The sequence below is a fragment of the Lepisosteus platostomus genome, chromosome 26 (genome assembly GCF_059453375.1).
Source record: "Lepisosteus platostomus isolate fLepPlt1 chromosome 26, fLepPlt1.hap1, whole genome shotgun sequence".
In the NCBI taxonomy this organism is placed as follows: Eukaryota; Metazoa; Chordata; class Actinopteri; order Semionotiformes; family Lepisosteidae; genus Lepisosteus; species Lepisosteus platostomus.
The window spans coordinates 8,011,692-8,540,125 of record NC_142636.1 but is presented as its reverse complement, the minus strand read 5'-3'; the positions used below and the strand labels follow the sequence as shown (position 1 = coordinate 8,540,125).

General features: G+C 49.2%; 16 protein-coding genes, 9 long non-coding RNA genes and 1 other non-coding gene across 59 annotated transcripts; 11 read left to right on the top strand and 15 right to left on the bottom strand.

The window, feature by feature from the left end:
- The first annotated feature begins 9,736 nt into the window (after positions 1-9,736).
- mef2d (myocyte enhancer factor 2d) lies at positions 9,737-81,406 on the top strand. Of its 6 annotated transcripts, none has more exons than XM_088620804.1 (12): positions 9,737-9,950; positions 45,167-45,525; positions 51,007-51,210; positions 55,321-55,458; positions 63,371-63,581; positions 64,340-64,396; positions 67,551-67,729; positions 68,364-68,384; positions 71,237-71,363; positions 71,708-71,921; positions 75,717-75,767; positions 80,264-81,406. In XM_088620804.1, the coding sequence occupies exons 2-12, from the start codon at positions 45,472-45,474 to the stop codon at positions 80,622-80,624; spliced, it is 1,617 nt and encodes a 538-aa protein (XP_088476930.1). In that variant the 5' UTR covers positions 9,737-9,950; positions 45,167-45,471; the 3' UTR covers positions 80,625-81,406. The 6 variants fall into 6 exon arrangements, with proteins under 6 accessions (XP_088476930.1, XP_088476928.1, XP_088476931.1 ...); XM_088620802.1 differs by having other exon boundaries at positions 68,364-68,393; XM_088620803.1 differs by lacking the exon at positions 55,321-55,458 and adding an exon at positions 54,987-55,121 and having other exon boundaries at positions 9,741-9,950; positions 68,364-68,393.
- A 4,705-nt stretch (positions 81,407-86,111) lies between these two features.
- Positions 86,112-94,716, top strand: LOC148639953 (uncharacterized). The gene is made up of 3 exons (XR_015930594.1): positions 86,112-86,762; positions 92,042-92,118; positions 93,123-94,716. It is a non-coding gene; the product is annotated as an uncharacterized LOC148639953 (long non-coding RNA).
- Positions 94,717-95,336: 620 nt separating this feature from the next.
- Positions 95,337-111,434, bottom strand: nes (nestin). The gene is made up of 4 exons (XM_088620490.1): positions 110,431-111,434; positions 106,477-106,601; positions 104,374-104,447; positions 95,337-102,806 (listed from the first exon to the last, which is right to left on the bottom strand). Exons 1-4 carry the CDS (start codon positions 111,382-111,384, stop codon positions 98,680-98,682), a joined length of 5,280 nt encoding a protein of 1,759 aa, XP_088476616.1. The 5' UTR covers positions 111,385-111,434; the 3' UTR covers positions 95,337-98,679.
- A 2,679-nt stretch (positions 111,435-114,113) lies between these two features.
- Positions 114,114-126,118, top strand: LOC148639951 (membrane-spanning 4-domains subfamily A member 4A-like). Of its 2 annotated transcripts, none has more exons than XM_088620593.1 (7): positions 114,114-114,331; positions 118,922-119,120; positions 119,946-120,056; positions 121,135-121,191; positions 121,977-122,120; positions 122,942-123,055; positions 124,682-126,118. In XM_088620593.1, exons 2-7 carry the CDS (start codon positions 118,941-118,943, stop codon positions 124,856-124,858), a joined length of 783 nt encoding a protein of 260 aa, XP_088476719.1. In that variant the 5' UTR covers positions 114,114-114,331; positions 118,922-118,940; the 3' UTR covers positions 124,859-126,118. The 2 variants fall into 2 exon arrangements, with proteins under 2 accessions (XP_088476719.1, XP_088476718.1); XM_088620592.1 differs by having other exon boundaries at positions 114,128-114,331; positions 118,918-119,120.
- Positions 126,119-129,005: 2,887 nt separating this feature from the next.
- Positions 129,006-145,094, bottom strand: ankrd34a (ankyrin repeat domain 34A). Of its 2 annotated transcripts, none has more exons than XM_088620571.1 (2): positions 144,675-145,094; positions 129,006-135,721 (listed from the first exon to the last, which is right to left on the bottom strand). In XM_088620571.1, the coding sequence occupies exon 2, from the start codon at positions 135,653-135,655 to the stop codon at positions 134,048-134,050; it is 1,608 nt and encodes a 535-aa protein (XP_088476697.1). In that variant the 5' UTR covers positions 135,656-135,721; positions 144,675-145,094; the 3' UTR covers positions 129,006-134,047. The 2 variants fall into 2 exon arrangements, with proteins under 2 accessions (XP_088476697.1, XP_088476698.1); XM_088620572.1 differs by lacking the exon at positions 144,675-145,094 and adding an exon at positions 136,547-138,460.
- A 5,491-nt stretch (positions 145,095-150,585) lies between these two features.
- On the top strand, positions 150,586-160,254 carry polr3glb (RNA polymerase III subunit GL b). The gene is made up of 8 exons (XM_088620573.1): positions 150,586-150,681; positions 152,044-152,187; positions 154,243-154,372; positions 154,714-154,782; positions 156,198-156,254; positions 157,565-157,635; positions 157,947-158,060; positions 158,467-160,254. Exons 2-8 carry the CDS (start codon positions 152,068-152,070, stop codon positions 158,551-158,553), a joined length of 648 nt encoding a protein of 215 aa, XP_088476699.1. The 5' UTR covers positions 150,586-150,681; positions 152,044-152,067; the 3' UTR covers positions 158,554-160,254.
- Positions 160,255-164,371: 4,117 nt separating this feature from the next.
- On the top strand, positions 164,372-191,444 carry LOC148639947 (uncharacterized). Its single transcript, XR_015930719.1, has 3 exons — positions 164,372-164,813; positions 182,680-182,765; positions 183,526-191,444. It is a non-coding gene; the product is annotated as an uncharacterized LOC148639947 (long non-coding RNA).
- On the top strand, positions 164,957-168,517 carry LOC148639948 (uncharacterized). The gene is made up of 2 exons (XR_015930625.1): positions 164,957-165,432; positions 166,366-168,517. It is a non-coding gene; the product is annotated as an uncharacterized LOC148639948 (long non-coding RNA).
- txnipb (thioredoxin interacting protein b) lies at positions 190,598-195,759 on the bottom strand. The gene is made up of 7 exons (XM_088621548.1): positions 195,216-195,759; positions 194,330-194,405; positions 194,061-194,208; positions 193,713-193,815; positions 193,052-193,308; positions 192,410-192,718; positions 190,598-192,110 (listed from the first exon to the last, which is right to left on the bottom strand). The coding sequence occupies exons 1-7, from the start codon at positions 195,469-195,471 to the stop codon at positions 192,066-192,068; spliced, it is 1,194 nt and encodes a 397-aa protein (XP_088477674.1). The 5' UTR covers positions 195,472-195,759; the 3' UTR covers positions 190,598-192,065.
- Positions 195,760-200,164: 4,405 nt separating this feature from the next.
- Positions 200,165-209,267, bottom strand: hjv (hemojuvelin BMP co-receptor). Of its 6 annotated transcripts, XR_015930718.1 has the most exons (8): positions 208,804-209,267; positions 208,553-208,617; positions 205,545-205,685; positions 204,872-205,056; positions 204,023-204,159; positions 202,655-203,154; positions 201,099-201,815; positions 200,165-200,895 (listed from the first exon to the last, which is right to left on the bottom strand). XR_015930718.1 is itself a non-coding variant. In XM_088621554.1 (7 exons), exons 5-7 carry the CDS (start codon positions 204,117-204,119, stop codon positions 201,228-201,230), a joined length of 1,185 nt encoding a protein of 394 aa, XP_088477680.1. In that variant the 5' UTR covers positions 204,120-204,159; positions 204,872-205,056; positions 205,545-205,685; positions 208,553-208,617; positions 208,780-209,267; the 3' UTR covers positions 200,165-201,227. The 6 variants fall into 6 exon arrangements, 5 of the variants coding, with proteins under 5 accessions (XP_088477680.1, XP_088477675.1, XP_088477677.1 ...); XM_088621554.1 differs by having other exon boundaries at positions 200,165-201,815; positions 208,780-209,267; XM_088621549.1 differs by having other exon boundaries at positions 200,165-201,815.
- A 545-nt stretch (positions 209,268-209,812) lies between these two features.
- On the bottom strand, positions 209,813-212,540 carry LOC148639944 (uncharacterized). 2 transcript variants are annotated; one of them, XM_088621546.1, is made up of 4 exons: positions 212,297-212,540; positions 212,006-212,171; positions 210,988-211,103; positions 209,813-210,865 (listed from the first exon to the last, which is right to left on the bottom strand). In XM_088621546.1, the coding sequence occupies exons 1-4, from the start codon at positions 212,450-212,452 to the stop codon at positions 210,053-210,055; spliced, it is 1,251 nt and encodes a 416-aa protein (XP_088477672.1). In that variant the 5' UTR covers positions 212,453-212,540; the 3' UTR covers positions 209,813-210,052. The 2 variants fall into 2 exon arrangements, with proteins under 2 accessions (XP_088477672.1, XP_088477673.1); XM_088621547.1 differs by having other exon boundaries at positions 212,006-212,200; positions 212,297-212,434.
- Positions 212,541-214,064: 1,524 nt separating this feature from the next.
- LOC148639943 (uncharacterized) lies at positions 214,065-217,310 on the top strand. The gene is made up of 2 exons (XR_015930616.1): positions 214,065-214,684; positions 216,652-217,310. It is a non-coding gene; the product is annotated as an uncharacterized LOC148639943 (long non-coding RNA).
- A 1,776-nt stretch (positions 217,311-219,086) lies between these two features.
- On the bottom strand, positions 219,087-248,415 carry thbs3a (thrombospondin 3a). The gene is made up of 23 exons (XM_088620569.1): positions 247,860-248,415; positions 238,470-238,676; positions 237,111-237,364; positions 236,703-236,805; positions 236,517-236,543; positions 235,813-235,895; positions 235,032-235,083; positions 233,491-233,639; positions 232,949-233,089; positions 232,194-232,268; positions 231,791-231,943; positions 231,558-231,668; positions 230,922-231,029; positions 230,110-230,269; positions 228,803-228,921; positions 228,281-228,333; positions 227,914-228,107; positions 227,617-227,795; positions 227,128-227,176; positions 226,822-227,018; positions 226,101-226,273; positions 222,161-222,300; positions 219,087-220,831 (listed from the first exon to the last, which is right to left on the bottom strand). Exons 1-23 carry the CDS (start codon positions 247,948-247,950, stop codon positions 220,770-220,772), a joined length of 2,880 nt encoding a protein of 959 aa, XP_088476695.1. The 5' UTR covers positions 247,951-248,415; the 3' UTR covers positions 219,087-220,769.
- A 4,024-nt stretch (positions 248,416-252,439) lies between these two features.
- On the bottom strand, positions 252,440-277,078 carry mtx1a (metaxin 1a). 3 transcript variants are annotated; one of them, XM_088620487.1, is made up of 8 exons: positions 276,924-277,078; positions 264,826-264,895; positions 264,224-264,303; positions 260,476-260,568; positions 259,060-259,242; positions 257,367-257,443; positions 256,418-256,575; positions 252,440-256,039 (listed from the first exon to the last, which is right to left on the bottom strand). In XM_088620487.1, exons 1-8 carry the CDS (start codon positions 277,002-277,004, stop codon positions 255,798-255,800), a joined length of 984 nt encoding a protein of 327 aa, XP_088476613.1. In that variant the 5' UTR covers positions 277,005-277,078; the 3' UTR covers positions 252,440-255,797. The 3 variants fall into 3 exon arrangements, with proteins under 3 accessions (XP_088476613.1, XP_088476614.1, XP_088476615.1); XM_088620488.1 differs by having other exon boundaries at positions 252,440-256,036; XM_088620489.1 differs by lacking the exons at positions 264,224-264,303; positions 264,826-264,895 and having other exon boundaries at positions 276,924-277,045.
- Positions 277,079-278,807: 1,729 nt separating this feature from the next.
- Positions 278,808-298,156, bottom strand: LOC148639940 (uncharacterized). Of its 5 annotated transcripts, none has more exons than XM_088620253.1 (10): positions 298,064-298,156; positions 294,319-294,436; positions 293,219-293,429; positions 292,373-292,546; positions 286,039-286,250; positions 283,760-284,074; positions 282,859-283,176; positions 282,132-282,245; positions 281,430-281,482; positions 278,808-281,262 (listed from the first exon to the last, which is right to left on the bottom strand). In XM_088620253.1, exons 5-10 carry the CDS (start codon positions 286,097-286,099, stop codon positions 281,203-281,205), a joined length of 921 nt encoding a protein of 306 aa, XP_088476379.1. In that variant the 5' UTR covers positions 286,100-286,250; positions 292,373-292,546; positions 293,219-293,429; positions 294,319-294,436; positions 298,064-298,156; the 3' UTR covers positions 278,808-281,202. The 5 variants fall into 5 exon arrangements, with proteins under 5 accessions (XP_088476379.1, XP_088476380.1, XP_088476381.1 ...); XM_088620254.1 differs by lacking the exon at positions 298,064-298,156 and adding an exon at positions 296,119-296,240; XM_088620255.1 differs by lacking the exons at positions 292,373-292,546; positions 293,219-293,429.
- Positions 296,385-321,127, top strand: LOC148639939 (uncharacterized). 2 transcript variants are annotated; one of them, XR_015930504.1, is made up of 8 exons: positions 296,385-296,626; positions 300,108-303,325; positions 303,900-303,958; positions 304,518-304,657; positions 304,828-304,952; positions 306,354-306,503; positions 317,298-317,370; positions 320,106-321,127. It is a non-coding gene; the product is annotated as an uncharacterized LOC148639939 (long non-coding RNA). The 2 variants fall into 2 exon arrangements; XR_015930505.1 differs by lacking the exon at positions 317,298-317,370.
- A 10,098-nt stretch (positions 321,128-331,225) lies between these two features.
- On the bottom strand, positions 331,226-338,009 carry nudt17 (nudix (nucleoside diphosphate linked moiety X)-type motif 17). 4 transcript variants are annotated; one of them, XM_088620670.1, is made up of 8 exons: positions 337,307-338,009; positions 336,998-337,042; positions 335,834-336,017; positions 335,488-335,513; positions 334,269-334,361; positions 332,973-333,071; positions 332,736-332,872; positions 331,226-331,777 (listed from the first exon to the last, which is right to left on the bottom strand). In XM_088620670.1, the coding sequence occupies exons 1-8, from the start codon at positions 337,379-337,381 to the stop codon at positions 331,603-331,605; spliced, it is 834 nt and encodes a 277-aa protein (XP_088476796.1). In that variant the 5' UTR covers positions 337,382-338,009; the 3' UTR covers positions 331,226-331,602. The 4 variants fall into 4 exon arrangements, with proteins under 4 accessions (XP_088476796.1, XP_088476795.1, XP_088476798.1 ...); XM_088620669.1 differs by having other exon boundaries at positions 336,920-337,042; positions 337,307-338,007; XM_088620671.1 differs by lacking the exon at positions 331,226-331,777 and adding an exon at positions 331,784-331,980 and having other exon boundaries at positions 336,920-337,042.
- A 2,060-nt stretch (positions 338,010-340,069) lies between these two features.
- Positions 340,070-364,348, bottom strand: LOC148639937 (uncharacterized). Of its 6 annotated transcripts, none has more exons than XM_088620799.1 (17): positions 363,860-364,348; positions 358,782-358,912; positions 357,955-358,043; positions 357,548-357,612; positions 357,041-357,098; positions 355,827-355,897; positions 353,408-353,514; positions 352,051-352,229; positions 351,672-351,712; positions 350,839-351,213; positions 349,434-349,616; positions 348,614-348,787; positions 346,759-347,421; positions 344,177-344,884; positions 343,141-343,230; positions 340,973-341,062; positions 340,070-340,463 (listed from the first exon to the last, which is right to left on the bottom strand). In XM_088620799.1, the coding sequence occupies exons 1-17, from the start codon at positions 363,896-363,898 to the stop codon at positions 340,392-340,394; spliced, it is 3,135 nt and encodes a 1,044-aa protein (XP_088476925.1). In that variant the 5' UTR covers positions 363,899-364,348; the 3' UTR covers positions 340,070-340,391. The 6 variants fall into 6 exon arrangements, with proteins under 6 accessions (XP_088476925.1, XP_088476926.1, XP_088476921.1 ...); XM_088620800.1 differs by having other exon boundaries at positions 348,524-348,787; positions 358,782-358,908; positions 363,860-364,346; XM_088620795.1 differs by having other exon boundaries at positions 348,524-348,787; positions 363,860-364,345.
- An 11,048-nt stretch (positions 364,349-375,396) lies between these two features.
- LOC148639936 (relaxin-3 receptor 1-like) lies at positions 375,397-385,955 on the bottom strand. Its single transcript, XM_088620809.1, has 2 exons — positions 384,851-385,955; positions 375,397-379,127 (listed from the first exon to the last, which is right to left on the bottom strand). Exon 2 carries the CDS (start codon positions 378,892-378,894, stop codon positions 377,638-377,640), a length of 1,257 nt encoding a protein of 418 aa, XP_088476935.1. The 5' UTR covers positions 378,895-379,127; positions 384,851-385,955; the 3' UTR covers positions 375,397-377,637.
- An 8,899-nt stretch (positions 385,956-394,854) lies between these two features.
- paqr6 (progestin and adipoQ receptor family member VI) lies at positions 394,855-414,356 on the bottom strand. Of its 5 annotated transcripts, none has more exons than XM_088620334.1 (8): positions 414,196-414,356; positions 404,681-404,907; positions 404,463-404,590; positions 403,784-403,989; positions 402,406-402,532; positions 401,770-401,866; positions 401,173-401,317; positions 394,855-399,592 (listed from the first exon to the last, which is right to left on the bottom strand). In XM_088620334.1, the coding sequence occupies exons 2-8, from the start codon at positions 404,729-404,731 to the stop codon at positions 399,309-399,311; spliced, it is 1,038 nt and encodes a 345-aa protein (XP_088476460.1). In that variant the 5' UTR covers positions 404,732-404,907; positions 414,196-414,356; the 3' UTR covers positions 394,855-399,308. The 5 variants fall into 5 exon arrangements, 4 of the variants coding, with proteins under 4 accessions (XP_088476460.1, XP_088476461.1, XP_088476463.1 ...); XM_088620335.1 differs by having other exon boundaries at positions 404,681-404,904; XM_088620337.1 differs by lacking the exon at positions 414,196-414,356 and adding an exon at positions 414,080-414,179.
- A 7,774-nt stretch (positions 414,357-422,130) lies between these two features.
- On the bottom strand, positions 422,131-448,020 carry smg5 (SMG5 nonsense mediated mRNA decay factor). Of its 2 annotated transcripts, XM_088620328.1 has the most exons (23): positions 447,588-448,020; positions 444,893-444,991; positions 443,001-443,124; positions 442,322-442,478; positions 441,915-442,004; positions 441,442-441,531; positions 440,803-440,881; positions 439,763-439,888; positions 438,120-438,188; positions 437,061-437,272; positions 435,870-436,007; positions 434,378-435,235; positions 433,550-433,630; positions 432,679-432,848; positions 431,619-431,694; positions 430,710-430,885; positions 429,618-429,776; positions 428,574-428,633; positions 427,311-427,470; positions 426,917-427,007; positions 426,101-426,175; positions 424,414-424,552; positions 422,131-424,018 (listed from the first exon to the last, which is right to left on the bottom strand). In XM_088620328.1, the coding sequence occupies exons 1-23, from the start codon at positions 447,650-447,652 to the stop codon at positions 423,935-423,937; spliced, it is 3,378 nt and encodes a 1,125-aa protein (XP_088476454.1). In that variant the 5' UTR covers positions 447,653-448,020; the 3' UTR covers positions 422,131-423,934. The 2 variants fall into 2 exon arrangements, with proteins under 2 accessions (XP_088476454.1, XP_088476455.1); XM_088620329.1 differs by lacking the exon at positions 433,550-433,630.
- Positions 448,021-452,111: 4,091 nt separating this feature from the next.
- Positions 452,112-452,193, bottom strand: trnas-uga (transfer RNA serine (anticodon UGA)). Its single transcript has one exon. It is a non-coding gene; the product is annotated as a tRNA-Ser (tRNA).
- Positions 452,194-466,337: 14,144 nt separating this feature from the next.
- On the bottom strand, positions 466,338-471,636 carry LOC148639932 (uncharacterized). The gene is made up of 2 exons (XR_015930588.1): positions 470,911-471,636; positions 466,338-467,362 (listed from the first exon to the last, which is right to left on the bottom strand). It is a non-coding gene; the product is annotated as an uncharacterized LOC148639932 (long non-coding RNA).
- A 14,209-nt stretch (positions 471,637-485,845) lies between these two features.
- Positions 485,846-486,027, top strand: LOC148639931 (uncharacterized). The gene is made up of 2 exons (XR_015930602.1): positions 485,846-485,931; positions 485,965-486,027. It is a non-coding gene; the product is annotated as an uncharacterized LOC148639931 (long non-coding RNA).
- An 18,070-nt stretch (positions 486,028-504,097) lies between these two features.
- LOC148639930 (uncharacterized) lies at positions 504,098-504,305 on the top strand. The gene is made up of 2 exons (XR_015930595.1): positions 504,098-504,209; positions 504,243-504,305. It is a non-coding gene; the product is annotated as an uncharacterized LOC148639930 (long non-coding RNA).
- An 18,999-nt stretch (positions 504,306-523,304) lies between these two features.
- LOC148639929 (uncharacterized) lies at positions 523,305-523,512 on the top strand. Its single transcript, XR_015930596.1, has 2 exons — positions 523,305-523,416; positions 523,450-523,512. It is a non-coding gene; the product is annotated as an uncharacterized LOC148639929 (long non-coding RNA).
- The last annotated feature ends 4,922 nt before the right edge of the window (positions 523,513-528,434 follow it).

Sequence of the window (528,434 nt, the reverse complement as noted above, 5' to 3'; positions counted from 1 at the left end):
AAGATGCGCACTGCCGAAATTCCCACAAAAGCCAAAAGATGTTTTCGCATGGCAGGGAGCTGTGTGGCGTATTGAATCGGCACAGTTATTCTCTGTTTCGGTTTCATAACCTCCTGTTTTCTACGTTTGATCACCCTTGACTGTGTGCAGCGCACGACCCGTGTTGAGGAAGTCGAGGGGCAGAATGTCTGCGTGAATTGAGCCCATATGAACAAAACTGCTGGCTTCACCCAAGACACGCTTATGGAGAAGGTGGGTGATTTGGCCCGGCAATGTGCGACTGCAACTTGGAATTGGAATAAATCAGTAGCCGGACCGCCGGTCTTTTCGTTCTAAAGACTTCGATGCCTTTACAAATTGACGAAGCAGCGCCCCCTGGCGACGCGCGGAAGAATAGCACCCATTCAGTGGGGAGGAATCGCACTTGCGCACAAAGCGACAGGAAACGACGGCCGGCGCGCAGCGTCAGGACGATCATTTCTTACCCTCTCCTGCCACAGTGTGGCCAGAAGGTGTAAAAACACCACATCCTCCCGCGGCCAAGTTCCCGTCCGGTAGAAATGATTCATTTTTAAATGCACATCCAAATTATACACGAGTACCGTTGTATTTTGTATTGCACAGTATCGTGTGTAGTCATCCCACCGACGCACCATATACTTGTGAAGACTCACTGAAAGTACTCCAAAGTCCAAATGCAGTGTTAAGCGCCGCAGGCATCAAAGAGATCGAGACTAGGCCTAAAGAGGTATCTTACAGCCCGATACAAATGGCTTCCTCGTCTTGCTCTCTGATATAGTCGTCTCCGCTGATAACGATCTAAAACAATCACTCGCTTCTGGGGTCTTCCTGCAGCCACCCACCACTCTTTGTGTAAAGATGTCTCCCCCCCTCCATTTGTTCCCCAGAGTTTGCTAGTGCCCTAGGAACTGAACCCAGGGCCCCAGCATTGAGAGGCAACAGTGCTGACCACTGCTTCACCATGCAGCCTGTGTAACATCCTAAGAGACAAAAGCAATTAACTAGCTCTACATATGCAGGTTTTTACTGACATGGCATACTGAAATGAAATTGAGGGGATGTGGCGAGTGGGAGGCTGGGCCAGTGGTCAGCATTTCTGCCACACAGTGCTGGGGCCCTGGGTTCAATGCCAGACTTGCGGTGCTGTCTGTGTGGAGTTGGCATGTTCCTCTCTTGTCCATGTGAGTTTCCCCCCACAGTCCAAAGACATGCTGGTGGGTTAATTGGCTTCTGGGACAATTGGCCCTGGTGTGAGTGTGTGTCTGCCCTGTGATAGACTGGTGTCCCATCCAGGGTGTACCCTGCCTTGTTGCTCGCTGGGACAGGCTCCGACTCTCCTATGACCCTGTACCGGATGAACTGGAGTGTAAAGAAATGAGTGGATGAAATGTGGAAAAGACCCCACATTATCACTGGGATTCAGCACCTAAAATAGGAAGCCACAGTATAAAGCATCTCTTTATCTCCAGATGGAAAGGCAGCTTGAATTCATGAAGGAGAAGTATCAGCCATCAGAAGAGCCTCACTGGCTTTACCATTGGTCGTTATCGCCCCCTTGTGGTCACCTGATACAGCACTACGCACTTCAGTTGAACCCCAAGACTCCAGACTGGTGGTTATTTTTTCATTCTGCCTAAGTTCTTCATTACCAAAACGAAATATGACTTACATCATGTAAGCAAAATTAACTATTTTTCACAGCATTGAGGAAGTACATCAACCATTAGAGAGACTTTAAAAAAGATAATGATATCTCCATTATGTAGTAGGTTCTGTAGTTTAGCAGGTGTTAAGTGCATCCTATCTGGCAGTGTACACAGCAGTGTAGTGATTCACTCTTGCAGTGCTAGAGTGCAATGTGCTCAGTATGAGACTGTGGGACTGCAGTGTGTTCAGTAGCTCAGTGTCGAGAGTGCTGATCTCCAGTGTGTTCAGCAACTCAGTGTTGAGAGTGCTGATCTCCAGTGCGTTCAGTAGCTCAGTTCTGAGAGTGCTGATCTTCAGTGTGTTCAGTAGCTCAGTATCAGAGTGCTCATTTCCAGTGTGTTCAGTAGCTCATTGTCTTAAGTCCCAGCGTACAGTGTGCTCATGACTTCAGTGTCAAGGTGCCTCACTGCACCATGTTCAGTGTCTCATTGTCACATCAGTATCTCAGTGTTTTAGTATAAACAATGTTGAAGATGAGCATATTTTTCATCGTGAATGTTTTGCTGATAATGCTCATATCCTCCGGGCTGTTTACTGGGTCCCAGCCCTGTTCCTGTTTTCAGTGCTTTGATGTCCTAGCAGCTATTGAAGGTGCTGATCGTGGGGGCATTCGGGGTGGAGGGGGGAGATGGTGGGGGCGGTGGCTGGACTTGTTGTTCCTGTTGCCATAGCTACAGAGAGTTGCTAGGCAACCCCAAGGATGCTGTGAAGGCTAGGAGCAGTGGGTCACATTTGCAAGTGGGATCAACTCCTACGCAGTACTCTGCTGGCCTTCCGCCGAGAGCTGAGCGGGAGAGAAGCAGAGAGGAGCAGGCAGGCAGAGGAGCGCGCGGAAGAGACTTCCCTGGGGCGCACAGGAGCTGAGAAAGACATGGTGTTAGAACACAGCAGACAGGAACTAAGGGAGAGCTCAGACCAGGCTTCAGTGCATTAAAGTGCTGAAGGAGTAACATGTTATGGTACACTGGAGGTCAGCGCTGTGTGCTCTATCTGTTTTGCAGTGTCTGGTCTGTGTGCTCAGAGAGCCCCAGTTTCTTCTCCGACACTTGAGAGTGAGGGGGGCAGGGATCTCGTCAGCGGGGAAGCTGTCCTCTGGGCTGCGGTCGTGGACCCTGCTCTTGCGCTTGTGGTCGGCGGGCTGCCCTGCCTGCAGGCCCCGGGGAGATGAGACTCAAGCCGTGCCGAGGAAGCAGAGGAGCGAGGGGCTGGCGATCGGCTCGAGGTGCTCCAGATCAATAATCATGCGCTGTCGAGCGGCTGCTCTAGACACTAGCAGTAGGGAAGTGATGGTGGCTCCACTCGCTGCCTCCATCAGGGGGTTTGGCATTAGAACAGTTTACAGGGCGTCACGTCATCGACGTCATGGAATTGATGTTCAACCCTCTTTCTGCACGTTTCGGAGTGAAAGTGCCGAGGGCCTGCGGACACCAAAATCCGGCCCCGGGCGGCCTGTGGGACTGGTGCGCGGGAGGCCTTGGGCAGGGGTCCCTCCCCGACGACAGTGGCCCATCCCCTAGAACGAGACCGTTCAACCCAGTCTCTCCTCCTCCTCCCATTTGGACACCAAAATCCGGCCCTGGTTCTGGTTCTCGCTTCACTGTTCATTCTGGAGAGGCCCGCTGGGTTGACTCTTTGAGGATGGTGAATACTGCCCGCAGGTCTCCCTGCAGTCCTCCTGTTCTAGAGGTAACAGGTTCGGTCCCTCAGCCTGTCAGTGTGGGGCGATAACAGCACGCTCAGGTCAGTGAAGATAATCCTAACCTGAACCACAGCGACTCACTGGGCCAGAGCTCATCCTGGTTTCCGTAGTGTCAAGTGAACTAAAGGGCATGTGACCCCTCCTGGACAGGACACTGGCCATCACAGGGATGACCACCCCCTCCCACCAGTGCTGGTCGCCTGGAACCACTTGGGTGAAGCACATCCCTCAATAGGGGTGTCACAGCAGGGACTCGAACCCACAACCCCCAGTCATGAGTCGAATGACCTGATACACTACTCCACTCTCTGTCATGAAGACAGAGGGCTCCAGAACTTCATCTTAAGTGTCACTGCCACACTGCTTCAGTGTTAAATTAGTCAATGTCTGACTTTAGTGTGGTGCTGCGCTCAGATAGCGACATGTTGTTGTGTAACTGTGATACAGAGGTTGTCAGGCTTATCGACATTCAAAGCAGTTTTGATCACCGGTTTATTTTTTTTTGTAACCAATTGACTTTTGCTTTAAAGATCTCCCCATCAGAAAATAGAGTTTCCAACTCCGCAAGACTCAAGGCGAAGAGTTCATCAATGCATCTGCTGAAACAAGGAGAAAAGGGGCTTGAAGTCTTTCTTCACATGAAATACTAACATTTTCTGTTTTTTCCTGTTCCTCATGTCGACAAAACTTCACAAATAATAATCATTTTTTCATAAATATTGGATGAAGTGTGTAATGCAAACTCTAACCAGATAGCAGTGCGATGACTCTTCTGAGGGTTTATAGTGTAGATTGCACGACAGCTGCACTTATTAATGAGTTCGATTAACACAATTGCTCCTGCATCCATGTGCACTAATTTAAGTCCAGTTTCGTTGCTCTCCAAAGACATGCATGGCTACAGCAGTCTAGCCATGTACCAGGAGTTATGGTGCTCAGTGTGTAATAGTGCAGGACTCTTCCTCCGAATTCTGGAGGAAGGGGTGGGCAGGAATCGAACAACCCCCCCACCCCATCCTTGGGGAAGGCAGATGCCTTCTTTGCCCCCTCTCCTTCTTGTCTCAACATAGAAACACACGAGCGGGTCCAAACCCGAGGAGCTGTTCGGCCCCGTCCAGCCTGTGTGGTGGCCAAGGATCTCATCCAGGTGTCTCCCGAAAAGGATCCATCAACAGGTCGGGGCAGCTTGTTCCCCACCCCCACCCCTCTTGGCGTAGAGCCGCGCCTGCCCGCTCTCAGTTTCGAATGCTCTCCCACCCGGTGTCCACCCGTGTCCCCTGGCTCCTGCTTCGCTGACCCCTCTGAGGAAGTCCCCTGGCTTTGACGCTGTCTGTCCCCCTGAGGACTGTCCAATCTTCCCCAGGTTCTCTGTTCCAGACTCGGTTCCTTCAGCACGCCCCTCCCTCAAACCCTGGAATGTATCTGATGGCAAGGGTAGTGTCCACAGGCATCTTTCTGGACGTTGTCCTCTCTTTGAGCCCTGTCCACTACAGACCCAGGGAAGAGGCATCCCCCTCACTGGCCTGCCATCTGTTCTCATTGACATTTCCTCTACAGATTAAGTGTAAGCTCCTTATCCACACAGATACAAAAACCCGCTGTAATCCACCGTCCTGCTGGGCCTACTACACACACGAGTTTATCCTTCGGTTCGTTTTTTCCTTCTCCGGAGTGTATTTTTAAAGACCGCCAGCGATGCTCGTTCTATTTTAAACCCACCGTTCACTGTCTAGCCCTGGCTAGGATTGGAAAGAAGAAAAAATAACAGCACCTAAAATAACTTGTTTTTTGTTGGGGTTTTTTTTTTAATAGAGCTGGCTGGCTCCGTGCAGCGCGCGGCTTCCTTCATGCGCGGGCGCTCGTGCGAGGGCTGCCTCCGCTGTCCCTCCGCGAGGGTGGCCTGCGCGCGGGTGCCACAACCCCATGGGCGCTGGACTCGGGTTGTGACCAAGTATTCGTCCCCCTCACGGCCGTCTACACTGGCGCCTGCCACTCAAACAAGACTTTAGTTCATTCAAAGTAATCTACTGTACGTGCAAAAAACCAAACAGTCACATTCTCACGATCGCTGTAGGAAAACTCACAGCTCAATTAAATCTGCATTTCAGGTCTGTGGCGACTGACCCTTAGCACGTAGTGCTGGATTCACATTAGTAAGGTTTCGTGCTTCTTCAAAGTGCCTTTTTAGTTTTGACTATTGCGCTATCGTAGCTGCTTGCCGAATGAAGATGAGCGTCAACTTCCTGAAGAGCTCAATCTTAAATGATCACACCGGCTGCAGCTACAACGCCCTTAGGAGAACGCCTAAGTGAAAAACTAAATGGGACTTTTCTCTTAAAGGTATTGTAACGCAACGGGGGCTCAGGCGGGCGCCCTTGCCGCATCTGGTCGGCCCCATCCCGACTGGAGGCTCGAACCCGGGACTCCCGCGTCTCTCTGCAGCGACCTAGCCCCGTGAGCCAAAGAGAGATCTCTCCACAGCCCAGTAGCTGTGGTCCTGCTATCACAGGGAAGGGCGGTGACGTCACCCGCTCTGGTACGCCGGCTCTTACACACAGTGCTTGTCGGCCGTAAGCGTTACAGTATGTTCTTTTTCGCAACCAGCTTTTAAAACTCCCACTGCGATACAGTCTGCTGGGAGGTGTGCGGGTCGCTGAGAGCCGTTCAGTCGCTGGAGGTGTGAGGGTGTCAGACAGCAGGGGTTTTTACTGTATTCCTCACGCCCGTCCAGTTTGGAGTCGCGGACTGTGTTGCTTACAGTCAGGCTCAGAGTGACACCACCTGGACCGGGACTGAATAAAGGCCCGGGATCGCCCCCCAGCTGTCCTCGCGAGTCAGCGCCCAGTCCAGTCGCCACCTGGAGGTTTGCGTGACAGGGTCTGCGGCGCCCCGCGGGGGAGTGAGCGCTGATTGGAGGAGCTGCGCTGATGTCACAGCAAGCGCGAGAGCCCCTTATAAAGCCTCAGAGCCAGAAGACCCCTGGCTGACTATCTCCACAATGCTGAACAGTTTTTTTTCCCCTCAAAAGGCTTTGTTACTTCAGTGTTAGGAAAAGCATGACAATTATTTTTAAACTTAGATACACTTAATGATGGTCTTATTATTGTACCTGAGTCTTAGTCCTTATCTTTTTATACTAACTACCAATTAAGCACTTTGCAGTTTTCTATTAAGTACATAACTGCTTATTAAAACGTTGCTTAAGGCTGGGAGGCTACCTTACTGCCACTTACTGCAGGTGCAAACCCAGCTCCAGATCAAATGTACCCTTTAATTTTATAACAGTTCATAGAGAAAGAAAATGCATATCTTTTCTGACGTATTACTGCGATCTTCTTTAATGGCTGAGATTTCGTCTGAAATGTAAACAACAGCAAAGCGCGTGTGGTCCGGGTGACATTTAAATCGGTCCGGGTTGCTTTAACTTCCCCCACATGCTGACCGGTAGTTCTGGAGACTCTGACGCAGTTGTGACGTACGTGGAGGTGTAAGGAGAATTTGGAGCGAGGCGTTCTAGAATAAACGAGACATTCTGCCCTGCCGCCCTCACCCCGCGTGGCTAAAGAGCGCGTGTGGTCCTATTGGAGGGACGCTACTGGGGTCTGCAGCAATATTTCAAAGGTCTGGCCGCTCCTGCCCCCAAGACACCACCTGGTCGCTGTCCTACTTTGCTTCATTTTCTCCCTGCCCTGTAGCAGCCTCACTGCTGTTCTCACAGTAAACACTATATCCCTCCGCCGTCCACGTACGAAATAGTCCCTTTTACTTCTTCGACAGTAGTTTTGCTTATTTAAGCCTAATGTGAGGCCTTACTTATTTTTTTAAAAAAATGGAAATCTCCATGTCTTACACACGGGGAGTGTGTGTGTATGTGTGTGTGTGGGGGGTCTTTTCGGGCAAAACAATATCACGAGTTTAAGGATCGGTTTGAGGTGTCGGTGACACAGTTGCCTCTTTCGCTCTTTGGCAAGAGATGGGGGGGAAGAACACTTTTCGATTTTGACGAGCGGCTTGTTTATGACCCGAGGCGCTGTCGTTGCTTTCTTTCTTTTTCGAAAGCGCGAAGCCGGCAGCCGGGGAGCACCTTCGCTGCAGATAAACACAGGGCAGCGCAGAGCTGTTGGAAGTTTTGCCCTCATCGTCTGTAAAGGTCACCCGCACATTCCCGCTTCGGTACAAGCGCGCAGCCTGGACAGTCCGGCCCAGGAGCCAATGAGCACACCCACGTTCGGTATTCGAGGCATCCCGAGCAAATTCACACCATAAAACTATTTTGATAATAATAATAATAATAATAATAATAATAATAATAATAATAATAAAACTTTATTTGATATAGCGCCTTTCAATGTGGCGTCTCAAAGCGCTTTACAGAATGACAGCAACGATCAATAAAAAATTCACCCGATAAAACATAATTACAATGCACAGAGGAGACCGTGGGCGGTGGTACTTAGTGTGGTAGGAGCAGAGGGGTAAAGAATGGAACCAGTTCAGCAAAGGTTAATATCTACATCAATTATCTAAGGTAAGTAAATATCCCATCAAGCCCCTGGGTGGCAAAGTTAACGATATAGTCGGAGACTTGAACCTCCACCGGCCTGGTTCTTTCTGAGAGTAAAGGGCGTGAAAAGTCTGAAACTGCATTCTTTCTTTTTTTTTCCCCGGATCTGCGGCACACACAAAAATAGCCCCTTCTCGCGCTGAAACACGCCGTTCCGTTAAATACAGGGCGATTTCGCCCCGGCTGGACTCTTACGTAGGTTAATCATCACCAACTAACAGCTCGCCCCGGGCCCTGCTGATGTATGGGCTCCGGTCAGCATGGCTGGGACCGGCAGCAGTCGAGTGAATTTAAGACACTTCAGCCACGTCGGCATGAACCTCGCTGGTTTAACAGGAGTTCAGTGCTGTCAGTGGAGGCTGGGGCGCGTGTTTTCACATTTTTGGTTTTGTTTTCGTCTTTTTTTTTGCGCGTTACTCATTTTGCTGAAGCCTTATGATAAAAAAAAAATAATATTCCAATGGTTGTTTCACCTGCAAACAATCCGGTAGCTGAAGATTCAGGGTTTTTAATTGTATTTTGTAAACTCGGAGCGACGCGCGCCGGGCCTGAGCGTGTCCATCCTGTTATGTTCACCGTCTCTAATCAAGGCACCTCCCGAGCTGGAACGTTGTCTGTGTCGTAAGTCGTTTTATCGTTCGCGCAACGACTCAAATCCACCCGTGAGCCCTTAAAAATGGTGTTTAAATCATGACGCCACAAGACTTTGCCTTGTGGAAAAACAAAATACAAGCCGTGCGCTGGCAGAGGTGAAACAGCGCGACGACCTCGCTCCTGAAAGAGAGGGGGTGCAGTTTCCGAACTGTAGTTTCTACTGCTTTCCAAGTCGATTCTATTATTAAATTATAATATATATATATAATAATAGACACATTTTCTTTTGAAAGTTACAAGACAGGTCTGTTGCTCTTCCAGGATGACAAGTGTCAGTTTTTTTGGGGGAAAAATTGATATGATTTTTGTTGAATTGCTATTTTAATAAGACTTGGATTTTATACACACTTGAAAGCAGAAATTTGCAGCTCACATTGTGGAGGCTGAATTTCAAAATGCAACCAGTGCTTAAAACAATGCAATAGTTTTTTAAAAAAGTCGCTTTTGAAAATTCCTTTGTGCCATAGTAGCTTTTGAACTTTTAAAATCAATATATAGGCCAACTTTGGAGCAACAAGAGTAGGTTAGAAATTAAAGGAAAATAATAGTATTCTTACTTAATGCTTGTAGTGTTAGATTAACATTTTTTGTTAAATTATTTTATATAATGAGGATGCTATATTAACAGCGCTGGGCCAGAGACATACGCTGTCTGCATATTTATGTCATGTTGCGAGATGATAAAAGGATCATTTGTGTTGTATTTGGCTGTTCAGTTTTTACTGTAGATTATTTTACAAACCAAAAAGTAAACCGGTTATGAAAAAAAAATTAAATTAACTGAAGTGAAGAGGATCAGTACCCATAAAGAGGAAGAATCGTACTGTAGGTGTTTAAAAATGTAAGGCGGAAAAAAAAAGGCCTGTACCTTTAATAGAGACATTTCCTTCCAAATAATCCAAGCAAATCTAATTGACAAGGCGGAGGGATACACACTCGTCAGTCAAACTTGAACAGCCCCCCTCTCCCTCCCCTTCTCCTCTCTCGCGTTTACACAAACAACCTATCCTTTCTGCCCGCGTCTCATTGGCCGCGCCGCGCCAGCCGCCGTCCGCGATTGGCTAAGGGACACGCCACTCAGGAGAAGAGGGCCATCCAGGTTAGATTGCACGATACTTTCTACATTGTATCATTTGACTGAACTAAATAGTTACCTTGTACAGCCAAGAGGGGGGAAAAAAAGAGAGGGGGACGGAGTCTTTTTTTTTAAAAAACAGAACGACGTCCTTTATTGATACTTTTTTTATCGTAAAGGAAATAGCGCTACCCGTTGTGCCTCGCAGCTGTGGAAAAAAACATTCTCGGGTGAGTGAGACATTAGATTCCTTCCTCTGGCGTTTTTGACGTCCGCACAGTTGCTGCTGCTGCTGCTGTGGTTGTTTTTGTTTTGCCCCACGAATGTCGGTTCGCTTCTCGCTCCCTTTTTCACAAGTTTGTCGTGCTCAGCCGGTGCGATCTGGCCCCCGGAGCGGGTCCGGACACCGTCGGTTTTGCTGTTTACTCCGGCTTTCTCCGTGCCCGGTCTGTGGTCCTCCTGTCGTTGCTGTTGCTATAATGGCTGTCGGCGATCCCCTCCACCCCTCTCCAGTCTCCCAGGGAGGCTTTGGGAAACAAAGATGGGTTCGAGACCCATTTCTGCGTGTTCGCCTTGTCCTCCAACCCCGAGAACATTGCGTGGGGGGGTGTTTTTTCCCCCCTCTGCTCTTCTGGGGGCGATCCGCGCTCCGTGTCGTCGTCAGGGCCAGGCGTCGTGACAGGAGCTGTCAAAACCCCCGGCTGAAGCTGTCAGCGTGGATTTGGTCGCGCTGTGGAGACGAACTGTGTTCATTTCCGTGGCACGTTTTCGAGTGGATGTGTTGTTGTTGTTTTTTTTTCATGACAGGGTGGTATTTTCCTGAAATAGGAGTTGAACGCCGCTCCAAAATAACATTCGCGCGTGTATGTGTATGTGTGTGTGTGTGGGGGGGTTATTCGGAAAATGGTTCGTGTGCTGTATTATTTACTTGCATAGAAAAAAATGAATGTTTTGAGATGTTTAAAATGAGGGATCGCTCCTCAGGAGGGTATGCCTTGAAAGTGGGTTGGCACTGATCAAACAGTTGGCAAAACGAGAACAAGCGTCTTTTTTGGGGGGGCCATTCGCGTAGGAAAGCTAACTCTCCCGCCGCCCGGGTTGTACCGTCACCATCAGACGACCCCTCGGCGGCGGACTGGAGTTGACGAACAAAAGCTCCGTTTTCGTCACGAAAGCGCCGGCCGGATCCGTTTTCGAGAAAGAAATGCGGGCGGCTCTCAGGCGGACACGGGCGCCGAGTCCCGCACTGCGTGTGGAGCCAGTCTGTGGGGTGGCTGTTGGTGGGACGGGGACCCCCCGACTCGCCTGACCGTTATTTTTAGGGAGGTTTGGATCGACCGACCTACCGCCGAACCCAGCACACGCGCTGTACCGTGCCGCGAGCCGCTGCGTGTCTGCGTGCTGCTGCTGACGACGACGACGTCACTGCTTCGGAGGGTGCCCGAGCCCTCTTTTCCTGCGCGTGCGGCTGTACCCTACCCCAGACCGCCTTGTTGAGGGTGCGAGGGGGTCTGTGTGGAGGAGTTGGGGTACAGAATGGGGGGGGGGGCGCCGATTGTGGGAGCTCCGTCTGCGAGGGCCCCGTCCCGACGTGAAGGAAACAAGGCGTCACACGTTTTGTGTTGACATGGAGTCTCGTTGCCGCCCGCCCCCTCCGCCAAAAAAGTCAATTCTCTCTTTTTTTTCCCCCTTCCTCTCCTCAAGTAACGCCGTGTTTGGTAAAAAAAAATAATAATCCCCATCAGTATTATCATTATTACTGTTAATAAATACTTAACCCCCACACCATTGACGTTAAAGTGGCTGTGACGCCAGGGATACTGTACTGTACAGTAGAGAGAAAATATCAAACCCGCTGGTCACCATAGAAACACAGAAGTGTGAACTCTTCTCGTCGACGCTGCCCCAGAAGGACCATCGCGGCAAAAGGGAAAATGAAGCTTTAAAAAACGGTCGCCTTGTTTAATTTGATGTCCCAGCTGAAAGAAACCCGTTAAACACGGGATCCGTTTTGAAACGTGTCCGTCCCGTTGCTATAGATTTCGGACTTCGCAAAAGCACAACAGATCGTCCGGCCCGCCCGCTACATTTGGAAGGCAAAGCAGATTTTGAGTCCGAATCTCGAGTTGGAAGCTGGGTCATCGCTTTAGTGCAGCCTTGGTTCTGGTCCTGGGTTTCGGTGCTACTGGGCCCTGTATTTAATCAAACTGCTGAAAGTGGCTGGAGATGTTTAATTAGGAAATGACGTACTGTAGTTAAGAGCTTTAAAACAGACAAATGAGAGGAGTCATTTGTAGCCATTAACAGTTATTTGATCCATGTATCTCAAGCCAAAGTATTGGCTTTAACCGCTTGGCTGGGCAGCATATTCCACACTCCCACAACTCTTTGTGTAAAAAAAAAAGGTTCTTGGCTTTAACTTCTACAAAGTTTCCACTTGTGTCCTCTGGTTGAACAACTCCCCACACCTAAGGAGCTGAAAACAATCAGTTACAGTTCATCCTGTTTTTCATTCAGTGAGGGGTCAGGGCAGGAGCCATGCTGGGCTCAAATCAGAGCTGTGCAGAACTGTGAAAGGAGTGTGATGGGCAAACCTCAGCTGTGTCCGACCTGACGCCCCACTGGGCTTCAGGCAGCATGCGGGGGGTCACTGCCTGCGGCCCGCGGACAGGGGGAGAAGACGCGACGTTCCGGTTGTAGAGGCTGTTCACTTGCAGCCAGTGAGTTCACACAGCCCCTCTCCCACCCTCTCCCCCCGCGTTTATCCCTGTCAGTCCTGCCCTGGGCTTGTGACCCAGTCCTGCCAGCGCAACACTGAATTTCCCTTCCGGTCCCGCAGGGCCACGCCGGCCTCCTGTTTTTTTCTCCATCCTGGACTCGGTTCGGACCGACGAGTTCCGACGGAGCGATGTTGTGAAATGGTGTTTTGTGTCCTGCGCTGTTGCCCTATCTGCTGTAGGTTGAGGGGCTCTTGTTGTGCAAGACAAATGAATACAGGCGAAATCAACTCTTCCCGACTCGGTTAATCAGCTGTTCCTTTCACCCGGCCAAGCACTCTGTGGCCAAGTGTTGTGAAGGGCACTGCCCCTGGTAAAACGATTGATTGATTTAATGGCTCTGTTAGCCAGTTAGCCAGTTCTTTACTTGCTGAGGCTGACGCGCTGGCTGTTAAACCTGGTGGACTGTGGCTCTCCAGGGCCAGAGGCGAGTGGAGTTGCTCTCTGAGCAGAGGCAGTGAAGTTCGTTATTTCCCACGGAGACCCTCGCTGCAGAAACTGTAAAAAGGCTTGGGCACACAGCGTTTCCGCACCGCCAGAATCAATGCAGACCTCTCAAAACCGACGCATAACTGCTTTTAGTGCACGGTTGTCTTAACCCTGCTTCTGGAGAGCCGCGCTCCCACAGGGTTCTTGGATAACCATTAAATTGTTCATTTCTCCACGTCTGGAACGATTTCATTCTGATCAGATAAGCAGGTGGTGTTAAACTGAGCGATTTAGCGGTCATCTGGAGAATAATTCACAATACCCTTCAACCCTCAAGGACCACAGTTGCCTTAATTGAGCACACCTGCTGTTTTGTTTGTTCCAATTGAGCGCTGTTACATGATTGAACCCAAAATTGACCTAATAGGATTAACTTGAACTCCTTGTTTTCAGTTCCTACACATCAGAGGCAGACCTGTTGTGTTTCACAAGTCATTTACAGAGCTCAGATTTTTTTTTTGGGGGGGGGAATGCTTTCTGATTCTGAATGCAGTCAGAATCAAGGAGCTCATTCCATTAAGGAGTCAATTAAGTGAATCGGCTTAATTGATTGTTAGCTTTCGTGTGTTCCCAATATTCTGCAAACACGAATGGGGCTCTCCAGGGCTGGTGTTGGAGGCTATCTTCAGGGTCGATGATCTGTGCTCAAGGGAGCTTGTTAACATCTTCTGATTAAGCAGAACTTTGACTTTAACAAAGTCCAGAAGATAATAGTGTCCTTTCTGGACCAGAGAAGCTCTCTTTACTAATCTTCTGATGTTAGATTAGAGCTTGCTGCTGGACCTGTGATCAACCTAGAGGAAGATTATTTGGGGTAATTCTGACGCAGGGGTGTTCAGTCAATATCACCGTTAGCTCCTCAGCCAAGCACAGTGTCCACTGTCCACTGTCCACTGTCCACTGTCCAGTGTCCAGTGTCCAGTGTCCAGTGTCCAGTGTCCAGTGTCCAGTGTCCAGTGTCCAGTGTCCAGTGTCCAGTGTCCAGTGTCCAGTGATCCCTCTCCTCTCTTCTGCGCCTTTGTCTAGGTCAAGTTAATCTCAACACCTCTGAATGGCAGCACATAAGAGGAACTGTAATTGTTGATTATCGCTTGGCATTACTAAAATAAATATACCACAACGCATGATGCTGTTATTTTTGTATATTTTGTATTGGCACTATTTCTTAATTTTCTTGCTAGCCATATTGCAGATTTGGTGGTTGCCCTGTTCTAATTTTTCTTGATTTACTTGAGCTGTTTGCAAGACATCTGACCATCTGATCAGTGGAACCCTGGTCGACAATGAGAAACTAAACCAGCTTTGCAATTCTGCTTAGTCTGTACATTCATTTAATTAAGTTTAGAGGTAACATGCAGGGCCTGTTCTATGTCAAAGTGATTGATTGATCTGGTGTTGGCTGGCATCCCTAAGTGGGATTCTCAGGGCCAGGTTAGGGAACGCTGACCACATAATACTCTCCCTTCTGGTCCTCAGGGACTCCAGTGTCTGCTGGCGTTTTCCCTGCCGGTCTCTCAATCGCCAGTGTGAACTGGTGCGTCTGCCCCATGTCAGCTTGCTCGTCCTCTGCACTCGGGCCTGGGTTTTAGAAACACTCCAGCTAAAGTAGATTGTTTCCAATAATGAGTCCCCACAACTTTATATAACCTGCTATTAAAATGGCTTTGCTCTCTTACACCTGACCTACAAAGCTGGTCACCGAAACAGGGCGGCTGTTAACTGTGATGTACAGGCACAGGTGGGAATGACACACTATCAGACACTCCCACGCGGAGTGTTTTGCCTTCTGCTGAAGTCCAGTTGCTCCCATCTCAGCTGACAATGAACTCCCGAATTATTACAGGGCTGGTGCTGATTTCACTTCCTGCTCACCTTTTTTTAAGAGCTGAAACTAACTTTTGAAAAAAATAATAACCCTCAGAGAGAAATCAGTGAGCCTGCGATGAGGGGCTCTGCTGGTGCAAGATCCCGAAGACGCAGGGGTCCCCCCCCCCCGCCTTGTACTCGGGCTGCCTTCCTGTGACTCAGCTCTTCAGCCTAAATAAGGGAGCGGTCAGGAGCTGGCCTGCCTGTCCCCTAGCCTTGTGCAAACCTGGCACGAGCAGCGCTTTTCACAGCCCGAGGGGCTTGATTCTCAATCCGGTCTGACTCCCGTTGCGCAGCAGGCTGCTCCATTCCGGGTTTTCACCGGCTGCAGGCCCTTACACACGGCAGGCCGAGTCCAGGATCCCGATCCGTCACGCGCCTTACTCCATTTTCGTTACATGTCCGCTTCGGACAGTTTGAAGTTAAGATAATGATTCTATATGTGGTAGTCGTGGGTCATCGAAAGGTCAAGGTGTGTGTGTTCGACCTCAGGACCGGATCGGCCGGTTGTCGGCCTTTTCTTCTTAGTGAAGTACGTGTAATCAAGTAGGCTATGCTGCTGATGAGACTCTGTTGTTAACTGTTCGTTCAATTCCAGTAAAGAGAGTTTGTTTACTTGGTCGATTACATTTTGTGTCGAGTTTGGCCAGACCTGCAATGGATTTCAATGCTGTGCAGCAGGAGTCTTGTTGATCCCTGCCATCGATGCAAAAGCCTCCTGCTGTGCCGTTAGTGGGTGGCCGGGCGAGGTTGCACTTTCACACGTGACCGGTGTTTAATCCTGCGCGCCGAAGCGGCAGTCGGACCAGCGCCGTTAGCAGACGGCTCTCGTTAGGCTGCCTCCTGGTTTCCAGGCCCGCCCGGGTCGTTTTCCTCTCCCAGATCAACTCGAGTGTCTGGTGGGAAGACGACATGGGGGACACCACACGGCCGGGTCTGGGCGGGGCCTCCCGGTCGCGCGGGTGGGTCAGCGCCGGGGGCCCCCCGCGGTTCTGGTTGTGACTCACCCCTCCCCGGGTCCTTCTCTTTATCGGGCGCGAGGCTGCTCCCTGGCCGGGTCGGCCGGCGCTGGCTCTGGCAGCCAGAAACAGGGAAGTGCGCAAGGGGACGAGGAAGCTGGGGGGAGGGAAGAGAATGAACGATAATTCCTTACGCTTGGACAGCTCTTTCCCTGGACACTCCCCTCAAAGCGCTTTATCCCCTCCAGCCCCACCAGTGTGCAGCCCCACCTGGATGATGCTCCAGTCCGCCCCCCACACACCAGCTCTCAGTGGGGAGGGGAGCAGAGTGATGAAGCCAGTTCAGAGAGGGGGGTTATTAGGAGGCCATGACTGGTAAAGGCCAGGGGGGAATTTGGCCAGGATACTGGGGTAACACCCCTACTCTTTTTGAGAAACCCTTTTATTTTCCTGGGATTTTCAGGAATGTCACTGGTTTCAGTTTCCCAGGTAAATCAGTCTGTTCTGCCCAAGTGCCCCTTTGTGTTTCCTGGTAAAACATGGTGAGCAGGCGGTCCCCTCTCCCTCACCGTGCTCTGCTCGGCTCTCTTGTTCCGCATGGCCGCCATGTGGGCAGCATGGCACATAGTGTCAGGAGCAGGAGGACTCCACGGGCCAGAGATCCGAGGAATGGCCGCCCCGGAGGCGGCGGTGTAGAGGGGCGGTCAGGGCTCTGGGGGCTCAGATTACCAGTGGGGCGCTGCTGTTGAGCCTCTGAGCAGGGATCTTCACCCCCACCCCCCGGCTGCAGTCAAATCCCCAGCTGTATAAACAGGTGCCAATGTAAGTCGCTTCGGATAAAAACTCCTGCCAAATAAAATACCGCAAATCAGAACCAAAGTCTGAATTCCTGCGCGAGTCGTGGCCCGGGCTGGGAGCTGGTCGTGATCCTGGCCCGTGTTCCGAGATCGCCGGCGATCCAACTCCCCCCCCCAGGATGGGTGAACGTGATTAATCGCCAGGGTGATTGCCTGCCTCCCCTCCCCCCTCCCCCCTCCCTGAGTCCTGCGCGAGCTGCCGCCTGCTTGGTTTTGTTTTCCGAGTCCGTAATCTCGCCTCGGAGCGCGCTCGCCCGGGTGACTCAGAGCCGATCGTGACCCGCGCTTTCCCGCTGAGACCAGCTCCCCCCCCCACCGGCGAGTCCTGTCAACACAAAAACACAGAAACAGGGTTTTTTCTTTTAACTCTTCGTTCCCCGACAGCTGTCATCAGCCCCATCGGGGAAGGAACTGTGGGGTAGGTGGGTCTAGTCTGGCCCACGTATTTTACAGCAAAGTCCACACTCGAGCTTGGGGACCCCCTCAGGGCAGGGCTAGCCCCCAGTTTTCTCTGTATGCAGTGGCCAGAGAACCCTGCAGGTGTCGCTGTAGCTCAGAGAGGCCTCCCCACTGATCGAGGCCCGCAGACCTGGGGGCTTTTGCAAGTCCTTTGCAGTTAGCGGCTGGGTAAGACCTGAAATCACCGCTGATCGACCTCTGCTCCACATGATGAGATCCGTTAAGCTGTTAACACCAGAGGCTGAAAGAAAACGACAGGGTAGGCCGGGGTGACTGTTAAAGTCCTCTGGAACCTGGACAGGAGGCCGCTGATTTGTGAGGAATCGATGGATTTTTTTTTTTTTTTCCCCCTGCGGTTTAACCATCAGGTTGTTCCAGCTGTGAAAATTTTAATTCATGCTGCCCTGGCCCGGTGTGGCCGGAGCTGAAGCCTGAAAAGACACTTCGCTCATCTCCCGTCTCCCTCTGTATAGCCGCGAGAGTCCTGTTTCCCGAGACCCATCTCTCCCCACAGTGAGGTTGCTGAGTATTTGATCCAGAGCCCAGCAGCTGTGTGTTGGGCGTTTGGTGTCCGTCGCCTGCAGGAGGGGTCTTCTGGACCTCTCCCTACAGGAAGTGCCGTCGGAATGGGTGTAGTGTCACAAGAGCCTGACCTGCACGCCCCATACAATGGATAGGTGGAGTTCAGCAGAATGGAGTGGTATTGGCTGTAGGGGAGCTGTGCTGGTAGTTGGCTCTCATCTAGAGAGATGGAATTGTTTGTAACATTTGGGTCTAGCTCTCTACTAAGGAAAACCTTCTGTTGCGAGGTTACACAACACATCTCTGAATTGAATCGACATCTTAAGTCTTGAATTTGGAACCCGAGGACGGAAGATGACCGATTTAGGCTGATTGGAGGGAAGATAACTGATTCAAGGATCTCATCCATCTGGTTTTCCGAAGGAAATCGGCTTCAGCATCCTGGTTGGGTAGCCTGTTCCAGTCTCCTGCCACCCTTTGTGTAAAGAGGTGCCTCCTGGTCTGGATTTCTGAATGCACCCTTAGTTTCCACTTGAGTCGTGGGTCTTGTGTTGTGGCAGGGGTGGGCTGCACGTAGCCCAGGCCACTTTTTTCCACAGGCACTTTTCTGGGAGTGAACGATTCGGAAAAGATTGTTTCTTTGGTTTGTTATCCCAATCTAAATGAAACTTTGAAACTGCTTTTTCATTCTCTTTCGTGAGTTTGGTTACCGATTTTAATCTGGTCAGTGGAAAAATAATAATAACAGTTTAAGAATTCCTTGTGTGCGAAGCGCCTCTTTTAACCCCAAAGTGCAGGAAGCATGCTTCATCGAACGGCCCTTCTCGCCGGAGTTTGCAGGCTCGCGTGACACAGGATGACGATGAGCGTGTCCGACGGGGGGGCAGTGCGGAGCTCATGCTGGGGACCGCAGGGCCCTGTGCTGAAGACGTGGGGGTGGGCACGGCTGCTGAGCGCTTGGGTGAGGGTCCTGTCCTTTAGGCGGCAGGCTGAGAACAATCGCCCGGACTCGGCCTGGCGGAGCCCGCGCTGGGGTGAGCCCCGCCGGGAGTTCGGGAGGGAGAGGCTCGTCACACTGGTACAGGAAGGAGGTTTGGGTGGCCATCACAGGGCCTGTAGTTAAACCAGAACCTTGGACCTCCCTTCAGCCAGGAACCTGGTATGTAAACTGCTCTTTGCAGAGAAGGGTCTCTCTTCATGTGTCTTGTGAGCCCTCCTGTCCAAGCCCTAAAGATGCTTGGATAGGGATATATATGGATTTAGGTGTTGGCTGCAAAAAGGCTGAAAGTCAAGCTGTCTTTTCTTCCTTACATGAGATCTGTACCCGAAGAAAATAGACAAGGAGGAACGCGGGCCTGGAGGCAGTGAGGGGAGGACTGCTCCTGGCTGCAGGAGTCTCCCCCTCATCAGCCCCAGCTGATGCGCGTGTAGGCGGAGCCCTGTCCTGTCCTCTGGCAGCTCTGATCTGCGCCAGCGAGAACCAGTTTTGTTTAGGCTTTAGTTGTGGGCAAGCTGTGGGCTCCCAGGCCCGTCTACATCACTATGGGTCACAGGGCTTTCTCCTGCTGCACCCCAGAGCTCTGGAATTCTGTCCCTAAGGCTATCGGAGAGCCATCTTCCCAGAAAGCTTTCAGATCCAGGCTCAAAACCTTCTTCTTCAGAAGGGCTTTTACTTTTATTGAGCTGGTCCTGCGTCTGCTGTCCCTTTGCTTTCCTACTGTATGCTCAACCCTTATTGTAACTGAGTAATTCTGCTGTCTCCCCGCATTGTTTTTTCCTTCTCTGTAAGGCGTCTCGAGAAGCCACTTTTAAAGGTGCTGTATAAAAAAAATATAAAAAAGTGTATTATTATAATGTGATTGTCCAGAAGTTGGGAAATCCAAGTCAGCATGGAAAATATCGGCCAGGGGTCCTTCAGAGCCTGTTTGTAATGCTGGTCAAATGAATCTTTTATAACCGTTTTTAAGGAATTAATTCATTTAAGATTAGGACTGTAAGAGCAGGTGAAAACTAGCCTATTCATGGATGGATGTAAGACTCCAGATGCACAGCAGTTTGAGCTGGGTTCCAGGTTTTCCCATTTGCCCCCTCTTAGAACACAAGAAATCGTCATCTCTCAGTTGCTATTAGCTAATTAATGTGATCTCATCCAGACGTTTCCATGTGATCATTCAAGAATCCCCTTCAACCGCATGGCTGGGCAGCTTGTTCCCGCCTCCCGCCACACTTGGTGCAAAGTGGAGCCTGCTGTCATAAATGCATTTCCTGCTCGTTTCCGTTTGTGTCACCAAGGCCCAAGTCCTTTGTGCCTTGCAAATGAGCCACACACTTCAAGGATGTTAGTGCTTCTGGATAAGCAGAGGTGGGTTTAAGGTAACTGTTGGGTGGAGGTGAAGTACATATCTGCGTTTTCACTTTGTTGGTACTGATTGTACTCGGAACATGTCAGTCCCAAAGCCATGAGCCTGGCAGCACTGTGGAGCTCAGAGTCTGTTTGCCTTCCTGACCTCCCTGCACCCACACAGCTGGGTACGCCTCATCAGATCTTGTACATCTTCAATCCTGAAACGCGCAGTGGGTTTCAACAGTGCGTCTAGCCTGTATAGCAAAGCAGAACCCTCCCCCCCCACTACACACACATACACAATCCCCCCACCCCCCACCCAGCGCACGGATGGGAAGTTGGCCCGGCAGCACGATGCATTTCTGCGATAAGACCAGCCTGCCCGTGCAGTTCAGAGCCCTCCTGTCACAGTTTAATCTCTGATTGCTTCCTGCCTGCTCAGGTACAAACAAACCCTGCAAGGGGGGTGGGGGGTTAACTCAGTCACCTCACAGGCTCTCCTGAAAATCCCCCCCCCCCCCCACCCCCTTCTGCTGTCTGCCTGACTGCGTGCCTGTGCTCTGATGTACCTGTCCCCCCGCCAAGCACTGCTCCGAGACGCACATGGCCTGAGAGCTCAGCTGCTGGCAGATTGATGGCACAGCTTGCTGGGGGCGGGGGGCCGGTGACGGGCCAGCGCGGCTGGTGATCGGTCCGAACGGGCCGGAGCCGTGCGGATTCGCCGAGGGGGTTCAGTTGGACGAAGTCAAGTCCTTCGCTCGCGGAAAAGCGCCCGGCGCCTTGCGTGCTGCTGGAGTCGATATCTGAGCTCATGGGGAAAAGCTTGATTTGGATTGATTTTGCTTTCTCTTTTATGTTGAGTGTTTGATTTTGAATGGATGATTGTTTTTGTTGGACGTAACTAATTTGGGAGTAGGCAATCAGGTAGCCTCATGCTGCAATATCAGCACTGATTGGAGGAGGGGAGCGTCCCTCGCTGGTGGCACCACCCCAGGCTAGATTATCAGTGCTGATTGGAGGAGGGGAGTGTCCCTCACAGGGCAGAACCGCCCCATACAGTAGAACGAGCGCTGATTGGAGGAGGGAAGGATCCTGTAATGGAACACTGGTCACAGTCTACTAGTGACACAGTCACGGTTACATGATCCAGCCTCAACCTGCAGCCAGAGAGGTCTTTCAGCCAGATCGCCCGTGTTAGTGTCGTTGTTTGACCCAGTTCCACCTGTGTTATGGAGGATCTCAGAGAGCACGTTTGTAAACCCCCAACACTCTTAATGTACAGAACAGCTTCCATTTTTCTGCTTGCCTTCCTGCACAGATGTTTGAGGTGTCTGTTATAGAAGAAGAGGAGGTGTTGTGCAAGGGGGTGATCAGCGATTGCAGCAAGTTGCTGGCAGGCGCCGAGCACACCCCACTTTTATCTTCAATAACGGCGAGGCAAACTTGCCTGTGATCCAGACCGCTGCTTTAGGAAGTTATGCGTCAGTCTAAAAATACCCAGTTCACACGACTCAGTTTATCCAAACAGGCTCTGGTGACGCAGAAAGAGAGCCGAACAACCGTAAGATCGCTCTAAATAGCTTGCCGGTGAAGAGAATAATAACCGGACTCTTTTGCGGGTGGGCGGGTGGCTGTGCATTTACTGATTTAGTAAATGAAAGTCGTGAATGCCACATCCAGGCTATTTCTGTCCCGGATTACAGTTTGTCCAAGAGTGTGTAGAAAACTCTCCACCTCCAGTTTTATTTCTGTTCCTGGGATTTCCGCTGCTGGAAGGCTGGAGGCCGTGGAGCGCTTGGGGCTGATCCAGATTAAGCCTCTTGTCTTGATGTGGGGGAAAACGAGTATCTGTCAGTTGTACAGCCCCCGAGTGGCCATTGGCGCTGGTTCTCATGGGAGGGCAGTGACCTACATACAGGGAGCGCTGGCTGAGCCTTGGCCCTCAATTCACTACACAGGGGAGCCCAAGACCAGGGCTCCAGGTGGTTTTATTTGTTTTCTGCTGACCTTTCTGCCTTTGGATTTATCAACGCCGGCTCCACTTTTTTTTGTAATCTCTTAACCGGCAGCGCAGGAGCAACACAGGCACACTCTCTCGCTCTCTTGTATTGAGGTCAGATCAGTCATCCGGCTTCGCTGCAAAACTGCTTACATGGACAAGGTGCTGCTCCTCGAAATTGTCGGAATGCGCCCGTTCGGTTCGGACCGCCCCCCCCCGCTGGGCAGGAGGAGAAGCCGAGCCCAGTCGGGCTCCCGGGCCTCCTTTGCCATCAGAGCAGGCCGGCGCTTTCCGGGGCTGCCGGGGTTGTCCGGTGCTGTCCTCGGGCTGCTCCCCTTGTTCTGAGGACACGTGCTCGGTGCCGGTTTGTGAGTGAGGATAATCCGCTTTGCACGAGCTGGCACTGTCTTGGTGAGAGCCTGCTCCACACTGGGAGCGAGCGCGCGCGTGTGTGCGTGTGTGTGCGCTGGGCTGTGCTGTGTTGCCATGTGTTATCGCACCCCAGCCCCCGGGGCGGCCGGGCATCCTTGCGCCGTGACTCGTCTCCATGGCAACGTCTCCCCTAATGCTGGAGAGGTGAGTGTGTGCTGGCGGGGGTGGAGGGGGGGGCAGGGTATGGTGGCCGGTCCTAGGTCAGGGTGGGTACAGGAGGCTAAACGCAGTGCTTGGTGCAGCTGTGTGGCAGAAAGCTCTCCTCGCTTTCCTGCCATCCTGTGAGACGCTGCTTTCTGGATTGCTGTTCGAGTGGATTTTGCCCTTTTATTCTATTTTGAGGTCTGGGTTGCTGATTTTTACCAAATCAGTGGAATAATTAAGAATAAATACAATTTAAGAATTGCATGTGTAGTGTGGAATAATTAAGAATAAGTACAGTTTAAGAATGCATTGCATTTGTGTAGCGGGTTTCATGCTGCAGGGTTTTATGCACTGAAAGGGGCTCACTTCCTCCATCACTGGAGTGCAGCATGTAGCCACCATTCTGCCCCAGCAGTCCCAGCGTGCAGACATGAGAAGCTGTGGCATTAAGGGCAAACTGTAGGTGGGCAACAGTGAGCAGAAGCAGAAAGTCCAACAGCACCACACAGGTCATCGGTTTTAAAAGTCTGGTACGGGGGGAAGAGGCGTCTACCGGCACTTTAACACCGAGGTTCCGACCGCAGGGTGGTTTTCCTTGGTGGTCTCCCCTCGCAGTAAGACGACGGATGTCGCTGTGCTGCAGTGCATGGCGGTAGCTGATGCGGTGAGCGCCGACACTGCCAGGGTCGCGCGCTGGTGTTGATCGCTGCCACCTCCTCCCTGTGTCCTTGGACCCGGGGCGCTAGTGTTTAACTTGCCATTGTGAGCACAGCTGAGCTCTTCCAGTGCATTTGATACCGCTCGGTAAAAGGACACCTGTTGTTTATCCTCTGTGGATCAAACACAAATCGTAAAACGGAGGAAGCACAAACACTGCAGTGGCTCCCGACGCTGGCCTGCAGAGCCAGATACAGACTCTTCTTTAAGAAAACAGTTATCTCACCCATGTTGAGTGCCAATTGCACAGTTTACACCTTGGTATGTTTAGGATATTGTAATCTCTTAGGTCCAGTAGCAATCTGCGGTCCTCTCTTGTAGGAACGCCAACAAGGAAGCAGAAGAGCAGATCCACTGGCTTTAACCTTGCACAGCCTGAGGCATGCAGAAGCTGCAGTGACAAGAGTGTGTAGGTTGTAGGTCGTGGGGGCATAGGTGAGCATGTGCCCGTGCCCAAGGGGCAGCCAGAGGAGGGGGTGAGCGTGTTGGCATGACAGGGCCAGCCCGTCAGCAGTGCTGATGATGGTGGTGCAGTGCCATCGTCTTCCCATCAGCCCTGGCTTGGCCTTGGCCGCAGCACAGCTGAAACAGCAGACAAGAGAGCTGGGCTCTGTAACATTACACCCTCCGACCCCCCCCCCCCCCCCCCCTCGCTCAGTGCCGCTGTCTTATTCTGTCTGTCTCTCTTTTTCTTGTGCTGTGCCTCGCGCTCTTTCACCCTGTCACTCCTGGTCAGTCTCTTTCTCTCTGTCTTTTGGTGGTTTTCTGTTGCTCTCTGTCTCTATTTCAGCCTCTTTCTCTCCCTGTACCTCCCCCTCCCTGACTGACGGTTTCTCTCTCTCTTTGTCTTTGTCAAGCTGCCCCCCTCTCTGGAACCCCCTTTCTCTTCCTCCCTTTACCGATATTGCTACCCCAATAGCAGCCATGGTCGGGCAGCCAGCAGTACAAGACCGTGCACAAAATGGAGCACGCACAAACACGCCAGATCTAGGCAGCTTTGAGCAACCTGAGGCTCTGGTCACACTTTGTGTGGTCTCCTTTTCAGATGGTGTGTTTGGGTTACTGCTGTACCTTCCGCTTCGACTGTCTATGTGGGAATGATTCCAAAGTTCAAGAGAAAACAAAAGAGATAAAAACACACAGATTTTCTATTTCTGGTTGCCTCTCCCATCCCCACTCGCCTGTCATCTGCTTTGAGAATTCACGTTCACGTCCAATCTGAGCAGGAAAGAAAGCTCTGCTGTTTGACTCACAGTACAGTGTGGGGGCCAACAGGAAGTGGAGTAGCAGGCGGGAGCAGATGCTACTGGGCCCACAGTTTCTTTAACACCTAAATGTAAAGCCGCGTACACTGAGAACGCCAGATCCCAGCTGTTCACGGCTGAGTGAAGTGTTCTGTAACCCCGCCTAGCTGTCGCAGAAAAGGACATGCTCTCTGCTGTGGGACGGACACACAGACCACAGATATTGAGCCCTTGGCTTGTAAATTGATCCCTCACAGGGGATTGTATGTGTGGTGCTGCTCTAGGGCCAAATCGGAGCAAAAATCAATGAGGCTTATTTCGCTCTGGAGTGCTTGCTAGAGTGCCTGTCCAAGGGTGGCAGTGGTGCAGGAATGAGCTACTGTACCTCTCTCCCAGTGCCTCGGCTCTCACCACCAACCCCACACTGCCTCCCTCTCTCGGCTCTCACCACTAACCCCACACTGCCTCCCTCTGTCTCTCCCAGTGCCTCGGCTCTCACCACTAACCCCACACTGCCTCCCTCTGTCTCTCCCAGTGCCTCGGCTCTCACCACTAACCCCACACTGCCTCCCTCTGTCTCTCCCAGTGCCTCGGCTCTCGCCACTAACCCCACACTGCCTCCCTGTCACACATGTTTGCAAACCTAGGGTTGAAGTACCAGGCTCAGAGGAGGAGTGGAAAGACTTATTGTTTCACTCCTGGCTTCCCTGGAGGATTAGAGCTACTGTTTGTATTATTTAAATGGTTATTACATTAAAGCTGTGGCCCTCCAGGCTTGGTGCCTTTCATTGCTGTTGTCTGGGACAGGCTGTGTGCCAGGGGGAGACACAGTGGGCAGGACACGCATGTTCTCTCTCGCTGGCAGCTCACTGGGTGCCTGTAAACAGAGATGCCCAGCTCTGTTCCTCAAGGTCCTCTGTCCAGAAGGTTTTCTGAGCATCTTTGAGCTCCAGCTTCGTAAGAGCATGGAAAGGCTTGAAGTTGTTCTTTTAAGTAAATAATGAAATGACACGAAACCCTCTGGCCCTCCAGAGGACTGGAGCTGTGCCCCCCTGTGTTAGATATTAAACTCGGGGGGCAAGTCCCCCACTGGGCAGTAGTTTGATCTGTTCCAAGTTTTTGGAGCTGCAAGCCATTGTCCAGATTTTGGTGATAAAGTGGAGAGGCTGCTTGAAATGAAGTTTTTGACCCCCTGTTGTGAAAATGTGCTCCGAGTAAACACCCTTGCTGGCTGTTTTTAAGGCCAGCGTGTGGCGTTACTATTTTTCCTCAGAACACGGCACCCAGCAAAATCATGACAGTTTTTATATTTCATGTTCGCTTTCCCTCGATTGGAAGTCCACTGGGGAATGGACTTGAGCTCCGATCTCTCTCCTGACCTCCATTCCCAGCCCAACAAGCTGGAGCTGTCTTGCATTTTGGGAATGTTGCACCTAAATCTCTGTGTTCCTCCTGCTGCTGTCCCTGACTGGTCGAGGCTGACCTGTGCTGACCGCTTCTGTGTTGTAGGAAAATTCACTGTGATCCACTGGATCTGCTTCAGACTTGGACTTTGGGGCAATGGAAGATTAGCTCATTGAGTGTTGCTACACTCGTTGGCCACATATTGTCCCTTTATGACTGAAACAAGTGCTCGTGTGTGACTGATACCTGTGGAATACAGGCGCGTGGAACCATGGGGTATGCATTTGCTCTTTATTGGTGACAATGGGTGATAAGTACTATATAAGCAATATAGAGTGTGGATTACAATAAATATTAATGAATAAAAATAAAGGGATGCCTACATCTTCAGTCGCAATTGATAACCATGCAACTTACTCAAAGTTACAGCATAGTTAAAACTGTTAACTGCTTTGGTATTAATCCATCCGTTTTCTAAAGTCCAGAATTGAACCCGGGACCCCAGCGCTGTGAGGCAGCGGTGCTCACCACTGCTCCACTGTGCCTTCCTCTCCTATTAGTCATGTGTTTCATAACAATAATGCTCAGGAATGATGAGTAATCACGGGGCTGCATTTGAGATCAGACTTTCAAGTCGGTATTTTATGTAATATTATGGAACGCTCTCCCTCTGTTACAGCTGTCTTATTAGAACTTGTTGCTTGAGCGTGAGCCAGTGTGTCCCCATGAAGGCTTTGTATTTGAATTGAAATGTCTCTCTCTGTGTATTCTGTAAGTTGGGTGTGCACCCCTCCGTCCCCAGTGGGACACTGGTCTCTGTCCTTGTTGGGACGGGATCTTGCGGGACGCTGGCCTCTCTCCTTGCTGTGATGGGTTCTTGTGGGATGGATCCTGGCCTCTGTCCTTGCTGGGACTGGTTCTTGTGGGACGGATCCTGGCCTCTCTCCTTGCTGGGACGGGTTCTTGTGGGATCCTGGCCTCTGTTCTTGTGGGATGGATCCTGGCCTCTGTCCTTGCTGGGATGGGTTCTTGTGGGATGGATCCTGACCTCTGTCCTTGCTGAGACGGGTTCTTGCGGGACGCTGGCCTCTGTCCTTGCTGGGACGGGTTCTTGCGGGACGCTGGCCTCTGTCCTTGCTGGGACGGGTTCTTGCGGGACGCTGGCCCTGCTCTCCGGCAGCCCCTCAGCCTCTCTCCCGCGCCCGCGGCCGGCCGCCCCAGCTGGCGTTTTCACTTCTGCTTTCTCCCCGGCCGCGGGGGGGAAGTGGCTCAGGAGTGTGAAACCATAGCCAACGGCCGGCCGGCCTCCGCCCCCGCTCGCCCCCTCGCCCCCTCGCCCGGCAAGGCTCTCGCTGGCTCTCCTGACCCCTGACCTTCTGCGGCGGTCCCCGGAGGGCTGCTGCGAGCATCTCTTCTTCCTGTCCCACGCCTCCTCTCTCCCTCCTCTTCGCTGTGGTGGCGGCTGTGGCGGGCATGCTCTGCACTGCCCCAGCAAACCAAGAAACAGAACTGTAACCAGCTGCATCAAGCAAGCTCAAATTCTCCTTCGCCTGCCCCCCTTCAGCATCCCTGCACTAGAGCCCTGGCTCAGGGCAAAGGCCTCCATGATAAATGAACGAGCCCATCCTTGCTGCACTGTGTGCGCAGGGCATTTTCAGGCTCCCTGTGCTCTTTGGCAAGGCTGCTGGAAAGATTCTCCAAAGAGAACCACTTCCAAACCCTGTTAATACTTGTCACCGTCTTTCCTCCCCCTCTTGTCCTGCCTCAGTTTGTTTAAGATTGTTTTCTGCAGCCCCAGAGTGTGTACCTTGTGGATGCAATTTGGCTGTAACGCTTTTTATTTCCTGATTAAGATTCATTTCAACAGCTTGTCACCCTGTCTTGACTCTGCAGCCACGCTGGGGGGTCAGAAGAGCAGCTGAAGGCTCGTCCCTTGTCAGCATGTTTGCTTTTCGCTTCAGCAAAACTCCAGAGTTTCCATCTAAAGTTTTCCTTGAAAGTCTGTTCATTTCAATCAGTTCGCCGCGATTTCCAGCTGGATCTCCTGTGTTCTGAGCGCTCAAGACATCGCTGCGATGCATTGATTAAACAAGTTCCATTAGGCTGTTCCCGAGAAAACTCGAGCCTTCAGTCTGCTGCTGTGGCAGACGAGACAGACTACCATTTTATCCTGAAGAGCTTCTATTGAAAATCCAAACAGCCACCCGTTTAAAGGGCATGGCCTTGAACAGGTGATTGTCCAAGTCCCTGGTTGGATAACACCGTAAACAAGCAGCAGGGTCACCTTCAGGGGAGCGGAGCAGGGAGAGCTTTGAAAGGGTCTGGTCGTGGTGGCTGCACTGAGAATTTCGGGAAGAGAGCGAGCCTGGGAATTCTTGAGGAAGGGGCGTGGGATCAGGGCAAGTCGCTGCTACCAGGACCTTGCTGTTGCTGCCTTCGGCTTGCAGGAGGACTTTATGCTGTACTCAACCCCCAGCCCCTTCCAGAGCCTTGACCTGTTCTTGCGCAGATCTGACTAACACGAACAGCTGAAAATTGGCTAAAGACTTTAAAGTCTGTCTCATTGGGCGCCTCGTAGCTTGTAAAATCCACAGATCTCGGCAAGGCTTGTTCTTAAAGGATCCCAGGGAATCTTACTTTAACAGCCCAGCTGGGGCAGCTGGTTCCAGGCCCCCACCACTCTTTGTGTAGTGTCAGCATTAGGTTTTGATCTTTGTTTTTTTTTTAAAATGTTTTAAATTTTGTTTTGACTGATTTTCTTAAGGCTTGTTTGTTTTACACGTAGGGCCTTGTAAAGCTTTTAACCCCCGGAGTGGCCACATTAAGAGTTTTCCCGGTAGAGTAATCCCTGCAAAACCCTCAGCAGAGAAACATAATGTGGTGAAGTGCAGAACGACAGGAAAGCAGCAGTTGAGCAGGGGCTCCAGCGAGTAACAGGTGTACTTGGAGGAGGTGGGTGGTGTGTGGTGTGTGTGTGGGTGGGTGTGGAGAGGAGAGGGGGGTAAACACTGTCCCCTCCCCCCTGCACCTGTAGCCTGTCAGCTGTTTGAAGCCCGTTAAAAGTGTCAGCTGTTTCTGAGCCACTGTCTGAGAGATAGATGGGGAGGGCTGTTGTATGTGCGTGCGTGTGTGTGTGGGGGCTGCTTGACTGAACATCAGACAGCCCCAGGGATCGCTGTACACAAACCCACAACGTTCAGTCTCCTCGGGCTTGGACCCGTGAAGCTCCCAGCTGGGGCTGTGTGTAATCAGCCAGTCATTCCAGTATTTGTTCTAAGGCTGCTGGGAAGGGTGGGGGGGGGGTGCAGATGGCACGAGACTGTGGCGCTGCTCTTCGAACAGCGCTGGTAGGGCAAGACCAAGGCCGTTCCTGCCTTGTTGACGTTTTAATAATTTAATTTATTGGATTATGTTGGAGTCACAATGTTATCTTATCTGTTGTTTCTTTATTAACCCAGTGTAAAGCCTGTATCCAAATTACAGTAAGATGCCCTGGGTCATATAAACCGCGGGGCAGTCAGATGCCATTGGCTGCTGTAAGGGCTGGGGTCATGAGAGCACAAGAACTGAGAACTGAGAACGGCTACAGACGAGAGGAGCCCATTCGGCCTGTCCAGTCCGGTTGGTGGTTAGTCGTTGATTGATCCCAGTCTCATCCAGCCGTTTCTTGAAAGAAACCAGGGTATCGGTTTCAGCGACACGGCTGGGCAGCTTGTTCCACACTCCCACCACCCTTTGCGCAAAGAAGCGCCTCTCTTTCGAGATTTTTAATGCCCTTCCTGGCGGTTTCTACTTGTGCTTCACTGTTCATCATGGGGTGCCAGCCCCTAATCACCTCCCTTTTGCCAGTTTCACCAGGGATCTGCGGCTCTGTCCACACAAAGCCAAGCCCGAACGCTCAATCTTTTGTTTTACTCTGCTGTCCGCAGAAGAGTATCGTTGACCGGAGTTTTGTGCCTGGGTACAGGCATTCCCTGACCCACACCGCATGTCTGTGCCAGTCTGCTCTCTCCAGGTACGGGGAACAGGCCTGCTGTTCCCTCTTTCTCACAGACCCTGAAGTGACCAACAGCTCTCGCTCCTTCACCGGTATAAACACAAGGTTCATTTGGGGGCATTGCAGCGACGACCAGTTCTGCCCTTTCTGAGATAGAGCTCTTCCACATTTTAATCCCTTCTTGGCTCTTAATCAGCTTTTGCATTTGCAGCATCGGGCCACAGGAAGAGACGGTCCCTGTGATAAAGCAGCATTGTCAGTGTCCGAGAGCTCGGGGAGCTGGAAGGGGGGCGGTAGGGGGGAAGGTTTTTTGTGCTGCGCAGGGTTTTGAAGCTTATTGTGCGAGTAAGGTGTCACTTTCTGCAAAGGTCATTGCACTGGAGGGCGCTGGAGGGCATCGCAGAGCAATCCGAGCAGCAGAGTGGGAGATGGTGTGAGCCTTCCCCTCTGCCCAGCGTGGCGCAACATCGGTCTCTGAAAACAATGAGCCGTATCCTGTTGCATCAGGCGTGGCAATCACTGCCACGCTGCCTGTGCGTTTCACAAGGGCCTGCTGGATGGGAACTCCTGGGCAGGGGTCAGGGGGCGGGGGGGAAGAACTTTGCTGCTGCACAGGGTTTTTGAAGCAAGTTGGGCGCCCTCCACAAGGTAAATGCAAAAGAGGGCAGTTCAGTCCTGGAAAATCTGGAAAGCGGGAAAAGCTCACCCGAAATCCCCTGTGTCCGATGGGGCTGGAGCGTTCGATCCAGTATCCTGGATTTCCCGTCGAGGAGTCTCCCTGCCGCCGCCCGCTCTGAATTGCGCAAGGAGGGGTTCAGTCCAGGCTTGGCTCTGCCCTTGCCGAGAAGCCAGTCTGGCAAGACTGAAAAGCGAATCTGAAAGAAGGGGCTTAGCCTGATCTTGGAAGAATACACTGTGCATGGTGAGGCGCTAAGAGTACATTTATTCTTTCTTTGACAGACGACAAGCAGGAGTCACGGGGTCCTGTATCTTCACATGAGAAAATGCTGCTCATCTGGGTTTGTCCCAGAGAACGCGTACCCCGTGTTCGCGGGAACAGAAACCATTGTACCCACCTGGGATTTGAACCCACAGCCCCGTAATCAGGAGCCCGACCCTGCAGCTGCTGACAGACACAAGGAGCTCTAAGATCTGCGCTACGAGTTTGCAAGTCTGCAGCCCCCAGAGGCCTGAGACAGATCAGACTGTCCTTCTTCGGCATTTGTGCTCTCGACTCCGTGTATTCGGGTAGTGCAAGAGCTCAGGGTTTCCTCCCAGCCCGCCTCGAGCTCAGCTGACTGCTCGCTCGCTCACCCCTGACCTTTACAGCAGGGAGGTTAGGGTTACTGGGTGTACATGGTACTTTAACCCCACCCCCCAACTGTTATGCAGGTTTTGCATGGTACATTTCTTTGCTCTAGACTTTTCCAGTGGTTAAAGCGCAGTGCAGGCTGTGAGAGTGAGCCTGAAGTGTTTGTATTGTACGGTGGGACAGTATGGGGTAGAGGCCAATCTACCAGCAGTAAACATTCACTAGGACTTATTCTACTCTCTTGGCTTGCACCTGGGTCTTTCCTGTGTAGCTGCTGAAAAGCCCGATGCACTAATAGAGGACCGGGGCTGTTTTCAAGAGACCCTGGCGGTAGGTCTGACCCTGCGGCACTGGGAGACGTTGCACTTCAGCTGAGTTTAGTCAGAGCTCTTCATCTGCACCACCCTCTCCCCTGCCCATAAAAAGCCAGCCGCCTGCGTGCAGCGAATCTGAACGAAGGAGCGTTCAGAGAACATGGTGCAGGCTGCAGGGTGCTCAGCTGGGGCGGCAGAGACCAGCCATCGGCGGCCGTTTGGAACCGACTGCGGTGTCGATTTTCAAGGAAGAGAGAGTTACTGGTAGACACATCGTATCTCCCCGTGGTGTTTGACAATCTAGTCTGTTTCACCCCCACTTTATTATTTGGCTTTTCTAGGCAAACAAATAAGGATCTTATTCAATTGTTTTAGTTTGTACCAGGTAATGGCTCAGAGGGTTTGCACTGGAGCAGCTGAAGAGCTGCCATTTAGTTTCACCTGTCTCTCTGTGCAGAGTTATTTAGACTCGGGCTACATATCCAGGGCATGGCAATGGCTTTTTGCTCTCATTCCCAGCAGTGGAACCGGGCACTAATCTGTCCTCTTTGTCAAGGTGCGTCAGGGGGCACCAGAGACCAGTGTGGGCAAGGGTATAGTGCATCTCTTCCCAAGCACAGTACGTCCCACCTCTTCAAGAGGGGTCTTTGTTTGGCGTTTGTGGGAAAGGAAGGAGACCCTCGTGGAGAAATCGGGCACTGACCTCAGCTAGAAGCCACTCCGCCGAAAGGGTGATCTCGCCCTCACCTGGACGGAGAACGGACATTTCTCCACAGCCGTGGCCGGTTTCCTCCAGGGTGGGAGTGCTGGCGACAGGGAAATGAGTCAGGCGGTCCTAGTTGCCCTCCTGCCCCGGTGTTTGTTTTGCGGGCGGCCTATCCACTGTACAGGGGACCCCGTTCTGTGGTGGCGGGCTCTCTGGTGGCAGTTCTCCCCCGTGAAAGTGAGATCGCTCTGCGATTTACAGCGCAGTGGTCTCGAGCAGTATGGTCCTGGAGGAACAAGGTCGTCTCTGGGTTTTGCTCCAGCTGAGTCCGCGATCGCAGGTTGATCGGTTTCACTTCCCTTTCTGGGACGGATTTGTGAATTTGCTTTCGGTTCCTGAGAGGTCAGGGCTTTGGAAGGGATGTCAACCTTGTACCCATGTCGGAGTTCCAGGACCGCCCTCCCTCAGGTGTGTTGAGAAATGTAACCACACGGATCTCTGGAGTAGCGGAAGACTCGCGTTGTGGGCGTGTCTGATACAGAGTCGCTCCCACCAGTGTCAGTTCATCAGCAGTGGATCAATAAGTCAGAGCAGTTTAGCCAGAATTAACGGACAGCAGGTTGAGGAGAGGCTGTGTGACGTCCTGTGTGCTGCTGTTGTGGGAGTCGGGTATTTTTGACGGTCTAGAACAGCCCTGATTCGGCTGGCAGCCACTGATCCGGAGCGCCTGAGTCAGCGGGGGCTGTTGGTTTGTGACAAGAGCAGTGATCTGCTGTCTGCTTCAGGGCTGGCGTGATGATAGGCCGGTGCTTCACTTCACAGGGTCCCATTTGAAATACCTTAAGCTTTAAGGGTGCATGAGTTGTGTTCCTTGCTACCATGTATCTGTAGTAGTGAATACCGTGTCTGTGCACGACTGTAGAATTGACTTCTGTGTAGCTGTATAATTCTGATAGGAACAGCATGTTCCTATACAGCAGCAGCAGTGCATGCGCTGTAGCTCTGCAGCTGTGAGGCTGTGTACCTGAAGGGTTCCTCTCGTGTCTGCAGGGCAAGAGAGGGGTTAGGCAAACTTGTGGAGCGTGGCTCCAAATGGGAGGAGGAGGAGAGACTGGGTTGAACGGTCTCGTTCTAGGGGATGGGCCACTGTCGTCGGGGAGGGACCCCTGCCCAAGGCCTCCCGCGCACCAGTCCCACAGGCCGCCCGGGGCCGGATTTTGGTGTCCGCAGGCCCTCGGCACTTTCACTCCGAAACGTGCAGAAAGAGGGGTGAACATCAATTCCATGACGTCGATGACGTGACGCCCTGTAAACTGTTCTAATGCCAAACCCCCTGACTGAGGGAGCAGGTGGAGCCACCATCACTTCCCTACTGCTAGTGTCTAGAGCAGCCGCTCGACAGCGCATGATTATTGATCTGGAGCACCTCGAGCCGATCGCCAGCGTGTTGTTCCAGTTCGTTTTCCGGTCGTCACCAGTGCCTCCCTGCTTCATAGGCCCTAAAGATTTCGGAGGCCCCAGGCGCTGTGCCTGCATGGGAGATCCGGCACTGAGGCGGCCCAGTCCAGCAGCTGAGGAGCGGAGGGGTCAGAGGGAGACCAAAAGGTGTGTGGGACAGCTGCTGGGCTCGGGGAGCGAGTCTGGGGCGGGCGCTGCCGATCTGTCCCTGTTCTTCAGCCACCCCCCCGTCCCCGAGACTGACACTGACGGATTGGTGCCAGTTGTCCGCCTGTGGCCGGCGGGGGGGGCTGGGGGAGGCGGGCCGGGCCGAGGGGCGGGTCCTCCGGGGGTCAGCTCTGGGCAGGGATCCTGCTGCGCTCAGTGAAGGCCCTGAGCCACGTCCGCCGACAGGAGGGCTTGCTGGAGAGATCGTCCCGGGTCCGACAGCGCAGGGAATTCACTCTTCTGTCCTGGGATTTTTTTTTTTGTGGCTGGGGGGAAAAAAAATCCAAAGAGAGACCACATCGCGGGACCCCCGTTTTCTGGACTGGGGGTAAGCACAGCGTCCGCGTGTCTGAAGCGGTAACGCCGAAGCGGTAGCCCTCCTGTTGGCCTGCGGGCTGCGTTTGACGCGTAGGAGACGCAGGAGGTGGTGGACAGCGTCCGTGGCTGCTCCGGTCAGTGCGGCGGCGCGGCGCTAAGCGAACTCCCACCCCTTCGTCTGCGGACCCTGCTCTGCTGGAGCTCGTCGCCACAGCCCAGGAGCTCGCAGGGTTCTGCTTGCGACCAGCCCGCCTGCGGATCCTGGGGCTAGGAGCCGGAAAAAGATGTATCGATGATCTACCTTCTAATCTGCTTAGATATCAATTAGTTTCATGTCAGTTGAAGATAGTAGGCAACATGGTGGAGCGGGTGGTCCGCATTGCTGCCTCGCAGTTCTGGGGTCCTGGGTTCGATTCCTGGGGTGCTGTCTGTGTGGAGTTTGCATGTGCTCCCCATGTTTGTGTGGTTTTGCTCCGGGTGCTCTGGGTTCCTTTCGCAGTGTTAAGAGATGCTGGTGGGTTAATTGGCTGGTGGGAATCTTGGCCCCCGGCGTGCGTCTGTGTCTGTGATGGACTGGGGTCCGCTCCATGGTGTGCTGGGATAGGCTCAGGCTCCCTGGTCACCCTGAACTGGATGAAGGTGAATGATTTTAAAAAATAAAAGTGCAGTCGTATTTCATTACATTAAAGGTTGCATAATTGGCGACTGCGATTTGCACTTAACTGGATTGGAAACTTTGAGGGGATCACACCCCACCATTACACCATTCGTGCAGGGAACCAGTAGTTCTTCTTTCTGATCCCTGGGACGTCTGAGACTTCTGCCTGCCTGAACAGATCCCTTTCGTAAGGACTTGCCAGACAAGAGGGATCTCCTGTGCTGTGTCTCAATGCATGCCTGTAGAGCTAGGAGAGGCGTGCTCATGTAGCTCCTGATTATTCAGCACAGGCTGTGAGGCAAGTTTTCAAGTTTGCTCTACTGGGAGGAGTTCTCAAGCTCGCGGGAGAGATTTTTTCAAAGCTTTTGTGCTACAGAACCCAGTCTTATCCCTGTTTTCCTGCATGCTAAAACAAAACGTGTAACAGGTTGCCAGTGAAGTTTAAGAGACATCACAGGGGTGGGAAAAACAACCAGAAGCCGGGAAGCTTTCTGTTTAAAAAGAGTGTGGAGATGTTTTTAACTGAAAACAGGGTGGGAAAAAAACCTGCTCTTTTTTATTATTGCACAGGAGCAAAGTCCTTTGAAGGCTTGGTCTGTAAATTGGATTATTTGAATATTGGGGCCACGGGAAAACGACTAACTAAGTTTGATTAGGCACGGCACATAAACCCGGGAGACAGCAGCTGGAGGGTGAAGACTCGCCCTCCTCTGCCTCACCGGCCGAATGGCCTTCTCCTTCGTGTCTGTCTGAGTGCTGATGACTCTGGACCTGCAGCTGTTCATCAGCGCCGAGCCCCAGCCACCCCCCGTCTCCGCTGTGCCAGGCAGTCATGCTTCACCTACCTGCTCGCGCAGTTTTTGCTGACTTTCTCTAAGGACATACAAGTTTTTTTTTTTCCCCTTCTCCCCCCCCCCCCTCCTCAAATTTTCATAAACACTTTTAATGAGCGTTCTGTGCCCGGTGACAGAAGACCGTGCCAAACGGGTGACGCACAGCAGCCGTTTATGTCATAACAATTCTTCACATTGACTTGACCGTCGGAAGCCGTGTGGGTTTAAGGGGAAAATATTACAGGCGCTTCTCCAGCTTCCAGCTTTTTGGTAGGAGACAGTTTCTGTTTTGTTTTGGGTTTTTTTTGGGGGGGGCAGGGGGTACAGTATACTACCTGGGCGGGGGCAGGAGATGTGCTTGAACTGGGGGGGTGGGGGTTAGCTCTCTAAATCACCGTCCGCAGGCTGTTGTGCTCAGAGCTAGGCGACATGCGAGTTCAGCTGTCCAGCCGGTCAAGACAAACAAACAGCATCTGCTGGTCTCGAGGTGTCTCACAGGACGCTTCTCGAGACCGGCTCCCTGTTCCCGGTCAATAAAATTTAAAATCACGCCAACCTGCAGCCCTCAATATAAATGATTGGTAGCCTGCGCTGGAACCAGTGTAAGTACTGGCTCATACCAGTCTAAAAGTCTGTTCTCCTCCCCACTGAGAGCTGGCGTGTGGGGAGTGTATTGGTGCACTCTGGCTGCCGTCTCATCATCCAGGTGGGGCTGCACACTGGTGGTGGAGGAGAGTCCCCATTACCTGTAAAGCACTTGGAGTGGAGGGTCCAGAAAAGTGCTATAAAAGTGTAAGGAATTCTTCTTCTTCATATTATTATAATTATTGTTATTATTAAACCTACAGTATACGGTTTCTGGCTATGCTGTGGGGCTTGTGTGGGTCAGTAATTGTAACCTGTGAAGGGTGGGTTCTCCCCAGGAAAGCAGGGAGACTAGACAAGCTAAGCAAGGCTTGATAATCACTGTTGAAGGAGTTCATGTAGGCAGCTGTGGCAGCATGAATGAGCTGCAATGGAACAGGTAAAGGTTTATTCCGCGCTGAGAGGAAAAGAAAAGAGACCCAATGTTTCGGCTGTGGAGCCTTCTTCAGGTGTGTCTTTTCTTTTCCTTTCAGCAAAGGAGACCAGCTCTCTCACAACCAGGCGTCTCTGACTAAGGCTTGTGCAGTGCCTACTGTATATATATTTCCATGAGAGCTGGGGCATGATTAAGGTAACACTCTTAAAAGCTGTTAAGACACTGAGCTGTTGGTTATTGTGTAGCACAAATGAGTTACTCTGACACTTGGATAGTTGATTTATGCTCAGTCTTGCTTGGGGTCATTGAATAAGACCGGAGAATCAGCAGGGAGTGTTAGCGGACGGGGGCGTGGGCTCAGTTGTGACATTCATTTCGCAATCTTATTGACGAGCTCTGAATGGGAGCTGGCTCTGGCTGCCCTTCAGAGATACAGTTCCTGTGAAATGACCTGGGGCTGCAGAAGATCAGATCGATCATAAAAGTGGATTCATGAAACTCACACACACCTCCCATATGTGCGAGGTGTGAGGAAGCCTTAAATGGTCATAAAACTGAAATTTGTCAGCACAGTGGGGGGTGGGGGAATGTTTTCTGATCTAATGCATATTTCCAATGTCTTTTTTCTGAGACGCAGTCGAGCTCACTTTGACATTCAGGTGTGAAAAAATTTGATTTAAACAGATGTAAAAGCTCAGTTTTGGAGCTTCTCAGTAAAAAAAGATCAAAACCTAACCCCTAACCTTGCAAGAGGCTGTTTTACTTTCTGCAAAGGGTGGTGGGAGTCTGGAACAAGCCACCCAGCTGGGCTGCCAAGGCAAACACCCTGGGCTGCTTACAGAAAACAGCTGGATGAGATCCTTGGAGACAGTTAAACCCTAAGACTCAGGCAAGCTGGAGGGCTCCCCCCGTCTGCAGCCTCTCTTGTGATCGCATGTTTGTGAGGTTCGAGGCTTGTGCTGTGATGGGGGGCGGAGCTGGAGAGTCCCGTGGCTGTGCTTGTTAGATCACTGCTGAGGAGGCAGCAGCTGCTGAAATACTTTCAGCTGAAAAGGGAGCTTGCTTGGCGAACGAGGTCTTGAGTCTCCGCCATGAGGCCGCAGATAGAGGGTTGTGGGGTTAGTGGTGAGAGCTGAGGCACTGGGAGAGACAGAGGGAGGCAGTGTGGGGTTAGTGGTGAGAGCCGAGGCACTGGGAGAGACAGAGGGAGGCAGTGTGGGGTTAGTGGTGAGAGCCGAGGCACTGGGAGAGACAGAGGGAGGCAGTGTGGGGGGTTAGTGGTGAGAGCCGAGGCACTGGGAGAGACAGAGGGAGGCAGTGTGGGGGGTTAGTGGTGAGAGCCGAGGCACTGGGAGAGACAGAGGGAGGCAGTGTGGGGTTAGTGGTGAGAGCTGAGGCACTGGGAGAGACAGAGGGAGGCAGTGTAGGGTTAGTGGTGAGAGCCGAGGCACTGGGAGAGACAGAGGGAGGCAGTGTGGGGTCAGTGGTGAGAGCCGAGGCACTGGGAGAGACAGAGGGAGGCAGTGTGGGGTTAGTGGTGAGAGCCGAGGCACTGGGAGAGACAGAGGGAGGCAGTGTGGGGTTAGTGGTGAGAGCCGAGGCACTGGGAGAGACAGAGGGAGCCACTGTGGGGTTAGTGGTGAGAGCCGAGGCACTGGGAGAGACAGGGAGGCAGTGTGGGGTTAGTGGTGAGAGCTGAGGCACTGGGAGAGACAGAGGGAGGCAGTGTGGGGTTAGTGGTGAGACCTGAGGCACTGGGAGAGACAGAGGGAGGCAGTGTGGGGTTAGTGGTGAGAGCCGAGGCACTGGGAGAGACAGGGGGAGGCAGTGTCGGGTTAGTGGTGAGAGCCGAGGCACTGGGAGAGACAGAGGGAGGCAGTGTGGGGTTAGTGGTGAGAGCTGAGGGAGGCAGTATGAAGGTACAGAAATACACGCTGGCACGGAGGCAAAAACCATGTTTGAATTTTTCTTCTGGGGAAAGCACCTCAGTGGTAGTAAAGGGGAGGGGCATGTTTCTCCCTGGCCCGGCGCCTAGCGCCTCCAGGACAATAATGGCACCTTTGTAGCGCGTCCCGGAGGTGTCGCCCAACAGGCCCGACTGCATTGCCGAGGGCGGGCGTGGGCGAGTTCCTTGTTCTGGGTGCAGGCCGGCGCAGCGCTTTCCGCATCGCTGTCCCAGTAAGATTCTCTGTCCGTAAGGATTCCTTCCGCAGTTCCATGCTTTTTCCAGTCGCTCGTGTTCCCTAGAATCCGCCTTGCTGTCTCTTCCTTAATTGCAAGGTAGCCCTAGCTGTCATGGATCCTCCTCTCATCCTGGGGACAGATCAGGAGGAAGTGAGGAGTGTGTGGGGGGGGGGAGTATTTTGGTGGCACGTAGGCTTTAGAGAGTTGCGCACCACTCATTTCTTTCCCTAACCCAGCCACCCTCGTCAGCCATCCAGAGAAAATCTCATTTGCAGATCATTCCTCTTTTGCCCTGCATGGTCAAGAAAGAACGCACACAGTTTGTACTTAGAAGGTGCGTGCAAAAAGTAAGAAATGCTCAAAACAAGAGCCCGTCTCCTCATGGAGCCCATCTTGGTTAGGAGTTGCTAATTGATCCTACAGTTTTTTCAAAGGTCTGATGGGAGCTGCTTCAGCAGCTTGTTCCAGACACCTGCCACTCTTTGTGTAAAGGCACACTTCTTGTTCTCTGTCCAGACTGCTTTCTCTCACTGGGGCAGTGTCCACGCTGGGGACACGAGCCAGGCATGTGCTTAGCAGAATACAAGACATTTAATTGTTACTGGCGTTGTAACAACCTGAAACCTCAGTAGGTGTCGTGTGTAGGTAGATATCTTCTGTGTCTCTAAGAGAAATTGAGCTTGGAGGTGTGATGTGTGTTTTTTTTATTTAGCCAGTAGTATTATACTTGGAGTCGGGCATTTCCATTTGAATTGAGCTTGTAATTCTCTCATGAACTGGTGATCATGTTATAGTTTCTGTAGAGATAAATCCCCAGTTCTAATATTTTCAAGATTTTGCAGATGTAGTGCTTCTGAGATCAGTGCAGTTTTGTGGCAGTTTTTGTGGCTGATATTCACCATCACCAATGTGCTCCAAAACAGAAAGCCAGAGACAGCAGTGCCTGACGACAGGCCCACATGTTCTTGAGCCCAGGGGGAGAGGTGGACAGCCAGGGCCAGCTTCGTCCAGCGCATGGTCACACCGCATTACACCACGGCCTTTTCTTCAGACCGGTGACGCCTTTTCCTGTTGTCCCGATTCCCTTGTGCTCTCTCTGCTCAGACCGTACTCCTGGCCTCAGCTGCACATAACACCCCAACGAGAACTAATCCTGCACCACATTGCCCAATTTCCATTCAGATGAGCAAGGCCTGTTGCCGTTTGGGGTCTCCCAAATCACCCTTCCTGAGTGCTCGGCACAGACGAAACACCTTGGTCCTTACGTCTGGCCCAACTGCTTTGTCGTGATGCGCTTCAGGGGAAAATTAAAGAGAAACCACAGGAACCTGAGTAACTGGCCACAGGCTACAAAAAAACGTCAGCGTAACCCAAGACCCAGAAGGTGGGAAAGTAAACAGGGGGGAAGGAGTTCAGTGACGCACAGGGTTCTGAAGCTCATCACTGCAGCCTTGCCTGCAGCGGCCCTCCTCCTATCCTCGCGTTTCCCCGCTGAGGAATGTGCTTGCAGAACGAGTTTGCGCTGAGCACGTCACTGAGGGGGCACAGGGCGATTTTTTTTTTTTTCAGTTGTCAGAGATGGGGGTGGGGGCTTGCACCCCAAAATGCGATGGAAGACACCTTCTAGCCCGTGGCGATGCTCCACGACACGAATATGCACCCTGGGTGTCGCAGATACTGTCAGGACAGAATGTCAGAGAGCCCCCGTCCCACATCACTCAGGTGCAGGTTAAACTAGCCTGTCTGCCTGCACGTCTGGCCCAAAATATGCATCTGGTTGTGCATTCTGCTTTCTCAGCCCGACCCCGCAGGTTTCTTTAAAGCCCGATTTCGTTGAAGATGCACGCCCTCGACGTGCCCGAGGTGAGAGGCAGGGGGCCTTGTCCGTCTCTGAAAGCCACTGTGAGCCCACCCCCTCCTCCCCAGCCCCCCCCTGAGCGGAGCTGGTGGCGGGGCTCAGCCTGGAGCACTGAGGTTGGGGGGGGGGGCCTGCCTCGAAAATGGGCACAGCGCTGCGGATGTGAACTGGCAGTCCCGCGTGGCACGAGGCTAGAGCTCTGCCCGCAAAACACCGCTCTGACGGCTTTGAATAGCCAATGAGCAATCGGCAATGAAGGGCAGGGAGAGGCCAGGGCTGAAGTCGACCTGGGTGCCACACGTGCCCACTTGGTGCTGCATCGCCCTGCCAGACTAAGCCTTCGCCTCGAACGCCAGAACTCAGTGGCGATTTCTTTAACTCCTTTGTGACGTCGGGGCTACCCAAGAAACATTCATCCTTCTCCTGCTCCATTAAGAGACCCGATATTTGATTTCAGGAGCAGGAATGCCGTTGATAACGTACGAGCTGCAGGATCTTCTAGGGTCTGTAAGCCCGTGCCACGAGCGGGACACTCCATGTTTCACTTCAGGGTGGAATCGGGGCGGCGGGGCGGCGTTGAGCGCTGGGAGTCCGCCCGTCCGGTTTGTGTGTGAGCCTCTGGCCTGCAGCGAGAGCCGGGGAAGAACCGGCCGGCCCTGTAAAAGAGCCAGCTACCTTTCTGGAACGAGCGGCCGACCTGAGTCATTGCGTTTGGCGTCTTTTTAGGAGTAATCAGATCTGCAGTCCGTGGGAAAAATGTGTCTCTCGAGGGGAGCGGCGGTTGTTCGGCGTTATTTCTTGAATGCAGCGGATCAGCAGGACAGTTCCCCCCCCACCACCAGCCCGGTCCATGTAGACGCACAGATTCCTGTATTCCCCCGGTGAGGAACTGGAGCCCGAGTCGGGCAGGAGTGGGCTTCGGCGGTTTGCTCACACGTTCCTGGGCATCGCCTGCTGTCCGGCTGATGGTTTTTTTTTCCTGTTTTCCCCTGCGCTGTCGTGGCCGCTCTCCAGCGCCGTGGCTCTGCTCAGATCTGCAGCCCCAGGCGGCAGCGTGTTGATTTGAGCTCAGGGACACCCTGAGGGACCTACAGTCATCCCCTCCCGCCCCCAGCCCGCCTGCGCTCGGCACCGGTCATCAGCAGGGGTCCGAGGAACTGGGTCACTGGGCTTCGCAGGCGGGATTTCCAGCTACCGCCACCCAGTGCGCGTAGCCCCGCCTGAATGGATCCAATCTCGGCCTCTTCCGCACAAGGAGAAAAACTCCCACCCGGAGATCACATGGAATAGCTGTAGCACGAGCGATAAGAGCATAGATTGTCACGGCACAGTACAGGACGTATCGGTACAGAATCCTACACCAGGGAGCAGAGACGCCGAGGGAGGCCGAGCAGTCTGTGCCAACGCCACAGAGCCTTCATCCTCTCTTTGGCGAGGGCGAGCGCTGCCAGACTCTGCGAGGTGCACCTGCTTCCGCGCGTCTGCCCGCCTGCGCAGCGCAGCGTGGGGGTGCCTGTAGACGAGGGGGGGTGGAGGTGCGAGTGGGTTTGACAGCGGTTGGCTGGCGGTAGCGTGCAATTCGATCGGACCTCAGGCCTGCTCCCCCCCCCACCTGGTCTCCTGTCCTCCCCACCTCCGTTTCAGAAACCTGTCGCTCATCCAGACCTCCCCTAACGCTTCTCTTGCCCAGCCTGCCCGCTGTGTTAGCAGCAGGTGGCACTGGGCGAAGGCAGCTCTCCCTTTGCTTTGCACAAAGATGGCTGACCTTGCAGGCCCAGGTGTTTCTGTGTCCCCTGGATGGCAGGGGATCGCAGTGCTCTGATGTTAAAATCAGCAAATTAAAGCAGAGTTTGAGGAGGCTCGGCGCCACAGCAGGGTTCACACAGGGGCAGGGCCTGATGTAAACAGCCACGCGGCAGGGGTGGGGTGCAGGACGAGGGCACCCCCAGAGACTCTGCTGGGTTCGGTGGCGCTCGTACTGCAATAGGGCTGCGCCGCGTCTGTGCTCTCTGTTTGCACTGTGGCGCAGATCTGTGGCGTTTTTGTGGACAGGGTAGGTCCAGCAGGGGAAAGTCTCCCGTTTCCATGAGCTCATCTGTGCGCAGCGGCTGTGCAGCCACAGGCATCCCCTCAGCCCCCTCAGAAACTAGGATGAACTCTGGCCTGGTGGGCCCACTCAGGCTCCGGTCTGGACTTTACCCTTACAATGCTTTTAATTCTATCTGGGTCTCACCCTTATTTAGCTGATTTGGTGGAGCAGTGGTTAGCAATGAGGCTGAGGCCCTGGGTTCAGTTCCAGACCTGTCCTGCTGTCCGTGTGGAGTTTGCATGTCCTGAGGGATGGATTGTGGGGCGCAAAGCTGGACGTGCAGATAAAGGACCGGTCTGGCCAATCCTGCCCCGGGGGGTTGTGGGAAGATCCGCACCTCTTCGGCGGGCGCGAGAACTTCGGGCGATTGCAAGCCGCGCCGCGCCGATAAAGATCTGCCCTAAACCCAAGGAAAGAAAAAAAGGCGTCTTTTTGAGATGCAGGCCAGCTGGGGGGCTGTGGTCAGGGCCGCTGGGTTCATCTGATAAACAGATCCTTTCATGTTGCAGGCCGCCCCCCCCACCCTGCTGGCCCAGCCCGCCGCAGGGCGAGCTGCCTTTGAACTGGGCCACGGCGGGCACCGAGCACAGAGGCTTCTGCCGCCCGGGCTGGCGAAAGGGGAAGGAGCTGACATCACTCGCAGTCGACAGAGGTGTCCTCACATGCACGCACACACACACACACACACATACACACAGCCTCTGGCTGTCTTGAAAACACTCCTTTGTGAAATAAAAAAAACCCCAGCTTTGTTTGTTAGCTGTGTCTGAAACTCCCATGAAATATCCTGGCCACGGTCCATTCAAACCTCCCTCTTTTTTTTATGAAGAGTAATAGCTCACGGGTCACCCGGGCTGATAAGTATGCAAAAGCATGAGGAACTTGAGAAGTGCGCTAGTTTCCCGTATAGCCCCTGAGCTGCCAGTCACGTGGGGCGGAACTCTGCTTTGCCGTTCGGTCCGTTTCGGGTTTTGCCGGTCGCAGGGTCTCCCCCCCCCCCCAGCCCCCTTGCAGCCCTGCCCTGATCACCCCCCGCGGCGCTGCGGTCTGCCCGATACCGAGAGCCACTGAAGCGCTTCTGTGTTCTGTACTGCGGTGGGGGGAATCCGCCTGCCCTGTCGCTGTGCGATGTATACACGCGTGTATATATTTAGGATGCTATTTTTATGACCCGGGCCTACATTTTTATCCATGAATAGTAATTGCAGGGTTTAAAATATCCACTGGCTCTGTTGCCATTCCTGCGTAACTTCCATTCACACACACACACACACACACACACACACACACACAGAGGAGAGCAGACGGTCAGCCTTGCGTGCACACTTGGCCACCCCACGGAGAGGAGACAGCGTCGGGTGCAAAAGGCACCCCTCACCTGGGCAGTCGTAGTGCCCCCCCCCACTCACCTGGGCAGCTGTAGTGCCCCCCCCCTCACCTGGGCAGCTGTAGTGCCCCCCCCCTCACCTGGGCAGTCGTAGTGCCCCCCCCTCACCTGGGCAGTCGTAGTCGTAGGTTTTCGTTCCAGCTGCAGGGCTGTTGTGTGGAAGCTGGATCCCACTGCCAGGGATTCCACTGTTATAAGCAAACTGAATAATCCTTGTCAGACCTTCGGCATAATATTATTAATTCTGTGTCTGCCAGAATACTTTTAACATTGTGTGTGCGTTCACATAACCAAGAGACTTCTTTGCTTCATCAGTGTAAGACCTTAAGCCTGTAGTCTTAGCCTTGATAACTTTAAGAGAGTTTACCAACCAGGAGAGGTCGTTCAGTCCATATTGATTGTTAAGATCCGAGCAGCTTATTGATCCTGGGATGTCGTGATCGAAGGGAATCGGGTCTGATGTCAGAGCTGGACAGCTTGTTCCACACACCCACCCACCAATCTTAATGTAAGATGCCTCCAGTTCTCTGCATTGAGTGCACTCCCTCCACTTATTTCCTATGGGCTTAGTTTCACTGGTGATCCTGACCTCCGGAGTCCCCAGGGTTGAATTGGGCATGATATCACCTCGTGGTCTGCCCCGTTCAGAGCTCAAGTCCTGTCTTGTCTCCATCCCCAATGATGTCCTGAACTCCTTTAGTCCCAGTCCGATGCTGAGCCTGAAGCCATGGCGATGAGACGATGGGTGTAGGAACGCCGGTGTCCTGCAGGGACAGAGGGTTCCGGTCCGAGGGGAGGGGGTGGGCAGGAGCGTCACCGTGGCGAAGGCGCAGCGCTCCGGCCGATGAGGCTCAGTCTCTCACACGTTCTCTTTCTCTGCCGCTCTTCCAGGAGTAACGCCAGCCCAGCGGAGACAGCTCGGGGGGGGAGAAGTCACTTTGGGAAGCGATCGGACGTCCGGCACAGGCCTACCATGAACTGAACGACCCCCGCACAGCCGGCTTTTTTTTTACCCCCTTTGGTTTTTTTTTCTTCCCCAATTCCCCCCCCTTTCCCCCCATACCCCCGCCCCGGAGCGTTCTCGAAAACAGGGACGGTCCGAGAGGGAAGAGTCCAGCGCCACCGCCCCCCCCCCCTTCCCCCATACCCCCATCACTGAACGACGCCCCCCCTTTTCCGAGCGCAATCCCGGGACAATGGGGAGGAAAAAGATTCAGATCCAGCGGATCACGGATGAACGGAACAGACAGGTAAGACAATGGCAGCTTCCCAGTTTCTTGGCCAGGAATGCCTTGTGTGAGGGCTGTTTTGCACGCGACCAGACTCCAGGCTTTTTGTGTCCAATTGTGTCCTGTGAGCTAAAAGAGCAGCAGAAACAAGCAGGCCATTAAGAACACTGAGACCTTTAATAATAATCATTCAGAATTCCTCACACTTCTATAGTGCTTTTCTGGACACTCCACTCAAAGCGCTTTACAGGTGATGGGGATCCCCTCCAGCACCACCAGTGTGCAGCCCCACCTGGATGATGCTCCAGTCTGCCCCCCACACACCAGCTCTCAGTGGGGAGGAGAGCAGAGTGATGAAGCCAGTTCAGGGATGGGGGTTATTAGGAGGGTGTGATTGGTAAAGGCCAGGGGGGTATTTGGCCAGGACACCAGGGTAACACCCCTAATTTTTAACGACCGCAGAGTCAGCACCTTTGTTCTACATTTCGTCTGAAGAACAGCACCTTTTTTACAGGACAGTGCGGCCTCTGGGGGGCGCTGTTTTGCTACGAGCCGAGAGGACCCGGGCAGAACGAATCCCGCCTTGCCCTCGGCCGGGGCGCGCGTCTCGCCACCAGGGCTTTCTCAGTTATCTGCCACGCTCGAACCCGTGACTGCCTCCAGGGAGCAGGAGGCAGTGTGTTTTTGCATTTGAGTTACTGGCGGGGGGGGGAGTTTGCAGCTGGCAAGAGAGAGACCCTCACTACACGGGCAGGGGGGTCCTGGGGCAGCTGTCGGAAAATCACATCGCGCTGTGACGGGCCGGATTGTAGAAACGGGGGCCGTGCGCGGTTGTGCCCCCCCCCCATGTTGGCATTGGGCCGAGGGGACCACTCGGGCAAGGCCATGTCACCCCGTCGTCCGGGACGGGACGGGGAGAGTCGGGGTGCCATCCTCCTCCGGGCTGCCGTTCCCGCGTGTCCGCTCCGCGCCCCGCGCACAGGCGGGGGCGGGCCTGGTGGGCAGCGCTCTGCCAGGAGACCCTGCAGGGTGAGGGGCAGCCCCATTGCAGTTTAACCAAGCAGGCGGGTCTGCAGAAACCACAGCTCGAAAGTGGATCCGCTTCTGGCTCGTGCGATCTCGCAGTGGAATCGCGTGGACCGTGAGCTGGGTGCAGAGGGAGCCGGATAGAATTGAGTGGGATATAGTGGAGGGCAGGGAAGAGGCACCGAGGGTCGGCACCCCTGACCTGGGGTGCTGTCTGCGTGGAGTTTGCATGTTCTCCCCTGGTATCGCGTGGGTTTCCTCCTAGGTGCTCCCGTTTCCTCCCACAGTCCAGAGACATGCTGATCGGTTTATGGGCTTCTGGGAAGGTTGGCTCGGGCGTGAGTGTGTGTGTGTGTGTTTGTCTGTGTGTTGCCCTGTGATGGACTGGTGTCCCGCCCAGGGTGTACCCCGCCTTGTGCCTGTTGCTTGCTGGGATAGGCTTCCCTCTCCCCCGCGACCCTGGATTGGAAGCAGCAGATAACAGATGGATGGATGGATAGCAGAGTGGAAATCAGTGCATTGCTGAGTGGAGCAGACTGGATGTGCTGGTTTCTGACAGCAGCGTGAGCAGGCCAGGCTGCCAGTCGTCCTCTCCCTGCCGTTCTCTTTGCCTTTGTGTCCTCCTGTTGTGCCCCGAGGGTGCTGTCTCCCCGTCACGCGCTGCCTTCTGGGGAAAAAAAAGCCCCCTTTGATTTTTCACTCTGCATGCTAGTCTTACTTGCAGGCAGTGCAGTGTGAGCTGGGCTCTGCAGTCAGTGGATCAGCATGCCAGTTCTAGGACTCTGGGCCAAATAAAGAATCGAATGAAGATTTGTGGCCCCAGTGGAAAAAGAGCTGCAGAGATATTTTCACTCATTTGCAGCATTGAGCCTAAACCTGGAGTATAAAAAGGAGTGGTGCCCCCTGTTTGTCTGTGTGCACCAGCACCTGCATCAGGCCCTGCATAAAGCTAAGCCGCACTGTCTGTTTTCTGTATTTTGCGTCTGCGGGATTTTTATATATTGGAATTCTGGGGCAGCAGAACTGGAGCAGGACAATGGGGCCGGACAATGGAATAGAATACAGGAAAACTGTAGGTGAGCTGAATGGCAGAGGAATGGGATGGAGCAGCACACTGGAAGAGCCAAGGTACTGTACCTCACCCTCTAAACCATGTGCGTTTCCCATTTCCCATCCCGACAGGGGAAACTCCCAGTCGAGTGTGGGTTCCCTGTGCCGGCTGGGCTCTGTTTCTGTACCCCTTACAGCTGGAGCTGACAGGGCAGGCCCTGCATTCCAGAGCCCATGAAAAGCCCCCTTTCATGCCGTTTGCTTTTTCAGCCACGCGATGAGCTGATGTGGCGATCACACAGCACGCCTCCTGGGCAACTTGCTGTCCTTTGAAGCAATCTGGGGTCGTCTCGTCCTGGGCTGATTTGCTATTTTTGTGGGCTTTTTTTTTTCCCCAAACAGAGGGTTTCAGTCTGAGGAGTTTGAAGGAGAAGCTCTGTTGCTCAGCTGCACTGTTTTGCTTCGTTGTCTCTTCTGATTTTGAATTTTTTCCTTGGGAGTCGGGGGCCCGTGTCTGTAGCTTTGAAGCCGGGCTCACGTCAGAGGCATCTGACGGCTTGAACATGTCAGGTAGCATCGACTGAAGATTGTAGCGGCCCTCACCAAGAGCCCTGCTGCTGGGGGGAAAACATGCAGCATGTTAGTTTGTACAGTGTCAAAAAAAAAAAAAAAGCTGTGGCAAAATAGTTCAGTTCGGCGTGACAGGAAATGCCTGGGGGACATATATCGTTGGTGCGCAACATTGCTTTATCAAGGGATGTGGTGCAACCCTGAATTGCTTCCCCAAAATGTTCCTTTTTTTGTGCTGAAATAGTCACTTGTCACGGAAATGGAGGAGGGGAAGGGGGAGCGGGGGAGGTAATAAGGGCGGAGTGCAGTTAAAGGGATCTGAAACCGGCGAGAAATGAAAACAACACCCGGCAGCGTCCGCCGCCGTCAACTTCCCCTTCCTGGTGCGGGCTTGTCGTTCAGATCCGGGGCCAGAGCAGCGTGGCACAGCCCCGGTGTTAATGCATGCATCGAGGGGGGAGGGGGGGAGAAAACAAAAACGAGGCCACCATCACATGACCTCCCCCCCCCCCCAGCTCTTGAAGATAATCCCGTCATGTCCACACGGGGGGGGTCGACATGTCGTTCCGCTCCAAAGCCCATTACATAACAAAGGCGCAGGTCTCGACCTGCGAGATCAGTTCTGTGTAATCCCCCCAAATACCCAGGCTGAGCACACAGGGGGATTAAATATCAAGGGCCCTGCCTCCGAGTCTGTGTAGAAAGTGTTTATGACTCCCACTTCCTGTTTTCCTTATGAATCTGCCTCCCGCGTCACATCTGCCTTGTTTTATACACGTACGAGGTTTTGCACTTCATAGAAAGCTTTGAAAGCTCACGGCCGCGAAAAAGGAGCCCCTGCCTGCCCTGGTCCTCCTCGGCTGTCCAGCGGGTTTTTCCAGGCTGTTGGGGCTGTGATACCCTTTGCCAGGTGAAGACCTGGGCGGATGAATTTCCAGAGCCTCAGGGCACCCTGTTGGATGGCAAACCGGGCCGCCCAGGAGTGATATTGGGGGGGGGGGGGGTCGCCCAGCTCCTGTTCAACCTATCGTCTCGGTGTCTGATCCCCGACGCTGAGGCGCAGCAGGACGAGAGTCTCGGACGCCAGTTCGCGGGGACCAAGGGAAGCGTTCGAGGAGAAAACGGGAGCAGCCGAAAGGTTATATGAACAGGGGGAGGCCGCCCGGCCTGTCTCGTCTCGTTTGTTTTCTGGAGGAGTAGCCGGAATTCCAAACGCCAGCGGGAAAGAGAGCGGATGAGAGTTTCCCCCCCTGTGGATTGTGCCTCCTGGCGTCCTGGGGACAAGATCCCCCCTCCCTCCCTATCGTTGTTCCAGCTCTCCCGGACTTGCCGATGATATTGATGCGTCTCAGCGGCGCCTCTCCAGCAGTGTGGCCAGAGGAAAGAGCCCGCGACCGAGACAAAAGTCTTCAAAGCTCCCCTCTCGCATTCCCTAAACAAACAAAAAAAGCACAATTCCTCCTCCGTACCTCAACAGTTCCCACTGCAGTGCGCGGCTTTAAAAATGTTGATGGCCTTCCTCCCGAGCGTCTGCGTCAGGCCCCGCACAAGGCCGAGAGACGCCAGCCCCTGGCGTGCAGGTACCAGCTGTGTTCTGTGTTGTGGTATGGCCGTTTCGGATCCTGCGATGAGCTTGCGTCAGAAACACGGTACAGCAGACCGGGGACACCGGCGCCTGCTTTCACATCCTGGAGAAGTGAAACAGCCATTCCTCGCAACTGCACTTGGCGCCCTTGCTGTTCTCGAGCCTCCAATACGTTTTGCGAAAAAAGAGGTTTGCCATCACACAGGTGAGCTGCTGACTGCTTTGTGATCAAATGCAGATTTGCATTGCTGAGAAGCCCAGGGAGACTGCAGGAACCAGAGCAGAACTCAAAAGACCTCGTTTTAAAGTTTGTTTTTTAGAAGAAACCCCGTGCAAAGCCATAACCCTGGAATGATGCTGTGTTTTCCTTCACACCTGCGGCTTGTTGCAGGGGTGTCTGCACACCGGAGCTCTCCCCCGGGGAATTCTGGGTAGCCCAAGATCCGCCAAGGCGTGCCCTTCCCCGCCACGCCTCCTTATTTCCCCTCTCGTGTCTGCGACCTTGTCCACTTTATTTTTGTTTTTAATAATAATTTATAATAATAATGGCTTACACTTCAGTAGCGCTTTTCTGGACACTCCACTCAAAGCACTTTACAGGTAATGGGGATCCCCTCCACCACCAGTGTGCAGCATCCACCTTTTTACTCGATCATTATCTCTGTTGATATTTATAAAAACAGGTTGGTGGCCGATGGGGGAGGTCCAGGGCTGGGGGTGTCACTGGCTGACCCCCCCAGATAACGAGGCAGCACCCCTGCAAGTACTGTGCTGTAGGGAGAGAGAGAGAGAGGGCACAGGTCTAGTCCACGAGCGTGCACCACAGGGTGGCCATTTCTTGCTGGATAATGTGTTTTTTGTATTAACAACCTTGATTTTGAATACATGTGCGTGGATTTTCTTTTTGAGCTTCAGCAATACCACTTCATTAGCAGCTCTTCGTTGTAAAACTGGAAATGGATCAGACTGTTGTGGAGTGGGAATCTTGGTTCCTGCTTCTTTATGTGTTTGGTTCTACAGGAAACGACAGTTCAGGGGTGCATTTGTCGCTCTTTGTCACTGACCCCATTTTTTTTGGTCTCTCTCTCGCTCTCACCACCCCCCTGACCTTGTCCTCCCTCTTACTTCTCTCTCGCTCTCCCTTCCTCTCTCTCTCTCCTCATCTCTGTCCCTCCCCCTCTCTCTTTCCCTCTTTCCTCTGTCTCCTCCTATCTCTTTCCCCGTCTTCTCCATCTCCTCCCCTCTGTCTCCTCCCTTCTCCCTCTCCCCAGGTGACGTTCACCAAGCGGAAGTTCGGGCTGATGAAGAAGGCCTACGAGCTGAGCGTGCTGTGCGACTGCGAGATCGCCCTCATCATCTTCAACCACTCCAACAAGCTCTTCCAGTACGCCAGCACAGACATGGACAAAGTCCTGCTCAAGTACACCGAGTACAACGAGCCCCACGAGAGTCGGACCAACGCAGACATTATCGAGGTACACAGCCCTGAGCCGGGGGGGGCATTGCTGGGGTTTCCTGAGTGAGGGGGGTCAGCCATTTCCCACTTCCAGTTTCCACTATTACTGTCTGACTCTCCCTAGATAAGTTGCCAGTGCTAAGTTTAGCCCATGCCAAAGAAGACAGATGTTTCATTTCGTGTTTTGCACGGGGTATTAAAACCAAAATGCTAATTTCACTGCTTACTTACATATGTTGTTTTTTTGGGGGGTGCGTTTCTGGCTTATTTTGTCGAAGCGTTTGCAGCCGTAGGGCCATGTTCGGGGCAGGCCCTGGCCAGGCCCGTTTGCAGGGCGGCCCATGGGAGATATCCCATCAGCCCTGGCCCAGTGCGGGCGAGGTTAGACCGCCCCGCGGTGGGTGCCTGGGAAGGCAATGGGACGGGGCGAGGAAGGGCCGGATTCCTGTATCCCAGTGGAATCGGTGTATTTCTAAAACCTCATTTCCTCAGGCCAGCAAAAGAAAAAAACTGTATAACATTCAACAAATCAAATATCCGAAGCTGCTTAACTATCATTGAACATGCTTCCATAGTTCTGATTTGTGTGTTAGTGGGTCGTTTTCTGAAAACCGAAGAATCTTGAGTTTGGAGAACCCACTGAAGATCTACTGGCAAGTGTTTAAATACAAAATGCTTAGCCAGTTTAAACCAGCTTAATAACAGGTGATAGGTCTGTCACATGGCTCGGGGTGTGAAGGCGCTCTGGGGAGGCACAGGGATGAGCTCTCTAATCCGGACATCACCGACTCGAACCTGGGTCGTGTCTCTGGCTGACCTTGGCGGTGTTCACAGGATGGCAGGGGCACAGGGGCGAGGGATTAGCAATCCTTGGCGTTCTCTTGGTGCCCTGCGCAACAGCGACTCCTGCTGGCCACTGGCAGCAAGTGCCCAGTCGCTCTTCCAGGTGGCTCTCCTGTAAGGGGCAGCAGAGCACGTGGCACAGCCGCCCGCCGAAGACCCTCCCGGACGGGACTGTGGGAGCAAGGCCAGATCTGAAGAGCATTGGCAATTTTGTTTTGTTTCCCAGTCGGATGGGCGTATGAAGCTGTAGCGTTAAGTGAGGGCGTTAACACACCTGGACTCCAGTGGCCTTTGGGGTTTCAACACTTGTTGAGATGCCAGTCTGAGACGGAGATTCGAACCCAGGGGGTCTAACCACATTCAATACAGTTCTGGGTTTTTCTTTTTTACTGCTGAGTGGCCGTTTTGAAACATTAAGGTGACTGTGGTTTGCGGTTTTTTTTTCAAAATAGGCCTCTGGCTCTGGGCACATGGTGAAAAGTGTTACATACTCGAGGGGTGTGGTAGGAATATGAGGTCATATTCCTCATATTGGGAGGAATTCTTATTCCTCATATAATTCAAATTCATCCGTATATAATGGAGAATTAGCTCCTGGGGTCTCGGGTTTTTCGGAGAATCTTCAGCACAGGAGATGGGGAGCTGGCCTGGGCAGACTGCTTTATCCAGGAGCCGGTGTGGGACTGGATGAGGGCAGCTGGTGGCTTTCCTATGAAATCCCCCCGCTGCTCAGAGTCTTTCTGACAGATGTGAGAGCCGGGGCTGGGCTCCCGGGGGCACAGGAGTTCAAGCTTGAGTGCCCCTTGTGCGGGTGTGAGTGTTTCTCTGGGCATCATGCAATATTCAGGGGCTCCCGGAATGTCAGTAGCAAGGGGGAGGGGTGACTCCCTCTTGCCCTTGCATCTGCACAGCAGGAACGCTTGTGACTTTGCTGCCATAGTCCGTGCCGTACTTTTCCAGTGCTCTACCTGTAATGGAAAGGTCCCTGGACAGGTGGGTAATGACAGGATTGCAATTACCCTATGGACTTAGGGAACAGAGAAATCGAACGAGCTGGACTCGCACACTCAACCCAGACGGGCAGAGTGTACCAATCGGTCTCAGCCTGTCTCTCTGTGTGTGTGTGTCATCCGTTTATCCGTGTGTATTTGCTGTCTATCAGCAAAACTCATTTTGTTTGTCTTTGTCCATGAACGGGCTCTTACAGATCTCCACGCTGACTGGAGGCAGACAGATGCGCACACACACACACACAGACACACACACACACAAGCCGCGATGCCACCACGCACAGACAGGGCCGCGCTGTCAGAGGCTGCTGGGACTGCACCCCTGTGCCCGAGTGCACACATGCTTCAGAGCCGATGCGCGAAGACAGGCACACGCACTGAGGCGCCCACGCAAACACACACACACACACACACTCTCCCCAGGGCACACACTGGGGCGCACGTGCTGGGAGCACAGGCAGCCCGCTCGCCCTGCCACTGCCGGTTAATCCGCTCGGCTGATCCAGATCACGGAGTCGGAGTCGGAGTCGGAGTCGGGGGGGGAGGGGGAATGCCCTTCCTTTAAGCAGCTCAGGAGGATATCTCCCCTCAGCACGTGGTGTTTATATTACCCTGCGTTGTCTTAATCCAAGTTAATTTAATTAAAATATATTCCTCTCTCTCTCGCATGGAATCACCTAGGCTCCTCTTTTTCTCCCGTGAGCTGGATCTCTCCATCCCTCCTCTTCCCTTCTGCGTCTCCTTCGTGCTCTGTCCCTCCGTCGTCCCTCGTCTCCTTCACTCACTCCGCCTCTTGCTCTCCATTCCTCCCATCACCCTCCTGTCTCGCCCCCTCTCTCTCCTCCCGCTGTCGTTCCCCACTCCTCTCCCCTTGCTCTCCGTTCGCTGTTCTTCCCGGCTCTACCTCTCTCACTCCATTAAACCTCCTGGCGCCCAAGGCGTTTGTCCTCCGTGTGCTCGGCTTTTCCAGTCCTCGGGAGAGCCACTTGAAGCTGAGGAATTATTCCCAGATCCCCCCCCCCCCCTCCGGGATAGGGGGGTGGGGAGATCTCAGCTTTCCGAGAAATGGGGTTTTGCCATACGCGGTGTTCTGTAGCGAGTGAGTCGATCCGGTTCGGTTTGCCCCCCGATCTGGGATGAGGAGCCGGGGGGCTGGACGACGCTCACTGGTCTCCCAGAATCCTGCAGATCCATGGCCTGTTGAGTGCCCCTCCTCCCCACCACCTCCCCCAACACCACCTGGTCAGCGCGGAGCAGCACATGGGACGTGACGTTCGGTCAGTCACTCGCGCCGCCTGGCCAGTCAGATCAGGCCGAGACGAGCGTCTGAGAACTTAGTCCCGGGTCTGCCGGCGATGATAGACATCGTTCGTGGTTCCAGTCGAGCGCTGCTCTGAGGACGGGGACACTCTGTTGAGAAGTGCTGTTTTGGCTGGGCCCTGGGCAGTGAAGGGGAGAGGTGGGGCTTTTTCTTTCCGTACTGTCATGCGACTTTTTTCCCCTAAAAGCTAGCCTCTTTGAAGAAAAGTACTCCGCTTCGGGCAAAAACTCTTTCTTTTCTGACCCAAGTAATAAATACAGTAGATCCTTTCAGGCTGCGTTTCAGAATCTAAAGATTCCTCCTCTGATCGCGAGAGTCAGCCTGGCAGAGCCCTGGTTTCTGGGCCCCTGGCTGCTGGAAACGGCTGTAGTTGGTTCCTCCAGTCCTGGGGTGTGTGGCGAAGTTGCAGCAGTGACCGACTGTGCCAGGGGTCGCCAACAAGGCAGGGTGCGGCCCGGTCTCTCCCACAGTCGCACGAGCGGGTCGGGCCTCTGAGCGCGGGTCCGGTAGTTCAGCGATGGCCGAAACCCCGGTAACGCGGGTTAGTGAGGCGACGCCAGGGCAGAGTCCCAGCTGATCCTGGCGCGGGTATAAAACTGTCCCTGGCTTGGCTTCCCGCAGACGTTACGAAAGAAAGGGTTCAATGGCTGCGACAGCCCCGAGCCCGACGGCGACGACTCCATCGACCAGAGCCCGCTGACCGACGACAAGTACCGCAAGACTAACGAAGACCTAGACATCCTCTTCAAGAGATACGTAAGTACTGCCTCCCCTGCGCCTCTCCTAACCTCCTGTCTCTTTCTTTTTCTTTTTCTCTCTCTCTCTCTTTCTGTCTGGCCTGCATCCGGTCCGGGCTGGTCTCTCCCCCTGGGGGGTCCTCCTTCAACCCCCTCTCGCCCCCCCCCCCCTGCCCCCGGCCATCCCCCCCCTCCCCCCCATCACAAACGAAAAAAAGGCTCTGAGCAAGAAGGAGCATCGGGACTGCGAGAGCCCGGACCCCGAGGAGCCCTTCTCCCTCACCCCCCGCACAGAGGAGAAGTACAAAAAAATTGACGAGGAGTTTGATAAAATGATGCAGAGCTATAGACTGTCAGTGAGTACTCGCTAGGGGAATGAGAGCACCCCGAAATCCCTCCCCTGTCCCCCATTCCAAGCCCTGTGCAGAGGTGTGTTTGTCAGAGGGGGGCGAGGGGAGAGCAGCATGATGATGATGATGATGATGATGATGGCCTCTTCATTCGCCTGCTAGTTCGCTGTCCCTTCTGTGCCGTCAGCGACTCTGCCTTCAGTTCCTGCTGGGGAGTTATGTGGCTGGGAAGGATTAAGAATGAGAGGAGTACGTCATCCAAAATATTAGGGTTCCCCCCTCCTCCCCATGCCTAGCGTTAGACAGACTTCACCTTCACCAGACTCTCGCCATCCCTGGCAAAAACCGTCCTTCCGGCTGAAAACTGGATCAGTCACACACACACACCCCTCAGCACCCCCTAAACTCAAGGCAGTCCTGCAACTGGGGACGGCATCAGGCATCACATCGTTCAGGCTCTTGTGGTCTGGAGTACATGCCCACCCCCTGATCAGGGTGCCCTTGCTCTAATCAGAGGACAGTCACCTTATGCCATAGAGGGGGTGCTGTTGCCCATGTCTTGGCCTACTGTAGCACTCGAGAGTTCGGGAGCAGCTGCAGGAGCATCAGAGCTTCAGAAGCGAGGGGTGTGAAAGCAAAGAAAAACTCATGCAGTAAAACTAGCAGGGAATGCGATCAGCAAACTGACACCCGCATATCTGTTATCAGTAATTATGCATCACAGCCTTCGCAATGTTAGCATTTGCAGAAGACATGGAAAGGGTTTTGCATTTCCTTTCCTTTGCTAAAAACGTGTAAGTTTGGATCTGTCAGGTGGATTATAATTCTTTTATCTTTTAAGATGATCTCCTGCAGCTATCCATAGCTTTGATAAACGCAGACCAGGTTCTGCCTGAGGGCTGAGCACAAACTGCGACTGTGGTTCAATTACTGTGGAGTGTACAGTGCAATCCAGGCTTGCAGGGAACACAGGGTCCCAGCTGCTGATGGACAGATAGATGTTGAATAGCGTAAACAAAGAGGGCTCCTGAGGTTCTGCTGCTCCCCAGCTCTGCACAATCTTGGGCACGGTGTGCTGAGGTGTGCGTCAGTGATTACCTTCCCCCACCCCACACCCACTTCCTCTTAGTCAGAGATCATCCATAACTCTTCCCACGAGCTGCGACTGCTCGAACAGTCCGGTTGCCATGGCATTCATCACTCTCCGCAGGATCGGAGGCACAGAGAAATCGCTGGCGGCACACGCAGGTACTGGGAGTCAGCAGGCGCTCGGGACTGGGCTGCCCCTTCGAAGCCCAGCTCTGTGTGTCAAGACCGCGTGAGCCTTCTGGGAGTTCTGCTCTGGAGAGACGTCACCCTGGCCAACAGAGGGAGCTTGTCTGGGCAGGACGCGCGCGCTACTTGTTAATGAACTCGCAATATTGACTGCCACCACTATAATCATTACCGACAGTCTTGACAGTAGTTAGAATTCCTCAGTGACCGATCCATACTGATCTTCACAGGCAGTCTGCAGTTTTCTGTGCATCTTATTCGCGAAAGGCCTCTGTGGTCTCCTATGCTATGCTACTGCATTCTTTTTCCATTTTCCCAGAATCCAAGAGGGCCGAATGGCCTTCTCTCATTTAATGCCCTTGTTCTTTAAACTCCTTCAGGGTTCTTTTAAGTTTTATTTAACTAGATACTGTAGGTCAGCTGAGAACAGATTCCCAATTAAAGGGGCGACCTGGAGAATCTGTTCTGCAGCAGGGTATTTACTAGAGCAGTTCTGCTCGAGGGCACTAACCTCCAGCAGAATCCTCAATGAGATTTGAACCTGTGGTCTTCCATTTGGGACATCAGAGCCCTGAGCTCTACCCCCAAATGCTGCCTGGATTATTTGCTCTATTATCCATACAAACCCTCTGGACATCTGATTGGGAGTTTTAACTTTTTTTTCCCCACTCGCAGCTAATAATTTAGAGCAGCGGATTGTAATATGGGGTGTGAGGTGCCCTCTCTGGGGGGGTGTGAAACAGGCCAGATTATTTTTAGAAGGTGAACCATAATTCAACAATTTTTGATCAGGGGTGCAAGAACACCCAAAGAGGTGCACCTGTAGTAAAGGCTAAGAATCACTGATTTAGAGCAAAATCACACAGTACATTTTCTTTTTTGCTTTCACGCTTAAATGTGTCTGGAACTCGCATGCAAATTTAGAGTCAAATTTAAAACAAATGAATGATGTCTTAAGTCATGAATCTTTCTCTGTGTTCATTACATTATGATGGTAATGTCAGTCAAATGCACAATTACTTGTCTTCTGACCTGGCCCTGCAAATTTTTAATGCGTCGTAAAAATGATGTGATGCAGCGCCTTTCGTGACGGCACATTGCAAGGCAGTTTACACCTTTCGCTGAGCAGATCCCTCTTGGCGGAGCTTGTCAGCTGTATCTAGAACTGGAAGGTGGCACCAGTAGCAGGCTAGGGTTAACAGGTGCAAGTCAACAGCCACAGACTGTGTTTCCTAGCCATTGCAGTCGTGTCCGAACTCCCTTGCCGCGGTGCTTTCCTCAAGTCCAGTCAAGCTCCCTGTCCACTCCAGGGCGGAATCTGAAACAGCTCACGCTGTCGTGCTCTGCAGCAGAGACCCCCCTCCCCTCTTTGGTGTACACACCTCGCACAGGCCACAGGAAGTGTCGCATACAGCACTATTCCCACAGGCACGGCCTGTAGCCTTGACGTGACAAGATAGGGACTGATGGGATGCACATCCCTCCTTAAATCCCAGAACAGGGCTCCCCAAGTCTGCTTCCGAAGGATAACAGTCATGCAGGTCCTGGAGGGCTCCTTAAACTTGGCCGTTTCGGGCCTATGCACAAAAGACTCAAGGGCCCATCGAGCAAGTGAACGAAAGACGTATGCTGCTGGGACCTACAGACCCTGCTGGGCTGCTCGCCCTGCCTTAGCATATCTTGCCACCCATGCCTTTCCTGGAACTCATGTTGTTGATCGCATTGTCGGACAAGCGGAGATGGCATGGAATCCTGGGAAATCGGGAAAACAAGACTGATGGTCCCTCCGGCTCTTGCTGTTCTGTCCACCTGCTTGTTGAGAGTCCTGGTCATCCATGTGTGGCCATGGGGCCCACATTCATTCTGCCTGACCAGCAGGCTGCCAACCCTTTGCCCGCCTTGCTCCGTGGTTTTTAGTGCTCATCACCAGCTCGGAGTGCTCCTTTGATATCGACTTCACCTGCAGAATACTGGAAAGTTTCTACAAAAACAGGAGCGCAGCCTGTGCTTTCTCCTCAAATACAGATGTCCTCCATTTCCCAGGTGGTTCTAAAGCCCTGGCTCTTCCTCCTGATCTAGATGGCTTAGGGTCCATCTGAGCTTTTAATTGACTTAATTGGCCTCATTCAGTTTCTCCTCTCCCTCTCCATGCATTAGAACAGTCATCGGTTATTATTTCCTGATCCGGTATTGTTCATGTATTTACACAGGACTGAATCCCTGGGCTCCTGTGTTTTATTTTAGTGCTCTTTATCTGATTGGCAGGTCTTCTAGCTGCTAAAAATTGATCTCCCTTAGCTGTCATGCCCTGAGGGTCCGGGGTGAGATACTGTCTGATTAAATGACACCCTTCTTTTTAATTTCAATCTTTTAACTACCAAGAAGTCTTCATCTAGAGCGCTTGTGCACCAGGGAGGGCTTGGGTGCTATTTGCACTAACATGGGGAGAGAACACGACCTCAGAAATATATTCCAGCTTTTCCTCAGGATTGACTTGATTCAAGCTAGTAAGTTGAGTTATCCCCTAATTACTTAATTGGCCCTAAGGCGTAGGATCTTTTACCAACTAGGAATTAGCCAGAATAGAGAGTTACAATGGAACGCAAGAAGAGGGACACACCGAAGCTATCTACTGGGTCTGGGCCTGTATCGCACAACCAGCTGTGATCCGTGTTGGTCAGAGGGGGGGCGTCCAGCCTGAGACATCTGGTACGCTCCCATCTGGGTGATGGGGGCGAGGAGCAGAGGGTTTTCAGTCTCCCTGGCCAGAGCAGCAGGGCAGGGACTAGGAGAATGGGACAAGTTAGAATCGGGCAAATGAAGCTTAAAGAGAAGGGGAAAAAACATGCTTGTGCACTCATTTTCCAGGAGAACACGGTAACTTTTGCAGACTTCTGGGGCACAGAGGAGAAAAGTAGGGCATAGAATTAATTTGCCTTGATAGCAGCACATCAGCGCAATTCACCAGAGTGGAGTGCAGATGAGAAAAATGGGTTAGTTGTGTAGCAGCCTGTACAACAAAGAAATGGGCTTGCAATGGAGGGTATAACACAGGAGATAGGGGGCCAAATTTGTGCTAACCACTAATATGTTCAGAATGTGCGAACAAATATAATCATGACATACAGTAATACCCATTTATTCTAATGGGGATGTATTCATTTGCATAATTAACCCCTTTTTCTATTAAAAAAGAGAGCACCTAATAAGCTAAGAGGTGTGATCTTCACCTTTTTAAAACTGAAGTTACAGTCCCAATTCATTAAGAATAAATATTGATATCCTGCAGGAAAACTCTCCATTTTCAGTAATCCACCTTTGGTGCAACTGCTAAAAAGCTGCATCTCACCCCTTGTGGTGAAACGGAGTCATTTGAGGAAGCTTTGATTTTTATCCTTAAACAGTTGACCGCTGCAAACCAGATGGTTAAATGAAATAAGTTATCAGAGAAGCTACCCTGCCTATTCGTCAGCAAGCATCAGAGCCAGCTTGAATAACGTGGTAATTGCAGTTGTGTTATAAAGCATGTGCTTTGTTACGGTAGTCAATGCATGGAAAATATTCATTGCAGAAGATAAAGCAGATGGAAGGATCCGAGATATTTAGAATATATTGTGGACTGTGAGGACCTGTAGCAGTAGTGGGCTCTTCCTGGTGTATTAGGCTCTGAGCATTTTCCACCGATGTCATGCTCATCTAATGCCCTTGAACACTGCTGACCAGTGGACAGCGGGGCAGCGAGGAAACACTCACCCGCCATGATGTTTAAAACCCCACACCCATGAGGAGGGCCTGTCTTCTGAAATCCAAGCCCCCCCCAAACTCAGGCCGGGCTCAGCAGGGTTATAAGGTGGACGCTGGCTCTCTGGACTAGCGGACCGACCGAACTGGCCAAGGATGGGGAACAAATTCTCGCACTGACCCACATCGGTCAGTCCGCAGCTCCCTGGACACTACAGCTGCTTGAACAGCAGGTCCTTACCAAACCAGGCGGCTGGCAGGCTCGTCAACTACACCTGGAATTTGCAGGATTTCAACAGCTGCTTCGACACTTCACTAGACTCTGACCATCAGTTTTGAAAAGCAAGTGGACAGTTCCGAGAAAATTGGTTCCCTCAAAGTTCCGGACGTCTCGGAATGAAACGAAAGGAAATGTCGCCGTTTTCACAGCCGTGAAGAAATGCTGTCGTTGTCTGTGTGGGGAAGCCCGTCGGGCTGTTGGGTCACGTTTGGCTCTTCTGATTGCAAGACCCTGAGCTTCGCAGCACCTCAATTACTTAATTGAGACTTAATCGCTTAATCGACTGTGGCAGCAGTTTGAAGGGGCCGGAAAACCCATAGCAACTGTAGCCTCCCTTTCAGTATCAAGTGCTGTATGCCTCACTTCCCACACAGCACCCACACCACCACTAACGCCTGGCTTTGACTGACACTGTGGAGTGCTGGAGCATGCCGCCAGCATGTTTGTGCGTGGCCGTCTCTGCCAATACTATGGACCCTGGCGTTCGGAGACGCTCCCTCCCCAACACACACGCCAACGCACCGTGTGCCGACCTGGCCTGCCTGGCCCAAGGTGTTGCCATGTTGCGTTCCCAGGAACGGGGAAAGTCTTTCTTGAAGCCCGTGGCAGGGCACTCAACCCTGTGGCTCAGAAAAGTACGTGGCGGAGATCCTAACCCATACCAGAGTCGCCGGTTCCGAAAGCCACACAGGTTCTGGGCAAAGTCTGCGGCCAGCTGCCCTGTTAAAGTGTGCAGCTGTGATGCGGAGCTGGAGTCCAAATACAGTGGACCAGTCCACCTTCCCCTCACCCACACCTGTCCAGTATGCCAGGTTATATCTCCCCCGCAGGTACGGCAGCATTACTAACCAGTGGGGGACAAGCTGTACTACCTGCTTCTACCTTTTGTGTTTTTCTAACGGTTTACTGTGGTATCTTGTGCGGCACAGTTGTGTGGTACCATTCCTGTGGTTTCACGCTATTGCTACACATTGGTTTGCTTTGCCATTTCACACCGTACTCGTCTGACCTCCCTGTACCGCCACTTTACCACGTTACACCAGAGTAAGCTTTTCTAATGGTCTGCCTGGGTGCGCCTGACAATGGATTCTGAGTTTGTTTGTTTGTTTTTCTTAACCTTGTGATTTCTGTGTCATTGCGTGTGTTCCTGTGCAGGTCTGCCTGCTTTGCCAAAGGCCTGAAGGACAGCCAATGACTGTCCAGCTGTTGAGTGGGGGCTAGCCAATCATGGTTTACCTAGTTAGCTAGTGATGTCATAGAAGTTGTATGACCTCATCCAAGACATATGGTGGAGGTCTGATATGGAGCTAGGGCACTGTACAGTTCTGCATCCTGGAAGTGTTTGGATTGTGCTGGGTTTTGTGTTGTTTGGCACAACCTGGGTTCAGGTCTGTAATCTCTAGATCACCCCACACTCACCACGCACCATCTAGTTTGAGGGGTGGGAGGTGTGAGGGGAACCATATCAATGCCGCGCCATGGTCCGTTGGCCGTCGGCGAAAATGAAAGCACTTAAAATTCTCTTGTAGTCTCCACAACCACTCCCCCCGCCCCCCCCTCCAAAAAAAAAAACCATAGACACAACAGCAGCGATTTTTCTAAGAGCTCGCGGGAAGGGAGGGCAAGAGCATGTGAGAACCGTGGTGCCGGGGGGGAAGCCAGATGACTTTCACCAGCTCTTCAAACTGGGTCCTGTTCACGACATCTGAGGACACTCTTGTCCCACATTCTAAATATAGCCTCCCCATTCACGGAGGAATAGGGGAAAATGGGTTGCTCTAATAAGGCTCCACCAGTACAAAAAGTTCCCGTTGTGATGGATGGCCGGCTGCCTGTAACTTGAACAGGGTGACTCATGATTCCGGGAAAAGAACGGCGCTCTTGCGAGTGCTGGTCGAAAGCAGCCCCCTTGGACAGCGATGGGGCTCTTTCCTGTTATTTCTCTTCTGACTGTCTATTCCTGGTGTGAGCCGCGGCTTTCCACTTCCACTTCGGTTTTACTTCCGTATTCCTTTCCTATATAATCTTCCACACACACAAAGAAAAGCTTTGGCAAAGTCTTTTAAAAGCCGATCACGAGCCAGGATGGGGAATCAAACTTAGGGTTGTTCAATACTATTAAAGGGGGGCATTAAAGAACTATAGTGTGCAACACTGAAAATCTTCCCTCTTCCTCGGATCTGGAAAATGTATCCTTTGAATGTCTTTGTTGTTTTATGACATATTTAATGTTATAAAAAAAAACATCAACCACCAATGGTTGGTTAGTATGGCCGTATGTTTCTTGTATATGCACTTGGCTTATAAAGTGATTCTGATTCTGATTAATCACAAGCAGCTGCACAACTGTCTTTTCCGTGTGGGTGAGGATTTAGTGAATGACATCTTATGATCCCATTCTTTTCCTTCCATAAACAGTTCCTCTTAAATTGCGGAACAGCTGGATTAAACTTGTCCTTCATATCGGACAGGCAGAGAGAGTGAGCTAGGTTTAGGTTTAGGTGATGCTGCCCGAGTTTCTTGAGTGCTTCCTGCAGATCAGGTGATATATATATATCCCAGGAAGTTGTGGTGGATGTTCTGACAAAAGACCTCTTTTTTTTTTTTCCCTCTCCATCTCAGTCGGCAGTCCCACCTCCCACTTTCTCAATGCCTGTCACGGTCCCAGTGTCCAATCAGAACGCACTACAGTTCAGCAACCCCAGCGGTGCCCTGGTTACGACCTCCTTTGTGACATCATCGCTCTCGGACCCCCGCCTCCTGTCGCCTCAGCAGCCCGCGCTACAGAGAAACACAGTCTCCCCAGGGTTGCCACAGAGACCGGCCAGCGCAGGTAAGTCCCCTGATGCGACCCTCTTGTTGAAACATCAGCTGGGAAATCATTCCCAGACACGGTCCTGTCTTTATAATTAACATGTGCCTTGTTTTCTGCATATACTGTAGTAATTTTGCCCGTTTTGTCTTGCTGTCACATTGCTTTTCCTTGTTATGTTCTGTAGCTGTATAACTTAACTGTCCAAAAGGGTGGACATTTTTCACCGTTAAAAAAACAAACAACATTCAACATTAAATTAACGCATATTAATTAACAATCGTCCTAGCCATGCAACAATACATACACATCTCCCTCTGCTCGTATTGCTCATCTGTTAGCTTAATACAGGAAAAAATTGCCTATAGTAGCTGCGTTTAATATACCGACTGCACAGAGAACAAAGGATTTCTTCTACAAATTTTTCTAGGCCTTTGGCATTCTGAAATGCTTCCCATGAGGTAGCAGTTTAAAATGGGAAAGCAGAGGGTGGGAGGTGAGATTTAGTGTACAAGTCTCTCTTTCACTCGCTGTGGTAGTAATAAGGTGGACTCTTATTATTATTATTATTGGTGAGCTTTTATAGGGGCAGTGTCCACTAGGAGCTGGATTCCCAAAGGAATTCTCATTGTGTACTTGAAGGCGCTGGTTGGACAACCTGAGAATCTGCGCTGGGTTACAGTACGACTTTCTGAAGAACAATTAGTTTGTTGCAGTCGGTTCAACAGCCGGTTACTTCATTGCCCTCAGTAATATAAGTGTTCTCTGCCTGCTTTCAGGAGCTCTTCTGGGAGGCGATTTGAACAACTCCAATGGAGCTTGTCCAAGTCCAGTGGGTGAGTCAATCAATCAGCAGATTCAGCCAGTCATTCGTTTATTCACAAAAGCACCTTTTGCACCAGTGTGCTGCAGAGCGCCTAAGAGAATTATAGAGCAGCTGACGGAATGGTACAGCAGCAGTTGACCCTGGGGGCACAGGGGAGGGGGACATGACAGACTGCCCAGTGGGAGAAAATAAACCGGTCAAGCTTCTGGGAGTTGCAGACGCTGTGGTTGCCACACCCCCTCCAGGCAACGAGGGAGTCACGCAGAATAACAGGAGAGTGTCTGTGAACAAATGCAAGCTTGAGTGCCCCGCGGATGCTCAACAGCTCATAAGACTCCCCTCCCTCCCGGGTCCTGTCGGTGCAGGCTGATCCGTGGCATCACAATCTTTCAGACAGCACTAATCGAAAGTGGCACAGCCGCGGTGCCTGCGGGCCGCGCGGCCGCGCGCCAGACCCCGCGGACGGGCTCCCTCCTGCCTTCCTCAGCTCGCAGGGCGCTTCAGTAATCGCTGGTGCAGGCGGCGCAGTTCCAGGTCCCCTATTTGAAAAGGGCAAAGGGTCTGGCGCTCCTGCCCCTGCGGAAGGTGCACATACTGTCCTCGGCGGCGGGGGGGCCCCCCCACTGTACCCCGCTCAGACACACACCTGTCCCGCCTGTCTGAGCCAGCCTGTTCTCGCTGCTCCAGCGACGAGGAACACGGGGGAGAGCCCCCTTAAAAACCCTTCAAACCCTCCACCGTGACCAAAGCTCAGAAACCGGGGAATATAACTGCTGTCAGGTCGATAACAAGCACTAAAGCGCTTTTTCTGAAGTACGTGGTCGCCATTTCTGTGCTTAGGCAGGGGAATCCAACACTCATCCATGTTGCCAGCTGTCCATCTGTTGCCGGCTTTCACCCGGTCGCCCTGTTGCTCGTGTGAACATTCAGGCTGTGGTTTCGTGCTCAGCTCAAGCACTTGCCAGTGGTGTCAGTGTTGTCAGCAAGGAGTCTCTCTCCGAGACCAGCTAGCGCCTGTTTACCAGCCCGGGGTCCAGCTCCACCAGGGCCACCGAGTGACCTTCAGCTGTCAGCAGGGAACAGGTGTGGGCAGTGTCCGGCGCGAGAGAGGCATGAATGGCCTGGATAGACAGCATCCCCCCCACCCCCCCCACCCCCATCTCCCTCTCAGCTGTTCCCTCATATCCAGCTCGGCATATCCATCCCCATCTCTGGAAGTTCGGAATATCCTGGTGGGAGAGGGGGATGGGAGAGGAGCTGCTTGATCGCGATGACGTGCCAGGAAGCAGAAAGAAGCCCTTTCTATCTCCTGTTTGAGTTCTCTCTCTGTTTCTCTCTCTTCCTGTCTTTCTGTGCTCCTCTCTCCTCTTTTCTTCCTTGCACTTCAGCCCTCCTGCAGCTCCTGCGCCTTTTCCAAGTCCCGGCATGAGCCTGGGTTCAGCCTTCTTTCTCTTTCTGAAAGCGACGCGTAGCTAGGGCAGGCAGAACAGACGGATCGAGGGCCTTTTAAACTTTTTGTACCTCTAGATTCAGAAAATGGGGAGGGTGGAGGGGGGGGGGGATGAATTCCTATCCCGTCAGCTGTCCCCAGATTGTTTCAGGAGCGGGTCCAGTAAGTGGTATTAGCAGATCGCAGTCCGAGACGATAGTAGCGCTCACACGACCGGACAATAAGACCTAAGAAATCTAACCAGGGGAGGAGGAGATGCTGCATCAGACTCTTGCAGTGTAGCAAGGTGTTGTCAGTGTGACAACACAGTTATCCATTCCCCACCACACTCGCTCCGCTCAGCTGTTGTGCTGGTAGCCGGGGCTCTGGGAATGTCACTATTGACGTCATCCAGCATTCCACGCATGCCTCCACCCGGCCCAGAGGAACTGGAGCCATTTCTCAGGCAGAGAGGGAGACAGGCCCAGGCCTGGGGGGTCAGGCAGGGGGGCTTGGAGGGATGGCGTGGGGTATGAGGGGGGGTTGCTTTCAACAGCTGCCCACTCGGTGGTCATCTTTCCTCAGGCTGTGAGAAACTCCAGACCCAGGGGGCGTGGGGAGAGGAGGATAACGGCCCTCCTCCCCCCTTTTTTTTCTCTCCTCAAGTCAAGTCCAGGTTTTTTTACGTTTTGTTTTTTGGGGTTCGACAGTATTAGTGTGCAGTTAATTATTTTCCCCACAGTCTAGTCACTCTCCGTCCCTGAACACCGCGAGTGTGCTGCAGTGCCAGGCCAGGTAGATTTTGGAACAAATGATCTGGTGATGGCTTGACCCAAGTTGGAGATTCGGGTTGCGAGTATGAGCCGTGCCGACTCTGGGGCTGGCCATTTCCACGCTGGTCCACGACTTCGGTCCGTCATGCAGTGCTGGAGGGGCGGCAGAGAAACTGGCTGCGGCAGGCAGGCAGGCAGAGTGGGAGGTTCTTCAGGCCAGCAGGTGGCGCTCTCTCCTCCTTTCCCCTCCGTCTTTCTGTCCCACTCTGTCGGGCTCTCCATCTACTTGTGCCACACTCTCTCTCTGCTATTTCTCTGTCCTACTCTCGCTGGCCTGATCCGGCCCATCCCCCTTCCAATCTCTCCTCCTCTTCCGCTCCGTCCTCGTACCTTCTGCACAGGCAGGCCCGACTAGTGGCTGGTTCACTTAGATGTCAGCCCGTTGTGCTTGTCTGCTTGCTCGGTTATGGATCAGAGAAAGGCATCTCGCCTCCATGTTACTTGGAAAACAGACGGTAATGCTGACATCAGGCACAGTAAGACGATTATAGAAACATTGCACATAGTGCAACAATCTCAGAAAATGTGTGGTGTTTTCTGATTTGTCAAGTGCATTAGTGATGCAGATGGAATGTATGCGTTGTGACTCTCAGAGCCACTGTAAATCCTCCAGTTGCTCCACCAATAAAAGAGCCAAGAGCACTGAGTACCACACCAACAGCTCCTATCTTAATGGATGGTGTTTGCTTATGGCACATGGGACGCATCGTTTGTTTAAATGACCCCAAGACATCTGGACCAGCATTATGACTAGGAGATTTACTCAAGACACAGACCACCCTTTGTGTCAAGGAACTGTCTCTGAATTTCAGGCCCTAGTTTTTCACTTGTGACTGGGCTCATTCAAGAGCAGATTTGCCCCCTCCCACCTTATGTGTAGCATTTTTTTTATCCTCTCCCAGCAAACGGGTACATCAGTGCCAGGGCGTCGCCCGGTCTCCTCTCAGTATCCAATGGCAGCAGCTTGGGGAAAGTTGGCCCGTCGAAGTCTCCGCCTCCGCCCAGCGCCCAGATGGTGAACAGCCGCAAGCCGGACCTCAGGGTCATCACCTCACAGAGCGGGAAGGGACTCATGCAGCTGGTGAGTCCAGCCAGACGCCTTTGAACCAGCTGAGCCCAGTTCCGGTGTGCTTAGATCACAGCAGGGCACCCCGATATCTCCACTGTTAATTCTGTTGCCAGTGTGGAAGTTCATGTAAATATAAATGCACTTTAGTCCACTTTTGTCCTGTGCTAATGGCCTTTCTTTTTCTGATCCATTGCTAGGAAGTACTGTATGTTCCGGGGAAGCATTTAAGTGTTGCACCGCACTGCATGTTTGGAAAAGTGCGGCGCAACACAGAAATATTTCCCCCTGGTGTTTGGAACTGTCAGCTGCTGTTTTTGGGCCCAGGTGCGAGGCATTTAAGTAGAGAGATCTGGATGCATTCTACTGGACTTGTGTTCATAACACTTTTTGTGGCAAAACTGATGATGCCGCTGGGCATTTTGGTGTTCTATTCAACTCTTCGCCACAAGCAAAAACAGTAGTTCTACTGCATTGCCTTTATGCATTTGCATAGTCCTGTAAGTCCCAAGTTAAGTTAAAAATTGAGCTTGATACCCTACCAAAACAAACATCTGCTCGACGCACAGACAAGAATGGCAGGCCCCAGAGGGCATTGCAGTGTCTCGGGGTGAATTAACGTGCTTTCTGTCCTCTTCCCTTCATGCAGACAGATGAGGAGCTGGAGCTGGTGAGTGAGGTACATTGGTCTTGCGTCCGATTCCAGCCTAACACTGCTGTGATACCAGACCTCGGTCTAAACATGTGGAAATATGCTTGGGGTCTCCTGTCTGGCTCCGCCAGTGAACACGCTCACCCAGTGCACCGGTTTAGCACTGTGATCCAGAAAGCTGAGATCTAAGCAGCTCCAAGCCATGGCTAAGCGACCTGGCTGGTTGCTGGGGTGCGGCAGCTGTCTGCCCCAGCAGCGACTCCTGCAGTTCGAAGGGGGGGGGGGGCTGCTCTTCCAGCCATCGCTGGTGCTCCTGTGGTCAGGGGCTCCAGCTGACCGCAGGGAAATCAGATGCCCGTGCCTCTGATCCTACTTCTCTCCCACCTGCTGGGTGCAGGAGTCATTGCCCAAGAGCCGAGTCTGTGGAACAGTTACAGATTGGGCAGGGATGCAATGAAAAATAATTGGAGATTTGACGTAAAAAAAGAAAGACTCGTGATGGGCAGTGCCCAGTAGGAACAGGGTGGCACATACCCAGTTACTTTCCTTATTGCACTGTTTCAGATCATTCTGCCCTGATGGCATATTTCCCAGTTATTGCCTGGAATATAGCGTGCTCACACACCTGCTAAAACAACATCAACCTGATGTTTGAATTTGTTTTTTTCACTGACATGCATTTTTTTACTGCACTTTTGCTTTTGCATCATATGTCACTGGAATGAAACTTCCAACAGTATTGTACTTCACGTGTGCCATACTGTATCTTACCAACTGATTTGTCTCCAAAAGTCCCACAATGCCCGGACACCGTGTTCATCCAAACAGATGGTTCAGCCACACGGTGGGCTCTTTGTTCCATCGGGTGTTCTCTGTAGGTCAAGGATCGTGTAATTAATCCAGAAACTAGGTCAAATAAGTAACTGCGAGCTGGTCTGCAGTGTGGTGGAGGTGTTTCCAGCGTGGCAGAGCAGCTGTGTGGGCTGATCAATGAGATCTCCCTGGTGCATTGTCGTAGTGCTCTCCCTAAACACTCAATGAGAAACTCCTTTTCAGTGTTAATCCAATTCGGCACTGTTGGGACTTTGATGAGTAGTTTGTATCCACTGTTTAACCAGCCTCTGATTTCATTTCTTGTTGTTTTTTTCCTCTGAGCCTAGACTTCCAATTATCTTTCGCTTCAGTCTAGTATTCCCAGAGCCAGGCTCTTGGAATCCACAGTATCCATGGTTGCATGGGGGCAGCAGTATGGAGTGGCACTTTTTAGAGTGATCTGGGTTCATCATCCCTGGATCCTGCCCTTTGGGACCAGGACTGGACACCCCTGAGATACACTGTGGCGGTCATGTCCAGAACTCATCTTGAGGAGAGATCAGGAGGGTCAGGCTTATTAGGTGCTTTCAGACAGCATTGAGCAGGAGCTGGGGCTCTGAATTCAGGATTGGAGAGGCGCATGTGTTTGAAATGGATCCCAGCATGACCGGGGAGGACAAGGTGGGAAACCTAGAGCTGGGGATAAACGGGTTCATAGAAGGGCTTTTGACCTTGACCTGACCTCATGCTCTATAAATCACTTCCTTCCATCCATCCATTTTCAAAGCATTTCAGCCAATCCTGGGTCGCGAGGCAGCCGCGGCCTATCCCAGCAAGCAATGGGCACAAGGCAGGGTACACCCTGGCCGGGGTGTCAGTCCATTGCAGGACGAATCACTTTCATTTTAATGTTAATGATGAGATCGGCACCGTTATATGACAGTCACAATTCTGTCATGATAATGCCACTCCAGTCCCGTGTTCCTCTGGAGCACATTGCCTGTTGGGGAAACGACTGGCAGCTTCCACAGCAATCAGATTTCATACCTGATGTTTCAGGACATTTTTGTTTTGCGAAGAATCACTTTTTGTCCTGGTCATGTTATTTTCTTTGGGGGGGGGGAAGACGCATCTTCTACCAGCTCTTAAAGCAAACAAACTGTTGATGATGGTGCTCATACTTCCAAAAGAAGACCAAAATTAAGAGCTTTATGAGTCCCAGTCTAGTCTTGGAAAGTCAGCACAACTCTTTTGGTTTATTAATAGCCATTGTTTTAGTTTTGAAGTGGTCTGTAAGTAACTCAGTCCACTGTAGTTAAGCCAAGCCATGACTGTAGGCGAGGCACAAGCTGCTCCGGTTCTGAAGGTCCAGACTACTTCGTCATTTACATTATTTACCAAGCCAGTGAGGTAGAGGTAGAAGCCAAGCCTCAGAAGGAGCCTGCGGTTCTTGAGGACAGGTGTTATAGAAAAATCCCATCAGCTCTCTCTCCCCATGAGGACAGGAGCTGTGTCTCTGCTGTAGACAGTCCCATCAGCTCTGTCTCCCCATGAGGATAGGAGCTGTGTCTCTGCTGTAGACAGTCCCATCAGCTCTCTCTCCCCATGAGAAAAGGAGCTGTGTCTCTGCTGTAGACAGTCCCATCAGCTCTCTATCCCCATGAGGACAGGAGCTGTGTCTCTGCTGTAGACAGTCCCATCAGCTCTCTCTCCCCATGAGGACAGGAGCTGTGTCTCTGCTGTAGACAGTCCCATCAGCTTGGTGTTCCCAGAGATTGCAGTCAGCCTTCTTGGAAAGTATGTGCTATGCAGCACCTTGGGGTGTCTGAGACTCACAGTGCAGCAGGGTCTTGGATAGGCCATTTCTGTCCGTGCGGTAGTGCTCGTATTAGCTGGTGAGGGCAGGGAGTGAAGGGACTGCTATCCTAAAGCCTGGCAGATTTATTATTCAGTGTATTTGCCCTATGCACCCGAATCACACACACCCTTGTCTTTTTTTCTCTGTAGACTCATCGCCTCTCCCTTCTTGTCTTCTTGTCCTTTGTTTTTTCCCCCAGAATGCTCCACGGTTGGGCGGTTCTCAGGTGACACAGCCCTTGACCACGCCAGTGGTCTCTGTGGCAACCCCCAGCCTCCTGGCACAGGGCCTGCCCTTCTCCGCCATGCCCACGGCCTACAACACAGGTGAGGGTCGGGTCCTGGCACCGTTGTGCCAGAGGGGGGGTCTCGTTGGTTAACCTCTTGGCTCGCTCTCTGTCCTCTCTCGGCCCCTTCCTATTTTGCACATTCTCTTTCAGTTGCAGAAATGCTCTTCTGGCCTGATTGCAGTCACAGATGCTGTCCAGCCCACTGCATGACATGGAAACACAGAAAATAAATGCTGTATAACGTACAAATGCATAGTGTTGGACATAAGGGGCTTGTGAGTCTTTAATATTAACTGGCATACATAGATTTGAGTTAAATGTCATGTCTCCCTCTCTCTTCCCCTTCCTCTTTCTTCCTGTCTCTCCTGCTCTGTCTCTCAGACTATCAGCTGACAAGTGCAGATCTAACGGCTCTCCAGGCTTTCAACTCACCGGGTGGCCTGTCGCTAGGCAGCGTCTCCACATGGCAACAGCAGCAGCAGCAGCAACAGCAGCAGCAGCAGCAGCCAGGGACCCAGCAACAGCAGCAGCAGCAGCAGCAGCAACAGCAGCAGCAGCAACAGCAGCTCAGCCTGGCATCGCTTAGCAACCTGGTGTAAGTACCTCTCACTGGACAGCATGGCGCCCTCTTGCTGCACACTGCCAGTACTGCATGCCCCCCCCATGAAACAGCATGTGCTTGCGAGGCCTGACTGACTCTGCGCTGTACTGAAGGATCTGCAGCTCTGAAACCTGAGAGCCACCAGAGGGTTGCGGGTTCAAATTCCAGGAGGGACACCTTTGATCATTATGTCCTACAACACGTAATTGTGACCTCTGTCACTGTGAATACGAGTTTGAGCCGAGTGAGTTATTCAATAATAACGTATTCATCCCCTTATTTAGAAAGTCAACTTTAATTTGGTCTGCAGTTGCTAAGTTGGCTGTTAATTGCTGCTGTCAAAGAAATGCCGAAAGATTAGTTGAGGGCAAAGGCTTACGATGGAGTGGAAGGAAAGACCTTCAATGGCTTTAGCTTACTAGAAGCTTATTATTGTAAGACGCAGAATTATACTCAGCACAGCGTCTTTCATTTCCAGCAGCCATTGAAATGACTGCTGTGGGGTTTCCAGTGATAAAGGAGAAGCCTTCATGCATGTGTCTCTCCACCCTCCACCCTTTGCTACTTCTATAAGTAGGAAAAGTTTTTCCAAAGCCGGGATTTGGATAATTTGTAGAGGTGAGGTGGGGGGACACAGCTGATTCACACCATGCAGCCAGTAAAGATCTGTAATCCCCCTTTTTAAAAAATCACTCAACAGCCGCAGCAAGAGGAGACTCGTGCTCTTCTGAGGGGTGACCAGTGTGGTCAGGTGGTCAGTTGAGGGCCGCTATTTCTGGAAAGTGAAACCGTAAAGTTGTTGATATGACCTGGTTGTCCCTTCAAATCTAAATCGATCGGTTGATCCAGTAAAACTCCAGCCTTACAAATGCCTCTCACTGCCTGGGACATCCCAGCCAGGAAATCCAGGCTGATCAGGCAGTGTGGAAGTGAGTTTCAGAGCTGCAGAAGTTCAGCACTGCCAGTACTCGTGCTGACAAGTCTGATTCCATCCATCTGAAATTAGAGAGCTGATGTGCACTGTATCATAAAGCTATTCACATTGACCATATGCTTCCAGTCTAAGTGTGAATGCTTTGCTAAGTGTATGTTGTTCTTGGTCTGTTCTTATGGATGTGTGTAGCTGGAGAGGCAGGGAGTGTTGCCTGTCCTGGTGCATGCGTTGATCTCCGTTTGCATTTTGCGAATGGTAATGAAATCTGTCTTGCATACAATACAAAATTGCTTCTGTTAAGCATCTGAAACAAATTGCCTGGAAAAGTATGGGACTTGTATGGGAAGGGGGATGTAGATTAATGTTGCACAGGGCTACCAAAAACTGTCATTATCAGGCCTCTAGACCTCTCCTTTGTTAGAGAGCTTGTTGTTAAAATTATTTGTCCCTCTAACCCCTAATAATTCTTCATGCACTACTTGCACACTGTATTGTCTACATCAGCCTTTTGCATGAGCAATCCCCTTCAGCCCACGCACGATCCGCCAGACCTCAGCCCCCCGATACTGCTGTGTTTGTGTCTCCTTCCTTTTCTGCTAGGTGTTGTGTCAAGCAGCACCTCTGTGTCCAGGCTGGTCCTGTCAATACTCTGTTCTTCAAACCTGCAGATCGGTTTAGTCGTGGCTTCGCTTAGCGCTTGCTGCTGTTTCTGACCCGCCTCGGGACGAGAGAAAAGTGTTCTGCGTTGCTGGCGAGCCACTGGGCCTTTTCGTTGTGTGTCGGCTCCCGGTCGCCTCTTGCGCTCAAAACTGTCCGCTGTGTTTTGTCCAAAGCAGTGTTTTGTATTGTGGCTTGCCGCCCGTCTGTCAGGTGCACACGCACTCACACGCACTCACACGCACTCACACGCACTCACACGCACTCACACGCACTCACAGCGGGAGCCCGTTCCAATGCAGCCCTTTGCTGTGTGGAGTCTGATAAGGCTGGAAAGTCTCGGCTCCCCTTTCCCCCATAATGCAGCTGGACTGCACCGTCCCAGATCAGCAGATCAGCCCAGCAGCCATCAGGACCAAAAAGTCTTTCTCTGTTAACGATGAAACTGGGTGTAATGGTTAGAAGCTGAAACTTGAACTGGGCATAAAAAAAAGACAATAGCAACAGGACCCCCTAACTGAGCTGTTCAAGGATCTCAAAGCGCTATGCTAAGGAGTGAATTAGACTTTTATCTGCCTGATTTCTGTTGGAATTTCCATGAAACGTCCCACACACTACTGCGAGCACAGGCAGAGAAATTTGTAACGCTGTTAATCGATCAACCTGATTGTACAGCAAGTATGGCGGAGCTCGTGACAGTAATAAGAGGCATGAGCTGTGTTGGGGGAAATTAAAATTTTCAGATCATGGAGCTACATCATCATCTGTCAAACTTTTTTTTTAATTCAGTGCTGTATCTTCTTTTGTAAATGGGGCAAAAACACAGGTCATAATTAATTGTTCTTGAATGCATGTGCCAGACTTCAACTGTCTGGAATATCATGTGAGCCTTGTGGTGTTTTCCAATATCAGTGGGCCTGTTCCTTTCTGACATGTGTACATGCATTTTTAATTTAGACTTTTGTCAAGAACCCACCCTTTTTTTGTAAACACAATTGAAATGACAGTGGTGTTCAGTTAAACATTTAGAAAAACATGACGTTAAATATTGAGATGGGGGAATAGTGGTTTCTATGACGCAGTCTATTGATTATAAATTCATTGATTATAAATAATTTCAGGAATGTAAACGCCAAAACTGACACAGAACACAATAGCGTGATTCCCCACTTCTGGACCCCAGCTCCCACATTATGAGGGGGTAGTCCTGCACGATTGCAGTGCGCGGGTTTACCGGTGCATTAAAGGGTCTGGTTGCAAAACTCTGTGCTGTCTATCAGTGTGTTCAGTGTTGCCAGATCGCTGCCCTCCTGGTCGTCCTGTCGTTTCGAATGGATCGCTCTGCTGCACGCTTCTTTATTTGGGTGGGGTGCTGCTGTAAGCAATGAACCTGAGGGGGGAGCGTCTGTGTCCCTCTCACTGTGCTATGCTGGCGTTCCTCTCCCGGACGGCGCCCCCTGTCGTCCGTGGTTACGCTGTTTCTCTGGCATGGCTATCTGCGCAGATGTGGTCCTGACTTAGAGACAAGGACTCACCAGTCATTATTTCAGTTGCAGTAGGACCTCAAGAGTTGTGACTGGGTTGCTTTGGGTCAGCTCAGCATGGAACATAAATGCCTGCAGCAACAATATGCTATTAATTCCCAGCGACATTGGGTTCAGAACCTAATGACGACACATGTGCATGGTGCTTCAGCAGTCCCCCAGCTGGTGGAAATGCTGTGGTAAATGCTGTGCTCTGAACCCCACTACTACAGTGCTGTGCACTGAAGCTTGAAAAGCTCTCCCATACCAAAACTAGTGGTAGATTTCAAAGTGTGTATAGATCATTCTGATTAGATATTTATAATTGGGATTTTTCTGTTTTTCTGAAAAATCTTCCTCAGTTTTGTAAGCCAAAATGAAGGCACAAATTAGGACAGTATTGGGACACTGTTCCTTTAGGCCTGTCATGTATGACCCATTTCAGAAAAGATGTCTTGACCACTTGTGTGCAAAATGAAAAGCCAGAGGAATTGCAGGAGGGCTTGATGTCTTTTAACATGCAGTGATATTTGTGTGCTTCTGAGGATGGTCGCCGTTTTCTTCTGCTAAAAGTTTATCCATCATGCCACCTGCCCCCTGCCCCCTGCCCCCCCCCCCTCTCTGTCTCTCTGTCTCTCTGTCTCTGGTGTTAAAACTGCTCATTTTTCTCAACAGTATGACATCTCAATCAAATTTACTGTTGGGGAGGGAAGAGGGTGTCTTCTGGTACTGTACTCCTTTTCCATCTTTGCTAAGTTTGGAGGACTTTTTTAAAGGGGTAGTCCACACAGAGGGCTCACTCTGGATCCAGTTTGCACTAGAGAATTGAGGTCTCGCTATATCAGCGTACTCCCAGTCCTGGACTTAGAGAACCGTTGTTGTTTTTTTAAGCATTTAGTGATTACCCCGAATTGACTTATTGTTAAAGGTTTAGGGCAAGCGAGATGATTTCAATTTCAGCTTCAGTTCAGTTCAGTTCAAGCTTCTTTTCTCCCCTGGGGGAAATGTGTTTTACTGCAGAGTCCACAACGCACTACAACAAATACAGACAAACATCCCCAACAGAGAATTCAGTACGGCCCTGCAGAGGAGATGAAAGATTTCCTGGGTCTATTTCTGTTTCACCTAGAGGCGAATCCCAGAATGGAGTATTCCAAATTTCCATTATTGAACTACTGTAGTTTTTAGAAACTGATTTAAGAGTGACCAACTGAGGGAAAATCTTGCTGGACTGGTGCTCCTCAAGACGAAGGGGTAGCGTCGTCTTTATTCTCATCACAATAACAGTTAAGTGAGCAGCCATTCCATTATGGCAAAGGCGCAGTGTTACTGTTGTGTTACTGTTGGTGGCCTTGATGGAGGTAATTCTCTCACTGAGGATCAATCCAGTACTGTTTAGTCCAGATTACTTGTGACCCTGACTAGCACGGCTGTGTCCTTCCACCAGCTGTTTTTTTTGTGGGCTTCAAAAAGTAATACCCAGTCACGGGCAGGTCCGTAGAGAAACTCAACGTATAACAACAGCAGAAGTGGCCCGCCCTGAAGGAGCTACCCACTTCAGCTAGTCCCTCGGATCTTGCCTGTATCCTGCTGTGTTCTCGCATGGTATCATTTCCTGTCACTTGCTACAATCCAATTTGCCACGCCATCTCACTAGATAACCCTTCTGATGCCCCTGATATTCACAGGGCCAGCACTGGGGAAGCAAATTGGTGCCGTACAGCAGCCCGCCATTGTGCAACGCTGTAAGGTATCCCCAGCTGCATTTCTTCAGTCAACCAGAGGGGGGCGGGGGGTCAGTTTTCAGTTGTCAGTCAGCGCAGCGAATGCAGAGGCTATGGCGCTGCTCAGAAGGGGTCCGGGACAGTTCTGAGAGGAAGAGGAGGGCGATTACCCTCCTGAAGCTTCAATCTCTCAGCTGCCAAAACCATTTGACAATGCAAACTGACAGGAAGGTATACGCACAGAGAGACAGGAAGCTCTGCGATTTTAAAATCAGCAGGCGTAGCACAATTACCAACTGCCAAACACAATTTAATTTTGCGCAGACCACCTTGGTAATATCTGGTGGCCTGGCCTAGGGTCTGACAGCAGAATTCTGGTATCCATTGCCACAAGCACTGATTATCCTGACAATTCTACTGAATTTGGCAGAAGTTGTTATAAAATGCAGCAGAGCTTTTTGGAATGTGTACTCATTCATATAAATACATATATTTGTAAGATGTGTTCAAAGTTAAGGAGGAGCAGCTCACTGATGCATAATGGCTTCAGCCCACCGATCAGTAATATTCTGTGATGTATTCCCAGTTGTAGTGTCCCTTCGAAAATGAAAACTTCCCTGCTGCATGGAGAGAACCTGTCATGCAGGATGAGAAAAAGAAGGGAGATGGGCTGTGCTTTGCCTGAGTCAGTCTGTTCACTGACTACCCCTTTAAAGAGTCCCAATGTGCAGAATGAATGAAAACTTCCTAACGTGCTTTGAAGTGTCTCTTTTTGATGCAGTATGGAGGAAATTAACAAATGAGTGTGTGTGCTTGCATGCAGAGACTCAGATACACAGATCTGGCCCCCCCGACCTCCAGCCTCGAATGTGCCTACTGGCTTTATTGTGCAGTGGTGTGTGTTGCTGTAATATGCCAGCAGAGGTCACCGGGAGCCAGGAGGAAGTTTTTTTTAAAACATGTATTCTGCCGTTCTTCCGTTTTCGGGAAGATGTTTGCCCTGCAATATTAATTCTCCTCTGTTAGATCACTCTTAGGCCTGGCCTTACCATTCCAGCATTAAATACAAACACAAACAGATTCTCTAAATCAAAGAAGTGATGCATGGGAAGGATATCACTGTTCACAAGCCCCACTTTATGATGAATATAAGCAACGTGACAAGCGAGAGGAGGCCATTAGGCATGTCTAGCCCACTTGGTAGTAAATAGTTAATTGGTCTCAGGATCTCATCTTGCAGTTTCTTGAAAGAAGCCAGAGAATCGGCTTCAACAACATGACTGGGCAGTTTGTTCCACACTCCCACCACCCCTTTGTGTAAAAAGGTGCCTCTTTTCTTAGTTTTAAAAGCACTTCCACACAGTATTCCACTTGTGCCATCTGGGTTTTCTTTGACTGCTCATTTTGAAGACGTCTGCTGGGTTGATTTTACCAGTGCCCTGGAGGATGCTGAATATTGGTATCTTGTCTCCTCGTAGTCTTCTCTGTTCAAGACTGACAGGGCTGAGTTCTTTCAGCCTGTCAAGAGTAGGACAGTCCCTACAGCATTCCTTTAGATTATTGGCGCAGACTACTTTTCAACAAAGTAAGGGACCCTCCAGGATGGTGAGGAGGTGGTCTCTCGAGAGAGACTTCTGCAGCTAGACCGTTATTCTGCAGGCTTTAGAGGATCTGAAGACTCCTGTGCTTGATCAAGTTCCTGACTGGGCCTTCTCATTTAGTTTCAGTAAAGTGGTTAAGTTGCTGGTACCTCTCATTTGAAATCATAACATTACCACTAGACTCGTGATTCTGAGCCACCGGCTCCTCTACTTTCCATTATGTCAGAGCTCTTCATGACTTAATTGAATCAATGATGGACTTGATTGCCCTTAATTGCGTGCATTTCCGAAACGAGTCATTATTTCCATTGCGTTCCGTACTCGGAAGCCCTGCAGGACTGTGGCTCTCCAGCAGCAAAAGAAAGGAGCTCTTCCCCAGACTAGTCAAGCTCTGGATAAATTTGCTAACCAGTACATTTGAGCTGTCAGGGGCTACTGGCATCTGGAATTAGCTGTGAATGCAGAGGTACCGCTCTGCGCTAATTAAATCCCATATACAGTGGGCTGACAACAGTGCCGTATACATAGACCTCCTGCATAGTGTGTAGTGTAGTTTAATAATAATTGCTTACACTTTTATATAGCACTTTCCTGGACAATCCTCTCAAACCTCTTTACCCGAATTGGGGATCCCCTCCACCACCACCAGCGTGCAGCCCCACCTGGATGATGCAACAGCAGCCATAGTGCGCCCAGTACGCTCACCACACACCAGCTCGCAGTTTGTGTGTCTCTGGTTAAAGGACATATCTGGACTAGGGTTCACTTAGGACAGTAGATTGTAAGTCATAAGTCATACGCCACCTGTGGTTGGCACTGCCAGCACATGTATTGTAGAATTGTGGTGTCAGTAGTGTAGAGTAGGAGAGTGTCTGGAATTGTGCAGTTGTGTGGTAAACTAAACGTTGGCCGATAGAGTTCCACCTTTATATTTTGTCAGTTCGGGAGTGTGTGCTCCCTCCTAAGGCCCTCGACACACGTGTGCTAGCTGGCTGTCAGACAGCTTTGGAAGCATGCGTTTGTGATCTGCGTGTGGAGTCCGACCCATTCTGGGCTCAGCAGGCCAGCCCTCCCAGATCACCGTTTGTGTATCCCACGGGGCCGTGCAGCGTGAGGAGGGCTCAGACGCTATCCCATGCTCCATTGCAGGCTAGCCTTGTGAGGCCCTGCTGGCGGGGGCTGAACTGAAAACACTGCCCCCTGCAGGAAACGGGGCCAAATGGCTACCTCCTAGTCCAAGCGAGCAGTGCTGTGCCCCTCTGCTTTGTCTGCCTGTTAGACCTTAACTCCAGAAACATCAGACGTTTAATGACCTTCCTGTGCTTGATTTTGGAGACAGTTTTTTATTTTCTGAACCTATTGTTGTTAATGCAGAGAATCCTGGGACTCGGACCCGGAGAATATTGTTTCAGACCCAGCTGTTTGTTTCATGCGCCATCCCTAACTTCAGCAGCAGTGGTCCTGGATATTTCCTTACAGATTCCATCCCAAACTGTTTTGTGACCCACACCTCCTCTATTATGCGTTCTCTGCACTTTGTTATTCTCGGGAGATCAGGAGTAATTGCTGGAAATGCGTCTGAACAGCATGAATGATGGAAAGCAAGTGACACAGTAGGACGCGTTGCAGATGATGGGGAGGAAGTGTTGTGGGGGAAGCATTTTCCTGTCGCACAGGGCTCTGAACCCCATCAGGACAGCACGAAGCCATGATACGTACCCCCCTCGCCCCTTTATTTATGTGTCATGCAGAAATGTAAAATGCCTGTTTGAGATTTTTGAAAGGAAACTCCTGTATAAGATATGAGAATGTGAGACAGACGCAGAAAAACGAGACTGACAATAACGAAGGCGTGTTTCTTGTCTCTCTTTCTCTCTCTCCCCCCCCACACCTCCAGGCCTGCCAGCCACATACCTCAGAGCGCCACGCTGACTGTCAACACCAACCCCAGCATCAGCATCAAGTCGGAGCCCGTCTCCCCGAACCGCGACCGCAGCACGCCCTGCTCCTCGGCGGGCGCCGTGCTGGCCGCCGCCCCCTACCCCGGCGCCCTGCGGCTGGAGCCCACGGGCCGCTCGCCCGTCGACAGCCTGAGCAGCAACGGCAGCTCCTACGAGGGCAGCGACCGCGACGACGCCCAGTCCCGCCAGCCGGACCCCGGCTTCGGCCCCGGCATGGCCCTCCTGCGGCCCGCCGGCGAGCCCGAGCAAGAGGGCGCCAGCGTCAAGCGCATGAGACTGGACGCCTGGGTCACATAACGCCCCCCGCTGACCTCCTCCCCTCCCCCCACCCCTCCCCCACTGCTGCCCCCCCCCCCCCCCCCGCCACGGGCTGCCCCAACTCCACCCCCTCCGCCCAGGGGCAAGAGGGCAGGGCTTGGGGGTCCGAGTCCCCAAACCGCCCGAACCCGCTCATGCTCAGAACCAGCCCGGCCTGAGCCGTCGCGGTCCGGCCTCCGTGAGCGTGTTTGCTGTGCGCGCAAAGTCAGGGCTGTGGGTTGGCGCAAAACGCCCCCCGGAAAGGAAGAGAGAAGCACTGGTGTCTCCACCTAGTGGAAACACGGGTTCGGGAGATGAGCTCCGGGTGCGAGCGGCAGGCCGGTGTGTTTTTCCGGCCCGGTGGAGACGGAAGGCCGCTCGGGGCGCCTCCCGGCCTGCGTTTAGAGAGGGGAGGGGGGGGGCGGTTTTGCTCCTCGAGAGGGTCCTCCGGGTCTGTTTCGGGTCTTCGCGAGAGGGCGGCCCGACCCGCGTGATTTTCCTGGGCCGAGACGGGATGGCGTGGCAGTGGGAGGGGTAGACACGCGTGTGTTTTTTTTTGTTTGTTTATTTTTATAGATGCGATGGCTCGCGTGTCTCACGAACCAGACCCCGAGCCCCCCCGCCCCCTCCGGAGGCGCTCGCAGCCCCGCACGAGAGGACTCGAGATCCCTTTTGCAGTCTTGCCTCTTGCACTTAACTCGCCGGTGTTTCGGCTCCAAAATAAATACAAAAAAAAAACCCAACAACTTGCGCGGTGGGTCGACAAGTCGGAAAGCTCTGCGGCGCCGAGACCGGGTGAGTTCAGGCAGTCCCGGAAGCACCGGCAGCCGCCCCTCTGGAGAAACCCCGGCCGGCCAGTTTGCAAAGTGCCGGCCGTGGAAGTACAGAGAGGACTAAGCCCACTTCTAATCGCTCGAGTCGCGACGGATCCTATATTGTTTCCCCCTACATTTTCGGTAGAACATTTGATCCCTTCCAGTTTTGTTTTGTTTTTGGGGAGGGGCGCAGCGAAACCCGACAACCATGCTGAAAACGGGAAGCAAGCCGTGACATACAATATAAAGCGCACTAGGCGGGCGGCGCGATGCGCCAGCCTCGTCACGTTTTTTTTTATGGGGTGGAGAAAAAAGAAAAATCGCCAGAACTGAAAGGAACAGCTGCTGCAATGGTTTTGCGAAATTCTTGGCTCTCGGTGCCGTAGCTGGAGCAGCTCTCCCCTCGCTCAGACGTTTATATTGTGTCACGTGGCTGCTGAAATCAGGTGAACTTGAGTCAGATGATCCAGTAACTTTTCTGTTCGTAATTGAAAAAGCTTGAATTGTGAGGTGGGGGGTGCGAGCGAGGAGCGGTGTACATACGCAGGTGTGTGTTCGTTGTTCCTGTACAGACAGCTTAGCGTTTCTGTCCGGGGGGGGGGGGGTATTTTTAAGGTTCTAGAAGGCATTGAAACTACATAGGTTTTTAAAAGGAATAAAAATGTGTGAAATGTGGGCAGAAATAGACAATAGGGATTTGTATTTATATATTCTCATATATTTTGCAGGACATCCCTAGAAACGTCAATGGTGTTGATTCTCAGTGGATCTGTCTATATATTTATGTATATATATATAAATATATGTGTAAGATGTTATGGGCAAAGATGCAAGCAGGGCTGTGGTGGCATCAGCTGGGGGGGGGGGTAATGTATTGGTCACATGACCCTTGACCTTGTGATCACATGACAGGTAGGAAGCTGGAAAGCAACTTGCATCCATTTTCGAAAGCCGGAGGGGGGGGGGGTCTTTCAGCATCTTGGGGCTCCCTCCAAATCCGTCTCCATGCCTGTGCAGGAGGGCATTCGTCCACCCCCACCCCCTGTCTCTTGTGCGCCACCTCTTGGCCACTCCTTGAATTAGATTTTATTTTATAGGCCATATAGCCAGTTTTTCACCCCCATACTACCCTGTTTTGCATTATCTAATTATAATGTCGTAGTGGCTGACCCCTGCTGGCCAGACTGGGCGTGACATGTATGAGGCCTCTTCCTGACATTGGCTAATACTGAACTTCCTGTCCTGCAGGATGTGTAGAGTGCACCCAGCGTAGGCGACTGTTAGTTAGGGGCATAGCATCTCTCAGCGTAAGGAGAGGAAGTGTCAGGTGGGAAGATAAATGAGGTTGCACATGTTGGAGTGCACAGTGCTTCACAGAAGTAATGAATGTACCACAACGTTCTCCTCTCAGGCCTGCGTTTTAAAAATAGCATTGTTGGCAATTTCATGAGAAATAAGCCAGTACTGACATCTTAACACTACCCTTTAAGGTATTTTCAGTTTTTAAAAATCTGAAGATGTTAATGGTTGGTGGCCTGTCATTGGCTTATAAGATGTGCTGTATTAAAATAAAATACAGTAAGGCTCACTGTGTGAGTTGCCCCGAGAGGAGTGTTTCATGGTACCTTTGCCCACACTGCCAGTGCATTCTGTCTCTAGGCTTGTGCGACTCAAATTTCCTTCCTCTAGCACATTTCCTGCCAGCAGCCAGAACAGAGGATACAGAATATACACCAAACTGCAAATTATGGGTAAACTGTCATTGATGTTTATCTGGGGTTTTCCCCACATCCAGAGGTAGTTCCGAAAATTGTTTAGTGTCCCTTTCAAAGACCCAATTCCTTCTCCTGCTGAGATGACAAAAGCAGAAATGGCATCGGGCCAGCCGCCTCGTTCAGGCGTACGAGTAAACTTGAATTTCCCAGAATCTGGAGCCCACAAGGTGTTTCCGTCCCTCGGCAGATTTCAAGGGTAGGTTCTAGAAACTGTGGAGTCCGCTTTTCCCCAGTGGGCGGAGGTGGTTTCAGGTCAGCGCTGGATTTTCGAACAGAGAAAGAAAAAAAATCCCGGCCCTCTCGGTGGGGGTGGCGATTCCTCAGGCGTGGAAAGGCAGGGCACGACGTTCCTTCTCTTGCTCGCTGCCGGATCCGAACTCCCTGTTCCCCTGCTCCGCACCGCCTCGGTCCACACTGACGTCACGTCCCCGACTCCTGCCGCGCAGCAGTTAACCTGGTCGGTCGGGAATGAACCGTGCAGGCGGCCGTTTGCTGCCAGAGAGACGACCGCTTTGCTTTTGATGACCTTCCGGAGGCCCTCAAACGAGCCAAAGTGGTACCCTCTGCTCTTCTTGTCTGCTTGTTCCTTAACGTGCCTGAGCTTTCTGTAACCCGCGTTCTGTCCGATGTTCCGGAGTCGTTTCTCGGCGGCCTTGAGTGCTCCAGCCTCCCAGAGGACTTCTCAGGAAGTGCCGAGGGGAGCCAATTCGGCGTGGCACACAGGTGACAGCTCGTGCAACGTCGATTGGCTACCCCCGATTCACTTCCTGCGCATCGTTAATAAGCTGTCCCGCAGGTTGAGCTGAAGCTTATTCAAGGCGCGGGGCGATTTCGTTAGAAACATCAGAGGAACGAGGCAAGGCAGATTACAGGAGGTCGCGAGGGTGGGCGAACTCGATGACAAACAGCAGTTTTTATTTTTTGGGGGGGGTTTGCCCCGATTTGAGGGGGGCTCTGTTCATTTTCTGTTTCTGACGGCGGCGGTGACGCAAATTACTCAATTGGAGAAGGGGGGCGCTATTGCAGAACTGGGGAATTGTGACCGGCAGAGTGAGCACACGACGCGAACACTTCCGCCTGAAATGCGCGCCAAACGGTGGCAGAAATGGCGGTAAAGTAAAGTAAGGAACGGTCATGCGCCAAGACCCCCTCGCAGGCATCCATAAGTTCAGTGCGGTTTTTCTCTGCCTTTTCCTTCGATCAGGACACAGAGCTGGTCGGTTCAGCACTCGCTCACTCGTTGATAGAGCCGCGCTATCATTATGTGTCACTTTCAGCACCGGCGTTAGCGATTTTTCTTGTATAGAGCTCTGATATTGTTTCTTCTTCGAGTACAGAAGTATCTGGAAAATCGATGTAATCTATCTGAACGACAATCTTAAAAGTTAAACCTACGCCCCTGTTAACGGTGTAAAACGACGTTTTTAGAATATCACTCATTTTCTAGTGTTAATTTGTGCTGGTGACAGTTCTGTTGTTCATTTTTTTTATTATTATTACTGAAGAGAAGCGATTATTTTATTTTCTGCCGTTTCGTGTAGGGTAGCCGTCTTATTTGATTTTTTGATTTTATTTTATTATATATAAATATATATAAATATTATATTTTTTCTGTTTTCTTTTGTTTTTTTTTCTTCAAAAGGGGTGTCGCTAAAATTGCACGGTTTATTATAAAAAATAAAGCGATTATAATAATGTTAGTAAATATGACATAATGGAGGAAAACATTCAAGACATTATAAGAACTACCAGTTCAATGCTGCAATTTTTAGTGGAAATGTAAAATACGTAAATACGGAATAAAGTTGAAAAATGACTTAATTTATTTCTGACCAGAAAACACAACTATGACTTAAAAATGTAAATGCATGGGTTGAAAACAAGCAAACGGATAATCAACATTTAAAAAAAAATTAACGTATTACAAAAAATATAAACCTCAAAAGTTTAAAAAATGTAGCTGAAAAAAAGTTTAAAAAGAAGAAAATTATAGCTAATATATTGTGTTCGGCTAGTCTGCTTCTGAGTTTTGTTGTATAAAAAAATTTAAAATGTTTTTTTTCCTGTTGTTTTTGGAGAATGATATACAATTTGTGTATATTTTCATAAACAAAGTATGCACTGATATGTTATTAAAAATTCTATACTGCTTTTACAAAAAAAAAGTGTTTGTTATTGTACCAAAGTATCCATTTGTTCCTTGAACCTTTCCCTTTTTGCGTATGTTTTACCGTATTTTATATATTAAATAGACAAGTTGACTTAAAAAAGAAAAACAATTGTGGATCTTTTTTCTTTCGTCTGTTTCCCGCGCCTGGCGGGCAGGTTGGCGTGCGCTGGGAATCGTTGGGGCGACATTGCTGTAACATGTTCCAGTTGGCCGCAAAGGAACAAGTTAAAGGTTTATTCCTGTGCTGAAAGGAGACGAAAGGAAACGCAACGTTTCGGCTGTGAGGCCTTCTTCGGAACACCTTTTCCCTTGACTCCGACACCACCCCGAGTAACACTCAAGAGACTTCCACGGCTCACGCCCGAAGAAGGCCCCACAGCAGAAACGCTGCGTTCCCTTCTCTTGTCGGCGGGGAATACACCTATGACGTGCTCCGTCGCTGTCACGTGTTTGGAGTCTGCCGCGCCTTTCTCGGCTCTCGCGTTAGCACGCAGTTCTCTGTTCTGGGCATCAGCGTGCACACGGGTCTCCCCGTCCAGCTTCTAAGAGGTGGGACGCTTACTATTGATGAACTGTTGGTAAATTACGGAAGCGTATGGCTGCCATCACGGGAAAGAAAAATCCGGATTTATGCTTAATAACGAGAAATCACATTGGCCCGTACTTCACGCCATCGCGCAATAATCAGACAATCGCTACATGAGCATAAGCAGTGGCATCCATTCCACAGCACGCTTTTTCTTAATAATAATAATAATAATAGCTTACACTTATATAGCGTTTTTCTGGACACTCCACTCAAAGCACTTTACAGGTAATGGGGACTCCCCTCCACCACCACCAATGTGCAGCCCCACCTGGTGGATAGATTACAAGTGCGACTTGTCCTCATGGCCTGAATGAGTGTGTTCACATTAGGTACAAACCAACATTTCATTAGGACGAACCCCCAGTGGAAAGCGAGTCCGTGAGCATTCTGCAGCGCAAAGCACAGCTCCAGCTTCTATCTGCTTCAGTCATTACACGATGTAGCACATAGCTCGTACACTCCATAGATCAATGCTATCTCGCAATTGAGGGATCATTTTATCGTTAGTTCGAGATAATTCAGGATTTTTTTTTTGTTATCTTGCTAGCAGCAATGCGCGTCCGTTAAAATCGCCTGCTTATTTCAGCGGTTTGAACTCCGGGCTGTACGCCGCCTTGCGCCCACTGCTTGCCGGGATGGGCGCTCAGAAGACGGGCGGATAGTTCAGCTGTCAAACTGGGAACTGGCGGTGTCATGGCCGTTTAAAAACCGGGTACCCACTGGGGTTCGGCCGAAGACCTGGACTGGAAATCTCCGGCTTTTTGAAGGAGAAACGAAATGTTGCAGAAGGTAGGTGGCGGACGTCATGGTTGCTCGGGCGCGGCAGAGTCCAGTCGACACCTGCAGCCTGGAGCCTCGCCGCGAACAGAGCGCTCGCCTAGCCTGCGTGAGGCAGAGGGGCCGAAACGCGTGCCCGCCATGTCCAGCCGCTGACCTCCGTGTGCTAGGGGCTCTCCCTGCTGAGGCACAGGGCCGGTCTGGACCAAGAGGACTGTGGACTGTCGCCCCCTGCCCGCCCCAAGATCAATGCGCACGCTGGCGGGTCGGGTAACGGACGGATCGGCGGAGCAGCAGGCCAGTCGTGCAGGAGCTGATCTGTATTGGGAGGCTGTGAGAAATGCTTTCCATGACGTACCAACTACACACACACACACACACACACACACACACACACTATATGATGACGTTTCAAAACCATATTGGCCTTAGCAGACTTATTAATTTCCCTACGTAATCTCTCTTGCAAGTAGTTTGCAACTGGAATGACCTTTTTGTTTAGAAAGAGCTTTCCCCAGCACAGCGGAGGAGCTTTTCTACGCTTTTGTGTAAGAGAGGTGATTGATTACCTAAAGGAGTTTGTAACACAAATTCCCAATTCCAAATTTGATCGGGTTCAACATGAAAGAAATCAACGATTCAATGTGTTCTGAGCTCCATGTGTGTTAGAGTGTAGCTTCGCCCCCTGTCCACAAGATGGCGATATGGCGCCACGTTAAAGACCGAACTCGGCGAAAGCAATCCTTCCTTCTACAACCTCCACCCCTTCTTTCACGATTCCTGAACTTGGAGGACAGATCTCACCCCCCCGGAGCCCATCCGTGTCACGTATTTCATCCCAGTTTTTAAACCGCCAAAAGACTGATTTTCGTTTGCATTGTCCTTCCCCCCAGAGCAAAGCGCACTTTTGATTTTCCGAAAGCTGCTGTCAGAACCTTCGTTTGTTTTTAAACGAAGTACGAAGTCGGGTCTAGCGAGTGACGGCGTGGTTGTGGAGGAGACACAGACAGACCTGTTCATTTATTTCTTATGTATTCATCTAGTTTTTATGGGCATGGGTGTGAGCAGTACGGGTTTATGGTGGAACTGGTTTTCTGTGCGCCGGAGACCCCAGTTCTCCGAGCCAGCCGAGCCGAGCCGTGGCGAACTTCCAAGCTCCGCGACTCTTGAGAGGAAGCGGGAGGTGGTGGGGGGGTGACTTCACCGTGATCTCATCCTGCGGGAATGAGTGAGAAACTGGTGTTTTGTGAGAAACTGGAAAGCGCTTGTCTGAGGCGTGCAGTGTCCCACCGAGGGGTGTGTGTGTGTGAGAGAGAGAGTTGTGTATCGACGCGTGTTGGTGATGTTGCGTGGGAATCAGGGTATATCTGTGTGTGTGTGGAGCTCTATTATCAGGCTAGAGCTCCCAGCCTCCGGCCCTCAGGAACACGCGCCGAGGACGGGGAAAGCCGATGGAAGGAGATCTGTGCGAGGCGAGCGCACAACCCGGCCTGTGCTGGAGGAAGGAGAGAGGAATGCCGTCTTTCAGGCCGAGGGCTGTTGAAAGAGGGGATTGACATGGAGAGGGAGGGGGGTGTCAGTCCGCTGTCTTCTCCCCCCCCCCAATTGGGAAGCAAGCAGGTGGCGCCCCTCTCTCCTCACTTTCTTCCGCGTCGCTCTTCTGCGGCTCTGCTCTCTTTCCGTCTCCCTTTGTCGGGTTGTTGGTGTCTCTCTTCCTCCTTCGGAGCTTCTCCTCCAGCCCAAATTCATCCCCCCTTCCGCCTTCTGCCCCCTCATCCTCCTCCTCTGCCCTCTTTCCTTCCTTCTTGTCTCCTGTCACTGACGCTGCGGGGTCTGGACCTGGAGGAGGGGGTTAGTTAAGCAAAAGCCAAAAGGCGAGACAATACGGTACGGCAGCCCAGGAAGGTTAGAATAAACCCCCCACGCACTACAGGGCACGAGTCCGGCAGCAGCAGCTCATGCGGGTTAATTCTGAAGTGTTGACCTCACCCCGGAGCTGACCGGGAGCACAGAGGCCTCGTGATTAGAAGTGGTTACGAGACAGATATTTAAGTGCCCTCTGCCTGCTGCCAGCCGGGGTTAATGGCTGTGTTTGACTTAATTGTACGCTTCGGCTGTGCTGTCAATGCAGGGCTTTGTGAGCGGACCTTAATATAGAAGGCCATGGTCACCGCACTGACTTCATCCCCGGGTAAGAAAGGGACTGACGACACTGTGTGTCTCCCTTTTTTTTAAAGAAGGGGGGGGGGGGCGGACACAACAGGGGCTTGCGGTCTTTCGGCGACAGCTGAGCGATCCCGGGAGATGAACTCGAACCCGGAGGTGCCTGCCCGAATTCCCCCAGCAGCTCCGGCAGCTCCAAATGTCCATGGCCAGCAGTCTGGGGAGGAGATCCCTGGGGACGCCGCCAGACAGCCAGAGGAGAAGGAGGCCATGTGCTCACCAGGCCCGTTCGGTCGTCAGAAGTGCATTGATCCCAGGATGTCCTCCTGCTGTGTATTAAAGAAGTCAGGGTATTGGCTTCAACAATTTAGCTGGTTAGTTTGTTCCACACTCCCACCACCCTTTGTGTAAAGAAGTGCCCCCCCCCCGCTTGTTCACAGTCCTGCAGTCTGTTTTATCTTCACTCTGTGCCAGGAGGGGCTCTACTTGTTGTAGTTCCCTGTATTTTCTGTCCTATGTTGGATGTTTGTTTTTTGAATGATCAAAAAGCAAGATCACCAGTAGGGGACATCCTGAGTAAAGAAACAGTCTGGGCGGCGCGGTGCCGCACTGGTCAGCATTGCTGACTCACAGCTGTGGGGTCCTGAATTCAATTCTTGGGGTACGGCGCAGAGTTTGGGTGTTCCATCTGTGTGGAGTTTGCATGTTCTCGTGGGTCTCCTCCCACAGTCTAAAGACCATGCGGGTGGGTTAATTGGCCCTGGTGTGAGCACGTGTGTGTGTCTCTCTGCCCGGTGATGGACTGGTGTCCTGGCAGGGATGTACCCTAGCCGGCGTCCTTGCCTGCAGAATCCTGGCAAGCCTGAATTGAAAGAAGTGGGCAGATGGGCAGTAGAAACAATTTTGTTTCTTTACGTAGTGATATTAGGTGGTTAACATTTTCAACCACCCACCACAAGACGTCACTGGTGCCGATGAGTGCCAAAGTTTTGAGCTGACCCGAGGGCTCGGGTTCAAGCTGGACAGCGACGGACTCGTCTTGACCCGAGAAGATCTTTCTTTCGATTTCTCTCTATATTTCCACCCTTTGTGCTTAATTGCATCTGTTCTGTTACTTCTGCAGCTCCTGTACGTCTATATATGTACATGCTGCATGTGTAGAGCCGTCTGCGGATGACAGATTGTTCTTGACAAGCTCTCTTCTTGATCCGTTCGAGGCTGGGGGACACAGGTGCTACCGTGGTGGGGTGCGGTCTGCTCGGGAATTTCAGCACCCGGGACAGGGCTGAGACGCAGCTGAGAGGCCAGTGCACACTCCTCTGTGGGTTCACCTCCCCTCTCCCCTCTGTCTCAGACATGAGCTCACTGGCTGGACATGACAAAAGGCAGCAGCTGACACTGCCAGCTGACACTGTGGGCAACCAACTGTCAGAGTCACATCCCCCCCCCCCCCCCCCCCAGCAGCCCAGACACAAACTGGCACAGGGGCAGTGTGGCAGGGGCTTATCCAGCTCCTCTCCACTGCTCTCTATGGCTGTAGTGTTTCTGAATCTTTCAGTGAAGGGACCCTAATCCTGGTCCTGCTGGGTTTCTGTCTCTCTAAAGCAGAGAAGCTGTTAAAACTGGTCCAGCTAAGCCAGTGCTGAGCTGATCCAGTACAACAGGACAGAATTACTATAGAGACACCAGCCCTCCAGGTCTCATGCCCCAGCAAGGAAGGGTGGTGGTGAAGAAATAGTGGGATCTGGGGGTGTCGGGAACGTGGGGTTGCCAGGAACTAAGACCCCCCCTTTGTAAGGCTATGCTATCATCATGTTACCTGAAGCGCTGGACCTCCTAGCCAGATTGAAAATGCTCCCAAGCACTTCTCCTGCATATACAATCAAGCTGGTGTCTGAGTGAGGTTTAATGCGCGCACCTCCTCGACACAGCCTGACTGGAGAGCAGAAACTCCAGTGCGTCTGTAAGAATAACTTCCCCAGCTGAAGAGGGAAAACAATCAGAACTGCTTGTAACTATTGCACTGTGTTTCTCTTTCTGCTGCTTGTGGATTGGTGGCTTTCAGGGCTCTCCAGCAGGGAAGGCTGATCCCCCCACATCTGAGTGAAATCGAACCTGCATTCCATGTGCAAAGGAAGGATTTCTGTTCACGTTTTTTTTTTATCCTGCCCTCCCCCAGGAGCGTAGGCTCCGAGATTTAAATATTGTTTGGACTGCTTGTAAAAATAGGTTCCCGACCGCAGCAGGCTGGCGATAGCGCCATGTTGCAAGGGATTGCATCAGTGGAGTCTGTGCAGGGCTCTTATCACCTCCCACAATGGGCATGACTTGATTCCGGTTTGGCTAGGGAGAAGGATGGAGGGAGCAGGTGTAAGGATGGGTTGGAATGAGCAGCTGCTTTTCCATTCATGCCTCTTTTAAAAATACCGCGGCCTGCCGGAGCTCTCTTACACAGAGAGAGAGGCCACAGAGTCCAGGTTTGGGACGGCCAGCGGGTCTCTGGGTTTTCTAGGTCACTTCAGAGCAGCAGGTCTCGCAGAGGTGGGAGAGGCTGTTGCATGGCTCCCACTGGCCTTCAGAGCCGAGCTGGAATGAAAGCCTGCACTGGCTCTCCCAGGACCCGGATCGCACGTGAGGATGAGGATGAGATGAGAGTCGGCTAGACCTGCCAGCTGCCTCCTGCAGCGATGACCTCAACAACCACAGGAGCCCATGATTTCCCTCCCACTTGTGACCTGTAATTCTTTAATTCAACCAATTGTCTGAATAAGACATTGACTTGTCCCCTATTTGTCCTGGCCAAATTTAACCCCTGGCCTTTACCATTTCTGGGAACAATTATTATTATTATTATTATTATTATTATTATGTCTTCCCCAGTTACTACTTAAAAAGCACCTAGAAAACCCGCAGGGCTCCATTGCTTTCCATTCCTGGCCTGCTGTTAGGAAAAGACTGGAATTCTACACTGGGCACCAGATGCACCAGACAGGTCTGCAACTCCATTCCACAGTATCTGGAATCCAGCTGGGTTTTACGTGTCTCCTTAAGCTGAATCCAGTCCTTCTGCAGGGAGGTGTGTGAATCCATGTCAGGTTTTACTTGACCCATGTCTCCTTTCTCCACAGCCTCCAGCTACTGAAGACCATAAAACACCTGCTGGATTGTGGATGCTGAGGGCTGGACTGAAGGCGTCCTGGAGAAGGTCTGCTGAAGTCCATGCAGTCACACCAGGGGTTTTCAATCCTGGGTCTGGAGTCTGGAGGCAGACAGACAGTTGTATTTTTGTTTTGTGTTTTTGGTTTCAAAAAGGCCCTTAAATTATCTCAGTATTCTGTTTGAGGCCATTTTTTTAATTGCTTCCAGTTCTTAGAAAGCCAAATGAGCTTGGTAATTGGTTTGAATGCTGCGCTGATTAGTGGGTTGTGAATTAGTGGGTTTATCAATTGATCACATATTAAGAGCTATACAAATTCTTAATTGGCTAATTGAAGAGAAACTGAATTAGCCAATAAATCCATTTTAACTAGGGACTGGACACTCCTCCAAACACACTGACCAGCCCTCTAGGACCAGGACTGGACACACTGACCAGCCCTCTAGGACCAGGACTGGACACACTGACCAGCCCTCTAGGATCAGGACTGGACACTCCTGCAGACACACTGACTGGCCCTCCAGGACCAGGACTGGGAATCATCCATCCATTTTCCTGCAGACACAGGTCTTCCACTTGTGGGTCACAGGGGAACCAGAGTCTATCCCACCAAGCAATGGGCACAAGGCAGGCTACAGCCTGGAAAGAACGCCAGGCCATCGCAGTGCAGGCAGACACACACACACTCACACCAGGGCCAATTTTCCCAAGAGACGATTAATCTCCAATTATCAAGGAGACCAGAGCCCCTGGAGAAAATCCACATGAAGAAGGGCAGAACATGCAAACTCCACACAGACAGCACCCCAGGAATCGGGCCCAGGACAGCAGAGGTGTGGGACAGCAATGCTGACCACAGCACCACTTCAGGACAATGGTAGTTTTAGAGACGGGTATGGTGTTTGTCTACCAGGCGGTCTTTAATTATGTTACTAGTTATTTCCTGCTCCTTGTTTCATGAGTCCGTGGTTCGTAACATTTTAAGACGTTGGCAGCTGTTTTTTCCTTCTTCATTCCATCTAATTAATGAATAATTGCTTACACTTCTATAGCACTTTCCAGGACACTCCACTCCAAGCGCTGCACAGGTCATGGGGATCCCCTCCACCACCAGCAGTGTGCAGCCCCACCTGGATGATGCTTCCTGGATGTAGCTTCCACAACGGGTTATACGACTTTTCGGCGTTGAAGAAAAGGCCCGTATGATTCAGCGACCAGAGGACGAGAAAAAGAGCAGCCTGACAGAAGCGTCTCTCTTCTCCCCGCCAGCCCAGCGAGCGACTCGCCACTTCCTGGCCGCGGCGGCCGGGCCGGGAGCCACGCGGGTGAGTGGCTGCTGACTCCGTTCTTAAAACGGTGTAAGGAGACGAGCGCACTCCCCGAATAACAGGCATTGTTCTGCAGACCTTACAGATGAATAACGAAAGGAAAGGAGGAGGGGGTGGCCGGGATGTGAAGTCACCCTTTGCCCCCCCCACCGCGTGTATTATTCCGCTCAAACCGGCCGTCTCTGTCCTTATATGGCCGGCCAGCTGCGGAGCGTCGGCTGGCTGGGCTCCGTGGTTCCTGTGTTTGCGCTCAGAAACGCTGGGCCTCCGGCCAGGCTCCGTGTGTGGGCCCCCCACGCAGAACTCGCTGGCTCGCTCACTCGCTGGGCCTTTAAGATAACCGGCGCTGAAAAGAAACCGTCACCAGTCAGGCCGCTGGAAAAGAAAGCGATTAATCCGGGTTAATCCGACAGTATCCTGGTGTAGGGCTGAGGGGAGGGGGGGATATTGTACCCCAGGGGACGGTTTTAGTTCATTCCGTTACGCGAGGAAGAGAGGTGTGAATCTAAATGAAATCAACCAGTGCTCTTAAAATAAAACTTTAATACTACCGCCACCTCACTCCTCCCCTGTCCACCACCCGGCTGTGAGAATCTTTCAGTCCCGCTGCCTGACACGGGACACGGGCGAAATGGACGGGGGGCTTTACAGATGCGTATTTATGTCGTTTCTTTGTAAGTGCACGGCCGTCCACTTTTGAGAAGTGGAACTAAAACCGTCACCTTTCCTCAACAGCTCATCCCCATTCACAAAGCAGCCGCAGACCGCGTGAGCCGCCACAGCTGTAGACTGATTTATTTTATTTATTTATTTTTACAAAAAGCGAGGCCATTCATTCCGAGCTGTGGCGCTGTGTCGTGGTTAGTGAAGGGGCTCCGATGGCCGCATCTGACCGTGCATGAGCGGGTGAGCGCGGCTGCCTCGGACTGCTCTTGCCCAGAGCTCTTGCAGGGGTTGGCGGAGCGCCAAGCGGTGCAATTGATGAACAGGACGGGATTGATACCGGAAGTACGTCACAGCCTCGCCGATCGTACACGCCGGGGAAAGTCACCCCGTGGTGCTGTAACGGTTTTGACCTCCCACGAAAAATAGCTTTTCTCCCAACTCCAGCCCATACCGGTTTATTTCCCGTTACCAAATGCCTGAAAACATGGGTGTCTGCAAATGATGCTTTTACCCGAGGGCTTTTATCCATGTGTTTTTAGTCCAGACACATTTTTATTTACAATGGTTTTTTAGAAAGGCATTGATTCATTTAGTATCCGTGTCTGCTCTATTTTCTTTTTCCTCGCTTCTGATCGTTTGTTTTTCGTACATGTCCTTATTTTGTATTCCGACCATTTTATGACTGTGTTTAGTTCTACATCTACTGAAAAGCTCTTTGAGATGCTACTTTTAAAGGCGCTATGTAAAATATTTTAACAAATAATATTACGTATTCTAGAAATATACAGTCTGGGGGCACAATCGGCTCTTGGTGCCCCTGGAGGGGTAATTAAACTACAAGCTCAGACTCAAACTACAACCTCGCTAACAGCCCCCCCGGGAGTAAAAGCAGTATCGGTGTGCGCTGGCGGCACTGTAGCTCTTACGCACTGTTAAGCTGTGGCTAAAAACCTTACAAATGACCCAGGCTAAATCTGATTTATTTCTTTCGATATTTGTATCTCACACAGCGACTCCCCGGTGCTGCAGACGTCTATTCGATGCGCTTTGCTCGTGGTCTCCCAAAACCTGTTTTTTTTTTCATTCTGCTGTTAATGACTTAATTGACTCATCTGTGGTCTTTAACAGGTCTGAGTTAATCCAGTTCTCGAGCAGTGTTTTTTTTTTCCTGGGGCGTCTGAGCTCCCTCTACAGCCGATAGCTTCGGGAGTTACCAGCCTTGACGAGTAAGAAACGGGAGAAGAAGAAAAAAACGGGACACAGACTCTGCAATTGGTTACCAGTTAGTTTATTCCAAACACTACAGGTTAGTGGAGCAGCGAAACTACAGCGGTCTACCGGCGATCGAAACCGAGGAGTACGTAACGCGCCCTCGGAAGCAGAGAGGTGATGTAGCTGCAAGAGCTGTTTTTTTTTAACTAGTGCAAAGACAACCAACAGCGCTGCTGCCCGATCCCACGATTTGTCCGACGAGCACAAGCTATCAGCTGCGACTTTCCCACCTGTCGCAGGCTTTACAGCCGATGGGCCAGACTCCGGATCTGTTTGGAATCAGCCCATTGAACGCGCCTGATCAGGGAGTGGTTCGGTTTGAATGGAATGACAAATGGGAATTTGGATTTGGAATTGGAATGGGTAAGAAAGGAGGAGCAGTGTGCCACACCGTCTAGATCAAAGGAGATGCAGCCCTTCTGCTGCAGTAGATCTGTCAAGACGGCTCTGAGGAAGGGCAGTTTGCCGACTGCTTCAGCTGGCTGAGAAACAATGCGATCCCAGTGTTCAACCCCAAGGCTGTAGTGTCCTTTTGCTCTCTGCTGCTTAATTGTTCCACTGACCTGATAAGCTTGATAAATTGGACAGCAGAGCTTCTTTCAAACTCTGAAAGAGTTTGAGAGAGCTCAACAGAGTTCAGTCCTGTGTCTTCCATCAAAAATGCCTCCTGCGCTATTGACTAAGCATTAAAAAGTTTAATATAAAAAAAAAGTCGAGTTTTAGCCACGAGAACCATCAGACACCCCAGCCCTTCAGGAATGGTACTGGACACCCCAGTTCGATGCAGCCATGTATCTGCTTTTTTATCAGATGTTTAATTATTCAAATGGTTCATTCGCAGGTCTCTGATCAAGAAACCCTGGCTATAAAACTTGCCAGACTTTGGATTTCTAGGTAAAAGAAGAGCAGTGCATAAGCCTTCCTGTTGCTCTCAGCCATATATTTCTGATTATTTTATCTTTAAGAATAACACACTGCAGTAAAAGATAATTAGATTGTGGAGGTAAAAAAAAAACAGGTGATGCTTTTATATAGCAGAAGGGCCAAATTCATTCAGCTCAGTTAGAATACATGCTAAGTAACTGAACCATTCCTCCTTCAACAACAGCTGAGCCACTTTCAGAGTCCTTCTCCCAGCAACGGAAATATCCTGGGCATTAAATGGAACAAGGATCCATTGGTTGCTGGCAAAGTCTTGACAGCATCTGAAATTATTTTTGGTGACGTTTGGTCCATTCTTCATGAGAAAGCGAGTAATAATTTAACGATCTCGACACGATTGCACGTATTTAACAGGGCTCACGCTGGGAGTGAGTTACAGAAGAGACGTCACCCCTCTCTGAAATCTGGACAGTGTGGAACTCTGCTGTACTGAGGTTGACCGCTGTCCGGGGAGCGGCACTGAGCATGCTGGGATCCCGCAAGCAAATCATGGCAGGGAGAGCTGGTCTCGTCACACACACACACACGACACAATATCTCCAAGTGCAGGCTGATCTAAAGGTATAAAACTGGAATGAATAAAAAAATCCAAGACAATGTATGCTTTCTACGTAGTGATGCAAGCGCAACTATCCTGTCTTTCGGACATCTGTGATCGGACAGCCTTTCAATATGAGACACCTGAAGGATATTTCACTATGTTTCCAGATCACAGAGAAGGACACTCTAAATATTTGAGATCCTGTGCAAATTTTCTCCTTCTTTCTGCACCTATGTTAAATCTCTAGAGAAGATCTGTCTCTCTTTTACCATCTCAGTTCGACTCTGCCTTTTGTACCCATTCAGACAAATTATAAGCAAATCTCCGAAAGCTGTCACAAAGTTTCTGTTCACAGGGAACCATTTTTCACCACAAATTGTTTGATAGCCTTGATTGTTAAAGACGAATGATTTAATTAAATCCTAACCCGGTCATGCAAATTGGTACTGGTCTTCATTTTCCAAGTGAGCAAACTACTTCAGAAACAAATGCAGTAGAAGTGCAATTTGCTCATGGTCTGTCCATGGCAGGACACCAATCCATCAGCTCTGAATCTTATTTTCTTCTGGTGAAAAGGAAAAGTCAAGGAAACATGACTTGCATCTTATTTTTCAAGTATGACAGATGTGATCCAGTGTGACTACAATGAAGTAGGAAAGAACAGATGTCTACAGCTCCACGATGCCTTGATCATGTGACCATACTTTTCCAGAGATGTTTTCCCATTAGGTCTGAATGCAAAATGCTCAATGCTGGCCTGACCGTTTCTCACACATTGATTTGTGTATGTAGTGTTTGTCTGCAAATATAATGGGTGATGCAGACACATGGGATTCAAATGACTCACTTGGGCCCTTTCCCCCATGATGTAATCAGTATCTGATGTGTTTGGTTCTGCTCGGTTTCATGCTCAGTGTTGTGTAGCTGCAACATTTTCAAAGCTCCTCAGGGCTTTAGTTCTGTGCTATAAGCAATAGCTGTTTGGGAAGTAGTGTTCTTATTGACCTGTTTCTGAGAGCTAAACGTAAAGCTTTGGTCTTTGAAAAACAATCTTTGGCCCTGCTTTAATACGGCTACACTGTATTGAATCAAGCCTCTGTACTGCCAATGGCTACGAAGCTGAAGAATATATACTGTAGCTCATGCAGATCCCCAGATCCTCCCAATGTGATTCATCAAGAATACAGCTAGTGTTGCCACACAGACCTGCCCCTCACAACAGGCTTCGAATGGAACAGTGTTACTCAGGAACATGGTTCCCTTGATAGTATTCGGAATTACAGCACAAAAGATGCTGCTGCAATCGTCTTTTCTCGCGCATTTGAATCGATTGCAGAGTGTTATTTTATTTTTTTGGTTTGAGATCCCAGGACGTCTGTGTCTGAGCTGAGCCAGAATTTCTCTTTCTTGGGGTTTGGCACATTTGGACTCGTCTTTGGGAGGGTGGTGCGGTAAAGCATCTGATCTGGTCCGGACGCCCGGTTTGCGTGGAGCAGCCCGGCGCCGCCTTCCGAGATGAGATCTGTCGCGGACTTGAGAGAGAAGGAGCGTCAGTGGAACAAGAGCAACAGCACCTGAGGAGGTGGCTCTGGTCTGCTTGGTGCTTTGGCCCCTTAAAAAAGTGAAACGCAAGGAAGCTGTAGGAGTGTTTTATATCTAAATGTCCTAAACCTTCACTTCCGATGCTCTTTACTTATCAGTCAGCCACTGCTGGATGCAAACATTTGCAACCCAGCACTGGACCAATGCTGCAGTTGTTATCCTTGTTATTTTCCTATTTTTTCATCCTTCCTCTTATCTCTAGGATACGTTGGGCGCCGACTCCTTCTGCCTTCCAGACGTCTGCTTCCAAAGTCCTGCCTACTCTTCTCCAGAGGACCAGGAGTCCCCTTCCTCCAGGGAATCCACTGAGCGTCTGTCCTCGGTCTCCGTGCTTCCGTAGAGGAGCCCCTTGATCGCTGGCTGCCCTCCCAGCTGTGCGGAAATGGACTGGGTCCCTTGGGTGGCCCCATCCGCCTCCGTGCGCTCGTCTGCTCCCTTCTTGGCCGGGGGGGGCGATTTCGGCTCCCGCTGTTGATCCAGGTGAAGGTCCCCCTGGAAGAGCCGATGCTCGTCGTGGCCGAGAAGGCCCCCCCCCGCGGCTTCGATCTCCTCGGCCGGGCTCCAGGGGTTGCCGTTCACGTGGGAGCGGAAAAGGTCGCCCGGTCCTCTGTGATCTCCGTTGGCTGTAGGCAATGTCACGGGCTCGTCGGCATCCACGTCCAACAGGTCATCCTCCTGGGCAGGGCAGCTCGGGAAGCCTCCGGAGGGCTGGGCCGTGCCCTTCACGTCCTGGGCTGCGACTTCCACGCTGGGAAAACCCTGGATGCTTTCACCGGCAGCTCTCGATCCCACGTGGAACTCTACAGCCCCCCATGGATTTGGGTCTGGGTTTTCCAGGACCTCCCATTCTTCCTGTTCCGGCTTGTCGCTTTCCGCCCGCGCCTTCCCGCCGAAGTCATCGCCCCCCTGCCCTTCGCTGTTCAAGGGGAGGGCGCTGGAGGGCGCTGCCTCTGCGCAGATCTCCTCTGTGTCTTCGGTGGCTCCGGCGTCCGGTGGCCCACCGGTGAAAGAGCCTAAGGCGTCTCCCCCTTTGCCGAACGTCTGTGAAAACCGGCTGACGTTGGGCGACTCGTCGTCGGAGCTGCACGAGCCTTCCGACTCCGAGTGGGCCAGAGCGACAGTGTCCGGGGTGCTGCTGAGCTCGCTGGCCAAAGACAGCTGCTCGGTGGAGTCCACGTTGGTGAGCATGGACAGGTTTTGTCCTTCTTCCTGTTTCTCTTCCACACTCTGGTCTGGATGGGGCTCGACAGCTTCCGTCTTTTCCAAAGCTCCTGAAACATCAACGTCAACATCCGACCTGGCTGAGGCTTGATGCAAAGGGGCTGGTTTCACATCTTCTGTGCGATTGTCTTCATCAGAGGACACATCCAAATGTTCTTCCGCTGTCAGATCTTCTGTTTTGGAGGGCAGCTGAGTTGTGACTACATTTTCTACGTGCACCTGTTTCATTTCTGCCTCCTCATCAGACTGGTCGTCATCGTCACTGTCTGGTTTGGCCCGTAAGTCTTCATCACACTGGTTGTCATCGTCACTGTCTGCTTTGGCCTGTGAGTCTTCATCACACTGGTTGTCATCGTCACTGTCTGCTTTGGCCCGTGAACCTTCTTCCACATGCAACCCTTTCTCTGTGTCTTCTGTCACGTGGACATGGCCCGAATTCGTCTGTGCCACATCTGGCTCTTCACTGTGCATTTCAGCATGCTCCTGTGGATTCATCTCTGTCTGCGGCTCTGCCTCCTGCTCCGGATCGCTCTCGGCTGTCTCTGTCTTAGCTCCTTCTTTTTCTTCTGCCAGCTGCACCTCCGCCTCCTGCTCTGCTGTGACGGGCCTTTCCTCCTGCACATCTTTGTCTGCCTCGGAGTCTGTCACCGATTCTGGAGGATCTTCTGTGCGTCTCTCTTCCTGTCCCTCTCGATCCCTCTCCTCATGTGGTTTGTTCCAGCCTGACCCCGTGATCTGAGCTCCTTCATCTTGTCCTGTCCCATTTTCATCTTCCTTGCTTTCCGCTTCATCCTCAAGGTTCCTGAGAAGATCCTGCTCCTCTCCATGGCTGATGTTTCCCCCAGCTGTTTCTAGAGTTTCGTATTCTCCAAACCCCCTCATGTTGTCGGCTTCTGTCTGCTTCTCACTCAAGATCTCCTCCTCCTCAGATGGCAGTGGACTCTCTTGGACTGCTCCTCTAGGGTCATCCCTTCCCTCTTCCTCTTCTCCTTTTGAACTTGACTTTTCTTCATCAGCCTCTATATTGAGATTTCCCATCTTATCTGCTTCTCTGGATTGAAAGTCCTCTTCCCTTTCTTCTTTCCCAAATTCCGATCCGACTCGTCCTTCCTCGTCGCTCATCGGTCCCTCAGATTCCGCGTCCTCCTCGGGCGATCCCTGGGTGTTCAAATCCCAGACTGCTTCCTCGCTCTTGTACTGGATCAGAGAGCGGGTGTCAGCCAGGGTGTTCTCCAAAGCGTAGCCGTCGGCGCTCTCCAGCTCCTCGCCGTCTGTCCTCCAAGACTGGGACGCGTTGGGAGACTCCTCTTCCTCTGCGGATGAATCCACTGGCTCCATTTCTGGGGATACGTTCAGATTATCACTTGGTTTTCCCTCTGCTGGGAAATGGGAGCCGGAAGGTGGCTCAACAGCCAAAATGGCTTCCTCCTCCCTGCTCATCTGCTCCGGTTCACCTTCAGGAGTCTCCCTGCCAGCCGAGCCCTCCTCTCCCCAATATTCAGCAGCTGTTTCGCTGTCTCCAAAAGCTTTTTCCTTCTCTCCTGTCTCCTCTAGGTCTTCGGCCTTAGTTTCTCCTTTGCCTTCCCCCATCACGTGATCCTTTCCGGCTTCGTGTTCCGAGAAGCGGTCTGATTCTCCTTCGCCCTCATCAGCAGCACTCCTGTCATCTCCGTCTGCCTCCTCATTGTCCCACTGTCCCACTTCATCACCTCCCTCTGCATTTCCTGATCCGTTCTTGGGCGGGGCTTGCTCTTCTGGTTTCAGAGGAGGCTCCCCAGCAGCTTCCAGTGGCTCCTCCCATGCACATTCCGAAGTGACTCTTTCCCCGTGGCTCTCCTGGACGAACTGCTGGAGAGCAGGGGTGACAAGGTCTTCAGGAAGTCCGCCTTCAAAGGCACTGTCTTTCCCGAGCGGCTCTGCTACCAGCGTGCGCTGGGGCTGGGGATCTTCTGGGCCTGCGGTGTCCCCTACTGTGGGCTCCTCAAACAATGGCTCCTCTTTGAGAGGTTTGGGGGGCAGGATGGGGGACTCTTCCCTCTTTTCTTCAGTTCTGCTGCCGATCATGCTTTCTGGGTGGTGGGTGTCAGCCATTAACTCATCCATCAGCACCGGTGCCCATGAGTCCTTTGCGCCTGCGCTTGCCTCTGTTGCTTTGGTAGGCGGCTCATCATCATCATCTGACACTTCGGTGTCCTCCAAGGCGCCTTGAGGTGGCCTTTCTAGGAGGACACTGGAGTGCTGAAGGGCCGCTATGCACGGCTCCAGAGTCTCCTCTTGGTTCCCAGCCTCGAGCTCAGCAGTAGCGCCATCTTGCTCTTCGCACCTTTCCAACTCGGACTCCTGGGTCACCAGTCCTCCGTGACTAACAGGAAGGGTGGAGGCCTGCTGAGGTTCTAGGAGAGAGCCCAGTTCAAGAGTCAGCCCCAGAGGTGCCCCCTCTCCTGCGTCGGGCTGCGTGTCGTCTTCTGTCTCTCCCACCTTCTGTGGTTGGTCGCTCGTGGCTCGCTCCGCAGCGGCCTGGGGATGGTCAACAGTCTCGAGTGCCTGTGGAGCCATTCCCAGAAGGGCTGGAGTCGACGTAGCGTAAGTGACGGCCTCGGTCCGGGAACAGAGCTCTGGCACGGGCTCGTCATCCTCGGGCTCCTGGCTGTCTGCAGCCCGAACGGTTTCCTGCTGCTCGTCTTTATCCCCTACCACCTCGCGATTGTCTTCCGATTGACCTGCGGGCAGCTGGAGCTGGACCTCGGACGGAAGGGCAGACCCCTGTGGTGGAGTCGTGGAAAGAAGTGAAGCCGGGCTGACCTTTGACCTTTGACCTTCCTCCCCTCTTCCGCCCTTCGAAGCTTCTTTGGAGCAAGCCAGTGGCCAGTCTACCTGCCTGGATGTTTCAACATCCCAGTTCCCCCTCTCCTGTTTCGTCTCCTTGATGGGCTCTTCTGCCCTTCGGGGTGCCACGACAGCGGGCGTGTCTTTCAGAGCTTTGCCCACAGGGGGCCGGGAGGGTGCTGCCATCGTGGGCAACTTGTTCCGCGTCCCTGTTGTGCCAGGCGGCGGCGTCTTGTCTGAGCCAAGCAGCTTCGCAGAGACCAGGCTGACTTGACGGCCTGGCCTGGCCAGCGTTGTTTGGATGGTCTCCCGCACTCCTTCAGTGCCAGACTCTCCATCTGGGAATGGAAAGACAAGACAGCCTGAGTTGGTACCCGAGGCCCCTCGGTTGTGTGAGTGTTCAACCCACAATGCAGCGCAATCGTCAACAGGAAGCATGGATTTCAAGTACAGAGCACAGAAAACAATCCCCTTGGAGATGGCGTCTAACATGCTCGAGTGAAATACAAGTACAGGGCCCTTAAACCCGGACAAGCCTGTAGCCTTGGCTATCCGCCTTTCTAATTTGACTCAGAATGAAGACTGTGCCCAAGGTTTTCTGCTCTTTACAAAAATCCCAGACCTTTGAAATCTTTGCATCTTCCAGGTTTCATGTCGCCCGGGGTCTCGATTCTTTCATCAAACTTGTAATTGAAGGAATGCTTAATTTGATCACTTTTCAGGGTTCTTTTCTTCCTGGGAGTGATCGAAATTTCCAGGTGAGTTTGGAACATTTTTGTAAGTGACTCTAAGAGTCATCTGATGTGTTGGGTTGATGAGTAAAGTTCTAGTTAAGAATATTATTAGCTCAATTAAGGACAGATTATCAGTGCAATTAAAGTCTCACTAGCCTCAACAGTGGCTGGTGTCACACAACCCCGATCCATGTGGATAAAGACTGTGTAGACGAATCTCCTCATTTTTACCATCACACACAGGAATAAACAGAGTACCCCCCTTTCAAATTCCATCGGATGTCATCGTGTAACCTGAAGTTCTGTGGGTGTGGGGGTGGGGGGCGGAGTCTGGATTTGAGGGGCAGAGTTAGCCCTGTTTCACCTTGCTGTGGTGAGGAACTGAAGGATTTCCTCCCTCCGGCAATAGCACGTGGGCAGGGAATTAGGATCAGTTTCAATGGAAAAGGAACTGGGATTCGGCATTGGGGTTTCCCCAGGCTCCTGTCGTGACACATGTGCCTATTGTCAGCTCACACCACTAGATCAGAGCAGGAGGTGAGTATTTCCGTCCATCTGTTGTCAATTACAGGAAAGGAAGGCCATATGGCTCAGTGCCCTCTGGGGACCACCATAGCCAGATTAAATTACTCAGTACATTTAAGTAAGTGGGCTGCACCATCTCTTAAGTGCACGGGGCTCGTATCTATCTACAGGTCTTATGCCCTGTGACTCGTGAGTGAAAAAGGTTTTGTAACAAAATGATTTTAAACCCACCCCCTTTCTTAATGGAGCAGCTGTCTGATCTTCAGTGACAGCGCTTGCGTTATTGTGTGATATGCTGATACTGCTTCTCAATAACCAGGCCCAGTCGCCTGCAAGGAAGCGGTGACATGTGACACAACAGGAAGTGTTGCGGGGGGAGGCATTTGATTGCTGCACCATCCGTCTTTTTGCAGATGGTAAGCAAGCATCAGTGCAGCACTAAGTTCCTCCCCTTCTCTCAACCCAGCCACACGCCCACCTTTTATTAGATCTTTTGGCTTTACTGGAGGAAACTGGGGAGAAACCGCCAATGATTTTTCATTGTCGGCTGAGCACCCCCTGTGCCCCATGTGAGGCATTGCTCTGCCCGACCCCACTTCAGAGAACGCGGTGCTGTGCCCACTTTTCCAGTGGTTACTTTACTTACGTCTGGGAACAAAATTCAGCTGGAGGCTCGCCGAAGGCACCTTAAATCTCAGGCTCTCTGTATCCAGGAGGGCCCTGGAAAAGAAAAACAGTCTGTAACTTTAGGTATTATTATTATTATTATTGATAATAATAATCAATCAGCTGTATTCTTATAAAGTATATTTCTCATTCTATTCTTATTCCTTATTGCTATTCTCAAGGTCTCAAATTGACCACAGAACAAAAGTGAGTATTGAAAATCTAAACGTAAAGTTTCGATTATAATTGTTTCATGTCCACTGAATTATTCATCCATCTATTCCTGCCTTGTTTCGTTGTAGGTACAAACAGTGTACCTGTCAGGAACTCAAGCTAGTTTTAATGCAGTTTTTTACGTTTCTGTGCGGTAAGAAAAAATTCTGCTTCCCTCTGTGACAGGCTTTGACATTGGTGGTATAGCTGTCAGTAGAATCAAAGATTTAATGATTGTGATACACCATGCCTTTTGAATACAACTGTTTTAGACAGTATCCCTTTCGGCAGAGCCGGTTTCAGGCTGACAGATTGCAATGACATCATCGTGTCTCGGGGGGTGAGGGGGCAGGGCAGCGGAGAGCTCCTGTCGCTGGGGGCCTAGTGGGGGTGGGAGGGGGGGCTGGCCCTGTTGTTATGGAAATAAAGTGGTGGCTTTCTCATTGTGAGACCATCTGGAGCGGAGAGTGGACTCCCCTCTTCCCCCTCTCTCACACTCAGGCACTCACAGACACATGCTGACACATGCAGGGCATGCCCGACACACAGCTACGATTCTCATTTGGCTCTTTTTTTCACGTCACGGTGGTATGCCATGGAAGGTTTTGATGCTTTAGCATGTCCCCCCGTTCATTCATTGACAAATGCATAACCAGAGTGATTATTTGGGCACTTCATAAAGCTCCACCAGCAATAAGACAGTCTAAAGTGAAAGCTCTGCTATAGGATACAGAGGCTTCGGGACTGCTATCTGTGTGGAGCGTGCTAGGGGCTGCTCCACCAGTTAAACTGCACAGCTCGGACCCAGCCTTGCCAACAAGCCACTTCAATTCAAAAAGATTGCTTTCCCAAGAGCTGCTTCAGGGGCTGCAGTTGAGAGGGGCAGCATGTAAGATTTTGGGAGGCCAGGATAGCTGTATACTAACCTCCCAAAATCTCTCACCCTAGCTGTAAGAATGCGCTGGATCAGGAAATGGTGGGAGCGTGACCATGCTTATGCATCTCCCAAGACTAACGCCAGTCGTGTTGCTTGCCTACAAAGTCAGCACCCTGCAGGAACTGAAGGATTGTGGCTGGAGGAGACCAGACCAAGGGAAATTAAAGACGGGCCAGGAGAAATTAATATTCATTTCTTCCCCTCCTCCTCCCTGCCCCGCCAACACCCTCCCCTTACGCCCGACATGTCCAGTTCAATGGCCTGAAAGCTGCGCTGTTTTTTTTTTCTCTGGCTGGAGCTGGTGGGGCAACAGGTTCAATATGAAGGAGCAGCGGAGTGTGACCCTACACAGCCAGTCAGCGAAGGAAAGACCGGCTCTCGTTCTGCTGCACGAAGGTGCCGCTCAGGTCGGAGTGCTAATCCTTTCCTCACTCCCCAGTCCGGGTTCCTGGGAGGAGCGGGCGCTGTGTGAATGACGTCTTCATCTTGGAATCCAGACAAAGAAGAGAGGACCTCTGGGAAAGAAGGGGGAGGGGGGTATCCCCTTATCTGGGCTCATCCCTGCAACCTCCCTAAAAGGAGAACTACAGATGCCCAAGTGTGACCCCCCACGTGCACACAGGAGGAATTTACAGGGAAACGGCTTTAAAACCAAGAGCTGGAGGCGGCCCTTTACACAAAGGGTTGTGGGTGGGTGGAACGAGCCGCCCAGCCAGTACCATTGCTGTTTTCAAGAAATGTGCAAGACACAATGCCACCATGGGTCAGAGGTGAGAGGAGCAAAACTAAAGGACGAAATCTGAGATTAGTTTAGTTATGGTTGGGGTGGAATGTGGAGCCTTAAATTCTAACATGCGTTTCCTTTTCTACGGCTAACTGATCTCTCCTTCTGAAACGGGTGGAGACAACACAGGCCTGGCGGAATAGGGTTACCTGTAGGTGGCCACCTCCAGCCCCAGGGACATCTTCAGCTGCTGCAGGTTCTGCCTGTCTGCCAGGAGGGCGGCGATCTGTTCGCGCAGGCTCTCCTTCTCCTGCTCCAGGGAATCTATGTGGGCCTGAAAGAGGAGAAGCAAACAACAGGTGAGGAGAAAGGATTAAGAAAGGCAAAAAGGCGCAGGTTCCCTCTCTCCGAGCCTCGGCTCAGCTCTGTGGTTCAGTCGTCGTGGACTGGTGATGAGATCAAGTCATTCGCCAATCAGGTCCGCCCAGGAGGTGGCGCACCATCACCAGAGTGGTGCTTGGCTGGGATGGCTTTTCTGTAAAAAACAGCACTCCCCCCCCTCCACGATTGGCCAGGGACTTGCAATGATATCAGCGGGAAACAAGCTGCTCCGCCAATCAGTGCCAGTTCTCCTGTCAGGCTCCGTGGGGCTCTCGGTGTATTGAAAGACAGGTGGGCGTGTCTGAGCAGCGTGTCCCAATCTGAGCAAGTGCAGTAGCCTGGGCCAGAGAGATGAATCTTACAGCTACTGACAATTCACAATCAGCTGGTGGTGAATGAAAACAAGTTAGCGATTCCTTTATTTTGAAACAGATCTTCCCACTTATTCTTGTCTTGCAGGGTATTGACTTTTTAGACAGTACCAGTGTTGGTGTGAGGTGTGTTTGAGTGAGAGGCTAACAGATGGGTCATTCTTGTACACAAGTGGCCTGGTCTTATACTTCAGCATGGAGGAAGCCTCTTCTCACAATCACAGTGAGCACGTCTCAAAGCTCAGCTTTTGGCTTTGGACTGTTTACTTGTGCCACTACGTCCGACAGCATGAATCAACACAGAGTCAGGTCAGTGTTTGCCTTTTATAATAACAGGCATTCAAACTCATCCAGCCGTGAAGTCAACAGGTACAGAAATACATGCAATTAAACAAAGGCGTAGCAGTTCAGTTTCTCAAAAAAAGCATTTAAATCTCCCTTCTGATGAGCACATAGCTGGAATCATATCAGTCCGCATGGAGAGTAGACGACAGCCAGTCTCCCTGCTTACAGGGCTCAAAGGAATCCTGTGAATCAGGTTCCAGGTTCTCAGCATTGATGGTTTAATACAGGATAAAGGGAAAAACTGGTCTAGTTAAACATTAAATGGATCATCTTAACCCTTCTCCCCGGTGAAGAGCTCTTTATAACTTTCGGAGACATAGACAAGCCTCTGTATTCCCAGAATTGGGAGATGTTGGATTTAAAAGATTTAAAGACAGTGTGCAAAGTTCTCCAGCCAGGGGCCACTGCTCCTCGCTTTTCCCACTTCTCGGTGGTTTGTATCAAACTCTGTACAGCCCATGACACCCCAATATCCCGCATAGCCCCCATCCCGCCCATTTCCAAGCTGATCAGCCTAAATCCTTCCCCTTTCAATCTCACCCCACATTCCCCACCACTGAAAAAAAATGAAGGCAGCAGGACCGGATCATTAGCATTTAAAATGAGCCCCACGCTTGGGATTGTCCGGATCAATCCCGCCCAGCCCCCGGCTAAAGAAAGATGGGACAAAGGCTTTCCAATCTATTTAGTGGGCTATTCAAGCCCCCGGCTATGTGGAGGCATCTGGGAGAGACTCCCAGGGGCACGGGGTCTGGGATCTGGAATCTGCTCTGAATTCAGCTCCCTACCTCACAAAGAGGCCGTTCCACACTCTACACCAGCCAAACACAACCAGCCGTTACTGCTCAGGAGCTTGCAAGCCGTCTAATCAGTCTTAATCAAGCTGCAGAACTTCTGAAATGGGGCCCTATTGTTAGGTGCAGGAGAATGCATACAAGCTGCCTGCTCCTTCTGTTTGCCCTGGGCACGAGGACACGACAGGATGGTTTATAGTGCTTAAAATAATTTACTGTGGGGAGCTGAGGTAAGAGCACAGTGCAGTGAAGCCCAGTGAGATTGGGGTAAAAGCACGGTACAGTGCAGTAAAGTCCATTGAGATCAGGGTAAAAGCACAGTACAGTGCAGTAAAGTCCTGTGAGATCAGGGTAAAAACACAGTAGATCAAAGCCTTGTGAAATCAGGGTAAAAGTACAGTACAATACAATAAAGTCCAATGAGATTAGGGTAAAAGCACAGTACAGTGCAATACAACCTGATGAGATCAGGGTAAAAGTACAGTAAAGCCCAGTGAGATCAGAGTAAAAGCACCGTAGATTAAAGCCCTGTGAAATCAGTGTAACAGTACAGTACAATACAGTAAAGTCCAATGAGATCAGGGTAAAATTACAGTGAAAAGCAGTAAAGCCCAGTGAGATCAGAGTAAAAGCACAGTGCAAAGCAGTAAAGCCCAGTGAGATCAGAGTAAAAGCACAGTGCAAAGCAGTAAAGCCCAGTGAGATCAGGGGGTAAAAACGCCATACACTAAAGCACAGATAAAGGCACGATAATATATGATCTGTAAGAAATCACTGCAAAACATGGCAGATTCCAGATTTAAGCACGGTACAGCCACAGCAGGTGAAGGAAAAATCTAGTTTCAAACTCAGTCCTGGAAGTGGTGATCTGAGTCACCACCCCTCCCCCCACCCCCTTCACAGAGATTGACTGGCCAATCTGCCTATTTTTATAAAAATAAAAACAAGTTCACGCCAGAGATACTTAGCCAGGGCTATAACTACTCCGAGCAAGAAAAAATACAAACAATAGTGAGTCACCCACAATAGGGCAGTAGAATAATCTTTATAGACTGCAGTAGCAGATGCCAAATCCCTCACTGACCGGCTCCTGCCAGCCATTGTCTCCTCTTTACAAGTCACCTCCTACAACAGCTTTGGCCAGAAATGCCAAACTCTCTGACTCAGTGGTCTACTAATCTAAGACAACAGATTACTGGGCTGTTGCTGAACAACCGCTGGCACCAGTGCACTTCACCCATCTGCAGAGCCCTGGTCGTGGTCAACGAGGGGAGCAGCAGCATGGCACACTGCTCAGTGCTTGGGACACCTAACTGGAAGGTTGTGGGTTCGAGTCCCAGCTGAGACACTGCTGTTGTGCCCTTGGGTAATGTACTTCAACCCAATTGCTCCAGTAAAAATATCCCCAGCTGTATACATGGATGCAAATGGGAACACCAGCCCAATAAATTAGTAGTAGCCAGCTCTAATAGCAATGAGCCAGGTATGTTGTTGCCCTTCTGTTACATGATAATATATTGTTGTGGGAGTGTGGAACAAGCTACCCATCCGTGTTATTGAAGCCGACACCCTGGCTTCTTTCAAGAAACGGATGGATAAGATCATCCAGTCCAGACAGGAGGCACTTCTTTACACCAAGGACGGTGGGGGTGTGGAACGAGCCGCCCAGCCACTTTGTCATCAATGACTAATTGTCAGACTGGCTGGATGGGCTGGCTGAATGCCTCCTCTTGATCGCTAACGGTTCTCATCCGCGGTTCAAACGCTCGGGGAGCAGACCCGACGAGCTTTCTCCCACACGGGCGCGCCCATCTCTCGTTTTCAGAGCGCCCTGGTCGCGGCACATCCTGCCTTTCTTCAGCTGCTGTGTTCCTATTTCCAGCGGTGCTCCGCCGTGAATGAGCAGTCCCTCTCTGGTACTTCCACAAATTCAATTGTCAACAGCCTGCCCCTGACAGATGCAGCAGGAGCCCTGACACACAATGCATGGCCAAGGGCGAACGCTTTATTCTTTTTTTTTAACCTTTTCTCTGAAACATCTGAGTACTATTGTACAAGTATATCCCACTCCGGATCTCTTATCTGCAGCGTTGCAGCCCCAGCTGCTCAGACTGCATCACACCCTCAGAGACTGCTTTGATTGACCCCTTCACCCCTGTCTATTTTCCCGGGCCTTGTTGTAATTTTTGGGGAAAGCTCTTTGAGATCATGCCCCCTCCGAGCCGCTGCCCTGCGGTCTCCCCCTGGCTCCCCGCTCGGCCCCGCCACTCACCTGCAGCTTGCCCAGCTCCTCCCTCTGCCTGTCCCGCTGCCCGGCCGCGCTCCTCTCCAGCGCCCCCTTCCTGGCGCGGGCCGCCTCCAGCTCCCTGGCCAGGCCCTGCGCCGCCAGGCAGCTCTCCCTCTTCTCCTGGCTCAGCCGGGCCAAGCGGGCCTGGGCCTGGGCCAGGGAGTCTTCCAGCCGGCCCAGCTGGCTCTGGTAGGAGCTGGCCGCCTCCCTCCAGGCCTGGGCCGCCCTCTGGGAGTAATCCAAGCCCAGGTCCCGGAGCTGGAGGGCCGGATCGGGCTGGAGAGCCGGCGCCGGCTGCGGGGAGGGCCGGGCGTGGGCCAGGGCGGCCCGGAGGAGGGAGACGTCCTCCTGGTGGGTCTCCGCCGTGAGCTGCAGCTCCTTCTCCAGCTGGGCCGCCCTCTCCCGCAGCCAGATCTGGGCTCTCTTCTCCTCCTCCAGGGCCCTCCTGCCCTCCGCCAGCCCCCTGCGGGCCTCCTCCTGGGCGGCCAGCTCCTGCCTCCTCCTGCCCTCCGCCTCTCCCAGCTCCTGGCTCAGGTGGTCCCTCTCCAGCTCGGCCCGGTCGCGGCTCCGCCCGGCCGCCTCCACAGCCTCGCGGGCCCGGGCCAGCTCGCGGTCCAGCTCCGCCCTCCAGGCCCCTTGCTCCGGCTGGTTCCGGTGCAGGGTGGCGATCTGGGCCCGCAGGAGCTCGTTCTCCTCCTCCAGGGCCTTCACGCGGGACAGGTAGCTCTCCAGGCGCTTGTTCAGATCCCACATCTGCAGTTTCTCCTCCCCCGGCGGGGGGCGCGGGGCGCGGCCGGCCGCCAGCAGCTCCATGGTGGGGTGTCTCTCGGGCCTGCGGGGGACCTCTGCCTCTCTGCTCTCTCTCTCTCTCTGCGCGCCTGTCCGGGGGCCGAGGGTCCCTCTGAGTGTGCGGCTGTCCGTGAGAGCAGCGCCTTTCATAGTCTGATTCAGGCCGGCGTGGGAGGGGAGAGGAGAGGAGGGAGGGACGAGGGGGGGCCGGAGAAGTTTCGGGTTAACCCTCGCAGTGCTGGGGGCTAGTGCGCAGCAGCCCGGGCTCACAGGGAAGCAGTGTGCTGAGGAGGAGGAGGAGGATGAAGATGATAGTGGTGATTAGCATTAATAGGTATCATTCTATAAAGAGCTAAAAAATTATTATTATTATTATTATTATTATTATTATTATTATTATTATTATAATTGATGATGGGGATGCTCAATTTGGATTGGATTTGGATGCAGTGAAGATCGGAAAGAATATATCAAAAAAAGAGGTAGTTGTAGTTACAGCCCCCATTAAATGAATAAATGAATCGGAGCCTCGGAAGAACATGTCCCCGAGAAGAAGGAAAAGAGGTCTCCCAACAAGCACAGGCGCTGGTCCCCTCGGTCCCCGTCCGGAGATCGAACAGTTTCCGGCAGGACTGTTTCACCCGCTGTTCCGCAGCGCCCCCTGGTGGCAGCGCGGCCGTACTGCCCGTTGAAAAGCGCCGGCAGTTGGAAGCGGTCGGCGAACACGGATAGCGCGTGAAAAGGGGGGGTTTGGGGGGGCCTGGCTGAGGCTTTACGCGATATTCGAGGGCTGTTCCTTTGCGATCCCCGATTAAAAGGAGCAAACGGGGATTCTGTTTCGTTTTGGGGGAGTAAGAGCGCAGCCCGAGTCGGGTCACACAGCGGCCAGGGGCGATCGCAGCTGTCCGTGACGGGTCGGGGCTCTGCGGCCCCAGTGACGCCCCGGAGGGCTGACCCCTCAGACAGCTCCTGTGTGAAAGACGTAGCAAATCCATTGGACGGACTTTTGCACTGGATGCTTAACAAGTTTGAAAGAGTGCGCAATACCAGCTAGGTGAATTATGAACTACTAAATTATTATTATGGGGGAATAAAATGCATTTTACAGGCAGCCCGGTGGCGCGGTTGTTCGGGTTTACTCCCACAGTCCAGAGACATGCTGGGAGGTTCATTGGCCCCGCTGTGAGTGTGTGAGGGTGTGTCTGTGTGTTGCCTGCCCGGTGCTTGTCTGGATAGGTTCCGGCATCCCCGCGAACGTGAACTGGGGGAAGTGGATAGAAAATGGATGACTGGACAGATTGTGCGAGAATACACGCATGTTTCTCATTCTCTACCGGAAGACTGCGATAATTTTAGAGAGAGACAAGCAGCAGGTAGATTGAGCTCGGCACACTATCAGTCCGTTCTGCGTAAGGTTCGAATTGATGAGCAAATAAGACAAAACTACGCCTGATGAGGAAAACAGGTGTTAGTCCGGCGGAGACCAGAGTTTCAACCTCGCTACGGCAGCGCCCTCTTGTGGTCACCTACCCACAAGGCGGTTTCCGACGGTCTCCAATCTCGCGAGTTTTGACCTGGACTGCGAAGACCCTCTGCTGTAGAAGCGGTAACTTCTCAGCCGGCAGGCAGATATCTCCCGTTAACAAGACGTTGGTTTTCCCAGTCCTTGTCCTGGTAGCCCCAGAGTTCTTGTGTTTTAGTTGGAGCTGAGCTCTTAATTACTTAATAGAGCTATTTACTGAATTAATTGCTGGAAATAAAACAGGCGTTTCAGGTTAACTCTGGGGAGTCCGCTCGTTGACTTTCCTACTATTGTTTTGTACTCTTTACCTTAAAATCACGAGATAGTTATCTTAGGAATCCGGGAAGGCCTCGATATAAAAGGCGGTGTCTGTACTGTAATGCTCAAAGCTGTACAATTACGGGTCGGAAGGGGAGAGGCACAGTTTGTGAAGCTGTTATTGTGTCATCATTTCCTCTGCGAAATCAGTGTGAAATACCGCCTGTTCCTATTCTTATCATGTCTGTGGGTTCATTCAAGGTGCACAAGTTCCATTTCTCGAAAAGCAAACGTATAAATGCAGTCAACCCATCAGTTAATGAATTAGACAATTGAATAAGAGTGCGCGGGACTGTGAAGGAAGTCCGACGTCAACGTCGATTACAATCGGCCAGTATAATCATGACCAGCCCTGGCACAGCGAATCTGAGCGTCGATTTTAACTACTCAAGACTCAACTACAGTGGAACTCAGTTATATTTTATTCCCACGGGTAGTAACCTGCTTAATCTGCACAATTGAATGTTGAACTTTCATCAAACGTGTGTTTCTTATGAGTTTATGGGTTCACGTTGTGTTATGTCATATCGAGTAGTTCAGGTGGGGAACTGCGTCAGCACGCGTAGGCTGCAAAGGAACAAGTTAAAGGTTTACTCCTGTGCTGAAAAGAGAAGAAAGGAAACACGTTTCGGCTGTGGAGCACCCAAAGACCCTCACTCCCGAAGAAGGCTCCACAGCCGAAACGTTGTGTTTCCTTTCTTCTCTTTTCAGCACATGAATAAACCTATCACCTGTTCCTCATCATATCGAGTGTTGCGTTTTGTCTTTTACCTGCCTGCAAAGCAAATTTTTCATCCGGGACAACGAAGTAAGTTAAGGTTTTAGTAAGGTAAATGAGAGAACCAGGTGCTCAGCTAGCGAGTTGGATTGGCCGCCCGTGTCAGCAGATACAGTATATCGGCACCTTTACCGTCATGAGTGAATAATACTTACAAAACACCACCTGTCTGCCAGCACCTCAGGTTACTGGAGGACAGATGCAGGCTACAGGTAGGACAGGGAAATAAAAATATCATGTAAATACTGTAGGCGGCTGTAAGATCATTCCGCTTTAGAGATACACAGTTTCTGAACAGCTGTGTTATTTCCTTATTGTGCTATTTGGAAAAGGGGGAGGGTTTTAATCTGATTCAGGAAAGAGACACATCACGCAGTTAATTTTTTGAGTCGACGGCTGTGTTGCCCAGAGATCAGAGAAACTGGGGGGGAAACAGGTACAGAGAGAGAACGGAAGAGGACACGTTCGTCTGCTGAAAGGTACCGGTTTAAAATAAGTGTTAAAAACTGTTCTTCTTCCCGTTTGATGTTTTCTGTGTGCAATACGAATCTCTGGGGTCTTTCAATTCACTGGGAATAATGACAACACCCAAGATGAAAGCGTCATGGAGCGAAACTGTAGTTTAACCCGCTTGGCTGAGGGCGTGCGTGTTAAGGAGGCCAGGACCCCCCATGCAGGGTGACCAAGGGGCAGCCGCAGAGGTGGAGGTGGGATGCAAGAGGCACGCAAGAGAGACACAGGGAGCTCGTAGGTATTTTATAGCGTTTGGGAGAGGAATGGATTGTCAGGGGCGATCGCTAATTACTGACAGCCGAGTCTGATTGAGGTTGTTGTCATTCCTTCCGAACTTTCGTTATGAACTCCATTAGTGGCTCAGGAGACCACGTTTGTCGTCGCTTTTATCTTATTTTCCCCAGACATCAGAGCTCAGAACCCTCAAACGGCAGCAGTAGAACGGAGAACATACTTCGGAAAAATAACGCCTCTTGTCACATCTTTCCCAATTACCTGTCCGTTGCGGTAAACGTGAGCGGTACAGACTGCCTGTGAGCCGACACCTTCGGCTGGTTGAATGAACGCGCACACGGTATTTATTATTGTCTGTATTAATTCCACACCCGACACCCTGCGTGGAATGGCGCGCGTGTATTGATTAACCAGCGGGACTCGCGGTAATTGTATAAACACGTCACGCCGGCCAAGTCCTATTATAATAAGTGAACGCGCTTATCAGGTTGTTTTATCGTGGGGACAGAGTAGCCGGGAAACTAATGCGATAACTAAGGTTATTACTGCACCTAAGCCTTAAATGCAACGGCAAGTTTAACCGAATTCGTATACTGTACCTGCGATTAAGAACATGAGAACAATTAAGACGAGGCCCATCCGAACTCGTTTTCCTGTAGCTGTTTGATTTGAGACTCTCATCATCCTGTTTCATGAAATAAACAACATGACAGGGGAACTTGTTCCCTACTCCCACAGCCCTTTGTGTAAAGGGTGACACCCCCCGTTTTTGGTTTTTAAATAGAAGTCTATGTAGTTTTCACCTACGTACTGAAGCAATAATTCCAAGTCTATGATGGCTATCTTAGAAGGTCCTGAAAAACCAACACAAAATCAACGGTACAATAAAAATCGATAACAGACGCGATCATCAGGGCGAAACGTTCGCTTAAAAACTTGGGGGGAAGAAAGTCGCTCTTTGAAAAGGGCTATTCTCTAAAACTGTAGAAGAAATCTTTACAATTTTCCAAAACGTGCCAAGATCGACCTGTATATCCTTTAAACAGAACCGGTTTTCCAGGTGACACTCAAGCGCAATGTTTGTGTATCGGTGCAGTTTATTCAACACCTCATTTCTGGGATAAATGAATGGAGAGATCGGTGAAGACGAATCAAACTGCTGATATAACGATACAATAGCATATACTGTGGTATAAGCCTTTTTTTAAAAAAAAATCCACAAATCCTGGGAAAACAGTGCATTGTGTCGATTTATTGCCATAAAATATTTATTTCCGTCCCTTTTAAAAGTAACTGAGGGTTTGGAAATAATCAAACTTGCCTTTTCCGACAGTTCTGATTTTGCAATTGGGGTTTAGGAAATAACAAAACTCCGTTCTCGGCAGTTCCGATTTTTTTTTAACATTGCGTTATTAACCCTTTACAATTTCTTGCATTAGGAATTTGTCTTTTCGCATACCCCAGCTTCCTCTCCATGAGACACACAGACAGGGAGAGAAGCTGGGGGTCAGAGCGCAGGGTCAGCCATTGTACAGCACCCCTGGAGCAGTTGGGGTTCAGGGCCTTGCTCAGGGGCCCAACGGAGTGGGATTCCTCTGCCAGCTGTGGGATTTGAACCGGCAACCTTCCAGCCACAGGCACAGATCCTGAACCACAGAGCCACCGCTCCGCTCCGTTTGACAGTAAAACCTAGATGCCTCGCTAGAACTGGCCGTACCCGTCCACTGGGATCATTTCATTTTTACTATCACCTAACGCTTCAGTACATTGTGGAATTGGATAATTTACTTATCCATTATTTCCGTAACATGCAACTTAATATTAACTATGTTGAATCACATTTCAATTTAACAATGCTCAGCAGGAGTTTCAGATAAAGCAAAATGATATGTGACTATATATAAAAAACGAGAATTATACATCTACAAAATTCAACTACGCTTTGCCACCTAAACGTACAGTTTCTGTATAGAAAATAAAAATAAATATAGGGTCTTTTACTGGGGATAACGGGGATGTTAGGTCAATTTAAACAACCACATAATTAATATGTTTTGTAAGAGTCTGGGGATTGCACGGATCAGGGACTGCAGGCCAAACGATGGTAGTGTTTTCGCCTTGGTATCAGCCAGTTAGGGATATTCATCATAAGCGAAGATGTTCTGCACTGGAAAAGGTTTGAAAACGCGCTGTTAAGACTTGAATATCTTTATATTCGGGATCCTAAAGGCAATTTTTCTCTTTCTAACCGGCACCAAGAGTCGTAGCGCTCCTATGAGGGGTTCGTATATCTGACGCTGAAGAGCGAAATCCTATACAATACAAACTCCTAATTACCAGGTCTTATAGCCATCTTTAATCTTTGTGCACTCCTTCTACGTCAGTTAAAAGCTCATTTCGTTGAGTGAACACCTGATACTAAATGGCGGAATGCAGCTGACTGGAAAGAGTTGAGTTGGGTGCATTTTGTCGTTCCGTGAGCATCAGAACACAGAGTAAAAGATTTACCAGCTTTATCTAAATCCGTATGATCGTTCGCTTGTCGATGTTGTAATAATTAATAGGCCTTCAGGGAAATTCCGTGACACATACGGTAAATCCTTATGGGTACAAAGTTACACCGCGACTAAGGCGGACAGATTTCACAGGTTTAATACAGGTTTTCTCTGTATTGTGCACAACTCCTAAGTGACACAGAAAGGGAAAAACCCGCCAAGCCACCCAAGTGCCGTAAAGCGGTAACCCCCCCACAACCCAAAGCGCAGTAGCGTCGTAAACCCCGAACGGAGGCTTGTGCGACATTAAGTTCATCAGCAGGAAAAGACCTGGAAGCTTCTTGTGAAATTTACAGAATTAAATCGACGCAGAAGGCACTCACAGTTAATCTTGTTCACTTAACACAATACCCATCCATTTTTCAACCGACTCATGCAGTTCAGGGTCGGTGGGGAGCCTATCCCAGGGTACACTTCACAGGGTACACCCTGGAGAGGAGGCCAGTCCATCACAGGGCACACGCGCTCACGCCAGACTGAGGGACCATTTGAGGACGATTATGCTGTGTTAAGTTAGATAGTTAGATAAGATAATTAGTTAGATAATACTGGCTCTGTGGCTCAGGATCTGCGCCTGTGGCTGGAAGGTTGCCGGTTCAAATCCTGCAGCTGGCAGAGGAATCCTACTTCACTGGGCCCCTGAGCAAGGCCCTTAACCCCAACTGCTCCAGGGGTGCTGTACAATGGCTGACCCTGTGCTCTGACCCCCAGCTTCTCTCCCTGTCTGTGTGTCTCATGGAGAGCAAGCTGGGCTATGCGAAAAGATGTAATGCAAGAAACTGTAAAAGGTTAATAAAGTGATGTTATTTAAAAAAAAAAGATAGATAATACTAATTATAGATAGATAATCAGTCCCGTAGGGAAATTGATGTGTTACAGCAGTCCAGCCCAAGACGAGCAAAAACAGACATCAGAATAGTTATAAAACAAAAGACAACAAAATGAATAAAAATAAATACATAGGTGTGTGCAAATTGTGCTGATCATAGTCACTGTAAAAACAATAAAATATGTGCAAAATGTCCATAGGTTTATACAGACTGATTGTCCAAAAAGTACAATGGAGCAAACGTGCTGTCCATAGACGAGTTGCGATGGACTGAGTGTGTGTTTGTAGATAAACCAATACAGTACAGAGGGTCAATTTGTCCATTATTCAGGATCCCAGCCATTCCAGCCTCAAGCTGTTCTCCCAGCTGTGCTCTGGTAAGCAGTACTGGATTATCAAAGCACAGGCCACTAGGCTTAGGAACAGCTTCCACCCTACTGCAGCGTGAACCATAAACAGCTCATGCTTCAGTTCACCTCTGCACTCTGCACTGCTCTCATGTATCTATTGTCCTGTGTGCTTATTGTTCTGGGCTGGGTTGTCTGCTGTAGTGTGTACAGTATGTCCCGACAGAACAGCGAGAATAATCAATCAATCAAAGTTAATTTATCAAATGCACAACAATACAGCGTGCAGCAGTAGTTGCTGGCAATGAAATGTCTTTTCTATGAGCTCACCGGGTGGGGGGGGATGATAAAAGTTACAAAATAAGGTTACATAATGATAGATAATGCAAAAGAAATTGAATAAAATGAACTCAGACTAAACTCAATATGAATAGAGCTGCTATGTGTCAAGGGTGTATGCAGTATATTATGTCCAAGTAGTGCAGTGTGCCAATTACAATGAAAACTGTATGTCCATGTAGACATTAGGCTTTTCATTGTATCCCATTGTACACGGACATATGGCGAATAAACCCCCTCCTCTCCAGAAAGTCCTGCCACAGCCCAGAGCATGGCCGCCTCCACCACCACCTCCAATGGAATGACAATCATCACCAAGGTCTACCCACATGGCTGCAGCTCTGTGTCCGCTGCTGTTGCCCACACAGCGGGGGCGCCATCCTCCATTGCCCACTGCGAGTTGCCCACAAAACTGCGGCGCTTCCTGGCCGGAGAGCCCAAAGCCCTGGGGGTAAGAACAAACAGTTTTTCCATCCATCCATTTTCTAACCAGCTCTTCATCCAGTTCAGGGTTGTAGGGGAGCTGGAGCCTATCCCAGCAAGCAACAGGCACAAGGCAGGGTACACCCTGGACATTATGTCAGACCATTGCATGGCACACAGTCACATTCACACCAGACCTTGGGCCAAATTTCCCAGAAGACAATTAACCTACCAGTATGTCTTTGGACTGTGGGAGGAAACGGGAGCACCTGGAGGAAACACACATGGAGAGAACCTGGAGAGAACATGCAAACTCCACACAGACAGCACCCCTGATCTGGACGTGAACTCAGGGCGATGCTGACCACTGCAGCACCATGCTGCCCACATCCAGTATAACTCACCTGAAAAAACGTAGGAAGTCAAGAGCCACCAGTATCCTGGCAGTTTAATGTTGTCTTATACGATTCTGAGGAAGAACTCGTTTAAGACTCATCTGCAGTACATCTGCCTGCAGATGCTTTGTGTGAGTCCATGTCATTCTCGCAGTCAGTTCGTTAGTGTTGCTGGAAAAGAAACAGTTTGTGTGAGGATCTTTGGAGGCATTTGGCTGTTTCAGAAAGCTTGATCACGTTCGCAGGTCTGGCTGAACCATAGTCACTCAGGGCTGTACAAGCAAGTTTTCCCATGTCCAACACTGCACGTGGAAAAAAAGCCTCACATCTGGACACACTCACATGGTCACCCACTCACACACACAGCCTCCTTCTTTCACACGCGCAGACACTCGCTGGCGGGGACGCAGTCCCGCACTGGCCCTCCCACTCCAGTGACACTTTCACCTCTTCCACAGGTTGTGGAGATCATGATTGGCGTGGTGCTGTTCCTGTTCGGGATCGTGGAGGCTGTAAACCCAGAAAGCATCGCTGTCTTCTCTGGAATTCCGTTCTGGGGGAGTATAATAGTATGTGGCAGCTGAAAGCATTACCCCTAGAGCAGTTCCCTGGCTCATTCCTGGCTCATGAGGGAGGGTGCAACACCCTCTTACTTACAGTCAGGCTGCCTGCCCCTCAGCCAGGCTATTAAAAAACACACCACAGCTTTTGGAAGGTGTTCTTTGTAAGGTGGACCAACAGGTAGCTTAAGAAGTACACTCATACCCTGGTATAAGAATGTTCAGTATACAAATTTTCGCTAATCCGAACATGAAGAATTGGATACCTTGTAATTCATTCTAAGAATGAAATTTCTCTTACCCGAACGTTGAAGTTCATGTTCAAAGTGGTTTTTTGTGTTTGTTTTGTAGTTGCTGTTCATTATGGGGTCTTAAGGAAGAGAAAAAGATTCTTTAGCCTAACAGTCAACAACAGTATGCGCATTGTGCTCGCCCATCGCTTGGATAGCAATCTTTTACGAAAGATTGAAAAATGTAAATATTATATCAATTATTTCACAGCGATAGCTGGCTGATTTGAGCAGGACTGCGTTGTTCACTAAGCTTGCTATAATGGCCTGTATGGTATTATATGATCAGGGTGGTTTTTGAGTGAATTTGTCATCGGTTCAGGATGGGGTGGAATTTTCCCCTTAACAAATAATGGGATTTTATTTTCGATTTATAATTTCCCAACTTCCGAACAGATTCTCAGGAATGAATTAGGTTTGGATCCCGGGATAAGAGTGTACATCTTTTAGGGTCCTGGCATCTTTTTAACTGCATGTCTGAGGCTGGGCTAACTTGGACGTTAATTCACCAAAAGCAGAATTGTTTATAAGTAGGAACATACGAACGTTTCTAAACGAGAGGAGCCATTTGGCCCATTGAGCCCCGTTTGGTAGTGATAGTCGTTCATAGATCTCAGGATCCCATCCAGCTGTTTCTTGAAGGAAGTTGGGGTCTTTGTGACTTCCTCCTGTTCTCAGTTTTAGCCCTTCTAGAACTTTGGATTCATTTCACCTTGTGGGTTCGGCCAGTCTATGTCATTTTCTTGTTTCAGAAAAAGAATTTGTAATTCCTGTGTCTTCCTTCCTGTTCTCCGCAGTACATAGTTTCTGGGATTCTCTCTATTTTGGCCAAGAAGAAAGTCACCCCTTGCCTGGTAAGTGAGAGAGGTACTCACCCCTGTTTATTACGAACCCCTCTTTCATTGACCATCCCTAATTAATTAGCAGTGAGAATCGGTCATTAATTCCTAACTTGGACTGGGGGATTCAAGAGCTGGAATGTTAAAACTTTGACCTGGCCCGAAAGAGAAGGTAAGTTTAACATCTCTCCACACTGGGCCAGTCATCCTGTGACAGCTTGGGCACTTTTCAAACTCTTGGAAGCACATCTCCAGATGCACTCTGGTCATGATCTGTAGCATGAAGAGGCTTGAGTGGGGACCTGCCCAGGCTGTGAAGGAACAGGGGGAGGCTAAGTCTACTCCGGCCTGTGGAGGAATGTCAGAGCAGGACAAGGAGAAGGAAAGAGAAGGGCTCTGAGCAGAGTGGGAAGGGGGGGTAAAGAGCTGGAAATCCTGGGCATGGACCCCTGCAGAAATCTGCAAATCAATAGAAAGTCATCTGCTAATCATTGAGAGCTAGAGGTAGCTGGGAACCTAGTTTCAGAGTAGTCAAGAGAAGCCCAATCTATTGGAGTTAGGGGCCCTGTAGCCCTGTGACAGGATGCAGACTGAAAGCTCTCTAAGGTCAGAGATGGTTGGTGAAATGGGCAGCACATCTCCTTCCTATGCTTGATGTTGCTTGATGTGTAGTCACTTCCTCTGGGCTGTACATCCCGTTATCCCAATCGACCCATCCCTGGTGAGCCAGTAGCCCATTGGAGCTGTGAAGGATTCAGATCTCGGGCCTTCCACCTGAACCACTGCATTTCTTCCTACAGGTGAAGGCTTCACTTGGGATGAACATCTTCAGCACCATCACAGCTGGCATCTGCATCATCATGTATTCCATGGATATGTTCATTTGGTCTTATTATGGCAACTGCTCATATTACGGCCACTGCTACAATAACTATTTGTACCAGGCAAGTCTTCCTACTTTTCTGCTTTTGTGTCTTGCAAGGGAGCATGTGATCACAATAGCAGTGCTTTTACCTAAAGCTACAGATCAGGCAACATCATGGTGACCCCTCACCACAGGGCGATGGTAGCTGTGGGTTAGATCCCACCAATTGCAAACAGCTACGAACAGGAGGGTGAGCTAAAGGAGACAGCAGAGGTGTCACAGCTGGAAGTTAGGCCAGGTTACCCCAGCTGGTCTCCCTGCATGACAGCAGTGCAGACACTGGTAAGCTGGAGCCAGTTAAAGGCAGCTGAAATCTGTAATGTCCAGTCAGTCTCCCAGGAGAAATGAAGGATTCATGGAGTGAATCCCCTTCTCCTGAGATGCAAACTCCTGCTGGAATTCTGCAGGACGTTTCCTGAAAACCAGGCATTTCAAACACACCAGCAACCGTTTTGCTTTTCTTAACAGTCTGTTAAGATTATGATGCCTTTGGGCTCTCAATTACTCCACTTAACATTAACGTAGAGGAATTTGATTATTATGGCAAATGTGATGGGCATCACAGTGGCGCAGTGATTAGCATTGCTGCCTCACAGCACTGAGGCCCTGGATTCAATTTTGGACCCGGGGTGCTGTCTGTGTGGAGTTCGTATGGTGCCCCTGGGTTCATGTGGATTTGCTCCAGGTGCTCCAGTTTCTTCCCACAGTCCAAAAACACGCTGGTGGGTTAATTGGCTTCTGGGAGGACTGGACCTGGTGTGTGTTTATGTGCACCCTGCTTTAGGTTCGAGCTCCCCTGCGACCTAGCCTGCCAATGTTATGATTTTGTTGTCGTTCCAGACGAGGACTCGGGGAATACGAGGAGTGCTCCTGGTTTTCTCGATCCTAGCATTCTGCATCTCGATCTCCATCTCTGCATTCGCCTGCAAAGCAGTCTGCCATGACAGCCCACAGGTATGAAACTGCATACGGCACCTCAGTGGGTCTGACACACATCCCACATGACTTCTGGTTGTTTTATGTGAAAATGTTGAACGTCGTTGACTGACAAATAGCCAACGTAGCATCCTACCACAAAGAGAGTGACAATATTGAACCAAGTAGTTATGGACCAATAATTCTTACTGATGTTACATTTAAGATTGCATAAAAACGCAATTAGCATGAAACTAGAGGTTCATCTATAACGCAAAAGGACACTAGGGAACAGTCAACATGGATTTCAAAAAAGGTAGATCTTGCCTAACTAACTCGTTAAAGTCCTCTCATATAAGAGTCATGCTTAAATTGCAGACTGGTGGCATTCAAGGTAATAAATGTTTCTGGTTTCTGGAGTACAGGTAAGGAGCAAATCCTTAAATTAAGGTCGGGTGATTAGTGGCATACCACAGGGCTCTGTACTAGGACCACTGCTCTCTCAAATTTGTATTAGTGATCTGTATCCAGGTGTAGGTAGTGAACTTAAACTAAGATTTGAAGACGATAACAAAATTGGAGAATTGGCAAAGTTGATTTATAAAACATTTGAGACTGGGTCAACACCTGGTAAAGGATTTTTCATGTAGACCAGTGCAGGGTGTTGCATTAAGGTAGCACAAACGAATCACAAATATAACATTGGAAAAGCTGCAAAACCGTTTAAAAAAAAACTAAGCATAAATTAAAAGACACTTACATTTTCTTAAGATATGGGTGCATACTCCCAGCCCTTAAGGGTCCAAATTGAGCCAGTTTTCTAGGTCTCTATAATCATCAACAACTAGAGACTGGACTGGAAGGGTGGCAGGTTGAGTAAGCCAGGGAAACGGACACCAGTGCACGCTGTGTTCGTGCAGGAGATTTGAAAATGGTATCCAACCTGCCTTCTACTTAAAGTGCATTGTGGATGACTTTGTAAGCTGGTTCAGTATTCCTGTGCTCATACATGTCATGCCAAAGAATAACAGAACACAGAAGAATAAAAATAATGTCATAAAGCTCCCCACGTCCTGGTCCTGGTGAACCAGTGTCCAGGTTTTCACTCCAACCAGACTCTTGGTTGCATAATTTAACCCTTTATTGATCTCATACTGTAACTGATTAGATCTGTTTTAAAGCTTTCCGCACCTAAAAAGTCGCAGTATTCCAGCTGTGAATATTTATTTAGGATTTAAACAGTGTAAAAAAAATCTGGAAAGGAAACCAGCTGATTCTGGGGTGATCTTGTATCTAAGAACCTGGACCTCGAATCTCGGGAAGGTGTGTTACAGTCGTTTGAGGTTTTTGGACGTGGTGTACACCCAACAGCCAGTATCAGATGGGAGGGGCACATCAGAGGTGCGGATTGGAGCTGAACTACAGTGTCACGGTTCCACTTGAAAACGAATCTCGGGCCATTTCCCTGTTACAGCCAGCTGGCTGTCAGAATGGGCGCAATGGTGTGAAAGACGGTCAGGGGGCCTGTTTTTGCAGTAGCCACCGATCAGACGTCTGCAGCTGATCTGCAGTAGTTTTTGCATCTCTTGTCCCCAGCCGGGGGGGGGGGGGAGGGGGGATTCCGGAATAAAGAAATAATTTCTTCCCTTTTCTCGTCTCTTCCAGTACGTGATGGAGATTCCGAACCCAATCCTACCTCAGCCTGGCGACGCTGAGGTCCCTGTGCTCATCCCAGCGATGTCCGGCCACGCTCTGCATGTGAACGGCTGCGTGCCTGGGACAGTGCCGCAGATCTACGGGAACATAACCCCTAACGCCCCCCCTCCTCAATACACCCAGTAATCCGACAGCACCCCAGTTTCTAGGACAGGCCTTCAGATTTCCACTTGCTCCTTCTGCCTCTAAGAGAATCACTTCCACTCCCGTAGCCCTGCCAAGCTTCAGCTGCCCACAACACACCTCGGGAACATCCCCGCGGATCCAGGATAGGTTTCTGCAGTAGGGTCTACAGGCTTCACACGCGATTCAGGCTGGCCGATGGGGGCCTTGTACGGAAGACGAGGAGAGTGGGGTGACACCGGGCTGCGGGTGGTTGAGCCCAGCTTTCGAAGCGGTGGCGCCACAGACTCGGATCCTGAGACCAATCTAGTGTGAGGGAGCCTCCCCCTGCCCCCTGCCCCCTGCCCCACATCCCCACCTCAGCCTGGCCTGGTGTCTGCACGTGTAAGAAACGCTCCAGGTTCTGTGTCAGCAGGGTGGGGAATGACTTCAAGCCAGTGCAGTAGTACTTTAATTACCATATAAGAGAGTGTTACTTATGTCTTTAACCATACAACACTATATACTGTAGTGTATTATGCACCACTATAGGGGTGGAGTTGGTTGTGTGTGAATGTCCAGACCCAACTGTATCCTTATGATGACATTTTACACTAAAAGGAGGATAGACTTAAAACAGGCCCGATCATTTTAGTTGCAACACCAGGGGTCTTCAATAATCTGTAGTATTGTTAAATGTTCGCAACAGCACCTCCTGCTGGCATGCTAGGGTATTGCTGCAGAAAGTGTGGTTCTGCAAGTTGGACAGGGTGCCCCCTGGTGGCCTGATAGGGCATCTTTCCCCCTCTATTGCTTAGCTTCTGTGATGTGAGGAGCTCGGACTTCGAAGGGGGTCCCTTACTGTTTACCGCTCACTCTGGCTACATCAAATCCCCCCAAATCTTAAAACGCATTCTTCAGAATCAGACATTCTTATTTCCCAAGCTGTACAAACCCTGTGCAGGTTCTGTGACCTGGCAGCTGTGGGAAAAGGGAGTGCAGGAAAACAAAACAAGCAAGCTGATCGGTTGCACACGTCGCTGAGCACCAGAGAACAACGTTCCCAGCTGACATGAACACCAGGAAACACGATCCCTCCACATCGGATTTAAACAAACACACTTCCCTAATTTGCAAACCACAGTTAATGAGTTGCTTTCAAAGGCTCAGATCCAAGCTGCCTCACTGGGACAAAGGTTTCTCTCTTTTTTTTCCCTCATCGCTAGAGGCTCTCCGCTTGTAATTTTGCACCTGGCTGGTAAATAAAGTCTTGCCTTAATCTGGGGTCTAGCCTAGTCAGACATCTGTGTACTCCTTTCAGTGCTTAATCACACCTGCGCCCTTCTCCAGTCAGAGACCGGGAGGTGTTGGCGAGAGAGGAGTGGGTTCTGCTATACGATTGTAACACCAGCAGGCTCAGTTTCGTGTTTCTTCAGGAAAATCTGATCCTTCTGCACTGCTGTTTTGTAGCTGTACTTTTTTTTTTTGCATTCTTCTTATGCATTTTTCAAAGCAAGAAATGAAGAGAGTCTGGGTGAAACATTGTGTGCACTGCCCTGAAAGGAAGGATTGCAATCTCTTAATGTTACTTTCCCCCTCCTCCACCCACCCCCACTCGTGTTGTGAGAGCGTTGAGAGAGATTTATTTAGGCATCAGTGACCCAGAGTATACTGCCTCTCCCTGCAGGTAAATTATCTGGAGTATGGTTACCTGCCATACAGAAGTGCTGCTGTTTTCGCAAGCACACTTGCCCGAGTGGCAAATTAGTGACAGACCACGTGGAATTAAAAATGTGCTGGGAAGTCATGGGCAATGGAATTAAGAAAAAACAAGTAGACGACTGCGGCATCGTGTTTGGAGAGAATTAAAAATGTCAGGAGTAAACTGAAAATGCCAGGACTACCCATCCATTCGTATTCCAGCTGCTTATCCAATTCAATTCTGCCAGGCAGCAGGAGCCCATCCTGGCAAGCGACTGGCACTGGCAGGGTACACCCTGGACAGGACACCAGTCCATCACAGGGCCACACACAAGATACAGGCACATTCCCTAGCCTACTAGAATTGCTTTGGACTGTGGGAGGTAACCGGAGCACCTGGAGGAAACCCACGCAAACCCAGGGAGAACATGCAAACTCCACACAGACAGCACCCAGGTCTTTAACTGAACCCAGGGCCCCAACGCTGCAAGGCTAACCACCGAGCAAATGTACATTATAAGATGACCCAAACCTTCATTCATGAGAGCTGTATTCTTAGCAGAGTTGGTCATTTCTCCTGCCCACTGAGCGCTGGTGTATGGAGAGCGTACTGTGGCTGGCACACTAAGGCTGGCATCGCATCATCCAAGTGGGGCTGCACACTGGTGGTGGTGGAGGGGATCCCCATTACCTTTAAAGCACTTTGAGTGGAGTGTCTAGAAAAGCGCTATATTAAGGAATTAATTTTAAAAATGCGAGCTGTTGCAAGGCAGTTTTCCAGTAGATGGCGGTGTTTCCTAATCCTGTCCGATTTCCACAGCTGAAAGAATGTTGTGATTTAACGTGGAAGAAATACTATACGTCGCACATCCAGCCAAAGCTTGGTTTTAACTTGGGACTTTTCCAAATCGTTGTGGACCTCGGCAGAAAGATGCAGGTCCTGTTGGCGTTTGGACCACCAGGACTGCAGTTGTACCCCCATGTGCCAGAAAGGGTTGTTAAATCTGCACTGCTTCAAATCTTCCATTAGGAGGCTGAGGGAAGACAGGCATTGAAACGTTCTCTTGCCCCCAGGTCTGGCAGCGTCTCTTGTTCTCCAGGGACGGGGTCTGCGGATTAATTTTTACACCATTCTTCTATCTGTTGGTTTCTGCAGGTGTCGGAGTCATCTGTTCTGGTGTTGTGAGGCCTGCGTTGTCTCTATAGCAACGCGGCCTGTCGCTTAAGCGTAAAACGCTGCATTCGTAGCAAAGAGGACTTCAGTTTCCCAGCACACATGTGAAGCCTCGGTTTTCTGTATAGCACTTCAGGGAGAAAAAAAATAACTATACCTTATGGTATAGTATACGGGTCCTTCAAACTGAAAATCCTCTCTTCGGGTTGGGGATTAACTAAGATTCCAACATGACAAATATTGCAGTCCCAGATCAACTTTAGACGATGCCTCGCTGTATCCCGACACACTGCGCCGAAATTCAACCTTTAGGATGTAATAATGGAGCACGACCACAAGAGGGAGCTCCACTCTCATTCCTCTCCCCACCTCCTTCCTTCGCGTGGGGCTGCTGTTGTCTAGCGACGGTGCGGGAGAGCTGTGGAAGCGGTGCGGTAAACCAGGTAGGTTTTTATGCAGTTATGGACTTTTCTAGCTTTCCAAAAACTTCCCTTCTAAAACGGCTACAATAAGTAATTGTACACTGGGAATGTATACTGTACCATGAACACTGAGCATCTGTTTAAATAACACTTATACACCACTGCATAGACACTTATTGAAGCCATTATATATACATTATATATACACCTGGTATTCAGAAACTTGCTGTAGACACTGTATATAATCACCTGGTGTTCAGACACTACTGACACTGTATAGAAACAGCTGGTGTTCAGACACTTACTGCTGACTTGTATATAATCATCATCTTCACTGGGCACTGGGGGACTGGGGCTGTCCAGGACTGGTGTGGAGACCTCTGATTTAGGGTGACTTATAAGACTAGCTGGACTGGAGCTACCCAGGAGCAAGTCTGGAGAATCCCCAAGGTTTAGATCTATTGCACATACTGTACACCTACAAAACATTATATATATATACACACACACATGGTGTTGAGATGCTTATTAGACCCACTGCAATGATCTCATTGCAATGTCTTGGTCACAATGGTTTCGCATCTGTCTTGGAACCCAGCATCGCATCCTGACAGCGCATCTGAACTCAGATGACTGTTTCACTGCCAGCAAGAACTGCCAGCAAGAACTTGTCTCATAGGGCAACATATTTCCTCATAATAAGACCAAATGAACATATCCATGGAATACATGTCCTCAGTTTGTCAAAACCCTTTGGCAAGAGTACCGTTCTGGTACCGTTTCTGAAAAGTCTGCCGGGTTTGTTTTTTTTTTGGTGCAATCTTAAATGTCTTAGAAACATTCTCATTTGAGAAATAAAGTGAGGCAAGAAAGGTTAAAATCAATACTTATTAACTCACATTTATGGTACAATCAAGTTGTCATTTGATACAGCGCGAAAATTGTAAAGGATCACAGCAAATTGACGTAACTGTACAATTTCCTAATGAGCATTAGAAAAATAGCACTTCTTTTTTCTTTGCTTTAAGCTTCTAATACATATTTAACCACATAAACACCTTTACCTTTGTCAGCAGCACTTTACAAATTATTTCATCGACACAGCAGCAGTTATCTTGAAACAGATTGGACCTCTTCAACAGTTTTTGTTGTTGTTTCAAGACAGCAGACTTGGACAGACAAATTCCTCACACTCATAATATTTTTTTTTACAATCCCTCCTGTCAGGATTGGTGTTTGGTTGTACCTGAAACTGACATTGACTTCCACTCACCTTGGATCAAAACCACTGGGTTCATGTGATCTGTCCCTCCATCGCAACGATTTCTGTCCAGCCTGTGGTCATCTTTAAGAAATAGTCCTCTATTTTAAAATGATTTCATTTATCTCTCGTGTAAACGTTGGCACTTATGAAGATGCAAAGTCAGTATACATGCAAGAGGGGCTCCTAGTTCTCTTCCTGGTGCCCTCTCACCTGCTGGCTCTCATTCCAGCCTACAGTCATTAGATCACTGAAGCCTTCATTGATCTAAGAAGGTGCTTATTTGAAATATTCGCGTTTTGTTTCAAGTCGCAACTTTTGGGATTTTATTTAATTTACAAAATACGACTGTTGAAGCTCCAACATAAGAGCTGGGGGGAAAAAACAGTTCAGATGAATCTCCTGAAGTCGATGAAGGGTCTGACTGTGTCACTGAGGGCTCGGCTGGAACAAACCCCAGCAGGTGTGTGGGGGTCACCAGGCCCAGGACTGGGAACCACTGACATACGGTATCTGACCATCGGGAGTTGTGTGCGAAATAGCAGAGCTATTGCTCCCTTATTTATTCGGATGTAATAAATATTCCACAGAGGACCTAGTTCCCTGAACACACATTTATTCGAACTTATTATTCCTAAGATGTGGTACAGCGAGGAAGTCCCACTCAGCTCCTGGAAGACCTGGTATCTTCTGGATTTTGTTCCAACCTGAGCAGTCAATTAAACGATTAACTTTTTTTTTTTAGTCAGACGCTTAACGGGTGTTTGCTAAGGTCTGTGACAGGTGATTACTGAAAAAAATGCACATCCGTAAAAGTTCAATCACCTATAAAACGCTTTTAAGCGTGGTTAGAAGTATTTACAATTACGCTGTTAATTAGATAATTAGACCAACTACATAAGACAGAGCTCAGGTAGAACCAAGATCCAAAAGCTACCAGGTCCTGCCAGGAATTGATTTTGAGGCCTCTGTGGGAGAGTGTGATTCAAGAGCACCAGACGTCTGGTCTGTTTTACAAGAATGGGGCTGCCGAACTCGCAGAACTCCCTCTCACAACTGCTACGTTACAGACTTTCACTCCAGCCTCCTGTGCTTCGCTGGTGTTTGGCTGGATCGGGAGTTCTGTAATGGAACGGACTGGAAGAGCCACAGCTTGATAGACCATTGACTAGACCAGTGGCAGTGGAGTACTGCTCTGGCAAGTATTGTCTGGAATCTCTTCTGCTGCCAAACAAATAGACATCATTTAGAATCAGGTGGAAAGGGGCAGGACAGATTTGGAATGTCTGGGATGTTGTCTGTTAGTGGAGTATTTGAGGAGGATTTTTTTACTCAATCTATAACAAAGAAGGCATCTTATGTGGGAGACAACTGGAAGGATAGTGGAGGGAGACTGAAGAGGGAGTCAAAAGACGTGCATGGGAGAGAAAGGGATCACATACAGTATTTATAGTGTTTAGGATAGGAAAAGACGTCAGGGGTGATTGCAAATTATTGACAGCTGAGTCTAATTGAACTTGGCTGTCATCCCTAAATCAAAACTCGGTCAAATCAAACTATATCATTGGTTCTGTTTCTCACAGGCAAACTCAGGCCACCTCTGTCCTGGTTAGTCCATGAAACACAAGATGGGTGGGGCTTGGGCTTCAGGATGTCACTTCTGAAGAGGATTTTGGTGTCAGTGACTTTATCCACTCAAAAGGCCAACTGAACAACAGGAATTCTAATGGAAAGTGTAACTGGTAACACCTTATTTAGAGTATTGTTTTCACCACAGATCAAAATTGACATTGCGGCATTGGGATGAGATCAAAGATCAGCAACGGATCTAATTTTCGGTCACTAAGCATGTAGATTCCTAATAATTAAGACAGCTCCAACTCAGAAACCTACCTCAGAATAAACTGGGACCTCAGCTCACCGGTGGAACATACGAGTCTGGGCATTGAGGACTGAATTCAAGCATTGCTTTACACAAAGGGTGGTGGGTGTCTGGAACAAGGTGCCCAGCCATGCTGTTGGGGGTGATTCCCTGGGATTGTTCAAGTAATGGCTGGAACAAATCCTCAACACATCCAAAAGAGTTAGACAGGCCACTTGCGACCTTTCACCTGAAATGGCTCAAACGTAGGTTTTGATGACTTGAACAGTTAACTGACGTTAAACTATGTTAAAAAGTGAAATGCACTAGGAAAATCCTCTAGGTGTAACACGTTTCACTTCAGGGGCCTTCCCTGTTTTGACCACTTCGGTAAATTGAAACAAATTAAAATAAAAAACGATTCCAATGTGCACTGATGTCATGTGGAAGATTTGATTCGGTACAGCAGTGAAGGATATTGCACTTATACATTGGATATAAAACACTTAATTACTCTTGTATTTGATACACTATATACAATTTACCCCACACATGCTGGTCTCGGTGTGCGAGGAAATGGACAAGCCAGTCGAACTGACTCACAGTCAGGGCTGGTCTTGTACAGTTGGACCCCCAGACTAGAAGGAAATGTTGGATTTTGGATTGCCCTTGGAATTGCCAGAGGGAGAGAGAGGGGCGGGAGATTCCCAAAGGAATTGCACTTTTACTTCACTGCTAATGGAAGAATCGTCCAGTCTGGGCCGGTCCCAGAGAGCGTCGGTGCAGGGGGACACACCAGCCACACTTGCGTCTGCAGTTCCTGAGGAGGGAGGTTTTTGGTCTCCAGGAAAGGATTGCAAGATTTCAGAGGGGGAGGGGCAGTGGAAATGTCCCTGGGGGGTTGGCGGGGGGGGCGATCTGAAATGATCTGAGCGTGCCTGGCCCACCCCAGCATCACCCTCGCATCCCTACTGCTCCCGAAGCTCGTCCCGAGCAGTGTCCTGGTGTGAATGCCGATTGCTGGGTGATCACCTCGGTCCGTGCACGGACCCTCGCACCTTGCTTGTCCCCGAAAACATCTTATTCCCGATGGATGAGGCAAGAAGGAATTGGAAGGCTAAGTCCTCCAAAGGGCCAAAGCACCACCTGCAAACAAAATCCAGCGTAACAGCAGGAATAGTGAGCTGATCAATCAATACACGAATACATCAGCAAGTGAAAATCTGGGATCACACAGTTGCCTCAGCCTGTTAGCAGCCGACACTTGCTCTAGCTCAGCAGTTCCCAATCCTGCTCCTGGAGGCCCACGCGCCTCCAGGGTTTTCATTCCAGCCCAGCTTCAGTCCTGAACTAATGGGTTGTTTGATTGGAACATCTGCCAGTTTCATCTTGCTTAGGAAAAGCAATAAATACAGAGCACCCTTCAACATGTTTAAGAGCTGAAAATGGCCAAACCGTTCAAGTTCATCCAGTTATTAAATCAATTAAGGGTTTGATTGTGAGACGGAGGTGGGCTGGAGCAGATCCTGGCAGGAGTGTGGGTTCAGCAGGACAGGGACTGGGAACTCCTCAGCGGAGACCATGTCTTACTTCGAGCTCCCCTGAGGTCTTTGGTACAAGTTACAACTGTAAGCCCCCACCTCTCCATCTACGTCACTCGTCTCTCCCAGTACATCTAGGGTTACGTTCTCTGCCATCCTGGGCATTCCCCATTGCTCTCGAGGTGCTTGTCTCCACCAATATTCATCCCAGCACCTCCTCACTGTGCCGTCGTGCAGCCCTACCCATTCCGAATCTCCTGCGCTCTGCACGGGCCAGATCCTTCACCCAGCGGGCTGCACAACTCCGTCACCTGCAGACGATCAGGCGAGGGTGAACTCTGGGATCGTTCTCAACATCCCGATCGGCAGAGCCTCAGAACGAAGGTGTGAGAGTAAGCTTTCCCTGACTTTGGAGGACTGTGGCCTTTGTTTTCCTCACCTTAAAAAACGCCCTCCCTCGCGGACACATGTCCCTTTCGCACGTGAGCCTGGCTGGCAGGGGCCGGGTTTGGCCCTCAGCTTCTTGATCATGGCCGAAATCTCAGTTTGGGGGTTTTTCCCATTTACTCTGGGAAAAGGGTTTAAAAAAATCTACTCTTACACACAAAAAACCTTTATCCCTCACCCTGGTTTGGCAAGACATTCAGTACAATTCTTGTAGCACTGCAGTGTGCTGAGGGATTTAAATATATTTGCATATAGCATAAAATTTATGTTCCACCTCCCCCCACTATTTAAAGTGCCAAAGACAAAATGCAAGGAACTGCTGATCGCGTCTGCTAGACTCTTCATATAACCTGATATCACCCTCCGTTAAGTTACTTCTGGAAATTTGCTTTTTCAGGACAGAAAAAAAAAGAAACTGGAAGCCAATTTGTTTTTCAGCTTGCGTCACAGATCACCTTTGCTCGGAGGCCAGATAGGAAAAAAATTGCTACCGGATGAACCGGTTCGCCAAACCGAACAGCTCTGGAATTTTCATCCAGACAGCTCCCGGAATTTCAGGGGACTTTCTGGGAATTTCAGCTTCTGGGACAGCTCCTGCAATTTCAGGTTTCCTCCCAGAAAAAGCGAGCAGAGACGTTGATCCTAGTTCGGGTATCCCTCCGGGGGGTTTCGGTGTACAAGTGTTGGTCCTATTCCAGGGTCTGTGAAGAAAGGTTTCTGTGGAAAAGCGGGTCAGCAGGAATGTGGGTCCTAGAATCCGAAGGAGACCCGGCTGAGAGACGGGGGCCGTCTCCGCGGGGGGGCGCTCAGTCCCCCGTGAACTCGATCATCTTCTCGGCCAGAATCTCCTGGAAGTTGTAGAGCTGCTTCATCTGCTCCGTCTGCATGGAGTGCCTCCGTGTCAGCTTCTTCTTCAGCTTGGATTCGCCACGCTTGGGGGAGCTGGGCGCCACCGGCACCAGGATCTTGTGGCCCGAGTGCACGGGGGAGGGGGGTCTCCCGTTGGCCCGGATGTCGGGGATGGGCCTCTGGGGGTTCACGTTCAGCGGGGGCAGGAACCCGGGGCGGGTGTGGGAGATGTGGTCCAGCAGCAGTGTGCCGGACCCCCGGCGCTCCAGCAGCCCCGGGGGTCTCCTGCGCATGGTGAGGGGCGAGACGGAATTGGGGATGCTCTCCAGGGATTCCCGGGAGGAGCTGGTGAGCAAGGAGAGGGGGGAGGCGTTGTACTTGCGGCGTTCCACCGAAACCCGGCCGGAATCGGGGGATCCGGGGATGGACTCCGGGCAGAGGTGGGTGTCGGACTCGTAGTGGTCCATCCGGGTCAGTTTGGGGTGGGCCACGCCACCCCGGGCCCCAGCCGGCGCCGAGCCGGCTGCCTCCTGGGATTCGGGGGCGGTGTTCCTCCGGTAGAGCACCTGGTGCTGCTGGACCTTGTCGGCCCAAGAGGAGCCATAGAGGGCGGCGCAGTCTTCCGAGCAGGAGCGGTCCTTGAGCATGGGGGAGCAGGGGTCGTGCGTCTCGATGCTGTGCCTACGGGACAGGACGGGCCGGCTGGGGCCAGAGACGCTCAGGCCGTTCATCTCCGAGACGACCCTCTCGCCTTCCTCCGACTCCGCCACGGCCTCCCCCTCCCTCTCCGGCCTGTCGGGGGGGCCGCCGCTCAGCGCCGAGGGAGCCACCAGCCCCCAGGGCTCGGAGTTGAGCCTCTTCAGCAGCTTGTGCGGGGGGGGGGGTCTCCTGTCCCCCGGCGGCCGAGCGGAGGGCAGGGGGAGGGCGGAGGTGAGGGCGAAGCTGAAGATGCCCTCCTCCTCCTCCTTCTCGCTGCCCGGCGAGGCCGAGGTGCGGATCTCCACCTCGGAGGGCGACATGCAGCCCCCCGGCGAGAGCCTGTCGTCGACGCCCGGCGAGGGGGGGGAGTTGAGGTACTGCTTGGTCTTTTTGGTGCCCGAGGGGGAGGTGTCGGTGGTGATGATGATCACCTCCTTGCCCTTGGCCTTGCAGGCGTCCAGCAGGATCTGCAGCGTCTCCCGGTCGCCCTTGTTGATGGCGTGGACCAGCGCCGAGGAGCCCGAGTAGTCCTTCAGGCTGGGGTCCGCCCCGTGCTCCAGGAGCAGGGAGACCACCTCCTTGCCCGCCCGCTCGGCGCAGGCGTGCATCAGCGCCGTCCGGCCCGACTTGTCCGGGATGTTGGGGTCGGCCCCCTTCTCCAGCAGGTAGCGGACCATCTTGGTCCGGTTCTGGGGGTCCTCGTAGCTGGCCAGGCAGGCGGCGGCCACCGGCGTCTCCCCGCGCTCGTTGCCCTCGTTGATGTAGGCGCCCCCCTCCAGCAGCAGCCGGGCCAGGCGCAGCTTGCCCTGGAAGACGGCCTTCAGGAGGGCGTTGCCCTCCCTGTGGAGGGCCCCCCCGTCCCCCATGGCACCCGCCGGCCCGGGTCAGCGCAGCCGGGTCATCCTGGCCCAAGCAGGAGAAGCAGGAAACACCTGGAACAGAAGGAGGAGCAGAGCGAGGTCAGTGGGTGGGGGCAGGGGACGGCGTTGCCCGCGCCTTCTCTGGCAGCAGCTCACAAAGAGTGGCTAGAGAGTCCGAACAAGCCCAAGTGGAGCAGAGCGTTCGCGGTTTTTGGCATGCACTCCCAAATCGAAAATACATTCATCCGTTTTTTCATTGCTTTGTCCAAGTCTGGGGGGCAAAAGGCCAGAGCCTCTCGCAGTGACTAACGGGCACAAAGCAGGGTACACCCTGGACAGGACACCAGTCCATCACAGGGCACACACACCCACACACACCCTGGACAGGACACCAGTCCATCACAGGGCACGCGCACACACACACACACCCTGGCCAGGACACCAGTCCATCACAGGGCACACACACCCACACACACCCTGGACAGGACACCAGTCCATCACAGGGCACGCGCACACACACACACACCCTGGCCAGGACACCAGTCCATCACAGGGCACACACACCCACACACACCCTGGACAGGACACCAGTCCATCACAGGGCACACACACCCACACACACACCATAATAAAGGCATGAATCTCCTGAAGGCTATTTTAAAGCTCTCTGTTGAAGCTGATCAGTGAGACTGACAATTAAAAGCACGGACATTAGCAATTTTGGCATTATCGTCCTCTGAAAAAGCTAGCCGAGTGCATTTGGAAGTTCTCTTTTTGCACAGATGCTTGCTTGACAGCTGTCCCGTGTGAAAAGGTTTAAGACAATCTCCAGTTCACAGAACTGCCTGTACTGATATTGCCTGCAGAAATAAGGCAGAACGGCGACATCACACTCACTGGGAAACCTGCAGGAATGACGAAGACAGCAGCTGGAGTTGTTGTGGGGCAGTAGTGGCACAGCAGCAGGTCTGGGGTGTCTCAGCCCCTGGTGCAGCCCAAGACAATCCTCTCTCTTCAACACCCAGCCCCCCGTCCCCCCAAATGCACACCCTTTAAATGTCGAACCAAACTTCATTACTCAGGAGAGAACCCTTAAGTGGTGGACTAATGAATCAATTTCCTCCGTGTCGGCAATTTTCAAGCAATTTAGAGGCAGTGTAACCGCCTGTGAAAAATCATAAATCCTTTCTCCCAAACCGGTTCTACTCATTCCTACTCCTGGGCCACCTGTTCTGGAAAATCGAGGGGGTCTCGGCGTTGCACCTCGGGGTGGCCCGAGCTTCGCGCCCGCGACCGCGCGGGATGGCAGTGTGTCGGGCGCCGAGCACTGACAGATGGGGGGAGGCCGAGAAGCCAAGGCAACCGGCTTGGGAAAAACCAGGAGAGGGCGGATTATCCCGACCGCTCCTTTAACTCTGAGGAATGTCTCCACTTCTATAGCTGCAGCTTCCCCGTCCTCCTCCTCCGGGAGCACAGGAGTGGAGCCTGGCAGCACACCCTGCGAGGCAGCTCCTTCTTCCTTCCAAGCAGTGCCTGGTAAGTGAGAACTGAGACACCCTGAGTCATTCACAGCCACCGCTGCAAGGAAGCCAAATTAACAGAGAGGCCTGTCACGGGGCTCGGCTGGGAGATTGGCTTTTAAATTGATTTTGCCTTCGGCATGTTGTGAACGACCATGGCCGCCTACTGAGGGCCGTTTCCTGTCCGAGATAAAATAACCCCAATCCGACAGGGAGGAAGAAGGAAGATGGAGAGATAAGGAATGCAAACGCGTCTGAAACTTTTCCTGGGTTTTCTTTTTGTAAGTGCAATTCTGGACTGCTTTAAGCATAAGACATCAGGCCACTGCTCACAGTTACCATCGCTCATACAGACCCGATCAGCTGAATAAATTCTTTGCTTAACATCACGGGAATGCTTTGCCATTCATTAAATGTTTGGTCACTGGTGGTAAATTGATCCATCGACCCAATCCAGCTGTTATTTTTACTTGGAATTGTCAATTGTTTTTCTTTTGTTAACCTGCTTGTTAACCAACAAGACCTGGCTCTCTGGCAACAATTCTTGGCAAAGACGCCCTGCTGCGTGGGAGACATGTAGACACGCTCCTCTAACACGCCCACCTGCAGAGCTCGGCGATGCCTGTCCACCAGCAAGCGCTCCGCCCAGCCCAGCGGGCGAGGGAGTACCGATTGGAAGGGAGTCAGGTCCCGCGCTTACATCACTGCTAGCTTTGCAAGCGCCTGATTGGTTGCAGGAACTGCTGTCCTAACAACCAAGAGGACACTGGAAGACTCATCCTATCCCTTTCCACTGCAGCTCTGAACCAGCTGTAGGCAAACTCCCCCTGATGGAGGTTTGTAGCCACTGCATCTAATCGCCTTTTCTGGCTGTGTGGGCATGTGCAATTTCAAGGGTGGGAAAACAGAGAAGAATGACAATGTAGCACACATTCCTTCCTTACACCGCCGTATCAATGTAATTGCATTACGAGCAGATGCAGTATGACGGAAATGGACGCAGTCTAATTCCATCCCTGGTACTCTGGCATTTGTAAGGCTCAGCCCAGGCTTAGAGAAAGACAGGACTACAGCCGCCCTGGCAGTTCAGATGGGAAGATCAGCAAAGAACCCAAATGAGCAGGAGCTGCTCATGGTGGTGAGTGCACACACAGTACCTACAGCAAAGGGCCTGGGGTCAGAAGCCTTTGTTAACGAGATGCGTCATTAGTCTGCACATCTAACAAGAACAGTAGAACATAAAAACTATCAAAACTAAAAAAAACTATCAAATGGAAACTGCGACTGTCTTCTATTCCATTCACTCACAACTTATTAAGAGCTTATTATATTATATTATATTATATTATATTATATTATATTATATTATATTATATTATATTATATTATATTATATTATATTATATTATATTATTTAGGATTTTGTAAAAGGACACATATTTACATCTGGCTAAATTCCTCTCCTGGTCTATACACTCCGACATTCCTACAGCTGTGCTTTAATTCCACCGGGGAAGTCATCCTGCCCTTCCCCACCTCCTCTGCTTGCTGTGTGACTCCGGTGGCGGCTGCGCTCGGCGGGTTGGTGTAAGATACCTTGGGACCCCTGGGGAGGACCAGCGCTGTACAAATTCAAGAATCTCCGGCGTGTTCAGCGATTGAAAAAGTGAGATCTGCTTCAATTCCCCCGCGAGCCCCAATCCTTCAGGTCTCATAGGTGCAGTAATACATCAGCCTCTGGCAGAATGCGCACAGCCTCATTGGTGTGCAAGAGTCCGAGTGCTTTTGACAAATGTACGTCTACATTGCCCATCCTGAGGTTTCTGCAGGGGAGCAGACTTAGAAGGTCTTTCTTCCTTTTACAATATTCTTATAGAACACTGCTTTTAAAACGTTTGGTCACTGTGTTCAAAAACGGGATATTGCTGACCTGGGAGGAGGGGAACAAGTCAATCGACCCCTGTCTTACAGGCTGAGAGCACTTAATGTCTTCCGTTTCGAACAGAGGAACTTCCAACGTATCAACATTCAGACGTGAGCAGGGAGCACAAAAAAAACTGCACGGAAGAGCATTTAAATCTGGGAACACTTCTTTACCCAAAGGGTGGTGGAAGCATGGAACAAGCTACCCTGTCATGCTGTTGAAAGTGAGAACTTGGTTCCTCTCAATAAACAGCTTGATGAGATCCTGGAGTCAGTTAACTACTTAATACCATACAGGCTTGACGGGCCACATGGCTCCTCTCCTGTGTAATGATTCTTATGTTCTTGTACTGAATATTCAAAATCTGATTCCGAGCCAAATACAACCAGTGAGTTACTTAAGGGTCCGCAATGAGAAAGGAAGCAGAGGGCAAAAATAAAAATGAAGAGAGTACATTTAAGACAGAAATTGTGTAAGGCATTTCATTACACAAAGAGTGGTGGTTGTCTGGCACAAGCTTCCCCAAGCCAATACAGTTCTGAATTATTGGTACAGAAATGAGCAACAGGAATAGTTACATTTTTACATTCTTGTGTATGTCATATGAAATAACACCATGCCTGGATTCTGAATGCAAGGATGTCGAATATGATTAGTTTGTCCATTCATCCATTTTTCTAACCACTTTTTTCTAACCATTTTCTATTCAGGGTCATGGGGGAGCTGGAGCCTATCCCGGCAATCAAGGGGCACAACACAGAGTACACCCTGGTCAAGATGCAGGTCCATCATGGGACACACAGGCACTCACACCAGGGCCAATGTTTCCAGAAGCCAATTAACCCACCAGCAGGCCTTTGGACCGATGGAGGAAACCGATGCAAACCCAGGGAGAACATGCAAACTCCACACAGACAGCACCCCAGGTCTGGAATTGAGCCCAGGGCCTCGGTGATGCGTGGCAGCAACACTGACCCCTGATCAATTCGTCCTGTGAATAATTAATAACCGTGGAACAGAACCGCAGCAGGCTCTCGGCTGCCCGGCTTGGAAAGCAAGTCGTTTGAATCCAAGACTCCCCTCCCCGTCTCTGAGAGTCGCCGGCCTGGCCTGACCTTCCTCCGCTCGCCGGATTGGATCAGATCCCCGGCCTAGCGGGCTGGCTGACACCCACACAGGATGAAACCGGCTCTTCTGCGCAAAGCCCCCCCCCCCCTCCCTCGTCCTTCCTGCCTTTCCAGTCGGATCCCCTGGGACGGGCCTTCCATTCTGCTGAGCGCTGCGGGGTCGGGATCGGTATTCCGCGCTCCGCTCGAGACGCAGGGCCGGAATCGGGGGGGGGAGCCGTCACCCCAGCGTGGTGCCGCTGTCCACCCTGCTCAGCGCCGTTCTGACCCCGCGCGAGGAGGAGAAGATTGCTTTCTGTGCCGGCGGGCGGAACAGAGACACGAACGAAAAGTCTCAATCTTCGCCATTCCCCCTCGCTCTCCCTCCCCCCTCCCTCTCCCCCTCGCTCTCCCTCTCCCTCTCTCTCTCTCTCGCACATCTTGTCTCAGCAGGCTCTCGGTGCAGAGAAGAGGCTTCCAGACAGGGATCAAGGAGAGCTATTTGCAGCTCCTTCTCTCCTTCCTCCTCTGTGTTTCAGGTTCCCTCGCCTCAGTCTCTCCATTTCGTGAGCCCCTCGCACAGCTGACTCCGGACAGCCCCCCGAGTCCTTCTCCAGCTTTTCCTGTTTAGAGTAACACCCCCCCGCCCCACCACTCTCTCCCTCTCTCTACCCTCTTCCTCTCCCCCCAATTCCATTTCAGCTCTGCGGGCTCTGAAGACAGGAAGAAACTGTTCTGTCACCCCGGTCTGTACGCGGTGGGGGGGGGTGTCATCACAGCCTGCAGGGAGGGGGGGCAGTGTATTCCGCTGGGTTATTCCAAGCAGCAGTGCAATCCAGCAGCTTTTTGCCTGTCAGAGCCCTTATTAAATAATCACCATTCGGCCTGTGCTCTTGAAGGGACCCCCAGAGCCGGCACAGGCAGGCAGGCATCCCATGAGCTCCCAAGATCCCAATCGGGCCCGATTGTTCGGCTGATTGGCGATCTCCGTTTCCCCAGCTCCGGGAAAAGATCGCATCTGGCTTTTCTGCTCAGGAGTCATTTATCCTGGCACGTGAGAGCGCGTGTTGCATCACGCCTGGCTCCAGTGCCCCTGCCAGAGCCACGGGCCTGCTCCTGCGTTGATCTCACCGACTGCTTGACGTGGGTTTCGTCCCGCAGCCCAGAGGCATGCTGGTAGGTCAGCAGGCTTCTGGGAAAATTGGCCCTGGTGTGGGTGTGCGTGTCTGTCTGCCCTGCGATGGAGTGGTGTCCAGTCCAGGGTGTGTCCTACCTCGTACCCGGTGCTTGCTCTGGGTTGCTCTTGGCCATCAGTGGTCACCCAGATACTGAAGTCAATGGTGGACTTGAATTCAAAGAAATCTGGCCCTATGGATGGCCAAGTAATGGGTGTTTGGAGAAATGGGAGTGCCCATCGGATACAGGGAAGAAAAACGGGCACGGAAACGCCACGAGCTGGGAAGGGGAAGGAGATACGCGGCGCTCGTCGGGAGAGACGGATTAGCCAGGGACAGGGGGTCTGCCTGACAGAAGGAGGGAAGTCGAAAAGCAGAAGCTCTCTGGGAGCGGGAGGAGGAGAAGGCCGGGACCTGTGGAGCGAACCCGGATCAAACCAGGCTGTTGATGAGTAGCCCTCGGCTTCTCTTCCCTCTCCTAATCCCCCATTCAAACTGTCCTTCTTAATTGGGAAGATGCTGTGCCCTACCCGGCTCTCAGGCAGCCACTCAGCTACACAGTCACCCAGGAAGACGCAGGGCTGTCAGGTCCTCAGTCCTTGTGCTGCTCTCAATTCATTAGAGCTGATTGTTGGCTAATTGGCTAAAATGAGCCAATCTGTCACTGTGATTTGGTTGTACGCCAGCGCAGATGTAAAGAAGCCGGCAAAATTGGATGGAACAGTTCACTCTGGGACCTGAGCTGCCTCCGATGCTGTCGCAGATTTAAAGAGAGCGTCCTGAACAGAGGGGTCCAGGGCACCCTGACCGACAGAGGATGTCCTGTGGCGAACCCAGTGGACACCCCCCCCCACCACCACCACCACAGCAGGCCAGCGTGTGTGTGTGTCTATGCTATGAACAGGGGAATTGTTAGGACTGACGCATGAGGCGCAGACGAGCAGCCCCCCCCCCAGCCTGCGGGCCTCAGACGCCTCAAGCCCACTCAGACACGGGGGCATGGAGATGACAGCCTTATAATAATAATAATAATAATTCCTTACACTTATATAGCGCTTTTCTGGACACTCCACTCAAAGCGCTTTACAGGTAATGGGGATCCCTTCCACCACCACCAGTGTGCAGCTCCACCTGGATGATGCGACGGCAGCCATAGTGCACCAGAACGCTCCCCACACACCAGCTCTCAGTGGGGAGGAGAGCAGAGTAATGAAGCCAATTGATAGAGGGGGATTATTAGGAGGCCATGATTGATAAAGGACGATGGGGAAATTTGGCCAGGACACCGGGGTTACACCCCTACTCTTTTCGAGAAACACCCTGGGATTTTTAATGACCACAGAGAGTCAGGACCTCGGTTTTACGTCTCATCCGAAGGACAGCGCCTGTTTACAGTATAGTGTCCCCGTCACTATACTGGGGCATTAGGACCCACATGAGCCGCAGGGTGAGCGCCCCCTGCTGGCCCCACTAACACCTCTTCCAGCAGCAACCTTAGTTTTTCCCAGGAAGTCTCCCATCTAGGTACTGACCAGGCTCACACCTGCTGAGCTTCAGTGGGTTGCCAGTTGTGAATTGCCTTGCACCCACGGGCCCCGAGAAGCTCGGAGCTTCAGCCAGAGACTCTGCAGCTGTGAGGTACTGAACAAAAACACAGTTCCACTGTGTTAAGGGACTAAAAGATTTTTCTTCACAAAAAAAAAGGATTTATTGGTCGATGTTGTGGAATTCTGAGTATAAACAATGAAGAAACGCAAGGAAGAACATACGTTTCTCTCCTTCCTTCCTCTTTCCTCCATATCCTATCTGTATTCTTGACAGCCTCAGTCGACACCCCAGTCGATTGGCAGATTTTGGCGAAATAAGGAGATACCGAGGGAGGTGTGAGCCGGAGGCCGGTCTGTACGCGGAGTCTGTCCCTCGCTCGCTGTGACGTGTCTTCCGCCTCCCGAAGCGCGAACAGTGATAGGCGAGTTCCTGGCGCTGACGTCACAGAGCGTTCCAGGCGAAGGAACGCGTCTGCCTCTGCGCTTCAGTACACCTGCACCTGTACCCTCACGGAGCCCAGCGCAGCCTCCTTCCTCGACGGCGGGTTTTGCTTTTTTTGTGCCGTGTTGACAGGCTGGCGCGAGCCGGCCCGTGGAAAGAGCCACGAGCTGTCGCCCACCCTGCGTGGTGGAGCCGCGAGCCTGCCTTTCTAGGCTTTGAGAAACGCATTCAACCCCTCTCCAGTCAGGATGCGGCAGGCAGGATTTAGCCCGTGGAAAGAAACACCGAGATTTTCCAAATGTATAACGTGTTTCATATTAAAGATCTTTATTCTGCACGAAAAAGAAAACGACCATGATAATGATGATGATACCGTTCTTTGAGAAGGGAAAAAAAAGGTTATGCTGACCAGGTTTGCAGAAAGTCATTTTTTTAATGTTTAAAATCAAAGCGCGCTCCCATTGGAGCGACTATTTTTAGAACCCGATTCCGTTTTAAATCCCCTCCTCTCCCCCCCAACCAACCATCCATCACCCCCGCCAGAAGAAGTCACCCCGGAGAGTGACAGATCCGTCTGCGGCGGAGGCGAGCTTCCTGGCGGGCGAGCAGCGTTTCCCCCAGCGCCAGGACGCCGAGCCCTCAAAGTTACAGCACAGCACCGCACTTCATGCCGAAGAACATCGTCGCTAGGCTGTTCAGGCTATTAAAATTGCCCCCGCACGCTGGCACGTTGAAAATTCGGGTGGCAGCGACACACGGCGTTATGACAGATCGATCTGTCGCCCTGTAGCAACGCAGGGACGGAGATCTTCAGTGCGGCTGTTGCGATTGTTTTAAGACGGCAATAATCCTATCCAGTAGGGAAAGAAGACCAACTTTTTTTTTTTAATTCGGGCAACATTATCGGACGTGAACTGGAATTAAACGCGGCGGCAGTAAGCAGGTCCTTAAGCGCAGGATAGAGGAAAGCCGAGCCGGTCGCAGAGGCGTTTTGAAGTTCCGAAATCAGAGCGCAATTCGGGACCGCTGCATTCCGAAAATCGCAATTCTCGAGTAAATCGACCCTGCTTGGACACTTTAATACTCTATATGGCCGGCACGCATGTATCACTCTAACCGAGCTCTATGTGATCCCGTATACAGACACAAACCCGTGACATAACCAGTAGTTATGCGGGGGAAGTCGACCAAACACCCATCAGAAAGCAAAAAGGTTATCGTTTTCATAACTTCCTCAGCACACCGTGATCATTTCAGCCCCGGTGGGGACCCTACCATTAAAAATCAAGACCGAGCGCAATTCTTTCTTACCTCGCTGGCGGGGGGATCTGCGGTACTCCCGGTCAAGCTCCGCGCTCCGACAGCTCCTTCTGCTCCGCTGTATGCCGGCTTCAGTTCCTATTTGACAGCGCGTTCTGCATTTAGCTCGACTGTCTCACTCCCCTCCCTCCTCCCTCGCTCGCTTTCCCCGCACCAAACACCCCCCCTCCATCACACACACACACACCTCCTCCTCCCCTCCGCACCCCACCGCAAGCATGCCTCCGGCGACCGGCAGTTTAGGGCAAGATGTGGCGTCGCTGCGGGGGAGGGAAACGAGGAGGTGGGAGACAGTGCTCCTCTCATCCGCCGCTGAACCGGTGGACTCCGCCGGAGCGCCGGGATACTGACCGCGATGACAGTGGAAAGGCTGCGGTCTGACGGTGCACTGGCCCCTGGGAGGGACTGTCACCCCCCTCGCCGTGGTTTTGGGGAGACACACCGGTGCCCCCCAACGCCCCCCCAGCTGCCGTAGGTTAAAAGACGGGTAGATACAGCATCGAAGCCGTTAAAAGCCTGGACTTAAAAAAAGGGTTTCTGGCACACAGAGAATGTGATTTATTTATTTGCAGGATGGTGGGGGTTTTTTATACTAAATACTCTGGGGCGAATATCCTACGTCTGGGTTTCCTCGCTGGAGCCGAGACTTCAGTGAAGCCTGACGTGGGCTACGTCCGGCGGGACAGCTGCAGGAGATTCTGTTCAAGACGCGCGGTGCCATTACAGAAAAGCACATACAGTGTTCAAGAGTTCCGTTCTCCTCTTTTCAAGCGTTTTCTTACGGGCTGAGTGTCACGTCTTTGAGCACACAGAGACAGAAGTGTGGGTTTTAAGCTCACAGCCGCAGTCGGGGTGAAGTTTGGCCAAGCCGAATGTTTCAGTTTAAAGGTGTCTTGTTTCGGTAACCTTCATTTCCTACCGGCTGGAGACTGGGATTGTTCTGGAAGCTGCGGGTTCGGCTTTGCCCTCGACCCGAGAGTCCCGATAAATAAATAAACGATTCGGCTCTCGCGGAGCGCGGCGGTCCCGTTACGAGTCGTCGGCAGATCTCCGGGATCGCTTCCTGTGTGATCGCCGAAGCGCGTGACGCGTTCGATCGAGTGGGCTCCGCGGTCGCGCGCAACGGAAACACCCGCACCCCCGCGGCTCTCCCAGCCCCCGCGTGCCCGTTCGGATTGAATCGAGGCGGCTACCTTACTAAACCGATCACCAATCACACGTGCTCCGAGTCTTTACAAACCTGATGATTCTAAGGCGCCGGAGTGGCTGGACTGAGGCTCTCCAGGACCAGTGCGGGTCACCCCTGGGTCACGCAATACATGAAGGGTGGTGTTAATTGCTTTCTTATTTATGCATTACCTTCAATCGGGAATACAGTGCTGCATGCAATCGCTTTTCCTATCATTCCGAATTTGTTTGCAGTGTGGGTTGTAGTATTCCTTAACTCACGCACACTGGACTAAACACCAGATCGTGCTTGCTGCTGTGTGACTGTCAGCACGACGTTCTCAGAGATGTTTCTTTCCCAGTGTGACCCTCAGAAAAGATTACTGCTGGGCACCTCCAGGATTCCAGGTTTGCAAAATAACTCGGGGCTTTCTCAATGCTCTGCATTGCTTAGACTATACTTTCATACACTTTACTCTGTTTTTACCCTGATCTCACTGTGGTTTAGTGCACTGTGGTGAGCAGCTATATCACCCTGCACTTTACAGCTGGCAGCCCACTGGAGCTCAGCAGGTGGGAGCCTGCTCAGTAGCTGGGTGGGAGACTCCTGGGAAAGCTGAGGCAGCTGTTGGAAGAGGTGTGAGTGGGGCCAGTAGGGGGCGCTCACATTGCAGTGTGTGAGGGTCCTAATGCCCCAGTATAGTCATGGGCACATTCTACTGTAAAAGGGCACCATCTTTTGGATGACATGTAAAACTGAGGTCCGGACTCTCTGTGGTCATTAAAAATCCCAGGGTGTTTCTTGAAAAGAGTAGGGGTGTCAACCAGTTCAGGGCCATGTGGGAGCTGGAGCCTATCCCAGCAAGCAACGGGCACAGGACAGGGTCCATCACAGGGCAACATAGCCACACACACTCACCCCAGGGCCAAGTTTCCCAGAAGCTTATTAACCCATGTTGTTAGACTGCAGGAGGAAACAGGAGCGCCTGCAGGAAACCCATGTGCACGAGAGGAAAACATGCAAACTCCACACAGACAGCACCCCAGGCCTGGAACCGAACCCAGGGCCTGATGCTGACCACTGCACCACCCTGCTGCTCCTACCCCATCTCACTCATTCATACAATGCCTGGACGGAATTCCAGTTAGCACCAAAAGAGCAGGATAAGGCAACCATCCGTTTTAATTTGGCTCGGGCGACCGGAAGTGGCCCGACACAGCTGATTGGGGTACCAAGTGATCCCCGCCTACCATGGCACGTGGTTCTCCCCAAATCTTCCAAAACGGGAGAACTGGGCGCCTGGCCGCCTCATTACAGTCTGTTTCGCTGATGTGTCTTTGCTGACTCACTTTGCAGGATTCAAGGCGCTGCTGTTGGACTAGTGTCTGGGCTGTCATGAGGAATTGGAATCCAATTATGATGATGTAACGCGCTCACGGCTCGGACGCAGCCCCGACAGAAAGAGTTTTTACCGTGCGGCGACGAGACGTTTGGCACGCGTGTGCGTGGAATTTCTGGCTGCATTTGTTTGTTTGTTTGTTTGTTTGTTTGTTTTTAGTATACCATTCGTGAGGCACCTCGGCGCGGGCCTCTTTGGGGTCGTTGTCGCTGGTCGCGTTTGTTTTTTTAACACCCGGCAGCGCTCGAGGCGAGAAACACCCGAGGGCGTGGACCTGTCCGCGCGGGGGATGGCTAAGAGCAGACTTGGGGTCCCCTCGCCCTCCACCCCACCCCCAGTTTACCCCCACCCTGCCGGCGCTGCAGCAGGACTGAGGACGTCCAGCCGCTGTCTGTAAACTGCACAGCCTGCTGTTGGACTAGTGTCTGGGCTGTCATGAGGAATTGGAATCCAATTATGATGATGTCCGACGGCCGACAAGCAGGTTCCCAAACTCCGGGAATCGGACTTTTCGGCTTTCAATATCTGGGGGCGACAGCGCCTTCAGACAGCGCAGGACACGACTGGGGGCGACAACACCGCCTGTCCGCTCAGCACGTACTGGACATGTGCCGAGGGGAGGTGATACCGGAAATCTTCCGAGACTAGCGAAACACGAAGCTAGTGGAAGTGCATTTAAAAGCCGAGGCTAGGAAACACGTCTATATACAAAAACCGGTCTGGGGGTTTTCTTTGGTCACTTTTGGTCGTCCCACACTCCCACCACCCTTTGTGTAAAGAGGTGCCCCCCCCCCCCCTCCGCCTTTTCTGCCTCTTCCCCGTGTAACGCAACGGGGGCTCAGGCGGGCGCCCTTGCCGCATTAGGTCGGCCCCCCACCATCGGGGGGACTCCCGCGTCACTCTGCAGGGACCCAGCCCGGTGAGCCAAAGAGAGATCTCCCCACAGCCCACTAGCTGTAGTCCTGCTATCACAGGGAAGGGCGGTGACGTCACCTGCTCTGGTACGCCGGCTCTTACACAGTGCCTGTCGGCCGTAAGCGTTACACCCGCAATTTCCCGTTCTGCCCATGTGTTCGTGTAGCAGCGTTCACGGACCTGGCATTGACTTTGATCACCGCCTCACCCTGCGTGCGCCCCCTTCGCTTCAACCTGCAAGAACAGGAGGGGGGCACCTGTTTACACAAAGGGGGGTGGGAGTGTGGAACAAGCTGGCCGGCCATACTGTTTTTTTTTCCTAAGAAACAGCTCGATGAGACACTTGACTACAAACAAAGAAAAGGACTCAAAGGGGCCAGATAGCTTTCTCTCGTTTGTAGCCGTTCTAGTGTTGAATTCACACTATCAGACAGCTGTACAAGCCACGAGTGAACATTCCCACTGGCGAAGATCCTACAATGGCCTCCAGTGAAATATTACAGCCATCTGTGACGGGCACGCAATTGCCTATCGCTTTTATAGTGATCTCGTTGCCTTAAGGTGCCGTGCCTCACAAAAAAACAATAAAGAAGGCCTTTTGATATCATTAGCGCTTATTTTAATTTGCGTCTAATGGTTTTGGGAGCGGTAGAAAACGCTCGCCCGCGAATCATATCCGTTTACAGCACGGCAGGGATAGAGTCGGACTCTAAATCTGACTCCCGTCACAGGGAGGTATGGGGGGGGGGGGCAGAAAATAACAATTGTATTCTCAGATGGTATAAATACCAATTTAGAAACAGCGGCGCTTCTAGTGAACATTGGCTGTCAGTTTCTATGGCAACGGGCTTGCAGGATTCCAGCAGAAGCGTTCCCACGGTGACACGCGCATGCCGCCGCAAGCAAAGCCTCTTTTTTTTTTTACGTCCCGGGTTCTCGCCGGGAAGGAGAGGAGTTATTGGATTTTAATCAACAAGGCCGAGGCTTAACAGCGCTCCGTTGTCACTGGCGTGAGGGGGGAGGGCGTGCGGGTTATGCCCTCCACTCCACACGCGCGCACACGCACGGACACACACACACACACGCACACACAGAGAAAGAGAGACCTGTGTCGTGTTCATCTGTCAGACCCTCGTGGGTCCGGCGCTGGAAATGTTTGTTTTCGAGTGACGTCTTAAAAGGTGTAGGGGGAAAGTTACAGGGGCGAAGGACAGCGCTCGGCAGATGTACAGCGCACGCAGGGCTCGCCAAGAGCTTGATTAACCCGGCTGGCCGGCTTCAAAACTGGCAGCACCTAATGAAGAGCAGCAGGTCCAATCCACGCATGCCGTTTTATAACTTGACGCTGCTGCCTTCGAAGGCGGGACTTTTTCCGGTTAATTTTACGGATTTCCACCCTGTTTTGAGTTTGAAGATGAAAGCGCTGCAATAAAGATGGTATAACGTTGTGGGATTAAACTGCTTACTGCTGGTGCTTGGAACACAAAAGCATAGGAAAAGCGACAAACGGGGAATCTGGACCCGCCTCATTCGATTGATAGCTGTAATCCCGGACCTGGAGTGCTGTCTGTGTGGAGTTTGCATGTTCTCCCTGTTTATTTTGTGAGTTTTTCCTCCGGGGGATCCGGTTTCCTCCCTCGGACATGCTGGTGGGTTAATTGGTTTCTGTAAACAGATGGCCCTGGTGTGAGTGTTTGTATCTGTGCGTGTCCTGCGTGGACAGGGTGTATCCCGCCTTTTGCCCGTTGCTTGCTGGGATGGCAAGACTAACTCATAATTGCATCCGAAAAAATACACATTCGTAAGTGAGACGCACTTCGGTGGTGCTGCGCGGCGCGACACCCCGATCTGAACCCTCACTATTGTGTGTTTCATTCGAAGTGAGATATCGGTGGAGGATTTTGAAGTGGCGTGGGTGTGCCCCCTCTGGGTCTCCCAGCCCACACCGAACCCCGAACCCCGAACCCAAACCCTGTCCTGGGCTTTGCCGGAGGAGGGGATGTTAGCGGCCCAATGTGCCGTGCTGCGGCACTGTACTTCCAGCCGTCACCGGCAGAGGGCAGGCTGTCGTAACGCTCTCAAACGTTCAGCGTCTCAAGTCAGTTCTTCAAAAAAAACCGAAGACAAAAAGTCCATCTCTTTCGTCTGTTCAGCCAAATTAATTAGCCATCATCAGAGAAGAAAATTAAAGCAGAGCAAGTGCGCGGAAAGCTCGTCATGTATTTTTCTGCGAGGTTAGCATGCGTCATGGACAACAATCATCAATAATTTTTGCACAAAAAAATAAATAAATGTTGGTCTGTTTTATTCTGTAAAAGGCACCAGTTCGAAATTACCTCAAAAAGGTCGATCGCGTTTAATGCACTTTAAGTAGTGTATGAGACACCAATACCTGTAACCCTGATATAGGAACCATAGTTGCCAGGAACCAGTTGTGATCAGGAGAATGTGTCGGTCGGGGCGCTATTCAGCGGCGGCACCAGAAGGCTTTGGTGTTATGTGATTCGTGGAGTAAGGTAAAAATTTATACCACACGTGCAGAATGCGCAAACTTTGGGTTTACAGTTTACAGAAATGAGGGCAAGGCAAAACTGTGTTTATCCCTTGTGGTTAGAAACTTTGGAAGTTAAATAAGTACAAAGTACTGCTCATGTTTCTCACAACAGTTAAAATAATAAGTGGGCACCGATGAGTATATTTCAGTGCATTTTTATAATTGGTTACTAACATTCCCCGAGAGAATTTCGGTTATGTGCTTACACGTCTAAGGTGGTTATCAAAATAGTCTCGCAGAAAAATGCCTGTGTCAAAGGTCTTTAACAAGACTGTGGTTTGCGCCTAACTCCCATGTTCGACAGCCACGCGGTGTTTTGTTAGAAAGGATGGTTTGAATGTACCAAAATGCAAGGGAAACCCTCTAAAAATCCCAATAAAATCGAAAGAAGGATGAAGCTGGGTAATTAGGAGAGTGTGGAAACCACAGGTTTGTAGATCGAAACAGATTTGTGCGTTAGAAAGTTGATACCCGGTCTGCATCAGGCTACCTCAGCATGGGGAAACTCCAGCACGCTGTAGAGTCCGCTGTGACAACCAGCGTGCGTATCACCGCGAACCTGCCCGTTAAACGTTTTTGTTTTTGTCCTGGTTGTACCCAGCTCGGAATATTTGAATAAAAAGAAGGTAAAAAGTGCTTTATGAGTGCTTTAATTCACTGGTGTGCAGCAGAAACTGCACAACGTGCTGAAGCCACTGTACCGCCGAAGGTACTGAAGGATTAGCAACTTCCCTGAAGCGCAGTCTGGCAAAACTAAAACTCGCCCGGTTTGAGTCAGCTGTGTGCCGCTGAGTCTAACCTCTACAGCCCCTGCTACATTTCTGCATAGTCCCATTATATTGCTAACACAGTAAAGCTGTTTAATATGTTTTTTTTTTAATTGTGTCCTGGAATATACCCCATTCATCTTCTAACCTGTCAAATAGGGGCTGCAAGAGGCACATGGCAGGGCACATCCTGGATGGGACACCAGTCCATCACCGGGCACACAGACACGCTCACACCAGGGCCAGTTCGCCCAGAAAACAGTTAACCCACCAGCACGTTGGACTGTGGGAGGAAACCCATGCCAACATGGGAAGAACATGCAAACTCCACACACACACACACACACACACAGCACCCCACGTCCGGATTTGAACCCGGAGCCCCAGCTCGGTCAGGCGGGAATGTTCACCAGTGTGCCACTGGGGCCGCCTGTTGAAATAATCGTGTGCTTGTCAAATCCGCAAAAACCGGCACCTCTTCCGTCTTCCCTGGGGGGTGGGGGGGGTTTAAGGATCGCGGGAGCATGGTCACCCCCTCTTCCTGTGCCCCCCTGCAGGGCTGCCCGCTGCGTGTGTTGGCGATGGCGGGCAGGGGCAGAGGCAGAGGCCGGGGTCAGATGTCCTTCAACGTGGAGGCCATGGGGCTGGGAAAGGGGGAGCCCCTTCCCCCTTCGACGCTTCAGCCCACCCCCCTGTTCCCGGTGAGTATCGGCAATTATCGATCGTGAAGGGACATTTCCCGTTGATCCGCAATTTTTAGATTGATTCTCTGTATACAAAGTGTACACAAAAGTGTTTTATATTGTCTCATATGTCTGATACTTTTTAAAGCATTTTTAAAGCAAGGCAGCTTAAACTGTGTCACACGTAACTGTTTGAGTCACTTTCTAGAGGCGATTTTGATTTTTAAGAACTTATTTTCTTTTCACAATTAAATACAGGCAGACGCAGCTTCAGTGATACCCCATTGTCAAAAACTCCCTTTATGGAGACTAACTCGCTCTCGTTTGCTTCTGCAAGTTCGCTATCCGCTTAGCAACTCAGGGGTATGAGCTCTAGTCCTTCCTGAGCTGCTCTTCAGTAGAGAACAGGACAGCCCTGGGCTCTGCTCTTCATGTGTGTGAATAAGAGCTTTCTCACTCGAACCCTGATCTCCGGGGAAGATGTTCCTAACAGCGGGCTGGCCCCATTACTGCCCAGTCGAACCCCAACCCCCCTTCTTATTCAAGCACTTGCTTCCACCTGGGTGTTGCCTTAAACTACTCGGGTTCAAATGCTTCTGAACCAAGTGATCTTTTATCCCCACAGCTACTAACCTGCTAACTTTGGTCAATTGATTGTTTTTTAATGAATGATATTGTGAGATACAATTTTATCATTTATATTGAATAGTCGATTGTATATTTTACTTTGTTTATATTTATCCATTTATTTAATTATATTGATGTATTTTTTTCTTCTTATCACACGTGTCTCTCTTACTGACTGGTTCATTGTGCGCTAGATGAATTGTGTAGTATGGTGTGTATTTTACCTGCCTGCAAAGCAAATTTCCCAGCTGGGACAATAAAAGGAAGAAAAAATGTAGTATTACAAGCGAGAGGTGGCTGTTTGGCCACAATTCCACTTTATGTTTGGAATTTCACTGTGTTGCTCAGTAGCTAATTAATGTAAAGAGCCTATACAGTTGTTTCTTGTGGGACGCCAGAGCATTTTCATGTTTAGGATAGTTTGCTCCAGGCACCCACCACCCTCTGTGTAAAGACGTGCCTCCTTTTTGCAGTCATAAATGCACAAGTGTCATATGAACACGGAAATGAAAATCAGCCTCCCTTTGCACAGTTTATTTTTAGTGCTGCTTGTGTAGGCCTTCGCCTCGGCTCAGTGTGTGTGTTATTGGGACAGTCTAACTCTTGTCAGTTTTGGTGAGTTGTCTCATACTTTAACAGAATCGCGGGCTGCTTGCCTTCCCTGCAAGCACCCAGGGGATGCCTTAGTGATATTTTGGGTTTGCGGCACCTCGTTATCGAAAGGCAGTAGATGATCTTTTTCTTAAAAGGTTTGGAATACATACGTGTGGCAGGTGACAGGAGACTAGCCTGTTTCTCTGTAAATTGGGCCAACAGGTGACTGCAGTCCCTGAGCACTGAACTGTTCCTGTTCCGTGTGCCCAGAGCCAGGCTGTTCCTTGTGCCCAGAGCCAGGCTGCGGCCCTGTTCCTTGTGCCCAGAGCCAGGCTGTTCTTTGTGCCCAGAGCCTGACTGTTCTTTGTGCCCAGAGCCAGGCTGTTCCTTGTGCCCAGAGCCAGGTTGGGCCCTGTTCCTTGTGCCCAGAGCCAGGCTGTTCCTTGTGCCCAGAGCCAGGCTGTTCCTTGTGCCCAGAGCCAGGCCGGGCCCTGTTCCTTGTGCCCAGAGCCAGGCTGTTCCTTGTGCCCAGAGCCAGGCTGTTCCTTGTGCCCAGAGCCAGGCCGGGCCCTGTTCCTTGTGCCCAGAGCCAGGCTGTTCCTTGTGCCCAGAGCCAGGCTGTTCCTTGTGCCCAGAGCCAGGTTGGGCCCTGTTCCTTGTGCCCAGAGCCAGGTTGGGCCCTGTTCCTTGTGCCCAGAGCCTGACTGTTCCTTGTGCCCAGAGCCAGACTGTTCCTTGTGCCCAGAGCCTGACTGTTCCTTGTGCCCAGAGCCAGGCTGCGGCCCTGTTCCTTGTGCCCAGAGCTGGGCTATTCTTTGTACCCAGAGCCAGGCTGTTCCTTGTGCCCCACAGCCCATGGAGAACAAGCCGGTGCCCCTGCAGGCGGGCGAGGAGGCCGAGTACATGTTGGCGCTGAAGCAGGAGCTCCGCGGCGCCATGAAGAACCTGCCCTATTTCGTGAGGCCCGCCGTGCCAAAGAAAGGTCAGTACCTCAGGGGGGCGGGGGGTCCCGAAGCCCAGGGGCTGAGGGGCGCCTCTGACTTTCGAAAGCAGACTGTCAGGGCCTCCGCCGCGATCAGGATTTCTGAGCTGCAGGAGGGGCTGGTGAGAGTCCGGTGGTGTCTCCGTGAAAACGAGGGCTTCAGGGCATGAGCCCTTCCTCTGGTTCAGCCAGGGAGCTTCACACCGATGGGCTCGTACTGACACGGCCCTGGACTGGCTGAGCCTGTCATCCTCTGCAGGGGTCGCTAAACTGATAAACCGTTGCGTTCGTCTGCCCCTGCTTACTGGCGCGTGCCTGTTGTGACTGTGCTTGTTTCGTAGATGTGGAGCGCTATTCCGACAAGTACCAGAGCTCGGAGCCGACGGACAACACCATCGAGTGGACACCTGGTGAGTTCTCTTCGGTGGGACAGCTGGGCGGTGTCTTGCAGCGTCATCTGAAGTACTGTTAGGCGCGTCCTGGCTCCCTTCAAGAAACAGCCGGATAAGATCTTCCAATCAGGACAGGAAGCACTCCTTTACACAGAGAGTGGTAGCAGTCTGGAACAAGCTACCCATCCATTGGGTGGAAGCTGATACTTTGGCGCCTTCTAAGAAACAGCTGGTTCAGATCTTTGGGTCAGTTAACTATTAACTCAGTCGGGCTTGATGGGGCCAATGTCTCCTCTCGTAGTAATAATAATAATAATTGCTTACACTTAATATAGCACTTTTCTGGACACTCCACTAAAAGCGCTTTTGTAACCCTATGATCTTCAACTTCCTGTGGTTAGCAAATTTGAAAACTGCCTTTTCTGGTGGTGAAATTTTAATTTGTCTCATTTCTGTACATCCTTTTCCCAAGAAAGTGATGCACCGACATTATGAAGGGAGACTCAAGTGGATGGGAAGCAGTGCATCTCACTGCTTGTAGTACATTTCAGTGCGTCATGGCTTGTGGGTGGCAGTCATTAAACTTACCCCCTTGTGTACCACAGGGACTTCCATAACATGGTGTTAGAGTCTTTCTCTAATAGAAGGCTTACAAAGAAACAAAATGTGACACATTTTAGATCAGTAGTAATCCAAGTGTCTCAATGAATACTGATTTACCCATTTAATACAATAAATTAATAGCAATATTTCTTACACTTATATAGGACTCCCCTCCCCCACCACCAGTATGTAGTCCCCAACTGGAGGATATGATGGCAGCCAGAGTGCGCCAGTCCACTCACCACACACCAGCTCTCAGAGGGGAAGAGAACAGAGTGATGGGGAAAACTAGGGCAGGATACCGGGGTAACACCCCTACTCTTTTTGAGAAATGCCCTGGGATTTTAAATGACCACAGAGAGTCAGGATCTGGGTCTCATCCAAAGAACAGTACCATTTTTACAGTGTCCCCGTCACTATACTGGGGCATTAGGACTCGCACAGACCGCAGGGTGAGCGCCCCCTACTGGTCCCACTAACCACCTCTTCCAACAGAACCCCTCAGCTTTCCCAGGAGTCTCCCATCCAGGCACTGGGCAGGCTCACACCTGCTGAGCTCCAGTGGGGCTGCCAGCTGGGAGCTGCAGGGTGGTCCAGCCGCTGACTAGTCGGGTTTCGGCGGTGTGATCGGTATGATCTCCCGGTATCCCCAGCTCACCCGTGACGGACGCTGTGTGACGGATCACGTGTCGGTTGGGGCCTGTGGTCTCCGCGCCGGGGACCTGCCAGCCGCCTCTGAAAGGTTTTTCCCGCGGCTTGGCGGCAGCGGTTTGCTGGGTCTGGGAGGGGGCGGCGATTGTAACCCCCTTGTGCGCCCGTCTGTGTTTCAGACTGGAACCGGCTGCCCAGGGAGCTGCGGATCAGAGTGAGGAAGCCCCCGAAAGAGAGTGAGTACCCCAGGGGGGTGGGGGCAGTGCTGGCATGGCATGGCAGGCCAAGGCAGGGGGCAGCGCGAGACCCCGAGACTGAGAGACCAGGGCTTCCCAGTCAGTCCTGGCAACGCCTGTGTCTCCCAGTTGTCATTACGTGGCCAGCTCTCAGCTGCTGAGTCTCGTTGACGGGTCTCATCCTGAGCTCGGACAGTCGGGGTGATCTTGTTTGTCCTGCGGGACTGACCCAGCGCTGCGTTACTGTGTGTATTGAGCTCAGTGTAGGCTGAAGCTGCTCAAGGCCCTCTCCTGCTCTCCTGCAGAAGAGTTTCAGCTGTCAAGCGAAAGGTGAAAGGTGAAAGGTCAGCTGTCAAGCGAAAGGTGAAAGGTCAGCTGTCAAGCGAAAGGTGAAAGGCCTCACTTGAGCGTTCTGGCAGCTCAGCCCTTGCTGCTACCTCGTTTACCTCGGGTGGGCTCAGCGGCGAGCCCGGTATGTGATTTTCCTCAAGGATGGGACCAGCAGTGTCCACAGCTGGGTCTTGTACCTGCAACCACTTGCTTCGTCCAAAGTCTCACCCGCTAATCCATGCTATCCCTTATCACTGAAGAGTAGCTAGTAGCTAATACAACAGTATTTTTATATTTCGGGGTTAGAAAACATCAACATTAATGAGTGCTTTTCAAACCACAATAAGGGTAGTTACACAGTAAGGTGTAAATTCTCCAGGTATACACAGCGCCATATTCTGTGACTCACTAAACATCTGGTTATGTGAAGTGGCCCTATTACGCTGTAAACAAGCAGGCTTGTGAAAACGTCTGTTTTAATCCGATAGAAATATGGCTCACGACTTCGAGACATTTCCGCCAACAAATACTCCTTACTTGTTGACTCTGCCTGCAGGTCACGTCGCAACATTTCCGCGGTGAAGTGTCTGCAGCACAGCCTGCACTGATTTGCTCGTCCGGTTCAGTCCGTCGGTCATTACAGGGACTAGTGGGCGGGAAGGGGCGCGATCCTCACAAACTCTCGCTCTCGCCTGCGGCGAGACCAGGGCTTTGCGACAACATGGCGACCTACGGTCCTTTCACACGGTTCACGATTTTGTGCTCGGTCCGGAATCTGTGACATCTTTCCGTACAGGACGTGAATTTGTTCTGTTACCGAGATTTAATAACCGATCTGAGCAGCTGGGACTGAAGTTCCTCATGAAGGCAGTTATAAGCTAAGCCTCGGTGACGATCACAACAGGGCTGCTGGCCTTGGTCTGGGGTTGGTCCACGCTGTGCTGCTGGACTCATTCTCCACCACCTGTTGTCTCCCTCAGAGCCGTTGCAGGTCCCCAAGCGCAGCCAGCAGAAGCGCGTGGACAAGGAGGAGATCATCCGCAAACTAGAGGTGAGAACAGGACTGGACACAGGATGGAGCTCCTGCTTTAATTAGTTGACTGGGACCAATTTTCTAATTGATTCCCTGTTGTTTATTGACATGCTGATCAGATCAGTTTCGTGGTTCTTATGTGATTGATTTCATTGGCTCATTTTTAATTGATCCTTTACGACTTGACCGTTATTGGTAAATTGATCCCTGCTGAGGAAGAGTCAGTGTTTCTTAGCTCTAGTCCTGGGTCTGGATCCAGCGTCATCCACCTGGTTAGACCTATTGAAAGCCTCGCAGTGCGCTGATTTTGGTTCTTTTTTGTGGTGCAGACACTTGAAAAGAAGGAGCAGGAGGTCAGCTCGGAGGAAGAGGAAGAGGAGAAGAAACAGGAGGAGGAGGAGCAGGAGAACGAGGAAGAGTACGATGAGGAGGAATTTGAGGAGGTCAGTTAGCAGTGTCAAACATCAACTTGTGACTCTGACACTGGTCATCCAGAAGAGAGCACTGACCCTGTGTCCCTTCCCCCTGACCGGCACGCAGCACAGAGCTCTGACCCTGTGTCCCTTCCCCCTGACCGGCACGCAGCACAGAGCTCTGACCCTGTGTCCCTTCTCCCTGACCGGCACGCAGCACAGAGCACTGACCCTGTGTCCCTTCTCCCTGACCGGCACGCAGCACAGAGCACTGACCCTGTGTCCCTTCTCCCTGACCGGCACGCAGCACAGAGCTCTGACCCTGTGTCCCTTCTCCCTGACCGGCACGCAGGACAGAGCACTGACCCTGTGTCCCTTCTCTCTGACCGGCGCCCAGCACAGAGCACTGAACCTGTGTTTGTTTGTCCCCCTGCAGGAGACGGACTACGTCATGTCCTATTTCGACAACGGCGAGGAATTTGGGGCGGACAGCGACGACAACATGGATGAGGCCATTTACTGAAGCCAGCGGAAAGCCCGTATCTCCTCTTTGTTCTGAATTTTTTAGGAGTGTGCCCTTTTATTTATTTTTTTTCTATGTGGGCAGCATTGTTTCATTCCTGGGCTGCCAGACTGATGGTTTGTGGTCACAACAGATTTCCGGGGGCAGATACGTTCACCCTTGACCCTGAACTTCAGGCTGTTTCATTGGAACTTCAGGTGAAAGGTGAAAGGTCACAAAGGACAGAGGTCGACTTCCTTTCACCCTGATGGCCTGCTTGTTTGCATGTTTGGGGATCCTACAGTCTCGTTGTTCCAGTCTGTTCAGTCCCCCTGAGGGAATCCGCTGCTCAAAATGTCTTCAGCGGGCTTGATGTTCAGTTTTGTCCCTCCAGGGGAAAAGATTCCAGATGCCATTTAACACGTTTCTACAACAGATCCTTTTTATTCAAATGTTCTTTTATTTTCTTGTAAAACAAACGTTTTAAAGGAAGGGTGTTTTTAAGGGTTTGGGAAGGTTTTCCAGTTTTTACTTATTTTAAGTCACAAAATTTTAAGCGAGAGCGGAGGTCGAATTGTACCAGCAGCAAAGCAAAGCCAGGTTCGGGTGTCCTGCAGAGTTTAGACTTCCCACCAGGTGGAGCTATTGTCTTTTTGTAGGGTCTGGGTGACATCAGTGTAGCCTTCCTAGCAGCTGGTTAGTCTAGGTGTAATATCATCTGGATCTGTGTACTTCTCACTGAATGTCTTTTTAAAAATCTCAAGTGTTTTAAATATTTTAATGCAGTTGATTCAATTTGCAAAATGACGTCTCATGGTAGCCCTGGTTCTGTTCTGTTTCTGCAGTAGAATAACCCCAGTGTGTAGCTGTAGTTTTAAAGAACTGCCACCAGGTGGTGGTGTCTGAAATGAACTGCGGGCTCATTGCCTTCTGTTTTGGATATAGGCACAATTTAAAATATCCCGCTGCCTTCAGACACATGACTTTTTAAACCGTTTTCAGATGCATTGCAGTCTTGTGTTTCTGAAATCTTTTAGGGTCAGGTGAAAGTAACAATGCGTGTTCATTCTCGGGCGTGTTTCTGGCAGAATAGTTACCGCCACTTAAAACGATGAGGCGCGCCAGGGAATGAGGCCAGGCGTTTTCCGGAAAATGCCGAAGTTCGTGCGAATCGTTTCAATGCAACTTGGTGATTTGTAATTTCATTGAACTGATGTGCTGCCGCTGATAAACGACGTAGGTGCGTCGACATTAAATAAAAACGGTAACTTTTGACATTTCAGAGCTGAGTTTTCTTAAGAAGCGGATGATTCTAAATATTGAAGGGGACCAAGTGTTGGTGATGCAACGATTTTTCTAGTGCCTACGAATTGAAAAAAGGTTAAGATTTAGAAATGAAGGGTTTTGAAAAACACTGTTTTCGCTACCAGAAAGCACTGGCCCGGTGTATCATAGAGAGAACTATTCATGCCTCGTTTTGGTGGTTTCCTCAGATATGGGACACCACGGGTGTTAAACTTTCTGTGAGAACACTGCGATTCCATGTAACACATGTAAATAAAACACTGCCCGGCTAGTTCCTTCACCTCTTTGCCTCAAAGAGAAATTTTCGACATTTTTTGAAGCGTAATTTGGTTTGACACTTTGCATTTTAAAACTCGTAGATGTTTTTAAAGCCATTTTGTGTGGTTTTTAAATAAAACCTTTTATGAAAAAAAAAAACCGTTGTCTTCGCTGCTGTCTCCCTGTGACTGGATGCCGTGGTGTCGTGGCGACGGCTGTTTCTTGTAAAAAAAAAAGTCGATTTTCACGAGACAGAACTTTATTTGAGGGCTGCTTGAAATAACAAGGGGTGCAAATTTTTAACTACGAGTAAGAAGTGTAGCAGTTACGTGCCGACGTCACATGATGCGTACAGTAGCAATTAATGTTGCAAGTCATGATTTTGCTGTCCCCACGACAGAGCATCAGAAGGGTTACAGGTTAGGAGCCGAGTCCATGTTTGGTCTGATTGCACATTAGGCTCTTCGGATTTCATCTAGCTGTTTCTAGAACACTCAGCGGCACAATGCAGACACCTGCCACTCTTTGAGTAAAGAGGGTCTTAGTCTAGTGCTAAGTGCAAAAAAACACTTCCTTCCCATTTCCCCAAGCCCCTGTCTCCCTGCTGATCCTGAAGATCTGTCGGACCAGCTCCGCTGAGTCCTTTCGGGATATCGAACCCTGGCATCAAGTCACCTGGTGTGCGCCGGGTTTCTCCCTTCAGGACAGACAGGGGTGTCTGGGACAGGGGGTCGCTGGCCCTTTGTCATGCCTGCACCCTCCCTTAAACAGATGGTACCACCAGTTAGGCCTCACTTAGATGACAGTGCTCAATTCTGGTCAGCATGTGACAGGAAATATTCTGGTGCTCGGGAGTCGGTCCAGAGAAGAGGAACCAGGTGCCTTCCTGGGCTGGAAGGGAGGGTCCGACAAGGTAGGCTGGGGGAACTGGAGCTTTTAGTTTTGAACAGAGAAGGCTGGCAGGAGGCCAGACGCTGGTATTTTGAATCCTCAAAGATACTGACCAAGAACAGCCCAGTGGACTTTTGTCTTTATCAGAAGTGAAATCAAAAGTCGAGGAGGTTTCCAAGAGGGAACTGCATGAAGTGCATATAAAACCAGGAGCAGGAGGCATGTCCTTACACAAAGGGTGGTGGGAGTTGGGAGCAGGCTAACCAGCCATGCTGTTGAAGCCGAAACAGCTGGATGAGATCCTGGGATCAATTAGCTTCTAACTAGCGGATTGTACTTACAGAATATAGAGGGATTCAGTCCTGATGCTCCCAACACCTCAACACGTCTCATGAACATTATAATTACAGAGGAACAAAATACCTAGCATTGGTCACTTTTTAACAAGTTGTTAAATGCACTGCATGCATTTCATAAATATATATATTTTAATTTAACATCTCTGTAAGCTCTTTGCAAAATCTGTGTAGTCTATCATACTGGGAGGTCATGTATCTCGGGGTGTGCTGCGCCTCTAATTGATTTCAATTAATTGATTAAGCAGAATGAAAACCGATCATGTTTCCACGCCTCTCTGAAGACATCATCACGTTTCTATCTTCCCACATTGTTCCTGCTTGGTGTTGAGTAATCCATCAGATGAGACAGATTGCTCTGTACTGCACAAGTGTGATTTGAACTGTGCTGAACTTGGTTTTTGTAATCAACGTATTTCAAAGTGTCTAAAAAAAAACAACACTGCAATTGGACGATCCTTGCAGCCTTGTCCAAGAAAGGTGGGAGGTGAGTTCAGACCCTGAGGTCCTGCTGTGGTCAGGACCCCGGGGAGACAGATTTCTGCTGCAGTTCTTCTTTCAGCAGAAGAGTTTTCTGCAAACACTGCAAAACACAACGAAAACAGTTCTGTCAGCTGTGGGTTTGTGGGTGGGTGGGGATTCTTAAAGATCCCGTTTTGCTGCGTCTACAAGACTTCTGTGCTGAACGGTTTTGGAGTTTTGCGTCTCAGTGACAAGCCGTGCAAGAAAAACGAACGCAACTTTACGCCTCTGTTGTGTTGCTGTTGGTGCTGGTTAATGTTAACTGTGTGGTACGAAATCTCAGGAGAATTATTCTGAATAACTGGTGTTAAGTCTCGTAGGAGAGACTGCCTTAACTGATCACCTGAAGACCTCAGACCTCCTAAGGAGCCATACCGACACGGTCAGGATGATGAATCTCAGTTGTAGCCCTGGTGCTCTGCTGAGCTCAGGAACATGGCGTGACTGTACAGCACATGACTTGGAACACTGAAGGCGGTTCTGCTTTCTCACTTCCTCCTTTCTGCCTTTGGAAAACAAGAAGGTTTCCTTCCAAGTATAACTCGAGCAAAAGGGCAGCAGAAGTGGAATCGAGTTCTGAGCTCAGACCGTCCTGGGGAATCATGCAGGGCCTGACACAGATGCTCACGCAGCTGTCAGTAATTAGCGATCGCTCCTGACAATCCATTCCTCTCGCAAACGCTATAAATACCTGCAAGATCCCTGTGTCTCTCTCTTGCATCCCCACCTCCACCCCATCTCCACCTCTGCAGCTGCCCCTCGGTCACCCTGCATGAGGGTCCTGGCCTTCTTGTCCCAAGGCTGGGAGGTCAGCCCTCAGCCAAGCGGGTTAAGCCCGGATTGTGCTCCATGACGCTTTCATCTTGGGCGTTGTCATTCCCAGTGAAACAGGTTTGTCATTTTCAGTGTGATAATTAGGGTTCGGGTAGGGTTAATGAATTGGGTGTGTTGAGACCCCCTTCCAGAGAACTCTACCCCCCCCCCCTCCCCCTTCCACCAGCCCTGCTAGGAACCCCCTCTCAGGGTCCTGGGGTCTCTTCCGTTCTGCACGTGATAGAAAAGCGTGCCAGAGTATTTTCAGCCTGCTTTGCTAACTCTGAACCCTGCAGCCTGTGAAAGTAGCAGAAAGAGCTGCAGAACCCCTTTATTGTTTGCATTTATACAGCGTTTTTTCCATCGACATTCTTCTGGTTCCTACAAACCCTTTAAAAAACCAGCACTCATGTGCACCAAGGGAAACCCATGTGTTAATATCTGGACACTAATAAGTTTAGCCAAGACCGGTTAAGTCCTCTTTCCTCAGTGCATAAAGAGGGTGTAGTCACATGCTACCTTGGCACACTCTGAGGTCACCTTCACAAAAAGGGCGGTCTCTTTGTCTGAAGGCTTTATCTATCGCCTTATTCCTATCAAGAAAAACAGCGTATGCCCATATGAAACATGCGAGCAGGAGTTCAGGAATTTCAAACCGCTACCACAGAGATGAGAAATGAAGTCGGCGAGCGACTGACACACTGCTTTGGTCTTGACTCACGAGGGCCTGACTATACAGATGGGAGAGAAATCACAGCTTTGCACATCCAACAAACTGCTGCTCTCTCCCAGACTCGTGCTGTCTGTCTCTTTCAAGCAGGATCAGAGCTGTGATGAAAGGTCCGCAGCCGTTAACATATGAGAGCTTTCTGCACACCGTTTGATATAAGGACACAAGGGGAATCACTAACTAGCGGAGGTCATTCGACCTACTCCAGACACCCACAACTCTTTGTGTAAAGAAGTGTTGGCTATTCCCTGTCTGGAATGAATTCCCCTGTAGTAACCAGCTGTGGCCCTGTGTGCTTGATTTGCTGCTAGGTTTGAACTGACCCCCAAGGCTGACGATGGCTGTACCTCTGCGGAGATTAGTGAGGTGAGGGACACTGGGAAGAAAACTGCAAGGTGAGAGCAGGCTGTCCAGCACAGCAGAACTTGCCCTCCTCTTGCATTTAGTCACAGGATTGCAGTACGGTTCACATTCAGCTGATTTGTTATGCAAAAAGTTTTTAAAAAGCATTTTCGGGCATCTGCTCGAGTTCAATTTGTATTAGATCTTAGCTATGGCTTTGAGTTCTGCTCAATCGTACATCTTCAAGATGGAGAACCTCCTTCGAGCCTCAGTGGTCCAGGAGAGCCTAAGGCCACTGGGAATCAGTGTAGAGAAGAGAAGGTGATATTCTCTTGACTGAGCTTCTGGTGGGTGTCCCACGGGGCACGGCGTTTCACAGGTGGGGTGTCCTGAATTCCTGGTGCAGGACAGGTGAGCGCTGGCCTGGAGCAGGGGGGGGTGTGCTGGGGCAGGGGTGGATTAAGGAACAGGCTAGCATAACCTGTAGCCTGTAACCTGTAGCCTAACCTGACTTGCTGGGGTTTTTTTTTTTAAACGGACCTGTGGGTCCCCATTGGTCCATTAAAACGTTGAATAATTTGTGAACCAATGATTGGTCAAATGCAACAGGTTCGCATTTCAAATTTATTTTGGCGGCTTCACCGGGCGATCTCTGGTGCACGTTTACGGTGGCTAGCCTCAACAGGTGCGATAGCAAATATGATAGTGGGGCGCAAAAACGGCACCGTGAGCAGGATCTACTTCAAAAGAGCCCCAGATTGAGCCAGCTCCCGCAACGGGATCAAAGGAACACGAGTCGCGGGCAGAGCCATCTGAAACGCCACCACCATCCCCACAAGACCAACGAGCCGTGTCCGAGCCGCCGCCGTGACTGTTGCACCTGCTACCGTGGGGCCAACAGAGACCGCAACACCGGCTCCCGCTTCCTACAGCTCGGCCCCAGGATGCGGAGGTGAAATAGATGAGCAGAGGCGGCCATACTGAGCTAAACTGGGCCCGAAATCGTGTCAAAACCAAGACGCGGAGCTTGCAGCATCGGAAAGACAACATAGACACCAAAAGAGGTATTTCTCTGAAACCCTCTTCAAAAGAGAACTCGGAAATGGCCAATGTGTGGCAAGAGAATGGCTGCTGGTGTTTTGTTTCGCATGTAAATTATTTGGGGGCGGTGATAATCAGTCCGGACTGACCGCAGGCTGTAGTGATTGGGAAAACGCCGCAGCACGCCTGGCTGAACACGAAGTGTCGGAGAGCCGTAGAAAGGCTGGGGTTGCATAACGCTATGCGATGTGCTGATTGTGGTCGAATAGATTCAGAACGATAAAGACAGTTTGAAAGTGAATATGAGTATTGGACTAAAGTCTTGAAAATGGCGGTAGCAGTGGTGGTTTTTAGCTGAGCGAGGGCTGCCTTTTAGGGGGGCGCAGAGAAATGTTCGGGCGCCCCGACAACGGGAACTTCACGGGTGTCCTCGAAGTCTATCAGCGAGTTTGATCCCTTCTTGACAGCCCATCTAGAAACATATCTCCCCGTCGATGCCGTGTAATGACTGGTTTGAGTCTATTGACTGCAGTGGACTCGCACGAGTGGGGAGTGTCCTGCTGTTCTTGAAATAAAGCGCTCAAACGGGGTGGTCGCTGGTCTCGGCTGTGCGTGCGCAGGATTTCTGTTGTCAGCTCGCAGGTGGGCTGTGAATCTGATTTATTGGTTGCATTGCTGTACTTGCATTACAGTCTGCTGTAGTGTGTGTGTATTTGGACTCCCCTGTGTAATGTATGTGTTCTTACATTCCGCTTGAATCGGCGGTAGCAGGCTCGTACTCCGAACGCGTCACTGAATTATTACAGGATTTTCTCTCGCTTTTTTCTAGTAATTGGATGGGGGGGCCTCTGATCACCTTAAACCGACACTGGCTGAGGGTTTGGGTGTGTGTGCTGGGGCAGAGGGTGTGTGTGTGTGTGTGTGTGCGTGCTCTGGGGGAGCTGGGAGGTGTGTGTGGCTGTCAGTCAGAGGCTGGTCAAGGCGCTGGGGAAGACTGAGGAGAGGCTGAGGAATGTGTACCCTCGCCTGCTGCCTCTGCAGAGCCGCACGTAGCCCAGTCCCTCCCCCTGCACAAGGGCTCCTACCGGGTTGGTGGCTTGGACTGCACACAGGTGGGGGGACTGGTTCTGACCAGCTTGGAGGGGGAAAGATACACAAGTGCAGCTGAATCTTCTTACCCCTTAAAAAATACACCCCATTCCAATTTTCTAGGATTTCAGGAAATGTTTTGGAATTGGAGAATCCCACGATTTATGCCTAATCCAGTCTCTCCTCTGAGCTGGAAACAGTACAGACTGTCCATGTGCTGTAGAAGGCCAGGCTGCCAGTGCTGCCGTTTGTAACTGCTCCTGTTTGTGCTTGGTGTTGTACTGTGCTGTATTTGCATCACTGTACCAAGACTATTTATCTACTGTAAGTTCACTGCAACTTAATAATAATACTGGCTACAGAATTGCTTATATGGTATGTCTCATTGCTACAGTATCTTTGCATTCTGTGTTTCTTTCAGTACGGCGGATGTACTGTATAGTTGTATGTAGAAATGGACGTGAATACCGCTGTTCTTTTGCGAAGGTAGCAGCTCCGCCCGGGTCCGTCACAAACGGCGCAGACGTGTCTCTTCGCCGGGACTACAAGTGCTCGCGGAGGAAGCAGCCGGGAACGCGCTGTTCTGTGTGCAAACCGCTGCCCACGCGCTGAACGCCCCCGACGCGAGACCGGAAGCTGTGAGAATGGCAGGACTAGCAGCCGCAAGAACGAACAGAAATCAAGACATATCTGTGTATGACTTCACCGTGTCGGTGTGTTACATTAGATTTGACCTGCAATTGGAGAGAACACGATTTGATTACATACTGCACCTATAATATGCCCATCTGCTTAATTCAAATGCCCTGTAAATGTTCTTTGAAAGCACGGTATAAACGTATTATTGCGTGATTTCGGTTGAAGTTGTAAAATTTACTACAGTTAAAATTGTTGCTGTCAAAGCGTCGTGGTATTGAATATACCCACAGCCCGAGCCTCCAGTGCAGATACAGTTTAAACTGTCTGCTGCAGGCCCTGCAGGATGCTCGAGGCTGTAAATGCTGCGGGGTTAGGGCCTGCTCTGTTTTATGCTCGGCATTGTGCCACTTTACCTGTCGGCTAAGTTTCGGGGCTATGCGTTTCAAAACACCCCGGGACGGGTAGGGGTACGCCGTGTTTATTTGCCCGTGCGCATTTCACACCCCCTGTTCGCGTGTGGACGTCGAGACGTAAGAGATGGGAGGGGAGGATGCGCGCGCGCTGCGTGCCTGTTGGTATTGGGACTCGTGGCGTCTTGTTTTTTTCACGTCAGCCTGCGGTCCGCGAGAGAACAGGCTGTGCTCGGCACTTCCTCTTTCTACAGAACACGCGTTTCTGCCAAAACACGTTCAGGTCCTCTTAGACATTACTAAAACGCACAATTTGTACTACTGTACCTTACAGCAATGCATTGTTTCCTACAGGTTAATTACACTACAGAGTCTGGGTTACAGTTTGCAAGAGCTATAATTGCAATACACTTCGAAGACAACTGTTTTATGCCTGAACCTTTGCATAATTTCCATCCATCCATTCACTAACCTGTTTATCAAGTATAGGGTTGCAGGGCAGCCTGGGCCTATCCCAGCAAGCAACAGGCACAAGGCAGGGTTCACTGGGCAGGACATCAGTCCATCACAGGCAGCACACGCACCAGGGCCAATTTCTCAGAAGCCAATTAACAGACCAGCATCTCTTTGGACTGTGGGATGAAACCCAGGTGAGCACAAGGAGAACATACAGACTCCACACAGACACCACCCCAGGTCTGGAATTGAACCCGAGGCACCAGTGCTGACCAGTGCACCACTGGGCCACCTCTGTGGCAGAATTGCCTTTGCAGTTGTAATTACACTTATTGACATATTGCTTAATTGCAGTTCAATCGAACTGTTGTCTATTTTTTTATGTTAAATCCTTTACACATTGCTAATGTGTAGTTGTTCATCAATATCATTGTCGGGTTTGTATTGCTATGGTGTCACTCAGTGTAACTGACACTGTAGTGGAAAATGACGCACTTCTGCTCCAGAGGTCATTTAGAAGTTTTAATTGTATTACACCTAACGTCTTTTATACCGTCCAACATCGGCAGTAGCAATACTCTGGTTTAATGGCTCTATGTGCGTTTTGAACTTCAAGAACGAGAGCGTGCAGTTCTGCTTCTCTCCACTTGGCGGCGGTGTGTGACGCTCTTTCGCCGAGCCATGGGTACAGACCGTCCCCTAGTTCAGGCTCTGGAGCTGCATCAACAGAAGAAAGCAGAAGTTGGGATAAACAACTGAGTTGCGCAATATTATCACTTTTGTTTTTCAAACTGGGATTGATATTTCTTAGGCGTGGTTCGCCTTCCAATGAATTTTCTCGTCTGTTGTTGCAAGAACACCTTGCCAAGTCACTTGTCTTTAAATGTGAAAGTAAACCTGCGTGATGTTCTAAACACGGGACCGAGATCAGCGTGAAAGTACAATGCATTTTGTGTGCATTTCCTGCATATACCAAACGTCATGTATCGTGCGTGCATTAATATTAGCCTTTGAATTCGGCCACAATCCAGTGCATTGCAGTGTAGGGCTTGTAATCTGTTGTCAAGTCTGTAAATTGGATTTGTTGTGGAGGCAAATAAATGCCGTCGTGTTTTTGTACTTTTGCACTGCAACTTTTTTGTCTTTGCAACTTTGCTGGGTCGATCCAGAGAACAATTAGCACAATGTATAGAAGAAAAAACCCTGCAGTCTTTCGAGATGAAATGGGCACCTATTTGATGTGTGTGCATGAGTTTCAAAGACTGTGCGGCGTATGTTATTGTGGAGACAGGGGTCTATAATATTTCCTAATCCACATGACGCACTCTGTCTAAAGCTGTTACAACCTGTCTGCTGTAAAATTGCTGTGTTGTTATGATGCACATACTGTACAGTAATCGCTCCCTGCTCAGTTTGTCTTCATACACAGAACAGTCTCGGTCTATAATCGGGACGTTCTGCTGATCTGGTCCCGTCCCTCTGCGCCAAGACTGTTCTAGCTGCGACTTCAAATCTCTTGTGACCGTTTCAATAATCTTTCCTGCAGAGTTGATTTTACACCTCAGCTACCTATAACTACCAGGTGACACAAGTTAGTTTCAGGACTTGGACACACGAGCCTGCTGTGTTCGTCCTCATTGATAAGCATACTGTAATTAGAGGAGACCCAAGCCCAAGCGATGTTTCAGTCCAAAACATCATTTTTCTGAACAATCGTTAGTGAGTAAATTTCCCAAGTCTTCTGTCCCAGTGTCCTTCACGCCCAAAATCCCCTTTAACCCGTGACCTCGTCGCTCCATCCGTTTATTTTCTCGTCAAAGTTCCAAGTGTGATTATTTTTTTATGGTCCTAACTATATACTCAAACGCCAACCACGGGTTTCATGGTTTAAACCTATAATCATCAATCAAGAATATCAAGGTCAAGAGCAATGAGAGGAAAGGTCGTTATCAGGAGTGTCAGTTTTGTGGTGAAATGTTTATTCCTGGGGGTATCTCCGAGGCTGGGTCTGGGTTACACACACACACACACACACCCTGCTGTGTGAGCTTCTGGAGGGGCAGTCGGTTACCGGAGGGTCGGGGCTCGCGCGCTCCTTGGGCAAGGGAGGGGAGCACCTGGTCTCGCGGCCCGGAGTCTGAAACGCGCCGTCAGGCTCCGCTCGGACACCGACTGACCGAGCGCCGCTGTCCGCCGCGGGAAATTTCCACCTCGGGCTGAGCAAACGTTCATTCGAGTGCTAGGCATGGCGCTTTTGAGGTTATAGGCGGCCGGTGTCAGTTTTCAGTCTGTTTTGCCTGAGTAAGCATGCCCGTGTTTCTGCGGTTTGACGCCGCCGGGGTCGGTTTTCACAAGGAATCTGATGACTTAATCGTAGCTGGCTGGCACAGCTAAGTGGGAGGTTAACATACTGAAGTCACCTTCAGAATTGTTTACAGCCTGACTGATCCGAGAAGAGCCAGAAAGACGGGCTCTTCCTGGTTAAGTTTCAGGGCGAATGTCCTGGTTCTAACGTTTTCTTCAAATACCTTGCTTTCTTCGGGTTATGTGTGTCCGAGTACTGAAAGGTACAAACATGTTTATAGAGCCTCCTTTGCATCTTTACTCTTTACTAGTGACCTTGGGTTCGATTCCAGACCCGTGGTGCTGTCTGTGTGGAGTTTGCATGGTCTCCCTCTGCTTGGTGCGCCATTCAAGCGCCTTCTCGCTCTTTGAAAGATTGTCGGAAACCGGGAAAGTGGATTGAAGTTGCAGTTTCCAATAACTCGATCGATTAACTAACTAATTAGCAAATACCTTAACGAGCCGAATGGCCTCCTCTCGTTTGCAGCTGTTCTTATGTTTTGCGTAAAACAAAATCCACCTGCGATGATCCTTCACAACCCCTTGTTTAATAACTTCCAGTCACTCCCATCAGAACGCAGATACCGACTTCCCGAAACCAACAGATTCCAGTTCTTATTCATACCTGTGGCCATATTGTTACTTAACAGTTGGCCTTCTATGTAAATATGTATAATGTTGTTCCTGTCGATTTTCTTTTCTTCTCTCCGTCTGTACACCAACACTGCTGCCGGTGGAAAATACCCCCCGGGGATAATAAAGACTCTCTCTCTTATGGTTTTATGTTCGTAAAAGGAGAAAATTGCCCGATCATGTTGCGATGTCCGGAAACTAAGAGCAGAAGTGTGTCCCATCGGTACTATCCCCCTCCCCGCTCGAGAATGAAACGGTTTACCCCGATGTGGTGGTTTGTGTCCGGGGCTGCCCGGGCCCTCTGACCTGGGCCTGCAGTGAGTGACCGTGCCCGGACGGACCGGCGGACCGCCGCTGGCCGGCGCGCCGCGTTAAACAGCACGGCGGGGGCGGGGCGGGGTGGAGAGACCCGCAGTCGGAGAATGGCGAGAGGAGAATATGTTCAAAGCCAGCGGCGCCACTCCAGTGCCTGTTAACAGGTAGGCAGGGCAGCGCTCTGAAGTGAGAGTGGCGGAGCCGCTCCCCCGCTGCGCTGAGCTGATTAGACGCTGAGCCGCGGCCGGGAGCACAGCGCGCTGAAGAGGCACTCGAAGCGCCACTCTGCTCTCGGCAGATATCTCCTCTGCAAGCCGGGCCAGCTCTCTCTCCTCACTGCACTAGGAAGGCAGGAAGAGTTACGGGCGAGAAGGGCCTGTTCCTCCCCGCTTGCGCGGGTGGCTCCTCAGAGTCCGGTGCGTCATGCAGCGCGCTGGTTGTCGTTTCTCAATATCTGAAGTCTGGTGCAAGTGTCCAGAAACCTCAAAGGCGACTGGCACAGCCAAGCCAGGGCCCTTCTCCGAAACTGAACACTGCAACGTGAGCGTAGAGGTGGAAAGGAGGTGCTTCTTTACTCAAAGGGTGGTGGAAGTGTGGAACAAGCAACCCAGCCATGGGCTGGAGCATGTGGCAGGTGCCGCTGCTGTTCGTGTCTTCCCTGCTGGAGGGATTGTTATCTGAGGAGCCATCGGACAAGCTTGACAATAGGTGGTTTAAACGGTTGCTGGCTTCTGTTACCCAGGAGTCCAAAGCCGAGCTGTGCCTTCAGGCTCAGTATTCGGGGCTTTGAGGTAAACAGGCCGGGCTGCAGGCTCGGTGTGGGATAGACAGACGTCAGTCAGCCCTTGTGAAAGTGAGTCGCCCCCTTGGGAACTAATGCAACAGCAACACAACACCAAGCACAAAACGGAGCAAACCCAAACACCATAGTGTCCAAACGCTTAGTTTGGCGTTAATGTCAGAGGACAGACCCCCGACAGATAAATTGACCAGCTAGTAGACCACACTGTGGTTGAAAACTACAGTGACTTAGAATAAAATGTAGCCAAAATTATTATTACAGGCAGCAGAATTTTAGATTAGAGCCCTCTTCAAGATATGTAAAAAGTACATTGTAATTGCTTTGTAATCTGATATCGTATGCCCCTTCGAAAGGTATCTTCTCTGTTGTTTTATATATAAAAGTCACGACATGGAGATGAAGAGTTTTTTTTTTTATTGCTGATCAGATAGGATCAATGTAGGAATAACTACATTCACTATTTGTCCTGGTATGAAGCACTACGCTGCTGTGTCTAGAAACAATAGCAGCACAAGGTGAGGGTTAAATTTAGGAGGCCAGGCGTTGAGGGGAGACATGATCAAAGCTGATGTCAGGCAGCCAGTCGATTACAGTTTACAGTCGGAGCTGGAAGCAGCGGGTTTTTGTCTCGGGCTGCCACCCACAGCTCCATGACGCCGGCTGAAGCGCTCGGCTGCAGCGGGGAGAGCATGCACAGGCCATGTGAGAAAGCCTCCCAGCCAATGGCAGGGCGAGTGTTCGCGGGGCTCGACCAATCGCGGGCCTCCTCGGGGAGTGGGCGTGGCGCTTCCGCTGCCTCAGGGACATCCCTGGGTAAACAGTGCCTCTGAGCCAGGCGGCTTGCCCACGGCGGAAGAGCTGAGGAAATGGAACAGCAAGTCTCTGTTGGGTCTGATTACCCTTCATCCCGTCTGTATAGACCGGTGTGCTCCTGCTTATATTTTTTCTGATTTTACTTTTTATGGCACTTTTTTATCTCAATCTTTATCGCTACATACAGTGTCCTTGGGTTTGGAAGAGCGCTTTATAAATAAAAGTCAGTATTATTATTGTTACGGTAAAGGAGGGCTGATCTAGTTAAAGGAGATAGATTTTTGGGGTGGTGGTGTTACCCCACATATCCGAATGATGCTGACCACCCCTAGTCTGAGTCATTTATTTGGTCGGGGTGGGGGGACAGACAAGTTCTGCTCTAAAAACTAATTCTAAGTGCTAAACATTTGAACTTCCTAACACGTGGCAGAAGAAACCGTGGGTTTATCCAGAAACAGAAGCTGCTACAGAAGTAGAACCACCACATTTCAGCTCTTGAGCCTTCTTCAGGTGTTCCTGGAGCGTAGCGGTTCTTCTTTCTCCTCTCCTGGGTGGAAACGACCCCTCAGAAACTTCATTTCAACAACGTGCTCAATTCTTACAAAGAAGACAATTCCAATAAAAAGGTCTTAAGGGGTGGCCGTGCAATGGCTGTCCATATGGCATGTGTTGGTTAATAATAATAATAATAATAATAATAATTGCTTACACTTATATAGCGCTTTTTCTGGACACTCCACTCAAAGCGCTTTACGAGTAATGGGGATCCCCTCCACCACCACAGCATCCACCTGGATGAAGCTGGATGAAGCTGGATGAAGCTGGATGAAGCTGGATTAAGGCTGGATTAAGGCTGGATTCGCACCACAGCGTCCCTCTGGTCCTCCTGGTTGATCCCACTTGCTTCAGTCCAGTTCTGTGTCTTCGCAAACGCTGTCCTGGCGTCGGTGTGGTCTGTGTCACCACTGCTGCTCTGAGGCTGCCTGGGCCGCCCCTAAAGAGCCCCACTAGTCCCCGGGGGCTTCACAGAGCGACACCGGGGCGGGGGGAGGGGGGAAACGGCGCAAACATGGACAGTGGGGCTGACCGGCACGTCCAGCATGTCGCCTCCTGCAGGGCGGGGCTGAAGCAGCCGGCCCGGTGTTGCTAGGCGACGGCCAGGCAGGTTCCTGGAGACGGTCGCTGGGCTTCTCCTGTGACCGATTTACACCTGCGTCTGACAGCGATACCACTGTTACCTCACTCCCCCGGCACGCTGAGATAATGGAAACCCACACTGCAGAAACACCTAGAGACCGTGGCCGGCTTTTTCTGCCAGCGATGACCTTATTAACTCCGTTGGGAAGTACATATTAGCTTTATGATAACATGGAAAGAGTATGGAACAGCACGTTGTTAATCCCAGCGAGGAGTGACCACATGGCCAGTAATCTCCATGTACTTCACTACAGGAGAGAGTTCTAACATTCCTTTAAAAAAAGACATCGAGCGCCCCATCTCATGGACGACTATTGCTAACTGTATTCCATATGGTTGTGACAAATCAATTTCATGGAAAAAAAACTTGTAGATCTTTTATTCATGCAATTTGTTGTGCTTCTGTTTTACCGTTGACGTTTGCTAAGTGTGGCCTTCATCTGTGCTGATTCTCCCAGGTCAGATCAATCCCACAATCCCTCCTGTGGGCTGTTCCCTTGCTCCGGAGGAGGGGGGGGGGGGTTGGATCAGAGGGACGTTGGACAGCCCCCTTTACCCCAGTAGAGCACCACTGAAGCAGCAACATCCAATTAACAAAGGGATGTAACTAAATTATCAGGTCAATTTAGTTTGGTTTAAGTACTACACTGCCGCGGGGGCAGCGAGCATCGTATGCGAACTTGCTCATTTATAGAGAATAACACCATGGTAAGAACACAGTACTGTATAGTACACCACGGGGAATCCCAGTGAAGCCCGGAGATCATTGGTACACTGTGATGAAACCTCTGGAAAACTGTGGAAAAGCTTACACAGCGTGAGGCTTGGAAAACGGTGAGAATGTTCATGCAAGGCGTGTGCTTGTGGGAGCTGCGCAGCAATGATTAAGTCTCTGTACACTTGACTAGGGGGTTGTGGGTTCGAATCCCTGCTGTGACACTACTGTTGTAGCCTTGTGCTTTACCCCAGTGGCTCCAGTCCACCCAGGTGTATAAGTGGGGACCAGCATTGCTGGGAGGGTCATTCTACAAAGGACCAGTGTCCCCTTCATTGGGGGGTCACATGCTCTCTAGTCTGTGTAAACCTACTCCACTGACTAAAAGCACAGTATGGCATTGTAGACCTTTTGTGTATTGGCATCATCACTCTGCTCTCCTCCCCACTGAGAGCTGGTGTGTGGGGAGCAGACTGGCGCATCATCCAGGTGGGGCTGCACACTGGTGGTGGTGGAGGGGATCCCCATGACCTGTACAGCGCTTTGAGTGGAGTGTCCAGAAAAGCCCTATAGAAATGTAAGCAATTATTATTAATTATTATTCTTATTACACAACACGGTTTCTTCCTACCCACATATCACAAATAAAAAACAACTTGCACCCAGTGTGAAATCAGAATTTCAAAGGAAATACAAGGTTTGGGTGTCTTGGGAGTCTTCATCACCCTGCAGGGTTCTGCAGCTGTCAATCACTGCTGATCACTGAGTGATTAGCTGGGCTCTGGCCAGGGAGATGTGTATATATAATTGGGAATTTGGGTTCCCCCTGGCCCCAGCAAGAAACAACACACACCGTAGGTTTACAGTGGACAGGGGGTCATCAAAGCCACATAGCTCGTTAGTTACTAGTAGCTAATTGATGCAAGGATCTTGTTTGGTTATTTGGAATGTATCTTCCCCCTTCCAAATCGTTCATGCAACATTAGTCTTTCCACATTAATTGCACAACTGCTTGCATTTCAACCCCATTTTGATTGCTTAATTCTTATATCAATCCGGTTAACAACTCATAGACTCCAAAGGCATAAACACATCCATAGTTTTATCTGCAGCTTTCATGTGCTGGAGTTGGGTGAGACTTCTTCTGGATATGGACAGAGCCTCTCACAGTTTCTAGGGCAAACTTTTGACCTCACCAGCTGCTGGCTCAGAGTTTCTCCCTTACAAGAGCCAGGCCGCTGTTTTGGAGCATAGCTGACGAAGGGTTCAGGCATCTCACTTTCTGTTTGGCAGCACAGGGGCCTGTGGAGGCGTGCCAAAAATAACAATGCAGCAGTTCAGTGATGGAGGGCGGAGGGGAGCATGCACTTTGGGCATGACTGCCCGTGTGAAAAAGCTTCTCAGCCAATCCGAGCACGCATGATCACAGAGCTCAGCCAATCACGGGAGACCAGACTCTCTTTGTCAGCCAGGAAATGTGGAAATGAGTAGCTGTGAAATCTGTGGTGGCAACAAGAGTTATTTTGGTAACGATTCGGACTTTTTTGTCAAGGCAAAACAGAAGTGTTGCATAGATCAGCTGGGGAAATTTTAATTATTTCATCAAAATGGTGGGTGTGAGAGTAGGTCTATGTTGATAAAGAGATTTGAGTTGAAAAGACCTGTTTTTCCCTGTATTTGTGTCTGTCTATACTCTGTTATAGAGCCCTGACTTGCGAGATATTATCTCTGTCTAGCTCCTCTTTCACAATTAATGATTCCTGAGGGTAAGCATGAAGAATACAGGACAGAAAATGCTTGGAATAAAATGTGCTTGGAATGATGTGCTTGGGCGGTGAGGTGGCTCTGTGGCTGGAAGGTTGCCGGTTCGTATCCTGCGGCCGGCAGAGGAATCCTACTCTGTTGGGCCCCTGATCAAGGCCCTTCACCCTAGCCGCTCCAGGGGTGCTGTAAATATGGCTGACCCTGCACTCTGACCCCCAGCTTCTCTCCCTGTCTGTGTGTCTCATGGAGAGCAAGCTGGGGTCTGCGAAAAGACAAATTCCTAATGCAAGAAATTGTATAGGGCCCAATAAAGTGAGCTCTCTCTCTCTAACAGAGTTTTGATGGACGGGGGGCTCCAGATCATTGCGCAGTTCTAATTCTCAACTTCTGTTGAACACCCAAAGGAGGCTCCATAGCTGAAACATTGTGTTTCTTTTCTTCTCTTTCCAGCCTGGAATAAACCTTCACTTGTTGCTTTGCAGCCTACACATGCTGATGCAGCTGCCTACTTGAGGTGTGCATGAAGCCGTTTAGATCACTTAATCCATACTGCAGGTAGCAACACATCATATGGCTCACATACTCTGACACCTGAGAAACAAATTGCAGCAGATGATGCCGTACTTTTCTAGATTAATAATAATAATTGCTTACATTTATATAGCTCTTTTCTGGACACTCCACTCAAAGCGATTTAAAGGTAATGGGGATCCCCTCCAGCACCACCAGTGTGCAACCCCACCTGGATCATGCGACGGCAGCCTTAGTTAATAGAGTTAATGAAGCCAATTAGATGGGGATTATTAGGAGGCCGTGATTGGTAAAGGCCAATGGGGAAATTTGGCCAGGATGCCAGGGTTACACCCCTACTCTTTTCGAGAAACACCCTGAGATTTTTAATGACCACAGAGAGTCAGGACCTCAGTTTTACATCTCATCCGAAGGACAGCGCCTGTTTACAGTATAGTGTCCCCGTCACTATACTGGGGCATTAGGACCCACAGGGTGAGCGCCCCCTGCTGGCCCCACTAACACCTCTTCCAGCAGCAACCTTAGTTTTTCCCAGGAGTCTCCCATCCAGGTACTGACCAGGCTCACACCTGCTTAGCTTCAGTGGGTTACCAGTTGTGAGTTGCAGGGTGATATGGCTGCTGGCTTAATAGGACCATCATCACAGAGCTCATGCTAAAGGAATTGGGCCCAGAGCTGAAGTATTTATTCTTAGATGACAGGCTGCACCGATCAGACCCTGATATAGAAAGTCTCTCGCACAGACTCCAAACACAGCTCCTGCCCTGGATGCCAAACTCCTTCTGAGCATGAGAGCAACACGTACTGGAGACAAAGTGCCCTTTTATGGCGACTGCGAGGGGTCTGAAGACCTGGCCCCCTGGGAGATTAAATTTGTATGTTTCCTCTCCGAGTTTTTTTCTTACCCTGTGGGGAAAGCCTGGTTATAAAAACCCTTTGCCAGATTCTCAACAGTATGCAGCCTGCAGCCTTCCTGCCCCCTGCGTGTATGGCATTATTGCAGGGGAAAAGCCACCTGACTCCTGCTGCGTAGCGGTTTGGTCCAGTCCAGTCCTTGTTGCAGGCCAGCGCTTGCACAGATAGGAAATGAGAAACGCAGATCTACTTGACACGAATCCAAATTCGCAATTCATTTGATGCAGAGGCAACGGTTTGATTAAGCAAGACACTGGTTTTGGGCAGTTTAGTCAAAGATCTATTTATGATAAACCTTCCTCAACAGTAAAGAAACCCGGTGACTCATTTCGCTGTCTCCAGACAATTGCGCACAGTGAATCACAACACCCGATCAAACAGATTTCATGGTTTCATGTGACACAAACAAAAGCCCTCTGGCAAACTAGGAAAGTCTTCCTGTAGCTCCGATGTTCATGGAGACATCGCTTGCGGAACTGTTTCACCACGTTAGAGGGAAGAATATTTACATCTGAGAGTAAGAGTCACTTCTTTACACAAAGGGTGGTGGGAGTAGGGAACCAGCTGCTAAGCCATGTTGTTGAAGTCCATACCCCCGTTACAGGATGTTACAGACAGGAGGAGGTTCAGCCCATTTGGCAGTTAGTAGTCCATGGATCCATGGATCTCATCCAGCTGTTTCTTGAGAGAAGTCAGGGCATCAGCCTCAACACTATATCTCGTTCCACACTCCCACAACCCTTTGTGTATAGAAACAGCTGGATTAGATCTTCAGATCAATTAGTTACTAGCAACCTAGTAGCCCAGACGAGCTAGGACTAACAAGAACTCATCTAGTTAGTTACCTTTCCTATTTTCTTCTATCCAGGACTTATTTTGTCATATATATATATACTAGAGATAAGTGGCAATAAAATATAATATTAAGGTAGGTTTTTCCATAAACGGAGTTTACTTTTCAGGCTCCTATTCTGAAGATTCACTAATATAAACGTCCAATCGTCTCAAAAGCTGAATGAAGTCTGTAAAGTCAATGTCACTCCTAACCCTAACATTGTAGTCGATACAGTGTAATTTTAAAGGTCAAATTGTGTTTGTAACACAGGGAAGTGACTGCATTGAGATATTCTAGGAAGTACCTGGAAAAAAATATTATTAGCTGTTGCTTTCTCAGTTAAGAAAATTTCAAAACTCCTGACTAAAGAAAAAAGAACATTGTTACAAAAATACCTCAATTATAACTCTGTCATGACCGCAACTTCCTCTTCTATAACAGGCATGCTTCCACAGAGTGCATGAGCAAGCTAGTCCCTGATTGGCTGTCTCTCATGATCACTCGCAATCCCATTGGCCGAGCCACGTTTTCACACTGGCAGTCACTCTCCGGAGGCATGCACAGTCCTCTGCCTGTGTGCTGTTGATGGTGAAGACTGAGGATGAGGCATCTCTTCTGTCAGCAGTTGTCAGGTGTGGTCTTGCACAACAGCCTCGTGCCTCAAGCTCTGAGAAAGGTTTGAGAGAATTTCAGGAGGACTTGTGGGGATGCTGAAAGTACTTGTTCTTTTAAAAAAAAAAAGAATTGAAGAGGTGTACAGTATCTGTAGATGTTTTTCATCCTACACACACGGACTGCACAACCTAAGAAATATGTCAGATGCACAGAACCTTTTATTAGGTGGTTAGAATAGGTGACATTGTGAAGGATTTAATTTGCAGTGAATTTCCTTACTTCTTTAATAAAATCTGAAATGGGTATTGAAACCAAGGTTGGTTTCAATACATGAAAACAAGAAGGCACAGGAAGTCTACAGCTGGGTTCAAAAGAATGTTTCAGAAATGACAGGGGATGTTTGTTTATAAAATCCTGAAGCAACGACTTCTCAAACATTTTAAACCATCTGCTTGCTACAATGATAATTTATGGGCAGTTTTCCAAAAGCTCAGAGCGCTGAATAAGTCAAAGAAACAAGAATGGCAATGAACAGTGAAATGTCTGAGAAAAGGAGGGGCTGCTTTACACAAGGGGTTGTGGGTGTTGTGAACAAACTCCCCATTCCCTGGGAAATGACTGTGTGACAGGTCACAGGCCAGTCAGCTGGGGATGTACAACGTACAGACCGGTGTACAGTAGATCGTCCTCTTCCTGTCTTCCCCTTGTCCAGCTTCTCACACCAGCCTGAGCAGAGAGAAGCCTGGGAAAAAGGTAGAGGGAACCACAGCCCAGAGCTTTCGGGGTCAGGTCGGTATGTTTTTTCACAGACCCCAGCTTGCTCTCCGTGAGACACACAGACGGGAAGAGAGAGAAGCTGGGGGTCAGAGCACAGGGTCAGACATTGTACAGCACCACTGGAGCAGGGCCTTGTACCAGCTCAGGGGCCCAACAGAGTAGGATTCCTCTGCCGGCCACAGGATTTGAACCAGCAGCCTTCCAGCCACAGGCGCAGATCATTAGCCACTGCTCTGCCCTAATCGTATCATGCCCACGTTTGAGGTCACCTGTCTTTATGGAGGATAGGAGTTTCTGAAAACGGCCTGGAAGGATGGCCTTCCCCAGCGTCAGTGACCCCCTGCCCATTTCCTGTCGTCCAGCAGCAGGAAATGGCGGTCACGGCTCTGGACCTCAGACTGAAGGGGCATTTGGATCTGATAGCCAGTTTCAATAGACACTGCTGCTGTACCCTTGACCACGGTGCCTCACACAAGCTGTCCCAGTGATTACCCTGCTGGGTCACTTTTTGTAAATGAGAGTGCCTTCTTACAGGATAAAACTGGTAAACTAGGGCATACAGTGTTTCAAGAAATTAGCACAGTGTTTACCAGGGGTTAAGGTCATCAGCTGAGAACAGCGTATTAGTCACCCCAGCGACAGCATTCCACCCACTTTTGTTTCTATGACTTAGTCTTCAGAACTTCTCCTCTCGTGTACACAGGAAGCAGCAGGCCTGCGGGGGCTGGAAAAGCCTGACACTGCAGCGCAGGAAAACAAGAGCATGCACCCTCGGAGTGAACACGGGCCTCCTCCAATCAGAGCGCGGATGATCTGGCCGGCCGGCCAATTGGGTCGTGAGAGCATCTCATGCACAGGAAGGGTGGTGTGAATGAGCCGGTGGCGAGGTGGCTGGGGGGGGGGGGGGATGGAGGGTGAGTCTCAGACTACAAGAGAATGCAGTCTCGCTCCAGCATGCCGAAGGTGATACAGCAAAGTACATTTCTCAGAACTGAGAAATAAGTGGCAGTGGGGGATATTTCTACAACTGTGAAAGCATTGAACTATCCAGGTCAATGTCAAAGAAAACAGCAGCCTCTTGGAGGCAAACTCTCAGGTTTATGCTTTAAATCTCTCTCTTACACGAATCCAGACTTGTGTTCCAGACCTGAATATATATATATACACACACAGACCAGTTTTAACACCCTTAAAATATTTATTCCTACAAACACACACAGCTGGTGGGGAAGAGGAAGAATATTAGGCAGATCTGACCTTGAAGAGGTTGTGTTAGTTCTGGGAGCACAGATCTCGTACTAACCTGCGTCCCAACAGCTGGGAGAACAAGAACAGGTACGTGCCCTGGAGAAAAACCTCCACATCAGACACGTCCAGGTCGTGCCCAGTGAGCGAGTGTGTGTGTGTTTAGCAAGGAAGTTAAATTTATCTCTGTGTAATGGGAGCCTAACACTGCATACCACAGTGTCCTTGGCTGCACAGGTGATTGGCATTGCAAATCTTAAAGGCTACCCTAAGCCCCACATAGCTGCGCTGGGCATGCAGAGAGACACGTACAGTAGTGCGAAAATTTATTAGAGTGCCCTTTCGCCTTTCGTAGAGCGTCTGGGTTTGAGCTGGTCCTACAACAGCACTGCTCGTGAAATCCATGGAGGGCCTCATTTGAGTCCGATAAAAACACTTGGAAATATCAAGGGGAAAGGGATCTCACAGTCCTGCCAGATACGATTGGGACTTTTCTGAACTCCCTTAAGCCAGACAATCTGAGCAGAGCAATAGGCCGAAACGTTTCGCCTGGCTTTCATGTAGTTGCGTGCACGACGGGTTTGCAAAAGGTTCAGTGTCAAAAATAATTTCGGTGCATGTCTGATCTCCATGTTTTTCGTTCATTCCTGCCACTACTCAACAGGCAGTTTTAGTTCCAGCACTTAGTGATCACAGTTTCTGCAAGCAGGCAAATATGAAGAAAGCTGAGCCAGGGTGACACTGTGAGCAAGATTGCTTGTAACGTCCTGGACAGCTCTGGAGAGCCGATCCTGTTATTTTGATACTGTCCCTGTCAGCACCCAAAGTCCTACTTTCTGTAAACTGGCTGAAGACCGCCAGGCATTCAAACTCCTTTTGGCCGTGTCTCATGTTTGCACTCTGTGAGCTGTTTCTGCTTTAAATCACAGCTCACACTCGGGTTTCAGGTCAGGAAAAGCTCAGGCTCGGGCTCAGAGGAAAAACAATGATGGAAGGGGAACAGGAGCCGTTGTCTCTGGAATGCCTGACTTGCATGCTGTGGCTCAGAACTGATGAACATCTTTCTGCATGTTTGTGCACGAGTCCATCCTGTGCCATCTGATTTCTGTAAACCCTGATTACAGTCAAGAAGCAGCTGATCTTGCAGTGTGTAGGGGTTAGGGCAAATAATTCGAGGACTGAGGATCCACTGCCCCAAGATTTAGAGTTCTGTTCCATGCAAAGCAAGACCTGCTTCCCTGCTTGCTCCTGTTAGCCCCAGGGGTTAACAGGTGCCAGTCTGGTCAGGAAGGGCTCGCATAAGAACAGAAGAAATATTCGGCCACGTTTTGGGCCGATGCTCTGGACCAGGCAGAGATCTCCATCTGTGTGATAGAAAACACGAGACCCCATCAATCAGGCTTGTATAGGACCTCAACCCAGCCGTTAGGGAGGGGGATCGAGGGCGGTCTGGGCACTGCCCTCCTCTGCCTCAGCCTTACTTGGAGTTCACTTGGCCTGGCTATTCTGCCCACCTGGCAGGGAAAGTACATTTCTCTGTAAATTTCTCTGGCGGCTGTACAGAACTTGGATTCCTGGAAGGGGCACACTGCTGAAAAAAGGAAGTGTAGCACCCTGAGCCCCCCACTCCCTGTCCCCCTCTATCCCAGAGCTCTGGGAACAGGTGCAGGGCTGGAATGCGATAAACAAGGGCATCCAGTTTCTGATCATTATCCCCTCTGTGCACCCAGCAGGCTGGAAAAATCAGCTGCGTCCCAGATTTCCGCCAGCGTAACGCCCTCCGGTCTCCCCGCAGGTCCCTGGATCTCTACCGCTTCCCAGAAGGACACACGGCGAGTCACAAACGAGGGGCGCCATTCAGCCTGTCCGACCCATTTGAAAGTGAGTAGCGCATTCACCCAAGGATCTCATCCAGCTGTTTCTTGAAGGACACCAGACTTCAACAACACAATTGAGTAGCTTGTTCCATGCTCTTACCACCCTTTGTGTAAAGAATTGCCTCCCTAAAGTCCCCCTTGTTCCAGGAGGTGAACCTGATCTGATGTGTAGTTGGACTGGAGTAGCATAGTATCAGTTGTGGCCGCACTTCAGAGCTTGGTGAAGTTCTCCTACATGCAATGCCTTTTTGAGATCCTTTGGGATTAAGTGCACTCCATAGATGCAAAGAATAATTAACTATCATAATTAAAAATCCATGTGTATCTAGGATAAATATATAATGTTGTCAGTTGTGTTTAAGTACTAAGTATTCGAAGTAAGAAGAATCTGCAGTCTATTTCAGGCCTGTATTAGGGTGTCCAGAACATTCCAAGCATTCACTTACATAATGTGTCTGTATTGATGGAAACCGGGGGACGTGACCCCTGTGGGAGGATTGTGGGTAAACAGGCTGGGGTCTGTGCTGTTGTTGTTCTGTTCTGAGCAGCAGAACAGCTGCTTGTCTGCAACACCTCTCTGCTGTGTACAGTACAGCATGTCCACAACCCCTCTGGGACAGTGAACCACGTTAAACCATGATTCACTTCTTCTAGTTTAATCTCTGTGTACGGTTTTGCCACATTTGCAAAGTCTCTGGCTGCCAGGCCTGTGAGATGCAGTCCACTTTTCCCATCATTGTTAAACGCATTCCTTCTAATTGCAGCCTTTAGATCCGAAAATTAGATGGTCTTCGTTAAGCTGTGCCGCAGGCCATGGGAAAAGAGCTACGGATACGTCAGAGGAGGGATGATCTCACCTTCTGGGAATAATCCTGGGATAAACATCCCTGCTGCTCAAGGCATGTGACACATTGTGAACATCGGCACACATCTGTACAGTTGCTGACACACTAAAGGCAGAGGACCTCACTGCTTTAAACCAGTTCTTATACACTGTGGTAATGGTTCAGGTTAATGCTGTACACGCAGAGCTTTGTGCTGTTCTGCCAGTGTGTCTACGCATTGTTTTTGCTTGACAACCCACTGAGCACAGAACCAAAGTGCTTTGTAAAGCGGAAGAATTTTAGGTGACTTGAAACACGCAGTGACCTGATCCCACCTCAAAATGTCTGGCTTCATTAAAGCCACACACACACACAGGAGGGCACAAGTGGAAACTCCATGGAAGTGGAAACCGCAGGGACGGGACGCACCTGTTTACACAAAGAGTGGTGGGAGTGTGAAACAAGCTGCCCACGTTGCTGAAGCTGATCCCCAGGTTACTTTCAAGAAAAGGGAGGATGAGATCATTGGATCTATGAACAACTGACTATTAATTATCTGATAGGCCAAATGATGTCTCGTGCCCTGAATCAAGATGAACTTTTCTACAACTCTCCTTCATCAGCTTATTAGAGGCTGGGACTCTTTAGACCTGCACACACTAAAAGAAGAGCTTAACCTCCCTTTTTTTTAACATATCCCTCTACAAAAATCTACAAATAAGGAGTCATTATGAGGCAAAGTCATATTTTGGTGGGGTCTGGGAATTATGTGTGAGTGTGGTATTTTTCAGGCATGTGTCTTTTCTCTTGCGGTCTGCAAGTACAGGTCTCCTGTCACCTAAACCACCTCGTGTGGTCACTACGAGCGCTGTGTGCAGGTTTAAGGACCTGCGGGTCTGACAGGTCCTGAATGGAATGTGTTTGTCAGGAAGTGGCAGGTGAGAGCAGTACATTTCCTGTATATGGAGGAGGACGCTGTGTGGCAACATATTCGTTTTGTCACCTGCGGCAAGTGGCTGACGAAATAAGTCGTTATGATTTCGAAGCACTATGGGTCAGTCGCCCCTGGTGGCCTGTGACTCTGTCTCTCTTTTTCCGGATTTTTGAAGGGGTCAAGGATGGTCCTGCCTGTCCGATCTGCCGCCCCCCCCCCCCCCCCCCCGGCTGGTTTCTCTGATGGCCTTCCTCAGCCAATCGCGTGGTTTGGCTTTCGGGGGGGGGAGTGCAGTCGAAACTGGATGCGAAGGTGGCACCCAGACAACGGCGCTCCTCTTGCTCTGCCAAATTGACGCCCAGCCACCAGATCAATTATGCCCCCTAATTAGGCCAGTGCTTGTCAGAGCCCGGCAAACCTTTGCCCTAGTTGGAGTCGGCAACTCTGAACTCTGACGGCTGCTGCTGCGGCTGGCAGCCAAACACAAAACATGTTTCTGCACAACAAATGTTTCCAAACAGGTGCCCTCAGTACAGGAAGAACAGCTCACCAGGTTCTGTTTGTCCAAGATATTTCTCTTGTGAATTAAAGGGGAACTGCAAGCCTATTTTTAAGATTTTGGGGTTAGAAAGAATCGGCATTGATGGGGGCATTTCAGACCACAATAAAAGTAAAATGCACACAGTGAAGTCGTCACAAAGTAGACTACATTTCCAGGTATGCGCAGGTCATGTTGCTGTCATTGTCTGTGATTCAGAATGAGGCAGCAAAACTTCAGGTGAGGTGAAACGGCCCTATTACACTGTAAACAAGCAGGCTTGTGAAAACATCTCTTTTAATCCAATAGAAATATTTATTTCGACTTCAAGACGGTTGTGCCGACAAATACTACTTGTTAACCTCTCTCATTGGAACATTTCTGTGGTGAAGTGTCTGCTGCACAGCCTGTACTGTATTTGCTTGTACTTCATAGTACGAGTCGTTACAGTGACTAGTGAGCAGGAAGGGCCGCTTCGTGTCACGATTATCACAAACTTGACAACATCCTGTCTGTGTGTGCGGGGCTTTCCTCGCCGTGCTCTGGTTCCAGTCCAGAAACACACTGGTGGGTTAGTTGGCTTCTGGGAAGACTGGCCCTGGTGTGAGTGTCTGTGTGTTGCCCTGTGTGTTCTCCACTTGCAGCCTGGTGCTTGCTGGGATAGACTCTGACTCCCCCGCGACCCGGAAGCAGTTAGAAAATGTGTGAATAGATAGATGTGGATGGATGGTGTTTTCCTCTGTATTCGTCATCATGTCCAGGCTTTAATTTTGTTCTAAATTAAGTAAGTCCTCAATCGCTATTACCCCTGTTTTCAAGTTTTTCATGGATTGTTCAGTGGCTTTCGTTAGGATTTTCAAAACAGGAAAACTGGAATAGGGAAGCAAGGGGCTGATGAAATATAGAAACGCTTTCAGAAAAAATAATACATGAATTTTATGCTGTGCACCTACTGAGAAAAAAAAAGTAAAAGCTGAAATCTCGTGACCTCATAATACAAATAAAGTGCTGAGAAATAGGTTTGTGTCGCCGGGCGCGTGACACTTAACAACAGAGCACATCAGTAAATAATAAAAATATTATTATCCCCAAAGTTAATGAGTTACTAGCACAATGGTGGCAATAACCATCAACCACTGTTAATGTACTCACACTCCTAACAGTGGTTCCAAGTATTTGAGGGGGAAAAAACAACTAAGTTTCCTGCCCCTGCTGGCTTTTGTCCTGCTGAAGTTTGTCACTTTCATTTTGCATCACCTTGGACCCAACAGCAACAGTGAATGTCCTTGATCGGGACGCAGGACACGTGAGTGACTCTACACAGGTCTGCCATTTCCCTGATGACCTAGTGTTGTGGAGGGGGAGGTTATAAGCTGGAGGGGAACACAGTTGTGACTCAGTGGAAGTCTTTATAACCCTGAAATGCTGGATATGCATGGATGGGCGCTTAGCAACAGATAATGGGAGAAACTACTGCAGATTCCAGGCAGTCAGGCATCTCGTTTATGGAGCCTAGAAGTGTCATGAGACTCCGGTTATGAGGAAATTATGTTTTTGCATTCACGAGACGATTCTTTTGCCAAGTGCTAAACGATGGCTCGGTCTTGTCAGCCATCTTGGTCCAAGCAGGGTCTTGTGTAGCCGAGTCCAGAGTAGGTTTGAGGCTCAATCTGTGTGGTGCTGCAGAGACTGTTATCAAGCATAAGTAGTGCAAGTCAAACATTCCATTCTGATTTAACATTATAGAGAGGGGCGGAGCAGTGGTACTGTGGCTAAGGATCTGCACCTGTGGCTGGAAGGTTGCCAGTTCAAATCCTGCAGCCGGCAGAGGAATCCTACTCCATTGGGCCCCTGAGCAAGGCCCTGGACCCCAGCTGCTCCAGGGGCGCTGTACAATGGCTGACCCTGTGCTCTGACCCCAAGCTTCTCTCCCTGTCTGTGTGTCTCATGGAGAGCAAGCTGGGGTCTGTGAAAAGACAAATTTCTAATGCAAGAAATTGTATAGGGCTAATAAAGTGATCTATCTATCTATAATTCATGTAGATCAGTGATGAAGAATCTCACACAAATATATTTCTATTTTAAAATTGTGAGGCGCGGGGCGTAAAGGCACACATTCTGAAGTGCTGCTGTAGTTTTCTGTCTAAAGGACAAATAACGGCCTGTGTTGTGCAAAGTCATTGTAGATCAGGTGTATAAACAGGCACAGGGGCTCTTAATTTCCATCTGTGTTGGGTTGATGAATTGATTATGTGGAGGGAGAGTAGTGGGCGTTTGCTTGCTGATTTAGGGTTTTCTGTGACGTGCGGGGACAACAGAAAATAGGTGACAAGAGATCAGTGACAAGGAATCCTCAGAAATGAAGAATCCCAAACAAATATCTTGCTATTTTAAAATTGAGAATAACTCATGAGGGGCGTAAAGACACACATTCTGAAGGCAGTGCTGGTGTCCTTATCTCTCTCTCGCCCCAGGCTGCATGGAACTCAGTTACTGGACCCAGCCCTTGATAGCAGACAGAACATACCTGCTCCTGAACACACAGGGCTTTCACTCAGGACCAGAGTCTGAATGGAAATCCCCACTCCCACACCCTCCCTGCTGGGGGAGGTATTATTGATCTGAGAAAGTCTTATCTAAGTTACACAGAAGAACCCTCCCTTTACTGGAACAGGTGTTGTTGATCACTAAAGCCAGCGGAAACACTTTAGGATGGGCCTCCTCACAACAGGACGTGTAACTGATACAGAGCAGCCCAGGAAAAGCGATTCAAGGATAACAGGTATTTATTGATCAGACGTTAGTGCCCGAGGTTGAGATTTCACTTTCGGTCTGAGTGGAAAACAACAACAAACACTTAACGGCAGAGATTTCTATTTTATCGCCCATAACAAACCTCAGACTTTGATTCCTGGTAATCGGCGGCGTCAGGAGATTTGTCCGAGGGCGTGGAGCTTGTGACAGCAGAGTTTTTATTTCTCTTGCTTTTGTTTTTTGTCTTTCCTGAGTTGGGGTTTAGCATCCTATCCCCAGAATGGTTTCCCCACACTCCGGTGTTTCCCGGTAGATCTCCCATTTTCTCACAGTTTGACTGGTTTTATCCGTGGACCAGGCACAGGGGTATTCCCAATTGAAAGGAAAAGAAAGGAAACAGAATTTCCTTTCGGTGTGGAATAAACCTGTTCCTTTGCTGTCTATGCACGCTGACACAGCTCCCTGCTCCTACTCGTTTTACCCACGTTGCCCCAGAATCTGGGAAGAACACAGGATGCCCTGCTGGAGGGGAGGTCTCTGGTCCTGGTTCAGTCAATGAGCAGGAACATGTTGAGCGCTGATGAGCTGAATCTCATCATCAACTTCTCTTCTGTTTTTTTTAAGAACATAAGGAAAGGGTGCACATGACACTCAGCAGCCATTCAGCAGAACGGACCAAACAGAACCACACACACAGAGACACAGTGGGGTCCTGTGTGAGTGACATTGTCCACTCCCATATTCCAAACTCACAATGCAGTACAGGCCTCGGTACGTCACAAAGACCATTTTAGCATTGTGATGCTGCTGAAGAACATGAGAAAGGTTACAAACAAGAGGAGACATTCAGCCCTTCAAACCCATTTGGTAGTCATAGCAGTTCATAGATCGCAGGATCTCATCCAGGTGTTTCTTGAAGGAAACCAGGATAACGGCTTCGACAACATGTTGTAGCTTGTTCCACACTCCCACCAGCCTTTGTGTAAAGAAGAACCTCCTGTTCCCAGTTCTGAATGACAAGGAAGTCATCCATATCATCATCTGGTGCCTGTGCAGGGTGGAAAGAAGTACAGCTGTTTGTTTTTTCTAACATCAGTGGGAAGGTGAGGGGTGTTGTTGGCTTTTTAGAGCCAGGGTTGGATTCTCTCCTGGAGCACCAGCGGTGTGGAGTTTGCATGCTCTCCCTGCTGTTGCATCTGTGGGTGTGAGGGCCTTGTACTGGACTAGCATCCTGGCCAGGGTGTGTCCAGACCTGAGGCTGCTGTCTGCAAGGATTGGTTTTGACCCTGCATGACTCTGTGTTGGGCTAAAAGCTTGTTAGATAGTTCAGTCTGATTTAAAAAAAAAACTATTGAGATCTACCTCAGAGATTCCCGAGTGCATAAAGAGTGCATCCTCTTTAGATGCACGTCCACAAAATTTCCATTTGCGGAATTATTCCAGCAGCTAATCCCTTAATCCAAACAAACGTGGTTTCTTGTCAGTAGACATTATTTGCACGCTGCATCTTCATGAATATATTTCCTGCCCCTTCCAGTGGATTCTTTAGATCCTGTTTTTTTAAGTTTGGTGTCGGGAGAAGGAGTTTGGATCGCCGCTCGGAGTTGAGGAGGATCCGTGAAGTCTCCCTGCTGGTGCGGACGTGACAGAGCCCAGCCCTGAGCCTCTCGTCCCCCCAGTGCCGAGGGAGATAAGGACGCTGGTGAGCTTTATCAGCCCTGCCACACCCCCCTCCCCCTTCCTCACTCTCAAAGCACGGGAGGAGATCGCCCATTTCCCACGATCCCTGCGCTATAACTTGCTTAACTCCCACGGGTAGCAGAGGTGGGGGGCAGGGGGGGCTCTTTATCAGAAACAAGAACAGACCCTTCTGAACCGGAAGCCCACTCAAACTAGAACTTTAAACAAAAAGGCCAAGAGACAGAGAAACTCTCACAGATGAGCGAGCTGAAGCTCAGAGCCGTTCAGAGGCTCCCATCATGCTCTTCCCTTGGCGCCACGAGCGGCCTCGCGATTTCCGCGCGCTCTTTCCAAGGAAGGGTGGAGCGGCTTCCCAGTCCCATGCTTGAAGCACAGCACCAGTGAAATTCCATGAATCCCGTTTCCAGTAATTCCTTATTCCAGAGGTTCACAGCCTCTGCGCCTGGGCCAACACAATTCTCTGCTGCAGCCGGTCCTTAATCATTTAAACGCATCTGCAACAGTTAAGGATCCATCCGGCGCTCGGCTGATTGGACGTTCTGTGCCGACGTGCAATCCAGATGACATCTGACTGAACTCCAACATGGGGCGGCGATGAGCCCGAGTTTAATCTGGCATGCAGTGGGCACAAGGCAGGGCGTGCTTTAGTCCCCAACATCTGAACAAAACTCGACTGCCAAAACATTGGTTCTTGTTGGTCATCTTCCACATTCTGGATGTGAATTTTACTCCAGGTCTCCTTATGGTTCCCGTTTTCACAAACCATTTTCCACTGGTGCTGGTGTGGGAAGTAATCCACTTTGGCTCACACACTGCTGGACATCAGAGATTAGGGAATTCTCGGGAAATGGCGGAATCTCGATATCCATGTCTGATGTCTCCCAACATTCTGGCACTGACGCCCACCCAAGAAGCACGTCCCAGTTACCTCTTCAGTAAACGGACAGATCCATTTTCCATATCCAAGCCGTTAGCCCTCTTCCTGAGAAAAAGGCTTCTCAGTTTGCCAATATTGTAACAAAAATATGCAGGATGGGCTAAAATTTGAGAAGGTGCGACTTAGGACAAAGGGAAAAAGGCCATAATTAATTTAAAACTTTTATTTATTCTTTATATAGAAAAACAAACCCATAGGGTTCCATACAAAAAAAATACTTTCTGCATTTCAAAAATATACAAAATACAAAAAAAAACAACAATCACAAATAGAATTTCTCTCTGATTCATTGATTGAACAGTCACTTAGCCTAAGAAAAGAAAAAATGTTCTGGTGGCACAATTTCCAAAACGAAATGTGGTTTCAGACCAGCCCTCAAACACCTGATGTCAATAATAAGGAAAATGGAAGGCACCACCAGACAGATCAGACTCAAGTGTCAGAGGGTCGAGCACAATGACCTCCCACTTTTTTGGCACCAGTAGTGCGAGAGAATTTGGCTTTTAACCAGATTTGACAATAGAATGCGTTGCCTTAATTTTAGGTTTTGGTTAATCCAAGGAAACCAATGTGCTTTTAGATCTTCTGCTCCAGTCTGTGACACGACTAACGCAATACAAAAACAATTCAATTTTTTCTACAAAAGATCATAAACTAAGCCTGGAAGACTTCTAGAAAAAAAAGAAAGTTCACATAATTTCCTTTAGGCAGTTATAGAGCAACTTGCATTCGCAGAAAGTGCAACATTACAGTAGAAAAATAATTGCTGTGGAACAGTTCTTCCCAAAAGTTGTTCTAAGAAACTGTATATGGAACACGAAATACACATGCAAACAATCTCACATACAACCAAAAAGAAAACAAGTCATCTTGTGTGCCTTTATGGTAACAAATCAACCCAGACTGCTTTCCTAGGGAAATAAGTGGTTCCTCAGATAACCCCCCCTCCCCCCCCACTATAATGAAAATGGATTTATGGAATGACTCTACAAAATGCATATGGACAAATCCAGAAAGCAGCACACAGGTGTTGTGTGGGGAGGGTATGGGGTACAGCTCCAACTTTAGCCTGAGGCTTCAAACCACAGACTAGGCCCCACGAGAGTGGGCCGGGAGTGGTCAGTGTGGCCCGTTCCAATCAACATATTTGAAACTACCCTCAAAATGTCTTTTCGCGTGGAGAGAGATAGCTTATGAAATACTGAGCGAGGAGGGGTTTCTACATTTGTAGGAGTGTCACCCCAACAACAAGCAGCACCAGAGTGAGAAAAGGTCTCAGAAGGAGCTGGGAAGAATAAAAAGCACCAGGACTCGAGACGCAGAGCGTTCAGCTCGGGCTTTTTGGATCGCGAGGCGGGAAGGTCACCCACAGTCCACAGCGCCCCCCTCCCCACCCCCACCCAGGAAAAAGGCACGACTTCAACCGGCGGCCGCCGTCTTCCGACTCCTTTCCTTCGGCAGGACACACCAGGCCGGCCCCAGTCTCGGAGACGCGATTAAAAACAACCAGTCTCTCTCCGCGGCGGTCCCCCTGATCTCTTCTCCAAAAAAAAACACGCGCTCTGAAGAGACGCAGAAGCCCCAGACGCTGGGCTCGGAGTGCTCTGGACATCTCTTCAGCAGGCCTGCACAAGAGGATTCCCATTGTACTCCTGGTCAACCTACAGAACAAGAAAGCAAGCCGGGTTAGTTTACTGGAAGGGATCAGAGCAATATTCCGCTTCTCGGTGCTAAATATCTGTGCCAACACTAACAGAAATTTTGCAATCAAGACTCCCCATTCCTGCTCGGCGGTTTGGGGTCCGTTCCCCAATTTCAAACTCGCTTCAACTCCAATTGAACCGAAAAAAAACCCCACAATGCTTTGCACAGCCAAGACGTCAAGCCGAAAACGGATCAGAGCCGCCAAGCCCCCGCCCATCCCCGAAATCTCCACCCCCTCCTCGAGACCCTCTTTTACCTCGGAGTAGGCTGGCAGGGGAGGGAACTGGAACTCGGGGGCGTTCATGAAGAGGGGGCTGTCGCCCTCGTCGTAGTCGTCCAGCAGCGGGGTGAGAGGGGTGTCCAGCCTGCAGTCCCGGGTGATGTCGCAGTAGCTGGGCGGCGCGCTGGGCATGCGCAGGGACACCCAGCTGTTGGAGGAGGTGCTGCTGCCGCCCTGGCTGCACATGCTGTTGTTGCGGCTGCTGAGCCCGTTGTAGGGGACGGTGCCGATGACCAGGGGCAGCTCCAGCATCAGCTTGTCGCTGCCCGGGATGTGGACGTAGATCTGAGCGGAGAGAGGCAACCGGATTAGAGCCTGGAACCTGGCTGCACGGGATTATCCTGCACTGGGGGGGAGAAGCACTGCACTCGTCTCCCAACTACAAAACAAATCTCGACCTGGTCTTTACCCCAAGAGTGGCGGGAGTGTGGAACAAGCTGCCCAGCCATGCTGTCGAGCCCCGATACCCTGGTTTTCGATGGGTAATCAATCAACTACTGTACAGGCTCCAATGGCCTCTGGTTCGTCAACTTCCTGTGTGCCTACTCTGCCTTGACGTGACCAGTCACCCTACTCGCCAGCCGGCCAGCAGACGGGAGCAGAGAGCGTGGTGCTCACCATCAGTGCGTACTCCACGCGGATGATGTTGCAGCCCAGGATGGACGGCTTGATCTTGGGCACGCGGATAGTCTTGCCCTGCCAGGCGTCGCACATGCCGGAGATGATGTGGTTCCCTCGCACCGACGACAGCTTCTGCCGGAAGACCTTGGTGCGGCCGTTGGCCTGGTAGGTGTGCTTGGCGATGATGGCGGCCTTGGGCACCACGATGCGGGAGCAGGTGTTCTCGAACTTGGCGCTGATGCAGATATCCTCGCCTGGGGGGGGAGCAGGGAAGAGGAGAGAGTTAAAACTCCAGAACTACACTGAGCTCAACGGGCTTTGGTCAAGACTGAACTCAAGGTTGGATACAGATCCAAGAGGAGGCCATTACAGCTCATCTATCCCCTTTGAGGGAGACTGAACTGAACCCAGGATCTCATCCAGCTATGTCTTTGAAAGCCGACACCCTGGCTCTTAACAGCATTGCTGGGTAGCTAGGTCCCTTCACCCACCACCCTTTGTGTAAAGAAATGCCTGCTGTCCCCAACTGGAGGATCTAATCCAGCTGTGCACTGACAGAATCCAGGTTACTGGCTTCAACCCATATGGCTGGGTGGCTTGTGCCACACTCCCACCACCCTCGGTGTAAAGGAAGCACCTCCCCTCGTTTGTCACTCACCTTCGCAGAAGCCCCTGCGGTCGATCCTGGCGTTCAGAGACACCTGTCCGTCAGGGATGAACATACAGGTGACCTTCTTCTCCTTGGCCCCGGCTGCTGGAGACTGGAGAGAGAAGAACAAGAGCCCAGGTCAAGTCCAGCCCCACCAGCGCCTCTCCCACTCAGACCAGTGACCAGCTCAACTCGGGCCCCGCTGGCGGCCCAGTAACACTCGCAAGGGGAACGTCAGCCTCTGTACCAGCAAGACTTCAGGCACAAATCCCAATCTGAAGGACTGAAGCCCTTTCAACTGCATCAGAGAAACCAGTCTGATGTCCCAGTGGAGGAAAGGAGGAGTGTCTCACTTACATCCAGGTCAGGGGTGTTGACGTCCAGGGGCTCCACCACGTCAAAGTTCTTGGTGGTCTCCAGGGTGGGGTGGGAGGGTCTCTCCAGCAGGGCCTTCACGTAGTACTGCACACTCCCGAATTTCCCCTTGTAGGAGGACACCAGCTGCCTGCAGGAACAGGGGGGCAGAGATCGCGCCGTTAGCCCACAGAACAGAGGCCTTTTTTGGGGAGGCTGAATAAAGAGACGAGCCATTTTTTTTAAGATTAAAAAAAAAAAGAGACACCTACCCTTGCTGAGGAAGCTCAAATCCAAACATGTACTCGTATTTGTTCCCCGGTCTCAGAGTCACAGAGCCATCCTTGTCTGAAATGGAAAGCAAAAACGGTTTAATTATTTGTTTTTGGAACGACTTCTCCCCAACCCCCACCCCCAAACCTTGCAGTTTCAGTATTTTTCCGTTTTTTTAATTGAACAAAGCCGTGATTTTCTCTGCCCTCGCTTCTCTCTAACCACCCCCTGCCGCTACAGACGGGGACTTCCTTCAAACAGCTCTGACGACCTCGCGTCCCGGGCCAGCCGAGCCTGAATGCCAGCCGGCCGGCGGCCCAGCCTGGGCGCTACCCAAGTACAGTAGGCATTCACCCTCCCGGGACATTTCCACGCCAGGAGGGGGGAATCCCCGCATGGACTTTCCCCGACCGGACCATCTCCGTGCCAGCGCCCCCCTGCGGCGGAGACGAGCAGGAGGGCCCAGGTGCCGTTTCCCCCAGCTGGGGATGTTGTTTATCACCGACCCTGAAGGTCCAGGCAGCTCGGAAAAACAGTCGCTCGTTTCCACAGCTAAACCCCTTCCTGCTCTCTCTCTCTTTTTTTTAATTCGTCAGCACCGCCGCTTGGCTGAAACCGAAACTAAGCAAAACTTTCTTGCCCCGATGACAAACTGGGGGGGGAGAGAAACAACAACCACCAAACACTTCACGGAAAGTAGCCGTCATTCTGCTGCATTGGGAAACTTAATTGAGGGGGGAGCTTCCTTTACCCTAAAAACGCACCGCTTTGAAAAGGACGTTTTCAACTTTTGGTTTTGGTTTTCGAACCAGCCCCTGCACCGCTCATGCCCGTCTCTGACCCCTCCGCACCCCCTCCCCGAGACACTCGCTCGCTCGCCCTCACCTGTGGGCTGGTCGTCCAGGTGCAGCGTGTCCTCGTACTTCAGGTAGTCCATCTCCTCGCGGCACCGCTGCTTGCCCTTGGCGTACTCCACCTTGGCGCAGCCCACGCCGAGCACCCGCAGGGCCGACACCCGCGTCACCTCGGACACCTCCAGCGCCACCCGGCCGGCCACCTTGTCCCCGCTGGAGTAGGCCGTCTTGCTGGGGTCGCTGAAGATCACCTCGAAGGTCTTCACTTTCTTCATCATGCCCACCATTGTCCGCCGATCGAAGCTTGCTTTATCCAGAAAGTGCAATCAATCAGTCAGTCACACCTGAGCGAGATAAGGGATCGACTTTCGCAGAAGCTGCTTCCAAGCAAACTTGCAGTTCTGCCGAGCACGGTCGATATTTCTTATCTTTTGACGAGTTTTGCAAGTGAAGGCGAACTAGCCACGTCTAATTAGAAAGCACGGGTGCTCCTATTTCCTCTGTCTACTGCGCGTATGCTAGGCACCATCTGTACTCCGCGGTAACTTTAGAGGGTGTAAACAGAGAACGGGGAAGTCGGGTTTTATACTGCCAGTGAATCGGCTCGCTCGCCTCCACCCCGGCTGCTCATGCGGCGCTGGGATGCCCAGCTCGGCTGCCCGCGTGCACAGCGCGCCCATTGGCCGAGCCGGGCTGTTTGTGTCGCGCTCGGCCAATCAGCGGCCGGCGGCGGCGCGTGTTCAGCTCATGGAGGAAAACACGGCGGCGAGTGCTCAGCGAGTGACGGGGCGTGGCCAAGCGGGCCTGAGCCAATCTCCTGTCTCTCCTGCGTCTTTGTCTCTCAACCACCACACACACAAAAACAGTATTGCACACATTGTACCGTTTTTTTTTTCTGTTCGGGGAGTGGCCAGATGTACCAGACGGGATGTTTTTAAGAGGAACAGGCACGTTCCGTAGTAACCTCAGGGATTCCAAGGGAACTCTCAATTATAATCGCAACAGTTCGAAGGCGATACCCCGCTTGCACCCAAACAACGATTTTTACAGACACGCATTACACAAAAATAAAAAGATAAATACATTCTAAAAAATGCCAGCCGTACACATTATTGCTCGAAACGGGCCGCTGATGGGACAAACAACGAGATACAAATTTGTGTGAAAAGTACACCCACAAAAATGGCAAAAAAATGTGAAGTAAAAAATATAGTTTAGAAAAAGTATAGTTTGGATTCTTTCTCAGACGACTTTACCTTAACAGACTGCAATCAGACATACTGTTGATAAAACAGATATTGGGGATGAAATTGATATTCTTTATTTCAAAGAACAACAGCTACAGGAAAACAACGCTACAGTATGTTGATATAATGTGACGCTAAATCTAACGAACTATTCTGAGGGAAACGGACTTCTAAGAATATTTCAGACGATCTTTAGACTCATACCACTTAAAACGATATTTTATTTAACCTCAGAAAGGAAATAGCTGGAAAACCGTATATATAGAGATACACAGTATACAGTTTTATTTATCCGTTCACTGTAGCTTTTAATGTCTCAGTCTAGTTTTACTCGTTTTTTTGTAAGCAAATGTGATGATTTTTATTTCCTTTTTTGTCTTGTATTAGTGTGTTACTGTACAGCACCTCTAACGCGCAAGTAGGGCTTATCGTATTGCGACAATTACAATGTTGATCTGCACAGACATACCGTTCCTCGTTATCTACCATCAAGCGGGATAAAACACTGTCGTGTCACAGAAACGCGTTTTAATTCGATGTAAGTTCCATCAGGAGGCTACCCGAACAGATTGCGGGGTTGGTGGACAAGGCAGTGGGTGAAAACACACTTTGAAGACATTAAGTGCTCGGGGAGAATGTTCGATTTTTCCATCATCAAGATATATTAGCGTCTTGACCAAAATTGCTTAGGATTCATCCCTAGGATGGTCCAAACATTTCAGCTCAGCAACCAGTGCTGGATAAACCTTAAATCGCACGAAATTCTTAAATGGTTTTTCCTTACTTTCCTGTACCTATATGTCGACACATATATAGGGAGGAAAAAATACTTTAGCGGTTGACCATCGAGTTTCGAGTCTTGTTTTTTTGGAAGGACTCTGAGTTTCTGTAATCACGGCATGATTTTACAGCCTGAAAAGCATTGCGTCACTCCTCTCCCGAGTGTTTTGGTCCCACAGATACGGTAATGGTGTTGCCCCCCCTAACCGACTACTATCTGAAGAAGGTGAAGTTATGTTTCTCTCGCGACAGTTTATTGACGCTGAAACGGGATCGGTTGGGTCGGTTTGGGTCCGCAGTGAACTAATTTCGGTTCTCCTCCGTGGTTCTGCGCCCACGCCAGTGGGCTGCCATGTTCTGTAATTCCAGTTACATATTCGATACCCCCACACCAAGCAACTCAAAGTGAAGCACTCGAACTCAGTTAATTGCCTTAACCCCCGCCATCCACACGTTTTAGATAAATCGAAGCCGAAGTTGTAGCTTTTCAACCTCAATAAAAACGAATCGGTCGTTGTTAAAACGGTTTCTTGCTTGTATACGCCGTATCGGAACGGACTGGATCGATTTACATTAAAACCGGATTCTCCTCGTGAAGGAACCGGTCGGGTACAATAAGGAGGTTCGGCCGGATTCACGCAACCCACAAGGAGTCTCCTGCACATTTCCGATAGGAAACAAATGGAAAAATAAAAGGATTATGATTACAAATGGTGGGAAAGCGGCGCAAAGTCTAATTGTTAATTGCGCCTTAGAGAGACCGGTGTTTTATGACGCAGTCCCTGAACCGGGGACCTTTCGGGATTTTGTGGAACCCCAGGAGCGCGAGAGCGAGACTGAAACGGGAGAGGTTCATTTTAAGTCTCGACACCGCCGGATTTGTCTTTCCCGGCGCTGTCCAGGAACACGGGACTCCCCCGCACCCTGAAGGAGCCGTGATAAGACACGTGGGATCACAGACATATCGGGTGGACGGACCTCCTGTTCCCACCCGTTTAAACACGAAGCCGAGTGAGTTCCACTACACGCGTGAACGACGTTTTAATTCTTTCATCCCAGCTAGTGACGGTCCGGCAATCACATCGCGCAGACAAGCTGAAGGGACAGGATGTAAATTCAGTTATCCCTACAGCTGCAGGACATTTCTGACGGTGAATAGGATCGAGTATTCCATCGATAAACTCTGCGCCTTCAGCCAGAAGATCACGGTTATGATTACAAACGGCAGGAGACCACCCCCCATCTAGCCGGTTCGATAGTGTCTAACTGGGTCTGTCAAAAGCACCCAGGGTGTCGACTTCAACATGATTGCCTGGGCAGCTTGGTCCACACCCCCACCACCCTTTGTGTAAGGCACTGTTATCGTTATCATTTTAAATGCACTTACCCGTAGGTCTGTGGCTCAGGATCTGCGCCTGTGGCTGGAAAGTTGCCGGTTCGTATCCCACGGCCGGCAGAGAAATCCTACCCCGTTGGGCCCCTGAGCAAGGCCCTTCACCCCCCCTGCTCCGGGGGCGCTGTACAATGGCTGACCCTGCGCTCTGACCCCCAGCTTCTCTCCCCGTCTGTGTGTCTCATGGAGAGCAAGCTGGGGTACGCGCGCGGTAAACGCGTGAATTGCACTATGTCACAGTTAAAAGAAAACATTGAAACGTTGTCCAATGTTATGTCACGGGATGGGGCCCTGTGGCTAAGCAGGACTTTCTGAGCAGGGTACTTCGCCTTATTCCAGTAACATTCCCATAGATAAATGGATGAAAATGAGCATAAAAGCATCAACCAAAAAAAATGAATATCTCGTGTATCTAGATTAGCTCGTCTTCAGACACAGCAGCCATTCCGGGATCCATACTGGACATAACCCGTCCTCGCAATACCGAGGGCATCTTCCAGCAGGATAACACCGTTTTCACCCACATTAGTGCAGTCGGGTTACCCGCCTGTTGGGTTAGAACTTGGTGAAGTTACCCCCCCTTCAAACAATAAAACAAGTTTTTATCTTTTTTTGCTTCCAGCTCAGCTCTTAATGACCTAATTTTGCCCATTATCAGCTTAATGGGACCAGTTTATCACCTTTTTCCACGGCAACTTCACGGAGCTTTGGGTTAATACCAGATAAGCACCGGTAATTGACAAAAAGAGGTATAATTTCGTCGGGTTGTGTGCGTAATGCATAGACTGTATTATTACTAAATTACTGTTTTCCCAATAAACAAAAAGGCTAAATTGAAACTGCGGTCGTCTCACAACTGTAGCATATATTTGGCGAGCTGGTGGCCTAACCTTGGGGACTTGGCGCCCCCTAGTGGTTGTTTCTAGAGTCGGTACTGTTGCGCCACCTCGTACCCTGCATCTCTATAAACATCACCTGTAAGTCAAACTTTCCGACTGACAGTGATGAAGAGCGGGGGACGGGGAGTGTCGGGAATGAAGACTTGCGCACACGCTGTTGGTGATCCGGGACTGGGATGACGACACGACACGACACGCCGCTCGCGGCGTAACAGAGGAGCGCCAGGTTTGGGAATGTGTGCTGGCACGTGTTGCCTTGGCCGCCCGGCTGCGCGGGACTCAAGTCAAAACAACAACAACGCAGGGTTTTTCAGAGACAAGACTCCGAATTTATGTATGATTAATTCATAAGTGCCTCTAATTTCTCCTGTTTGTTGTCCAGATTGGAACCAACATTGATCCTAGAGACTGTTTCAATTGCATTGAAAGTACGTCTGCAATCACAGCTATAATCCCCAGTTAATTAATTATTCCCTTTTAGATACAGTAGGGGACCCACTCCATCAAATTAATAGATCTAATTAATTAATTAATCCAGTCAATTCGATTAGTTATCAGACTGCAACGCTAGGGTGATGTTCCGGGACTCTGCAGTTAACATCCCCGCTCTTGCAAAAAAAAACCCACACACCTTTAATGATCAAAAAGCCAGGACATCGGATCAATGTTAAAATAACGTCCTTTAATCCGAAACGCAGGATCTCCGACAGCACAGTGTCTGCAGTCACCATACAGGGACACAGGCATGGAAAGTCTGGTGTTAAGGCAACAGCGCCACCTACTGGTCCGCCAGTTTCATCTACAGCAGCCACCTATGTATTTATAAATATATATATATATTTATGGTCCACTGTAAGTTATACTAAAGTCGGGTACCCCTTCAAATGTACAGTCTGTCAAAATGACATCAGACATCCAGTCGAGCGAATCGGGATGCAGTCCGAATGAGGGTTTGATGGAGCAGGTGAGAGATCGGCTGTAACAGAAACAGTCGGCACTGCAGTCATGAGGCCCCCAGACTGCGCAGCCTGCTTTGGACTGGAGAAGCTGGAAATACGAATCTGTGCTTCGCTGCGAGCAGATCTGACAGGAAGTCCTTGGGTCTGAAGAGAGGCAGACTCATCCTTCTCCCTCACGTGACCTATCAGCTGGCGCTCGTGGTGTCTGACGCAGGGGCAGCGTCCTGGCGAGCTGGAGCACGCGTCTCCTTCTGCAGGCGTCCTGTACGAAATGCTTCCCAGCTTCCTGGCTCGAATAAGAGAGCCTGCTGGCCCCGCTAGCACCTCTTCCAGCAGCGGCCTCAGCTCACCCAGGAGTCTCCCCTCCAGGTGCTGGCCGGGCTCCACAGTGGGGCTGCCAGCTGGGAGCTGCAGGGTGACGTGGCTGCTGGTGCTGAAATGAACAGAGGTCCAATGTGAAATGGAGCCACTGGAAGAGCACAGGGTCCCTTCACGCAGAGCGCCAGGGATTCCCGAGATCGAAGGTGGAAGATTCAAGCCAGCCCCTCTGGCCGGCGTGTGGGCTGGCCCAGACTCAGGGCAGATTGCTCGCGGTGAGCGGCTCTCCTGCAGCAGGGGAGCTGGGGGCAGGCTAACCTTCGGCAGGTCCGCGCCGGGAGCGCTGAACAGGAGGGGGGGAGGCTGTGGGCTCTCGTTGGCCCGTCCCAGCCTGCACCAGTCGAGGACACGGGGAGCCCCAAATCCGACGTCTGCATCACGATCTGATCACGCCCACCACAGGACGCCAGCCAGCAGGAGGAGGGCTGGAATCCGGGGTCTTGCCGCGGCGCTGGGCTGGAGGTGCACTCTCTCGGGGTCTCCCACCATCGCCCGGGCGTCCTCCAGAGCCGCCACGGCCGCCGCCGCCGCCGCGCTGGCGTTGCCCGTGACCAGCAGGTCGAAGACGCAGGCCTGGAAGTAGACGTCCTTGGCGGGAAGCTGGCGGGCACAGTGGGCGCGGGCGGCCAGGGCGGAGGGGGCCGGGGGGGCCAGCCGCTGGGAGGCGGGGCAGCCCCACACGCACAGCTGCAGGTCCTGCTCGGGGGAGTAGGCCCCGGCCACCTCCCGGGGCGCCCTGACCGCCAGGGACAGGGAGCGCCCGTTCTGCCGCACCACCAGGGTGGTGCCGATGTGGGCGGCGCGGATCTCGGCGTGCCGCCCGGGCGCCAGGCTGCGGATGCCCAGGCTGGGCCCTCCCCGCCTCTCCCCGGCCGCCGAGGAGCCGTCAACGAAGGCGGCGGGCACGTCGCCCAGCCGGGCCTGGTAGGTCTGCTGCTCGGTGCACTCCGGGGAGCTCCGGAAGATCACGGTGATCTGGGCAGGGGCACAGAGCGGGAGGGAGAGGTGGGTCGGGGGGCCTGCGGATCTGGATCCGGGACAGAGCTGTAGTTGGCCCCCAGAGGGCGCTATATCTCGGACACGAAGGCCGCTGGGAATCTACTTTCAACGGCACAATAGCAGCACTAATGCCTGAGATTCTCCTACGATGCTGTAGGGGGGGCCTGAGAGAGGTCGCACCCCAAAAGAGCAGGCGCTAGATCTCGGAAACGAAGGCCGCACAAACGCTGCCTTCCACGGCACAGAGCGGCAAGGCGGGCTTCATCGTTTGTGCTGTTCGTACGGGGGGGTCCAGACTGTTGTCCAGACTGCAACCAACATTGATCCTAGACGTACTTGCATTGAAAGTACGTCTGCAATCCCAGCTATAATCCCCGGTTAATTAATTATTCCCTTTTAGATACAGTAGGGGACCCACTCCATCAAATGAATAGATCTAATTAATTAATTAATCCAGTCAATTCGATTAGTTACAGACTGTGCAACGCTAGGGTGATGTTCCGGGACTCTGCAGGTAACATCCCCGCTCTTGCAAAAAAAAACCCACACACCTTTAATGATCAAAAAGCCAGGACATCGGATCAATGTTAAAATAACGTCCTTTAATCCGAAACGCAGGATCTCCGACGGCACAGTGTCTGCAGTCACCATACAGGGACACAGGCATGGAAAGTCTGGTGTAAAGGCAACAGCGCCACCTACTGGTCCGCCAGTGCCATCTACAGCAACCACCTATGGGGGGGGGGCAGCGTCAAGGAGCTAGCAGCAGCAGGGGGGATTCCGGGGGTCCGGGGACAGACAGACGGGGCCCCTACCTTGCTGAGGGCGGTGGCGGGCGAGCCCTGGCCCACAGGCGCGCTGGTGGCCTGCACGAACAGGAAGCGGTTGTCCAGGAGCGGCCAGGCGCCGGGCACCGCGCAGGTCTGGAAGTCGTCCCCGAACGTGCGCACGTGGGGGTCCCCGAAGACGGCGCAGTGCAGGTACTCGGGGGGGCGGCCCTCCCTCTGCTGGTAGCCCCTCTCGTAGCTGCAGGCGTCCCCCGGGGGCGGGGCCCGGGCCGGGGGCGGGGCGGTGGGGCCCGTCTTGGGGCAGCGGTTCTGGATCAGCAGGTCCTCGATGCCCTGCACGGCCGAGTGGTAGGCCAGGTTGCCACGGCAGCCGCGGGCCGTGCGGCGGGTGCAGAGGGCGTAGGAGCGCAGGGCGCTGCAGTACGGGGCGGTGCTGCGCCCGCCTGCGCCGCCAGGGCCCCCCCCGAGCTCCAGGGTGGCGGCCACGAACTCCGAGTTGCACCTGAGGATGTGGCACTGCGCCCACACTGCAGAGAGAGAGAGAGCGGCACCGGTCACATGGCCACCCCCAGCCAATCACAGCGCAGAATTCCCAGGCCCTTCCTGTGAGCACAGAGCTCTGCCCGGTTGACTACAGAGAACGAGGAGGACCACTACGATCATCCCCTTAAGGGCTGAAACACAGCTGTTAATGTTGCTGGAGGACTGGACTGAGAAACTGGAAGACTGGGCATACAGACGCTGATAAGCTAACATGATCTGTCCTTACACTTATACAGCACTTTTCTGGACACTCCACTCAGAATGAGGAATCCCCTCCACCACCACCAGTGTGCAGCCCCACCTGGACGATGCAGCAATAGATTCCCCACACACCAGCTCTCAGTGGAGAGGAGGCCATGACTGGTAAAGACCAGGGGGGAATTTGGCCAGGACACCAGGGTAACACCCCTACTCTTCTCAAGTAACACCCTGGGATTTTTAATGCCCACAGAGAGTCAGGACCTCGGTTTTACGTCTCATCCGAAGGACGGCACCTTTTTTTTACAGTACAGTGTCCCCGTCACTATACTGGGGCATTAGGACCCACCCAGACTGCAGGGTGAGTGTCCCCTACTGGTCCCACTAACACTTCTTCCAGCAGCAGCCTCAGCTTTCCCAGAAGTCTCTCATCCAGGTACTGGCCAGGCTCACAGCTGTGTGCTGCAGGGTGATAAGGCTGCTGGTAACATGACAAATGTCGTATTGTGAGATAACATAACAAGCAATGAGACTTGCTCTGTGTTGCTGGTCCACAAACTTGCAGACTGGAGGTCAAAACTCACATTTTAAAAATTTGGCTCCAGCTAGGGAGATATTAGGTTGCTGCGCTGTTCAAATGAACATTTCTCATACCTTGTTTACAGCACAACTGCATGATCACCAGGCTGATGGCAACGGTTCTTTCCCACGGAGGGCGTGCGTGAGTGTTGGAGACAGAGAGTTTCCCCATTCCCGACCATATACAGGGCGCTGGAGTGGCCGTCGCTGCACTGCACGAAGTGTCCACCAGAGGGAGACAAAACACACAATAAGAGAAAAAAACACCAGGATGAGCTAGGGGAACTTTCTCCTGATCGCACTAGCACTCTTCCACTTTAAATCCAGTTATTCATAGATTCTACTGGCTTTCCACGTGTACCAATGTTTCCCAGTCCTGTCCTGTATAACTACTGCATTGCCTGCACTTAATCACAGCTCAAACTTGTTAGTTTGGCTGTCAAAGCCCTTGAATTCAACTGTCTGCTGGTAGTGTTAAAACCATTTCAGTTTCTTAATACCAGGATAAGGTTAGTAACTGGTATGAAATCTCCACTGGGTTCAGCCTTCCTCTCACTTTATTGTTTCAGTGACATACTTGAATTGAATGACCGGTCCCAGGCAGCCCTGAGAACATCATGGTTGTGTTTGAGAGTGTCATTCCCCCCTGCCTCTGTGAACCGTTCCTCCAGAAAGAATAAGAGCCGTTCAGAGAGCTCTTAGGGGAGCAACAGTTTTACACCAAGCGGACACACAGTCCTGCTCTCTGCCTCACTCTCTTGAAAATGACAGACATAACGGAGATCATTAGGGAGACCAATCGATCAGCTGGTTCAACGAAGACATCGATGAGCTTTAACTGAGCTTAACTCACCCAGAACAAGACAAAAAAGGAAGCAGGGAAACGGGTTTGGTTTCACGGACAGAGGCCAGGGAGAGCTGTACCTCGATTTGTGCTGAGGGGGTAGGACGCCTCCGCTGGTGTCCTACCTAGTGCTGGAGCAGCCGTGTGCCAGGGCAAACAGCTGGAGAATGGGTGAAGGTCCCCTCAGCAGCAGCCTGGCCTGTCACTCCATCTCTGCGCTCAGGGAACACTGCCCCTCCTGGGCAGAGAAGCACAGCAGCTGAGCCTGCAAACAATACAGAACCAGGACATTGTCTTAATATACTGGCGGCACAGAGTTTTTGACTTGGTTGGATAGCTTGCTCCACACTCCCACCACCCTTTGTGTAAAAAAAAGGTCATTTTACTCTCAGTTTTAACAGCACTTCCAAGTAGTTTCCATTGTCCTCTAGTTCATGTTTCTGAATTTTCTTTTTCTTTACAGTCTATTGTGCAAATGGTTCCGATACGTTTCCTTTTTCGACTGTTCTGTTCTCACACTTGATCTCTGTTGTGTTCTTTCTGACTCTGACCTGTCACCAATCCACCTCTAGTTTAAGATTTTTAAGGGCATCAAGCCAGCTTACAGACTTCATTTCCATTTATCACAGTAACCAGTGCAACATTGTACACGTGGCAGATCAGCAGTGTTTATGCCCTGGATGGGAATCATTCCGAAAAGAAACCCAAACTTATGCTTAAGATCCTTTTATTTTTTTTCCAGGCCAGACTTACCAGACAAACTCAGCTCCTGTCCTGTTCTTTCAGGTGTTTTGACGGGCAACAGGAGTGCGCCAGGAATGGGATGATGGGAGAATCCAGCTCGTGAGCCGAGAGAGTTCGGCTCTCGGTTATTTCCACTGCCTCCTTGTCCAGCTAGGGAGACAGGAGAGGACACGTGTCCACCTGGTGGTCTTGTTTCGACGTTTAGCTGAGCTCAGGTCAATATGGCTTTAAAGGCAGGGCTGAAGCAGACTGCTGTCACCCTTTCTCCTCCTGAAATGGAGGCTGACAGGAAGCTTTGTAGTTTGGACTTTCTCTCTCTCTCTGTTTGTCAAAGAGGCACAAGGTCGAAGCTAAATCAAATATGAGTGAGCCCAGGGACGCAAGACCTCTGTCCTTCCTGCTTGTCTGATTTGTGCTGATCTCCCTGCCCTTGCTTAAATAACATTGCTGGGGGCTGTTCGTTTCCAACATCCACCACTCTCTGTGTAAAAACAAACGCATCCTGTTCCTCAATCCTGAAGGCGCCTCCACTTGGTTTCCTCTAGACCATGTTTCACTATTGATCCCAAATAGATCCATTTGGACTACCTTTATCAGTCATTTTTGAGGCTCTCGAACATTCCTGTCAAGGTGTCCTGAAATCTCCTCTGTTCAAGACCGAAGAGATTCAGCACCTTTAACTTGCCCGTGTGTTTTTTCTGTCTGGGAGTTCACACGATCACTCTCTGAACTGACTGTTTATTTATGTGGTCACTAAAACTGTACACTATACAATAACAATGCTGAAAATAAAAAAAAAACATAGTAAATTTGACACGTTTTGTTGTAATCTGCCTCTATTCTCTGCTTCTGTAATTTGATTGTACAGCACATGGGTTAGAACAATTATATTTTTTTTTAATAAAAAGCCTGATTTATGTACTGCTTCAGAGAATTCCCCTTTTTCAGCTGTTGGCTTATGGGTGACCAGTGGGGCTGTGGTTCCTCTGACCCAGGGTTGACCTCTTCTGACCTGTGACATATGACCCATGACCAAACCTCTGCAGCAAACAGAAGCACTGACACCAAGGTGGCTGATACCTTGAAAACTGGCGCGATCTCTTCACACACAGGTGAGGGTGAAAAAAAAAATATTTTCTTTTGGAGTAATCAGAGATGTCACCAGCACAGAACAGGAAAAGGGATGCAAGAAAATATTGTCTTTAAAGAGCTACACTAACCAGCGTACATCTTACTTTAGAAAACTCCAAATAAATTGACTTCTCAGCCTATTACCAGCTTCTGGGGGGGGGGGGTGTTCTGGATTCAAACGTTTCTGGGGGGACAGGAGAGGATCTGTCGAAGAAGAAATCAGCCCAGGCAATTCGACCCTGATCATTTTCTCCCTCTGACCTTTAATCCAGTTTAAGAGCTGCAAGCCCTGTGCTGTAGAGAAGGGGTGGGGTGAAGAATTACTCTCTAAATATACCCCCTTCACTCCCCAGCAAAGCGTGGGGCACTGCTGCTGGCCGTCTGAAATAGCACCTGCTAAACTGAGCGCAGGCAGGCAGGCCGGCCACACAGAGAGCAGCCTGCAGCCCAGCCCCAGGACCCCAGCGCACAGCTGCAGCAGTCTTCGCACAAACAGCCCTTCCCAGAACGCCGTGCGGGGGGGGTTACACATGCCTTATAGTTTGCACAGTCGCTGCCTAGTCATTTCCCCCAAGAGAATGGTGGAGCCACCTGGGATCCCCGAGAGGCGTTCTTTACACAAAGAGTGGCGGGTGTGTGGCACGGCCTAGCATTCCATCTGAGAGCTGATTGGCTACAATCGTATTCTCATCAGGCTCCTGCTACGCTCCTGTGGGGCAGGGCTGTGTCCTTCAACTATTCCTCATCGGCAGGAAACGCGAGAAGACAGAAACTGCGCCGCCTCTTCCAGTTTTGACTGGAAGGTGTTAACACGGCCTGAGCCCTGTGTGGGCCATCACCACTTACCGAGGATAAAAAGAGATGGGCTGGAAACATTTGTTGCGCTTGGTCCAGTTGCAATCCAACGCACGGGGCCCACGCAGTGAACGCACAGCGCGCGGGGTGAATAACACCGTGCGGTCTGGCCGTTGATGTGAAAATAATTTACCAAAAAACAACGCCATGAGCTCAGATAAGGCCCTTCCGCTATAGAGGTTCGGCTCCGTGGAATTGCGGCGTAACGTGCCGTGGAGGAAATACAGTGCCGTGGGTTACTCCACCGGAAAATGCTCTGTACGAAAGGAAATAACTGCCTTGTCTAAACCGCGCACCGTGGATCTAACGCGGCTTCCCACGCACGCGGGCAGTGTGATGGCCAAAGACAGCAGGCACCGCAGCGCTACTGGGTTACCTGTCACTGCCACGGCGCGTATCCACCACGGCTCACAGCTGCGTGAGGCAGCCAGACGTGTGAAATGTAGTCGTGGGAGCGTGTCCACGCGTCTGTATTTCCCCCCCCCCGCTTTTGTCAGGGTAGCAAAGTACCGAAATGTAACACTCCGCGGTTCTGGCGTTATAAAGTTCGTTGTAACCGGAAAAATACATAATCTGCACGATTGTTTGCGGAGGGTCCTTTACCATCTAATATACGATGGGTATTGCATTCTGCCTTACGGTAATGGCCGAAGAATTTCTTTTTTAAAACGCTTTATCCTGTCCAGGGTCTCGGGGGAGCCGGGGCCTATCCCAGCAAGCATGGGGCGCAAGGCAGGGTCCGCCCTGCGCCGGGCGCCAGATCATCTCAGGGCAGACAGACACACACTCACCCCAGCGCCAGGTCCCTCAGAAGCCAATGAGCCCACCAGCATTGTGTCTGGATGAAGGGGGGAACCCGGAGCAGGCAGAGGAAACCCACAAGATCACGGGGAGAACATGCAAACTCCACACAGACAGCACCCCGGGACTGGAATTCAACCCAGAGCCAGGGCGCTGCGAGGTAGGGATGCCACCCGCCAGCCAAAACAAGGAACTACCGGTCTCCGACCGCTACGGCTCCTTCGGCTCACCAGCGCTCCGGTTTCCAAGCGGCTCCCATCAGGCTGTCGGGACAGCAGGTGCAGGACGGTGGAACCTATTAGGAGAAGATTATCGGCGTTCGTACGCGTCTGGGAAACCGTTCAATAATCACTTTGCATATTATTATTATTAGTAGTAGTATTAGCATTAGTAGTAGTAGTATTTGTATCACGCACAATCAAATTCACTTAAACAAATACGACTAAATTCACTCAACGAATGGAGAAAAAGAAGACCCAACCGAGAAAGAGCGGCGGCCGGCGGGAGCGGAGGGGTCTGTCTGCAGGCTGCACGCACGGAGAGGGATCTGCGAGTGTCAGATGGTCACATGGGATAGCAGAAATCCACTACCGCATGTGTGGGATTTTTTCACGGAGTTCCTTCCTGGGGGGGGGGCTGAGGCGGCCATTAATCACCCGCAAGGACACCTGCTGCGGGCGCCAACAGCTGTCAGCGGACCCCCGGCGAGAGAGCCGGGAAGGGCGGACGTGGGCCTCGCCCCTCAGAACGTGCGGAGCTGAGAGAGAAGGGGAACCGAGCCTGGGCACCACACGACGGAGCGGGCCGGTCGGATGCGCCCGCGACAGCGAGCGGCGGCTGCGGGTCCCACACCCACTGGGGCTCCTGCCATGCTTGGCGGCGCGCCCCCGCTGTGCGCTCGCTTCAGCGCCCGTCTGCAAGACAGCTGCGCTTAAGAGCCGGGAACCAGCGTGTCGGGGTGTCTGCGGCTGAGGAACACGGCCTCCTCAGATCGCGCCCGAGAGCCTTCAGATCCCGACTCAAAACCTTCTTCTCCAGAATTTTTTTTATCGCACTGGTCCTGCGTCTGCCGCCCCTGAGCTTTCCTACTGTATTCCAAACCCTGATTGTAGCTGTGTGATTCAGCTGTCTCCTCTCACTGTGTACTTCATCCTTACTGCAGAGCGCTTTCAGAAGCCGCTTGAAGCGCGTTCAGTAATGAAGCCACTAACGGATATTGTGAATACAGACCTAAATCCTTATTATTTGTGACGCAGTGGCAGAAAAGTGATGTAATATAACATACATCTAACACATCAACCCACACCCTCCTCTAACCTTTACAGAAATGCTATACAGCAGTTTGCCAGATGAGTACTTGTGAGATAATGTGCCCATTATATTACACGTTATAGCGCATTACGAATTTGTTTACAGTATTTGTTTTAAAGGTGTTTTATACTTTTAACTGCTTTATTTGTGCAAATTTATTCTATACTTATAAAGAAGAGTTATTTTTTTGAAGATGTTTATTTGTGGAGAACACTGCCTGTTTTACATTTTTCAGGATGTTCACAATGTTGAGGTGCAAGACATTTAAGGATGATGTTCAGTATTGTCGAACGGAAAAAGTAGTTGCAGCCATGAAAATGTACCTTTTGCACCAAACAGTAAGCATGTCCATTTTCAACCAGGGGTGCTGAAGAGATGCAAGTCTTTTTGTTTTTACTAACTGTACTTGCAGTGCAGTTTTAAATGCACCTCTCCTGCCAAGGCACTTGCCCCTGGGGAGAGACAAAGTAGTGCTTCAGTCGGTCACGCTGGTCTTCGGCCTGCTGGGGAGGGTTGCTCGACGCTCCCGCAGGAACATTCAGAAGTGCCCCAGCTCCATCTCTCCTCCAGTTTCCTGGGATCACCTGATGTTCTGTGTCCTCCTGGTCTGCCAGGGCAGGCGGCATGTACGCCTCAGAACGGCACTGTCTGAGGTAGTTGTGTAGGCAGACAGAGGCCAAGGTGATCTTCGCCACCTTATCCGGTTCCAAGCAGATGGTTGTCCTGAACACACGCAGCCGGTTTGCTAAGATCCCAAAGGCGTTTTCAACCACACGCCGAGCCCTTGAGAGTCGATAATTGAAAACCCTCTGGTCGTGGTCCAGCTGTCTATGGGAGTATGGCTTCATTAGGTCGGGTCGGAGTGGAAAGGCATCATCCCCCAGAAACGCATACGGCAGCACAGTGTTTGTGTCTGGGAGGGGCTCTGCTGGTGGTATACTGAGTCGTCCTTCATCCATGGCTCTGTGGAGGTCCGAGTGGGCAAAGATACCTGCATCTGGGATCCGACCCTGGCAGCCCACACTCACGTATGTGAAACTGTAGTTGGCATCTGCTATGCCCATCAGGACAACGGAGAAGCGGCCTTTGTAATTGTAAGACGTGCTGCCCGAGTGTGCCGGTGGCTGTATATATATCTGTTTTCCATCCACGGCACCCAGGCAGTTTGGAAAATGCCACTTTTCATAAAAGTCCTTGGCTATCGCTCCCCACTGATCTTCTGATGTTGGTGTCTGAAAAAAAGGAAAGAAATACACGAGAGCCTGTCACTGTTGACTAGGAAACATTCACACACGCAGGGACGTGTTGCTGTTTTTGACAACAGGATGGTCAGTTTGGCTTTGTGCTGCATTACCTTCAGATAGTCCTCCTTCAGGACTTTATGCAGTGCTTCACACGTCGTTGTGACGATGTCGGATACTGTGGATCTCCCAATGTGGTATTTGAACCCCAACAACGTAAAGCTCTCTCCTGAAGAAAAGGCATCAAACAAGATGTTTCTACTCTTGAAATACAAGGGCCTTGAATACGAAAAGTCCCTGAAGCCAAACGTCCAGATTTTCCCGGACATGTGCTCTATTTTGATCCTTCTATCTCCGTCTGGGGGGAATTTTCAAAGATCCAAAAACGTCCGGGATTTAGACTCCCATTATTATCACCATGAAGAATAATTAACAAAAGTTTTAAGGATGAGGAGGTTAGAAAGAGAAAGAATTTCTTAACCTCTCTAGTTCGCTTCATGACCTACGTCAGCATTCAGTTTTCGTCCTGTAAGTGGATGATGATGTCATGAGAGAGCGAAACTGGGCGTCAATACCAGTGTCTTTACCCAGTCTATGCAGTGCACAAGCGTTCCCCCGAAAAGGCTCCCTATTTTGTTTCTCTTTCCCTACCCTCAAACACCATGCTAATGCGAAAGTGTAAATTCACAGCAGAACTAAAAAATTTATCTCCGTGTTTTCGAAGTGGCAGAGAAGACTGGGAAGCTGGGTGTTTCGTGTGTAAGCCTGGTACTTTTGTCTCCGTGGCAGATAAAGGTGGACTTCACCTGCACGCTCCTGTTGACTCAGACAAACACAGACAGGCAATTCCAGGAGAGAGTTCGTCAACCAAATGAACAGATTATTTTGTCAAATCTGGCAGCAAAACAGAGGATACTGTTATTGCAGCAGAGGGGGCTTATGCATTTCACACAGTTCAACATCATCACAGTTACTTTACCAATGGCCATAAAACGTGGGATATTTTGAAAACCCTCTCCACCCCGATCCCTTCCCAGATCAGGCAATAGGAAAGCTCCTCAGGGTGTCCTCTTTTTTCGATGTTCAAATACGGTGACCCTACTGAAGCTCCCCAGAGGTTAGCCTACTAACCTGTGGCCAAAAATCTCAGCGTGACGGACAGGCGCTCCCTAGCTGTGATAGCCTTCCGGAGTTTGGTGTCCTGCTTGGATATGAGCGGTGAGACTCTCTCCAGCAGAAAATCAAATTCCTCTGCGGTCATCCGGAGCAGCTCCCTGAATCCTGTCCTGTCATTCAGCTGTTCACGAAAAAGCAAACAACGGAAAACTAGAAAACAGATAAATAACAGTTCATAAACAGTCTCTACTAGTCAGCGATGGGATGCTCGTAGCTAACGTGCGTAATAAAATAATTCCTTCTCACCTCCAATTGTCGCTGAAGAACTGTCAAACCATATTGTCCACAACCAAACAAATGTGACCTACTCCGCGTTCTTCGGCGTAACCTCTTCTTCTTTTTCTCGCCACAAACGAGAGCACAGGCTACAGCAACGGCAGCAACTATCCGCTTGCTCTCCATGTTGTTTGTTTACTCTCCTGCGGTGCTCCTTTTCCTGTTCCGGTGCGCTCCACGGTGATTGGCTGCCCAAACGAGGCGACCTCGCGGTACAACACGAGATTTGGAGCCGTGATGAGAAGTCGTGAGGGGATCGTGTCATTAGTCACCCCCTGCGAATCCTTGTCGTATAAGTTGACACCCTCTAGGACAGAAAAGGCCGCGAGATTCAGCAACTGCACCTGGTAAATTTGACATGCTCTCCGACTGGAAGTCGTGTCGAGTCATGTAGTGTGACGCCTTAATCATTTACTCTGAACTTAATTAACCACGAGAAACCAGATTCCTTAGATCAGTGAGTCCCAGACCCAGCCACAACCCAGTAAACCTCAGTTCCTATCTTGCTTTGAAGCGTCCCGAGAACTGTCAATGTTGACACTATCCAGGTGTTAATTATTGTCTCTAGAGATATAATATATTTCAATAATCACTTCCGATAACCGTAACATTATAATTTAAAATTAAATCCAATCAGTATTGTGGTTCCCAAGAAAAAGACAGTTTTTAGTGTTTTAACTGAACAGCAGTCTTGCACCTATCTAGGTATATACATGTTTATGCGGTACAAATACAGTTGAGTCAGATGCTAAAGGTGTTCTGTAGAATAATAACCATGGCTGGAGTTCATTGTGTAAAAGATTTTTAGACAACAGGTTACATGACTTATAATACACATGCATAATGTGACAGGTAATCAACGTGTAGTTCGAGATCGATTCTATTTGGAAATGAATACGCTATCGTCGTGTATCGCCGCATGTGAGTGGCGTCTGTCGCCGACTCTTGCTCTCCACAACCGCTCTCCTCCGCTCGCCTGTGAACTACCCTAGAGAAGAGAAGCACGATTTGAATCACTGTGAACCCCCTTTTCGCCCCGCAGTCGGATTTTAAAGTTTGTCATCTCGATACATCAACGCAGTCTCCGTGAAACGATTTTTCTCATCCTAATCCGGATTATTTAGAGCCGATGTTTCAGGAAACCTGACTGGTCGCCGGGGGGTCATGTCTAGAACTGAGCCTCAGGCGAATGCAATTCACCCGACCAGCCAACAGGGGGCGCCGGAGCCACAGCCATCATCCAGGATGGCGCTCGTCTCGGACTGGTTGTGCGACGGGTCTTATTTTTTTCTTGGTGTCACAATCGCTGTTAACGGCGATGCAACAAGTGCGACATGCTGGACAGAAAAGAAAAATAAGGAAAGGACATAAATTGACGGTTCTTCCGGGCGATCATAAGCTGTGTCCGGGGTTCACTCAAAAGAAGAATATTATAGAGGTCCGGGGGTCATAATGTTTCCTGCACAGCGAGGTGAAAACGCCCGAATTGTTCATTCAAATGACAAATTTGATTGCCTTCCGTCTTCCACTCATCTCAGTGACCAGTAACGAGACCCAGACCAGATCGCCCAGGTGACGATGGAGTGGGGTTCCCCTGGCCTGTACCTGGTCTGGCGTGTCAGGCGTGGGTCTCAAAGGCGGAGGTGGTGTGTGTGTTGGGGGGGTGCAGTTACGGTACAGTGTCAGAGCTCTGGCTGGGGCTGGGGGGGTCGTGCAGGACGCTGAACGGACCCGCGAGGCCGGCGAGCGACAGGACAGACAGGTGAGCGCGCGTCCCTCCCGAAAGTCACGCGCGGGGCAGCGCTCGTTTCACACGCCTGGCGGCGGGAGGGGGTGAGGTTTTGTTACAGCCGATGCCAGGAGCGCCGGGCGCTCCAAAAATCTCGCGGGAGATGTCCCGGGAAACGTTGCCCTTTTAAGAGAGAGAGAGAGAGCGCAATCGCGCACGGTTCAGTGAGCACAGTACAGGCGCCTTTGTGCATTGTGGCTGCGGCCGGAGGCGTGGCTTGCCGCGGGCCGCGCTGGGGCTATTCAGCCCGGAGAGGCTATTGTGCGGCGATGTGGGAAAAGCGAGAGACCCCGTGTCCTGGGAGCTGCACACAGCTCAGCCCCCCGACAAGTGTGAGGACCGCGCCAGGAGAGGACAGCCAGCCAGCGCTCGGATCCTGTTGAGCCCCAGCGAGCCCGGTCAGAGCAGGAAACTTCTGTGCGACAGAAACTGCCTTTTTGTTTTGGTGGTGGGGCATTGTTTTTTTTTTTTAAAAAAAAGATATTTTCTTTTAACTAACGAAGGGGATGATGCCACTTCATTCGCTCAAAGAAAGACATGCCCTTGCGTCTTCGGACCGAAAGGCAAAGGTAAGGTGTCTTCTCGGAGGATGGAAACTTCTTGTGGAGTTTCTGCGCCTTGTGCGCGCGCGTCCGGGCAAATAGCCGCAGCTTTCATTGGTGGGGGGAGTTTTATTTTCAGAATAAAACAATAGGACTTATCCTCATCGTATAAATATCTAAACATGGTTTAATACATTTGTTTTTTTTTCCGCTGCAAGTGCCGTCCGCTCGCAGCCTACAGGAGGACAACCCCCCCCCCGCTCGCCTCTTAACAGAATATGCCCGGTTGCCTGGAGACCGTCGCCGTGGAAACCATTTTAATGTCGCTGCGTTATTCATTAGCTAATGTTTGTTCTTTTCAGACTTGGGAACGCACAAACAAAAACGCGCTTGAACCAGACTTCCGTTACCACCAAAAAAAAAAAAGTTTCGCGGGGACGCACAAAAGTTAGGTGAGAATGGCGTCATCCGATTCTCACGCTCCCCCCCCACACCCCCGCGAACGCGAGTGGGGTGTAGCGTCAGTCACTCCAGTTGCTTTTATTTCTGCGTGTGTGTGGTCATTTCCTAATTAAAAGTAAAAAACAAAACAACAAACAACAAAAGCCTGTTTGGGAAGCAGCCCCCACCGAAAAGGAGAAAACGCTTCGTGGACACCCAGACAGAAAAGTGTCAGGTTGTCGAATACGTAACTTTCAGAGTTTGCGAGAGTTTGTTTTTGAACAGGTACAAACGCACAAGCGTCCAACGGGGTAAATTATAACGCCGGGCCACTTTTCGGACCCGGGAGTGGCGATTTCGCGTCTACACCGCCGGGCTGAGACGGTGCAAGTGCGCGCTGAGCTCTCATCGGAATAATCCCGGCTCACTCTGCGGGCGCTGGAACTCGGCTCCGCGCTCTGGTGCGGTAGTCCTTTCGTCCTGACCCGAAGTTTACACTACGCAGTTCAGAACTGCGCTGTTATAAATTGTTTTTTTTTTCTTTCTTAGAGCTGCTATTAAGATCATAGCCCGTGTTGGTGGCTCTTCGCGAGCTGCCGCAGACAATGGAATAAATCGAACCCACGCAGTGAACGTGCGCCCCCCCCCAGAGGCCGGGGCAGAAGCTTTCAGGTTTTCGTATTTCGCACAGAGCCGGTCCCAGCTGTGTCCGGGTGCGAGTTCCCTCTCGGCGTGCTCGGCGTGACGCTCGGCGGCGCATGGGCAAGAAAACAATCTGAACGTGCTTAAGTCCCGCTGCTCCCATCTACCCCACTGGTCAAAATATTAGGAACCCCTCACCCACATACGTGGAGCAAATGTTTGATGAAAGACTCATCAATAGAGGCAGCTGTCTGGAGAAAGGCAACCTACTGCTGCCTGGAGGAACTTATCACAGACTCTAGCGGGCTCTGTGTACCCCCTGGCCGAAATATGAGGTACCCCAGTGTGACGAGGTGCCGATGCACCCCCTTGTCACACCACCCTGAGAGAGACCGGCCATGCGCTATTGGCTGCAGGTGGATGCTTGACACAGACCTATAATTCAGACAGAAATCACTGGTCAACCCTAAGGCCACAATATTAGGAACTCTCTGCCCCCTCCATCTCTAGCATCACAAGCACACACACACGATGCAAAGCAATAGACAGGCAATATGCTGTTACCTCAAGGAGCTTCACTGCTCTTATATACCCAGTGGCCAAAATATTAGAAACCCCCCCCCCCCCCCACCAGAAACATCAGCAAAGGATGCTACTTTTTAGCATGGAGTTAGAAATTCTCTACACACACAGAGAATAAATATATGCATATCCTTCTGGATTCTAATATGTACCAGATTGCCAGATTAACAGATGCATGCGATAAAGACAATGGAAAGAAAATGAAGTCGAATCCCAATCCTGATTCCGAAGGTGATATACAACGGGGTTATATTTTGAGACTTTTTTTTTAGTGCCTCGGGTGCACAGCTGTGACGTGGAAACGTACTCAACCGGTTTGTCTTTTGCAGAGCCTTGGAATAGCATCCGGAGATGTTCCTGGGCGGATCGCCCCTCGTGCGGTATTCCGAGCGTGGGGCGCTGCTGGGGCGATCCCGGCGCTGTCCCGCGCCCCCGGCTCCGACGGCCCGGCAGGTGTGGGATGCAGTGCACTGTTGTCCGATCTCCTCCCAATATTGCACTCGTCCCGGCCTCCCGGACCCTCGGGACACCACGCTCCGGGTTGGGGGAAGGGGGGAGGGGGGGTCAGCCTGTGGCCTCGGGGACCCCTGTTCCTTCACTCGGAGGGCTGGCGCTTGACGTGACTGGCCGAGTGTGTGGCCAACAGGCCCTCCGCATCGGGGCGATGAAGAGGCCGGCTGGATCAAAGACCTGTACCAGAGTCACGCACAAACATGGCCACGGTGGGGCTGTGGCTCCGTGGCTCAGGATCTGCACCTGGAGGTTGCCGGTTCAAATCCCACAGCCAACAGAGGAATCCTGTTGGGCCCCTGAGCAAGGCCCTTCACCCCAGCTGGTACAGGGGTGCTGTACAATGGCTGACCCTGCGCTCTGACCCCCAGCTTCTCTCCCTGTCTGTGTGTCTCATGGAGAGCAAGCTGGGGTCTGAGAAAAGACAAATTCCTAATGCAAGAAATTGTATAGGGCTAATAAAGTGATCTTACCGAGATCCTGTTGCACAGCAGTCGGATCCATTTTGGGATGGGTGGCCAATGGAAGTGGGTGTGTGGGGAGCCCTCCCACACGAACAGCCCCAATGGGACACAGCTTCTCATTGGCAAAGACAGGGGGCGCCGTCGAGGCCTGACCACCTTACTGGCCCTTCTTATCGGCCTTTCCCCTGTCTAAAGGAGCAAAACTAAAAATCACCCAAGACCGCTAGAATCAGCACAATGGGAACTCGCATGAGCCAGTACAGCGCCCCCTGCTGTTCACTGCCCTTCTCCATGCTGGTGTGTGGCCCCTGATCCCGTCGTGTGGCCCAAACTCCGCCAGCTGATGTTCTATGACAAATCCCCGCATTGTCTGTCTGCACGAAACGTTATGAAGTCCGACTCCAGATGACGGAACCCTTACACTTGCTGTGCGTGTCAGGATACCGCCCTGGATCGTAGGCTTTGTGGAGTAAAATATGTTTATTGTGTGGTTCAAATATGTGTCAGGCTGAACTTTTAAGCCAGAATTAACAGGTACCCTTTTCCCCTATTCGCTTGATAGTGGGGCCCTGCTGGGCTGCTTTACTCTGCGTTGCACTTGTATTAGTTGTGGGTTAAATTGTCAAGCAATAAATGTGTCATGAAAAAAAATGGCTAGAGTGGATCTTCTGTGCCTCTTGGCTCCCTGCTCTGCCTGTCTGATGAAGGTGTGAAAACGAGGGTTGTCCGTCTCCCAGGATGGATGGGGGCACATATGTGCTGTGCATGTCAAGCTAGAGCAGGATGGATGAAAGACAGGCTCCTGGACCACGTCAGCCATGGCAGTACAAACCAGAGGGCGCAGACCTCACTACCGCCCAGCAGGGGGCGCATGCCGCCTTACTATATTATTAAAGGCTGGTGCACACCGGTGAGGTCAGCCCCGCCCCCGCCTGGCATCTCAAGTTGCTTGGCCTGCGGTCGGGATGGGCTGGCCGGCAGCCACAGAGCCGTTAGGGAACTGATTGATTGAGGAACTCTGCCTGCATCCGCTGGCCGCCCTGTCCCTTTCCCTGTCCGGACCCCTGGCAGCTGGCTGGGCTCCATGGGAAGAAGGCAGGGGGTGGAGGGGTGGGGTGCAGGGCCAAAGTCCCTCATGGGAGAGTCTGCTGCTCCCCCTAGCAGGTGTGTTGAGCCCTTGACGCTGCTGTTTTGGAGCAGGGGTCATGCCACTGATTCTCAACTTCCAGGCTGTTCAATCCCGGGTTTGGAATCAGAGGGACTGGACCAGCTTTCAAGTGCAATAATGGAGACAGAATAAGTCACAGGCTGGGGGCCCTGGGGTGCTGTCTGTGTGGAGTTTGGATGCTCTTCCCTAGTTTGAATGGGTTCCCTCCGGGTGCTCATGTTTCCTCCCACAGTCCAAAGACATGCTGGTGGGTTAACTGGCCTCTGGGAAAACTGGCCTTCGTGTGAGTGTGTGTTTGAGTTTGTGTGTCTGTCCTGTGATGGACTGGTGTCCTGTCCAGGGAGTACCCTGCCTTGTGCCAGTTAGAACATGGACAGATTCCAAATGGGGTGGGTATGTCATTCAAACACACCAGCAATTCCATATTGCATGAAAAAAGCGAAACATTGCACAGAGACTCTTTTGGCAACCGCCGTGGGGAATGGAACAGCCTGATTTCTGGTACCCAAGTCTGGTTCTGACTGCCTGCTCTGGACAAGCAGTCCTTTCCAAGAAAACAGAGTAAGAGGGCCCTTGCGTGGGTGCTGTCGAGCCATGAAATCGCACTTTTGATTTCCCGATCTACCCACGGTTATCATTTTTATTTCATTTAGTCAGACAGACACAGGTTTGCACTGTATACACACGAAATCCGTGTACATCCAAACGAAATTCATGCACACGCCTAGACACCCATGTAAAAAGACAGGGGTTAAGACAACCAGGTTGTATGGATTGTCCATATGCATCCAGCTGTATTTGCAAGTCTTTAATGCCTCACTTTTTTACTAAGCAGGTTTTCCTTTGTGCACTTGTGTGCCAGCATGACTTCTGAACTTTTCACCTGCTGTTTTTCTGTTTTTGACAATATGCAAATTATTATTAGAAACCACTGCTATATATATATAGGGTGGAAATAAACCAACAGACATCTCATTACAATGCACGCATTACCCATAACACACACACAGCATCACACTCCCTCAGCTACAGAAACCTACTGAAACAAGGACACTAGTGGAAACTGAAAGGGAATGCTTGTAGCATTGATGGGGGTATTTCTTTACACAAAGGGTGGTGGGTGTCTGGAACAAATTACCCAGCCACATTGTTGAAACTGTTCCCCTGTGATCCCTCATGATCCCGCCGGACAAGATCCCCAGGAACAGCAGACTACTAGCAACCAAAACAGTGAAAGAGTAACAGCTACAGTACAATACTTTTATCTAGTTTATCTCTGGAGACCCAGCTACCTGTCTGTACTGGGAAGATACAGACTGGCCTGGATCGTTCACTCAGTCCTGGGCCTCCTGAATAAATAAGGTGCCTGTCTGGAGCACAGATTGACCCATTAAATCCTGACATTCGACCCTGGTACTGGCATCTGGGTGCAGTGACTGGAATAGGGCTGGTAACCATCTGCCCAGGAACGGCCAGGACGTGGTGGACTTCAGGTGGTGGTGCTTACTATCACCCTGGTCTTGTATACCCACTGGCCAAAATATTAGGAACACACTGGCACCAAGAGTCCTCCTGGTGGTCCTTAACGTTTTAACCAGTTGGTGCACAAAACACTTAAAGTGTCAGAAAGCATTTGAACTAAATTGAGGATGTTAACTCCACAAGGAAGATGAAAGGGAGCTCACACTGACTTTGACAGCAGGTGTTAGGGTTTTAGCCATGTTCTTGACTTTGAGATTAAAAAAATATAAGCTACAAACTTCCTGGACTGAAGTCACTCCATCCACCAGCTGCACACACGCATGTCTGCAGCACAAGCACAGCCTCAGGACACCTATCCCAGAGCTACAGGCCAGTCCAGGTTTTACACGGGTTCTGGTTTATACGGTAAGTCCTGTCCCAAGCTGGGTGTTCTCTGCTTGTTACCCTGTTGTGAGCACATCTACAAAGATGCACGCTGGGGTAGTTCAATAAATGTCAAACAGCTAGGAGTTTGTTTCCCCTCCATCAGTATATTTTTGCCCAAGACCCTGCAGCTTATAAAATCGGAAACGAATGAAACCTCTTCAGCAGAAAGTGTCTGATTCCCGGCAAGATTCCTTCTACACACCACACACACACCCACGCATGCACACAGAAATCAACAGGCTCTCGCTCTCTCAAACACTCACAGCAGCTCTGCAGGAAGAACTGCACTGGGCAGGAGACTGTGGGGACCCGAAGCGTCTCGGCGTTCAGGCTGCACTCGTGTAGGGGCTGTTCCTCACGCCCCACAGCCCGCCACGCCCCCCTCGCCACGCCCCCCTCACAGCTTGTAGTTGTGCTGTAGCTGCTTTCGGAACGGTTCAAAGTCTTCAGGCACAGTGTCTGAAATCAGGAGAGCAGGGACATGGTTTCAGGCACAAGCCTGCACTGCGCAGACAGAGACTTTAGATCAATTAAATGCAGACACAATTTCTTTCTGTGCTGCTACCTCACCCCCATCAGACACTGAAAACTGAAAGTTTTTTTAATGAAATCTGCAGCCTTGACACAAGCGCAGGTATGACACATGCTAACTTTTTTGTTTTTCTAAAAAACTCATTAGATTCAGTTTGTATAGGAGATCTGCAGCTCTGGGTCTACAGAGCCCCCTTCTAGTCTGTCCTACAAATCACCTGTTCTTTTAAATTGTAAGTTCTAAATCTACTAAGCAAGTCATTTGTTCAATTAAGGTAACATTGAATCTTGAGGGCAAGTGTCTTCATTTTAAATCATCACTAAATTACTTGTAAAAATCATGTTTAACTGTTTTAATGCAGATAATTGATTGAGGATTTAATGGCTGCCAAAAACATCTTGCTGGATATGGGCCGTCCAGCAGCAGGGTTGAAGGCTCCATGCTTTAGATGAACTAAATTCGTTTTTAAGTTACAAAACAACCTGTAAGAGGGCAGAAGGTTAAGAGGACATCTCGCTGGAACTACATTCCCCAGGATGCATTTGGGAATTAATGGCCATCCTTCGTCACCTGACCAACTGGTGGAACTCAATTGGTCAGCTGACAGTTAAAAGACCACAAAGCTGGATACAGATGGCACATCAGGAAATTACTGATGGAGTGTGGAAGAGCAGGAGTTTGGAAGAATCTAAGAGGGGGGCTTTTGTTTTAGGAGCCAGTTACCCAGCCGTTTTTGGAGAGGAATTTCAGAAATTGAGTTAGTAGCTTAAGGAAAACTAGGCTTTTGTTTTGCTTTTGTTTTGTTATAGAGGTGTAAAATGAGATCCAGACTTCACATCTGTGCTGTTGATGTATCCAGAGGTCCTTGAGCTGAGTTATCCCAGTTTGGGATCGCCAGTTGACCCCGACTGGCTTTCTCTGGTAACAAGTGGGAATCTGTTGTAGACATGCTCATGTGACCTGTGACCTTCTGCAGGAGTCATGTTTTGCAGGAGAGGTCATGGCAACTGGAGGAATGTGCAGAGGGTGGCAGAATTTCATTTTCTTACATTACACCAGCTCTTAGTGACCTCATCAAATCACTTCCCAACTTTGGCATTGATTAATACCAGTTTTCCATCTTTTCTGATTGAGGATGGGGCTATCTAGCACCAGGCTATTTTAACATACCCCACTTTGCTTGTTTGTGACCTCTGACCTCTGACAGACCAAGACAAACTGACTCTCCCCCCCCCCCAACTCCCCTGCTCCCATACCATTGCAGCGGTAGCGCAGATTGGACCAGATGACGTTCTCCTGGGAGAAACAGAACACGCCCAGCCGGCCCCCTCTCATTGAGGTATCGATGATCACCCCGGAGTCAGCGACCAATCCAGGCCCTTCATACAGCTTCACCCTGCCAAAACAACAAAAAAGAAACACTGCTGTAAAAGCAGAAGTGCAGCCAATGACACACAGGAGGTGGGGCCATCCAACTGGAGGTGTGCGGAGCTGGGCAGCCAATGGGCACGCAGGAGGAGAGGGGTGTGGCGGGAGAGGGGGAGGGGCAAGGGAGGTCAGTTTTATGAATGAAAACAATGCTGGAGTCCGTTTAAGCCTCCCAAGCTGGCCCGCTAACTACAATCGCACTAAAATCCTGACGAGCACTTCTGTGCAGAAGGCAAAGCCGGTTCCACAGGTCTGGAGTGGAACTCCAGAACGCAGGGGAGTTGGAAATGGCCTGCTGGGAAGCAGGTCGCCCTCGGCCTGCAGCTGGGCAACAAGACGAGCCAGGGGACAGAGTTCCAGCTGTCGGCTTTTCGAGCGCCGCAGTGGGAGAAGGTTAAAGCCAGCAGGTGCATCGAGTGCTTCCGAGCAGACGGTCTATTTCCTAAAAAAAAAAGCAGAAAACGGAAAACACAGCCCACAGCGCCCTTTTCAAAACAGCATCTCTGACAGCGAGGGCGGTGAGACTGTGGGTCTCAAGAGAACGCCCTTGCAGTCGGCCCCGGTCTCGGCCTCTTTCCTCTCCAGCACACCGGAGCGCTCGGCTGTCCCCGTGTGAATTGTTCAGCACCGCACAGAGCAGGGTGTCATTCACAGCACGTCTGAATGAGCCCTGGGGGCAGAGAGGGAGAGTGAGAGAGCTCTCCAGCCCCCACAGGGACCCCCCACTCTTTCTTCAATGCAAGGCAGGGAAGCAGTGTTCTTAAGATGACAGTATACTGCGCTGGCCAGAGCAGTGGCACCAGCTGCAGCTCACAGATCATCTCCACTGGGGAGGCAGGGGGGGGTTTGAAGATACTCTGGTGTGCCCGTGCCCTGCTGGCAGATTTCGGTTCAAAGCGAGTTAACGTGGGAGATGATCTGGCCTTATGTGAGCGCAGGCCCGGCAGCTGGGCAACTTTTCACTTTTCCCCATATTTTCGCGAGCCCTCTGCCTGTTCTCTCTCCTCAGCTCGTGTTCAGTCTCGCTGACCTCCCCATTCCTGTCCGTCTCAGCCTCCAGACCCTTCCCTGCCCTGTTCCACCCTTCTGTCTTTGACCACCTTTCTCGCTCCTCTCTCCTGCTCCCTCTGCCTCTTCCTCCCTCCCCCCCATCTCCCGTTTTCCTCGCCCTCTCTCTCCTGGGTCCCCCACTCTGCATATGAAAAGACAGAGCTGCTGAGCTACCACATTCCTGCCAAGGATTGGGTTGGCATGGCGACGGGGAGACAATGGCCAGTTGGGGGGGGGGGAGAGGTGGGGGGGGAGCTCTTTCTCTCCCTGAACTTTCCCTTGAGGTTTGGGAAGAAAAGGGAGAATCGACTGATCGCCCCCCCTTCTGTCCCCCCACCCCTCTTTAAAACACTGAAGGCTTCGCCCTCTAGTGTCCAGATGGCAGGGAGTTCGCTTAAAAGTGTTTATTTCTCCTTACATGGTTTTCTGCATCTCAGAGAGCTCATAATAGAGGTTATTCAGCCCATCAGGGTCATTTCACTGCTCGTATCTTACCGAGTCTCAAAGGGTCTTATTTGTTGACCAGTCTTTTCTTGAAAGGCTTTAACAGCATGTTTGCAACCTGTTCCAGACTCCCACCCCTCTTTGTGCAAAGAAGGGCCTCCAGAGTTTTCCCTCCCAAACTTTGCAGGAGAGCCCTGCATATTTGCTGGCACTAAGGACTCAGCTGGAATTTTAGGGAGAAATCTGGTGTCAAGGTGCAAATGCTCAACGTCATCGTGTAATGGAGAGCTGGAGAGACCGCTGTGCTCACGGAGGCGCAGGCTGCGTTAACTGGGGAGGGTCGGAGCACATCTGGAGCTGCTGCTGGGGTGAGATTTTGGGGGATGGGAAGGGAGCTTGGTGTGTCAGGCTTGTGGATCAGGAAGTTGTCATGCTCAGTCAGAGATGCCAGTGCAGCATTGCAGTCCAGATGCCACAGGTGCGAGCCTGCATAGTGTCATTGGCCAACTGTGGCCGGGATCCCAGAAGTTATGGTGGCAGTTGCTCCCCAGGGTATCCCTGGATCAGGTCTGCTGTGCCACAGTATGTAAGAATCCCACTGCACAGCAGTCTGATCCGCTCCAGGGTTCACAGTGACATCAGTAAGAATCCCACTGCACAGCAGTCTGATCCGCTCCAGGGTTCACAGTGACATCAGTAAGAATCCCACTGCACAGCAGTCTGATCCGCTCCAGGGTTCACAGTGACATCAGTAAGAATCCCACTGCACAGCAGTCTGATCCGCTCCAGGGTTCACAGTGACGTCAGTAAGAATCCCACTGCACAGCAGTCTGATCCGCTCCAGAGTTCACAGTGACGTCAGTAAGAATCCCACTGCACAGCAGTCTGATCCGCTCCAGGGTTCACAGTGACATCAGTAAGAATCCCACTGCACAGCAGACTGATCCGCTCCAGGGTTTACATTGAGTCTTGTGACTCAGCAGATGACAGCGAGAGTGGCAGCGACAGGGATCAGAGGTGGTAGCAACTGCATATTGAAGAGCAATATGAGAGAGAATATAACAGCAGGGTAGTGGTAGTTGGCGATAGTGATTAGATTGATTTACTTAATTTGGAATCTCCAGCTGCCTAAAAGGCTTAGTTTTGTGACGATCACTGCTGGACCCCGGTCAGGAGAGAACCAGGCACGTGCAGACATGCCTCCATCGTCATGTGACCTGCTGGAGCTGCATAAGCACCGGAGGGGGGAGCTGGAAACCTGCAAGTCTCAGCAGGGGGCGCTGTTTGCTGGCCCCCGGGGCAACGGATCCCCACCCTCGCTCCTGCAGCCCTGAGCCCCTGTGTGCTGCCTCTTTAGGGGTCCAGGGTCAACCCCTCCTACACGCACACAAGAAAATCAACTTCAGCAGGGACAGAGTGGGAGCTGGCAGATCTCCTCCTTCTGGGTTCGGTACCTGTCTGACTTATTACAGCCCTACTCCCCAGTTCGCAACCTTCTGCTCTGCTGCTGTCCCCCAAGATCACATACACTCCATGCGTGACAGGGCCTTTTCCTGCGGCGCCCCAAAGCTCTGGAACTCTATCCCCAAGTATGCCAGAGTCATGTACCCTGGGTGCTTTCAAACCCAGACTCAAAACCTTCCTGTGCAGAAATACGTTTACTTAAATGACGTCTGCTGCTCCTTGGCATATTCTACTGCTTCTAAACCCTAGTTTTAAAGAGTGCTAACTCTGTTATCTTCCCGTCTTTGTTTCTGGTTTCTTTGTTATAAATTATTTATTTTCCTTTTCCTGGCAAGTGCTTGAAGGAGATACTTTTAAAGGCACTAGATGATGATGATGATGTGTGGTGGCTTTGTGGCTAAGGCTCTGCGCTTATGGTTAGAAGGTTGCCGGTTCAAATCCCGTGGCCGGCAGAGGAATCCTACTCCGTTGGGCCCCTGAGCAAGGCCCTGAACCCCAGCTGCTCCATGGTCGCTGTACAATGGCTGACCCTGTGCTCTGACCCCCAGCTTCTCACCCTGTCTGTGTGTCTCATGGAGAGCAAGCTGGAGTATGTGAAAAGACAAATTCCTAATGCAAGAAATTGTATATGGCTAATAAAGTGATCTTAAATCTTATCTTATCAATTGTCTCAGCTGCAGAGCACACACCTCAAGGCTCAGTCGAGGTGGAATAATGGCACAGCCCGGCCCAGAACAGCAGAATAGTGATGCTCCGGACCACAGAGAGGCCCAGCTTGGACTCCTGTGCCGGGATTCTGCGGGATCGTACCGGATGTATCCCACCTGCGGGCGGTGGGTGAGGTGCCAGCGGTAGGAGGTCTTGTCCCTCCAGCCCACGTTGCGGGGGTCCTTCCACAGCAGGGTGACCTCGCCCGGCGTGTCGCCCGTGTTCCACAGCGCGTTCCTCAGAAACTCGCCCGGCCCCGTCCGAGACTTCACCGCCTGGGGATTGAGAGGAAGAGTTGGCCCGCACAGGGAGAGTGAGCTAATTCCCACAGTCCCAGGCAGGACACTGGCATACTGAACCCAGAGAGGGATGAGGAATGAGGAGGAGGGATAGGGAATGAGGTAGAGGGATAGGGATAAGGAGAAGAGTAAGGAATAAGGCAGAGGGATAGGGAGCAGGATAAGGAATTAGAGGACAAAGGACAAGGAGAGGGATAAGGAATGAGGGGATGAGGGATAGGGAATGAAGAGGAGGGACAGGGAGGGGAATAGGGAATGAGAGGCAGAGGGATAAGGAGAGAGATCAGGAATGAGGATAGGGATAGGGACAGGGATAAGGAATGAGAGGATGAGGGATAGGGAATGAGAAGTGAAGGTGATGGAAGGATAGAGGAAATAAGAGGCAGGATGGTGGGACAAGGATTGAAACGGATCTGACTGGACTGGATAAATGCAGGCAGGAGGGCAGGAGGGCAGGAGGGCAGGAGGGCGGCGGTGCGTCTGAGCTCACAGGCTGAGCGACGTGCCCAGCTGGCAGTGCCCACCTTCAGCTGCAGCCCCGGCGCCGCCACGGCGCGGAAGGGCACAGACTGCCAGTACGCCTGCTCCGTCTGCTTCCACATCACCACGTAGAAGCTGGAGGAGTCCTGGTAGCCGAAGATGAAGCCGGCGTAGTCGTCGTCCGTCACCGTGTTGATGTGGAAGGTGCCCTCGAAGTCGACCCCGTTGAAGGCCGTGTAGCCTGCAGGGCACAGCACAGGCGCGGGTCAGAGCCTCGAGGGCGCGGGCGAGAGACCCCCTGGAGGAGGCTGGAGGACCCCCTTCAGTGGAGGACAGCATACTGTACCTACCTACTGCCAGCCCAGGATCACTGTTCATGGTCTGCACAATCTCCATGCCCTGGGAACGCACACACAGAAAGTGTGTCACAACAGGTAACCCACCTCTCTTCGACTCTTTTAAAGACCTGCATTGATGAGGGCCACTTTAATTGCTGTTAAATTACTGTCTTAAAAGTAATCTAATTGTTTAATAGAGTTGATTCCTTAACTGCTTCTTAATTGACCAAATTGGGAATGGACTGGAACAGCCACTGGCAATAGAGTGGAAGAGTGGTCCAGCCCTTGACCACGGTTGCCATGGGAAACACCACTGGCAATGGAGTGGAAGAGTGGTCCAGCTCTTGACCATGGTTGCCATGGGAAACACCACTGGCAATGGAGTGGAAGAGCGGTCCAGCTCTTGACCACGGTTGCCATGGGAAACACCACTGGCAACAGAGTGGAATGGAACAAAACGGTGGTCCAGCCCTTGACTCTGGTTGTCATGGAAACACTGACCTGGTTGAGCACCACCCAATTGGGGTCGATCTGGGCGTCGCCCTCGGGGTCCAGAATGACCGTCTGATAGGCCCGGAAGTCGGTGAGGGTGACCTCGGCGCTCTCCGGGCACACGTCGTTCAGATCCATCACCGTGTCGTTGTCGAAGTCGTTCTCACAGACATCGCCCACCCCGTTCCCTAGGGAGGGAGGCGGCCGGGGAGAGGAGCTTGTCAGTTATCCTACATCGTACAGGAACAAGCCAAGCAGAGCCAAAGACCTGGACCACTTTCATGGCCCCAGACTGGCGGCCCGTACCATCGGAGTCTTTTTGGTTGGGATTGGGGATGAGCCGGCAATTATCCGGGCCTGGAGGTCCGGAGTCGGGAATGCCATCGTTGTCGTCATCTTCATCGCAGTCGTCTCCAATCCCATCATTGTCCGAGTCTAGCTGGGAGCTGTTGGGAATCTCCGGACAGTTGTCCCTGGTGTCCTGGTGACCATCCCCATCACTGGAGAAAGAGGAGGAGGGGAGTGAGAGACAGAGGGAGTGGGAGAAGAGGAGGAGGGAAGTCAGTCATTTCCCTGCTGGATATCTGGATTTCCCTGCTGGTATCTGGATTGTCCAGTACATGGCAGCGATGCTGTGTTGGGGTGTAAGGTGCTATACAGCATGAGCACTCACAGGTCCTGGTTGGTGTCACAAACATCTCCCACAAGGTCATTGTCAATATCCGTCTGTGGGGAGGAAGAAGAGGTGAAAGGTTAAAGGTCACTTCTCTCATTACAGCTGTGAACATTTTTAATTTTTTTTGTATTTATGCTTAACAGAATAATAAAAATTACAATACAAACAAGAGTACATATAACAGTTCAAGACAAAAAGATCTCCAGGGGGTACATATTACTACATAAATTCAAGTTATGAAAAAAGATTAAACAAATTAAATAAAAATAATGTCCGTGCCGCTAAGCTGTGAACATTATTCATGCAGCTCACCTTCTTAAAACAGCTGTGAGCAGCACTAGACGACATACAACGCGCAACACAACCACCGGCCAAAATATTAGCAACCTCTATTGGCTAACATGCTGGGCCACTGTGATGACGGACCGGCATGAATAGCTTAATAAGGACCCCAGGATGAACTGCACAATGAATCAGTTCCCACATGTGTACTGTGGGGGAACGAGGAGTCATCCTCACCTGGGTGGGGTTGCTGATCTCAGGACAGCTGTCACACGCGTCGCCCACCCCGTCTCCGTCCCGGTCAGTCTGAAGGGGGTTCGGGACCTTGGGGCAGTTGTCTAGGACGTTCGGGATACCTGCCAGACACGAAGGCACAAAGGGTTCAAGTCAGACGAGGAAAGGTGCACCACAACAGCTTAGGGGGACAGAAGCTTCACTATCTTTAGCCTGTAATAGAAATTGCTGAGGGACTAGGGTCTCGAATTGCAAACCATAACAGATGCTGACCAAGTCAATCTTTGTTTGCACGTGTTTAAGATCAACAGTCCAAGGTCCCGGGGGGTACGAGGCCAGAGAACAGAAGAGATGGGAGAAGATTGAGGGAGTCTGGGACCTAGTGCCGCCGAACAGGGATCTTTCAGGGATTCAGGGATCATTTTCAATCAGGCACAAGCCAGGAAGCACACAGGATAGGTCAAATGACCTCCTCTTGGTTGACAAAGCGAGAGTCAGGGAGTCAGGGTTTTTATGTAGTTTACTGAGCTCAATCTAACACAGAGGGCTCCAGTTCAGAGTTCCCATCAGTCATCCTCACTTGCAGCCTTTCAGACTGATCTTCTCAGACATCAGGTTCAGCAGGCCTGGCCCCACAGTACTCATATGGGAGACCTCACAGGAAAACCAGGCTGCTGCAGGAGGAGGTTTTCTTGGAGCACTAGGTGGTGCTCTTTGCTCAAGAACAGAATTTCTAGTCCAGTGCCTAACGAGGGTGAACATGGGACACTGTAGGAGGTGCAGAACGATCTTCTCCCACTGGGCAGAACATGAAGATACAACCAACTGCTCCACAACTCTGTGAAGCCGAACCGGTGCGACGGGCACTGTAGCAGACTGATCGAGAGGAATTTTTAAAATGTTTTGAGACTGGGAACAAAACTGCAGCGGGTTTTTGTCATGCGGACGGGGCTCGGCGCACAGATCCTGTTCCGGAAGGGAAGGCTGAGGCAGCCCAGAACTTCTCCCCCCGGCCCAGGATGGAATCCCGAATGATCGCACCCAGCGGAGCTGCACGCGCCAGGTGAGAAAAAAAGCACTGAAGCAGGAAAAAAGGGAACCAGAACCTCCCAGAGAGAACGGATCGCTGAGAGAGCCGCCAGACACAACCGCAAACTTCCTGAAAAACTGGTAAAAATAAACACGTTTTATTCCGTTTGAATCCTTTGCTGTTTCCCAACTAGAACGTCAAGGATTCTGCCTAAAGTCCAGGAGGCGGGTGTCTGTGGGCTGGGGAGGGGGGGGGGGGTACCATTGAGGTCGGAGGTTACCGTCTCCGTCGATGTCGTTATCGCAGGCGTCGCCCTCCCCGTTGCTGTCCGTGTCCTGCTGGTTGATGTTGGGCACGTTGGGGCAGTTGTCGCAGGCGTCCCCGAACGAGTCCGTGTCCGAGTTCTGCTGGTCCTTGTTGGGCACCAGGCGGCAGTTATCCTGCGGAGAGGAGGGATTGGGACACAACGGATCAGCGACACTTCTGGAGCGTCCGCAGGGCCCGACGCAGACGCTTGTTCCGAAGGCTCGTATTCGGGATTCAATCCAGGCAGGTGGGCTGGGTGGTACTGGAGGATCCGAGCTCATTAGGATCCACGCTGCTGCCGAAAACTTGAAATGATGCTGGATGACCACAAGAGGGCGCCAGCCTGCAACATCCTACTTCACTGGCGATGCCTCGAACATTAACCTTGGCAGCACAGACTCGGATGTGTACCGGAATGGACAATGTTAATCACAGACACACAGTGAAAAAAACAGAGCCCAGAGAGACAGGCAGGTGAATCAAACACACAGTCACACAAGAATGATCATTCTGGTAACCTGCAGAACTCATAGAGATCTGGCTTGATATTGGAGCTGCCCCAGAACTACAAGAAGAGAACTAAAAGTGTTAGACTTTTCCAAACTGGTGTTGCTGAACTCGTTATGGTGAACCCCGATCACGTGGGATCACGCGTCCTCATTATTTCTGAGACCGATCAGGGCGAGCGAACAGCTGATCGGTGTTATTGATCTGATCCGGTGGAGAGTTAGGGGCGACACGTGACAGGCGAAGAGAGGAGTGGCGGGGGGGGGGGGGGGGGCTGACCTCCACATTCTTGATGCCGTCCCCGTCCGCGTCCTCGTCGCACTGGTCCCCGATCCCGTCGTTATCGGCGTCCTCCTGCCCGGAGTTGGGGGTGAAGACGCAGTTGTCCTGAGCAGAGGAGAGGGGTGGAGAAAACGAGTGGAGGAATCAATACGAGGAATGAGGACCTCCTGCGGTGAGGCTTTAGCAGGATCTGATGCGCCATTCTGATATTTACATGCCCTGCCCCTCCAGACCCCTCAGAATAACCCACAGTGAAAAACAGCACCCTCACCTTTCACCCCATACTTTCACCCCTACACTGTTTTACTCAGGTGAACTGGCCACTTCGCATTCTTCATATATGAGATCCTGAGGACCTCTTTCCAATCAACATCGATTGTACACACTAGGTGGCGCTATCGCTTCCCCAGGCCAGCATGGACACAGATGGGGAGCTGGTGTGGCGCCCCCTAGTGTTCCCACAGAGGGCCGCTAGGGTCTATAAGCAAAGTGTGGGTGCTCCTTCACAAAAAGAGGTGTTCTATTGTGGTCAGGGGCAGATTTCTCCATAAACTGCACTAAAGAAGCACCTTTTATCCTAGTAGCTTCAATGCTTCACGACACTCAGCCCTGGAACGGGAGTCAGACACCGACCTGCTTGCAGTGCTTGTCGTTGTCGATGCAGGGCAGCGATTGGTCGGGGTAGCCGTCAATATCGGTGTCGGGGCCACAGGTGTGGCCGTTTCCCGCCCAGCCCACGTTGCACTGCAGGAGGGAAGGGCAGGGACGACAGGGAAAGTCACAGGTGAGAGAGCCATCGGGCTCATCCAAAATGAAGCCGAAATCGAAAAACTCCCCCCCCCCCCCCAGCTCTCCTGCAGACTCACCGCACAGGACACCTCCCCGTTCCTCTCCATGAGGCAGTGGGCGTTGACGTCGCAGGGGTTAAAGGTCAGCGTGCTGCAGGACTTGCGCGGGAAGCAGCCGGCTGTCTGGTTGCCCACAAAGCCCAGTTTGCACTGACCACACCTGAAGGAGCCCTGCCGGACCGGGAGAGAACGGGGGACAGAGCCTGAGAGAGGAGCAGAGGCTCCCCGTTCTCTACGGCATTGCCTTCAGAGAGCAGGGCAGGAGCAGGCGACAGGACGTCCCCACACACACCCTCTAGAACCGTCCCGGCAGAGCTCCGTCCTGTCTGCTGGGCTGGACTGGGGCTCTGACCCTCACTGTGCTGCGGGGGTCCGCCCCTCACCCCCCCCCACCCACCACCCTCGTGGCCCGAGCTCTCACCACTGTGTTGACGCACACCGAGTTGGGTACGCAGGCGTTGCTGCCCTCCGCGCACTCGTCGATGTCCGCGCACTCCTGCGGAGAAAGAGGCAAGCGCTCTTTACCGCCAGGTCTCCCAGCAGGCGTCAGCCCGCACAGAGCTCCTCATGTTCGAGTACACGAGCAACACCAATCACATGGACTGCATGTGGTCAGTCAAAGGACAAATAATAGGAATCAGGAATTAAAGCTGGAGTTTCAGCTATGCCATAGCGTCATTTTATCGGCATCACCTCATTGTAATATCCCACTAACAGTGTCACTCTAATGGTGATGTCACTATCTAGTAAGATCACCTAACTGCAAGATCCGTATCTAACAACACCACTCAGTTAACTGTGACATCACTACCTGATAACATCATTCTAACAGTGATGTCACTATCTCATAGGATCACCTAACTGTAACATCACTACCTAACAACATCACTTTAACAGTGATGTGACTATCTAATAGGACTGTGACATCACTCTCTAACAACATCATTTTAACTATGATGTCACTAACAGGATCATCTGTGACATCACTATTTAACATCACAAAACAGTGACGTCACTATCTGATAGGATCACCTAACTGCACCAAAAAAAATCGCTTTAATAGTACCGATTTCACCCTTTAACAATGTCATTCTAATCTTGATGTACGAACTCACAGAACTCACATTCACTGACAGCCCCTTGTGGGTATGTCTGGGGGTGTGTGCGTGGTCTCACCTGCTTGTGGCTCTTGGCAAACTCCACTCCCACCCCGCTGAGGGGCAGGCCGTAGTACCCCGGGGGGCAGGGGTCGCAGCGGAACCCCGAGGCTGTGTTCACACACCCCGATGGTGAGAAACAGGGCTGGGCCAGGGAGCACTGGGAGAGAGGGAGAGGGGGGATTGAGATCGGGGGTGGGAAGCAGTGGCAGAGGGAGACAGGAGCAGGGAGGCAGAGAGACAGAGAGATTATTAGAAGATAAAAATGGCGAGGCCCACCAGCACATACTGGTCTGTGTAGGAATGCACCCAGGACATGGGGGCCAGTATTAAGCAGTGGAATGTTGCATATGGACACAATTCTCAGAAGGCAGGGCGCAGAATTCTGCAAGGGGGTGAGCATTTGGCAGCAGTGAATACCAGGGACAACACTGAGCAGCAGGTTAGTGTTTTAATCATGATGACCAGCAGGGGTCAGCATTGCTCTTTTGTGCAGAGGTGGGGTGGAAACAAAGGCAGAACCGGGGCGCAGCGCCAGGCTGTGTGTTTGAAGAGGGGTACCTCGTCAATGTCCTGGCAGTGGGTGCCATTGCCAGCGGTGCCCTCGGGACAGGGCCCACAGCGGTAACCGGGGTACTCATATGTTTCCATACAGGACACCCCCTTAAAACAGGGATTGGGGGAGCAACGGGATCGCGGCTCGTGGAAACCTGGGACAAAGAGAGAGAGAAACGGAGAGGAAGAGTTTCTGAGAAACTTCACCAACACTTTGGGGTGTTACTGCATAATGGCTCCATAATCCCTTCAAAGCTGCAACACAAGACGTTATAACCAGGGACACATGCAAATGACATAAGGTGTGCATCAGAGGTCATGGCATTTGTTGTAACATCTCACCGCACCAAGCAGTAGAAATGATACTAAAATAAAAGCCATGACCTCTTACGCACACATGATGCAATTTGCACCTGTCTATAAATTGCAGGCCCTGAAGAGCTCTGTTGGGAGAGCATGAGACTCGTGATCTCAGGGTAACGGGTTCGTGTCCCACGCCGGGCGCCAGGACCTCCATGTTGGAGGTTGGGCACAAGGCTAACAGCCCTGTCCCGTAAAAAACTAATGTTACGGTAACAGGAACAGGGTGTTGCTACCCCTGCATTCCAGAAGGCATAACAGGCAAACATCCATCCCTCTATAAATCGTGACGCACGTGATTATAACGCCTTGTATAGCAGCTATGAAGGGGATATAGAGCCATCATGCAGCAACACTTAAATAAAGTCGTACCGAAATTTCTTTGTCATGTTAAAAAAACATCAGTTTTATTAAGAGATGGGGTGAATGATACGATCAATTAAAAATATGTGCCTGTTTAACTGTACCTAAGACCTGCTTTTTACTCAGTATGCTTCCCAGCACAGGTCTAGCACACACCTGCCTTGGAATATTGAGCTGACATGACGTGTGATAGGTGGATGCATGTGATCATATACCACACATATGGATATATCGGGATATACAGTATGAACATCCATATCCTCTGATCATTTTACAGTGCTACAAGAAAACTGTCGGAAGAGGCTTTTCTAGTTCTGCTTTAGGTATGCTCAGTCAGAATAGTCATAAATATTGCCCTTGATCAGTGCAGTATAGCCAGGCAATCGACAGTGAAATGGGCTTTAATATGGATCCTCTATGGAAGATCATGCAGGCTTATGGTGCTATGTTGGTAGAGACTTTTCATTCTGCTTCTCATCATTCAGAGCAACTTCTGCCTGTTCTTCCAAAACATCAGAACCTTGGTCAACTTATCTTAGAATATCCAGACCGACTCTACATATATCTACACATGTTCTCCATGTCTGATCTGGGTCCTGGCTGGCTGATGTGTCTGCAGGTTTTCCAGGTCTCTTCATGGCAGCAGCACTTGAAGAACTGGGAGAAACTGGGAATTTCTCTAGTGAAGCCAATACCGAACGAAGACTTGCAGACATGCTGGCCATCCAGGACCAGCACCTGACAGCTCTGACGGGACATCTGTCTATTCACAGAATCATGGGCTGAGTACAGAGATATTGTCCAGTGAAGGAGTACAGTCTCACCACACACTTGGCACTCCAGGATAGTGTTTCTGATCAAGGCCATCTCCTTCACCTGCACAGGGAAGGCGACAGGGCACAGTGTCACACAGCCGGACACTATCACAAAAAACCAGGTCTGGCTGATCTAGCTAACCCACTAGGGAAACCTGGGGGACCTAACACACATGAACCCCATTTAATACGGGGAAACACAGAACTGGGGACGAGTCCAGGCTGACTCGATATAATTCATCTCCCCAACTCTCAGCTGGTCCATGTCCTGCAAGCCTTTCCTTGACCCCTGTGGACAAAACCTGCCATTCTAACCTAACTGGCTGAATCTGTTTAGCCAGGATCGTCTATCTGGAGATATTAGTGTCCCTGATTTAGCATCAGTGGCTCTGGGTTAATATTCTAACCTCAATGTCTCACAGTCTACTGACGAGACTGTATCTTCTACCCTAGCACCAAGAGACTTTGCTGGTTTATCCCGAACTCAGAACAAACCTCCGTTGAGAGCTGAACTCTTTATAGAGCTATCAGCTTCCAGAAGCCGAATTCTCTAACAACCTCCTGTAAAATGCTGAACCTTATTTAGCTCCCTCTGTCTCTTGAGTGTCCCCAGACTGTCCTCTAGTGAATTAAAACAGTGTTAAAACTCCAAATCTAACTGCTCTGGTACACCATCCACAATAATATGCAGTTGCACATACAGTAAAGTCAAAGACAGCTTAATTCTGCCCAGCATAGTCAAGATACTTCACCCCCCCATTTCTCCTCTAATCCCCTCCCTCTCACAGACCTGCTCTCGGATGTCCTCTCTCAGTTCTCCCAGGATCTGGTTGAAGAGGACGAGCTGACCAATCAGAGCCTTCGTGTGGTCACCTGACAGGAAGCAAAGCCCAGGCAACGCCAGGTTAATGTTCATCGCTCTCAAAAGATTTATAATGACCCTTGGTGGACCCATTTCTAAACAAAACTCTTTCAGGGGCTCAAGACAAAAACAGGTTCACTGAGGACAGTATTTATTCAGTCGAATTTAAAGAGTTTCGCTGTCCACTCTGCAGTGGGTCCTGTGGCACTCATTGTGTTAAAGATGGCAGGTAGATAAAATAATTTGCAAAAAATAATTTCATCCCAGTTGCAATGATATTCCAGGGACTGGGATTATCCCGCTTCTCGTATAAGTGGGTTCTCTGAAAGGTCACTTTTTCTAATGGTCCAATGGATTGAGGTGCAAAGATAATTCCCAGCAGGTTCATGGTTCATATCCCAACTGTGTTTACATAAACTTGAAGACACGTGTGGAATAGCTTTTAAAATTGAGCCCATTTCTTTACACAAAGGGTTTTATGGAACAAGCTGCCCCACCATGTTGTTCAATCCAATACCCCATCTTCTTTCACAAACTAGCAGGATGAGTTCAATTAACTACCAAATAGGCTAGATGGGCTGAACGTCTCCTCTCATTTGTGACTATTCTGTGAATGAAGAGTGAGAACTCACCCAGGATCGTGTTCAGAGCACCGTTCACTGCAGACAGAGAGAAAACAGCATCATGTCATCAACATCATCAAGCATCATTCTTAATTGCAAATCTCTAAGAAGCACAAGTTCATCACTGCCCATCCCAGCTCTGGGCAGGGAAAAAGAGAACAAGGTGGGGAGTGGGAAAGAGAGACACTGCTGTACCTGTATTGTACAGTGAGGAATCTCCTTGGAACGGACAGTCAGTCAGGACCCCAACCTTGGCCACTGTGCCCCCCAAGGCCAACTTCAGAGACTCCACTGAACCCTGTGAACAAACACCCATCTTGTCACCCACCCCAAAGAGCGGTACAGCTTGCTTCACAACCTGCAGAGACTGGCCTCTCAGCCCGGTTTTGCTTTCTAACACACCTCTCAGTGAAAATAAGTCAAGCAAAGCCTGGCTACAGGCTCGATTTCTTTTCTCGTTCATAGCTTCCGAGATGTATACCTAGGAAGCACATACCGTACTGTCTCCAAAGCCTTTGAAAGCTGGCCTGACCAATCGGAGCTCGGATAAGTCCCAGCTCTGATTGGTTGACAGGCCGTCCAATGACGATGAGCCTCCCCCACCTGCAGCCTGGCGTAGGCCTTGAACCCGGTGCGGATCTCCACTGAGTCCGCCTCGGCCGGCAGCTTGACCAGTCCGGGCAGGCCCTGGCTGGAGTCGGCCAGCCGGCAGTCCACGTACATCTCCAAGGCCAGGTTGTCGCGCCGCAGCCCCCCCACGCGCAGGATGAGCGAGTGGGTGCGCCCGTCGACCAGGTTGGCGTTCTGCAGGTTGACCGTGTGGAGCTTGCCGTCCTCCCGGATGTAGCGCACCAGAGCTGGAAGGAGACTGGAGTCAGTGCGCTGAGCGAGCCTTCTCGGATAACAAGAGGGGCGAGACATCCGTACCGGGCTGGCTGAAGTCCCACCCTCATGGGGTTCCTGATGCCTGATTCCTGATGCCTGACCCCATGAGAAGAGCAGGCACTCCAGTCACGGTCCTGCCCTGAGGCCGAACCCGCGGCTCCTGAAGTCAACGACGCAGCAGCCCCCCCGCGGCCCCTACGGGCCGTCCTTGCGCCTGGCGTCCAGCGGGGGTCCTCCCGCCGGCCCCTTACTGTTCGCCCACTAGTCCAGGCAGAAGCCACTGGCTCCTTCTGAGGCTCCGACTCCGGCTTCCGCGGCTGGCTCCAGTCTTCTCTCGGGTCCCTGCCCGGCGTTCCGAGCGCGTGCGGGTTCCCGGAGCCCGAAGGCTCCTCTGACAGCCAGGGGCCACGCCTCGCGGTCTTTCCCTTTCGCCCGTGCTTCCCACGGAACGCCATGTCATTATTGCCACTCCTGATACCCAGACCAAACAGATGCGACCGCGCAGTGCCTCCCTTTCACTGACCCTGCTGCCCCAGGGGAGACTGGCAGACAGAAATGGAGACCAACCTCTTCGTGGTGTGGGATAGGTGTTCGGCCAAAGATCACGGGCAAGCCGTGAACACTCTATCTAAAACACCTGGAGAGATGAGAGCACCTTTCCCTTCTCTGGAAGCTCATTCGACCCACGGGGATCAAGGGAAAAGACGTCCAAATCCGAAAGCCTAGTGTGCCAGTCCCAGCACCAAAACTAAGGAGAACAAAACCTCGCAGCAGGCCGGACCAGGAGAAGAAGAAGATCCTATGGGCATCTCGGCATTACCCACAATGCAAAGGGGACATGTTACCCGTTTACCCCACAACTGCAGGACCTAAGGGGAGAAATAATAAATAGAGACAGAGCTGGAAGGAGACAGCTGAGGAGAAGAAGGGGGGGAACCAGGCTGGATTTCTATCTGCGTTTATGTACAGGTTTGTAAAACATCTAGATGCTCTGCCTGCACACGCTGCTCCTTCTTTCATACGCTGTCATTCCGCCCTCCGACCAGTAGGGGTCGCCCTTTGGGCTTCGCGGTTTACCTTTGTTGATCTTGCCCATGATGGCCAGCTCCAGGTACTTGGTGTTGTCCTGTTTGTTGTACAGCCCCAGCAGCACCCCTCCCAGCTTGGGCGGCAGGCGGAAGGCGGAGACGATGTAGATGTCGCTCACCGTCCCCATCGCCGCGGCGACCTTCTCCACGGCGGCCGCGCTCTGCCTGGCGTCCTGCAGAGCCAGCAGGTCAATCACTGGAGGTGGAGACAAGGAGGGAGAGAGATGACATTGAGAAACAAAATAACAACAGCTGCCAGATCGGCCCCAGGGAGAGAGGCAGAGATGTGTGTGAGGAATTGCCTCTTTTATAAAACAAATAACTGCAATACTCCCTTGCTGTGTGGATAGGCATTCCCCCAATTCAGCCCATCGCTGGGATAGTTTTTTCAAAATCTTGTGTCTTCAACTGGCTCCGATTTCTTTTCTGGTAGCCTCCTGAGCCATAGTGTGAATGTAGGGAACGCATTCTCAAAACCTCATCTCATATTTGGAGCGTTGCAAATATTTAAGTCTGTTGTGTGCTGAACACCGTGCTGGGGTATGTCATACTAGGGTTGCTGAGCTTGCTTCTTTCTCTTAAAGAACGACACCACGTTGTTCTGTAGCACTACAGCCCTGCTGTGTTGAATACAATAGCATAGGAGATTTAAAGCCCTTGATCATGAGACAGGAGACAGGCTGTCCGTGAATTCGACTCGATTTCACTCACTGCTGAAGGGTTAAACCCTGCAAAGTTTTTAACCCTTTAACTGCAAAGACGCAGTTTTTAAACAAATTCTTCTGACCGATTTTTGACAAAAATTTTGGGAAACAATATCCATTTTTCAAAGACGTGTTCCGAGTCTCCTCTCCCGGTTGGATGCTGGGGCCGATTGCTTTTGGTGAGACTGTTGCCCTCGGCTGCCCTCAACCACTGGGCCTCAAAAATGGTTTATCATCGGCTGCAGAAGCCTGCTGTTGTCATGTTCCACGTCCCTCCACCGGAGGGCGCTCCTGCCCTTTTCCGTTGGGATTGGGTTTTGTCATTTATAATAATAATAATAATAATAATAAAAAACTTTATTTTATATAGCGCCTTTAAAGGTGGCTTCTCAAAGCGCTTTACAGGATGACAATAACAATAAATAAGAAGACTACAACAATAAATAAGAAGATTTCACAAGATAAGACACAATTATAATTACAGCAATACAACAATAACAATAGAGGAGACCGTGGAAGGTGGTATTAAGAAGAGCCGAGGGGTGAAGAATGGAACCAGTTCAGTAAAGGCTTTTCTGAAGAAGAAGGTTTTGAGTCTGGATTTGAAGGAGTTTAGAGAAGGTGACTCTCTGATATCCTTGGGCAAAGAGTTCCAGAGCTTGGGGGCATAGCAGGAGAAGGCCCTGTCGCCCATACAATGTAGACGGGCTTGGGGGACAGTAAGGAGGGCAGAATTTGAAGAGCAGAGGTTGCGAGGTGGGGAGTAGGGTGATAAAAGTTCAGACAGGTATTGAGGTGCCAAGCCATGTAAAGCCTTATAGGTGAGCATGAGGGTTTTAAAGTCTACGCGGAATTTGACCGGAAGCCAGTGCAAGGACTCCAGGACAGGAGTAATGTGAACATTTCCCAGTGTGTCTTGCTTGTGTTTTGTTGTAAAAGCCTAGCGTCTCCGCGGTTCCTGGCTCAGCACTGGGAGACGGATGGCTAGAAGCCCGCCTATCAGCGGGTCCAGGAGTGGCCCGATGGCGTCGGCTTCACCACGGCGTCCTGACCTTCTGGGTCCGGGGCTCGGAGCGCCTGGTCCCGTTATGCTTTTAGTTCTCTGTGTTCCCGGTCTCGGTCCCCCTTCCCGGGGATTTTAAATGTCTTCATCTTGGATGGATCTTCTGGCCTTTGGATTATGGACAGCGCCCTGATAACCCCTTTTTGGACCCGTTTGGACTTGGTTCCCCCCCCCTGCTGTATCTTCCCCTGATGTCCTTCTCCAGACTCTTCCGGATTATAGCGTCACCGGTCTGTAACCGAAGGTTCTCAATGCCAGCTATAAGCATGATGCAACGGTGAGAGAGAACTGAATACCACGGTAAACTTTGAGAAGAAGTGCATCCGTGCAGCTGCAGCAGGACCGTCGCGCACAGGGTCTTTAAACAACGTACTTGACGGGACTCTGCCCCGGCAGGGACACCCGTAGGTGCCGGAGAGCAGTGGAAGGGCTCAGGGCCCCTGTGAGCAGATAGACAGGCTGAATCCCTTCCCCAGACAGGCAGTGTGCTCCCTGCAGGCCCACCCAGCTGGTGCAATCAGGGCTGACGCAGTGTGCTGAGCTGAACTACAACTGCCAGTTCCGAACCGTGGATCTGCTGCAAATCTCAGCCACTGCCGGTTTGAGAAAAGCCGACGTGTCGCAACCTCAGTGGGCACACATGGCAAAAAGGAGAAAGGTTTTAATCAAGTCCACAAGAGCCCGGAGAGCAGCAGCCCCTGGGGAGCTCAGTACTTCAGGAGCACAAAGGCTGCCTTCTGTAGCTGCACCTATCTGCTTCTGCACCTCCGCTATCGCTGCCTCGCTTGCACGGCGCTGACGGCGGGGAGGAGATAGAGCCTCAGACAGAGCAGCCATTCAGGCAGAAGAGGAGAGAGAGAGAGAGGGCTGAGGCCGTCTGTGATGCCTGCAAGTCTGGGTGGAAATGGAGGTTCGAGAAAAAAGCTGTGCCAAAGAACTCGCAGGCCAGAGGAGTCTCCTGCCCCAGATCTCACAGACAGGGCGGCAGGCAGACACCCAGCCCATACAGCAGCCTGAACCCCAGCCCCCCTGGGGGGGGGGGACACAATCTCGTACTGGATTGTAGCGATCGCCACTTCCTCACCTGATGTTCGGCAGGGGGGGCACCCCAGATTTAGGGCCGCTATACCTTCAGGAGTGGGGGGAGTTGTGTGGTTGCCTAGGAAACGAAGGGAGGCTGAAAGGGGGAAACGTGGAAACGACAGGGACTGCCCTGCGCCCCTTTCATTTATGTTTGAGTTACCAGTTTCCGTTTGGGAACAGCCCTTTCGGCACATTAAAAGTGCTTTCCTTGCACTGGCGAAGTGGCGCTGGAGCTGTGGGGTGTGACGAGAAGGCTTTGGTTTAGCGCTCCAGGCCTGTGAAGAGACTGTTCCAAGCCAGTCGGGATCGGGGACGAGATGGAGAGTCCTGATCCCTCCTTCCGAAACGAAAGGGAGAGGGAAAAAGTCAGTCCAACAATGGGAGAGATCCCCCTGGTGCTCCAGGAGAAGGGGAAACAGGGAAAGGAGAGGAAGCGAGAGAGGAGGCGGGGGGAATCTTGATCTTGAACGTTTTGCCCCATCCAAACCCTTTCCAAAAAACTGTATCGGAAGTGTCAGCGCTGCTCCTGTTCTGAACATGAAAATACAGGACACGTAACGGATAAGAGGCTATCTTGCTTGTTTGGCTGTCGCTAGTTAAGCAATTTCAGAATCCCCCCTGTCCCTTTAAAGAGTCACATGGAGTCGACGTCTGCCTCATGAATTGGGAGCTAGTGCCAGACTCCCACAACTCTCGGTGTAAATCTCCTAAACTATCCCGAGTGACCCTAAACTTTATTTTTCCCTTCAGTCCCTGAATGCTCGTGGTATTGCAATTACAGCCCCTCCCACTTTCTCTCTGTCACGTTTAAAACGAAGACTTTTCCAGTCATGGCCAACTTGCTGCTTCTCTCCTCGATTTAATCCAGCCTAGTCACCGATTAATTACACGTGTAGAAGAACATGAGCCGCTCTCACCCGTCCGGCTGGAGCCGAGGACAGGATCGCTCGCTCTCACGTGCTCGCTGTGTCCAGGGCCCCGCAGCTCTTCCCAGACAGAGGGGTGACGCTGCGTAATTCACTCTGACACCTGGCTGGACATCAAAGCCCTGCTCTCCCTGTGAGAGAACAATGCCTCCAGCCCACCCTCCCTCCCAGCCATTCTCCTGCCTGTTGTCTCCAAGCCCCTCCCCCTAGAAATCAGCAGAGAGCTCGCTGGACCCTGACTTCCCCGCCTTCATCCCCTCTATTGTTCCCCCGCTGTTTTTGCCTCTGCCTGCCAGTTCTCCCCCCCCCACTAGTGAGTCAATTACATCTGAAAGGTGCCGGACGCTGGAGACTGGGCACACAGGCACAGTGCCAGCAATGGAGAAAGGGAGACCATCCGCAGAGGACGCTCAGGCCAAGTGAGAGAGAGAAGCCCAGTGTGTGATCTCCTGTCCCAGCCTGAGGAGCAGGGAGCCTGTCTCCCAGTAATGCTCCATCTGTCTACAGTATATATCAATATTTTATGATATGTCTTTGTTGTAAATGGCTGTAATATGTCTGTAGATTTGATTTTATATTTTTTGTTTTGTTTCATGTTCATTTTATTTTTCTTTGCTTTGGCAACACTGATTGTGCCCATCGGTCATGCTAATAGAGCACCTTGAATTGAATTGAATTGAATTGAGAACATGAAAACACCTACAGCGCGATAGGGTGTCAGCTGTTGCTCACCTGGGAGGTCACAGATGCTGCCCGTTAAGAGATCTTGGAGAGCAGTCTGCCCGAGCAGCAGACCAGCTCATATAACTACTGTCACTGCAGAGGCAGCATGGCTGGGAGGCAGAGATGCCGATGGTACAAAACGTTAGAGCTAGGAACTTGGGTAGACCACATTAAACACTGCACAGGGGGACTGGAAGAGCAGAGCGAGTTCACTAGTGCTCTGTCAGATTGGAGGGGGCTTGACTACTGCTGGTCGAGATCAAGTGAGGGAGAGGACTGAGTGCCAGATACGAGTGATTATGCAGCCAGGCCCTGAACAAGTCACCTGGGGCAGGTCAGTGGATCACCCTGGCCTGGGAGGCCCAGCTGTGATCTCCAGATCTTACATTGGGTGCCTGACTGAGATATCGACAAGGTCTCGCCCCAGAACTGTACTAAAGCACTGTGTGCTATGTGTACTATGGTAACCAGTTTTAAACCTCTTTGAATGGAGAGGACAGATCTACTCAGCTTTCTGGGCACTAAAGCATGCTAAAGACAGACAGAATGCAAAGCAGTACTCGAGCTGGAGGGTTCTGTAACCGAACGTTATCAAATGCGAGCAATAAGCATGGTGCAACAGTGAGAGATAACCGAATACCACGGTAGACTTTGACAAGAGGCGCGACCGTGCAGCTGCAGCAGGACCACTCAACAAGTCCCTCTCCCAACCCACTGCAGTGAAGAACTTTGCAACTATCCGCTGCTTAATTAATTGATCACCAGGAGGATCAATTTAACAATCCAGGTGCCGGTTGCACTGAAGTGCTGTAATGCCACAGCAGACTAACCTACTATGGTGGTGCCAACTGACTGATCAGACCGAACAGCCCTGCCCTACAGCAATGCTGCCAGCTAGATGATAGCATTCTATTGCAATGAGAGTTTTCCAGCACAGGGGTTATATTTGCACGACTAGCTCTCCTGGATTGTCCCGGGATTCCAGATTCTCTGTGGGACACTGGTGGGAACGATCTGGGAGTAAGGTCTCAAATCATTGGCATTTAACAATGTGTACCGTTGCCCCCAGTCCCACAACTAATGTTTTGGATTTTCACAGGAGGGTCGGGGTCTCCAGGCTTCTCCCTCCTGCACAAGAAGTGTGTTCCTGGAACACATCCAGCCCCAGCAGCAAAGTTCAGGGGGCATCTCATTTTCCTGTGGCACCGGCCCCCGTGTGAGCCACTGGAAAACAACCCAGTTTAACCCTCTTCGAACCGAGAGGCCGGATCTGCTGGTTCTCAGCTTTGTGTGCTTTTCGCCCGGCTCACTTCCTACACTGATGCGCAAAGGAAACACAGCCCACCAGCCTGAATGGGTCGCAGAGAGCACAGTATCGTAAGCGCAGGTCTCACACAACTGCACGGATCGGAACTCAGGTTTTCGGCATGGAATGGGACGCGCTGTCAAGATGAAAAGACTCTAAAGTTAGCAGGAGACATAAGATAAGATCACTTTATTGGCCATCTACCATTTCTTGCATTAGGAATGTGTCTTTTCACAGACCCCAGCTTGCTCTCCATGAGACACACAGACAGGGAGAGAAGCTTGGGGTCAGAGTGCAGGGTCAGCCATTTATACAGCACCCCTGGAGCAGTTGGGGGTTGAGGGCCTTGCTCAGGGGCCCAACAGAGTAGGATTCCTCTGCCAGCTGCAGGATTTGAACCGGCAACCTTCCAGCCACAGGCGCAGATCCTTAGCCACAGTGCCACCGCTCCGCCCCATGATATGCCCTCCCCGAGGGGTCACAGTGCCACGTGCTCAAGAAAGCCGACACTGCAGAAGTGGTGGAGCATGGAAACCCAGCTGGCCCACGGGCTTGTCCATGTCACTGTAGCGCGCTGAGCTTACAGCCCAGGTCTGCACTGTCAACAACACAAGACTCACCTACAGCACTCCTGCTCAGGATCTTACCAAGCAGATAAGACACAGCAACGGACGATGGGGCTGTTGGTGGAGAGTACACGTGTCAGTTTTGCTTCTGTTTGTTATGAAGTATGTGCCTTGCCCTGTCCCCCACCTGTGGGGATTACATCATATGAGGAAGAGGAGGAGGAGGTGGGATTCGGGATACGGAGGAGTATGGATTTATTCCTCTGGTCTCCATGTCGTCACACTTGTGACTTGACCTAAGGCCACAGGTAGGTCCCTTTTCAGGCCATAAAGGCCCATGGGAGGGATGGGGGGCAAGGGGCCCCAATTTCTCTTGCCCATCCGACACTGGAGGTGGAGGTGATGTGGTCAGCATCACGCTCCGGCCAGCCTGTTCCCCCCAGAAGGATTAACCCCCAGTACTCACTTGGAAAGCAGGCTGAGTGGACCTGTGAGCCATCTGGAAGGAATTAGAGCAAGCTCTATCGCCTGCCCCTACCTGGGATTGAACCCGGGACCTTCTGGTCAGGAGCTAGATCCCCCAGCTAAGGCCACAGTGGCTTGGAAATAATCGGGCAGATGGATCAGACTGCCGTGACTGTCCTGGGCTGGAATTGTGACATTCTGCCGTGTAGGACAAATCCTGACCCTCCCAGAGCTGATTTTCTGGATTCTCCTGACTGGTCTGCTGATGGAGGAGCACAGTACTGTATATCCTTCTCCAGGCAGCCGGACTTCAATTATGCTGAAAGGAATTTTCACAGGAAAATAATGCTGGTTTTGAACAGGGATTTTTCCAGATTCTTCGTTTTGGAAATGTTAACTCGGCTCAAGCAGTGAGCGCCTGTCGTTTTCTGGGACTTGAGCTCAGCCGTCACCCCAAAGCACACTAGTACTACAACAGGAAACCTAGCAATATCTGCCCACTCTTCACAACATACTGGCAAATCAGTACGGGGATTATGGACCCAGTGAGCTATTCACGCAAAAAGGAGACTGCTGTGTTTTCATTGTGCAGCAACATATATAGCCTCCATTGTAGCCAGGCGATAAAGAATGTGACATGAAAATCAGAAACACAGTCAAATTCTTGTGACTCACTCATCTGAGTCACAAGACCTCAATCAAGCCTGTGGTTAATAAAATGTGGTCTGATGAAAATAATTAAGCCAAAAGCTATGGTCCCTTTATGAAGTACAGGAGATAGCACAGGGCAGGTGCTAACACAATTCCTGATAAGGTTTACCCTACCTACAATAGGCCTCTGTTCAGTCACAGACAGGACGTTCACACGCTGACCAGCTGATGTTGCCCACAGCACATCTAGATAATTGCTGGGGCTCTGGGCTGGTAACTGGAAGGTTGTGGGTTCATAAACTGGGTGGGACACAAAGCACTTAATACTGATGTGTCTCACTAAGGAATCCAGAGTTTGCAAAAGATAAAGGTGGAAATTTGGGGCGGCACAGTGTCGAGGCCCTGGGTTCAATTCTGGACCTGGGGTGCTGTCTGTGGGGAGTTTGCATGTTCTCCGTGTGTTCACACAGGTTTCCTCCAGGTGCACTGGTTTCCTCCCACAGGCCAAAGACATGCCAGCAGGTTAATTGGTGTCTGGGAAAACTGGCCCTGGTGTGAGTGTGCGTGTCTGTGTGTGTCCTGTGATGGACTGGTGTCCCATCCAGGGTCTACCCCGGCCTTGTGCCTGTTGTTTGTTGGGATAGACTCCAGCAGTTTAAAAAATAAATGAAAGGATGGGGGCTGTTTGGCATGTTTAGAGCTAATTAATCTAATTAGCAGCCAGGCTGGGAGTTTGGACAAATTGTTAAATTGTTCCAGGCACCCACAACCCTTTGTGTAAAACAGCGACTCCTGTTCTGGGTTTGGGATGCGCTATTTTTCCATAAAGGCACCAGCTTTTGTTTCCCACAAAACGGGAATAAAGCCTGGAAAAGAGAATTTTCGGAGAGCCTTATAGGCAGACATCTCAGGCAGGGAAACCCTAAAGGTCTGCCGAACCGGCCCTCGACGAGGTGACCTGAGGGGATTCAGTTCGGCTGCGGCGCCTGACAGCTGCGGCAGCGCCGTGCGGCAGTGCAACATGCTGAAAATCCGTGATTCAGAGGCCGGCAGGCACACATGCCAAACAGCTGCAGTCTTCGGAGGAAACCAGATTATTTAGTCATTTCATTTCGGTGACATGTAACAGGCGGTGCTTCGAGTTTTAAACTCGTGCACTAGTTTGCCACGACGTTTATGCAGGATTTCGAGCCGGGGCTTGAAACTCTGCGTCCTTAAAGAGATTCCTGCGAAGTTAATTTTGTTTTCTTCCTTTACAAGAGGCGGGGGCGGCGGAGGAAGAGATGCAAATCCTGCGGTAGTGAATTTTTTTAAGGAGCTCGGTGGCGGCGTTGCGGAGAGAGGTGAAACGGAAAAAAAAATGCAGATGTTTGACGTTAGGGAAAATGTTTCGCCGGATAACAAGTTAGACTCTAATGAGACGTAGCGAAACAAGTTCATTCATTGTTCTAGCGCTGACCAGGCTGTGTCTAAACGAGAGAAAGTAAGACGTGCTACCGATGCCTTTTGAGGACAACGGCATTGATTGTGCGTGGGAATTTTGGAAAAGGAGACTGCACCTCAACTGCACAGACTGAAAAAGATATGTCTCGGGTTAACTTATTAATTGTAGGCCACGAAAAAGTGCAAAATCCCAGCAAGCGTTTAAATAAGGGACAATACAAAACTTCCCTAAAGAAGAACAGAAAACGATGTTAAAGAAAATACTGATATTAAAAAGAAATGTGTTTCAATAGCTGCATTAGGCGCCGGTATCAGCTATTCATGCAGTACTTTTGTGCGCGCGTGTAGATTATGGTGGGGGTTATTATTTAAAACATTCCCGAAACACGTCTTTCCCCCCTTCTTTGCTGTGGAAAAGAGCACGGGAGGCTATTTTACTGTTACGTTACCTTGCATTTCCTGCGTGTCCGAGTCACAGACGCCGGCAGTCAGCAACACCGAGACTGAAAGCAGAGCGGGCAACCAGTGGCTCGCACCCATGTCTCCCGAAATCGTGCGTGGAACTCGGCCAGTCGAAAAGAAACTCCCGGTGAGCTCTTCGAGTTGGGAATCCCCCCCTTTTTGAAGGTGCTCGCCTGACCCGCAGTCTGGGTTCAGCAATTCGCCGTCCGGGCAAGCCGATATCCTCCGTGTGTTGGAAAAAGAGAGGAATCCAGTCTTCTAGTGTCTGATCATATCGCGCGTTATTGCTACACGCTCCAGTAACGGAAAAAAAAATATCTCTCTTTTTTTTTAAAGGCGGATAGTAAAACGCGTCAATCAACGACTCGCCGTCCCATCCAGGAATTCGTAACCCTTTGTCTGCGAACTGGTTTCCTTTCCCCTCCTCCTCGGGTTGAAAAGAGCGACACGGGCTTTTCTACCTCTAGTCCCGCGCAGTCTGACCAAATGGTCTTGGAATTCTAGACCAGCTGATATCAGCCTGGAGCGGGTCGAATTGCGAAGTCTGTTTTCACTCCGCTCCGCTGGAGCGGCTCGCAAACTGTCCTGGGGACTCAGCAGCGCATGTATTCGAGAGCATTTCGGGATTCTTTGCAGCCGAGCACTCAATTGCTCAAATGTTGTTAAAAACATATTATTTTGTAATGCATTTGATCATTCGATGGCTACAGTAACACAAACAGTTATAGTTGCAAATGAGTGAGGGCGATGTGGCTCATCACGCTGGGGTGTGACATAGTGATCCAAGTATCTCTTGCACGATTTCAGGCCATGTCCTTTGACACTGCAGCTGGCCAAGCTGTTCCAGACACCTACACCTCTTACCGTAAAGTGCCTTCTGTTCTCTGTCCTCAACCTGCACTCTCAGTTTCAATATGAAGTAGAATCCTTTCTAGTTGGGCATTTTCTTTGGTACATTGAAATCTCGCCCAGGCTTCTGAGATGATGCTTTCCAATAAAGTACTAGGACTTCCCTTGTAGCCCCACTAGAAATAACTTTAAGGGCACACAACACGCTCTCCGATCCAGGTGTCAAGATTCTGAGCCCTGGTTATGCGCAACTCACAGAGCGCCACCAGGGCTCACCTGGGATGAGCCAGGCAGGGCTCAATCGTCTCTTTTGGTGCAACGAGGAGTCGAGCAAAAATCGGCTTACTTGTGTTCTCCCAGAGAAGTGAGAAAAAATGCTCCAATCAGCATTGACTCTCCTGTCAGGCTCTACTGAGGTCACTGCATAACCAAAGCTGATTGGCTCCATGGATGGGAGTGTCCAAGGAACCTGTCTGGTCCTCCAATCGGCACTGACTCTCCTATCAGACTCACCACATAAGCAAAGCTGATTGGCTCAATGGGTGGTCTTCTGAATTCCAAACTGGGAGGGCAGAAAACAAAATACACTACAAGAACCAAGAGAATTACTAGCTCAGTCAAGGGGATCTGTTAAATCCATCAGATATTTTGAATGTAAACCAGGAGACACTATTGACTTGGGTCACAAGTCACAAGTTTTACTCCTTACAACACAAATTCCACAAATTCCTGTGGGACAAACTAAAATGGGGAAGCTTGCCAGCAGGAGTCCTGTGACCCCTGACCCCTCTGTGACCCTTCCACGAACTTGCAGTTGCATGCCTTGACTCCTGCATGGTTCTGCTGTGTGCAGTCTAGGTTTTGTCCATGTAACTTTACATGGAACGTGTATCAAAGGCTAGTAAAATCATTGATTAAAGATAATCTAAGAACATCATATGACTAAAATCTTACTTTAATTTGGTTAAGAACACATTTAGTCAAATTTACTTAAAATTTAAAGTCTTGGAGAAGACTTTAAATTTACACTCATGACAGAGCAGTTGTAAGGAAAACTGGAAAGTACGGCAGAGGGCCTGAAGGACCACAACTGAAAACATATTGTAGGTCACCTTGAACTAATCAAATATTTTTTTTATAATTGATGCCATTATCTAGAAGTAGAACACTTACACCCTTTTATGCAGCTAGGCAATGTACTGGAGAAAAACAGCTGTGTCTCACTTGGGATTTGAACTCGCAACATCCTAAACACATATCCAGGCCCCTAATCACTGAGCCACAATACTGCCCTGCCCTGGCCAGATGGGACTGTCAATCAAGGGACAATAAATACCTGGGAACATCTGTGAGATACTGATCAGTTAAGCCAGTCACTTAACCAATTAACAGTACCCTGCGAATGAGTTTGGCTCCAGCTCTGAATTCTGTAAGTTAACACCACCTGCTATGTTTTTGCCTCTTGAGAAACTGGTGTTGTAAAGGTGACTTATAAAAACTGTTGCACTGGTGCTCTCCGAGACGAGGACTGGAGACTGCTGGATTTGTGATCCTGTCGTCTGGTTTGTGCACGACAGCCAGACCGACCGTGCCCAGGCGCCTGTGACGCTGCGGTGCCTGCTGGGACGCCTGGCTGGGGCGTGCTGCACCAGCTCTGCTGAACGGACCACGGCAGCCAGAGAGCTCCAGTCCGCTCCCCACACACCAGAGCAGAGTGATGAAGCCAGTTCAGAGAGGGGGGTTATGAGGAGGCCATGATGGGTAAAGACCAGGGGGGAAATCTGGACAGGACACCGGGGTGACACCCTGGGATTTTTAATGACCAAAGAGAGTCTGGACCTCGGTTTTATGTCTCATCCGAAGGAAAGGGCCTCCCCCCCCCAATTTTAATAAGCGCAATAAAGGAGCAATGCTGAAATTGCAAATGGATTTTCGACTCGGTGTGAAAATCAAGCTCCGTCTCCAAGCATCTCGATGAGTCTGCAGGCACGTGGCCACCCCGCTGCGGATGATCCTCCGAAGCGCCCACTCTCCAGCTCCACCCCCCATTCTGAGAGGTGCAGGAATCCGGGACCTTTTTTTTTTTTAAAAAAAAAAAGCAGACAGCCGCAGTAGGACAGCCCTGTACTGTCCCGCCCCGGGCAGGTGCCGAAATCCTTCACTGCATTGAATTAGAAGTTAAAGCTATGTCATTCATGGGGGCGCCTGTGCCATATTAAAGCAGAAAAAAACAACAGAGAGCAGCCCATGACATCTAGACGATACCAAGTATAGCCTAAACCCTGGCTGAGCCCCACTGCTGGCAGGGTCCCCAGGGCAGACACTGCAGAGGTGAGGGGCTCATCGATGGAAGGGCCAGTGAAAGCAGCTTCTTTTTTACAAATCCTTCTCTCTCTCAGACTCCCCCCCCCGCCCCGCCTCTCCGCCTCTGCCAGGTTAGGAAATGTTTAGCTTTGATTATGTTCAAGTCGCCCTGGCAACGGCACTTAACAAGGGCAGGTGAGAGGGGGGTTGGCCAGCGTGCGGCAAGAATCGCCCGTTGTTCAGCCCGTGCGCGCCGTCTGAAGCCGCCTCTGTTCGCGAAGGGCTTTCTGAACAGGGTTCCTGCGCACTGACACAGCGTCTGCGAGCGGGTGCCCAGGTCTGGCCCAAAATTCTGGCTCAATGTCGGAGGAAAAAGGAAAAAGTCTGAGCAAATGTCAACACAGGGCACGAGCATAAACGTTCCAAACAAGGACACCATTTGGCCCCTCTAATGTGTTTCAGTAGTTACGAGCTAATTGATCATTTATTCCAGGATCTGGCTCAACCATTTCCTGAGAAAGGCCAGGGTAGGGGCTTCAACCACATGGCTGGGCAGCTTGGTCCACACCTCCGCCACCCTTTGTGTAAAGCAATTCCTACTATACCAGGGTATTGGGGGGGGGGGGGGGGGGGGGAGAGAGAGATTGCAAACACAAATATTCTTTGAATTATTTACTCTGCTTTAAAACAACTTCCCTATCTACAATGAGGATCTGATCGAGGAAACGCGAGAATGAAAAGTTCACCCCTTCTCTTCAAAACAAATTTGCTGCCCCCCCTTTTGCTCTTTTACAACAAAACAATGACATCGTTTCTAAGATCCCCCCCCCCACCCCCCTAATGCTACACAGATTTTTCTGAGTCAGGATTTGAGAGCTGTGGAAAAATTACAACAATAATGACAACCAGGGATTTTTTTAATAGTGGAATTCTTGCCCAGATAATTCTTTGAGGTCATTAAACAGGTCCCAGGAGGCACAGTTGTTATGGAGGAGGGTTTCATTTTAACGTGAGCTGATTGCGCTGATCCAGTTCAATTTTTTTTTCCTCTCTGGTTGGATTTTTGGAGTTGTATAATCTGGACTGAACAGAGGCCAAAGTGAAATTCCTGACTTGTAGCGTAATGTAAGGCTGGAGAGCCTTGTGGCTTCAGATACTGAGTGGTAGGCCACTGTCCTGAGCGGAAAAGGGCATTCCTGCTTTCACTGTCACTGGCAGGAACACTGTCCCCTTCCTATTGATTTATTTATGAGCCCGACATTAAACCTATACCTCTCCCCAGCTTGGCCACACTGCCTCCCTCTGTCTCTCCCAGTGCCTCAGCTCTAACTACAAACTATATTGGGAAAACAACACAGGCTGAAAATAAATGGAAAGTGAGCCACAACACAAAAAGTGCAAAACACACACCGAGTATCCAAACACCTGGATTTAATCATCCTCTGCCCCAAGAAAAATAAACATTATCGTTTGGTTTTTCCAGCTCAGTTGATAAGAACAATAAAACACAGGCCGGCTTAATGCAGTGGCCACAGTTTAAGATAAATCACATTTTCCCCCAATTTAATCCCATATTTTACCTGAAGAAAACTGTCCCATTGCCCTCATCCGCATGAGCCAGACTGCTAGGACACAGCTCAAGCCAAGGAGGCAAGAGAACTTTCCACACTGAGGCCGATCCCAAAGAGCAGGCTGGAGAAGACCTGTTGACATGCTCTCCACGATACCACCCACCAGAGAGAGATTACAGACTGCGAACCACAGCCGGAGGGACACAAGTGAGAGACGAAGGCGCTCCTCATCAGTCTTGTTGTTACAGAACTGGTCGACTTGGAATCACCAATCGGTGTAGGATTATGGGACACAACTGCTCAGGAGAGAACGGTACACCCAGACCATCACCGTCACAATCCGCTAGTGACGTGATCCAGGGTCGGACATTGGGATGTCTGAACCAGTACAGCCCTGCCCTGCCCGGCCAGTCCTGACCGCTGGGGCGTTTTGGGATTTGGAGGTGGGGGTGTCTGGAGCCACATACTGACCCACTCCGATGAAGCCAATTCCCTGGAATTCTTTGAAAAACAAAGATGGATGAGAGGGAAAGATCAACAAAAACTCAGACAAACCCATCGCCTATCAAGTTGAGCTCGACTGCCCAAGCGGCCTTCTCCTTTCTCCTGATCAGTCATTAAGAAGGCCTGATGAGTGTCGGCAATCTCCCAAATTGTGGAATTGGAGACTCCCATTCCAGGGAGACTCTCCCCCTCAGCACTCTGTAGATGACAGCTTGGAGAACCCCTTCTTTAGGAATTGGCGGTTCCTAAAACCGACAAGCCTCGAACCCAATAGCTTGGTGTGACCCCCCCCTCAGGATCTCACTTGGGACACTGCAACTGGAACGATGGGCATGGCCACCGGGGGGCGCTGTCGCAGGAACGCAAATGATCCCCTTGTGAGCTGGAGCCCATTAGCACCAGTGCTGTCGAGAAGCCCTGTCGGAATCAGCTACTCCGACAGCCCAGATGCTCCCTTCCAAGCTGTTGCTAGAGGCTTTTTTTTCTTGCCTGGAGCCAGCGCGGTTCCTGGGAAAACCAACTGTAATTTGCGGCTGGAGAAAATGCACATACTTCTCCGCGTTCGAGGTGCCCCAGACCAAGCGCAGAGGACGCGTCTGTCCGACACGCGAACACGAGGAGGATGCCGGAATCCTGTCCCGACCAAGGGGGTGTGAAATTTGCTCCTTCCATGACTGCGTGGTTGAAGCAGTACCACGGAGACCGAGCAATTCTGCATCTGGGAGCCTAACAGTAAACAGAAACGATCTTTCCGCCAATCCCAGCAAGCAACAGGCCCCAGGCATAAACACCCTGGATGGGGCTCCAGTATACATTCCAATGTAAGAGGAAAAGGGGGAAAAAACTTGGCCATATAACAAACGCGTACAAACAGGGTGCTTGGAAAAGGCCTTGGTACTGCCCACCAAGTGTGATGACAACTGCGGAACACTGAAATTGCTTTGGATAACAGTGGGGTTTAATCCTTGTTGGCAACAACAGGGTGCAAAGCACAGAGCACTATAGGGGCCGAGTATGGCCACAGTTCCTCTCCACGGCCTCTAGTGCCCACTGCCCTTGTCCATAGGAGCATGTTCCACATGGTCCTGCTTTGCAAGTGGACTCGGCTTCGCTGCAGGACCACTACAGAAAGATACAGGCTGTGCCTCTTTACCCAAGCCCCCCCTCCCCTCCCACAAAACCCCCACTCACTCGCTGTCAGACCCGGGAATTCAAAAGCGCTCCGGGATAAATCTCCCTTGGGAAAACAAACCCCAGGCCCCGCCCTGCCTGGCTCTCCGAGGGGGCACAGCCGCACAGGGTTCCTGGGGTGCCCCCTGCTGGACGCTTGCTTTTCCCAAGGATCTTCACCACAAATCCGGGCCAAGAAAGCGTATCCTCTCCCATCGCGGTTGTCAGCTCGTCCAGTTCAACACCGCTCCTGCTTATCCTTCGCCAGTTCGTTTGCAAATGCAAAGCCCTCCTGCCAGCTCCTAGGCCGAACGAGCCCTGAAGAGCAGAAGCACCGACACCGAATACACAAACTGCACTTCCTGTTCAGGGCCCCAGTACTCAGCTCTGCAACTGCAGATCACTTCTGCGTCAGCTGTATTACTTCCTATGCAAGTATCTCCGTTTTTGTGCCCCCGGTTTGATTCATGTCGCACCCCCTTCTTTCAATTGGGGGGGGGGGGGGGGCTCAGGAGGGTCCCGGACAGCAGAGACGCTCTGAGGGGGCACGCTGGCCCGGCGGCTTATCCGACTCCCCCGATTGAAACAAACAAACAATCGTATGCCTGGGCTTCCAGAGATCTGTGGCAGGGAAAAAAAAGTATCGGCACCCCCCTTTCTCCCGAAAAGCCACGTCCGATACCGAAAACGTGTGTTCAGGAAACACGTCTTTACACTGAATGAAGAGGGAACAGGGGTGATCCTCCAGTGCGGGGAAGGAGAGCCAGGGGGGACCATGAAGACGGGATCAAATTCAAGTTCCTCACCCATCTGGGCACAAGCACCCCCATTCTCCATGCGGAGTATTACATACCTTCACCAGATCACACAGATCCAGGGACAGTAGCCTGACAGCTTCCCAAGCCAATTTCCCGACATTAGGGTCTCGTTGGGCACATATGGGCACAAGAGCAATCGGATTCTCTTCCGCAACTATGTTTTGCAAATCTATCAACAGGCTGGATAGGCTAGCAGACCAGATGATTGCATGTGCAGGGGAATCCCCATCATTTTATTACAGCAGGCACATTCGAACTAAGTATTAGGCTGCAGAGAATTTGCTATAATAGGCTGGGTATGACATCGGCTCCAGTCCCCCTCCCCAATTTGGACCCGGGACGACTTCCATTCCGAAGTCCGACTTAGGTGTTGCTGATTTAAAAAAACAAGAAAAAACAGTCTGCTTGAAAGCAATGCATAACGGGAGACCGGAGGTATCCGACAGCATCCCGTTGGTCCCGCAGGACAGGAGAGGGACTGGTGCCCCGTGTTTGGGAGAAGAAAAACAAATGAAATGCCGGAAACGAGGCAAGACTGGAATGGCGCTCTCTGATCCCGCTGCGCAGTTCCTGGGAAGTTGTGGGAGCCCTGCTGTCCTCAAGAACTTGTGGATTTCCAGCCCCTGTAACCCCCCTGCCAACCCCACCCCCCCCACCACTCCAGTGTCAGTGTGTGCATAAACCCTCCTCCCCCCCCCCACCGCCATCTTCAGTCCTCCTCCTCCTCTCCCTCTTGCTCCTGCAGTCTGTGCCTCCTGGCGTCCAGCAGCGCCCCCTGTGGCGAGGCCCGGTGGACGGACAGCAGGCCCGTCAGCAGGGCGTAGCTCAGCATGGCGCCCAGCGCCACGAGGGCCGACAGCACCTGCTTGCGCCTCTTGTGCGGCTCGTGGTCGAAGTCGCCGCCGTCCGGGGTCTGCGGGGAGGAGGGCGCTCTGCGGGGCGGGCCGTCTACTGGGGGGGGGGGGGGAGAGACAAATTGCACCTCGAGTTAAAACGCCATTGCCTCCGCCGAACATCACCTCTCATCTCACTGGCCAGGAAGCCACAGCAGGACAGTGCAAAGCATCGCTCAAAACTAAGTAAGACAAGGGACAGGAGACAGCACTGCTCTTCGTGCTTGTGCAGCGTGATCCCCCTGATTCATTGATCACACATGAGAGAAATGATTGATCATCCCATCGTTCACGCGAGCATGCAGGGTAGAAACGGAGGTGGTCACAGCGGGAGTCTAAAATAACAGTGCAGAGTGCTGAACGCAGGTGACGAGCGGGAAAGCTCCAGCTCGGAAAAGGAGGAAAAGGATTGGGAAGGGAGGGCCGGCCGGCTCACCGCTGCCCTCGCTGGGGAAGTACAACTGCAGGATGCTGGTGCAGAACTGGCAGAGGTTGTCCAGGGACTGCAGGTGCTGCTGCAGCTTGCTGTTGGGCAGCTTGGCCTTCAGCAGGGGGGCCAGGTGTCCGAACACGTAGGCGTCCAGCGAGGAAGGCCTGGGAGCGAGACATGCGGAGCCAGAGTTAACGGGGCGCGGGGGTCACGGGGAGGCCAGGAGACTGCTGGGGAACCAGCACATCACCCAGTTCCCGCGTGGCATGGACAGACAGGGCAGGGGCCAAGGGGTTCTGTTAATTAATTACCGATTTATACTTCTGACTATTAAATTAATTGGATGCTGTTGAAGGTCTTAATCAGTTGCTTGTAAAACCTGCTGGAGCTGCCCATCCCTGCTATTCTGTACAATGCTGGAAAAAGACACACTGATACAGAGGCTGATTTGGTATGTACCATATACTTATATGCAGGCCTCACCACAAATTAGCATTTTGTCGCTCAGTAGGGGGCAGTACTGGCAAAGCATCACTATCGTCACACTGCACCCTAATACACGAGTAACACCATGGGGCTCACCGTGGTCACAGATGCATAAGGTGGAGTGGAATCCAAAGACTGACATTCCCACAGCCCCTCCCAGACACCCCATTTCTTAATGTTTATTCGTTAATCATTAAATGTTTTCTCTAAATCTAGAATGTGTCATCTGTGCCGTCCCCTGCTTTGGAGTCACGCGTGACCCAAACAACAGCCGGCCCCCGAGCCAGCCCCAGGCTGCCCGTGAACGCCTTCGATTCTTCCAGCTCAGCACACGACTGGATCCATTAAGGAAACGAGACTGGGGAGTGAAATAACCGCGGGGGGGGGGGGGGGGCCTCCCGAGGCTGGGCGGCCCGGCGGCTCCTCGGGGGGGGAGGAGTTTCGGAGCGGAACGGCGGCCTTGACTTACGAGTCCCCGAAGAAGAACTTGTACTGCCCGAGGCGCTGAGAGAGGAGGGTCATGCACTCCAGGGCGTCGCGATACAGCTGGGCGGGCAGACAGACAGGACAGATGCACGGAGTGCGTTAGTGGACGCACAGAGGGGGTTGTTTTCAGGATGTATTTCCTGCATTTTATTTGGAGCGGGAATACTGGAATGCTACTGTTCTCATTCCAGAACGCTGACTTTTCGCCTCCTAAACATGTGCGCTGGTGAGGACACATTCGGAATTTAATGTTCTTTCAGATAAATAAGCGAATAAGAGGCCATCTGGTCTCGTGATGTCCCTGCGGAAAAGGCCCAGCCCGTGCCACATGTCACAGTGGCCAGCATTGCCGCCTCGCAGCCCTGGGACCCAGGGTTCAATTCTGGACCTGGGGTGCTATGTTTGTGGAGTCTGCATGTTCTCCATGTGTTCACATGGGTTTCCTCCAGGTGCTCTGGTTTCCTCCCACAGTCCAAAGACATGCTGGTGGGTTAATTGGCTTCTGGGAAAAGTGGCCCTGGTGTGAGTGTGCGTGTCTGGTTGTCTGCCCTGTGATGGACTGGCATCCAGTCCAGGTTGTACCCTGCCGTGTGCCCGTTGAAAATGGATCTTGCATGATCCAAGAACAAGAAGTCGTTTTAACATCAATATGCTTCAAGTTTACACATTCGCAGGCAGGAAGGGGACACGAAGGGGAAGTGTATAAAAAACTGAGGACATGATACACAAAGAGTGGTGGGGGTCAGGAACAAGCTACCCCTCCATGTTGTTGAAGCTGAAACCCTGATTTTCAGGAAACATCTGGAAGGGATCCTGGAACCCACTAGCAACTAGTGACCCAACGATCTAGATAGGCTTCTGATTTGTAACCTCTCTCGCATTCTCATCCCACGGCGTTAGACTGGAGAACACGCTAAGAGCGGTGACAAACGAGAGGAGGCCACTCCAGTCTGCTTGCTAGTAGCCAGTAGATCCGAGGATGTCTTTTCCTGACGGATACCAGCAGAGGCCTGCTCCCTACAAACCCAATTTTTGTCACATCCCAATCCAAACTCTTTCTTGCAGTTGGACGGCGCGCGACTCTGGCTGTGAGGAGAGAGTTTGACTGCACGTGGCACTGAACTGCACCTTGCCATGGCCCTCCACAGGACTGAGATCCAGGGGAGGCGAAGAGACCTTTGGCTCTGGCACATCAACGAGAGAGTCTACTGCTGTCGGTGGGAAAATACTTGCTTACACTTATACGGCGCTTTTCTGGACACTCCACTCACAGTGCTGTACAGGGAATGGGGATCCCCTCCAGCACCACCAGTGTGCAGCCCCACCTGGATGATGCGCCAGTCCGCTCCCCACACATCAGCTCTCAGTGGGGAGGAGAGCAGAGGGATGAAGCCAGTTCAGAGAGGGGGGTTATTAGGAGGCCATGATAAGTAAGGGCCAGGAGGGAGTTTGGCCAGGATGCCAGGGTTACACACAGCGAGCGGATCGCCCCAGTGCTTAAAAATAAACAGAGTTTAACGACAGGAAATTGATTCCAGTTGTCAGATCACGTATACGCATACCTTAGCTGTGTGCAACAACCTGAAACTCTCAGGTACCACCAATGATGGTGCCCCCAAGATGGAACCAGCCCACGCTGTGCCGGTGCCCGGGATCCCCAGCACCCAGGCTCTCACCTCCTTCTCGATCTCCTCGCCGGGCTCCAGCCCGCTGTCCCCCGTCACCAGCCTGAGGCGCTCCAGCTGCCGGGCGTGCATGCGGTTGGGCAGGTAGAAGTTGAGCGGGAAGGGGATGTTCTCGGCGTACCAGCGGCGCGTCACGTCCACGTAGTTCTTCGAGTCCACCCACTGGGCGTAGATCTGGCGACGGGCCGGACACAGGACAGAGGTCAAGGCCACCGGCAGGGCCAGGGCACAGCGCAGGCGCGCTGGAGCTGCCGGATCGGACCGGATCGGGACCAGGGCTCCAGCCATGTCGGATGCGACTTAGACTTGTAGCCCCAGTGAAGTCCCTCATGTAAAAACACAAGAGGAGTGTCCAACATGGGATTTGAACCCAAAAATGACCAGCCTAGAGCTGTCATTCCTTCTCCACACTGTTGCCTCCAGGACATCAGCACTGCCACACTGGAGCTCCAGTACTGCAGGAGTAATGAACTACAGTTATAGGACACCAGCGCTGTTACACTAGAGCTACCAGACTGTAGATGAATGAGCTACAGCTACAGGACACCAGCGCTGCTACACTAGAGCTACCGGACTGTAGATGAATGAGCTACAGCTACAGGACACCAGCGCTGCTACACTAGAGCTACCGGACTGTAGATGAATGAGCTACAGCTACAGGACACCAGCAGAAATGCAAGTACACAAAGTTTCTGGATAGCTCTACAACCCTCCACGTGTGTGCCTTTGTAAGCCCACTTAAAATACTGTATGAAAACTCAAAAGCGTTGTGCAACAGGGAGTAATATTTGCATTCCTGCCTGCTCCCTGCTGTTAAATTAGAGATACAGAGCAGGGCAGACACAAGCAGCGCTGAACTCAAATTACAGGGTGGGCCACTACAGCCCACAACCGCAAACTTAATTTATAACGACACTGTCGTTCAGCGCACTAGGCCAGAACGCCGTCAGTGCCCTTTCTCCGGGGAATGGGAAAAAGCAATCCCTATGCAGTCAGGGATCGATGGGTTCCGAAAAGGCAGGATTTCTCCTGTTTGGCAAAAAAAAAAACCATCGGGAAAGGTGGAGGAAAGGGCCTTGAGTCAGGCAGGGCACCACGAGGGCAGAAAACCCCTCCTCCCACAAACACACTCTCCTTGCTTGGTTACGTGGCTTGGAAAGAGTGCGCTGGACCGCAGGGCTCCCCCTCCTACTCAGCCCTGCCGACATGTAAACCACACGGACCTTCGGGATCTTAAAGGAAGCCCTAGACACTGGGATCGTTAACCAGGGCGCTGCCTGCGGCGGGTCCCCAGGGCCCAGGGTTTGGGATGAGAGGAGAGGGAGGCAGCAGGAGAGAGGGAGGGAAGTAAGGAAGGAGGAGGTCAAGTCGGGAAGCAGGACATGGAGCCTCCCCCCACCACCTCACCAGCGCAGGCAGCAGCTTCTGCTCCAGCAACGAGACGAAGGCCAGGGTGTCAGCTCCCTCCTTGGCAGACAGGTCATAGTCCGCGTTGTATTTCTGAAAGGACAGAACAGCGGTTCACAATTTGAGGGGAGGCTACTGGGCCAATCCAGTCCTTTGGGTAGTTAATTAGTAGCTGATTGATCCAAAATACATCTGGATGCCATCCTGCTGTTTTTGGAAAGAAGACAGGGTATGGGCTTCAATGACCTGGATAGGCAGCTTGATCCACACACCTACCACCCTTTGTGTAAAGTAGTGCCTCCTGTCCCCAACAGGCCGATCTCATCCAGCTGTTTTTTTGAAAGAATGCAGGGGACTGGCTTCACAACATGACTAGCGGGCCTGTTCCACACTCCCACCACCCTTTTGCGTAAAGAACTGTTCTTGGTTTTAAACACTTTCTCATGATTTCCATTTGTACACTGCTCACTGCAACCCGAACCAGGGCGCACAAGCGATAACCATGTGGAAGTGCAGAAGAAGATGCCCCCTCTCACCTCTCTGCAAGCCTGGCTCCTGTTCCAGGTGCAGACAAAGAGCTGCCCAGCCATGCTGTCAAAGCCAATTCCCAGGCTTCTTAGCTCTTACCCTCATGCTCTGCCCCAGACGTGCAGGAAAAAGGGCAATGCACCACAGTATCAACACACCAACAACCCAAAATAAAAAAAAAAACAAACAAGCTGGAGGTTAAGCGAATAACATCAGGTTACATACGAGAGGAATCCACTGGGCCGATAATGAATAATGGATCCTAGGATCTCAGCTCGTTTCTGGAAAGAAGCCGGGGTCTCGGCTTCAATGACATGGCTAGCTGGCTTTGTTACACACTCCCACCACCCTTTGTGTACAGACGTATCCCTTCTTCACGGTCTTAGATGCACCAGATTTAAAGCGGACAGCAAGGAGAGTTCGCCCAATGGTATGACCATCCGGTTCTGACACCACGTCGTACTTTGGGAATCCTGGCCCGTTACCGATCCCTGGACTTTACAGGCCCAGCTGGACCTCCAACCAAGTGACCTTAGGGTCAAGCAGAGACTCGCCTCCACCGTCACACCTGGAGGAACAGCCCAACGGTGTGCAGACCGGGGCACCCAAGGGTTACCGCAATCAAGCCGAGGACGGGCCGTCCTTGCAAAATGGACAGAACCAGAGCAAAATAAAAATAGTGCCACCACAGTTTTTCCCAAAACAAAGGGTTAATGTTCCATCCCCCAAGTTAATGTTAGCAGGAGCCACTATCACAGCCCAAGACGCTTGGCTCAGCCGGAGGAAACCTGCTGTTAACAGCAAAACACAACCGCTCCAAGGCCAGCGTGACTCTGCCAGCCTCTTCGGTTTCCGTGTTGATTAGTTCCTGCACAGCAGCTCTCGGTGCGTGCCCGTCTCCCACTGTCCTGGCTCGGAGAGGCCGTACCGCAGCTATCCGCAGGGATGGGTTCCCTCTGGGCACCAGCCCAGCACTCTGCACTTCTGACAGGAGGAGAGGATCGCAAAAAACACATCCTGGCACCAGAGTAACGGGATGTGTTTCTCATCTTATTTTAACAGCTGAGAACACCAGGTCTTTGAGTCTAGGATGAACCTCTGAAGCTTCATAGCCAGGGAGTGCAGAATGAGCTCCTATACCCCAGAGATCACAGCCAGGCTCCCAGTCCAGAAGGAGATCCTACACCCCAGAGATCACAGAGGCTCCCAGTCCAGAAGGAGCTCCTACATCCCAGAGATCACAGGTAGGGTCCCAGTCCAGAAGGAGCTCCTACACCCCAGAGATCAAAGCCAGGCTCCCAGTCCAGAAGGAGCTCCTACACCCCAGAGATCACAGGCAGGGTCCCAGTCCAGGATGAGCCCCTACAGCCCAGAGATCACAGCCAGGCTTCCAGTCCAGGATGAGCTCCTACAGCCCAGAGATCACAGCCAGGCTCCCAGTCCAGGATGAGCCCAGAAAGTACATCAGGTGTCTCAATCCAAGCTCTGGCCATGAATCCCACAAAATAATGCAGAACTCACCATGCAAGGTGGGATAGGACCAACTAGTAAGATGCTCATATTCTGCACAATACAATATCGTCATGCAGTGACCTGACAGCTGCAGGCAGGCTGTGTGCGTATTTCTCTGAAGGAATTAAGGTTATCGACGGCACATACATATACAGAGGGAAAGGGAGGGAGGGTGTGCTGCTGTTCAGGCTGGAGGTTGGGAACATTCCTGTGTTGATGCAGGGGCCAGCCTGACCAGTTTATGACGTGCCTGTAGTTTAAAAAGTCTCAGTTCATATAATGACTGTCTTCCTGTATTTCTCCCTGGTGTGTTTCCTGTTACACGTAGGCTGCAGAAATTGTCCTCGCCTTGGACCGAACAAGGAACTCTCCCCCGATTGAAAAGAAAATCTTGCAGAAAGATTGAGATCAGAAACTGCCTGGAGAGAGGCAATGTGGGGGTCACACAGTGCTATCAAGGCCTGCAGAGGCAGGAGCAAAATGAACAGGCATCTCTGCGTTTTCTTTTTTACGTCCCTCTGTTCTAGGCAAGACGAGTCGAGACCCAGCTAGGCGCCACCATGCGTGTCAGCACTGGAACTCCATTGGAAACACCCCATTCTCCTGGCCGAGCAAATATCACCTGCCACTGCACGAGGACAGATTGAGCCAGCAAGGACACGCCTGCCTTCAAGAATACTAATCTGGAAAGTCCCCCTCCAGCAAGACTCGGGTGCAGCTCCACTCAAGAATGTAAATCACTGGACTTCACAAACAAGTCCCTCAACACACCCTACACAAACAACTTCCTGGCCTACACCCTCCGGTAAAAGAGTGGTGCACTCTAAACCGCTGTAGGGGTGTAACCCCAGTGTCCTGGCCAAATTTCCCATTGGCCCTTACCAATCATGGCCTCCTAATAATCCCCCTCTATGAATTGGCTTCATTACTCTGCTCTCCTCCCCACTGAGAGCTGGTGTGTGGGGGAGCGTTCTGGCGCACTATGGCTGCCGTCACATCATCCAGGTGGGGCTGCACACTGGTGGTGATGGAGGGGAGTCCCCATCACCTGTAAAGCGCTTTGAGTGGAGTGTCCAGAAAAGCGCTATATAAGTGTAAGCAATTATTATTATTATTATTATATTATTATTATTATTATTATTATTATTATAGGACTGGTCAGGATCCACGTCACGCCAGCCTGTCTAGATGGGAGATCCGTGCTGCACACTGATCACTCTTTGTTCCTGTGGGATGTAGCACATCCTAGAGCACTGCCCACACTACGGACTCGGTTGACGACCACACACCCTCAACACAGCTCGACCAGAAGCTATCATTCTGGCACTTTGCATTCGCTAAATAAAATAATAAAGCAAAGTCCCGACTGGTTAATCAGAGCAGAATCACTGCCAGGCAGATGGCTAATTGCTATTGGGATAACCGGATGACCGTTTCAAAGTGCCCAGTAGGAAGGACACTGTCCCCACTGCTTATCTGTCCAAGCTTTCCCAAGGATGCTCTATGAGGAAGACAGTCCAGCAGGTTCAAGGGGCCTCTTCAGTCAGAAGCAACAATGTTCGGCCAGTCTCCCCAGAATTCAGCTTCTCCCCACAAGCATGTGCTGTTGAGATCTTCAGAGCCTGATGGACTGTCCCCCCTCCGCTGGTAGCACCGCTGTCCAACAGGATCGAGATCTATCCAAGACCAGAAGAAGGGCTGCTCTCACCTGTTTCCTGAGGTGGATGATGATCTGCTGTGGTTGAGACAGACACCCTTCCTCTTTGGTCTTCAGGGCTGGTAGAGACCCTGCCGGAGGGGAACCAGAGAGGTCACAGCCATCAGAAAACACGCCGCGGACTGAAGGAAACCCCTGCCAGCAGCCTCTCTGCTGAACCATCCATCAAGTGGCACATTTTGTTAAGAGGTTAAAGACTAACACTTCTATCAGATACTACCCACTGGCGTCCCTGAGACTAGTCTATTTGTGCCGGTTTCTAAAAACTGCCCCCTTCAAAGACTAGCCAGATCACAAACAGGCCAGAGCAATTAGCAGAGCAGGGATTTGCAGCTTCTACCTTGATGGAGTATTGGAAACCAAGACCCCCTCTCCCCCCTGTCCATCATTCAATCATCCTTTCTCTCTCCCCTCAGCTGCAGCTCATCCAGAAGCTACAAAATGTCTGTATTCCAACAAGCAGCCTACCCCCACTCAAACAAACCCAGCACATGCTCTCTCTCTCTCTCTCATGGCTGCAGTAACAGGGAGCAACAGCCTTCCAAAACACAGAGAAAGTAAAACATGTAGGGGTATGGGGTCCCCGATTTCACCTGTGGGGCTCTTCCAGGGGTTGGCAATCTTGTGGACTTTGAGGGGAGCCCCTGCGAACTTGGCATAGGTCTGCAGGAGAAAAAAAAAAAGACAAGAGCCAGTTATCACTTTTTTCTGGACAGGATTGAGATCTTGAAGTGCGAGATGGGTCCGGTGACCTTGGGGTGACCTGGGATTGCAGAATGGCTACAAGTGACAGGATGGAATCCAGTGCTATTGTCTCCTGGTCCTGCAGATCCACAGGATTATTTTTTGAGCTCAGTCCTTTTCAATATTTATTTATTTTCGCTGTGCACAAAAACGCAGTAACACAACCCCTGCCTTTTAAATGTAGGGGTTCCTGTTAACTTGCTTAGTGTCACCTGTTCAACTAGCCAAAGCAAGGGAGTACAGTTACATTACAGATCATTTGCACCTATTCAAACAGCCAACTTGCAGTCGCACTATAAAAGTTCACCACCTTCATGTCAGACAGAAAGCAATCTGCAAGTGACAGCTCAAGGAAAGGGTGACCTACTGCAGGGGTGCAGAGGGCTACAGTGCAGGCAGCACACCTGACTGAGGGCAGCTCAGAACCTCAGAAACGGGGACAGGGTTAACACGCGTGATAAATCCCATCAGACCTTATAAAAGCCGAAAGCAAACCGAAACCGAAATCGAGCACAAAACCCAAAGGAGACGGTGTTCCTGCAGGACCAGGGAGGAGAAGTGCTGCCGCAGGAGATCTGGTTGGCAGAGAATGTCAGAAAGCTCACAAACCAGGGGAGCCGAGCTGAGGGCAAGCAGGCGTGAGCAATGTCTCTCGGGAACACGTGCACAGCGCACGGAGAAATTAAAACCGTGGCACAATGACAGGCGGCGCAAATTACTGCTGTAACCGATGCTGTGAGACCACCAGGGCTGCACACCGCTCTGCCACACACACAGAGCCCTGCGCAGAGAGAGCGTGTATTAAAGACAGGACCGTGGTCAGCTTCTGAACCGACGAGGAAAAGTGCTGGGTTCCGATATCTGCATGTTGGCGCGTCTGCAAACCACTGATGTGTCTGCAGATTTAGCACAGAGTCCGGGCCCGCAGATCTGTTGGGGAAAACGTCGACCCAGGAAGGAGAATGTCAGAGGGGCACCGGCACTGCTACTGACGGGGCAGAGGAAGCAGAGGTAGGAGGCGGGTGGTGTCCTGCTCCTGTCCTCGTGGGCAAAGACAGGGATCGAACTGTGGGAGGGACAATTCCAGTGCGTCTTTGGAAAACCTGGGATAAACCTGGGGATGATCCAATCCTGGAGCAGCAAGGTAGCTGCTCTGACCTCCAGGCTGTCCCAGATCAAGGGGTATAAAAAGACAGGAGGGCAGCCATTCCACAGAATCACCCCAGCAGAGCAGAAGAGAAGAGCAGTCCGTTCCAAAGACAGACACAGCCTGTGAGCGACACAGATAACCAGTCACTGGCTCGGCTCTCACACTGGGACACAAAACAGAATGGGCCCATCCAGCTCGTTCGGTAGTTAACTGACTTGAGTTTCTCCTCCAGCTGTTTCTGGAAAGAAGCCAGGGTAATCCGCTTCAATAACATGGCTGGGCAGCTTGTTCCACTCCACCACTACCCTTTGTGTAAACAAAGTGCTTCCTCTTCTTGGTTTTAAAAGCACCTCCACACAGTTTCCATTGGTGCCCCCTGGCTTGTGACTCACTGTTTCTTTGGAAGATATCTACTGGGTTGACTTTCTCGATGACTTAGACGATTTTGAGCCCCTGTATGAGGTCCCCCTGTTCATCTCTGTTCAAGACTAAAACAGTTCAGTCCCTTCAGCTTGCCAGTGAAATGCACCCCTTTAAGAGAGTTTCCACCCTTTTTCTTCTTACAAAAAGGAAAAAAAAACATCCCTTGAATCTTATTTTCCTGACTGGAGTGGGAAACAGGCCAGATCCATCAAAAATGACTTAGGTACTGAATTTAGGTCAGTTTGCATGTTCTCCCTGCGTACGCGCAAGTTTCCTCCCACAGACCAAAGACCTGCTGGTGGGTTAATTCTTTTCTGGGAAGACTGCCCCTGGTATGAGTGTGTGCGTGTTTAGGTCTGTCTGCCGTGCAAAGGACTGGCGTCTCACCCAGGGGGTAGCCTGCTTTCCGTGTGGTGCCTCCCCGCATAGGCTCCTGCTCCCCTGCAAGTCTGGACTGGACGAAGGGGAACGGAAACCGGTTGGATTTTATAGGGCTCACGCCCAGCTGAAAGGCTCCTCTGTCACAGACTGGTAAACGAGGATGCCAATCTGGTCACGGCAGGAGTCAGCGAGAGGAAAAACAATATTCCAAAATATCGGAGGCAAAAAAAACCCAAAACAAAGAACAGGCAGGAAACACGAAGGCGAGAAGCCCCGTCTGAGATGTTGCGTCTGGCGCGAGGAGCACCGAGACAGGACGGGCAGCGGGCACATGGCTCGGGATCACGGCCAGGCTTGGCGACTGCTGCCACCAAAACAGATTTCCACCAGATTCGGCGGGAAGTGAAACACGACAGCGCTGGCATTGTAGCCAAGCACATTTTGGGCAGGACGTACTAATTTTGCGAGGTGCGCAGAGGGATTATAAACTTCTTTAGTGCTCCTGTTCCTAATCCATCCATCCATTTTCTAACCACTCCATCCAATTCAGGCTCGTGGGGGAGCTTGTGCCTATGCGAGCAAGCAACTGGTGCAAGACCTGGATGGGATGCAAACACACACACTCACACCTGGGCCAGTTTCCTCCAAAAGCCAGTTAACCTACCAGAGCGCCTGGACTCAGCGGCCATGACGGGGTCGCGCTGTGGAAAGCGAATCAGGCTGGTCGTGTTGGAGATGTTTGCATTTGGAGAGTAAGGAATCATCTCGCAGGCAGCTCGCCCAGTGAAAGTTCTAGCCTCCAGGCTCGGGTTGAGCCCAGGTGCGTGGGTTTGGTGCTCAAACCTGTGGGCAGCTGCAGGCTTTGGGGTGACATCATCGAGAGACCCGCCCGGCTCGTCCAATCGGAGGCAACTCTCCTGTCAGGTGCAAGGGAGCTCAAAGCCACTTTCTCATTCACAAGGGCTGCCTTGGAAAGAGATGCCCCAGCAGGGCGATAACCGGAGCAATTTGAATGAAACAATTTGCTCGAGGGTACGACCGGAGTGTCTCACCTGGGGTGAGAATACAGGACCTCCCAGGGCTTCAGAGTCCTATCCACTACTCCAGAGGGAAACGGCCCTATCCAGCAAGGATGCAGTACAAGGAGCACAGCAGAGAAACACGTCCATCAGGTGTACTTCTGCACTACAGTGCACACGACACCCGCCGGAGGCCAAACGTTTAGCGATGCATCTCAAAAACGCTGAAGCATGGAGGAAAGGGGATTTCAAAGCCAGCAAGTCCCAAAAGAAGCATTTAAGAAGGCAGGCTTAGCTGGAGGATTATCCTGGATTTACGTGGCCTGAGCCCAGAGTCTGCAGCACAGGAAACAGGAGTTCACTGGCAGGCTAGGGCCGACTGGAGTGAAGTTCCAGCCTTCTCACATTTTGGCATGAAGGGTAACGCATATATCTGGTCTGGCAGTTATACTTTATTTTTGGTGACAGCAAGGTTTTTTTTAAAAAAAAACAACAACAACAAAACATCGGTGCCAAGACAACTTTCGTTTCCAAAAGTCGGATCACTGATGAGGGTCCGTGACGAGATGGGTCATGCGCAAGAGTGTCCAGTTTTCTTAAATGTAAGAGGAGCAACTGAATACACAGGAAACACCGTACCCAAGATCAGGCATGAATACTGACCCCCTCCCCCAGCACAGCAGTTGAGGAGGTTCAGGAGTTCAGGGTTTAGAAGCAGCAGGGTCTGGTACAAGTTGCGCTAATAAACTGTAATAGTTCATCAGTAATACTGAATTTGCACAAAGTTACCAGACTTAAACCATCCAATTTTTATAGCAAATTACAAACCCTGGAAATGGCTCAAACTGCTGTGCAAGAGGAACCTTATTTCCACCCCTGTGCAATGAATTGTTCGTGCAAATGAAAAAGCTGTAGACTTTAGAATCCCAAAACCGCACTCACTGTACTGTGCCTGCTGCTCTTTCAAAACCTGCCTTCACTCAACGGTTAATCCTGGTGGCATTTGGAGAAGGCAAAATACTGGGAGTCGAAAGCTTGTGGGTTTCTCCCTGCAGCTAAACACTAAACTACCCACCAGTGGAAAACCACTCTTACAGCTTCAAAAGACTGACATCATGGCTACGATTTTTATTAGAAAATTCTTCCATAATTTTAAAAACGCAAGTCATAAAAAAGCCTCCAAACACAATTGCCGCAGCCTGACTTTTTCCATTCAGCATTTACAGAGATCATTCCTATTAAAACAAGCAGGCACACCGACATGCATCTCAGTACAACACTAAGCACAAACTGGACGGGTCACAAACACCAGCAGCAAAAACAGGCTTGGCCTTGCCCGGCAGACAGATACATGACTCCAGATAGTTACACCCGCAAAAAGAAATGCCTGTAGCAGAAGTGTTAAAGAAATTTTGAAAAGTCTGGAATATTTCACATTTTCTTGGAACAGGCTGGGGGAAAGGTCTCTTAAAGTTACAGCACGACTGACTGGCTATTTTATTACAAGGGAATGCAGCTGGGTCCTGAAACCTCCTTCTCCGAGTGTGGTATCGCTTGCCAAAACAGGAGCACCAGCAAACCGTTCCCAGCACAGGGTTGCCTAAAGACCTGACCAAAGACTGAGTAAGATCCGACTGTGGGAGAAGGAAACTGAGCCTCATCAGAGACAGAATTCCTGCTTAAGCACCGATCCCCCGCCCCGATCCTGGAGGAACTCCTGTGTTGTTGCTGGTTTTGTTCCCACTGGGTTCGACATCTCCAGCCCTAATTGATCTGCTTGTTTAGGCTTTTAAAGAGGAACTGCAACGCTCTTTCGAAATCTTGGGGTTAGAACGAATCAGCCCTGAAGAGGGCATTTGAAGCCACAGTGAAAGTAAGATGTACACATTAACGTGTAAACCCTCCAATTTACATCACAACACAGACTAAATTTCCAGGTAGGAGCGGAGCCATGTTCTGTGATTCAGAATGAGGTAACAAAATTTCCAGGAAAGTGAAGCAGCTAAACAAGCAGGCTTGTGAATACATCTCTTCTCTGTTAATCCAATTGCTCTCCATTTCCACACAGTTTTGCTAATAACTCGGAACATTTCTGCGGTAAATGTCTGCTGTACAACCTGTGCTTAGTCACTCGTATGACTCACATTACACTAGTCAGTACAGTGACTAGTGAGCAGGAAGGGCCGCCTCACGTCACAGTCCATTGGAACTCTCACTCTCGCCCGTGGTGAGACCAGGGGTTTGTGACAACATGGTGACTTATAGTACTTTCAAAAAGTTCACGGTTTTGTGCTCAATTTGTACAATTTTTCTCTACCGTTAATGAATGTATTTCGTTATAGAGATTAAAAATAACCGGACTGAGAATTTAGGACTGCAGTCCCCAGCTAGTTTCTTTGCTCAGAAACCCCTTAATTGAAGGGTACTCCTCTACCAAACAACCTCAGCACACAGAACTTTACACAGCCTCTTGCCGATATTTCTGATGAAACAGTTCTTAATTACCTGATCAACCAATACCACTTATCAGACACAGCCAAAACAAGCGCTAAATCCTAGTGCACAGGACATACCGGTTACATTTCAGGCAACACACCTGAAGCAAGGAAGATCTGAAACTCAAAGATGAATACAGGGTTGATACCCACTAAAAATCCCAGGTGAACTTTTTAGAGCTGAAAGCAAATTTACAAATCTGCCCCAGATCAATCAACCTGCAATCAGGAACTCAAGAAGCTGGGACAAAATCCAGAAGAAGCGCCCCCCCCAGGACCAGACCCCCCGATCTAGAACCAGCAGGCACAGCGCCCCCCCCAGGACCAGGCCCCCCGATCTAGAACCAGCAGGCACAGCGTCCCCCCCAGGACCAGACCCACCGATCTAGAACAGCACACAGCGTCCCTCCAGGACCAGACCCCCCGATCTAGAACTCTAACTGGAAGGAAATGAAAACAGACACAGTGTTCCTCCAGGACAGGGCTGGGAACCACTGGGCGAGTGCTGAAAAGGAGGACTGGCGGGGCACAAATCTGCGTTGACATGTGCTGAGTTTTGCTTTTGGAGACCAGCCAAGCCTCCACAAGACGCACACAAAGCCAGTGCCTACTACCCTCTAATATACAGTCTCTAAGTGTAACGTTGCTAATAATAAAAAATGCGCTGGGAGCAGTCGGGAGGGAAGCGCTCCTGAGTCCGGGCTGTGGAGGATGAGCTCACACAAGCCCAGGCAGCGGCTGCACACTGTCAGGGCGCCGAATGGAAAGAGTGACCGGCTCCGGCTCCCAGACGCGCGCACGCACACACACACACTCGTCTCTCATCGCGCGGGCTGGAAAATTCCTCGAGGAAATCCCGAACGCAGCCGCGCGTGCTGCGGAGCGTGTGCGTTTCAGCGCCGCCAGACGCCGGCTGATTACAGCGCGCTGTGCGGCTCAAACACCCCCTTTCATCCGCGCGCCGCCGGGCTTCGGGAGGCGCGAACTGTCTCGATGGGAGATGGTTTCTGTTAAAAGGCCTGGAATTCAAACCACCCCCCACCCCCCTCCCCCCAGTCCTTCCACAAACAAAGAATTAAGAGAGGTTTGCCCACAAGATTTTCCAGACATCTCTCAATTCCTTCAGAGCCAGAAAAGGAGGATTTTGAATCACTTCTGACATTTGTTTAAGCTTCTCGTCTGAAACCGTATCGGGGCCTGGGTGCCCTGCAGAAGAGAACTGGCTTTTTCAGGGTATCGGCTTCAACAACATGGCTGGGCAGCTTGTTCCACACTCCCACCACCCTTTGTGTAAAGAAGTGCTCTGGGTTTTAAAACCACTATCACAAAATCTCCACTTACGTCTTCCGATTCCTGGCTCACTGCTCACCAGGAATTCGTTCAACCGGCCTGGCTCCTGTTCTGGCCGAACACAAAGATCTGCCCAGCTGCTGTCAAAGCCCATTCCCAGACGTCTTGGCTCTCACCCTCATGCTCTGCCCCAGACGTGCAGGGAAACTGGCGACGAACCACAGTATCGACACGCCAACAACCCACAATTCCAAAAATCCAGTTGGAGGTAAAGAGCACAACACTGGTTACAAACTAAAGGACTTTGCTGGGCCGATCTAGTCCTGTCGGCAATTAGTAGACAAGGGATCCCAGGATCTCGACCAGCCGTTTCTGAGAAGAAGCCGGGGGATCTGCTTCCATGACGTGGCTGGGCAGCTTGTTCCACACACCCACCACCCTTTGTGTAGGGAAGCCTCCCCTGCCGGTGCGACTCAATCAACCCCATTAAAACAATGGAGGGAGGGATCGGGCGCGTCACGCGTGCATCGTGTTAAAAAGAGGAACACGTGACGAGGGACTCGTTCAGCACAAAACACGTACGCGTGGCAGGCGGAACAAACGGAGGCCCGCAGTAGCAGTTGGAGGGGCTTTCTCCGGGCCCCAGGGTCTGGCTAGGGTCGCCCTGGCGAGCTGAAGAGAAGCAGCGCAGTCTCCGGGACTGAACACACGCCTGTCGCCGCTGTCAACGGCCTCCTTAAACAGATTAATGACCTCTAAGCCCTCCGACACGAAAACACTCTATACCTATAAAATATATATATATATGTCCAAGTGTCTCTATGAATGCTCGCTTTTCGTTACATTGGATTGCATTTTCCGTTGTTACTGAGAAATATCGCCTTCCATGACCAGCTGTTATTAATTCAGGTGTGGCAGCTGCGTCAGCATGCGTAGGCTGCAAAGGAACAAGTAATAGGTTTATCCCATGCTGAAGAAAGAAGAAAGAAAACAACGTTTCGGCCGTGGAATAAACCTATTACCTGTTCCTTTGCAGGAGTTATTAATTCCCGCACAGCGCAGACAGAACAGCTTTAGGATTTCATTGGAAGGACAATTCACACCACACGCTAGGACTCCAACTATCGGCAGAATAAGTGCCGACTTTTAAAAGACAGCAGCAACAACAACAACAAAAAATCACGTGGAATGGCAGTTTTAGTTGCTGAATCTACGTCGTTAGGAAGACTATTTACTCACCGTGGATCTTCAGCAAAAGTTAACAATCGTTTTGCTCGTTGGTTACTGAACGCCGAACAAATTCAAAACCCTGCCCTGCCTCAGGGTGTGCGTATCGCTCTTTCTACGGAGTCAATGCGCTAAAGCCCCGTAGGTCTGGGCTTCTTTTCACATTTCTCCGCGTAAATACGTTCATTTTTTCATAATTACGACGAAAATAAGAAGCCGCAACTGTCACAAAATAACCTTCCGTACAATTTTTGTGTGGGGTAAATATAAAACCGGTGTATTCTTTCCAGCAAAACACCGACTTGAGTCCGGTGACAGAGGAATTTAATGGCCCCCTACGCCAAATTGCTTGTACGATGCGCCTGAAAATCATGAAAGGATGCCAAAACAGAGAGACTGTACTGGCGACGAATGTGTTCATTAAAACAAATAAAATGAAGGTATTTTCATCAGCGGGTTAAAATCAGTCATTGTACAGTGTCTAAATGAGGTTAAATTGAGGAGTTGCACGGTTTTTATTGATTACGACCGCCTTTTGAAAGCCTGTTCACAGCTCATCAGCACCGAAATCGAGGGGCAAATCGTTGATTCATTTAAAAGCGACGGGGTCAAATTTAACCAAACAACATCAAACAACAGAACGAATCTGCACCACTGCACTCGGGAACCGTCTCGATCAGCTTGTTCTGTGAATTTTTATTTCTTTTAAAGACCCGAAAAGCTGTGCCGGTGTCAGCCGAGCGATCTCTCACTACACGCAGCGAGTTTACGGCTGTGTGCCGGGTTGCCGTGGCAACCGGGTGATCGAGCTCCGAGATTTCCTTCGCTCGAACAGTGAGGCCTGACGGGGCCCGGATCCGTGAGCAGAACCAAAACAGGATTCCTACCCTGTTCCGCTCGAAACAGAAGTAAAAAAAAAAAGGGGGAGCTCCCGAGAGATTTAAGGCAGCCGTTTCCCGCGGCTAATCCCCGGCCTTCTCAAGTCCCTGAGCTCTTCGAGGCCGCATCCTGTTTGAACAGCTGTTCCCTCACTATCGCTCACCCCAAAAACAGCCCCGGTCCGACGGCCTCGGACTCCTCAGGAACGACATGTCAAACGCTATTTGTCGGCTAAGCTTACCGAGAAGAAAAGGTCTGGGATCTGGGGGATGCTAAGGCCAAGGCACGCATTTAACTGAAGACTAGTTACATTCAACATCATTCCCCAACCTTTCCAAATTTCGCAGCGTAGAACTTGCACGTAGTTTTCCCTGAAAAAAAGATTCCCCCCGCCCATGACCAACAAATGGATTCATCGAAAGTCATTTCGCGCTTTAACTTATATGAACCTCTCTTGGCCACCGACTCATTCAGAACTCAGACATGCAGAACTATTCCTACTAAATGTTAAAAGTTGGATTCAAAATGAGTTAAAAGAGGGGTAGACATGGAGCACAGGTACCTTGAGAAACAGCACATACATGAGCAAACAGTGCCATTAGGTTTACATTAACATGCAGCCTAGTTCATGTGGATATTCTCTAACACTTGCCATTCCATCAGAAACATGCAAGTCAAGAGAAAGCGTGCCGGTCATTAGCAGCACTTACAACGCAAACCAGATGCCAAAGCATAGCTGTTTGATCCGCTCCAAGTTTAACAACCAGAAAAAAATTATTTGCACGACTGTACAATGCTGCACTGCTCACACATGAAAGTTAAAGACCATACTGTGCTCTTAAGAATATTCTGACCTCACATTTGCTTATGCAAATTCCAATCATTCATTTTCTATCTGCTTCATCCAAGTCAGGGTCACAGGGGAGCCGAAGCCTATCCCTGCAAGCACCGGGTGCAAGGCAGGATACCCCCTGGATGGGACACCAGTCCATCACAGGGCACACACAGACACACATACTCACACCAGGAGCAAACTTCCCAAAAGCCAATTTAACCCACCAGCATGCCTTTGGACTTTGGGAGGAAACCCATGCAAACACAGGGAGAGGATAGAAACTCACAAGTACTCCAGGGCCAGAACAGAACCCAGGGCACTAGCACTGTAAGACATCAATGCTTACCACTGTACCAACCTCTATGCAAATATGTTCAAGATGAATGAACAATGCCTCTGTTAAAGAGACAGAGGCAGAACAATAAGCAGAACTGTGTAGCTGTGCAGACAACAGTACTGTGCTGTTAACACAATTTCTAGAAACTTGTGAAAAGATTCCTCTCTTGAAGTGGAATCCGATATCGGATTTCACATATAAATTGAAACGGGTCGAGAACAAAATGAAGGACCTCTTGTAGGGCTGACTGATTTTTAAGTGGATTTCAGATAGAAGTACCTGCAAAACATAATCAGACTCAAGAGTCACTAGAGACTGACATGGCAGAATCACATTGTTCTCTATATCAGAGGTTATATATCTTGGCCCTGAGTGACTCCTGTGTCGACTAAGTTCTTAATCATAGGCTGCCTCATTTCAGCTCTATGTGGGGCACAATTTTTAAATTGTGCTTTCAGCTCTTAAAAAGCTGAAAGAGGTTTGCAATTGGTAAGAACCACATACTCATCAGTGAGGTTTAGGCCAGCCCTCTCCCAGAAGGTACGAGGTGAAAACACTGACTCACTGTGTGAGCTGTCTGATACAGTACCATCCCCACCTGATTAAGATGATAAAAATTCAAATTCATTGTTAAGAAATGAAAAAACTAAGAATTTTGCTCCTTTACTGCTGCCTAAACAGCCGTGGTCCACATTGAGGAGAGAGTGCATCATGTTCTGTGTGATGGAAGTTGTTGGAAATAATGCACTTTAGTTTTAAAAACCAAGAATTAAACACAGAAAATAAACCTTAAGGATCAGTATTCAGCACTACTGTCTTGTATTTAATTATGTTTCAATTACTAGAGATTGTAGTATACAGAATACCTGCAAAGCAGTTAGCTCACTTGACCCAGTTAAAACAGTTCTAATAAAGAGAAATACGAACACACTGGTTTCTGCGTAGCCTTGTTTCAAGGTCGCCCGGTTAAGGGGTAAACTAAAATGTTTTGTAAAAAAAAAACAGTAAGATAATAGCTGAAAGGCCGAAAGAAAATAATCAACTTTTTATTTTTATCAACTGTACTGTACACGGCTCGCTGAGGTTTCTCCCGTAACAGGTTTGCTTAATTTCCAAACCAATTCTCACCCCTGGTGTCCTCTGAAGCACTTTACATGAAAACTGGGAGAATACAAGAAGGAAGCGGTCCTAGTTCTACAACGTCACTCTCCCGTAAACCCCAGATGTAAAGCGCACTTCAAGAGATAAATGATATGTTTTTATTATGAATCTGTTGATTATTTTGGCTTATTACCACAAAGGTAAATGGTCTAATACTGCTCTGTCTATTCATTCTTTTAAAGTTGAATTCCTTTATTATTTAACTTCTATGAGAAATTCAAAGAATCAAAAGGAAAGACATACTGTACACTGGAAATACGTAAAAACTATCATTTTTAGTTTTTACAATTGTGAATTCCTCTGGCTGTGAAGTGTCTATTTCTGTATCCATTTTAATATTCTGTCTCCTTTTATTTCTGGTAAAAAAATAATAAAAAGCGCACTTCAAGAGGACACTTAAGAGACAATATACTAACATAAAAAAGTATACACACTAACTGAAGGAATACGGTAACTTCACGTATTCGTGGTAGTATAAGTTAAGGGGGTATTGGTTTAAAACAGATAAAATCAATGACTGACACTAAATTATCACAAGGTGCATTTAAAGGATTACACAGAGAACTGCTGTCTCATCTCGCACACCCATTTCAGTTTTCAAATAAACTGATTTAAGTAAGAAAAACTCTCCCAGGTCAATCAGGAAGCAAGAAACGGCCACTCGTCAGGTTCCCAGGGGATTTAAAGAAATACAGTTCACGGATCATTACATAAAATAGTGATTTTGCTTTTATAAGGTTAAACCTTTACCAGTACTGTCAAGCATTCCGTGTTCACAGAAGGTAATCCCCAATCGCCTTTCCAGCAGTACAGCTCCATGGTGGCAGCCATCTTGTCTCTCCCGAGTAACCTTTCACCCGGAACTTCTCACCGGCAATATCGCTTCTTACAACCCCACGCGAGTTGTAGCTTTAAGTCCGAACACCCTTTCTGTTGACAGAAAGCCGTAATGCGTTTGGAAAATTGAAAGTATCCACATTAAACTTTTCAAGAGTATCACAGAAATGTTTTTTTAAACACTATCATGCTAGATTCGCGCTTTGAAAGAAATGAACAAAAACAGTAATAAAGATGTCAGTTGTCAATAAAGATCTTCGTGTAAAATTGAGAAATACATATTTTAAAACTGTTCTACGAAGTCTGTCTAACTTCACTATTAGTTTCTTAAAAAGATAATATCTGTTAAGATTATATTTAAATACAATTTTTTTAAACTGATGATAAACGGGTTTATAGCTGTTGTTATATGGTGCATGTTTAAATCTTGTTATTATTGTTAATGACCGACTACTTCTTTGAACAGTTATTGTGGGTTAAAATGGCTGTATTGATATGCTGGTTTTTTTTTTTTTGCAATTAGTAGTTGGCACAAAGAAAAAGAAAACTATCAAAAACTATCCAGCCAGACACTAGTTTTAACGATTCACAGGAATTGGAAGTGTCCGGATCAGTTTTAGTGTGAATTCCAGAGAGTATATACATAGGCTTACGAAATTTACCAAGAAATGGAATATTCCAGAAAGTGAGGCCTGGGCTGGGGGGACGAGGTGTTTATCCTTCAAAGGCATCCTGGCCAGTGACGCATACAATTTGAATTCTGTGTTGTACACTCTCACTCATATGTTCAGCAACCAGTACAAGCACATCATTTTACTGTTTCTGCCCGGGACAGGGGTAAATACAATTAAAAACACAGAAGACAGCTCAGGACAGGACACTTCTCATGTCCAAGAGAAGAAAAAAACATTCCTATTTAAAAAAACAAACATTTGTTTGACTTGTTTACTCCTTTAATTAAGCAATGAAAAAAATCAGCAATGAAAATGGCATCACCCTTTTCACCTTTTAAATGCCTGATTGACATTTTTCTCCACTCTCAAAGCTCAAGTCTCTGATGATTTACATTTGATTTTAATTTTAGTTTAGTAATTTTAATTTTTGCTTATGAGGTGTATTGCTCACTCACTTTTTTTTAGTTATTGTATGTTGTACGATTTTTTTGTGCTGCAGCGGTTTAGCTATATTTCATCAGACTGGACACTTATAATTATATGAAGCTGCAGGTGGCCCGGTGGAGCAGGGGTCAGCATTGCTGTCTTGCAGTGCTGGGCCCCTGAATTTTCTCTGGATCTGGGATACTGTATGTGTGGAGTTTGTATGTTCTCCCTGTATTCACATGGGTTTCCTCCCACAGTCCAAAGACATACTGGCAGGTTTAATTGGCTTCTGAGAAACTGGCCCTGGTGTGAGTGTGTGTTCCCTGTGATGGACTGGCGTCCCAATCAGGGTGTACCCTGCCTTGTGCCCAGTGCTCCCCCCATGACCTTGTACTGGATAAACTGGATTGAAAAGGGAAGCTATTATACTGCTCTGTCCTGTGAAACTACAGCGCAGTCCTACCACCGGAGAGCCAAAATCCTGAAGATTTGAGACAGAACCCACACTCTGCAATGACTTGGAAACAATTGGACTTGAGAGCAAATACAGTAAGTCACTAATTGATTCTGCTCAAGTTGACAAGCACTCTTGCAAAAGCAATAGCAGAAGAACCCTGTGGCTCTCCAGCTCCTGGAGTGAGGATTATGCTTTGCAGAGCTTTACACTTCTGCAGCAATAATGGATTTTCAATGTGGCTTGGGTATAAAAGATTTATTTAATTGAAAGCCTTACAAACGAATCCAATGCCCTAGGAGATAATTATTCTAGATATATTGATACTGTGAATTGCATGTTTTAAGTTATGAGGCTCATTTTTCCTCAGCCATAGTGATCCTCTCCCCTAAGGTGGCTGGGCCTGGCTGGGTTGTTGTTCCACATTCACCAATCAGCTAATGACTTAATTAGCTAATGTCTTAATTCCAGGAGTAAGACCTGTACTGTCTTTCGGAGCGCTGCTGCACTTGTTGTCTGTGGTCTCTCTTTCTCCAGACGCCAGAGAAACAACTTCTTTCATTCCAAATGGTGAGGTCAAAGGACGCTCTTAATGAACACGGCAGCGTTGCTGTTTACGTTGCCACAGGAGGACTGACCTGCTTGCAGCTGCTGGAAGACCCCTTCTGCTTGACACCAACATGATGACTGAAGTGAAACAGCAGGATCAGTGGCTTTCCTGACATCTCGGGCCCCCGGTTTGGTTCCAGAGAACCAAACAGGAGAGTGACGTCACTCTGAATCCCATCCCCCCCCCCCGCAGGCAACATGGCCTCGCGCACATAAATCATCGCCTGACTTGATTTCAAAGTCTGGAAAGAAAAGCTTCCCTGCTCTCTCTCCCTCCTCCTGAAAGGGGAAGATTTACGACTCGACGCCGGAGGTCATGGAACATTTGTTTTTCGAGAGGATGAGGTCATAGCGAAGCTGCCAATATTTTAAGTGTGTGTGTTAGGTGTGTGTGTGTGAAGGGGGGGGTTTGCAGTGTTTGTTTCCTCATCCAACAGACCCAGATCCTTCTCCGGGCCATGTTTCTCCAACGCTCTCGAAAAGGGAAAGACCGAGGACCTTACGTTTGAGAGAAGGGGAAACATCTCGGCAGTTAAAACAGTTGTCCGTCCTTGTGGAAAATTAAGTAATCCCAGACATCAGTGTGATTTATTAACGTTTCCTCCTCTGTTTCAAACAGCAGCCATGATAGATGGGTTCCAGCTGTATTCCAACTACACTCGTATACAATTATTATAGCACCTCTCCTCCATCAGTGGTCATTACTCTTCCTTTTTCTAAAAAATGGGAAAAGGGAAAACCATTTTATTTTTGTTCTGTTTTGAAAAACGAGCTAAACAATGATTAAAAAAAAGGATACTGCAACCGTTAAAGGATTCTTCAGATCAACGAATTTTGTCAGTTTTCCAATTCAGAGTATTTTCTAGCACACGTCATTTCATTTTCAAACTTCAGTTGAGTGAAAACAAAAGGAGGGCTGTCTGGTATCTCGAGATAGGATCAGCGAACACGGCCGGCGCGTCCAAACTGAATGAACGAGTGCTTTCTTTGAATTTCTGCCTTCTTGCAAAGTCACCCCAACAGCTGGGAACATCTGGTCCCCACCGCGGCTGGAGGGGATGACATCACTCATCGCTGCTGCAGAGCCGCCTGGTTTCAACGTTGATAAGGAGTCCTTCCTGCAGTCCAGGCATGATGGGAACCAATCACACTTCGTGCAAAACACAGCATGGAAACAGGCTCAGCTCTCACTCCCCCCACCCCCACCCGAAGGCTGGTTATTGTGATGGAGCTGTAATAAAACCTCCAGCAATGTTTCATTTCATAGTAGACAGCCTCAATAACTCATGTAACAGGGCATCTTTTCAGCAGTGATGCTCATATTGACCAAAACACAATCAACACCTCCCTGAATCACAGCACACAGTGTAACCTCACCAGAGACATTACAGTCTACCTAACTTTATACATATACCATACTTTTGGACACCAAGCATTAGACTGTGGTTCTAGGGCAGCTGCAGCAGCTGTTTTGACATGAAACTGCTTTGAATGCGAGAGATTCCGTACAAATGCAAGCACTGGAGGGAAAAGGGAGTGATTATTGCACCGGTCTACATGTCAGACACAAACTGAGCAGTGGGAACAAGATCACCACCAGGTGCATTGCTGTCCTGTAACAGTGCTGCCTAAATCAGTGCCAGTGTCCTGCTTAGGGTCTGGTATCTGGCAGATGTACTCCATCTCTTTAAGATGTACCTCTGCAGATCCTTTCTCCACGGCCTGAGACTGTGCACGATTTAAAAAGAGACAGGAAACGTACTGGTTGCCTTTCAATGAGGAGAAAGGTAAACAGCCCCTATAATAAAGAGGCACCGGATCGGGCATTTATTCAAAAACAAATTCCGCCTTCAGAAACTGTCGTCTCCTACGATCAGGAAACATGGAGCGCAGGCTTGGTATAAAAAAATGAGAACAGTGCCCCCTTCTGGCCTCAGCCCCGTAATTACAGCTCGCTGGTGATGGAGCACCGTGCCCTGTCACGTTCCAAAAAAACCTGCAGGACGTCGAGCGTGGCTGAGTGCCTTCTTCACTTCCTCCGGCCGCGCGGCTCGAACTGCAGGCTGGCGTACTGCACCGCCTCCTCGACCTGTCAATCAAACACACGCAGGACCTTTGGTGGCACCGAGGAGAATACAAGGACAGACCTCAGCCCTCGAGTTTTTTCGTAAAAGAAAATCCCAGCAGCGATAAACGATCTAAAATGAGGCTGGTCAGTTTTGCCTGTCGTGAGAGACGGAGGCGGCCAGCTCTCACCTGTGACGCTCCGTGCTGGGCCGTGCTCCGGGCAGAGACCGCTCTCCTCTTGCCTGCGGACAGGAAACAGGCTGGTTAGCTGACCGGCGGCGGTTTATGCCCTCTGCCTCTCAGAAATAACATTCATTCTGTCGCTCATTTAGTCTGAGCGGAGTGGCATAACCGGGCTTCCTGGCGCTGTAATCAAATGTCAGTGTTTGTCTTGTCGAACGAACTTCTTAAGTTCTTTCCATTCAAGGAAAAAAAAAGACCCAGACCCCAGTCATTCATCAAAAAGGGCACGGGACTAAGACGAGTCGGGGTTTTATTTTTTGAGGGTTTAATGACAACCGTACGACGGGCCGTCCAATATTAACACCGCTAGATCCGTGTAGCGGTATTCATATTGTAACGCTTACGGCCGACAGGTACTGTGTAAGAGCCGGCGTGGGCCGACCTAATGCGGCAAGGGCGCCCGCCTGAGCCCCCGTTGCGTTACGATATTAATATCCTTCGGAATGTATTCGCATTCGCGTTCTTTAAACGTCAGAGACAGATAAGGTCTAAAAAACACTCGAAATACTGTGCGCCAGAATCAGTAGGGAGCATACACCCCCCCAGTGTATTAGGTTTAAAGGAATACGACAAAACGTTCTGTTTTGGAGAAAGCCGCCTCCGCTGGGCGCAGCGCTGCGGTTATACAGTACCGGCAGCCTCGCTCACCTGACCCGAGTCTTCTGTGGACAGCGCACGCCGCGAGGACGGTCCAGGTCAGCGCGAGGAGGGCCGAGGCGCCCGCGAGAGCCGCGGTCAGGGCCGGGCAGTGTCCGGGTCCGCCTGCAGAGACGATGGACAGTCGGTCCTCCAGAATAGACACGCAAGCCCTTGAACTCTAAGCCTTTCTTCACGGCTCTGACTAGAATTAATGACCCTTTAGTAGCAATCTGGTGATGCTTAACTACATATTTAAGTGATGCCTCCGCCCTGTAGTTCGTAGTGCCGCCAAATTCGAATCGAAACTCTCTGTACTCTTTGCTGCCAGCTGTCTTTAATAAAAAGGAGGGCAACAAGCAGAACCTCTTCAGATTGGGGCGGTCAGCTGCTTCTCCGTCCAACCTGCGCGTCCCCCGGCGCCCTGCTCAGCTGCGGCCACAAGCCGTCGGTTTAGCAGGAAGGACGTCAGTCAATACAGAAGGCAGCGAGTGTATCGTTTCCACTGGCTGTAGCTGTTTAACTGTCCTGTAGCTGTTTGTATCTGTGAATCGCATTATAAAAATGAAAATGGCTGACACAGACGGCAGTCTGTCAAGCGAGTTCGCGTATGTGCAATGTGTTTCCATCAGACGGAATAATATTATTCACTTTTTAAGCCATGTGTGCCTTCTGGCGGTGTGAAGTCAGATCAAACAGAAGCACCGTGCAGACACGTGCGAGGCGCTCAGGTTCTCACCCGCGCGGACCGTTTTGCTCATGTTACTTCCGCTTCCTGTCTCCAACACGCAGGTGATTGGAACTCCGCTGCGCCAGGTCTGGGCCGGGACGGTGAGCAGGTTCTTGACGGATCCCGGAGCGCCGTCTTTCCCGCGGTCGGGAAATGCGGGGGGCTCCGTGAAGCCCGGCTCGATCCGCCCGGACACCCGCCAGTACAGCCGGACCCGCTCGGGGTCCGCGCCGAACACCAGACACAGCAGGAGCGCCGGGGCTGCAGGCGGCGGCTCGGGGCCGGGGGGCGCGAGCACAGCCATGGAGAGGGGAGCCGGGGGTCGCCCTGCAGAGATCAACACGAGGGCCGGTCAATTCTCACCCCGGGAGGAATGAGGCAGAGGAGCAGTCTTCTCCCCGTGAACATCATGACTAACCCGCCCATCGGATGAGACGTAAAACCGAGGTCCTGACTCACTATGGTCATTACAAATCCCAGGGCGTTTCTCGATAAGAGTAGGGGTGTTACCCCGGTATCCTGGCCAAATTTCCCCCCTGGCCTTTACCCATCATGACCTCCTAATAACCCCCCTATCTGAACTGGCTTTATCACTCTGCTCTCCTCCCCACTGAGAGCTGGTGTGTGGGGGGCGGACTGGAGCATCATCCAGGTGGGGCTGCACACTGGTGCTGGTGGAGGGGATCCCCATGACCTGTAAAGCGCTTTGAGGGGTGTGTCCAGAAAAGCGCTATATCATTGTTATTATTACTAATCCTTTTATGTTTTATTAGTCTTTTTATAAGGCATAAACATACACATGTTGCAAGCTGACAACACAGTGACAACGTCAAATGAACAGAGCAGAACAACACAGTCAGGCTGAAAAGTGTTGATGTTGGTGTGAGGGCGGCAGAGTGGCGTTACTTACCCGTTACGATCAACGACGACCCATTCCCGAAATAGACCAGTTCGCCGGAGCTGAAGGCGCAGTAGAAGGTGCCGGAGTCGGAGGACGCGGCGCCGGTGATGTTGAGGAAGCAGACCGCGCCCCCGCGGCCGTCCCGGGAGCGCGCCTCGCCGTCTTTGTTGGGGTAAGGCCTGAGCGCGCCCCCGCTTCTCACTTGCAGCCACCAGACGGTGTAGCAGCCGCCGGTCATGCCCGTCACGTCACAGGCCAGAGCGGCCACGCCCCCCTCCTCCACTCTGACCAGCCGAGGGTACTGGAATACCACCGGGCCTATTGCTGGGAGCGCACAGACAGAGGCGCCTTTAAAGACTGGCTGCCTAGCGCAGGCTTTTGTTAGGGCATGCAGACAAAGCAGATATTATATAACAAGAGCAGCGTGATGAAATAGGTATTTGTCAATAGATGGGGGGTGGTGCCTATTGGATCTGGATGATGACGATGATGAAGAGGACTTGATGAAGGTGACGCGGTTTCGAAAACATAAATTATGTTTGTTAGACCCTGAAACGGGCTCTTTGTCAGTCGTTCTGGACAAAATTAAAATTCAACCCGGTCAAACGAAACGCTGAAAAACCTCGCAGTAATAATTGAGTACTTTGTAGAGGCTTCTGTACTATAGCTCCTGTTCGGAAATTTAGCACTGAGCTGAAGACTGGGGCTTCCGGTTATTTTATGAGTGCCATTTTAAAAAGCTTTCTAAACACAATCACAAGTAAAGGCATAAAATAGCCCTTCTCAGCGACATTTACGCATTTTTCCTGCGTATTGCCACGTTAGTATGATTTCCCATGTTGTCATTTTTACAGTCAAAACCGCATATTTGAAATCAAGCTACACGTAACGACCACAAACATGTAAGCCTATGTATATATATTTATAATACACAGTATGTACATCTTCGCCAAACAAGAGCATAATCAAAAAGAGACTATTTTCGAACAAAAAAAATGGGTGTTACCACAAGACAACCCAGGTCAAGACAACGTGTTAACATTTAGAATTAAGATGACAACAGGGTGTCGTTAAGAGGCAACATCACTGTTTGTCTGCACACAGTTGCACTCATTGATGGACTAAGGGAAAATTATTTTTTATGCTATCGTGCATATTAGTTCATTTGAATTAACCCGTATCTTCCACACCCATATAATCACGAAAACCAAAATCCCAAATCTGAAAACGACTTTGCCTTTCAGAAGTATTCGAAAAACCAAAGTCATGGAAGACGCATGTGAAAAATGAACCAAAAGTTTTTAAATGTTCATTAAATATCATTAGATCCTACTTATAGAGATGCGGCGGGTCATTTAATAAAACCTTTTAATTGATGTGCAAAGAATCAAATGGTCACTGCTGAACAAATATACGACTTATTCGGTATTGTAATCCGTCAAAATAAATCGGACGTTATTTTTATTTCAACATCCAACATAAATTGCTCACTGTATTTTACTACCGTATAAACATAAGTCTCTTTGGATAAAATCCTCCAGCAGTGAAATTAATGTTGATTGCCGACTAACAGAAAACAAATGACATATTCGGTTTTAGCCCAAAAACGCGCATTGTACGTACAGTATATACTTTATCACGTGGAAAATTGTACTGCATTATACAGGTTTTTGTTAAGGAATTCAAACCAAGCAGATATTTGATTAAAGATCAGGGTGATACGATGTCTATTTGTCAATAGACAAAGTGAACCGACATGGCTCTGTGAAAAAGGCGGTTACACATTTTAATTAATTACTCATGCGCCACATGTACGGACTAACGCATATTTCATGACGGCTGAGCTCTTTTCTTAATTGAACCCTTAACTGATGTACCACTCTCACAAGTTACTGGACTGTTAAACTCTGTAGGTGTTTCATTGCTCAAAGCCGAGCTATTGAGTTCCCAAACACTCTGTGCTTTCAGTTGTGTTACTGGGAGCCCAGGAGCAGGAAAGCCGCTTTGCGAGAGTTCAGCATAAGGGCCGAGGTCTCTCTCTCTCAATGGTCTACATCGCTTCTACAGTACCTGTTGTTATATTTATTTTCGGAAAACGTGCGAATGTGTATTGAACTCTTGGGAAGCGCAGCTTTCGAGTTGTACTTGTTTTTGTTTCCACATCAGCCTAAATAAGGCTTATTTATTAAGGATGAAAGTGATATCAGATCGTTATTAACAGGTGGTGGGGCTCGTAAGCGAAATGGCAAAGCCGTGTTATAAAAAGGCGCAAAATTCGGTCCCCTCACCCGGAGCAGCCCCGAGCGCCAGGATGCAGGCGAGGAGGAGTCCGCGCCGGGGCTCGCGCATGGCGGGGTCCTGCAGCAGCCGGGGAGCCGCGCGCTGAGGTCGCCCGAGCTGAGCGCGCTCCCCCCACCAGCGAGTCCAACAGGTCGGCCGGGCGCTCGCGTCTCTGCCCACAGCGCCCGTTGCCTGGAGACCAGAAGACGAAGGAAATCGCCTGTGTAAACCACAGAAAACAGTCAAAAAAACATTTCCACATTTTGGTACTACTGATAATAACAACAGACGATAATTAGGGCACACGTGTTGCGTAATGCTTAGGAGTCTTGATCGGAAGAGGTGGGTTCGAATCTTTCAGTAACATGCTTTTCTTTTTGTAAAAAGTGTAGAAAAAAATTGTATTTGCAAATTTTTACAGGTCGTCTTTGGAAATGAGAATTTATTTGGTTGACTCATTTGGTTAAAAATGTTTTACGCAGTTTATTTGTATATTAAGAATTTAAAATGATTTAGATTGTTATTAACAATTGTGATCTTCAGAACATCTTTCACAGAAAAAAAAAGATATTCGACTCATTTGGTTAAAAATGTTTTACGCAGTGTATTTGTATATTAATATTTTTAATAATCATTTCAAATTATTTAGATTGTTATTAACAATTGTGATCTCCAGAACATCTTTCACAGAAAAAAAAATATATTTGATCAACTGGAAGGCGTATATAAAGGCATTTTTGGTTCAACCGCATGATTTCAACACATCTTACTCGCGTAGAGTAAGAGTCCACTTCCACTGGACATGTTAACAAAAGGTGAATTTCGATCCCTCCTCTTTAATTACTTTTTAACGGTATATTTGTTTTAATCTAAAATGACCAGAATGATTTCTTTGGGATCTGCGGGGATTAGAACTTGAAAAGAAGTTGGGAATTTGGAAAGATGCAGGAGTACAGACGTTCGAGCCCCAAACAGAAACAGCGCCGACTGCGATTTTACAGGCTTCCCGATGGATTTCGCTGAGGACCGGAATTAAAAGTTCTGGTTTGGGGACCAGTTGGTGGACTGATATTGACGCGATTTCGCTTAATCTTGAAAATAGTGCGCTCCAAAGCCGATTTCCATCTGTAGTCCCAAACGCAAAGGAGTTACATCCCACTGCTGATGAGCCATACGCTTGATTCGCCTCACGCGTTAGGGAAATAAACTGTACCTTTTTTATATACTTGTAGTCTATTTAAAATTCACGAAGGTCTGTGTCGGGTTTTCAGTGAGCAGCCTTTCATTGAGATCGACGCTCACAACGGAAGGATAACTTAGTGAGCTGAACTCCTTGTGCCCTGATAACTGTTGATACAATGTACCGGAAAGCAATTCCTACCGATTTTACTGCAGGCAAACGCTAGCCTTCGTATAGCGCAGATGAGTGGTGAGCGAGGTGACAACCACATCATAATTAAACAGAAGCGAGTACTGTAGGTGGGCGGACAAATGTTTAGGCAGGTGATTATTTTGGAAATGCTATGACCGTGTACTCAATAAAATAAAATTAAAAAGAAATAACAATAGGTCTAGCTATTAGGTGCAGAGGAGAAGACGATAAAAACTCTGCTCTAGAAAACGGATACAAGCCTAACTGCCTCTTCTCACCAGCTGTTGTTAAAGCTCTCTGATATATGGAACCGAGTCGGTTCCGCTGCTGTTGAAGTTCCGGTGATACAGCTAACCGGACTGGACCGCAGCTCTGACAGCTGAACTTTTACGGACGTTAGATAAGTACTGTATATTACAGTTTAAAAAGCGTCGGCTGTAGCATTATTGTTTTTAATTTAGATTGGATTACAATGACCAAATCTAAATAAATGCAACACTCTTTCACAATTTCTGCAATTTCCATTGCGCTACGTTTGAATGTCTCCTGTGTTCTTTTCGAAATTAATGACCTTAGTTGAACAAAACCGAGAAAATGCTTAAGAATTTAATCTTCAAATTGTTTATATATACATATTCCTATTTATTTATTATAGTGTATTCCTATAATAATAAAGCGAAGGGTTTTAAATTTGCGCCGTAAGATTGAGGTGTCATGAGGAACTGTTGTAACAGCGCCATACTCAATTAGACGTTCACGGCCACGGAAAAGCACGAAGACTTGAAATTGTGTAATAAATACTTACCACAGAGGTAAAGGCGGCGTTCTCTATCACAGAGCGACAAGTAGCTTTAAAACGATGCTCCGTTGTGGTCGTGCAGACGGACGCCGAGGCAAATGAGCACCTGTACACGAAAAACACGCCCCGTGGCCGCTTTCGGCTTTTGGTCACAGAGAACCGGCGAGGTAAAAAAGCAACAAGCGTGTGGGCGCAATCCAAAAAGAGACAGTTGTGCGGAGAAAGGGGAGATTGGATTTAGGTCACTGAGCGGTAAGAGGCAGCGTTGTGAAAACAAGCCTCTCTTGAGGCCAGCAGTGACGCCTCCGAGGAAGGCCGGGCCGCCAGACCCCGCTAAATAACAAAGCGCGGGCTGAATCTGGAAACCGCAGCCGCTTGCGACACGCTGCTGTCCCAGAATGAAGTTTCCGAGCTCTTTTTTTTTTATTATTTCCTGACGTGATATGTGATTTCGGGCGAAATAAGACCGCGCGGGGCTCGATGACATTTGAGTAAACGGGTGAGCAGCCGGACACGCGGGGGACGCGTGATTTTCCGGAGAACTGGGCCGGAGAGTTTCCACGCGGCTCCGATCTGCGAGGGAAGCTCGTTCGCTATGAACACAGTGAAAGCGATAGCTGCCAACTTCAGTGTTAACAGGACACACCAGTCCCCCGACTAGTAGCAGCCGTGTTATTACAGTCGATCAGAAAAGCCAGCCTTCTTCGAAGTTTTTATTTAAAGGCGTTTTTGTTCTGATACCCGTGACAGTAAATCTGCAGAAGACCGATTGATTCCCAAATCTCAACCTTATCCACCGTCTATTTTCTCATCGTTTCTTCCAACTCAGTGCCGGGCGCAAGGCGGTGCACACCCTGGACGGGACACCAGTCCATCACAGACCTATTGAACCGCCGAATGAATTTTGATTAAAATCATATTTGTCCTTTTCAGAATACCAAAAACCTTTATTACGATCGTTGTATCTTACAGCTCCACTGTGATTAAATGGAGAAAATCAAATAAACTATTTGATAGTGAACTATTATCGCCCTCCTCCCCACCTCACAACCTTCACTCTTCTATTTCTGCCCTCCTTACTGTCCCCCCAGCCTGTCTACATTGTACGGGTGACAGCCATTACTGAGTACCACCATCCACGGTCTCCTCTGTATATTGACATTGTGTTTTATCTGGTGTATTCTTTTTATTTATTGTTGTTGTCATTCTGTAAAGTGCTTTGAGACGCCACCTTTAAAGGCGCTATATAAAATAAAGCTTATTAGTATTGTTATTATTAGTATTATTATTTCCTGCCACAAAGACATTCTAAGGATTAGACAGAGCTCACTATAGGAGGGGTAGTGACGTTCTGATTTCTTCTAAAGATGAAGAAATGTTTCATCCGAGTTCCCAAGCGGATAACCAGCAGGATCCAGGCACGTGGTGAAAACGGAAATTTCATGAAGGGGTGCTGAATGTAGAGGAGGGAGAATCCCGAATCCCTTTTCTCCATCGAGAGACACAGGAGTCTGGAAGGAGCCGCCATGTCAAATTGTCCACAACTGTGACACTGGACAGATCCAGGACTGGATTACTAGTAACCAACTGGCAAGATGAACCGAAAATGGTCTCCGAGGAACTAGGAACCGTTACAAACGAGGAGATCCATGCGGTATTCCCATCCTGTTTGGTTGTTAATAGTTAATTGATCCCAGGATCCCTTACAGCTATTCTCTGAACGGGTTTGATTTCAACAACATGACTGGGTAACGTGTTCTATACTCCCACCACTCTTTCGGTAAAGAAATGCCTCCTGATCTGAGTGGGGTTTCTCATCCAGCTCACATTGCCATCAGTGGAGCAGTTTAGTGGCATTTTCCACCCTTTCCAGAAGAGCTGATTAAGCGCAGTGGTCAGCATTGCTGCCTCACAGTGCTGAGGCCCTGGGTTCAAATCAGTGCCTGGAGTGCTGTCTGTGTGGAGTTTGCATGCTCTCCCATTGTTTGTGTGTGTTTCTTCACATAAAGCCACCAGGTCAGCAGGTGTGAGCCTGGCCAGTACCTGGATGGGAGACTCCTGGGGAAAACTAAGGTTGCTGCTGGAAGAGGTGTTAGTGGGACCAGTAGGGGGCGCTCACTCTACTGTCTGTGTGGGTCCTAATGCCCCAGTATAGTGACGGGGACACTAAACTGTAAAAAAGGCGCCGTCCTTCAGATGAGACATCAAACTGAGTACCTGAAACCTTTCTCGAAAAGAGTAGGGGTGTTACCCTGGTGTCCTGGCCTTTACCAGTCATGGCCTCCTAATAATCCCCCTCTCTGAACTGGCTTCATCACTCTGCTCTCCTCCCCACTGAGAGCTGGTGTGTGGGGAGAGGACTGGCGCATCATCCAGGTGGGGCTGCACACTGGCTTTGAGTAGAGTGTCCAGAGAAGTCGAATGTAAGAGTAAGGATTCTTTTTACTATAAAACGCGCAGGAGCGCAGCGATATTGCGCTGGAGTCGGACATACAAACGCAGCATAAACAAGACTCACCGCAAGATGGCAGCCCAACCAAAAAAAAAAAAGCCGCAATCGAAATTCAAGCGCTGTGAGAGTCCGCTGTAGACGCGTGCTGCTAGAATCGTGCCATAACGCTTCAAACCATCTCCCAGCCCACACCACGCGAAAAAAACACAGAACACACACTAATCCACATTTGCCTGTGACGGTCGCCTGCGTACTTAGCTACAGAATTTGCCTATCGCGCTGTCAGAAATGCAAATTCGCCCCAGTCCTTAAAAAGCAACGGCGTCGCTTTTACCGTTGCATCGGAGTTTTAAAGTTTAAAGGTCGGGCAAATGACAGGGGGTTATTGTCCTTCAACGCATCGGTATAGGTCTTCACTGGGTTACAGCAAACTATATCCGCAGCCTGCGTGTAATTCTACGGAAGCGCATTGCTGCCATCAAGAAAAAACTGTTCATGTGGTATCTCGTCATCGAAATATTATTATTTCAGGTGAAATATTATTATTACGACATAATGTCCTACTAATAATAATTGCTTACACTTATATAGCGCTTTTCTGGACACTTCACTCAAAGCGCTTTACAGGTAATGGGGATCCCCTCCACCACCACCAGTGTGCAGCCCCACCTGGATGATGCGCCAGTCTGCTCCCCACACACCAGCTATTAGTGGGGAGGAGAGCAGATTGATGATGCCAATGCATAGAGGGGGATTATAAGAGGCCATGATTGGTAAGAGCCAATAGGAAATTTGGCCAGGACGCCGGGGTTACACCCCTACTCTTTCCGAGAAACGCCCTGGGATTTTTAATGACCACAGAGAGTCAGGACCTCGGTTTTACGTCTCATCGGAAGGACGGCGCCTGTTTACAGTATAGTGTCCCTGTCAGGGTGAGCACCTCCTGTAATAACGAGACAGTAGATTATGTCATAATTACGATATACCAGGGATCATTTGGGCTACGCTCTGTGTTGTGGGGACACTCATTCATGTATTTCCTTTTTTTTTAATCGTATGATGCTAGCATGCCCAAAGGGGTTGGGCAGCCAGTTGACCTTGGACCCCTAGAGGTTTTTTTTTTCTCCTTACTAAGGAGTTTTTGGTTCCTCTCCTCCGTTGTCTTCTGGTCTTTTCTGTTCTGTATTGACAACATGTAGGGTCACTTGCATTGTTAAGCACCTTGGGACAACCTTGCTGTGAAAGGCACTATATAAAAACACACTGAATTGAATTGAATTGACACGGGAGGGGGTCAGGCAGTACAGCTCATACTGTTCCCCTCTGATCTGCTGCTCAGCCACCACATCCAGGTGGGGCTGCACACTGGTGGTGCTGGAGGGGATCCCCATGACCTGTAAAGCGCTTTGGGTGGAGGGTCCAGAAAAGTGCTATAGAAGTGTGAGGAATTATTATTATTATCATAGCAACTCACAAATCAGAGACCCATGTAACTACAGGCCAGGAATCATAGATGGACAGTCATGTTCTTACAGGGACAGGGCTCTGGAGAGGAAGATCTTAGTGAAACAGCTGTATTCTTCTGTAGAAAACTCAACATGCAGAGTGTTTGACACAGTGTATCTAGGCTCCCAGTCAGTCTGTGACAGTACAGTACTGAAGTTTACCGCTGGTGGGAATCAAGATGTGTTATTTAATTAGTTAAAAAATTAAACTTACTTCTTCAAGAATTATTTACATTCGAAAGATCCACATCGACTAAGGAGATCCAGAGTTTGGACTGCCTCAAAGTTCCCCGTTCCTGTTTCCCCAACATTCTTATGAAGTCCCATGTTCCTGGAAGGAAAGGAATCTGTGGCCGTTGGGCGGTCAAGTTGTGAGGATTTAAAAACCCTGGTAGGTGTTAGAAAACAACAACATCAATAGGGTTGCCATGGCAGCAGTGTGCCCACAAGTGATTAACAAATGGGAAAGAAATGTCCCTACAACACACCCCTGTGCACCTCCCTACTCTTTGTGAAGAAGCTGGGTGGAGGAATGAGAAGGGACAGCTCTCACGACACAGAGTTATGACACTGCAAGACCGATTGCACCACTGACACGGAAACAGGAGTGACAGCTCGCTATTTACACAGGGAGTGAGCTGTGACAGTGCATCACCACTAACTCTCCACTCATTCACCCTGTGACCTTTAACCTAGTAGCTGGGCATGGAGGACCCCTATTATAGGCCGATGAGCCCCATCTCCTGTGCTCGTTCCCCTGAACCGTCGCTCTGGGCTCCTTGTGAGGACGCCCCCACTGCCCCAGCCCCACACAGATGGCGCCGACTCCCGATGGGGGGAAACCCAGAGCCCTTGATCAAGCAGATCCATTCCTGGCGGAATGGATTATTAAGGGCTTGGGTGCAAAGAATGCCAACAGACACTGGGCTTATTCAGGAATAGGACTGAGATTCCCGAACTAGCTCAACCCTACAGAGTTCGTATGTAAGGAGTGGTATCTGTACCTCTTAACCTCTCCCATTCCCTTCCTCGTACTTGGATTAGAAAGCATGTACTTAACTGTATGTGCCAGTGGGACCTCGTGCCCTTGCTGCTCCACTCCACTGACTCGTCCCGCAACAGCTGGGGCGCGAACCCAGGTCTCCGGCGTAACGCCACAGGGAACCAGCCCCACGAGCTAAAGGAGACCTCCCCCAGCCCAGGCGGCTGAGGCCCCTGCTACGCGCAGGGAGGGCGGTGACGTCACCGTGTCCAGACTAGCTCCACTACACCTGGACGTGGAGGAATGAGTATTTGAATGGGAACAAACTGAGGTTTGCAGAGGACCTGTCTGCCGTGGACAGGAGCACCAGGAACCAGCTGTGGCCCCAGGTTGAAGCTGCCAGAAGAGAGGGGAGGAGAGCCTACTTTGTGGGAGCGAGGAAGAGGATTTTCTCCCAGTGACTGCTCAGTTAATAATTATGTGTGGTTTTATTTGTTATACCAGTATATACTAGTGTTTATTTAGTGTTAGTTTGGAATGATGTAGTTAAGTGTTAAGGACTGTTATAGTTCTGGTTCTTCAAAAAACTCAATAGTTTAGACAGTCTTAGAGTTAGTTATTTGCTTTTGTGTATGTCTTTTTTATGAATGCCAGAGGTACTCGAAATGTTGTTAAAAGAAAAACGTTTTTTTTTTGTTTTGTAAAAAACTGTGTGCTGAGTTTTATTTTTTACAGGAAACGCATGCATGTTGAAACTAAAGTTTATATATAATTGAGAAATATTAAAGCAAGGAAAATAGGATACGTGTAAAATATATAATTTGATCACATAATTACTTAATTACCTCTGGTAGTTAAATGCTTTTTCTGCTGCGTTTTTTTTTCTCTTGTACATGACTCTGATCCTCTTGCTGTATTTGTATTTGTAAATTCTATATGTTTAATAAAAATTTAAAAAAAAAAGTTTGGATGAAAAAAAAACACCTGGACGCGGCTCTCATTTAAACATGGCGTACTGGAGCAAATCGGAACAAATAAGAAAATAAGAAAGGCTACCGGAAACATGAAGTCACTGGATTTATCCAAGTGTTTTGTATTTATAACAGATAACAGCATAATACAAAAAAAAAAACCCTGACAAACTCTCACCAGTTTCTTCAAAAAGATGAAGGTCGTACCTATATGTAGAACGAGCTAGGTGCTCATCGATGTTTCTGCTCTCTGCTCCGGCCGAAGGCGAATAAACCCTTTTCCGGGGCGCCTGCTGCTTGTGGTTCCAGGCCTCGTGTCAGGGCCCTGTGATGGAAATGTCCCCCAAAAGGAAAAAAAAAATCAGTCGTTGTCAGCACATTCACGAGAAAATCCTTTCGACATCAAACAGAATTAATCAAACCGTAATCTCTTTTTTTAACACCGGCCGGCACAAAGGCGCTACCTACCCGTTCAAGCAGAGACTAACGCGGCACTGCACAACGGATATTCATTTTATTAGAAACCTCGCTAAGCGTGTTCCGAAAACAAAAACCTATCGACCTGTGGCCTATAAACAGAGTCTCTTCTGCCCAGAACTGTTCTAAGCGTTTCAGAATAAAAGTAAAAAAAAAAAAGACGAGACGACGATTCCGCTGAAAATGAATAGTTATAGAAATAGTTACTACAATAAACTCGTCAATTTGTACGGACCTGAGTTATAAATAGGATTATTATTTTAACTATTATTAAATATGTCCTTGCTCTATATGTTACTTTTATTATTATAATAACAACACAGTAATTACAATCTACAGTATAATTAGATCTGGTATAAAAGTATTATTTTTGAAGGTTACATGTTAAAACGTTGGACACTGACTATGAGCGTGTAATGAAGCCTGTGGAGCTTAACATTGCACTGTGTATGAAGCCATAAACCATATAATGACTTAAGAGAATTTGGATAACTGGCGCTGGTAAAAGGCCTTAGCATTGATACCTTCAGTGTAAGATATGATTCTTTAGCTTCTCAGCTTGGGCTTTATTTTAATTTTAAAAAAGACAATCAAAACATAATTAAACATTTTTAGAACTTAAAAAAAGATCCATAAATATCTGGCTGTTAACCGAAGGGTGGGTGGCTCATGCCCACCCAGCGATACTGAGAGTCTGCGTTGGTGGTGTAGTGGTACACATAACTGTCTTCCATGTAGATGATGCGGGTTCGTTTCCCAGTGAACACACTGACAAGCATCTTATGGCAGCAGCCCTATCACCCTGCAGCTCCCAGCTGGCAGCCCCACTGGAACTCAGCAGGTGGGAGCCTGGCCAGTACCTGGAGGGGAGACTCCTGGGAAAAACTAACGTTGCTGCTGGAAGAGGTGCTTGTGTGACCAGTAGGGGGCGCTCACCCGTATTCTGTGTGGATCCTAATGCCCCAGTATAGTGACGGGGACGCTATACTGTAAAAAGGCGCCATCCTACACATGAGACGTAAAACTGAGGTCCTGACTCTCCGTGACTATTAAAAATCCCAGGACGTTTCTCGAAAAGAGTAGGGGTGTAACCCCAATGTCCTGGCCAAATTTCCCCCTGGCCTTTACCCATCATGGCCTCATAATAGTCCCCCTCTCTGAACTGGCTTCATCACTCTGCTCTCCTCCCCACTGAGAGCTGGTGTGTGGGGAGAGTACTGGCACATCATCCAGGTGGGGCTGCACACTGGTGGTGGTGGAGGGGATCCCCATTACCTGTATAGAGCTTTGAGTGGAGTGTCCAATAAAGTGCTATATAAGTGTAAGGAATTATTACTACCGCGTTTATTCATATTTACATTAAATAACTGATCGTAAATTGGATTTACACATAGTATTCACCTCACCTGCTATTTTATGCAATGTGGTGCACACATTGTGTCATTTCATATACACACTGAAAATAACCAGACAATCGCATGAACCAGGAGCACAGACCGAAGGAACAGAACGCTACACCTACGCACTTACACAGGACAGAGTGGTCCTCACTTTGCACAGCTCACCTCACTGTGCTCAGTGCATCTAACCTCAGAATTAAACCGACACCCCGTCGCCGGCTGGCTCCGACTCGCGCTCTGGATACCACGCACGCAAACAAAAATAAATCAGAGCGAGCGATTCTTATACTCAAATCGCGGGTCTAAAATTAGCACCTCGCTGAGAAACGAGACCCCGCCTCCTGCGCGGTGCACCTGCCCACAGGTGAGGAAGGTGTCAACCCGTTAAAAGCAACGGCTCTGCCTCTGAGATTGAAACTTCAGCCTCTGCTCGGGGATTACAGAGCGCGCATTGGTCTCTGCCTTACTACAAGTGCTAGTATATACTATATATATCTATTTTGTAAGGAATTTTCCCATAAATTATTTATTCTCCGAAAAGGATTTTTGTCTTCTCTAAGACTGCTTCTTCGAAATGGGTCGACAAAGTGGACACGTCTCCTGGACCGCGTTTCTGATGCTGATTTTAGCTTTTCTGGGTAAGAGACGTGGGTTCTGTTTTTTTTTTTTGTAGAACTGAGGAAAATGGTCTTTTGAGCTTGCTTCGGGTCTTAAAATGTGAAGTTTTTTTTTTCAACGTTCTCGTGTTAACATTTTATTCACAGCTTCATTAAAACTTCTGCTAACGGGATTGTCAAATAAAAGCTTCAAGATTAAACTTGTCTCTTGGAAGCGACACGTCTCTTCTCTAATGGGTCAGAGATGCTTCGGAGATCGTTCAACATTTCAGGGAATAAGTGATGTTTTGTCTTCGCGATATTTTACTATAACCCAGGCTGCGGCTTTCCTTTGCTGGCAGATGAAAAGATCACTGGCCCTTCTAGTTTGAAACAGTTGTATTTATCCTGGCCGGCGCTCATCTGCACTGCAGGTTTTCAAGAAACCGCAGAGCACTTTGGCGGTGCAGGACAGCGGGGCTGTAGGGCGGCCCTCTAGTTGAAAGGGCTTAATCTGAGCGCCTGACCGACTAGTCATAAATTCAGTAATGATGTGCTTACACACGCTGTAGCAATGTATTCTGCATTACACATCTGCGAGCTGTAAATCAGGGTTGTGGAAAGGTAGGTTTAAGTCCGCATGGATCAGAGCTGAAACACGAAAAATCCACAAATACAAAATTATTTCCTTTTCAATTTGAGGGCGTTTGAATAAACCCGACTACATTACAGATAGACGCATTACAGTTCACGTGACCCCGCTCTCACGAGCAGGGTGTTCACACCCGTGTCCGGGTGAGAATCCACTCTGGGCCGGACAGTCCAGGCTAAATCAGTCACTAAGGCGAGGGTGTCACGTCAGTCAAAAGCTTTGGGATCATTTAGGAGGAAACTCCCCATATACAAATGTAAAAAAAAAGCTTTAAATATTTTAACTTCACATTATAGTTTCTAAGTAACATAAACCTGTCTTTTAAATGTCTTTAACTCTTTTCTCATAAACACCACTAACTGTTGTCTATTTTATTTTCCTTCTTGAGAGAATAATTATGTCAGCTTCCGCTTTGTCTTAATTTTATGTTCTGCGTTGCAAAACACGCGCGAGAGTAGGAAGCCGGACTCTGCTTTTATTACTTCAGCATAGATCTCGGTAATCAATCAATGAACCAATCAATAAAAGGTGTTTTCATTTCCACCGGTAAAGTTAAGCGTAATTATTTCTATAGTCTGAATTATGCATTGCTGATCAAAATAAACGGGATTATGAACTACTCTCATTCTTGACCGAAGAGAAGTGAATGGAATTTCTAGATCGGTAGGGATTTTAGAGCTTTTCAAAATTCGAGATCGTTCTCCGCCGCGCAGCCGAGCCAATGTGGATATAGACAGATTTGTTTCTGAAAACGGCTTTAGCTAACTCTCCTGTGACTGAACAGATCGATCACCCCACCAATTCCGACCCCTTCAAAGGGCACAAACCTCGTCCAGATCAAGCCTCCCCCCCGTCCTGTTGGAGAGAGGAACGACAATATGTCCACGATGAGAGGATGTCATACTGTATATAAACCTGTGGCCTGTACTAAAAATAGCTTTCACTCTGCTGGCTGAAATAAATTCCTCCATCAATCAGTTACTAAAATTGGTGGTTAAAATGTAACTATTACAAAGAGACGGGTGGAAGCAAAAAAAAAAAGAGCTGTTTAATTAAAGCCTGTTGATTTGATTGTGTAAAACAGTCAGCTTTTTCTTTCTCTTGGCTGACAGTCTGTTGCATATGTTATTGCTCTCTTTGTCCCATTTGTGTGAGGCTTGGCCTCAGCAGCAGAGCAGGTCTGGATAGCCTGTTGCACTAAGCTTTACACACATTAGCGCAGAGAAGCCTTTCTAGGAAGACTAGAACTACTGGAGGAGTTTTTCCACATTCTGTATTTTTTACTTTAAGGAACAGAAGAACGTGGGATTGTTTACAATTGATAGCCATTCGGCCTGTCTAGATTGTTTCGTTGCGATTAGCTTATTCGTCTGAGGATCTCATCCAGCCATTGAGAGAAACCAGAGTATCAACTTCATCCACATGGCTGGGGAGCTTGTTCCACACCCCCGCCATTCTTTGTGTAAAGGAACGCCTCCACTTTTTGAGTTGAAATCCCATGGTTCCCTTTTCTGACCTTTTTCTTTTGCCTGTCATTTAATACCAATGAACTTTCAAAATATATTTTTTTTCTTAACTTTGCCAGAATTTAAGGCAAGCGTAAGGCAAGTCTTATTGTGGTGTGAAACAACATTGTTTTGACGTTTAGGTCCAATTAAATCACAAGGGTAGCAGTTTAACCTCAGATGCCACTTGGCCCGAGATTATATCAAGAAATGTTGTTTCTCACCTAATGCCTATTCCAAACTAGAATAACTGAAAACACAGAGAAGTATACATGGACATAAGTGGAGCGTATAATGAGAGTGTGAAATAAGTTTTGATTGTGCATTTCTATTGAGCAGACAGCAAGAAATGTTAGGTAAGGAGAAAGCTACATTCAAAGGGGATTTAGGAAACCAGTACATTGATTCATTCTAATCTGGGCTCTGTGAAATTCACGCATTTCACTTCAAGGCTGAACAATATAATTTAAGGACTGTTAGCCCTTCATCTGCTCACCTATGGACAGCATGTTGCACTACTGTACGTTTTGGACACTCAATCTGTATATACCTATGTGCATTTTGCACATATTTTATTGTTTTACAGTGACTATGAGCATATTTTGCACTCAACTAACTCTACATATTTATTTTTTGTATTGCTGTACTTATTTTAATTTTTAGTCTATTCCGCTGTCTGTTTTTGCATGTCTTGGGCTGGGCTGCTGTAACACCTCAAATTTCCCTTCGGGATCAATTAAGTCTGATCTATCTATAATTGTTGAAGGTGGCCATTTATAAAGGTGGAAAAAGAACTTTAATCTATTATAAATGTAAAAATAAGAAAAACAAAACTCTTACAGAAGCCCTGGGTAAAGACCCACTCCTCTTAGACAGAGGAAAATCAACTCTCACTTGATTCTCGCATCTCAGATCCTGTTTCTGCCATAACACCAAGTCTGCAGGGAATTATTCTGCCTTCAGAACAGAACTAACTGATACAGAGTGGAGGCTGTTCTTCCCTGTGTCACAGTGCCATAAGAGATATTAGAGAAACCACAATTTCCTGCACAATGCCAAACATTCCTGCATTTTGATGAATTCAGTATGGGATTCCTTGGGAGGAAAAGCACGACATGAATGCGTGAATAATAATTTTTATTAAAACATACAAATAACACCAGGGTTTAGGGGCTTCATCAGTAAATTACAAATATTTAAACTATGCTTGAAATACAGGAATAACTGTCCATATGATATATTTGTACTTGAATTGGAAAAATCAAAAGTAAAACAACTAAATATAGTGTTTTATGGGTATATAGCAATACTATGTTTTATTAATCTTAATTTGCATTATTATTTTACATGTTCAAACTGTCAACAGACAACAGCACAGCAGCAACCACAGAAAATGGTTCAGCTACGACTACCACCAGCCCACACACAGAAAACAGCACAGCTAAGACTACAGAAGGCCCGCATACGGAAAACAGCACAACTACGACTACAGACGGCACGCACACGGAAAACAGCACAGCTACGACTACCACCAGCCCACACACAGAAAACAGCACAACTACGACTACAGAAGGCCCGCACACGGAAAACAGCACAGCTACGACTACCACCAGCCCGCACACGGAAAACAGCACAGCTACGACTACAGACAACCCACACACAGAAAACAGCACAGCTACGACTACAGACAACCCGCACACAGAAAACAGCACAACTACAACTACAGACGGCCCACACACAGAAAACAGCACAGCTACGACTACCACCAGCCCACACACAGAAAACAGCACTGCTTTGACTACAGACAACCCGCACACAGAAAACAGCACAGCTACGACTACAGACAACCCACACACAGAAAACAGCACAGCTACGACTACAGGCAGCCCACACACAGAAAACAGCACAGCTTTGACTACAGACAACCCGCACACAGAAAACAGCACAGCTACGACTACAGGCAGCCCACACACAGAAAACAGCACAGCTATGACTACAGGCAGCCCGCACACAGAAAACAGCACAGCTACAACTACAGACAACCCACACACAGAAAACAGCACAGCTACGACTACCACCAGCCCACACACAGAAAACAGCACAGCTACGACTACAGGTAGCCCACACACAGAAAACAGCACAACTACGACTACAGGTAGCCCACACACAGAAAACAGCACAGCTACGACTACAGGCAGCCCGCACACAGAAAACAGCACAACTACAACTACAGACAACCCACACACAGAAAACAGCACAGCTACGACTACCACCAGCCCACACACAGAAAACAGCACAGCTACGACTACAGGTAGCCCACACACAGAAAACAGCACAACTACGACTACAGGTAGCCCACACACAGAAAACAGCACAGCTACGACTACAGGCAGCCCACACACAGAAAACAGCACAACTACAACTACAGGGAGCCCACACACAGAAAACAGCACAGCTACGACTACAGGCAGCCCACACACAGAAAACAGCACAGCTACGACTACAGACAGCCCACACACAGAAAACAGCACAGCTACGACTACCACCAGCCCACACACAGAAAACAGCACAACTACGACTACAGGTAGCCCACACACAGAAAACAGCACAGCTACGACTACAGGCAGCCCGCACACAGAAAACAGCACAGCTACGACTACAGACAACCCACACACAGAAAACAGCACAGCTACGACTACAGGCAGCCCACACACAGAAAACAGCACAGCTACGACTACCACCAGCCCACACACAGAAAACAGCACAACTACGACTACAGGTAGCCCACACACAGAAAACAGCACAGCTACGACTACAGGCAGCCCACACACAGAAAACAGCACAGCTACGACTACAGGCAGCCCGCACACAGAAAACAGCACAGCTACAACTACAGACAACCCACACACAGAAAACAGCACAACTACGACTACTGGCAGCCCGCACACAGAAAACAGCACAACTACGACTACAGACAACCCACACACAGAAAACAGCACAGCTACAACTACAGGCAGCCCACACACAGAAAACAGCACAGCTACGACTACAGACAACCCACACACAGAAAACAGCACAGCTACGACTACAGGCAGCCCGCACACAGAAAACAGCACAGCTACGACTACAGACAACCCACACACAGAAAACAGCACAACTACGACTACAGGCAGCCCGCACACAGAAAACAGCACAACTAGGACTACAGACAACCCACACACAGAAAACAGCACAGCTACGACTACAGGCAGCCCACACACAGAAAACAGCACAGCTACAACTACAGGCAGCCCGCACACAGAAAACAGCACAGCTACGACTACAGACAACCTGCACACAGAAAACAGCACACCTACGACTACAGGCAGCCCACACACAGAAAACAGCACAGCTACAACTACAGACAACCCACACACAGAAAACAGCACAGCTACAACTACAGGCAGCCCACACACAGAAAACAGCACAGCTACAACTACAGACAACCCACACACAGAAAACAGCACAGCTACGACTACAGGCAGCCCGCACACAGAAAACAGCACAACTACAACTACAGGCAGCCCACACACAGAAAACAGCACAGCTACGACTACCACCAGCCCACACACGGAAAACAGCACAACTACGACTACAGGTAGCCCACACACGGAAAACAGCACAACTACGACTACCACCAGCCCACACACAGAAAACAGCACAGCTACGACTACAGCCAGCCCACACACAGAAAACAGCACAACTACAACTACAGGCAGCCCGCACACAGAAAACAGCACAGCTACGACTACCACCAGCCCACACACAGAAAACAGCACAACTAAGACTACCACCAGCCCACACACGGAAAACAGCACAACTACGACTACCACCAGCCCACACACAGAAAACAGCACAACTACGACTACAGGCAGCCCACACACAGAAAATAGCACAACTACGACTACCACCAGCCCACACACAGAAAACAGCACAACTACGACTACCACCAGCCCACACACAGAAAACAGCACAGCTACAACTACAGCCAGCCCTCACACAGAAAACAGCACAACTACGACTACCACCATCCCACACACAGAAAACAGCACAACTACAACTACCGCCGGCCCACACACAGAAAACAGCACAACTACGACAACCACCAGCCCACACACAGAAAACAGCACAACTACGACTACAGCCAGCCCTCACACAGAAAACAGCACAACTACGACTACCACCAGCCCACACACAGAAAACAGCACAACTAAGACTACCACCAGCCCACACACAGAAAACAGCACAACTACGACTACCACCATCCCACACACGGAAAAAGTCACGACTACCACCAGCCCACACACAAATGAGAACACTGCTACTACTATCGCCAAAACCGATTCCACCCACACTACAGGGTTCAAGAGCACCACCACAATACCTACAGTCAAGTCAACCTCACCTACAGCTACCACTACAATCCAGCCTCCGCAAGCTTCCTTTAATCTCACTTTTAAAGTCATCAACCAGAACTTCACCCATAACCTCACTGTCCCTGGATCACCACAGTATGAGAGCTTGAGGACCACGGTTGTGAAGGGGGTAAGATTTCCATTTTTTTTCAAGGTTATTTTAAGTCAGACACTGTGAAGACCAAAGTCTTCCCTTTGAAAGCTTGTTTTCTACAACATATAATTAGCATTTATGTGCCACTGGCCACATACATTCTGTTCCTTAATGCTGGGTGTGTTGTGTTGTGAGCCTTTTAAAGATACAGAAAGGGCAAAGCTATACAGCAATTGAAGAGACCTCTGCAATAAACTGTACAGTTTCCTTATGTAAAACCTGTGTCCTCAGAACAGTAAGACTTAATCTGAACAACTGATTGTATCTTATGAATCTATGTCACACACTGGTGACACTATTTGTTTTTTTTTTGTAAAATGTGAAGAATACTTGAGCTGCTAACTTGTTTTTCTCATCTTAAGGATGTCTTAGCTGTTAATGTGTTCAAGGTTGTGTTAGATGTATTATGTACTGTGTTGTGTATTTTAATAAGATTTCCCATCAGGGACAATAAATGCAACCTTGACTTCGACAAGCAGCAGATGTATGTATGTGAGGATGATGTGAACTCCAGATGACAAGTGTACATCCTTGTGGTTTGTTTTTACAGCTCAATGACATCTACAACTCTCAAGACGGATACGCCGGCGTCGGATCAGTGACCTTCAGGTAGTACCCTAGTTCTCTGAATGGGATGTGCAGCAGATTTCTAGCACAAAGGCATGTAATTGAACACCAGGCTGTGTCCTTGTCTTTAAAAAGATGGAAGCTCTTTTAGCAAATTAGACCAGAGTTCACACACTGAAGTTTGAATTCTGCAACCCACTACAAGTCAGTATGTACCAGGTGGTACATACTAGTGGAAGGGGAAGGGTGGAAATATAGGACTAAGGTGAAGATGCTGTTGAGCAGGTCTTCATTCTCTTCGGCCTGTGTCATCCAAGACACTTGACTATAGTTGTGGGGAAGGAAGGTTCTTCATTGTTTTGCTGTCAACCGGCAGTGGGTTATTGCAACACCATGCATGAAAATTATTATTGATTAATTAATTATTCATTTCCATCTTTCTTGTGGGATAACTAGTCATACTGCACCATTTTGTGTGAGAGTCAGTGGTTAGGTGTAGCACAGAGTGGACTATTTGGACATGAAGAAAACTGACTAGATGGAATTATTTTTGGTCTGTTGAAAGGCTCTGTGTCACTTGTACTGTTGTTCTATGTTGCAGCAAAGGATCAGTGAATGTAGCAGCAACAGTAAATTTTCATAGCAAAGACGTTTCTTCAGAAGAAGTTAGACATCTGTTTGTTAGCAAGACTGGCGGAAAAAACCTGACAGATCTAGAGCTGAAAGCAGACTCTATTAATGGTAAGTTATTTTTCTGGATTTATGAATGTGGTCCCCATATATATTAATCAAAACTCTTAATCTTTTTATATAACTACATTTACATACATACATGTAATGTGCTGCTAACGGCTGCCCATTCATCAGAGGTTTTAAGAGTGACCGATAACAGCGCTTCTGAATTTTTGTAGTGGAACAACTCAGCATTCCCCCCACTGCCAGCCCCTCGACCGACACCGTACCAGGATGGGGCATCGCCCTGCTGGTCTTGGTCTGCCTCCTCCTGCTCATCTTCCTCATCCTGCTCATCATTGTGGTAAGTCCGATTAAATCAAGTCTAATCTAGGGCTAAGGTCTACTGGGAAAGGATGACCGGTGCATCTGGACAAAACTCCTGTTCTGCCTTCGGAAATATAGATCTCATCGGGTGGATGTAAAAGCACTGATTAGGATTCGCTATCTTTGGACTGACCCACCCCACGGTTTTGTCGGTGTGGGAGGCCTCTGAGCCACAGATATGGTAATAAGCCAGGCTGGCTGAGGGAATGGTGTACAGGAACCTTGTCCATCACAGCCAGGTGGGCAGACACTGGGGACAGGGGTGGTGGTGAGGATCAGGGAGGCTTGAGAAATCCCAAACTCTGGCAAACTGGTGTTTGTTCATTTGCATTTATGGTACACTGGAGCTGGTCCTTTCTCTGAAGCTTAAGATCAGATCGCAGACACTTTCTGCAGCACAGGGGCGTCCATTCCTGGTCCTGGAGGACTGGTGTCATTCCAGCTCTGCTCTTCAAGACCTAAATCAGTTCTTCATTGACTTCATAGGATCAATAAAACAGCTTCTTCTAGCTCCAGAGGTGCTGCTCTTTGGAAGAGAGTTAGAAATCCTGCAGAAACACTGGCCCTCCCGGACCACCTGCAGCAGGACCACCTGCAGTAGCACTAATTGGAAAGAGAGCACATCCTCGCCCCCTAGTGGGAACGTGAGTCCATTGCAGAGATTACCCCCAGCAATGCTGATAGACATCTATAGAGCTGGTGTAGCGGAGCTAGTTCGGGCACGGTGACGTCATCGCCCTCCCTGCGCGTAGCAGGGACCTCAGCCTCCTGGGCTGGGGGAGGTCTCCTTTAGCTCACTCGGCTGGTTCCCCGTTGCGTTACGCCGGAGACCCGGGTTCGCGCCCCAGGTGCTGCAGGACGAATCAGTGGGGTGGAGCAGCAAGGGCACGAGCCCATGCTGAACCGCAACGGTCCCACTGGGAGGACTGGAGCATCTGTGGTAATGTACCCTTTCTGAAGGGCTCTGTTGCAGAGTCTGACACCACCTACACAGGTTCATGTGTCATCACTACTCAGTGCTGCCTGTTTTCATGCTACAGGAGACCTGTAATCTTTTGATCTGTAGGGATCAGGGGTGTGCAGTCCGGGTCCTGGAGATCTACCGGTTTTCTAGCTCTGTTTGAGACAGCAGCATCTGTAGACCTGGGGGAAGCTGCTAAATTAGTCCAATTAAGCCAGTAACCAACTGGTTTAGATCATTAAAAGCTGAGCTGGAATGAAAACCCGCCGCTCCAGGATCCGGTCTGGACAACCCCGGTCCGGGCTGCTCTCCTCAAAGCTCAGGACAGAGAGTCCGAGTCTGGATTCTCACTCCGTCCTGTGGAAATGCCTGGCTGGCCTTGCTCCCCGTGGCTGACGGGCTCTGGTCTCTCCCCAGCTGGTGTGTCTGTGCCGGAGAAGGAGCACAGGATTCCTGAACTTGGACAGAGGGGGGAGCTCCATTCTCTATGCCAACGACATCCCCATGTACTCCACCCACAGCCACTATGAGGTGCCCAACGGCATGGGCCAAAACCCCTACAGCAACGTAAGAACCCCTCACTCTATTTCCTCTCTCTGCCAAGGGAATCTCGCTGGGTGGGATGGGGGTCTGGGCTCCGATCTGGGCCAGCAGGAAGCACATGAGATCCTGCACAGACAGGTGCAAAGTATTACATGCAGGTAGCCAGAACAAACAACTGAAATATCCAGATAGGAGGGACTGGACTAAAAGAAGCCACATATGAGTGAGATTTAGGAGTCTGGGTTGACTCGTCACTTTCCTGATTTGCGGAGGGCGGGAGAGAATTGAAACAACAAGCTAAGAGCATGCTGGGATATATAGGGGAAGCAAGGCGGAAATTTTACGATGCCCTAATTAGGCTTTGAAAGGTGACTTGCCCTCAGTTTGGGTTGCCATTCGTCAGGAGGAATTGTTGCTGCTCTAGATTCAGTGCAAACGGGGAATGATCCCATTTTTCTAGAGTTGAAAATCATGGTCAAGAGCAACGCAAAGACCCAGGGACACAAGCAGAGATCACTAATCAGAAACACAAGACAGGTGTCAAGTGAAAGGAGGGCACTGAACACATCTAGCCCTCCAGTAGTAGTTAGTAGCTCATTAAGCTGGCTACCTCACCTGGCCCCAGAAATGGCTCTGAAAACATGGTTGGGCAGCTTGTTTCATATCCTCACAACTCTCTATGTAAAGCAGGGCCCCCTGTTCTTGGTTTTAAATGCACTTCCACGTAGTTTCCACTGGTGCCCTGTGTTTTGCTTCACAATGGATGCTGTAGACCTCTGGGTGGACTTTGTCAGTGACTAGGAATCCCAGGAAAACCTGGATTTTGAAATCCTGAATAAGTGGCACGAAACAGGACACACGTGTTCAGGTAGAAGACTGCCGAGTGTAATCTGGAACAAACTTTGTGCAGTGCATCTCTGCTCTTAAAAAAAAAAAACAGGAAAGAGCAAGCAAGACCGAAGTAGCCTCTTACTCTCTGGGTACCAGATACCCTCAGGCGGGGTGCAGTAAGTTTCTTTTGCACCAGCTTGGGCTGACAAACCCGGGAGGCGTTGAGCTCAACACTTCAGTCCTGATGACCAATGTCCAGGCAAGAAACACCTGTATCGTGGAATTCCAGGACCAAACAAAAGGAAATTCTTGGAGTGTACATCAAAAGTTCCCTCCGCCCTGGAATGTATTTTGAAGATTTTATGAAATCCCTTTTCCCCTCTGACCTTAATATAATTCCGCACTCTGCCCCCCCCGAGTGAATTTTTTAGCCCTCCGGGCCTTTTTTCAAATCACTCGAGATAAGAAAAACCTGGTGGCGATACACGCGAGATATCCGCGTTTTCAAATATTTGAAGACAAACAACATTCTTTGAGAGTGCATAAATGCAACAGAGTGTGCGCACACAGGGAAACTACATATCTCATATTAAAAACAAATACAGTGAAGAACTTCTCACTATTATCAGTTATCAACCTTAATATATCAAATCCAGTTGAATCTGTAATTCGTGGCATTATTGCTGCTAATTTTAAAAGGGGGAAAGCAGGCCTGAAAAAGTTAATATCCTCTCCAGGTCCTGCCAGACCTGCTGCTGCACCGGAGTGCTGATTCGACCTCATTTGGGAGCTAGTAGCTCTTTGATCTGAGGGTTTCATCCAGCTGTTTCTTGCAAGACAAGAATGTTTTCAACAGGCATGCCTGTGTAGCAAGTTCCAGACTCCCACAACTCTTTGCGTAAAACAAGTGTGCTCTCGCTTGGCTTCCATTTGTGTCCTCTGGTTTGTTTCACTGTTGTTCCCGGAATACAAAGTTACTGCGGGAGATTTTGAGGATTCTGAATACTTGACTCAGATCCCCTTTGGTTTTTGGGAACCCTGACCTGGGCAGTATCCCTAGATCCCTAAACATGTCCTGCGCTACATCGTTCACCAGTGGTCAGGAATTCATAAGAAGGGAAGTTACAAAAAAGAGGAAGCCCATCTAGCCCCAGTAGCATATAAAGAAAACCCCTACATCAGTGCTGCACTCTTTATCACCCAAACAAACCGGTTTCCACTAATCTGAATCTCTTTGTATGCAGTGCGTAACTTTTCCCTGCAGTATTTTTGCATACATATATCCATGCATTTAAGAAAGAGTGCTTTTCATCTCTATAATGAGCTGTGCTCTGCCCTTCCTGAGACGCTGGGTTTCAGAGCCTCACACCTCCACATGGGAACATTCTGAAAAGGCCAGGCCTCCAACTGCAGGAGACATCAGCTATGTGACCCCATCGTCTGCAACAGGCTCAGTGTCCTACGAGCCCCGATACATCTGTACTCAGGTTTGTGCTGAACCAGTTTCAATGCAGTAGCTGCTCAATTCACATTCAGTCTACAAATGGTTCGAGGCCAAGTCTTGCAGGGAAAAGTAATACAATCATCCCAGGTGTTATCAGCCTGAAACCAGTGGATTATTTGACTAAGTTGGTGGAGCTGCACCTTATTCGCATTTAATCAGGCTCCACCCAGAGCGAAGGGCTTGTTCATCATTCTGTGGGGCCATGGCAACACTCTCGAAAGGAGTACTGAGGCGTTGCTCTATGGGAATCAATCACCAGTGTCACAGATGTCACAGACCTGAGGCACATGTCAGACTTTGTAGTCTGTGTGCCTTTGTTCGGAGAATTTGATCAATGTGGGGCTGGCCCATCAACAGGGCTACAGGGGGGATCCGCCCCTGGAAATTTCAGTCACGAACGGCGAACTGAGAAGCCCGAACAGAGGGCTTCAGTCGCCAGCCGAGAAAAAAAAGGGGGCGAAAAAAGCACATCAGCACAGCTTTCCTTTTGAAACTTTTAAAAACCTCTTGCTGATGACAAAGCAAACGTCTGAGCCAGCGAGCAGAGCAGACAGGCACAGGGATAGATCCGGGACCACTAAGATCGACAATAATATTAATGACAGCAACAACAACTCCAAGGAAGGGTAGCTGTTTTTTTCTGCCCGTGACGGCTTTATAATCATTTATGACATGCGCTCCGTTTGGCACGTGACTGAGAAGTTCAAAGTCTGATCGGAGGGAGGGCTGCACCACAGTTCCAGGTCGAGGTGAACACTCAGAGGTGGAAAGACTGACTCCACACAGCTGGACTGCAAGAGGGACAGATACACACACAGACACATCGGCTGGCTGGACTCTGGTGATATGCAAGTTTCAAAGACCGAGAAGTGGGCCCAACATCTGGGTACTTCTTAAACCTTTCCCATTTCCGTGCTTAGAACAGATGCATTCGTGATATGAATTCCACTTTTCTGTAGTGAATTCCATCCAGGATAAAACTGGTACTGTGATCAGTCCTTACCAGAGATGTTCCTAGCCCATTATGCACCTCATCAAAGCAGAGTCTAGCACCCTCTATATTAAAACCATCCCACAAGTGTTAAATGGATTTTTTCGTAAAAAGGCGAGCCAGATAGTAGCACTGATAACAGAATCTCCCCCACAGTTTACACAGCAGGCCAGAGTGGTCTGAGTCAGGTGCTATGATCAGTACTTTAGCACCTAATCTCATGGGATTTGGACCTACAACCATCCATCAGTTTTTTGTAAGATTTATACATTTATATTGCAACGTTTACAGTTCTCCAGAGGCTTAATTGCCGGTAACACTAGGCCCCAGGTCAGTAAACTAAAGCAAACTTCGCTTTGCTGCAGTGTGACAGACAAATACACGGACACTTTATTGTGCACAACTGTGGGAATATTTATTTAGCTTCTCCTGTAAAACATACAACAAACATCAGACCCACACAAAGCAAAGCATAAAAGTCACATAAAATCACACACAGGTGCATAAAATCATTACAACCGTGCATGACAGATAATAAATCAACAAATAAATTAGAACTGAGGGGAAGACATTAAAAATCCTCATTAAGCTGTTTTGCACAGGGAACAAAGCAGTTCCTATTAATTTCTTATTAATGTTTTTGCTTGACTTTGGTACCCTAAGCTGTCTTCCCGATGGGGACGTTCCACACTGAGGTCAGAGCAGGAGGTGGGATCGGCTGTGATGCTCCTCTCCATTCTGAGAGCTGAACAGGGATAGAAATCACCAGGCCAGGGGTGCTGTTTCCCAGTTATATCTCCTGCCATTCTCACAATCCTACACTGTTTGATTTCAGCTTTGAACCATGATGACCACTCCACACTATCATATTACAACTGACTGTGACGTACAATGGGTTTTAAGACCTAGAGAACACCAAACTGCTACAAGTAGGCATCATATAAACCCTATTGGCAGTATTCCCAATCTCTGTGGGGACCATGTTAAAATAGGGGTGTACATTATGTACAATGTGGCCACCCTAAAACTCCTCCTTAATTCAACTGACAAAGGACTGTCTGACTACTCTGCTTGACCTGTGTCGTGGGGCTGCTGGTGCAGCAGCAGCACTGGACTTCATTAGTGGATTAATTGACTCCCCTCTGATATGCAAAGTGCTTTGAAACCCTTAGGGATGGTGAACACTTTATAAACGCAAGAAACGATGAATGCTTATTATAATGAAGCAGCAAGCCGTTTTTTTATAGAAGTGCATACTGAGATGTGGAAACTGACCTATAACAGTGAAAAGGGGAAGTCAAGTGAGTAGCAAAACACCGCAGAGTGGGGAAAACACGCTGTACACTTCTCTAGGACAAGGGCTTGTGTGAGCTGTAATGTTCCAGGATGTGAACAGCAGGTTCATGATCTCACAGGACTCCGGTGTGTGACTTCAGTATTCTAGAGGCTCTGCACTTAAGGGACTTAAAAAAACTGAGAGGAAAGGAAAGGGGTTTGGAAAGAAAGGGTTTCCTGGTTCAAATCCCCCCGCTGAGCCACTGAGAAAGTTTCAGGAAGAGTAGAGTAGTTTGGAAAACCCGAATCCCATAGGAAGAGGCTCAGCAGTGGAAGCCGTTAACTCCCCCTGTCTGTCTCAGCTGCCTTGGAGAGCGAGTTTGCCCGTTACAATGGCAAGCAGTACTTTCTATTGGAGAAAAGAAAAGAAAGCAAAACTAAAAGAAAATGACAGTGGGGCTGTGTGTGCTGGGCTCTGCCTGGGAATCCATCTCCTGTTACCAAAGCTCTCCTCTTCACAGACCTGTCTTTGTGCCCTCCCTGCCTCCGCACAGAAATGCGAGGCAGGAGAAACACAACCCCTTCGTGGCAGTTCTGAAAGCCTCTTAAAGCAGAACACACGCGGATTATCAAGAACCCAAGAAAGGTTCCCAACAAGAGGGGAGCCATTTGGCCTGTTAGGCAGTCAGCGGTTAATTGATCTGAGGAGCTCCTCCAGCTCTTTCCTGAAAGAAGCCAGGGTAGCAGCTTCCATAATGTGGAAGCTTGTTCCACACCCCCACCACCCTTTGTGTAAAGAGGTGCCTCCTGTTCATGGTGTTAAATGCACTTCCATGTAGATTGCACTTGTGCTCCCTACTTTGTGTTCCACTGTTCAGAAGTCCATCTTTGGAACAAGAGACAACCTCATTCTCTCAGAGATAAACACTTAAAGCCTAGGCCATTTCTATGTGCCTTTATAGCTCAGACACAACATGGACAGCCTCCTGTGTTACCAGAAGTGTTGTGTAGGAAAAGACCCATTCGGAAGGGCTATCTCTCCTCTGCAAGCACCAGAAGGGCTCAGCTGTCAGTCATTCTTGACCCTAAATACAGACCTGGCACTGCCAGAGTCACAAACAGCCTGCCTGCTCTCTTAGATCCTGAAAAGCCAAGTCTCACCGGTTACTGCATGTCTTCCTGGTGAGCTAACTCCACCCCCCACTTTCTGTTAGAGAAAAAAATCAGAACGGAAGCAACAGGCTTTCAAAAAGCACGAAACGAGACGCTCCACAGCTCCAGCTCGAGCAGCGATCTCTCCGAACCTGTCAGGAGTTCCTCCGCCACAATACCCCGCCTTGTGTTTGCCTTCTCTTATTCTGGGTGCGTCTGCACTCGTGAAACAAGATGACCTGCACTCACTGAGGGAAACGGAGAGGCAGGGCGAGTGGTTCATACAGCGCCTTACAGCAGAAATCACATCTCCGCCTCTAGCTGGACAAACAGGCTCGAACCGATTGTGCTGAGAACATCAGTGTGTGTTACACAGACAGGTCCGAAGTACACAGCTTTCAGCTTTCTGTTGGTTACTATGTTCTGTATCTTATTTTGTATTACAGTCTGGTCCTTCTCTGAATCCCACGAAAGCCTATCCTGTCTCATCAGACAGCTCTGAGCGAAGGGGCTCCCTGCTGGCCCTGGGGTACCACACACCTGCTGGGTTTTGTTCCACTTGAACACTCAAGTTCATTAAACGAACCCCCGACAGATCACATTTTCAGTTCCTCAACCTGCAGATAGTCGGCCTTTTAACTGCTGCATTTCTGAAGTAACTGAAAGTCTGCAACCTTAAGGATAAAAAAACACCTGCCAAGGTTCCAATCAGGCTATTTACTGATTCAGCTACAGGGTGAATAGAGTATAGAGATCAGCTGCACTGAAACCCAGGGGGACCCCAGGACCAGTAGGGCACCCCTACACTAAGGGCTGTTTGACGGGACAGAAAAGCCTCTCGTGTGGCTCAGAAGGACCAGACTGCGATATAAAATGTCAGTCTGCAGACAGGTTTGATTTTACTGGGATGTGGACACTTTACTGCACAAGGTGGCACTGAATGTGGGCCGCTCTTGGGGCGCAGTCTCGGAATCGCCTCTGTAACAACCAGGATCGATCTGTTCGCAGAGCTTATTTGCACCAGCTGTTGGCTGGTCCCCTGCAGCAGACGAGGGAGGCGTTGAAAAAGAGTTGAAGGTTTTGCTCGGCCGGAACAAGCCACAGGACAGACTGTGCTCCGGCTATGACTGAGGCCCAGAAATGGCATTCTCGAGTTGATCAAGGACCCACCCTCTCTTCGAAAAATCCCTTTGACCAAATCGTCTGTTATCAAAGCAATTGAAGCTTATTGAAAAGGCAATGCCAAAGTGGCACTTGTCAGCAAGTGGGAAGTTCAGACATCAGGTGAAGCCCCAAACACTGGAACATTGTTTCTGCACAAACAGCAGCAGAGGTTCCCACGGTCTGGGGTGGCTGTCCGATTTCTGTGCAATGCAATCAGTCCAAGAGGAAAACGGCCCCCTGTGGCATTGTGTATATTATTCACCTTGCATGGGGTGCAGCTCTTTTTTGCTCAGCGAGTCCCTCTCATTGGTTTGGGAATTTGGGTACTATCCCGAGGGGGGTAGGAAAGATATCAGTAAAGACAGAAAATGCACTCCAATTTAAAAAAAAAAGAGCACAGAACGAGTGACGTCCATTCTAAAAAAGCTCAGATTTCATTTCAGAGTGGCATCGCGTTTCTTCAGTGAAAAAAAAAAAATGTTCTCTCCCCACATCAAAACTGAATTGTCGAGAACAGAATCAGCATTCAGGTCATGAAATACCCCTTTCTGTTTCGTGCATCAGGAATTCTTCTGGTTAGCAGATAGACCATTTGCTGTCGGGTAAGATCTCAGATGTGGCAGAGAAAACAGTTTCTCACTCAGGAGACAAAGGCACTAAATTCAAACCAACCTATTTCTTCAGAATGACCAGTGAAACAAACCAAGGGGCATGAGCGGAAAATATGCGAAAAGGCAAAAAGGAACAAGAGGCGCTTGTTTACACAAAGGGTGGTGGGAGCATGGAACAGACTACCCAACCACGTTCTTGAAGCTGATACCCCGGCTTCTTTAAAGAAACAGCTAGAGGAGAATCTTTGATCACTTTTTCTATCACTGTTTTCTATTTAATAACCAAATACTAAATCTACACACTCCCCTTTCCCTGAATACTGTGCATACCGCCAGCAATTTGAAAATTATTCTTTAAATGGGGAACGTTAACTTTAAAAATCTAAAAATAATCTACCTATAAAATCTAAAAATGTATCATATGTGCTACGTGTATCCATTCCTGTTGTTGCTTGCTCAAAGGGTTTTCATAACCCTTTCTATTTACTAGGAAACTACCATATACTGCAGGTGAGCGTCTAGTTTAGTTCGTATGATCATTTCCAGTACCTTACATGTAATACAGACCTACTGGTCTATAATTGCTTGGTTCAGTTTTCACACCTTTTGGGTACAGGGCGCAGACTCCCGATCCTGGGCCTGGAGACGCCCACACACCTGCTGGGTTCTGTTCTGTTTGAGCACCCAGCTAAATAACTGAACCCTTCACAGACCCAACAACAGATGTCATCTGAACGCTGCGTGTTCTCAGCTCATCTCCAGCCTTTTCCGTAAAAAAAATGTCTAAAAGTTCTAGTCAAGCAACTGGCGGGTCCAATCAAGTCTCTCTGCAGTCCAGAGCTCAGATACAAGGGAAACCAGCTGGTGTGGGGGATGCCAGACCATAGTGTGAATTTGATTTTATTTTAAGGCTGTTATACCATGCTTACAAGACATACAGTATGTCATACCTGTATATGTGGCATATATGAACGTGCATTAATATCTAGACGCCCAGACAAGGAATGCCTTAAACTGGACCGTACTGGACTGCACATCTCAAGCATAGTATCCTGCATGCTGCCACTTTTAAAATGCTAACTGTAATGAATTATGGCTTGTTCAATAAAGTGTCAGGGTAAAGTCCACCGAAATGGCACACTATTGTTTGCGTGCTTCACTCAGAGAACCAGGAAAGTTACCATAGCCACTTAGAAACAAGGTTTCTGCATTACTCCCCAGTCACTATCTCCCTGTGACACAACAGGCAGGACTGGGCTGTAAATCACTGAATAAACATGACTAAACTAAACAGGGCTCTTCAGACCACCATGTATTCTGTAGCTATATACAACCAAGGTGATTATTATGCGTGCCTGATAAACCAATGAGAACCTTGCTTCTGTGCGAGAGATCTCTGCGTATATGCAACCTGCATCAGGTCATGATATTTTGATGTGCAAGAAGAAATCACAAGCCATTCACTTCAGCTTTTAGAGTCCGTGGGTAAGGACATAAGAAAGCCAGAAGTAAGAGGCCATTCAGACCCTTCCACCTGTAAGATCCTAGGATCTCATCCAGCTGTTTCTTGAATGAAACCAGCTTGTTCCAAACTCCCACAACCCTTTGGGTAAAGCCTGGCTTCCTGCTCTCAGTTTTAAATGCCATCACACAGTGCGTTTTGCCGCAGTGCGATACAGTGTGCGCACAGTACTTCTTGAACTGTTTTTGGGCTGCGTGACAGTATTGAAAAACGGCCTTATATTTCGGAGTAGTTGAAGTACACTGTGTTATAATGACAGGAAAAGCATTTTAGACGATATATCTGAGATCTGCTACAACTGAGGTTTAAGACTAACCCAGTATCTCAACCGAATCATAAATCAGTTAAGGATTCTGGCAGATACTTCTACACAAGGAGGACCAACCTCATCTGCCTAAGACTTCTGATTCTTAAGGTGTCTACAGCTTTTATCTGTATTGGATCTTATCACCACCAAATGTTAAGGCAAGAAACTCTCCCTGAGCCAGCTGCCTCCAATTGATTTATAGGCCGGGAAGGAACTGTTCAGTCAGTGTTTACCTGAGGCCTACACGTACTATACACTCAGAGCAGGCCTGCTGCCCTACTAGTTACCTAGCAACCACATGGACCGGGCCACAGAAATCACTCTTCTCCCCTCTCTGGCATGCAAAAGGCACAATCAGGTGGCAGACATGTGATCTGAGAAAACGCACAGGTGACAAGCATGGGGAGGGAAGTTTTAAAGGCCCGGGTTAGGGTTCGTTTAATGTGGACAATGAAATACGCAGAGACAGGCCAGAGACAGCAGCTCCAGACACTCACTTCATTGCACTGTACAAGTAACTTTGAAACAGCACCGGTGCCTCCAGGGCGACATTTACATCAGGCTACGTGAGGAAGAATCGCCTCAATAATAATAATGTTTTCTACCCGCCATGATCGAATCAAAAAGACTGGACTGGTCCTAGCTGTCAGGAAGCTGAGTTTTAGTCTTTTACGCTTTTAAGGTGGAAAAGTGGGCTGAGATCAGTGTTCCTCAGGCTTCAAAGAGTAACAACACCATGCACCATTTATAGGGATCCCTTTCAGTGGGTAATTAGATCAATAATAATAATTTAAAAATTCCTTACAATTATTATTAATTGAATATGATTAAATGAATTAAATAATTAATTGAACTGCATCACCAGCAACTGCAACAGGATGAAAAATGGGGGGTCCCAAGGCTCTTCAGAATCAGGAGCATGGAGGCCCGGGTTTGAGCATGGAGCCTGAAGAAAGATACAAGATGTGAAGAAGGGGTTAATTATGTCCTTTCTACGTGAAGATTAGACTTCTAAGGCTGGAGTTTATGTCAGGAAAGGGATAACTGATAAGGATTCCAGATGCAGCTAGGGAACCCCCAGGGAAGGTAATCTAACTGACCATTTGACCATTTGGCCAGAATCCGTAAACTGTCCAAACACCGTGACCCCCCCCCCCCTCCCCTTTAACATAATAAGGAGTGAGGTCAGAAGCGGCAGGAAAACCCTATAGAAACTGAAAGTTTGTACCGGCACTTGGAACAATACTTCGGTTTTGTTGTTGCTTGCGGGAAACAAGACTTCGGCTTTATCGTTCCCTGCATGCAATAAACTCATCGGTTTAACTTCATCTCGGGATCCAGAACCTTATTCTTTCTGTTACAACAAGCCCTAGTGACAGATGACTGCAGCCTTGTGCTGTGAGGACTGGCAGAAATTAATTTCCAGTATGTTGTAGCTCATTCACTATTTCTCTACGGCAGGTGTCAAACCGCAGAGGGACATATAATTTACAAAACTGAGGACGAGCCCATATCAACTCCATGAGTCAGACGTGTACGTACTGTTTACTTTAAGCCCTGTTTAATACTAATAATAATAATAATAATAATAACAACAACAATAATAATAATTGCTTACACTTATATAGCACTTTCCTGGACACTCCGTTCAAAGCGCTTTACCGGTAATGGGGATCCCCTCCACCACCACCAGTGTGCAGCCCCACCTGGATGATGCTCCAGTCTGCTCCCCACGCACCAGCTCTCAGTGGGGAGGAGAGCAGAGTGATGAAGCCAGTTCAGAGATGGGGATTATTAGGAGGCCATGATTGGTAAAGGCCAAGGGGAAATTCGGCCAGGACACTGGGGTAACACCTCTACTCTTTTCAAGAAATATCCTGGGATTTTTAATGCCCACAGAGAGTCAGGACCTCAGTTTTACATCTCATCCATAGGACGGCTCCTTTTTACAGTATAGTGTCCCCGTCACTATACTGGGGCATTAGGACCCACATGGACACCCACATTAATGGTTTAGGAAATGGGTAATAAATCTCAAGTATAAGCACAAGTATAGTCACCTTTCGGGTGTTGGTCAGAAATGATTCCTGAGCACTTAAGAACCATGTCAAATGAAAGGTCATTCGGTTCTTGTAGCGGTTTGTTAATAAGTGACTAACTGATCTGAAGATCTTACCCACTTCTTGAAAGAAGCCAGGAAAGGAGCTTCAGTAACAGGGCATTTTAAAGGGGGCTGTGTAACTTAACAATAAATAATTGAAACCATATAATACATTAGTTTGCTGGCGCTTTTATCTAAAGCAGCTTACAGTTGCTCACATTTACAGTATACAGCAGTAATAAGGATAAAGTACCACAGTCTCACATGGGATTTGAACCCACAACCTTCCAGCTACAAATCCACACCAGTGATGCCAATACATCACTGTATTCTCCATTTTGTCCGTTTGAAAGGAACACGTAACAATTACTACCATAAGCTACTAATTGCCTGCAAATTCGTTTTCAAGAGGTAACAAAAATACTTTGCACAGATCGCTAAGGTTACACACATACCTATTTCAACTGAACTAAATCTTAGGACATGTACTGTGGACTGTTATATACTTTGCAGATGCTGTTACCCGAGCAACATACAGGTGTATCCATTTATAGAGCAGTGAAGCACTGTGATGCTAAAAGGTACAACTGCAGCTCCCCATTCAGGGGTTGAATCTACAGCCTTCCTGTTACAAATCAATAATCCAAACCACCATTCCACATGGCTGCTCAGCGTAGCTCTTAGGATCTGCTGTGACATCAAGCCGAAGGTCTGGTGGCAGTGGGGGGACACTTATCCCATGTCACAGCTCCGAAGCAAGACATTATCCACACCTGGTTAGCCTCCGTCAAAAGGAAAGGTTTCACCTAGAACAGATTGTCTTTTTCTCAGAGGAGCCACAGATTGCTCAACGCCACTCTGTGCTGAGGAAGAGATGTCTTTTGTATCCCAGCGATCCCACTCTCAGTTCTGTAAAACCACGTACAGTCCTACACGAAAAACAGGTTCAGCCCCTTGCTCTGCCAAGTCTGAGCTCTATTCCTCCCCATCCAAGGTGCTGCTTAACATGAAACCAAATAAAAAAGAAAAAAAATCCTTTTGCTAGGCAATAGTTACAAGGCCACCTGTTCAGGATTGGAAAATAATGAAAGAGTTTGATTTATTAAGGGAACAATCGTTCAATTTTCAGTGGTTCAGTTAGTGCCTAATGAATGTGATAGAAGAAATGGTAGAAGTACTGGGCATGACACCCCCCTCATTATTGAGAGGAATGAGCTAGGGAGCTGCTGCATGGGTGTAGATGGGGGGCAGGAGGGGTGTGAGAGAGGTAAGGGAAGGGAAGTCCCAGGCGTGACACTTAATATAAATTGGCAAGCGGACAGGTGGGAGATTAGGATTTAACCTTCTGCCCGAACCTGTCTTGTAAACTCCATGAGCGCTGGGCCAGGACTGCAAACTCATCAAACAGCTAGCTGGGCAGAGCTGGGCTGGGTGGCGCCAGTCCGCTGGCACTGACGTCAACAAGGAACGCTTGGTCAGGCGCTTTATATAGCACTTTTAAAAGCTCCTTCTCAAAGTGCTTTGCATTTACAGTAGGGAAAAAAGCACGCAATGACAGGAGCTAGCAGAATTCCACAGTTACAATGAGGGCTTGGAATACAGTAGGAAACCAAAGCAATTATATAAAAGCTCTTCTAAAGAAGAAGGTTTTGAGTCTAGATTTGAAGAATCTCAGGAAAGGTGACTCTTTGATATCCTTAGGGTTAGAATTCCAGAGCTCTGGGGTACAGCAGGAGAAGGCCCTGTCACCCACAGAATGTAGACGGGCTTAGGAGACAGACAGGAGACCAGAGTTAGATGATCAAAGGTTGCGAGGTGGGGAGTAGGACAATAGTAGCTCCGACGGCACTAAGGTGCTGAGCCATGCAGAGACTTGTAGGTGAGCATGAGGATTTTGAAGTCGACATGAAACCTGACTGGAAGCCAGTGCAAGGACTCCAGGACAGGAGTAATGTGATCACATGCACTAGACCTGGTCAGGATTCTAGCTGCCTAATTCTGGGGTTAGAAAGAAAGAATGCAGGCCCCTGATTTTGAATCCATGTGTTCGTTCCACCGTTCTCACTCCCTGGTCCAGGCCTCTGCGGCCTGTACCTGTGCTTGTGTGCATGAAGAGGTGCCGACTGCCCCGATGACACCACACTGTCGCCTCTGTTTTGGCTATGCAGAACCCATGGGACAAGCCTGCAGGATACGCCAACACAGCCAGCCGCCTGTGAAGAGGAAGGAGACCCCCAGACGCTGCCTCCTCACCCCCACAGAGACATTTCCTCTGGGCCCTGAGATCCGGGATCAACCCCTGACTTTCCGAAAAGCCACGATACTTGTGTGTCCTCAAGATGGCCCAGTAATGCGAACGTTTTAAGTCTACTTCAGTTTAGGGACTGCAAAAGTCCTGCTAGAAGCTGCTCTGCTTCCTATTAGCATGCTGGCCGATAAGATTCCTTATGTGTGCACACTGTACAACAGCATCCATTTAATTAGGGCATCACTGATGCTTTCTAAGGCACTGCATTCAGTTACAACCACCAATCTGAAGAGTTTATAAAGCTCAATGTATCTTTTTTGATATGGGTCAGACACAAAATGCTACAACTACTTATTAGATGTATTTATTTCTGTTCTTCAAGCATAAACTGCTACTACCATATATAAATATATGTATATACGCTGTGCATATGTACATACACACAAGCAATGAAAGATGGAAACTCCATAAGCCGTCTAGTTTTACGATGTGCAGCACATTTTCTTCTCGACAGGCTTTCAGGTCTATAAAAGTGAAATACAGGAGGAGAGGGAGCTTGACTGCAGACTAATGCTCTGAAGGCCGGCGAAGAATTCCCAGATTTTGAATGCGATGGCTATCCTGTGATGAGCTCTGTGTCGTACGGACATCTGCGGGATTTTTCTCTCGGCTGTATACACTGATTGTATTTATTATGTCTTCTTATGTACGGACCGCAGTGAATGATGGTGAATGACCACGTTTTTTTTAAAAAAATGCATTCCTAGACACCACTGCCAGCAGGTGTAAAGAGTACAGGGTGAGAGGTCAAGACAGTGCTAGAATTCCTGTGGCCTTATCACACCCATATCCCCCTCCCTTAGATGCCTGATCCAAATACCTTCACAAAACAATACAGGAACTGGACCAAGATAAATGAGGATCTCCAGGTCCCTGTTCCAGGTAACAGGGACTAGACCCCATGGAGGACTATAGCCTCAGGTCCTCGGCCCAGATCGGAATCTCGAGGATCAGAGTCACATGCTCCTCACGTTGTAGACTCACCAGGCAATTCGTTATGGTTTGGAAATATTTATCATGCTACAACTTTCATCTGGTACGACTGCCTTCAGTTTGGGTTACCCTGAACTGGGGTTATTGGGGTGCAGCACTGAGCTGTGTCCCCCAGCTTGTGATAGATCTGAGCTGAGAAGGCGATGGTCCAACATGCTGGTGCCTAATATTTTGGCCGGTGACTGTTCGAGTACGCAATTTGTCTTCCCAATGGCGATGAAGCTAACATCCACTTGACTCAAAGAGGACGTTGATGTGTGCCTCACCAGGACTCTCCCGCATGGTGCAATTTTGACTTGTTTTCAGGCGACTGGTTTTGTCAGCCCACTCCGATTCAGCCAGCACAGTGTTTAACTTGTGCACAAACAGGCTTACCAGACAATCACGTGGCAACATCGTGGAATGGCTGTAACGCAGTACAGTAATGTTGTGGGAATGCAAAGCCGTCCACACCACAGGGCATGTTGGCGAAACATCATTTTCATTGTTGTTGCAGCCCAGATAGATTGGAAACACTACGCTGCTGTAGCCTTGATATAAACCTGTCTCAGGTTTATGTTGTGATGTGACATGTCGATGCTCTCATTCAGCAACATTGCAAAAACATTATGAACATGAAATTCCTCCTGACCTTTCAGCAACATTTGGAACTGCTTTTCTCGTATTGTCGGGGACAGGGAAAGGATAGCCAGGATATCACAGTAGCTTTTGAGGGGGAAACGTTCTGCTTGAGATGGAAGGAAGAAGAGTCGGGTTAAGGCACTGTTGCAGGGCCTGACAGGGAAGATCACACCCGTGATCTGCTCATGTAGCAGGTAATGGACACCCTGCTGCCTGACAAATAAAATAACCTACTGACCGAATACTAAATTTTAAAATCTCACCATTTAGACTGAGGTTAAAAATGTATCTCCCTTAAAGGCATCCTGGATTGCTAGAAGCTGACAAACAGATTCTTAATAAAAAAGGCATAGCCAAATGACCCCACATCGCATTTTACCCTTAACTTTTAACATGACATTGAGCAGGGTCAAGCCAGCAGATCCTTCTGTCCTGCGCTGTCTCATCTCTTCGTCCGATTGGTGCATGCCATCTGCCAGGTGCATCATGGTACTTGTAGTCCTGTGAGAGAGGGACAGCTGAAGTCAGTTGTGATCCATTTGTCCCACAATGTCACTCTGTGCCAACCTGACACCTTCCAGTTAGGACCTCTTTGCCTGAACCCTGCATTGGGGGGGGGGTAAGGCATGTTGATGATGTCAAATTTTGTATAAAAAAAGAAAATCAACTTATAATTTGTTTTTTATAAAAAGTTGCATCTCAATAAAATTTTACCAGAAAACCAATTTTCTATTCCGCTTCTGTTTTGCACAGGTGATGTTAAAATGTTGTGCCCATGCAATGTTGTGCTGTTTATTCATTTACACTTCACATGTTCTGGGGCACAGAGCCCATGGGAGTTTGGGTAGATGAGATAACATATAACTTTATTGTCCACCCAAAAGGGGGGAAATTTGTGTTTGGCATCACCCTACAACACAACAAAAAAACAAACAGCACAACATACAATAAATTCACATTAAAAATACACAACAGTCTTAGAAATGCAACAATACTCATACATACATCTTACTGTGCCCATATTACACTGTCTTTACACTAATCCAATTACTTCTTACAGGAAATGGTCACTAAGCTGCATTTAATATACCAACTGCACAAGGAACAAAGGATTTCTTGTAGACATTTTTCTTGGCCACAGGCTTTCTAAACCCCCCCCGTAGGCACCAGCTGGAAATGGAAATAAGAGTTTGGGAGGGGTTACGAATAAGCTGATCTTTCTATTGAAGTGCAGTATAATACAGCTCTTGAAGCCATTCCTGAGGTCAGCCAATTATTTTATTAGCAGTATTAACAAATCTAGCTTTTAGTCGTAATACTGCAGCTACCACACCACAAACAGAAAACAAGAAAGCTTGAAGAGACTAACAGACGTTCCCTGCATACCACAACATGATACCAAAAGTAATTAAGCTTTCTGCTAAACCCTCTCAGGAAGCTCAAACTCTTTCAGCTTCCCGATCAAAAATAAAAGCTGAAGAGCCTTCTTAAAAGCTGGTATTCTCTGCACAGGTTGCATGTTTATCTATTAGTGTTCCTGGGTACTGTGTGTGAAACACTCAACAACCTCTACATGCTGAGTAATAAGGGACAGGTTCAAAATCGAATGTATTTCTGGCGCCAGGTTTTGTCAACACTAATGTGAAGCCTGCTTGACTGTCACCACCCTTCTAGTTTACTCATCTGGCCAAAGTAATTCTCCACCTCTTCTCAATCATTCCCAGTAAACACTCCCACTATGGCCATATCACCTGCGTGCTTTACCAGATTAACAGACGTTCCCTGCGTTTTCATTAGCCAAGCAGTAAAGTTGACAAAACCCAGCACTGGGGACCACCAGTATTCAAAACCATTTCGTTGTTTGCTACATTTTTAAAACGCAGGCCTCTGTGGGCTCTGTTGCTGTTACCTGAGGACAGAGGGCAGACTCACTGACATGTAGCAGCATCGGTAGCAGAAGGAGCCAGGAGAGACGCCAAGCGAAGTCCTGGCTCTTTTAATAGTCATCCTTCCCAACTGTATTCCTCCGACTGAGCAGGTCTCAACGAGTCTGTCTTCTGAGGAATGGCCGAGGCGACGATTTCCATATGGCATGCTCCTTCAGTTCTGCCACAGGAGGGCACAGGAACATTGACACTAGTGTTGAGTGGGGTTGAGCTGATCAGCTCAGGGGGCTATCACAAGGAATCTTCGGGTTCCAGGTGACTGCAGACTGCCCAGCAGGACTCAGCGGGAATCTTAACAGAATAGCAGCTTGGGAAAAGGCAGCGGCTCTTCAATCATATTCAATTAATTATAATTGTAAGGAAACAAACACCAGCAACAACAGACCCCCCACCTGGTAGGAACACAAGCAGGATCTTGCTGTTTGCCGTTGACACCAAGCTCATTACAAGCCTGAGCCGAGGAGCCGGAGCAGATTAAAAGCCTCTTTCGCTGCACTGGTTCAACTGAACAGGAGAAGGTTATTTCCGCCCGGAAAGGGCAGGAAAAAGAAACACAAGGTTTCAGCCCTGTTCGGGTGTGAGGGAGAGAGGGGAAAGCAGCAGACACGTCAATCAGGAGCACAAAAAGAGGAGAAGGGGGGAGCAATGGGGAAATGAGCTCCGTTGAGCAGCTGGGATGATTTTGCATTTTCTTGTTCTGAGAGGGATTTTTTTTTGTCCCAATAGGAAGAGGATGTTGATGCGCATCGTGTTTTAAATGCAGTCTGTGACCTGGGAGCACCGCTGTCTTAATCCAAGACTACACACATGCCAACCCCCGCCACTTGCAGACTGAAGCCCCCACTGTTTTCTACATGGGGGAGCCCCTTGGCACCCCAAACCTGAGTGTAGGGAACAGAGGGCTGACTACTGCAACCACCCCACCCCAGTGACGCTGCAATCTCACAGGCATCCAGAGAAACCGATCACTCCAGGGGTGGGACAGCTGGACACCCTAGTCAACTACAAACTCCTGCATCCTCCGGTCCGCCTCTTGGGGGCGCAATCAGCTCAGACCGGAGCCTGCAAGGCGAGTCTCTAAACTGTGCTCCGAACTGATGCCTTTCCGGAAACTGCAGATCTTCCTGGGGATTCTGAGCAGCGGAAGAGCTTGGTGGTTTTTTTGGAAAGCGTGCAGTCACAGAGGAAAATAATAATAATAATAATTGCTTACACTTATATAGCGCTTTTCTGGGCACTCCACTCAAAGCGCTTTAGAGGTAATGGGGATCCCCACCACCACCACCAATGTGCAGCCCCACCTGAACAGGTCAAAATGAACAGGTCCAAAAAATGCCTCCCAGGAGGAAATCAATTTGCTGCCTCACAGCAAAGAAATAGGCCGTGTGCCGAGAGTGATGGGAGTGATGGCCTTTCCCCCCCCCAATGCAGTCCCAAAGCTTTTCAGTATGTTTAACCCTTTGCTCGCATGTCTGCCTACCACCGAATGGATTTCCCCCAACATCGCCGAATGCCTGCTAGTGGGATTTCTTCTCAAAGAAGCAAAGAGGTGTAGAATTCCTAACGAGGCTCTTGACAAGGCGAGGCGAGGCGGGGAGGGGAGGGTTGGTTTGTTCGTGATGTTTTTCTGGGTGACAGATACTTACTGGGAACAGGGGCTAGCTGCGTAATGCCCAAGCATTGCAAAACAACATTCCTCCGACTGTCCCCACCACACAAACACCATTGCTTAATGCAACTGCCTTCCCATTTAGGAGAATGTTCCATACCTCTCCACCACACCCGAAATAAATGGAATTTAAGAGAAAACAAACCCACAGCCACCAGTATCGCCCCATGGGAACCAGTGTGCTGTGTGTGGACCTGTGGTGGTGTAAGGAGGGTGGGGGAACTCTGATAAGCTCAATGAGTCATCGCAAAATAATCCGCTTTATTTTCCCTGTGGAGAAGAATGCGAGGAGATGTTTGAACACAAAACGTAAAGTGTATCAGTGGGCAGAGTTACCGCAGATGGCAGGATTGAAGACAACGTGGTGCGTCAGCTGTCCTTAAACTGATGCGCAGTGCAGAACTGCAGCACAAGCCAAAACATACTGGTCATAAAAAAATAAAACTGGGCATTTTTCTTTTATGCCGTGTGAGTCCAGTGGGAGTGGAAGAAGAATTTGGAAATGAAGGCTTGTCACCCAGAAGTGATTCAATACAAAGGCTGAATAATTAATATTAAATAATAATAATAACAACTTCATTTTATACAGCCCCCTTTAAAGGTGGCTTCTCAAAGCACTTAAATAAACTGCATCAACACCCTGGAAACCCTGAGGCAGAACATTGAGGTGCTCAAGACTCTCTAAGGCACTGAGCAATTCAACCCAAGCGCATCTTCATGACCAACAGCAACCCAACGATCTTGGGGGCACAGGAGAATTTAAATTTAGGACCATACCAGAGGAAAAGCTGGAACCATGTCTTAACACCGAGAGTTGTGGGAGCATGAAATCATCGCCTTTTGGGTACAATCTTTCTCATATGCCACCAGCTACATCGCCCTGTGACTCACATCTGGCTGCCCACTGAAGCTCAGCAGGTGTGAGGCTGGCCAGTACCTGGATGGGAGACTCTAGGAGGTGCTCACCTTGCAGTCTGTGTGGGTCCCAACGCCCCTGTATAAAGACGGGGACACTACACTCTACAAAAAAGGTGCTGCCCTTCAGATGAGACTAAAAACCCAGACTCTAACCTAACTCTCGATGGTCATTAAAAATCTCAAGAGTGTTTCTCAAAAAGAGTGTGGGTGTTACCCCGGTGTCCTGGCCAAATCTCCCCCTGATGAAAGGCTCCCAGCTATCAGCAGGACAGGGGAATACTAGAATGCAGGATAAACAGGTTCCAGGGAATGATCTGGAGGGAAAAGAAATTAATTTCAACGTTGCTACCATGCTTCTAGAAATAGCAATGGTGATAGAGTGATACAGACAAGACACTTCAAACCACACCTGAGATATGTTCTGGTGTTTGAGCTTGACACTTTGAACTATATGATTGGATCTCCTTGGAGAACAATAAACCAGAGGTGTAAATAAAGAATAACGTCAGGTGAACTCAACACGGTGAACTCAACACGTAACCTCTGTTTACAAAAGGAGTAACCAAACAATGGCCAGGCATGCTGGGTTTCATTTACTGAGAGATTAAACTTGCCTTGCTGGGAAAGCCGAAGGAAGATTAGAGTGACGTCATACGTTCAATAAAGGGATTAACCACACAGGTGTGAAAGAAATGTGTGAGTCTGGTTCAGAAAACCAGAAGAGAATTTAAGAGCTTGAGAAAAGTCCCAGGCACGTACAGTATCCACTCAGCCCATGTGTCTCATTCAGCAGCATGGTGGTGCAGTAGTTAGTGGACCAGGGACAGATTCCCACACCAGCGGAGCAGGGCAAAACTGCTTTCGATAAAAGTCTAATAAAACATGAACGATGACAAGTTATAAACCCTAAAATGCATGAGATTCCTGAAGAAAAATAGACACTATTTCACTTTTTGAAAATAGAATCGACAGGTGCCTCAAAATGTAACTTGCAGTCCAGAACAGTCCTTAAATACTTTGATTTACCACCCATCTCCACTGATTCACTGCTGAGGCAGCACTGAGTGGGAGCCATTTGTACATTGAACAAAGAGTAAGGGAGACAATACAGGGAACCAGTGATATAATACAGCCTACAGTCAAAGCATTACTGACTCTTACTGTTCGAGTTCTGCCTGTCAGGAAATTAGTAACCCAGCTGACCAGATCAAAAATCAGATAATGGCTTGGTTGCCGGGAAATAGGCTTGAGTACAATACGAGCATATTTGTCAGATATCAGATCAATATCAGATATCAGCATCTGATCTTTGTGTGTGGTTATCCCCTAATCCATAAAGCCTATTAACAAAGGCCTGGTGGTGGCGGCTCTATGGCTAAGGATCTGCGCCTGTGACTGGAAGGCTGTGGGCTCAGATCCTGCGGCTGGCAGAGAAATCCTACTCCCTTGGGCCCCTGAGCAAGGCCCTTAACCCTAACTGAGCTGCTCCAGGGGTGCTGTACAATGGCTGACCCTGTGCTCTGACCCCAAGCTTCTCTCCCTGTCTGTGTCTCCATGGAGAAAAGCTGGGGTATGCGAAAAGATGAATTCCTAATGCAAGAAATTGTATAGGGCTAATAAAGAAATATTATTATTATTAATGCAGTTTCAAAACCCAGGGGACCTGGCTGCTTTGTGCTTCGTGCTGTAATGTAACACTGTTTATCGATGGCGAAGTGGGGGCGATCAGTGCCTGCGGTATCAGGTCACCTCTGTCAACACAGACGGGTGCAGCAGGTGCCCCTGATCACTAGGGGGGGCTGGTGATATAAAACACGGCACCGCACACCTGGCCAGGAGCACACCTCCCTTCCTAGGGACCGGGCACGGACTCAGTCAAAATCACCCCAGAAAACAAGGAGGGGGGCTGAAGTAGCTTTCCAAGATTCTGCCTGGGGGCTAATGGATCCCAAACCCAGACCTGCCCAGCAAGCTGAGAAAGAAAGAGGCACGCTGGTTGTAAGACTTACCTCCCATTTCCAGCATTTCATTCTAGAGAAGCCAGACAGCTACCAAACGTGTAAGAAAGAAAATAATACCAGTGGAGGCCACACAACCCAGTTAGCTGTTTTGGTTACTAGTTGTAGCAGCTGGTGTTGACTTCAACATGGCTGAGCGACTTGGTCTGGGCCCCCACCACTCTTTGTGTAAAGTTGTGCCCCCCCCCCGATACTGCTGTATCATAACTGCAGTGTCACAGGCAAACTGTCTTCAGAGTCTACTCTCCGCTTTGTTGTAGAAACAGGCAGTCCGAGGCGGAAAGAGATCATCTCTAAATGACTCTATAAAAAAGCCTTTGAACAATGTTTGGGCCAATTAAATTGCTCATTCATCAGCTGCTACTTTTCTCACAGTGAAGCTTGGCAGAGCTTGTGCTGCACTAAGACCATCCAGGTAAAGCAGAACCAAGACTGGAGAAATATTAGTAACAATATTATTAAACTAATGTGATCACAAACTGTTTCAGAACTCAATGAAGCGGTATCAGCTTCGTCACATTAAAGCAAGTCAAAAAGGACAATGTGTCCAACTGTGGCTTGGCTACCGGACCTACTGTGCACGTTGCTTAGGCTGTGCATTATTTTATCAAGACCAATGAAAACATCCACCTTTCCTGTAGAATTGATGTATTGGGCTCCATCCTGAAAACCTTCCAGGGACAACTTCTTTCGGAAAGCCATTCCCCTACTTAGCTTGTCAGAGAACTGTCATCTAGCAAGAAGTCTGACACAAAGAACATTTAAAAAGGCATCACAAAATTAAAGTTTGAATACCTGAATAAGACTAAGTAAATGTGGACCAGTAAAACCAGGGGACAACTACGATGGTGGTGGACGGAGCCAACCAGTGCCACAGTACGATGACAGAGGACACTGTGGTTTAAGAGGTGTCCATCAAAGGTGGTGTTCAACCAATGGCCCGCTGACTTGGTCATTAAAAACACCACGGTGTTCCATTCCACCCCAGGTTTGCACAGTCAGGAGAAAAGGATGGGCTTGAACACCTGAACACCACTACACAAAGGGCGGTGGGTGTCTGAAACAAGCTGCCCCTCCCAGGTGCGTTTCTGAAGCGAACTCAAATAAAAATACCATCAGCCTCATGAGCAAAAGGGACCGATTGCCTGTAGCCATTGTGTGCTTTTGTTACCCTGATAAACAAAACGAGAAACACACCGCTGTGTTGTTCACCCAATAGGCCCTTATCTGTAGGAAAATTGCTGTGCAAAGCTGAGCTGCAAAACAGATCAGTGTTTGGCCTGCAACCCATCGCATTAACAGACTGCCATTGTTTGATCAAGTGGCCATACGCCCATATAGCGCGCGTAGCGCACACCTGGGCAATAGGGAGCTAAGGGCAGAATCACGTGGGGCCCTAAAAATCCCCATGCACACCTGCAAGCAGCTCTGTGGGCCTGCCTGGCACACCCCGCGTTTTGCATTATCATCTGATTCTCACGCTAATCTAAAGCACACAGGTCCGTGACTGACAAAGACACCCCTCACTGAGTGGAACGCAAGAGCTGTGGGAAAAGTACATTGCCTGCAACAGGAGCCCACTTGCTGAGACCCGGCAAATTGTAAAAACTCTAGAATAAACACTTCATATCAGAAAAAAAAACCTCATCTACTCCAATGTGATTATTCCTGCTTGATATGAGTGCTTGAGGTCCCACAAGGTCCTGGCTCTGAGCATCCTGGAGTCATTGTGTTATTCCAACCGATCAATTACCGGCTGGTTACTGAACCGATATATTGATTGACTCAAACCTCTGCAAGTTTTTTTTTCCCTATTCCAAGGTTGGAGGTTGTTAGTTAATTAAGAAATGCACTAGTTAAGTAGCAATCACCAACACGTTAAACGGAATACAACTGGTTAAGACAATTAAGGGATGGATTGTGTAACGGAGAGCTCAGCAGGAATGAAGGCCAGCAGAAAAACCAGCCGTGTTACCGGTGGACCAGTAGGTGGCGCTCTTGTCTCCACCTTTCTACAAATGACATCTTAAATCAAGGTCTTAATTACTCGGCCGTTAAAGATTCCATGGCTCTGTGCATGAAAGACAGGGTGCCCACACCTGCGTCCTGGCCTGAAGTTTCCCCCCTAATTCAGCTGGGGAAGCAGGTTTGTCCACCCGATCAGTAGGGAGCAGTGGGGCTGCTGAGTGTCACCCAGCCATGGCCTCCACAGCCCCAGGATCCTCTGGGATAAAAATCACTACTAAATCACCACTTAAAGGCGCTGACTCATGGGCAGTGTGGTGGTTCTGTGGCTCAGGATCTGCACCTGGGGCTGGAAGGCTGCTGGTTCGTCGCCCGCAGCCGGCAGAGGAATCCTACTCCGGTGGGCCCCTGAGCAAGGCCAACTGGTCCAGGGGTGCCGTATAAATGTCTGACCCTGCGCTCTGACCCCCAGCTTCTCTCTCCTCCTCTGTGTGTCTCATGGAGAGCAAGCTGGGGTCTGTGAAGACAAATTCCAAATACAAGAAATTGTATATGGCCAATAAAGCGATCTTAAATCTTATCACCCTCAATCCCTCGAAGGCATGAGCGATAACATTTACAGAGCTATGGTACAGTGCAGTGGTGTCGTACACTGGGCTGCAGTGCCCCCTATTGGATCTCACAGAGTACTGCAGCCTGATCAAACAACAAAGCCCAAGTGGAGCCGGCAGAAATTTTAACCAGAAAGAGATGAAACGATGTAACATTTGATAACGTTGAGGGCAGGTTTATGTGGCTACGGAATACACGCTCAGATAGCCTACAACCAGATCAATAGCAGGAGCCATCCTTTCGTTACCAGTTTCATTTCATTTTTAATGGTTTCTTAATTCCCCCCAGTCGGATCGTTTTTTAAATGCACACACAACAGTCTCTTGAACATCTAAATACAAACTTGCAGCCATCTTCCTCTGAGGTTTCATGAAACAAAAAAAGAAAATTCCAGATGGTTTCTCACAGAAAAAAAAAAGTTCTTTTTTTTCCCAGGAACCATAAATGTTGGTGGGTAAGAATTCACATGAGCTTGCCCTGAACGCCGAGGTCAGGGTGTGCCGCCGGAATCTCACAGGCCTGTCCCGTCACGAGAGAGACTGCTCACGTGACCCACAGGTGCTCCAAACTGGTTTTTCAGCACCACCGAGCCCCTCGGATGTTGGGGAGCCCTGGTCAGCTGGCTGGGGGCTCGTCTCCCCCCAGGGTGTCGAGCCACAGCTCCAGAGCGAACTTAGTGCCGGTGCTGACCCGCTCCAGGTCCCCGCCCTGCGCGGGCGCCCGGCTCAGCAGCACCGCTGTGGACAGAGTGGACCCGATGAGCTCCCCCACGCTGGACACCTCCCAGACCCTGGAACACAGAGCACACACACGGAAACCACAGTGACGCCCCGAAACTTTACCCTCTCCCACTGGGAGCAGGACGGAGAAGAGCGACCCGCCTCATCCCCAAGAACTGAATCTCTTTAGTCCTGAACTGGGAGGAGTAGGAGGAGGCTCCGAGGGCACTGGAAATCCGGGATGCGGTCACACGTGGGGTGTCAGGTAGGATGTCTGGGTTTCGGAATACAAAACACTCCCTTTTGTCAGTGGTGCTTCAGTGCACTTCTCTCCAAGTCCTGCCTCGCCTTTGGCTGCTGTCTGTCTATGGTTCAACAGCCCTGCACTGCCCCTCACTATATATAGCCAGCAGCTACATCACCCTGCAGCTCCCAGCTGGCAGCCCACTGGAGCAGGTGTTAGTGAGGCACTCACCCTGCCGTCTGTGTGGGTACTAATGCCCCAGTATAGTGACGGGGACACACTGTATATACTGCATATACTGTAGAAAAGGTGCTGTCCTTCCGATGAGATGTAAAACTGAGGTCCTGACTCTCTGTGGTCATTACAAATCTCAGGGTGTTTCTTGAAAAGAGTAGGGGTGTTACCCCGGTGTCTTGGCCCAATTTCCCCCTGGTCTTTACCAGTCATGGCCTCCTAATAACCTCCATCTCTGAACTGGATTCATCACTCTGCTCTCCTCCCCACTGAGAGCTGGTGTGGGGGGGGCGGACTGGAGCATCATCCAGGTGGGGCTGCACACTGGTGGTGCTGGAGGGGATCCCCATGACCTGTAAAGCGCTTTGAGGGGAGTGTCCAGAAAAGTGCTGTAGAAGTGTGAGGAATTATTGTTATTATTTACTGCACTGGAGTCATCATGGCAGACAAGGAAACAGGCCTGGTTCTGCCTCCCTGGGAGAACCCATGAAGCACACGCAGACACAAACACACAAGCTTTGCAGACGCACACTCCAGCAGGGGCTTCATACCTGACTGTCGGGGGCAGGTGGGCCGGCAGCTGCCCCAGGCCATCTGCCCCGTCCACAGAGGCCACGATGGCCCTGGCCAGCACAGCGTCCAGCCACACACAGCCGCTGACCTCCTGGGGTTCAGGCCTCAGTCTCGCCTGAGGGAGACAGACAGAGCGGTTCAGGGTTCGGGGACAGAGCGAGCCCGCACCCATCGAGCTGTGATGGGCCAGGAGGAAACACCTGGCCGAGACTCACCTGGAGCTGCAGGTGCGTGCGACAGCTGCGCAGGAGCAGGTAGGTGACGATGTGGTGTCGCTGTGGCAACCCCCTGGTCAGCATGGGTGGGTACACGGACTGGAGTGATTTGGGGGAGGGGGGGGGGTTTGAGACAAACAGCACAAGATAACACAGAGAATCAGCACTGCTGAGTTATCACCTACACGCCTGTTTTCTGATCACCTCGGAGCGGATCCCAGTCGTGATTCCTGCTCTCTCCACCCCTCAATGCTCCCTCCTACCTCTAGTCCCTCGTCTCTCCCGACTCCCGCTTGCTGCTCGGCGACTGTCCCCCCTGGCTCCTGCCTCTCTATCTGGTCCTAGTCCTCAAGCACACAGCCTCCTGCAGACATCAGCACCTGAACACTCCCGCCTCGGCCCCACTGCCTCTCTGCTCCTCTTCAGTGCCCATCTTATCTCACCGCACCAGTGACCCCTGATCACTGTGGGCCCCAGCACCCTGTGGGCTCTGGTACTCTGTGGGCCCCAGCACCCTGTGGGCTCTGGTACTCTGTGGGCCCCTGTACCCTGTGGGCCCCGGCACCCTGTGGGCTCTGGTACTCTGTGGGCCCCAGCACCCTGTCAGGCCTGGTACCCTGTGGGCCCCTGTACCCTGTGGGCTCTGGTACTCTGTGGGCCCCTGTACCCTGTGGACTCTGGTACTCTGTGGGCCCCAGCACCCTGTGGGCTCTGGTACTCTGTGGGCCCCTGTACCCTGTGGGCTCTGGTACCCTGTGGGCCCCAGCACCTTGTCAGGCCTGGTACCCTGTGGGCCCCAGTACCCTGTCAGGCCTGGTACCCTGCACTGCTTGGCACCTCCTTCATGTTATTACACTGAAGCCAGGATTACCACCACTCTAATTTCTCACGCTACCCCGTCATCCAGCTGTTTGATTATTCTCTGCACATTCTACATATATTATTCAAGAGCATTTATTCTACACCTGTACTGTATGTCTAATTTGCTAGGGCATGTTCCAAGACAAGCTTTAATTAAACCACACTGCTTACTGCACAGAGCGAGAGCCGACAATGAAACTGCTGTGCCTCACTGGTTCATTGGTTCTGTCCTGGAATCACTTAAAAGCTTTCGCTAATTGGCCTTAGAGAAATCCATTACATTCATTCAGAGCACCGATTGCAGTGACAAAGCTGCAGGATCTGCATGGAGGTCGAGCCCCTTTCAGCTCACGAGAGATGCAGAACTCCTCATCTTCATCAGTTGCCGACGCCACCCTCTGCTTCCTTCCTCTCCCTCCCGGTGCGCCCACCTACCTCCCACAGTCCCAGCAGCCTGCAGGAAAACTCGTCCGGGCCCAGCCACAGTCCCGTCTCCTCTCCCAGCTCCCTCAGCCCCGCGTCCAGCAGCTGCAAGAGGTGCACACAGCCCCTGCCGTCAGCTGCTTTCTCTTCAGGTTTTCTGTCTGTCTTCCGAGACCGGTTCTTAAAGCTCGGGTCACAAACGTCATTGACGGCAGAGAAAAATTGGACAAATTCCGAACTGAGCACAAAGTCGTGAACGTTGTGAAAGTACTGTAAGTCGCCATGTCCTTGCAAAGCCCTGGTTCACAAGAACTGTGACGTGAAGCAGCCCTTCCTGCTCACTAGTCACTCTAATGACTAGCGTACTGTGATGTCCGAGCAAGTAAGTACAGGCTGCGCAGCACATATTTCACCGCAGAAATGTTCCAGCATGACCTGCAGGCAGAGTTAACAAAGAATTTCCATTTATCAGCAAAACCGTCTCAAAGTCAAGAGCAATATTCCTCTTGGATTAATGGAGATGTTTTCACAAGCCTGCTTGTTTACAGTGTAACAGGGCTGCTTCGCCTCAGCGGAGGTTTTATTGCCTCATTCTGAATCACAGAACATGACAGCAATATGGCTCGGCGCATACCTGGACATTAAATCTATTTTTTTGATGTAAGAGGCTAGGAGGTTTTACAAGTTACTAGGAACATTTGATGTTTTATTGTGGTTTGAAATGCTGTCAACAATGTTGATTCTTTCTAACCCTGAAACATAAAAATAGATCATAAACCGCAAATCATCAATCTTCTAACCACTTCTTTCAAGTCAGGATCAAAGTGGAGCCGGAGTCTATCCCAGCAAGCAACGGGACGCCAGTCCGACGCAGGGCAGACAGAGACAGACACGGACACGGACACGATCACAGCAGGGCCAATGTGATCAAAAACCATTTCACCTACGAGCATCTCTTTGGACTGTGGGAGGAACTGGAGGAAACCCCCTGGGACCAGTGAAGAACATGCAAACTCCACACAGACAGCACCCCAGGCCCAGAACTGAATTCCTGGCTTCAGCGCTGTGAGACAGCAATGCCGGCCACTGCCCCACCCAGCCGCCCCCGATTAAAAAAATTGCGGAGCAGGAGAGAGAAAATCTGCATTCATCTTATCAAGCGAAAGGGGGGCGGCTGGGCTGTATCGATGCTGCCAACAGGACGGCTATGATCACACACAAAAGCCTTTACCTTCTCACCCAGCTCCACATGGCCGCCTGAAAGACAGAGAGAACAGCGCTCAGTCCAGCTGGGCACAGGGGCACCCCTCCTCCTGGGTTTTCTTCTGATTGTTACAGTGTGTGGATTTTGTTTTTGATATTAGGTGTAGAGAACAATATACAAGCACGAGCTGGAAGGATCGCACAGTCTCCACGCAAGATACAAACTCACAACCTCCCTGCCCAGAAGGGGATACTCCCACTGCAGATGAAAAGCTCTTACATATATGCCATTCCTGCTCGCAGCCAGCAGGGGGCAGATGCTGAAACAGTAGGGGGCAGTCAGTCTGTGCCAGCTGTGCCATGCTGTTCCCTACCTGGGGGCACCCAGATGTTGGGGAAGATGGTAAGAGGGGCTGCCCGCCGGGTCAGCAGGGTCTTCCGATCGGCAGTCTGCAGCAGGACGGCCACGCCCACGTCCACCCCCCGGGCCTGGACATCCGACGGGAGGGATGCGGCCTCGGCGGCGGAGAGGCGCTTGAAGGGGCAGAACGGAGCTCTCTGGAGAGAAAGAGGGCATCTGTTGCATGCTCCCACAACCCTTTGTGTAAAGAAGTGCCACCTGGTCTCAGTTTTAAGTGGAAGTACATTTAAAACCAAGAGCAGGAGGCACCACTTTACGCAAAGGGTGGGGGGAGTGTGGAACAAGCAGGCCAGCCATGTTGAAGAAGCTGATATCCTGGCTTACCCCAGGAAACATCTGGATGAGATCCTGGGATCAATTAACTGCTAACTACTAGATGGGCCAGATCTCATTTGTAAACTTATGTTCATATTTGGATATTCAGATCTGGGGTTCCGAACAACAAGGTAAACAGATGTCTTTGCCTTTTCTTAAAAACCCGTTGAATCAGACCCCTGATTCCTTTCTTCTGCACAAGTGTGTGCGTGAGACCTCCCACCCTTTCTACGTGCCGCCCAGTGTAGCTGTCGTCTTTTGGAAAATACAGAAGTGTGCTCACAATGATCAATCGATGAGCTTTATTCCTTGATTTTCTTTTGTATTTGCTGTCCAGCTTTCCCAATCAAGCCATCCACGTCAAACTGCTATCCTTAAGGATGGATAGCGTTGGATTGGGCCAAGATAATGACACAGAGCACAGCTGGGAAGAGCTCCTTGTCCACACTGGGCTGGTGAATCTGTTTCACTCACACTTTTATACAGCACAATGCTCATCGATCAAGGACCTGACAGCTGCTCTTTCTGCCAGAAGACGACCCAGATCTGGAAATCTACAGTTTGACCCAAACACTGCTTACTAACCGGGCGACTCCTTTCCTCATTCGGCATCCCAGCCCTAGAACTGGGCTTCGCTCTCCGAGTGTCATTAAGAGGGAAAAGGACGGTCTGTTAGCCTGATTTCCTTCTCTGTCCCCGACCCAAAGGCGGGAGAGCCACTGACCCGGAGAAGGACCCGGCTGGCCCCCTCTCTCTCCCCCGCCGACAGCACGAAGTGCTGGCCCTCCAGAGAGCAGCTCACCTCCACCTGGTCGGCATGGCAACCCGAGAGCGCGCCCGTGATGCTCTGGGAGACACGAGGAGGAGAGAAAGGGAACATTACAGAAGGGGGGGGGGGGGGATTGGAGAAATAGGGAGCATTTGCAAGCGGTACCATATTTTTGTCCTAAAAATTTACCCTAAATTAATTGGCTCCAACCATCTTTTTACACATCTTCCTGAATCCTCACGTTTAATTACTGCAGTTGAGCCCAGCCTTCTAATCGTCTATGCCGAGATGTGCACCGCAGCAGTTTTGCAGGAATGACCCGAGGCGCCCGGGGTTACACACCTGAACGAACCGGGCGCACTGGGGCAGGCGGTTCCCTTCCGCCAGGTAGACCAGGACTCTCTTCGCGCTCGCCATCGCCCCCTGCTGGCAGCACAACACGTGTTTTTTTTCCGCCCCAGGAGATCACAACAGATTCGGTCCCGGCTGCCGAACAGAACCCCACCGCTGCACTGCGATTCCTGCTTCTGGGACCCAGCAGAATGAGTCCGGAACCTACCGGTGGGTCCAGTACAAGTGTGAACGCAAACCGCCACACGGAGGCTCCAGTGAAGACTGCCCCGGTGCTATCCCGCAGCGCCCCCAGACCCCAAATGCACCGATATTTTTGCCAAACGCCTGTGATGTATCGTCGCAATTCCCAGAATAACTCTCTGATATTTTAAATAACACCAGCCCTTACTTCAGAAGAGGGCTGAGTGCAACGAATGTGCTCATTGCAGACCTTATACGATCACGTCGACTAGCAAGGCGCTATTTTAAATGCCGTGCAAAAACAAATATTCTGCAGCACACATTTGGACAGACCACATTTCTAGACGCTCTAATTCGGGATGGGAGGTCACGTTTTCCGAATAATCCATTGACACCCCCCCTCTTCTGCTGCGTTAATTCCTCAGGAGTTACAGAAGAAATTTGCACTCGGGCTCAACGCACAGGAACCAAGTCGGCGTCGCTTCCTGGTTCCTGTCGGCGATAAGGGATTCGTGTAGGAAACAGCGACCTCTGCCGTCCGCCTGGGGAATAGACGAGTTAAATGAACAGCAGCTCATATTTGACATTCCCGGCCGGCCCCCATTGACTGTCCAGCTGAGTCTCACAGCGACCCGGAGCCGTGCTGGACTCAGCGTCTACTCGCACGCTCATGTTAATGCAGAGATGATCTCTGGGCTTCTTCGGAGTGAGAGGAAAATACATTTAAAAAGGAGGACAGCGGGCACTTTAATCTTTTTACAGGCGGGGCTGCGGAGTCTACAACAATCCTCCCAGCTGTATTCAGAGCTGATACCCTCTGGCAGGAGTGTCTGGGTACTGGTCCTGAAGAGCCCCAGTTAAATTAAGTCATTTATAGGTCATTTAAAATGAAAAACTTCATAATCCTCAGGCCTCAAGGACCCGAGTTCTCTCAAATGAACAGACAGCTTGCTTGATTCATCAGTAGCTCACAGGGGTTGCTAGATTTAAGAAACAGGTGACCTATCAGACTCTGGACCAGGGCTCCCCAAGACCTGGGCTGAGTACCCCTGTAAGTACGTGGCTGCGTCAGCATGCGTAGGCTGCAAAGGAACAAGTAAAGGTTTAGTCCATGCTAGAAAGAAAACAGACACAACGTTTCAGCTGTGGAGCCTTCTTTGTGTCCACAAGATGCTCTGCAGCCAAAACGTTGTGTCTGTTTTCTTTCCCGCATCGAATAAACCTTCACTTGTTCCTATTGGAACATGTGAAACTACACTTTAATAGTAAAAGGGAATTTTGTCTAAGGGAGCAAATTCTTATGAGGATTAATATGAGGGCTCAAAGTAGTGACAAGTGACAAATGACAAATGCCTAGACTGTGATTGACAGTATATTGGGTAGCCAATCATTGACTGATTGAAATTGACTGAAAAGCACTTCTTGGTCAGCCAATCACACCAGGGTATTGAAGACACATCTCCCGGGCAAGCCAATCACACCAGGGCATTGAAGACACACACACACACACACACACACACACACACACACACACACACACACACACACACACACACACACACACACACACACACACACACACACACACACACACACACACACACACACACACACACACACACACACACACCCTGGCCAGCTAATCACTCACACCAGGGCATTGAAGACACACACCCCCTGGCCAGCTAATCACACCAGGGCATTGAAGACACACACCCCCTGGCCACAGTGAACCCATGACAGGGGCAGCTGGGATATGTTGCTGATAGGAAATGAGATGTAACTATCCAGTGCAATCACAATCAGAATGCATTTTCTTTCATTTGTAGCAAATACATTATCAGTTGGAGGTGACCTCTGTTACCAGAATTATGAAGTCAAGGGCACGAAGCACAGCACTCTTGCATCATAATTCACCCTTTTATAACTTCAAATTGGTGATTGATCTTTGATGTCTCCATCAAACAACCAGTTGGGTGTGTTTTACAAGACAAGCAAGCAGGTGGCAGCAGAGCACAACGGCAGACATCAGTAGTAATGTAGTGCTTTACTCAAACAGCTCTTTTCTGGACACTCCACTCAAAGCACTTTACTTTACTTTAGGGCCAGCGCTTACAGTATGTATATAGACAGGCATCTTTTCATCTGAATCAGAGAGGATTGATGTATTATGTTCTTATAGAGATTACCAGTCAAGCCATAGGCAGACCTGGAGTGCTGTCTGTGTGGAGTTTGCATGTAATGGGGATCCCCTCCACCAGCACCAGTGTAGAGCCCCACCTGGATGATGTGCCAGTCCGCTCCCCACACACCAGCTCTCGGCTCTCAGGGAGGAGAGCAGAGTGATGAAGCCAGTTCAGAGAGGGGGGTTATTAGGAGGCTGTGATTGGTAAGGGCCAGGGGGGGAATTTGGTCACGATGCTGGGGTAACACGCCTGAAGCCAACATATGAGAATGCACTTGATCCAAAGCAATTTTAAATTATTTTATGGAAAGGGATAAACGTGCAAAAAACGTAAAAGTTTGGAGCAGTGTTAGATTATGTGAAAAACAAAGTGCAATCACCCCCAATCAGAGTGAGACATTTAATCTGAAGAACAAACATTTCAGCACTTTTTGTGGTTATGTCACAGTGAAAGGAGAAACCAGAGACAACAGTGAACAGGCTTCAGTTTGATATGGAGAAAAACATGGTAACAGTGATCAGTCAGGACTGCTTCATATACAGGGATCTGGGTGCCTTCATATGCTGCTGTCTTAGACCACAGTGTCCATCAATCACAGTACCCTCTCCATGCACATCTGCTGTCTTCCACAGTCCTTATTGGTCAAGGGGAAGTGTGGGCTCTGACTTGGAGGAGTGCATTGTTGGAGTGGGGATGGTGTCAGTCTCTCAGCACACAGCCTCTCTCTGCATGCCATGGATGCACAGAAGCATGGAGTAGACCTCCTCGTCCATCATTCCCTGCAGAAGAAGAACGGCTATTACTGTTGCCCACCACCGGGTGGCGCTGTGGGACCTGTCTGTTCCGTTAAGTGCCAGAGTGGCAGCAGGATTCACAGATCACGCACTGAAATGTTGAAACGTTCTAAACGTGGAACAAATAGTTTGAATCTGTAAAATTAAGATGCTTAATTGAGGGATGATTTGGAAAAAAAACGTTTTTTCCTTACCCGAAGGTTTCCAGCTTGCCCATAACAAATTACTGACTCATCGCATGGATTATTTGCTATATATAGATAAAACAATTACATGATCTCCAGGTCTTTGTAAGGTGGCCAATTAAAATGCTCTGGAGTGTGGCTCTGCAGAACCAGGAATTGTCCTGGGGAATCAACGATTGTCCAGGTTTGGGTTATTATTTTGTGACCAGAAACTGGGGGTGACCAATGCATTACGTCTACAGCAGGCTTAGTCACTAAATGCATTTGTGTGTCTGCCTGTGAGAGAACATGTATCTTTATGGACATTACCTGTGCTGCGCTCAGCAGGTGAGTCCTGTACACTGAAACTATGTCCCGATGTTGTTTCCTGACGTCCTTGCAAAGAGAGGGAAATTCCAGCTGGGATTAAGTGAAGAAAAAAAAGCATTTTGCCATTCTGAGGCTTTCCCAGTTACCGCTTAAAGGACGCTTGCTATTGGTACTAAACACAGGAGGCACATCTTTACGCCAGGAGGTTTGGATGTCTGCGACAAATCACCCAACGTATTGCTGAAGCAATCTCCCAGGAGTTCATCAATAAATAAGCTGCTTAAAGGTAAATATGCAGGCTCCCCAAACAGCTTATTCTTGCAATGTAACCCCAATCTCAAAAAAGCACAGAGAGATATCCGGAGAGCCAAAATATGCATCCATTTCTAAACGCTTTACCCAGTACAGGGCAGGAGCCTGAGCCAGAGCCTAACCCAGCAAGCAGCAAGTGCAAGGCAGGATACACCCTGGGCAGGATGTCAGTCTACTGCAGAACAGACACAGGCAGGCACACACTCACACCAGGGCCAATTTCCCCAGAAGCCAATTAACCTACCACCATGGACTACAGTAGGAAACTGGAACACTCAAAGGAAACCCATGCAAACACGGTGAGAACATGCAAACTCCATACAGACAGCACCATCCCAGGTCCGGAATTGAACCCGGGGCCCCATTGCCACAAGACAGCAACGCACTGTGCGACTGTACCACTGTGCAGCCAAAATGGCAGGCTCTAATTCCCAAAGAGGAGTGGTGAAAGAGAGAAGGCAAGGGAGGGAGAGGGGAGGGAAAGGAAGAGAGAAGGAGAGGGAGAGGGAGAGGGAGGAAGAGGAAAAGAAGAAGAGAGAGTGCGTGGGTGGGTGTGGGCTACCAGCGAATTCCCAGCACAGTGAACGCTAAACTGGACTCATCTGGGATTTTCTAAGGAATACTGTGATGAGCTCCTGGGATCAATCAGTAACCAGGATTAAGAGCGAGTCTCACGGGCAGGATGCCCTTTTCCCCTTCGTTATCTTTATTATCTCCGTTGTGCAGTGCCAGGGCATCTCCTTCACACTGCCAAGACTTGCTGCAGCTCAGCCCAGCTCAGCCCACAAACAGCGGTGAGGAACACAGCAGCCGAGCTGCAGTGCTGATCTCTCTCACATGCGCCAGTTTCAGACTGCTCCTCAGCCACTTGAAACCCAAAGGGTCTGGTCTCTGCAAGGGAGCTGTATTGTTTTACAGGAGAAACCCCTGTCCATAGACTCCCCCTTCTCCCCTCCCCTGAACATTGATACAGGGTACAGAGGCAGATCCTGGTCATAAAGACCTCCCCACCCACAACAGACAGCAGACAGAACTGGCACAGGTGGTGTGTCTTTCCTTAATAAAACTTTACAGGGGTGTATTATTCTAAAGACAACTCTTGCTTTATTCAATTCTATTGCAAGCCTTAGTCTCAAATCTTTAAATAATGTAGTGGTCTTTACCATCTGGGGTAATTAGGCAATTAAGGCTCAGTTCAGTAATTAATGGATTGACAGGATGCAGCTCTCGTGTGGCCATTGCTTGCTGAGATAGCCTCCAGCTCCCCACAACCCTAAATTGGATGAAGTGGTCAGAAAATGGGTGGATGGTCGAGGAAGTCGAGGGCAATATTTCTATTGGATTAAAGGAGATGTATTCACAAACCTGCTTGTTTACAGTGTAATATGGCTGCTTCACATCACTGGAAGTTTTGTTGCCTCATTCTGACTCGCAGAACATGATGCTGTGCATCCCTGAAAATTTTGTCTATTTTGTGATGTAAATTGGAAGTTTTACATGATGCTGTGTACATTTACTTTCATTGTGGTTTGTAATGCACTCATCAATGCTGATTCCTTCTAACCCCCGAACCATAAAAATAACATTGCAGTTCTCCTTTAAACTTCACCAGCACCAACTGTGCTCCATCTCCATAGATTCTGTTTCAGAATGTATCCATTCAATGTGCTTCTGAAAGTGGCAATGTGAACTTGACTTAGAGATAATGCAACAACAACACAATGCCAAGCACAAAAGAGAGGAGGCACAAACACACTCATGTCTATTCCTCCACCACCACCTCTCTCCATCCCTATTATCTGTCTGGTTTCACGCCCCTCCACACACGCACATGCCCCCCCCCCATCTGACCTCACCTGGATCTGCTCCCTCAGCAAGCGCGTCTCTTCTCTGAGGGAGGCTGTCTGGGTCGACAGGGTCTCCAGCTCTGACTGCAGCACACTGATCTGGGAGCAGGAAAGGGAGATGTCTGGGTTTCAGGCTGGCCGAACAGTGGTGTGAACCGGGCGACTTTTGAAAACCCGTGAGCCGATTTCCTCTTCTTGTCTGGGGAGGTGGGGAGGAGCTGCTGGGGTGTCAGGGATTGAGGTGCTTGTCTATACTAGGATGTTACTCACCACCATCTGGACAACACAGATCACGAGCACATATTCCCCTGCCGAGACTTCACAGGTCTGGGGCTCATTTTCCTGCACTTTTTTCTCTAATTTGCCCAAATAATTTCCTAGATCTCGAGAAAGGCTGCATGATGACAGCACTCAGACTAAGCCGCTTTGTAGCCTGTCTTACGTTCTCATACCTGTGAAGTCCAGTGCTCCTAGCTTGCAGTCTGATCAGGAGCTAAGGAAAACGTGAGCCTGACCTGGGATGAGAAACTACTGAGGAAAGCTCAATTATTACGGGAAGTGGTGCTGGTGGACCAGTAGGTGGCGCTTGCACGCTTTGTCCCCCCCCTTGATTCAATTGGCGCTGCAGTTTCTCACCCCTCCCCCTGATCTGCTGGGCAGCAGGGCTGCTGGGCCCCCCAAGAGGAGCAGCACTTCAGTGGGGAATGAAATGGGCCCTTATATTTAAACCAGTTCAGGTGGGCAGCTGCGTCGGCATGGCAAAGGAACAAGTAATAGGTTTATTCACAGCCGAAATGTTGTGTTTTATCTCTTCTCTTTTCAGCATGGAATTAACCTACTACTAGTTCCTTATACTTAAAGCTGGGTGTCTGGGATCCTCAGGGATCTGAGATCCCTGGTGTCTGGGATCCTCAGGGATCTGAGATCCCTGGGTGTCTGGGATCCTCAGGGATTAAAGCTGCAGAATGAGGTTCATTGTTACTGCCTGTCCTACCCAGCGATGGGTGATCTGAGAGACGGGCGATGGCTGATCGGCCGAGCCTACCGTGTGGGTCTTGTCCTGGCAGGCCCTGCTGAGCTTCTCTTCCCTGGAGCGGAGCAGCAGCACGTTCTCCATCAGCCCGCGCGCCTCCCGCTCCCTCTCCCCCAGCCGCGCCTCCAGGGCCGCCACGCGGCCGCCCAGCTCCGCGCCCCGCCGCCTCTCCTCGGCCGCCTCCCGCCGCGCGGCCTCGCCCTGGGCGGACAGGCGCCGCAGCTCCCCCTGCCGGGCGGCCGCCTGCCCCTCGGCCTCCGCCAGCTGGCTCCGCCCCCGCGCCTCCAGGCCGCGCACCTCGGCCTGCAGGCGGCCCACCTCGGCCTTCCTCCGGCCCAGGTCCCCCGTCAAGCCCTCCACCTCGGCGCGCAGGCCGCCCAGCTCCCTCTCCAGGCCGGCCACGGCCCGCTGGTGCTCCGCCCTGCTGACCGTCTCCCCCCCGCCGGCCTGCTCCGGGGCGGGGGGCCGGCGCCGGGCCTCGGCCAGCTCCGCCAGCTGGGCCGCCTGGGCCCGCAGCACCGCCTGGGCCTCCTGGTGCCTCTGAACCAGGCCGCGGACCTTGACGAACAGCGCCTCCACCGCCCGCGACTGGAACCCCGTCCCCGAGCCGTCCCCCCCCCCTTCCTCCTGCGCCTCCTGGGGGTCGGGGGGGAAGCAGTCCCCCAGGGCTCGGATCTCGGCGTCCTGCCGCTCCAGCCTGGCCCGCAGCTTCCCGGAGACCTGCGGACACAGGGCAAGCCTCGCTACACCGGAGGGCACGTGCTAGCACAGGGGGCACATGCTGCCGAAGGCCCCCGGCTCAGGTCACAGGTCCCAGGCTCCAGTGCAGGCATCTCTGCCATCACGCAACAGATGAGTAACTGTTAAACCTCGCGTTGTGCAAAATCGCCCAATAAAAATAACAGGGCTTATGGGAAAAACAGGGCTGGGCCAGACCACTCAGAACCTAACCAAATGCCTAACCAAAGCTCTGCCAAATTTAATAAAGATCCGAATGCGAACGTTAGCGCAGTTTAAATACACATCAAGTTCACCCCCTGAAATTGTATCGCCAGCACGCGTCTTAGACAACATTCCTGCCACCTTGTCCGCTCATATTTACGGCAATGCAGGAAGATTCTGTGAAAATAGCAGGAACATTGAGGAGCGCCTCCCAATTAGCGCTTCCAAAACAAAGCACGTGAGCATCATGTGTATTCCTTCGTGGACCCCCGCCTTCAGTTGTGTCACTCCGTGATGCGAAACGTAAACATGTCGGGGATGAACCCATGTGAGTTTCTTGTTATACAGACATCTTTTCCCTATTTACCAATCGCGTAAGGAGCCAACTCGTGTTTTGGAAACTCGCGTAATAGCAGAGATCACTGTATTTCCTAGGACTTATTGGAAATATTGGATCAGCTTTCCAGGAATGAGTTACTGGTGGAGTCTAGACTGCGCGCTCTCGCGGGCTGTAACTGTTATTTTTAAAGCGCCTTTCCAAGCTCTAGGACGCTGTACGTGACGATAAAGAAAAAGACAAAAGAAGCACAATGAAAAGCACAAGAAAGAAAAAAGATGAGAACGGGTTCATAAGGATCGAATTCAGGGCAATCAGACGTAGGCCCTGGTGGAAAGGCGGGTTTTGAGTTTGGATTTGAAGAGAGTCGAGGAATATGTTTCCTATAGAGTCTGAGGTAAGGGCATTCCATAACAATGGAGCAGCAAGAGGAAAGGCAGAAGGCTCTCAGAGTCTGAGATTTAGTCCCTAGTACAGTGAACAAGGGATCAGCCTCAACTGAGCGGAGCCTACAGGAGGGAGTGTATACATGGAGGAGTTCAGAGAGGTATGAAGGAGACAGATCTTTTAAAGCCTTAAAAGTCAGTAACAGTATCAGCCTGCAACTCACAGCCTGCAGGCCACTGGAGCTCAGCAGGTGTGAGCCTGGTCAGTACCTGGATGGGAGACCTCCTGGGAAAAGCAGGCTGCTGCTGGAAGAGGTGTTAGTGGGGCCAGTAGGGGGCGCTCACCCTGCAGTGTGGGTCCTAATGCCCCAGTATAGTGACGGGGACACTGTACTGTAAAAAGGCGCTGTCCTTCGGATGAGACATAAAACCGAGGTCCTGACTCTCTGTGGGCATTAAAAACCCCAGGGTGTTTCTCAAAAATAGAAGGGGTGTTACCACAGTGTCCAGCCAAATTTCCTCCCTGGCCTTTACCAATCATGGCCTCCTAATAATCCCCTTCTCTGAACTGGCTCCACCCTGAGAGCCGAGAGCTGGTGTGTGGGGAGCGGACTGGCGCATCATCCGGGTGGGGCTGCACACTGGTGGTGGTGGAGAGGATCCCCATTACACGCAAACTCCACACAGACAGCACTCCAGGTCTGCCTATGGCTCGACTAGTAATCTCCATAAGAACATAATACATCAATCCTCTCTGATTCAGATGAAAAGATCCCTGTCTATAAACATACTGTAAGCGCTGGCCCTAATGTAATGTAGGAGTGAATTGTAGTGTAGGAGTGATCTACTGAGAAGAGGCCCATAGACTAAAGATTTACTCCTTTGGAGGAGTAGTCCCTGTGTGCTGGACCCGGGTTCGATATACTTACCTCCTTCTCTCCGGCCAGGTCCTCCTCCAGCTGCGACACCGCTCGTCTCCGCTGCTCCTCCGCGAGCTCTCCCTCGGCGCCGCCGGTGGGGGACCGGCGCTGGCCCTCGTCCCGGCAGTAGTCCTGGCTGCCTGCAGGGGCCGGCGTGGACTCGGGGGCGCCCCCCAGGCCTTCCGGAGAGAGGGGCTGGAAAATCCGGCCCATCCGCTTCCGCCAGAGCCCGGATTCTCCTCCGGGGGCGGGGAAGGGAGCTCCAGTCGGGGGTCCCAGACTGGCTCTGAGGTCACTGGCTCGGGGGGAGAACTGGGGGTACACCGCCAGGCCGTGCAGAATGAATTTCTCCCCGTTCCCCGGCCCCGTTCCGTTCGGCCCCTCCCACAGCCCCTTCTCCGACTTCCAGGGCCGCATCTGGCCCGGGACAGCCTGGGCGTTGCCGAAGTCGCCCACGGAGACGGGGCGCGAGGATCGGTCCTGCCGGCGCCGGGGGTGGGCCGGCTCTGGCTCGGCGGTTTTGGGGCTCCGGCGCCCCAGCTCGCCGCGCAGGCGCTGGTTCTGCGCCGTGAGCTTCAGCGTCAGCCGCTCCAGCTCCTGCACGGTGGTCTCCCACGATGCCTTGCACCGCTGGTGGTCCTCCAGTGAGACGTAGTCGGACCCCAGTTTTCCCTTGCAGGGCGGAGAAACAGGGGAGACTAAAATCAGCTAAAATCTTTGGCCCCAGGGTCACTTAGTGCACCACCTTTCCAGTCACATTTAGCTCCCAACTGTCACGACCGCCAGTCATCAGAGATCTACCCACAAACCAGTTCCAGCAGCAGACTGATCAGAACAAGCGCCCCTGCGCGTGTTAAACCATCACCACCCGCTGTACCGTCCTGCACTCAGCTCTATTTACACCCTCAACTCTCTACTCTCTGCTCGGTACTGTCCTACCTCGCCCTTTTGAAAAAACCCTTTCGGCTTTTTGGACTTAGTCTTGCTCTTGACCACGGACACGTCTGACGATTTGGATTGGACACCTGTGTTCTTGCTGCCTCTATTCTCTCTCTCTCATCTGCAGAGGATCCTCCTACTTCCACACTTGGATTCCTTACACCAGCCAGCTTTCCTAAGATTTCACCACAGTTTAACTTGTTAACTCTGCCTGCAGGTCACGGTGGAACATTTCTGCGGTGAAGAGTCTGCTGCACCGCCTGCACTCATTCACTCGTACATCACAGTGCATCAGTCAGTACAGTGACTAGTGAGCAGGAAGGGCAGCGTTCATGGGAACTCAAATGCATGTTTGCGACAACATGGAGACTTACAGCTCTTTCACAAAGTTCGCAATTTTGTGCTCAATTCGAAATTTGTCAAATTCATCTATACTGTCGATTAACATAACATAACATCACTTTATTGGCCGTATACAATTTCTTGCATTAAGAATTCATCTTTTCTCAGACCCCAGCTTGCTCTCCATGAGACACACAGACAGGGAGAGAAGCTTGGGGTCAGGGCGCAGGGTCAGCTGTTATACAGGACCCCTGGAGCAGCTGGGGTGAAGGGCCTTGCTCAGGGGCCCAACAGAGTAGGATTCCTCTGCCGGCTGCGGGATTTGAACCGGCAACCTTCCAGCCACAGACGCAGATCCTGAACCACAGAGCCACCTCTCCACCCATAATGAATTATGTCAACGAGATTTAATAACCCGTCTGAGGAATGGGAACTGCGGTTCCCCTTTAAGGCGTTCTCGATTTTTCACGGACCCTGGGTGCCCCCTGCTCACCTTGAGCCTGTCCAGCTCCCCCTGCAGTGCCTCGCTGAGCCTCCGCCTCGACACGTGCTCGCTGATGGCCTCGCGGTAGCTCTGCCTCACCTCCCTCAGCAGCGCCCTCAGCTCCGCGATGGTGCCCCCCAGCACCTGCCTGCCTCTCTCCAGCTGCCCCCCGGGCACGCTGCCCTGAGCCCGCTGCCTCTCTTCCTGCAGGGTCCGCTCCAGCTCCTGCAGCCTCGACTCCAGCGCCTCCTTCTCCACCGCCGACTCTGAGATCTACAGTACAAGACACAGAGCTTTAGGGCCACCGCTGTACGTATATATAGACCGGGAACTTTTCATCTGAATCAGAGTGGATTGGTGCTCTTATAGAGACTACCAGTCGAGCCATAGACAGGAGTGCCTGTCTGTGTGGAGTTTGCATGTTCTTGACTTTTTCTAGATGCACATCCAAAAGAGGAGCTGAGGTTGGGGACCCCTTCCCCCAGGTGCTCCAGTTTCCTCCCACAGTCCAAAGACATGCTGGTGGGTTAACTGGCTTCTGGGAAAACTGGCCCTGGTGTGAGTATGTCTGTGTGTGAGTCTGGTCTGTGTGTGCCCTGTGATGGCCTGGCGCCCTGTCCAGGGTGTACCCTGCATTGCGCCCATTGCTCGCCACGTCAGCCTCCAGCTCCTCTACGGTTCTAAAAAGGAAGAAGATTACCAAGATTGCCAGGATTGATCTAACTGCATGCATTCTCATGGATGAAGACAAACAGCGAGCCTTTAAGACTTAGTGCCAGCATGCCAGCATACTGCTGGACTCTCAGCTGTCTATATAATCTAATAAGGAACGGTAGGAATTTTAGCAGATCAGTACAGCTATTTCCTAAAACAAAGCACACTGACACCACCCCACCCCTCCGCCCCCGCAGACCCGGACCTGCCCCTCCAGGTCAGCGATGACGGTGCTCTGCATCCTCTTGCGCGTCTCGTACTGCCCCAGCACGGCCCGCATGTTCTCCAGGTGGCCCTCGATCTCGGCCAGCCTCCTCTCCGCGCTACTCTTGCCCTCCAGGGCCTCCTCCAGCCTCTGCGCCGCCTCCAGGCGCTCCTCCTCCACGCTCTGCTCCAGGAGCACAAGCACACAGGGGCTCAGTCAGCTCCCCCAGGCCAAGAGCACAATCACACAGGGGCTCAGTCAGCTCCCCCAGGCCAAGAGCACAAGCACACAGGGGCTCAGTCCTCAGTCAGCTCCTCCAGGCCAAGAGCACAATCACACAGGGGCTCAGTCAGCTCCCCCAGGCCAAGAGCAGAAGCACACAGGGGCTCAGTCAGCTCCCCCAGGCCAAGAGCACAAGCACACAGGGGCTCAGTCCTCAGTCAGCTCCTCCAGGCCAAGAGCACAATCACACAGGGGCTCAGTCAGCTCCCCCAGGCCAAGAGCACAAGCACACAGGGGCTCAGTCCTCAGTCAGCTCCTCCAGGCCAAGAGCACAATCACACAGGGGCTCAGTCAGCTCCCCCAGGCCAAGAGCACAAGCACACAGGGGCTCAGTCCTCAGTCAGCTCCTCCAGGCCAAGAGCACAATCACACAGGGGCTCAGTCAGCTCCCCCAGGCCAAGAGCACAATCACACAGGGGCTCAGTCAGCTCCCCCAGGCCAAGAGCACAATCACACTGTTGGATTGGGCAATGCTCACTGTGTCTGAGGAGGGCTAAGCCAAGAAATGTTGTGTAATGTAATGTTGTGTAATGTGGTCAGGGTTGCCAAAAGAAAATATCTGGGTTTCCTAGGCCTGTATAAAACTGGGTTTCCTAAGACTATAAAATCTAGGTTTCCTAAGACAGTAAACATCTGAGTTTGCTGAGCCTGTAAATACTTGTGATTCCCAAAACACATGATTCAATACCCTCATTGAAGTTCGTACTTGTACACCTGGAAACAAGCCAGGGCCTGAGTGAAGCTCAGGGATTCTGGAACCGGAATTCTGTCGCTATGTGTCCCAGGCCCTGGCAGGTCAAAAAACCTAAACACATCTTGGATACATTGAAACAGCAGGCTAAAAATGGTGCAAAACGCCTAGAAACCCCGTCTCTGAATCAGTTGTTTGGCAGAGTGGGGCAGCTCTTCTACTGTGCTCTGGAGTTTTGTCTGATCTAAGCTGTTGCCAATCAGTGAGCTAATAGGCAATGTTAGCTTTGGTGTCAATTTCCATCCTAGATCCCTCTAAATCCTGCTGGGCACCGGTTCTCCAGGAAAAGGGGTGCCCCCCCCCTTTGACGGAGCCATTCACAGCAAGACCGTGAATAGTGAGACAGTTCAGTCTCTCTCCCAAAGGAAGTACCTCTCTTTTCTTCCTCCTCTTCACTTCCACTTCCCTCCTCACGTCCTCTGGCCTCCTCGGACTCCCCTTGCTCCCTCTCCTCTCCCGCAGGAGTGCGGCCAGCCTTTCCAGGAGCTCCTCCGCCTCTCCCTCTCCACCTCCCTCCCCCTCCTGCTCCAGCACGGCCTGCAGAGCCCTGGCCTGCTGCCTCAGCCTGCCTCGCAGGGCGTCGACCTCCCTGGCCAGGGTCTCGCACCGCCTCCCTCTCAGACTCAGCTCCCGTCTCATCTGGGCGGCCTCCCTGCTCTCCTCCTGCCTGGGCCTCAAGTGCCGGTCTGTGGCCTCCTCCTCTGCGACCTCCCCAGGCATCGGCTCAACTGCGACACTGGGGATTCCCTTTGAAGAGGCCCGAGAATGAATATCTATTCTTAACATAATCATTTGACATTTCATTTCATTTGCATCACCCTTTCCTATACTATTCAAACACTGACATGTTGTTGTGCAGCACTTTGTATAGTGTGATTTATACAAGTTTAAGAATATGCACCATGATTATCAAGAGTCAAGACACTAAAATGGAAATGGACTGGACACACAGAAAAGAAAGTTTGTTAAACCAAGGAAATAACATACTGAATCAAGGGAGCAAGACCAATTAAAATGAAGACATTCTAAAGGAAGGCAAGAGAACATCACTGAGTCTGCAGAAGCCAATTGGACAAGAAAGGCCAGATCAGTCAGAAGAGTATCAGGGAGTCCTGTGTGCACTTGTTTATTCCTATTATGCTGAAGATGATGAATTGCTCTATGACATTGCTCAAGGAGTCACCTCTTCATCATCACTGCCTTACCTTTGTGTTCTCTGCATTGTTTGCTGTCACCTCTTCTGGTCCTGGAAGGACAAAGGACAGCGTATTGGAGCAGACAACACAATAGCGAACAGGAAAAGGGTACAAATACAAACATTTGGTACATCTAGCTCATTTGGCAGGACTGGCCAGTTTGCTCCAGACCCCCACCACCCTTTGTGTAAAGACACACCTCCTGTTTCCAGGTTTAAACCCACTGTTTCCCTGTTGGCCCTGAAGTCATCCTCAGGGCTGCGGTACAATATGTGTCAATACCTTTCATTTTTTGGTGCCATTTAATATAAAAAGATCAACTGAGTTCGTTCCAGTAGAGACCAGTGGATCAATAGGAACTGATAAGCAGCGCTCAGTAATTTGTTACCTGCAGGCACCTGGTGCGGAGCACTCAGCAGACCAGAGATTTCGTGCTTCTCAGCCTCCCTGGCATAGTGGACAGCATCTCTACCCAGCTGGTCTAGGGGTGTGGGGTCGGCACCCAACTTCAGCAGCCCGGCCACTGTGTTCAAACACCCTGCGCCTGCGGCCAGCATCAGTGGGGTCCTGTAAAGAGGACCATTGTGTGACTGGGACACACAAGCGTGCCCACGTACACCCCCCCTTGGACAGCTCCTGCGTAGACACAACCCTACACAAGACTGACACAGTAGGGTTTGGTGGTACATGTGCCTCACTGCCCTCCATAGCATTTCTACCATGGCAATCTGCATCAGACACGCACTCTGACATTGACACACACCCACAGCTAGACATCAGACAAGCGCTCGCTGAAACTTGCGTGACACACTCACCCACAACTATCGTCTTTGAGGTCAGTTCTCATTACTATCTTCCCGACAAGATCTAAAGATCCAACATCTAAGATCTAACAAGACCTTAAAAGAGACATAGGCAACTTTTTTGTCTGCTTCTATACTTATTTTGCAGATTTAAGCCTTACAACGCTAAGATATTTGCTGTACATCCTAAACACACAATCTGTACATTGAGAAGGCGGGAATATTCCTTAAAGTGTGGGTTCCACTGGACAGACGTCTGCTTCACTACTACTAATGACAAACTGATGCACTGCTGCCTCGCAGCTCCAGGGTCCTGGGTTTGATTCTGGCCTGGGAACGCCTGTCTGTGTGGAGCTTGCATGTTCTCGACTCAAGTGCACAAGCTTACTCTAGATGCACATCCAAAAGAGCAGCTGAGGTTGGGGACCTTTTCCTCCAGGTGCTCCGGTTTCCTCCCAGAGTCCAAAGACATGCTGATGGATTAATTGGCTTCTGGGAAAACTGGTCCTGGTGTGTCTTTGTTTGTGTCTGGGCTGTGTGTGCCCTGTGATGGCCTGGCACCCTGTCCAGGGTGTACCCTGCATTGCACCCAATGCCTGCCAACTCCAACTCCCCTATGACTCTCAATAGGAAGAAGATTATCAAGATTGCCAGGATTGATCTAATTGCACGGTCCAATGACAAGCTGGTAGGTTAATTGGCTTCTGGGAAAAATGGCCCTGGTGTGAGTGTGTGTCTGTGTGCCCTGTGATGGACTAGCGTCCTGTCCAGGGTGTACCCTGCCTTGAGCCCGTTGCTTGCCCTGATAGTCTCCAGCCCTTCCCCCACCCACCCCCGCCCAGATTTAGATAAAGGGGTTAGAAAATGGGTGGAGGGATGTGCCATCCAGGGTGGCATTTCTGGCCAGCAGGAGTCACTGCTTCCCCACAGGTGTGGCCCTACCTGCCCCGCCAGTCGGCAGCATTCAAGCGCGCCCCTCTGCGTGCCAGCTCCTCGCACACTGCCCGCCGCCTGTGCGCGGCCGCCAGCATCAGCGCGGTGCTCCCCTCCTGCAACAGACACAGAGAGGGAGTAATTAACGCCACCCCTCATCTCACCAGCAAGGCAAGGCCCAGTGGCAGCCTGCGTTGGCACCTGAGCTCATTCAGGGTTTTCCAGTGTGCCAAAATAATAATAATAATAATAATAATAATTGCTTACACTAATATAGCGCTTTTCTGGACACTCCACTCAAAGCACTTTACAGGTAATGGGGATCCCCTCCAGCACCACCAGTGTGCAGCCCCACCTGAATGATGCAACGGCAGCCATAGTGCGCCAGAACGCTCCCCACACACCAGCTCTCAGTGGGGAGGAGAGCACAGTAATGATGCCAATTCATAGAGGGGGATTATTAGGAGGCCATGATTGGTAATGGCCAACGGGAAATTTGGCCAGGACGTCTGGACCATGAGGACCAGACATCCGCAACAGATTCCAGGTCCGCCCGTGGCATTCCCAAGCTTTCCCAGGGCAGCCGGGAGCTCGCGTCCTGCTGGTGCATCCTGGGATGGCCCGGTGGGGCTCCAGCAGAAGCCTCCAGGGAGGGGCTTTCCTTATGCCAGGTGCCCGAGCCTCCTCTCCTGGCTCCCCCAGATCCACAGGTGTGGGACTGTACCTCCAGGCCCCCCTGGGATAGAAACCCCCCCAGCCCCGGTGGGTTGAGCGGTGACCTCATTTCCACTGCTAGTACCCCTAAGTTTTAAAAAAGACACTCACACCATCAAACTGACAGAGGCTGAAAAGGGGTGCAGCCGTAATCCTTTTCGGGGTACATCATCAGGTCATAGGAAGGCGACCTTCATGTGTGACCTTCTGACAGGAAGACAGCGTTTCGGACCCCATCGTACTCTCCGACGGCTTCGGGAGAACGTCCTCTTGCGCAACACCGAGAACTTTTTGGACCAAAGCGCCAGTGAGCACGTGCAGCATTAGAGAATACTAAATCCCACGTTCACAATCAGGGTCGGCCCACGCGCGAGATGAGATGACTGCAGCTTTTAATCCTGGATGGCCTTGTTCCAGATTTTTCAGACTGTTCCATTTTATTTCACCCACTGCCCGTCGTCCTCAATCTAAAAGATTTATTGTCCTATAATCAAGCGGCAACATGGTGGAAATAACACCGATTTCTGCAAACACACCCCTGTTTTGCTGGAGCCTGACAGCTCCTGCTTATAGCACCTGCAGACACATACGGTATGAGGTCAGGCTTAACAAATCCCTAATGCAATAACAGTCCCAGGAGCCTGGGTGCACTGACAGAGCAGAGGAGGGATCAGCCACTACCTATAACGCAGAGAGAGAAGGCAATGTCCAGAAATATCCTCCATTATAAAGAAAGCCGATACGGCGATAAGACCTGACAGGTTTGGGCTTGCAGCACGCACAGCTGTTCCCACAACTCCCCAAGTTTCATGCCCCGAATTCTTTAATTTTTATATTTCAGAACAGAAACATTAACAGGAAAGTTCCTCTTCGCCCCCGCTGTGTCTATCTGGTGTGAGAAGATTCAGAGCGTCTCCCAGTTTTACAAGACAAGGGAACTAGCGCACAAATCTGGAATCTGTCACCGCCTGTCAAGAGTGTACCTTTGTGTCCCACAATTCATGCCTGGGACGTCTGCCATTTCTGCCCTGTTCTGTCTCCTGTGTAACATTACAGCTTGATTTTCTGTGCTCTTCTTTAACTGAGGAATTTGAACGAATTCTAAGTGAGGCTCAAGAATGCCGACCGCTGGAGCTTGGTGGACACACATTGAATTGCAGAGTCATTCGGAGATTGCGGGACCTTTTGGGGACAACACAGGTCCCTCTTAAAAGAGCTTGTTCAGGGTCATTCTTTATGTGCGTTCAGGATCTCGGCGTTGAGTGCAATATTCTGATGTTTGTTGAAACAGCACGGCAACAATTTGTGTGCCCACCAGGAAAAACTACACGCTAAAGAGGACTGATGGGAAAATATGTCTGCTGATCTAATTTCTCTTGGTTGTCTTTTGCCTTCACTAGGAGTGTGCTTTCACAGGCTGGGGAGAAGGGTGAAAGAATAGTAATCAGGGGGATTCTCTCTTCCCATAGTAACTAGCATGTTAATTTTGTCCCACCCCCTTTACACCCACCCCAAGACGTGGCTCGACTTTTGGGGCTTTATTTCCATTAAACTCCAAAGTCCCATCAGACATCAAGAGACTACAATATCCCCCTACACCTCCATATAGGGTAACGGGTATAGAGCTCTGACATCTGATCTGTAAGGCATCATTGTCTCTCAGCAGCCTCCTGCTCCATGCCTGCAGGCTGTGAGGAGATGAGGTCACCCTCACCTGGTCGCTGGCCTCAAGGGGGACTCCATGTTCACAAAGCAGACTGACCGAGGAGACACACCCCGAAATTGCTGGGAAAAACAACACGCCAGTCAGAGCAGAGAAACTGTGACAAGCCTGCACACACACACACACACATACACAATTGCAACGCAGTTACCAGCTGCTCCTGCATGAACCTGCCTATTTCCTCTTTTGGGGTTTTACATTTTCCAATATGTGTTTTACGTTTCAGGCTCCTAAAACCTGGGAGTAGTCAGTGATGGGTGATATCGTTGACCTACATGAGTGTTTATTCCTGCTCATGTGAGACTTGTGTCTGTACACTCAATCGCATAATAAATGCTAAGAATTTATGACTGCCTGTAATAGACACACTGTAAAAGACATTGGTAGTAATAAATTCTTCACATTCCAAATCACACTGTGAAAACACATTATAGCTGTATTGACTGTATAAGAAACAACATAGGAACACACTGACCACACAGAGACACAAGCAAGACATACACCAAACGCACAGACACACACACATGTGCACAGAATGCACACTGAACACAGAGACACGAGCACAGACACACACTGAACACACAGAGACACGAGCACAGACACACACTGAACACACAGAGACACGAGCGCAGACACAAACCGAACACACAGAGACACGAGCACAGATACACACTGAACACACGGAGACACGAGCGCAGACACAAACCGAACACACAGAGACATGAGCACAGATACACACTGAACACACGGAGACACGAGCGCAGACATACACTGAACACACAGAGACACGAGCACAGACACACACTGAACGCACGGAGACACGAGCGCAGACACACACTGAACACACAGAGACACGAGCACAGACACACACTGAACGCACGGAGACACGAGCGCAGACACACACTGAACACACAGAGACACGAGCACAGACACACTGAACGCACGGAGACACGAGCGCAGACACACACTGAACACACAGAGACACGAGCACAGACACACACTGAACACAGGGAGACATGAGAGTGTGTGAACTGAGACTCCAGACCAGCTGATCCTAAAGTCCAAAGCCAGTAGCTTTAGGATCAGCTGGTTCTCTTTAGGAACAGAAAGCGAGTAATATTGATGATTCTAAATGTCTTTCCTTCCCTTTTAGCAAAAGCAAAAGAAGAAGGAAAAGGAGAGATGACAGAAGAAGAGGAGCTCACCAGCATGGTGCAGGGCAGTGCGCCCCCTGTTGTCAGTGAGGTCCACAGGCACATTGTGCTGAAAGACACAGAGATACACCTCACACACCCGCAGTATCCTTCAGTTCCTCAATTGCCATTCATTAAGAACTCACTCTAACACATCAGGTGTTCCAGAGTCTGTATAAATAGTACAGGGACCGCACAATTGTATTAATGGAATAGAGACCTAGCTTTTAAAATAGTATATGGAGTCTTAAATCATAGAACAAGACACCCAGAGACTCTATTAGGAGTACAGAGGTCCCAGGGTCTCTGGTAAAAATACAGGAGTCCCGCTGTGGTACAGGGGTCTGGTTTTCCAGCTACATTAGTGCAGTTTCTGATTTGAAATAATGGTATTACTCCATGGGACAAATAAACCTCATTTTCCTGTTTCTAACCCGTGAGCTCCAGGGCCTCAGTAATGATTATCTCCTCACAGGACTGATCTATGCTGCTCATTCTGTAAACCAGAGCAGTGCTCACCTGTAGCAGAGTTTTCACGCTTTCAGGCTGGCCGTACCTCGCTGCCAAGTGTAGAGCACTGCATCCTGGGAAGAGAGAGAGCAACACAGCAACCTGATGGACAAAGCCACACACAGCTGTCTCTGTCCAGTGGCAAACTGAATGAGAGCTGGCACAGGCAACACTCCTGTGATTGGCCAGGTGCAGTGACATCAGCAAGGCATGCTCTTCCTATCAGAGCTAACTCACCTGTAAGGCTCTGTGGAGCTCCCAGCCAATCACAAGATGAACAGCTCGGAGAGGGGGCGTGTCAGGGGTGACTGTCTACCAGTCCCCCACTTTGCCTGGGCAGTTCAGGATGGTGTTGCAGAGCCCATGTCATATTGGATAGCAATGCACTAAGAATATAAAAAACACAAAGCTTTTACCCTCTGTGTCTCTGGCCTGGGTGTCCACTCCTTGTCCCAGCATCAGGTCCAGACACTCCACAATCCCCCGGGATGCTGCCAGGTGGAACCTGAGAGAGACGGGGGAGAGAGAGTGGGACGCAGGGGGAGAGGATGAGTAAGTCAGAGGGAAAGCAGGTTTGAACGAATAAAGGAGGGAGAGGGAATGAGAGAGGGAGAGAGAGAGAGAGATTGGAAGAGCAAGAGGTTGATCGAGAGGTAAATGAAGTGAGCAGTGCAATTACTGACTAATGCAATTATGAACCAATGAGTTACTGTATTAATTCGCTTACTTACAAAATAAACACTTGACATGGAATTTTAACATCCTCCTCGAGTAGGAGGCAGAATACAAACAAGGGAGATTTCTCCGTATTGGCGAAGATAGATTGGGTATACCCTATAACAGCATGGAAACAACAGCTTAATAAAGGCTGCACAGACAAGCAGATCTGCTTCCACACACACATCTCCTCATGTAAACACACTCCATGCTCCTGCTGTCAAGGAAACAGCTCAGACCCCCATTGCACAGCGGTTGGATCCATTTTGGGTTTTTACCAGCTGCAGGTTGGTAGCTAAACTGAGTGGAGTGTCCAGAAAAGCGCTATATAAGTGTAAGCAATTATTATTATTATAAATGAATGCCCTACCAAAACAATTTCTTGGAAAACCATTAAGAAAAGAAAAGCAATGAGGGCCTTATTTCCTGGTGCTCCAGACTCAGGGATCAGGCTAGATGCATATCTCTGGACGTCCTTCAGATAACCCCTCTTCCTTTTCACATCGAGCCCCCGAAACAGACTCACGAGGATCGGCCCTGCTCGTCCAGCTTGGTGGGGCGTACGGACCGGCGGGACAGGACGGCCGAGATCTTCCCCACATCCCCCTGGTCCACGGCCTTGAGAAGCTTCTGGTCATCCTTGCCCCACCGCTCTGTCTGGGGAACCCCCAAAAAAACACAAATCAACAGGTGACCGGGCCGTCTCGGGGGGCGGGCTCTCTGACCGGGCCCCAGTCCCAGCCTCCTCCTGCCCCGGTTTTCTGGGAGAGTTTGAGGTGGCCAGGGCACAGTCAGGTCTGGCGCCCCCCTGTGGCCGCCTGTGCTCCCCTCTGCTGCAGACACATTTTCCAGGTGCGCTGTTGAGGGTGTGCTCGCGTGTGGGATCACAGTGTGGTTTGGCAGTAGCTCATCTGACCGGAAGGCGTAACAGGGGGTGATCAGGTCAGCCCAGTCCATCACTGGGGTACAGCTCCCCTCTGTTGTGGACATTTTCACAACTCACTGTCTCAGGAAGGCTGGAAGTATCGCTAAGGACACCAGTCACCCTGGTTTCTCATTTTTCTCCCCCCATCCCTCTGGTAAGCGTTACATCAGCATATAAGTACGAACGTCCAGACTCAGAGCCAGTTTCTTCCCACAAGCTGTCAGATTACTGAGCCCAACCCCCACCACTGGCTCACAGTGATGTTTGTTGTTATTTACTTGCATGTATGTTATTTAACGTGTTGTTGCTGCTGCTGTTTTGGGGGTGTTTCCTTAATGTCTTTGTATTGGAGCACACATGCAAATAAGCATTTCATTGCACTCGTACCCATGACAATAATCTGAGCTGAACTGGAGCGCTGGGGTGGGCTGATTCAGTGACATTCGATACAGCACAGCTCTTGCATTCCTCAGATGCATGCTGGGCCATGAGGGAGATTGGCAGGATTAAAGCAGTGGTCAGGCCTGGGGTTAGGAGAAGCGTTTGGAGTCACAGTTCGAGGCAGGGCTGGCTTTGCGCTTTTAGATTGCTCCAGCATTAAGATCGGACAAACAGGCAGGGTCATTCCTGAGCAATGAAGCAGTGAACTGTGGGACCAGGGATTACCGGAGGGGATTGTGCTCAACAGGCTGCTATCTGACTCCAGCCATGACGCCCTGCTGCTCTGTAATTACTCGCCGAAGTGCTCACGCCTCCGGCCAATTAGAAGCAATTTATCTAGTCTTTTAACGACCCCGGGTGTCTGTGTGGGCTGGTGTTTACGTCCGGCGGATTTCATGGAGAATCCAAGACCAGCAGCCTCCTTGATTCTTTGGATTCTAATTTCCCTGAAAAAAAAATATTAGAATTGTTCCTGTATTTATTAACATTTTAAGGCTATTAGATTGTAATTCATCTAGCCAGTGGAATACTATGTATTTCTATGGATTCTTAACAAGGAGGTTAAGTTCTAAAATGGATTAGCTATTACAGTAAAGGCCTTTACAGCAATTAAATATAATAATGACCGGAGTCGAGGTACAATTTGACTATAATTTGCAGCAGTATTCTTAGATTTTGTTGAGCTGTCATGCGCAGAAGGGAGAAAGGTTGGGTCATCTGAGCCCAGCACAAACCACACACTCAAGGATGTCCCATTGCTGGATCTCATCTGTCAGTTCTTGAAAGATTCAAGGGAACCTTCTTCAGTAATGGGTGGACAGCTTGTTCTGGACACCCACTCCTCTTTGTGTAAAGAAGTGCATCTTGTTCTCAGTTCTAAATGCACTTTGCCTTTAGTCAGTCATTAGTCATCCATAAGAAGAACAGAATAGTTTGGGAATAAACTGTTAAAGTACAAGACTTAACCAAAACTAATGGAGTCAAAACTGCAGTTAAATTTTCATTGGGATTGCTACGGTACTCAAGCAAACTGCCTTTCTGTTACATCCTACACAACACACCACTCACCACCACTGCCTGGACGAAGACCCAAGCACTGTCTGTAAGGCACTGTAGAGCTGGGAAATCAAGAGCACAAATGTTGAGGACTGAGGCCTGACAAAACGTCTTTGCACCAAGAGTGGGGGAAGCTTGTAACAAGCTCTCTGTACCTTGGATTGAAGCAGATTCTCTGGATCCTTCAATAAGCTATTAGCAACCTGATTAGTGTGATGAGCTTCAATCCTGATTTGTAACCCTTCCTCGATGCTAACAGCACTTGGATGACGCTGAATGCTTGACCACAGTTGTAGTGAGTATGGCACTGCCTAGAGAAAGCAAGTGAGCATCCTTAAATCTGACTGGCAGAGAGCTATCGTCAGAGAACCGCGGGCTCCCTCTCTTCCGGGCTGGACTGTCTATCTGAAGCTAAGTTTGGGATCCTGACAACATCTGGCGAAAATAAACCCTCATTGTTGCTGGTTACTCAGTCGTCATTGGCTTCGCAGAACACCCAGCGTCTGATCTGCTCTCGGTGAATACCACAGAGTTGGAAATACCTGCCTCGCAGACACGGACAACATGTGCCACAGCAGCCGTTCCAGGGAATCTTACGAAAACACTTTACTCACTGTCTCTCTCTCCCACACACCCGAACCCACAGCTAATAAAACACACACAGACACCGAGCCAGTTTTCTGTGTGCCTATGACTCTTCTGAGCTTAGCCCGTGGCCTCACAGGTGTAAGCAGACAACAGCAGCATTAGAAACCGGAGTGGAGGGGGAGGCTCAGGAGTGTAAAACTGAGATGAATGCAGAAACAATATGAATAAGTTATTTTATCCTGAAGAAACTACGTGTGTACTTCACCATAAAAACCCAACTAATCTAAATCCCTGCAGCATGTGGCTTTGACAGTAGAACCTTCTCACAGTAGTTGACTCCCACCCCCAGTCCATGTGCCCTCTGAGCAGATTACTGCTGACCCATTAGGCAAGGGAGGCAGGGGAGTCCAGGAAGACTCACAAAGAAACATAGATCACTCCAGACATCTACATTAAACTATACACCAGTCTGAGTATTCACACACACAGTCCCTCACAGACTACGACACCTCACACAGTAGAGGCACCCCATTACTCAGAGTACCAGGAGCCTTTAACCCTGATACTGGACCTCAACCCGTAGGTAGCCTTTAAACCATTGATTTCTCAGGGCCCTAGATCAATTTAGCTGTCTCCAATTAATGAGGTGATGTGTTCAATTAAGTCATTTAGATATCAGACGGGGCAGAGTGGAGGCACTGTGGCTCAGGATCTGCGCCTGGGGCTGGAAGGTTGCTCCAGACTCAAATCCAGACTCAAATCCCGCAGCCGGCAGAGGAATCCTACTCTGTTGGGGCCCCTGAGCAAGGCCCTTAACCCCAACTGCTCCAGGGGTGCTGTATAAATGGCTGACCCTGCGCTCTGACCCCAAGCTTCTCTCCCTGTCTGTGTGTCTCATGGAGAGCAAGCTGGGGTATGCGAAAAGACAAATTCCTAATGCAAGAAATTGTATATGGCCAATAAAGTGATCTTATCTTATCTTATCCATTTTCAAGCTGCTGCTTCTTATTCAGGGTCGTGGGGGAGCAGCAGCCTATCCCAGCAAGCAATGGGCGCAAGGCAAGGATGCAGAGACCACTGGGAACACCAGTCAACACCTTCAGCTCTCTGCCACCAGTGTTCCCTTCATTGAAGCATTACTTGCATAATTGATCAGCTGCTTACACAAGGGTTTCTGATCTGTAAATAAGAGGTGATTGGGGGCGACCCTTAAGAATAACTGGATTGGGGGCTCCTCAGGAATCCACTGCCTTATGCCCTCACAACTCCCAGTAACCCAAAGGACATCTTGAGCCTCTTGTCTTTAAACACGTCACAGGATACTCTGTGTCCAATATCTGCTGGAGAGGAGCGTCCGACCTCGACAGTACTGCTGGACTGCAAGCACCCCGAAGGTCACAGGGTGGCGCTGTGTCACCAAGAGAGCCCTGGCCGACTAACCCCCTTCTCCCCCATCCCCCATCCCCTGGAGTGCTTGGGGAACCATAGTAACAGTGCTCTAGTTCCATGACTCGAACCCGGGACATCTAGATCATTGAATGCCTTTATGGGAGATCCCAGGAGATCTAGAACGGTTTGTAAATTTCTAACAGTTCGTAAAGTACTTCACAGGTAAGTAGGGTTCACAACGTCCCCCGAATGTGTGGAGCTCCCCCTGGTGGTGGTGGCTCAGGAGGCCAATCTGAACTGAGCAGACACACTGGGGAAGAGTGGAATCACTTAGCCAACTCAACCAGAGCAGGAAGACGAGGATTGTTAAGAATTTCATTTGGAATTTAACCAGCACACTAATTTAATTGGTACCTTAATGACTGAATAATCATAATATATAACGTGGTGATGAACAATCATGAGAGCACACCTCCTACAGCAAATCTTCCTCAATCACCATAGTGTAGCATTGTTTTCGAATTTGGGCTGGAGGAAAGAGTGCCTCCTACTGGTACACCAACGCCACTGCAAGCAGCAGCCAAATCGGCCTTAAAGGCCATCCACTCCATTGCTACAGACGTTTCCCGGAAAAGGACATGAAGGATGTTAAAGCTGGAGGCTTCCCAGTGGTTGTGAGTGGTCTGGTGTGTTTCCCAGGCCAGGTACGCAGGAATCAAAACATCCAACGTGCAAGTACCAACTTGGCAAAAGAATGCGTGGATGACTTGTCTTCAGGAGGAACCAGTCTTGTCAGATACTGCCATTCCAGGGACACAATTAATGTCACCATGGAAAAGCCCTGGGCGTGTTTCAGACTTGCCATTTCCCTGAAACCTGCACCTGCACAGCGAGAGCGCCTGGCCAGGCTAGCTAAGAGCTACAGACTCCCCGACCGCTGGGTGCCGGGAGACAGACTTGACCGCTCTGGATGCATGGATACATAGGCAGCAAGCCGGGAACAATTGCTTCCGCTGAGTCTGAACCGGGATGCACGGCCGGAGAGGCAGAGGACAGCTCGTGCCTCTCGTCTCCACCGATACCGACCCGACAGAACCTGGCGACAGCGCCGCCCAGGCCTCAGTCACACCAGCACACCACTCATCATGAGAAACGGATCGGAACCGGAGGGGGGGGGGAGGGGGGGAGATGAGGACCATACTCACAGCCGAAGGCGCCGCCGAGCACGAGAACAGCCTCTTCATGAGAGCCCGTGCGTGGTTTTCCCTGTCTCCGCCAGCGAGGATCCGACCGGCCCGGGAACAGGGTCCGACAAGGTTTAGCTCACGCTTCGGCTGCCCCGCATGGCTGGGAGGCAGAGACCCAGGCGACGGTGATGACGGCGACAAAGACACACCTCCTGGACCGGCCCTTCTCCGCCTCCGCTTTGGGATTGAGCCTGGGAAGCGGGACAGGGGATCGGGCTCATCCTTTTGGGAGGAAAAGCGAGAGGAATGGTGGGTCTGGGAAGCCTTGTGTCCCCCTGTCCCTCGCCCTCTCCTCCTGCCTGCCTCTTTCTCTCCCTCTCACAGGCACTGCTCCTCAGGAGCCTGCCTGCAGGAGTTTTGTGTCTGTAGTAGAAAATATGGGCGTGATTCTCCTTTCTTTTTCTGCTGGGGGAGGGTTGGAGGTGGAGAGATGGTAGAAGCTGTGCTCCGTCTCCCTCAGGGCTCTTTTTTGTGGCCTAACTCTGCTGCCCCTCTCTCTCTCTTCCCCTTTCCGAAAACACATACCACTCACTCACACACACACACACCTGGATCTGCCTCACACTGCAGGTCCTGACACGTCCCGGATGCTTGGCAGTGGGAGACGACAGTGAAGAAAAACAAAAAGACGGGAAAAGAAGAAAAATCGCCTTTTGTGCCGCGTTGTGCGGAAGCTACACAAACCCCAACTCCTGGCCAGATGAACGCAGAACCGTAAGAGAACCGTCCAGGAAATCAAGTCCAGGCGGAGTATTATCAGTGATAATGCTCAGTAATTCCTTACTAAAAACAGCACAGGTCTGGAATGGAATGGGCCATCACTGCACCGCCTAAACAGGAACAATTTTCTTTTTATTTTATTAGGGGAAAAAGTGTCTGAGAGCCAAGAACATCTCCACACTCTGGCCGGTGCACAAGAAAAGCCTTTACACCAGATGAAATACTGACTGAAAACGCGAGACCGTTCCGACTGCCTGCGGTTCGTTCACGTCGCGTCGTCTTTTATGGGGTGCTGGGAGATTTCTACAGACGTCTGGGGATGCAGGAATCCAGCCGGGAAGAAGGCTGTGGTTTTCGTCTTTGCGTTCTGGAGTCAAAATGGGAAAAGTCCGAATCGCTTCCCAAAGAGCTCCTTCCGACTTCAGCTCAGGTGTCGGGACTTCTGTGGCTGGTGTGTGGAAGACCCACACAAATCTAACTCCTTCCATGCCTGTTGAGTACACTGTCGAACCGCTTATTCCAATACAGGGTCATGGGGGAGCGGGAGCCTACCCCAGCAAGCAACGGACGTAAGGCGGGATACACCCTGGATGGGACACCAGTCCGGTGCTGGGCTACAGAAACAGACGCAAATACACACACACACCTGGGCCAGTTTTTACAAAAGCCAATTAACATATCAACATGTCTTTGGGCTGTGGGAGGAAACGGGAGCACCTGGGGAAACGTGCAAACTCCACTCAGAACATGGTGACACAGTGGTGAGAATTGCTGCCATGCGGCGCTGGGCCCCCTGGTTCAATTCCTGACCTGGGCTGCTGTCTGTGTGGAGTCTGCATGTTCTCCTTGCGTTGGTGTGGGTTTCCCCCCACAGTCCAAAGACAGGCTGGTAGGTTAATTGAAATCTGGAAAAACGGGCTCTGGCGTGAGTGTGTGTGTGTGTGTGTGTGTGTGTGTGTGTGTGTGTGTGTGTGTGTGTGTGTGTGTGTGTGTGAGTGAGTGAGTGAGTGAGTGAGTGAGTGAGTGAGTGAGTGAGTGAGTGTGAGTGTGTGTGTGTGTGTGTGTGATGTCCTGCGATGGACAAGCGTCCCCATCCGGGATGTACCCTGCCTTGTGCCTGTTGCTTGCTGGGATAGGCTCGTGCTTCCCCACAACCCTGAACTGGAGGAAGTGATCTAAATGTTGATGGATGGAAGATGAAAGAAGGAGAAATATTTGCTAACTAAGTGTGTGTAGGCACATTTCTCTCTTCACAAACAAACCCCCCAAACCAGGCCACAGAAACACAAGTAAAAAATTGAAGCTGCCTTTTGCAGGGGAGCTCAGCTGCAGATAGCAGCCCTATTATTAAGCAAACAGAGTGAGAGGTGGCCCTCTAATTATACTGCACATACAGTGGGACCTACACAACCTATAATTCTAGCACATACGTCAGTGTAGAAATACAACACACACTAACAGAAACGTAGACTACTATTTGAGAGAAACAAAAGTGTAATATTAAGGCCATTTGATAAAGAGGTGGCCAAAAAGTATGAAAGGCTGGATCCACCACTCAGCAAGTTTTTCAATCGACTGGATCCATGCGCACTTAACTACATACTGGAAATCCTCTCCAGTCTGAGAGCTGTTCAAACAGGAAGTCACTCGTATCCCACAATGCATCCCGTGTTCTCCTTGGTCCCGGAAGGCCATGGCAGCGTTTATAGAAGAACATCCATCCGATTCAGGGTAGCGGGGGGAGCTGGAGCCTATCCTGGCAAGCAACAGGCGCAAAGCAGAATCCACACCTGGACTGGACACCAGTCCATTGTGAGGCTAACACACCAGAGCCAATTTTCCCAGAAGTCAGAAGTCACCAGCATGTCTTCAGACTGTGGGAGGAGACCCACATGAACATGGGGAGAACATATAAACTCCACACAGACAGCACCCCAGGTCCAGAGGTGAATCAAAGATGCAGCACTGAAAGGCAGTAACGCTAACCACTGCCCCACCATGCTGACCATCTAAGAACATAAAGCCTACAAAGTATAAGACGACGTTCGCCTCATCTACTGTAACTCACTAGTATGTATTGGAGCTAACTGCCCTGAGGACCTCATCCAGCTGGTTCTCTTTGAGACGCCAGGGGTTATTATATTCGACATCTTGTCTTGTTACATACCCCCACCACTCTCTGTGTTCAGAAGCACTTCCTGTTCTCAGTTTTAAATAAACACCCCCAATAGTTTCCGCTTGCGTCCTATGGTTGGCATTCCACTGGGCTGACTATGTCATCACCTTGGAGGACAGACACGTCCCGCTAGTAGGAATCTCTGCAGCCTTGGGCAGAGAAGACGTTCTTTTTCATGCATCATCATAAGACCTTCTAGGAAGAGGGAACAGGAGATGCTACCATTTTCCAGGAATAGGGATAACCCTAACAGGCAGGATGGCCTCCAGCTGAGGCTGTGATAAGGGATAATGGGATAAACAGGAATATGCATGTTCTATCTTTCCCACTGGTTTTCACAAGGCAGAGGATCTCTGGGATTGCCTTGAGATGGGACATAAGTCCTATTGGTGCTCTTCTCCCATTGCCTGACACTGGCAGACCCTGTCGATTCGACAGTGGACAGGTCACAACGCCAACAACATTAGACGGAACATTTCAAGGACTTTGACACCCACTCTCAGGTTGAATACAGTAACCTGCATCTCCACCAGAGCTCCTGCTATCTGTCTAGTTCCAACAGGGACCCCTGCCTCCTGTCCCCACCCACCCCCGAATCCTTCCTGCAGCTCCCTTCAGATCCAGCTGGAGTCTGTGTCGTAACGCGATCGAATTGCAGCCCCGGGCTGATTGAAGACATTCGCAATGACGCCGTTTACAACTTACAACCATGCGGTGCATACAAGGTGCTGAAAGACTCAGCTGGCTCTCCTGAAAGAGCACACACACACACACACACACACACACACACACACACACACACACACACACACACACACACACACACACACACACACACACACACACACACACACACACACACACACACACACACACACACACACACACACACACACACACACACACACACACACACACACACAACTCCTGAGCTGCAGAGGCAGGCAACTGGGCACTGGAATGAACGGGAGGGGGGGGACAGGCATGAGTGGGGGGACCGCCATTGGGTTCAATCCCTGACCTGGAGTGCTGTCTGTGTGGAGTTTGCGTGTTTTCTGGGGTTTACGTGCTTTTCCTCTCACAGTCCGAAGACATGCTGGTGGGTTAATTGGCTTCTGGGAATATTAGACCTGATGTGAGTGTGTATGCGTCTGTGTATGTGCCTTGCAATGGACGGGCATCCTCTCCAGGGTGTACCCTGCCTTGGGTTCAATTCCTGACCTGGATTGCTGTCTGTGTGACGTTTGCGTGTTCTCCTCATGTTTGTGTGGGTTTCCCCTCACAGGCTCAAGACATGCTGGTGGGCTAAATGGCTCCAGGGAAAAGTGGCCCAGGTGTGAGTGTGAGTGTTTGGCCCTACGATGGACTGGCATCCTCTCCTGAGCGCACCCTGCCTTGTCCCCATTGATTGTGGGGGCAACCTGAATAAATGAGGGGGGGGCAGGCAAAAGCAGGGGTACCGCTGTCTCATGGGTAAGGAAAGTGGGTGTGGAATCTACATACTGGAGTATGCAAAGTCCTTCCAGACAGACACGTTATCGTGGGCACACACAGGGCCCACTCTGTGCCCAAGAAGAGCCCCCTGAGTTGCATCTTCACTGTCTGTGCAAACATGCAGGCCATGGGTACACTTGCATGTGCATCAACTTTCACTGCTGCACAGTGCACAGCTTTCATGGAAGTAAGCTCTATGGGCACCCTGTGCTTGAGTATATGGACCATGCCAATGTCGTCCAGTTCCATTAGCCCGTCCGTGCAGGGTCTCGTGCTGACTTCTGAATGGATGGGTCACTGCATCAAGCTTAGGTGCGTGGTTAGCAGTGTGCCATGCTGTTCACACAGTCCAGATGATGTGCATTCCTTGGATGACTGCCGGTAACCCCACCCCCAGCCCGCTCCCATCCTTGGGCTTTGCCTGAGAGCAAGGCTTTGCAAGAAAAACAACCCCCCCCCACCCCCTCACCCGCCAGAGAAGGAATGATGAACGACTTGAAGGGCTCGGCCTTTCCAGGTCAGTCAAGGTCTGATGAAAAGCCGTGCTGGAGTTTCATCTGAGAAGGAAACACACGGCTGGCTGGGACAAGCTCTTGGATTTTGGCAGGAGTACCACCTCTCCCCCTTTCTCTCCTTCACTCCTGCTAGGGAGGGCTGCGTGCCGGGCAGTTCCTGAAAGATGAGCCACCGCACAGGCAGTCTCGGAGAAAAGGCTTTGCTTGGCTCGGGACGAGTCCCAGTCCGATTCCTCGATGAGGCCCTTTAAGGAGGCGGACGGTTCATTTGTCAGCCTCAGAGCTCAAGAGTGCCTGCTTCAAAATAAAAATTATAATTCTACTTTCAGGTGCCGCAGGACGAGACAAATCTTTTTGCTCAGAAGTTTAAATGAAAGGTCCCTACAGATATTAAAATGGAAAGGTGTCCTGTGTTTTTCATCTCAAGTGCGCAGTGGGACAGAAATGAGTCCTTAATCCTCGTTTTTTCTGAAGCGAACAAACAAAGAATATCCCAGCAGACCACATGTTGCACAGAACGCCCTTTGGCATTGTGGGATTGTGGACACGGGGTCAGTGAGAGGAGAGTGTGAATGGGGAGGGGATCATCCCAGCAGGGAGACCAGCAAAAATGCAGTTTTTCTCTGGGCAGATTAGTTTTCAGCCCCCATGTCCTCACAGATGTTATAACAGCTTGCTCCCCAGACGCAACCCCTCCCATTTGAGTTTTATCACAAACCCTGGACTAGTGGCCACAGGTCCGAGGACAACAACACTGACCACCACACAGACATCGACAGGCTCAGGGTGGGCTCAATGCTGTTCATGTAGGACTTGAGCCCCGCGGGTGAGGGCTTGGGACTCCGAGCCGGAAGGTTGTGGGTTCAAATCGCAGGTAGGGGGCAGAACTGTTGTAATTGTGAGCAAGGTACTTGCCCAGCTGTATAAACCGGGACAAAAATAAATGCACTTTAGATAGAAAGTTTAATCGATTAAAAATACTGGTCAGGGAGAAGAGGCATCTTATCACTAAATAAACTGGATTATTTAAATGAGATCAAACCACCCCTGACCACCAGGGGGCGCCACACATTTGGTGGCCCCAGCCTTGGTTCTTACAGAAGCACAGGTGGGAGGACTCTCCAGTGTCACATGTCTCACTCTGTCCCGAGCAGGGATAGAGAATAGCAGTCAAGAAGCCCAACTACTAGCAAGCGGCGAATACTGACTGGGCGCAGACTAAGTGACCAAGCGATTCCAAGTTTGGGGAGAGGAAGAACTGCAGCCCAGTGGGTGACCACCTCCACACCGCCCGCCTCCTGTTGTGACTCACCTCAGGTTCAATCCTCGCAACATTGGCTGTCTCAGTCCTGGGAAGGTGATCGGCCAGCTCCTTCCAACAGGGGAAAAGGTCTTGTGGACCTTCATCAGGACAAAACGGGGCTCGGAAATGCCTTTGTTACTGTTCAGCCAATAAAATAATCATTTTACAGAGAAAATGGAACTTGAAAACAAACATGTCCAACCTGTTCAGGCTCAGCGGGTGAAGAATCCAAACCAGAGATGAGCTCCTCTCATCCAGATGTGTCCCTGTGCTTCTGACCGGCTGTCGGGGAGCACGGACACTGAGACACGGAAGCAGGAGCTCTGCGCTGTCCGATGCCTCTTCCCGGTGAATTCCGGAGCACCTTCTTCCGAAAGCCTTTCAAACGGTCAGCTTGCAGGACAAAAAAAGGCGCAGGGCAAAGTCGGATTTAATTAGGGCCGGGCCTAATCGAATTGAAGAGATCTTGCTCTTCTTCTGATCTCTCCGTCATTACAAATGGCTTTTGGAAAGCTGTTTTATATGGCCAGTTTACGATCTAGTCACGCAGGTGCCAAAAATTCAGCAGCGTCATCATTACCGAGTCTGGCCTGGGCCTGCACCGAATTTTCTTCCATTCCATTCCATTAGATTCTTCCATTCATCCACCCATCACCAGAAAGAACCACGTTCCTGGGTAGAGCCCACGGCATCCCAGAGCTCCGCGATCAGGTCTCCTCCAGACTCCTTGGTTATCAAAGGCAAATCTGACAGCTTGCATCTGGGAGGGTGGTAGCCCCTTCATAAGGAGCTGGTTTCACAGAGATCAGAAAAGCAAACAGAGCTCAGAATACCTGAGGTGTTTGCTGAGGATCTTCTCTGTAGCTGCCGGTATCATTATCACATTACAGCAGTGGCCTCCCAGCAACCATGTTATTTCCTGGATAGACGACAGGCTTGAAGCAGGGGTGAGTTCAAAATGACTGTACAGGTCTCATTTAGGAATGAGACACCTGGGCAGAAACTTTAGACAGAAAATTCACAGCACATAGATAATAATAATAATAATTATAATTGCTTACACTTATATAGCGCTTTTCTGGACACTCCACTCAAAGCGCTTTACAGGTTATGGGGATCCCCTCCACCACCAGTGTGCAGCCCCACCTGGATGATGCGATGGCAGCCATAGTGCGCCAGAACGCTCCCCACACACCAGCTATCAGTGGGGAGGAGAGCAGAGAGTAATGAAGCCAATTTTTTATAGATGGGGATTATTAGGAGGTCATGATTGGTAAGGGCCAATGGGAAATTTGGCCAGGACGCCGGGGTTACACCCCTACTCTTTTTGAGAAACGCCCTGGGATTTTTAATGACCACAGAGAGTCAGGACCTCAGTTTTACGTCTCATCCGAAGGACGGCACCTGTTTTCAGTATAGTGTCCCCGTCACTATACTGGGGGATTAGGACCCACATGGACCGCAGGGTGAGCGCCCCCTGCTGACCCCACTAACACCACTTCCAGCAGCAACCTTAGTTTTTCCCAGGAGGTCTACCATCCAGGTACTGACCAGGCTCACACCTGCTTATCTTCAGTGGGCTGCCAGTTGTGAGTTGCAGGGCGATATGGCTGCAATATATGGTACAGGAATATTTTAACACTAACACAGAATGTCGTTTCCACTTTCTCACCTGTCCAGAAATGTCCCATATTCTTTCCGCAAACATTCCCCACGACAGGAGTCTCTCTCCTCTTCTCAGCATGCACAGAGTTAAACCATTTCACCATTAGACCAAACCCTACAATTCCTTCCACCCAATATTGGGAATCTCCCCCTGCCAACCCCACCTTCAGCTTTTCCCCCATTACAGGTGCAAAACTGGATCCGAGCTGTGAGCTGCTTCGAAAGAGCCATGTCTTGTAAGAGAATTGCATTCTGGGACAGGCAGGTATCTGTAGTGGTGACAGGGCTCCAGTAGCTCCAGAGGATAGGTGGCTCTGTGTGTGACCCTGTCTGTTATCTCTCAACTGGCTCAGTGTACAGGCTCTGCTCCTGACTCGCTATGCCAGTGTCTGCAAGAGTTCCCATCTTCCTGAGCACATGGATTTCCGGGATAGGAAACTGATGCTAAACATTATATAACCCCACCCACCCCACTGGATGGAACTGTTGCTTTGGTTATAGATCTGTGCAACTGCTTGGCAAACCATATCAGTTTAAGCAGGAACTGATGGGCGCTGAAGAATTAAGGAGGCAGCCTCCTCTTATGAAGTTTTATTGCACTCTTCCATGGTAAGCCTAGCAAAGCACTAGGAAACCAAGATAAAAGCACAGAAGAGTTAAGTAAAGCCCAGAGACTTCATGGTAAAAAGCACACTAAAGCCCAGAGAAAATGTGGTAAAAGAAGAGTAATGTGCAGTAAAGCATAAGTCAAAACACAGTGCAAACACAGTAAAACAACGGCAAAAGCAGCGCAATAAAGCCTAATGCAGTAACGCCCAAGGGAAGTCACGGGATTTGGGCAAAAACAACCAGCAGCTCATTTTTAGAAAGATTATTGATTTTATTCGGTGATAATTTATTAATGTACACAATCCGTTTTCCTAGATTGGGACAATTCCTATTTACCCTCACTTTCAGAAAATACGGTGCAGGTTCCGCCCCTGGGGGGGTTAAAATGCTGCCCGTGAGGCTCTGTCGGGGCGAGACTGGTCTTTGCCGTCCTCCCTTATCTGCACGCCAACGTTCCCCCTCACGTCATCGATGTGGCCCGCGGCCGCCGCGTGACGGGACCCTGAACCTTAGTCTCTCCGCGCGTGACAACCCGCCTTGCACGCGGACGCTGGTCAATCCCGTTGCCTATGGTACTGGATAATTTCGGCCTTTGCGCTTTTAAAGGACAAGTCTGGGCAGGCCGAGACGGAGATCCGTGCAAACCTACATCCTCCTGGCTGTAGAGGACCTGCTGCTGTATGTTACAATGTTGCGTTTGCGCATTGACTGTACGCCCGGGACAGTGCTTAAACACCCGCGAAGGTATTTGTCGAAAATACGTGATATATCCAATAAAGTATCCTTACACTTAAGCCTCTTTTTCTGGACACTCCACTCAAAGCGCTTTACAGGTCATGGGGATCTCCTCCAGCACCACCAGTGTGCAGCCCCGCCTGGATGATGCGCCACTCCTCTCCCCACACACCAGCTCTCAGTGGGGAGGAGAGCAGAGTGATGAAGCCAGTTTAGGGATGGGGATTATTAGGAGGCCATGATGGGTAAAGACCAGGGGGGAATTTGGAAATTTGCCGAGGATACTGGAGTAACACGTAAATGGCCACGGACTGATAAACAGCTGAGCGTTGGAGTTAAATCATAATATTGTAGTGTTGTTGTATTGTATGATGCCGTATATGTCATATGTTTACGAGCTCTTGTTGTACAAGACAAATTCCCTTGTAGGGGCACGATAAATGTTCGTTCAATGCAAACAATTTATCTCTGCAACCCGACGCGTCGTACCTTTGTCCACACAACGGGGCCGGCGTGTGTCTGCGGGCGTTCATTCCAACTGAGCTCTCCGCCAGCTGAAACAGCAGGTCCCTCGGCGTTCCGGATCCAGTCAACAGATTCTCGGGGCTGCTCAAGGTGCTGCACCTGAAAAGAGGCTTTAAAAACGCGCGCACCGACCCTTCCACACCAGAACTGGACAACCCAGCCTTTGTAGAATTCAGCCAGGACTCGTCTCCTCATGTTTAAAGCAGGGAGCAGAGCTACAGTATTGTTGGACTTTGGTAGGGACACATTTAGCTGTCTGAAGAGTGGTATTCGCCAACAGCTAAACATCAGAATACGCATTCTGTCTTGGCGTTTAAGCAGAAGTATTAATACGTAACACACGGGTGCTTTTAAATTCCGAGTCACGACTGAACTCTGCGTTTCGCTGGCTTGCCAAAGGATCGTGAAGCACAGCGGCGATGAAACTCATTTGCACCCTGAATAAATGCTTCCTCGCGCGATTTACACCTGGGTGGTCTTTTCGCCCCTAACTGACCCCACCCAGACTCCGCGACTCCGCTGTCAGGTCTTGCGACTGTAGGATTGAGTTACACTGTTCCACTGGGATCCACCTGCCTGAGGAATTAACAAACAACCCCCCCCCCCCATCAGGCAGTAAAATGCTGCTTTCTGTTGTCTTCCTGCGAAGAGTTTCCTCTGCCTTTAGGACGGTCTTGAAAACTGATCTTAAAAAATTAAAACAGGGCTGCAGTCTGTGGGTTTTCATTCCAAGCCAGAACTCAATGAGCTCATCAACTCGTATTTTGCGAGTATTTGCGATATTGACCAACGTCCTCCAGCTCTTCACTGCTGCAACTTTAAAGGAAGAAACGTCTAAAAAACCACAGACACCTCAGTTGTACATAACCCGAGCTCAATCGCCGATGGTTCAAAACGAGACGAGTTACAACAGAAATACGTCATAAAAATGGGCTATATAAGTGTAAGAAATTAGTAGTAGTAGTAGTATTTAGCACCAGCAGTAATATTATTGATGTTAAATGAGACCAGGCCTCACTTTTTGTATCACACAAAAGACGGTAGTGTAAAAGCGCCCATCTAGCTAGTTTTCCAGCAGAATCACGCACAGGTAATTATAATAAACTTTGATGATATTTATATGCTTTTCAGCGTGTTTAGTATCATAATAATCCAATCGGAAAGGATTCTCCACACAACAGGGGCTGGAGCACGGAATCCCCTCGGATTCACGGAACACGGAAAATGAAGCGCGAACTCACGGACGCGCTCGCGACAAGAGTCCATCACTCTCACCGCTTCGGGAACCACCCAGAGCCGGGGGCGGGTGGGCACACCGCTGACTCTCTGTAGGGCTCCCACAGCCCGACAGCGCAGTGCCGACCACCTCTCCCCGGCTTCTCCGTCCCACTCGGGGCCCGGCGGTCGCGGGGGATAATTAGTGTGGGCTCGGAATCGAACCGGAGCCACACGAGGTCATTATCGCGAAGTCGCCCCCACGGGGGAGCGCACAGCGGGACAGAGCGTGAACGCGAGGGGCGACGCCGACAGAGGAACGAGACCATCAGCTATCTGGAGCTTTAAAAGATGCAACGCGAGTCTATAAACATTTTATCCAATAAAGGAGCACTGTAGTGCTGAAAGCACGCTGCCAGATCGTCTGACACAATCTTTGCCGGATCTCGCCTGAAGCTGTGGCACCTGGCGCAAACATCCAACGAGCAAGACCGTTCCGTGCACAGGGGAGAAAATAAAATACCAGAACGATTACAGCTCCACTGACAGCGTTTTTATTTACAGATGACCTGTGCACGTGTCTTACAGCGGCCGTGCGGACAGCCCGTGACACAACCGAACACACAAAAACAAGGAACACTTAACACGCTTAGTACAGTTGGAACAGCGGCCGCGGCGTCACCAGGCCTCCAGTTTTAAGGTGAAAGCAGGACCACACTGTAAATAGACAGGATCGTAACAACATTCAGTCTTAAATACGTAAAGACAATGAGGGAACGCACGATGACTGTGTGTCGCTTCTTATACTTGTACAGCCATGCATTAAAGCTGGAATCCGGTCAAGATGCAACGTTTACAGAGAGCATTCACGAGTACAGTAGCCAACAGCTACAGTATATCACCCTGCAACTCACAACTAGCAATACACTGAGCCTGGTCAGTAGCGGGATGGGAGACTCCTGGGAAAGCTAAGGTTGCTGCTGGAAGAGGTTAATTGAGCCACTAGGGGGCGCTACCCCCGTAGGTCCTACTGTCCCAGTATAGTGACGGGACACTACACTGTAAAAGGGCATCTTCCTTCTGATGAGATATAAAACTGAAGTCCTGACTCTCCAGTAGGGGGAGTTCACCCTGCGGTCTGTGAGGGTCCTAATGCCCCAGTATAGTGACAGGGACACTATACTGTAAAAAAAAGGTGCCGTCCTTCGGATGAGATGTAAAACCGAGGTCCCTACTCTCTGTGGGCATTAAAAATCCCAGGGTGTTACTTGAGAAGAGTAGGGGTGTTACCCTGGTGTCCTGGCCAAATTTCCCCCTGGCCTTTACCAGTCATGGCCTCCTAATAATCCCCCTCTCTGAACTGGCTTCATCACTCTACTCTCCTCCCCACTGAGAGCTGGTGTGTGGGGAGCAAACTGGCGCATCATCCAGGTGGAGCTGCACACTGGTGGTGGTGGAGGGGATTCCCATTGCCTGTAAAGTGCCTTGAGTGGTCCAGAAAAATACTATATAAGTGTAAAGATTATTTGTAATTTGATTTTTTTAAAGACTTGCACATGTTAACTCACACTTGTAAGGCAACTAATTAGTATTGAAGCACTTCAGTATGATTTGGAGCTCAGCTGTACTGAAATCCAGGAGTCTCCTTCCTGATTCATATTCTGGTAGTGAGTATTTGCCTGGTGAGGCAGTGTTGTGATGTTATCTGGTGTTGTTAGCTGACCATTCTTGCACAACATGCACTTTGAATGGGCTTCTCATCTCTAAGGAAGTGACTGGGGGAAGCATTTCAGTGTTGCACCACAATAGCGCAACATTCAAATGACCAAAGAGACCATCCCTCTGTACACTTGCCAACAAATCCAATTCCCCTTTGCTCTCCATGTGAACATCACAGATAGCCGCAGAGAAAACAAAGGAGTGTTTCAGAAACCAGGAAATGATCTTTCTGCAAAACGTCCTTAATCTTCTCACATGGTTCAATCTTCTCAATCCTTATTCAAAGAGTGAACATTTACTTTCTCCTGTTTCGTGTTTTTAAATACAAGGGGTAGTAGCCTCACTATTACACCCTTAAATGTCCTGTTCTTTTATCATTTTACGTTTTTTTTAATTTTAGCAAGCAAGAGTCTCGCTGAGTACAATCAGACAGGACTAAGCGTCTTTCTCCTGCCCTCTCCCCCCCACACACACCTGCCCCTGACTTAAACCAGGACTTCAATACACCCCCCACACCTTTCGCAAATTCTGTGCACGTTCTCAGATGGCGGCTCTGTGCATCTTCTCCACAGGGAAGACAGACATTTCGATTTCATCTGGTTTCAAACCGATTGGCCGGCAAGCTGATCTATCCATTACTATGTGTCACTACATAGGTTACATGATCTAAGCACTGCATAGAGGCTTAGGCTGCTATAATCTGAACACGGATAACGAGGGGATTCTCATCGCATTGCAGATTAAACAGTTACAGTTGTCACAAGCATCACAATCTTGTATATGAGACAATTCCAGGTGCTGAATAAGACACATGCGTTATTTTGCATGCAGAAGCATTCTGGCTGCGATACAAATATGATGCCAACTGTAAGTACTTGGAAGCTACAGGGTTTTCACTTGCTGCATGAGGGACTGTAGTGAGTAAAACCCGACCTGGATTAAACTGCTAAGCAATGGGAGTCTTGTTTCCCTCCTTTTTTTAAGTTCTCCACTTCTTCAGTTTTTTCCATTATACACAAAGTTACTGGGTTGTCCCGAAGTTCCAGTGCTGGGGTTGTTCTCAAGGGGTTCCGTTAATCAGGGGACTGGAGTGTCTCTGGTTGCTGGTGGCGGTCAGTGAGGGGACGTTGGACCTCTTGGTGTAGGAGAGCAAGGCTGGCACGCTCTGGCTGTCCACGTTGTTGAGTGGAATGGTCACTTGCCCGTCCGAGTGTTCCAGGCCCACGGTGGACAGGCAGGACTTGAACACGGAGGCGGTGGACAACCTCCACAGCAGGTTCTTCAGCGCCTTCCTGAACTCCTGCCGCATCAGGCAGTAGATGACGGGGTTGAGGCAGCTGTTGGCGTGAGCCAGGCAGAGGGAGACGGGGAAGCAAAAGGTGTGGGCGAAGTAGAAGGCGCCGTCAAACTGCAGCACGTCCAGCTTGACCAGGACGCCCCAGAAGGTCATGACCTGGTTGGGCAGCCAGCTGAAGAAGAAGGCGAGGACCACCACCGCCACCGACTTGGTGACCCGCGTCTGCCTCTGGGGGTTCAGAGAGCTGCTGTGGTTGGCCAGGAACCTGAGCAGCAAGAGGTAGGAGACGAGGATGATGCCGTAAGGGAGGAGGAAGCCCAGGGCGATCCGCAGGAGGTGGTAGGCGGCCAACCAGGACGCGCCTCCTGGGAATCGGAGGAGGCAGGCCGGCTCTCCTCCGACCGTGGCCAGGGAGGAGAAGACGAAGACGGGCAACGCGGCCAGCCAGGAGGCCCCCCAGATCAGGCCGGTCACCAGCTTGGCGGCGCACGCCGTCTGCACCCGGGGGCGGAGTGGCTGCAGGGCGGTGGCCACCGTGCAGTAGCGGGTCACGCTCATGGCGGTCAGGAAGAAGACGCTGGCGTAGACGTTGACCATGTTCACCAGCGACACCAGCTTGCACATGAAGTGCCCGAAGGGCCAGCTGAAGTCCAGGGCCACCTCCGCCGCCCAGAACGGGAGAATGAGCGAGAACTGCAGGTCGGCGAAGGCCAGGTTGAAGACGAAGACGTTGATGGTGGACTTCTCCGTGCTCTTGCTGGAGCGCAGCAGGTACAGCACCAGCAGGTTGCCCATCAGCCCCACGGCGCTCACCAGACAGTAGACCAGGGAAATGGCGGTAAGCAGCACTGGGGATCCATCCCCCGGCACCCCGATGACGTCCAGGCTGTCGTAATTGTGGTACTGTAACTCGGAGATGTTGCAAGCCGCAGTTCTCTGGCACAGCGTCAGAGACTCATTCAGCTGGTGGAGCGAATCAAGGTCGGTGGGCCTGGCCATCCTCTCCGCTACGGAGCCCATAATTTGTCCAATCTCCCCTTCCGGAAACACTACTCGGGGGCTGACAGCCACAAGGAATCCCGCGCTGGTACAGTCTGCTCCTGTGCTCTCACAGCCCGAGGAATGGGAGCTGGGAAGGATCTCCGGCTGGTGTGGACGAGGTTTCCTTGGAGCTGGAATTTGGGGTGAAGCTCTCAGGTCATCTCACGGACAGGCATGGGATAGTGGGCTGGTCACCACCATAGCAGGCACTCCTGGAAAAGAAAGAAGCCTATTCAAGTAATAATAATAATAATAATAATAATAATAATAATAATAATAATAATTCCTTACACTTATACAATAGCACTTTTCTGGACACTCCACTCAAAGCTCTGTACAGGTAATGGGGATCCCCTCCACCACCACCAGTGTGCAGCCCCACCTGGATGATGTGCCAGTCCTCTCCCCACACACCAGCTCTCAGTGGGGAGGAGAGCAGAGTGATGAAGCCAGTTCAGAGAGGGGGATTATTAGGAGGCCATGACTGGTAAAGGCCAGGGGGGACTTTGGCCAGGATGCTAGGGTCACACCCCTACTGTTATATAGAAACACCCTGGGATATTTAATGCCCACAGAGAGTCAGGACCTCAGTTTTATGCCTCATCCGAAGGGCGGTGCCTTTTTACAGTATAGTGTCCCCGTCACTATACTGGGCCATTAGGACCCACACAGACCTCAAGGTGAGCGCCCCCTACTGACCCCACTAACACCTCTTCCAGCAGCAGCCTCAGCTTTCCCAGGAGTCTCCCATCCAGGTACTGGCCAGGCTCACAGCTGCTGAGCTCCAGTGGGTTTCCCACTGTGTACTGAACTTGTGATGATGGTTGCTGCTGGGCTTAGTAGATTGCAAACATTTATTGACAGGCCCCGGTAAACTCTCACATGGAAAAACCCATAAGCTTCCCACTGTACACACTTTATCTCATCGGATCTCATAATGCCTTAATCATCAGATGATGGCATTACCCTTGGTCTTTATCCCTTCTAGAAAAATTTCCTGTTCTGTTAATGCAACACAAAGACATTTTTATTCATTTTGTAAACACAGTGCTCACGACCATTATAATCTAAAGCTTAATGTGCATTAATTACCGATTTCCATCCTTTTTTGCACGATATTGCCAGCAGCCATTGCACTGAATTGCAATACGTTTGTTCCCCCATTGAATTAAACAGGGGGCTTTTAAAATGCAGGCAGCTGTGTGGCGTTGGCAGGTCAGGTATGACCCACCCCAGCTGTAGGACCATCGGATCGGAGATGGGGGTTCAAGACAGTAGGCTCCGATTTCAATTAAAACGGCTGGGGTTTAGTGATGCCGTGTGGAAGACGTTTACGCTGTCAGTTCCAATCATGCGTGAGATTCGGCAACAGCACGGTAAACATATTAACTGCAAATGAAAAAGTGGCGAAACTATATACAATAATACCTTGCTGTGCGCGAATTCACCTTACGTGGTTTTGAGGATCCGCGTGAAATTTTCTATATACCATATTTCCTCGTGCGACCCCCCAGATTCTGAGTGTCTGCGGGGTGGAAGAGCGAGCGAGCAGCCGGGAGATCCGCTCTCGCTCTTTCTCAGTCAGCCTCCTGCCCGAGAGGGACTCGCCCGACATTTCTCTCGCATTCTTGAAGTGCTCTGCGCATATCAGTGCACTGTACTGCGCTGGGCTTTGATGGTTACTGACATTTGCAAATGCAGATTGCGGCAGTGACTTATTTCTGAAATAAAAAGTGATATTCCATCGCTAAATATTAATACGTTAATATCTTAAAAGGGCTCTGTGAGAGGGAGTATGAGAAATGAGAAAAGGTGAAGAGTACTGTGTTTGCAAGCGATTTAGATCCGTGATGAACGTAGAAGGAAAATTTGTTTTAGTTGACTCTGATGTTATTGTTTTACTTTAAAAAAGTTTGAGGGATTTAAATAGCCGAATCGTGACTTCAAATCCCCTAACCCTATTCTTTTCCACAACGGAACCTTCGTGGCTGGCAGGACGGTGCTGTTTGTTAAGTCCGTGCCATATTACCAAACACCCAGAGAAACCGAATCAAATAATTATCAGTCTCTTTGGAAAATACTCCCCACGCAAAACACAATGGGAGCTATTTCGAGGATTTCCTGTTAAATAAGAGGGCATGCCGAGCGACAGCTTTCCTTTGTAGATGAAACCCGAACCACGTGGGACCTGGAGCAGTGATCGCATAAGAATTAGATCCACAACAGCGGGGTCGGTGTCATCTGAGCTTTTTCTGGAGCACCTGGAGAAAGTTTTCCTTTCTTGTGACCCTCAGTGTGCAGATCCAGACGCATGCAACGGGCTGAGCTGGGAGTTTCACAGGAAGAAACGCACCACGGTAGGCTCCCGGGCATTTTACTTGAGCAAGCCAGGCGATGGAGCTGTGTCAACACCAGGGATTTGAACCCGCAACCCTTTCGTAAAAAAAGCACTGACCCCTCCCTGCTGCTCCAGTTTAGCAATGCCTTAGCTAGACATCAACCTCAGGTCAGCTAATAGATAGCATCCAGTATACCACCAAATGACACTGCAGTTTTAACCCCAGTGTCCAGGATATAAGATCAGATCACTTTATTGTCCCTATACAATTTCTTGCATTATGAATTTGTCTTTTTCGCATACCCCAGCTTGCTCTCCATGAGACACACAGACAGAGAAGCTGGGGGTCAGAGCGCAGGGTCAGCCATTGTACAGCACCCCTGGAGCAGCTGGGGTGAAGGGCCTTGCTCAAGATTAGTAGGATTCCTCTGCCGGTCACAGGATTTGAACCAGCAACCTTCCTGCCACAGATCCTTAGCCACAGTCCCACCACTCTGCCCAGTGGATATATTCCACTGTGTACTGGCTCGTGCTCTCCTTATTGAGATCCCTCTTAATCCACCTGCTGCAGCAGTGTCCCTCTCCTGCTCCGACCCTTCTCCTCTGTGGGGGATGAGGTGGGTGCCCTGACATATGTACAGCCCCTGGAGACCCTTTGGGATATAGGACACTGTCCTGATGAGAGGAACTCTGACGCTGTGCTCTCAAACTGCTTAGTGACACATCGTTGAAAACGACGACCCATACAGGATGGAAATGTCTGCAGAGTCAGAACAAGACCGAGGACGATATCCAGACCCAGGGACCCCTGATGACATAGCAAGATTCATTAACCTCTGACCTAAGGCACCCCAATCTGGGGTCTGAAGGGGAGGTTACTACTGTCCCTCGAACCCCAGCACACTGATGTAGTGTACTGTAGCTGCAATACCTGTTATACATATTGCAGGAATAATACTTTTTTTTCTGAAGGCTAGTGTAACATATAGTATGTCATAGGAATAAAAAAAAATTCACACAGCAATGTTATTAAAATTTACATCATTCCGTTTTCTAAAGACTTTCTATACCGGGTCGCGGGGGAATCGGTCTCTATCCCGGAAAGCTTAACATTAACATGGTTTTTATTGAATATAGTCCTTACAAATTACAGCAAAAATGAATCTGCTACTACTCCGCGGAATACCAGTCGCCGAGTATTGCTACCTCGCGTTAACTCGAAGAGTTCACCGACTTTGCAAGGTTACAAAATGCAGAATTGACTTGTCCTTGATAAATTATTTTTCACGATTTACGATTTCGGCGTAAATATAACCGAGAAAAGTTGTTCCAGTGAACTGTATAAATTTATATTCCGCCCCAGTCACATACTGTGGTTTCAATGTAAATCAGAGATAAAGCGACTACGGCAAACTTTTTCATAACAGCTGATAAAAATTGTTGAATAAATGCCGGCCGTTGCAACTTTACAGAAGCGGTCAGGACCTAATACCACGTCACAGGTTTTGAAATATTCATATTTGGGAAAAATAATAGCTGGATTTGATCATTTCAAACCCGCAGCGTGTTTTCAGGACTGACTGACCGGCGACCCAGTCCACCCGGAGACCTAGGAGGCTTGCGAGATAAAACGCCGTTTTCAAACGGACCGGCTAACGCGCAGTATAATCACCGCGGCGGTCAGCGCCCGAACCGGGCTACAGTCGACGGCAACTCACACCTGGCAAACCACGGCAAACGGACTCCAAACCTGCTCCTGTTTCGGGCGCTGGAGCTCAGGAAGAATAAATCCGTCGCCATCCCGCGTACAATCCCGAAGAGTTACCGTTGCGAAAAGTACAAAGAATTATGTTTATGCCGCTAAACCATCCGCCTTCAAAAGGAGAAAGGTAGTCTAACGGACTCCTCAGAAGCGGTTTTTTTCCCCCCGAAAGGCATTTACTTGTCTCTGTGTCTGCTCCATTGTCTAATTCTTTCGTATATGTCCTTAGCTTGTAATTTGCTATCGTTGTGACTGATTTTTCCCTACACCAACTGTAAAGCGCTGTGAGATATTACTTTTAAAGGCGCTATATAAAGTTGTATTATGATGATAATGATGATGATGATAGAACAAGGTTTATTCCAGGCTGAAAAGAGAAGAAACGAAACAACGTTTCGGCTGTGGAGCCTTCTTCGGAGTCAGCCGAGCCACCCACTCCAACTACTTTCATGAATTATTATTTTATGATGATGATGATGGTGATGATGCTGAAAGCGGTGGGTCTCACCTGGTCTGCGCTGTCCTAGTGGCGAGAAGGCGACTCTCAGTCAGTCCTCCGCACTAAGACTCCAGCGCTCTCCGGTGGGGTCTAACCCGTGTGTGATGTACAGGAGAGAGGAGGGGAGGCGATGGGCTCCGGCGGTGTCTGCGTCATTTATAGGAGTCGAACCGGCTCCGACCCCCCTCCTCCCGCGCGCCACAGGTCAGCGCGAGGGGATGGAGATAAATTCGTTAAGCTCTCGAGTTTTACGAGGCTGTAGCTCCTGTTTTCCCTGCGTCTGTAATGTTACCCCCCCCATCTCTCTTCCCAGTAAAGTTTAACCATCCAGGAGCCGATCTGAAGAGAGAGGGCTGGTTTGAGGACGCGCAGAAGTACGAAGACAAAAACAGAAGCCAGTTTCGAGACGGTACTACCTGGCGCACCCGGGTCCGATAATCTACACTACTGTTATATAATTGTCTCGTTCTTTTTTGACGGAAAAAAAACATGAACCGAGACAGATAACACGCCGTTTTTGGTCGTTTTTATGGAATTATTGATGTATATATATAGGTATATAATCATTGAATATTTATTTCTATTAGACAGGAAGCTTTATGTATTTTGAAATGATTGACTCCGTGCTTGAGCCAAGCGCACACGCCGCGACAGTCGTGCTCAGCGCGCTGCCATTACAGGATTCTACCACTGGTGGCCGCTGCAGCATCACCCGCTCAGACCCGGCTTATCACCCGGGTGGACTGGTTCTGTCGGGGTCGAGCGGAGACGACACAGCCACGACCCCCCTGTTGTATAGAAATTAAATCCATGAAGTTATTAAAAATCACACCAGGGCCATAATATCCTCTACTGAGAGAAAGTGTGGAATTTTTAGTGATAGAAACTCTTATCTACGGTTAGCGGGGTGGCCAGCTGTCCGCGTAGTGGTTAAGATTGCAATCTCACAGCTTGGGGACCCTGGGCTCAATTCCTGGGGTGCTGTCTGTGTGGAGTTTGTATGTCCTCCCCGTGTTTGTGTGGGTTTCCTCCCGGTTTCTTTCCACCGCCCAAAGACACGCGGGTGGGTGTGTGTGTGTATGTGTAAGCGTGTGTTTGTCTCTATGTCTGCCCAGCAACGGACTGGTGTCCCGCACAGGGTGTACCCCGCCTTAAGCCAGTTGCTTGCCGGGATAGACTCCGGCTTCAGACAGACATTTCTCTTGAGTTTTCAAATGAAATAACTTTAGAATGGGCTTTAAGTAGCATTTGCACTGTCCCGTAATGAGGTTAAACGAAACCTCTAACCTGAAGCGTTAGAGGTGGTTCAAAATATAGACGGTGTTAAAGTTCTTACCTTCCGATATAAGAGCGTCGCCGGTCCAGAGGAAACTTGTGCCTGGTTGAGAAATGACATCACCCGGTGCAAGCTGTTGGTGTGAAACGAATTGAACTTTGATTTTTTCTGCCCGCGGGATGTTAGTGGGTCCGCTGTGGGGTGCGGCGGCGGCCGGGATGGCGGCTCTCCAGTGCGCGTCAGGGCTGCCGAGAGCGGGGCTGGACAGACCTTGACCGATCAGAGCGCCCCGTCGCCGCTACTGGAGAAGGTCAGGGACAGGCGCACGTCTGATCTGTTTCAGAAATGAATGACTAACCCTCGGGAGCCGCACGTTTGCAATTTTAGCAAACATATTGCCCCATGCGAATCTACTGGGAACGTATCCAGCAAAGGTTAAAATATAATGTTTTACTGCCATTGCAGGAGTTACTTGCGCCCGCTCAACAACGGCTAAAGGAACCCGCTTCTCTGGGTGCGAGACTTTTTTCATAACGCTCAACGCGTGTTTCAGTAATAATAATAGCTGAATTTCCAAAGGCAAGTTATTTTATAATAAAGGAACGTTTGGAGAGAGAGGTGTGAGGTTCTGTTTAATCTCCTCCGGTCTGCTTTATGAGATCTGTACAGTGTGTCGTCTACAACACACTGTATACTGCTGACTTGAGTTTAAATGTTTTGTTAGACACGTTTAAATACTGTAGTATGAGACGTAAACAAGACGTCGTCGCAATAGCGCAGTCACGGTGGGAGGTCATTTCTTATTGAGTTATGGGAGCCTTTTTTTTTCTTAAAAGAAAATCCAATTTGTTTGACGGAGGACCATTAAGTACAGAACGGCCGTCACGCTCCTGTACGCGACGGAGCAGAGCGATGTCTTCGTGCGAACCGATGAGTCTCCGTTAACGAGGCGAGCTGCAGAAACCGGGCCAGCAATCGGCCTCGATGTTTCGACAGATGCTGCCGCGCACAGCCGCGATAAATGAACGACGTTAATATGTTTGAAAAGTCAATATTTTTCCTGACAACGAGGGTGTGTGTGATCCGTATCCGAAAGTTCCCCGCGGTGAATTAAACAAGGATATATCCCTTTTACAGTTTCGCTCTGCTGTGGGAATCCCGCGATTCATTATAATATTGAACTGTAGTTATATAGCGCTTTTACAGCTGAAATTGAGCATCCACTTGAGTGACGCAAAGAAGCCATTCTGCACCATTAATCCCACTAAACATTAGCGCAGATGAAGTGGGAAATCACATCACTCTCAACAACCGCTGATTCATTTCAGGGTCGTAGCGGCCAGAGTTTATCCCACAGGAAGCAGCGGGCGCAAAGCAGGATACGGACAGAACGCCAGTCCTTCAAAGAGCACACACTCCCTCCAGAACCAGTTCTCCCAGCACCCAATTAACCCACCTGCATGTCTTTGAATTGTGGGAGAGATCCCGAGCGCCTGGAGGAAACCCATGCGAACACAAGGGGACCATGCAAACTCCACACAGACAGCACCCCAGGGCCCTAAATGAATTCCGAACCTCGGAGAGGCCCTATTATTCAAGTCTGGAAGGGAATTTATCCAGAACAACAGCTTTACATCCCCACTTTTAATGACCTTTAATTATCAGGAAATCAGAACGTTAACCGTGTTAACGTATCCTGCAGTGCTTAGTGTTTAGGGGGGGCCCACTCTGTCCCCCACTGAAGAGCAGCCCTATCTGGGTGATCCAAGATGGTCTTTGAGCACCAGGAGCCCCACTGCTCAGCCGGGCAGGAAGAGGAGAGAGAAACTGCTGCACCCGGTGAATTAAGGGGGAATTAAAGAAGAGGTTGTACAAGTATGGAGTGGACTTCAGCCAGGAGATAGGGGTTAAAAACAACTCTCATGACCAGACCTTTAACTTCCCAAGTAGTGTCAGCACCTTGACTTAGAAGGACAGCAGAGTGTGCCCAGTCAGGAGCTGGGGCCGGGGTTAGGAACTGCAGTCCAGAAGGAAAGAGCGCCATCTACTGGTCCACCAGAGCCATGTGACGCACCAACCTGATCGCCCTTAGTCTCCCATCCCAATTCTGACCCGATCCAGCCCCGCGGAGAGTCCGAGATCCGAAAAGACCAACCCAGGAGGGACTAGTGCTGCCCGTTTCGGGGTTCACCATGACTGATCCAGACCTGGAGGTCTGAGCAGCACCGAAGGAGGCCGCCAAGAGTTTGAACAGCAAGGACAGCCTGCCTGACTCCGAGCAGTCATGAAATTAAGGACACGGTACAGACAAGGAGGAAGACAAAAAACACGAGTCATGGAATTCTTCATGTAGGGGCAATTGTAGGGCAGAATAACAGCTATCCTGTACAGAGTAGAGCAGGACAAAAGCTAACTGAAGGTTGTTGAGCACAACTTTCAAATTGGTGGTTCAACAGACGAGGACCGCCAGATGAATGTAGCTCATGAGGGAGCCTCTCACTAGCTGCCCCCTGCCCAAGTACCCACTACCCAGCTCCTGCATCTCAGCCTGGTCTGGTTTCTGTTATGGTACTGAACGCTCCAGGTTCTGTGTCAGCAGGGTGGGAGTGACTAGAGTCGACTCTAGGCCCACTGACAGTTACAGCCCACTTCCTTATAGTGGGGTGTGATGATCACAGACGCAGAGGAGGGACTCATGCCGTTTCATTTAACTGATTCCTATACGTTCGTGATTACAGTGGTTCTTTCTAGTTGATCAGGGCTATTTAACGTCAAGACAACACATTCGGACTTGCATAGTCCTAATAAGGGTGGGACGGACAGCGCAGTGGGGCAGCGGGGAGCCTTCCTGCCACACAGTGTAGGATCAGTGTCCATCCCGCACCGGGGGTGCTGTCTGTGGGGAGTTTGCATGTTCTCCCCAGGTCTGAGTGACGATCCCCCTCCCCTCACAGGCCAAAGACACACTGAGGGGTTAACTGGCTTGTGGGCAAACTGGCCTCTCGTGTGAGTGTGTCTGTGTGTGGCCTGTGACAGACTGGTTTGCTGGGATAGACTCCAGCATCCCCTACCCCCCTGTATTGGATTAAGGTTTGCAAAGGGATGGATGGACTATGGGAATTTTTCCTTAGAGTCTTTTCAATACATACTGTACAGTGTACTACATTGCGTGACAGTATGGGGGTGGACTTGGTTACATGCAGATTTGCCTGACGGCAACAGTTCTCTGCACCAAACTCTTGCAAAAGTCGAAAACTAACCTTACAAGGCTGCTGCAGGGCGAAAGCGATTTCCCAGGGATCCCCGGGAGCCTGCCGTCTGGTAGAGAAAGAATCCAGGCCGTCTCCACCTGGTACGTGTGCGTGCAGGCCTGCCTCCGTCAACCGTGAAGAATGTGAAACTATCGAGATTGAAAGGCGGCACCAATAAAAACCTGCAGGGAATTCTGCAGCAAGCGTTTCCTGGAGAGCGGAGCGGGCAGTCATAAAGGACTGAAACGTATATAGAGAGGCAATCAAGGCTACTTCTTTTTAATTAGCTGACTTTGACTTTCAACAGTTGTAAAAGCAAACAAGCAGAGTCTCACTCGTGCCATAATTGGCAGGGCACGGTCTGTTTGGACTGCAAAGGTCACTGTCAATGGAGGAGCACGCCGATCAGATTAGAGGGAAATGAGACAGGAAGGATGAGGCTCCTGCAGATGGGAGAGAGGGATTAATTGGCCGGGCTTGCCTGCGCATGAGCGTTTTCCAGCATTAGTGGACCACGTGAGTGGCTCGGGCAAGGGGAGGGCATGTGGGGGGGGGCGGGGGGGTCATCGCCACAAGCCCAGGACCTAGCACACGCAAACAGTCAAGGGTGTTACAAGCAAGGCCGCTCCTTGACGAAGACTAGTTTGTTTAATTCTGTCGAACCCCCTCCCGGTTAGGGAAACTCTGCAGCCTCTGAATTGGTTGCAGAGCTAAACTCTTCTTGATCCAAGCTTCTGATGGGACCAGGTTTCGGAAGGAGTTCCCAGGAAATTAGCTTCCAGCAGTGCGCTCGTTCTTCGGTTTCAAACATATCCAGATCGGGTCTTCCTCTTCACCTGGCCTTCATGTCTACAGGCTCCAGCCTGGTCCTTCTGCTTTCTCATCGTGTCCTTCTCCTGCTTCTGGTCCCTCGTCCTTTCCTTCTGCATACTGGTTTCCCAGTAACACCTTTATGCAGAAGCTCCACCTGCTCTTAGTTGCCCAGTAGCATAATTCTTCTGGGGGTACTTTAAGTTACAACCATGCAGTTGTTTCCAAGAGTACAGAGACCACTATGGGATAAGAGACAGCAGGTGTTTCTTCTGTGGTAGCTTTCCAGAGCTGTGGTATAATTTATCTGTGCACACGATAACAGATTAACCTACTGGGCTGAACTGAACAAGCAGCGTGTTGCTGATGAAGGGGTGGCATTGAGCTTGTACAGTAAGTGCAGTTGATGGCCTGTTTTTGTGTTTCCTTCATTCCCTTTCCTGAGCCATGATGGACACACAGAAAAGGCAGAGCAAGGCAGGCAGGCGATAACGAGAGACTCAGAGATCAGCACAAACCTCAGCTATATGTTTGAAACCTTAAAGGCAAGAATCACTTTCAGAACTGTGACCCACCCTCTCCAATTCACGTATTTTCAGCTGCCCCGTGACAGCGACGGGTCTAAGGGGGCTGCTGGGGATGGGCGGCCCAAGCTTTCAAACCCCCCAAAATATCAGAACCCCCACATACAGCTCCCCCAAGATCCCAGACTAACAGCAGCAGCAGAGAAGCATGTTTGCTCCCATCCTTCAGTCCTTTTGTAGGCCTGTGATGGAAAGCCCCCCCCCATACCTCAAACACAAACATCCAGGTATTTCTGCAGCTACAGGCTGCCTCTCTGAATGTTATCTCCCCCTCCTGTTGCAGATTGCTGGCTGAGGGCCTATCCTCTTGCCTCTCCATTGCGCAAGACTCCAAATGAAGAGACTTGTCACTGAGAGCCCTGGGGGCCTCCAGCTCATTACTGTTATCTAATCTGCACAAACACCCAAAGCCCTTTTTACAGCAGCGGGCAGTATTATTAATGTGCCTCTGCTGTGTCCACAGTGGAGTGACAGGACTCCTTCTGTCATCTCTCCTGCAACCCAGGTCACCTCTGTGGCCGGTGCTTCTTGGAGTTAAGCCGGCATCGCAGGTCACGACTTCCAGTCAAATTTACCAGCTGCAGTTGCTGAATCTTGCGGCCTTCTTCTGTCCTAGAGGGTCTCAAACTATACGACGAGGAACAATGACACGATTCCCGCAGGACTTCTCATCGCGGTTCCAACTCTCGTGCTGGGCCGCGAAAGTACCGCAAGGGCGCCACGTTTTGGCAGCCTATCACTGTGGAGCGCCGCGCGAGAGTAGACAAACACCAGGGAGAACAAGCACATAGACATCTCGAGAAAACGGGCATGGTTTCCCACAATTAAACATCTTCAAAAATATGATTCTGCTATATACATATAGGACAAATGTACAAAAATTAAACACCTTTAAAACAAATATTGTAAACAAGTATTGCGCTATAACGTGTAATATAATGGGCACATTATCTCACAAGTACACATCTGGCTCAGTGTCCACCCCTACCACTGGCGATTCGCCATGAGAAAATCGAACCAGTTTGCTCTTGACATAGGGAGTCGCAGAGAGTTGTGGGGGCTGTTGAGAGCGCTATGGCTGGGTCGCTGGGGGTGTCGCACTACACAACTGCAGTAACGGACGCGCGCTGCGAGTCCCTACAACTCAAGGAAAAGTCAGGTAGTGTGACCCCGGGCATCAGCCCAGGTGTTGCAAAGATCGAAGGCCGACAGACTGAGCTGGCCCCCTCGTGCCAGTAACAACCACGAGCGAGAACTTCCCCACACTGGAACCTTTGAAAGAAAGATTCCTTCTTAATGAGTCCCCGAGGATGCTCCCACGAAAAGACTCCGAAACTTCCAGCTGGGCTGCTCCTGCTCAGCCTGGAATCTGATCAGGTCAGACGGGGCTCACAGCAAAGGGGCATACGAGATTGCTGTTGCAGTGACGCGTGTGGACCAGTAGGTGGAGCTCTTGCATCAGGGCCACAAATCCCAAACCACTGCGACGGTATGATTTCAGAGCGTGCCGCACTGTATAAGAGTTTTGTGGTTGGATGAGCTGTTAAACAGAGGAGCATGTTGCAATATTTGAAAGAGCAGCGCAGGTGCTCTTTCAAAACACCCAGTACATTCTCAATACTGCCTACTTGCATTACTTTTTGCCATTGCAGGTGGAGCTCTTGCCCGCTGGATAAGAAATTCTACAGGAATATGGCAATCACACCAGAGGTAGTCTTAGGAACTCATTTAATCTTCACTCTTAGATCATGGAAAATAATTATTTCCCGAAATATCATTTGTCCTGAACTGCTTACTGGTGATATTTGTGTTTGTCATATTGTTGCATTGGACTCGCAAAACAAAACACAACAAGAAAACTAAATTCCCCTGTTTGCCTATAGGGCTGTAGTTGAATAATAAGGGGCCCCAGGCTGTAGGAACAGCTGTCTTTTAGACAAGATGATAACCTGATGTCCACTCAATACTATGGATGCACAGGTTGCATGGTCATCTATTGCAAGTGCTGAGATGTGGTAAATGGAAAGTAAGTAAATGCTAAGAACAAAATTAGCAGGTGTTTTGTAGCTCAACAGACAGCACTGGGGGCACAACTGTTACAAAAGAGGCTGAAGTTGTAGCACTGGAGCTGTTATGTGGAGAGAATCCTGAACTCAGGAGCCAGAGTGAAGCTACTTTTCTAAACGGACATGGGGTGGAATATTCTGTAGTGCAGACACTACTGATAATGAGTAATCAGGGCATCCTTCTCGAGTTGGATGATTGATTATCATACATATACAGTAGAGTCATTTCCTCAGGCAGCAATATCTGCACTCTGTTTACTGGGCGCCATGGCAAGAGATGACAATATAAACGAAGTTATACAGCCCTTTGGAACTCCAACTGGACTTGGATCTCTTCAGCAAAACACCAGCTACACACAAAAATGGTCAATGACACCCTTTCAGGCTGTAGAACAGCAATCATTTGAAAAACATATCAAAAGGCCAATTAATAGGCAAAGCTATGCAGCAGGTCCATCAATTCATTTTTATAACCACTTCATCAAATGCAGGGTTGCAGGGGAGCCAGAGCCTATCCCAGCAAGCAGCAGGTGCAAGGTGCAGCAATTAGTGACTAAATTTCCAAGTAATGGATGCCAGAGAGCTATGTCACTCAATTACTTTACCCCCCTCTTGTGGTCAAATATGGAATAGCAGTTTCACGGTCCTTTGTCTTAAGGCCGTATTTCCACCAGCCTCAATGACTTGTTAAAAAGAGTCCAGTGCCTGACTTGTTTCCTTTTCTTTAATCGACCCTTTGAGAAGGCAACAAAAAGTACAGTACAATGCAGAACATACAAACAGCTGCTCAACTTTTCTAAGTATGAGCTGTAAAGGAGACTCCAAGCCATTTCAGATTTAATTTCAGCAAACTCCAACCAGGGCAGACCAAGGACAAGATGGGCACAGAACTGAAATCTTTATTAGCTTATTTTGCACAATGGGATTCTTTCAACTCCATCGCTATACAATCCTCTGTTAAGTAATAATAATAGTAGTAATAATAATAATAAATATAATAATAATTAATAATTGCTTACACTTCTATAGTGCTTTTCTGGACACTCCACTCAAAGCGCTTTACAGGTAATGGGGATCCCCTCCACCACCACCAATGTGTAGCCCCACCTGGATGATACGCCAGAACGCTCACCACACAACAGCTCTCAGTGGGGAGGAGAGCAGAGTGATGAAACCAGTTCAGAGAGGGGGGTTATTAGGAGGCCATGATTGGTAAGGGCCAATGGGAAACTTGGCCAGGATGCCTGGGTTACACCCCTACTCTTTTCGAGAAACACCCTGGGATTTTTAATGCCCACAGAGAGTCAGGACCTCGGTTTTATGTCTCATCCGAAGGACGGCACCTTTTTATTTACAGTATAGTGTCCCCATCACTATACTGGGGCATTAGGACCCTCACAGACCGCAGGGTGAACTCCCCCTACTGGCCCCACTAACACCTCTTCCAGCAGCAACCTTAGTTTTTCCCAGGTGGTCTCCCATCCAGGTACTGACCATGCTCACTAAGTGCAGGGTATCTTCCATGTAATTTATGCCAAGTACTGGTCCTCAAATTAGTGTCTAATAAAGGCAGGTTAATATAAATGGGAGACAATTAGGTATTGCACCCTTTTAACACCTCATTGAAGCTCTGTGTTACACTAATATCATTCCCCGGAGCGCTTCCTCTTTCCACTTTCTCCAACCCAGAGTGGAAATACCAGGAGCCTTTGATCTCCGAATGTATCACACCCCTACTCCACCGGGTGCTGAAGTTTCTTACCTGAGTGCAGCCCTCTGTCCCATCAGCACTCCATTCCAAAACTCGGGAGCCACCATCCTGCGGGACTTCAAACCAGGTGCTGGGAAATGGCAGAATGAGGATGGAGAAACCGATACGCTGACCTTAATGCAGAGCAGCAATTTGAACTGAGTGTCCCCAGGTGCAACGTGCCAAAGGTAGCTCGCGATTGACCAACCTCCACTGGAGACAGCCAGGCCTTTTTCAATCACAGTTCTCTTGGCCTCTGGTACAGCAGTGACCCCTGGGAGCCACTGGGCATGTGCTGGCGAGCGATGACATCAGCGAGAGACACAGCAACTCGCCTGTCAGGTGCTGTGGAGCTCACATTGTGCCAGAGCAGCATACTAGCTGGTTCGTGGGTTCAATCAGCCTGGGTGGGATATGGCTCGCGCCCACAGCACCAAATCCCAACCGGCCGATTCCAAAATGGGTGAGTAGTACAACAGGAGATAATTGTCAATTCCAAATTTGAGAAAAAAAAACATTTGACCCTGGCTTAGTAGCAATTAGAGAGACAGTAATAAAGATCGTAACACGAGATAACTATGATGACTGCAATAAATGTAGTGATACAAATAGCACAGACAGTGGTACTGACATTAACGGAGATTATGTCAGTAACAGTAATGACTGGGATCTTTAATTAAACTGTTCAAAATTGCACTGGCCATCCTAGGTAAATCATTAAACCAATCCTGTATCTCCAAGCAGCACTGCGCATCAAAAGATACTTATCGCTCTCTATATGCGTGTTTGCTGGAAAAATAAAGCATACAGATCCTGCATTTGATGAAAGGTGTTTGGAGTCACTTAGATCAACAGATTATTCCATTTTAATCATGATACACCTGAGTGACTCCGATAATTGTGCAAGCAGTCCCCTTGTTAGTGAGAAAGTTATTTGGCTGCAGGTGATGAGCTGATTTAACTTGCTGAACGTCAAGTCTGGAAAGATCCCTGGGTTTTTCTCGATAAGAGTAGGGAGTTATCCCGGTGTCCAGGCCAAATTCCCCCCCCTCGGCCTTCACCGTGGCCTCCAAATTGTCCCCATGTGTGACTGGCTTGCGCTCGCTGCCTGCTGGGTAGACCCCCGGGTCCCGCGACACCGTATGGTACAAAGCGGTTTGGCAAATGACAGGACAAGTCAAGTCTGGTGAAAACCAAGGCTAGCAGAGACAGGAAGCGATATGCTGTCCTTTCTGAGCGAGCGATGCCTTCGCAGCATCAGGAGTGCACTGTCCCTCTCCTGCTGCAGCGTTACGCCCAGAGTCCCTGTCGGTCAGCGGCAGGACACGATCTGGGGGACACTGTGGCATGGCAGCAACCCACACGTCTGCGGGCAGCGCTGGCCGGCCAGATGACCACACAGGGGACCAGCAGCGCACTAGTTTCCAGCGAGACAGTAACGCAGGGGGACAATTAAAAACAAATGAACTACATTATGGGGGGAGGGGAGAGGGGCAGAGGTCAACTGCCCAAACTTCCAAACCATCCGAGGCCTGGCCGATCCGCCTTCTCGTCAAAACATCCCGCCCCACCCAGCAGACAAAGACACACGGACACAGCGAGCTCAGCGAAGTGGTCAGTTGCTTTTTTTTTTATTCCGAGAATATCAGTGCTATACTTCTGTTTTGAAAACTTTTACTTAGTAAATATAAGTCTGGTACATTTTAGTATAAAATAACACTTTCTAGAGGGATTAACACAGCCGGCGGGCAGTGGGGACATGGGACCTGCTACACGAACAAGGCACTTGCTAAAAACCCACTGCTTCGTACGTTACAACAAAAAAAAGCACAGAAACATTCGACATGAACAGCTGGAAAACTGGGAAAGTCATTAAAGGCACCGTTTATACAGTATGTTCAGCGGGTTAAAAGAGTTTAGAGTTTAGTCTTGTCTGAGAGGTTTTTCCAGTGGTTCTGTTTATCACAGACAAGACCTGAAACATTCATCTAAGGTTGAAAAACATCACAACAGCAGCCTAGAGACTATAGCCCTGCAGGTTATATAGGGAACGTAATGACCTGATTGACTAAAGACCTGGAAACAGTACTCATTTATCCCCATTTAATCAATACCTGATTCAATTAACTCATTAATTCCTTGCTGATGGATCAGGATGCACGGAAAACAAGAAGACCCAGCATCTCTCCCCGACAAGGAGAGAGTGGCTGGCACTGGCTGAAACCAGCAGAAGCAGACTTGTGTTAAGAGTTTCCCGACACAAGCGTGGCGCCAGTTGGGATAATCGTCCAATGATTATCAGGAAGTGCGGAGAAGTTCGGCACAATATCCTGGCCTGTTGATTTCCTTCATGTGGAGGGGCACCCGTGCACGCAGGCAGGCTGTGGAAAAAATAAAGCCTTCTGGGAGTTCAGATGTGCTGGACTGGTGCTTGACAGGACAAAATCAGCCTTCTTGGACACAAACTGGCACTGGACACCCAGGTCTGGCATTGATCAGGAATCACCTATCCTAGACCAAGCAAAGAGTCCGAGATCTGGACTAGGGCTGACAACGGAAGACACATCTTTATACAAAGAGTGGCCGAGGTCAGGAACAAGCCATCTAGGTACATTTCCCAAACCCATTTCCTGGGACCCTTTAAGAAACTACAGGATAAGATCTTCAGCTCAATATGCTACAAGCACCTAAAATGAACAGACAAAATAACTTGTCTATTATGTTAATTTGGCTTTTAATTTGAGCAGAGGTAGGCAACCTCTTAATTCAATGAAGTATATCATTGAGGGCAAAGTGGTAGGGTGCAGAACTGGCTGGATCACAGTTCAGTGACAACAGACAGGAAGTGCTATGCTAGCCTGGTTGTGAGGCGTGTGTGTGATTTGCACAGCTATTCCACTCTCGAACCACCCATTTCTCTGGAATAAGGACCACAGGACCCCATGTCTTCCCTACTTTAATTCAAGCGGGCCACTCTTTTGGGTTTCCGACCTACAATCCATTCCGGCCAGCTTTTGTCAGTTATTAGAAATCTTAGGCCAAGTATAAGGTGTTAATTCAAGTTTAACAACAAAGTTTTAACAAAATGTAACTGCACCAATTTAACCCATCTAACCAACCTGATCAACGAACAGCTAACCTGTTATCCAAGTATCTGAAGCAGCCAGTGACTTCTAGCCTGCTGGATTGGGTCCCTCAATCAGGACTGGATGTCTTCAAGCAAAGAAGACAGAGCTTCTACAGGCAGACTATTCTTCTGTCCTGCTTTTTTTCTTTTTTGTACCCAGTTTAGAATAAGATTCATTAGCTCAAATGCGGATATTGCTATTAAAGATTCTCTTATCGTGCAACTGATACAGGATCTACAGTCTAGCACAACACCAGCACAATCTCCTGCACTGGCAAGTCAAAGGTGAAAGGTCAAGATTGAAACAGACGATCTAACAGGTCAACTCTTTAGAAACATTCCTGCCCGGACAGACTAAAGCCCTCTGATCGCCCCAGAAACTTTCCGTTTTAAATGCAAAGCTGTTTTTCTCCCCTTCTCCCTCGCTCTTCAGTCCCAGCTAGGCTCAGTATCGGCCTGTCCTACACAACACGCCTCTAAGCCCAACGCAGCTGGACTGCTACAAAGCTCTACGGACTAGAAAGCCTTCAATTAAAAATTGCACAACACAAGCCCCTCACAAACCACACAAACCACTTGCTGTTCCTTCATGACTGCCTGACCTGAACTACTGCTTCTGTCTCTACTGCTTTTTCCCCCATTTACAGTCATGTTTTTCTTCCTCTTACATCAAACTTAATGGAGAGCAGTTGTAACATTAACGTCTTTGATAAAATGCGACAATCTTAAGCATGTTTGTCTGGCACAACCTTCCCCAGATGGCAGCAGTTCCAATCTGATATGCAAATCAAATCCAAACTCCGGACAGACTGGGCCTTTTTAATACACGCGCTTCCTAGAGCAACTCGTTTCAGATCTCTGCATGTACTAAAAGTGTTTTTGGCTTTCCTAGTGCAGCTCTACCAGTAAAAGCTACAGTTATTCACAAACCCCCTCTCCACGTTACACACCAGCTGGGTCTGTTTCCATTTCACAGGACAGGCTTGGGTTCAACTTGAAAGCTTTAAGCCCCCGCTGAGCAGGGGAGTGGTAGGATAATCAAAAGGGATTTTTGTTAAGCAAAAAAAAATCTATAAATAAAACTTCTGTGGATAAACTGCAACGTTTTTCCTCTTGCTTTTCAAAAAATCTAGATATGAAAAGGTCTTACAAACATATGTTAAGTGCTATGTTGAGGAATATAAGTGCCACTGAGTTTGTGTCCTTTCTTCACAAATTGTTAAAAACTCTTCTGAGCATTCACTGGTCAGAATCTGAAAGGCTGATGTAGCACCTGCTACAAAACAGGAGGAGCGCTCTCTCACCTCTGGGGGTGACAAACATCTCATTAGGTGCTCTGGGGGCAGGAGCTCCTTCGATCGGCCCATGAAGACGTAGGGGTCAGGGGTGAGGAGGGAAGAGCCCACCTTCCTCAAAAGGTCCTAGCAGGTGTCTCATAAGTCATCATCAAGACATTTGAAAAGTACAAACGAGTGAGAAAGAGCGTGATACTTCAAAACTAATTGGCGTCATACAGAAAACTCTGTAAATGGTTAAAGGCACAGCAAGCACTTTTATGAAAATTTAACACAGGCCAATTGTACAGGAACAGGGCACAGGAGAATAGGAGAATAGGAGAGTAGAAATGTAAAAGGAAAGAAAGAATGCTAAAGGAGATGGGCGTTTAATCCCAAGGGGAGTTTCTACCTCAGGTTCAAAGTGCTTTGAGCACAATTGCACTTTACAATGTTCCCACACCTTACAAAGATGGTGGAATGGCACAATCCATTGGACATCATCAGGGGCCGTTTACAAACCCACTGGATAACTGGCATCTTTTACACTCTGCCAAAAGTTTTAAGTGCACTTGGCGGGATATATTTCACCAAAGGTTGTGATAACAGTCACCTTCGACAAGGTTACCACATCATTATCGATACCCTTGCTTCCTTGTTTGCATTTGCAAAATAGTTTCTAGGGAAGCACGTTTGGAATATACACACAAGAGGGCTCACATCAGGAGCTGTGCAGGAGTGACAAGACAATCCTCCTGACCTTGCTTGCTTGCAATAGTTAGGCCTAGTATTTTGTTGCTGGGCCACCTTTTTAAAGGGAAGGCTACTACATTTCCAAATAAACACGATCATTACAAGATCAAGATACAGGATATGAGTGTTTGAACAGCCAACAGCTGCAGAGATGAGTGTCTGTGACGTTTATGGTTGTCAAGAGCCACATTCCATTTGAGCCTGACTCCACGGTCCACCGGGAGAGATGTCCGACTCGAACGCACCCCTCACACACAAGCTAACACAGAACTGATTCAGTCTGTGTTTGCTTCCTTGTTGTCCTGGTCCTCTGAAACCATTCTCCAGTCTCACTCTGTCGGTCTGGCAAGAGATCATTCTTTACGATTTAGAATCACCAATTAATTTTGTTATACCAACCCAATGTTGTAATAACCAACTGTTGTTCTCAAAATAATCTCAACTATAAACCCTGTGACCGCACACAGGGGGAATGAGGAAGTGCAGGAAGACTCCTCTGCCCCGCCCACCTTCAATCCACAGCACTGACTGGAGGAGAGGCATGTGTGTCACAGGTAGCACCGCCCCTAATCAGAGGATCAGTGCTGATTGGAGGAGAGGTGTGGCCTTCACACTGCACTGCATGCCTGCAATAACCCAGGTGGCCTCAGGATGTCTCTGAGAGCCAACAGAGGCCTGACTGAGTAATCTCACCCTGTCCTTGGTGATCCTCAGCCAATTGTACACCAGACCTTTGGGAATCCCGATCACAGCTCCAGCCTGGAACCTATGGTCAGGAAGGTCCGCCTGTGCTCTACGATTACTTTAATGGAGGAACAGCTCAGTTCAGAAAGCCATGAAAACAAGAAGAATAAGCAACAGGTCTCTGCTGGGACAGTAGGGGGCCACACAGAGTTCGGGTTTCTATTTCTCCTTCTGTTCCAGCCTTCGTGGGCTTGGGACATGGTTCGGGGGGCAGGGAGAGAGGGCACCGTTGGGCGCCCACAGCAAGGTGGCGCTGAAGAGGCCGATGATGGCCAGGTTGAGGAGGATGCCCACTCCGAGGGCGCCCACTGTACCGGGGAAGGAAGGCAGAGCGGAGTGGGCGGACAGCCAGCCCCGGCGAGAGCTCATGTCGGCCAGGACCGCCTCCATCTGGAAGTGTGTGCCCACAACCGCGCAGATGTGGAACAGCTGATGGCTGTGACCTGCAGGGTACAGGCCGAGAGAGGAATTCTGTAAACCGTCTATGTGCACTTGGGACTTTTTACAGCTTTAGAAACCAAGTGGACGTGTCGCTTTTTGCTGATAAACCAGATTATGGCCTTTTAACATATCTGGATGTTTGCAAGAACGTATTTGCACAAATGGGCACCAACATAATCTTGGTTTTAACCCAACTTTCTGCAGAGCAGATTACACATGATCTTTATTCCACAGCTCAAATAGTACTTCACCATAATTGCTTTGGAGAATCTATTTTGGCTACCCTGGACACTCACTTTTCAGAGAACAAGCAGCAGTGTAGGACTCAAGCTGGGTATAATTGGTATTACATTAAAGATAGCTCAGGTGGGGAGCTGCGTCAGCAGGCGTAGGCTGCAAAGGAACAAGTAATAGGTTTATTCCAGGCTGAAAAGAGAAGAAAGAAAACACAACGTTTCAGCCGTGGAGCCTTCTTCAGGTGTTCTTCACTTCTTCAGGTCTTCTTCACACCCGAAGAAGGCTCCACAGCCAAAACGTTGTGTTTTCTTTCTTCTCTTTTCAGCATGGAATAAACCTATTACTTTCTCCTTTGCATTAAAGATCACAGTCTCTACTTTCAAACTTAGGAGGTTTTAGGAGTCTAGCTTGAATTGGTTTGGGGACTTTTATGAAAATGTCCCCTACATTGGAAAAAATGGGATACACATTTTTAAGAGTGCAAGCAGCAATACAAGCTTAAAGCTGGGTACAACTAGCATTTAATTAAATATCTCAGACAGCTTTCAAATGGAGTTAGTTTCAAGAGTCTAGAATGAAGTGTTTTGGAGATATTTGTGAACATGTGTGATTGTGTCCAGGTGTCCTCAGTGATTTTTATATTCATGCCCAATAAAATAATTAATAAGAAACTGATGCTTGCTAGGATTTACAAACTCAAAATATCAGTGTGACTGTGGAGATTCTACCTATCATTCTACACTTGTTAAATTTCTGATTTTATTTTAAAAGTAGGTTTTATGTGCACACACAGCATGCATGGAGCTCTCATGGTAAAGCACTGAGAAATAATTCCACACAAACTCTTAAGATACTCAAAATGGCCTAATTTATGCAAATCAGGAAAACAATGTGCCAACTTCCATGACAAGCTGAGTATTTCTCAGATGTAAGCTCGAGTTTCTTTCAATAGCTGCATTTTACTGCCATCTAGTGGCCTGGAATAAAACCACTTGAAGTGACCATCTAGAACAGATCAGACCTGTTCAATCCTGGTCCCTGTGTGTCTACAGCTTTCCTAGATCTCTTTCAAGCAGCAGCACCTGAAGAGCAGTGAGAAGCTGCTGAGCTGCTCCAGTTAAGCCAGGAACGAGATGATTAAGCTCATTAAGATCTGAGCTGGAATGAAACCATGCAGTTATATCAGCTCTCCAGGGGCAGGATTGGGCAGCTCTGATCTGGACAGCGGTAGTGAGGGTTTGCAATGATGAGAGCTAGGAATGTTTTTCTGAGAAAGGCTCTAGGCCCGTCACACCAAAGCAAAGGCACAGCAGAGCCGGGCGTGCAGACGGGCGGGCAGACTGACCGATGTAGTCAAAGCGTCCAGGGGCCAGCCTCTCGGGCAGGTGCGAGGCGAAGAGGAAGCAGGTGAGGAAGGCGAAGAGCAGGTGGTGACAGTGACTGGACAGCGCCTCCGTGTGGCTGCAGCTGTCTCCCAGGCACAGCAGCAGCTGGACTCAGGGAGAGGGAGAGGAGAGACAAGGAGGAAGAGCTCGGGGGTCAAACAGAGTGAGAGGGAGAGAAGAGCCCCACCACCACCACCCCCACCCCACCTGAGTCAGCTGGCCCTGAAGCTCACTGCCCAGTCACACCCACACCAGCCAGCCTCAGGACAGCACAGGTCAGTCACCCCCTCACAACACACAGCACACAACACACACAGCCAAGTGAGAGATAGCAAGAAGAAACCGACCACAGCCTGGACATAGAAACCTGACATAAGCAGGACTGCTCTTGCTTGTCCAGAGAGGACAGGCTCAGTAACCACAATCTGGACACAGAGGCTGAACACAGGCAGATCTGGCTGTCCAGAGTGAACAGGCTAAGTGACCACAGCCTGGACATAGAAAATGAAGGACATTCAAGAACAATTCTGTCCCACACCAGGATGTGGGATACTCACTCTGTAAAAGAGGGGGATGTTGTCGAAGAGGAAGGGATAAACAAAGGCACCCGTCCGAACAACCTTGCTCCAGTGAGGAAAGTCTAGCTCTGGAAACCTGCAGAGCGAGAAGGGAGACAGAAGTCAGGAAAGAGGGGGGGAAGTGTGACAAAAGACGGTGCTGTCACCCCTCCAATCCCGAGTCCAACACCCTGGTATCATCTCTAACCCCTACCCCGAAGACCACCTCTAACTCTGACTCCTAACCTTTAGTCTACCCTTGAGCTTGACATCACTTCAATCCGGCTCTGAAATCCCTTACCCTGAACCAGAGCCTAAACTCCAGACTTTCTCCTGTCCCGGTTCTCCTAAACCCAGGACACTGTTTCAGCAAGAGTATCATCTTGACAAGATATCATTCCTACTGAATTCCTAAACCGAACTCATCCTCCCTTTGACTTCAGCCCTTGCTGGGATTTCCTTAGAGCTACTTATCTCTCTCTGACTGGCATCGTATCTCACCCCACTGACGCCCACATTCCGATTTTTCAAATCGGCCTCTCATGAGCTGCTGGGCTTAAAGAAGACCAGGCAAAACAACAGCAGAGTCGAGGTAACCTGAGCCGAGCACCAGCTTCCGTTCCTGTGGCAGCATACCTGGAGTAGCAGGACAGGCCGGTGCAGATGAGGGTGTTCAGGACGGCGATGGGCACGAAGTTCTGGTGAAGCCAGCTGTTCACCCAGCAATCGGGCATCACATAGGCACCGTAGGTGATGGCACAGCCTGGGCGCGCACGCGAGATGGAGACAGGAGAGAGGGCACGCTGAGTCATGAAAGAGCTGCCACAACCCGCTCTGGCTGAAACAACACCGTCAACACTAGAATCCCCACCGCCAGCAGACCTGCCACTCAACCTGCTGCCACGGTGACCAGATCAGGAAGGAAATCGGTCCCACCAATACGCTCTTCACCAAGTACTTAAGCCCCGCCTCTACGACACAACCACGCCCAGTCTCAGTGATTTCGGCCCTGGTATCGGCCTCTGTGTGCGATTCCTTGCCTCAGGACTGAGCTTGGCTTGGTTTTGACTTCACTCTCGTGGATCTCCCCTTGATCTGTGTTTTGGGGTTTCCCTGGGTACTTTGTCCTCCCCACCAGGTGTCTCTGGTTCTGAGCCCTGCTCGTTTTCTGACCATGACCTTGGATTACTTTTTGACTCGCCTGGCTTAGCTTACCTTATCCAGAAGCTCTATCGCCCTGCAACGCCCTGCCCACTGTGAGCCTGGCCAGTACCTGGAGGAGAGACTCCTGGGAAAGCTGAGCAGATGCTGGAAGAGGTATTTGTGTGACCAGTAGGATCCATGTGGGTCCTAATGCCCCAGTATAGTGACGGGGACACTATACTGTAAAAAATGACTCTCCGTAGTCATTAAAAATCCCAGGGCATTTCTTGAAAAGACTAGGGATGTTACCCCAGTGCCCTAGCCCAATTTCCCCCCTGGCCTTTACCAGTCATGGCCTCCTAATAACCCCCATCTCTGAACTGGCTTCATCACTCTGCTCTCCTCCCCACTGAGAGCTGGTGTGTGGGGAGCGGACTGGAGCATCATACAGGTGGGGCTGCACATTGTTGGTAGTGGAGGGGATCCCCATTAACTGTTAACTGCTTTGAGGGGAGTATCCAGAAAAGTGCTATATAAGTGTAAGGAATTGTTGTTATTACATTTTAATTGATTATTTTAACCTGCATCTGGCCTGCTACAGGATCAAGCCAGATCGCATGAGCTCAGTCTCCTACTGGCAAAGAACTTCCCTTAGACCGCGCCAGTAAAATACACTCGTCAGCATCATCACTTAAGATACAAGCCAGTTAAATAAACAATCACTGCAGGAGACACCATAAGCACCAGTGGCAGCAGTAGTGAGTGGCCGATGTGTCAGCAGGACTAAAAGCAGCACGAGGACTCAGCAGCAGGCCCAGGCCCTGCAGCCATGACAGAAGAAACAGCAGCTGCTGGGCACTGCCCACCCTACCCAAGCTGTAGAGGCTCAGCGCGCCGTAGTCCAGGAAGTAGCAGATGTGCCTGGCCTCAGCAGACATGGAGCTGAAGGTGTGGGCACAGCTGGAGGTGAAGGGGTACAGGCAGATCAGCACCATGTAGACCAGCAGGGGCCAGGTGTAGCTCTCGTTCAGGAAGTCCAGGGACGAGCACAGCATGGTGAACCGCCACAGGAAATACCTGAAGCACACAGAGCGCAGAATCAGCACGACGCACTCACAGAGCACTTAACACGTGCAATAAAATACCCAGGAGACACAGGGTCCCGGATCCGCACAGGGAATACCCCCGGGAGACAGAGACACAGGGCACCGAATCTGGGAGATCTGGGGGAATATGTGGGACAGACAGACCTGTATAGACTGGGCTCAGGTCACACACACACACATCCAGAACCTGACCGGCCATTCACTTCTCTTCACCCCGCAAGGCCCAGAGTACCAGCAGCAGGACTGAGGCACTCAGGTCTTCCTGATGGAACTGCCAACTACCCGGCCACAGGGGGGCGCTGTTGCACAGCACGCTTGGGGAACTCCAGCCTTCTCAGCTGCTCCTGTAACCTGTGGCCGGTTCCACAGACCCTGGGCGGGGCAGACAGGGGGAGAGAGACGGCGGGGGAGCGGGGAGGGAGGGTGTTGCTGGCAAGGGCCTACCATGTGGGCAGGAAATGGGTCCAGATGTTGACGGTTTCATTGGTCATCTGAAAACTGCTCAGGATACAGTCCAGGGCCGAGCTCCGAGGGTGACGGTACCCGGAAATAATGCCATCCTCTCGGAAGACCTGCCGCGCAGACAGGGCATCAGCAGCACAGCCTTGAGCAATAACAGCGTTTCGACACCGTGCGCAGATCCGGTGGGGGGGGGTCCTTACCCGGGGCACCTGGTGAATATCAAACAGCTGGGGGAGTTTGATGGTCAGCATGTCGGGGGGCAGACGCCAGCCGCCCCCGGCCCCGGCAGGCCTGTCCAAGTCGAGCCCCCGCCTGGCACGCCGAGCACCTCACCTGACGCTCACCGAGAGAGGGTCTGCAGGCAGGCCCCCCCTCCCATCGCACGCACGGCCCCCTGCGGCCCCCTTGCCTGAAGGCTGACCTCCTGCTACACAGGAAACACAGAGAGAGAGAAGCAGAAGGATGTGGAGTGAGAGATATGGAGAAGGGGAGAGAGAGATAGAAGGGTTACTTTTATGCCAACGTTTTTTTCCCACTAATAAAGAACGTACATACTGTCCCAGACCCATCTGCACTGAAGGAGCAGTCTGCCTTCCCAGAGACAGGGGGCTCTATCCATCCACAGAAGATCACGGAGAGGTAATAATGAATCAACAGGAAAATACGCATGGAGACTTCTGGTTTAAAAACAAAACTATACCACACTGTAGATTTTTTCCCTATTACATCCTAATTGAATCGACAGTCCTTCTTTGTTTTAATCAACCCTGCAGATGCGGTCTCTCCTGGCGCTCAGCAGCCCTGCTCTCTCCACAGGGAGGATGTGACGGACACACTGGCCCCTCCACGACACACAGCGGCCAAGCAACCCCGCTCACAGGCACTGCAGAGCCCTCATCCGGAGTCGCCCCAAGACGCCTGCAGCTCAGACATCCTTTCAAAGAACAGCTCCATTATCTGCTGTGCTTAAATTGACCACAGCTCATCGCCAACCCCATCTCGGCTCGAACAGAGACGGAGAGGGGACTACGGACATAAGGATGGGGGTACAAACCCAGACAACCCCGTTTCCAGCGTGGCACACACTGACCGACACAGCAAAACAAAGGAGCAGTACGGTCCGAACGGAAAAGGATATGCGTTTACCACCGAGGACAGGAAGATGCGGGAGTCTGGACAAGCTCCGGCTCTGACGTTAGAGCCGATCCCCCAGGATCCCTCGAGAAGCGGACAGGCGAGATTTAAGTCTGGGGCCAGAAGTCCCAAGCATTCCCTATCCAGAGACACACTGGGTGCAGAGAAAAACATCCCCAGCAAGGGCAACAGGACCCCAGCTGCTCTCTGTGACAGCTCGCAGGAAAGAGTCCGTACAGTGTTGGCAGAGAACATCAACAGGAAACAGCACAGCAGCCTGCACACACACAAGCCGGGGTCTTGTACATGTACGCACACACACTGACAGAGACACAAGCCGGGGTCTTGTGCGTGCTCCCACACACACGCTGACGGAGACAAACAAGCGTGCACGCACACACACAGACACATACACAACCAGAGGTCTTGTACATGTATGCACAGACACTGACAGAGACACAAGCCAGGGTCTTGTGCGTGCACGCACACACACTGACAGAGACACAAGCCGGGGTCTTGTGCGTGCACGCACACACACAACCAGAGGTCTTGTACATGTACGCACACACACAGACAGAGACACAAGCCGGGATCTTGTGCGTGCACGCACACACACAGGCTGACGGAGACAAACAAGCCGGGGTCTTGTGCGTGCACACACACACACTGACAGAGACACAAGCCGGGGTCTTGTGCGTGCACACACACACACTGACAGAGACACAAGCCGGGGTCTTGTGCGTGCACACACACACACTGACAGAGACAAACAAGCCGGGGTCTTGTGCGTGCACACACACACACTGACAGAGACACAAGCCGGGGTCTTGTGCGTGCACACACACACACTGACAGAGACAAACAAGCCGGGGTCTTGTGCATGCACACACACACACTGACAAAGACAAACAAGCCGGGGTCTTGTGCGTGCACACACACACACTGACAGAGACAAACAAGCCGGGGTCTTGTGCGTGCACACACACACACTGACAGAGACACAAGCCGGGGTCTTGTGCGTGCACACACACACACTGACAGAGACAAACAAGCCGGGGTCTTGTGCATGCACACACACACACTGACAAAGACAAACAAGCCGGGGTCTTGTGCATGCACGCACACACTGACGGATACAAGCTGTGACTCTGGGAAACACAAACACACAAAGACTGAGACATGGGGACATCCTGTCTGGAGGGTGGCCCAGTTAAACAGGCACATTTCAGGACGAAAGTGTCTTTTCCCTAAACTCTCGCAGGGCCCCCTGAAAGACGCGTCAGTCAGTGGGCTGTGCTGAAACTGTCCCTTTCAGGCATACAGGACCGCATTCCCCAGACCCACCTCACAGGAACGAGGAGTATATTGTAAGGGTCACAGCAGTGCTAGAGCTAAGGGGATACTGTAACAAAGCATTACAGAGCCTGCCATAAGAGAATGAGCAAACTGGAGGGGGGGGGGGGGGGTTATGCATGTGATCAAATACTAAGCACAAAACGGAGCATGCACAAACACCAGGAGAACAATGGATCTTCAAGGGTGCATCCTGGATAAGGCCTGGGATTGTTCAACATGAACGACTGCTCCACCCTGTCCCAGACTCCAGACCCTGATTTACACAGTACCCTTCTGTCTTGCTGAGCCCCTACTGACTCCCTCTACTGATAAAATGAGCCCTCCCATTCATAGCTCCTACATTTCCACTGATCTCATTCTCCCTTCCTGCTTAACCCCATCTCTCAGGCCCTTTCTCCCTGCCCACATCACTGTCACTCTCTCCCAACGTCCTCCTCTTTCCCCATTTCAATTTCCCTCCCCTCCCTTCTACCCCACATTCCCCCTCTCCACCCCTCTCTGGTTCTCCCGCGTGATCCCATCACATGATCCCCGTGAATAGACATCTTTATTCCTGCTTCCTGACAATAAGAGGCCTATTCCAGACAGCAGGGAGGGGACTCTGTGCGTGTGTGGGACCAAGAGCTACACACGGGGATGACTGGATCATTTCAATTGTGTTTACTGGAAGTCACAATGACCAGCTGGAAGGGGGAAAGTTTAAGTCATTCAAATTCCTGGTTTGACCTCATTTTATTGCCTCTTCAAACTGCCTGTGCAAACCAGCTGCACAGAGAATCAGGAGAACTGAAATTATGGGAAATACACGATCTCATCTGCTGTAAAAATCCACTATTCAGGGTGGATTGGGATGTTGACTTTAAGGAAAAGACAAACCCTAACTGATTTCATGCAGTTCACACTGGTGTAACTGGTGTTGCTGTTCGTACGGGTGCCCTGTGTTTATTGAAGGGGTGGCAGGTTTCTGTGTGCCAGTATCTTCTCAAGACCCTTCTTTGTGAAAAGGCTTTTGCAGTTTGTCAACAATTTCTTTCATTTATAAAGGTCTCTTTAAGTTCTTACTTTGCCTCTTAAGTTCTCCTGCTGACAGGAGAACCTTTGTAGTCTTAAAACACAGACAATAAGAAGAGGTCCTGATGGGTAGAAGTGAATCTAAAACCAAGAACAGGAGGCACCTCTTTACACAGAGGGTGGTGGGAGTGTGGAACAAGTTGCAGAGCCATGGTGTTGAAGCCGATACCCTGCCTTTGTTCCAGAAAAGGTTGGATGAGATCCTGGATCAATTAACTACTAATTACCAATCAGACTGCAGGGGCCAAACGGGTAACCTTTCTAGCATACACTGTTATACCTATGACCTATTAAACTGCTTGCAAGGGAAAGGTACAGACACCCATCTGGAAAGCTTGCTTTTTGTCTCCATGAATTCTGCTGCCAGATTCTTGAAAGTTGGTTACTTTCAGAAAGTGTGCACTAAATCAGTTCCTAGCAGGGACGTGATATTTGTTTAAATGTCAGCTATCCAAAAGAGAGTGTGTGTGTGACTTACTGTCATTACCAATAATGCAAAAGGACAGAACGCCTGCTCTGGAGGCTGCAGCAGAGTCTTTCTGGCCTCTCTGACCATGCCCACGATCTGATGGTTTGGAACCTGTCAGAAAAGCGGCCAGGGCATGGCCACACCAGGCCCCCGTCACCTCGTGTGGTCGGGCAGCACGTAGATAGTCAAAGAACTTGGACTACAGCAGATGAGTCATTGCAACCTGTAGGACAAACCATACTGATGATTTTGAGGATGTCTCCAAGCTGAAGCATGCTTTTAACACCCTGCCCAGGTTAGACATCACAAACACTGACCACTCTAATAATAATAATTCCTTACACTTATATAGCTCTTTTCTGGACACTCCACTCAAAGCGCTTTACAGGTAATGGGGATCCCCTCCAGCACCACCAGTGTGCAGCCCCACCTGGATGACGCGCCAGCCCGCCCCCCACACACCAGCTCTCAGTGGGGAGGAGAGCAGAGTGATGAAGCCAGTTCAGAGATGGGGATTATCAGGAGGCCATGATGGGTAAAGGCCAGGGGGGAATTTGACCAGGACACTGAGGTAGCACCCCTTCTCTTTTCGAAAAACACCCTGGGATTTCGAGCAACACCCAGTTTTCTTTTGCACAAAATTCCTCCTTTAAGGGAGACGCGTTCGGCAAGCCCAAACGACTGCAATCAAGCGCCGGATTTGAACTCGAGAGCCAGTACAACTTGCGCCACGGCTTTCCTCTTTCAGCACAGGAAGGGGAACAAGAGCCCCAACCGAGAGGGAAAGCCTGAAACGGACCCGACCGCTGTGCATTGGGAGCCAAACGGCCGGCTTGGCGCATGGTTCTGTAAGGGGGTCCGAAAACGGGGTGGCGCATACCCCCATTTCTGCCCGGAAGAGGCACAGCTGGGAAGAGAAGACAAGTGATGGTCACTCCTGGGGAGCGGCAGTCCAGCACAACCTCTAGCCCCACCCATAAGCGAGGGCTGGCCAAGCCCTCCGCCCAATGCAGACACCACAGGGTGCAGAGTACACCTACAACACCCCAGACTCCTCCAACAGAGCTTTTCACATGTCCAGAGCCAGCTACCGACCTGCGGCTTTTTTGGGGGCAACTTAATTTTAACTGCGTTTTGCCAGTGTTCGATTGCAAAAGCAAAACCCTAAAAACAACAACTTCCAAAGGCTTCCTCGACATCCCCGTGCACGTATGCCAACAGACACCTCGCCACACATTCCTGTAGGTGTGTTTTTCACTATAGACAGGAAAATAGCACCGATTGCCATTCATGCCAATTATATTACAATGAAAACAAAAGAGGGGAGAGGGCAAAATAAAAAGCTTTTTAAAAAAGTGCTGCACTTTGCAGAACAAGTTGCAGGTTTCTGTGTGCCAGTATCTTCTCAAGACTGTTCTTTGTGAAATCTTTTATCTTCAAGCATACTTCCCCGGAACACAGTTATGAGAACTCCACTAAAACACATGTTTGGTACAAGCCAGAATCCTGCACTACAACTGGAGGCCAATAGCCAAGCACTGGAATGCGAGTAAGTAGGACAGGAATCTACTGGCTGCACCCCTGCTAAATCCCCACCTCTTTCCAGCAGAGCAGCCATTGGACTAGGGGCTGCTGAGCAGATGGGCTGAGTGTGGCTTGGACTTTGGGCATTTAAACCACCCCCTCCGGGAGGACGGAAGTGGGTCTTGGGACGACGGCACAGGGCAGCAGATTAAGAGATCAGTGGGAAAGGGGGCAGAATGCCGAAGGGAAGCCAGATCACGATCCGGCTCGTGTCTGAAATCCCAGCTGATAGCTGCGCCTGGGGCCTGCAACTCCAAACGTCAGCGAGTGTAATTGAAAAATCCGAGGAAGTGCTTAAGTCGAAACGGGGGATCAGGAGTTGGAAACGTTTAGCCTGCATAGCAGCTCAGGCTGCTAATTTGAATTTTAGTGCCTGGGCCGAAATAATTGGTGCCTGCAGTTCCGAAATAAACCACAAAGACGGAAAACCTCTGGGGTAACAGTGGAGGCCGATTGCGGAATTCTCTGCAGTGACTTTAACGTGCACTGGGTGATCACTGCGTGACCATCACTGCCAAAATATTTACGAACGGGGCAGAGTTCTGGCGCAGTGGTCAGCACCGTTGCATGCAGTGTTGGCGCCCTGGGGTGCTGTCTGTGTGGAGTTTGCATGTTCATCCGGGTTCCCCCCCCCCACAGTCCAATGACATCCTGGTGGGGTTAATTGACTTTTAGGAAAATTGGTGCTGGTGTGAGTGTGTCTGTGTGTGCCCTGTGATGGACTGGCGTCCCGTCCAGGGTGTCGCCTGCCTTCTGCCCGTTGCTTGCTGGGATAGACTCCAGCTCCCCCCCCCGTAACCCTGTACAGGAAACAGCATTAAGAAAAGGGGGAGATCACTGAAAAAATGCAAAACATACAAAGTCTCCTCATGAAGAAATATCACATCTCAAGAAGGTACTGTCACACAGGAAGAGTAGCATCTGCACCCCCTTCAATACAAACAGCAGCACCAGCGACGCCTGAACTTGAACTTTAGTGCCATACGTAACCGGCACATGTTCTGGCACAATGGAATTCTGACTTACAGAAAGTCTCTCGATTGTAAAAAAAAAAAACACAAACTGCAGACAGAGCATTTAGACAATTCACAAGCAAACAGCAGATGATATCTGAACAGCAGAGCCCCAGTTACAGCAGCCCAAATAGCAGCTGTACCGCCTACAGTTAAGTAATTATGCTGTGATCAGGATCAGTTCAGCCACTCAGGAGACCCTAAGGCACTTTAATAAAGGACTATTTCTCCTAGTCACAGGGGAGCTTGTATTAATTGGCACAATTAATATTAAAAAACCAAGGCTTGCAGAAGCTATAAGTACCCCTGATCCGGAAGACTCAGACTCGCTACCTGCAGGGCCCGCGTCCTGTCCCGACTGCTGAATTAAACACCGGGCCTCACCAGTCTCGCAGCCAGCCAGCCGCATAGGAGATATTTATTAAGGTCTCCAACAGGTGATCACTCAAAACATTCGTTTCATTACAAGTACAGCTCCCCCGTAAAACACCTCCGCGCCAGACTGGAAGCATGTCCAAGACTGTGGTCATTCCCCTCCACCCAGCCCGGCGCCCCACGAGCTGTTCCAGTGGCCACATTCGAGGGGTCCCAGCTCCCACCCCCAGGGGCCCGTGGAGCCGACAGGTTCCACGCCTCTCTATTAAAGCAGCCGCACCTGGTGAGCCGACAGCCAGTACCGAGCCGAGCACAGGTACACCGGCCACCCGGGAGCACAGTTAGACAGCCCTGCTCCAGGTCATGGGGAAGAGTGGTCAGCCTGCAGTCACATCCGGGCACTGAATCACCTGTGTGATTGCATTCCACTTAACCGATCGCACCTTTGATGGCATATACTTTCAATTCATGATAATGTAATAATAATAATAATGTTTCTTTATTAGCCCTATACAATTTCTTGCATTAGGAATGCGTCTTTTCGCATACCCCAGCTTTTCTCCAGGGAGACACAGACACAGAGACAGGGAGAGAGAAGCTGGGGGTCAGAGCGCAGGGTCTGCCATTGTACAGCGCCCCTGGAGCAGCTGGGGTGAAGGGCCTTGCTCAGGGGCCCAACGGAGTAGGATTCCTCTGCCGGCCGCGGGATTTGAACCGGCAACCTTCCGGTCACAGGCGCAGATCCTTAGCCACAGAGCCACCGCATGATTCGACAGGCACAGGCAATCTCCTGCTGAGGGTCCTGGCTTGGATGCCACTGAACGTGCTTTTGGTGCATGTGCAACGACAGCCCTAAGGCTCCCACTGCATAGCAGTCTGAGCCGTTCCACATTTTAGCAGCTGCTGGGCTGCGTCATACAAGTGAAGGGAGCCTACACCCTGTGCGGGAGGTGGTGTACCTATCACCTGAGCTTTGGTAAATTTGCATACTGGAACTCAAAAGTACAGAGAAACGCAGAGCTCTGGAACAGATCGCACTGCGGGGCAGCGGAGAGACAGTTCCGTTCTTGGTGTTGTAACAAAAACTCCACTTCTTAAGCAACTGTTATATCACAATTCAGTGAAGGAATTGGCCAATGTCAGCAAGCCTAGTCTGTAACTGTTCTGTCCCAATAAAAGCTAAGGACTGAACAGATTTGGTCATTTTAGATGTTATTCCAACAGCAGAATTATTCTACTGTACTCGACTGCATTTTTCATTTGAACTGCCAGCTGTATGATCAGTGCCAATTGTTTTGGAATTTGTGTATTAGCTATGTTACTTGACCTGTAGCTCAAGCTAATCGATCTGCTGTCGTTGTCATTTTAACGTTAACAGCTTTGACGAAGTCTCCGGGCCACTGGCGGCTTCATCGAGTTAGAACAACAACTCTCGGTCCCACAAACCTCAACTCCATCACACTGCACACCGACTCCACAAATAAACCAGAGACGTGCTTCTAACACCTACAAAAAATACATTGTAACATTTGCAATTGACGTTATCAGTATGATTTACTGTCTGTAAAACGACAAATGTGGTCGAGTACAATAACATCTAAAATGACCAAATCTGTTCAGTCCTTAGCCTTTATTGGGACAGAACAGTTACAGACCAGGTTGCTGACATTGGCCAATTCGTTCACTGAATTGTGATATTACAGTTGCTTAAGAAGTGGCGTCTTTCTTACAACATCGGGAACAGAACTGTCTCTTTGCTGCCCCGCAGTACGATCTGTTCCAGAGCTCTGTGTTTCTCTGTACTTTGAGTTCCAGTATGCAAATTTACTGAAGCTTAGGTGATCGGTACACCACCTCCAGCACCTCACCCCCTCACCGGCCGAAACGTTGTGTTTTCTGTCTTCTCTTTTCAGCACAGGAATAAACCTATTACTTGTTCCTTTGCAGCCCACGCATACTGACGCAGCTCCCCACCTGTACCAATTACAATACAAGTCGGTTTATGGTGTTTTTATTAACGACGCGATATGTATTTTACCCAAAGCGTGGCGCTCTGCTCATGTGTTTTTTCACTGCAACCGTGGGGGTGTCGGCAAAATAAACTTGAACTCTGCGCCTGTCACATGTCCACGAAACAAAAACCGTGTTACAAAAATCAAACCGCATTAAGTTCTCGCAAAAATACTTAACATCACTAGTGCAAGTGTACCGTGTTGTTCTCAAACTTGCGAGTTAGAGAAACGCTACCTAGAGCGCGTCCTGCAGGCGCACAACTTTTGGAGTTCCGCTTACACTCCAGGATAACACAGGTTTCAGCAAACTGCGACAAAACATTCATAGCAAACATGACCAACGCCTAGTTGCACGGCGCCAAACATGAAAATAACGAAAAGCCAGGATCGGGGAAAAAGGGTTGTTTTTTTTAATTCTTAGGGGGAACAAAGCGAGTGGGAGTGGTCGAGAGTTTCAGTGCTCCTGCAGGGCTGGAGTGTTGTGAAAAGCTCTTGCGATAAAACCGAATCAAAAGCGGTCGAGTTTAGCGACGGCGGTGGAGAGGCAGCAGCAGCAGCGAGAGAGGAGGAAAAAACCGAGCAAACCTGACGGGAAAAAGCAAAACTTGAGACTCGAAACAGGACGCCCGATCACGCCACTATCCCCGGCAGCGCCCGCTGCTTCCCCAGGGGGAGACAGGAGAGGAGGAATCGAGCCCAACCTTGCGGACGAGGGGTGTCAAACGCACATCGCGGGTCCGGGTCTCGGGTGGGCTGTCGCTCGCTGTGTCAGGACACGCCGTGTGGCTCCGCTCCAGTTTCGAGCGTGTCTTCGCATTCCTCGCTCTGCGTTAAACCTCCCCTCCCCAAAAAAAAAATGTCAACGAGATCCCACCTCCGCCATACGGAACGGGATATCTCATTGGCTGCGGATAAGAAAGAGGCCCTTGTTTGTTTGGGCATCAGGAGACGGGTCTTTTTCCTCCCTTCCATTCGCTCCAGAAAGAAGAATAAAAAAGGGGGGGAGGACACAAAGATGAGGTAAATTGGGGGGGTTCTGGAGGAGGCGAGGATGGGCACCAAGCCCAGGGACTTCTTTTTCATTCGAGCCCCGCGAAGAGACCCGCCCCCCCCTCCTCCAGATTCGCCCCAATTCGGCCTCCAAAGCTGTTCGCTGCGCGCCGGCCGGCACACGGGCACCGGCCGCCCCGGAGAGGCAGAGGGCAGCGCTCCCCGCTCAGCGCGTTCGGGATGGGGCTTCTCGAGGGGTTATTTTCTACCTGGTGGGTCGGGAATTGCAATGTGGAGGCCGATTAAGAATCATTCCCGCTTCCGCACACTTTGGTAAACCCCTCGTTAATCGGCCGTGTGCCACTACAGACAGGAGCTCGCAGCCGGCACCTGTTCAGCTACAGTATCTGCTTATTAGTCAGCGTTGCATGCTCAACCCGGCTACGCTTATTAAACACAAATCCGCGCAAACGACATTTAACGTTATAATGAATTATCGACTTTATCAGAGGGGATCTATACATCACAAAACGGGCGAAGAGTCGAACGTGTAATAAACCTGAGCTCTGAGCTGCGTGCTGCGTGCTGTGAGCTCTGAGCTGTGGGCTGTGAGCTGCGTGATATAGGCTGTGTGCTTTGAGCTCTGAGCTCCGAGCTGCAGGCTGTGTGCTCTGAGCTCTGAGCTCCGAGCTGCAGGCTGTGTGCTGTGAGCTCTGAGCTGCGTGCTGCGTGCTGTGGGCTGTGGGCTGTGGGCTGCGGGCTGTGAGCTCTTATCTCCGAGCTGCAGGCTGTGTGCTGTGAGCTGCGTGATACAGGCTGTGTGCTGTGAGCTGTTAGCTGTGAGCTCTGAGCTCTGAGCTGCAGGCTGTGTGCTGTGAGCCACGTACTGTGAGCTGTGTGCTCTGTGCTGTGAGCTCTGAGCTGTGTGCTGCAGGCTGCAGGCTGCGTGATGTGTGCTCTGAGCTCCGAGCTGCAGGCTGTGTGCTGTGTGCTGTGTGCTGTGTGCTCTGAGCTTTGAGCTGCAGGCTGTGAGCTGCGAGCCGTGTGCTGTGTGCTGTGTGCTGTGTGCTGTGAGCTGTGTGCTGTGAGCTGTGAGCTGTGAGCTGCGTGCTGTGAGCTGCGTGCTGTAGGCTCCGTGCTGTGAGCTGTGTGCTGTGAGCTGCGTGATGTGTGCTCTGAGCTCCGAGCTGCAGGCTGTGTGCTGTGTGCTGTGTGCTCTGAGCTTTGAGCTGCAGGCTGTGAGCTGCGAGCCGTGTGCTGTGTGCTGTGTGCTGTGTGCTGTGTGCTCTGAGCTGTGTGCTGTGAGCTGCGTGCTGTGTGCTGTGAGCTGCGTGCTGACTCTGCTAGCCGGGTTCACTGGGGCAGCAGCACAGGCAGGCTGAGTAAAGTAGGTCACGGCAGACAGTTTTTTCAGGAGAGATGGGCACAGGCAGCGCTGCCAGGGGGGGCGGCTATTGTACGGCAGCGTGAGAACCGGGCGCTGGCCCAGCCGCGGCCGTGGCGCCAGACAAAAGGCTGGGTGGGGAGTGTCAGCCGCCCTGCAGGGGAGGAGCAGTGGGATGAAAGAACCGAAGAGCTTGATCTTCCGCGCATCCGCGTGGCAGAGATGTGAAATACCCTCTTCGGTTCTGGAATACTCTTGCCTGCGCAGCCGGAAGTGGCCAACAGGTTTTGACAAGCTTCCAGCTCTGACACCTTGAAGGACGGGGGTGTATTGCAGTAGTCTGGGGGGAAAAAGGAACCAGCCTGGTTATGGATGACGAGAGGGATTGTCCAGCCATCCACTTTCTGACCGCTTCTTCCAGCTCAGGGTACCAGGGGAGCCAGAGCCTATCCCAGCAAGCAACAGGTGCAAGGTGAGGTGTACCCTGGACAGGATGCCAATCCATCACAGGGCAGACAGACCCTCTGGGGCCAATTATCCTAGAAGCCAATTAATCTACCAGCATGTCTTTGGACTGTGGGAGGAAACCCCATGCAGACTCCACACAGACAGCAGCCCAGATGCAGAAGTGACTCCAGGGCCCCAGTGCTGCGAGGTAGCACTGCTGACCCCTACGCCACCATTCCACCCACATTCGGACTAATATCCCCATTAGTCTCTATATTATTAATATGTACTACTAGTTCAGGGACACAGCCAGTAATAATCGGCCACAGCTCTTGTTAGAGAAAGACAGATGGGGTTCATAACCTAAATGATTAATAAATGAATTCATCCTCAGCAAGGCTCAGTCTGGTCAGGACTGGAATGGGAAACGCCCAAGGAAAACCAAGTTGCTGCCGTAAATGGTGTTGGTGGACCAGTAGGTGGAGCTCTTCCCTCTGGCCCAGAAAGGAAAGTGGGGATACCGCCCTGTAGGAGGAACTATCCAGCAGATGAGATGTTTAACCTAGGTTCTGATTACTCAGTCACTGAAACATCCCAGGGCCCTGGGCATAAGTGTAGGAATGTTACCACAGTGCCCAGGCTGAATTCCACTGTGGTCCTGGACCATCTGGCCTCTCTGAAGTCCTACATCTCTGCCCCATCTGTTGTGCAAATCAGGCTGGTGTAATATAATGGTCGATAAGCATCACCCAAGTGGATGCTGCACTATACTGGTAGACACAGTGGGTCATCTCCTATGTTGTAAAGCACTAGACAACAGTCAGCAGCTATTATAATCTTAATAATTGTCACCTAAAGACCCAGTGAGATGTTAGTGGACTACCATCTGAAACTGCAAGACCTAAAAAAAGGTCTCGTATCAGAATATTACTGGCTTTAGAAACATCTACAAATCCAGAACACACACACAGGGACTCCTCTTGGACTGCAACGGCTGAATGTGTGCCCATATTTAATAACACAGCAGAAAATAATCACAGCAAAGGGTCCCAAGATGACACCATTTTGCTCTGGGTCTCAGCCCTGGTCCATGTTTCCTATGGTTTTGCTTTCCAGCTGTTCTTCCACTTAGAGCTCACTTAAGTTACAGTTTAGCCTCATAACTGAACCTCTTGTTCAATTAGGCAACCAGCGTCCTAAACTGGTTCAGCACTCAGTCAGGGGCTTCAAGAATATCCCAGGTTCTGTCACCTGTACTCTACAGTAACCTGTACAGCAGGGTACACACAGATTCATCAAACAGAACTGTTCTTACACAGGCTTGCTTAGGAAACTGCTCGTTTATTTCTGCCTAGGGAAAAAACACAACAGCTGACCAATCACTGCCGTCCAGACACAGGGAGTAAAGACATGGTATCCCATGAGTCCCCTCAAGTGTCCATTGTGTGGTCATCATCATATCCCATGAATCCCCTTAAGTGTCCATTCTGTGGTCATCATCGTATCCCATGAATCCCCTCAAGTGTCCATTGTGTGGTCATCATAGTATCCCATGAATTCCCTTAAGTGTCCATTCTGTGGTCATCATCGTATCCCATGAATCCCCTTGCAAGTCTATCCTGTGGACAGGGACCTGGTTGCTGACACACCACACACCTTAAACCTAGAAACTGGTGCATAATTACCCATCCAACCTGTCAAGCGTCTTCATGGTCAATCTGGCACTGGAGTGATCAGGTGATCACTAAGGATAATGGATAAGTGTTTAGCTGGAATGTTAACCAACAGAAGCACTGCTTCAGTGTACCAAACCCAACAATAGTGCTGACAGAAAGACAGGTACAGCACAGCAAAAGGCAACAAGCAACACATTGCACATCAGATTTCACAGCCACCATTTTGCCCCTGGCCCGATATGAAAGCTGCTTTTATGGGCTCCAATACAGTAAAAATCTCAATCCGATCCCTCTGAACACTTACAATGTTTCTCTGTTCATGAACAGCAGGCTCAGTTTACCCCTTTCTGGCCTCCTGGGAGCTGAACGTCCCTCCGGTGCTAAAAGTCTCTGAGCTCTGAATCTGGGCTTCTGTCCTGGAGGGCCAGTAAAGACTGCAGAATGGAGATGGACTCTGGACTCTGGTCAGAGTGCATCTCCTGAAGAGCCTGATGTGAACTGTGAGCCGATAAAAAAACAAAAAACCCTAAATCTCGCCAACATCCAAGGTGTGCTCCCCTCTGTGCCAGTTTCCTTTGAGTCTCACCACACACATCGTTTAATTAATCCACTCTGAAGTCTGTAGCCAAATTGTTATTCCATGAATGGAGCTGGGTCATGACCCCTACCTGCCTCTAAATACTGCTATACAGCCATGAAAACTTTGGAGTTATTTCTCAAAGGAAGTGTTCCTACAGTATATGGGCCCTTTTTTTCTTTTCAACATAAAAGCAAAAATAAGGGCTGTGAAGGATTAAATTGAATACAGAATCCACTTGGTGGTCCTGAGCCTAATCGAATTAAATTTCCATCCATTATTCCCAGATCCTTTGTCCTTCAAAGAAGAAAAAGCAGCGAGAGCTCTTTAAATCAGGTCTGGCACCCTGGGATCTGAAGACGCCTCTAGTTTTCATTCTAATCAAGCTCTCCATCTATTCATTTTCTTATAACTTTATCATTTCAAGATCACAGTGATCGGGAGCCGATCCCAGCAAGCACTGGGAGAAAGCAGGATCCACCCCGTACAGGATGCCAGTCCATCACAAGGCACGCAGACTCAGACACACACTCACACTAGGCTCAATTTTCCCAGAAGCCAATTGACCCACCAGCACATCAGTGCACTGTTGGAGGAAACTAGAGCACCCAGAGGAAACCCTTATGAACCAGGGGAGAACATGCAAACTCCACACAGACATCACCCCAGGAATTAAGCTCAGGGCCCCAGGGCTGAGAAGCAGTGATGTTAACCACTGCATCTCTGTGCCATCCTCAAGCGCTCCAGTAATGACTTTATCCTTTACCATCTTATTTTAAACATGATCCTTAGACACCAATTGAAAACTGCAAATAATCCCAACTGATTTGATGGCCTCAGGACTAGGGCTGGAACCCCCCGTTTCACAGGGAACTTTAGTGGTTGTCCAACACACTACGTAAACATAGGTGCTTATTTCGTGGTTGTGAAAACAGTGAATTGCTGAATGCACTACAGTGCTTCTGCCTTCTCCCTTATTTCAGGAAGGGAAGGCTGTCCGACAGAAGAAATTCTGGGAATGCAGGAGACACGCCATGGAATAATTAGATTCTGTCAGGACAGATCTGAGTCATACAGCTGAAAAAGACACAGCAAAATAGCTCAGACATTTAACAGCCAGGAGGCAGAAGTTAAACTGGTCCAGGGCAGCTCAAAGGATAAATTGGTGAACAGATTCAAAGCTCTTCAACCAAACTCCCAGAGGATCACTGTGGGGCATTGGGTTGGAACTGACCACATTGTTCAACTAAATGGATGAATTTAAAACAACCCCTCTGCCAGACAGCTAAAATCATTTACAGAACCTTGAGACAGGTTCATCTTGAAAGGTGCCCAATTCAGACTCTATGGGAAGCTGTCCTTAACTCATCGCAGAAAAACAGAAAAATCAAAGAGAACTAAAAGCGAGTGATTTTAGAAATTTGAACTGTCCTCCGTGGTTGGATTTTAGGACTCTTGAAGCCCACGGTGTCCAGATAACAGCTGTCCTGCTACCTGTAAATAACACGCCAGCACAAGAGGAGGACATTTCTAGTGAGCAGAAACAAGAAGCATTAGGCTCGTTGATTGTGGTCTGTAGAAGGCTTGAAGTTAAGAGCTTGCCAATCATTCTCTTCCCACCTGGTTCAATTAAGAGACGGGCAGCAACATCATCACAGCTGAACAGAATTAAGAAGGAGATATTAACAATGACAGGTAAAAAAAAAACACAGCTAGTTCCTACTGCTCTCTGGCACAAGGGCAGGAATGACTGCCACCTAGTGGACAGTAGATGCCAGTTTGTTACAAACATTGCAGCACTGCTTGGTAATTGAAAGGTGGAGGAAAGTCTAGGAATTAAGGGTTTGTCAGACGGCAGGTGACAGAAAGGAAAGGAGTGTGACTGGAAAGGCTGAAGGGACAAAAACTTGGTCTTCAAATAAACTACATTCTTATAAATTTAAACAAAAAGGTTTGTCGTCAAGGAATTTTAAGGCTGTTTTATTTTCAAGTGCCAAATAAGGAGGGCTCTAGGAATAGCAGTACAAGAGTACGGGACATTTATCTGGTTATATATTATTGGTGGGTTGGCAAGAGCTTTGGTGCCATTACTTCTACAGGAATAGTGCATAATGGAGGGACCTGAGCCATTTAAACTGGGACATCCTAGCCAAAGCTGGCCACAACCCAAAGGGTTACATCACGAGAGGATTTGCTCCTATAGTCTGTTTTACATCCATTTTGCACCTCCGGCATTATGCAGCACTTAACTCTCCTAATAGTGTCAGTTCATACAAGCAGCTACGAGCACAGTTCATTACCTCAAACTTGCACACTGCTCGTACATTTCCCAAGATGTTTGTAATTTATTTTATGCATGTAAGTTCTTAAGTGAAGTCAACCATGTGACCAGATATAAAAAATAGGAATCCCTAGTAGTTGTTTATGGTCCATCTGCCCCTGAACTTAGAACCACCTATTCTTACACGACCCAGCTGTCTGTTTGGGACATCCTTCCCTGGGATGCCCAGCCATTTACCTGCAGAAACAGCACAAGTGTGACAGGGCTTCAACAACTCTAGACAAGACAGTGAGCACCAACCAGGGGAGTGACACGTCTGTGCGTGACATCACTACCAGCCCACAGCTGACTGGGATGCCCCAGGAGATGGCCCTCTCGCCAAGAGGGCCTGGGTTGGACTCGAACCACTTTACGCTGGCAGGGGAGATCGCGGACAGCTGAAGACCTGACCCACGCTCGAACCATCAACTTCTGGGCATTGGAGCTCAGTCTGCAGCCCACGCAAGCCCCTACATACCAGTGGACAGAGTCATATTGGTACTTAGGAAGTTTAAGATTAAAACACTATAATAATTTATAATAAACTACTGGACCTCATTCCCTGGCTCACCTAGGATACTGCAGAATAAAAAAACACAGAAAAACTACATTAAAGACTAAGAGAAGGTAAACACCTTCTTGCATCCCGATTTGGCAGTAACCTTGCACTTAGAAAACAGATTCCATGCTGAACAGTAAAAAAGGGACACAAAATGATCTGTCTCTCCAGGATATAGCCTCTTATTTGGCAGGTGTTTCTTTGTTCCCATTTCCTAAGTTTTCAAAATCGATCATGGCAGAAATAGAATGATCAACCAGGTGAGATCACTCCGGTTGACTCGGGAGAGAACGGATCCCAGGGGACGTGCTCCTCTTGACACGCCAGCCCGTAGATCCATTAAGTTAACTGACGCAGCACCAGAGTGGAGACCTAGCGCCACCTGGAGCAGAAGGACGGCTCTGCCTGGCAGGTGGCGGGAGCCTCTTGTTTGCCAGAAAGCTGAGGGAGCACTGACCAGCTAGGCCCCACCCTCCCCCCGTGCAGCTCTGCCTATGCTGCGCCCACCCTGGGGCCCTGAACCAGCACTCAACCTTGCCGACATATTTATGATGGACTGAGCGAGATAAAACATTTATTTCACTCCATGGGTTGCTAAAGCCCCCAAAGCAGTTCTGCAAAATTAAATGCAGATCTAACCCAGAGGACTTGGGAAAAACATCAGGAGACTTAAGGAAAGAATGTTTTGGGAATCACAGCTTGACTTTATTCAGAGACAGAAGAGTAAGGGTGAAGTCCATCACCCATCATGTTTACACCCGCCTTTCCCTCCAGCACCCTTTCTTCCACTAAAACACAGTTACAGGCATGCAAGGACTCCCTGGGATGACCAGGTGTCCGTTTCAGCATAACGTACTGCAATCCACTGGGGCAGCAAGGAGTTAACATTTTTGTGCGCAACACTCCAGGAGGAGGAGAAGCTGGCAACGCCAATGCTATCCCCCGTACACACACACACCTTTCAGAAAAAGAAAATCTTCTTAACATAAATGAAACACTCGACAGCAGGAGTTCCAATTGCCAAGGCGCCTGGTAAAACACCTTCCTTTTCACCACCTTGCATGCGCCGTATACTGGAAAGCACTTCTTTCCGAAGGTTTAATTCGTCTAATTCTAAGGCTGAAGTCCTGCAACAGGTGCTCTTCGCACCACAGCTGCAACTTAGAAATGGTTCAGGATCCCATCAGTCGCTGGACAGACAGTTTCGATCTCTGTAAAGTGAGGCTGCACAGTTTCCATCTCTTTGGACATTGTGGGGCCGTTATCTCAGTGGGAGTGTTGCCGATTGGCAGCATGCGCTCTGCTGTACTGCATTATAATGAACGACACAACGACCTGTCAGAATTTCCTCCCGATGTCCCACATTACACTCAGGTTTTTACACTGCAGCACAGCCAGAGGCATCGATCTGCCTTGGCTTCTCTCCCCCGAGACGACCCGAATTACATCTCTTGTGGGCAGGGTGTTCACACAGGCAATTCAGGAAGCACCCCAACCCTGTACGGCCCCCTCCTCCCGATCCCTGTTACATTACTTTGTCACGAAAGCGTACATCAATTTACAACAACAACAACAAAAAAAGCCACAGAATAGAAGACAGTCCCGTCTTGCATCCCACACCTAAACAACGCATATCATTGGTCTCAGACGAAATACACAGCAAAAAAAAAAAACAACACAGAAAAGCAGAGTTATACTAAGCCATTTTAAAATAAAACGGACGCACACCGGGTGACCTGAGCCTGTCCGGTCTTCTCTCCCCCCCCTTGTGTTTCGGCTGCGAGGCGCCCCACCTCCCCCACCCCACCCACCCAACCGGGCACTGCTGGGGCTCAGGCCTCTCTGGTGGGAGGGCTCGGGTTCCTCCCCTGCCGCCCCTCATCCGGGTGCCGCCCAAACGCGCGCTCCGCCTCCCGAGTTCCAGAATCCGACTTCTGCCTGTCCGCCCACTCCCCCCCCACCCTCCTCCTCCTCTTCTTCTTCTTCTTCTTCCCCGAACCTCTCGTTTCCCCCTCTCCTTCTCCGGAAGAAGCGAAGCTGCTGGGACAAACCCGGGAGCAGCTCAGCCGAGAGACAGAGAGAGAGGACCGATCCGTCTCCAAGCGTATTGTTTTCTTCGGCACATATAAGCGTATCTGCGCCTGTGTTTGTCTAAAGCGCACAGCACACGCGTGTTGGGGTTCTGAACGGGTACCGGGACAGTCTGCCCTTCCCCCCCTCCAGCGCATAAACCCTTTAGTTGCAGCGTTCGCCCGTGTGATCTTCCTTCGTCATGGCAGGTGGAGTGGGGTTGGAGGGGGACGGACTTGGCGTCCTTCTCCGTCTTTTCTTCGCGCCCCCTCCGTTGCTTTCCCCGGAGCGATGTGGAGCGATGGAGAGCGGGAGGGAGGGAGATGTGGGGGAGAGAGAGAGAGAAAGAGAGAAAGAGAGAGGGGGGATCGAGAGCGTGATGTGGTGACCATCGAGCCGCCCCTCCTCTCCGCCCCCTCAGCCCATCTCTTTCCACTGGCGGAAGAAGTCCAGGATGCTCTTCAGCTCGATCCCCGCGGCCAGCACCGCCTGGACAGCCGCCTGCGGGGACACGGAGAGCCGGAGATGGGTGAGAAACGGACAGGAAGAACGAGAGGGAGGTCAGCACCCTCCACTCCTGTCCCAGCAGTAAATCCCAGGACGGCTTGGGACAAAACTTCCTATAAAACACCCCAGCTCTGGCAAAAGCCACTATCCTACTACCTGCTATCCGAGTCCAGAATCACTGACAAGAGTAAGAAGAGCAGAGGTCCTAGTACAGATCCCTGTGGTACTCCCCTAATTTTTGTATTAATTCCTGGGTTTAGTCCGTTCTCAATCCAAACACATGCTTTTACTGGGATGCAAGATGAGAATGAAACTTGTATAGAAGAGCACCGGTGGAAAAGTCTTTTCCTGGGACTAGCGGGAGCTGTGCGGTGGCGCGGCTCTCTGACCTGCATGTGCGGAGAGAGCGCGGACGGGTCCGGCAGGGGGTGGCCGGCGAGGATGGTCACCATGCCGGCGGTGTCGTCTTCTGCGCTGCTCTGGGAGAGCGTCAGCTGGCGGCAGCTGTCCAGGATCTTATACAGCTGCCTGACGGGGGAGAGACAGGGCAATGGGACTGAGACGGACAGGAGAAAACATCGATTCTCAAAATGTTAGGCGTTGACTCCACCCTCTTTTCTCTGTGAATAAGAACCCGATTTCCTGGAATCCAGATGATCCCTGTGCACATGGGCCTGTTCCAGTCACTAACCGACTCACCACAGGTGCAAAGGAAATAGGATTTTTGAAGGTCTGGTAAGATTTGGACCAAAGGGGCTGTTATCAGGAATAACTATGATCCAGCCTTTTACACAAACAGTAACGTTAGATGAAGCGACTGGGATCTCAGCGGATGAGCGTCTGGGTTTTTCAGGAAACCACCAGTTTTAAAAGGATTCAAAAAGGCGCTTTGAATAGCACATCCTGCAGAAAAGTGTCATGGTAGTGTGGTCAAACAGGAAAACATTGCGAATGTCGCATAACGGTGTGCGCAAGTTTGCATGAAAGCATTGAAAGCTGTTATTTTATCACTGTCGTAATCACAGTGATGCAGTGGTTAGCACTGCTGCCTTGCAGCGCCGGAGTCCTGGGTTCAATTCCAGACCTGGGGTGCTGTCTGTGTGGAGTTTTGTATGCTCTCCATTTTCTCAGTTTCCTCCCACAGTCCAAAGACATGCTGGTGGGTTAATTGGCTTCTGGGAAAACTGGCCCTGGTGTGAGTGTGAGTGTGTGTGTCTGTGTGCCTGTGTGCCTCTTGCCTGCCAGGACAGGATGCAGCTCCCCCAAACTCTGAATTGGAAGAAGTGGTCAGATGATGGCTAGATGGATTTAAGCATGCTATCTTAATTACACATTATAATGATTGGTTGGAGGGTTGCTGCTGGAAGAGGTGTTAGTGGGGCCAGCAGGGGGCGCTCACCCTGTGGTCCACGTGGGTCCTAATGCCCCAGTACAGTGATGGGGACACTATACTGTAAACAGGCGCCGTCCTTCGGATGAGACGTAAAACCGAAGTCCTGACTCTCTGTAGTCATTAAAAATCCCAGGGCGTTTCTCGAAAAGAGTAGGGGTGTAACCCCGGCGTCCTGGCCAAATTTCCCATCGGCCCTTACCAATCATGGCCTCCTAATAATCCCCATCTATCAATTGGCTTCATTAACTCTCTGCTCTCCTCCCCACTAATAGCTGGTGTGTGGGGAGCGTTCTGGCGCACTATGGCTGCCGTCGCATCATCCAGGTGGGGCTGCACACTGGTGGTGGTGGAGGGGATCCCCATTACCTGTAAAGTGCTTTGAGTGGAGTGTCCAGAAAAGCGCTATATAAGTGTAAGCAATTATTATTATTATTATTATTATTATTATTATTATTATTATTATTATTAACAGGCTGCTGCATTTAGTTAGCACAAGGCAGTTTCTCCCGGTACTTTAATTTTTCTGAGTATCTCTATTTGCAAATCCATGTGTGCAGCAGATGGGAAGCACTGTTGGAAGGAATTCGACATGCTGTATCCTAAAAACAATATCATAAGGTCTCCAGTCTTCCCAGCTGTTGTATGCCTGGCAGCCCTCTGCCACAAACCAGAAGTGAGCTCACCAGGCGTCAATGTCCTGTCTCTTCAGCTTGTCCCTCTCAAAGCTCTTCCCCGACTCTCTCTGGCATCGGATGTACCTGCAGGAGACAGGGGTCACTTTGGCATCGAACTCCGCCTGATCGCGGCTTTTAAGGGGGGGGGGGGGGGGCAAAAGGACTCGACTCATGAGGAGGAACTGGAGAGGGAGCAGCTGTTTATTCAAACATGTGGGCGAGAGGATTTGCATGCAACACAACACCAAGGTACAGTTGAAGTGCCCTTTCAAAAACGGCAACGTTCACTCCCTGTTATTTCCTTCTGTGTAATTAAAAAAAAACTTGATGAAAGCATGATGAACAAAGAGATCAGGGAGTGGTGGCAAGATTACAGATAACATGTCTTCTTGATGATAACATGTCTAATGGAGTGACATGGGTTTTGCACATAAAATCTAACTACTTTTAGACAATTGATTGAAGATTGAAAAGACTGTTTGCAGGTAGGGATCTAGTTATTGTTATTGTTGCTTTAGACACTTTACCAGCTAATTGTTTTTAATCTTATGGTACTGAACTGAGTTCTCATTGAGCAATATTTGTAAATGTTGCTTAGTGGTAAATGTTGTTACTGTTGTTCTTGTCATATATGTTATATGTTTATGAGCTCTTGATGTGCAAGACCAATTCCCACAGGGGCAATAAAGGTTATTTCTATTTAATCCACTTCCACAAAGTTACAAAAGTCAGCGAAGAAAAACATGATAGACAGCGCTTCACACTGTGAAATCTGTAGATTTAAAAGGACAAAAGCTTCACGGAGGGCTGGGCTGGGATCCTCACCTGTTTCCCTTCCGGAATTCTGACTCCAGGAAGCGAATCCCATCTCTCGCTCCGGCGTTTTCCTTCTTCAGCACGTCCAGCCCGTCAATAACTGAGGGGAAAGCGGACAGGAGAGCACGCTGACTCTTTCAGCGCACCCTCAGGAGCCTCGGCCCTATCCTCAACCCTCTTTCCCTTCCACTCCTGCCCCTGTCCGCTCCCTCTCCTTGAAATCTGCCCCTACTGGCTCCTTCCCTTTCTCCCAGCTGCTCCACGTCTCTGCCTTCTCTCATCAACGCCCTCCCCGCCCCTTCCCACTCTGTGCTATCCCTCTTTTCCTGACCACCTCTCCCTCCACCTCCCTTTGACATTCTCCCCAGCAGCGCCCCTCACCACCACCCGCCAGCGCTCTCACCTGTGCGGGGGATGATGACGATGAAGCGCCCGCTGCCAGCCAGCTGGCGGATGATGCCCAGGTGTTGGCAGAGGGCGGCAGTGTCGGGCACCAGGTAGGGCGACATGGAGGACTCGGCCTTGGGCTGCTGCAGACTGCCCTCCAGCTGGGAAACCTCCAGCTGCAGAGCAGAGACAGACACACACAGACACACACAGACACACACAGACACACACAGACACACACAGACACACACAGACACACACAGACACACACAGACACACACAGACACACACAGTCGAGCTGTGAGCTGGGGTCCTGGTAGCACCATCATGGTTGACAACCTGGCAGAGCCAGGGGACCCTCGTTATTCCATGTCCCGTTCCGCGTGTCCGTCCCTCCTTCACGAGGGGACAATTTCTTTGGAGCACAGTGGGGTTAGTGATCCCCTTTCTTCTGCAGAAAGGCATGGGGCGGAGATCACCCCAGAAACCGCACCAGGCTGCATGAAACCCTGTTTCCACACTCTATTCCCTTGCTTCTCGCGCTGTAAAGATCCCCGATAGTCGTCGCGAAAGTGAGCGGGGACACAGACCCGTTATATGGGGTTTTTGTGACTGGTCAGCATTCGTCTGGAAAAACGTGCATCTCACTCTCTTGCTCACAGGGACCCCTAAAATGGCAAGTGTGCTCGGGGTTGGGGCTCCCCAGAGCCCGAACCAGTGACAGCTCTGGCACAGAGAGCACCTGCAGCTTTGTGAAGAAGGGTTCGAGCCTGGGTCGTGTTACTAACTCACCGTGACCGAATGACCCAACTGAACACCCCCCAAACTGTGAAATGATACTCCCCAGCGATTTTAACTTTTTGTAGAGCAGCCCCACCCAAAGCCTTCAAACTTCCACAAATACTATATGAATACTGTATATACAGTATGCGACACCATAAAATTAATTTCATTTTTTACTGTAAATATTGAAAGCTCAATATTTCATGTAATGGTACTGTACCTCCTTTTGCAGAACATTAACTGGGTCTATAAACAGCATGGCCAATCTGTAATTGTGTATAGAGAGGAAAGCAGTTTGGAAGTAGACTGCAATTGAGAGCGATGTACCAATCTACCAATGACTTTGTGGTGAGGGATTCACAATGAAAACTGTTCATTCTAACAGCCGGCCTTCGGTCCTTTACAGCTTGGCAAAAAAAAAAAACCCTGTTCCGACCAACCAGTCTAAGCAAGGTCATTTCGAACCCCAGACGGTGGCAGAGCGTGGGAGTCTCACCTGCAGACGAAGCTGGGCCATGTCTCTCATGAGCCGGTTCCGGCGCGCTTCCTCCTCGGCCTGGGAAAACAGCACAGTGGGGTCACTCCAGCAGCGACCCCTAGTGGGGGGGGTGGGGGAGTTACACAGCAGTGGATCCCTGTCCTGGTAATGGGCCAGCCCTGAGCCTACTGATCTGCCACATCACAGTTCAGACTGAGGGAACTTCACCTCAATTCCAAGGTCTGAAAAGCCAATGATCTAAAGCTGGTAGATCATTCATTTATTTTCTGCTACCCACAAAATACTGCAATAATAAGCCTTTTAAAGCAGCTCTGTTCAAGCTGACATTTTTCCTGTCGTTGTCTGACCAAAGGTTGGAGAGCTTCTAAATCTAGAGCAATAAATGTCAATTGGGTATTTAGTATGCACGGGTACGTGGATTAAATCAAAACAGTAAAGCTGCTTTGAATGGTTTTAGCTTTTGAAGAAGATGGAGAGAGGGGCTGACTATCAAATACTTGCGCTTTCTGAGAAACATCTGCAAGCTTTAGTGCTTTAAAGCTGTGTTAATGCTTCTAAGAGGTGCTGAACATTTCACAATGTTAAGCAAACTAACACAGCCCCTGTGCTGTGAAAATACTGATTTCTTGGATAAAACATACTGAAATATGATAGATGGATACTCAATTTCCTGTGCTTCTTTTACTCAGATAAAACTTGGGCCAACAAGGGGATTTTTACAGACCTGCACATATAAGGGTGGACAGCAAGATTATCTCACTTTGCACACTGTAGTGACAAAACAGACAAAGCCACAGGCTGGGAGATCATTTTGATCTGATGCCTCCTGTGCTGTGGTTTTTGTGCTGCTAACCATGTGTATGTGTTTGTTGTAGAGAGAAGTCACATGTAACATTTGCAGTTTCAGGAAGATGCCTTGGGCGAAGACGTCAGCTGGAACAAACTAACGATGAATAACGAATTCAGCAGGGTGGGATACTGGCTGCTGCTGTTGTACTGAGAGATCACTGCGGGCCTGTGGGATAATTCTTGCTCTCTTACCATGCGGAACTGCGCCTTGGCCAGCTGCACCAGGTTCTCCTGCTCTGATTGGCTGATGCTAGTGAAGATGCCCGCCTCCGGATTGAAGTGCAGCACGTTGCCTTGGAGATTGGTGAGATAGTGACCGAAGCTCCGGATACAGCAGACTCGCACCACACACTGGGAGAGGAGAGGGACACAGAGGAAGAGGAGGAGCGGAAGAGGGAGAGGGGTGGAAGAGGGGGAAAAAAGAGGGAGAAAAAACAGGTAAAAGTGGAGAAGGAAGCAAAATACAATTTGGGGGAAAGAAAACAGAGGTGAAGGGGCAGAAAGAAGGATTAAAAAGGAGGAGGGAGAAGGTTCAACAGGAAAAGGGAGAAGAGAATGATGTTACTCCAAACTCCTGCACCCAGATCAAGCACCATGTCTGCTCATGCAACCCCAGCAGAAGGGATTTTTACCCTGCTTGTGCAAGCTGATGCGTCTCCTAAAGACCGTATGACTGGTGAAATGGAAATCTAATAAGTAAATTGATTCTTAAAATGTAAAGAGCTTTAGGAAAATATATAACAAGGATGTAACTGCTGTGCTACTTGCAGATTTTAGAAGACAGTTTGTAAGCACAGTACGTACTGTCTGGATGACTAAATTAGCCGAGGGTAACTGCTAAGCTTTGCAAAATATACATTGGCGCTTCTTCTTTCGTTTCTATGATGTAATCTGTTTTGTCCTTTGGAAAGGAGAAGTATTAGAATGGACAAAGTGCTGTACTTTCCCTTGCATTACAACATCTTTATAAAAAGCCTGTACTGCCTGTAACAAGTTGAGTCTCTGATGCACTCAGCAGAGTGACAGCAGGGCTCCCAATATTGCAATATTGAAATAAAGACCTTAGTCAGGTGAGAACTCTCTTGTGGCTTCCTTGACAAATAGATTTCCAAAACACTGGGCACAGGTTAAATGTCCAGAGAGGGATCTCTGTATCTCTGATGTGCAGACAGCTTTCCGCCACGCCTGCTTATCTTTAATGAGAGGCACAGCAAAGCTGACTGAGGGCACGATGTTAAAATGTTTTCTTCGTTCCTCTCTCCCCTGGGGGGGGGGCCCAGTTACCTCCTGCAGGGGCCCGAGGGAGGGCCGCTCGCGGGCGAAGTCCAGCCGGCGGTGGGCCAGGTGCAGGGCGGGCAGGTGGCGCAGGGCCAGGTCCTCGGGCAGCAGCAGCGTCTGCGCCAGGCTGGGCTGCTCGCACTCGCTCAGCAGCCGGGTCACCTCCTCGCTCAGGCCCAGCCCTGGAGTCGGCAGCACACGTTCACAAGGGGGGAAGCTTTTCAAAGCATCGCCATACTGCCATGTGAGGTTCTTTTTTACCAATGTTTGCAGTCTACATTCAATAAGAGCTAGGGGGAAGGTCTTGAATACTTGTATCTCCTGATGCCGGCGTTTAATATCCTCAAAGGCATCGACTAAGTCAACCCAAAGGATTTAATCAGAACGAACAGTGAAACATGAGGGTACAAGTGGGGACTACGCATTTAAAACTAAGAACAGGACATACTTCTTTTACACAGAGAGCTGTGGGAGTGGGGAACAAGCTAGCCAGCCATGTCACTGAAGCCAATAGAAACAGCTGGATGAGATGCTGGGATCAATTAACTATTAACTAGCACACAGGCTAAATGGGCTGAATGGCCTCCCCTTGTTTGTAACCTCTTATGTTCTGTAGGCGAGGCTGCCCAAGCACTCGGGGGGCACAGTCCAGCAGGCTGTCCAGGTCTCAGACATTCCCCAGCTGCACACCTGTGTAGGAGGGCTAGAACGGTCCAATTACACCTCACCTCCAACACCCAGCAGCTGCGCACCTGTGCTCAGGTCTGTTGGGGTTTTTTTTAAGGTAGCCGCCCGCACTGATGGGCTGTTTTTCTCAATTCAGTCTGCAAGCGTGGGTTGGGTTGGGGGTGGGGGTGGGGGGGGAGACCCCACGTCTACGGACTCACAGTCCCGGCTGCAGCTCCGTGCCCTTACCTGCCTCCAGCATCTTACTCCCATCGGGCAGCAGGTTGAGCAGGACCGACAGTCGGTTCCACAGGCTTTGAGAACTCTGCACAGGAAGAGAGGCGGGGGGGGTGGGTTCAGTCTGTTAACACTAGTGACGAGAAAATCCTATTGCTCGTGTCCTGGCACGTATGTTGGCAGACTGAAGATATTGTGAATCCTTTAGGTATTGGCGTTAACACCTGCAGCCCTCCTTAAAACTCTTAAGTAGTTAAAGCCACCTGCGCAGACGGATATTTCTGCTCTCCACACAAACACTACATTAAAAAAATATGCTGGTGCCCAACACAGAGTAAGAGAAAGCATTACTTATAAATAAAAATCACATTTCTTTTATTAGAGCACTAATGGAACTCCCATTTTCTTTAAACCTGTGGGATAGAAATGGTACTTGTCTTAATTTGTAATGTTAACACGTTCTGTGTTATTTGTAAGCCTATTTTAAAACAAACATAGCTATCGCTTCGATTTTACCATCTTATTAACTACTAAGTCTTTGATGTTTGACAGACTCCTTTAATCAGCAAAAACAAAACACCCACTGAGATCTTGTTTTGGCAGTTGATGCTCGACAGTTAAAGTAATTAATTATAAAGCACAAACTTCTAGGTCAGCTGTCATGCTGCCCAAAACCTTATTGCTGCAATATTTGTGTTTGATTTAAAATATGCAGTCCTATGTAAAGCAATTTATATATACTGTAAAATAGTTTTCATAGTCTCCCAATAATAAAAGTAATTTAGAAAAAGTAATAATGCTCCCCTCTAAATCTTACTTTACCTAAGCTTACTCAGGAAGTGTTGTTTCCAGATTCAAAGTTCAGGTGTACGTTTTGCAAAGGCACTGCCTGTACGTTTTAAAATCCAGAGTCAAGATTGAAAATGCACACACTGACAGAGCACTTTCAGAACTTTCCTTGCTTTCATACAACGTCGAAGCATGCAAACTCAGCACAGATTGAAACATTCCACAGACTGCAGGCAAAGATCCACAAGACATTATTTACACCGTAAGGCCTTCCATCCTTTACCTGCCCACACATGACGATGATGTCCGTGTTTGTCCTCAGCCAGTCCACGAAGATCTTGACCGCGGGGAGCAGGCCCTGATTGGTCAGGATCTCCAGCTTCTCAGGAAGAGTCTTCTCGTTCCGGCTCGAATGGTTACTGACCTCGCTGCCTTCGGAGTCCGAACCTCCCTCTTTGGGGGAGACAAAAAGGGCAAATGAGACTCCCTGTTGATTCCAAGCTCCACGTACCCATGTGATGGCAAAGCAGCAAAGCAAACATACCAGCCATGAAGCCAAACTTGGAAGCTTCATCTCACAACCTTCTGTGAAATCCAGCAGAGACTACACATACATTTATACCCCCTTGTGTTTCCTGTATACAGGTATTTTGTCTGTCTTCTTTGTATTGTGTCATGCAGTCTCTTGTCCTTTGTCCTATTTGTTACTGGCTGTCATACTGAGTTTACAGACCCTAACTCCTGCTGTTCTTGCCTTGTCCATTAGAGGGAGCCAGAGAGAGGGCTTATACAGTAATGTCACTTTTGAAACAACCAAACGGCAACTAGGCCTCTTACTGTTCTCAGAACAATTAGATATGTTTCAGGAGACTGCTGCTCTGGGATCAGCCTGAAGAACTGAGACAAGATGAACTAATCTTAAAGGAATGTCTTAGACTTAAAATGGGAAAGTCGAGACTTAGTTTATTACATGTAACATTTCAACTGTTTTTTTTTTTAAACGACACTACGCAATTAAGAGGTTTTGGAAAACCAAGACAGGCCAGCCACTAAAGACGCCTGCCCAGGCAAAGGCTGGGCTCCACGATCGCGGGTTCGAGCTTGGGCCATGTCATGAACGGTCTACAACCAGGATTCCCCAAGAGGCGGCGCACCTGTGTCTGAACTCCTCTGGGGGCAGGGTGAGATTAGCTGGCCAGGGGTTCCCTCGGCAACCCCTCTGGCCTCCTGGGCGCCTGCAGGTTTTGGGTACATAAGAAGCCATAAGGACGTGGTTCTCCACCAATCAGCACTGAACCTCCAGTGCGGGGGCGGAGCTGGCGGTGACGTGTAAAAAGACCATTGGCTCGAAAGCGGTCGGGTGGGAGGAGTCTGCCTCCAACACCTCCTCACTCTCTCCCGTGGGAGGGCCTGCGGTCCAGAGCCCGGGCTGGAGACATTACAAACTAGCAATGCCCAAATCAAGCAGGCATTGACAAAAAATTATAATTGGCGATTCCGAAATCAGAACAAAAATGAGACCCATTCTGCTCTGCCTTTATCACTCTCTGCCAGTCATGAGGCACAGAGAATAAGTCATCAAGTTGTGACTAACCTTTTAAAAGCGAATATAGGTTTGAATGTTTAACAAACACCCAAGCACAAAAGCCGTTCCATCACGACATTCTACAAGACCGAGTAGGTTTTGCAGTTTCTTTTTGTTTTGGGACATGGAAAAATCTTGGATTGCTTGGGAGTTTTTACGGGCGTCGGTCATAAATATGGCGCAATTCAGTTTTCAAACAGCACGGACTGAGCAGATTCAGAAAGGAAATCAGAAGGTGTCTCTTTACACAAAGGGCTGTGGGGGGAATCCGGAACAAGTGTTATGGTACCCCAAATTCCCGACTATCGTACCCCGTGAAAAGAGCCTTCCTAGTAAAGACCGCCAGTGAATTAAAGAGAGGACGTCCTGCGGTGGCCCACACTGCACCCCTGCTCACCATTGTCGTTGGTGCCGTTGGCGGTACCAGGGCCCGTCTGGGCCGGTAACTCTCCCGCTGGTGAAGGGGTGAACTGGCTGGGAGCTGGCGCAGGGGGTGCAGAGGGATTCTGGGGGCGCAGAAGCACGTTGCTGAAAGTGGGCGCCAGTCGGAAGCAGCGCTTGCTCTGGAAGAGCTGGGAGGACATGGCCTGCAGGTTGCTGGTTATGCTGGGGTCGCTGGCCAGGGAGGGGCCGTTGGAGGCCGGTGGGGCGGCGACTTCGTCGGGGGGGGACCTCCGGGGGTCCCCGGGGTCCGAGCCTCCCCCCTCTTCTCCGCCGTGGCTTTCCGCGTCTTCCATGTCCTCCAGGTCGGAGCGCGACTCCTGGCTGTTCATGTCCGAGTCAGTGTCCACGTCAAAAGCTGTGCCGCCTTCCTCTTCCTCCTCGGAGGCGCTCTCCCAGCCCCCTCCCTGGCCCTCCGGCGGCTGGGGCTTCCCCTCCCTCCCGGGCTGCGGGGCGCCGGCTGGGGGTCCCGAGCTCCCCGTCTCCCTGTCCCGCTCCTCTTCCTCCTCCTCCTCGTCCTCCTCCTCGCTCTCGAACCCCTCGCTCAGGTCGCTCTCGTCCTCCTTGCGGGCGTACCGGCGCCGACGCAGCATGGACAGCCGGGAGTATTTCTTCTGTTTCTTCTGCTGCTGCTGTTTCTTCTCCTCCTCTTCCTCCTCCTCCGTCATCCCTTCTTTCGCCCGGCCTCCTCTCCCTCGCCTCTTCCCGGCTTCTCCCCCCTCCTCTCGCTCTTCCTCCTCCCCCGCAGTGCCGTTCTGCAGAACCCCCTCCTCGGAGGTCAGCCCCCCCGCCGCCTCTTTCACTTCCGGGTCATCTGCAGGCAGCCAGGAAAACAAAGGGGACAGAAACTCAGGGAGGGTTTAAAGCAGTTCTGCCTGCCACCTACTCCTTTTAAATAACTGGCGACCATGAACTTTAACGTGTCATGAATTTCAACCAGCACTGAACAGACAAAATATTAAGGCCACCAACAAATTGCATGTTAAGTCTCTTAAGTCTTAAGTCTGGGTGTATTATTGCAATGTGACAGATTACCTGAAGATTTTAGAGCCCCATCTCTACCACCTAGGTCCATTCTGTGGGACTTACCTGCACAGTCCACTGGTTTTCAAGAGGACTGAGATCTGGGGATTTCCCAGGCCAAGGAAGACACTATAAGCATGCACTGCCTGCACTCTATTAATTTGACTGGGCGGGGGTGTACTAATATGTTGACCACTGTTACTATGAAGGACAAGTATCGCAATCAGATGACTGGTATCGCAGGCGTCAGTTTAATTGCAATAGCTTGCTCTTGGTATTATGTTACCTCAGTCCTCTGCTGACAGTGGCACCCATCTATGACTGGCCTGACACCACTGTCTCCCGCTGTCTTGCAACGACAGTGGCGCTAGTCCGCCCACCTGTCTCTGCCTCTGTCTCTCTCCCTCAGGCCCGCGCGGTCATACCTGTGTGGTCCGTGTGCAGCGGGGGCACCTGGCTGTCCCCCTCCTCCAGCTCGGCCTGCAGCCGGATGTTGACGTGGTTGACCAGGTGGGAGAACAGAGCCAGGGTGAAGGCGATGGCAGCGCTGTACTGCTTGGAGCCTGAGAGAGAGAGAGACACAGACGGATGGCACGTCGCCCGGGTCAACAAGGCGCCCTGGAAGGACCGAGGGCTGAGTCCTATCCCAGTACCACGAAGCTCCCCCACAAGAACGGGTAATGGAGAATTACGACTTGTGTCTGTGAGTACACAGACAACACATGACGACTTGGCCCAGGTCATGTCAGAAAAAAGTCTAACCACCCTCCAACACTGTCTGAGTGGTGTCTGCTGGCAGCAGCTCCGCAGAACCTCCAGGGCCGTGGTGCAATCGTCAGCGGACTACCACTGCCTCTGGTTTACCGTGGTAAATCCGCCCTGTATTTTGGCAACTGTAAAACTCACTTGGCTTCGACATGGGTTTGTACGATGCCTGGTTATACCTCTCTCTGAGCCATACTGCATGTATTTCATTTTCACTAAACCAGTTTTACACTGCACCCCCTCTGCTACACTTTACATCACCTAAACACAGTCAAGCCGGATTAGGATCTCCACCCCTCTGTCCCAGGACCCATCCTCCTGCTTCCCCTGCTGTCTCCTCTCTCCCCCTCACCCGTCTACTCCTCCTAACTTCTTAATCCCTCTCCGTCACGGCCCTTGTTCCACTCAGCCAGTCATTTCCTAAGTGTTTCATCCAATTCGGTGCTACAGAGGACCCGGAGCCTATCCCAGCAAGCAACGGGCGCAAGGTGAGACGCACCCTGGCCGGGACACCAGTCCATTGCAGGGCGGATACACAGACACAAGCCCACTCTCTAGAGCCGATTCACCCACCAGTGTGTCTGTGGACTGCGGGAGGAGGCCAGAGCACCTGGGGGAAACCCACACAAACGCGGGGAGAACATGCAAACTCCACACAGACAGCACCCCAGCTCTGGAACTGAACCCAGGGTCCCAGCACCGCTAAACACTTTGCCACTGTGCCACCCAGCAGTCGTTGTCTTGACCTCCCCCCCCCCCGAATCAATGAATAATTCCCAAAGGAAGGAGCAGATCCCGGAGTCACCAGGGGCGATACCGGGAAGCTCAGTGCTGCCGTCTCGGTCACTGACCCGCCCTCTTCAGGCTGTGCACCACCATGAGGCAGGTCACGCCCATCCTGAAGACCAGGGTGTCGGGCAGGAAGGAGCAGCGGGCGTCGTGGTCCTCCTCTTCCTCGCCAGCGGCGGGGGAGCAGTGAGGAGCCCCCGGCTGGTAGAACAGCACCAGGTTGAAGTCCTCCAGCACGGACTGGCACAGGGAGGTCAGCTCGGACTCCAGCAGGCTACGGCAGCAGCACGGGGGAGAAAGGGTTAAGGGCTTCACCGGCTGGACCCGATCCCCAGATCTACCAGCTGGGACAAATCAGACCGATCAGGCGGGGATTGCAAAGAGGAAGGCACTCGAGCTGACTTTCCCCCCAGTAACAAAAATCTCACCAGTTTGACACTGGCAGAAGTCTCTCTGGGACCACACGTGAGCCATAGCACAGTATAGGAAAAAAACTGGCGATATGGGCATTGTTTCCACCAGCAAAGTCAGGCATCTTCCAGACTTCCGACATTAGGTCACATTAAATTGAGCTCTAAAACTGGATTAGCAGACAAGCAGCACGAGACCTGGTGACAAATAAGGAAAACGAGTCACCTGTGTTTCATCCTTATAGCCTTAGGATTCAGTGCTCAGCAGACATAAGGGCTGCAGCTAAGACAGCTCAAAGTAACTCTGATCCTATGTACCTGTGAATCATCGGAAATTGACTCGCAACCTTGTAAGAGCCATCTGGAGGTTTATCCCAGATGCACAGAGTGCAAGGAGAGAGGGTGAGCAGCCGGTCAGAGCTCAAAACCGTGTTTCTCAGGCATGGGGGTGGGGGGACCTCAAAAAACACCCAGCGAAAATCCATGCCAGCGCGAGAAGAGCACGCAAACTCCACACACACAGGGACCAAAGCCCAGAAGCAAACCCAGGAGCTTGTTGGCATAAAGTATTAACTAGCTCCCCAAAGGGATTCCAATACATAAAGAAAAGGGATTCCAATACATGAAAACTGAACAGCCCTCGGAATTCCGGGAATGTCAACACCCATAGTTCCTCACGGAAAGCCCAGCGACAGCGTCTCCATCTCCTACCTGTTCTTGGGCTGCAGCAGACTCTGCAGGTACATGAAGCTCACCAGCAGACGTTTGATATCTTTCGATCTGCAGGGATTAAGGATATAGACGCATGTTATAACCATTCGCAACGCTGCTCAGAAGCAGTATAGCCGAGAATCTTCCAGAAGTGTCACCTACAGTCTTTTAGACTTAAGTTAATGTATTCTATAGACTGCTGTCCCACTATCTGCCATGAAAATGCCCTTTTTTTACAAGAGTAGTTTAAATAAGTATTATACACACTGCTACCGACCAATATTTAAAAGTTGGTCGGTACTGACAGTTAGCTAATCCACAGCGCAGTTTAAAACAGAGAATAGTATGACTGAGTGGAGAGGCCCATATTTTTACACAATTACAGTTCTTATACGCACAGTCTAGGTAACCTGCAATCTAGACCACCTTATTTCTTACTCATTTTCTAAGCATTTGGTTAGTTGACTTCAACAGCATCCGATTTGGCCTACAAAATTAGCTCTACCCACTGCAAAGGGTCAGAAGGACCGTCACAGAGCCAGACCATCGCTTTGCTCTGTAAGCATTCGCCTCCAGTCAGCAACAAAGTAATTGTCCCCGCATCTGTGGTCTCTCAACAAATACCAACAAGTCTTAAAAACAGAGCGCCGTGCTGAATGGTTTCAACTTGCCGCCCAGGAAACAAGTTAAAAGGGATCAATTTCAGTCAGGGGAGACCATCAGTCACGCTGCTGAATGTTTCACAAGCCTCTTAAAAATTTAGCTTCTCAGGGAGAAGGAAAGCTTTCAACTTGTCTAATGAAGCAAAAAATGAGTTCAGTTCAGTAATCAGGGGTTTTGGCAGAAACAAAGACAAAAACCTTCTGGCCCTTCAGGACTGGAGCTGTGCGCCCCAGGTTTAAGGTATTTAAACGCCGACAAGTCCTGCAGCAGTAAGACTTGCTTGGACGGGGCGGAGTGGTGGGACTGTGGCTCAGGATCTGCGCCTGTGGCTGGAAGGTTGCCGGTTCAAATCCCGCAGCCGGCAGAGGAATCCTACTCCGTTGGGCCCCTGAGCAAGGCCCTTCACCCCAACTGCTCCAGGGGCACCATATAAATGGCTGACCCTGCGCTCTGACCCCCAGCTTCTCTCCCTGTCTGTGTGTCTCATGGAGAGCAAGCTGGGGTATGCGAAAAAGACAAATTCCTAATGCAAGAAATTGTAAATGGCCAATAAAGTGATCTGATCTGACATCACTCCTCAGTCCAGGGTAGGATCGATAAGAACAGGGTTACTCAGAGAGAAACGGAGGTGTGTAAACGCACTCCTAATCCACACTCTGGGAGGCACTGATAGCCGGCACAACCGACAGCTTGGGGAATCAGCACAGGAAGGAAGGGCAGGCCAGAGGAGAGAGTCACCCCCCCCAGGAAGAGTTGGAACAAAACTCCCGGCCACCCCTGTGGAAGGCTGGCTGCCTGGGAACGTCCTGACAGGAAAAAAAAAAGACGGCAGGGCCGACATCCACAGCAGCGACATGGGCCGCTCGGCCTCGTCCCGCTCGGGGAAACCCCACGTGAGCTCCATAATAAAAACAAACAGGTTCTCCCACAGCACATCTCTTGGAGGGAGGTTAGAAAAAAAAAAGGAGAGCCGCCCCTACCTCTGCCGAGCCGGAGAGAGCTTCTTCATCTCCTGCCTCTTCACCTGATGGTACATCTTGGCCGCCTTCTCAAACAGGCGCTTCAGGTTGCCGTAGGCGCCGTCAAAGGGCATCTCAGACTGGATGCTGCGAGGCACACAGGGACGCCAAGTCAGGCAAGGGCTGCATACCTGCTCCACAGGAGCTGCAGGCTCACAAAACCCCCTAAAGCAGACTTTCCCGACACGTCAAAAAAAGACCAAGAATGTCCGCTGTTTCCCCCACCCCTACAGGGAGTTGCACACAAAAACGGGGAATGGGCCCGTTTACTCGAGCTTCTTGTCCTCTGGGAAGCTGGGATGCTCAAAGAAAATAGACAAGAGGGAGCACTGATAAAGCCATGTCTTAACTCCAATCCAACACCAAATAACCATTTCACACAAAGGGCAGCCGTGTGTGCATTAAAGACAAAAGACCTGCAAAAGCAAAAACAAGGTCTCTGTGAAAGATGGTAAAATATCCCACTACAGGGACCAAATCTAAGAGTATTTCAAAAGAGATGTTCAGGCCTGTGGAGAAACACAAGCCATGGTGTTGGCAGACTGATCCCAGATCAAGGCACCGGCAAGCACAGCTGGGATTCTGGGAGTGGCGGGGCTCAGCTGGCAGAGCAGGGCTGCGGAGTATGCCAGGGCACTCTCAGCTTTCAGTGGATCTGAAACCCCTGTGATTTGTCGAGTGCCTGCAGGGTTTATAGCGCCAACCCACCCATCAGGCTCTGCAGAGCTCGCGACGCGCCAAAAACACGGACACCCCCGACAAGCCAACATACCGGTGGTGGGGGGGGGGGGGGTGTACCCAACAGGCTTGAGGGGTCAATTTGGACAGATGTATAACATGACTGGGGGATGAGAGGTGGGGAATAGCTGTTTTTTGCACTGTACTCTGAAGGGGTGTGGGAAATGAAAACCGATTCACGAGAAAAATAATCGGCGCCGACTGGAGATCACTCAAGATCCACGGCTCGCTCAGCTCAGTCTCAAGGGGACGGAGTCGCTCACCAGCGCAGGTAGTAGTAAGTGGCCTCCACGTTGTAGTACTTGCTCCCCGCCAGGGTGCCCAGCTGATTAAAAGGCATTCCTGGAACACAGCAGAACACACGCATTACCAGCACTGCGCTCAACCGCACCACAGCCCTGGACTCCTCAGTCCCAGGGAGGGCAATAGAGAGACACTCTCGTGCTGCCTGAGCCAAAGCCATCAGTCTGCCACTGAGGCTCTGTCCCAGGGTTGTCCATCCCTCGGCTTTATAGTCCAGTCTTATAGGTCACCTGTTTTTAATGACTGGCAGCACCTGTGAGCTACGGATGAACCGATCAAGTCATCCGCTCAAGTGAGAGAACTCTGGCACTCGGGGGCTGAAGAGTACTTTGATTTCAGCCCTAACTGAGTTCTCAGTTCGTTTAACCACCTGCGTCATGGTCACAGAGGAGCTGCTCCATGTCTTGAGAAACTGGCGATTTAACAGAGATCTCCGCCACCTGCAGGCCTGGGGCTCTCCAGGACCAGGCTTGGGGATTCCCGGCCTGGCAGGTTTCACTCCTGATCCTGGTGGCCTGCCATGCCGATCGGCAGGTGTGTTTCCCCGTCGGGGACCGGACAGCCCGGAAGCGCTCCGGGGGCCGGGCCGGCACACTCACCCACGTTCGGCGTCACGGACAGCGCCTGCTGGTAGAACCGCTCGGCCAGCGTCTCGGCCTCCACGCCGGCCAGCTCGTTCTGGTAGCGCGCTGCGGGGGGGAGAAGGCAGCACAGGGCTCAGCCGGCTACCGCAGGCACACACAGCCGCTCAGGACACCGTACGGGTCCATCTGCTCTTAAAACACAGTCTAGAGAGCTAAAAACAAAACTCCATTCATCCAGTACACTCCATCTGCTTCATCCAGTACAGGGTCACAGGGCCACCGGAGCCTATCCCTGGACAGGGCAAGCATCCCTGGACAGGACACACCGGAGAAACCTGAACACCTGGAGAAAACACCCATGCTAACACGGGAGAACTAAAACAATGCAAGCTCCACGCAGACAGCACCCCCAGGTCCAGAATTAAACCCAACTTAATGAAAAAAAAAAAACAACTTAATGAAATAAAACTCTGTGACGAGGAGCTTACCCAGGTCTCCCAGGTAGACCAGGCAGCGGTGACACGCGTTCTGCGCCCACTCCATCTCCTTGGGCGTCGCCGACACCGGCTTCTTCCGACCTGCAAGGCAAGCGACCGCGGACGCCGTTAGATTTCACCCACCCTGGTGCCCTGATCGGGCCTTGGGCCCACAAGGAGCCAGAAATCGGACTGGCAACGCCAAACACGTGCCTTGTGCCCGTTATTTGAACACCGCATAATTAACTCTCGAGATCCACTCGCAAATGACTCAACAAGCGTGAAAGATGCAGTGCGTGGTGAAGGATTATGCAAATGCCTCTCACAGAAGAAAGCAACGTGAGAGTCTGTCTGCATCTCTGTGTTGGCCTGTCTCTGCACCTCCGGGCTGCCAGCGTGCCTGCATCTGTGCAGCTCACCAATGAGGGGGTCGGTGACGTGTGTCCAGTCGATGCAGTCCTGCAGCTCTAGCTGGTAGTGGGACTGGATATAGAGTAGCAGGTGCTGGTAGAAGCCCACCCCGGCGATCAGGTGCGTCCTGTAGGCACACTCCAGAGTGCTGCGGCTGTGGATGTGCTGCAAAGAGGCAACGGTGGGAGAGAGACGCTGAGACAAAAGCCACTCCAGAAACACTGAGCTCTTCTGCTCCAGCAACAACGAAGGGCAGAAGCTGGAAAAAAGTCTGAGTTCAGGCTACTAAAAAAACCAAGTGAACAGCAGGAGCGCAGCTACGAAACTGCTGAAGAGAAAGAGTTAGGAAGCGATCAGATAATGGCACCCACACAAAACAAAACAGGTTGTTACGACTGTGAGAACTGCAGCTAAGACAACATTCTTTAGATCACCCACAAACCTGTTTTGAAAGGCCAAAACCCATCCTACAAAGCGTAATAAAATCCCACAATAATTTATCACAACAGGGAAGGCATTAATGATCAATTAGCAATTAGCCATTAATGATCAGAAAAGCAAGAACGTTAGGGGTTCGACACTGCAGCTTTCAAACCGTGAAATAATTAAAACTGCAATGTTTTTTGTGTGCAGGATACTGTAACTGTGACTGTAGCCTCAGAGAAGAGGGGGGCAAGATGGAGGTACCTTCTTGTTGGTCTTGATGACCTGGATGACCTCATAGTAGACCTTCCTCCAGAGCAGCTCCTCCCCTTTCCTCCCGTAATCCACCGGGTGCAGGAACATCAGCTTGACACACAGCTCCCGCAGCCTGGACCCGCGCGCACGGCCCGGCAGAGGAAGAGGAAGAGTCAGCTCATTGCAACAAGGAACTCAAATCCCCCTTCCAGTTCCCACTTGTTTCCCACGGTTCAAGAGAAAGAGAAGGGGAATTATAAAACGGGAAGTGGGAGTCGATCTCAATCCAGAGATGTAAGGGCAGCAAAGGATGTTACCAGCAAAGGCATTTTCTCACTGCTTCAGTTCAGATTAATAATAATTCCTTACACTTATATAGCGCTTTTCTGGACACTCCACTCAAAGCGCTTTACAGGTAATAGGGACTCCCCTCCAACACCACCAGTGTGCAGCCCCATCTGGATGATGCGACGGCAGCCATTGTGCGCCAGAACGCTCCCCACACATCAGCTATTAGTGGGGAGGAGAGCAGAGAGTAATGAAGCCAATTCATAGATGGGGATTATTAGGAGGCCATGATTGGTAAGGGGCAATGGGAAATTTGGCCAGGACGCCGGGGTTACACACTACTCTTTTCGAGAAACGCCCTGGGATTTTTAATGACCACAGAGAGTCAGGACCTCGGTTTTACGTCTCATCCGAAGGACGGCGCCTGTTTACAGTATAGTGTCCCCGTCACTATACTGGGGCATTAGGACCCACATGGACCGCAGGGTGAGCACCCCCTGCTGGCCCCACTAACACCTCTTCCAGCAGCAACCTTAGTTTTTCCCAGGAGGTCCCCCATCCAGGTACTGACCAGGCTCACACCTGCTGAGCTTCAGTGGGCTGCTAGTTGTGAGTTGCAGGGTGAAATGGCAGATCTACAGACAGGACACTTCCAGTTTGAGCCTGGGCCATGTCTGTAGGCAAATGCGACCCAACATGCCCATCTAGTGGTGCACAGCTTTCCTAGCTGCCTCTGGGATCTCGGGGTGAAGTCTGGGAGCTGGGATGAGAATCAGCAGGATTCTCAAGGCATTCAGTGCAACTGCAACTCCCAACGTCCTAGCCAGAACCCATGGCTTAGAATAACCTCAGTGAGAGGGGAGCCACTCCAAACTGGCAAGCTTGAAAGGCATAACTGGCGGAGGCAGTAGAAGACAGTTCTTAACATACAGAATTTACAAATATTCAAAACCCTTAAAAGGCACAGACGGCAAAGCAAGTCGATTTCTTCAAAACGAACAGCTAAGCAGGAACCAGGAGGCACAACGTGGAAACTGCAAGAAAGTGCGCTTAAATCGGAGAACAGGAGGAACCTCCTTTACCTTAAGGGTGGCGGGAGTATGGAACAAGCTACCCAGCCACGCTGTGGAAGCTGAGACCCCGGGTTTCTTTCAGGAAACAGCAGGACGAGATCCTGGGATCAATTCACATCTCGCTGCCACACAGGGTCAATGGGCCAAATGGCCTCTTGCCTGTCACCAGTTTAATGTTTTTTTTATAGTCCCTTGCTGTTACCACTGGGTACAGACTGCAGCTCATCAAAAGACGCAATCGCATTAAGTGATGTAAAAAGCTATCAGGCCATAATCTATTTCAGAAAAGAATTTGCAAAGGCATTGCTGGAATTCCCTGAACCGACTAAATGTTTCCAGCTGCCCCACCTTGAACTGATGATCACTTAATGCTCGTCTTCCCTGGGAAGGACATTCCTCCCCGCTTCACCTTGTCACGCTAACAATTCCCGCACTGGATGAGGGGGGATAACAAGTGGCGATTCCAAGATCTGGGAGCTATAAAACGGGAAACCGCCGCCGTGTCGGAAAACGAAAACACGGGCCCCAGCGACCGCCTACTTGTTGCGCAGGCTGATGTTCTCGGGCTTGAAGACCTCTCGGTACGACGACTTGCAGTGGACGATGATGTCGAGCTTGTGAACGCACTCCACCACGGCCCTGGGGAAGACAAAGGCAAGACTGCGGTGAACTTCGGCCCCCGGCCGCCGTCAAGAAGGGCCCATACCGGCACGAGCCTGCAACAGCTGAAGGCTCCCCCATCAACAGAGACCAAAGATAAACTCAGACCACTAACTTTTTTTTGCACAAGAAAATCAACTACTAATGAAATTTTAAATGCATTCATTATCTGATTTTAAATGCATTTACGATCTGCCTCCCTTATTACTTGCTACACAAACAATATGGACACTAGTACTCTACTAGTAACACTCTATAGAGGCCATAGTCATGACTGATACCACAGAACCTGTACCACAACATCAAGAACAATTTCTTGATTTTCCAGCCATTTTCAAACCATTCCTCACATTTCCATGTCACACAGAGCTGGAGACTATCCCAGTGAGTATTGGGCACCGAGCAGGGTATAACCCTGGACAAGACACCAGTCCATTGCAGGACAGACACTCACACCAGGGCCAGTTTTCCTAGTAGCTAATTAACCTTCTAGTATGTCTTTGGACTGTGGTAGTATACCGGAGTACCTGGAGAAAAAACACGCAACCCTGGGGAGAACATACAAACTCCATGCAGACAGCACTCTGGGAATTGAACCCAGGACCCCAATACCGCGAGGCAGCAATAGCAACCACTGCGCCACCGTGACACCCCCTAACTTTCACAAGACAGGATAACACAGTCGCTCCATCCCTCAAGAAAACCAAAGTGCGACTGGTGCACGGGCTACTGCTTTTGAGCCGATACTCAATCACCTGGTGATAAAACTGAGAGGTTTACAGTAAGAAAATGTGCGTTTCTACATTTCTAAAAAGAAAATAAGGGTACAATCGAAATACACCAGCGGGTCACTCTTGACATTTCCTTCACCCTCTTGCTTCAACACCACAGAGCCACGCAGGCTGTAGAAATGAGCTGGGTGACGGGGACCTCCATCCTGAGAACTGCTGGAGCAGACCTGCGCGGTGTTCTGAAGCAGGCGGCACTGCAAGAACGCAAATCTGACATCTACCCCCATCTTGAGGATCCCAGAAGAGCACATTATGTAATTGGTGCGACAGAAATCTCACTTCAGGCAGCTGAGAGCTCAGCAGGAACAGAAGCTGGAGTGCATGCCGGCGCCACGGGCCACAGGGTGAGAGGTATTGCTTTTAGATTTCTTGTCCTTTTCCCACAATTCCCCATAAGAGGTGGTAATCTCAGCTGGAGGATAAAGCACTTACAGCAAGGTCCATATTTCAGTTTTCTGCTGCTACATTCCTGTGGCTACTGCAGAAGTTAAAACCTGACCTGTTTGTTTCTGTAGAAGCTGGTTGCACAGTGTGGATTCCTGTTAAGACCTGTTTCTCTCTACTCCACTTCTGCTGTCTGAATCTCATTTTCTGCACAGCCTGGTGTTTAGGGGTTTTTATGACAATCTAAACAGTCAATTAAAGCAATTAACTTAACTTTCTAAAATTATAGATTTTGAACTTTCTTGCGATCTTTTTCCCAGTAGATTCATTACATGCAAACCTACAAACCACCTCAGAGCCTGTTGGAACCCTTAGCTGCATCAGACTCAAGCAGTCAATTATTCAGATCAGTTTTATTTTTTGATAGCACCCTGTGCAATTGCCCGTAGCACTGTGCAACAAGCACAGATATTTAAACAGACCGCATCAACTATACGGACTTTACAAAGAGGGCTGCACAACACCGTTACTCGAAAGCACATTGGCGTAAGCGGATGTAGTTTGGGGTATCGGAGAATAACCGTTTTTCTTGCTGGGAGCCACAATTGGACCAACTTATGTGGATTAACAACAAAACTGAGAAGGCTGTGCAAAGTCACAGGGGAGCAGGAACTCAGGAAGCAACGGGTGCAAGGCAGGGTACACCCTGGACAGGACGCCAGTCCATCACAGGACACGCGCACACACCCCAGGCAGTTTTCTCAGAGGCCAATTAACCCACGTTTTTGCACGTCTTTGCACTGCGAGAGGAAACCCACACGAACCCAGAGAGAAGGTGCAAACTCCACACCAGCCTACCCTTCATCCAACAGGATAACACAGTCTCTTCTAACAAATTCTCCATTTCCAACTATCAAAGGGTGAAATGTGTAAAAAAAAAAAAACTGTTTCTCGTTCGCGTACTCTGTCAGGGAGACAAGCCGTCGACCGGGTCGGAGCACATGAACACTTCCTGAGGCAGGAGGCAGGCGGACAAGGGGGACTGGGGACTGTGTCCGGGCAGTGGTCATGCTGCTCACAACCGCCTTGGCACCAGTAAAGATGGCCAGTAACGGACGCGATAAGGCGGCTGTTTATTAGAGAAATTTAACTTCCGCACAAATTCACCTGAGCCTTTTCTATTATTTGTAGCCCTTCGATTAAAAGCAGAACTACTGTTTTGCTCAAAGGTGTTTGTGGCACCGATTTGCGACTGACGCCTACGTGTCCGTTCGCTGGGTCATCAGGTCGACTTCGCCGCCTCCAGCCCCGGTGCCTGCGGCTTGCGCCCCGGGGCCGGACCGGTCGCCTGCCGGCGGGACTCGCCTCTCCTCTCAGCCCCCCGCCCGGCCCCAGCTCACCTGTACAGCCGCTTAGTGTGGAGTATTTTCGCCTCCGGCTCGCTCTCCTGCGGAGACCCACTCATGGCTCCGGCTGCCCCACTGTCTCGGCTGTGGGGGGACTCCGGCGTCCGGTCTGTCCGTCACCCCCAACCCTCGCTCCCGGGGTCTGTCTGCGGCGGACTGCGTTCCCCCTCCCGCCCTCTGCCGCCAGTGTCTAGGCACGACTCCACCACCACCGTCTCTGCGTATCGGCTTCTCGAGCTGATGTCCTCTTCTCTCCTTCTCCCTCGGGTCTCTCTGCGGGACCCGGGACGGGGAGGGGGGTGCCGCCGCCCTTCCTTGCTCTTCCCCGCCGTCTTTTCCTCAGCTACCCCCCGGTCTGCTCTCAGTTCCCAGCGTCAAGCCCAAAGCGGCCATTACTACTCACGGGCGACCGCTCAAACATCGCGAGATCTCGGCTGTGTTTTCCGCTTTACTCGTGAAAGCGCTGCTTGTCACTGCCACCTACTGGAGTGGCGGGTACCGCCATCTGAAAGTGAACATCTCTAGCCTAATCCCTTGGCATAAGGTTATACGACACGGTATTGCGATGATGATAATAATAAAAAGAAACTTTGTTATATATTGCGCTTTTAAGAGTAGCTTTTCAAAGCGCTTTACGGTAAGAATAAAAACAATGATAGGAGATAAAAAAGTTAGTGCAATAATACTGGAACGCAACGGGGGCTCAGGCGGGCGCCCTTGCCGCATTAGGTCGGCCCCCCACCATCGGGGGCTCGAACCCGGGACTCACGCGTCTCTCTGCAGCGACCCAGCCCGGTGAGCCAAAGAGAGATCTCGCCACAGCCCAATAGCTGTAGTCCTGCTATCACAGGGATGGGCGGTGACGTCACCTGCTCTGGTACGCCGGCTCTTACACAGTGCCTGTCGGCCGTAAGCGTTACAATACAAAGGGTTTAGAAGCTGTAGAAAATGCCATGGTGCAGCACACAGACATGAATTAGATAGATAGATAATACTTTATTAATCCCGTAGTGAAATTGATGTGTTACAGCAGTCCAGCCCAAGACAAGCAAAAAAGGCATCAGAATAGTTATAAAACAAAAGACAACAAAATAAATAAATACAAAGGTGTGTGCAAAATGTGCTGATCATAGTCACTGTAAAAACAATAAAATATGTGCAAAATTTGCATAGGTTTATACAGACTGATTGTCCAAAAAGTACAATGGAGTAAACATGCTGTCCATAGACGAGCAGATGAAGGGCTAACAGTCCCAGCCTAGGGCAGCGTTATACACCCTGACAGCCGCCGGGAGGAAGGACCTGCGGAATCGTTCCCTTGAACACCGTAGCTGGAGCAGTCTGATACTAAAAGTGCTCCGCTGTCCAGTAACAGTCCCATGAAGAGGACGAGAGGTGTTGTTCATGATGGCTGTCAGCTTGGTCAGCATTCTCCTCTCAGCCACCAGCTCCAGGGGGTCAAGGCTCAGCCCCAACACAGAGCCAGCCTTCTTGATTAGTTTCTTGAGCCTATTTGCATCTTTTGTCATGATGCTGCTGCCCCAGCACACAACAGCGTAGAAGATGGACGCCGCCACCACTGATTCATAAAAAATGTGTAGCAGTGTTCCACACACACCAAAGGACCTGAGTCTCCTAAGAAAATAGAGTTAAAAGCCCTTCTGAAGAGGAAGGTTTTGAGTCTGGGTTTGAAAGCGCTCAGGGAAGGTGGCTCTCTAATACCCTTAGGGATAGCATTCCAGAGCTCTGGGGCACAGCAGGAGAAGGCCCTGTCACCCATAGCATGCTGAGAGGCTTGGGGGAAAGACAGGAGGCCAGAATTAGGAGAGTGAAGGTTGAGAGGTTGGGAGTAGGATGACAGAAGTTCAGACAATTACTGAGATGCCAAGCCTTGCAGAGCCTTATAGGTGCGCAGGAGGATGCTGAAGTCATGAAACCTGACCGGCAGCCAGTGCAAGGACTCCAGGACAGGAGTAATATAAGGGCCGGAGCAACCCGAAACCTAATTAATACTAAATAAACCGTTTTGTTAACTGTGAATGTATACCCTATGAATGTGAAAGTCTGAAACAACAGACCGGCAGTTTAAGGCAGGAAAATGATTGAGGATAATCTTAAAATGATTGACTCGCACTCCTGTTCACCTGGGAGAGGCTATAAAGCCACCATTTCTGATAGAGAGCACCGTGAGCAGTGATGGGAATAAAGTACACCCTTTTAATATTCTGTGGTTCTACATATTTCATCAATTTCCCTTCTGGATCAATAAAGTCTTATCTATCTATATTAAAGAATATCTGACCATCACCTACTCCTGGCCAAGTCCAAACAGTTATAATAATAATAATAATAGCTTACACTTATATAGCGCTTTTCTGGACACTCCACTCAAAGCTTTTACAGGTAATGGGGATCCCCTCCACCACCACCAATGTGTAGCCCCACCTGGATGATGCGACGGCAGCCATAGTGCGCCAGAACGCTCCCCACACACCAGCTATCAGTGGGGAGCAGAGTAATGAAGCCAATTGATAGATGGGGATTATTGGTAAGATTGATTGGTAAGGGCCAATGGGAAATTTGGCCAGGACGCCGGGGTTACACCCCTACTCTTTTCAAGAGACACCCTGGGATTTTTAATGACCACAGAGAGTCAGGACCTCGGTTTTACATCTCATCCGAAGGACGGCACCTGTTTACAGTATAGTGTCCCCGTCACTACACTGGGACATTAGGACCCACATGGACCGCAGGGTGAGCGCCCCCTGCTGGCCCCACTAAAAACTCTTCCAGCAGCAACCTTAGTTTTTCCCAGGAGTCTCCCATCCAGGTACTGACCAGGCTCACACCTACTTAGCTTCGGTGGGTTGCCAGTTGTGAGTTGCAGGGTGATATGGCTCTAACCTCAAGTGACAAATAACTCACACAATTTTTTCTTTGTCATTATTTATTACAGGCAACACAATTCTCCTGCAAAGCCACACGGAAACATTTAGCCATGACTGTCCCGACCAGCGCTTCCATGGTGTTTATGACATCAAGGCCAACTTCATGAAGTTGCCCTAAGGTTGAATTGCCAGGGTGCTGTCTGTGTGGAGTTTGCATGTTCTCCCTGTGTCCGCATGGTTTTCCTCCAGGTGCTCCGGTTTAGAACTTGAACTTGAACTTTATTGCCATATTTCCACCTGCAGTCCAGACCTGCTGGTGGGTTAACTGGCTTCTGGGAAAACTGGCCCTGTATTGGTGTCTGCCATTGCTTGCGGAGATAGGCTCCGGCTCCTGGATGATTCCGTTAGAGGATGGATGGGCGAGTTAGTGCACAACCGTGAAAACTTTCCAATTCAAAAACAATATGGAAGACCTTCTTGTGAACAAATACAAATATTTTCAGATATTACTGATCCGTAAATGTGATACGGTAACGTTTCCAGTACTGTTTTGGGTCAACATAACACATAGTGATCCTAACAAAACATGTTATCCTAGACCTAGTACAGTTTTATGAATTTGCTTTTCTAAACAGGGCTCGTAATTATATATAACCGGTCCATACTGTACGGGTAAACCTGCAGCAGTCTTGTACAAAGCAGGTTCTTTATAATTCTTAATGACCCGGCATCCTCTTTAAAGGTCTGCTGCTTTCACGGGCCGGAAACGCCTCTTGACGATCGCTTTACCGAACGCCAATGACGCCAATGACACTCGCTGCCGAGCACCGAGGCTTCTCGTAAACAAAAACTGGGACGAAATCGAGTTTCGATTTCTAAGAACATTATTGTCTTTTCACTCATGAAGACAAAGAGTCGCAAAAAAGAAAACTTGATATTAAAAAAATATATATACACCCAAAACAGTATATGTTCAGATGTGGTAGCTGCGTCGGCATGCGTAGGCTGCAGAGGAACGAGTAATAGGTTTATTCCTGTGCTGAAGAGAGAAGAAAGAAAACAATGTTTCAGGAAAACAGTATATGTGCACACATCTCGTTAAGGTTAAAAAAAAGCAGCAGTTACAGAACAATAATTAGATTTAGACACCTAAAGAAGGCTTCCACGAAATCACGAAGCACACTTGCAGTTTTCAGCCTTGATTAAGGACCCTTCGTGTCACGATGCGCTCGGCTACAGCTGAGTTGTTTTTTCCCGGAAAAGCCTCACCACGTGCTCACGCCGCCGACCCCCTTACCTGCGCTCGCTCAGGGGGCAGACCTCCTCCTCTCCCCGTCTATCCTAGCCGTGTCTCGGGCTGGCAAGTAGCCTCGGCAGGTCTGCCGAGAAAAAGGCTTCGCTTTCTTGTCGTGGCGCTACTCGCCTTCATCCACAGACAGTGCGTTTCTGCAGCTCTCTCTGGGGGCAGATTATCGCTGCCTCTTGAGAAACAGAAGCACAGACACTTCTGCGTGTTTCAGTAAGCTCCGCACTCAACCCATCACCGGGGGGATGTTTCTAGTGGTGTCAATCCATTGAAATAAGTTGTTCAAAGCCCGTCCTGCCGTCGAGGTCGTCCAAAAGGTCTTCTCGTAGTCGACAGGATTCGAACCTGCGCGGGGAATCCCCAATGGATTTCAAGTCCATCGCCTTAACCACTCGGCCACGACTACCTGAGGACACAAGCGTGGCCTCGGGTCGTGCGGAGAATCGCTGTAACTCAGCCCGCGGACGTAGACTTTCTGGACCGCGCGTATTACCCTCGTCCGTCTTCGCTTTTACATCACTCGAGCTGAAAAGGGAAAAAACAGACACGACAGCCGCTCTTTCTAGCTCTTGGCTCAGGCGCCTTGCTCCGAAACACGGAGATGTTTTTAATTAAAAAAAGACAGAATTATAAAGTAAAAAAAGACTAAAATTACAAGGAAATAAAAGGTCTGAACCACAAAATAGAAAACAAATGAGAAACGAACTACCCACACAAACAAAAGAAAATCAAATAGACTAAACAAAAGCAACAAACGTGCCCAGAACACCCTGGACACAGCTTTAGATTCCCTCTTTCCAAACACCGGGGTAAAGTTAGCGTGAACTTCGAAAACGATTTCGGCACGCCTGTAGCGCTTTCACGAAACCTCCTAGGGTTACGAAAACACTCGCTTTGTGTATAAAGTACATTGTGACTGTTTTCTCAGCCTTCACTTTGTCGTTTTTAGGATTTTTTTTACCACGCACGAATATTCTTTTGTCCATATCTTCGCAATGGACACCCTTAGCAAAAAAAGGACGCCTTCAAACCAAATGCATTTTAAAGACCACGACTTGTGGAAATTTCTACAGCTTCTACATCAAACTATCAGTGAGCTGATTATCTTTTTTTAAACCTCCGGTTCTTCATCGATACGTAATTACGCTCTAACTGGAACCCGGGGGACCGCTGTGTACACACGTTCACTACGCGAGAAATAATGTTCAATACAGCTTCGTGCGAAAAACCCGTCCATAGGAAGCAGAACAGCGCTGTCTCCAATTACCCAGACTGTGAGCACGGGAATAAAGCTTTGTTTGATTTCTGAAACCCTTTCTTTATGTCCTGTTTTCATTCAGGTAAGGGTCAACTATATTCACAATACTGCTGACAGCAGGAAAATTCCATGCCATCAAACATCCTCTATGTTTTCTAATAACACTTACCCTAACCCTAGCTAAGGGTTTGGGTAGTTAGGGTTAGGGTTCAGATTTTCTTCAATGCAACCTAACACTCATTTAATCAGAAAATATAACCCAGGGCATCAAAATATTAGTCTGAAAAGACTTAGCAGCCTTGCCACACCAAACAAAATGTAAACACTGTGGTACAATTTCATTTCTTGACAAGCATTCTGCTATTGGAAATGTTGTGTGGAATGGTACTCTCCATGAGCATGGTATCAGCGTTAAATAGGTTAAGAGTCTGGAAAACCCAATAAACTGTTAAAATGCCAGTGCATTCAATGCCAAATGCAACAGATTAAGACATGTAAACACTTACTTTTAAAAAAATCAAACTCCTCCAAACAAGTTGATGAACTGTGTTTTTATTATTAAACTGTTTGTAGTGCTGGCAAAATATCTTTCTCAAGACGCAAAAAGCAATATTGCTGGGACTCAAATAATAAAGAAAAAAAATAAGAAAAAAATATACTCCGGGTTCAGGGCAGCAGTTTGTAGGAGGAGAGCGATTCCTATCCACAATCACAGCGACGCCCCAAACCGAGAGTCCTCAGGCCGGCTGAGTCATCGCCAGTAAGAGAGCAGTGACACACTCCGCTAGCTTTGGTTTTCTTGTAAACCGTGAAGTTAGTCTCTCGCTTCCCCGCCTCGCAAAACCTCTTGAATTCTTTCTGCCCACAGTCCGGCACCAGAGCAGAGTGCATTCTCTCTGTGTATGGAGTTTCAGCTCAGCCCACAACACCCTGTCCTCCACTCCGACAGTTTACAGCTTGTACAGGTGACCGACACCTTTCTCTGCCCGTCCACTCCAGAAACCGTGCTCTGCCACCGTGTCTCTGTAGTGTTGAGGTGAACAGAAGCGGAAATTTCTCGCTGAGAGAGCGAGCAGAGAAAAGCAGAGCAGGAAGTGCACAACACTTTCACGGTGAAACAAAGAAGAGACACGAACACCATTTCAAACCCAAATCTTTTCACGTCTTATTTTTACTCCTGCTACACCTAGAGCAGGTCTGTTAGTGTCACACCAGAAATAATTATATACTGACGCGCAGTAGCGCTCTATTGATGTGGCACAAATGATTGGAAACTGATGGATGTAGCAACACACAGATACAGAGAGAGGAATTACACTCAGGACAGTAGGACTCACACAACACCCTCAGTGAAAACTCGAAAGCACTTGGGTTCAATTACAACAATCTTTATTACGAATGTCAATTTTCGAAATGCACCAAAATATGGAAATGGATACGAAAACTACCCTTTTCACCGCCTCAGACAGGATCGTAGTACAGGACAATGATAATAATTTAATAATTAATTAATAATAATTGCTTATACTTATATAGCGCTTTTCTGGACACTCCACTCAAGGCGCTTTACAGGTAATGGGGATCCCCCTCCACCACCACAAATGTGCAGCATCCACCTGGATGATGCGATGGCAGCCATAGTGCGCCAGAACGCTCACCACACATCAGTTATCAGTGGGGAAGAGAGCAGAGTAATGCCCGCTTAGCTTCAGTGGGTTGCCAGTTGTGAGTTGCACGGTGATATGGCTGCTATGATCCCAAATCCTTCAGGAAAAAAAGCCGAGAAATTCATTCTTTCCATCGAAAACTGCGCAAAAGACTCATTGAGAAAGAAAAAACGACAATGAATCAGATGAAGAATATTTCTTCATTTCTTCTTTATCATTTGAGTTCAAGCAATATTGCATTTTGCGTCTTGAAAAAGATATTTTGCCAGCACTACAGTTTAACAATTAAAACAGTTCCTCCACTTGGTTGGAGGAGTTTGATTTTTTTTAAATCAAAATCAACTTTATTTCTCCAAACACATTTCAGAGAAGATTCACATTCTAAGAAATGCGCTTAAACGGTATTTCATGTTTCACTACATGTGAAAGTAGAGACCCAGGGCTTTCATTTAATACCAATGAACCCATTAATTCATTCCATTGGTTTTAAACCGGCAGGCGGGGAGGAGACTTCTGCTGGACCCTCATGATGGCCAGAAGCGGTTCCAGGTTTTTCCAGAGCCTAACCGCAGCCTCCAGGACTCCGGCCATAGACAGCAAAACGCGTTTACTCCCGTCGAGGAAATCACAGGCCCCGTCTAAGCAGGAGCTCCCGTGAGCCTGAGCGCTGGGCGCAGCTATGGGCACAGAGCTCTCGGGCTGCAGCGGGCTGCTGTGGGCGGGGCGTTCGAAGTGCGTCACTGCCCGAGGGGCGGGGCCTTCGAGGTGCGTCACTGTCTGAGGGGCGGGGCCCGCAGGTGAGGGAGTCTGGTTGGTCATGGTGATTTATCCGGAAGCGGAGAGCTGTCGCGCTGTGTGCTCGGGGCTATATACTGTACTTAAAATATTCGGAATAACTCCGGACTATTGCTGTTTTTTCTTTATCGAAGACTCTGTTGCGCCGAAAATAAATTTCGGTTATTAGTCCGGATTTCGCTTTCCGACGATTAAAAACCGCGCCAATCAATTCGTCGTCGAATGTTTAAGACGCTTGATTTAAGGAATAGTACATTGTTTTGTTAATACTTTTGTTTCCATTGAATGTAATATATATTTTCCTTTTTATACGTTCATATTTGTATCGGTGCAGAGACAATTACCCGAGAGACCTTACCCGACTCGCATCATTGTGTTTCAATTCAATATTCCTTTCGCTTCTCGGATTATCTTCTTGGATTACTGCTATATTCCTCCGGATGTTTATTAATGCGGTGAGCGCTGCCTGTTTTTCGACGAGTTTTTCTTTCTCGAAGAACCTTTGGCGCATTTATGGTGAAAAAGAATTATTCATCGGATTTTTATCGGGATCGGTTTCCTGTGCTATGATCCTGTCTGAGGGGGTGAAGGAAAGGATTGTTCATGTTCATTTCCAGCGTTTGTTCCACTTCGAAAATTTAAATTCGACATTAATCTTGTAATTGAACCCAAGTTTTTCCGAGTTTTTATTAAAACCCTTCAGACCCGGCTGTACTTCCTCTCTCTAGATTTGTTGCTACATCCATCAGTTTCCAAATATTCTTTCTGGTGTGGCACTGACAGACCTGCTGCATTTATTAGCAGGAGTACAGATTAACACAAAAGTTAGGTTTGAAATGGTGTAAATGGCTCTTCTTTGTTTTCACTGTGAAAGAGTTATTTTTTTAAAGTTTATATTTTAACACGAGAAATACAAAAAAAGGAGACAATATTAAAATGGAAACATTAATAGACATTTCACTGCTAGAGGAATTCACAAATATAAAAGTTGAAAATGATACTTTTTACATATTTTTTATTGTTTGTCTTGTCTTTGGATTCTTTACATTTCTAGTAGAGTTTAATCAAAATGAATTCTACTTTAAAATGTGAATTGAATTCCACTCTCAGTTTGGGGCGTCGCTGTGACGGCGGAGAGAAATCGCTCTCCTTTCACAAGGCGCGGCCCTGAACCCGGAGTGTGAAACCTTCACCAGAGAGTTTGAACACAGCCCGCTCCCCGCACCACAGCAGAGGCCCAGTTCGGTCTTCAGGCGGCAGTGTGTCGAGCAGTGTCGCTGTGTTGAGGGACAGAAGGAAGACGCAGACAAATCAGTCCAATGACATCGCCTTTATTTCAATATTGACATTTCACAAGTTCGGATTCATTTCATTAATCGTGTCAGAAACAGTCTTGTTGAGGAAGTTGCTTTCAGCTTCAGTTGTTCAGTCTGGACACGGAGAGGCAATTCGCGGAACTTCTTGAGCGCTGGTTCCAGGACAGGGAGAGTCTCCACTGCGGAAAGTCCCACCCCATCAATAAACATACCGAGGAATATTCCAGTATTCCACTCCGACAGTTTACAGCTTGTACAGGTGACCGACACCTTTCTCTGCCCGTCCACTCCAGAAACCACGCTCTGCCACCGTGTCTCTGTAGTGTTGAGATGAACAGAAGCGGAAATTTCTCGCTGAGAGAGCGAGCAGAGAACTAGGACGCAGAGAAAAGCAGAGCAGGAAGTGAACAACACTTTCACGGTGAAACAAAGAAGAGACGAACACCATTTCAAACCCAAATCTTTTCACGTCTTATTTTTACTCCTGCTACACCTAGAGCAGGTCTGTTAGTGTCACACCAGAAAGAATTATGTACTGACGCGCAGTAGCGCTCTGTTGATGTGGCACAAATGATTGGAAACTGATGGATGTAGCAACACACAGATACAGAGAGAGGAATTACACTCAGGACAGTAGGACTCACACAACACCCTAAATGAAAACTCGAAAGCACTTGGGTTCAATTACAACAATCTTTATTCCGAATTTCAATTTTCGAAATGCAACAAAATATGGAAATGAATACGAAAACTACTTTTTCAGCGCCTCAGACAGGATCATAGGACAGGACAATGATCCCAAATCATTCAGGAAAAAGAGCCGAAAAATTCATTCTTTCCATCGAAAACTGCGCAAAAGACTCATTGAGAAAGAAAAAACGACAATGAATCAGATGAAGAATATTTCTTCATTTCTTCTTTATTTGAGTTCAAGCAATATTGCATTTTGCGTCTTGAAAAATATATTTTGCCAGCACTACAGTTTAACAATTAAAACAGTTCCTCCACTTGGTTGGAGGAGTTTGATTTTTTTAAATCAAAATCAACTTTATTTCTCCAAACACATTTCAGAGAAGATTCACATTCTAAGAAATGCGCTTAAATGGTATTTCATGTTTCACTACATGTGAAAGTAGAGACCCAGGGCTTTCATTTAATACCAATGAACCCATTAATTCATTCCATTGGTTTTAAACCGGCAGGCGGGGAGGAGACTGCTGCAGGACCCTCATGATGGCCAGAAGCGGTTCCAGGTTTTTCCAGAGCCTAACCGCAGCCTCCAGCACTCCGGCCAGAGACAGCAAAACGCGTTTACTCCCGTCGAGGAAATCACAGGCCCTGTCTAAGCAGGAGCTCCCGTGAGCCTGAGCGCTAGGCGCAGCTATGGGCACAGAGCTCCCGGGCTGCAGCGGGCTGCTGTGGGCGGGGCGTTCGAAGTGCGTCACTGCCCGAGGGGCGTGGCCTTCGAGTGGCGTCCCTGCCCGAGGGGCGGGGCCCGCAGGTGAGGGAGACTGGCTGTTCATGGTGATTTATCCGGAAGCGGAGAGCTGTCGCGCTGTGCGCTCGGGGCTTTATACTTAAAATACTCGGAATAACTCCGGACTATTGCTGTTTTTTCTTTATCGAAGACTCTGTTGCTCCGAAAAGAAATTTCGGTTATTAGTCCGGATTTCGCTTTCCGACGATTAAAAACCGCGCCAATCAATTCGTCTTCGAATGTTTAAGACGCTTGATTTAAGGAATAGTACATTGTTTTGTTAATACTTTTGTTTCCATTGAATGTAATATATATTTTCCTTTTTATACGTTCATATTTGTATCGGTGCAGAGACAATTACCCGAGAGACCTTACCCGACTCGCATCATTGTGTTTCAATTCAATATTCCTTTCGCTTCTCGGATTATCTTCTTGGATTACTGCTATATTCCTCCGGATGTTTATTAATGCGGTGAGCGCTGGCTGTTTTTCGACGAGTTTTTCTTTCTCGAAGAACCTTTGGCGCATTTATGGTGAAAAAGAATTATTCATCGGATTTTTATCGGGATCGGTTTCCTGTGCAATGATCCTGTCTGAGGGGGTGAAGGAAAGGATTGTTCATGTTCATTTCCAGCGTTTGTTCCACTTCGAAAATTTAAATTCGACATTAATCTTGTAATTGAACCCAAGTTTTTCCACGTTTTTATTAAAACCTTTCAGACCCGGCTGTACTTCCTCTCTCTAGATTTGTTGCTACATCCATCAGTTTTCAAATATTCTTTCTGGTGTGGCACTGACAGACCTGCTGCATTTATTACCAACCAGACTCCCTCTCCTGCGGGCCCCGCCCCTCGGACAGTGACGCACAAAAAAAGGAGACAATATTAAAATGGAAACATTAATAGACATTTCACTGCTAGAGGAATTCACAAATATAAAAGCTGAAAATGATACTTTTTACATATTTCCATTGTTTGTCTTGTCTTTGGATTCTTTACATTTCTAGTAGAGTTTAATCAAAATGAATTCTACTTTAAAATGTGAATTGAATTCCACTCTCAGTTTGCTGTTCAGTCCAATGACATCGCCTTTATTTCAATATTGACATTTCACAAGTTCGGATTCATTTCATTAATCGTGTCAGAAACAGTCTTGTTGAGGAAATTGCTTTTAGCTACAGTTGTTCAGTCTGGACACGGAGAGGCAATTCGCGGAACGTCTTGAGGGCTGGTTCCCGGAAAGGGAGAGTCTCCACTGCGGAAAGTCCCACCCCATCAATAAACATACCGAGGAATATTCCAGTATTCCACTCCGACAGTTTAGAGCTTGTACAGGTGACCGACACCTTTCTCTGCCCGTCCACTCCAGAAACCGCGCTCTGCCACCGTGTCTCTGTAGTGTTGAGGTGAACAGAAGCGGACATTTCTCGCTGAGAGAGCGAGCAGAGAACTAGGACGCAGAGAAAAGCAGAGCAGGAAGTGCACAACACTTTCACAGTGAAACAAAGAAGAGACACGAACACCATTTAAAACCCAAATCTCTTCACGTCTTATTTTTACTCCTGCTACACCTAGAGCAGGTCTGTAAGTGTCACACCAGAAATTATATACTGACGCGCAGTAGCGCTCTATTGATGTGGCACAAATGATTGGAAACTGATGGATGTAGCAACACACAGAAACAGAGAGAGGAATTACACTCAGGACAGTAGGACTCACACAACACCCTCAGTGAAAACTCGAAAGCACTTGGGTTCAATTACAACAATCTTTATTCCGAATTTCAATTTTCGAAATGCAACAAAATATGGAAATGAATACGAAAACTACCTTTTCACCGCCTCAGACAGGATCATAGGACAGGACAATGATCCCAAATCATTCAGGAAAAAGAGCCGAAAAATTCATTCTTTCCATCGAAAACTGCGCAAAAGACTCATTGAGAAAGAAAAAACGACAATGAATCAGATGAAGAATATTTCTTCATTTCTTCTTTATTTGAGTTCAAGCAATATTGCATTTTGCGTCTTGAAAAAGATATTTTGCCAGCACTACAGTTTAACAATTAAAACAGTTTCTCCACTTGGTTGGAGGAGTTTGATTTTTTTTAAATCAAAATCAACTTTATTTCTCCAAACACATTTCAGAGAAGATTCACATTCTAAGAAATGCGCTTAAACGGTATTTCATGTTTCACTACATGTGAAAGTAGAGACCCAGGGCTTTCATTTAATACCAATGAACCCATTAATTCATTCCATTGGTTTTAAACCGGCAGGCGGGGAGGAGAGTGCTGCAGGACCCTCATGATGGCCAGAAGCGGTTCCAGGTTTTTCCAGAGCCTAACTGCAGCCTCCAGCACTCCGGCCAGAGACAGCAAAACGCGTTTACTCCCGTCGAGGAAATCACAGGCCCTGTCTAAGCAGGAGCTCCCGTGAGCCTGAGCGCTAGGCGCAGCTATGGGCACAGAGCTCCCGGGCTGCAGCGGGCTGCTGTGGGCGGGGCGTTCGAAGTGCGTCACTGCCCGAGGGGCGTGGCCTTCGAGTGGCGTCCCTGCCCGAGGGGCGGGGCCCACAGGTGAGGGAGTCTGGTTGGTCATGGTGATTTATCCGGAAGCGGAGTGCTGCTGTCGCGCTGTGCGCTCGGGGCTTTATACTTAAAATACTCGGAATAACTCCGGACTATTGCTGTTTTTTCTTTATCGAAGACTCTGTTGCTCCGAAAAGAAATTTCGGTTATTAGTCCGGATTTCGCTTTCCGACGATTAAAAACCGCGCCAATCAATTCGTCTTCGAATGTTTAAGACGCTTGATTTAAGGAATAGTACATTGTTTTGTTAATACTTTTGTTTCCATTGAATGTAATATATATTTTCCTTTTTATACGTTCATATTTGTATCGGTGCAGAGACAATTACCCGAGAGACCTTACCCGACTCGCATCATTGTGTTTCAATTCAATATTCCTTTCGCTTCTCGGATTATCTTCTTGGATTACTGCTATATTCCTCCGGATGTTTATTAATGCGGTGAGCGCTGGCTGTTTTTCGACGAGTTTTTCTTTCTCGAAGAACCTTTGGCGCATTTATGGTGAAAAAGAATTATTCATCGGATTTTTATCGGGATCGGTTTCCTGTGCTATGATCCTGTCTGAGGGGGTGAAGGAAAGGATTGTTCATGTTCATTTCCAGCGTTTGTTCCACTTCGAAAATTTAAATTCGACATTAATCTTGTAATTGAACCCAAGTTTTTCCACGTTTTTATTAAAACCTTTCAGACCCGGCTGTACTTCCTCTCTCTAGATTTGTTGCTACATCCATCAGTTTTCAAATATTCTTTCTGGTGTGGCACTGACAGACCTGCTGCATTTATTACCAACCAGACTCCCTCTCCTGCGGGCCCCGCCCCTCGGACAGTGACGCACAAAAAAAGGAGACAATATTAAAATGGAAACATTAATAGACATTTCACTGCTAGAGGAATTCACAAATATAAAAGCTGAAAATGATACTTTTTACATATTTCCATTGTTTGTCTTGTCTTTGGATTCTTTACATTTCTAGTAGAGTTTAATCAAAATGAATTCTACTTTAAAATGTGAATTGAATTCCACTCTCAGTTTGCTGTTCAGTCCAATGACATCGCCTTTATTTCAATATTGACATTTCACAAGTTCGGATTCATTTCATTAATCGTGTCAGAAACAGTCTTGTTGAGGAAATTGCTTTTAGCTACAGTTGTTCAGTCTGGACACGGAGAGGCAATTCGCGGAACGTCTTGAGGGCTGGTTCCCGGAAAGGGAGAGTCTCCACTGCGGAAAGTCCCACCCCATCAATAAACATACCGAGGAATATTCCAGTATTCCACTCCGACAGTTTACAGCTTGTACAGGTGACCGACACCTTTCTCTGCCCGTCCACTCCAGAAACCACGCTCTGCCACCGTGTCTCTGTAGTGTTGAGATGAACAGAAGCGGAAATTTCTCGCTGAGAGAGCGAGCAGAGAACTAGGACGCAGAGAAAAGCAGAGCAGGAAGTGAACAACACTTTCACGGTGAAACAAAGAAGAGACGAACACCATTTCAAACCCAAATCTTTTCACGTCTTATTTTTACTCCTGCTACACCTAGAGCAGGTCTGTTAGTGTCACACCAGAAAGAATTATGTACTGACGCGCAGTAGCGCTCTGTTGATGTGGCACAAATGATTGGAAACTGATGGATGTAGCAACACACAGATACAGAGAGAGGAATTACACTCAGGACAGTAGGACTCACACAACACCCTAAATGAAAACTCGAAAGCACTTGGGTTCAATTACAACAATCTTTATTCCGAATTTCAATTTTCGAAATGCAACAAAATATGGAAATGAATACGAAAACTACTTTTTCAGCGCCTCAGACAGGATCATAGGACAGGACAATGATCCCAAATCATTCAGGAAAAAGAGCCGAAAAATTCATTCTTTCCATCGAAAACTGCGCAAAAGACTCATTGAGAAAGAAAAAACGACAATGAATCAGATGAAGAATATTTCTTCATTTCTTCTTTATTTGAGTTCAAGCAATATTGCATTTTGCGTCTTGAAAAATATATTTTGCCAGCACTACAGTTTAACAATTAAAACAGTTCCTCCACTTGGTTGGAGGAGTTTGATTTTTTTAAATCAAAATCAACTTTATTTCTCCAAACACATTTCAGAGAAGATTCACATTCTAAGAAATGCGCTTAAATGGTATTTCATGTTTCACTACATGTGAAAGTAGAGACCCAGGGCTTTCATTTAATACCAATGAACCCATTAATTCATTCCATTGGTTTTAAACCGGCAGGCGGGGAGGAGACTGCTGCAGGACCCTCATGATGGCCAGAAGCGGTTCCAGGTTTTTCCAGAGCCTAACCGCAGCCTCCAGCACTCCGGCCAGAGACAGCAAAACGCGTTTACTCCCGTCGAGGAAATCACAGGCCCTGTCTAAGCAGGAGCTCCCGTGAGCCTGAGCGCTAGGCGCAGCTATGGGCACAGAGCTCCCGGGCTGCAGCGGGCTGCTGTGGGCGGGGCGTTCGAAGTGCGTCACTGCCCGAGGGGCGTGGCCTTCGAGTGGCGTCCCTGCCCGAGGGGCGGGGCCCGCAGGTGAGGGAGACTGGCTGTTCATGGTGATTTATCCGGAAGCGGAGAGCTGTCGCGCTGTGCGCTCGGGGCTTTATACTTAAAATACTCGGAATAACTCCGGACTATTGCTGTTTTTTCTTTATCGAAGACTCTGTTGCTCCGAAAAGAAATTTCGGTTATTAGTCCGGATTTCGCTTTCCGACGATTAAAAACCGCGCCAATCAATTCGTCTTCGAATGTTTAAGACGCTTGATTTAAGGAATAGTACATTGTTTTGTTAATACTTTTGTTTCCATTGAATGTAATATATATTTTCCTTTTTATACGTTCATATTTGTATCGGTGCAGAGACAATTACCCGAGAGACCTTACCCGACTCGCATCATTGTGTTTCAATTCAATATTCCTTTCGCTTCTCGGATTATCTTCTTGGATTACTGGTATATTCCTCCGGATGTTTATTAATGCGGTGAGCGCTGGCTGTTTTTTGACGCGTTTTTCTTTCTCGAAGAACCTTTGGCGCATTTATGGTGAAAAAGAATTATTCATCGGATTTTTATCGGGATCGGTTTCCTGTGCTATGGTCCTGTCTGAGGGGGTGAAGGAAAGGATTCTTCATGTTCATTTCCAGCGTTTGTTGCACTTCGAAAATTTAAATTCGACATTAATCTTGTAATTGAACCCAAGTTTTTCCGAGTTTTTATTAAAACCCTTCAGACCCGGCTGTACTTCCTCTCTCTAGATTTGTTGCTACATCCATCAGTTTCCAAATATTCTTTCTGGTGTGGCACTGACAGACCTGCTGCATTTATTAGCAGGAGTACAGATTAACACAAAAGTTAGGTTTGAAATGGTGTAAATGGCTCTTCTTTGTTGTCACTGTGAAAGAGTTATTTTTTTAAAGTTTATATTTTAACACGATAAATACAAAAAAAGGAGACAATATTAAAATGGAAACATTAATAGACATTTCACTGCTAGAGGAATTCACAAATATAAAAGCTGAAAATGATACTTTTTACATATTTCCATTGTTTGTTTTGTCTTTGGATTCTTTACATTTCTAGTAGAGTTTAATCAAAATGAATTCTACTTTAAAATGTGAATTGAATTCCACTCTCAGTTTGCTGTTCAGTCCAATGACATCGCCTTTATTTCAAACCCAAATCTTTTCACGTCATATTTTTACTCCTGCTACACCTAGAGCAGGTCTGTTAGTGTCACACCAGAAATTATATACTGATGGATGTAGCAACACACAGATACAGAGAGAGGAATTACACTCAGGACAGTAGGACTCACACAACACCCTCAATGAAAACTCGAAAGCACTTGGGTTCAATTACAACAATCTTTATTCCGAATTTAAATTTTCGAAATGCAACAAAATATGGAAATGAATACGAAAACTACCTTTTCACCGCCTCAGACAGGATCATAGGACAGGACAATGATCCCAAATCCGTCAGGAAAAAGAGTCGAAAACTTCATTCTTTCCATCGAAAACTGCGCAAAAGACTCTTCGAGGAAGGAAAAAACGACAAGTAAAACGATTATAGTCCGACAAAAGCGAGGACGTCCGGATGTAAAACATTCGAGGTTTGCTCTAGACCCCAAAGTACAAATTTCGAAATCGTTCTTCTCTACTTCATGCGAATCATGTCTTACAAACTCATGGTCAGTGCGGATTCATGTGAAATCACATTCCGATATACCCGCAGGTCCAAAGCGTCCGAACCTACCGCGACTCGGGTCTCGGCTCTGCGGGTTTCTGGGAGCCCGGAGGACGGGGTTCCGCGGTTCCGCTGGCGGGCCGGTGTGCTGACCCCCGGGTCCGAGTCCAGCCCGTCTCCTCAGCCACACCGACAATACCGGATAAAAATGGATGAAAATCCAAAACGCAAAAAAAAAATCAAATGAACAAAACCAGCAGGGAGTCGGTTTACAGCAACCTTTGCTGCTAATTGAGAGGTTTGGGTTTACTTTCGGACACTTTCACCAAAAAGGCGCAACAGAATCTTCGATGAAGACAAAAACACGACCAGTGCCTCATCCCATCGATAAACATACGGTGGAAAATACCAGTAATCCAAGAAGATAATCCGAGAAAGACACGAGATGCGAAAGGAATTTACTCAACTGAGACAAAATGATGCGACTCCGGTCAGGTCTCTCGTGTACTTGTCTCTGCACCGATACAAATATTAACGTATTAAAAGGAAAATATATATTAAATTCAATGGAAACAAAAGTATTAACAAAACAATGTACTATTCGTTAAATCAAGCGGCCAGGAAGAGAGCAGTGACGCCCGTCCCCAGCGCCTGAGACACACTCCGCTAGCTTTCGTTTTCTTGTAAACCGTGAAGTTAGTCTCTCGCTTCCCCGCCTCGCAAAACCTCTTGAATTCTTTCTGCCCACAGTCCGGAACCAGAGCAGAGTGCATTCTCTCTGTGTATGGAGTTTCAGCTCAGCCCACAACACCCTGTCCTCCACTCCGACAGTTTACAGCTTGTACAGGTGACCGACACCTTTCTCTGCCCGTCCACTCCAGAAACCGCGCTCTGCCACCGTGTCTCTGTAGTGTTGAGGTGAACAGAAGCGGAAATTTCTCGCTGAGAGAGCGAGCAGAGAAAAGCAGAGCAGGAAGTGCACAACACTTTCACAGCGAAACAAAGAAGAGACACGAACACCATTTCAAACCCAAATCTTTTCACGTCTTATTTTTACTCCTGCTACACCTAGAGCAGGTCTGTTAGTGTCACACCAGAAATAATTATATACTGACGCGCAGTAGCGCTCTATTGATGTGGCACAAATGATTGGAAACTGATGGATGTAGCAACACACAGAAACAGAGAGAGGAATTACACTCAGGACAGTAGGACTCACACAACACCCTCAGTGAAAACTCGAAAGCACTTGGGTTCAATTACAACAATATTTATTACGAATGTCAATTTTCGAAATGCACCAAAATATGGAAATGGATACGAAAACTACCCTTTTCACCGCCTCAGACAGGATCGAAGTACAGGACAATGATCCCAAATCCGTCAGGAAAAAAAGCCGAAAAATTCATTCTTTCCATCGAAAACTGCGCAAAAGACTCATTGAGAAAGAAAAAACGACAACTAAAACGATTATAGTCCGACAAAACCAAGGACGTCCGGATGTAAAACATTCGAGGTTTGCTCTAGACCCCAAAGTACAAATTTCGAAATCGTTCTTCTCTACTTCATGCGAATCATGTCTTACAAACTCATGGCCAGTGCGGATTCATGTGAAAACACATTCCGATATACCCGCAGGTCCAAAGCGTCCGAACCGACCGCGACTCGGGTCTCGGCTCTGCGGGTTTCTGGGAGCCCGGAGGACGGGGAGCCGGTTTAGCGCAACTTTTGCTGCTAATTGAGTGCGCAACAAAATCTTCGATAAAGGAAAGAAACAAGTGCCTCAACCCATCGATAAACATACGGAGAAAAATACCAGTAATCCAAGAAGATAATCCGGGAAGCGAAAGGAATTTACTCAATTGAGGCACAATGATGCGAGTCGGGTCAGGTCTCTCGGGTACTTGTCTCTGCACCAATACAAATATTAACGTATAAAAAGGAAAATATATATTACATTCAATGGAAACAAAAGTATTAACAAAACAATGTACTATTCCTTAAATCAAGCGGCTTAAACATTCGACGACGAATTGATTGGCGCGGTTTTTCATCTTCGGAAAGCGAAATCCGGACTAATAACCGAAATTTCTTTTCGGCGGAACAGAGTCTTCGATAAAAAAAAAAACGAAAATAGTCCGAAAGTTATTCCGAATGTTTTAAGTACAGTATAAAGCCCCGAGCGCACAGCGCGACAGCAGCTCTCCGCTACCAGAGAAATCACCATGATCAACCAGACTCCCTCTCCTGCGGGCCCCGAACCTCGGGCCGTGATGCACCTCGAAGGCCCCGCCCCTCGGGCCGTGACGCCCCTCGAAGGCCCCGCCCACAGCAGCCCGCTGCAGCCCGAGAGCTCTGTGCCCACAGCTGCGCCCAGCGCTCAGGCTCATGGGAGCTCCTGCTTAGACAGGGCCTGTGATTTCCTCGACGGGACTAAACGCGTTTTGCTGTCTCTGGCCGGAGTGCTGGACGCTGCGGTTAGGCTCTGGAAAAACCTGGAACCGCTTCTGGTCATCATGAGGGTCCTGCTGCAGTCTCCTCCCCGCCTGCCGGTTTCAATCGGCCTCGTCCATCCAGGAGCCGAGATCCCGCAGGGAGAGACGACCTCAGTCTCCGAGACTTTGCGCAGTGGAGACTCAGTGGAACCAGCGCTCAAGACGTTCCGCGAATTGTCTCTCCGTGTCCAGACTGAACAACTGAAGCTGAAAGCAACTTCCTCAACAAGACTGTTTCTGACACGATATATGAAATATGAGACACGAACACCATTTCAAACCCAAATCTTTTCACGTCTTATTTTTACTCCTGCTAAACCTAGAGCAGGTCTGTTATTGTCACACCAGAAAGAATTATATACTGACGCGCAGTAGCGCTCTATTGATGTGGCACAAATGATTGGAAACTGATGGATGTAGCAACACACAGAAACAGAGAGAGGAATTACACTCAGGACAGTAGGACTCACACAACACCCTCAGTGAAAACTCGAAAGCACTTGGGTTCAATTACAACAATCTTTATTACGAATGTCAATTTTCGAAATGCACCAAAATATGGAAATGGATACGAAAACTAATGTGTTCTGCTATTGGAAATTTAGTATGGAACTGTACTCTCCATGAGCATGGTATCAGCGTTAAATAGGTTAAGAGTCTGGAACACCCAATAAATTGTAGCTACAACTGTTAAAATACCAGTGCATTCAATGCCAAATGCAACAGATTAAGTTGTTTAACCACTTTCTATCAAACTTTTGCTTTTTGGGGATTTAGACAACATCCCTATTTAGGGCAATGCAATATATAGAAACATATATGCAAGAAAAAAAATGTGCAGAGAACGTTAAGATGTCACTTTTCCTCAATTTCTCTTCTGTCCTAAAACACAGCCATGCCATCAAACATCCTCTATGTTTTCTAATAACACTTACCCTAACCCTAGCTAAGGGTTTGGGTAGTTAGGGTTAGGGTTCAGATTGTTTTCAATGCAACCTAACACTCATTTAATCAGAAAATATAACCCAGGGCATCAAAATATTAGTCTGAAAAGACTTAGCAGCCTTGCCACACCAAACAAAATGTAAACACTGTGGTACAATTTCATTTCTTGACAAGCATTCTGCTATTGGAAATGTTGTGTGGAATGGTACTCTCCATGAGCATGGTATCAGCGTTAAATAGGTTAAGAGTCTGGAAAACCCAATAAACTGTTAAAATGCCAGTGCATTCAATGCCAAATGCAACAGATTAAGACATGTAAACACTTACTTTAAAAAAAATCAAACTCCTCCAAACAAGTTGATGAACTGTTTTTTATTATTAAACTGTTTGTAGTGCTGGCACAATATCTTTCTCAAGACGCAAAATGCAATATTGCTGGGACTCAAATAATAAAGAAAAAAAATAAGAAAAAATTATACTCCGGGTTCAGGGCAGCGGTTTGTAGGAGGAGAGCGATTCCTATCCACAATCACAGCGACGCCCCAAACCGAGAGTCCTCAGGCCGGCTGAGACAGCGCCAGGAAGAGAGCAGTGACACACTCCGCTAGCTTTCGTTTTCTTGTAAACCGTGAAGTTAGTCTCTCGCTTCCCCGCCCGCAAAACCTCTTGAATTCTTTCTGCCCACAGTCCGGCACCAGAGCAGAGTGCATTCTCTCTGTGTATGGAGTTTCAGCTCAGCCCACAACACCCTGTCCTCCACTCCGACAGTTTACAGCTTGTACAGGTGACCGACACCTTTCTCTGCCCGTCCACTCCAGAAACCGCGCTCTGCCACCGTGTCTCTGTAGTGTTGAGGTGAACAGAAGCGGACATTTCTCGCTGAGAGAGCGAGCAGAGAAAAGCAGAGCAGGAAGTGCACAACACTTTCACAGTGAAACAAAGAAGAGACACGAACACCATTTCAAACCCAAATCTTTTCACGTCTTATTTTTACTCCTGCTACACCTAGAGCAGGTCTGTTAGTGTCACACCAGAAATAATTATATACTGACGCGCAGTAGCGCTCTATTGATGTGGCACAAATGATTGGAAACTGATGGATGTAGCAACACACAGATACAGAGAGAGGAATTACACTCAGGACAGTAGGACTCACACAACACCCTCAGTGAAAACTCGAAAGCACTTGGGTTCAATTACAACAATATTTATTACGAATGTCAATTTTCGAAATGCACCAAAATATGGAAATGGATACGAAAACTACCCTTTTCACCGCCTCAGACAGGATCGAAGTACAGGACAATGATCCCAAATCCGTCAGGAAAAAAAGCCGAAAAATTCATTCTTTCCATCGAAAACTGCGCAAAAGACTCATTGAGAAAGAAAAAACGACAACTAAAACGATTATAGTCCGACAAAACCAAGGACGTCCGGATGTAAAACATTCGAGGTTTGCTCTAGACCCCAAAGTACAAATTTCGAAATCGTTCTTCTCTACTTCATGCGAATCATGTCTTACAAACTCATGGTCAGTGCGGATTCATGTGAAATCACATTCCGATATACCCGCAGGTCCAAAGCGTCCGAACCGACCGCGACTCGGGTCTCGGCTCAGCGGGTTTCTGGGAGCCCGGAGGACGGGGTTCCGCGGTTCCGCTGGCGGGCCGGTGTGCTGATCCCCGGGTCCGAGTCCAGCCCGTCTCCTCACCCACACCGACAATATCGGATTAAAATGGATTAAAATCCAAAACGCAAAAAAAAAATCAAATGAACAAAACAATAGGGAGCCGGTTTAGCGCAACTTTTGCTGCTAATTGAGTGCGCAACAAAATCTTCGATAAAGGAAAGAAACAAGTGCCTCAACCCATCGATAAACATACGGAGAAAAATACCAGTAATCCAAGAAGATAATCCGAGAAGCGAAAGGAATTTACTCAATTGAGGCACAATGATGCGAGTCGGGTCAGGTCTCTCGGGTACTTGTCTCTGCACCAATACAAATATTAACGTATAAAAAGGAAAATATATATTACATTCAATGGAAACAAAAGTATTAACAAGACAATGTACTATTCCTTAAATCAAGCGGCTTAAACATTCGACGACGAATTGATTGGCGCGGTTTTTCATCTTCGGAAAGCGAAATCCGGACTAATAACCGAAATTTCTTTTCGGCAGAACAGAGTCTTCGATAAAAAAAAAACAGCAATAGTCCGAAAGTTATTCCGAATGTTTTAAGTACAGAATAAAGCCCCGAGCACACAGCGCGACAGCTCTCCGCTTCCGGATAAATCACCATGATCAACCAGACTCCCTTTCCTGCGGGCCCCGCCCCTCGGACAGTGACGCAACTCGAAGGCCCCGCCCCTCGGGCAGTGACGCACCTCGAAGGCCCCGCCCACAGCAGCCCGCTGCAGCCCGGGAGCTCTGTGCCCACAGCTGCGCCCAGCGCTCAGCCTCACGGGCGCTCCTGCTCAGACAGGGCCTGTGATTTCCTCGACGGGACTAAACGCGTTTTGCTGTCTCTGGCCGGAGTGCTGGAGGCTGCGGTTAGGCTCTGGAAAAACCTGGAACCGCTTCTGGTCATCATGAGGGTCCTGCTGCAGTCTCCTCCCCGCCTGCTGGTTTCAATCGGCCTCGTCCATCCAGGAGCCGAGATCCCGCAGGGAGAGACGACCTCAGTCTCCGAGAGTTTCCGCAGTGGAGACTCTCTCTATCCGGGAACCAGCGCTCAAGACGTTCCGCGAATTGTCTCTCCGTGTCCAGACTGAACAACTGAAGCTGAAAGCAACTTCCTCAACAAGACTGTTTCTGACACGATATATGAAATGAATCCGAACTTGTGAAATGTCAATATTGAAATAAAGGCGATGTCATTGATCCGAATTGTCTGCGTCTTCCTTCTGTCCCTCAACACAGCGACACTGCTCGACACACTGACGCCTGACTCCGGGTTCAGGGTCGCGCCTTGTGAAAGGAGAGAGATTTCTCTCCGCCGTCACAGCGACGCCCCAAACTGAGAGTGGAATTCAGCTCACATTTTAAAGTAGAATTCATTTTGATTAAACTCTACTAGAAATGTAAAGAATCCAAAGGCAAGACAAACAACAGAAATATGTAAAAAGTATCATTTTCAGCTTTTATAATTGTGAATTCCTCTGGCAGTGAAATGTCTATTTCTGTATCTATTTTAATATTCTGTCTCATTTTCTGTACTTCTCGTGTTTAAATATAAACTTTTAAAAACTAACTTTCACAGTGAAAACAAAGAAGAGCCATTTACACCATTTACAAATATTCTTTACTCAGCAGCTTATTAAAAACAGCTCCCATGATGTTCAAACCGATTGTTTACACAGAAGACTGACACAGCTTTGCGTTCTGAATCTCTTTTTCTCGTGCTTTTATCTAATGTGGCACTATGCACTGGGATAGGGGAATGCTGTTCACAAGCCAATAGCATTCAAACCACAGCACCCACAATGCTGCAAGTAAGTGTTTTACAAACTAAGCAGGTCCTCTGACCTTTCCCAGCTTTGTTTTGGGTTGTGAAACTTTTCTTTATTTTTTAATGATTTTTTGAAGATAACACTACAGGTAATACACTGGGATAGGGGGTCTTCATCATGACTCAATAGCTTTTAAAGCACAACAGCCACAGTGCTGCAACCAGGTGTTTTACACATCAGACAGCCCCCCTCACCTTACACAACCTTGCTTTGGGTTGTGGAACGTTTTCTTATTTTTTAATGATTTTTTGAAGATAACACTACAGGTGATATATTATGATAGGGGGTCTTCTTCACAGCTCAATAGCATTTCACTAACACTCTTTAAGCAGAGAATATAACTCAGAGCATCAACATATTACTCTGAAAAGACTTAGCAGCCTGGCCACACCAATCAAAATGTACCAATTGTGGTACAATTTCATTTTTTGACAAGTATTCTGCTATTGGAAATTTAGTATGGAACTGTACTCTCCATGAGCATGGTATCAGCGTTAAATAGGTTAAGAGTCTGGAACACCCAATAAATTGTAGCTACAACTGTTAAAATACCAGTGCATTCAATGCCAAATGCAACAGATTAAGTTGTTTAACCACTTTCTATCAAACTTTTGCTTTTTGGGGATTTAGACAACATCCCTATTTAGGGCAATGCAATATATAGAGACATATATGCAAGAAAAAAATGTGCAGAGAACGTTAAGATGTCACTTTTCCTCAATTTCTCTTCTGTCCTAAAACACAGCCATGCCATCAAACATCCTCTATGTTTTCTAATAACACTTACCCTAACCCTAGCTAAGGGTTTGGGTAGTTAGGGTTAGGGTTCAGATTGTCTTCAATGCAACCTAACACTCATTTAATCAGAAAATATAACCCAGGGCATCAAAATATTAGTCTGAAAAGACTTAGCAGCCTTGCCACACCAAACAAAATGTAAACACTGTGGTACAATTTCATTTCTTGACAAGCATTCTGCTATTGGAAATGTTGTGTGGAATGGTACTCTCCATGAGCATGGTATCAGCGTTAAATAGGTTAAGAGTCTGGAAAACCCAATAAGCTGTTAAAATGCCAATGCATTCAATGCCAAATGCAACAGATTAAGACATGTAAACACTTACTTTAAAAAAAACCAAACTCCTCCAAACAAGTTGATGAACTGTTTTTTATTATTAAACTGTTTGTAGTGCTGGCACAATATCTTTCTCAAGACGCAAAATGCAATATTGCTGGGACTCAAATAATAAAGAAAAAAAATAAGAAAAAATTATACTCCGGGTTCAGGGCAGCGGTTTGTAGGAGGAGAGCGATTCCTATCCACAATCACAGCGACGCCCCAAACCGAGAGTCCTCAGGCCGGCTGAGACAGCGCCAGGAAGAGAGCAGTGACACACTCCGCTAGCTTTCGTTTTCTTGTAAACCGTGAAGTTAGTCTCTCGCTTCCCCGCCTCGCAAAACCTCTTGAATTCTTTCTGCCCACAGTCCGGCACCAGAGCAGAGTGCATTCTCTCTGTGTATGGAGTTTCAGCTCAGCCCACAACACCCTGTCCTCCACTCCGACAGTTTACAGCTTGTACAGGTGACCGACACCTTTCTCTGCCCGTCCACTCCAGAAACCGCGCTCTGCCACCGTGTCTCTGTAGTGTTGAGGTGAACAGAAGCGGAAATTTCTCGCTGAGAGAGCGAGCAGAGAAAAGCAGAGCAGGAAGTGCACAACACTTTCACAGTGAAACAAAGAAGAGACACGAACACCATTTCAAACCCAAATCTCTTCACGTCTTATTTTTACTCCTGCTACACCTAGAGCAGGTCTGTTAGTGTCACACCAGAAATAATTATATACTGACGCGCAGTAGCGCTCTATTGATGTGGCACAAATGATTGGAAACTGATGGATGTAGCAACACACAGAAACAGAGAGAGGAATTACACTCAGGACAGTAGGACTCACACAACACCCTCAGTGAAAACTCGAAAGCACTTGGGTTCAATTACAACAATATTTATTACGAATGTCAATTTTCGAAATGCACCAAAATATAGAAATGGATACGAAAACTACCCTTTTCACCGCCTCAGACAGGATCGAAGTAAAGACAATGATTTCAAATCCGTCAGGAAAAAAAACCGAAAAATTCATTCTTTCCATCGAAAACTGCGCAAAAGACTCATTGAGAAAGAAAAAACGACAACTAAAACGATTATAGTCCGACAAAACCAAGGACTTCCGGATGTAAAACATTCGAGGTTTGCTCTAGACCCCAAAGTACAAATTTCGAAATCGTTCTTCTCTACTTCATGCGAATCATGTCTTACAAACTCATGGTCAGTGCGGATTCATGTGAAATCACATTCCGATATACCCGCAGGTCCAAAGCGTCCGAACCGACCGCGACTCGGGTCTCGGCTCTGCGGGTTTCTGGGAGCCCGGAGGACGGGGAGCCGGTTTAGCGCAACTTTTGCTGCTAATTGAGTGCGCAACAAAATCTTCGATAAAGGAAAGAAACAAGTGCCTCAACCCATCGATAAACATACGGAGAAAAATACCAGTAATCCAAGAAGATAATCCGAGAAGCGAAAGGAATTTACTCAATTGAGGCACAATGATGCGAGTCGGGTCAGGTCTCTCGGGTACTTGTCTCTGCACCAAGACAAATATTAACGTATACAAAGGAAAATATATATTACATTCAATGGAAACAAAAGTATTAACAAAACAATGTACTATTCCTTAAATCAAGCGGCTTAAACATTCGACGACGAATTGATTGGCGCGGTTTTTCATCTTCGGAAAGCGAAATCCGGACTAATAACCGGAATTTCTTTTCGGCGGAACAGAGTCTTCGATAAAAAAAAAAACGAAAATAGTCCGAAAGTTATTCCGAATGTTTTAAGTACAGTATAAAGCCCCGAGCGCACAGCGCGACAGCAGCTCTCCGCTACCAGAGAAATCACCATGATCAACCAGACTCCCTCTCCTGCGGGCCCCGAACCTCGGGCCGTGATGCACCTCGAAGGCCCCGCCCCTCGGGCCGTGACGCCCCTCGAAGGCCCCGCCCACAGCAGCCCGCTGCAGCCCGAGAGCTCTGTGCCCACAGCTGCGCCCAGCGCTCAGGCTCATGGGAGCTCCTGCTTAGACAGGGCCTGTGATTTCCTCGACGGGACTAAACGCGTTTTGCTGTCTCTGGCCGGAGTGCTGGACGCTGCGGTTAGGCTCTGGAAAAACCTGGAACCGCTTCTGGTCATCATGAGGGTCCTGCTGCAGTCTCCTCCCCGCCTGCCGGTTTCAATCGGCCTCGTCCATCCAGGAGCCGAGATCCCGCAGGGAGAGACGACCTCAGTCTCCGAGACTTTGCGCAGTGGAGACTCAGTGGAACCAGCGCTCAAGACGTTCCGCGAATTGTCTCTCCGTGTCCAGACTGAACAACTGAAGCTGAAAGCAACTTCCTCAACAAGACTGTTTCTGACACGATATATGAAATATGAGACACGAACACCATTTCAAACCCAAATCTTTTCACGTCTTATTTTTACTCCTGCTAAACCTAGAGCAGGTCTGTTATTGTCACACCAGAAAGAATTATATACTGACGCGCAGTAGCGCTCTATTGATGTGGCACAAATGATTGGAAACTGATGGATGTAGCAACACACAGAAACAGAGAGAGGAATTACACTCAGGACAGTAGGACTCACACAACACCCTCAGTGAAAACTCGAAAGCACTTGGGTTCAATTACAACAATCTTTATTACGAATGTCAATTTTCGAAATGCACCAAAATATGGAAATGGATACGAAAACTAATGTGTTCTGCTATTGGAAATTTAGTATGGAACTGTACTCTCCATGAGCATGGTATCAGCGTTAAATAGGTTAAGAGTCTGGAACACCCAATAAATTGTAGCTACAACTGTTAAAATACCAGTGCATTCAATGCCAAATGCAACAGATTAAGTTGTTTAACCACTTTCTATCAAACTTTTGCTTTTTGGGGATTTAGACAACATCCCTATTTAGGGCAATGCAATATATAGAAACATATATGCAAGAAAAAAAATGTGCAGAGAACGTTAATATGTCACTTTTCCTCAATTTCTCTTCTGTCCTAAAACACAGCCATGCCATCAAACATCCTCTATGTTTTCTAATAACACTTACCCTAACCCTAGCTAAGGGTTTGGGTAGTTAGGGTTAGGGTTCAGATTGTTTTCAATGCAACCTAACACTCATTTAATCAGAAAATATAACCCAGGGCATCAAAATATTAGTCTGAAAAGACTTAGCAGCCTTGCCACACCAAACAAAATGTAAACACTGTGGTACAATTTCATTTCTTGACAAGCATTCTGCTATTGGAAATGTTGTGTGGAATGGTACTCTCCATGAGCATGGTATCAGCGTTAAATAGGTTAAGAGTCTGGAAAACCCAATAAACTGTTAAAATGCCAATGCATTCAATGCCAAATGCAACAGATTAAGACATGTAAACACTTACTTTAAAAAAAATCAAACTCCTCCAAACAAGTTGATGAACTGTTTTTTATTATTAAACTGTTTGTAGTGCTGGCACAATATCTTTCTCAAGACGCAAAATGCAATATTGCTGGGACTCAAATAATAAAGAAAAAAAATAAGAAAAAATTATACTCCGGGTTCAGGGCAGCGGTTTGTAGGAGGAGAGCGATTCCTATCCACAATCACAGCGACGCCCCAAACCGAGAGTCCTCAGGCCGGCTGAGACAGCGCCAGGAAGAGAGCAGTGACACACTCCGCTAGCTTTCGTTTTCTTGTAAACCGTGAAGTTAGTCTCTCGCTTCCCCGCCTCGCAAAACCTCTTGAATTCTTTCTGCCCACAGTCCGGCACCAGAGCAGAGTGCATTCTCTCTGTGTATGGAGTTTCAGCTCAGCCCACAACACCCTGTCCTCCACTCCGACAGTTTACAGCTTGTACAGGTGACCGACACCTTTCTCTGCCCGTCCACTCCAGAAACCGCGCTCTGCCACCGTGTCTCTGTAGTGTTGAGGTGAACAGAAGCGGAAATTTCTCGCTGAGAGAGCGAGCAGAGAAAAGCAGAGCAGGAAGTGCACAACACTTTCACAGTGAAACAAAGAAGAGACACGAACACCATTTCAAACCCAAATCTCTTCACGTCTTATTTTTACTCCTGCTACACCTAGAGCAGGTCTGTTAGTGTCACACCAGAAATAATTATATACTGACGCGCAGTAGCGCTCTATTGATGTGGCACAAATGATTGGAAACTGATGGATGTAGCAACACACAGAAACAGAGAGAGGAATTACACTCAGGACAGTAGGACTCACACAACACCCTCAGTGAAAACTCGAAGGCACTTGGGTTCAATTACAACAATATTTATTACGAATGTCAATTTTCGAAATGCACCAAAATATAGAAATGGATACGAAAACTACCCTTTTCACCGCCTCAGACAGGATCGAAGTAAAGACAATGATTTCAAATCCGTCAGGAAAAAAAACCGAAAAATTCATTCTTTCCATCGAAAACTGCGCAAAAGACTCATTGAGAAAGAAAAAACGACAACTAAAACGATTATAGTCCGACAAAACCAAGGACGTCCGGATGTAAAACATTCGAGGTTTGCTCTAGACCCCAAAGTACAAATTTCGAAATCGTTCTTCTCTACTTCATGCGAATCATGTCTTACAAACTCATGGTCAGTGCGGATTCATGTGAAATCACATTCCGATATACCCGCAGGTCCAAAGCGTCCGAACCGACCGCGACTCGGGTCTCGGCTCTGCGGGTTTCTGGGAGCCCGGAGGACGGGGAGCCGGTTTAGCGCAACTTTTGCTGCTAATTGAGTGCGCAACAAAATCTTCGATAAAGGAAAGAAACAAGTGCCTCAACCCATCGATAAACATACGGAGAAAAATACCAGTAATCCAAGAAGATAATCCGAGAAGCGAAAGGAATTTACTCAATTGAGGCACAATGATGCGAGTCGGGTCAGGTCTCTCGGGTACTTGTCTCTGCACCAAGACAAATATTAACGTATACAAAGGAAAATATATATTACATTCAATGGAAACAAAAGTATTAACAAAACAATGTACTATTCCTTAAATCAAGCGGCTTAAACATTCGACGACGAATTGATTGGCGCGGTTTTTCATCTTCGGAAAGCGAAATCCGGACTAATAACCGGAATTTCTTTTCGGCGGAACAGAGTCTTCGATAAAAAAAAAAACGAAAATAGTCCGAAAGTTATTCCGAATGTTTTAAGTACAGTATAAAGCCCCGAGCGCACAGCGCGACAGCAGCTCTCCGCTACCAGAGAAATCACCATGATCAACCAGACTCCCTCTCCTGCGGGCCCCGAACCTCGGGCCGTGATGCACCTCGAAGGCCCCGCCCCTCGGGCCGTGACGCCCCTCGAAGGCCCCGCCCACAGCAGCCCGCTGCAGCCCGAGAGCTCTGTGCCCACAGCTGCGCCCAGCGCTCAGGCTCATGGGAGCTCCTGCTTAGACAGGGCCTGTGATTTCCTCGACGGGACTAAACGCGTTTTGCTGTCTCTGGCCGGAGTGCTGGACGCTGCGGTTAGGCTCTGGAAAAACCTGGAACCGCTTCTGGTCATCATGAGGGTCCTGCTGCAGTCTCCTCCCCGCCTGCCGGTTTCAATCGGCCTCGTCCATCCAGGAGCCGAGATCCCGCAGGGAGAGACGACCTCAGTCTCCGAGACTTTGCGCAGTGGAGACTCAGTGGAACCAGCGCTCAAGACGTTCCGCGAATTGTCTCTCCGTGTCCAGACTGAACAACTGAAGCTGAAAGCAACTTCCTCAACAAGACTGTTTCTGACACGATATATGAAATATGAGACACGAACACCATTTCAAACCCAAATCTTTTCACGTCTTATTTTTACTCCTGCTAAACCTAGAGCAGGTCTGTTATTGTCACACCAGAAAGAATTATATACTGACGCGCAGTAGCGCTCTATTGATGTGGCACAAATGATTGGAAACTGATGGATGTAGCAACACACAGAAACAGAGAGAGGAATTACACTCAGGACAGTAGGACTCACACAACACCCTCAGTGAAAACTCGAAAGCACTTGGGTTCAATTACAACAATCTTTATTACGAATGTCAATTTTCGAAATGCACCAAAATATGGAAATGGATACGAAAACTAATGTGTTCTGCTATTGGAAATTTAGTATGGAACTGTACTCTCCATGAGCATGGTATCAGCGTTAAATAGGTTAAGAGTCTGGAACACCCAATAAATTGTAGCTACAACTGTTAAAATACCAGTGCATTCAATGCCAAATGCAACAGATTAAGTTGTTTAACCACTTTCTATCAAACTTTTGCTTTTTGGGGATTTAGACAACATCCCTATTTAGGGCAATGCAATATATAGAAACATATATGCAAGAAAAAAAATGTGCAGAGAACGTTAATATGTCACTTTTCCTCAATTTCTCTTCTGTCCTAAAACACAGCCATGCCATCAAACATCCTCTATGTTTTCTAATAACACTTACCCTAACCCTAGCTAAGGGTTTGGGTAGTTAGGGTTAGGGTTCAGATTGTTTTCAATGCAACCTAACACTCATTTAATCAGAAAATATAACCCAGGGCATCAAAATATTAGTCTGAAAAGACTTAGCAGCCTTGCCACACCAAACAAAATGTAAACACTGTGGTACAATTTCATTTCTTGACAAGCATTCTGCTATTGGAAATGTTGTGTGGAATGGTACTCTCCATGAGCATGGTATCAGCGTTAAATAGGTTAAGAGTCTGGAAAACCCAATAAACTGTTAAAATGCCAATGCATTCAATGCCAAATGCAACAGATTAAGACATGTAAACACTTACTTTAAAAAAAATCAAACTCCTCCAAACAAGTTGATGAACTGTTTTTTATTATTAAACTGTTTGTAGTGCTGGCACAATATCTTTCTCAAGACGCAAAATGCAATATTGCTGGGACTCAAATAATAAAGAAAAAAAATGAGAAAAAATTATACTCCGGGTTCAGGGCAGCGGTTTGTAGGAGGAGAGCGATTCCTATCCACAATCACAGCGACGCCCCAAACCGAGAGTCCTCAGGCCGGCTGAGACAGCGCCAGGAAGAGAGCAGTGACACACTCCGCTAGCTTTCGTTTTCTTGTAAACCGTGAAGTTAGTCTCTCGCTTCCCCGCCTCGCAAAACCTCTTGAATTCTTTCTGCCCACAGTCCGGAACCAGAGCAGAGTGCATTCTCTCTGTGTATGGAGTTTCAGCTCAGCCCACAACACCCTGTCCTCCACTCCGACAGTTTACAGCTTGTACAGGTGACCGACACCTTTCTCTGCCCGTCCACTCCAGAAACCGCGCTCTGCCACCGTGTCTCTGTAGTGTTGAGGTGAACAGAAGCGGAAATTTCTCGCTGAGAGAGCGAGCAGAGAAAAGCAGAGCAGGAAGTGCACAACACTTTCACAGTGAAACAAAGAAGAGACACGAACACCATTTCAAACCCAAATCTTTTCACGTCTTATTTTTACTCCTGCTACACCTAGAGCAGGTCTGTAAGTGTCACACCAGAAATAATTATATACTGACGCGCAGTAGCGCTCTATTGATGTGGCACAAATGATTGGAAACTGATGGATGTAGCAACACACAGAAACAGAGAGAGGAATTACACTCAGGACAGTAGGACTCACACAACACCCTCAGTGAAAACTCGAAAGCACTTGGGTTCAATTACAACAATCTTTATTACGAATGTCAATTTTCGAAATGCACCAAAATATGGAAATGGATACGAAAACTACCCTTTTCACCGCCTCAGACAGGATCGAAGTACAGGACAATGATCCCAAATCCGTCAGGAAAAAAAGCCGAAAAATTCATTCTTTCCATCGAAAACTGCGCAAAAGACTCATTGAGAAAGAAAAAACGACAACTAAAACGATTATAGTCCGACAAAACCAAGGACGTCCGGATGTAAAACATTCGAGGTTTGCTCTAGACCCCAAAGTACAAATTTCGAAATCGTTCTTCTCTACTTCATGCGAATCATGTCTTACAAACTCATGGCCAGTGCGGATTCATGTGAAATCACATTCCGATATACCCGCAGGTCCAAAGCGTCCGAACCGACCGCGACTCGGGTCTCGGCTCTGCGGGTTTCTGGGAGCCCGGAGGACGGGGTTCCGCGGTTCCGCTGGCGGGCCGGTGTGCTGATCCCCGGGTCCGAGTACAGCCCGTCTCCTCACCCACACCGACAATATCGGATTAAAATGGATTAAAATCCAAGACGCAAAAAAAAAATCAAATGAACAAAACAATAGGGAGCCGGTTTAGCGCAACTTTTGCTGCTAATTGAGTGCGCAACAAAATCTTCGATAAAGGAAAGAAACAAGTGCCTCAACCCATCGATAAACATACGGAGAAAAATACCAGTAATCCAAGAAGATAATCCGAGAAGCGAAAGGAATTTACTCAATTGAGGCACAATGATGCGAGTCGGGTCAGGTCTCTCGGGTACTTGTCTCTGCACCAATACAAATATTAACGTATAAAAAGGAAAATATATATTACATTCAATGGAAACAAAAGTATTAACAAAACAATGTACTATTCCTTAAATCAAGCGGCTTAAACATTCGACGACGAATTGATTGGCGCGGTTTTTCATCTTCGGAAAGCGAAATCCGGACTAATAACCGGAATTTCTTTTCGGCGGAACAGAGTCTTCGATAAAAAAAAAAACAGAAATAGTCCGAAAGTTATTCCGAATGTTTTAAGTACAATAAAAAGCCCCGAGCACACAGCGCGACAGCTCTCCGCTTCCGGATAAATCACCATGATCAACCAGACTCCCTCTCCTGCGGGCCCCGCCCCTCGGACGGTGACGCACCTAGAAGGCCCCGCCCCTCGGGCAGTGACGCACCTCGAAGGCCCCGCCCACAGCAGCCCGCTGCAGCCCGGCAGCTCTGTGCCCACAGCTGCGCCCAGCGCTCAGCCTCACGGGCGCTCCTGCTCAGACAGGGCCTGTGATTTCCTCGACGGGACTAAACGCGTTTTGCTGTCTCTGGCCGGAGTGCTGGACGCTGCGGTTAGGCTCTGGAAAAACCTGGAACCGCTTCTGGTCATCATGAGGGTCCTGCTGCAGTCTCCTCCCCGCCTGCTGGTTTCAATCGGCCTCGTCCATCCAGGAGCCGAGATCCCGCAGGGAGAGACGACCTCAGTCTCCGAGACTTTCCGCAGTGGAGACTCTCTCTGTCCGGGAACCAGCGCTCAAGACGTTCCGCGAATTGTCTCTCCGTGTCCAGACTGAACAACTGAAGCTGAAAGCAACTTCCTCAACAAGACTGTTTCTGACACGATATATGAAATGAATCCGAACTTGTGAAATGTCAATATTGAAATAAAGGCGATGTCATTGATCCGAATTGTCTGCGTCTTCCTTCTGTCCCTCAACACAGCGACACTGCTCGACACACTGACGCCTGACTCCGGGTTCAGGGCCGCGCCTTGTGAAAGGAGAGAGATTTCTCTCCGCCGTCACAGCGACGCCCCAAACTGAGAGTGGAATTCAGCTCACATTTTAAAGTAGAATTCATTTTGATTAAACTCTACTAGAAATGTAAAGAATCCAAAAGCAAGACAAACAACAGAAATATGTAAAAAGTTTCATTTTCAGCTTTTATAATTGTGAATTCCTCTGGCAGTGAAATGTCTATTTCTGTATCTATTTTAATATTCTGTCTCCTTTTCTGTATTTCTCGTGTTTAAATATAAACTTTTAAAAACTATCTTTCACAGTGAAAACAAAGAAGAGCCATTTACACCATTTACAAATATTCTTTACTCAGCAGCTTATTAAAAACAGCTCCCATGATGTTCAAACCGATTGTTTACACAGAAGACTGACACAGCTTTGCGTTCTGAATCTCTTTTTCTCGTGCTTTTATCTAATGTGGCACTATGCACTGGGATAGGGGAATGCTGTTCACAAGCCAATAGCATTCAAACCACAGCACCCACAATGCTGCAAGTAAGTGTTTTACAAACGAAGCAGGTCCTCTGACCTTTCCCAGCTTTGTTTTGGGTTGTGAAACTTTTCTTTATTTTTTAATGATTTTTTGAAGATAACACTACAGGTAATACACTGGGATAGGGGGTCTTCATCATGACTCAATAGCTTTTAAAGCACAACAGCCACAGTGCTGCAACCAGGTGTTTTACACATCAGACAGCCCCCCTCACCTTACACAACCTTGCTTTGGGTTGTGGAACGTTTTCTTATTTTTTAATGATTTTTTGAAGATAACACTACAGGTGATATATTATGATAGGGGGTCTTCTTCACAGCTCAATAGCATTTCACTAACACTCTTTAAGCAGAAAATATAACTCAGAGCATCAAAATATTACTCTGAAAAGACTTAGCAGCCTGGCCACACCAATCAAAATGTACCAATTGTGGTACAATTTCATTTTTTGACAAGTATTCTGCTATTGGAAATTTAGTATGGAACTGTACTCTCCATGAGCATGGTATCAGCGTTAAATAGGTTAAGAGTCTGGAACACCCAATAAATTGTAGCTACAACTGTTAAAATACCAGTGCATTCAATGCCAAATGCAACAGATTAAGTTGTTTAACCACTTTCTATCAAACTTTTGCTTTTTGGGGATTTAGACAACATCCCTATTTAGGGCAATGCAATATATAGAGACATATATGCAAGAAAAAAATGTGCAGAGAACGTTAAGATGTCACTTTTCCTCAATTTCTCTTCTGTCCTAAAACACAGCCATGCCATCAAACATCCTCTATGTTTTCTAATAACACTTACCCTAACCCTAGCTAAGGGTTTGGGTAGTTAGGGTTAGGGTTCAGATTTTCTTCAATGCAACCTAACACTCATTTAATCAGAAAATATAACCCAGGGCATCAAAATATTAGTCTGAAAAGACTTAGCAGCCTTGCCACACCAAACAAAATGTAAACACTGTGGTACAATTTCATTTCTTGACAAGCATTCTGCTATTGGAAATGTTGTGTGGAATGGTACTCTCCATGAGCATGGTATCAGCGTTAAATAGGTTAAGAGTCTGGAAAACCCAATAAACTGTTAAAATGCCAGTGCATTCAATGCCAAATGCAACAGATTAAGACATGTAAACACTTACTTTAAAAAAAATCAAACTCCTCCAAACAAGTTGATGAACTGTGTTTTTATTATTAAACTGTTTGTAGTGCTGGCACAATATCTTTCTCAAGACGCAAAAAGCAATATTGCTGGGACTCAAATAATAAAGAAAAAAAATAAGAAAAAAATATACTCCGGGTTCAGGGCAGCAGTTTGTAGGAGGAGAGCGATTCCTATCCACAATCACAGCGACGCCCCAAACCGAGAGTCCTCAGGCCGGCTGAGTCATCGCCAGTAAGAGAGCAGTGACACACTCCGCTAGCTTTGGTTTTCTTGTAAACCGTGAAGTTAGTCTCTCGCTTCCCCGCCTCGCAAAACCTCTTGAATTCTTTCTGCCCACAGTCCGGCACCAGAGCAGAGTGCATTCTCTCTGTGTATGGAGTTTCAGCTCAGCCCACAACACCCTGTCCTCCACTCCGACAGTTTACAGCTTGTACAGGTGACCGACACCTTTCTCTGCCCGTCCACTCCAGAAACCGTGCTCTGCCACCGTGTCTCTGTAGTGTTGAGGTGAACAGAAGCGGAACTTTCTCGCTGAGAGAGCGAGCAGAGAAAAGCAGAGCAGGAAGTGCACAACACTTTCACGGTGAAACAAAGAAGAGACACGAACACCATTTCAAACCCAAATCTTTTCACGTCTTATTTTTACTCCTGCTACACCTAGAGCAGGTCTGTTAGTGTCACACCAGAAATAATTATATACTGACGCGCAGTAGCGCTCTATTGATGTGGCACAAATGATTGGAAACTGATGGATGTAGCAACACACAGATACAGAGAGAGGAATTACACTCAGGACAGTAGGACTCACACAACACCCTCAATGAAAACTCGAAAGCACTTGGGTTCAATTACAACAATCTTTATTACGAATGTCAATTTTCGAAATGCACCAAAATATGGAAATGGATACGAAAACTACCCTTTTCACGCCTCAGACAGGATCGTAGTACAGGACAATGATCATAATTTAATAATTAATTAATAATAATTGCTTATATTTATATAGCGCTTTTCTGGACACTCCACTCAAGGCGCTTTACAGGTAATGGGGATCCCCTCCACCACCACAAATGTGCAGCATCCACCTGCAGCCATAGTGTGCCAGAACCTCCCCACACACCAGCTATCAGTGGGGAAGAGAGCAGAGTAATGCCCGCTTAGCTTCAGTGGGTTGCCAGTTGTGAGTTGCAGGGTGATATGGCTGCTATGATCCCATATCCTTCAGGAAAAAAAGCCGAAAAATTCATTCTTTCCATCAAAAACTGCGCAAAAGACTCATTGAGAAAGAAAAAACGACAATGAATCAGATTAAGAGTATTAAATGCGCTTAAACGGTATTTCATGTTTCACTACATGTGAAAGTAGATACCCAGGGCTTTCATTTTTATACCAATGAGCCCATTAATTCATTAGATTGGTTTTTAACCGGCAGGGGGGGGAGGAGACTGCAGTAGCACCCTCATGATTGCCAGAAAGGGTTCCAGGTTTTTCCAGAGCCTAACCGCAGCCTCCAGCACTCCGGACAGAGACAGCAAAACGCGTTTAGTCCCGTCGAGGAAATCACAGGCCCTGTCTAAGCAGGAGCTCCTGTGAGCCTGAGCGCTGGGCGCAGCTGTGGGCACAGAGCTGCCGGGCTGCAGCGGGCTGCTGTGGGCGGGGCCTTCGAAGTGCGTCACTGCCCGAGGTTCGGGGCCTTCGAGGTGCGTCACTGCCCGAGGTTCGGGGCCTTCGGGGGGCGTCATTGTTCGAGGGGCGGGGCCCGCAGGAGATGGAGTCTGGTTGATCATGGTGATTTATCTGGTAGCGGAGAGCTGCTGTCGCGCTGTGCGCTCGGGGCTTTATACTGTACTTAATATTCGGAATAACTTTCGGACTATTTATTTTTTTTTTTATCGAAGACTCTGTTGCGCCGAAAAGAAATTTCGGTTATTAGTCCGGATTTCGCTTTCCGAAGATTAAAAACCGCGCCAATCACTTCGTCGTCGAATGTTTAAAACGCTTGATTTAAGGAATAGTACATTGTTTTGTTAATACTTTTGTTTCCATTGAATGTAATATATATTTTCCTTTTTATACGTTAATATTTGTATCGGTGCAGAGACAATTACCCGAGAGACCTTACCCGACTCGCATCATTGTGTTTCAATTCAATATTCCTTTCGCTTCTCGGATTATCTTCTTGGATTACTGGTATATTCCTCCGGATGTTTATTAATGCGGTGAGCGCTGGCTGTTTTTTGACGCGTTTTTCTTTCTCGAAGAACCTTTGGCGCATTTATGGTGAAAAAGAATTATTCTTCGGATTTTTATCGGGATCGTTTTCCTGTGCTATGGTCCTGTCTGAGGGGGTGAAGGAAAGGATTCTTCATGTTCATTTCCAGCGTTTGTTGCACTTCGAAAATTTAAATTCGACATTAATCTTGTAATTGAACCCAAGTTTTTCCGAGTTTTTATTAAAACCCTTCAGACCCGGCTGTACTTCCTCTCTCTAGATTTGTTGCTACATCCATCAGTTTCCAAATATTCTTTCTGGTGTGGCACTGACAGACCTGCTGCATTTATTAGCAGGAGTACAGATTAACACAAAAGTTAGGTTTGAAATGGTGTAAATGGCTCTTCTTTGTTGTCACTGTGAAAGAGTTATTTTTTTAAAGTTTATATTTTAACACGATAAATACAAAAAAAGGAGACAATATTAAAATGGAAACATTAATAGACATTTCACTGCTAGAGGAATTCACAAATATAAAAGCTGAAAATGATACTTTTTACATATTTCCATTGTTTGTTTTGTCTTTGGATTCTTTACATTTCCAGTAGAGTTTAATCAAAATGAATTCTACTTTAAAATGTGAATTGAATTCCACTCTCAGTTTGCTGTTCAGTCCAATGACATCGCCTTTATTTCAAACCCAAATCTTTTCACGTCTTATTTTTACTCCTGCTACACCTAGAGCAGGTCTGTTAGTGTCACACCAGAAATTATATACTGATGGATGTAGCAACACACAGATACAGAGAGAGGAATTACACTCAGGACAGTAGGACTCACACAACACCCTCAATGAAAACTCGAAAGCACTTGGGTTCAATTACAACAATCTTTATTCCGAATTTAAATTTTCGAAATGCAACAAAATATGGAAATGAATACGAAAACTACCTTTTCACCGCCTCAGACAGGATCATAGGACAGGACAATGATCCCAAATCCGTCAGGAAAAAGAGTCGAAAACTTCATTCTTTCCATCGAAAACTGCGCAAAAGACTCATCGAGAAAGGAAAAAACGACAAGTAAAACGATTATAGTCCGACAAAAGCGAGGACGTCCGGATGTAAAACATTCGAGGTTTGCTCTAGACCCCAAAGTACAAATTTCGAAATCGTTCTTCTCTACTTCATGCGAATCATGTCTTACAAACTCATGGTCAGTGCGGATTCATGTGAAATCACATTCCGATATACCCGCAGGTCCAAAGCGTCCGAACCTACCGCGACTCGGGTCTCGGCTCTGCGGGTTTCTGGGAGCCCGGAGGACGGGGTTCCGCGGTTCCGCTGGCGGGCCGGTGTGCTGACCCCCGGGTCCGAGTCCAGCCCGTCTCCTCAGCCACACCGACAATACCGGATAAAAATGGATGAAAATCCAAAACGCAAAAAAAAAATCAAATGAACAAAACCAGCAGGGAGTCGGTTTACAGCAACCTTTGCTGCTAATTGAGAGGTTTGGGTTTACTTTCGGACACTTTCACCAAAAAGGCGCAACAGAATCTTCGATGAAGACAAAAACACGACCAGTGCCTCATCCCATCGATAAACATACGGTGGAAAATACCAGTAATCCAAGAAGATAATCCGAGAAAGACACGAGATGCGAAAGGAATTTACTCAACTGAGACAAAATGATGCGACTCCGGTCAGGTCTCTCGTGTACTTGTCTCTGCACCGATACAAATATTAACGTATTAAAAGGAAAATATATATTAAATTCAATGGAAACAAAAGTATTAACAAAACAATGTACTATTCGTTAAATCAAGCGGCCAGGAAGAGAGCAGTGACGCCCGTCCCCAGCGCCTGAGACACACTCCGCTAGCTTTCGTTTTCTTGTAAACCGTGAAGTTAGTCTCTCGCTTCCCCGCCTCGCAAAACCTCTTGAATTCTTTCTGCCCACAGTCCGGCACCAGAGCAGAGTGCATTCTCTCTGTGTATGGAGTTTCAGCTCAGCCCACAACACCCTGTCCTCCACTCCGACAGTTTACAGCTTGTACAGGTGACCGACACCTTTCTCTGCCCGTCCACTCCAGAAACCGCGCTCTGCCACCGTGTCTCTGTAGTGTTGAGGTGAACAGAAGCGGAAATTTCTCGCTGAGAGAGCGAGCAGAGAAAAGCAGAGCAGGAAGTGCACAACACTTTCACAGTGAAACAAAGAAGAGACACGAACACCATTTCAAACCCAAATCTCTTCACGTCTTATTTTTACTCCTGCTACACCTAGAGCAGGTCTGTTAGTGTCACACCAGAAATAATTATATACTGACGCGCAGTAGCGCTCTATTGATGTGGCACAAATGATTGGAAACTGATGGATGTAGCAACACACAGAAACAGAGAGAGGAATTACACTCAGGACAGTAGGACTCACACAACACCCTCAGTGAAAACTCGAAGGCACTTGGGTTCAATTACAACAATATTTATTACGAATGTCAATTTTCGAAATGCACCAAAATATAGAAATGGATACGAAAACTACCCTTTTCACCGCCTCAGACAGGATCGAAGTAAAGACAATGATTTCAAATCCGTCAGGAAAAAAAACCGAAAAATTCATTCTTTCCATCGAAAACTGCGCAAAAGACTCATTGAGAAAGAAAAAACGACAACTAAAACGATTATAGTCCGACAAAACCAAGGACGTCCGGATGTAAAACATTCGAGGTTTGCTCTAGACCCCAAAGTACAAATTTCGAAATCGTTCTTCTCTACTTCATGCGAATCATGTCTTACAAACTCATGGTCAGTGCGGATTCATGTGAAATCACATTCCGATATACCCGCAGGTCCAAAGCGTCCGAACCGACCGCGACTCGGGTCTCGGCTCTGCGGGTTTCTGGGAGCCCGGAGGACGGGGAGCCGGTTTAGCGCAACTTTTGCTGCTAATTGAGTGCGCAACAAAATCTTCGATAAAGGAAAGAAACAAGTGCCTCAACCCATCGATAAACATACGGAGAAAAATACCAGTAATCCAAGAAGATAATCCGAGAAGCGAAAGGAATTTACTCAATTGAGGCACAATGATGCGAGTCGGGTCAGGTCTCTCGGGTACTTGTCTCTGCACCAAGACAAATATTAACGTATACAAAGGAAAATATATATTACATTCAATGGAAACAAAAGTATTAACAAAACAATGTACTATTCCTTAAATCAAGCGGCTTAAACATTCGACGACGAATTGATTGGCGCGGTTTTTCATCTTCGGAAAGCGAAATCCGGACTAATAACCGGAATTTCTTTTCGGCGGAACAGAGTCTTCGATAAAAAAAAAAACGAAAATAGTCCGAAAGTTATTCCGAATGTTTTAAGTACAGTATAAAGCCCCGAGCGCACAGCGCGACAGCAGCTCTCCGCTACCAGAGAAATCACCATGATCAACCAGACTCCCTCTCCTGCGGGCCCCGAACCTCGGGCCGTGATGCACCTCGAAGGCCCCGCCCCTCGGGCCGTGACGCCCCTCGAAGGCCCCGCCCACAGCAGCCCGCTGCAGCCCGAGAGCTCTGTGCCCACAGCTGCGCCCAGCGCTCAGGCTCATGGGAGCTCCTGCTTAGACAGGGCCTGTGATTTCCTCGACGGGACTAAACGCGTTTTGCTGTCTCTGGCCGGAGTGCTGGACGCTGCGGTTAGGCTCTGGAAAAACCTGGAACCGCTTCTGGTCATCATGAGGGTCCTGCTGCAGTCTCCTCCCCGCCTGCCGGTTTCAATCGGCCTCGTCCATCCAGGAGCCGAGATCCCGCAGGGAGAGACGACCTCAGTCTCCGAGACTTTGCGCAGTGGAGACTCAGTGGAACCAGCGCTCAAGACGTTCCGCGAATTGTCTCTCCGTGTCCAGACTGAACAACTGAAGCTGAAAGCAACTTCCTCAACAAGACTGTTTCTGACACGATATATGAAATATGAGACACGAACACCATTTCAAACCCAAATCTTTTCACGTCTTATTTTTACTCCTGCTAAACCTAGAGCAGGTCTGTTATTGTCACACCAGAAAGAATTATATACTGACGCGCAGTAGCGCTCTATTGATGTGGCACAAATGATTGGAAACTGATGGATGTAGCAACACACAGAAACAGAGAGAGGAATTACACTCAGGACAGTAGGACTCACACAACACCCTCAGTGAAAACTCGAAAGCACTTGGGTTCAATTACAACAATCTTTATTACGAATGTCAATTTTCGAAATGCACCAAAATATGGAAATGGATACGAAAACTAATGTGTTCTGCTATTGGAAATTTAGTACGGAACTGTACTCTCCATGAGCATGGTATCAGCGTTAAATAGGTTAAGAGTCTGGAACACCCAATAAATTGTAGCTACAACTGTTAAAATACCAGTGCATTCAATGCCAAATGCAACAGATTAAGTTGTTTAACCACTTTCTATCAAACTTTTGCTTTTTGGGGATTTAGACAACATCCCTATTTAGGGCAATGCAATATATAGAGACATATATGCAAGAAAAAAATGTGCAGAGAACGTTAAGATGTCACTTTTCCTCAATTTCTCTTCTGTCCTAAAACACAGCCATGCCATCAAACATCCTCTATGTTTTCTAATAACACTTACCCTAACCCTAGCTAAGGGTTTGGGTAGTTAGGGTTAGGGTTCAGATTGTTTTCAATGCAACCTAACACTCATTTAATCAGAAAATATAACCCAGGGCATCAAAATATTAGTCTGAAAAGACTTAGCAGCCTTGCCACACCAAACAAAATGTAAACACTGTGGTACAATTTCATTTCTTGACAAGCATTCTGCTATTGGAAATGTTGTGTGGAATGGTACTCTCCATGAGCATGGTATCAGCGTTAAATAGGTTAAGAGTCTGGAAAACCCAATAAACTGTTAAAATGCCAATGCATTCAATGCCAAATGCAACAGATTAAGACATGTAAACACTTACTTTAAAAAAAATCAAACTCCTCCAAACAAGTTGATGAACTGTTTTTTATTATTAAACTGTTTGTAGTGCTGGCACAATATCTTTCTCAAGACGCAAAATGCAATATTGCTGGGACTCAAATAATAAAGAAAAAAAATGAGAAAAAATTATACTCCGGGTTCAGGGCAGCGGTTTGTAGGAGGAGAGCGATTCCTATCCACAATCACAGCGACGCCCCAAACCGAGAGTCCTCAGGCCGGCTGAGACAGCGCCAGGAAGAGAGCAGTGACACACTCCGCTAGCTTTCGTTTTCTTGTAAACCGTGAAGTTAGTCTCTCGCTTCCCCGCCTCGCAAAACCTCTTGAATTCTTTCTGCCCACAGTCCGGAACCAGAGCAGAGTGCATTCTCTCTGTGTATGGAGTTTCAGCTCAGCCCACAACACCCTGTCCTCCACTCCGACAGTTTACAGCTTGTACAGGTGACCGACACCTTTCTCTGCCCGTCCACTCCAGAAACCGCGCTCTGCCACCGTGTCTCTGTAGTGTTGAGGTGAACAGAAGCGGAAATTTCTCGCTGAGAGAGCGAGCAGAGAAAAGCAGAGCAGGAAGTGCACAACACTTTCACAGTGAAACAAAGAAGAGACACGAACACCATTTCAAACCCAAATCTCTTCACGTCTTATTTTTACTCCTGCTACACCTAGAGCAGGTCTGTTAGTGTCACACCAGAAATAATTATATACTGACGCGCAGTAGCGCTCTATTGATGTGGCACAAATGATTGGAAACTGATGGATGTAGCAACACACAGAAACAGAGAGAGGAATTACACTCAGGACAGTAGGACTCACACAACACCCTCAGTGAAAACTCGAAGGCACTTGGGTTCAATTACAACAATATTTATTACGAATGTCAATTTTCGAAATGCACCAAAATATAGAAATGGATACGAAAACTACCCTTTTCACCGCCTCAGACAGGATCGAAGTAAAGACAATGATTTCAAATCCGTCAGGAAAAAAAACCGAAAAATTCATTCTTTCCATCGAAAACTGCGCAAAAGACTCATTGAGAAAGAAAAAACGACAACTAAAACGATTATAGTCCGACAAAACCAAGGACGTCCGGATGTAAAACATTCGAGGTTTGCTCTAGACCCCAAAGTACAAATTTCGAAATCGTTCTTCTCTACTTCATGCGAATCATGTCTTACAAACTCATGGTCAGTGCGGATTCATGTGAAATCACATTCCGATATACCCGCAGGTCCAAAGCGTCCGAACCGACCGCGACTCGGGTCTCGGCTCTGCGGGTTTCTGGGAGCCCGGAGGACGGGGAGCCGGTTTAGCGCAACTTTTGCTGCTAATTGAGTGCGCAACAAAATCTTCGATAAAGGAAAGAAACAAGTGCCTCAACCCATCGATAAACATACGGAGAAAAATACCAGTAATCCAAGAAGATAATCCGAGAAGCGAAAGGAATTTACTCAATTGAGGCACAATGATGCGAGTCGGGTCAGGTCTCTCGGGTACTTGTCTCTGCACCAAGACAAATATTAACGTATACAAAGGAAAATATATATTACATTCAATGGAAACAAAAGTATTAACAAAACAATGTACTATTCCTTAAATCAAGCGGCTTAAACATTCGACGACGAATTGATTGGCGCGGTTTTTCATCTTCGGAAAGCGAAATCCGGACTAATAACCGGAATTTCTTTTCGGCGGAACAGAGTCTTCGATAAAAAAAAAAACGAAAATAGTCCGAAAGTTATTCCGAATGTTTTAAGTACAGTATAAAGCCCCGAGCGCACAGCGCGACAGCAGCTCTCCGCTACCAGAGAAATCACCATGATCAACCAGACTCCCTCTCCTGCGGGCCCCGAACCTCGGGCCGTGATGCACCTCGAAGGCCCCGCCCCTCGGGCCGTGACGCCCCTCGAAGGCCCCGCCCACAGCAGCCCGCTGCAGCCCGAGAGCTCTGTGCCCACAGCTGCGCCCAGCGCTCAGGCTCATGGGAGCTCCTGCTTAGACAGGGCCTGTGATTTCCTCGACGGGACTAAACGCGTTTTGCTGTCTCTGGCCGGAGTGCTGGACGCTGCGGTTAGGCTCTGGAAAAACCTGGAACCGCTTCTGGTCATCATGAGGGTCCTGCTGCAGTCTCCTCCCCGCCTGCCGGTTTCAATCGGCCTCGTCCATCCAGGAGCCGAGATCCCGCAGGGAGAGACGACCTCAGTCTCCGAGACTTTGCGCAGTGGAGACTCAGTGGAACCAGCGCTCAAGACGTTCCGCGAATTGTCTCTCCGTGTCCAGACTGAACAACTGAAGCTGAAAGCAACTTCCTCAACAAGACTGTTTCTGACACGATATATGAAATATGAGACACGAACACCATTTCAAACCCAAATCTTTTCACGTCTTATTTTTACTCCTGCTAAACCTAGAGCAGGTCTGTTATTGTCACACCAGAAAGAATTATATACTGACGCGCAGTAGCGCTCTATTGATGTGGCACAAATGATTGGAAACTGATGGATGTAGCAACACACAGAAACAGAGAGAGGAATTACACTCAGGACAGTAGGACTCACACAACACCCTCAGTGAAAACTCGAAAGCACTTGGGTTCAATTACAACAATCTTTATTACGAATGTCAATTTTCGAAATGCACCAAAATATGGAAATGGATACGAAAACTAATGTGTTCTGCTATTGGAAATTTAGTACGGAACTGTACTCTCCATGAGCATGGTATCAGCGTTAAATAGGTTAAGAGTCTGGAACACCCAATAAATTGTAGCTACAACTGTTAAAATACCAGTGCATTCAATGCCAAATGCAACAGATTAAGTTGTTTAACCACTTTCTATCAAACTTTTGCTTTTTGGGGATTTAGACAACATCCCTATTTAGGGCAATGCAATATATAGAGACATATATGCAAGAAAAAAATGTGCAGAGAACGTTAAGATGTCACTTTTCCTCAATTTCTCTTCTGTCCTAAAACACAGCCATGCCATCAAACATCCTCTATGTTTTCTAATAACACTTACCCTAACCCTAGCTAAGGGTTTGGGTAGTTAGGGTTAGGGTTCAGATTGTTTTCAATGCAACCTAACACTCATTTAATCAGAAAATATAACCCAGGGCATCAAAATATTAGTCTGAAAAGACTTAGCAGCCTTGCCACACCAAACAAAATGTAAACACTGTGGTACAATTTCATTTCTTGACAAGCATTCTGCTATTGGAAATGTTGTGTGGAATGGTACTCTCCATGAGCATGGTATCAGCGTTAAATAGGTTAAGAGTCTGGAAAACCCAATAAACTGTTAAAATGCCAATGCATTCAATGCCAAATGCAACAGATTAAGACATGTAAACACTTACTTTAAAAAAAATCAAACTCCTCCAAACAAGTTGATGAACTGTTTTTTATTATTAAACTGTTTGTAGTGCTGGCACAATATCTTTCTCAAGACGCAAAATGCAATATTGCTGGGACTCAAATAATAAAGAAAAAAAATGAGAAAAAATTATACTCCGGGTTCAGGGCAGCGGTTTGTAGGAGGAGAGCGATTCCTATCCACAATCACAGCGACGCCCCAAACCGAGAGTCCTCAGGCCGGCTGAGACAGCGCCAGGAAGAGAGCAGTGACACACTCCGCTAGCTTTCGTTTTCTTGTAAACCGTGAAGTTAGTCTCTCGCTTCCCCGCCTCGCAAAACCTCTTGAATTCTTTCTGCCCACAGTCCGGAACCAGAGCAGAGTGCATTCTCTCTGTGTATGGAGTTTCAGCTCAGCCCACAACACCCTGTCCTCCACTCCGACAGTTTACAGCTTGTACAGGTGACCGACACCTTTCTCTGCCCGTCCACTCCAGAAACCGCGCTCTGCCACCGTGTCTCTGTAGTGTTGAGGTGAACAGAAGCGGAAATTTCTCGCTGAGAGAGCGAGCAGAGAAAAGCAGAGCAGGAAGTGCACAACACTTTCACAGTGAAACAAAGAAGAGACACGAACACCATTTCAAACCCAAATCTTTTCACGTCTTATTTTTACTCCTGCTACACCTAGAGCAGGTCTGTAAGTGTCACACCAGAAATAATTATATACTGACGCGCAGTAGCGCTCTATTGATGTGGCACAAATGATTGGAAACTGATGGATGTAGCAACACACAGAAACAGAGAGAGGAATTACACTCAGGACAGTAGGACTCACACAACACCCTCAGTGAAAACTCGAAAGCACTTGGGTTCAATTACAACAATCTTTATTACGAATGTCAATTTTCGAAATGCACCAAAATATGGAAATGGATACGAAAACTACCCTTTTCACCGCCTCAGACAGGATCGAAGTACAGGACAATGATCCCAAATCCGTCAGGAAAAAAAGCCGAAAAATTCATTCTTTCCATCGAAAACTGCGCAAAAGACTCATTGAGAAAGAAAAAACGACAACTAAAACGATTATAGTCCGACAAAACCAAGGACGTCCGGATGTAAAACATTCGAGGTTTGCTCTAGACCCCAAAGTACAAATTTCGAAATCGTTCTTCTCTACTTCATGCGAATCATGTCTTACAAACTCATGGTCAGTGCGGATTCATGTGAAATCACATTCCGATATACCCGCAGGTCCAAAGCGTCCGAACCGACCGCGACTCGGGTCTCGGCTCTGCGGGTTTCTGGGAGCCCGGAGGACGGGGAGCCGGTTTAGCGCAACTTTTGCTGCTAATTGAGTGCGCAACAAAATCTTCGATAAAGGAAAGAAACAAGTGCCTCAACCCATCGATAAACATACGGAGAAAAATACCAGTAATCCAAGAAGATAATCCGAGAAGCGAAAGGAATTTACTCAATTGAGGCACAATGATGCGAGTCGGGTCAGGTCTCTCGGGTACTTGTCTCTGCACCAAGACAAATATTAACGTATACAAAGGAAAATATATATTACATTCAATGGAAACAAAAGTATTAACAAAACAATGTACTATTCCTTAAATCAAGCGGCTTAAACATTCGACGACGAATTGATTGGCGCGGTTTTTCATCTTCGGAAAGCGAAATCCGGACTAATAACCGGAATTTCTTTTCGGCGGAACAGAGTCTTCGATAAAAAAAAAAACGAAAATAGTCCGAAAGTTATTCCGAATGTTTTAAGTACAGTATAAAGCCCCGAGCGCACAGCGCGACAGCAGCTCTCCGCTACCAGAGAAATCACCATGATCAACCAGACTCCCTCTCCTGCGGGCCCCGAACCTCGGGCCGTGATGCACCTCGAAGGCCCCGCCCCTCGGGCCGTGACGCCCCTCGAAGGCCCCGCCCACAGCAGCCCGCTGCAGCCCGAGAGCTCTGTGCCCACAGCTGCGCCCAGCGCTCAGGCTCATGGGAGCTCCTGCTTAGACAGGGCCTGTGATTTCCTCGACGGGACTAAACGCGTTTTGCTGTCTCTGGCCGGAGTGCTGGACGCTGCGGTTAGGCTCTGGAAAAACCTGGAACCGCTTCTGGTCATCATGAGGGTCCTGCTGCAGTCTCCTCCCCGCCTGCCGGTTTCAATCGGCCTCGTCCATCCAGGAGCCGAGATCCCGCAGGGAGAGACGACCTCAGTCTCCGAGACTTTGCGCAGTGGAGACTCAGTGGAACCAGCGCTCAAGACGTTCCGCGAATTGTCTCTCCGTGTCCAGACTGAACAACTGAAGCTGAAAGCAACTTCCTCAACAAGACTGTTTCTGACACGATATATGAAATATGAGACACGAACACCATTTCAAACCCAAATCTTTTCACGTCTTATTTTTACTCCTGCTAAACCTAGAGCAGGTCTGTTATTGTCACACCAGAAAGAATTATATACTGACGCGCAGTAGCGCTCTATTGATGTGGCACAAATGATTGGAAACTGATGGATGTAGCAACACACAGAAACAGAGAGAGGAATTACACTCAGGACAGTAGGACTCACACAACACCCTCAGTGAAAACTCGAAAGCACTTGGGTTCAATTACAACAATCTTTATTACGAATGTCAATTTTCGAAATGCACCAAAATATGGAAATGGATACGAAAACTAATGTGTTCTGCTATTGGAAATTTAGTATGGAACTGTACTCTCCATGAGCATGGTATCAGCGTTAAATAGGTTAAGAGTCTGGAACACCCAATAAATTGTAGCTACAACTGTTAAAATACCAGTGCATTCAATGCCAAATGCAACAGATTAAGTTGTTTAACCACTTTCTATCAAACTTTTGCTTTTTGGGGATTTAGACAACATCCCTATTTAGGGCAATGCAATATATAGAAACATATATGCAAGAAAAAAAATGTGCAGAGAACGTTAATATGTCACTTTTCCTCAATTTCTCTTCTGTCCTAAAACACAGCCATGCCATCAAACATCCTCTATGTTTTCTAATAACACTTACCCTAACCCTAGCTAAGGGTTTGGGTAGTTAGGGTTAGGGTTCAGATTGTTTTCAATGCAACCTAACACTCATTTAATCAGAAAATATAACCCAGGGCATCAAAATATTAGTCTGAAAAGACTTAGCAGCCTTGCCACACCAAACAAAATGTAAACACTGTGGTACAATTTCATTTCTTGACAAGCATTCTGCTATTGGAAATGTTGTGTGGAATGGTACTCTCCATGAGCATGGTATCAGCGTTAAATAGGTTAAGAGTCTGGAAAACCCAATAAACTGTTAAAATGCCAATGCATTCAATGCCAAATGCAACAGATTAAGACATGTAAACACTTACTTTAAAAAAAATCAAACTCCTCCAAACAAGTTGATGAACTGTTTTTTATTATTAAACTGTTTGTAGTGCTGGCACAATATCTTTCTCAAGACGCAAAATGCAATATTGCTGGGACTCAAATAATAAAGAAAAAAAATGAGAAAAAATTATACTCCGGGTTCAGGGCAGCGGTTTGTAGGAGGAGAGCGATTCCTATCCACAATCACAGCGACGCCCCAAACCGAGAGTCCTCAGGCCGGCTGAGACAGCGCCAGGAAGAGAGCAGTGACACACTCCGCTAGCTTTCGTTTTCTTGTAAACCGTGAAGTTAGTCTCTCGCTTCCCCGCCTCGCAAAACCTCTTGAATTCTTTCTGCCCACAGTCCGGAACCAGAGCAGAGTGCATTCTCTCTGTGTATGGAGTTTCAGCTCAGCCCACAACACCCTGTCCTCCACTCCGACAGTTTACAGCTTGTACAGGTGACCGACACCTTTCTCTGCCCGTCCACTCCAGAAACCGCGCTCTGCCACCGTGTCTCTGTAGTGTTGAGGTGAACAGAAGCGGAAATTTCTCGCTGAGAGAGCGAGCAGAGAAAAGCAGAGCAGGAAGTGCACAACACTTTCACAGTGAAACAAAGAAGAGACACGAACACCATTTCAAACCCAAATCTTTTCACGTCTTATTTTTACTCCTGCTACACCTAGAGCAGGTCTGTAAGTGTCACACCAGAAATAATTATATACTGACGCGCAGTAGCGCTCTATTGATGTGGCACAAATGATTGGAAACTGATGGATGTAGCAACACACAGAAACAGAGAGAGGAATTACACTCAGGACAGTAGGACTCACACAACACCCTCAGTGAAAACTCGAAAGCACTTGGGTTCAATTACAACAATCTTTATTACGAATGTCAATTTTCGAAATGCACCAAAATATGGAAATGGATACGAAAACTACCCTTTTCACCGCCTCAGACAGGATCGAAGTACAGGACAATGATCCCAAATCCGTCAGGAAAAAAAGCCGAAAAATTCATTCTTTCCATCGAAAACTGCGCAAAAGACTCATTGAGAAAGAAAAAACGACAACTAAAACGATTATAGTCCGACAAAACCAAGGACGTCCGGATGTAAAACATTCGAGGTTTGCTCTAGACCCCAAAGTACAAATTTCGAAATCGTTCTTCTCTACTTCATGCGAATCATGTCTTACAAACTCATGGCCAGTGCGGATTCATGTGAAATCACATTCCGATATACCCGCAGGTCCAAAGCGTCCGAACCGACCGCGACTCGGGTCTCGGCTCTGCGGGTTTCTGGGAGCCCGGAGGACGGGGTTCCGCGGTTCCGCTGGCGGGCCGGTGTGCTGATCCCCGGGTCCGAGTACAGCCCGTCTCCTCACCCACACCGACAATATCGGATTAAAATGGATTAAAATCCAAGACGCAAAAAAAAAATCAAATGAACAAAACAATAGGGAGCCGGTTTAGCGCAACTTTTGCTGCTAATTGAGTGCGCAACAAAATCTTCGATAAAGGAAAGAAACAAGTGCCTCAACCCATCGATAAACATACGGAGAAAAATACCAGTAATCCAAGAAGATAATCCGAGAAGCGAAAGGAATTTACTCAATTGAGGCACAATGATGCGAGTCGGGTCAGGTCTCTCGGGTACTTGTCTCTGCACCAATACAAATATTAACGTATAAAAAGGAAAATATATATTACATTCAATGGAAACAAAAGTATTAACAAAACAATGTACTATTCCTTAAATCAAGCGGCTTAAACATTCGACGACGAATTGATTGGCGCGGTTTTTCATCTTCGGAAAGCGAAATCCGGACTAATAACCGGAATTTCTTTTCGGCGGAACAGAGTCTTCGATAAAAAAAAAAAACAGAAATAGTCCGAAAGTTATTCCGAATGTTTTAAGTACAATAAAAAGCCCCGAGCACACAGCGCGACAGCTCTCCGCTTCCGGATAAATCACCATGATCAACCAGACTCCCTCTCCTGCGGGCCCCGCCCCTCGGACGGTGACGCACCTAGAAGGCCCCGCCCCTCGGGCAGTGACGCACCTCGAAGGCCCCGCCCACAGCAGCCCGCTGCAGCCCGGCAGCTCTGTGCCCACAGCTGCGCCCAGCGCTCAGCCTCACGGGCGCTCCTGCTCAGACAGGGCCTGTGATTTCCTCGACGGGACTAAACGCGTTTTGCTGTCTCTGGCCGGAGTGCTGGACGCTGCGGTTAGGCTCTGGAAAAACCTGGAACCGCTTCTGGTCATCATGAGGGTCCTGCTGCAGTCTCCTCCCCGCCTGCTGGTTTCAATCGGCCTCGTCCATCCAGGAGCCGAGATCCCGCAGGGAGAGACGACCTCAGTCTCCGAGACTTTCCGCAGTGGAGACTCTCTCTGTCCGGGAACCAGCGCTCAAGACGTTCCGCGAATTGTCTCTCCGTGTCCAGACTGAACAACTGAAGCTGAAAGCAACTTCCTCAACAAGACTGTTTCTGACACGATATATGAAATGAATCCGAACTTGTGAAATGTCAATATTGAAATAAAGGCGATGTCATTGATCCGAATTGTCTGCGTCTTCCTTCTGTCCCTCAACACAGCGACACTGCTCGACACACTGACGCCTGACTCCGGGTTCAGGGCCGCGCCTTGTGAAAGGAGAGAGATTTCTCTCCGCCGTCACAGCGACGCCCCAAACTGAGAGTGGAATTCAGCTCACATTTTAAAGTAGAATTCATTTTGATTAAACTCTACTAGAAATGTAAAGAATCCAAAAGCAAGACAAACAACAGAAATATGTAAAAAGTTTCATTTTCAGCTTTTATAATTGTGAATTCCTCTGGCAGTGAAATGTCTATTTCTGTATCTATTTTAATATTCTGTCTCCTTTTCTGTATTTCTCGTGTTTAAATATAAACTTTTAAAAACTATCTTTCACAGTGAAAACAAAGAAGAGCCATTTACACCATTTACAAATATTCTTTACTCAGCAGCTTATTAAAAACAGCTCCCATGATGTTCAAACCGATTGTTTACACAGAAGACTGACACAGCTTTGCGTTCTGAATCTCTTTTTCTCGTGCTTTTATCTAATGTGGCACTATGCACTGGGATAGGGGAATGCTGTTCACAAGCCAATAGCATTCAAACCACAGCACCCACAATGCTGCAAGTAAGTGTTTTACAAACGAAGCAGGTCCTCTGACCTTTCCCAGCTTTGTTTTGGGTTGTGAAACTTTTCTTTATTTTTTAATGATTTTTTGAAGATAACACTACAGGTAATACACTGGGATAGGGGGTCTTCATCATGACTCAATAGCTTTTAAAGCACAACAGCCACAGTGCTGCAACCAGGTGTTTTACACATCAGACAGCCCCCCTCACCTTACACAACCTTGCTTTGGGTTGTGGAACGTTTTCTTATTTTTTAATGATTTTTTGAAGATAACACTACAGGTGATATATTATGATAGGGGGTCTTCTTCACAGCTCAATAGCATTTCACTAACACTCTTTAAGCAGAAAATATAACTCAGAGCATCAAAATATTACTCTGAAAAGACTTAGCAGCCTGGCCACACCAATCAAAATGTACCAATTGTGGTACAATTTCATTTTTTGACAAGTATTCTGCTATTGGAAATTTAGTATGGAACTGTACTCTCCATGAGCATGGTATCAGCGTTAAATAGGTTTAAGAGTCTGGAACACCCAATAAATTGTAGCTACAACTGTTAAAATACCAGTGCATTCAATGCCAAATGCAACAGATTAAGTTGTTTAACCACTTTCTATCAAACTTTTGCTTTTTGGGGATTTAGACAACATCCCTATTTAGGGCAATGCAATATATAGAGACATATATGCAAGAAAAAAATGTGCAGAGAACGTTAAGATGTCACTTTTCCTCAATTTCTCTTCTGTCCTAAAACACAGCCATGCCATCAAACATCCTCTATGTTTTCTAATAACACTTACCCTAACCCTAGCTAAGGGTTTGGGTAGTTAGGGTTAGGGTTCAGATTTTCTTCAATGCAACCTAACACTCATTTAATCAGAAAATATAACCCAGGGCATCAAAATATTAGTCTGAAAAGACTTAGCAGCCTTGCCACACCAAACAAAATGTAAACACTGTGGTACAATTTCATTTCTTGACAAGCATTCTGCTATTGGAAATGTTGTGTGGAATGGTACTCTCCATGAGCATGGTATCAGCGTTAAATAGGTTAAGAGTCTGGAAAACCCAATAAACTGTTAAAATGCCAGTGCATTCAATGCCAAATGCAACAGATTAAGACATGTAAACACTTACTTTTAAAAAAATCAAACTCCTCCAAACAAGTTGATGAACTGTGTTTTTATTATTAAACTGTTTGTAGTGCTGGCACAATATCTTTCTCAAGACGCAAAAAGCAATATTGCTGGGACTCAAATAATAAAGAAAAAAAATAAGAAAAAAATATACTCCGGGTTCAGGGCAGCAGTTTGTAGGAGGAGAGCGATTCCTATCCACAATCACAGCGACGCCCCAAACCGAGAGTCCTCAGGCCGGCTGAGTCATCGCCAGTAAGAGAGCAGTGACACACTCCGCTAGCTTTGGTTTTCTTGTAAACCGTGAAGTTAGTCTCTCGCTTCCCCGCCTCGCAAAACCTCTTGAATTCTTTCTGCCCACAGTCCGGCACCAGAGCAGAGTGCATTCTCTCTGTGTATGGAGTTTCAGCTCAGCCCACAACACCCTGTCCTCCACTCCGACAGTTTACAGCTTGTACAGGTGACCGACACCTTTCTCTGCCCGTCCACTCCAGAAACCGTGCTCTGCCACCGTGTCTCTGTAGTGTTGAGGTGAACAGAAGCGGAACTTTCTCGCTGAGAGAGCGAGCAGAGAAAAGCAGAGCAGGAAGTGCACAACACTTTCACGGTGAAACAAAGAAGAGACACGAACACCATTTCAAACCCAAATCTTTTCACGTCTTATTTTTACTCCTGCTACACCTAGAGCAGGTCTGTTAGTGTCACACCAGAAATAATTATATACTGACGCGCAGTAGCGCTCTATTGATGTGGCACAAATGATTGGAAACTGATGGATGTAGCAACACACAGATACAGAGAGAGGAATTACACTCAGGACAGTAGGACTCACACAACACCCTCAATGAAAACTCGAAAGCACTTGGGTTCAATTACAACAATCTTTATTACGAATGTCAATTTTCGAAATGCACCAAAATATGGAAATGGATACGAAAACTACCCTTTTCACGCCTCAGACAGGATCGTAGTACAGGACAATGATCATAATTTAATAATTAATTAATAATAATTGCTTATATTTATATAGCGCTTTTCTGGACACTCCACTCAAGGCGCTTTACAGGTAATGGGGATCCCCTCCACCACCACAAATGTGCAGCATCCACCTGCAGCCATAGTGTGCCAGAACCTCCCCACACACCAGCTATCAGTGGGGAAGAGAGCAGAGTAATGCCCGCTTAGCTTCAGTGGGTTGCCAGTTGTGAGTTGCAGGGTGATATGGCTGCTATGATCCCATATCCTTCAGGAAAAAAAGCCGAAAAATTCATTCTTTCCATCAAAAACTGCGCAAAAGACTCATTGAGAAAGAAAAAACGACAATGAATCAGATTAAGAGTATTAAATGCGCTTAAACGGTATTTCATGTTTCACTACATGTGAAAGTAGATACCCAGGGCTTTCATTTTTATACCAATGAGCCCATTAATTCATTAGATTGGTTTTTAACCGGCAGGGGGGGGAGGAGACTGCAGTAGCACCCTCATGATTGCCAGAAAGGGTTCCAGGTTTTTCCAGAGCCTAACCGCAGCCTCCAGCACTCCGGACAGAGACAGCAAAACGCGTTTAGTCCCGTCGAGGAAATCACAGGCCCTGTCTAAGCAGGAGCTCCCGTGAGCCTGAGCGCTGGGCGCAGCTGTGGGCACAGAGCTGCCGGGCTGCAGCGGGCTGCTGTGGGCGGGGCCTTCGAAGTGCGTCACTGCCCGAGGTTCGGGGCCTTCGAGGTGCGTCACTGCCCGAGGTTCGGGGCCTTCGGGGGGCGTCATTGTTCGAGGGGCGGGGCCCGCAGGAGATGGAGTCTGGTTGATCATGGTGATTTATCTGGTAGCGGAGAGCTGCTGTCGCGCTGTGCGCTCGGGGCTTTATACTGTACTTAATATTCGGAATAACTTTCGGACTATTTTTTTTTTTTTTTATCGAAGACTCTGTTGCGCCGAAAAGAAATTTCGGTTATTAGTCCGGATTTCGCTTTCCGAAGATTAAAAACCGCGCCAATCACTTCGTCGTCGAATGTTTAAGACGCTTGATTTAAGGAATAGTACATTGTTTTGTTAATACTTTTGTTTCCATTGAATGTAATATATATTTTCCTTTTTATACGTTAATATTTGTATCGGTGCAGAGACAATTACCCGAGAGACCTTACCCGACTCGCATCATTGTGTTTCAATTCAATATTCCTTTCGCTTCTCGGATTATCTTCTTGGATTACTGGTATATTCCTCCGGATGTTTATTAATGCGGTGAGCGCTGGCTGTTTTTTGACGCGTTTTTCTTTCTCGAAGAACCTTTGGCGCATTTATGGTGAAAAAGAATTATTCTTCGGATTTTTATCGGGATCGTTTTCCTGTGCTATGGTCCTGTCTGAGGGGGTGAAGGAAAGGATTCTTCATGTTCATTTCCAGCGTTTGTTGCACTTCGAAAATTTAAATTCGACATTAATCTTGTAATTGAACCCAAGTTTTTCCGAGTTTTTATTAAAACCCTTCAGACCCGGCTGTACTTCCTCTCTCTAGATTTGTTGCTACATCCATCAGTTTCCAAATATTCTTTCTGGTGTGGCACTGACAGACCTGCTGCATTTATTAGCAGGAGTACAGATTAACACAAAAGTTAGGTTTGAAATGGTGTAAATGGCTCTTCTTTGTTGTCACTGTGAAAGAGTTATTTTTTTAAAGTTTATATTTTAACACGATAAATACAAAAAAAGGAGACAATATTAAAATGGAAACATTAATAGACATTTCACTGCTAGAGGAATTCACAAATATAAAAGCTGAAAATGATACTTTTTACATATTTCCATTGTTTGTTTTGTCTTTGGATTCTTTACATTTCCAGTAGAGTTTAATCAAAATGAATTCTACTTTAAAATGTGAATTGAATTCCACTCTCAGTTTGCTGTTCAGTCCAATGACATCGCCTTTATTTCAAACCCAAATCTTTTCACGTCTTATTTTTACTCCTGCTACACCTAGAGCAGGTCTGTTAGTGTCACACCAGAAATTATATACTGATGGATGTAGCAACACACAGATACAGAGAGAGGAATTACACTCAGGACAGTAGGACTCACACAACACCCTCAATGAAAACTCGAAAGCACTTGGGTTCAATTACAACAATCTTTATTCCGAATTTAAATTTTCGAAATGCAACAAAATATGGAAATGAATACGAAAACTACCTTTTCACCGCCTCAGACAGGATCATAGGACAGGACAATGATCCCAAATCCGTCAGGAAAAAGAGTCGAAAACTTCATTCTTTCCATCGAAAACTGCGCAAAAGACTCATCGAGAAAGGAAAAAACGACAAGTAAAACGATTATAGTCCGACAAAAGCGAGGACGTCCGGATGTAAAACATTCGAGGTTTGCTCTAGACCCCAAAGTACAAATTTCGAAATCGTTCTTCTCTACTTCATGCGAATCATGTCTTACAAACTCATGGTCAGTGCGGATTCATGTGAAATCACATTCCGATATACCCGCAGGTCCAAAGCGTCCGAACCTACCGCGACTCGGGTCTCGGCTCTGCGGGTTTCTGGGAGCCCGGAGGACGGGGTTCCGCGGTTCCGCTGGCGGGCCGGTGTGCTGACCCCCGGGTCCGAGTCCAGCCCGTCTCCTCAGCCACACCGACAATACCGGATAAAAATGGATGAAAATCCAAAACGCAAAAAAAAAATCAAATGAACAAAACCAGCAGGGAGTCGGTTTACAGCAACCTTTGCTGCTAATTGAGAGGTTTGGGTTTACTTTCGGACACTTTCACCAAAAAGGCGCAACAGAATCTTCGATGAAGACAAAAACACGACCAGTGCCTCATCCCATCGATAAACATACGGTGGAAAATACCAGTAATCCAAGAAGATAATCCGAGAAAGACACGAGATGCGAAAGGAATTTACTCAACTGAGACAAAATGATGCGACTCCGGTCAGGTCTCTCGTGTACTTGTCTCTGCACCGATACAAATATTAACGTATTAAAAGGAAAATATATATTAAATTCAATGGAAACAAAAGTATTAACAAAACAATGTACTATTCGTTAAATCAAGCGGCCAGGAAGAGAGCAGTGACGCCCGTCCCCAGCGCCTGAGACACACTCCGCTAGCTTTCGTTTTCTTGTAAACCGTGAAGTTAGTCTCTCGCTTCCCCGCCTCGCAAAACCTCTTGAATTCTTTCTGCCCACAGTCCGGCACCAGAGCAGAGTGCATTCTCTCTGTGTATGGAGTTTCAGCTCAGCCCACAACACCCTGTCCTCCACTCCGACAGTTTACAGCTTGTACAGGTGACCGACACCTTTCTCTGCCCGTCCACTCCAGAAACCGCGCTCTGCCACCGTGTCTCTGTAGTGTTGAGGTGAACAGAAGCGGAAATTTCTCGCTGAGAGAGCGAGCAGAGAAAAGCAGAGCAGGAAGTGCACAACACTTTCACAGTGAAACAAAGAAGAGACACGAACACCATTTCAAACCCAAATCTTTTCACGTCTTATTTTTACTCCTGCTACACCTAGAGCAGGTCTGTGTCACACCAGAAATAATTATATACTGACGCGCAGTAGCGCTCTATTGATGTGGCACAAATGATTGGAAACTGATGGATGTAGCAACACACAGAAACAGAGAGAGGAATTACACTCAGGACAGTAGGACTCACACAACACTCTCAGTGAAAACTCGAAAGCACTTGGGTTCAATTACAACAATATTTATTACGAATGTCAATTTTCGAAATGCACCAAAATATGGAAATGGATACGAAAACTACCCTTTTCACCGCCTCAGACAGGATCGAAGTACAGGACAATGATCCCAAATCCGTCAGGAAAAACAGCCGAAAAATTCATTCTTTCCATCGAAAACTGCGCAAAAGACTCATTGAGAAAGAAAAAACGACAACTAAAACGATTATAGTCCGACAAAACCAAGGACGTCCGGATGTAAAACATTCGAGGTTTGCTCTAGACCCCAAAGTACAAATTTCGAAATCGTTCTTCTCTACTTCATGCGAATCATGTCTTACAAACTCATGGCCAGTGCGGATTCATGTGAAAACACATTCCGATATACCCGCAGGTCCAAAGCGTCCGAACCGACCGCGACTCGGGTCTCGGCTCTGCGGGTTTCTGGGAGCCCGGAGGACGGGGAGCCGGTTTAGCGCAACTTTTGCTGCTAATTGAGTGCGCAACAAAATCTTCGATAAAGGAAAGAAACAAGTGCCTCAACCCATCGATAAACATACGGAGAAAAATACCAGTAATCCAAGAAGATAATCCGAGAAGCGAAAGGAATTTACTCAATTGAGGCACAATGATGCGAGTCGGGTCAGGTCTCTCGGGTACTTGTCTCTGCACCAATACAAATATTAACGTATAAAAAGGAAAATATATATTACATTCAATGGAAACAAAAGTATTAACAAAACAATGTACTATTCCTTAAATCAAGCGGCTTAAACATTCGACGACGAATTGATTGGCGCGGTTTTTCATCTTCGGAAAGCGAAATCCGGACTAATAACCGGAATTTCTTTTCGGCGGAACAGTCTTCGATAAAAAAAAAAACGAAAATAGTCCGAAAGTTATTCCGAATGTTTTAAGTACAGTATAAAGCCCCGAGCGCACAGCGCGACAGCAGCTCTCCGCTACCAGAGAAATCACCATGATCAACCAGACTCCCTCTCCTGCGGGCCCCGAACCTCGGGCCGTGATGCACCTCGAAGGCCCCGCCCCTCGGGCCGTGACGCCCCTCGAAGGCCCCGCCCACAGCAGCCCGCTGCAGCCCGAGAGCTCTGTGCCCACAGCTGCGCCCAGCGCTCAGGCTCATGGGAGCTCCTGCTTAGACAGGGCCTGTGATTTCCTCGACGGGACTAAACGCGTTTTGCTGTCTCTGGCCGGAGTGCTGGACGCTGCGGTTAGGCTCTGGAAAAACCTGGAACCGCTTCTGGTCATCATGAGGGTCCTGCTGCAGTCTCCTCCCCGCCTGCCGGTTTCAATCGGCCTCGTCCATCCAGGAGCCGAGATCCCGCAGGGAGAGACGACCTCAGTCTCCGAGACTTTGCGCAGTGGAGACTCAGTGGAACCAGCGCTCAAGACGTTCCGCGAATTGTCTCTCCGTGTCCAGACTGAACAACTGAAGCTGAAAGCAACTTCCTCAACAAGACTGTTTCTGACACGATATATGAAATATGAGACACGAACACCATTTCAAACCCAAATCTTTTCACGTCTTATTTTTACTCCTGCTAAACCTAGAGCAGGTCTGTTATTGTCACACCAGAAAGAATTATATACTGACGCGCAGTAGCGCTCTATTGATGTGGCACAAATGATTGGAAACTGATGGATGTAGCAACACACAGAAACAGAGAGAGGAATTACACTCAGGACAGTAGGACTCACACAACACCCTCAGTGAAAACTCGAAAGCACTTGGGTTCAATTACAACAATCTTTATTACGAATGTCAATTTTCGAAATGCACCAAAATATGGAAATGGATACGAAAACTAATGTGTTCTGCTATTGGAAATTTAGTATGGAACTGTACTCTCCATGAGCATGGTATCAGCGTTAAATAGGTTAAGAGTCTGGAACACCCAATAAATTGTAGCTACAACTGTTAAAATACCAGTGCATTCAATGCCAAATGCAACAGATTAAGTTGTTTAACCACTTTCTATCAAACTTTTGCTTTTTGGGGATTTAGACAACATCCCTATTTAGGGCAATGCAATATATAGAAACATATATGCAAGAAAAAAAATGTGCAGAGAACGTTAATATGTCACTTTTCCTCAATTTCTCTTCTGTCCTAAAACACAGCCATGCCATCAAACATCCTCTATGTTTTCTAATAACACTTACCCTAACCCTAGCTAAGGGTTTGGGTAGTTAGGGTTAGGGTTCAGATTGTTTTCAATGCAACCTAACACTCATTTAATCAGAAAATATAACCCAGGGCATCAAAATATTAGTCTGAAAAGACTTAGCAGCCTTGCCACACCAAACAAAATGTAAACACTGTGGTACAATTTCATTTCTTGACAAGCATTCTGCTATTGGAAATGTTGTGTGGAATGGTACTCTCCATGAGCATGGTATCAGCGTTAAATAGGTTAAGAGTCTGGAAAACCCAATAAACTGTTAAAATGCCAATGCATTCAATGCCAAATGCAACAGATTAAGACATGTAAACACTTACTTTAAAAAAAATCAAACTCCTCCAAACAAGTTGATGAACTGTTTTTTATTATTAAACTGTTTGTAGTGCTGGCACAATATCTTTCTCAAGACGCAAAATGCAATATTGCTGGGACTCAAATAATAAAGAAAAAAAATAAGAAAAAATTATACTCCGGGTTCAGGGCAGCGGTTTGTAGGAGGAGAGCGATTCCTATCCACAATCACAGCGACGCCCCAAACCGAGAGTCCTCAGGCCGGCTGAGACAGCGCCAGGAAGAGAGCAGTGACACACTCCGCTAGCTTTCGTTTTCTTGTAAACCGTGAAGTTAGTCTCTCGCTTCCCCGCCTCGCAAAACCTCTTGAATTCTTTCTGCCCACAGTCCGGCACCAGAGCAGAGTGCATTCTCTCTGTGTATGGAGTTTCAGCTCAGCCCACAACACCCTGTCCTCCACTCCGACAGTTTACAGCTTGTACAGGTGACCGACACCTTTCTCTGCCCGTCCACTCCAGAAACCGCGCTCTGCCACCGTGTCTCTGTAGTGTTGAGGTGAACAGAAGCGGAAATTTCTCGCTGAGAGAGCGAGCAGAGAAAAGCAGAGCAGGAAGTGCACAACACTTTCACAGTGAAACAAAGAAGAGACACGAACACCATTTCAAACCCAAATCTCTTCACGTCTTATTTTTACTCCTGCTACACCTAGAGCAGGTCTGTTAGTGTCACACCAGAAATAATTATATACTGACGCGCAGTAGCGCTCTATTGATGTGGCACAAATGATTGGAAACTGATGGATGTAGCAACACACAGAAACAGAGAGAGGAATTACACTCAGGACAGTAGGACTCACACAACACCCTCAGTGAAAACTCGAAGGCACTTGGGTTCAATTACAACAATATTTATTACGAATGTCAATTTTCGAAATGCACCAAAATATAGAAATGGATACGAAAACTACCCTTTTCACCGCCTCAGACAGGATCGAAGTAAAGACAATGATTTCAAATCCGTCAGGAAAAAAAACCGAAAAATTCATTCTTTCCATCGAAAACTGCGCAAAAGACTCATTGAGAAAGAAAAAACGACAACTAAAACGATTATAGTCCGACAAAACCAAGGACGTCCGGATGTAAAACATTCGAGGTTTGCTCTAGACCCCAAAGTACAAATTTCGAAATCGTTCTTCTCTACTTCATGCGAATCATGTCTTACAAACTCATGGTCAGTGCGGATTCATGTGAAATCACATTCCGATATACCCGCAGGTCCAAAGCGTCCGAACCGACCGCGACTCGGGTCTCGGCTCTGCGGGTTTCTGGGAGCCCGGAGGACGGGGAGCCGGTTTAGCGCAACTTTTGCTGCTAATTGAGTGCGCAACAAAATCTTCGATAAAGGAAAGAAACAAGTGCCTCAACCCATCGATAAACATACGGAGAAAAATACCAGTAATCCAAGAAGATAATCCGAGAAGCGAAAGGAATTTACTCAATTGAGGCACAATGATGCGAGTCGGGTCAGGTCTCTCGGGTACTTGTCTCTGCACCAAGACAAATATTAACGTATACAAAGGAAAATATATATTACATTCAATGGAAACAAAAGTATTAACAAAACAATGTACTATTCCTTAAATCAAGCGGCTTAAACATTCGACGACGAATTGATTGGCGCGGTTTTTCATCTTCGGAAAGCGAAATCCGGACTAATAACCGGAATTTCTTTTCGGCGGAACAGAGTCTTCGATAAAAAAAAAAACGAAAATAGTCCGAAAGTTATTCCGAATGTTTTAAGTACAGTATAAAGCCCCGAGCGCACAGCGCGACAGCAGCTCTCCGCTACCAGAGAAATCACCATGATCAACCAGACTCCCTCTCCTGCGGGCCCCGAACCTCGGGCCGTGATGCACCTCGAAGGCCCCGCCCCTCGGGCCGTGACGCCCCTCGAAGGCCCCGCCCACAGCAGCCCGCTGCAGCCCGAGAGCTCTGTGCCCACAGCTGCGCCCAGCGCTCAGGCTCATGGGAGCTCCTGCTTAGACAGGGCCTGTGATTTCCTCGACGGGACTAAACGCGTTTTGCTGTCTCTGGCCGGAGTGCTGGACGCTGCGGTTAGGCTCTGGAAAAACCTGGAACCGCTTCTGGTCATCATGAGGGTCCTGCTGCAGTCTCCTCCCCGCCTGCCGGTTTCAATCGGCCTCGTCCATCCAGGAGCCGAGATCCCGCAGGGAGAGACGACCTCAGTCTCCGAGACTTTGCGCAGTGGAGACTCAGTGGAACCAGCGCTCAAGACGTTCCGCGAATTGTCTCTCCGTGTCCAGACTGAACAACTGAAGCTGAAAGCAACTTCCTCAACAAGACTGTTTCTGACACGATATATGAAATATGAGACACGAACACCATTTCAAACCCAAATCTTTTCACGTCTTATTTTTACTCCTGCTAAACCTAGAGCAGGTCTGTTATTGTCACACCAGAAAGAATTATATACTGACGCGCAGTAGCGCTCTATTGATGTGGCACAAATGATTGGAAACTGATGGATGTAGCAACACACAGAAACAGAGAGAGGAATTACACTCAGGACAGTAGGACTCACACAACACCCTCAGTGAAAACTCGAAAGCACTTGGGTTCAATTACAACAATCTTTATTACGAATGTCAATTTTCGAAATGCACCAAAATATGGAAATGGATACGAAAACTAATGTGTTCTGCTATTGGAAATTTAGTATGGAACTGTACTCTCCATGAGCATGGTATCAGCGTTAAATAGGTTAAGAGTCTGGAACACCCAATAAATTGTAGCTACAACTGTTAAAATACCAGTGCATTCAATGCCAAATGCAACAGATTAAGTTGTTTAACCACTTTCTATCAAACTTTTGCTTTTTGGGGATTTAGACAACATCCCTATTTAGGGCAATGCAATATATAGAAACATATATGCAAGAAAAAAAATGTGCAGAGAACGTTAATATGTCACTTTTCCTCAATTTCTCTTCTGTCCTAAAACACAGCCATGCCATCAAACATCCTCTATGTTTTCTAATAACACTTACCCTAACCCTAGCTAAGGGTTTGGGTAGTTAGGGTTAGGGTTCAGATTGTTTTCAATGCAACCTAACACTCATTTAATCAGAAAATATAACCCAGGGCATCAAAATATTAGTCTGAAAAGACTTAGCAGCCTTGCCACACCAAACAAAATGTAAACACTGTGGTACAATTTCATTTCTTGACAAGCATTCTGCTATTGGAAATGTTGTGTGGAATGGTACTCTCCATGAGCATGGTATCAGCGTTAAATAGGTTAAGAGTCTGGAAAACCCAATAAACTGTTAAAATGCCAATGCATTCAATGCCAAATGCAACAGATTAAGACATGTAAACACTTACTTTAAAAAAAATCAAACTCCTCCAAACAAGTTGATGAACTGTTTTTTATTATTAAACTGTTTGTAGTGCTGGCACAATATCTTTCTCAAGACGCAAAATGCAATATTGCTGGGACTCAAATAATAAAGAAAAAAAATGAGAAAAAATTATACTCCGGGTTCAGGGCAGCGGTTTGTAGGAGGAGAGCGATTCCTATCCACAATCACAGCGACGCCCCAAACCGAGAGTCCTCAGGCCGGCTGAGACAGCGCCAGGAAGAGAGCAGTGACACACTCCGCTAGCTTTCGTTTTCTTGTAAACCGTGAAGTTAGTCTCTCGCTTCCCCGCCTCGCAAAACCTCTTGAATTCTTTCTGCCCACAGTCCGGAACCAGAGCAGAGTGCATTCTCTCTGTGTATGGAGTTTCAGCTCAGCCCACAACACCCTGTCCTCCACTCCGACAGTTTACAGCTTGTACAGGTGACCGACACCTTTCTCTGCCCGTCCACTCCAGAAACCGCGCTCTGCCACCGTGTCTCTGTAGTGTTGAGGTGAACAGAAGCGGAAATTTCTCGCTGAGAGAGCGAGCAGAGAAAAGCAGAGCAGGAAGTGCACAACACTTTCACAGTGAAACAAAGAAGAGACACGAACACCATTTCAAACCCAAATCTTTTCACGTCTTATTTTTACTCCTGCTACACCTAGAGCAGGTCTGTAAGTGTCACACCAGAAATAATTATATACTGACGCGCAGTAGCGCTCTATTGATGTGGCACAAATGATTGGAAACTGATGGATGTAGCAACACACAGAAACAGAGAGAGGAATTACACTCAGGACAGTAGGACTCACACAACACCCTCAGTGAAAACTCGAAAGCACTTGGGTTCAATTACAACAATCTTTATTACGAATGTCAATTTTCGAAATGCACCAAAATATGGAAATGGATACGAAAACTACCCTTTTCACCGCCTCAGACAGGATCGAAGTACAGGACAATGATCCCAAATCCGTCAGGAAAAAAAGCCGAAAAATTCATTCTTTCCATCGAAAACTGCGCAAAAGACTCATTGAGAAAGAAAAAACGACAACTAAAACGATTATAGTCCGACAAAACCAAGGACGTCCGGATGTAAAACATTCGAGGTTTGCTCTAGACCCCAAAGTACAAATTTCGAAATCGTTCTTCTCTACTTCATGCGAATCATGTCTTACAAACTCATGGCCAGTGCGGATTCATGTGAAATCACATTCCGATATACCCGCAGGTCCAAAGCGTCCGAACCGACCGCGACTCGGGTCTCGGCTCTGCGGGTTTCTGGGAGCCCGGAGGACGGGGTTCCGCGGTTCCGCTGGCGGGCCGGTGTGCTGATCCCCGGGTCCGAGTACAGCCCGTCTCCTCACCCACACCGACAATATCGGATTAAAATGGATTAAAATCCAAGACGCAAAAAAAAAATCAAATGAACAAAACAATAGGGAGCCGGTTTAGCGCAACTTTTGCTGCTAATTGAGTGCGCAACAAAATCTTCGATAAAGGAAAGAAACAAGTGCCTCAACCCATCGATAAACATACGGAGAAAAATACCAGTAATCCAAGAAGATAATCCGAGAAGCGAAAGGAATTTACTCAATTGAGGCACAATGATGCGAGTCGGGTCAGGTCTCTCGGGTACTTGTCTCTGCACCAATACAAATATTAACGTATAAAAAGGAAAATATATATTACATTCAATGGAAACAAAAGTATTAACAAAACAATGTACTATTCCTTAAATCAAGCGGCTTAAACATTCGACGACGAATTGATTGGCGCGGTTTTTCATCTTCGGAAAGCGAAATCCGGACTAATAACCGGAATTTCTTTTCGGCGGAACAGAGTCTTCGATAAAAAAAAAAACAGAAATAGTCCGAAAGTTATTCCGAATGTTTTAAGTACAATAAAAAGCCCCGAGCACACAGCGCGACAGCTCTCCGCTTCCGGATAAATCACCATGATCAACCAGACTCCCTCTCCTGCGGGCCCCGCCCCTCGGACGGTGACGCACCTAGAAGGCCCCGCCCCTCGGGCAGTGACGCACCTCGAAGGCCCCGCCCACAGCAGCCCGCTGCAGCCCGGCAGCTCTGTGCCCACAGCTGCGCCCAGCGCTCAGCCTCACGGGCGCTCCTGCTCAGACAGGGCCTGTGATTTCCTCGACGGGACTAAACGCGTTTTGCTGTCTCTGGCCGGAGTGCTGGACGCTGCGGTTAGGCTCTGGAAAAACCTGGAACCGCTTCTGGTCATCATGAGGGTCCTGCTGCAGTCTCCTCCCCGCCTGCTGGTTTCAATCGGCCTCGTCCATCCAGGAGCCGAGATCCCGCAGGGAGAGACGACCTCAGTCTCCGAGACTTTCCGCAGTGGAGACTCTCTCTGTCCGGGAACCAGCGCTCAAGACGTTCCGCGAATTGTCTCTCCGTGTCCAGACTGAACAACTGAAGCTGAAAGCAACTTCCTCAACAAGACTGTTTCTGACACGATATATGAAATGAATCCGAACTTGTGAAATGTCAATATTGAAATAAAGGCGATGTCATTGATCCGAATTGTCTGCGTCTTCCTTCTGTCCCTCAACACAGCGACACTGCTCGACACACTGACGCCTGACTCCGGGTTCAGGGCCGCGCCTTGTGAAAGGAGAGAGATTTCTCTCCGCCGTCACAGCGACGCCCCAAACTGAGAGTGGAATTCAGCTCACATTTTAAAGTAGAATTCATTTTGATTAAACTCTACTAGAAATGTAAAGAATCCAAAAGCAAGACAAACAACAGAAATATGTAAAAAGTTTCATTTTCAGCTTTTATAATTGTGAATTCCTCTGGCAGTGAAATGTCTATTTCTGTATCTATTTTAATATTCTGTCTCCTTTTCTGTATTTCTCGTGTTTAAATATAAACTTTTAAAAACTATCTTTCACAGTGAAAACAAAGAAGAGCCATTTACACCATTTACAAATATTCTTTACTCAGCAGCTTATTAAAAACAGCTCCCATGATGTTCAAACCGATTGTTTACACAGAAGACTGACACAGCTTTGCGTTCTGAATCTCTTTTTCTCGTGCTTTTATCTAATGTGGCACTATGCACTGGGATAGGGGAATGCTGTTCACAAGCCAATAGCATTCAAACCACAGCACCCACAATGCTGCAAGTAAGTGTTTTACAAACGAAGCAGGTCCTCTGACCTTTCCCAGCTTTGTTTTGGGTTGTGAAACTTTTCTTTATTTTTTAATGATTTTTTGAAGATAACACTACAGGTAATACACTGGGATAGGGGGTCTTCATCATGACTCAATAGCTTTTAAAGCACAACAGCCACAGTGCTGCAACCAGGTGTTTTACACATCAGACAGCCCCCCTCACCTTACACAACCTTGCTTTGGGTTGTGGAACGTTTTCTTATTTTTTAAGGATTTTTTGAAGATAACACTACAGGTGATATATTATGATAGGGGGTCTTCTTCACAGCTCAATAGCATTTCACTAACACTCTTTAAGCAGAAAATATAACTCAGAGCATCAAAATATTACTCTGAAAAGACTTAGCAGCCTGGCCACACCAATCAAAATGTACCAATTGTGGTACAATTTCATTTTTTGACAAGTATTCTGCTATTGGAAATTTAGTATGGAACTGTACTCTCCATGAGCATGGTATCAGCGTTAAATAGGTTAAGAGTCTGGAACACCCAATAAATTGTAGCTACAACTGTTAAAATACCAGTGCATTCAATGCCAAATGCAACAGATTAAGTTGTTTAACCACTTTCTATCAAACTTTTGCTTTTTGGGGATTTAGACAACATCCCTATTTAGGGCAATGCAATATATAGAGACATATATGCAAGAAAAAAATGTGCAGAGAACGTTAAGATGTCACTTTTCCTCAATTTCTCTTCTGTCCTAAAACACAGCCATGCCATCAAACATCCTCTATGTTTTCTAATAACACTTACCCTAACCCTAGCTAAGGGTTTGGGTAGTTAGGGTTAGGGTTCAGATTTTCTTCAATGCAACCTAACACTCATTTAATCAGAAAATATAACCCAGGGCATCAAAATATTAGTCTGAAAAGACTTAGCAGCCTTGCCACACCAAACAAAATGTAAACACTGTGGTACAATTTCATTTCTTGACAAGCATTCTGCTATTGGAAATGTTGTGTGGAATGGTACTCTCCATGAGCATGGTATCAGCGTTAAATAGGTTAAGAGTCTGGAAAACCCAATAAACTGTTAAAATGCCAGTGCATTCAATGCCAAATGCAACAGATTAAGACATGTAAACACTTACTTTTAAAAAAATCAAACTCCTCCAAACAAGTTGATGAACTGTGTTTTTATTATTAAACTGTTTGTAGTGCTGGCACAATATCTTTCTCAAGACGCAAAAAGCAATATTGCTGGGACTCAAATAATAAAGAAAAAAAATAAGAAAAAAATATACTCCGGGTTCAGGGCAGCAGTTTGTAGGAGGAGAGCGATTCCTATCCACAATCACAGCGACGCCCCAAACCGAGAGTCCTCAGGCCGGCTGAGTCATCGCCAGTAAGAGAGCAGTGACACACTCCGCTAGCTTTGGTTTTCTTGTAAACCGTGAAGTTAGTCTCTCGCTTCCCCGCCTCGCAAAACCTCTTGAATTCTTTCTGCCCACAGTCCGGCACCAGAGCAGAGTGCATTCTCTCTGTGTATGGAGTTTCAGCTCAGCCCACAACACCCTGTCCTCCACTCCGACAGTTTACAGCTTGTACAGGTGACCGACACCTTTCTCTGCCCGTCCACTCCAGAAACCGCGCTCTGCCACCGTGTCTCTGTAGTGTTGAGGTGAACAGAAGCGGAAATTTCTCGCTGAGAGAGCGAGCAGAGAAAAGCAGAGCAGGAAGTGCACAACACTTTCACAGTGAAACAAAGAAGAGACACGAACACCATTTCAAACCCAAATCTTTTCACGTCTTATTTTTACTCCTGCTACACCTAGAGCAGGTCTGTAAGTGTCACACCAGAAATAATTATATACTGACGCGCAGTAGCGCTCTATTGATGTGGCACAAATGATTGGAAACTGATGGATGTAGCAACACACAGAAACAGAGAGAGGAATTACACTCAGGACAGTAGGACTCACACAACACCCTCAGTGAAAACTCGAAAGCACTTGGGTTCAATTACAACAATCTTTATTACGAATGTCAATTTTCAAAATGCACCAAAATATGGAAATGGATACGAAAACTACCCTTTTCACCGCCTCAGACAGGATCGAAGTACAGGACAATGATCCCAAATCCGTCAGGAAAAAAAGCCGAAAAATTCATTCTTTCCATCGAAAACTGCGCAAAAGACTCATTGAGAAAGAAAAAACGACAACTAAAACGATTATAGTCCGACAAAACCAAGGACGTCCGGATGTAAAACATTCGAGGTTTGCTCTAGACCCCAAAGTACAAATTTCGAAATCGTTCTTCTCTACTTCATGCGAATCATGTCTTACAAACTCATGGCCAGTGCGGATTCATGTGAAATCACATTCCGATATACCCGCAGGTCCAAAGCGTCCGAACCGACCGCGACTCGGGTCTCGGCTCTGCGGGTTTCTGGGAGCCCGGAGGACGGGGTTCCGCGGTTCCGCTGGCGGGCCGGTGTGCTGATCCCCGGGTCCGAGTACAGCCCGTCTCCTCACCCACACCGACAATATCGGATTAAAATGGATTAAAATCCAAGACGCAAAAAAAAAATCAAATGAACAAAACAATAGGGAGCCGGTTTAGCGCAACTTTTGCTGCTAATTGAGTGCGCAACAAAATCTTCGATAAAGGAAAGAAACAAGTGCCTCAACCCATCGATAAACATACGGAGAAAAATACCAGTAATCCAAGAAGATAATCCGAGAAGCGAAAGGAATTTACTCAATTGAGGCACAATGATGCGAGTCGGGTCAGGTCTCTCGGGTACTTGTCTCTGCACCAATACAAATATTAACGTATAAAAAGGAAAATATATATTACATTCAATGGAAACAAAAGTATTAACAAAACAATGTACTATTCCTTAAATCAAGCGGCTTAAACATTCGACGACGAATTGATTGGCGCGGTTTTTCATCTTCGGAAAGCGAAATCCGGACTAATAACCGGAATTTCTTTTCGGCGGAACAGAGTCTTCGATAAAAAAAAAAACAGAAATAGTCCGAAAGTTATTCCGAATGTTTTAAGTACAATAAAAAGCCCCGAGCACACAGCGCGACAGCTCTCCGCTTCCGGATAAATCACCATGATCAACCAGACTCCCTCTCCTGCGGGCCCCGCCCCTCGGACGGTGACGCACCTAGAAGGCCCCGCCCCTCGGGCAGTGACGCACCTCGAAGGCCCCGCCCACAGCAGCCCGCTGCAGCCCGGCAGCTCTGTGCCCACAGCTGCGCCCAGCGCTCAGCCTCACGGGCGCTCCTGCTCAGACAGGGCCTGTGATTTCCTCGACGGGACTAAACGCGTTTTGCTGTCTCTGGCCGGAGTGCTGGACGCTGCGGTTAGGCTCTGGAAAAACCTGGAACCGCTTCTGGTCATCATGAGGGTCCTGCTGCAGTCTCCTCCCCGCCTGCTGGTTTCAATCGGCCTCGTCCATCCAGGAGCCGAGATCCCGCAGGGAGAGACGACCTCAGTCTCCGAGACTTTCCGCAGTGGAGACTCTCTCTGTCCGGGAACCAGCGCTCAAGACGTTCCGCGAATTGTCTCTCCGTGTCCAGACTGAACAACTGAAGCTGAAAGCAACTTCCTCAACAAGACTGTTTCTGACACGATATATGAAATGAATCCGAACTTGTGAAATGTCAATATTGAAATAAAGGCGATGTCATTGATCCGAATTGTCTGCGTCTTCCTTCTGTCCCTCAACACAGCGACACTGCTCGACACACTGACGCCTGACTCCGGGTTCAGGGCCGCGCCTTGTGAAAGGAGAGAGATTTCTCTCCGCCGTCACAGCGACGCCCCAAACTGAGAGTGGAATTCAGCTCACATTTTAAAGTAGAATTCATTTTGATTAAACTCTACTAGAAATGTAAAGAATCCAAAAGCAAGACAAACAACAGAAATATGTAAAAAGTTTCATTTTCAGCTTTTATAATTGTGAATTCCTCTGGCAGTGAAATGTCTATTTCTGTATCTATTTTAATATTCTGTCTCCTTTTCTGTATTTCTCGTGTTTAAATATAAACTTTTAAAAACTAACTTTCACAGTGAAAACAAAGAAGAGCCATTTACACCATTTACAAATATTCTTTACTCAGCAGCTTATTAAAAACAGCTCCCATGATGTTCAAACCGATTGTTTACACAGAAGACTGACACAGCTTTGCGTTCTGAATCTCTTTTTCTCGTGCTTTTATCTAATGTGGCACTATGCACTGGGATAGGGGAATGCTGTTCACAAGCCAATAGCATTCAAACCACAGCACCCACAATTCTGCAAGTAAGTGTTTTACAAACGAAGCAGGTCCTCTGACCTTTCCCAGCTTTGTTTTGGGTTGTGAAACTTTTCTTTATTTTTTAATGATTTTTTGAAGATAACACTACAGGTAATACACTGGGATAGGGGGTCTTCATCATGACTCAATAGCTTTTAAAGCACAACAGCCACAGTGCTGCAACCAGGTGTTTTACACATCAGACAGCCCCCCTCACCTTACACAACCTTGCTTTGGGTTGTGGAACGTTTTCTTATTTTTTAAGGATTTTTTGAAGATAACACTACAGGTGATATATTATGATAGGGGGTCTTCTTCACAGCTCAATAGCATTTCACTAACACTCTTTAAGCAGAAAATATAACTCAGAGCATCAAAATATTACTCTGAAAAGACTTAGCAGCCTGGCCACACCAATCAAAATGTACCAATTGTGGTACAATTTCATTTTTTGACAAGTATTCTGCTATTGGAAATTTAGTATGGAACTGTACTCTCCATGAGCATGGTATCAGCGTTAAATAGGTTAAGAGTCTGGAACACCCAATAAATTGTAGCTACAACTGTTAAAATACCAGTGCATTCAATGCCAAATGCAACAGATTAAGTTGTTTAACCACTTTCTATCAAACTTTTGCTTTTTGGGGATTTAGACAACATCCCTATTTAGGGCAATGCAATATATAGAGACATATATGCAAGAAAAAAATGTGCAGAGAACGTTAAGATGTCACTTTTCCTCAATTTCTCTTCTGTCCTAAAACACAGCCATGCCATCAAACATCCTCTATGTTTTCTAATAACACTTACCCTAACCCTAGCTAAGGGTTTGGGTAGTTAGGGTTAGGGTTCAGATTTTCTTCAATGCAACCTAACACTCATTTAATCAGAAAATATAACCCAGGGCATCAAAATATTAGTCTGAAAAGACTTAGCAGCCTTGCCACACCAAACAAAATGTAAACACTGTGGTACAATTTCATTTCTTGACAAGCATTCTGCTATTGGAAATGTTGTGTGGAATGGTACTCTCCATGAGCATGGTATCAGCGTTAAATAGGTTAAGAGTCTGGAAAACCCAATAAACTGTTAAAATGCCAGTGCATTCAATGCCAAATGCAACAGATTAAGACATGTAAACACTTACTTTTAAAAAAATCAAACTCCTCCAAACAAGTTGATGAACTGTGTTTTTATTATTAAACTGTTTGTAGTGCTGGCACAATATCTTTCTCAAGACGCAAAAAGCAATATTGCTGGGACTCAAATAATAAAGAAAAAAAATAAGAAAAAAATATACTCCGGGTTCAGGGCAGCAGTTTGTAGGAGGAGAGCGATTCCTATCCACAATCACAGCGACGCCCCAAACCGAGAGTCCTCAGGCCGGCTGAGTCATCGCCAGTAAGAGAGCAGTGACACACTCCGCTAGCTTTGGTTTTCTTGTAAACCGTGAAGTTAGTCTCTCGCTTCCCCGCCTCGCAAAACCTCTTGAATTCTTTCTGCCCACAGTCCGGCACCAGAGCAGAGTGCATTCTCTCTGTGTATGGAGTTTCAGCTCAGCCCACAACACCCTGTCCTCCACTCCGACAGTTTACAGCTTGTACAGGTGACCGACACCTTTCTCTGCCCGTCCACTCCAGAAACCGTGCTCTGCCACCGTGTCTCTGTAGTGTTGAGGTGAACAGAAGCGGAACTTTCTCGCTGAGAGAGCGAGCAGAGAAAAGCAGAGCAGGAAGTGCACAACACTTTCACGGTGAAACAAAGAAGAGACACGAACACCATTTCAAACCCAAATCTTTTCACGTCTTATTTTTACTCCTGCTACACCTAGAGCAGGTCTGTTAGTGTCACACCAGAAATAATTATATACTGACGCGCAGTAGCGCTCTATTGATGTGGCACAAATGATTGGAAACTGATGGATGTAGCAACACACAGATACAGAGAGAGGAATTACACTCAGGACAGTAGGACTCACACAACACCCTCAATGAAAACTCGAAAGCACTTGGGTTCAATTACAACAATCTTTATTATGAATGTCAATTTTCGAAATGCACCAAAATATGGAAATGGATACGAAAACTACCCTTTTCACGCCTCAGACAGGATCGTAGTACAGGACAATGATCATAATTTAATAATTAATTAATAATAATTGCTTATATTTATATAGCGCTTTTCTGGACACTCCACTCAAGGCGCTTTACAGGTAATGGGGATCCCCTCCACCACCACAAATGTGCAGCATCCACCTGCAGCCATAGTGTGCCAGAACCTCCCCACACACCAGCTATCAGTGGGGAAGAGAGCAGAGTAATGCCCGCTTAGCTTCAGTGGGTTGCCAGTTGTGAGTTGCAGGGTGATATGGCTGCTATGATCCCATATCCTTCAGGAAAAAAAGCCGAAAAATTCATTCTTTCCATCAAAAACTGCGCAAAAGACTCATTGAGAAAGAAAAAACGACAATGAATCAGATTAAGAGTATTAAATGCGCTTAAACGGTATTTCATGTTTCACTACATGTGAAAGTAGATACCCAGGGCTTTCATTTTTATACCAATGAGCCCATTAATTCATTAGATTGGTTTTTAACCGGCAGGGGGGGGAGGAGACTGCAGTAGCACCCTCATGATTGCCAGAAAGGGTTCCAGGTTTTTCCAGAGCCTAACCGCAGCCTCCAGCACTCCGGACAGAGACAGCAAAACGCGTTTAGTCCCGTCGAGGAAATCACAGGCCCTGTCTAAGCAGGAGCTCCCGTGAGCCTGAGCGCTGGGCGCAGCTGTGGGCACAGAGCTGCCGGGCTGCAGCGGGCTGCTGTGGGCGGGGCCTTCGAAGTGCGTCACTGCCCGAGGTTCGGGGCCTTCGAGGTGCGTCACTGCCCGAGGTTCGGGGCCTTCGGGGGGCGTCATTGTTCGAGGGGCGGGGCCCGCAGGAGATGGAGTCTGGTTGATCATGGTGATTTATCTGGTAGCGGAGAGCTGCTGTCGCGCTGTGCGCTCGGGGCTTTATACTGTACTTAATATTCGGAATAACTTTCGGACTATTTTTTTTTTTTTTTATCGAAGACTCTGTTGCGCCGAAAAGAAATTTCGGTTATTAGTCCGGATTTCGCTTTCCGAAGATTAAAAACCGCGCCAATCACTTCGTCGTCGAATGTTTAAGACGCTTGATTTAAGGAATAGTACATTGTTTTGTTAATACTTTTGTTTCCATTGAATGTAATATATATTTTCCTTTTTATACGTTAATATTTGTATCGGTGCAGAGACAATTACCCGAGAGACCTTACCCGACTCGCATCATTGTGTTTCAATTCAATATTCCTTTCGCTTCTCGGATTATCTTCTTGGATTACTGGTATATTCCTCCGGATGTTTATTAATGCGGTGAGCGCTGGCTGTTTTTTGACGCGTTTTTCTTTCTCGAAGAACCTTTGGCGCATTTATGGTGAAAAAGAATTATTCTTCGGATTTTTATCGGGATCGTTTTCCTGTGCTATGGTCCTGTCTGAGGGGGTGAAGGAAAGGATTCTTCATGTTCATTTCCAGCGTTTGTTGCACTTCGAAAATTTAAATTCGACATTAATCTTGTAATTGAACCCAAGTTTTTCCGAGTTTTTATTAAAACCCTTCAGACCCGGCTGTACTTCCTCTCTCTAGATTTGTTGCTACATCCATCAGTTTCCAAATATTCTTTCTGGTGTGGCACTGACAGACCTGCTGCATTTATTAGCAGGAGTACAGATTAACACAAAAGTTAGGTTTGAAATGGTGTAAATGGCTCTTCTTTGTTGTCACTGTGAAAGAGTTATTTTTTTAAAGTTTATATTTTAACACGATAAATACAAAAAAAGGAGACAATATTAAAATGGAAACATTAATAGACATTTCACTGCTAGAGGAATTCACAAATATAAAAGCTGAAAATGATACTTTTTACATATTTCCATTGTTTGTTTTGTCTTTGGATTCTTTACATTTCCAGTAGAGTTTAATCAAAATGAATTCTACTTTAAAATGTGAATTGAATTCCACTCTCAGTTTGCTGTTCAGTCCAATGACATCGCCTTTATTTCAAACCCAAATCTTTTCACGTCTTATTTTTACTCCTGCTACACCTAGAGCAGGTCTGTTAGTGTCACACCAGAAATTATATACTGATGGATGTAGCAACACACAGATACAGAGAGAGGAATTACACTCAGGACAGTAGGACTCACACAACACCCTCAATGAAAACTCGAAAGCACTTGGGTTCAATTACAACAATCTTTATTCCGAATTTAAATTTTCGAAATGCAACAAAATATGGAAATGAATACGAAAACTACCTTTTCACCGCCTCAGACAGGATCATAGGACAGGACAATGATCCCAAATCCGTCAGGAAAAAGAGTCGAAAACTTCATTCTTTCCATCGAAAACTGCGCAAAAGACTCATCGAGAAAGGAAAAAACGACAAGTAAAACGATTATAGTCCGACAAAAGCGAGGACGTCCGGATGTAAAACATTCGAGGTTTGCTCTAGACCCCAAAGTACAAATTTCGAAATCGTTCTTCTCTACTTCATGCGAATCATGTCTTACAAACTCATGGTCAGTGCGGATTCATGTGAAATCACATTCCGATATACCCGCAGGTCCAAAGCGTCCGAACCTACCGCGACTCGGGTCTCGGCTCTGCGGGTTTCTGGGAGCCCGGAGGACGGGGTTCCGCGGTTCCGCTGGCGGGCCGGTGTGCTGACCCCCGGGTCCGAGTCCAGCCCGTCTCCTCAGCCACACCGACAATACCGGATAAAAATGGATGAAAATCCAAAACGCAAAAAAAAAATCAAATGAACAAAACCAGCAGGGAGTCGGTTTACAGCAACCTTTGCTGCTAATTGAGAGGTTTGGGTTTACTTTCGGACACTTTCACCAAAAAGGCGCAACAGAATCTTCGATGAAGACAAAAACACGACCAGTGCCTCATCCCATCGATAAACATACGGTGGAAAATACCAGTAATCCAAGAAGATAATCCGAGAAAGACACGAGATGCGAAAGGAATTTACTCAACTGAGACAAAATGATGCGACTCCGGTCAGGTCTCTCGTGTACTTGTCTCTGCACCGATACAAATATTAACGTATTAAAAGGAAAATATATATTAAATTCAATGGAAACAAAAGTATTAACAAAACAATGTACTATTCGTTAAATCAAGCGGCCAGGAAGAGAGCAGTGACGCCCGTCCCCAGCGCCTGAGACACACTCCGCTAGCTTTCGTTTTCTTGTAAACCGTGAAGTTAGTCTCTCGCTTCCCCGCCTCGCAAAACCTCTTGAATTCTTTCTGCCCACAGTCCGGCACCAGAGCAGAGTGCATTCTCTCTGTGTATGGAGTTTCAGCTCAGCCCACAACACCCTGTCCTCCACTCCGACAGTTTACAGCTTGTACAGGTGACCGACACCTTTCTCTGCCCGTCCACTCCAGAAACCGCGCTCTGCCACCGTGTCTCTGTAGTGTTGAGGTGAACAGAAGCGGAAATTTCTCGCTTGAGAGAGCGAGCAGAGAAAAGCAGAGCAGGAAGTGCACAACACTTTCACAGTGAAACAAAGAAGAGACACGAACACCATTTCAAACCCAAATCTTTTCACGTCTTATTTTTACTCCTGCTACACCTAGAGCAGGTCTGTGTCACACCAGAAATAATTATATACTGACGCGCAGTAGCGCTCTATTGATGTGGCACAAATGATTGGAAACTGATGGATGTAGCAACACACAGAAACAGAGAGAGGAATTACACTCAGGACAGTAGGACTCACACAACACCCTCAGTGAAAACTCGAAAGCACTTGGGTTCAATTACAACAATATTTATTACGAATGTCAATTTTCGAAATGCACCAAAATATGGAAATGGATACGAAAACTACCCTTTTCACCGCCTCAGACAGGATCGAAGTAAAGACAATGATTTCAAATCCGTCAGGAAAAAAAACCGAAAAATTCATTCTTTCCATCGAAAACTGCGCAAAAGACTCATTGAGAAAGAAAAAACGACAACTAAAACGATTATAGTCCGACAAAACCAAGGACGTCCGGATGTAAAACATTCGAGGTTTGCTCTAGACCCCAAAGTACAAATTTCGAAATCGTTCTTCTCTACTTCATGCGAATCATGTCTTACAAACTCATGGTCAGTGCGGATTCATGTGAAATCACATTCCGATATACCCGCAGGTCCAAAGCGTCCGAACCGACCGCGACTCGGGTCTCGGCTCTGCGGGTTTCTGGGAGCCCGGAGGACGGGGAGCCGGTTTAGCGCAACTTTTGCTGCTAATTGAGTGCGCAACAAAATCTTCGATAAAGGAAAGAAACAAGTGCCTCAACCCATCGATAAACATACGGAGAAAAATACCAGTAATCCAAGAAGATAATCCGAGAAGCGAAAGGAATTTACTCAATTGAGGCACAATGATGCGAGTCGGGTCAGGTCTCTCGGGTACTTGTCTCTGCACCAAGACAAATATTAACGTATACAAAGGAAAATATATATTACATTCAATGGAAACAAAAGTATTAACAAAACAATGTACTATTCCTTAAATCAAGCGGCTTAAACATTCGACGACGAATTGATTGGCGCGGTTTTTCATCTTCGGAAAGCGAAATCCGGACTAATAACCGGAATTTCTTTTCGGCGGAACAGAGTCTTCGATAAAAAAAAAAACGAAAATAGTCCGAAAGTTATTCCGAATGTTTTAAGTACAGTATAAAGCCCCGAGCGCACAGCGCGACAGCAGCTCTCCGCTACCAGAGAAATCACCATGATCAACCAGACTCCCTCTCCTGCGGGCCCCGAACCTCGGGCCGTGATGCACCTCGAAGGCCCCGCCCCTCGGGCCGTGACGCCCCTCGAAGGCCCCGCCCACAGCAGCCCGCTGCAGCCCGAGAGCTCTGTGCCCACAGCTGCGCCCAGCGCTCAGGCTCATGGGAGCTCCTGCTTAGACAGGGCCTGTGATTTCCTCGACGGGACTAAACGCGTTTTGCTGTCTCTGGCCGGAGTGCTGGACGCTGCGGTTAGGCTCTGGAAAAACCTGGAACCGCTTCTGGTCATCATGAGGGTCCTGCTGCAGTCTCCTCCCCGCCTGCCGGTTTCAATCGGCCTCGTCCATCCAGGAGCCGAGATCCCGCAGGGAGAGACGACCTCAGTCTCCGAGACTTTGCGCAGTGGAGACTCAGTGGAACCAGCGCTCAAGACGTTCCGCGAATTGTCTCTCCGTGTCCAGACTGAACAACTGAAGCTGAAAGCAACTTCCTCAACAAGACTGTTTCTGACACGATATATGAAATATGAGACACGAACACCATTTCAAACCCAAATCTTTTCACGTCTTATTTTTACTCCTGCTAAACCTAGAGCAGGTCTGTTATTGTCACACCAGAAAGAATTATATACTGACGCGCAGTAGCGCTCTATTGATGTGGCACAAATGATTGGAAACTGATGGATGTAGCAACACACAGAAACAGAGAGAGGAATTACACTCAGGACAGTAGGACTCACACAACACCCTCAGTGAAAACTCGAAAGCACTTGGGTTCAATTACAACAATCTTTATTACGAATGTCAATTTTCGAAATGCACCAAAATATGGAAATGGATACGAAAACTAATGTGTTCTGCTATTGGAAATTTAGTATGGAACTGTACTCTCCATGAGCATGGTATCAGCGTTAAATAGGTTAAGAGTCTGGAACACCCAATAAATTGTAGCTACAACTGTTAAAATACCAGTGCATTCAATGCCAAATGCAACAGATTAAGTTGTTTAACCACTTTCTATCAAACTTTTGCTTTTTGGGGATTTAGACAACATCCCT

What these genes read in the sequence shown, in the direction of transcription:
- mef2d (XM_088620802.1), top strand. Translation starts at nt 45,472, where the DNA reads ATGGGGAGGAAAAAGATTCAGATCCAGCGGATCACGGATGAACGGAAC. An exon ending in GGAAGGGACTCATGCAGCTG is followed by an intron (nt 67,730 to 68,363) that starts GTGAGTCCAGCC and finishes CCCTTCATGCAG; the next exon opens with ACAGATGAGGAGCTGGAGCT. An exon ending in GCATCGCTTAGCAACCTGGT is followed by an intron (nt 71,922 to 75,716) that starts GTAAGTACCTCT and finishes TTTTCTCAACAG; the next exon opens with TATGACATCTCAATCAAATT.
- nes (XM_088620490.1), bottom strand. Translation starts at nt 111,384, where the DNA reads ATGAAAGGCGCTGCTCTCACGGACAGCCGCACACTCAGAGGGACCCTC. An exon ending in AGGAGCTGGGCAAGCTGCAG is followed by an intron (nt 106,602 to 110,430) that starts GTGAGTGGCGGG and finishes CTCCTCTTTCAG; the next exon opens with GCCCACATAGATTCCCTGGA. An exon ending in GCTGAATTTTGTTCCCAGAC is followed by an intron (nt 102,807 to 104,373) that starts GTAAGTAAAGTA and finishes TTCCATTCCCAG; the next exon opens with ATGGAGAGTCTGGCACTGAA.
- LOC148639951 (XM_088620593.1), top strand. Translation starts at nt 118,941, where the DNA reads ATGGCCGCCTCCACCACCACCTCCAATGGAATGACAATCATCACCAAG. An exon ending in CGTTCTGGGGGAGTATAATA is followed by an intron (nt 120,057 to 121,134) that starts GTATGTGGCAGC and finishes TGTTCTCCGCAG; the next exon opens with TACATAGTTTCTGGGATTCT. An exon ending in ACAATAACTATTTGTACCAG is followed by an intron (nt 122,121 to 122,941) that starts GCAAGTCTTCCT and finishes TTGTCGTTCCAG; the next exon opens with ACGAGGACTCGGGGAATACG.
- ankrd34a (XM_088620571.1), bottom strand. Translation starts at nt 135,655, where the DNA reads ATGGGGGACGGGGGGGCCCTCCACAGGGAGGGCAACGCCCTCCTGAAG.
- polr3glb (XM_088620573.1), top strand. Translation starts at nt 152,068, where the DNA reads ATGGCGGGCAGGGGCAGAGGCAGAGGCCGGGGTCAGATGTCCTTCAAC. An exon ending in AGATCATCCGCAAACTAGAG is followed by an intron (nt 157,636 to 157,946) that starts GTGAGAACAGGA and finishes TTTGTGGTGCAG; the next exon opens with ACACTTGAAAAGAAGGAGCA. An exon ending in ATGAGGAGGAATTTGAGGAG is followed by an intron (nt 158,061 to 158,466) that starts GTCAGTTAGCAG and finishes GTCCCCCTGCAG; the next exon opens with GAGACGGACTACGTCATGTC.
- txnipb (XM_088621548.1), bottom strand. Translation starts at nt 195,471, where the DNA reads ATGGTGGGCATGATGAAGAAAGTGAAGACCTTCGAGGTGATCTTCAGC. An exon ending in TCAACACCCCTGACCTGGAT is followed by an intron (nt 193,816 to 194,060) that starts GTAAGTGAGACA and finishes TTCTCTCTCCAG; the next exon opens with TCTCCAGCAGCCGGGGCCAA. An exon ending in GCGTGGAGTACGCACTGATG is followed by an intron (nt 192,719 to 193,051) that starts GTGAGCACCACG and finishes CTCTCCGCTCAG; the next exon opens with ATCTACGTCCACATCCCGGG.
- hjv (XM_088621554.1), bottom strand. Translation starts at nt 204,119, where the DNA reads ATGGGGAAACTCTCTGTCTCCAACACTCACGCACGCCCTCCGTGGGAA. An exon ending in GCAGTTGTGCTGTAAACAAG is followed by an intron (nt 203,155 to 204,022) that starts GTATGAGAAATG and finishes CTCTCTCTGCAG; the next exon opens with TGTGGGCGCAGTGCCACATC. An exon ending in CCGCCACCGCCCTCAGCAAG is followed by an intron (nt 201,816 to 202,654) that starts GTAGGGGCCCCG and finishes GCCCCTGCCCAG; the next exon opens with ATCACCGTGATCTTCCGGAG.
- LOC148639944 (XM_088621546.1), bottom strand. Translation starts at nt 212,452, where the DNA reads ATGGAGAGCAAGCGGATAGTTGCTGCCGTTGCTGTAGCCTGTGCTCTC. An exon ending in GCTGAGATTTTTGGCCACAG is followed by an intron (nt 211,104 to 212,005) that starts GTTAGTAGGCTA and finishes CCTTTTCTTCAG; the next exon opens with GAGAGAGCTTTACGTTGTTG. An exon ending in TGAAGGAGGACTATCTGAAG is followed by an intron (nt 210,866 to 210,987) that starts GTAATGCAGCAC and finishes CCTTTTTTTCAG; the next exon opens with ACACCAACATCAGAAGATCA.
- thbs3a (XM_088620569.1), bottom strand. Translation starts at nt 247,950, where the DNA reads ATGGGTGCGAGCCACTGGTTGCCCGCTCTGCTTTCAGTCTCGGTGTTG. An exon ending in ACGACAAGCACTGCAAGCAG is followed by an intron (nt 231,030 to 231,557) that starts GTCGGTGTCTGA and finishes TCCTCTGCTCAG; the next exon opens with GACAACTGCGTCTTCACCCC. An exon ending in AGATCAGCAACCCCACCCAG is followed by an intron (nt 228,334 to 228,802) that starts GTGAGGATGACT and finishes TCCTCCCCACAG; the next exon opens with ACGGATATTGACAATGACCT.
- mtx1a (XM_088620487.1), bottom strand. Translation starts at nt 277,004, where the DNA reads ATGGCTGCCACCATGGAGCTGTACTGCTGGAAAGGCGATTGGGGATTA. An exon ending in CGGAATGCTTGACAGTACTG is followed by an intron (nt 264,896 to 276,923) that starts GTAAAGGTTTAA and finishes TTTCTCCTGCAG; the next exon opens with ACCTATGCCAAGTTCGCAGG. An exon ending in AAGTTCTTCTTCGGGGACTC is followed by an intron (nt 256,576 to 257,366) that starts GTAAGTCAAGGC and finishes TCTCGCTCCCAG; the next exon opens with GCCTTCCTCGCTGGACGCCT.
- LOC148639940 (XM_088620253.1), bottom strand. Translation starts at nt 286,099, where the DNA reads ATGCGCGAGCCCCGGCGCGGACTCCTCCTCGCCTGCATCCTGGCGCTC. An exon ending in CCACAGAAGACTCGGGTCAG is followed by an intron (nt 281,483 to 282,131) that starts GTGAGCGAGGCT and finishes TCCTGTCCGCAG; the next exon opens with GCAAGAGGAGAGCGGTCTCT. An exon ending in CCCAGCACGGAGCGTCACAG is followed by an intron (nt 281,263 to 281,429) that starts GTGAGAGCTGGC and finishes TTTGATTGACAG; the next exon opens with GTCGAGGAGGCGGTGCAGTA.
- nudt17 (XM_088620669.1), bottom strand. Translation starts at nt 337,381, where the DNA reads ATGGCGAGCGCGAAGAGAGTCCTGGTCTACCTGGCGGAAGGGAACCGC. An exon ending in CCAGCCGGGTCCTTCTCCGG is followed by an intron (nt 336,018 to 336,919) that starts GTCAGTGGCTCT and finishes CTTTCTCTCCAG; the next exon opens with AGAGCTCCGTTCTGCCCCTT. An exon ending in CAACATCTGGGTGCCCCCAG is followed by an intron (nt 335,514 to 335,833) that starts GTAGGGAACAGC and finishes TCTGTCTTTCAG; the next exon opens with GCGGCCATGTGGAGCTGGGT.
- LOC148639937 (XM_088620795.1), bottom strand. Translation starts at nt 363,898, where the DNA reads ATGAAGAGGCTGTTCTCGTGCTCGGCGGCGCCTTCGGCT. An exon ending in GACGAGCAGGGCCGATCCTC is followed by an intron (nt 358,044 to 358,781) that starts GTGAGTCTGTTT and finishes CGTCTCTCTCAG; the next exon opens with GTTCCACCTGGCAGCATCCC. An exon ending in CCCTTGAGGCCAGCGACCAG is followed by an intron (nt 353,515 to 355,826) that starts GTGAGGGTGACC and finishes TGTCTGTTGCAG; the next exon opens with GAGGGGAGCACCGCGCTGAT.
- LOC148639936 (XM_088620809.1), bottom strand. Translation starts at nt 378,894, where the DNA reads ATGGGCTCCGTAGCGGAGAGGATGGCCAGGCCCACCGACCTTGATTCG.
- paqr6 (XM_088620334.1), bottom strand. Translation starts at nt 404,731, where the DNA reads ATGCTGACCATCAAACTCCCCCAGCTGTTTGATATTCACCAGGTGCCC. An exon ending in ATATTCACCAGGTGCCCCGG is followed by an intron (nt 404,591 to 404,680) that starts GTAAGGACCCCC and finishes TCTGCGCGGCAG; the next exon opens with GTCTTCCGAGAGGATGGCAT. An exon ending in ACCCATTTCCTGCCCACATG is followed by an intron (nt 403,990 to 404,462) that starts GTAGGCCCTTGC and finishes TGTGTGCTTCAG; the next exon opens with GTATTTCCTGTGGCGGTTCA.
- smg5 (XM_088620328.1), bottom strand. Translation starts at nt 447,652, where the DNA reads ATGAGTGGGTCTCCGCAGGAGAGCGAGCCGGAGGCGAAAATACTCCAC. An exon ending in CTCTCTCCGGCTCGGCAGAG is followed by an intron (nt 438,189 to 439,762) that starts GTAGGGGCGGCT and finishes TAATCCCTGCAG; the next exon opens with ATCGAAAGATATCAAACGTC. An exon ending in GAATTCCGGAAGGGAAACAG is followed by an intron (nt 426,176 to 426,916) that starts GTGAGGATCCCA and finishes TGTCTCCTGCAG; the next exon opens with GTACATCCGATGCCAGAGAG.